A 537,684-nucleotide genomic window follows, 5' to 3' on the forward strand; every position below is an offset into this window, starting at 1 on the left:
CCTGGGTCCATCCCAAATCCTCCCTGAGCCTCTGGGTCCATCCCAAATCCTGGGTCCATCCCAAATTCCTGGGTCCATCCCAAATCCATCCCAAATTCCTGGGTCCATCCCAAGTTCCTGGGTCCATCCCAGATCCCTGGGCCCATCCCAAATCCATCCCAAACCTCTGGGTCCATCCAAAACCCCTGGATCCATCCCAAATCCTGGGTCCATCCCAAATCCATCCCAAATTCCTGGGTCCATCCCAATTCCTGGGCCCATCCCAAATCCTGGATTCATCCCAAATTCCTGGGTCCATCCCAAACCCTCCCTGAGCCTCTGGGTCCATCCCAAATCCTGGGTCCATCCCAAATCCTGGGTCCATCCCAAACCCCTGGGTCCATCCCAAACCCCTGGGTCCATCCCAAACCCCTGGGTCCATCCCAAATCCCTGGGTCCAGCCCAAATCCTGGGTCCATCCCAAATCCCTGGGTCCATCCCAAACCCTGGGTCCATCCCAAATCCCTGGGTCCAGCCCAAATCCTGGGTCCATCCCAGATCCCTGGGTCCATCCCAAACCCCCGGGTCCATCCCAAATCCTGGATTCATCCCAAATCCCTGGGTCCATCCCAAACCCTGGGTCCATCCCAAATCCCTGGGTCCATCCCAAATCCCTGGGTCCATCCCAAACCCTGGGTCCATCCCAGACCCCTCTGACTCCCTGGGTCCATCCCTGCTGTCCATTCCCACCCCTCTCCCTCCTCCTCCTCCTCTTCCCCCCCTCTCCCATTCCCTCTGGAATTCCCAGTTCCAGCTTCTGGCCAGGACCGATCCCACAGAAATCTGGGATCCTGCCCTGGCTCCCTCCTCCCTGCCCACATTCCCACATTCCCACATTCCCACATTCCAATTCCTCTCCCTCCTCCTCCTCCTTCCTCTCCCATTCCGAGCCCCATTCCCGGCCCCATTCCCAGCTCCATTCCCAGTTCCTGCCTTTTGGGAATTCCCCATTCCCCATTTCCCATTCCCACCCCGCTCAAACTCTGGGGTTTCACTGAAATCTGGGATCCCTTCCTCTGTCCCTCCTCCCTCCCCACATTCCCATTCCCACATTCCTCTCTCTCCTCCTCCTCCTCCCTGTTCCCATTCCCAGCCCCATTCCCGGCTCCGTTCCCAGTTCCTGACTTTCGGGAATTCCTCATTTCCCATTCCAGTCCTTCTAAAACTCTGGGATCTCACTGAAATCTGGGATCCCACGCCTGCCCTGAGCCGTTCCCACGTTCCCACATTCCCACATTCCCACATTCCCTCATTCCAATTCCTCTCCCTTCCCTCCTCTCCCTCCTCCTCCCTCCCTCTCCCATTCTCGGCTCCATTCCCAGTTCCTGACTTTCAGGAATTCCCCATTTCCCATTTCCCATTCCCACCCCGCTCAAACTCTGGGATCTCACTGAAATCTGGGATCCCACGCCTGCCCCGAGCCGTTCCCACATTCCCACATTCTCACATTCCAATTCCTCTCCCTTCCCTCCTCTTCCTCCTCCTCCCTGTTCCCATTCCCGGCTCCATTCCCGGCTCCATTCCCAGTTCCTGCCTTTCGGGAACACCACTAAAATCCCACTGAACCCTGGGATCCCACAGAAATCTGCTCTCCCTCGTTCCCTCCTCCCTTCCCACATTCCCATTCCCACATTCCCACATTCCAATTCCTCTCCCTTCCCTCCTCCTCCTCCTCCCTCTCCCATTCCCAGCTCCGTTCCCAGTTCCTGACTTTCAGGAATTCCCCATTTCCCATTCCCACCCCGCTCAAACTCTGGGATCTCACTGAAATCTGGGATCCCACGCCTGCCCCGAGCCGTTCCCACATTCCCACATTCCCACATTCCAATTCCTCTCCCTTCCCTTCCCTCCTCCTCCTCCTCCCTTCCTCTCCCATTCCCGGAGCATTTCCCGGCTCCGTTCCCAGTTCCTGCCTTTCGGGAATGCCTCATTTCCCATTCCAATCCTTCTAAAACTCTGGGATTTCACTGAAACCTGGGATCCCACACAAATCTGGGCTCCCTCCCTCTGTCCCTCCTCCCTTCCCACATTCCCATTCCCACATTCCCACATTCCAATTTCTCTCCCTCCTCCTCCTCCCTGTTCCCATTCCCAGCCCCATTCCCAGCCCCATTCCCAGCTCCATTCCCAGTTCCTGCCTTTTGGGAATTCCCCAGTTCCCATTTCCCATCCCCACCCCGCTCAAACTCTGGGATCTCACTGAAATCTGGGATCCCTTCCTCTGTCCCTCCTCCCTCCCCACATTCCCATTCCCACATTCCTCTCTCTCCTCCTCCTCCTCCCTGTTCCCATTCCCAGCCCCATTCCCGGCTCCGTTCCCAGTTCCTGACTTTTGGGAATTCCTCATTTCCCATTCCAGTCCTTCTAAAACTCTGGGATCTCACTGAAATCTGGGATCCCACGCCTGCCCTGAGCCGTTCCCACATTCCCACATTCCCACATTCCCACATTCCCTCATTCCCACATTCCAATTCCTCTCCCTCCTCCTCCTCCTTCCTCTCCCATTCTCAGCCCCATTCCCGGAGCATTTCCCGGCTCCGTTCCCAGTTCCTGCCTTTCGGGAACGCCACTAAAATCCCACTAAAACCTGGGATCCCACACAAATCTGGGCTCCCTCCCTCCTCCATTCCCACATTCCCACATTCCAACTCCTCTCCCTTCCCTTCCCTCCTCCTCCTCCCTCCCTCTCCCATTCCCAGCCCCATTCCCGGCTCCGTTCCCAGTTCCTGACTTTTGGGAATTCCCCAGTTCCCATTTCCCATTCCCACCCCGCTCAAACTCTGGGATTTCACTGAAACCTGGGATCCCACACAAATCTGGGCTCCCTCCCTCGTTCCCTCCTCCCTTCCCACATTCCCATTCCCACATTCCAATTCCTCTCCCTCCTCCTCCTCCTCCCTCCCTCTCCCATTCCCGGCTCCGTTCCCAGTTCCTGACTTTTGGGAATTCCCCATTTCCCATTCCCACCCCGCTCAAACTCTGGGATCTCACTGAAATCTGGGATCCCACGCCTGCCCCGAGCCGTTCCCACATTCCCACATTCCAATTCCTCTCCCTCCTCCTCCTCCCTGTTCCCATTCCCAGCCCCATTCCCGGCTCCGTTCCCAGTTCCTGCCTTTCGGGAATTCCTCATTTCCCATTCCGATCCCACTCAAACCCGGGATCCCACTGGAATCCGCTCTCCCTCCCTCGTTCCCTCCTCCCTGCCCACATTCCCTCTGCTCCTCCCGCTCCTCCCGGTGCCGTTCCTGAGCTGGATTTTCCCTGGATTCCAGGAATCTGCTCTTCCTGGAAGCTCAGCGGCTGCGTGCGCCCGGCCAGCGCCGCCCTGCGCCCCGCGGGGATCCCGCGCTGCTTCCCGGGAATCCCGATCCAGGGATCCACGGGATTCCTGCCGCAAGGTACGGCCCCAAAACCACCCCAAAAACCGCCCCAAAAAACCCCCCAAAAACCGACCCCTAAAAAATCCCCCACGAAAAGCAACTCGGAGAAACAAAAAAAAAAAAAAAAAGATTTCAGGAATTCCCGGCTGGAATGAGGGAGGAGGGAAAAGCGGGAGAGGCTTTTGGCCACTCCTCCCCTCGGGGTGGGATTTAGGGATTTAGGGATTTGGGAGGAGCCGGAGATTCCCGGAGCGCCTCCGGGATTTGGGGATTTGGGGCTGCTGGAATTGTCGGGCTCGGGAGCGGAGCGAGCTGAGAGCGGGATGAGGCTGCAGGAGATTCCTAAAGGTCGGTGCCAGGCGGGTTTTGGGGTTTTTTTTGGGGTTTTTGGGATTTTTGGGATTTGCCTCTGGAATAACCAGAGATGGAATTTAGGGGATCCTGGAATTCCCTTTTTCCGTGGGAGTTGGGTCAGAGCCAGGTGGGGTCGGGACACAGACCCGGGACCATCCCAAACATTGGTCCCAGGGATTTTTGGGGTTTTTGGGATTTGGGATTTGCCTCAGGAACAGGCAGAGATGGGATTTAGGGCTCCTGGAATTTCCCTTTTCCATGGGAAAAAGCCTTTGGGGTCGGATAAGATCTGGGTGGGATCGGGACGAGGCTGCAGGAGATTCCTAAAGGTCGGTGCCAGGCGGGTTTTGGGATTTTTGAGGTTTTTGGGATTTGGGATTTGCCTCTGGATAACCAGAGATGGAATTTAGTGATCCTGGAATTCCCTTTTTCCATGGGAAAAATCCCTTGGGGTCGGGTCAGAGCCGTGTGGGATCGAAACACAGACCCGGGACCATCCCAAACATTGGGCCCAGGGATTTTTGGGGTTTTTGGGATTTGGGATTTGCCTCAGGAACAGGCAGAGATGGAATTTAGGGCTCCTGGAATTCCCTTTTTCCATGGGAGTTGGGTCAGAGCCAGGTGGGGTCGGGACACAGACCCGGCACCATCCCAAACATTGGGCCCAGGGATTTTTGGGATTTTTTTGGGATTTGGGGTTTGCCTCTGGATAAGCAGAGATGGAATTTTGGAATTTCCCTTTTCCATGGGAAAAAGCCTTTGGGGTCGGATAAGATCTGGGTGGGATCGGGATGAGGCTGCAGGAGATTCCTAAAGGTCGGTGCCAGGGGGTTTTGGGGTTTTTTGGGATTTTTGGGATTTGGGATTTGCCTCAGGAACAGGCAGAGATGGGATTTAGGGACCCTGGGATGGGATTTAGGGATCCTGGAATTCCCTCTTTTTATGGGAAAAACCCCTTGGGGTCAGATCTGATCCAGGTGGGGTCGGGACACAGCCCCGGGATCATCCCAAACATTGGGCCCAGGGATTTTTGGGATTTTTGGGGTTTTTGGGATTTTTGGGATTTGGGGTTTGCCCCTGGATAAGCAGAGATGGAATTTTGGAATTTTCCTTTTTCCATGGGAAAAACCCCTTGGAGCTGGGTCAGAGCTTTGTGGGGTCGGGACGAGGCTCCGGGAGATTCCCAAGGGATTTTTGGGGATTTTTTGGGATTTACCCCTGGATAACCAGAGATGGGATTTAGGGGTCCTGGGATGGGATTTAGGGGTCCTGGAATTCCCTTTTTTTATGGGAAAAACCCCTTGGGGTCAGATCCCATCCAGGTGGGGTCGGGATGAGGCTCTGGGATCATCCCAAGGGTTGGTCCCAGGGATTTTTGGGATTTTTTGGGGGTTTTTTGGGTTTATTTGGGATTTGCCTCTGAATCAGCTCCAGAGGGGAAATTTGGGAATTTTGGGATTCTGGAATTCCCTGTCCTGGGATAGAGGAGTCAGATCTGGCTCCAGAGGGGAAATTTGGGAATTTTGGAGGAGGATTTGGGAATCCTAAAGGGGAATTTAGGGATCCTGGAGAGGAGAAATTTGGGAATTCTGGAGGGGAATTCAGGGACATTTAGGGATAATCCTGAAGGGGAATTTAGGGATAATTCTGGAGGGAAATTTGGGATATTTAGGGATAATTCTGAAGGGGGGTTTATGGATATTTAGGGATAATTGTGAGGGGAATTTGGGGATATTTAGGGGATAATTCTGGAGGAGGATCTGGGGATCCTGGAGGAAGAATTTGGGAATTCTGGAGGGGAATTTAGGGATAATTTTGGAGGGAAATTTGGGATATTTAGGGATAATTTTGGAGGGAATTCAGGGATATTTAGGGGTAATTTTGAAAGGGGTTTTAGGGATATTTAGGGATACTTTTGAGGGGAATTTGGGGATATTTAGGATAATTCTGAAGGGATATTTAGGATAATTTTGAAGGAGAATTTGGGATATTCAGGGATCATTTTGGAGGGAATTCGGGGATATTCAGGGATCATTCTGAAGGAGGATTTAGGGATATTTAGGATAATTTTGGAGGGGGTTTTAGGGATATTTAGGATAATTTTGAAGGAGAATTTGGGATATTCAGGGATCATTTTGGAGGGAATTCAGGGATATTCAGGGATCATTTTGAAAGGGGTTTTAGGGATATTTAGGGATACTTTTGAGGGGAATTCAGGGATATTTAGGATAATTCTGAAGGGGGATTTAGGGATAATTTTGGAGGGAAATTTGGGATATTTAGGGATCATTTTGGAGGGAATTCGGGGATATTCAGGGATCATTCTGAAGGAGGATTTAGGGATATTTAGGATAATTTTGGAGGGGGTTTTAGGGATATTTAGGATAATTTTGAAGGAGAATTTGGGATATTCAGGGATCATTTTGGAGGGAATTCGGGGATATTCAGGGATCATTCTGAAGGAGGATTTGAAGCTCCTGGAGGGCAAATTTGGCAATTCTGGAATTCCCAAGCCGGGAAAAAAAACCCAACCCTTTAAGAAAATCCCAAATTTTTCCCCGGGGTTCTCCCTGGAATATCCGGAATTTCCAGGCCTGGCCTCCCCCCACATTCCCAACATTCCCCAGGAGTGGGAACGGCTCCTCCCGACCTTTCCCAGGCTTTTCCCGGGAATTTGGGAATTTTCCAAAGCTCCCTCCCTGCCCCCCTCAGGAGAGTTTGGGAATGTTTGGGAAACTCCCAGGGAGATTTTTCCTTCCCCCCCTCCCGCGCCAAAAATTCCAGCTGGGCCGGAAAAGTTTGGAAATCTCATTCCCAGCTGCTCCAGGGGGAATTTTCCATCCCAAAATTCCGAGTGTTCCCACGGCAGGAAGGGGAGGGAGGAGGGAGGGAGGGAGGGAGGAGGGGATTTGGGATCGGGGGAAGGGGAGGAGGGGGTTTGGGATCGGAGTTTGGGATCGGGGAGGGAAGTTTGGGATGGGGGGATTTGGGATCAGAAATTTGGGATCGGGGGAATTTGGGATCAGAAATTTGGGATTGGGGAGGGAAGTTTGGGATGGGGGGATTTGGGATCAGAAATTTGGGATTGGGGGGAATTTGGGATCAGAGTTTGGGATTGGGGAGGGGATTTGGGAGGAGGGAATTTGGGATTGGGGGGGAGGAAATTTGGGATCGGGGGGGAAATTTGGGATCAGAGTTTGGGAATGGGGAGGGAAATTTGGGATGTGGGGAATTTGGGATGCAGGGGGAGGGAATTTGGGACGGGGAAATTTGGGCTCAGAAATTTGGGATTGGGGAGGGGATTTGGGAGGAGGGGATTTGGGATCAGAGTTTGGGATTGGGAGGAGGAAATTTGGGATGGGGGAATTTGGGATTGGGGGGAGGGAATTTGGGATCAGAATTTGAGATTGGGGGAATTTGGGATTGGGGGGAGGAAATTTGGGATCAAGGAGGGAGGGGAAATTTGGGATCAGGGGAATTTGGGATGAGGGGAGGAAATTTGGGATGGGGTAAATTTGGGATTGAGGGGAGGAGATTTGGGATCAAGGAGGGGGGAGGACTTGGAGGGGAAATTTGGGATCGGGGGAAATTTGGGATTGGGGAGGGAAATTTGGGGTGGGGAAATTTGGAATTGGAGATTTGGGACCAGAATTTGGGATGGGGAAAGGAAATTTGGGATTGGGGAGGGGGATTTGGGATTGGGGGGATTTGGGATGAGGGGAGGGAAATTGGGATCAGAATTTGGGATGGGGGAAATTTGGGATTGGGGGGAGGAAATTGGGGATGGGGGGAAGAAATTTGGGGTGCGGAAATTTGGGATCAGAATTTGGGATGGGAGGGAAATTTGGGACTGGGGAAAGGAAATTTGGGATCAGAATTTGGGAAGGGGGTGGAGATGTGGGATTGGAAATTTGGGATTGGGGGGGTGGAATTTGGTAACTGCAGATCCTGGGGAGGAGCAGGGGGGGATGTGGGGAGCTGGGATCCCTTTGGATCATCGGGATGGGGTTTGGGATTGGGAATGGGGCAAATCCCAGCCCTTTCCCAAATCCAGGGGAGGTTTGGGATTGGGAAATTCCCTCGGGAATGAAATCCCAGTCCCAGGTTGGGAATGGGGGAAATTCCCAAATCCAGGGGGGAAAATGGGGGGAATTCCCAAATTCCAGGGGCATTTTGGGATCAGGAATGGGGGGAAAATTCCCAGATCCGGGAGTGGGATTGGGAATGAGGAGAAATTCCCAGTTCCAGGGGTGGGAATGGAGAGGAATTCCCAGTTCCAGGGGGATTTTGGGATCGGGAATGGGGAGGAATTCCCAATTCCAGGGGGATTTTGGGATTGGGGAGGAATTCCCAGTTCCAGGGGTGGGAATGGGGAGGAATTCCCAGTTCCAGGGGGATTTTGGGAATGGGGAGGAATTCCCAGTTCCAGGGGGATTTTGGGAATGGGGAATGGGGAGGAATTCCCAATTCCAGGGGGATTTTGGGATCGGGAATGGGGAGGAATTCCCAGTTCCAGGGGGATTTTGGGAATGGGGAATGGGGAGGAATTCCCAATTCCAGGGGGATTTTGGGAATGGGGGGGAATTCCCAGTTCCAGGGGTGGGAATGGGGGGGAATTCCCAGTTCCAGGGGGATTTTGGGATTGGGGAGGGATTCCCAGTTCCAGGGGGATTTTGGGATGGGGAATGGGGAGGAATTCCCAGTTCCAGGGGGATTTTGGGATTGGGGAGGAATTCCCAGTTCCAGGGGGATTTTGGGAATGGGGAGGAATTCCCAGTTCCAGGGGGATTTTGGGATGGGGACTGGGGGGATCCCGGCCCCAGCCCCTGCAGGGTTCAGGGTGGGAATTCCCGGCTCCATCCCGAGCCCATCCCGGATTTTTCCCGTTGTTCCCAAGGCCGTGGGGATTCCCCCCTGGAGCAGGAATTCCACTCAGCCGTGGGGGGAGGGGCAGCACGGAGCCCCCCCAGCCCCCGCTCGTCCCCACGCTCCCCCGGTGAGTACCCGAGAACGGCCCCAAAAGGACCCAAAACGGACACAAAATGGCCCCAAAATGGTCCCAAAATGCCCCAAAACGGCCCCAAAATATCCCCCAAAACGGCCCCAAAATATCCCCCAAAACAGCCCCAAAATGGCCCCAAAACGGTCACAAAATATCCCCCAAAATGGCCCCAAAATGGTCCCAGAATGGCCCCAAAACGGCCCCAAAATGGCCCCAAAATGAGCCCAGGATGGCCCCAAAATGGCCCCAAAACAGCCCCAGAATGGCCCCAAAACGGCCCCAGAATGGCCCCAAAACGGCCCCAAAACAGCCCCAGAATGACCCCAAAATGGTCCCAGAATGACCCCAAAACGGCCCCAAAACAGCCCCAGGATGGCCCCAAAATGGTCCCAGAATGGCCCCAAAACGGCCCCAGAATGGCCCCAAAACGGCCCCAAAATGGCCCCAAAACAGCCCCAAAATGACCCCAGAATGGCCCCAAAACGGCCCCAAAACGGCCCCAAAACAGCCCCAGAATGGCCCCAAAATGGTCACAAAATATCCCCAAAACGGGCCCAAAATGGCCCCAAAACAGCCCCAAAATGGCCCCAGAATAGCCCCAGGATGGCCCCAAAACGGCCCCAGAATGGCCCCAAAACGGTCCCAGAATGGCCCCAGGACGGCCCCAAAACGGCCCCAGAATGGCCCCAAAATGGTCACAAAATATCCCCAAAATGGCCCCAAAATGGTCCCAGAATGGCCCCAAAACGGCCCCAAAACAGCCCCAGAATGGCCCCAAAATGGTCACAAAATATCCCCAAAACGGCCCCAAAATGGCCCCAAAACGGCCCCAGAATGGTCACAAAATATCCCCAAAACGGCCCCAGAATGGCCCCAAAACGGCCCCAGCATGACCCCAAAATGGCCCCAAAACAGCCCCGGAATGGCCCCAAAACGGCCCCAGAATGGCCCCAAAACAGCCCCAAAATGGCCCCAAAATGGTCCCAAAATGGCCCCAAAACGGCCCCAAAATGGCCCCAGGATGGCCCCAAAACGGCCCCAAAATGGCCCCAAAATGAGCCCAGGATGGCCCCAAAATGGCCCCAAAACAGCCCCAGAATGGCCCCAAAACGGCCCCAGAATGGCCCCAAAACGGCCCCAGGATGGCCCCAAAATGGCCCCAAAATGGCCCCAAAATGAGCCCAGGATGGCCCCAAAATGGCCCCAAAACAGCCCCAGAATGGCCCCAAAACGGCCCCAAAATGGCCCCAAAACAGCCCCAGAATGGCCCCAAAACGGCCCCAAAATGGCCCCAAAACAGCCCCAGAATGGCCCCAAAACGGCCCCAGAATGGCCCCAAAACGGCCCCAGGATGGCCCCAAAATGGCCCCAGAATGGCCCCAAAACAGCCCCAGGATGGTCCCAGAATGGCCCCAAAATATCCCCAAAATTCCCAGAATATTCCCAAAATATTCTCAGGATTCCCCCCATCAGTTTATCCCTGCTCTCTCCCAGTTGGGAATTTGGGAATTCCCAAAATTCCCCAAAAATTCCCAGAATTCCCAGGCAGGGATTGCAGCTCCCGCTTCTTGGGGCTTTGTTTGCCAAGGGAAAAGGAGGAAAAGAAAAATCCAGGATTGGGATCAACCCCAAATTCTGGGATTTCAATCCCAAACTCCAGGGATTGGGGTGGGATCAATCCCAAAATCTAGGATTGGAATCAATCCCAAATTCTGGGATTTCAATCCCAAACCTCAGGATTTCAATCCCAAATTCTGGGATTGGGGTGGGATCAATCCCAAATGTTGGGATTTCAATCCCAAACTCCAGGACTGAAATGGGATCAATCCCAAATGTTGGGATTTCAATCCCAAACTCCAGGGATTGGGATGGGATCAATCCCAAACTCCAGGATTGGAATCAATCCCAAATTCTGGGATTTCAATCCCAAACTGGGATTGGGATGGAATCAATTCCAAGATCAAGGATTGGGATGGGATCAGTCCCAAATTCTGGGATTTCAATCCCAAACCTCAGGATTTCAATCCCAAATTCTGGGATTGGGGTGGGATCAATCCCAAACGTTGGGATTTCAATCCCAAACTCCAGGGATTGGGGTGGGATCAATCCCAAATTCTGGGATTTCAATCCCAAACTCCAGGGATTGGGGTGGGATCAATCCCAAAATCCAGGATTGGAATCAATCCCAAATTCTGGGATTTCAATCCCAAACCTCAGGATTTCAATCCCAAATTCTGGGATTGGGGTGGGATCAATCCCAAATGTTGGGATTCCAGGACTGAAATGGGATCAATCCCAATTCTGGGATTTCGGGAGCAGAATCCCCTGGAATTCTCTGGGAATTCTCTCCCCTCCCTCCTTTTCCCCCCACATTTTTCCTGGCGAACCCCAGCAGGAATCCCTGGAATCCCCACAGGGTGAGAGGCCCCGGGGGAATCCTCTGGAATGTGCAAAACCCTTGGAATTCCCCTCAATCCTTTTTCCAAATCCCCTTTTTGTCCCGGCAAACCCCTGGGAGCTCTGGAATCGCAGCATTCCACAGGGGTGGCACCTCTGGAATGTGGGAATTCTTTGGGAATTCTTTGGGAATTCTTTGGGAATTCTTTGGGAATTTTTTATTTCCCTTTTTTTTTTTTTTTTCCTTCTCTTTCTGTCCTGGAGGAGCTCTGGAATCTCAGCATTCCAGAGGGAGCCGCTGGAATGTGGGACAATCCCTGTGGAATGTGACCCCTCCCGAATTCCCGGGAATTCCAACGTTCCCTGGGGAGGGGGAGAGGGGGGAAAAATTCCCTAAAAAAATGTGGGAATGGTGCCAGGAGGGGAGGGGGAGGATCCCAGACAAAATTCCAGGGAAAAACTGCGGGGGAGGAATCCCAGCCTTGATCCCAAATCCCCTCCCTGATCCCAAATCCCCTCCCTGATCCCAAATCCCCTCCCTGATCCCAAATCCTTTCCCTGATCCCAAATCCTTTCCCTGATCCCAAATCCCTTCCCTGAATCCCAAATCCCCTCCCTGAATCCCAAACCCCTTCCCTGATCCCAAATCCCTTCCCTGATCCCAAATCCCCTCCCTGATCCCAAATCCCCTCCCTGAATCCCTTTCCCCATCCCATTTTCCCCTCTCCCCATCCCATTTTTCCCATTCCCAATCCCATTTTTCCCCATTTTCCCCTCTCCCCATCCCATTTCCCCTCTCCCCATCCCATTTTCCCCTCTCCCCATCCCATTTTTCCCTCTCCTGATCCCATTTTTCCCCATTTTCCCCTCTCCTGCCCCATTTTCCCCTCTCCTGATCCCATTTTTCCCCATTTTCCCCTCTCCCGATCCCATTTCCCCTCTCCCCATCCCATTTTTCCCCATTTTCCCCTCTCCCCATCCCATTTTCCCCTCTCCCCATCCCATTTCCCCTCTCCCCATCCCATTTTCCCCTCTCCCCATCCCATTTCCCCTCTCCCCATCCCATTTTCCCCTCTCCTGATCCCATTTTTCCCCATTTTCCCCTCTCCCCATCCCATTTTCCCCATTTTCCCCTCTCCCAATCCCATTTCCCCTCTCCCCATCCCATTTTTCCCCATTTTCCCCTCTCCCCATCCCATTCTCCCCCCTCCCCGCCCCATCTCCCCTCTCCTGACGCCGTTTTCGGGGCGTTCCCAGCCAATTCCATCAAGGTGGAGATGTCCTCGGACGAGGAGTCCCAGGGCCGGCCGCTGTCCCAGGAGGGCCGGGAGGGGCTCCCGGAGGGGTCCCCGCTGCCCGAGCCCTTCCCGGAGCCCTTCCCGGAGCCGCACTCGCCGGGCGGGATCCGCCTGCCCAACGGGAAACTCAAATGTGACGTGTGCGGCATGGTCTGCATCGGGCCCAACGTGCTCATGGTGCACAAGCGCAGCCACACTGGTGAGGGGACGGGGGGAAATGGGGAAAAAACGGGGAAAAAATGGGGAAAAAATGGCCAAAAACGGGGAAAAAATGGGAAAAAATGGGAATTATGGGAGCTGGGAATGGGGATTTCGGCTGCATCAGGCCCAACGTGCTCATGGTGCACAAGCGCAGCCACACCGGTGAGAGAACGGGTGAAAATGGGGAAAAATGGGGAAAAATGGGGAAAAAATGGGGAAAAAATGGGGAAAAACGGGGCGAAAATGGGGGGAAATGGCCAAAAATGGGGAAAAAGGGCCAAAAATGGGGCAAAAATGGGAGTTGTGGGGATTTGGGCTGCATTGGGCCCAACGTGCTCATGGTGCACAAGCGCAGCCATACCGGTGAAGGAACGGGGAGAAAATGGGAAAAATGGGGAAAAACGGGGAAAAAATGGGGAAAAACTGGGGGAAAATGGCCAAAAACGGGAAAAAGGGCCAAAAATGGCCAAAAACGGGGCAAAAATGGGAGTTGTGGGGATTTGGGCTGCATTGGGCCCAACGTGCTCATGGTGCACAAGCGCAGCCACACCGGTGAGGGGACGGGGGGAAAATGGGGAAAATGGGAAAAATGGGAAAAATATGGGGAAAAACGGGGAAAAAATGGGGAAAAACAGGGAAAACCGGGGCGAAAATGGCCAAAAACGAGGTGAAAATGGCCAAAAATGGGAGTTATGGGGATTTGGGCTGCATTGGGCCCAATGTGCTCATGGTGCACAAGCGCAGCCACAGCGGTGAGGGGACGGGGGAAAAATGGCCAAAACCAGGGAAAAAATGGGGGGAAAAATGGGAATTTTGAGGAAAAAATGGCAATTTGGGGGTTTCCAGGAGAACGCCCCTTCCAGTGCAGATTTGGGGTTAAATCTGTGGGGTTTTTTTGGGGTTTTCAGGAGAACGACCCTTCCAGTGCCAGCAGTGCAGGATTGGGGTTAAATTTGGGGTTTTCTTTTGGGGTTTTCCAGGAGAACGCTCCTTCCAGTGCAGGATTGGGGTTAAATTTGGGGTTTTCTTTTGGGATTTTCCAGGAGAACGCCCCTTCCAGTGCCAGCAGTGCAGGTTTGGGGTTAAATCTGTGGGGTTTTCTTTTGGGATTTCCAGGAGAACGCCCCTTCCAGTGCAGATTTGGGGTTAAATCTGTGGGGTTTTTTTGGGGTTTTCCAGGAGAACGCCCCTTCCAGTGCCAGCAGTGCTGATTTGGGGTTAAATTTGGGGTTTTCTTTTGGGGTTTTCCAGGAGAACGCTCCTTCCAGTGCAGGATTGGGGTTAAATTTGGGGTTTTCTTTTGGGATTTCCAGGAGAACGCTCCTTCCAGTGCAGGATTGGGGTTAAATTTGGGGTTTTCTTTTGGGATTTCCAGGAGAACGCCCCTTCCAGTGCCAGCAGTGCGGCGCCTCCTTCACGCAGAAGGGGAACCTGCTGCGCCACATCAAGCTGCACTCGGGGGAGAAACCCTTCAAGTGCCCCTTCTGCTCCTACGCCTGCCGGCGCCGCGACGCCCTCAGCGGGCACCTGCGCACCCACTCCGGTGCGAACGGGCCGGGAACGGGCCGGGAACGGGGCGGGAACGGGGTGGGAATGGTGGGAATGGGGTGGGAACGGGGCGGGAACGGGGTGGGAATGGTGGGAATGGGGTGGGAACGGGGCGGGAACGGGGTGGGAATGGGGTGGGAGTGCTGGGAACGGGGTGGGAATGGGGTGGGAATGGTGGGAATGGGGTTGGGGATGGGGTGGGAACGGGGTGGGAACGGGGTGGGAATGGTGGGAATGGGGTGGGAATGGTGGGAACGGGCTGGGAACGGGGTGGGAGTGCTGGGAATGGGCTTGGGAATGGGGTGGGAGTGCCGGGAATGGGGTGTGAATGGTGGGGATGGGGTGGGATGGGGTTGGGAATGTTGGGAATGGGGTTGGGGATGGAGTGGGAGTGCTGGGAGTGGGGTGGGAATGGGGTGGGAATGGTGGGAATGGGGTTGGGGATGGGGTGGGAACGGGCTGGGAATGGGGTGGGAACGGGGTGGGAACAGGGTGGGAGTGCTGGGAATGGGCTTGGGAATGGGGTGGGAGTGCTGGGAATGGGGTGAGAATGGTGGGGATGGGTTGGGAATGTTGGGAATGGGGTTGGGAATGGAGTGGGAGTGCTGGGAGTGGGGTGGGAATGGGGTTGGGGATGGGGGGAATGGGTTGGGGATAGGTTGGGATGGGGTTGGGAATGTTGGGGATGGGATTGGGAATGTTGGGAATGGGGTTGGGAATGTTTGGAATATTGGGAGTGGGGTTGGGAATGGTGGGAATGGGGTTGGGGATGTTGGGAATGTTGGGAATGTTGGGAATGTTGGGGATGGGGTTGGGGATGGGATAGGGAATGTTGGGAATGTTGGGAATGTTGGGGATGGGGTTGGGGATGTTGGGAGTGAGGTTGGGAATGTTGGGGATGTTTGGGATGGGTTGGGGATGGGGCTGGGAATGTTTGGGATGGTGGGGATGGGTTGGGATGGGTTGAATGGGGTTGGGGATGTTGGGAGTGGGGGATAACGGCCGTGCTTTGGTGGGAAGGGGCCCCACTGTTGGTTCAGGGTGGTTTCTTGGGCTTTACAGGGGAATTCTTGGGTTTTTCCAAGGGTGGAGAGCAGTGGGAAATGAGAGGGAAAATCCTAAAGAAACGCAGTTCTCCAGAGCCCAAATCCCAAATCCTGATTTCCAAATCCCAAATCCTCATCCCAGGCCCTGTTATTCCCAGTTTCCTCCCCGACCGTGGGCAAACCCTACAGGTGCAGCTCACACTGGGAGATCCCAGGTCCCAAATCCCAAATCCTGATTTCCAAATCCCAAATCCTCATCCCGTGCCCTGTTATTCCCAGTTTCCTCCCCGACCGTGGGCAAACCCTACAAGTGCAGCTCGTGTGGCCGCAGCTACAAACAGCAGAGCAGCCTGGAGGAGCACAGGGAGCGCTGCCACGGCTTCCTGCAGAGGGAGAGCCCTGCACAGACAGGTGGGTCTGGGAAAACCCCACCAGAACCCCACAAAAATCCCACAAAAATCTGGGAAAAGTCCTGGAAAAATCACAGAAAAATTCCGAGAAAATCCTGGAAAAATCCCAGAGAAATCCCACAAAAATCCCAGGAAAATCCCACAAAAATCCCACCAAAATCCAGGAAAAGTCCTGGGAAAATCACAGAAAAATCCCGGAAAAATCCCAGAGAAATTCTGAGAAAATACCAAGAAAATCCAGGAAAAATCCCAGTGAAATCCCTGGAAAAATCCCACAAAAATTCCAGATCTCAAAGCCCCAGGGGATAGGGAATGGGGAATTGGGATCCCAAATCCACGGGCACAGGGAGCTCTGCAGAGGGAGAGCCCTGCACAGACAGGTGGGTCTGGGAAAACCCCACCAGAACCCCACAAAAATCCCACAAAAATCTGGGAAAAGTCCTGGAAAAATCACAGAAAAATTCCGGGAAAATCCTGGAAAAATCCCAGAGAAATACCAGAAAAATCCCAGAAAAATCCCAGGAAAATCGTGGAAAAATCCAAGGAAAATCCCACAAAAATCCCACCAAAATCCAGGAAAAGTCCTGGAAAAATCCCAGAAAAATCCCGGAGAAATCTCAGAGAAATCCCAGAAAAATCCCAGGAAAACCCCACAAAAATCCCACAAAAATCTGGGAAAAGTCCTGGGAAAATCCGGGAAAAGTCCTGGAAAAATCCCGGAGAAATCCCAGGAAAATACCAAGAAAATCCCACCAAAATCCCAGGGAAAAATCACAGAAAAATCCCAGAGAAATCATGAAAAAATCGTGGAAAAATCCAAGGAAAATCCCACAAAAATCCCAGATCCCAAACCCCCAGGGACAGGGAATGGGGTGGGAATGGGGAATTGGGATCCCAAATCCACGGATAAAGGAGCCTCCAATGGAAAACCCTGCAGAAACAGGTGGGTCTGGAAATGCTGGAAAAATCCCAGAAAAATCCCAGGGAAATCCTGGAAAAATCTCAGAGAAATCAACGAAAAATCTCAAAGAAATCCTGGGAAAATTCCCAGGGAAATCCCGAAGAAATTCTGGGAAGATCCCAGGGAAATCCTGGAAAATTCCCAGGGAAATCCTGAAGAAATTCTGGGAAAATCCCAGGGAAATCCTGGAAAAATCCTGTAGAAATTCTGGTAAAAATCCCAGGGAAATCCTGGAAAAATCCTGAAGAAACCCCGGGAAAATCCTGGAAAATTCCCAGGGAAATCCTGAAGAAATTCTGGGAAAATCCCAGGGAAATCCTGGAAAAATCCCAGGGAAATCCTGAAGAAATTCTGGTAAAAATCCCAGGGAAATCCTGGAAAAATCCCAGGAAAATCAATGAAAAATCCTGAAGAAATCCCGGGAAAATCCCAGGAAAATCCTGAAGAAACCCCGGGAAAATCCCACAAAAATCCCGGATCCCAAACCCCTGGGGACCAGAACTGGGGTGGGAATGTGACCCCAAATCCCTGGGAAAGGGTTGGGAATGTGACCCCAAATCCATGGGAACGTTTGGGAAGTGTTGGGGTCGTGCTCCCGGTGCCGTGAGTCCGTGACCCCACAGCAGATCCCAAATCCCTGAGGCCAAACCCCCATTCCCAGAACTTCCCAGAGCCTTTTCCAGCCTTGGGAGCTGCAGGGAAGCAGAATTTTCCTGGAAAAAGCCAAAATTGGGGCATTCCCGGGCCTCTGGAACCACTGGGATATTTAGGATCAGGGGCCATTTCAGAGCAAAAATCCCAAAAATTGGGATTTTTGGGAATATCCCAAATCGGGGTTCCCCGGATCAGGGCCCATTTCAAAGTAGGATTTTTGGGAATATCCCAAATTGGGATTCCCAGGATCAGGGCCCATTTCAGAATGGGATTTTTGGGAACATTCCTCACTGGGATTTTGAGGATTAGGGGTCATTTCAGAATGGGATTTTTGGGAACATTCCCCATTGGAATTCCCAGGATCAGGGCCCATTTCAAAGCAGGATTTTTGGGAATATCCCAAATCAGGGTTCCCAGGATCAGGGCCCATTTCAGAATGGGATTTTTGGGAACATTCCCCACTGGGATTCTGAGGATCAGGGCCCATTCCTGATTGGGATTTTTAGGATCAGGGCCCAGTCCTGACCGGAATCCCCTGGTCCAGCATTCATTTCAGAGCAGGATTTTTAGGATCAGGGCCCGTTGCTGACCAGGATTTTTAGGATCAGGAACTATTCCTGACCAGGATTTTTAGGATCAGGAACTATTCCTGACCAGGATTTTTCAGATCAGGGACCGTTCCTGACCAGGATTTTTAGGATCAGGGACTGTTCCTGAGCAGGATTTTTAGGATCAGGGCCCGTTGCTGACCAGGATTTTTAGGATCAGGAACTATTCCTGACCAGGATTTTTAGGATCAGGAACTATTCCTGACCAGGATTTTTCAGATCAGGGACCGTTCCTGACCAGGATTTTTCGGATCAGGGACTATTCCTGACCAGGATTTTTAGGATCAGGGCCCATTCCTGACCAGGATTTTTAGGATCAGGGCCCATTCCTGACCAGGATTTTTCGGATCAGGGCTATTCCTGAGCAGGATTTTTAGGATCAGGGACTATTCCTGAGCAGGATTTTTAGGATCAGGGCCCATTCCTGACCAGGATTTTTCGGATCAGGGCCCATTCCCAATTGGAATCCCCGGTCCAGGGGCCATTTCAGAGCAGGATTTCCGGCACCAGTGACCATCCCCAGCCGGAATCCCCGGGCTCAGGGGCCATTCCCAACCCGGATTTTTACGCTCAGTGCCCATTCCCCGGCAGAATTTTTAAGCTCAGTGCCCACCCCCAGCTCAGGCCCCATCCCCTGCCGCTTTTCCCCCGGGGGCCATGGCGGGGCCGGCGGAACAATCGCAGGCCTGAAGCCGCCTCCTCTCCCCCCCTCACCGCGGCAGGAGCGGGCCCCGCTGGAAGCAGGAGGGATCCGGGAGCCGCGGGGACACGCACGGGGTAAGCTCGGGCTCCGGCAGCCGCTCCCAGGGGCCCTCCCAGCCCGCAGCTCCCGCCCCGCTCATCCCGGAATTTTTTTTTTTTTTTTTTTTTTTTTTTTCCTCTTTGTTTGCGTTCTGCAGGAGAGGAAATCCGGGAGCTGGACATGGTGCCCGAGGCGTTGCTGCACCCTGAGCGCCCCACCTTTATCGAGCGGTTGGCAGGGAGCTTCACCAAGAGGAAACGATCCACGCCGCAGAAATTTGTGGGTAAGGAAAAGATGGAAATGATGGGAAAATGGAAAAAATTCCCTCGGCGGGAAGTGAGGGGCGGCCTCAGGGATGGCCGGGTGTGAGGGGGGGGAGCGGCGCGGGAAGGGGAATCCCCACACAAAAGCCTCAAATTAACAAAAAACAGTTCAAATAGAAAAATATAAAGTCAAATTAAAAGAAAAACAACTCATTAAGAAAATAATTAAAATTTCCCCTCACATTAAAAAAAATAAACGCTTACATGAAAAAAAATGCCCGTAAATTAACCAAAAAAATCCTCAAATCAACAAAAAAACAGAGGAAATGCTCCAAGCCGCAGAAATTTGTGGGTAAGGAAAGGATGGAAATGATGGAAAAAATGGAAAAATTCCCTCGGCGGGAAGTGAGGGGCGGCCTCAGGGATGGCCGGGTGTGAGGGGGGGAGCGGCGCGGGAAGGGGAATCCCCACACAAAGGCCTCAGAATAGGTTTCAAATTAAGAAAAAACCGTCTCGAAATGAAAAATATAAATTGAAAATAAAAGAAAAATAATACATTTTAAAAAGAAAAAAAAATCATTAAAAAAAATCCCTCACACACACACAAAAAAAAAAAAACAAAAAAAAAAAATTTAAAACAAACCCGCAAATTAACTAAAAAATCCTCATAATCAAAACCTGAGGGGAAATGCCCCAAGCTCCAGAAATTCCAGTGTGAGAAAAAGCTGGAAAAATTCCCCTGGCGGGAAGTGAGGGGCGGCCTCAGGGACGGCCGGGTGTGAGGGAGGGGAGCGGCGCGGGAAGGGGAATCCCCACACAAAAGCTTCAAATTAAGGAAAAAACGGCTTAAATTGAAAAATATAATATCAAATTAAAAGAAAAGCAAGCCATTAAAAAAAAAACTTTAATTAAAGAAATTTCCCCTCACATTTTAAAAAAATAACCCTCTTAAATGTAAAAATACCAGCAAATTAACAAAAAAATCCTCAAATCAACAAAAAACACAGAGGAAATGCTCCAAGCCGCAGAAATTTGTGGGTAAGGAAAGGATGGAAATGATGGAAAAAATGGAAAAATTCCCTCGGCGGGAAGTGAGGGGCGGCCTCAGGGATGGCCGGGTGTGAGGGGGGGAGCGGAATCCCCACACAAAGACCTCAAAATGGGTCTCAAATTAACAAAAAAAGGGTCAAATTGAAAGATATATTCAAATTAAAAGCATCTCTTTAAAAAAAAACAACAAAAAAAAATTAATGTAAAAATTTTCCCCTCACATTTCAAAAAAACTCCTTAAATGCCACACAAAGGCCTCAAATTAACAAAAAAAACCTGCTCAAATTGAAAAATATAAATTCAAACTAAAAGAAAAGCAACTGATTTTTTTAAACCCTTTAATTAAAGAAATTTCCCCTCACACTAAAAAAAAAAAAGCCTTAAATGAAAAAATACCTGCAAATTAACAAAAAACCCCTCAAATTAACAAAAAAACAGCTCGAGCTGAAAAATATAAATTCAAATCAAAAGAAAAGCAACTCATTTTTTAAAAAAAGCTTTAATTAAAGAAATTTCCCCTCACACTGAAGAAAACCCCTTTAAGTGAAAAAATATCAGCAAAGTTAACCAAAAAACCCCTCAAATTAACAAAAAACCCAGAGGAAATGCTCCAAGCCCCAGAAATTTGGGGGTAAAAACTGAAAAAGTTGGAAAAATTCCCCCTGGGAGATGTGGGGCAGGAAAGGGAATCCCTGCACACAAAGGCCTTCAAATGGGCCTCAAATTAACAAAAAACCTCCTCAAATTAATAAAGAACTGGCTCAGATAAACAAAATATTCCTCAAATTAACAAAAAACACCTCAAATTCAAAAATTAACTCCTCAAATGAAAGAATTCTGCCTTCAAATTAAAAAAAAAAACCCTTAATTTAAAGAAAAACCCCTCAAAAGAAAAATACTTCTCAAATTAAAACCTTCTGTCCTCAAATTACCAAAAAAAAACCTGTCAAATTAACAAAACCTCCTCAAATTCAAAAATTTCTCCCCTGGAAATAGAAATGAACCCCTTAAATTAAAAGAAGCCACTCGAATTAACAAAACACCCTGAAATTAAAAAAATCACATCTGTGGGTGTTCCTCGTCCCACCCCAAGCCCTCTCTCTGATTTTGGGGTGTCCTGAGGGTGTCCCCAACCCCTCTCAGTGACTTTGGGGTTTCTCCATCCCACCCCAAGCGCTCTCTCTGATTTTGGGGTGTCCTGAGGGTGTCCCCAAGCCCTCTCTCTGATTTTGGGGTGCCCTCGTTCCACCCCAATCCCTCTCTCAGTGATTTTGGGGTGCCCTCATCTCACCCCATGCCCTTCTCTCTGATTTCGGGGTGCCCTGAGGGTGTCCCCAACCCCTCTCTCTGACTTTGGGGTGTCCCCAACCCCTCTCTCTGATTTCAGGGTGCCCCCAACCCCTCTCTCTGATTTTGGGGTGTCCCCACTCCTTTTCTCTGACTTTGGGGTGTCCCCACTCCTTCTCTTTGATTTCTGGGTGCCCCCAACCCCTCTCTTTAATTTTGGGGTGTCCCCACTCCTTCTCTCTGATTTGGGGGTGTCCCTGTTCCACCCCACTCCCTCTCTCTGACTTTGGGATGTCCCCAACTCCTCTCTCTGATTCCGGGGTGCCCCCATCCCCTCTCTCTCATTTTGGGGTGCCCTGAGGGTGTCCCCACTCCCTCTCCCTGATTCTGGGGTGCCCCCTCTCCCTCTCTCTGATTTCAGGGTTCCCCCTCTCCCTCTCTCTGACTTTGGGGTGTCCCCACTCCTTTTCTCTGATTTTGGGGTGTCCCCTCTCCGTCTCTCTGATTTCTGGGTGCCCCCAACCCCTCTCTCTGATTTCGGGGTGTCCCTGTTCCACCCCACTCCCTCTCTCCCATTTTGGGGTGCTCTGAGGGTGTCCCCAACCCCTCTCTCTGACTTTGGGGTGTCCCCACTCCCTCTCTCTGATTTCGGGGTGTCCCCACTCCCTCTCTCTGATTTCGGGGTGTCCCCACTTCCTCTCTCAGTGATTTTGGGGTGCCCTCATCCCACCCCACTCCTTCTCTCTGACTCGGGGTTCCCCCTTTCTCCCTCTCTCTGACTTTGGGGTGTCCCCAGCCCCTCTCTCTCATTTTGGGGCGCCCTGAAGGTGTCCCCAGCCCCTCTTTTTGATTTTGGGGTGCCCTGAGGGTGTCCCCAGCTCCTCTCTCTAATTTCGGGGTGTCCCCTCTCCCTCTCTCTGACTTTGGGGTGTCCCCAACCCCTCTCTCTGATTTCAGGGTGTCCCCAACCCCTCTCTTTGATTTCGGGGTGTCCCCTCTCCGTCTCTCTGATTTGGGGGTGTCCCTGTTCCACCCCACTCCCTCTCTCTGACTTTGGGGTGTCCCCAACCCCTCTCTCTGATTCCGGGGTGCCCCCATCCCCTCTCTCTCATTTTGGGGTGCCCTGAGGGTGTCCCCAACTCCTCTCTCTGACTTTGGGATGCCCCCTCTCCCTCTCCCTGATTCTGGGGTGTCCCCACTCCCTCTCTTTGATTTCGGGGTGCCCCCAACCCTTCTCTTTGACTTTGGGGTGTCCCCACTCCCTCTCTCTGACTTTGGGGTGTCCCTGTTCTATCCCACTCTCTCTCTCCCATTTTGGGGTGCCCTGAGGGTGTCCCCACTCCCTCTCTCTGACTTTGGGGTGTCCCCAACTCTTCTCTCTGATTCCGGGGTGCCCCCATTCCCTCTCTCTGATTTCGGGGTGTCCCCAACTCCTCTCCCAGATTCTGGGGTGCCCCCTCTCCTTCTCTCTGATTTCTGGGTGCCCCCAACCCCTCTCTCTGATTTCTGGGTGCCCCCTCTCCCTCTCTCTGATTTCTGGGTGCCCCCTCTCCCTCTCTCTGATTTCGGGGTGTCCCTCTCCCCACCCTGATAGTGGGGCCCTGGAAAATGTTAATTTTATGTAAATTCTAGGGCTCTGAAAACGTCGGGCTTTGTGTTTTTTCAGATCACTGCACCTGCCTAAGCAGAGAAACCATAGAATTGGTAGAAGTGACGAACGTTCAGTAATTAAACATAATTATTGTATAATCATAAAAAGAATCATGAGAAACTGTGCTAGAAATTGAAGGGGGAGCCACGAGGAGCCAAGCCTGGCTGGAACCCGTGAACACAACAGAGCAAAATCAATTGAATAATTCGCATTAAAGTCACACAACGATCGCAAACAGAGCCGCGTTCATCCCGAACGTGCGGCCGGGGGTCAGATGTGGGTTGAACCCCCCTGGCACCCAGAGCTCCTCACAGAAGCAGCGCCCCCGGATCATTTTTGTGTTTCTCTTTCCGAACCCCCCTCAGGCGAGAAGCAGATGCGCTTCGCCCTCTCGGAGCTGCCCTTCGATGTCAGCCCCGCTTTCGACAAGGACGTGGAGGTGGTTCCGGCCCGCGGGCACGCCCTGGAGCCCCCCTACGCCGGGCCGCTGTCGCTGCTGGGCGCCGGGGACCCTCTGCGCCCGCTCCGCCTGGCCACCAACTGCATCACCGAGGTCACCCCGGTCATCAGCTCCGTGTACACGCAGATCCAGGCGCTGCCCGCCCGCCTCGAGCTGCCGCGGGGCCGCGATTCCTCCGAGGACGGCGCCGAGGGCATCCCGGTGATCTTCCGGAGCCGCGCCGGCGAGAGCGGGGCGTCCCCGTCCAACGGCTGCCAGGACTCCACGGACACCGAGAGCATCCAGGAGGAGCGGGCGGGCGGCGGCAGCAGCCGCCACAGCCCCGCTTATGCCAAGGAGGAGCCCAAGGAGGAGCCCGAGGGGGCGGCGCGCTGCTTCCCCAAGGAGGCCCTGAGGGTGCTCAACGAGGACGGGGAGCAGCTGCGCGCGTTCTGCTGCGAGCACTGCCGGGTGCTCTTCCTGGACCACGTCATGTTCACCATCCACATGGGCTGCCACGGCTTCAGGGACCCTTTCGAGTGCAACATCTGCGGCCACCGCAGCCAGGACCGCTACGAGTTCTCCTCGCACATCGTGCGCGGCGAGCACAAGGTGTGAGGTGGGGAGACAAACGCCCCCTTTTCCTGCCTCCAATCTCCTGATTTTCACCTCTGAAATTGTGCTCAGAAACGCAAAATGGGAGGTGGGGAAAACGCCCCTTTCCTGCCTCCAATTTCCCATTTTCACCCTGATTTTCACCTCTGAAATTGTGCTCGGGAAACGCAAAATGTGAGGTGGGGAAACGCCCCTTTCCTGCCTCCAATTTCCCATTTTCACCCTGATTTTCACCTCTGAAATTGTGCTCGGGAAACGCAAAATGTGAGGTGGGGAAACGCCCCTTTTCCTGCCTCCAATTTCCTCATTTTACCCCAATTTCACCCCGATTTTTGCCTCTGAAATTGTGCTCAGAAACACAAAATGGGAGGTGGGGAAAACGCCCCTTTCCTGCCTCCAATTTCCCATTTTCACCCTGATTTTCACCTCTGAAATTGTGCTCAGAAACACAAAATGTGAGGTGGGGAAAACCGCCCCCTTTTCCTGCCTCCAATTTCCTCATTTTACCCAAATTTCACCTCTGAAATAGTGCTTGGGAAATGCAAAATGTGAGGTGGGAAATTATCCCCTTTCCTGCCTCCAGTTTCCTGATTTCACCCCAATTTCACCCCGATTTTTGCCTCTGAAATTGTGCTCAGAAACACAAAATGGGAGGTGGGGAAACGCCCCCTTTTCCTGCCTCAAATTTCCTGATTTTCACCTCCTAAATTGTGCTCGGGAAACGCAAAATGGGAGGTGGGGAAATGCCCCCTTTCCTGCCTCCAGTTTCCTGATTTTACCCCAATTTCACCCCGATTTTTGCCCCGATTTTCACCTCTGAAATTGTGCTCAGAAGCACAAAATGGGAGGTGGGGAAACGCCCATTTCCTGCCTCAAATTTCCTGATTTCACCCCAATTTCACCCCGATTTTCACCTCTGAAATTGTGCTCAGAAGCACAAAATGTGAGATGGGAAAAACGCCCATTTCCTGCCTCAAATTTCCTGATTTCACCCCAATTTCACCCCGATTTTCACCTCTGAAATTGTGCTTGGGAAACACAAAATGGGAGGTGGAAAAACCTCCCTTTGCTGCCTCCAATTTCCTGATTTCATCCCGATTTTCCCTTCCTAAATCATGCTCAGAAAACACAAAATGTGAGGTGGGAAAACGCCCCCTTTCCTGCCTCCAATTTCCTGATTTCACCTCGATTTTCACCTAAATTGTGCTCGGGAAACGCAAAATGGGAGGTGGGGAAATGCCCCCTTTCCTGCCTCCAATTTCCTGATTTTACCCCAATTTCACCCCGATTTTTGCCCCGATTTTCACCTCTGAAATTGTGCTCAGAAGCACAAAATGTGAGATGGGAAAAACGCCCCTTTCCTGCCTCCAATTTCCTGGTTTCACCCCGATTTCACCCCAATTTTGCCCTCCAAAATTGTGCTTGGGAAGCACAAAATATGAGGTGGGAAAAACGCCCCTTTCCTGCCTCCAATTTCCTGATTTCACCCCGATTTTCCCCTCCAAAAAACAGAAAATGTGAGGTTGGAAAATCCCCCCCTCCCTGCCTCCAGTTCTCTGATTTTCACCTCCGAAATTGTGCTCAGGAAACGCAAAATGTGAGGTGGGAAAACCTCCCTTTGCTGCCTCCAATTTCCTGATTTTACCCCAATTTTCCCTTCCTAAATCATGCTCAGAAAACACAAAATATGAGGTAGGAAAATCCCCCCCCCTTCTGCCTCCAATTTCCTGATTTCACCCCAATTTTCCCCTCCTAAACTGTGCGTGGTGAGCACAAGATATGAGGTGGAAAACCTCCCTTTCCTTCCTCCAATTTCCTGATTTCAGCCCAATTTTCCCTTCCTAAATCATGCTCAGAAAACACAAAAATATGAGGTGGGAAAAATTCCCTTTCCTGCCTCAAATTTCCTGATTTCATCCCAATTTTCCTCTCCCAAACACAAAAATACGAGGTTGGAAAAAAAATCTCCCCCCCCACCTCAAATTCCCATTTTTCCCCCAATTTTCCCCTTTTTCCCCTCCCACACACCACGAGCACAAAATGTGAGGTTGGAAAAATCCCCCCCACACCTCAAATTCCCTTTTTTTCCCCCCAATTTTCCCCCTCCCATCCTTAGGGCGTGGAAATGTTGGGTTGTGTTGTTTTTATTTTTATTTTTGGGGTTTTTTTTTCTTTTATACTCCTTTGCACTGACTTTGGCTATTAAAAAAAAAACAGTAAAAAAAAACAAAACAAAAAAGGATTTAAAACCAACAACAAAACAAAAACCCCCAAAAAAACCCCAAAAACCCAACTGGCCCCGTGAGGGGGAGCCCTTAATCCTCCTTTTTATAAACGAACTTATTTAAATATTGAATAGGAAAGGATTTTTTTTTGTGCTTTTTTTTTCCCCCTTTTGTTATTTATTAAGCTTTTGAGTTGCTCTTTTGATAATTCTTGGGGGTTTTTCACCCCAAAAAAAAAAGACAAAAAAGACAAAAAAAGACATAAAAAACCACAAAAAAGACATTAAAAAAGACACAAAAAAGACACAAAAAAAGACACAAAGAAAGGTCTCACTTGAATTTTGGAGACTGTTCCCCCCCTTGCCCTGCTCCCGCCGGCTCCCGGCACTGCCCGGCCCCGTTCCCGGGCTAAAGGAACCTCAAAATTCGGTGCTAAACCCCCCCGGGGACCCCAAAACCCAGCCTGAGCCCCCCGGCCCCAGCTTTAACCAGGGAACCCCGGAATGGGACGTGGGGACCCCCCAAAGCCTCCCTAAATTCATCTCCAAAATCCTCCCCAAAGCCTCCCCAAATTCATCCCCAAAGCCTCCCCAAAGCCTCCCCAAATTCATCCCCAAAACCCTCCCCAAATCCCCCCAAAATCCTTCCCAAATCCCCCCAAAATCCTCCCCAAAGCCTCCCTAAATTCATCCCCAAAGCCTCCCCAAATTCATCCCCAAAATCCTCCCCAAAGCCTCCCTAAATTCATCCCCAAAATCCTCCCCAAAGCCTCCCGAAATTCATCCCCAAAATCCTCCCCAAAGCCTCCCTAAATTCATCCCCAAAATCCTTCCCAAATCCCCCCAAATCACCCCCAAAATCCTCCCCAAAATCCTCCCCAAAATCCTTCCCAAAGCCTCCCCAAATTCATCCCCAAAATCCTTCCCAAACCCTCTCCAAATCCCCCCAAAATCCTTCCCAAATTCATCCCCCAAATCCTTCCCAAATCCCCCCAAAATCCTTCCCAAATCCCCCCCAAAATCCTCCCCAAACCCTCTCCAAATCCCCCCAAAATCCTTCCCAAAATCTCCCCCAAAATCCTCCCCAAATCCTTCCCAAACCCTCCCCAAATCCTTCCCAAATCCCCCCCAAAACCCCCCCAAAATCCCCCCCAAATCCCCCCCAAATCTCCCCCAAACCCTCCCCAAATCCCCCTGGAGCCCCCCCAGTCCTGACCCCACTGGGGCACCCCTGAAATGAAGGATGGGGGTCCTGGGTGGGACCCCCGGATTGGGGATCCCCCAAGTTTGGGGTTTGATAAAGGGAGAGCGGCTCGGGGGACCCCAATCCCCACCCATGGGGACCCCAATCCCCACCCAGGGGGACCCCAATTTCAGCTCATGGGGACCCCAATTTTAGCTCATGGGGACCCCAGCCCATGGGGACCCCAATCCCAACTCATGGGGACCCCAATCCCCACCCAGGGGGACCCCAATCCCAACTCATGGGGACCCCAATTTTAGCTCATGGGGACCCCAGCCCATGGGGACCCCAATCCCAACTCATGGGGACCCCAATCCTCACCCATGGGGACCCCAATCCCAACTCATGGGGACCCCAATCCTCACCCATGGGGACCCCAATTTCAACTCATGGGGACCCCAATCCCAACTCATGGGGACCCCAATTTCAGCCCACGGGGACCCCAACCCCTCAGAGCTGGGGGATCCCCACCCATGGAGACCCCAGCCCCATTTCCCCTTGGCTCTAGGGGTCCCTCCACCCCACTCCCCCCACTTTGGGGGTCCCCACTTCCCCATTTTGGGGTCCCTCACCCCCATTTTGGGGTCCCCACTCCCCCATTTTGGGGGTCCCTCACCCCCATTTCCCCTCAGCTCTCAGACCCCCCCTCTCCCACTCCCCCGTTTTGGGGGTCCCCACTCCCCCATTTGGGGGGTCCCCACTCCCCCTCTCTGGGAGTCCCTCACCCCCATTTTGGGGTCCCCTCTCCCCCATTTCCCCTCAGCTCTCAGACCCCCACTCCCTCCCCCATTCTGGGGGTCCCCACTCCCCCCACTCTGGGGGTCCCCACTCCCCCACTTTGGGGGTCCCCACTCCCCCATTTTGGGGTCCCCACTCCCCCGTTTGGGGTCCCTCACCCCCATTTCCCCTCAGCTCTCAGACCCCCACTCCCCCACTCCCTCCCCCACTCTGGGGGTCCCCACTGCCCCATTGGGGGTCCCCACTGCCCCATTGGGGGTCCCACTCCCCCATTTTGGGGGTCCCACTCCCCCACTCTGGGGGTCCCACTCCCCCACTCTGGGGGTCCCCACTCCCCCATTTTGGGGTCCCCTCTCCCCCATTTCCCCTCATCTCTCAGACCCACACTCCCCCACTCCCTCCCCCATTTTGGGGTCCCCTCTCCCCCATTCTGGGGGTCCCCTCTCCCCCACTTTGGGGTCCCTCACCCCCACTTTGGGGTCTCCACTCCCCCATTTCCCCTCAGCTCTCAGACCCACACTCCTCCATTCTGGGGGTCCCCTCTCCCCCACTCTGGGGGTCCCCACTCCCCCCACTTGGGGATCCCCACTCCCCCATTCTGGGCATCCCCACTTCCCCATTTTGGGGTCCCTCACCCCCATTTTGGGGTCCCCACTCCCCCACTTTGGGGGTCCCCACTGCCCCATTGGGGGTCCCCACTCCCCCATTTTGGGGGTCCCACTCCCCCATTTTGGGGTCCCTCACCCCCATTTCCCCTCAGCTCTCAGACCCCCACTCCCCCACTCCCCCGTTTTGGAGTCCCCACTCCCCCATTGGGGGTCCCCACTCCCCCATTTTGGGGGTCCCCTCTCCCCCATTCTGGGCATCCCCACTCCCCCATTTGGGGTCCCTCCCCCCCATTCTGGGGGTCCCCCTGCCCAGGACGCAGCAGTCGCCCCCGCGGTGGCGGCGGGGGCCAAACCAAAGCTGTCCCCAGCTGGGGACACCCTCAGCACCTCAGCAGCGCCGCTGCCCCCGCCCCGCTCCGGCCTCTTCGGGGACATTCCCCATCCCCGGGGGTCCCAGAGCCCCTTTGGGGGTGCCCCCAACCCCCCCCAGTGCCGGAACCAACCCCAAAAAGGGGCTTGGAACCCCAAAAGGGGGCTTGGAAACCTCAACGGGGGCGATTTCAAACCCAAACTGGGCTCTGAACCCCAAACTGGGGTTTGGAATCCCAAACTGGGCTCTGAACCCCAAACTGGGGTTTGGAATCCCAAACTGGGCTCTGAACCCCAAACTGGGGCTCTGAACCCCAAACTGGGGCTTGGAACCCCAAACTGGGATTTAAATCCCAAACTGGGCTCTGAACCCCAAACTGGGGCTTTTTCAAACCCAACCTGGGGCTCTGAACCCCAAACTGGGATTTCAATCCCAAACTGGGCTTGGAATCCCAAGAAAGGGACTTTGAACCCCAAACTGGGTTTGGAACCCCAAAATGGGCTCTGAACCCCAACCTGGGCTCTGAACCCCAAACTGGGATTTCAATCCCAACCTGGGGCTCTCAACCCCAAACTGGGATTTCAATCCCAAACTGGGGCTTTTTCAAACCCAAACTGGGCTCTGAACCCCAAACTGGGATTTCAGTCCCAACCTGGGGCTCTGAACCCAAATCAAAGCTCTGCCCTTTCCAGCCCCACTGGGGTTGCTCGGGTTGGGGTTTTCCCTCCTTTTCCGTTTCTTTTTTCCCATTTTCTTTTCCCTCTTTTCCCCCTTTTCCATTTTCTTTTTCCCCTTTTCTTTCCTCCCCCTCTTCTCCATTTTCCCCCATTTCCATTTTTCCCTTTTCCATTCTCTCCCCTCATTTTTTCCCCATTTCCATTTTCCCTTTCCCATTTTCTTTTCTTCCCTTTTCCATTTTCCCCCCTTTCCTATTCCCTTTTCTCCCCCATTTTCCATTTGATTTCCCTTTTTTCCCTTTTTCCATTTCCTCTCCTTCTTTTCCATTCTTCCCATTTCTATTTTATTTCTCTTTTTCCCCCATTTCCATTTTATTTTATTTTCCCCCTTTCCCATTTTATTTCCCTTTTTTCTTTCCATTTTCCATTTTATTTCCCTTTTTCCCCCTTATCCATTTCTTCTCCCTCTTTTCCATTCTTCCCTCCCCTTTTTTCTCATCCTTTCCCATTTTATTTCCCTTTTTCTTCCCATTTTCCATTTTATTCCCTTTCCCCCCTTTTCCATTTTATTCCCCTTTTTTCCCCCTTTTTTTCCCCCTTTTTCCCCCTCTTTTCCCCCCTTTTTTCTCTCCCTTTTTCATCTTATTTCTCATTTTCCCCCTTTTTTTTTCCCCATTTTTTCCCCTTTTTCCACTTCTTTCCCCCTTTTCCCCCCCTTTCATTTCCCCCCTTTTTTTCCCCCCGTTTTTTCGGCGTCAGACCCGAAACTGTAGGAATTTTCTAAGACCTCCAGGTGGCTTTACCCTGTAAATATCTATTTTTTAAACCTGACAGATGAAGAACAAACGAGGATGTGCAATACCCCCGACCTCCCCCCAAATCCCGAGGAATTCACGGATTTGCTGTTGTATTTTTCATTTTTTTGAATTTTTTCCCCTTTTTTGTGAGGTTTTTGGACCCTTATTTTTGTTGTTTTTTTGGGTTTTTTTGCCCCCCTTTTCCCGGGAGCTTTTGTACCTGTAAAATATTGTAATTAATGATTTGTTGTTAACGAGATCTACTGTAAGTTTTGTACTGTACTGGCTGAGGCTCTGCTTCCAAATAAACGGGAATAATTTAAATGTGCCCCCAAAAATCCCTGGGATCCCTTTGGGGACACGGGAATGGGGACAGAGGACACAGAAATGGGGACAGAGGACACAGAAATGGGGACATCAGGGAGGGACAGGGGACACTGGGGACACCCAGAAATGGGGACAAAGGACACAGAAATGGGGACAGGGGACACTGGGGACACCCAGAAATGAGGACAAAGGACTTTGGTGACAACCAGGAAGGGACAGGGGACACTGGGGACACATAGGGAGGGGGGAAAGGACATTGGGGGTCTCCCTTAGGGGTTTTGGGGGACACAGGACCTTGGGGACACCCCCACGTCACCGGGTTCCCCCATGGATGGGAGGGGACCCCGCCCCTTTTCCGGACTACATTTCCCAGCAGCCCTCGCGGCGCGCGCGCGCCTTGCGTGTGACGTCACACGCAGTGCGCGGGAGTTCTTTCACCGCCTGCGCGGAGCGGATCCCTCCGCCCACCGCAGAAAAAAATAGTCCCTACCGCATCCCCCCTCCCGTTAATCCCCCCCCCAACTCCCGCCGCTCTCCGCCCACTCCGCCCGCCCCGGTGCCTCGGGCGGAGCCGCTGCGAGCCCTCCCCGGGTGTCCCCGCGGGAACCGGAGCGGCAGCGGCGGCGCTTCCGGGCGGAGGGAGCAGAGGAATAAAAGCGCGGCGGTGCTGCGGCCGCGCCTCTTCCGGTTCTCCCTCAGAGCCGCCATGGTGAGCGCGGCGTGGCCGGGAGGGCCCGGGGGGCGCCGGGGGGCGCGGAGGGGCCCGAGGGGGCTCGGAAAGGGACGCGGGGCCCGTGTGGGGCAGGAGGGGCTCAGAGGGGCCCTTTGGGGAGGGTGCGGGAGCGGCGGGGGGAGCGTGGGAGGGGCACGGAGGGGTTGGAGGGGGAGGATGAAAGAGGAATGGGGGGTTCGTGTGGGGCAGGGAGTGCTGAGGGGGCTTCTGAGGGGAGATTTGGGGTCTCCAGGGGGATCTGGGGAGATTAGAGAGGGATGTGGGATTGTGGATGGAACCTTTGGGTTCTCTGGGATTTTTATGGGGCTGGGAGCCGCTCTGGCGGGGCTGATCCGAAGGGGCTTTTATGGGGCTGGGGGCTGCTCTGAATGAGGGATCCTGGGGGTCTTTGGGGTTCATCCTGGGGTTGATTCTGGTGTCAATCCTGACCTCTCTGGAGTTGATCCTGGGGCTCTCTGGGGCTGATCCTGGGCTCGTTCTGGGCTTGATCCTGGGGCTGATCCTGGTCTTTCTGGTTTATCCTGGGCTTAATCCCTGGATCGATCCTGGGCTCAATCCTGGGGTTGATCCTGGTCTCTCCGGGGCTGATCCCGATCTCTCTGGGTTACTCCTGCTCTCCCCGTGTCTGTCCCCCCCATTTCCCACGCAGACCAAGAAGAGGAGGAACAACGGCCGTGCCAAGAAGGGCCGCGGGCACGTGCAGCCCATCCGCTGCACCAACTGCGCCCGCTGCGTGCCCAAGGACAAGGCCATCAAGAAATTCGTCATCAGGAACATCGTGGAGGCCGCTGCTGTCAGGGACATCTCCGAGGCCAGTGTGTTTGACTGTGAGTGTGGGGTGGAGGGCTGGGAACCCCAAAACCAAACCCTGCTCGGCCCTGGGAAGAGTTCCTTTGTCACTTCAGAAATGATCCCTTTGGCACCTTAAATATCCCATCCCTGCTCACCCCCCAAAAAAATTGTTCTTGTGCCCTCAAAATAGCCCCGTGGTTCCCCCAAAATAGTGCATCTGTCACTCCAGAACAGAATCTCTGTCAGCCCTAAAACAGCCCCCGTTGACCCCCCAAAAGATCTGACCCTGCTCACTCTGTCACCCCAAATATCCAACCCTGCTCACCCCAAAAAATTGTCCTTGTCCCTTCTAAAATAGTTCTTGGTTTGCCCCCAGAATAGCTCCTCTGTCAGCCCTAAAATAGCTCCCTTTGACCCCCCAAAAGGTCTGACCCTGCTCACTCTGTCACCCCAAAAATCATCATCCCTTTGTCACCCCAAATACCCCACCCTGCTCACCCCAAAAATTGTCCCTGTCCCTTCTAAAATAGCCCCATTTTCCCCATTAAATAACTCCTGGTTTACCCCAAAATATCCTCTCTGTCACCCCAAAACAGGGACCCTTGGACCCCCCAAAAAGTCCAACCCTGCTCACTCTGTCACCCCAAAACAGCCCCATTGTCCCCCTGCCCACCCCTGCATTACTGCCTTGGGGCTGCTTTGGGGGTCCCTGGCTGGGGTTTTTGGGATCCCTGGCTTTGTTTTTTGGGGTTTTTGGGGTCCCTGGCTGTGTTTTGTGGAGTTTTTGGGGTCCCTGAGGGTGTTTTTGGGGTCCCTGACCCCCATTTCCCCCTCTCAGCCTACGTGCTGCCCAAGCTGTACATGAGGCTGCATTACTGCCCTGGGGCTGGTTCTGGGTGTGTTTTTGGGTTCCCTGAGTTTGTTTTTTGGGGTTTTTGGGGTCCCTGGATGTGTTTTTAGGGTCCTGGCTGTGTTTTGGGGTCCCTGGCTGTGTTTTTGGGGTCCCTGACCCCCATTTCCCCCTCCCAGCCTACGTGCTGCCCAAGCTGTACATGAAGGTCCATTAATGCCCTGGGACTGGTTCTGGTGTTTCTGGGTGGGGTTTTTGGGGTCCCTGGATGTGTTTTTAGGGTCCCTGAGGGTGTTTTTGGGGTCCCTGAGGGTGTTTTTGGGGTCCCTGACCCCCGTTTCCCCTCCCAGCCTACGTGCTGCCCAAGCTGTACGTGAAGCTCCATTACTGCGTCAGCTGCGCCATCCACAGCAAGGTGGTTCGGAACCGCTCCCGCGAGGCGCGCAAGGACCGCACGCCCCCGCCCCGCTTCCGCCCCGCCGTGAGTCTGGGGGGGGCTCTGAAGGGTTTTGGGGGGTCTCTGAGGGGTTTGGGGGGGTCTCTGAAGGGTTTGGGGGGTCCCCGAGGGGTTTCGGGGGGCTCTCTGAAGGGTTTGGGGGGTCCCAGGCGTATTTAGGAGGGGTCTGGGGGGTTCCAGACCGCACGCCCCCGCCCCACTGTGAGTCTGGGGGGGTCCCTGAAGGGTTTGGGGGGGTCCCAGGGGTGTTTTGGGGGGGTCTCTGAAGGGTTTGGGGGGGTCCCAGGGGTGTTTGGGGGGGTCTCTGAAGGGTTTGGGGGCATCCTTGACGGGTTTGGGGGGGTCCCTGAAGGGTTTGGGGGGTCCCAGGGGTGTTTGGGGGGTCTCTGAAGGGTTTGGGGGCATCCTTGACGGGTTTGGGGGGGTCCCTGAAGGGTTTGGGGGGATCCTTGAAGGGTTTTGGGGGGTCCCAGGGGTGTTTGGGAGGGGTCTGGGGGGGGTTCCAGATCGCACCCCCTGCCCTGATTCCACCCCGCCGTGAGTCTGGGGGGGCCTTGAAGGGTTTGGGGGGTCCCAGGGGTGTTCAGAAGGGACCTGGGGGGGTCCCCGAGGGGATTGGGGGGTCCCAGGGGTGTTTTAGAGGGGTCTGGGGGTGTCCTGGAGGGGTCTCGGGGGGGGTCTGGGGGATCCTAAAGGGTCTTTGGGAGGTCTGGGGGGATCTGAGGGCTCTTGGAGGGGTCTGGGGGTACCTGGAGGGGTCCCAGGCGGTTTTGGGGGGTCCCAGGGGGCCCCAGGTCTCTGTGCCCCCCCCCCCCCAAGCCCCCCTAACTCTGGGTTCTCTCTGCAGGGAGCAGCCCCCCGGCCCCCCCCCAAGCCCATGTGAGGAGACCCCGGCCCCGTGTGGGACCCCCAGGGCAGAGACCCCCAGAGTCAATAAAGGATCTGCCCCGAGCCGGCTCCGTCCTTTTGGGGGGTCCTGGGGGGGATTGGGGGGTTCTCAGGGGGATTTGGGGGGGTTCTGAGGGGGATTGGGGGGTCCTGGGGGGGATTGGGGAGGTCCTGAGGGGAATTGGGGGTCCTGAGGGGGTCTCAGCCCCCCTGGTTATGGGGGGGGAACTGGGGTCACCCCATATTTTGAGGGGGGGGGCGGCTGCTGCAAGTTTGGCTTCGTGGTTTTTGGGGTCCTGAGGGGGATTTGGGGATTCTGAGGGGGTCTCAGCCCCCTTATTCGGGGGGTCCATTTTAGGGTCCCCCATTGTGGGGCTGAGGGCGGCTGCCCACCCCAGAGGGGAGGAAATGGGGGGGGCTCTGACCCCCGGGGGGGGGTCTGGGGGTATTTGGGGTCACCTGGGGGGGTTCCCCAAATCCTCCCCAGGGCCAGGAGCTGCCCCGACCTGGGGGAGGGGGCGGGATGGGGTCAGACCCCCCTGGTTTGGGGGTGTTTGGGGTCAGAACCCTCCAAGTTTTGGGGTCAGATCCCCCCGTTTTGGGGTTGTTTGGGGTCAGAACCCCCAAGTTTTGGGGTTGTTTGGGGGGGGGTCTCCGTGGGTCCCGACCCCTCCCCGTGTTTTGGGGGGGCTTCAATGGTTCCCAACCCCCCCATCCGTTTTTTGGGGAGGGGTCTCCGTGGGGCCGGGGAGTGTGAACGGGGCTGGGGAGACACCGGGGAACCGGACCGGGCCTCGGGGGGGGCGAACTCTGCACCGGGACCGGAACCGGGGGATGTGAACGGGGCTGGGGAGCACCGGGGACCGGACCGGGGGCTCGGGGGACGCTCGGAGGAGCGAATTTGCTCCGGGACCGGGGGTTGTGAACGGGGCTGGGGGGCACCGGGAGATCGGACCGGGGCCTTTGGGGGCCGAACTTTGCTCCGAGACCGGGGAGACTCGGCCGGGGGCTCGGGGGGGCGAATTTGGACCGGGACCGGGAGGGCCCGGCCGGGCCGGGGACGCCGCTCGGGGCCGGTCCCAGCCCGGCGGGGGCGGACGGTGCCGGTGCCACCGCCCCGGGCGGGGCGGGCGGGTCCCGGGGCGGGGCGGGGAGGGGAGCGCGGTGTCCCCGTCCCCCCCGCCCGTTCCCGGCGCGGCCCCGCCCGGCCCGCGGCCCCGCGCCAGGTGCATTCCCGGGCACGCTCCGCCGCTACCGGGGCGCCGCGATGGAGCCGCACCGGGAGCGGCCCCGGGCGCTGCTGCTGCTGCTGCCGCTGCTGCTCCCCGCGCCCGGCGCCGCGCAGGCAGGTGAGCACCGGCACCGGCAGCGGCAGCGGCGGGCACGGGGAACCGGGGCTGCGCCGTTCGGCAAAGGAGAACCGGGAAAACACCGGAGCGCTCGGGGGTCCCGGGACGGGCGGCGGGAGCGGGCGCGGGTGGCGGCGGTACCGGACCCCGATCCAATCCCGGCAATTCCCGCGGGCGCTTCCTCCGCGGGGGCGTCCCGGGAGTCCCCGGTGCTCTCCCGGGAGGACCGCACGGTTCCGGGAGCACCGGGACCGGCGCTGAAACCGCCCCGGGACTGCGGCTCCGGCGGGGCTGGGGCTCGGTGGCCACTCCCGGGCTCGGTCCCGCTCTGGGTGCCCCCTCCCGGTCTCGGTCCCACTCTCGGTGCCCCCGTTCCGTGCTCGGTCCCGCTCTCGGTGCCCCCTCCCGTGCTCGGTCCCGCTCTCGGTGCCCCCTCCCGGGCTCGGTCCCGCTCTCGGTGCCCCCGTTCCGTGCTCGGTCCCGCTCTCGGTGCCCCTCCCGGTCCCGGCACCTGCGGCCCCGCAGCTGCCCGGGCTAATTTTAGGCTGCGGGGCCGGGCCCGGCGATGCCTTTGAGGGCTCCGGGCGGGACCCCCGAGGGGAACGGGGGGGATCCTTCACGGGGGGACCCCCGGAGGGACCCCCGGCCCCGCCCGCGAGGCCGCCCCGGCACCCCGGAAGGGCCGCGGCCGCCCGGGAGTTGTTTTTCAATCCCCAAAGGAAAAACACCGAGGGCTGGGCGCGCAGGTGGGGCCGGCGTCGCCCCGAAATCCCGGGGGTGCCCGGGGGTGCCCGGGGTGGGGGGCACACCCGGGGGACCCTCGCTGTGTCCCCAGCTCCATCCGTGCGCCACCGGCGACGCCTCGGGTGCCACCCGCGGGCTCCGGGTCCACCGGGAGAGAGGGAACAACGCGGGGACACCTCGGGGGGCTCGGGGACACCTCGGGGGGCTCGGGGACACCTCGGGGACAGCGAGGGCAGCGGCCCCGGCCCCGCTCCCCCCAGAGCCCGGTCCCTGAGAGCCCCCTTTGTTCGGGGCCGGGGCCCGGCGCACACAGAGCCCCCTTTGTGCCGGGGCCGCCCGGGGCTGGAGGTCGCAGCGAGCCCCTCCCGGTGCCCCCCCCTCCCCTCCCCCGGGTCCCCGGTGCTATTCCGGGCCGCGGTGGCACGCGGCTGATAGCGGGGACGTGCCGGAGCTGCCGGCGCTGATAACGCCCGGTCCCGACGCCGCCGCGGCGCCCGGTGGGGAGGGAAAGGGGGGGGGGTCCAGCATCGCCCCCCCCCCCCCGGGCAGGTGCACCCGGGGGTCGCGAACCCCCCAGTCCCGCCCTGGGACCCCCGTTAATGATTCACCGGGGGTCCCGGGGATGGCCTGGATGGCGCCCCCCAACCCCCAGGGGACCCCCCCGGTGTCTCACGGGGGTCGCAGCGCCCCCCGTTGCGGACCCCCCGTGCCCACCCCCGGGGCAGCGGGGGCTGGGGGCCGCTGCCATCGCAGCTGGGACCTTTTTTTAGCCCTTTCCGTGCTCAAATAGCCCGGCCCGGGGCGGGGGGGCCCTTCCCGTGCGTGCCCTGAGCTCCGCGGCCGCCCCCGGAGGGGTCCCGGGCCGGACAAAGCCGCCTTTGAGCGCGGCCCCCCCCGCGCCGGGGCCTGAGTCACGTCTGGCGGGTCCCGCAGCCCTCGGTGCCCCCGGGGGTCCCGGTTTGGGGGGCTCGAGTCCCCCCCCCGGTGCCGCCCGCCACAATCGCGGCTTTGTGCGGTGCCACAAAGGGGGCCCTGTGCGCCCCCGGCAACGGGGGGGACCCCGAGGGGACCCCGGGAACGGGGGGGACACCGAGGGGACCCCGGGAACGGGGGGGACACCGAGGGGACCCCGGGAACGGGGGGGTACCGAGCCCACCCCGCGCCCCCGGAGCCGGGAGTGGCCGCGGGGCCCGGGCGGCGGCGGCGGCGGCGGGGCCGAAGTCCGGGCGGGCGTGGCGGGGCGGGGGGGCCCAGCCCGGGGCGCCCGCCTTGCGCAAGGCTCGCCCGGCCGGTTCGGGCACCCCGGGAACGGGGAGGGAACGGAGGGAGCGGCGGGGGAGGAACCGGGGCGGGGACAGCGCTGGGGGGCAAGGATGGGGGACAGGGACAGCATGGAGGGGACAGGGACACCATGGAGGGGACAGGGACATGGTGAGGGAGACAGGGACACCATGAGGGGGATGCCATGGAGGGGACAAGGACAAGGTGGAGGGGACAGGGACATGGTGACGGGGACAGGGACACCATGAGGGGGATGCCATGGAGGGGACACCATGGAGGGGACAAGGACAAGGTGGAGGGGACAGGGACACCACGAGCAGGGCACCGTGGAGGGGACAAGGACATCATGGAGGGGACACCGTGAGGGCAATGCCACGATGGGGACAGGGACGTTTGCAGGGGACACCATGGAAAGGACAGGGACCCCATGAGGACACTGCCATAGCCAATAGACCATGGAGGAGACACGGCCACCGTGGAGGGGACAGGGACATTGAGGGGGGGACAGGGACTTTGAGGAGACAGGGACATGGCCACTGAGGACGTGACACAGCCACCATGGGGACCATGGCCACCAAGAGCAGGACACGTCCAGCTCAGAGGGGACAGGGACACCAAGGGACCTCAGGGGGATGAGGTGGCCACTGAGGAGGCACACGGCCACCAGCACGTGCAGGACACGGCCAGCTGGGAGGGGACATTGCAGTGACCGTGCAGAGGGTGCCATGGGCATGTGGAGGTAGCTGTGGTGGCCCTGGTGGCCCCGTGGTGGCCCTGGTGACACGGTGGGTGCCCTGGTGATGGGTGCCCCCGTGGTGGCCCTGGTGGCCCTGTGGTGGCCCTGGTGACACGGTGGGTGCTCTGATGACATGGTGGCCCTGTGGTGGCCCCGTGGTGGCTCTGGTGGCCCTGGTGACACCACAGTGGCCCCGGTGACACGGTGGGTGCCCGCAGTGTGCGCGGGGACGCTGAACGGGCTGAGCGTGACCGGGGACGCGCAGCACCAGTACCAGACCCTGCACAAGATGTACAACAACTGCGAGATCGTCATGGGCAACCTGGAGATCGTCCTCATCGACCACACCCAGGACCTCTCCTTCCTCCAGGTGACCCCCGGGGACACATGGGGACACTGAGGGGGGACATGGACAGCTCTGAGGGGACAGGGGCCTCATAGGGGACATTGCTGCTGTCACCCAGGGGAGGACATGGCCATTGAGGGGGTGACGTGGCCACCATGGGGACAGTGGCCACCATGTGCAGGACATGGCCAGTTGGACATGTGGACATGGGACCATGGCCCTCAAAAGGAGGACTTGGCCAGTTTGGAGGTGACGCAGCCACCATGGTGACCATCAAGGGGAGGACGTGGCCATCAAGGGTGACCATGGCCATCAAAAGGAGGACATGGCCATTGAGGGGGTGACATGACCACCATGGGGACCGTGGCCATCAAAGGGAGGATGTGACCATTGAGGGGGTGACATGTCCACCATGGGGGCCATCAAGGGGAGGATGTGACCATTGAGGGGTCACGTGCATGGTGGCCCCATGTCCACCATGAGGACCACGGCCATCAAGGGGAGGACGTGGCCAGTTTGGAGGTCACGTGTCCACCATGGGGGCCATCAAAGGGAGGATGTGACCATTGAGGGGGTGACACAGCCACCACGGTGTGTCACCAGGGCCGCAGGTGACCCCTCTGCCCCCGCAGACCATCCGGGAGGTGACCGGCTACATCCTGATCGCCATGAACGTGTTCGCGGCGCTGCCGCTGCAGAACCTGCGCGTGATCCGCGGCACGCAGTTCTACGAGGACAAATTCGCCCTCTTCGTGCTGCTCAACTACAACCCCAACACCACCCACGCCCTGCGCCAGCTCGGCCTCAACCAGCTCACAGGTGGGGACGTTGAGGGTTGGGGACAACGCGGGAATGGGGGCACGGCGGGGGCCGGGGACATCGTGAGGGTTTGGGGACACTGCGGGGGCCGGGGACATTGTGGTAGGTTGGGGACACCATGGTGGGTTAGGAACACCGTGGGGTTGGGCACACCATGGGGTCGGGGGCATTGTGGGGAGATGGGGACATCATGGAGGGTTGGGGACATTGTGAGGGTGAGGGCACTGTGCAGTTGGGGACGCCTTGGTGGGCTGGGGACATCATGGAGGGATGGGGACACCGTGGGGTTGGGGACATCATGAGGTTGAGGACACTGCAGTTGGGGACATCATGGAGGCTTGGGGACACGATGTTGGGTTGGGGACATTGCAGGGGAGCTGGGGACATTGCAGAGGGTTGGGGACACCATGGGGACTGGGGACATTGTGAGGTTGAGGGCACCATGGGAATGGGGACATTGCAGGGGGCTGGGGACATTGTGGGGAGATGGGGACACCACGGGGGTTGGGGACACCATGGAGGATTGGGGACACCATGGAGGGCTGGGGACATCATGGGGTTTTGGGACATCATGGAGGGTTGGGGACATCACAGGGCGCTTGAGACACCCATGGGACTGGCACGGAGAGGGGACACTGCCACCCCTCTGTGCCCTCTGAGGTCCCCATCCCACTGCTCCCCCCGTGTCCCTTGGGGCAGGGAAGGTCCCCAAGGTCCCCATGCCAGGGCAGTGCCACCTCCGTGTCCCCTGTGGTGTCCCCTTGGGGCAGGGAAGGTCCCCAAGGTCCCCATCCGCTCCCTGTGCTGCCAGGCGGGTCTGGGGGGCTCTGTCCCTCCTGGTCCCCTCTCGTCACCCCCGTGTCCCCCCCGTGTCCCCCCAGAGATCCTGGCGGGGGGGGTGTACATCGAGAAGAACGCGCAGCTGTGCCACGTGGACACGGTGGAGTGGAGGGACATCATGAGGGACCCGCGCCTGGAGCCGCTCGTCAGGGACAACGGCCGCGCCTGTGCGTGGGGGACAGGGACACCGGGGGCTGGGGCCACCCCGGCCTTTGGGGCACTGCACTTCGGGGTCACCCCTGCCTTTGGGGCACTGCACTTCTGGGCCACCCCTGCCTTTGGGGTCACCCCTGCCTTTGGGGTCACTGCACTTCGGGGTCACCCCTGCTTTTGGGGTCACTGCACTTCAGGGCCATCCCTGCCTTTGGGGTCACTGCACTTCAGGGCCATCCCTGCCTTTGGGGCACTGCACTTCGGGGTCACCCCAGCCTTTGGGGCACTGCACCTTGGGGTCACCCCTGCTTTTGGGGCCACCCCTGCCTTTGGGGCACTGCACTTCGGGGTCACCCCTGCTTTTGGGGCCACCCCTGCCTTTGGGGTCACCCCGGCCTTTGGGGCACTGCACTTTGGGGTCACTCCTGCTTTTGGGGCCACCCCTGCCTTTGGGCTCACCCCTGCCTTTGGGGTCACCCCTGCCTTTGGGGTCACCCCGGCCTTTGGGGCACTGCACTTCGGGGTCACCCCTGCCTTTGGGGCACTGCACTTTGGGGTCACCCCTGCCTTTGGGGCCACTCCTGCCTTTGGGGTCACTGCACTTCGGGGTCACCCCTGCCTTTGGAGTGACTTTGGGGTGGTTTTGGGGTCATCCCCGGGTTTTGGGTCAGCCCTGGCCTTGGAGTGGCTTTGGGGGTCACCTCTTGGTTTTGGGGTCACCCCTGGGGTTGGGGTCATCCCATGGTTTGTGGTCACTTTGGGGCCACCTCTGGGGTTGGGGTCACTCTGGGGCCACCTCTTGGTTTTGGGTCACCCGTGGCCTTGGGATCACTTTGGGGTAAATCCTGGGTTTGGGGTGACCTTAGGGTGGCTTTGGGGTCACCGCTGGGTTTGTGGTCACTTTGGGGTAAACCCCTGGGTTTGGGGTGGCTTTGGGGTCACTCCTAGGTTTAGGGTCCTTTTGGAGTCCCCCTTGGGATTAGGGTCACTTTGGGGGTGACCCCTGGATTTTGGGGTCCCTTTGGGGTCACCTCTGGCTTTGGAGTGACCGCTGGTTTTGGAGTCCCTTTGGAATCCCTTTGGGGTCACCCCTTGGTTTGAGGCCCCCCTGTATTTGGGGTCCCTTTGGGGTCCCTGTGGTGTCTCTTTCGTGTCCCCCTGTATTTGGGGCCCCCCTGTATTTGGGGTCCCCTGTTGTGACCCCGCTGCTGTCCTGTCCCGCAGGTCCCCCGTGCCATGAGAGCTGTGGCGGTCACTGCTGGGGGCCGGGCCCCGAGGACTGCCAGAAACGTGAGAGCCGGGGGTACCGGGGGGGCTTGGGGGGTACCGGGGGGTACCGGGGGGGCTGTGGGGCTGGGCTGAGCCCCCCGGTGACCCCCGGTGTCCCCGCAGTGACCAAGACCATCTGCGCCCCGCAGTGCAACGGGCGCTGCTTCGGCCGCGCGCCCAACGAGTGCTGCCACGAGGAGTGCGCGGGCGGCTGCACCGGGCCCCTGCGCACCGACTGCTTCGTACGTCCGTCTGTCTGTCCGTGTGTCTGTCTGTGTGTGTGTGTCTGTCTGTCCGCGTGTGTCTGTGCACCGGGCCCCTGCGCACCAACTGCTTCGTACGTCCGTCTGTCTGTCCGTCTGTGTGTCTCTGTGTGTGTCTGTCTGTCTGTGCACCGGGCCCCTGCGCACCGACTGCTTCGTACGTCCGTCTGTCTGTCTGTCTGTGTGTGTGTGTCTGTCTGTGCACCGGGCCCCTGCGCACCGACTGCTTCGTACGTCCGTCTCTCCGTCCGTCTGTGTGTCTGTCTGTGTGTCTGTCTGTCCGCGTGTGTCTGTGCACCGGGCCCCTGCGCACCACCTGCTTCGTACGTCCGTCTGTCTGTCCATGTGTCTGTCTGTGTGTCTGTCTGTCTGTGTGTGTCTGTGCACCGGGCCCCTGTGCACCGACTGCTTCGTCCGTCCGTCTGTCTGTCTGTGTGTCTGTCTGTCTGTCCCTGCACACGCACTGCTTCGTACATCTGTCTGTCTGTGCATCTGTCTGTCTGTCCGTCCGTCCGTCCGTCCGTCCCTGTGCATGCACTGCTTTGTACGTCTGTCTGTCTGTCCATCTGTCCATCCAGCCGTCTGTGTATCCACCCGCCCCTGTGTCCGTCCGTCCATCCATCCATCCATCCATCCATCCATCCATCCATCCATCCATCCATCCATCCATCCACCCACCCATCCATCCATCCATCCACCTCCCCGTCCGTGTGTCCGTGTGTCCATCCATCTGTCCCCGTGTCCATCTGTCCACCCGCCCACCCCCGTGTCCGTCTGTCCGTCCCCAGGCCTGCCGCCACTTCAACGACAGCGGCTCGTGCGTGCCGCTGTGCCCGCAGCCCCTGATCTACAACAAGCTCACGTTCCAGCTGGAGCCCAACCCCGACACCAAGTACCAGTACGGGGGCGTCTGCGTGCGCCAGTGCCCCCGTGAGTGCGGCCGGGGGGCCCGGGGGGGGCACCGGCTTTGGGGGTGTTGGAATTAAATCCCAATAGAGCCAAATGGGGCGTGCCTGGGTTTGCCCAGCCCTTGCTGCTTGACCAAGGGCGGGAGCTGTGGTGGTTTCACCTCACAGACACCTTTGGCTGGCTGGATATCACAGCAAAAGTGAGGGTGCCACCTCAGGGGTCTCTTCCCTGACTGATTCATCCCCAGGATGGAGCTGCCTCACGTTGGGTGCCAATATATTGGAATTAAATACCAATATTGCCAAATGGGACGTGCCTGGGTTTGTCCAGCCCTTGCTGCTTGACCAAAGGCAGCAGCTGTGGTGGTTTCACCCCAGAGACACCTTTGGCTGGCTGGATATTGCAGCTGGGTGCTTGGGACAAGTCCAGGCCTGCAGGAGCTCAGGTTTAGCTCTGGTGGAGAAGCTTTAAGGTGATGGTGAAGGAAAAGGAGTTGGTTCTGATGGAGGGTTTGGATCCAGAGCTTTATTCTGGCCTCTGAATGCAGCACCAGCTCCAACAGAACTCCCTGAGCCCGTGGCTGCTGCTCCTTTGAACCCCGGGGAGAGGGGCAGGGAAGGGGCAGGGAGCCACCAACCAGGTACAGGAGGGGAGGGACAAAGGGACAAAGGACACCTGGATGGCCCAATGTCCCCCCAGGGCATCTTCTGAACCTCACCAATCCCACGAGGCCCTTTCTGGAACGCCAGGACTGACAGACAGCACCCAGCAGGGGCAAGGCAGGGGAAGGGAGAGGAGATTGGCACAGCTGGGGAAAGACCCGGGGTACTGAGAGGGGCTAATGCATGGCACTAATGCAACAGGGGGGGACACGGGTGACCCCTGGCGTGTCCTTGTCCCCGTCCCCCTCCGCAGACAATTTCGTGGTGGACCAGAGCTCGTGCGTGCGCGCCTGCCCCAACGACAAGATGGAGGTGGAGAAGAACGGGCTGAAGATCTGCGAGCCCTGCGCGGGGCTGTGCCCCAAGGGTAGGGGCTGGGGGCGTTCTGGGGGTGCCCAGGGGGGTCTGAGGGGCCCTGAGACCCCCCCCTGACCCCTGCCCACCCCTCCCAGCCTGCGAGGGCACCGGTGCCGGCAGCAAATACCAAACCGTGGACTCCAGCAACATCGACACCTTCATCAACTGCACCAAGATCCTGGGCAACCTCGACTTCCTCATCACGGGCCTGGAGGGGTGAGGGACGCAATTTGGAATTTGGGGGGGGGTTTAGGGGGTGCAGCCCCCAGCCCCAGCCCCGCTGACCCCTCCTCTGGCCCCGCAGGGACCCCTGGCGCAACATCTCGGCCCTGGACCCCGAGAAGCTGAACGTGTTCCGGACGGTGCGGGAGATCACGGGTGAGGAGGGGGGGCTGCAGGTGCTGGGACCCCCCTGGAGCCCCCCAGGACCCCCCTGAGCCCGGGGTGCGCCCGCAGGGTACCTGAACATCCAGTCCTGGCCCAAGCACATGCACAACTTCAGCGTCTTCTCCAACCTCGAGACCATCGGGGGACGGAGCCTGTACAAGTGAGGAGCCCCTGCTGCGTGCGCTGTGCCCCTCCCGGCATCTCTGATCCCTGAATTCCCTGCTTTCCCCTAATTCCTCCATCCATGATCCCTGAATTCCCTGTTTTCCCTGATTCCTGCATTCCCAATCCCTGAATTCCCTGTTTTCCCTAATTCCTCCATCCATGATCCCTGAATTCCCTGTTTTCCCTGATTCCTGCATTCCCAATCCCTGAATTCCCTGCTTTCCCTAATTCCTGCATTCCCAATCCCTGAATTCCCTGTTTCCCCTAATTCCTGCATTCCCAATCCCTGAATTTCCCATTTCCCCTAATCCCTGAATTCCCCATTTTCCCCAATCCCTCAATTTCCCATTTTCTCAATCCCTGAATTCCCCCTTTTCCCCAATCCCTGAATTTCCCATTTCCCCAATCCCTCAATTTCCCATTTTCCCAATCCCTGAATTCCCCATTTCCCCAATCCCTGAATTCCCCATTTCCCCAATCCCTGAATTTCCCATTTTCCCAACCCCTGAATTCCCCGTTTTCCTCAATTCCCTCCTCCCCTCATCCCTGGATCCCTGCTTGTCCCGGCGCCCTCCCTTCCCTCTGTCCTTGTCCGTCCCTCCGTCTGTCCCTTCCTCCCGGTTCCCGGTTCATTTCCCGGTTCCCGCTTCATTCCCCGAATCCCGGAGCAGCTCCCGGGTCATTTCCCGGTTCCCGCTTCATTCCCCGAATCCCGGAGCAGCTCCCGGGTCATTTCCCGGTTCCCGGAGCAGCTCCCGGTTCCTTTCCCGGTTCCCGCTTCATCCCCCGGCTCCCGGAGCGGCTCCCGGAGCATCCCCTCACTCCCGTACCCCCCCAGCGCCCCGAATCCCGGTGTCCCTCCCCTCATCCCCGGTTCATTCCCCGACTCCCGGACCCCCCCTCACTCCCGTAGCCCCCCGTGCCCCCCCCAGCGCCCCGAATCCCGGTGTCTCGCTCCCCTCAGCCGCGGTTTCTCGCTGCTGATCATGAAGAACGAGAACGTGACCTCGCTGGGGCTGCGCTCGCTGCGCGAGGTGAGCGCGGGCCGCGTGTACATCACGGAGAACCGGCGGCTCTGCTTCCTGCACACCGTGCACTGGGCCGCGCTCAGCCGCAGCCGCGCCGACCTCGACATCCGCAACAACCGGCCCCGCAGCAAGTGCCGTGCGTGGGCAGGGTGGGGAGGGGGCGTGGGACCCCCCCCGGACCCCTCGGGGACACCCAGACCCCTGGAGAGGCCCCCGGTCTGTCCCATAGGGGAGGGGACATCATAGGGACCCCCAGATCCTGCTCTGAATCCCCGTTCCCCTGGGCATGGGACCCCCCCCTGCCCGGGACCCCTCGGGGACACCCAGACCCCCAGAGAGCCCCCCGGTCTGTCCCATAGGGGAGGGGACACCGGGACCCCCAGATCCTGCACTGAACCGAGCCCCCCATTCCTTACACAGACCCCGGGACCCCCCCCGGGACACCTCGGGGACCCCCAGACCCCTCCAGGGATCCCCTGTCCGTCACATTAGGGAGGGGACACTGGGACCCCCAGACCCCTCCAGGGGCTCCCTGTCTGTCCCATAGGGGGGGACACCGGGACAAATGGACCCTGGGCTGAGGGACCCCCCAGACCCTGCCCTGAGCCCCCCTTTGTCCCCTCCATGTCAAGGGTGACCCCCAGCCCCACTCTGAGCATATGGAGGGGGGGGGGGTGACCCCAGCCCTGCTGTCCCCATGGGTGACCCCAGCCCCTCTCAGAGCCCCTGATGGGTGCCCCCAGCCCTGCTCTGTCCCCATGGGTGCCCCCGGCCCCTCTCTGTCCCCCCTGTCCCCATGGGTGCCCCCGGCCCCTCTCTGTCCCCCTGGGTGCCCCCAGCCCCCGGCCCCTCTCTGTCCCCATGGGTGCCCCCGGCCCCTGGGTGACGCCAGCCGCTGTCGCTGTCCCCCCAGAGCAAGAGGGCAAGGTGTGTGACCCGCTGTGCTCGGCCGAGGGCTGCTGGGGCCCCGGGCCCGGGCAGTGCCTGTCCTGCCGCTTCTACAGCAGGAGGGGCGTCTGTGTGCCCACCTGCCGCTTCACCGAGGGGTCAGCGGGCACGGGGGCGCGGGGGCGTGGGGGACAAACAGGGCATGGGGGACATGGGGGGTACGGGGGACATGGGGGGGGTGGGGAACATGGGGGGCATGGGGGGCATGAGAGGCAAGAGGGGCACAGGGGACGTGGGGAACAAAGGGGAAAAGAGGGGCACGGGGGGCCCTGGGGACATGGGGGGACACAGGGGCACCAGGGGCTTGAGGGGCACGGGGGGCATGGGGGACATGGAGGGCACAGGGAGTGGGGGGGCAAGGGGGGCAAAGGGGGGGCAAGAGGGGCACAAGGGGACAAGAGGGGTACGGGGGGCGCGGGGGACAAGAGGGATATGGGGGACATGGGGGGCTCTGGGGGCATGGGAGGCATGGGGGACAAAGGGGGCACAGGGGCAAAGGGGGGCACGGGGGACACAGGGGACATGGGGGGTGTGGGCAACACAGGGAAACTGGGGACGTGGGGGGCACACGGGGGGCACTGTGGAGATCCCCGGGGTGGGCACTGGGCTGGGGGATCAGCCCTGTCACCCCCGGGATGGCCCTGTCACCCCCGGGATGGCCCTGTCACCGTCGGGATGGCCCTGTCACCATCGGGATGTGTCTGTCACCCCCGGGATGGCCCTGTCACCCCCGGGATGGCCCTGTCACCCCCAGGGTGGCCCTGTCACCCCCGGGATGGCCCTGTCACCCCCGGGATGGCCCTGTCCCCCCCAGGATGGCCCTGTCACCCCCAGGATGTCCCTGTCACCCCCGGGATGGCCCTGTCACCATCAGAATGTCTCTGTCACCCCCGGGATGTGTCTGTCCCCCCCGGCTGGTGACGGTGCCACCCCGATGTGCCCCCAGGGACCCTCGGGAGTTCTCGCAGGGCGGCGAATGCACCGAGTGCCACCCGGAGTGCGAGCGCATCGACGGCGGCGGCGCCACCTGCAACGGCTCGGTACGGCCCGGCCGCGCCCCCTCCGTGTCCCCACCGTGTCCCCACTGTCCCCACAGCGTCCCCACATTGTCGCCGCCCCCCTCTGCAGGGCGCCGACACCTGCACGCGCTGCGCCCACTATCGCGACGGGCCGCACTGCGTGCAGCGATGTCCCGACGGGGTCCTGGGCGAGCGCGGCCCCATCTACAAATTCCCCGACGGGAGCCGCGAGTGCCGGCCCTGCCACGAGAACTGCACCCGGGGGTGCGTGCGGGGGCCGGGGGGCTCGGGGGGCTCGGGGACAGAGAGACAGGGGGGGTTTGGGGGGTCCGGGAAGGGTGGGGGGTCAGGGAGCCATGGGGGGCATGGGGGGGGTTTATGGGACCCCCGTGGAGGGGAGGGTGGGGGGCTCAAAAGGTCTTTGGGAGGAGGGTGGGGGTCCTAAAAGGTCTTTGGGAGGAGGGTGGGGGGCTCAAAAGGTCTTTGGGAGGAGGGTGGGGGTCTTGGGGTATAATTTGGGGCAGGGTGGGGGTCCCAAAACCACTTTGGGAGGAGGGTGGGGGTCCCAAAAGCTCTTTGGGGAGCAGGGTGGGGGTCCTGGGCCATCCCTGGGGGAAGAGTGGGGGGTCCCAGGCAGTTTGGGGGGCTCAGGGCCCCACTGGGGGAATCGGGGAGGCTCACAGGACCCCGTGGAGGGGAGGGTGGGGGGCCCAAAAGCTCTTTGGGGAGCAGCGTGGGGGTCCTGGGGTATAATTTGGGGCAGGATGGGGATCCCAAAACCTCTTTAGGAGGAGGGTGGGGGTCTTGGGGTATCACTGGGGGCACATTGGGGGTCTCACAACTTCTTTGGGGAGCCTCTCTGGGGGCCCTGGGCAGGTTGGGGGGCTCAGGACCCCACTGGGACCCTGTGGAGGGCAGGGTAGGGGTCCCAAGACCTCTTTGAACACCAGGGTGGGGGTCCTGGGGCATCATTTGGGGCAGCATTCGGGGACTCAGGACCTCACTGGTGCCATTTTGGGGTCTGGGGTCTCCGCTGGGGGGTCCCCCAGGGGCTGACTCCCATCTCCCTCCCCACAGGTGTGTGGGGCCGCTGCTGCGGGACTGCCTGGGGGACCCCCTGCCCGTGTCCAGGTACCGCGGGGGGGACGGGGGGTCCCGGGGGGCTGCAGGGACCCCGAGGGGCTGCAGGGACCCCGAGGGGCTGTGGGGACCCCGAGGGGCTGTGGGGACCCTAACCCTGTGCTTTTCCACGTCCTCATCCCTGTCCCTATTCCTGTCCCCGTTCCTCATCCCCGTCCCCATCCCATCCCATCCCATCCCATCCCATCCCATCCCATCCCATCCCATCCCATCCCATCCCATCCCATCGCCGTTCCCGTCCCCGTCCCGGTTCCCTTTCCCTTTCCCGTCCCCGTTCCCGTTCCCGTTCCCACTCTGTTCCTGTTCCGATTCCCGTTCCCACCCCGGTCCCACCCGATCCCGTTCCCATCCCCGTTCCCTTTCCCGTTCCTTTTCCCGATCCCGTTCCCTTTCCCATCCCCGTCCCCGTTCCTGTCCCATTCCCACCCCATTCCCTTTCCCGTTCCCTTTCCCATCCCCGTCCCCGTTCCTGTCCCCATCCCCATTCCCTTTCCCATTCCTTTTCCCGATCCCGTTCCCGTTCCCATCCCCACCCCATCCCCATTCCCGTCCCCGTTCCCGTCCCCGTCCCCGTTCCCATCCCCGTCCCCGTTCCCGTTCCCATCCCCGATCCCACCCCGATCCCGCCCCGTTCCCGCCCGGTTCCCGGTGCCGCAGGCGGGCCCCGACGCTGATCGCGGTCATGGTGGTCGGTGCCGTTTTCCTCTCGTGCTCGCTGGTGCTGCTGGCGCTGCTCTACTGGCGGGGCAAGAAGATCCAGAAGAAGCGGGCGATGCGGCGCTACCTGGAGCGGGGCGAGGTCAGCACCGGGGGCACCGGGGGAGCACCGGGAGCGGCACTGGGAGCGGCCCCGGGAGCGGCCCCGGGAGCGGCACCGGGAGCGGCCCCAGGGCGGCGGGGAGGGGCGGGTCCTGCGTCCGGTCCTCGCCAGCCGCGTTCCTGTCCAGCCCCAGCTCTGCTTCCATCCCAGTCGCTCTCCGTCCTCATCCTGCTGTGCTTCTGTCCCTGTCCCCATGCTGTGTCCCTGTCCCCATGCCATGTCCCTGTCCCCACTGTCACGCCGTGTCCCCGCAGAGCCTGGAGCCGCTGGACCCCAGTGAAAAAGCCAACAAGGTCCTGGCCCGGATCTTCAAGGAGTCGGAGCTGAAGCGCCTCAAGGTGCTGGGCTCGGGCGTCTTCGGCACCGTGCACAAGGTGGGGCCTGGGGAGGGGCTGAGGTGCCGGCCCATCAATCCCACCCCACTGATCCCATTGATCCATCTCATCAATGCCATCCCATCCCATTGATCCCATCAATCCCACCCCACTGATCCCATTGATCCATCTCATCAATGCCATCCCATCCCATTGATCCCATCGATCCCATCAATCCCACCCCACTGATCCCATTGATCCATCTCATCAATGCCATCCCATCCCATTGATCCCATCAGTCCCACTGATCCCATTCCATTGATCCATCCCATTGATCCCATCCCAGTGATCCCCCCACCTTGATCCCATCAATCCCACCCCATTGATCCCATCCCATTGATCTCATCCCATTCCATTGATCCCAACCCATTGATCCCATCCCATCTCAAATCCCATCCCATAAATCCCATCGATCCCATCGATCCCATCAATCTCATCCCATTGATCCCATCAATCCCATTGATCCCATCAATCCCATTGATCTCATCCCATCCCATCTCAAATCCCATCCCAGCCCATAACTCCCATAAATCCCATCTCATTAATCCCATTGATCCCGTCCTATCCCATCCCATAAATCCCATCCCATAAATCCCATCCCATAAATCCCATCCAAATCCCACCAGTCCCACCAATCCCACCAATCCCACCGACCCCGCAGGGGATCTGGATCCCAGACGGGGATTCCATCAAGATCCCGGTGAGCATCAAGGTGATCCAGGACTGGAGCGGGCAGCAATCCTTCCACGCCGTCACCGACGTGAGTGTGGGGGCTTTGGGGGGCCCGGGGGTGCTCTGGGGGGTCCTCTCTGAGGCCAGGGGATTTTGGGGACACTCAGGGGGTGCTCCGGGTGTCCCCCTGAAGCCGGGGATGCTCTGGGGTGCTTTGGGGACACTCAGGGGGTGCTCTTGATGTCCCTCTGGATCTGGGGCACCCCGGGCACGCTCTGGGTTTCTCCCTGGATCTGGGGACACTCGGGGACACTTTGGGGGTGCTCTGGGGGTTCTCTGAGTGTCCCCCTGGCTCTGGGGAGGTTTGGGGGTGCTCTGGGGATGCTCCGGAGGTGATCCAGGTGTCCCCCTGGATCTGGGGAGGTTTGGGGACACTCTGGGGATGCTCCAAGGACACTCTGGGGACACTTCGGGGACACTCTGGGGATGCTCTGGGGGTGCTCTGAGTGTCCCCCTGAAGCCGAGGATGCTCTGGGGATGCTCTGGCTGTGCTCTGGGGAGGTTTGGGGGTGCTCTGAGTGTCCCCCTGAAGCCGAGGATGCTCTGGGGGTGCTTTAGGGGTGCTCTGGGTGTCCCCCTGGCTCTGGAGAGGTTTGGGGGCGCTCTGGGGATGCTCTGGGTGTGCTCTGGGTATCCCCCCGGATCTGGGGAGGTTTGGGGATGCTCTGGGGATGCTCTGGGTGTGCTCTGGGTGTCCCCCTGGCTCTGGGGAGGTTTGGGGGCGCTCTGGGGATGTTCCAGGGATGCTCTGGGTGTCCCCCTGGCTCTGGGGAGGTTTGGGGGCGCTCTGGGGATGTTCCAGGGATGCTCTGGGTGTCCCCCCGGATCTGGGGAGGTTTGGGGGCGCTCTGGGGATGCTCTGGGTGTGCTCTGGGTGTCCCCCTGGCTCTGGAGAGGTTTGGGGATGCTCTGGGGATGTTCCAGGGATGCTCTGGGTGTCCCCCCGGATCTGGGGAGGTTTGGGGGCGCTCTGGGGATGCTCTGGGTGTGCTCTGGGTGTCCCCCCGGCTCTGGGGAGGTTTGGGGGCGCTCTGGGGATGCTCCAGGGATGCTCTGGGTGTCCCCCCGGATGTGGGGGTGCTGACCCTGTCCCCCCCAGCACATGCTGGCCATCGGCAGCCTGGATCACTCGTACATCGTGCGGCTGCTGGGGATCTGCCCGGGCCCGCAGCTGCAGCTGGTGACGCAGCTGCTGCCGCTGGGCTCGCTGCTCGACTACGTGCGCAAGAACCGCGGCGCCATCAGCCCCCAGCTGCTGCTCAACTGGTGCGTGCAGGTGGCCAAGGTCAGTGCCCGCGGGGCCACAGCCCTGCTGAGACCTCAAAAACTGAGAGGGTGGAGGGTTTGGGGTGGTTCCTGCCCGTTCCTTCCGTCCTAAATAATGAGGGTGAAGGGTTTGGGGTGGTTCCTGTGTGTTCCTTCCATCCTAAATATTGAGGGTGAAGGGTTTGGGGTGGTTCCTGCCTGTTCCTTCCATCCTAAATATTGAGGGTGAAGATTTTGGGGTGGTTCCTGTGTGTTCCTTCCGTCCTAAATATTGAGGGTGAAGATTTTGGGGTGGTTCCTGTGTGTTCCTTCTGTCCTAAATATTGAGGGTGAAGGGTTTGGAGTGGTTCCTGTGTGTTCCTTCCGTCCTAAAAACTGAGAGGGTGAAGGGTTTGGGGTGGTTCCTGTGTGTTCCTTCCATCCTAAATAATGAGGGTGAAGGGTTTGGGGTGGTTCCTGTGTGTTCCTTCCGTCCTAAATATTGAGGGTGGAGGGTTTGGGGTGGTTCCTGTGTGTTCCTTCCATCCTAAATATTGAGGGTGAAGGGTTTGGGGTGGTTCCTTTGTGTTCCTTCTCTCCTAAATATTGAGGGTGAAGGGTTTGGGGTGGTTCCTGTGTGTTCCTTCCATCCTAAAAACTGAGAGGGTGAAGGGTTTGGGGTGGTTCCTGTGTGTTCCTTCCATCCTAAATATTGAGGGTGAAGATTTAGGGGAGCTCTGCACGTTCCTTTGGGCCTAAAAGATGAGGGTGAAGGATTTGGGGGGCTCCTGAGCCTTCCTGACTTCTAAAAGCTGAGAGGATGAAGGGTTTGGGGTGGTTCCTGCTCGTTCCTTTATATAAAAAATAAGTATCGAGCATTTAATACAGCATATCACCAATAACATGTACACATTCTATAAATTACAACAGAAATAGATATCAAGTATTTTTTTTTTAAATAAGACAAAAATTTCCTGTTGGCACCTCTCCCTCCCCTGTGTTTTAGGGCATGTACTACCTGGAGGAGCACCGCATGGTGCACAGGAACCTGGCTGTTATATTATGTATAATCCAATATATAACCAATATAATACACATATAATAAATATATAAATACAATAAATAAACAAACAAATAAATAAATATTAAAAATTAAACTTTCTCCCCCATTTTCAGGGTATGTACTACCTGGAGGAGCACTGCATGGTGCACAGGAACCTGGCTGTTATATATTTTACATTATGCTATATATAAACGATATTATACACATATAATAAATACAATAAATAAACAAATAAATAAATATTAAAAATTAAACTTCCCCCCCATTTTAGGGTATTTACTACCTGGAGGAGCACTGCATGGTGCACAGGAACCTGGCTGTTATATTATGTATAATCCGATATATAACCAATATAATACACATATAATAAATATATTAATTAATTAATTAATTAAATAAATAAATATTAAAAATTAAACATTCTCCCCCATTTTCAGGGCATGTACTACCTGGAGGAGCACCGCATGGTGCACAGGAACCTGGCTGTTATATCCTCTATAATCCAATATATAACCAATATAATACACATATAATAAATATATTAATTAATTAATTAATTAATTAAATATTAAAAATGAAACATTCTCCCCCGTTTTCAGGGCATGTACTACCTGGAGGAGCACCGCATGGTGCACAGGAACCTGGCTGTTATATCCTCTATAATCCAATATATAACCAATATAATACACATATAATAAATATATTAATTAATTAATTAATTAAATATTAAAAATGAAACATTCTTCCCCGTTTTCAGGGCATGTACTACCTGGAGGAGCACCGCATGGTGCACAGGAACCTGGCTGTTATATCCTCTATAATCCAATATATAACCAATATAATACACATATAATAAATATATTAATTAATTAATTAATTAATTAAATATTAAAAATGAAACATTCTTCCCCGTTTTCAGGGCATGTACTACCTGGAGGAGCACCGCATGGTGCACAGGAACCTGGCTGCCCGGAACGTGCTGCTCAAGTCGCCCAGCCAGGCGCAGGTGGCCGATTTCGGCATCGCCGACCTGCTCTACCCCGACGACAAGAAATACTTCTACAACGAGCTCAAGGTGGGGCTGGGGGCTGCCACCGCCGAGGGGCACCGGTGGGACCCCCAAATGGCACCGGTGGGACCCCCAATGGCACCGGTGGGACCCCCAAATGGCACCCATGTCACCCACAATGGCGTTGGTGTCACCCCCGAGGGGCATTGGTGCGACCCCCCATGGCATTGGTGGGACCCCCAAATGGCACCCAAATGGCACCCGTGTCACCCTGAAATGGCATCGGTGGGACCTCAAATGGCACCCAAATGGCACCCATGTCACCCTGAAATGGCGTCGGTGTCACCCGCTCTGGGACACCCCAAATGGCGTTGGTGTCACCCCAAATGGCATTGGTGGGACCTCAAATGGCACCCAAATGGCACCCATGTCACCCTGAAATGGCATCGGTGTCACACCAAATGGCATTGGTGGGACCTCAAATGGCACCCAAATGGCACCCAAATGGCACCCAAATGGCACCCATGTCACCCCAAATGGCATTGGTGTCACCCCAAATGCCATCGATGTCACCCACACCACACCCATGGTATCCCCCAAATGGCATCGGTGTCACTCCACTCTGGGACAGCCAAAATGCCATCCTGTCACCCCAAATGGCATTGGTGCCATCCATTCTGGGACACCCCAAATGGCATCGGTGGGACCCCCAAATGGCACTGGTGTCACACCAAATGGGATTGGTGTCACACCCAAAAGGGGCATCGGTGTCACACCCAAAAGGGGCATTGGTGTCACCCATTCTGCCCCCTGGGCTCGCTCAAATGCCATCTGTGTCACGTGCTCTGTACCTCTGGGACTGCCCTGACACCATTGTCCCCACGGTGTCCCCATGTGTCCCCATGGTGTCCCCATGGTGTCCCCCCATTGTCCCCATGTCCCCACGGTGTCCCCTCCTTCCCTGCAGACGCCCATCAAGTGGATGGCGCTGGAGAGCATCCACTTTGGCAAGTACACGCACCAGAGCGACGTCTGGAGCTACGGTGAGCCCGCACCGCTGTCCCCAATGTCCCCAATGTCCCCAATGTCCTGTGCTGTCCACCAGTGTCCCCAATGTCCCCCGTGTGCCGTGCCCTGGTGTACCCCCGTGTCTCCTGCTGTCCCCCAGTGTCACCGATGTCCTGTGCTGTCCCTGCTATCCCCTGCTGTCCCTGATGTCCCTTGCTATCCCCCACTGTCCCCAGTGTCCCCATGGCTCACAGCTGTCCCTGCTGTCCCCAGGGGGGACACTGTGGGAGATGATGACATTTGGGGCCGAGCCCTACGCCGGGATCCCCCTGGCCGGGCTGTCCCTCAGTGTCCCCTGCTGTCCCCGGTGTCCCTGTGGCTCACAGCTGTCCCTCAGTGTCCCCAGTGTCCCCATGGCTCACAGCTGTCCCCTGCTGTCCCCAGGGGTGACACTGTGGGAGATGATGACCTTCGGGGCCGAGCCCTACGCCGGGATCCGCCTGGCCGAGGTTCCTGACCTGCTGGAGAAGGGCGAGCGGCTCTCGCAGCCCCAGATCTGCACCATCGACGTCTACATGGTCATGGTGAAATGTGAGCGGGGACACCGGGGGACACCGGGGTGGCACCAGGGCTGGCACAAGGCTGGCACAAGGCTGGCACAAGTCTGGCAGGGTCCTTCTGCTGTCCCCAGGGTGGGGTCCCCCAGAGCTGCCACCAGGGCTGGGCAGGGTCCTGCTGCTGTCCCCAGAGTTGTCCCCAGGGCTGCCACCAGAGCTGGCACCAGGCTGGCACCGGGGTGTCACCAGGGTGTCACCAGGGCTGGGCAGGGTCCTGCTGCTGTCCCCACCCATGTCCCCATCCCTAGGCAGGGTCCTAGCAGTGTCCCCACTCCTGTGACCAGGTCCCTGCCGTGTCCCCATGCCCAGAGCCGTGTCCTGGCCGTGTCCCTGTCCCCAGGCAGGGTCCTCACTGTGACCAGGTCTCTGTCACGTCCCCGTTCCCGTGGCCACGTCCAAGTCCTGTCCCAGGCTGTGTCCTGGCCGTGTCCCCACCCCGTGACCGTGTCCCTGTCCCCCAGGGCCCTGTCCCCAGCCCGTGTCCCTGTCCCCAGCCCGTGTCCCTGTCCCTGTCCCCAGCCCTGTGTCCCTGTCCCTGTCCCCAGCCCATGTCCCTGTCCCTGTCCCTGTCCCTGTCCCTGTCCCCGTCCCTGTCCCCAGCCCTGTGTCCCTGTCCCTGTTCCCAGCCCGTGTCCCTGTCCCTGTCCCTGTCCCAGCCCCGTGTCCCTGTCCCTGTCCCCAGCCCTGTGTCCCTGTCCCTGTTCCCAGCCCGTGTCCCTGTCCCTGTCCCTGTCCCCAGCCCGTGTCCCTGTCCCTGTCCCCAGCCCTGTGTCCCTGTCCCTGTCCCCAGCCCATGTCCCTGTCCCTGTCCCTGTCCCCAGCCCGTGTCCCTGTCCCTGTCCCAGCCCCATGTCCCTGTCCCTGTCCCCAGCCCATGTCCATGTCCCTGTCCCTGTCCCCAGCCCGTGTCCCTGTCCCTGTCCCCAGCCCTGTGTCCCTGTCCCTGTCCCCAGCCCGTGTCCCTGTCCCTGTCCCCAGCCCATGTCCATGTCCCTGTCCCTGTCCCCAGCCCGTGTCCCTGTCCCTGTCCCCCAGGCTGGATGATTGATGAGAACATCCGCCCCACCTTCAAGGAGCTGGCCAACGAGTTCACCCGCATGGCCCGGGACCCCCCGCGCTACCTGGTCATCAAGGTGAGACCCCAAACCCCCCCAGGACCCCCCAGAGCTACCTGGTCATCAAGGTGAGCCCCCCAAACCCCCCCCCAGGACCCCCCAGACCCCAAAACCCCCAACCCCTGATCTGTTTTCCACCCTCCCCATATCTGGTGACCAATGTGAGCCCCTGAGCCCCCCCAAACACTCCCCAGACCCCCAAACCCTCATCCTTGACCCAGGACCCCCCCCTCACCTGGTGACCAAGATGAGCCCCCAAACCCCCCCAAAACCCCTCCCAGACCCCCATCCCTGACCCTTTCCCTCCCATATCTGGTGACCAAGATGAGCCCCCCAAACCCCCCCCAAACGCCCCCCACACCCCCCAGACCCCCCAAAACCCCCAACCCTGACCCTTCCCCCCATCAGGAGAGCGGGGCCGCGCCCCCCGGCGAGCCCCCCCCCCTCAGCGAGAAGGAGCTGGACGAGGTGGAGACGCTGGAGCTGGAGGAGGAGGAGGAGGAGGAGGAGGAGCTGGACGGGACCTTCGGCCTCGCGCCCGGGCTGGGCCCGCAGCGCCCCCGCGGCAGCTGCGCCCGGGTGAGACCCCCGGGGGAAATGGGGGGGAAATGGGGGAGAATGGGGGGACTGGGGAAGGGGGAAATGGGGGAGAATGGGGGGACTGGGGAAGGGGGAAACGGGGGAGAATGGGGGGACTGGGGAAGGGGGAAACGGGGGAGAATGGGGGGCTTGGGGAAGGGGGAAATGGGGGAGAATGGGGGAGAATGGGGAAGGGAGAAATGGGGGATTGGGGAAGGGGGAAATGGGGGAATTGGGAAAGGGGGAAATGGGGGAGAATGGGGGGACTGGGGAAGGGGGAAATGGGGGATTGGGGAAGGGGGAAATGGGGGAATTGGGAAAGGGGGAAATGGGGGAGAATGGGGGGATTGGGGAAGGGGGAAATGGGGGAATTGGGAAAGGGGGAAATGGGGGAGAATGGAGGGACTGGGAAAGGGGGAAATGGGGGAATTGGGAACGGGGGAAATGGGGGAGAATGGAGGGATTGGGGAAGGGGGAAATGGGGGAGAATGGAGGGATTGGGGGATTCAGAGGGTTCGGGGGCATTGGGGGGATTGGGGGATTGGGGGATTGGGGGGATTGGGGGATTGGGGGAGATCGAGGGGAATGGGGGGGCTCGGGGATGTCACCGCGGTGTCCCCATGATGTCCTGGTGGTGTCCCCACCATGTCCCCATGGTGTCCCCCCCGTGTCCCCTCGGTGTCCCTCCCGTGTCCCCTCGGTGTCCCCTCGGTGCCAGCCCCGGTGTCCCCCCGGTGTCCCCGCAGAGCCCGAGCCTGCTGAGCGCCCCCGCCGGGTACATCCCCATGAACCAGCCCGGCCTGGGCTGCGCCCGACAGGTACCGGGGGCTGGGGGGGCTCTGGGGGGCTTTGGGGGGGCTCTGGGGGTTTGGGGGCTTGAGGGTTGGGGTCTCGTTGGGGTCTCCCCCTGTTACTATCGTGTACCCGCAGTGGGGGGGTCCTGGGGCAGATTTGGGGTCCCGGGGCAGATTTAGGGTGTCCCCCCTGACCCCCTCTCCCCGTATCCCCAGCCCGGGGGGTTCCCAGGGTGTGTTTGGGGTTCCCAGGGTGGGTTTGGAGTCCCCGGGGGCAGATTTAGGGTGTCCCCCCTGACCCCTTCTGTCCCCCTGTCCCTCTATCCCCAGCCCGGGGGGTCCTGGGGCAGTTTTGGGGTCCCGGGGGCAGATTTAGGGTGTCCCCCCTGACTCCCCCCTCTCCCCGTATCCCCAGCCCGGGGGTCGCGGGGCAGGTTTGGGATCTCAGGGCAGGTTTGGGGTGTCCCCCCTGACCCCCCGTCTCCCCGTATCCCCAGCCCGCGGGGTCGCGCCCGCCGCGCCGTTCCCGGCAGGGCTCGCTGGGCCGGACGGTGTCCGAGTGCTCCGAGGGTCGCGGCACCGCCTCGGAGCTGGAGCTGGGGGGCTCGGGGGGGTCCCTGGGGGGGTCCCTGTGCCGCAGCCTCCGCTCCAGGGGCGGGGACAGCGCGTACCTGTCCCAGCGGGAGAGCCTGCAGCCCCCGCCGGGGCCCGGCTCCGAGGGCAGCGAGGAGGACCCCAACGGATACGTGAGCCCCACCTGCGCCCTGCGAGGTCAGGGGGCGCCCTGGGGGGGTCCCATCCTGCGGGGATGGGGCTGGGGGGATTGGGGAGGGGGGGTCGCATCCCTTTGGGTCGGGTTTTAGGCTCCCCCCTGTCCTTGGGGGTCTTTGTGGGGGTCCCATCCTGCGGGGATGGGGCTGGGGGCTTCCCTTATGCCTGGGGGTCTTGGGGAGGGGAGGGGGTCTCGTTCCATTGGGTTGGGTTTTGGGGCTCCCCGCGTCCATGGGGGCCCTTATGGGGGGGGTCTGTCCCGTTGGATCAGGTTTTGGGGCTCTCCCTGTCTGTGGGGGTTTAGAGAGGGAGGGTCCCATCCCTTTGGGTTGGGTTTTGGGGTTTCCTCTGTACTTGGGGGTCCTTTGGGGGGTGGTCCCATCCCACTGGGTTGGGCTTTGGGGCTCCCCCCGTTCATGGGGGTCCTTACTGGGGGCTCTGTCCCACTGGAATGGGGCTGGGGGTCTTGGGGAAAGGGCGGGGGGGTCCCCAATCCATTGGATCGGGATTTGGAGCTCCCTCCATCTGTGAGGGGCCTTTTGGGAGGGGTCCCATCCCATTGGGTGGGGTTTTGGGGCTCACCCCATCCATGGGGGTCCTTATTGGGGGCTCTGTTCACTGCATTGGGTCTGGGGTCTCCTCCCAGTTCATGGGGGGGCCTTACTGGGGGTCTTTTCCCCCACTAGATCGGGTCTGGGGGTCCCATCCTGCAGGGTTTGGGGTTCCTGTGGCTCCGGGGGGGGGGTCCTACCCCTATTTTTGGGGGGTCCCTGTGCCTCTGGGGGGGTCCATGCCCATTTTTGGGGTTTGGGGGCTCATTTAGGGGAAGCTCCTTTAGGATTTTAGAATTTTAGGACCCCCGTGAGGTCTCGGGGGGAGGGTCCTGACCTTTGTCTGCCCCCTCCCCTTCAGACCCCGCCGGGTGCTCGGTACCGGATGCAGGTGAGGAGGATGAGGATGAGGATGAAGAGTACGAATACATGAACCGACCCCCCCAGCCCCGCCCGGCCTCGCTGGAAGAGCTGGGCTACGAATACATGGAACTGGGGGGCTGCGACCCCCCCCCTCGCGCGGGGAGACCCCCGGGACCCCCCAAAACCGAGGGTGACCGCGGAGAGGAAGAGGAGGAGGAGGAGGGAGACGAAGAGGAGGAAGATTACGAATACATGAACAAACAACCGCGGCTCAGCCGCTCCCTCCGCCACCACGGCTACACCGAGATGAGGCCGGGGGACCCTCCCGCGACCCCCGCCCGCCTTGAGGAGGGGGAGGATGAGGAGGGCGAGGAAGGTTACGAGGAGATGGAGGCGGTGCTGCGGCCCCGGTGCCGCCCCCTGCCCATGAAGCCCCTGCGGAGCTTGGAAGCCTCGGACTGCGCCTTCGATAACCCCGACTATTGGCACAGCCGCCTCTTCGCCAAGGCCCGCCGGACTTAGGGGGGACCCCTCCCCAAATTGGGCGGGGGGGCTCGCAGTGAATATGAAGGATCCCCCTCACCCCCACCCCAACCCCCCCAACCGCGTTTGGGGGTCTCTCTGTGACTTTTTTTTGCCTTTTTTTGCCTTTTTTTCCACTCCCTCCCTGGTTTTTTTTTACGCCCCCCCCAGGAGACCCCTCCCCATCTTTTCCTTCCTCCCCCTCCCATTTTTTCCCTTCCTCCTCCCTCATTTGGGGTCTCGGGGGTCCACACGTGGGATTTCTGAAGGACCCCAGACTCATTTTATTTTCATTTTATCAGTGAAGGTTTGGGGGTGTCCTGGGATCCTTTTTTTGCCTTTTTTTTCCTCTTCCTCCCCGTTTTTTTTACGCCCCACCCCCCCCAGGAGACCCCTCCCCATCTTTTCCTTCCTCCCCCTCCCATTTTTTCCTTCCACCCCCTCCCCATTTTTCCTTCCTCCTCCTCCTCCCTCATTGAAGGTGCTCCCCAAATCCCTGGGGGGGGTCTGGGGGATCCCTGGGAGAATTTGGGGTCTCTTGAGGACCCCAGACTCATTTTATTTTCAGGTTCACCCTGCTGAGTGAAGGTTTGGGGGTGTCCCCCGCCCCCTGAGGTGGGGGGGACCCCCGGGATCCCTTTTTTGGGGGGGTTTCTCCTTTTTTGGGGGGTTTCTCCCCGGTTTTTCGGGTTGGGGGAGCCCCCGCTCAGGGATCGCCCCCGGCCCCGGGGGTCGCGCGGGATGAATGAAAATAAAAGAATTTGAATAAAAAACGTCCGGGATGAGGCTTGGGGGGGTCCGGGAGGGGATGGACCGGGGGATACCGGAGAGGAGACCGGGACCAAGGTCCGGGCACGGCGACAGCCCCGGTGCCGGTACCGGGGGCGGGGGGGGTCATGGGGGGAGCACCGGACAGGGGAGTCCGGCGGGGTTGGAACCGTGGGGATGAGGCCGATGGGTGAGTCCGGTGTCACGGTCCGGGGACAGCAGGGACCGGTCCCGGTGTGGCCGCGGTGCCGGTGCTGGGGGGTAACGGGGCTGAGTGGGGCGGGGGTGGAGGGTCTGGGGGTTGTGAGTGAGAGTGGTGCTGCAGGGTTGGATCAGGAACATGCTGGGGACCCCAAAAGCGGAGGGAGGGGCAGATCCATCGCTCCCGGTGCTCTCCCGGTACCGAAATTCCCGTTCCCTCCTCCCGCCTACATCCCCTAACACCGCCCGCGCGCCACTTCCGCTTTCACTCCCGCCTCCTCTCGCGAGAGCCGCGCTGCACGCCGGGAGTTGCAGTCCGTGGGGGCGGGGCTGCGCACACCACACCCCCGTCCGGGGCTCTGCGCGCGGGGGCCGCCGGGAGTTGTAGTCCGGGGGGGCGGGGTGGACTCGCGTTCCCAGCGTGCCGCGCGCGGAGCCCGCGCTCTGCCCTGCTCGCGCCTCCGGCTCGCGGTCCCGGGGGCTCCTCAGCGCCGGGCGGGGTGGGGGGAAGCTCGAGCAGGCCCGGGGGGCTCCGGGGGGCTCGGCGGGGCTCCCACCATGTCGGGCGAGGAGGAGGCCACCGAGCTCACCATCGCCGAGGACCTGGTGGTCACCAAGTACAAGATGGGGGGGGACATCGCCAACCGTGAGTGCTGGGCCGCGGTCGGGATGGAGGGGGTGGTGGGGGGCGCTGAGGGGAAAGCGCTGAGGGGGAAGCGCTGAGGGCGGGGGGGGAGCGGCCGGGCCTGAGGGTGAAACCCCCGCGGGTGAGACCCCCGGGTTGGGGAGCGGTGTTTGGGGCTGGGGGGAGCTGTGCCGGTGTGACCCCCCCGCCCCTACCCCCGGTACGGCGGGAGGCTCCCGGTGCTGGCGGGGCCCGGCCCCGCGCGGCCGCCGCCGCCGCTGCCGGCACGTGGTACCGCGCCCCACGTGCACCGGGGGAGCGGGGCCGGGCCTGCCGTCCCCCCCCGCCCCGGTGCTCCAGACCCCGCCGGTGCCGCTTTTGTTCACGTGTGACCCCCCCGGCCCATCTCCGGTACCGGAGAGGGGGGGCTGAACACCGAGGTGGCGGCGGGGACGGGACGGGAGTGGGGGAGCCGCAGGTGGGGGGGGCCTGGAGGGAACGGGGCTGCTCCGGGAACGAGGCTGTGCTGGGAATGGTGGGGTCCGGGTCTGGGAATGGGGCACGGAACCGGTCTGGGGGTCCTGTCCCGGGAACGAGATCTCGTACCGGGAACGGGGCTCCAGTTCTGGGGGTTCCGTCCCAAGAACGGGGTCCTGTCCCAGGAACGGGGCTCCGGTTCTGGGAACAGGGTCCGGTTCTGGGAATGGGGATCCAGCCCCGGGAATGGTGTCCAGAAGGTTCTGGGAACGGGGGTTCGGTTTTGGGATTGGGGTCCCGAACCGGTCTGGGGGTCCTGTCTCGGTAATGTGGATCCAGTCCCGGTCAGGATGGGGGTCCTGTCCCGGGAATGTGGCTCCGGTTCTGGAAATGGGGTCCCGAACCGGTCTGGGGGTTCCGTCCCAGGAACGGGGGTCCTGTCCCGGTAACAGGATCCGGTTCTGGGAACGGGGGTCCTGTCCCGGAACGGGGTCCCGAACCGGTCTGGGGTTCCCGTCCCGGTCAGAACGGGGTTCCTGTCTCGGTAACGGGGCTCCAGCCGCTGCCCCCACCCCCGCCAGGCTCTGCCCCCTCCTTTCCTCTCCCGGTTATTTTTTAAGCCCATTCCCGGTGTCCCGGCTCCGGGACCGCCCGGACCGGTTCCGCGGGGCTCCCCGGTGTCCCCACCCCGCTTCCTGCTGACTGCGGAGCTTCTTTGGAGCCGCCGGTGGCCCGGGAGGCGCCTCGGGAGCCGGGATTCCCTTCGGGAAGGGAGGGAAGTTTGGCCGCCTCCCATCCCGGGGGGAAAGGCAGCTCCCAGCAGGTTGGGAAGAGCAAACACACACACACACAAAAACCAAAAAACAAAACGGCAAAAAAAAAAACCGCAAAAAACCCCACAAAAAGAACAAACACACACACACAAAAAGTCCTGCAAAAAGACCCTTGCAGCTGTCGGTTTTTAGGGATAAAAAGTTCCTCAACTCCCTAAAAAACATCGGGAAGGAGAGAGGAATTCCAGGAGTTCCTGTTCATCTGATCCCCTGGAATGCTCTGAGGGTTTTTCCCCTTTATCTGCTTTTATTTTTTTTTTTATTATTATTTTTTTTCCCTCTCCCTGTTTGTTTTATTCCCCCTCCGTGTCCCGCCGGCTCTTATCAGCAATGTTATCCTGGCTTTGAAATATTCCCAACTTTCCCATGGAAAAGTGCTGGGATTTGAAGGTCTTGCACAGGTGACAGAGGCACAGCACTGCTGAGGATTCCTGGGAATTCTGAGCACCCTGGGACAAAGGGGGAATGGGAGGGGACATTCCAGCACCCCAGAATGTTTTGGGAATCCCATTCCAGCACCCCAGAATGTTTTGGGAATCCCATTCCAGGATCCCAGAATGTTTTGGGAATCCCATTCCAGCACCCCAGAATGTTTTGGGATCTCATTCCAGGATCCTAGAATGTTTTAGGAATCCCTTGCCAGAATCCCAAAATATTTTGGGATCTCATTCCAAGATCCCAGAATGATTTGGGATCCCATTCCAGCACCCCAGAATACTTTAGGAATTCCAGTCCAGAATCTCAGAATATTTTGGGATCCAAGTCCAGCATCCCTGAATATTTTAGGGTCCCATTCCAGGATCTCAGAATATTTTGGAATCCCATTCCAGCACCCCAGAATATTTTAGGAATTCCAGTCCAGGATCCCAGAATATTTTACGAATCCCTTTCCAGAATCCCAAAATATTTTGGAATCCTATTCCAGTATCCCTGAATATTTTAGGATCCCAGTCCAGGATCCCAGAATATTTTGGGATCTCATTCCAGGATCTCAGAATATTTTAGGATCCCATTCCAGAATCCCAAAATATTTTGGGATCAAATTCCAGGATCCCAGAATATTTTGGGATCCCAGTCCAGGATCCCAGAATATTTTAGGAATCCCTTTCCAGAATCCCAAAATATTTTGGAATCCCATTTCAGTATCCCTGAATATTTCAGGATCCCAGAATATTTTGGGAATCCCTTTCCAGAATCCCAAAATATTTTAGGATCCCAGACCAGGATCCCAAAATATTTTGGGATCGGCCCCGTGCAGGGAGCTGGATGAGGTCTGGGGCCACCTCTTTTGCCCAAGGCAGGCTGGAATTCCTGCTGGGTTATTTTGGGAGTGGAGCATTCCCCAAACATCCTGGGGCATTCCCTGAGTCAGCCCAGGGAAAACTGGGACTCGTGGGGTGGTGGCCTTTGATGTGTCCCAGTCATTCCCAAACCTGTTCCCATGGATTCCTTGGAAAACTGGGACTCGTGGGGTGGCCTTTGATGTGTCCCAGTCATTCCCAAACCTGTTCCCATGGATTCCTTGGAAAACTGGGACTCGTGGGGTGGTGGCCTTTGATGTGTCCCAGTCATTCCCAAACCTGTTCCCCCTGAGCTCTGACTTGTCCCAAAGGAATTTGGCAGCGTGGCGCTTCCCTCTTCCCAAACAAGGGAAATAAATAAAATAGAATATATATTTATTCATATATATATAAAAGATAGGAATGAGTGAAATTAAAAAAAAATGAATTAAAACAAAATTTAGGCCTTTCCCGGGTGTGGAATCTCGGGAATAGGATTTGAGGTGTTGGATTTGGGGTTTTGAATCCATGAAAGGGGTGGGAACCCCATTAAATGGATGGGAACCCCATGAAATAAATGGGAACCCCATGAAAGGGATGGGAATCCCATGAAATTATTGGGAACCACATGAAATGGATGGGAACCCCATGAAATTATTGGGAACCCCATGAAATTATTGGGAACCCCATGAAATTATTGGGAACCCCATGAAATTATTGGGAGCCCCATAAAGTAAATGGAAAGCCCATGAAATAAATGGGGACCCCATGAAATTATTGGGAATCCCATGAAATGGATGGGAATCCCATAAAATGGATGGGAATCCCATGAAATAAATGGGAATCCCATGTAAGGGATGGGAACCCCATGAAAGGGATGGGAACCCCATGAAATTATTGGGAACCCCATGGGAACCCCATGAAAGGGATGGGGATCCCATGGGAACCCCATGAAATGGATGGGAACCCCATGAAATGAATGGAAACCCCATAAAATAAATGGAAAGCCCATGAAAGGGATGGGAACCCCATGAAATGGATGGGAACCCCATGAAATGAATGGAAACCCCATAAAATAAATGGAAAGCCCATGAAAGGGATGGGAACCCCATGAAATGGATGGGAACCCCATGAAATGAATGGAAACCCCATAAAATAAATGGAAAGCCCATGAAATGGATGGGAACCCCATGAAATGGATGGGAACCCCATGAAATGAATGGAAACCCCATAAAATAAATGGAAAGCCCATGAAAGGGATGGGGACCCCATGAAATGGGTGGGAATCCCATGAAAGGGATGGAAACCCCATGAAAGGGATGGGAACCCCATGAAAGGGATGGGAACCCCATAAAATAAATGGAAAGCCCATGAAATAAATGGAAAGCCCATGAAATGGATGGGACCCCCATAAAATGCTGGTTTTTTGGGAATTTCAGGGGTGCTCCGTGCCGTGGTGGAGGCAGCGGCTCCTGGCGCCTCCGTGCTGTGCCTGTGTGAGAAGGGAGATGCCATGATCATGGAGGAGACAGGGAAAATCTTCAAGAAGGAAAAGGAAATGAAGAAAGGTGAGGATCTCCTTCCTGAGAATGAGGAATTCCTTGGTTTTAACCCCAAATCCTCCCTGCTGCAGCTCAGTTTCCATAATTCAAATAATTCCATTGGGAGGGTGACTCTGCAGGGTTTGGGGCACTGGGATTTGTCACCAAATTCCCATCCTGAGGGTGCTGCAAGGAGGTTTAAGTGAGATATCAGGAAGAAATTCCTCCCTGTGAGGTCCTGGAATGGGATTCCCAACCCTTCAAAGTGACCCAGGGGTAGGAAAAGGTGTCCCAAGAGGGTGGAAAAGCTTTAAAGGTCCCCAAAATCCCAAAATTGGAGGTGCTGGAAGTCACTGGAATGGATTTCCCATCCCTCTGAGTGACCCAGGCCAGGCTGGAGCAGCCCGGAATAGGGGAAGGTGCCCCAAGAGGGTGGAAAAGCTTTAAAGGTGACCCCAATCCCAAAATTGGAGGTGCTGGAAGTAGATTTAGGTGGGATATTGGGAAGAAAGAGGCACTGGAATGGGGGAAAGTGTCCCAAGAAGGTGGAATGGAGCTTCAAGGTCCCCAAATGGGGATTTAAGGTCCCCAAATCCCAAAGGTGGAGATGCTGGAAATCACTGGAATGGAATTCCCATCCCTCTGAGTGTCCCAGGCCAGGCTGGAGCAGCCTGGAATAGGGGAAGGTGTCCCAAGAGGGTGGAATGGAGCTTCAAGGTCCCCAAATGGGGATTTAAGGTCCCCAAATCCCAAAGTTGGAGGTGCTGGGAGTAGGTTCAGGTGGGATATTGGGAAGAAAGAGGCACTGGAATGGATTTCCCATTCTTTTAAGTGTCCCAGGCCAGGCTGGGCTAGGGGAAGGTGTCCCAGGAGGGTGGAGTGGAGCTTTAAGGTGACCCCAATCCCAAAATTGGAGGTGCTAGAAGTAGATTTAGGTGGGATATCAGGAAGAAATTCCCCTCTGTGAGGTGCCAGAATGGAATTCCCATCCCTGCAAGCATCCCTGGCCAGGCTGGAGCAGCCCAGAATAGGGGAAGGTGTCCCGAGAGGGTGGAATGGAGCTTTAAGGTCATTCCAAATCCCAAATCCCTGATTTCTCCCCTGTTCCCTTGGCCAGGAATCGCCTTCCCCACGAGTATATCCGTCAATAACTGTGTGTGTCACTTCTCCCCGCTCAAGAGCGACCAGGATTACATCCTCAAGGACGGCGATTTGGTCAAAATGTGAGTGCCTGGATCCCAATCCATGGGAATCCATCCCCTCTCCCTTCCCAAAAAACCCCAAAACTCCAAAATTCCTCAGCTTACAAAAACCTCTCAGACCAGCGCACGTTTTTGCCACGGCGTTAATTCCTTGTTAATTAAAGCCTAATAATGAGCCTGGAGGGGCTCTTGGGGGCAGCACTGCACGTGCTGGGGTCCAGCTGGGATTGCTGGGATTGCTGGGATTGCTGGAATTCCCATTTTGCCTCTGTTGCAGCGACCTGGGCGTGCACGTGGACGGCTTCATCGCCAACGTGGCGCACACCTTCGTGCTCGGCGCCTCCAAGGTGGGTTTGTCATCGGGGGGTGTCTGCTGGGACTGGGGCGGCCTTGGGGTGCCAGGGGCTCTGCAGCCACCCTGGAACCTCTGGGTCTGAGGTGGCACCGCCCTCTGGGGTGTCAGGAGCCAAGGTAGCACCATCCTGGAACCTCTGGATCCAAGGTGGCACCATCCTGGAACCTCTGGATCCAAGGTAGCACCATCCTGGAACCTCTGGGTCCGAGGTGGCACCACCCTGGAGCTGCTGGGTCTGAGGGGGCACCACCTTGGGGTGTCATATTCTGAGTTGGCACCATCCTGGAACCTCTGGGACTGAGGGGGCAGCACCATGGAGCTGCTGGATCTGAGGTGGCAGCACCCTGGGGTTTCACATTCTGAGGTGGCACCATCCTAGAACCTCTGGGTTTGGGGTGGCACCACCCTGGAGCCACTGGATCCCAGGTGGCACCACCCTGGAATGTCACATTCTGAGGTGGCACCACCCTGGAACCTCTGGATCTGAGGGGGCAGCACCATGGAGCTGCTGGATTTGAGGTGGCACCACCTTGGGGTGTCAGGATCCAAGGTGGCACCACCCGGGGGTGTCACATTCTGAGGGGGCACCACCCTGGATCCTCTGGATCTGAGGTGGCACCATCCCAAAATCTCTGGATCCAAGGTGGCAGCACCCCAGGGTCCCCTTTTTCCTGCTGGAATTCCCCAGGATGAACATTCCCTACCCCAAAACCAACCCCTGCTTCCCCTTTTTCCTGCTGGAATTCCCAGGATGAACCTTTTCCCATTCCCCACCCCAAAACCAATCCCTGTTTCCCCTTTTTCCTGCTGGAATTCCCAGGATGAACATTTCCCAATTCCCCACCCCAAAACCAATCCCTGTTTCCCCTTTTTCCTGCTGGAATTCCCAGGATGAACATTTCCCAATTCCCCACCCCAAAACCAATCCCTGTTTCCCACTTTTCCCCTGGAATTTTGCTTTTTGATACCTTGGAAACTCCTGCTGTGAATTCCTCAGGTTATCCCGTTCTCTGGGAATAAATCCTGAGGAAAAACTGGGAAAAACTGTCCTGGGAATGGTTTTGCTCCAGTGGTTTTGGGGGAAAAAGCCCAAAATTCCCCATTGGAATTTTGCTGCATTCTTCCCAATCCGTATTTTTGATTGCACAGGGATGCCTGGACTGGGAACCCTCTGGAATTCTTTTGGGGTTGGTTGGGACTTTTGGTTGGGACTTTTCCACCTCCCAGGCAGATTCCAGAGATTGGAATGAATCCCAAAACGTTGAATTTCCACCTCAAAAGCCTCAGAAATCCCAGATTTTGGTGTTTTTCCCAGGAAAATCCCGTGTCCGGCCGCAAAGCCGACGTCATCAAGGCAGCTCACCTGTGTGCCGAGGCCGCCCTGCGCCTGGTGAAACCCGGCAATCAGGTGGGAATTTGGGGAATTTTGGGCATCAAATGCACATTTGGGAGTGTTGGGAATCAGCACAGGGATTTTGGGAATCAGCCCAGGGATTTTGGGACCCAACTCGTGGGATTTTTGTGGGAAATCCGGGAGCGGCCGTATGGAAAATTGATTTTTTTTTTTTTTTCTGTTGTTTTTGGAGGTGTTGGTGGGAAAAGTTTTGGGGTTTGTCCTAAAATATTTGGGATTTATGGAAAGGTCGTGCTTGGGGTGGGGATTTTTTTATCCATAAAATTGTAAAATTGGTGGTTTTTTCTGTGTTTTTTGTTGTTGTTTTAAATCCCAGAACACACAAGTGACAGAGGCCTGGAATAAAATCGCCCACGCGTTCCACTGCACACCCATTGAAGGTGAGGGGAAAGGGGATTTCAGGGAAAAAGGGGATTTCAGGGATAAAGGGGATTTCAGGGAAAAAGGGGATTTCAGGGAGAAGGGAATTCCAGGGAAAAGGGATAAAAGGGAAAAAGGAATTCCAGGGAAATTTCAGGGAAAAAGGGATCCCAGTGAGAAAAGGGATCACAGGGAAAAGGAGAATTTCAAGGAAAAGGAAATTTCAGGAAAAGGGAATTTCAGGGAAAAGGGGAATTTCAGGGAAAAGGGATCACAGGGAAAAGGGAATCCAGGAAAAGGGAATTCTAGGGAAAAGGGATAAAAAGGAAAAAGGAATTCCAGGGAAAAAGGGAATCCAGGGAAAAGGGATAAAAAAGGAAAAGGGAATTCCAGGGAAAAAGGGAATCCAGGAAAAGGGGATTTCAGGGAAAAGGGATCACAGGGAAAGGGGATTCCAGTAAAAGGGATTTCCAGGGAAAAGGGAATCACAGGGAAAGGGGAATTTCAGGGAAAGGGGAATCATGGAGAAAGGGAACACAGGGATAAAGGAATAATGGAAAAAACGGAATTCCAGGGAAAAGGGATTTCCAGGGAAATGGGGATCACAGGGAAAAGGGATCGTGAGGGGAAAAAAGGATTCCCCCAGGGAAAAGGGGAGAAAAGGGATCACAGAGAAAAAAGGATCATGGGGGAAAGGGATTCCAGGGAAAAGGGATCACAGGGAAAAGGGATCCTGGGGAGAAGGGAAGGCTCTGGGGTTGCTGGATTGGGATCCTGGAGCTCATCCTGATCCTTTCCCCCCATGGGCTCTCCCTGTTATTGGTTAAATTCCCTGGGATTCCAGGAATTCCTGCTGTCTCCAGAGTGGGTTGGGAATGCCGGGGGCTCTTCAGGATTGGGCTGGGAGTGAGGGGTGGGAAAAGGGGGGAAATCCCCCAAATCCCTCTGGATTGGGGTGGGAGGGAAAAGGGGGGAATCCCCCAAAATCCCTCTGGATTGGGGTGGGAGGGAAAAGGGGGAAATCCCCCAAATCCCTCTGGATTGGGGTGGGAGGGAAAAGGGGGGAATCCCCCAAAATCTGGATCTCACACAGCCCAGGGTGGGAATTCTGCCTGGGCTTGGCACTGGGGCTCCCAGTCCAACCCAGTACAGACCAGTACAGACCAGTCCAACCCACTGGTGTGCAGTGCCTGGAGCTCCCAGTGCATTGCAGTAACCCCAGTCCATCCCAGTAACCCCATTCCACCCCAGTTCATCCCAGTAACCCCAGTCCACCCCAGTTCATCCCAGTAATCCCAGTTCATCCCAGTAACCCCAGTCCATCCCAGTTAACCTCGGTCCACCCCAGTCCATCCCAGTCCATCCCAGTAAGCCCAGTCTGTCCCAGTAACCCCAGTCCATCCCATTAACTCCAGTCCATCCCAGTCTATCCCATTCCACCCCAGTCCGTCCCAGTCCCCTCCCAGTCCCTCCCATTAACTCCAGTCCATCCCAGTCTATCCCGTTCCATCCCAGTCCCTCCCAGTCTGTCCCAGTCCATCCCATTAACCCCAGTCCCTCCCAGTCCATCCCATTAACCCCAGTCCCTCCCAGTCCGTTCCATTCCACCCCAGTCCGTCCCAGTCCATTCCATTCCACCCCAGTCCGTCCCAGTCCCTCCCAGTCCGTACCAGTCCATCCCTATCCACCCCAATCCCTCCCAGTCGCTCCCATTCCACCCCAGTCCCTCCCAGTCGCTCCCATTCCCTCCCAGTCCGTCCCAGTCGCTCCCAGTCCGTCCCAGTCCATCCCAGTCCGTCCCAGTGAGCCGTGTTCCCGCAGGGATGTTGTCGCACCAGCTGAAGCAGCACGTGATCGACGGGGAGAAAACCATCATCCAGAACCCCTCGGACCAGCAGAAGTGAGAGGGGCAGAAACGGGGACCAGGGGCAAAAACTGGGGGGAACATTGGGGGGTTAGGGTGAGAAATGAGATCAGGGTGAGAAATGGGGTCGGGGGCAAAAATGGGGGGAGTCAGGGGCAAAAATGGGGGGAGTCAGGGGCAAAAATGGGGAAGGTCAAGGGCAAAAACTGGGGGGATTGGGGGGCAAAAATGGGGAGGGTCAGGGGCAAAAATGGGGGGAGTCAGGGGCAAAAATGGGGAAGGTCAAGGGCAAAAACTGGGGGGATTGGGGGGCAAAAATGGGGAGTCAGGGGCAAAAACTGGGGGGGACCAGGCAAAAATTGGGGTCAGGGGGAAAATGGGATCAGGGCAAAAATGGGGGTCCGGGGGGCAAGAATTGGGGGGGTTAGGGGGAAAATTAGGGGGTTAGGGGGAGAAATGGGATCAGGGTGAGAAATGGGGGGTCAGGAGAGCAATGGGATCAGGAGGAAAATGATGGGGTCAGGATGAGAAATGGGAGCTCTTGGGAAGAAGAAGTTTCCAGGAATTTCCAGGAATGCTCTGGCTCTCCTGGGAGGTTTTGGCTTTCCTGGAAAGTTCTGAATTCCCAGGAATGCTTTTGGGCCTTCCTGGAAGCTTTTCCCTCCAGAATTCCCAGATTTTCCTGCCTCCCCAACCCCTTTTTATCCCCCCTCCCGCCCCAGGAAGGACCACGAAAAAGCCGAATTCGAGGTGCACGAAGTCTACGCCGTCGACGTCCTCGTCAGCAGCGGCGAGGGGAAGGTGGGGCCGCGCATCCCTGATAAAATCCCAGGAATTCCCGAGCTCCAGGAGCTCTCCAGATTCCGGGAATTTCCCCTGGGAATGTCTTTGCAGGCCAAGGACGCGGGGCAGAGAACCACGATTTACAAGAGGGACCCCTCCAAGCAGTACGGGCTGAAGATGAAAACCTCGCGCGCCTTCTTCAGCGAGGTGGAGCGGCGCTTCGACACCATGCCCTTCACCCTCAGGTGATCCCGAAATTCTGGGGCTGGGAATTCCACCTGGGGTACCTGGATATAGGGCTGGGGTACCTGGATATAGGGCTGGGATTCCAAGGAAATCCCTGGGATTTCTTTAGTGAGGTGGGGCGGCGCTTCGACACCATGCCCTTCACCCTCAGGTGATCCCGAAATTCTGGGGCTGGAAATTCCACCTGGGGTACCTGGATATAGGGCTGGGATTCCAGGGAAATCCTGGATGGGGTTGGGGTTCCTGGATAGAGCTGGGATTCCAGGGAAATCCCTGGGATTTCTTTAGTGAGGTGGAGCGGCGCTTTGACACCATGCCCTTCACCCTCAGGTGATCCCGGGAATTCTGGGGCTGGAAATTCCACCTGGGACATCTGGATAGGGCTGGAGTCCCACTTGGAATACCTGGATGGGGCTGGGAATTCCACCTGGGGTACCTGGATGGGGCTGGGGTACCTGGATATAGGGCTGGGATTCCAGGGAAATCCTGGATGGGGCTGGGGTACCTGGATATAGGGCTGGGATTCCAGGGAAATCCCTGGGATTTCTTCAGCGAGGTGGAGCGGCGCTTCGACACCGTGCCCTTCACCCTCAGGTGATCCCGGGAATTCTGGGGCTGGGATGGGGCTGGGAGTCCACCTGGGATACCTGGATAGGGCTGGGGTACCTGGATATAGGGCTGGGATTCCAGGGAAATCCTGGATGGGGTTGGGGTACCTGGATAGGGCTGGAATTCCACCTGGGATACCTGGATGGGGTTGGGGTCCCACCTGGGGTACCTGGATGGGGCTGGAGTTGCAGGGATTGGAGCCTTTGCCAGACAGGTGTGTCTAGGTTGGCTCAGGTGTGCCCAGCTGTGATCCCAGGTGTGTTCAGGTGTGATCCCAGGTGCATTCAGATGCACTCAGGTGTGCCCAGGTGTGATCTCAGATGCTCCCAGGTGTGCTCAGGTGTGATCTCAGATGCTCCCAGGTGTGCTCAGGTACACTCAGGTGTGCCCAGGTGTGATTCCAGGTGTACCCAGGTACACTTAGGGTTGCCCAGGTGTGCCCAGGTGCACTCAGGTATGATCCCAGGTGTGCTCAGATGCATTCAGGCACTCCAGGTGTGCCCAGGCATGATCCAAGGTGCACTCAGGTGTGCCCAGGTGTGCTCAGGTGTGATTCCAGGTGCACTCAGGCACTCCCAGGTGTGCCCAGGTATGATCCAAGGTGTGCCCAGGTGCACTCAGGCACTCCCAGGTGTGCTCAGGTGCACTTAGGTGTGCCCAGGTGCACTCAGGTGTGCCCAGGTGCACTCAGGTGTGCCCAGCTGTGCTCAGGCACTCCCAGGTGTGCCCAGGTGCACTCAGGTGTGCCCAGCTGCGCTCAGGTGTGCCCAGCTGTGCTCAGGCACTCCCAGGTGTGCCCAGGTGCACTCAGGTGTGCCCAGGTGTGCTCAGGTGTGCCCAGGTGTGCTCAGGTGTGCTCAGGTGTGCTCAGCTGTGCTCAGCTGTGCTCAGGTGCGCTGTCCCCCCAGGGCACTGGAGGATGAGAAGAAGGCGCGCATGGGGGTGGTGGAGTGCGCCAAGCACGAGCTGCTGCAGCCCTTCAACGTCCTCTACGAGAAGGAAGGTGAGACTGGGACACGTGGGGGACACCTGGGGGACAGGGGACACCTGAGGAGACACAGGGGTCAGGTGAGACCATGGGGGACACAGGGGATCAGGTGAGGAGGAGCCCAGGTGAATTTGGATCTGCAGAGCCGCTCACAGCAGGAATTGCAGGTCCTGGCAGGTGTAAGGAGCAGGGATTGAAGGTCCTGGCAGGGCTGTAGTTCAGGTTAACCCCCAGGTCCTGGCAGGGCAGTGGCTCAGGTTAACCCCCAGGTCCTGGCAGGGCTGTAGCTCAGGTTAACCCCCAGGTGCTCAGGGTCAGCCCCAGGTCCTGGCAGGGCTGTAGCTCAGGTTAACCCCCAGGTGCTCAGGGTCAGCCCCAGGTCCTGGCAGGGCTGTAGTTCAGGTTAACCCCCAGGTCCTGGCAGGGCTGTGGCTCAGGGTCAGCCCCAGGTCCTGGCAGGGCTGTAGTTCAGGTTAACCCCCAGGTCCTGGCAGGGCTGTGGCTCAGGGTCAGCCCCCAGGTCCTGGCAGGGTTGTGGCTCAGGTTAACCCCCAGGTCCTGGCAGGGCTGTGGCTCAGGGTCAGCCCCAGGTCCTGGCAGGGCAGTGGCTCAGGTTAACCCCCAGGTCCTGGCAGGGCTGTAGCTCAGGGTCAGCCCCAGGTCCTGGCAGGGCTGTGGCTCAGGTTAACCCTCAGGTCCTGGCAGGGCTGTGGCTCAGGTTAACCCCCAGGTCCTGGCAGGGCTGTGGCTCAGGTTAACCCCCAGGTCCTGGCAGGGCAGTGGCTCAGGTTAACCCCCCGGTCCTGGCAGAGCTGTAGCTCAGGGTCAGCCCCAGGTCCTGGCAGGGCTGTGGCTCAGGGTCAGCCCCAGGTCCTGGCAGGGCAGTGGCTCAGGTTAACCCCCAGGTCCTGGCAGGGCTGTGGCTCAGGTTAACCCCTGTGTGCCCGCAGGGGAGTTCGTGGCCCAGTTCAAGTTCACGGTGCTGCTGATGCCCAACGGCCCCATGAGGATCACGAGCGGCCCCTTCGAGCCCGAGCTCTACAAATCTGACCTGGAGGTGCAGGACGGGGAGCTCAAGGTAAGCTCATCATTAATATTAATCATTAATAATGCTAATATGCAAATTAATTATATGGGTAAATGTAAAATTAATTAGTTTCTATTTCCATATGAAATATTCATAGGAAAAATGTATCTATATAGTATTTTTATTAATTATATTGTTTTTTAATAGTTATATTTACTTGGAAAATAAAATAGAAATTACATTTATAATTGTTATTAATATTAATGGATTAATTGCTAATCAGTAATAAATCTTTATATATAAATAAATTTAAAACTAAACTTTTATATAATAAATATAAAATAGTATAAATTGTGTCTAAATAAAATATACAATAAATAAAAATCTCAAAATTAATTTATACAGTTATTAATATATATAAAGATATAAAGATGGCATTAATTATATGGCCTAATTAATAGTCTATTAATTGGATTATAAATTATATATTTATATGAATAGATATATAAATGCAGATAACACATAGTCTAATTAATATATTAAGGAGTGAAATAGTAGCATTTTCATCTTAATTTAAAATTAATAACTGGAATAATAATGATAATATTGAGAATGAAAATGGTGATAATTGAAATATGAACAACTGAAGTATTATTGAAATATTTAATATTGAATATTTAATAATTGAAAGGTTAATACATAAAATTTAAAAATAAATGAATAATAAATATATTATTAATTTATTGTTTTATTATTCATTAATTTATTAATAAATTACTAGTTAATTTAAATTAATAAATAAAAATTTGCTAATTAATTAAGCAGCAGCTCCCCAGGGTCACCTATCCTTGCTCCCATGGAGGGGAGACGAAGGAAAGGGAACCAAAACCCCACAAAATGACCCAAATTCCCAAATTTATTATTATCCAAAAAAACCCCAGGATCATTTCCCACCTCCTCACCCCTTCCCTCCTTTCCAGGCCCTTCTACAAAGCTCTGCCAGCCGGAAGACTCAGAAAAAGAAGAAAAAGAAGGTAAAATCAGTCACATTTTATGTTGGGAAGTCCCAAATTCAGAATTTTGGGGTTTTTTAATGGAAAATAACCTGAAAAATCCCTGGATTTGTCCCCACAGGCTTCCAAAAACGCTGAAAACGCCACCACGGGGGAGACGGCAGAGGAGAACGAGGCCGGCGACTGAGAGCCCTTGGAGTTCTCAAATCGCCCCTTTTTTCCCCAAAAAAAAAACCCCAGAAAAACAAAATTCCATCCGGAAACGAAAGAATCTGGCACCGGTGTTGGTCCAGGCAGTCTGGAATTCCCACAGAATCCAACAGCTCCCGTTGACTTTGCCAAGGAGGGAGGAATCTCTCGGCCACTTCAGACTTCCAAACGAAAAAAAAAAAGAGAATAAAAACACCCCAGAAAGAGCAGCAAAAGAAAAATTATTGAAAATTAGGAGTGAAAGTCGCTATTAAATCCTTAATATTCCCCGTGTTTGGAGAGGTGAATTTGTAAAATCCAGGGAGAGGGAGTGGAGGGAGCTGCTGGTTCCTTCTTCCTCCTCCTCTTTGTCCTGCTGCCTTTTTTATTTTTTTAATTTTTTCCCTTTGGAAATTTTCACCAAAAAAAAATCCCTAAAAAAACCCAAGTGATTCCACCCAGAAAAGTGCCCAGTGCGAGCAATCCAGGATTTTATCTTTTCCCTCTTTGGGATTGTACTTTAAGAATTGGGAAAAAAAAAACCAAATTTTAAGTTCCCCCATCCACCCACTCACCCACCAGGAGCCTTTTCTGCCTCTGCCTTGATTTATGGGATTTCAAAAAAAAAAAATCGCTATTTTTTAACACAAACTGGTTTTTAAAATAATCCAAACCCTCTGGAAGCCGCCGACATTCCGGCCTTGCGGAGCTGAATTCCCTAAAAACCCCGGGTTTGGGTGTTTTTTATCCTTCCCAATATCCCCGGGAGCACATTCCACCTTTTCCCCGTGAGCCGGAGGATAATTTTTATTTCACTTTTTCCCTCAGGATTCTTTGCTAATTTTGAGGGGAAAAAAAAAAAACAAAAATCCCACCAGAATTCCTCAGGGGAGAGGTGAGGGAAGCGCTGATCCGGGATAGGCCCGAGCCTAGGGGTATCGCTCTTTTATAGTCAATTTTTTACAAAAAAACCACATAAAAACGAGAAAAAAAAGCCGATTAAACGCCGTCAGTTGAATGTTTGAGGTTTTTTTTTTTCTTTGCCGGTACCCCTGGTTCTTTTTTTTCCCCTCAAGTTTTTGGGAATTCTGATTCCCGCCTTACCCAACATTCCCGGGCGTTCTCTGCAGGCCGCGGTGCTTCCTCCTCGAAATCCGAGTTTTCCACCCCAAAATAAAAAAAACAAAAAACTCCACACGTGCAAATGTTACCAAAGTCAAATAAAAGAGAATAAACGATGGATTATTGGATTTTATTCCGGGTTTTTTTCTTCTGTCTTTCTCTGGGGATATGGGATTGTGGGGTGGAACCCAGCTGGGCAGGTTTGGTGTTGGAAAATGGGATTTTTGAGGGGAAAATACTCAATTTTGAGGGAAAAATGATCATTTTTGTGGGGAAAATTATCATTTTTGAGAGAAAAATGCTAATTCTTGAAGGGAAAGTGCTAATTTTTGGAGGGAGAATGCTGATTTGTGAGGGAAAACTGTGATTTCTGAGGGGAGAAATGTTCATTTTTGAGGGAAAGCCACTCCTTTCTGAGGGGAAAATTATCATTTTTGAGGCGAAAATGTTCATTTTTGTGGGAAAAATGCTAATTCTTGAAGGGAAAGTGCTAATTTTTGGAGGGAAAATGCTGATTTGTGAGGGGAAAATGCTCATTTTTTGAGGAGAAAATGGTCATTTCCGAGGGGAAAATGTTCATTTTTGAGGGAAAGATGCTCATTTTGAGGGGAAAATGCTGATTTTTTAGGGGAAAAACCCCAAATTTTGAAGAAAAAACCCCTCAATATTAAGGAAAAATAAACCCCTCATTTTGAGGGAAAATAAATATTGAGGGGAAAAAACTCGTTTTGAGGTAAACCCCCCATATTCTGCAGAAGTAAAAATCTCATTCTGTGGCAAAAACACCCTCACTTTAAGGGAAAAATCGTAATTTTAGGCTTTAAAATTCGTTTTCCGCTTGCAGACGGGAGCCAAAAGCTCTTTCAATCCATAGCAGGGATTTAAAAACCACCGAGACTCGCGGAATGTTTATTTAATTTTTTATTTTGTATCTTTTATGCTGCAATATAAAGATATTTTATATTTTTACTTGAAAGGAAAGTCTCCAGAGGGGCTTCGGGATGCAACAAAATTACTGTTAAAGGCTTGGATAAGCGGAAATTGACGAAAAAAAAAATTTGGTGGCTTTATTTCCAATAAATTTGAGGCGGGGAGGGGCCGAACCCCGCGGCGGCGCAAAATGGCGGCCGGCGGCTGGACTACAACTCCCATGATGCTCTATCAGCGAGGAACTACACTTCCCGTCGTGCCTCGCGCGGCGGTGGGCGTGGCCTGAGCGCTTCCCTATAAATAGGCCCCACCGTTCGTCTCGCGCCCCTCTCGGCCGCCGCCATCTTGGTGCCTTCCACGGCCGCCGCCTCCATCCGCCGCCATCCGCCTCCATCCGCCGCCCCCCGCCCGCCGGGACTGAGCGGGGCCCCGCCGAACCGTCATGAGGGCCAAGGTGAGCGGCGGGAGGCGGCGCGGGGGAGGCCGATGGCGCCTCAGTAGCGGCCGGGCCTGGATGGAGCGGGGAGGGGGGGGGGGGGGGCTGCGGCCTGGACGAGCCCTGGGGGCGGTGAGGGGAACCGGGGAGCGGGAGGGGTCCCAGGGTTAGAGAACGGGGGGTCCCGGTGTGCGGAACCAGGGAACGGGAGAGGTCCCGGTGTAGGGGTTGTGAGGTCCCTGGGGGTGTCTTTGCTGGAGGAATGTGGGGGGAAACTGGGCGAACTGGGAGAGAAAAGCTGGTGTGGGACTGGGGGGAACTGGCGGCACCGGGGGAGCTGAACCAGTCTGGGACTGGGGGTAGAGAGACAAACCAGTCTGGAACTGGGGTAGTGAGAGACAAACCAGTCTGGAACTGGAGTAGTGAGAGTTAAACCAGTCTGGGACTGGGGGTAGAGAGAGACAAACCAGTCTGGAACTGGGGTAGTGAGAGTTAAACCAGTCTGGAACTGGGGTAGTGAGAGACAAACCAGTCTGGAACTGGGAGAATCAAACCAGTATGATACTGGAGGGACTGGAGGCACTAGGAGATGCAAACCAGTGTGAAACTGGGATACTGGAAGACACGACCCCTGTGGCACTGGGTTGGGCTGGTAGGGACTTAAAGGCACTGGGAGAGATAAACCAGTTTGGGACTGGGGTTACTGGGAGAGAGAAACCAGTGTGGGACTGGTGTCTGAGGGAAATGAACCAGTACAGGACTGGGGACACTGGTGGGGAATGGGAGAGCCAAACCAGTGTGAAACTGGTGGCACTGGGAGAACCAAACTGGTGTGGGACTGGGGACACTGAGGGAAATAACCCAGTACAGGACGGGGGACACTGGTGGGAACTGGGAGCACTGGGAAAAGTAAACCAGAGTGGGACTGGGGGCACTGGGGAGCCAAAACAGTGGCACTGGGGGCACTGAAAGAACCAAACCAGTGTGGGCATTGGGAGCACTGGGGACAGTGGGGACACTGGTGGGTACTGGGAGCACTGGTGGCACTGGTTACACTGTGGCACAGGTGGCATTGGTGGGTACTGGGGGGCACAGGTGGGTACTGGTTCAACTGGGGGGCACTGGTTTGCACTGGTGGCACTGGGATCCCGGCCCTCTCTCACTCCCTCCCCTCCCCTCTCTCCGCAGTGGCGCAAGAAGCGAATGCGCAGGTATGTGAGAGTCCCGGGCCGGCCCCGCCGCACCGGGGGCGGCTCCCGGTGCCCTCCCAGCCCGGGGGAAGTTCCCGGTGCCACCCCCGGTTCCCTCCCGGTGCCTTCCCGGGGGTGACACCGGCCCCGCTCTGTTCCCAGGCTGAAGCGCAAGAGGAGGAAGATGAGGCAGAGGTCCAAGTAACGGCCCCCAGAGCGGGGACACGCCCCGGTGACGCCCGGTGACCCGTCCCGGTGCTGTCCCGGTGCCACGGGGGGCCCCGCCGGGCCGGGCCCGTTTTTTGCTTTGCGGTTGCCGCCGCGCCGTGAATAAAAGTTTGTTGTTGCTAACACGGTGTGGGGGCTCTGTCGGTGACCGGGGAGGGAGGTTCGGGGGCGGGGGGGGCTTCTCCGGTAACCGGGGACCAGCGTGGAGGTCCCGCCGGTAACGGGGCTGGGGATGGAACCGGAGATCCCTCGGTAACAGGGCTGGGGGGTCTTCAAAGAACAGGAGACGGGCAGAACCGGGGGTTTCTTCAGTGTGGCCGGGAGCGGCACTGGGAATCCTCCGGTAACGGGGCAGGTGGGTGAGACCGGGAAGGAGGAAATTCTCCGGTAACGGGGCAGGTGAGCCGGGTGAGGGTGGTGATTCCTCCGGTAACGGGAGCGGGGTGAGGAACCCCCCGGTAACGGCGCCGTGGGCACAGACCGGGCTCGCTCTGAGCCCACCGGGCCCAGGATCTTCCGGGATCAAGCACGCAGTAACGGCGCGACGGCGTCTCCTGTCGATGACGTCACGGCGCGACGCATTTCCTGCGCGCCGCGCGCGCGCGGCTCCTTCCGGGCCGCCCCGGAAGCGGCACTGAGCGGGTCCCGCCCGCCGCCGGCACCGGCCGCGCGTTGGTGGCGCCGGAGGCCTCGCGGGGAGGCCGCGAGCCGGTGAGTGCCGGGCTGGGCCGCGCTGGGCCGGGGGAGGCCGCGCTCCGCCCTCCGCCAGGCCCCGCCGGTCCCGGTGCGCTCCGTGCCCGTCCCGGTGCGGCTCGCGGGGCTGTCACGGGGCGCGAGGGACGCGCCGGGCTTCCCCCCGCGGTTCGGCGGTGCTGGCGGGCACCGGGGCTGCGGTGGGGGATCCCCGGCTGTGTTGCCCCGGTACCGGCTCCGCCGCAGCGCCGGGACTCCCCGGGATCGCTGCCGTTCCTCCCTTCTGCCCTTCCCACAGGTACCGGGCGCATTCCCGGTGCCTCCTTCTCCCCCTCCCTTCCGTGCTCGCGGGGCCCCTCCCGGTCCCTCCCTCGGTGCCCGGCGCTGGGTGAATCCCCCTCTCCCCCCGTCCCGGGGTCCCTCCCGGTTCTTCCTTCATCCCCCTCCTCCTCCTCCGGTCCTGGCATCTCTCCCGGTCCCTCTCTGCGTGCCCGGTGCCCCGGGGTGGGTGTAGACCCCTTCCCCTCAGTACCGGGGTCCCCCCCTCCTTCTCTCCCGGTGCTCCGGGGTGGGATTCACCCCCTATTCCCTGTCCCTCTCTCCCTCACCCCATCCCTCCCTCTCTCTCTCCTCTGGTGACCCCTCGGGGTGGGATTCCCTCATTCCCTGTCCCTCCCTTTCTCCCTCCCTCCCCCTGTCCCTCCTTTTCTCCCTCCTGGTACCCCGGGCTGGGACTCGCCCCATTCCCTGTCCCCCTTGGGCTGGGACTCCCCCCATTCCCTGTCCCCATTCCTGGTTCCTCCTTCCTTTGGTCACCCCTTGGGCTGGGACTCCCCCCATTCCCTGTCCCTCCCTCCCTGACCTTGTCCCTCCTCCGGTGACCTCTCCCGGTACCCCGGGGTGGCTGTGAACCCTCTCCCCATCAGCACCGGGGTCTCTCCCACTCCCTGACCCCTCCCTCCCTCTCCCCAGCCTCCTCCCCTGCCCGCACCATGCCGGACCGGGACAGTTACCCCGCCAGCACCGGCACCGGCCCCGGTGGCGTCAGCAGCGGCGACGAATCCTCGTCCGCCCTCCCCGACGACGACATCTGCCGTGACTTTTTGCGCAACGTCTGCAAGCGCGGCAAGCGCTGCCGCTTCCGGCACCCCGACATCTCCGAGGTCACCAACCTGGGCGTGCGCAAGAACGAGTTCATCTTCTGCCACGACTTCCAGAACAAGGAGTGCGTGCGCCTCAACTGCCGCTTCATCCACGGCACCAAGGAGGACGAGGATTGCTACAAGAAAACCGGCGAGCTGCCGCCGCGCCTCAGGCAGAAAGTGGCCGCGGGCTTGGGCTTGTCGCCGGCGGATTTGCCCAACAGCAAAGAGGAGGTGCCCATCTGCAGGGATTTCCTCAAGGGGGACTGCCAGCGCGGTGCTAAGTGTAAATTCCAGCACTTACAGCGGGATTACGAGTACGAGGCGCGGGGCAGAGAGCAAGGACGGCGTTACGAGCCCTTTGATGGCCTCTACGAGCCCGACGAGCCGGTGCTGAAACGGCGGCGAGCCGAGGGGCTCTACGAGAGCTACGAGTACGGCTTCGCCAGCCCGCGGGCCGTGGAGTACCGGCTGCTGGAGGAGGAGAACGTGCTGCTCAGGAAACGCGTGGAGGACCTCAAGAAGCAGGTCAACAACCTGCTGGCCACCAACGAGGTGCTGCTGGAGCAGAACGCCCAATTCCGCAACCAGGCCAAGGTGATGACGCTGAGCTCCACGGCCACGGCCACCGAGCAGCCGCTGGCGCCCACGGTGACCAACTACAACCACAGCATCGCCCAGACTCACACCACGCTCAGCAGCCAGGCCCTGCAGCCCCGCCCGGTCACCCAGCAGGATTTGGTGGCGCCGGCGGGCGCTCAGGCCGCCCCTCCCGCTAACGGGGCGCCGCCCATGAACCCCGAGATCGCGCCGCTGTCGGCGGCGGCGGCGCTGGCGCAGACCATCGCGCAGGGCATGGCGCCGCCGCCCGTCTCCATGGCGCCCGTGGCCGTGTCGGTGGCGCCGGTGGCCGTGTCCATGGCGCAGCCGCTCGGGGGCATCACCATGAGCCACGCCACCACGCCCATGGTCACCTACCCCATCGCCTCGCAGAGCATGAGGATAACGGCCATGCCACACTGACCCCCCCCCTTCCCGGTACCGGGGAGCAGGGGGGGCTCGCGGTGGACCCAGGGGGTGGCGGGATGAGGACGGACGGACACACGGACACTGTGGGATGTGCCACCCCCACTCATCCCGGTGCGACCCCCGGAGCGCCGTGGGCGGACTGAGCACCGGGGGTGGTGGTACCGGGTGGTACCTGTAATGTTTTCGGCTATTAAACGGAAAAAGGCCAAAACCGCACGGGCCCGGCTGTGCGGGGAGCGGGAGGGGGGCGACACCGGGACCGGGAAACCGCGATGGGGGTACTGGAACGGCGACACCGGGATGGGGAAGCCAGGACCGGGATGGGGACACCGGGACTGGGACCGGGAAACCGGAACGGCGACACCGGGATGGGGAAACCGGGCCCGAGATGGGGACACGCGGGGCCGTGACATGGCCGCGCCCCTCGCAGAGACCACGCCCACGTAGTAAATAAAGGCGTGGTCAAAATATGTGCGCGCGGGGGGCGTGGCCAGCAGTTGGCGGACGGTCAATGATTGACGCGTGAGGGCGCGGCCAGGGCGCGGCGCTCAATAGGCGTGGCCAGGAGCTGGCTGGCATCCAATGGGCGGTGCGTGCGTTGTGTGGGGGCGTGTCCCGAGCCGCTCCGCTCAGCCAATCAGCGCCGCGTGCGTGCGCGGGGCGCGGCCGGGGCGGCGCCGCGGCGGGAGCGGAACGGGAGCGCGGAGCGGAGCGGGAGCGGAGATGGAGCGGCGGGGCGGGCTCGGGCTGGCGGCGCTGGGCGCCCTGGGCCGGCGGCTGCTCTGGGCGCTGCCCGCTTACGCCGCGGGGCTGCTGGGGCTCGGGGCGGGCGCCGTGGTGCTCGCCCTGGCGCTCTACGCGGGCTGGCGGCGGCGGCGGCGCGCCCGGGAGCGCGGGATGCGCGCGGCCGAGCGCCTGCACCGCGAAGAAGAAGCGGCGGTGCGCGCCGCCGCCCGCGGGGAGCTGCCGGCCTGGGTAAGGTGCTCCCAAGCCGTTATCGGTGCTGCGGCGCCGTTATCGCCCCGGGGGAAGCCCCGGCGGGATCCCCGCACCGGGCACCGCCTTCCTCTTCTTCCCCCCCACCCTCTCTCGGTGGGAGTTTGGGAAGCGCAGCGGCTCCCGATGGGATCCCCGGGATTCCCGAGGCTCTCCCGGTTCTGCCGCGCTGCGGGCACCGCTTGAGTTCCCCGCACTTCCCGGGCGGGGCCCGGTTCTCTGCTCCGCTCTGGGTCACGCTTGGCGCACCTGGGGACCCTCCCCAGCCCCGCGCACCCCCGGGACCCCCGACAGCCGCACCGGGACCCCCGACAGCCGCCCCGGGCCCCACCGGAGCTGTCCCGGCACGGGGGGACCCCGCGGCACCGCACGGTCCCCGCTGGGAACCCCGGGCTGTGCCGCGCATCCCGCACCGCTCCCGGTCCCTTCTCTCTGCACCGCTCGGGACCCCCAGAGCCCCTCGGGCATCTCCCGGTCCCCCCGGTGCTGCTCCCCAGCCGCTCCTTGGCTTTCCCGGTGGGGCGGGACCGCACCGAGCCCTGCTCGGAGCTCGCGGCCGTGCGGGACCCCCCGGGATCACCGGGACCCCCCCCCCATCCGCCATCCCCCGGTGGCCGCCCCAGGGCGGGGTCCCCGCGCTCCGCTCCCCGGGACAGCCGCGGTACCGCCCGGGCCTTCCGGCAGTGCCGTGACTCACCGGGCCCGGGGGGGCCGTTTCCTGCCCTCCCCGCGGGCTGGGAGGGGTCCGCACCCCCCACACCGGGACCCCCCTTTTGGGGAGGTGTTGGGGGCTGAGCGGGAGCTTGGGGAAACTGAGGCACGGGGCCAGGAGGGGCCCGGTGTCCCCGGTGGTCCCCGCCGGGCTCAGGGCCCCCCCTCCCTGTCCGTCCCCCCCCAGGTCAGCTTCCCGGATGTGGAGCGGGCGGAATGGCTCAACAAGGTGAGGCGTCCGTGTGTCCCTGTGTCCGTGTGTCCCTATGTCCCTATGTCCGTGTGTCCGTGTGTCCCTGTGTCCGTGTGTCCCGCCCGCGCCTCCTCCCGCCGCTCCCGCGTCCCTCCCTCCATCCCTCCCGCATCCCCCTGTCCCTCCTGCGTCCCTCCCTCCTTCCATCCCTCCTCTGTCCCTCCCTCCCTCTTTCCATCCCTCCCTCCTCCTCCTCCTCCTTCCCTCTTCTGTCCCTCCCTCTCGCATCCTTCCCTCCCTCCTGGCCTCTTTCCTTCACTCCCTCTGTCCCTCTGTCCCTCTGTCCCTCCGTCCCTCCGTCCCTCCCTTCCGGCCTCTTTCCTCTCCCTCCCTCCCTGTGTCCATCTGTCCATCCCTGCCTCTGTCCATCCCTCCATCCCCAGTGTCCATCCTTCCACTTCCAGTGTCCATCTCCTTTCCCAAAGTCCATCCCCCGTGCCTGTGTCCATCTGTCCATCCCCATGTCCGTGTGTCCATGTGTCCATGCTGGTGTCCGTGTGTCCATCCCAGTGTCCCTGCCCATCTGTCCGTGTGTCCAGCAGCTCCTGGCCCAGGCCTGGCCTCCCTGGGGCAGTTCCTGGAGATGTTCCTGCAGGACTCCATGGCCCTGTCCACGTGTCTGTGTGTCCATCCCCGTGTCCGTGTGTCCATCCCGGTGTCCCTGTCCGTCTGTCCATCTGTCCGTGTGTCCGGCAGGTCCTGGCCCAGGCCTGGCCCTTCCTGGGCCGCTATCTCGAGAAGCTCCTGCAGGACTCCGTGGCCCCGGCCATCCGCGCCTCCAGCGCTCACCTGCAGAGCTTCACCTTCACCAGGGTGGACCTGGGACAGAAGGTGACACTGGGGGGGCCCCTGGTGCCATTGACCCCCCCCCAGGGACCCCCCAAAATCACCTCAAAACCCCTCCCACACCCCCCTAGGACCCACATAAGTCCCCCCTAAATCCACCCAGACCCCGCCAGGAACCCCTAAATCCCCTATAACCCCTCTCAGGATGCCCCAAACCCCCCAGACCCCCCCAGGAGCCCCTAAACACCCCCAGCCCCCCCCAGGACCCCCTAAATCTCCCCTAAACTCCTCCCAGGACCCCCGAACCCCCCCTAAAGCCCCCCCATGACCCCCTAAATTGTCCCAGACCCCCCCAGGACCCCCTAAATCCCCCCCAAACCTCTTCCAGGACCCCCTAAACCCCCCAGAACCCCCCTAAAACCCCTATAACCCCTCCCAAGACCCCATAAATCCCCCCAGACCCCCCCTAAATCCCCCTAAACCCCTCCCAGGACCCCCTAAACCCCCCCAGGACGCCCTAACCTCTCCCTAAAGCCGTCCCAGAACCCCCCTAAATCCCCCCTAAAGACCCCTAGGAACCCCTAAACCCCCCCAGACCCCCTCTAAACCCCGCCCCCAGGACCCCCTAAATCCCCTGACCCCTCCCCCACAAAATACCGAGACCCCCCCCCCCAAAAAAAATCCCAAATTCCCCCCCCCCACAGCCCCTCCGTGTCCTGGGGGTCCAAGCCCACCCTGGAACCCACAAGAAGCAAATCCTGCTGGACCTCAACATCAGGTGAGACACCTGAGGGGGGGTCGCCGAGCTGGGGAGGGGTCCGGGGGGGGTGGGGGGGGGGTCGTGGGGTCGTGGTGACGCCCCCACCCCAATTTGTGCCCCCCCAGCTACGTGGGCGACGTCCAGATCGACGTGGAGGTGAAGAAATTCTTCTGCAAGGCGGGGGTGAAGGGGATGCAGGTGAGGTTTTGGGGAGAAGGGGGGGGGATTTTTGGGGTGGGGGTGGTGTTGAGGGGGGGGTCCCGGCTCATTGTGGACCCCCCCCCCCCAGCTCCATGGGGTGCTCAGGATCATCCTGGAGCCGCTGCTGGGGGATGCGCCCATCGTGGGGGCGCTCAGCCTGTTCTTCATCCGCCGCCCGGTGAGACCCCAACGGGGACCCCCCCACGGGAAAAGGGAACGGGAACATGGAAAAAAGGGAATGGGAACCCCCCACCAAGGGAAAAAGGGAATGGGAACCCCCCACCCTGAAATAAAGGGAATGGGAACATGGAGAAAAGGGAATGGGAACCAACCCCCATGGAATAAAGGGAATGGGAACATGGAAAAAAGGGAATGGGAACCAACCCCCATGGAATAAAGGGAATGGGAACATGGGGAAAAGGGAATGGGAACATGGAGAAAAGGGAATGGGAACCCCCCCCACCACGGGAAAAAGGGAATGGGAACCCCCCCATGGAATAAAGGGAATGGGAACATGGAAAAAAGGGAATGGGAACCCCCCACCAAGGGAAAAAAGGGAATGGGAACCCCCCCATGGAATAAAGGGAATGGGAACATGGAAAAAAGGGAATGGGAACCAACCCCCATGGGAAAAAGGGAATGGGAACCCCCCACCAAGGGAAAAAGGGAATGGGAACATGGGGAAAAGGGAATGGGAACCCCCCCACCACGGGAATAAAGGGAATGGGAACCCCCTCTCCCACAGGGAAAAGGGAATAGGAACATGGAAAAAAGGGAATGGGAACCCCCCACCAAGGGAAAAAGGGAATGGGAACCCCCCCCATGGAATAAAGGGAATGGGAACATGGAGAAAAGGGAATGGGAACCAACCCCCATGGGAAAAAGGGAACGGGACCCCCTCTCCCACAGGAAAAAGGGAATGCGAACCCCCCCACAGGAATGAAGGGAACAGGAACCCCCTCTCCCACAGGAAAAAGGGAATGGGAGCCCCCCCCATGGAATAAAGGGAATGGGAACCCCCCCCAATAAAAAAAGGGAACGGGACCCCCTCTCCCACAGGAAAAAGGGAATGGGAACCCCCCTCCCCACGGGAATAAAGGGAATGGGAACCCCCCCAGGACACAGCGGGAGTGTCCCCCACCCCAAAAAAAGGACCCCAGACCCCTCCAGGACACCCCGGGGGTGGATGCCCCCCCCAAAAAAAGGAACAGAACCCCCCCCAACAAAAAGGACCCCAGACCCCCCCCAGCACACACTGGGGATTCCCCCACCCCTAAAGGACACCCGGGGGTCTTTCCCTCCCCCAAAAAGGACCCCAGACCCCCCCCCCCCAATAAAGGCCACCAGGAGTGCCCCTCCCTCTGTTACCCCCCCCCCATTGCAGACGCTGGACATCAACTGGACAGGAATGACCAACCTGCTGGACATCCCGGGGCTCAGGTGAGCCCCCCCCGCTTTTTGGGGACCCTCTGGGGACCCCCCCCGACCGCGTGCCCCCCCCCGACCGTGTTTGTGTCCCCCCCCCGCCCCAGCTCCATGTCGGACTCGATGATCATGGACAGCATCGCCTCCTACCTGGTGCTGCCCAACCGGCTCCTGGTGCCGCTGCTGCCCGACCTGCCCGAGGCTGCGCGGCTGCGCTGGCCCCTGCCCAGGGTGAGGGGCTGGGGGGGTTCGGGGGGGTCGTGACACCCCCGTTTTACCTTTAGGACCCCCCCCGTTTTACCTTTAGGACCCCCCCCGTTTTACCTTTAGGACCCCCCCATTTTCATTTCCTCACCCTCTCCATTTTCTCCTTCTGACACCCCCAAGGCTGCGCTGGCCCCTGCCCAGGGTGAGGGGATGGGGAGGGGGCCGGGGGGGTCGTGACACCCCCGTTTTACCTTTAGGACCCCCCCCGTTTTACCTTTAGGACCCCCCCCGTTTTACCTTTATGACCCCCCCATTTTCATTTTCTGACCCTCTCCATTTTTTCCCTTCTGAATGCTCAATTTTACCTTTCTGACCCCTCCGTTTTCTCTTTCTGATCCCCTCAATTTTCCCTTTCTCATCTCTGCCATTTTGCCCTTTGGACACCCCCATTTCCCCCTTCTGACTCCCCCAAATTTCACCCTTTTAACCCCCCCCCATTTTCCCTTTCTGACCCTCTCCATTTTCTCCTTCTGACACCCCCATTTTACCTTTATGACCCCCTCATTTTACCCTCTGACCCTCTCCCATTATCACTTTCTGACCCCCCCCTCATTTTGTCCTTTGACCCCCCCCCATTTTCCCTCCTTTTCCCCTTTCCCCCTTTCCCGTTTTCCCCCTCCTTTTCCCCTTTTTTTCTTCTCCTTTTCCCCTTTTTTTTCTTCCCCTTTTCCCCTTCCCCCTCCATTCTTTCCACCCCTTTCCCTCCTTTTGTCCCCATTGTCCCCAGGGCATGGTGCGGGTGTCGCTGGTGACCCTGTTGTCCCCATGGTGACCCTGCTGTCCCCTCACTGTCCCCACGGTGACCCTGCTGTCCCTGCTGTCCCCATGGTGACCCTGCTGTCCCCTCATTGTCCCCATGGTGACCCTGCTGTCCCCTCACTGTCCCCATGGTGTCCCTGTTGTCCCCATGGTGTCCCTGCTGTCCCTGCTGTCCCCATGGTGTCCCTGTTGTCCCCTCACTGTCCCCATTGTCCCCAGGGCGTGGTGCGGGTGTCGCTGGTGGCTGTGTGTCCCCATGGTGACCCTGCTGTCCCCTCACTGTCCCCATGGTGACCCTGCTGTCCCTGCTGTCCCCACGGTGACCCTGCTGTCCCCTCTCTGTCCCCAGGGCGTGGTGCAGGTGTCCCTGCTGTCCCTGCTGTCCCCATGGTGACCCTGCTGTCCCCTCATTGTCCCCATGGTGTCCCTGCTGTCCCCTCTCTGTCCCCATTGTCCCCAGGGCGTGGTGCGGGTGTCGCTGGTGACCCTGTTGTCCCCATGGTGACCCTGCTGTCCCCATGGTGACCCTGCTGTCCCCTCTCTGTCCCCATTGTCCCCAGGGCGTGGTGCGGGTGTCCCTGGTGACCCTGCTGTCCCCTCATTGTCCCCATGGTGTCCCTGTTGTCCCCATGGTGTCCCTGGTGACCCTGCTGTCCCCATGGTGACCCTGCTGTCCCCTCACTGTCCCCATTGTCCCCAGGGCGTGGTGCGGGTGTCGCTGGTGGCCGCGCGGGCGCTGCGCTCCAAGGATCGGTTCCTGGGCGGGCTCGTCCAGGGCCGCTCGGACCCGTACGCGCTGCTCAGGGTGGGGACACAGGCGGCCACCAGCAGGGTCATCGGGGACAGCCTGGACCCCGTGTGGGACGAGATGTACGAGGTGAGGGGGACAGACGGACACAGGGATGGATAGGGGGACAGACGGACAGAGGGATGGACAGACAGAGGGACACAGGGAGGAACACAGGCGGCCACCAGCAGGGATGGATGGACAGAGGGATGAACATCGGGGATGGACGGTGGAGATGGAGGGATGGACACCAGGGACGGACAAGAAGGGATGGACAGAGGGATGGATGGACACTGGGGACGGACAGAGGGACAGACAGAGGGATGGGGGGATGGACAGAGGGACAGAGGAATGGACAGAGGGACGGACAATGGGGATGGAGGGACGGACACCAGGGATGGATGGCAGGGATGGACAGAGGGATGGATGGATGGATGGATGGATGGATGGATGGATGGATGGATGGATGGATGGATGGATGGATGGACACTGGGGACGGACAGAGGGACAGACAGAAGGATGGAGGGATGGACAGAGGAATGGACGGAGGGACGGACAAAGGGATGGAGGGACAGACACCAGGGACGGACAAAGGAATGGATGGCAGGGATGGACAGAGGGACAGAGGGACGGACACGGGGCCCCGCCCTGGTCCCCAGGGAGATTTTGGGGACACGGGGATGCCCCGGGGGGCACACGGGACCCCCCATCCCCGCTGTCCCCCCAGTTCATGGTGCACGAGGTGCCCGGGCAGGAGCTGGAGGTGGAGCTCTTCGACAAGGACCCCGACAAGGACGATCTGCTGGGCAGGTGAGGGGGGCACCCCCAAATTTGGGGAGGGGTCTCCACCCTCTCCCCCCAAATTCCAAAAAATCCCCAGGATTAGGATTAGGATCCCCAAAATCCTAAATCCCCAAATCCCCAAATCCCCAAATCCCCAAATTCCCAAATCTCCAAACCCCCAAACCCCCAAATTCCCAAATCCCCAAATTCCTAAATCCCCAAATCCCCGAAAATCCCCAAATCCCAGAATCCCAAAAATCCCCAAATATTCCCAAATTTCCTCCCCCTAGGATGAAGCTGGACCTCGGGGAGGTGCTCAGAGCTCGGGTGATGGACGAGGTGAGTTCTGGGGGATTTGGGAATTTGGGGTTTGGGGATTTCAGGATTTGGGGATCTGAGGATTTGGGGATTTGGGAATTTTGAGTTTTGGGGGTTCGGGAATTTGGGGATCTGAGGATTTGGGAATTTGGTGATTTGGGGTTTGGGGATGTGAGGATTTGGGGATTTGGGGATTTGGGGTTTGGGGGGGTCGCGCTGATGCCCCCTCCCCATTTTTCCCCTTTTCCCCCTTTTTCCCCTTTCCCCCCATTTTCCCAATTTTTCCCCTTTTCCCCCTTTTCCCATTTTCCCCTTTTTCCCCTTTTTCCCCTTTTCCCCATTTTTCCCCATTTTTCCCCATTTTTCCCCATTTTTCCCCATTTTTCCCCCTTTTTCCCCTTTTTCCCCTTTTCCCCCTTTTCCCCCTTTTTCCTCTTTTTCCCATTTTCCCCATTTTCCCTTTTTCCCCTTTTTCCCCTTTTCCCCATTTTCCCCATTTTTCCCCTTTTCCCCCTTTTCCCCATTTTCCCTTTTTCCCCTTTTTCCCCTTTTTCCCCATTTTCCCCATTTTCCCCATTTTCCCCCTTTTCCCCCTTTTTCCCTTTTCCCCCTTTCCCCCCATTTTTCCCCCTTTTTCCCCTTTTTCCCCTTTCCCCCTTTTCCCCCTTTTCCCCCTTTTCCCCCTTTTCCCCCTTTTTCCCCTTTTCCCCATTTTCCCCATTTTTCCCATTTTCCCCATTTTTCCCTTTTTCCCTTTTTCCCCTTTTCCCCCTTTTTCCCCTTTTTCCCCTTTTCCCCATTTTCCCCATTTTCCCCATTTTCCCCATTTTTCCCTTTTTCCCCATTTTTCCCATTTTCCCCATTTTTCCCCTTTTTCCCCCAAGTGGTTCCCGCTGCAGGAGGGCGGGCAGGGCCGGCTCCACCTGCGCCTGGAGTGGCTCTCGCTGCTCTCCGATGCCTCCAAGCTGGACCAGGTCAGTCCCGGGACAATTTTGGGGTTCAGCTGTGTTGGAAGGGGGCGGGGGGGGTCCTGCCTTATCAGACCCCTCCCAAAATTTTTGGCCTCCGCCAGGTTTTGGAAAAGAACCAAAAAATCGTGGCCAAGCCTGACCCGCCCTCCTCCGCCATCCTCGTGGTGTATCTGGACAGGGCTGAGGGGCTGCCCGTGAGTCTGGGGGGGGCTGGGGGGGTTGAGGGGGGTCCCGGGGGGGGTCAGAAGTGGGGGACCCCCCCCTTGACCCCCCGTTTTTGGTGCAGGTAAGGAAAGCAGGCAAGGAGCCCAACCCCGTGGTTCAGGTGTCGGTGCAGGACGTCACCAGGGAGAGCAAGGTGGGAGGGAGGGGTCTGGGGGTGTTTTGGGGGGTTTTTGGGGGGTTTTGGGGGTCTGACCTGAGCCCCCCCACCCTCCCTAAGGTGGTCTGCAACACCTCAGCCCCCGTGTGGGAGGACGCCTTCCGCTTCTTCCTGCACGACCCCCGCAACCAGGACGTGGATTTCCAGGTGGGACCCCAAAACCCGGCTCTGTGTGCCCCCAAATCCCCTCAAAACCCGGCTCTGTGTCCCCCCAAAATCCCGGCTCTGTGTGCCCCCAAATCCCCCCAAAACCCGGCTCTGTGTGCCCCCAAATCCCCCCAAAACCCGGCTCTGTTTCCCCCAAATGCCCCCATATTCCCCCCTTTTTTCCCCATATCTTCCCCTCCCTTTTTTCCCCTTTTCCCCCCATTTCCCCCCCTCTTCCCCCCTTTTTTCTCTCATTTTCCCCTTTTTTTCTCCACCTTTTTTCCCCATTTTCACCCCTATTTTCCCCCTTTCCCCCCCTATTTCCCCCCTTCTTTTTCCCCTCCTCTTCCCCCCCTTTTTCCTCCCCTTCCCCCCAATTTTTAATCCCATTTCCCCCCTTTTTCCCCCCTTTTATCACCCCTCCTTTCCCCCATTTTCCCCCACCTTTTTTCTCCCTTTTCCCCCCATTCCCCCCTCACTCCTCCCATACTCCCCCATATTCCCCCCCTCAAAATCCCCCCAAATCTGCCCCCAAACGTCCCCGCTGTCCCCTCAGGTGAAGGACGACCCCCGCCAGTCCCCCCTGGGCTCTCTGTCGCTGCCTCTGTCGCGACTCCTGGAGTCGCCGTCGCTGTCGCTGGCCGAGCCCTTCCCGCTGCAGCGCTCGGGGCCGGGGGCGCTCCTGCACCTCCAGCTGGAGCTCCGGGTGAGGAGGGGGCTCCGGGGGTGGGGGTCCCGGGGGGGTTTTTGGGGTCCCTCTGACCCCCCCCCCCATCTCCAGGTGCTGTTCCCGGAGCCCCCCGAGCCCGGCGCGGCCACCCCGGGACAGGCGGAGCCCCCCAAAGGTGACACCGAGGGACCCCCCGGAGACCGAGCCGGGCCGGGCCCGACCCCCGCTCCGGCACCGAGGTGGGGAGGGGGCCTGGGGGGTCTTGGGGGGGTCTTAGGGGGTCCTGGGGGGGTCTTGGGGGGTCCTGGGGGGTCCTGGGAGGGTTATAGGGGGGGGTCTTGGGGGGTTATGGGGGTCCTGGGGGGTCCTGAGGGGCTTATGGGGGGGGTCTTGGGGGGGTCTTGGGGGTCCTGGGGGGGTTATGGGGGTCTTGGGGGGGTCCTGAGGGGGTTATGGGGGTCCTGGGGGGTTATGGGGGTCCTGGGAGGTCTTGGGGGGGGTTCTGGGGGGTCCTAGGAAGACCTGAGGGGGTCCTGGGGGGGTTCTGGCGGTCAGGATGGGGGTCAGGGATTTTGGGATGGGGTCCTGGAGGGTCCTGGGAGGGTCTTGGGTGGTCGTGAGGAGGTTCTGGGGAGTCTTGGGGGGTCCTGGGGGGTTTCTGGGGGGTCGGGGGGTTCTGGGGAGTCTTGAGGGGTCCTGAGGGGGTCCTGGGGGGGGGTTCTGGGGGGTTATAGGGGTCCTGGGGGATAGTGGGGGGTCCTGGGGGTGAGGGTGGGGGCCCTGGGAGGGTCTTGGGGGGTCCTGAGGGGGTCTTGGGGGGGTTCTGGGGGGGGGTCCTGGGTGTCAAGATGGGGGCAGGGATTTTGAGGAGGGGTCTTGGGGAGTCCTGGGGGGTCCTGAGGGTCAGGATGGGGATCCTGGGGGGTTCTAGGGGTGAGGGGGGGGGTCCTGGGGGGGACTTGGGCGGTCTTGGGGTGGTTCTGGGGGGTCCTGGGGGTGTCTCGGGGGGTCCTGGGGGTGAGGGTGGGGGTCCTGGAGGGTCAGGGATTTTTGGGGGGGGGGGCCTGGGGAGCTCTTGCGGAGCTCTTGAGGGGGTTCCCGGTGCTCCCGGGGCTGTCCTTGGGTCTGTCCCGTCCCTCGGTCCCCCCGCGCAGCTCCCGGTGTCCCAGTGGTCCCGGGGGGGGTTCAGGGCTGTCCGGGGCTGTCCGGGGGAGGGGGTGTCCGTGGGTCTGTCCGGTCCGTCGGTCAGTTCCCGCTGTGTTCCCGGTTCCAGCGGGTGCTGCGGGTGCAGCTCCTGGAGGCCGCGGATCTCATGGCCAAGGACCAGCGGCTCGGGGGGTCCCGGTGGTCCCGGAGGGGGGTTCGGGGTGTCCGTGGGTCTGTCCGGTCCGTCGGTCCCTCACCTCCCGGTGTTCCCGGTGTGTTCCCGGTGCCCAGCGGGTGCTGCGGGTGCAGCTCCTGGAGGCCGCGGATCTCGTGGCCAAGGACCAGCGGCTCGGGGGCCTCGTGCGGGGCCGCTCCGACCCCTACGCCGAGACCCGCGCGGGCGGGAGCCGCTTCCGGAGCCGCGTGGTGCGAGAGGAGCTGAACCCGCGCTGGAACGAGAGCTACGAGGTAAACTGAGGCACGGGGAAACTGAGGGGAAACTGAGGCACGGGGAACTGAGGGAAACTGAGGCACGGGGAAACTGAGGGGAAACTGAGGGGAAACTGAGGCACGGGAAACTGAGGCACGGGAAACTGAGGGGAAACTGAGGGAAACTGAGGCACGGGGAAACTGAGGGGAAACTGAGGCACGGGAAACTGAGGGGAAACTGAGGGAAACTGAGGGGAAACTGAGGCACGGGGAAACTGAGGGGAAACTGAGGGAAACTGAGGGGAAACTGAGGCACGGGAAACTGAGGGGAAACTGAGGGAAACTGAGGGGAAACTGAGGCACCGGAAACTGAGGGGAAACTGAGGCATGGGGAAACTGAGGCACGGGAAACTGAGGGGAAACTGAGGGAAACTGAGGGGAAACTGAGGCACCAGAAACTGAGGGGAAACTGAGGCACCAGAAACTGCTTCTGGAATGGGAAACTGAGGCACGGCACCGGGGGGAAACTGAGGCACGGCACCAGGGAAACTGAGGGGAAACTGAGGCACAGGGAAACTGAGGCACCAGAAACTGAGGGGAAACTGAGGCACAGGAGAGGGGAAACTGAGGCATGGCAGGGGGGGAAACTGAGGCACGGGGAAACTGAGGCATGGGAGAGGGGGAAACTGAGGCACAAGAAGAGAAACTGAGGCACGGCACAGGGAAACGGGGGGAAAAGGGAAACTGAGGCACAGGGGTGGTTCTGGAAGGGAAACTGAGGCACGGGGAAACTGAGGGACAGAGGAAAGTGAGGGACAGGGGGAACTGAGGCACGGGAGAAGGAGAAACCAAGGCACAGGAAACTGAGGCACGGGCGAGGGGGAAACTGGGGGAAACTGAGGGAAAAGGGAAACTGAGGCACGGGGGTGGTTCTGGAACGGGAAACTGAGGCACAGGGAAACTGAGGCACGGGGAAACTGAGGCATGGGAGAGGGGGAAACTGAGGCACAAGAAGGGAAACTGAGGCACGGGCGAGGGGGAAACTGGGGGAAACTGAGGGAAAAGGGAAACTGAGGCACGGGGAAACTGAGGCACAAGAGGAACATGGAGCAATGATGATCAAGGATTTGGATTTTGCCGCCCCCAGGTGATCGTGGACGATGTCCCGGGGCAGGACGTGGAGTTCGACCTCTTCGACAAAGACATCGACAAGGACGATTTCCTGGGCAGGTGGGGAACTGGGGGGGACTGGGGGGTCCGGAGGGGATTTGGGGGAATTTTGGGGGATCTAGAGTGGATTTTGGGGGAATTCCTGGGGGTCTGGAAGGGATTTGGGGGGGATTTATGGGGGTCTGGAGGGGATTTAGGGGGTCTGGAGGGATTTGGAAGGTCCAGAGGGGATTTGGGGGAATTTATGGGGGTCAGGAGGGGTTTTGGGGGGGATTTGGGGGGTCAGGAGGGGATTTGGGGGGATCTAGAGTGGATTTTGGGGGATTTCTGGGGGTTCTGGAGGGGATTTGGGGGAATTTTGGGGGGTTTTGGGGGATTTTCTGGGGTTTGGGAGTTTTGGGGATTTTTGGGGGGGGGTTTGGGGTTTTTTGGGGGTTTTCGGGGGGGGTTTTCGGGGGGGTTTTGGGGGTTTTTGGGGGGGTCTCACCCCGTGCCCCCCCCCAGGTGCAAGGTGCCCCTCAGGAGGGTCCTGAGCAGCCGCGTCGTGGATGAGGTGGGGAAGGGGCTGGGGGGGGGGGCTCTGAGGGGGTCTCACCTTTTTGGGGAGTGGGGTCTCACCTGGAGGGGGCTTATCAAGGTGGGGGGGGTCTGAATGATTGAGGGGGGTCTCACAAAGTGGGGAGGGGTCTCAAGAGGGGGAGTCTCATGGGTTTGGGGGGGTCACAATGATCGGGGGGGTGTCACAAAGTGAGGAGGGGTCTCACGGATATAGGGGGGGGTCTCAGGAATTGAGAGGGGGTCTCAGGAAGTGAGGAGGAGTCTCACGGATGGGGGGGGCTCTCTCAGCGATATGGGGGGGTCTCACAAAGTGAGGAGGGGTCTCACAGAGTGAGTGGGGGTCTCTCGGACTGAGTGGGGGTCTCAGGGACTGAGGGGGGGTCTCAGGGACTGAGGGGGGGTCTCACAAGGTGAGTGGGGGTCTCATTCCCCCCCCCCCGCAGTGGCTGCCCCTCCAGGACGTTCGCTCGGGGCGGCTCCACGTGCGCCTGGAGAGCCTCGAGCCACGGCCCAGCCCCGAGCTGCTGGACAGGGTGCGGACCCCAGACCCAAACCGGGGACCCCAGACCCATCCTAGAGGCCCCACATCCATCCCTAAAAACCCCAAACCCACTGCAGGGACCCCAGACCCGTCCTACAGACCCCCAGACCCACCGACCTCAAATCCCCTCCCCATGGACCCCAGACCCATCCCAGGCACCCCAAACCCACCGACCCCAGACCCCTCTCTACAAACCCCAGACCCCTCCCGGGGGTCTCCCCGACCGCTGTGCGACCCCCGACCCACCCAAACCCCCTCCCCATGGACCCCAAACCCCCTTCCACAGACCCCAAACCCACCCTATCCCATTTCCCCCCTTTCCTCTCCCCAATCCCCGCCCTCCTGGGGACCCCGGCCCACCCCGGTGCGACCCCCGCCCACCCCGATACGAGCCCCGCCCACCCCGATATGAGCCCCGCCCACCCCGGTGCGACCCCCGCCCACCCGACACGAGCCCCGCCCACCCCGACACGAGCCCCGCCCACCCCGGTGCGAGCCCCGCCCACCCCGGTGCGAGCCCCGCCCACCCCGACACGAGCCCCGCCCACCCCGGTGCGAGCCCCGCCCACCACGACACGAGCCCCGCCCACCCCGGTACGGCCCCGCCCACCCCGGTGCGACCCCCGCCCACCCTTTTTTCCCCCCAGGTCCTGCACACCAACGCCCTCCTGCAGCCCCAGCACGGCCCGGAGCTCTCGGCCGCGCTGCTCCGCGTGTACCTGGACAGAGCCGCGGATCTGCCGGTGAGGGAGACACCAAAACCGGGTCAAAATGGCCCAAAATGGCACCAGAATGGCTCCAAATGGCCCCAAATGGAGCCAAAATGGCCCAAAATGGCCCCAGAATGGCTCCAAATGGCCCTAAAATGGCACCAGAATGGACCCAAATGGCCCCAAAATGGCCCCAGATGACCCGCAAATGGCTCCAAAATGGCCCCAAAATTGATCCAAATGGAGCCAAAATGGCCCCCAAATGACCCCAAAATGGCCCGAAATGACCCCAGATGTCCCCAAAATGGCCCGAAATGTCCCTGAATCTCGGCAAAATCTCTCCAAAATGTCCCCAGATGACCCAAAATGTCCCCAAATGTCCCCAAAACATCCCCAAAACTACTCCAAATGTCCCTGAATGTCCCCCAATGTCCCCAAATTGTCCCCAAATTGTCCCCAACTGTCCCCCAAATGTCCCCAAAACATCCCCAAAACTACTCCAAATGTCCCTGAATGTCCCCAGATGTCCCCAAAATGTCCCCAAATTGTCCCCAAATTGTCCCCAAATGACCCCAACATATCCCCAGATGTCCCCAAATGTCCACAAAATGTCCCCAAATGTCCCCCCCAGCTCCTGAAGGGCTCCCAGCCCCCCTCAGCCTTTGCCAGCCTGGCCGTGGGCGACGCCTCCTTCAGAACCAAGGTGGGCTTTGGGGGCTTTGGGGGGTTCGGGGGGCTTTGGGGGGGGGATCCCAGGGTCTCTCAGCTCCTCAATTTCCCCCCCCTTCCCCAGAGCTGCCCCCCCTGCACGGAGCCCGTGTGGGATGAAGGCTTCTCCTTCCTCATCAGGCGCCCGCACCTGGAGACCCTGGAGCTGCAGGTGGGGGGGGGGGGGGGGGGCGTGAACTGGGGGGGGGGGGTGTGAATTGGGGGGCGTCTCATTGACAGGGGAGTGGGTGTGAATTGGGGGTGGGGGGGTCTCACGGATTGGGGAGGGTCCCATGGATTGGGGGGGTCTCATTGACAGGGGAGGGGTCTCATTGAGGGGGGGTCTCATGGGTTGGGGGGGGGGTCTCACAAATTGGGGGAGGGGTCTCATGGGTTGGGGGGGGTCTCATTGAGGGGAGGGGTCTCATAGAGAGGGGGGATCTCATGGCTGGGGTTCTCACGAATTGGGGGGGGTCTCATTGATTGGGGAGGGGTCTCATCACTGGGGTTCTCATAAAATGAGGGGGGGTCTCACCAGGGGATCTCATAGAGAGAGAGGGGGGGGATCTCCCGGTTTAGGGGGGGTGTCTCTGTGCTGGGTTTCTCACAAAATGAGGGGGGAGATCTCACAGAGGATTGGGGAGGGGTCTCTGATCGGTTGTCCGGAATTGGGGCGGGGTCTCTGATCGGTTCTCCAGAATTGGGGCGGGGTCTCTGCCCGGTTCTCCCAGATTGGGGTGGGGTCTCTGATTGGTTCTCTCAAATTGGGCCAGGGTCTCTGCCCGGTTCTCTCAAATTGGGGAGGGGTCTCTGCCCGGTTCTCTCAAATTGGGGCGGGGTCTCTGCCCGTTTCTCCCGGATTGGGCCGGGGTCTCTGCCCGGTTCCCTCAGACCGGGCCGGGGTCTCTGCCCGGTTCTCTCAGTCCGGGCCGGGGTCTCTGCCTGTTTCTCCCGGATTGGGCCGGGGTCTCTGCCTGTTTCTCCCGGATTGGGCCAGGGTCTCTGCCCGGTTCCCTCAGACCGGGCCGGGGTCTCTGCCCGGTTCCCTCAGACCGGGCCCGGTCTCTGCCCGGTTCCCTCAGACCGGGCCCGGTCTCTGCCCGGTTCCCTCAGACCGGGCCCGGTCTCTCCGCAGGTCCGGGCCGAGGCGGGGCCGGCCCTGGGCTCTCTGACGCTGCCCCTGGCGCGGCTGCTGCCCCGGCCCGGGCTCGGCACCGACGGGTGGGAGCCCCTGGCCGGGGGGGGGCGGATCCTGCTCAGGGCACAGCTCGGGGTGAGTGGGGGTCCCCAAGAATGGGGAGGGGTCCCTGGGGTGGGGCGGGGTCCCCTGGAATGAGTGGGGGTCCCTCGGGGGGTCCCAGGGGTGGGTGGGGGTCCCCCAGGGGCTGGGGGGGCGAGGGGAGACCCCCTGACCCCAGCACTCCCCCCCATAATGAGTCGGGGTCCCCAGGGTGGGTGGGGGTCCCTCGGGGTCACCCAGGGGTTGGGGGGTGATGGGAACACCCCCCCGAATGAGTGGGGGTCCCCCCGGGGTAGGTGGGGGTCCCTCGGGTGGGTGGGGGGTCCCTAGAATGAGTGGGGGTCCCATGGGGTGGGTGAGGGTCCCCAGGGGTGGGTGGGGGCTGGGGGGGCGAGGAGAGACCCCTCCCCGACCTCAAACTGTCCCCCAGAATGAGTGGGGGTCCCCCAGGATGAGTGGGGGTCCCTCGGGATCCCCTGAGGCGAGTGAGGGTCCCAGGGGCTGAATGAGGGTCCCCAGGGGTGGGTGGGGGTCCCTGGAATGAGTGGGGGTCCCCAGGGGTGGGTGGGGGTCCCTCGGGGGGTCCCTCTGACCCCCGCCCCCCCCGCAGGTCCTGGTGCCGCTGGAGGTTGAGGAGGGGGCGGCCCGGAGAGGCCCCGAGGGGGGGGACCCGGAGCGGCCCCAGGAGGAGGAGGAGGAGGAGGAGCCGAGGGGGGAGGAAGATGAGCAGCGAGGGGCGGGGGGGCTGCGCCAGCGCCTGGTGCCGGCGGACAGGTGGGAACGGGGGGGGCTGCACCCCCAAATTCCCAAATTCCAACACCCCCAGACCCCAAATTCCCAAATTCCAACACCCCCAGACCCCAAATTCCCAAATTTCAAACCCCCCAAAATTCCCAAATTCCAACCCTCCCAGACCCCAAATTCCCAAATTTCAAACCCCCCAAAATTCCCAAATTCCAACCCCCCCAGACCCCAAATTCCCAAATTCCAACACCCCCAGACCCCAAATTCCCGAATTTCAAACCCCCCCAAATTCCCAAATTCCAACACCCCCAGACCCCAAATTCCCAAATTCCAACACCCCCAGACCCCAAATTCCCGAATTTCAAACCCCCCCAAATTCCCAAATTCCAACACCCCCAGACCCCAAATTCCTGAATTTCAACCCCCCCAAAATTCCCAAATTCCAACACCCCCAGACCCCAAATTCCCAAATTCCAACACCCCCAGACCCCAAATTTCCGAATTTCGGGGGGGGGGGAATTGTGTCAGTGCCCACCCCCGGCAGACAGGTGGGGACGGGGGGGGCTGCACCCCAAAATTCCCAAATTCCAACACCCCCAGACCCCAAATTCCCAAATTTCAAACGCCCCAAAATTCCCAATTTTTTGACCCCCCCAGACCCCAAATTCCCAAATTCCCAACACCCCCAGAGGTGCAGGGGGGGTTTTGGGGTGCTGGGTGGGGAGGGGGCTGCAACCCCAATTTCCCGAATTTCCAACCCCCTCAGACCCCAAATTCCCGAATTCCCGCCCCCCCTCAGAGATGCAGGGATGGATTTCGGGGGGCTCGGGGTGCTCGGGGGGGTCTCGCACCCCAAATTCCCGAATTCCCGCCCCCCCAGGCGCCCCCAGCCCACGCAGGGGCCCCGGGTGCTGCTCTCGCTCCGGTTCCAGCGCGAGCAGCGCCGCCTCGTGGCCATCGTGCACAGCTGCAGGTGAGGCCGAGACCCCCCCAGATCCCCCCAAAATCACCCCGGGACCCCCAGACCCCCCCAAACCCTCCCCAGGACCCCCAGACCCTGAACCCCCAAACTCTGAACCCCCAAACCTCCCCAGAACCCCCTGAGGACCCCCAGGAACCCCAAACCCTGACCCCAAACCCTCCCCAGAACCCCCAAACATCCCCAGAACCTCCCAAACCCTGAATCCCCAAACCTTCCCCAGGACCCCCAAACTCTGAACCCCCAAACATCCCCAGAACCCCCTGAGGACCCCCAGGAACCCCAAACCCTGACCCCAAAACCCTCCCAAAAACCCCCTGAGGACCCCCCAGACCTTCCCCAGGAACCCCAAACCCTGAACCCCCAAACCCTGAATCCCTGAACCCCCAAACCTTCCCCAGGACCCCCAAACCTCCCAAACTCTGAACCCCCAAAAACCCCCTGAGGACCCCCCAAACCTTCCCCAGAAATCCCAAACCCTGAACCCCCAAACCTCCCCAACCCCCCCAAACCTTCCCCAGACCCCCCAAACATCCCCAGGACCCCCAAACCCTGACCCCTAAACCCTCCCCAGACCCCCCAAACATCCCCAGGACCCCCCCCAGCCCCCCCCAAGTTTGGGGTCCCCCCCGAGCACCCCCAAACCTCCCCAGGGACCTGCGGGCGGCCTCCAAGGACCTGCCCGACCCCTACGTGTCCCTGGTGCTGCTCCCCGAGCGCAGCCGCGCCACCAAGCGCAAAACGGGGGTGCAGAAACGGACCCTGAACCCCGAGTTCAATGAGAGGTGAGGGGGGGCCCTGGGGAGGGGTTTCGGGGGGTCCCACACTGAACTGGGGGGGCTGGGAGAGGTTGAGGAGGAGTTGGAGCTCTGGGAGCTTCGGGTTTGGGGGGTCCTGAGGGGGTCCTGGGGAGGATTTGGGGTGTCCAGGGGAGGATTTGGGGGGCTCTGGGGAGGATTTAGGGGGTTTGGGGGTCCTGGGGGGGTCCTGGGGAGGGTTTGGGGGGTCCCGAGGGGTTTTTAGGGAGGGTCCTGGGGAAGGTCCCGGGGGTCCCCAGAAGGATTCTGGGGAGCGTTTGGGGGTCCTGGGGGTTTCTGGGGGATTTTGGGGAAGGATTTGGGGGTCCCGGGGGTCCTGGGGAAGGTTCCGGGGGTCCCCAGAGGGATTTTGGGGAGGGGTTTGGGGGTCCCGGGGGTTTCCAGGGGATTTTGGGGAGGGATTTGGGGGTCCCGGGGGTCCTGGGGAAGGTCCCGGGGGTCCCCGGAGGGATTTTGGGGAGGGGTTTGGGGGTCCCGAGGGGGTTTTGGGGAGGGTCCCAGGGGTTTCCAGGGGATTTTGGGGAGGGGTTTGGGGGTCCCCAGAGGGATTTCGGGGAAGGTTTGGGGGTCCCGGGGGTCCCAGCCCCTCTCGGTGCCCCAGGTTCGAGTGGGAGCTGCCCCCGGAGGAGGCCCCGCGGCGCCGCCTCGAGGCCACCGTGAAATCCTCGGTGAATTTCGTGACCCGGGAGAAGGAGACGCTGGGCAAGGTCCGGGGGTCCCGGGGGTCCTGGGGAGAGTTTGGGGATCCCCAGGAGGTTTTGGGGGGTCTGGGGGTCCCAGGGGGTCCTGGGGATGCTCGGGGGGTCCTGGGGAGGGTCTGGGGATCCCCAAGGGGTTTTGGGGAGGGTTTGGGGGGTCTGGGGGTCCTCAGGGAGTCATGGGCAGCGCTTGGGGGCTTTGGGTTTGGGGGGCCTGGGGGTGCCGAGTGGGGTTTTTGGGGAGGTCTGGGGGTCCCCAAGGGGTTTTGGGGATGCTGGGAGGAATTTGGGGAGGGTTTGGGGGTCTGGCGGAGCTGGGGGGTCCTGGGGAGGGATTGGGGGTTCAGGGTTTGGGGGGGTCTGGCAGTTTCCAGGGGATCCTGGGGAGGGATTGGGGGTCCCCAGGAGGTTTTGGGGGCTCTGGGGGTCCCCAGTGGGTTTTGGGGAGCGTTTGGGGGGCTCTGGGGGTGCCGCTGGAGCCCCCCCAGACCCTTTTTTCCACACCCCCCCCCCCCCCCCCCCACAGCTGCAGCTGGAGCTGGCCCAGGTGGATCTGAGCGAGGGGGACCCGCGCTGGTGAGGGGGGCTGGGGGTCCTGGGGGGTCCTGGGGAGGGTTTGGGGGGTCTAGGGGTCCCTAAAGGGGTCCTGGGGAGGGTTTGGGGGGTCTGGGGGTCATCAGAGGGTCCTGGGGAGGGACTGGGGGGTCCTGAGGGGCTCCTGAAAAGGTTTGGGGGGGTCTGGGGGCTCCTGAAGAGGTCCCGGGGAAGGTTTGGGGGGTCCTGGGGGGTTCTAGGAAGGTTCTGGGGGATCCTCAGGGGGGTTTGGGGGGGTCTGTGATGTGGGGGGGGTCTGTGATGTGGGGGGGGTCTCTGATGTGGGGAGGGGTCTCTGATGTGTCCCCCCCTCATTCCCCATACAGGTACGAGCTGCAGGACGAGCGGAGCCTCCCCTGAATTTGGGGACCCCCCCCCACAAATCCCCACGGGGGGGGCTCGGGACCCCCCCCCCACCAAAGAGGTGCTGGGACCCCCCCCCCCAGCGCCCCCCCCCCCCCAGGACTGTTCCTGAGCTGGTGCCTTGCGACCCCCCCCAAAAAGAGACCCCGAGAGACCCCCGGGGTTCTGTGCCCCCCCCCCCACACCGGGGGCGCTTCTTGGAGCCGCTGCTGCCACCGCCGGGGCTGTCCCCAAGGTGCCACCAAGATGCCACCCCCGGGTGTCCCCAGGATGTCCCCGAACGTCCCCGGGTTATCACCAGGATGTCCCCAAGATGTCACCGCCGGGATGTCCCCGAATGTCACTGGGATGTCCCCAGGATATCACCAGGATGTCACCGCTGGGATGTCCCCAAGGTGTCCCCAAGGTGTCCCCAGGGTGCCACTGCCGGGATATCACCGGGACATGACCGGGATGTCCTTGGATGTCACTGGGATGTCAGCGGGTGCCACCGGGATGTCCCTGGATGTCACCACTGGGATGTCCCTGGATGTCACCGAGATATCACCGGGATGTCCCCGAATGTCACTGGGATGTCACCGCGTTATCACCACTGGGATGTCGTCACTGGGATGTCACCGAGATATCACCAGGACATCCCCGGGTGTCACCGGGATGTCCCCAGACATCGCCGGGATGTCCCCAAGGTGTCCCCGGATGTCACCACCAGGATGTCCCTGGATGTCCCCAAGGTGTCACCGCTGGGATGTCACCGGGTGCCACCAGGATGTCCCTGGAATGTCACCGGGTGTCCCCAGGATGCCCCTGGATGTCCTCAGGATGTCCCCAAGGTGTCACCACTGGGATGTCCCCAGGATGCCACCGAGATGCCACCCCCAGGCCACTGCTGCGATGCCACCACCGTGCCGCCCCCGGGGTGTCCCCGGGCTGTCACCGCGCTGCCGCCACCGCCGTGCAACGCCCTCCCCTTGCCCGCGCTAATAAAGGAGGGAGGACACGGCCTCGCTGTCCCATCTGTCACCCCCGCGGTGGCCCCAGCCTGGGACCCTCCTGGCGTGGCCCCAAAGTGGAGAGGGGGTCCTGGGGGTGTCCCTGGGGGTGTCCCCTGTGGGATTGGCCCCAAAATGGGGGTGGGTGTCCCTGAGGTGTCCCCTCTGTAATGTCCCCATGGGGGTGTCCCCGTGGGTGTGCCCCCTGTGATGTCCCCTCTGCGATGTCCCCCATGGGCGTGTCCCTGTAGGTGTCCCCCAGTTTGATGTCCCCCATGGGGGTGTCCCTGTGTTTGTCCCCTCTGCGATGTCCCCATGGGGGTGTCCCCTCTGCCTGGGGTGTCCCCGTGGGGGTGTCCCCATGGGGATGTCCCCTCTGCGATGTCCCCTCTGTGATGTCCCTGAGGTGTCCCCATGGGTGTCCCCTTTGCAGTGTCCCCATGGGTGTCCCCTGCGTTGTCCCCTCTGTGATGTCTCCCATGGGGGTGTCCCTGTAGGTGTCCCCCAGTTTGATGTCCCCCATGGGGGTGTCCCTGTGTTTGTCCCCTCTGCGATGTCCCTGAGGTGTCCCCCTGAGGTGTCCCCTCTGCGATGTCCCCATGGGGGTGTCCCTGCGATGTCCCCTCTCTGATGTCCCCTCTGCGATGTCCCCATGGGGGGGTGGCGGTGCCATCTCCGTGCCCATCTATAGCCAAAACATTCCCCGCTGGAAAAGGGGCGTGTCCCCCTCGCTGCCCCGCCCCGCTCCTTCATGAATAATTAACACCCTCATTAGCGCCGTGACGCAGCCGCGCGGTGACGCCCGAACGAGCAGGAACGGACGGGAGCGGCCGCCGCCATGGTGGGCACCGGGAACGGCACCGGGAACGGCACCGGGAACGGCACCGGGAGGGGAACCGGGAGCGGAACCGGGAACGGGAACCGCGGGGGATGCGCGGGCGGGGGATGCGCGGGGGGCCCGGGGCGGGGGTCGCACCGGGGCGGGGATGGCGCGGGAGGTCCCGGGAGCACCGGGCGGGCACCGGGCGGGCACCGAGCGCGTGCGGCCGCTCCGTGCACCGGGGATGCCGCCGCCGGTTCCCGGTTCCCGGTTCCCATCCCGGTGCGCGCTGACCGCCGCTCTCCCCGCAGTGCGACTTCTCGGAGGAGCAGACCGCGGGTGAGTGACCGGCACCGGACACCGGGCACGGGGCACCGGGAGCGAGCACCGGGCACAGGCACGGCGGAGGGACCCCCCCCCCCGGGCCGCTCCCACCGCCGCCGCCCCCGGCGCTTCCTACGCGGCCTCGGGCGGGGCCTTTCCGGGGCAAAGTCCCCGTTCGGAGCGGGGGATGGGGGGGATGCGGCACCGGGGGTACCGGGGGGTACCGGGCCGGGGGTGCGGGACCGGGATGGGAACCGGGACCGGAACCGGGACAGAATCGGGACAGAACCGGGGCCGGGGGGGTTCGGGCCCCTCCTGCGCAATTTGCCCTTATATGGGCATGGCGCGCGCCGGCCGCGCATTCCTGCGGGGCGGGGCCGGCGGATTCCGGAGCGCTCCCGGTGCCCCGGGACCCGCCGGGCTCCGAACGGGACCCGCCGGGCACGGGCAGCATCCCCCGAGGGCGGCGGCCCCTCCTGCATCCCGGCCCGGGGTCGGGTTCCACCGGGGAACCGGATCCTACCGGGAACCGGATCCTACCGGGAAACCGGATCCCACCGGGGAGCGAAACCCGACCGGGGGTCTGAGGGGTCCCGGGGATGCGGCTCTGGGGTCCCGGTGGAACAAACCGGAGGCCCCGGTGTCCCGGAGGTCCCGGAGGTGCCGACTCGGTGGTCCCGGTGCCCTGGGGGTCCCGGTTATGTTGTCACAGGGGGTCCCGGTGGTCCCGGCCCTGCTGAAACTGAGGGAGGGTCCCGGCTGTGTTTGGGGTCCCTGAGGGGGGTCCCGGTGCCCCGATGGTCCTGGCACTGATACAGGGGGGGTCCCGGTGCCCTGGAGGGGGTCCCGGTGGTCCCACACTGACCCAGGGCGGTCCCGGTGGTCCTGGTGCCCCAGTGGAGTCCGGTGGTCCCACAGGACCCGGGGGCTTCCCGGTGGTTCCGGGGGGGTTCCGGGGTGGTCCCGGTGGTCCCGCACTGACCGGGGGGGGTCCCGCGGGGTTCCCGGTGGTTCCGGGGGGGGTCCCGGTGGTCTCGCACTGACCGGGGGGGGTCCCGGGGGGGTCCCGGGGGGTCCCGGTAGCCCCGGCCTGACCCGGGGGTCCCGGCAGAGTTCAAGGAGGCGTTCCAGCTCTTTGACCGCACGGGGGACGGGAAGATCCTGTACAGCCAATGCGGGGACGTGATGAGGGCGCTGGGGCAGAACCCGACCAACGCCGAGGTCATGAAGGTGCTGGGGAACCCCAAAAGCGATGGTGAGTGGGGAGGGGGGGATCCCCCCCTTTTGCTGCCCGCCCAGGACCCCCCCTCACACAAGCGACCCTCACCCCTGAGCACTGCAGAGAGAACCAGTGAGACCCCAAACCCCAGCACCAGTGACAGACCCCAAACCCCCAAACCCCAGCACCAGTGAGACCCCAAACCCTCAGCTCCAGTGAGACCCCAAACCCCCCACACCAGTGACAGACCCCAAACCCTCAGCTCCAGTGAGACCCCAAACCCCCCACACCAGTGGAACCCCCACCCCCAAGCCCTCAACACCAGAGACCCCCACCCCTAAACTCTCAGCACCAGAGACCCTCACCCCTGAGCACTGCAGAGAACACCCCCAGCGAGACCCCCACCCTCAAACCCTCAACCCCACACCTCCCCTCTCCCAAAACCCCCTGGAAAAGCCCCCCCACCCTTGGAAAATCCCCCCACCCTGGAAAATCCCCCCACCCACCATTCCCGTGCTCAGAGATGAACGTGAAGACGCTGAGCTTCGAGCAGTTCCTGCCCATGATGCAAACGATCGCCAAGAACAAGGACCAGGGCTGCTTCGAGGACTACGTGGAGGGGCTCAGGGTGTTCGACAAGGAGGGCAACGGCACCGTCATGGGGGCCGAGATCCGCCACGTCCTCGTCACCCTGGGTGAGGGGCTGGGGGGGCTGCAGCGGCGTGGGCACCCCGAAATGGGGGTGGGGATCTTGAAATTGGGGGGTCTGGAGGGTCTCAGGGAGGTGGAGAAGTCGAAATGGGTCTGGGGGTGTGCAGGGGTGTGGGGAGCTCAAAATGAGGGGTCTGGGGATCCCTTGAATGAGGGGTCTGGGGGTCTCAGGGGGTGGGGAATGGAGCCCCCAAGGTGTGGGGTCCTGGGGGTTTGGGTGTGGGGTCTCCTAAATGTGGGTCCGGGGGGTCTCAGGGGGTTGGGGTCTCCTAAATGGGGGGTCTGGGGGGTCTCAGGGGGGTGGGGAATGGAGCCCCCAAGGTGTGGGGTCCTGGGGATTTGGGTGTGGGGTCTCCTAAATGGGGTCTCAAGGGGTTGGGGGTTCTGGAGATGGTGAGATGGGGGGTTCTGGAGTGTTGGGGGTCCCAGAGGTGCTGCCAAGGGGCGGTTCTGGGTGCCCTGAGGGTTGTGGAGGTACCTCAGGGATCCCAAAGGTGCTGCCAGGAGGGGTTTGGGTACCCTGAGGGTCCCAGGGATGCTCCCAGGGGAGGTTTGGGTGCCCTGAGGGTCCCAAAGGTGCTGCCAGGAGGGGATTTGGGTACCCTGAGGGTCCTGCAGGTGATACCAGGAGGGATTTGGGTACCCTGAGGGTCCTGCAGGTGATGCCAGGGGGAATTTGGGTACCCTGAGGGTCCCAAAGGTGCTGCCAGGAGGGATTTGGGCACCCTGAGGGTCCCAGGGATGCTCCATGGGGAGGTTTGGGTGCCCTCAGGGGTCCCAAAGGTGCTGCCAGGAGGATCCTGGTGACCCCAACCTGAGGTTTTAAAGCCCCCCCAAAAACCCAGCGCTCCCCATCCATCCCTGGAGACCCCCAGAGTGCCCCCCCCATCCCTGGAGACCCCCGAGTGCCCCCAGCCCAAGGTGACCCCGCTGTCCCCAGGTGAGAAGATGACCGAGGAGGAGGTGGAGCAGCTGGTGGCCGGACACGAGGACAGCAACGGCTGCATCAACTACGAGGGTGAGGCCCGGGGGTCCCGGGGGGGGTCCCGGGGGGGGTCCCAGGGGGGTCACCCACGTCCCCACCCCCTCCCTGACCATCATGTCTGTTCCTTCCCCCCAGCCTTTGTGAGACACATCTTGTCAGGGTGACGCCTTGCAGGGGTAACGCCTCCCCCTCCCCGAGCCCCCTCCTCAATTTTTTAAATTTTTTTTTTAAGTTTTTCTCATTCCTTCCTTTTTTTTTTTTTTTTTTTTTTCCTTCCTCCTGCTGCGCCCTGGTGTCTTTTTTTTTTCTTTTTTTTTTAATATTTCCCAAAAAACAATGCAATAAAATAATAAAAAATAAAAAAAGGCTGCCTGGTCCTCCCCCCTCGCATGCCCCTCTCTGCATGGAGCCCCCCCTGCGTGCCAGGGCTGGTTTTGGGGAGGGGGCTGCAGGAAGGAGCCCCCCCCCTGCCCTCCCTCGGGGCTGCTGGGTCCTCCCTGAGCTCTTCAGCCGTTTTTGACTTTTGGTTTTCCTGCCTCTTCTCTCCGGGATTTGGGGTTGGGGGGCTCGGCAGACCCCTCCTCACATCCCCTCCTCTTTCTCTTCTCTCCGCAGAGCTGGTCCGGATGGTGCTGAGTGGATGAAGACCCCTCCCCATTATTTTGTACACCCCCCCCCTCCCCCTCATTATCTCATTATCTTGTCCCCTCCTCACTCGATTTTGTGCCTTTTTCCCTCATTTTTCTGTCACCCCCGAGCGCCCTCCCCTCAGCCCCACCGGCTAAATTATTGCTCCACAGCATCAAATAAAATCAAAGAAAGGCTCAGAGTGGTCGTGGTGCCCCCTCCCCACTTCCAGACAGACCCAACACCACCAGGCCTCTTCTTCCCGCCCCGGGGACTTGGAATTTTTCTTTTTATTGGTTTTTTAAAAAAAAGAAACAAAAAAAAAAAAAAAACAAAAAAACAACCCAACAAAACGAAACCAAAAAAGGGATGAGGAGGAGGAGGAGGAGGAGGAAGGGAGGGGATTTTGGAGAAGGGGTGGGGGGGAAATGCCCATGTGCCAGGTGGGATCGGAGCTGTCTCATAAATAACCGGGGGGGGGGGGAAGCGGGGCCCCCCCCCGGGAGACCAACACTTAAATAAAATCCGGGACGATCATAAAAAAATCCCAAAGCTGGAGGAAGGGGAGGAGGAGGAGGAAGAGGAGGAGGAGGAGGGGGAGGAAGGGTCGGGGAGGGTCCTTTGAGGAGCGGGGGCGGGGCTGCGGCAGCGTCCTCCGGGCTGGGGGGGCCTCACTGGGTGGGGGGCACGGGGGTGGGCACCGAGCTGGGGGTGGGCACCGAGATGGGCTCCGGCTGCAGGGGGGGGCCTTGGTCTGCGGGGAGAGAACACAAAGAGGGGAGGGGGCGTCAACCAACACACAAAGAGGGGAGGGGGCGTCAACCAACACACAAAGAGGGGCGGGAGGAGGGGGGGGCAAAGAGCACAGAGCAGCGCCGCCCCCTTTCCCCCTCCCTCCACACCCAAAATGTCCCATAAATTCCCTCAAAAATTCCCCAAAAATTTCCTCAAAATTTCCTCAAAAATTCCCTCAAAAATTCCCCAAAATTTCCTCAAAAATTCCCTCAAAAATTCCCCAAAAATTCCTCAAAAATTCCCCAAAAATTCCTCAAAATTTTCTCAAAAATTTCCCCAAAAATTCCTCAAAATTTCCTCAAAAATTCCCAAAAATTCCTCAAAAATTCCCCAAAAATTCCTCAAAATTTTCTCAAAAATTCCCAAAAATTTCGTCAAAAATTCCTCAAAATTTCGTCAAAAATCCCCCGAAAATTTCCTCAAAAATTCCCTCAAAAATTCCCCAAAAATTCCTCAAAAATTCCCCAAAAATTCCTCAAAATTTTCTCAAAAATTCCCAAAAATTTCGTCAAAAATTCCTCAAAATTTCGTCAAAAATCCCCCAAAAATTTCCTCAAAAATTCCTCAAAAATTCCCCAAAAATTCCCCAAAAATTTCCTCAAAAATTCCTCAAAATTTCGTCAAAAATCCCCCAAAAATTTCCTCAAAAATTCCTCAAAAATTCCTCAAAAATTCCCTCAAAAATTCCCCAAAAATTCCCTCAAAAATTCCTCAAAAATTTCCTCAAAAATTCCTCAAAATCTCCTCAAAAATTCCCTCAAAAATTCCTCAAAAATTCCCCAAAAATTTCCTCAAAAATTTCCTCAAAAATTCCTCAAAAATTCCTCAAAAAATTCCTCAAAAATTTCCTTAAAAATTTCGTCAAAAAATTCCCCAAAAATTTCCTCAAAAATTCCCTCAAAACTCTCCCCGGATTTCCCCGGAATTCCCCCCAGGTTCCTCACCTGCGACGAGGCCGGCGGTGGGAAGGAGGCTTCCCTGCACGGCGGCCACGATGGCGGGGCTGTGCGCGGCGGCCGAGCCCCCCGAGCCCCCCGAGCCCAGCGCCGCGGGGTGGTGGTGGTGGTGGTGATGATGATGATGATGGTGGTGGGTGTTGGGGGGCAGCCCCCTCCCCATGCTGCTGGCCAGGGCCCCCCCATGCAGCGGGTTAGCGGGGAAGGGGTCGCCCATGGGAGGGGGGGGGTTAGCCATGCTGGGGGGCACGGGGGGCACGGCCGGGCTGGCATTACCGGGCACGGAGGGGTGGCCGCTGCTGCTGCCGCTGCTGCCGCTGCTGCCGGTGCCACCGGGGAGGGTCCCCGGCAGGAGCTGAGAGGGCGGAGGAGGCGGCGGCTGCTGCCCGGGGAACGGCACCACCGGGGCTGAGGGGAGGGGAGAGCACCGTGAGACCCCCGCCCTAAATCGGGCACCACTCAATGGGGGGAGAGCATGGTGAGACCCCCGCCCTAAATCGGGCACCACTCAGTGTGGGGAGAGCGAGAGTGAGACCCCCGCCCTAAATCGGGCACCCCTCAATGGGGGGAGAGCACTGTGAGACCCCCGCCCTAAATCGGGCACCACTCAGTGTGGGGAGAGCGAGAGTGAGACCCCCGCCCTAAATCGGGCACCCCTCAGTGTGGGGAGAGTGAGAGTGAGACCCCCGCCCTAAATCGGGCATCCCTCAATTGGGGGAGAGCATGGTGAGACCCCCACCCTAAATCGGGCACCCCTCAATTGGGGGAGAGCATGGTGAGACCCCCGCCCTAAATCGGGCACCCCTCAATGGGGGGAGAGCACCGTGAGACCCCCACCCTAAATCGGGCACCACTCAATGGGGGGAGAGCATGGTGAGACCTCCACCCTTATGGGGAGAGCACAGTGAGACCCTCACCCTTATGGGGAGAGCACGGTGAGACCCCCACCCTAAATCGGGCACCACTCGGTGTGGGGAGAGCGAGAGTGAGACCCCCACCCTTATGGGGAGAGCACCATGAGACCCCCACCCTAAATCGGGCACCACTCAGTGTGGGGAGAGCATGGTGAGACCCCCACCCTTATGGGGAGAGCACCGTGAGACCCCAACCCTTAATCAGGCACCACTCAATGGGGGGAGAGTGCCTGTGAGACCCACACCCTTATGGGGAGAGGGGAGAGCACCAGTGACAGACCCCAGACCCCAACACCGAGACCCCCCTCACCCCTGAGCACTGCAGAGAGCACCCCGAGTGAGACCCCCACCCCCAAACCCTCACCCCCAGTGAGACCCCCACCCCCAAATTCTCAGCATCAGTGACAGACCCCAACACTGAGACCTCCCCCCCAAATCCTCAGCACCAGCAAGACCCTCACCCCTAAACCTTCAGCACCAGTGAGACCCCAACCCCAACCACCCCAAATCCTCAGCACCAGTGAGACCCCCACCCCAAACCCTGAGCACCAATGAGACCCTCACCCCCAAACCCTCACCACCAGTAAGACCCCAACCCCAACCACCCCAAATCCTCAGCACCAACGAGACCCCAACCCCTAAACCTTCAGCACCAGTGCGACCCCAACCCCTCACCACTCCCCCAAGCCCCCCTTGCCACACCCCCCGGGTGCCCCGCCCACCCCGCACCCACCGTGCGGCACGGCCGGGGCGGCTCCCGGGGGCACCGGCGGCGGCGGCTGCGGGGGGGGCGCCCCGGGCAGCGGGGGCTGCCCCACCACGGGCTCGGTGATGCTGGGGGCGGGCGGCGCCGCCAGCGGGTGCGCGGCGGGGGCCAGGGGGGCACCGGCACCGGGCAGGGGCTGTGCCCCGGGGGGCAGCGGCGGCTGCTGCTGCTGCTGCTGCTGCTGCAGGTGCTGGAAGTGCTGCTGCCGCGCCCGCATCTCCGCGTATTTCAGCTGCTCCATGTGGAACGCCTGGCGGTCGGCCAGGAGCTGCTGCCGCTGGTATTCCAGCTGGGAGGGAAAGGGGAAATGAGGAGGGAAAACGGCAGGGGGGGTTATATTATATTATATTATATTATATTATATTATATTATATTATATTATATTATATTATATTATATTATATTATATTATATTATATTATATTATATTATATTATATTATATTATATTATATATATTTGAATTAAAAAGTGTAAAATATTTATGTAAAGTATTTATTTAAAATATTAATATAAAAATTTGAATATTTTATGTGTTGTGTGATATTTTGAATATTAAATATTAAATATTAATATTATTATATAATAATAATATATTTATATATTTATATATTTATATATAGAGAAAATTGAATATTATACGTGTTGTGTTAGAAGTTGAATATTATATTAGTATTAAATTTTAATATAACATTATATTTATATATATATATAAATTTTGAATATTATATGTATTGTGTTAGAAGTTGAATATTATATTAGTCTTCAAATATATATATAAAATTTGAATATATATATTATTTATATAAAATTTGGATACTATATATAATATATATATCATATATACATAATATATATGTAATATATATTACCTATATATTATATATATATGTAATATATATTACCTATACATTATATATATATGTAATATATATATTACATATATATATTTTATATATATATGCTCTATACAGTATAGAGTCTGTAACTCTTTGTTTCTATTGTCTCATTTTGTCCTAATTCAAATTGTCCAAATTATTATTACTCTAATTGCATTACTATTACAATAAAATATAAACTGTATTTATATATATTTTTAAATATATAAAAAATACATAGATATATATTTATAAACTACATTTATAGTTTATAAAGATATATAAATATATATTTATATTTGTATATTTATATCTATATATTTATAAAGTATAAATATATAATTTTATTACTATCAAACTTTTAAAATTTTAAATGCAAGCGATTGGCGCTTTTCACGTGAGGGGTGGGGACACGCGGGGGCGGTGCCATCCTCGGGGGTGGGGACACGCGGGGGCGGTGCCACGCTCGGGGGGTGGGGACACGCGGGGGCGGTGCCACGCTCGGGGGTGGGGACACGCGGGGGCGGTGCCATCCTCGGGGGTGGGGACACGCGGGGGCGGTGCCATCCTCGGGGCGTGGGGACACATGGGGGCGGTGCCACGCTCGGGGGGTGGGGACACGCGGGGGCGGTGCCACGCTCGGGGGGGGGGACACGCGGGGGCGGTGCCACCCTCGGGGGCACTCACGGCCTCTCGCTCGCGGTCCATGATGGTCTCCAGCTCCTCGAAGTGCCTCAGTTTGATCTCCAGCTTCTTCATCTGCGTCTCCACCAGCAGCGCCACCAGCGACTTGATCTTGCGCTCCTCCACGGCCGCCAGGTGCTGCCAGGTGACAACGGGGACGGCTCAGGGGGCCCCACAGTCCCTGTGCCCTCGCCCTGTAGGATTCACCCTCTCCCTATAGGACTCACCCACTCCCCACAGTCCCTGTGCCCTCTCCCTACAGGATTCACCCTCTCCCCACATCCCTGTGCCCTCGCCCTATAGGATTCACCCTCTCCCTATAGGATTCACCCTCTCCCCACATCCCTGTGCCCTCTCCCTATAGGATTCACCCTCTCCCTATAGGATTCACCCTCTCCCCACATCCCTGTGCCCTCTCCCTATAGGATTCATCCTCTCCCCATAGGATTCACCCACTCCTCACAGTCCTTATCCCCTCTCCCTATAGGATTCATTCCTGTTCCTACAGGACTCCCTACACTCCCCACATCCCTGTCCCCCTCTCCCTATAGATTTTTTTATCATGCTTACTTCATGACTCACTTTCTCTTTAATTATCCCACCCAAACTTCTCTCGTTTGTATCAATAAATCCCCCCTCTAGCAAGCCACCCATGGCTCCAAGCTCTACCCCCTGAACCTGACCGTGAATTCAACCTTCTTTGACCTAGGAATCCCACTAATCCTCACCTCAATAACATTCCCAGCTCTCCTACCACCATCCCTAGACCATCCATGAATTACAAACCCTCCAGCTATGGTTTGTCAACCTAGTTACAAAACAACTAAAAATGCCCCTTAGACAAAAAAGGACACAAACGAGCCCTGATTTTAACATCCCTCATCATCTTCCCCCTACTCACCAACCTCCTATAGGGTGCTGCTACCCTACACACTCACCCCAACCACCCAACTATCCATAAACCTGGCCCTGGTTTGGAGATTTCCCTTTACATCAAGGGAAATCTCCAAGCCCTGCCCGTGCTGCAGGAAGCCCGGCCTCACCTTGGCTTTGACGGCGGCCGCAGCCAGGGCGGCGGCGGCGGCCGTGGACAGGTTCCCCTCGCCGATGTCGCGCTCCACCTTGGCCTTGCGCTCGGCCTCGGGCTCCGGGGGCTCCTTGGCCGCCTCATCCGGCCCTTCCTTCACCTCCTTGTCCTTCTCGGGCTCCCCTGTGCCCGGGTGGGGCTGTGTGAGCAGTGCCACGGGGGGGAGAATCAGTGTCCCCCCTCCCAGCCCTGCAGGGTCCAGCTCACCTGTGCTGTCACTGTCACCCTTCTCGGGCTCCTTCTCTCCCTCCACCTCCTTCCCCTTCTCCTCCTCCTTCTTGGGCGTTTCCCCGGGTTTCTCCTTGGGTTCCTCCTCGGCGGTGCCATCCCGGGGTTCCTGGGGAAGGATCAGCACCGTGGGCACCCAAATCCTGCCCTGTTTGCCCCCCAAACCCCCAGACCCCTTTTACCTTCGCCTCCTTCTTCTCCTCGGCCGGCTGCGCCTCTGCCCGCGCCTCCTCGGCCCCGCTCTCCTCTGGGGATACAAACCCGGCCTCAGACCCTGGTGCCATCATCCCCAGACCCCCGGGAGCCCCTGCCCAGCCCCCTGACAGCTCAGACCCCGCTGCCATTCCCCCCATGCCCTCGGGACGCCCCCAGACCCCTGTTCCATCCCACCCAGGCCCCTGTGAGCCCCTTCCCAGCCCCTTGGCAGCTCAGACCCTGGTACAATCCCCACCCAGCCCCCTGTGAGCCCCCTCCCATCCCCTGCCCAGCCCAGACCCCAGTGCCATCATCCCCCCCAGACCCCTGTGAGTGGCTCAGACCCCTGTTCCATCCCCCCAGACCCCTGTGAGTGGCTCAGACCCCTGTTCCATCCCCCCCCAGCCCCCCGTGAGTGGCTCAGACCCCCTGTTCCATCCCCCCCAGACCCCCGTGAGTGGCTCAGACCCCTGTTCCACCTGTTCCATCCCCCCCAGACCCCTGTGAGTGGCTCAGACCCCTGTTCCATCCCCCCCAGACCCCTGTGAGTGGCTCAGACCCCTGTTCCATCCCCCCCAGACCCCTGTGAGTGGCTCAGACCCCCTGTTCCATCCCACCCAGGCCCCTCTGAGCCCCTTCCCATCCCCTTCCCGGCCCCGACCCCTGTTCCATCCCCCCCCTCCAAGCCCCCTGCCCTCCCCTCCCCAGACCCCCATGAGTGGCTCAGACCCCCTGTTCCATCCCCCTCCCCTCTCCCCAGCCCCCCAAGCCCCCTCCCCGAGCCCCCAGCCCTGCTGACCGATGCCATCCCCCCCCTCCCTCAGCCCCCCAGACCCCTTCCCCAGCCCCCCTGACCCCGCTGCCTTCCCCCCCCAGCCCCCCGGCCCCTCTGACCGATGCGCTCGGGCTCCTCGGAGGCGGTGCCGGCGATGCCGCTGCTCTCCAGCCCGAAGGCGGGGTCGGCCTTGCCCGTCACCTTGGCCGCCTCCTCCACCTTGCGCACGTGAGCCTCCACCAGCGCCGTGGGCACCTCCTCCTTCATCTTGGAGAACTCCTCTGCGGGCACAGTTCCTCAGCGGGACCCCCGCAGGGATCCCCCGGAGCCCCCAGCCCCAAACAGCCCGTGGGGGGCTCGGTCTGACCCCTCCGGGCTGGTCCTGGCTGGTTACGGAAGGTTCTGGAAGGCTCATCCCATCCCCATGGGAGGTGTTGCATGTCCCCAGGGGAATCTCCACAGAGGATTTGGTGGTCTCCCCATGCTCCTCATCCCTCTCCCCATCAGACCAACCCTATTTCCCTATGGGATATCCTATAGGACTCAGCCCTGTCGCAGTCTTCCCATTCCCCTATAGGAACCCCTATGCGGCTCATCCCTCTCCCCATATTCGTCATGCCCTAGTACTCATCCACCTCTCACAGTCCTTATCCCCTCTCCCTATAGGATTCAATATTCCACTTCCTATAGGCCTCACCCACTTCCCACAGTCCCTTCTCCCCACATCCCCATCCCCTCTCCCTACAGGATTCAATATTCCTCTCCCTATAGGATTCACCCCCTCCCCACAGTCCTTATCCCCTCTCCCTATAGGATTCAATATTCCACTTCCTATAGGACTCACTCACTCCTCACAGTCCCTTCTCCCCATATCCCTGTCCCCTCTCCCTATAGGATTCATTCCTCTCCCTATAGGACTCACCCTCTCCCCACATTCCCATCCCCACTCGCCACATCTCTGTCCCCTCTCCCTGTAGGACTCATCCACTCCCCTCATCCCCATCCCCTCTCCTCACATCTCCACGTCCCCATCCCCTCTCCCCACATCCCCATTCCCTCTCCCCTCTCCCCACATCCCCACATTCCCATCCCCTCTCCCCACATCTCCATCCCCACATTCTCATCCCCTGTCCCTTCTCCCCCCATCCCCATTCCCTCTCCCCTCTCCCCATATCCCATCCCCATCCCCTCTCCCCACATCTCCACGTCCCCATCCCCTCTCCCCACATCTCCATCCCCACATTCTCATCCCCTGTCCCTTCTCCCCCCATCCCCATTCCCTCTCCTCTCTCCCATATCCCATCCCCTGTCCCCTCTCCCCACATCCCCATCCTCTGTCCCTTCTCCCCCCATCCCCATTCCCTCTCCCCTCTCCCATATCCCATCCCCTGTCCCCTCTCCCCACATCCCCGTGCCTCCAGCCCTCCCCGGCCCCCTGCCCACCCTCCCCATCCCCCTTATCCCCCCGCCCGCCCTCCCTCCCTTACCCAGAGCGGACTTGGCGGCGGCCGAGGCCACGCGCGGATCCACCACGGAGGCCAGGAAGGCCACGGTGCTCATGACGGGGTTGCCGGACTGGCTGAAGGGGATGGGCTGGTAGGCCAGGGGGCCCAGGGAGGCCTCCGAGTCCTCCAGGTAGGGATCCTCGATGGGCAGGCGCAGGAAGTGCAGGATGCACTCGTCCTGCGTGCGGCTGCCCACGTGCTCCGACACCTTGTTCCAGTCGTCCTTGTACATCTCCAGGGCCTGGGGGCACGGGGCTCAGAGGGGTCAGGCAGACCTGGCCCTACATCCCCTGTCCCCACTTCCCTGTCCCATCCCTTCTCCCCATAGCCCCTGTCCCCATTTCCCTGCTCCTATATTCTCTGTCCCCACATCCCCTGTCCCTATTTCCTCTGTCCCCAAATCCACATCCCCTGTCCCCACATCCCTTGTCTCCATTTCCCTGTCCCCACATCCCCTGTCCTCAAATCCCCTGTCCCCACATCTCCCATCCCTACCTCCCCTGTCTCTGTATTCTCTGTCCCCTTATCCCATGCCCACATCTCCTGTCCCCACGTCCCCTGTCCCCATATCCCTGTCCCTATGTTCTCTGTCCCCACATCCCCTGTCCCCAAATCCCCTCGGGTTCCCACAACCCCTGCTGTCCCCACATCTCCTGTCCCCACATCCCTGTCCCCACATCTCCTGTCTCCATTTTCCTGTCCCCACATCCCCTATCCTCTGTCCTCATTTCCCTGTCCCCACGTCCCATCCCCATTTCCCTGTCCCCAGATCCCCTCAGGTCTTCACATCCCCTTGAGTCCCTCCATCCCCCTCTGTCCCCTGTCCCCAGCTGTCCCCTGCTGTCCCCTGCTGTCCCCACACACCTCCAGCAGCAGCAGTGTCTCCTGCTCCGTCCACTCCCGCGTGGCGCTGGCGGCCGCTTTGCTCTGCACGACGGGAGAGACGAGGAGGATGAGGGGCCGGGGGGGTGCCCAGGCGGTGCCCACCCACCCAGGGGTGCCCACCCACCCAGGGGTGCCCGCCCACCCACCTTGGAGGGCACGTTCTTCTTGGTATACATGTCGGTGCGGAGCCCGAAGTTCTGCATGTCCGCCGGCTTCTCCTTGCCCTTGTCCGGGAAATTCAGCATCTGCTGCGAGGCCGAGCTGGGCTGCTGCGGGATGGGGGACAGGGGACACGCTGGGCCGGGCCCGCGGGGCAGGACATCGGCGTGTCCCCTCCTCCCCGGTGGCCCGGAGAAGCCTTTTTGTCACGGTGCGTGTCCCCAGTCCCCCATCACGGTGCGTGTCCCCATCACGGTGTCCCCATCACGGCGTCCCCACCGCGTCGCTGCTCCCCGGGGGCAGGGCGGCATGCGAGGGGGAGGAGGAAGAGGAGGAGGAGGAGGGAAGGAGCCTTCCTCGGCACAGCGGCACGCGGGGGGCACGGACCCCCAAGGAGCCGCCTACCAGCTCCGGCTTGCCCTTCACCGTCTCGCTGACCACCAGCTCCTCCATCTCTTTGCTCTTGCGGCCCGTCTTGGCGTCGCCGTCGCTCTGCCGGCCCTGAGGCACCACGGATCGAAGCTGTGCATCCCCCACCCCCCGCCCCACCCCGCTCCCGGCCCCCGCGCGGGGACCGGGGGGCGGCAGGGGGGGGTCGCGGTTCGGCGGGGCGGCCGCCCCCGGCACCCACCTGGGGCGTCTTGGGCTGCAGCGGCACCAGCCCCGAGGGGGTGTCGGCCAGAACGTGGAAATGGGAGGTGGGCGGGGGGCCCATGGGCGTGGGCCGGCTCTCGGCGTCCACCTGGTAATTGATGAGACCCCACTGCTCCAGGAAGGCGTGGACCCTGCGGGGAGAGGGGGTCAGAGCCCGCTGAGCACCCCCCTGTGACACTGGAGTGGGCAGCCAGGGGGACACTGAGCACCCCTGTGACACAGGAGGGGGCAGCCAGCACTGCCAGAGGGACACTGAGCAGCCCTGTGACACAGCCCTGGGCAGCCACCAATGCCAGGGGGACACTGAGCACCCCTGTGACACGGGAGGGGGCAGCCAGGGGGACACTGAGCACCCCTGTGACACGGGAGGGGGCAGCCACCAATGCCAGGGGGACACTGAGCACCCCTGTGCCATGGTGACATTGAGCACCCCTGTGCCATGGTGACACTGGCCACCCCTGTGCCATGGTGACACTGAGCACCCCTGTGCCATGGTGACACTGGCCACCCCTGTGCCATGGTGACACTGAGCACCCCTGTGCCAGGTGACATTGAGCACCCCTGTGCCATGGTGACACTGGCCACCCCTGTGCCAGGGGGACATTGAGCACCCCTGTGCCATGGTGACATTGAGCACCCCTGTGCCATGGTGACACTGGCCACCCCTGTGCCATGGTGACACTGAGCACCCCTGTGCCATGGTGACACTGGCCACCCCTGTGCCATGGTGACACTGGCCACCCCTGTGCCAGGGGGACATTGAGCACCCCTGTGCCATGGTGACATTGAGCACCCCTGTGCCATGGTGACACTGGCCACCCCTGTGCCAGGGGGACATTGAGCACCCCTGTGCCAGGGTGACACTGACCCCCCTGTGCCATGGTGACACTGAGCACCCCTGTGCCATGGTGACACTGAGCACCCCTGTGCCATGGTGACACTGACCCCCCTGTGCCATGGTGACACTGGCCACCCCTGTGCCAGGGTGACACTGAGCACCCCTGTGCCATGGTGACACTGAGCACCCCTGTGCCAGGGTGACACTGACCCCCCTGTGCCATGGTGACACTGAGCACCCCTGTGCCATGGTGACACTGGCCACCCCTGTGCCAGGGTGACACTGAGCACCCCTGTGCCATGGTGACACTGAGCACCCCTGTGCCATGGGACTGGACCCCCACCAGTGCCATGGTGCCACAGCTTTGGTGTGGACCCCCCAACACCACTGGCACTAAGATTCGTGCCACCCCCATGGTGCCAAAATGATCCCCCAGCCCCAGTGGCACCTGCCGCCTCCAGGGTGCCACAGTGACCCCCTGCCACCTCCAGGGTGCCACGGTGACCCTCCAGCAGCACCAGGGTGCCACAGTGACCCCCAGCCCTACCAGCACCAGGACCCTGCCAGCCTGTGGGTGCCAAACCAGCCCCCAAACACCAGGACCCTGGCACCATGTGGGTACCAAACCAGCCCCCAAAGCCCAGGATCTCCAGGACCCTGGCACCATGTGGGTACCAAACCAGCCCCCAAACCCCGGGATCTCCAGCCCCCTGGCACCATGTGGGTACCAAACCAGCCCCCAAACCCCGGGATCTCCAGCCCCCTGGCACCATGTGGGTACCAAACCAGCCCCCAAAGCCCAGGATCTCCAGGACCCTGGCACCATGTGGGTACCAAACCAGCCCCCAAACCCCGGGATCTCCAGCCCCCTGGCACCATGTGGGTACCAAACCAGCCCCCAAACCCTGGATCTCCAGGACCCTTGCACCACGTGGGTACCAAACCAGCCCCCAAAGCCCGGGATCTCCAGCCCCCTGGCAGCACACAGGTACCAAACCAGCCCCCAAAGCCCGGGATCTCCAGCCCCCTGGCACCACGTGGGTACCAAACCAGCCCCCAAAGCCCAGGATCTCCAGCCCCCTGGCACCACGTGGGTGGTGCCAAACCAGCCCCCAAAGCCCGGGATCTCCAGCCCCCTGGCACCATGTGGGTACCAAACCAGCCCCCAAAGCCCGGGATCTCCAGCCCCCTGGCACCATGAGGGTGCCAAACCAGCCCCCAAACCCCGGGATCTCCAGCCCGCTGGCAGCACCAGGAGGTGCCAGCCCAGCCCCCAGCCGGACCCACCGCATGATGGCACAGACATCCCCGGCCAGGTTCCTCCTGCAGGCCGTGGAGGTCAGGTACTCCTGCGGGTTCAGCCGGTACGTGTCGATCATGAAATTCCTGTATGCCAGGTATCTGTGGGGGGCACGGGGGGCTCAGCACCGGGCACGGCCCCGGGGGGGGGGTGTGGGTGGGCACGGAGAGGGGCTTTGGCCTCACATTTCGGGGGTCTTGGATTTGTTTTTGCCGTTGAAGAACTCGGGCAGGGCGCGGCGCTCGATGGCGTGGACGCTGCGGGAGGAGAGGCTCAGGGAGGGCTCCGGGAGCAGCCTCCTCATCCTCAGGCGATGAAGGGCGGCTCGGGAGGCCCCTCAGCAGGGCTGGCTGTACCTGTTGTAGTCGAACCAGGCGGCGTAGCTGGGGATGATGATGTGGTGGGTCTGCTCTGTCACGTTGTCCTCGTGCAGGTCGGGGTTCTTGGCCTGCTCCCCTTTGCTGCCCGCGCCGTTCTCCTCCTCGTCCTGCCCCACAGAGCAGCACCCCATGGGCAAAGAGACTCCCTTGAGCGCCCTTCATCATCCTCACCCACACCAGGATGAGACCAAGAGCCCCGGCTGCAGCCCCAGGGATGAGGGGAAGGGCAGAAAAGAGTTTTTGTACCCAAAAAAGGGACAAGGAATGAGAGAGAAGCAGGTGATCATCAACACCACCTTCCCTGGGCTCACCTTGCCAGCTGTCTCCATGCTCTCATCTTCCTGCTCATCTGGAAGGGAGGACAGGGGTGGGTTTGGGCACTGCCAGGCTGGGGGTCCCGGGGCTCTGCTGTGGCTCCTCAGACTCACCCAGGTCTGTCATGGTGCCCCCCTTGACCGGTGCTGACTCCGAGTCCTTCTTGGTGTTGACTGTGGGGGGAAAGTGGTGCTGAGCACCCTGGGGACCCCTCCCACACTGCTGGGGACCCCGGGGGGGGTGGCTGCTGCCCCCCACACTGACCTGTTTTGGGCAGGGTCACCTCCTCCACGTTGGGGACAGGTGAGGGCTCGTCCATGTCCTTGGTCAGGTCCTCCTGCTCCTCCTCGCGGTGCCCACGCTTGGATTTGTTATAGGGGGTGGAGGGTCTGCCAAGGGAGAGACCCCCATCACCGCTGAGCCCAGGCTGAAATCCCGCGCCCCCAGAGCCCCCAAACCCCCCCAGCTCACCCCTTCTTTGCGTTCTTCTTCTTGGCCTCGGGGGTGGGCGAGGGAGAGGGCGAGCGCTTCCTCTTCTTGTAGTTCCCCCCCTTCTTATCCCGCCGGTCCGAGTCGGGGCTGTTCACCTGGGGGGCACCGTGGGGCTCCAGCTGAGCAGGGTGAGACCCCCCAGAACCCCTCCCCAAAGGGCTCTGAGCTGGTTCTGACCTCATCTGTCAGCGTCTTGGCCGAGATCTTCTTCCTGCGGGTCACGGGGCTCTTCTCGTCCGTCACCTCGTAATCCTCCTCGTTCATCCACTCATTGAACGTGTCCGTGTCCAGGATCCACTTGGCGTGGACCTGCAGCCCAGGGCAGTGGCCGGGTCAGGGAAAGAAGGGGGGGCTCCAGCTGCCCCCCCAAACCTGGAGGTTCCCCCCCGGTACCTTCCGGGGCTTCTCCGGTGTCGGGGGATCCTCCACGGACGCCTCGATCTCGCTGGCCGGGATCCAGGTGTCATAGCTGGGGGGGGGGACACAGGGTTAGATTTGTTTGGGGGGGGGGCACAGGGGGGGTCCCCGAAATCTTCATCCCCCCCTCACCTGTCGGGGTAGTACCCCCAGTGCAGCAGCACCTGCTTGTCCCGCTTCATGACGGGCCGGACCCACTCCTCTGCGGGACAGACGGACGGGCTGGGCTGAGCAGGGATCCTGGGGAGCCTGCAGCCCCCTGTGCCCCCCAAAACCCCCCTGCACCCCTGGGGCCCCCTGTGACACCCCAAACCCCCCCTCCTGCACCCCCAGAGCCCCCTGTGGCCCCCAAAACCCCCCTCCTGCACCCCCAGAGCCCTCTGTGCCCCCCAAACCCCCCCTCCTGCACCCCCAGAGCCCTCTGTGCCCCCAAAACCCCATCCTGCACCCCCAGAGCCCTCTGTGCCCCCCAAAACCCCATCCTGCACCCCCAGAGCCCCCTGTGGCCCCCAAAACCCCATCCTGCACCCCCAGAGCCCTCTGTGCCCCCCAAAACCCCATCCTGCACCCCCAGAGCCCCCTGTGGCCCCCAAAACCCCATCCTGCACCCCTGGAGCCCCCCCCATGACCCTCTGGAGGCCCCTGTGACCCCCCAAAACCCCCCTCCTGCATGCCCTGGAGCCCCCCGTGGCACCCCAAAACCCCCATCCTGCACCCATCTTCCTCTGCACCCCTGGAGCCCCCCAGAACCCCCCTCTTGCACCTCCAGAGCCCCCTGTGACCCCCCCAAAACCCCCCTGCACCCCTGGGGCCCCCTGTGACAGCCCAAAAACTCCCTCCTGCACCCCCAGATCCCTCCACGACCCCTCAAACTCTTCTCCTGCACCCCTGGAGCCCCCTGTGACCCCTTGGAGGCCCCTGTGACCCCCCCAAACCCCCCCCTCCTGCACCCACCCTCCTCCAGGTTGCCGGGCACGGGGCACACGATGTGGGACGCGTTGCTCTTGTCCTCGGTCACGGTGCCCTGTGTGACACCCAGGGGGATGAACCCAGGGTTAAATCCAGGGTTAAATATTGGCATGAACCCCCCCGCCCAGCCTGGCAGTGCCACCCACCTGGTGCCTCTTGACGATGTCCTTGAGCTTCCCCAGCAGCTTGGGCTCAATCTCCTGGTGCAGGAAGATGTTGGGCCGAGCCAGGCAGTTGTTCTGGGGAAGGAGGGAGGGAAGGTGAGAGCAAAGCTGTGAATTGAGGAGTGGGGTGGGGGACACAGGGAGGGGGTTCTTGGGGTGTGGATGGATTGGGCTTTGGGGTTCTTACCTGCACCAGGGATTTCTCGATGGTCATGAACATCTCCACGTTGCGGTCCATGCGCGAGGGATTCTGGAAATCGAAACGCCGCCTTATTGGAAGAAAAGAGCGACTCTCATGAAAGCCACAGCTCAGGTCTCCTCGTCAGCACCCCCACATTTGGGGAATTTGGGGAGGGGGGAGGGACTGGGACACGTGTCTGGACCCCATCAGGGTCCACAGTGACAAAGGGGGGGGGACACATCCCAGCGCCCGTTTGCTCTGGAGGTGACAACCCCACAACCACCCCCAAGGAGGGGACCCCCACCCCTGTCCCCCAGCCCAGGGACCCCCACCCCTGTCCCCCCCAGCGCAGGGAGCCCCCCAGGACCCCGATGGGTGCAGGTGGGTCGTGCTCACCATCCTTGGTCGCTCTTGAATTTATAGGCGGCTGCCAGGATGTGGCACAGGGCTCCCCCCGCCTTGAAATCCAGGAAGCATTTGATCTGTAAGGGGAGAGGGGTCAGGGGACAGGGACAGCGTCCTGATGGGGGGACAGCTCCTCCTCGGGGTGCCATCCCCGTGTCTGAGTGACATCCCCGTGTCTGGGTGCTATCCCTCTGTCTTGGTGCCATCCCCATGTCTGAGTGCCATCCCCATGTTGGGGTGACATCCCCGTGTCTGGGTGCCATCCCCATGTCTGAGTGCCATCCTCGTGTCTGAGTGACATTCCCATGCCTAGGTGACATCCCCTTGTCTGGGTGCCATCCCTTTGTCTTGGTGCCATCCCCATGTCTGCCTGACTTCCCCATGTCTGAGTGACATCCCCATGCCTAGGTGACATCCTCATATCTGGGTGCCATCCCCATGTCTGAGTGACATCCCCATGCCTAGGTGACATCCTCATATCTGGGTGCCATCCCCATGTCTGAGTGACATCCCCGTGTCTGAGTGACATCCCCATGTCTGGGTGCTATCCCTTTGTCTTGGTGCCATCCCCTTGTCTGGGTGCCATCCCCATGTCTGAGTGACATTCCCATGCCTAGGTGACATCCCCATGTCTGAGTGACATCCCCATGTTGGGGTGACATCCCCTTGTCTGGGTGCCATCCCTCGTTGGGGTGACATGCCCTCATAGGGTGCCATCCCCTTACTGGGGTGCCATCCCCACGTTTAAGTGACATCCCCTTGTTGGCGTGCCATCTCCATATTTAGGTGACATCCTCATGTCTGAGTGACATCCCCGGGTCTGGTTGACTTCTCCATGTCTGAGTGACACCCAATTGTTGGGGTGACATCCCCTTGTCTGGGTGCCAACCCTTCATAGGGTGCCATCCCCTTGCTAGGATGACATCCCCTCGTTGGGGTGCCATCCTCATGTTTAGGTGACATCCCAAATTCTGGGTGCCATCCCCTTGTCTGGGTGCCATCCCCTCTCCCAGGTCCCCAAGCTGGGATGGAGTCCCTGAAGTGCTGTAGCACCGTCCCCACTTGGGGACCTGTCTGTCCCTGTGTGGGGACACTGTCCCCAGGTCCTTTGGGGCTGTCCTGGTGTCCTTTGGGCAGTGTCCCCTTGGATTCTGTCCCTGTGTGGGGACACTGTCCCCAGGTCCTCTGGGGACTGTCCTGGTGTCCTTTGGGCAGTGTCCCCTTGGATTCTGTCCCTGTGTAGGGACACTGTCCCCAGGTCCTTTGGGGCTGTCCTGGTGTCCTTTGGGCAGTGTCCCCTTGGGATTCTGTCCCTGCTGTGCTCTGTCCCTGCGTGGGGACATTGTCCCCAGGTCCTTGGGGACAGCTCCCAGCAGGACAGTGTCCCAGAGTCCCCAGCACTCCAGGCCATGTCCCTGACCAGGGCACTGGCACTGGCTGCTGTCCATGGTCAGCTGCTGTCCCCAAAGCCACCTGAATGCTGAACGGTGTCACCAGGGCCACGTCCCTGAGGCTCTGGGAGCTGTCCCTGCTCAGGGCTGTCCCCAGGGCTGTCCCCAGGTATTGGGGTGCTGTCCCTGCTCAGAGCTCTGTCCCCAGCTCTTTGGGGACACTGTCCCCACTCAGGACCTTGTCCCTGGTCATCACTGTCCCTGCCCCCTTTCCACTGGGGCTCTGCCCCAAGCTTTGGGGTGCTGGTCCTGCATTTTTGGGATGCTGTCCCCATTCAGGCCTTGTCCCCACCTCACTGTGACCCCTGTCCCCAAATACTGGGCTTCTGTTCCTGAGTGCTCAGATGCTGTCCCTGGGTATTGGGGTGCTGTCCCCACTCAGGGTTTTGTCTCCTGTCCTTTGGGGCCTTTTTTGGGGGCTCTGGGGCCTCGTTCCCACTGAGCTTTGTCCCCAGGTTTTTGGGGACACTGAGGCCTTGTCCCGGGGTCATCAGGGCCATGTCCCCAAATCCCTGGGGCTCTGTCCCCGGGCATTGAGGGGACATCCTGACTACTGGGGTACCTTCCCTGGATATTGGGGTGCTGTCCCCAACCTGGGCTTTGTCCCCCGTTCTCTGGGGCTCACCCTGGGGTCACAAGGGTCCATCCCCACACCTTTGGGCCACTGTCCCCTCTCTGAGCCTTGTCCATGCCCAGCAGGGCCATGTCCCCAGCCCTGTGGGTTCCTGTCCCCATGTTTCTGAGGTGCTCTCCTCAATCTGGGCTTTGTCCTCCCTCATTCTTTGGGGCTCTTCCCCAGCTCACCCCTGATCCATGAGGGTCCATCCCTGCACCTTGGGGACACCATTCCTGCTCTGAGCCTTGTCCCTGTTCACCAGGGCCATGTCCCCAGCTCTGAGCCTTGTCCCTGCCATGTCCCCAGCCCTGTGGGCTACTGTCCCCACATCTCTGGGGTGCTCTCCCCAATCTGGGCTCTGTCCCCCATTCTTTGGGGCTCTTCCCCACCTCACCCCGGGGTCACAAGGGTCCATCCTGGCACCTCTGGGGCACTGTCCCCACTCTCTGAGCCTTGTCCATGCCCAGCAGGGTCATGTCCCCACCCTTGTGGGCTGCTGTCCCCACATCTTTGGGGCGCTCCCCCCAACCTGGGCTTTGTCCCCCGTTCTCTGGGGCTCACCCTGGGGTCACAAGGGTCCATCCCCACACCTTTGGGCCACTGTCCCCTCTCTGAGCCTTGTCCATGCCCAGCAGGGCCATGTCCCCAGCCCTGTGGGCTCCTGTCCCCATGTTTCTGAGGTGCTCTCCTCAATCTGGGCTTTGTCCTCCCTCATTCTTTGGGGCTCTTCCCCAGCTCACCCCTGATCCATGAGGGTCCATCCCTGCACCTTGGGGACACCATTCCTGCTCTGAGCCTTGTCCCTGCCCACCAGGGCCATGTCCCCAGCTCTGAGCCTTGTCCCTGCCATGTCCCCAGCCCTGTGGGCTACTGTCCCCACATCTCTGGGGTGCTCTCCCCAATCTGGGCTCTGTCCCCCATTCTTGGGGGCTCTTCCCCACCTCACCCCACAACCACGAGGTTCCATCCCCACACCCCCTGCTCTGAGCCTTGTCTCTTTCCACCAGGGCCATGTCCCCAGCTCTGAGCCTTGTCCCTGCCATGTCCCCAGCCCTGTGGGCTGCTGTCCCCACATCTTTGGGGTGCTCTCCCCAATCTGGGCTTTGTCCCCCGTTCTTTGGGACTCTTCCCCGGATCCACGAGGTTCCATCCCCACACCCCCTGCTCTGATCCTCGCCCCCATCTCCCCGCGTGTCCCCCACCCGCCCCGAGGGGTCCCGGCCGCGGTGTCCCCGTGTCCCGCCGCGTCCCCCCGCGGCTCTCACCGGCAGCTTGGTGAGGGGCGCGTTGCTGACGTGCTTGCCGAACACCTCCTCCTGGAACTGCAGCAGCTGCACCACCAGGCTCGACAGCGATTTGTTGGTGGGGGGCTCGGCCTGGATGTACTGCGGGGCCGGGGGCTCAGCGCGGCCGCCGCGGCCGCTGAGGGGAGGGGGGGCGCGATGGCGGCGGCGGCGCCGTGACAGGCCGGGCCCGGCGTGGCGGCGGCGGGCGGGCGGCGGCGCCGCGTTTCCGCGGACTTACCTTCTTGTAGTTCTTGCCGAGCCACAGCCGCACGTTGTCGAACTGGCTGACGGTGTCCGAGGCCTCGTAGTACTTGACGTTAGGGCCGCCGTCCTTCTTCCGCACCGCCATCTTGAGCGGGCCGGGCCGCGCCGCCGCCTCCGCCCGCCACTGCCGCCCCCTGCCGGCCCCGCGCCGCCACCGCCGCGCCCGCCGCCTCCGGTCGCTGTCCCCGTTCCCGCTGTCCCCGATCCCGCTGTCTCCGTTGTCCCCGCCGCTCGCACCGGCCCCGCTCGCTGTTACAGCCCCGCCGCCCCCTTTGGTGCCCTCCCGTTCCCGCACTGCCGCTCCCGCCGCCGCCGCTGCCGCCCTCTGGCGGTGCCGCTCCCGCACCGCCGCCTCCGCCGCTCCCGCCCGGTTTTACCGGTCCCGGTCGCTGTTCCCGCTTCCACCCGGTGTTACCGGCCCCGGTCGATGTTCCGCCTCCCGCACCGCCACCCCCGATCGTTGTTCACGACCCCGATCGTTGTTCACGACCCCTATCGCGGTTCCCGGCCCCGTTGTACCGCCCGCCGGTCCCGCCGCGCCCGCCACCGCCTCCTGCTGGTCCCGCTCCCGCCGTTCCCGCCGACCCCGCTGTTCCCCGGGCGCCGTTCCCGGCCCCGGGCGCCGTTCCGGGCCCCGAGCCCCCGCTCCACCGCCCGTTGTTGGTCCCGCTGCCCGTTACCGGCCCCGCCGCCCGCAAGTGCGACAAGAGAGGCACGACAAGAAGAAATGGGTTCAAATCTCAAGAAATTGGGTTTAGACGGGAGATTGGGAGGAAATTCCTTCCTGGGAGGGTGGGGAATGGATTTCCCAGAGCTGCCGTGGGTGCCCCAACCCTGGAGGTGTCGCAGGCCGGGTTGGACGGGGTTTGGAGCAGCCCGGGACGGGGGAAGGCGGGGGTGGAAAGGGAAGGGCACCGGAGGCAGCACCAGAACGGCACCGGGCACTGAGCACCAAGTCGGGCATTGAGCACCAAGCCGGGCACCGAGCACCGAGCACCAGGCATTGATCACTAGGCTGGGCACCGGGCACTGAGCACCAAACCGGGCATTGAGCACCGGACACCGAGCACCGGGCATTGAGCACCAAGCGGGGCACCGGGCACCGGGCACCGGGCACCGGGCGGGGCGGGGAGCGGCGGCGGGGCCGGGTCTATACGGAGCGCGGCGGTCGGAGGCGCGAGAGTCACGGTGGCCGAGTGGTTAAGGCGTTGGACTCGAAATCCAATGGGGTTTCCCCGCACAGGTTCGAATCCTGTCCGTGACGCCACGCTCCCTTTTGCTGGTGGGCGACACGCGTGGGAGCTCTCCCGGTAACGGCGAGCATACGGTGCTCCCTCCGGTACCGGCTCTTTTAACAGCGGGGATGACACAGCCTCAGCCTCCGGTACCGGCTCTTTTAACGGCGGGGACATCACGGATTCCCCAAGCCCCGGTACCGGCTCTTTTAACAGCGGGGATGACACAGCCTCAGCCTCCGGTACCGGATCTTTTAACGGTGGGGACAGCAGGGAAGACACAGCCTCAGCCTCCGGTACCGGCTCTTTTAACGGTGGGGACATCACGGAGCCTCCCGCCCGCCGGTAGCGGCTCCTTTAACGGCAGGAACAGCGGGGAAGACACAGTCTCAGCCTCCGGTACCGGCTCCTTTAACGGCAGGAACATCACGGATTCCCCAAGCCCCGGTACCGGCTCTTTTAGGGGCGGGAAGAGTGGGGAAGACACAGCCTCAGCCTCCGGTACCGGCTCTGTTAACGGGGGTAACCATAGGGATCCTCGCTCGGTTACCGGCTCTTAACGGCGGCAAAGCACGCGCTCTGCCTCCGGTACCGGCTCCTTTAACGGCGGGAACATCACGGATTCCCCAAGCCCCGGTACCGGCTCTTTTAGGGTTGGGAATAATGGGGAACCCCCTCTAATGCAGGCTCCTTTAATGGGGTGGGAGCAGCAGGGACCCCCCAGCCCCGGTACCGACGCTTTTAGGGGTAGTGACCCCCCCAGTCCCAGCCCCAGCTCTTTTAGGGGTAGTGACCTCCCCAGTCCCAGCCCCAGCTCTTTTTGGGGTGGGGACCCCCCAGTCCCAGCTCTTTTCGGGGTGAGGATGCCCCAATCCCAGTCCCAGCTCTTTTCGGGGTAGGGACCCCCCAATCCCAGCTCTTTTTGGGGTGGGGACCCCCCAGTCCCAGTCCCAGCTCTTTTAGGAGTAGGGACAGTGGGGACCCTCCAGTCCCAGCTCCTTTTGGGGTGGGGACCCTCAGCCCCAGCTCTTTTTAGGGTGGGAACAGTGGGAACCCCCCTTTATGACCTTTTTAAGGGCAGAAGTGGGAACCCCACTCCGGGTCCTGCTCTTTTAGGGGTGGAGACCCCCCCATTCCCATTCCCAGCTCTTTTAGGGGTAGGGACCTCCCAATCCCAGCTCTTTTAGGGGTGGGGACCCCCCATTCCCATTCCCAGCTCTTTTTGGGGTGGGGACCTCCCAATCCCAGCTCTTTTAGGGGTGGGGACCCCCCATTCCCATTCCCAGCTCTTTTTGGGGTAGGGACCTCCCAATTCCAGCTCTTTTAGGGGTAGGGACCCCCCATTCCCAATCCCAGCTCTTTTAGGGGTGGGGACCCCTCTGTCCCAGCTCCTTTTGGGGTGGGAACAGTGGGGACCCCTCTTTTTGGGGAGCACATTTGGGGGGGCTCCGGGGCAGGGGGAACCCCCCAGGACCCTCAGCCACCCCCATTCCCTCTCAGTAGTGACATTTATTAATCCCCAAATCCCCCCAGCATGGGGAGAACAGCCCCAAACCCACCCATTTTTACCCCAAAACTGAGCCCCCTCTGACACGGGGAGGGTTTTGGGGTGCAGGAGGACGCCCCCAAAATGGGGATAAAGCAACCAGAATTTTGTTTATTGATCACTTCAATCCCTGCCTCCTGCCGGATCTGCCGGGAGGAGAAACAATGGTAAAAAAAAAAAAATTGAAATAAATGCAAATAAATTAAATTAAATTCCCAATGAGTCCCACGGACCCAGGCCAGAGGTGCCTGCCCACGGTTACATGGAAAATCAAATAAAAAGGGAGAGTAAAAATAAGAAAAGGTCAAAAAAAAAAAGAAAAAAGAATGAAGTACAAAAAAAAAAATTAAAAATACAGAACCACAATCACGAATGTCTGGAAAAATAACACCAAGGGTGGAGAGAGCAGAGGCAAACACGGATTGGGAGGAGGTGGGAGATGCTCCCGGGGTCAGGGGATGGGGCATGCACGAAAAGAAGGGGACAGGAGGGTCCCCAGGGCCGAGGAGCCCCCACTGCAGGGCTGGGGACACCGGCAGTGCCCATTTGGGGACACCTGGCCAGGTGGAAACTGCAGAGAGGAGATGGAGCTTGAGGGGTTTGGGGGACCCCCGAGGGGTCTGGAGCCCCCACTCCCCCCTCTTGGAACAGGGTGAGCTGAGCTGGGTTTGGAACGGCTCCAATCCAGAAGGGAACCCCAAAAATCCGAGTCCAGGGAACCCCAAAATTCCGAGTCCAGGGAAACCCAAAATTCTGAGTCCAGAGAACCCCAAAAAATCCAAGTCCAGAGAACCCCAAAAAATCCGAGTCCAGAGAACCCCAAAATTCCGAGTCCAGGGAACCCCAAAATTCCAAGTCCAGGGAAGCCCCGCTGTCCTGAGGAGGATTTTTTCAGATCTCCAGGTTTTCATGCTGTGAGGGAAAACCACAAACCCTAAAAACCAAAGTTCAAGGAACCCCCACCATCCTGAGGTGGGGGAACCGTTGATTTTTTTTTTTTTTTTCCCAGATCTTCTCGTCATGAGCAAAAATCACAACCCCAAAAACCCAAATCCAGGGAACCCCCACTGTCCTGAGTTGGATTTTTGTCAGATCTCCACGCTGTGATCAAAAATCACAACCCCAAAATTCCAAATCCAGGGAACCCCCATTGTCCCTGAGTGGATTTTTTTTTTGGATCTCCATGCCATGAGCAAAAATCACAACCCCAAAATCCCAACTCCAGAAAACCCCCACCATCCCATGGTGAATTTTTCGCAGATCTCCTCCATGGCATGAGTGAAAAATCACAAACCCTGAAAGTCCAGGAAACCCCTGCCATCCCAGAGTTGGATTTTTCTCAGATGTCTTCCACTCTGTGAGCAAAAATCACAACCCCAAAAACCCAAATCCAGGAAATCCCCACCATCCCCGAGCTGGATTTTTCTCAGATTTCCACGCCATGAGTGAAAATCATGAACCCCAAAACCCCAAATCCAAGTTGGATTTTTCTCAGATCTCCTCCATGCCATGAGTGAAAATCACGAAAACCCTAAAAGTCCAGGAAACCCCTGCCATCCCAAGGTGGATTTTTCTCAGATTTCCACGCCATGAGCAAAAAACCCAAGTCCAGGAAACCCCCACTGTCCTGAGTTGGATTTTTTTTTGGATCTCTACGTCCTGACCAAAAATCACAACCCCAAAATGCCAACTCCAGAAAACCCCTGCGTGGATTTTTCTCTAGGTGGATTTTTCTCAGATCTCCTCCATGGCATGAGTGAAAATCACGAACTCTAAAAATCCAAGTCCAGGAAACCCCTGCCATCCCAAGGTGGATTTTTCTCAGATTTCCACGCCATGACCAAAAATCACAACCCCAAAAACCCAACTCCAGGGAACCCCCACCGTCCCGAGTCGGATTTTTTTGGATCTCTATGTCATGATGAAAAATCACAACCCCAAAATGCCAACTCCAGAAAACCCCTGCCATCCCTAGGTGGATTTCTCTCAGATCTCCTCCATGGCATGAGTGAAAATCACGAACCCTAAAAACCCAAATCCAGGAAATCCCCACCATCCCAGAGCTGGATTTTTTTGGGTCTCCACGCCATGAGCGAAAATCACAACCCCAAAAATCGAAGTCCAGGAAACCCCTGCCATCCCAGAGCTGGATTTTTTTCAGCTCTCCTCCATGACATGAATGAAAATCACAAACCCTAAAAGTCCAAGAAACCCCTGCCACTTGGAGTTGGATTTTTTTCACATCTCCTCCACACAAAAAGCACCCACGAGCAAAAAACCCAACTCCAGGAAACCCCTGCCATGCTGAGATGGATTTTTCTCAGATGTCTTCCACTCTGTGAGCAAAAATCACAACCCCAAAATCCCAACTCCAGGGAACCCCCACCATCCCGAGTCGGATTTTTTTGGATCTCTACGTCATGACCAAAAATCACAACCCCAAAATGCCAACTCCAGGGAACCCCTACCATCCCGAGTCGGATTTTTTTGGATCTCTATGTCATGATGAAAAATCACAACCCCAAAATCCCAACTCCAGAAAACCCCTGCCATCCCAAGGTGGATTTCTCTCAGATCTCCTCCATGCCACGAGCAAAAATCCCAACTCCAGAACACCCCCACTTGTCCCAAGCTGGATTTTTTCCCCATCTCCTCCACCAACCCCCTCCTCTCCACCCCTAGGCGAACTCCTCTCATATCTCCTCCACTCCGTGAGCGAAAATCATGACGAGCCCCGGCTCCAGCACCATGTCCTCTCCCATGTGCTGGTTCTCGCAGGCCATCACCACCACGGCCTGCTTGCCGGGGATGCGTTTGGCCACGTAGTTCTCGTAGTATCTGCGGTTCATCTGCCTGGTCTCCAGCGTGGCCAGCCCCTGGGGCCAGTTGCGCTCGTGGGCGTTCTCGATGAGCTCGTTGGTGATGGAGGCCGGGCAGCCGCTCTCCACCAGCGAGCGTTTGATGACGGCCTGAAGGACGGCGTCCGGCGTGGAGATCATGCCGCCCCAGCGCGTCACCCGCGCCGGCTGCAGGGAGTTCACCCACCTGGGGGGACATAATGGGGTCAGGGACGGGGGATTGGGGTGGGATTGTGGGGGTTCAGACAGCTGGGGGGACATAATGGGGTCAGGGATGGGGGATTGGGGTGGGACTGTGGGGGTTCACCCAGCTGGGGGGACACAGCAGGGTCAGGGATGGGGGTTTGAGGTGGGACTGTGGGGGTTCAGCCAGCTGGGGGGGGATAACAGGGTCAGGGATGGGGGATTGGGGTGGGATTGTGGGGGTTCACCCACCTGGGGGGACATAATGGGGTCAGGGATGGGGGTTTGAGGTGGGACTGTGGGGGTTCAGACAGCTGGGAGGGGATAACAGGGTCAGGGATGGGGGATTGGGGTGAATTTGTGGGGGTTCACCCAGCTGGGGGGACATAATGGGGTCAGGGATGGGGATTGGGGTGGGACTGTGGGGGTTCACCCACCTGGGGGGACACACGGGGTCGGGGATGGGGGTTTGGGGTGGATTTGTGGGGCTTCAGCCAGCTGGGGGGACATAATGGGGTCAGGGATGGGGGATTGGGGTGGGACTGTGGGGGTTCACCCAGCTGGGGGGACATAATGGGGTCAGGGACAGGGGTTTGAGGTGGGACTGTGGGGGTTCAGCCAGCTGGGAGGGGATAACGAGGTCAGGGATGGGGGATTGGGGTGAATTTGTGGGGGTTCACCCAGCTGGGGGGACATAACAGGGTTGGGGATGGGGGATTGAGGTGGGACTGTGGGGGTTCACCCAGCTGGGGGACACACGGGGTCGGGGATGGGGGTTTGGGGTGGATTTGTGGGGGTTCAGACAGCTGGGGGGACATAATGGGGTCAGGGATGGGGGATTGGGGTGGGACTGTGGGGGTTCACCCAGCTGGGAGGGGATAATGGGGTCAGGGATGGGGGATTGGGGTGAATTTGTGGGGGTTCACCCAGCTGGGGGGACATAATGGGGTCAGAGATGGGGGTTTGGGGTGGATTTGTGGGGGTTCAGACAGCTGGGGGGACACAGCGGGGTCAGGGATGGGGGTTTGGGGTGGATTTGTGGGGGTCCAGCCAGCTCAGGACACTCAGAGGGGTCAGGGATGGGGTGGGATCATGGAATTTCCCTCAAAAATCATCAAATTTCCCTCAAAAACCAGCAAATTTCCCTCAAAAATAATAGAATTTCCCTCAAAAATCAATTAATTTCCCTCAAATAAAGATGAATTTCCCTCAAAAAACAACGAATTTCCCTCAAAAAACAATTGATTTCCCCCAAAATCCACAAATTTCCCCCCAAACCTAAAAATTTCCCTCAAAAATCAACAAATTTCCCTCAAAAAGTAACAATTTCCCTCAAAAATCAACTAATTTCCCTCAGAAATAAACAAATTTCCCTCAGAAATAAACAAATTTTCTCCCAAAACCTACAAATTTCCCTCAGAAATCAATGAATTTCCCTCAAAAATCAATGAATTTCCTTCAAAATATGACAAATTTCCCTCAAAAATCAATGAATTTCCCTCAAAAATAACAAATTCCCCCCAAAACCTACAAATTTCCCTCAAAACCCCACAAGTTTCCTTCGAAAAATGCCAATTTCCTTCAAAAATCGACAAATTTTCCTCAAAAACTGATTATGAATTTCCCTCAAAAATCAACGAATTTCCCTCAAAAATGAACAAATTTCCCCCCAAAAATTAACAAATTTCCCCCCAAAACCTACAATTTTCCCTCAAAAACTGATTAATTTCCCTCAAAAAATTACGAATTCCCCCCAAAACCTACAAATTTCCCTCAAAAATCAACAAATTTCCCCCCAAAACCTACAAATTTCCCTCAAAAATCAACAGATTTCCCTCAAAAATTAACAAATTTCCCCCAAAAACTGATTAATTTCCCTCAAAAAATTACGAATTCGCCCCCAAAACCTACAAATTTCCCTCAAAAATCAACAGATTTCCCTCAAAAATTAACAAATTTCCCCAAAAAACTGATTAATTTCCCTCAAAAATTAACAAATTTTCCCCAAAAACTGATTAATTTCCCTCAAAAAATTACAAATTTCCCCCCAAAACCTACAAATTTCCCTCAAAAATCAACAGATTTCCCTCAAAAAACAACGAATTTCCCTAAAAAAAACAACGAATTTCCCTCAAAAGCCCCCAAAGGCCCCGCACTCACTCCAGGATCTCGTTGTACTCGATGGTCTCCTCCAGGTTCTGCAGGTTGGGGTTGACGCTGCGGATCGCCCTCATGTAGGCCTTGAGCAGCTGGATGTCCCTCTTCTGCCAAAGTAGGGAAAAAATAGAATTTGGAATGAGAATTACCTCTTTTTTCCCCTTTTTTTTGTGAGGATTTTGGTGTCCAAGCATCAAAAATTTTCCTTTTTTTTTTTTTTTTCCTCGTTTTTTGGTGCCTAACAACCCAAACCCGCCCCTTGTTTTTTTTCCTTTTAATCTTACAAAGATAATAAATACAAATGTAAACATTAATAAAAACTTTGAATGAAGATGTCAAAACAGACAAAACTCATTAGAACAATAAATAATGATTACTACCGGATTTAACTTATATCCTTTAAATAAATCAGATCTTTTACAACATAAAAAATTACTGCAGAGCCCCACTCAACCCACTGCTCCGCTCAGCACATTTTTTTGCTGGTTTTTTGGGATTTTTTTGTTATTTTGGGATTTCTGAAGTCCCTGGTGTGGCCCAACCACCCCCTGCAGAGCCACACTCAACCCACCCCTCCCCAAAGCCTTTTTGGGGGGATTTTTTTGAGATTTTTTGGGGATTTTGGGACTCCTGGAGCCCCTGGCATGGCCTAGCCCAATCCCACAGAGCCACACTCAACTCACAACTCCCCAAAGCCTTTTTTGGGGGATTTTTTTGAGATTTTTTTGGGATTTCTGGAATCCCTGATGTGGCCCAACCAACCCCTGCAGAGCCACACTCAACCCACACCTCTCCAAAGCCTTTTTTGGGGGATTTTTTTTGGATTTTGGGATTCCTGGAGCCCCCGGCATGGCCTAGCCCAATCCCACAGAGCCACACTCAACTCACAACTCCCCACAGCCTTTTTTGGGGGATTTTTTTGAGATTTTTTTGGGATTTCTGGAATCCCTGATGTGGCCCAACCAACCCCTGCAGAGCCACACTCAACCCACACCTCTCCAAAGCCTTTTTTGGGGGATTTTTTTTGGATTTTGGGATTCCTGGAGCCCCCGGCATGGCCTAGCCCAATCCCACAGAGCCACACTCAACTCACACCTCCCCACAGCCTTTTTTTCCCCTTTTATTTTTAATTTTAGTGTCCAAACCTCCCAACCTTCCCCTTCCCAGCCCAATCCCACAGAGCCACACTCAACTCACATCTCCCCACAGCCTTTTTTTGGGGGGGATTAAGGAATTTTTTGAGGGTTTTTTTTTGGCGATTTTGTGATTTCTAGAGCCCCTAGCATGGCCTAGCCCAATCCCACTCAGCCCACACCTTTCCCCAACCACTTTTTCCCCCATTTTTTTTTGGGATTTCAGTTCCCAACACCCCAAACCTGCCCTTGCAGGTGCTGCTGCCCACCTGCTCTGCCAGCTGGTGCTTGTGCTCGGCCGAGGTTTTCTCCAGCTCTGCAATCCTCGTCTGCTGCTGCTGCACCACCGAGCGCAGGTGCTTGATGCAGTTGTGGTTGGGCAGCTCGTCCTTGGGCATCTCCAACCTGCCAGCAGAGGGGAAAAAAGGTGGAGACATCAATTTAGGGGAATTTACACCTCCCAGAGGTAACTCAGGTGTAGAAAGGATCTGAGTGTCAGGCTGGAGGAGGATTTGGGGGATAAATGGGGTTTTTCTGCTCTGCTGCCTTCCTGAGGAGTTCTCAAGCCTGGCAGCTCTTTCCAGGAGGAAATTCCTGCTGAGGTCCAACTTGAACCTCTCCTGGAGGTGTCCCATCCCATGGCCATCCCAGGGTCCATCCTGTGCCCATTCCATGACCGTCCTGTGCCCATCCCCATGCCAATGTCCATCCCAGGGCCATTCCTTTGGCCATTCCATGGCAACCCTGTGTCCATCCCATGGCCATCCTGTGTCCATCCCAGCGCCCATCCTATGTCCATCCCCATGCCAATGTCCATCCCAGGGCCATTCCTGTGGCCATTCCATGGCCATGCCAATGTTCATCCCAGTGCCCATTCCTGTGCCCATCCTGGGTTCATCCCCATCCCATGTCCATCCCAGTGCCCAGACTGTGCCAGTTCTATGTGTCCGTCCCCATCCTATGACCATCCCCATCCTGTGTCCATCTCATGTCCATCCCAGGGCCATTCCCATGCCCATCCCAGGACCATCTTGTGTCCATCCCAGTGTCCATCCTGTGCCCATTCCATGGCCATCTTGTGTCCATCCCAGAGCCATTCCTGTGCCTGTTCCATGCCCATCCCATGTCCATCCCCACCCCGTGTCCATCTCAGTGCCATTTGTGTGCCCATCCCATGTCTGTGTCCATCCCACGTCCATCCCCATCCCATGACCATCCCCATTCCATGACCATCCCACGCCCACCCTGTGTCCATCCCAGTGCCCATTCCTGTGCCTATCCCAGGGCTATTCCATGTCCATCCTCATCCCAGGACCATCTGTGTCCATCCCCACCCCATGTCCATCCCAGTGACCATCCCCACCCCATGTCCATCCCAGTGACCATTCCTGTGCCTATCCCAGGGCCATTCCATGTCCATCCCCATCCTGTATCCATCCCATCCCCATCCTGTGTCCATCCCAAGCCCATCCAGTGTCCATCCCATCCCCATCCTGTGTCCATCCCATGCCCATCCTGTGCCCATCCCATCCCCACCCCGTGTCCATTCCAGTGCCCACCCCGTGTCCATCCCCATCCTGTGTCCATCCCAAGCCCATCCTGTGTCCATCCCATGCCCATACTGTGACCATCCCATGTCTATCCCCATCCCATCCCCACCCCGTGTCCATCCCAGTGCCCACCCCACGCCCATCCCCACCCCATGCCCATCCCCATCCCGTGCCCGCCCTCACCCGCATCCCTGCTCGCAGGTGACGGGGCGCTTGGGGTTGTGCTCGCAGTCGTTGAGGTGAGCCATGAGGTTGTCGAGGCGCACCACGGCCGTGCAGCCGAAGACGGCGTTGTCGCAGGTGATCTGCAGCTTGGAGAGCATGTTCCGCATGATCCGCGGCACCGGGCGCAGGTGGGCCACCGTCACCACGCTGCGGTCCACGGGGCACGTCTGCTGCTGCGAGAACCACTGCGTGATGCAGGCATTGCAGAAGGCGTGCTCGCAGTGCGGGGCCTGCGGGGAACGGCAAGGGTCACGCGGGATGGGGTGGAGAAACCTCCCAGGACACCGAGGACAAGGTGGGCTCAGTCTCCGGGAGAGCCCTGAGTGCCACCTCTGCTGGTTCAGTCATGGGATTGATCGTGGGATCACTCATGGGATCACTCATGGAATGGTTGGGTTGGGGAAACCTCCCAGGGCACCGAGGCCAAGGTGGGCTCAATCTCCAGGAGAGCTCTAAGTGCCACCTCTGCTCCTTCACTCATGGGATCACTCATGGGATCACTCGTGGGATCATTCCATAGAATGGGTGGGTTGGGGAAACCTCCCAGGGCATCGAGGCCAAGATGGGCTCAATCTTCAGGAGAGCTCTAAGTGCCATCTCTGCTCGTTAAGTCATGGGATTGATCATGGGATTGACCATGGGATCATTCATGGAATCCCTCATGGAGTCACTCATGGAGTCATGCATGGAATGGTTGGGTTGGGGAAACCTCCCAGGGCACCGAGGCCAAGGTGGGCTCAATCTCCAGGAGAGCCCTGAGTGCCACCCCTGCTGGTTCAGTCATGGGATTGATCATGGGATCACTCATGGGATTGATCATGGGATTGATCATGGAATGGTTGGGTTGGGGAAACCTCCCAGGGCATTGAGGCCAGGCTGGGACTGATCTCCAGGAGAGCTCTAAGTGCCATCTCTGCTCATTTAGTCATGGGATTGATCATGGGACCATTCATGGAATCCCTCATGGAGTCATGCATGGAATGGTTGGGTTGGGGAAACCTCCCAGGGCATCGAAGCCAAGATGGGCTCAATCCCTAGGAGAGCTCTGAGTGCCACCTCTGCTCCTCCAGTCATGGCATTGATCATGGCATTGATCATGGCATTGATCATGGGATCATTCATGGAATGGTCGGGTTGGGGAAACCTCCCAGATTGTCAAGGCCAAGATGGACTCGATCTCCAGGAGAGCCCCGAGTGCACCTCCACTTCTTCAGTCATGGGATTGATCATGGGATCACTCATGGGATCATTCCATAGAATAGTTCCATGGGATCACTCCATAGAATGCTTGGGTTGGGGAAACCTCCCAGGGCATCGAAGCCAGGCTGGGACTGATCTCCAGGAGAGCTCTAAGTGCCATCTCTGCTCGTTTAGTCATGGGATTGATCATGGGATTGACCATGGGATCATTCATGGAATCCCTCATGGAGTCACTCATGGAGTCATGCATAGAATGGTTGGGTTGGGGAAACCTCCCAGGGCATCGAAGCCAAGATGGGCTCAATCCCTAGGAGAGCTCTGAGTGCCACCTCTGCTCCTTCAGTCATGGCATTGATCATGGGATCAATCATGGAACCATTCATGGAATCCCTCATGGAGTCATGCATGGAACGGCTGGGGTTGGGAAAACCTCCCAGATTGTCAAGGCCAAGATGGACTCGATCTCCAGGAGAGCCCTGAGTGCCACCTCTACACCCACCATGTCCCACACCATGCCCAGGTGGGTCCTACCTGCACCCACCCTGTCCCCAGGTGGGTCCTACCTGCACCCACCCTATCCCCAGGTGGGTCCTACCTGCACCCACCCTACCCCCAGGTGGGTCCTACCTGCACCCACCCTATCCCCAGGTGGGTCCTACCTGCACCCACCCTGTCCCCAGGTGTGTCCTACCTGCACCCACCCTGTCCCCAGGTGGGTCCTACCTGCACTGGCTCCTCCAGGACCCCACTGCAGATGGGGCAGATCAGGTCCTCGTCCACGTCCCCCTGGAACCGAGCCACATCATACCCCATCGCTCGTCACCGGCGCCAGAACCCTGCGGGGCAAAACGCGTCAGGGACACCCAGGATGGGGCAAACCCTTGGGGTTTGAGTCAAACCTGAATCTCCCTGGGGTCCCCTGGGTCAGGGATGGGGAGGGATTTGGGTTCCTTGGGGGTTTTGGGTATTCCCAGAGCCATTCCAGGCCCTGGGATTGGGATTTGAAGGCCAAGGTCTTACAGGGAAAGGATTTCTGAGTCAAACCTGAATCTCCCTGGGGTCCCCTGGGTCAGGGATGGGGAGGGATTTGGGTTCCCTGGGGGTCTTGAGTCTTCCCAGAGCCATTCCAGCCCCTGGGATTGGGATTTGAAGGCCAAGGTCCTACAGGGAAAGGATTTTTAAGTCAAATCTGTTTCTTCTGGAGCTCCTTTGGCTCCATGGGGAAGTATTTGGGTGTCTTGGGGACTGGAGCTTTTTGGGTCTTCCCAGAGCCATTCCAGCCCCTGGGATTGGGATCTACCAGGGTTTGAAGTCCAAGGTCCTACAGGAAAAGGTTGGGAAGGGTTTTCAAATCCCCAGTCCTGGGAACCCAAATCCCAATCCTGGGAACCCCAACCTTAAATCCTAACCCTGAATTTCCTATTTGTGGGTTTGATTTGGGGTTCTTGGGGTGGTTTTGGGGTGGTTTATTTGATTTGCGGAGCTGGGCACGTCAGGCTTTGGGCATGGAAACGTTTCCAGCCTGGCATTCCCAGGAAATTCCCTTCTCCAGCCCCTTCCCAGCTCAGCGTTCCCAGGAAATTCCCTTCTCCAGCCCCTTCCCTTCAGCATTCCCAGGAAATTCCCTTCTCCAGCCCCTTCCCAGCTCAGCATTCCCAGGAAATTCCCTTCTCCAGCCCTTTCCCCTCCTCCAGGGCCGGCCTTGAGCTCTGCCCCGGCCGTTGCCGCTCCCGGGGCCCCTCCCCGACATCAAAGGCGGTGACAGAGCGGTGACAAAGGCGGTGACAAAGGCCCGATAAGGAGTCCCTGGAGTCCCCACCCCAAACCCCAACGGGAGGGGCAGGAGAGGGGAGGGGAGGGCGGGGGGTGGGGGAGGACACCGGGACAGGGCCCCGGGAGCTGGGAGGGGACCTGGGAATTCCAGCTGTGCAGGGCAGAAATTCCAGCTGTGCAGGGCAGAAATTCCAGCTGTGCCCACCCCTGGAATTCCAGCTGTGAGGGGCCCTGGGAATTCCAGCTGTGCCCAGCTCAGGGGGACGGGTCAGGCCTGGCCTTGCTGCTGTTCCACATCCAGATGTGGCCTCCCAAACACATCCATCTGTGCCGAGCTCCTGCGCCCTGTCCCTGCCCAGATGTGCCCCAGCCGAGGAGCAGAGCCGGTGACAGAGGGACAGATGTGACCCCGTGTCCCCACCGTGGCACAGGAGGGACTTTGTCCCCTCCCTGTCCCCAGAGCAGCTCCAGGTCCCTCCTTTAATCCCAAAAATCCCCTGGGAAAAAAAAAACCCACGGCCCCAGGGGCTGATAAGGAGCAGGGGCTGATAAGGACCAACGGCTGCTCCCGGGGCCTGGAACGGCCCCAAATCCCAGCCCAGCCCTTCCCACGGGATCGGGGCAGCTGGGGAGGCTCCTCTGGAGGGCTCTGGAAAATTCCCTGAGAGAATCAGGTGTTCCCAGAAAATTCCCTGCAGGGAAAGGGGTTCCCAGAAATGCAGAGACAGGAACAGCTCCGGGAACAGCCCCTCCTCCCATCCCAAAACTCCTCTGGGATCTTCCCAAAACCCAAAACCCTGGGATCTCCCCAGGCTCATCCCAAAACTCCTCTGGGATCGCACCAGGCTCTTCCCAAAGCTCTGGGAACTTCCCAAAGCTCTGGGATTGCACCAGGCACATCCCAAAATTCCTCTGGGATCTTCCCAAAACCCAAAACTCCTCTGGGATCTCATCAGGTTCATCCCAAAACTCCTCTGGGATCTCCTCAGAATGGAAAAAGGAGGGATTGGAAGAATTCCCATGGGGAAAAAAAGGGAAGGATTGGAGGAATTCCTAAAAAAGGAAAAAAATTGGAAATGGAAAAGGAAAAAAGGAGGGATTGGAGGAATTCCCATGGGGAAAAAAAGGGAAGGATTGGAGGAATTCCTAAAAAAGGAAAAAATTGGAAATAAAGGAAAAGGAAAAAAGGAGGGATTGGAGAAATTCCCAAAAAAGGAAAAAAGGAAAGAACAGGAAAAGGAAAAGAGGAAGAATTGAAGGAATTCCTATGGGAAAAAGGAACAAGGAAAGGAAAAAGAAAGAAGGAAAGACTGGAGGAATTCCCATGGGAAAAGAAAAGGAAAAAGGAAAATTATTGAAGGAATTCCTATGGAAAAAGAAAAGGATTGGAAAAGGAAAAAGAAAAAAAAGGAAAGATTGAAGGAATTCCCATGGGAAAAAATGGAAGGATTGGAGAAATTTCGAAAAAGGAAAAAGGAAAAGGAAAATAAGGGAAGGAAGGATGGGAGGAATTCCCCAAAAAATGGAAAGAACGGGAAAAGGAAAAGGGGAAGGATTGGGGGAATTCCCATGGGAAAAAGGAAAGGAAAAGGAACAATGGAAGGATTGGAGGAATTCCCAAAAAAGGAAAAAGGAAAGAACAGGAAAAGGGTAAAGGAAAAGGGGAAGGATTGGAGGAATTCCCATGGAAAAAAAAAAGAAGGATTGGAGAAATTTTGAAAAAGGAAAAAGGAAAAGGAAAATAAGGGAAGGATGGGAGGAATTCCCAAAAAAAGGAAAAAGGAAAGAACAGGAAAAGGAAAAAAGGAAGGATTGGAGAAATTCCCCAAAAAAAAAGGAAAAAGGAAAGAACAGGAAAAGGGAAAAGGAACAAAGGAAGGATTGAAGGAATTCCCATGGGAAAAAGGAAAGGAAAAGGAACAAAGGAAGGATTGGAGGAATTCCCAAAAAAAGGAAAAAGGAAAGAACAGGAGAAGGGAAAAGGAACAAAGGAAGGATTGGAGGAATTATTGGAGGAATTCCCATGAAAATGGACCTGGATTTACCTCCCGTGGCAGAATTAAAGAACAGGAAAAGGGTAAAGGAAAAAAGGAAGGATTGGAGGAATTATTGGAGGAATTCCCATGAAATTGGACCTGGATTTACCTCCCGTGGCAGAATTCCTCCTGGCAGGACTCGGGGCTGCGCTGGCCTCACTCTGTGCAGGGAATTCCTCCCCAAATTCTCCCATTTTTCCCTCTCCTCTCCCGCAGGGCGTGGATCTGATCCCAAAAAAAGAGAAAAAAAAAAAAAAAAAAAAAAAAACAAAACAGGAAAATCAGGAAAGGTCGATTTCCATATGGAATTCCCAACTATGAGGAGAAATTCCCTCCCCCTGTGCTGATTTCATGGGAATTTTGGGAATAATGGAGCCCCCAGGCAGCCTTGGAGAGGAATCCAGGCTCAGAAATTTGGGAATTCCAGCCCCATTCCCAGTGGGATTCAGGCTCAGAAATTTGGGAATTCCAGCCCAGTAGAATCCAGGGATTCGGGTTCAGAAATTTGGGGATTTCAACCCCATTCCCACTGGGATCCACACTCAGAAATTTGGGAATTATGACCCCATTCCTGCTGGAACCAAAGCTCAGAAATTTGGGAATTCCAGCCCAGTGGGATCCAGGAATTCACATTCAGAAATTTGGGAATTCCAGCCCTCTTCCCAGTGGGATCAAAGCTCAGAAATTTGGGAATTCCAGCCCAGCAGGATTAGAGGGATCCATACTTGGCTTTTTGGGAATTCCAGCCCCATTCCCTGTGGATTCTTCTGGATTTTCCCCCAAATTAATTTTAGATTTTCCCCAAAATTTCTCTGGAATTTCCCCCCAATTTCTATAGATTTTCCTCAAAAAATATTTGGATTTTTCCCAAATTTCTCTGGACTTTCCCCAAATTCTTTCAGCCTGACCCCTGAATTCCTGGGGATTGTTCCCCAAACTCCTCTGAATTATTCTCCAATTTCTTCTGGGATTATTCCTCAAATTCCCCCGAATTATTTCCAAAATTCTTTCAAATAATTCCCAAAATTCCTCAAAATTATTCCCAAAATTTTTCTCGATAATTCGAAGGAATTTTTCCCAAATTCCTTCGAATTATTCGCAAAATTCCCTTGGATTTTTCCCCCAAAATCCTCGGGATTTTCCCCAAAATTCCTCGGGATTTCTCCCAAATTCCCTTTCCGCTCTCCCATTCCCGGACAATTCCCAACCGGAGCCGTTCCCGGTTCCCATCCCCGGTGCCTCCGTTCCGTTTCATTCCCCGGTACCGACACCACCCCGAGGTTCCTCCTCGAACCGTGAGCCCCCCGGGGGCTCTCCCGGTCTCCTCCATGGACGTTCCCCCGCTCCTCCCGCGGCCTCTCCCGGTTCTCCCGGTGCTACCGGGACCGCCCCGGGGGCCTCTCCGGTGCCTCCCCCACAGCCGCACGTACCGCGGGCGGCGGGCCCGGCCCGCTCGGGGCCGCTCGGGGCTCAGCGGCGGCCGCGGCCTCCTCCCGGTGCCGCCGCCCGGCCCCGCCGCACCGGAAGTGCCGCGCCGGAAGTGCCGCTCTGGCCGGAACTCGGTGGTAGGGGCGGTGTGGAGTGGGCGTGGCTTATCCCCATAATCCCGCCCTCTCTGCATCGCTATTGGTTAGAAGCGCAGCGCGTCACGCTCCACCCCGTGCTCTGATTGGCTGCGCTGCGGACTTCCGGGAGCGCCCGCGGCGGCGGCGGCGCCGTGCCCGGTGAGGGGGGAGGGAGCTGCGAGCGCCCCCTGGTGGCGGGACGGGAGCGCGGCCCCGCTCCCGCTCCCGCTCCCGCTCCCGGTCCCGGTCCTGGTTCTGCTCCCGGTCCCGGTGGCCCCGGAGTGCCGTCCGTGCGTAGCCCCGTTCCCGCGGTCCCGTTCCCGGTGTCCCGGCGGCCCCCGCGCTCTGGTGGTCCCGGTTCCCCGCAGGGATGCTCGCGGTGTTCCGTCCCTCTCGGTGCTGCCTTCGCGTTGCCGTTCGCGGTGTCTCGTTCTTACCGTGGCGTTCCCGGTGTCCGGTGCTGGCCGGTTCCCGGTGGTTCCATCCCCGCTGTCCGGTCCCCGGTGGTCCCGTCCCTGCGGTCCCCGTGTCCAGCAGCGATGTCCCCATGGGCCACCCCCGGGTCCCGCGGTCCCGGTGTCCCGGTCCCACATCCCGGTGTCCCCTCCCGGTGTCCCATTCCAGGTGTCCCGGTCCCAATGTCCCGTTCCCGGTGTCCCCCACCCGGTGTCCCGGTCCCACATCCCGGCTGTCCCATCCCGCTCCCTGCGGGACGGTCCCGGGGCTGCCACCACCGGTGTCCCTCGGTCCCCGGAGTCCCCCATGTTCTGTCCCCGGTGTCCCCTCGGTCCCTTGTCCCCGGTGTCCCACTCCCTCCCCCGTGTCCCGCCGGTTCCCGCTGTCCCCTCCCCATTCCCGATGTCCCCCCGGTCTCCAGTGTCCCCTCCAGTGTCCCCAGTGTCCCCGCGGGTCCCATTCCGTGTCCTCTCAGTGCCACTCCCTGTCCCACTGGTGCCTTTGGTGCCCCGTCCCCTCTGTCCCCATGGGTCCCATTCCGTGTCTCCACTGTCCCCACGAGTGCCACTCCCTGTCCCCTTGGTGCCACTCACTGTCCCCTCAGTCCCCTCAGTGTCCCCTCAGTGACACTCAGTGTCCCCCATGTCCCCTCAGTGTCCCCTCAGTGTCCCTGCTGTCCCCTCAGTCCCCCCTGTGTCCCCTCAGTGTCCCCTCCCTGTCCCCTCAGTGCCACTCCATCCCCTCAATGTCCTCTCAGTCCCCTCAGTGTCCCCTTAGTGCCCTCTCTGTCCTCTCAATGTCCCCTGTGTCCCCTCAGTGTCCCCTCAGTGTCCCTGCTGTCCCCTCAGTGTCCCCCATGTCCCCTCAGTCCCCCCGTGTCCACTCAGTCTCCCCCGTGTCCCCTCAGTGTCCCTCGTGTCCCCTCAGTGTCCCCCATGTCCCCTCAGTGTCCCTGCTGTCCCCTCAGTGTGCCCCATGTCCCCTCAGTGTCCCTGCTGTCCCCCCCGTGTCCCTGCTGTCCCCTCAGTGTCCCCCGTGTCCCCTCAGCCCGCGCTGCCACCATGAGCTCCGAGACTTTGGTCAAGGACGTCAAACCCGGCCTCAAGAACCTCAACCTGATCTTCATCGTGCTGGAGACGGGTGAGTGCCACCCCCGGTGTCCCCTGCTGTCCCCCGTGACCCCCGTGACCCCTCCCGTGACCCCCATGACCCCTCCAGGCCGGGTCACCAAGACCAAGGACGGCCACGAGGTTCGGACGTGCAAAGTGGCCGACAAGAGCGGCAGCATCAACATCTCGGTGTGGGACGATGTGGGGAACCTGATCCAGCCTGGGGACATCATCCGCCTCACCAAGGGGTACAGGGGACACTGGGGACACCTGGGGACACCTGGGGACACTGGGGAGGGGATTTGGGGGAAAATTGGGGGGAAAATGGGGTGGATTTGGGGAAAATCTGGGGCGATGTGGGGAACCTGATCCAGCCTGGGGACGTCATCCGCCTCACCAAGGGGTACAGGGGACACCTGGGGACACTTGGGGACACCTGGGGACACTGGGGAGGGGATTTGGGGAAAAATTGGGGATAATTTTGGGGAAAATTGGGGGTATTTGGGGCGATGTGGGCAACCTGATCCAGCCGGGAGACATCATCCGCCTCACCAAGGGGTACTGGGGACACCTGGGGACACCTGGGGGTGGATTTGAGGGAAAATTGGGGGAAATTTGGGGTGGATTTGGGAAAAATCTGGGGCAATTTGGGGGAAATGAGGGAGAATTTGGGGGAAACTTAGCGGGGATTGGGGGGAAATTTTGGGATGGATTTGGGGGAAAATTGGGGGAGATTTGGGAAAAAAATGTGGGGATTTGGGGCAAATTTGGGGGTGGATTTGGGGGAAATGAGGGAGAATTTGGGGGAAACTTAGCGGGGATTTGGGGGAAAATTTGGGGGGTTTGGGGGAAACTTGTGGGAATTAGGGGCAAATTTGGGGGTGGATTTGGGAAAAATTTGTGGGGATTTGGAGCAAATTTGGGGGTGGATTTAGGGGAAATTAGGGAGAATTTGGGGGAAATTTAAGGGAAAATTTGGGGAAAATTTAGCGGGGATTTGGGGGAAATTTGGGGATGGATTTGGGGGAAAATTGGGGGATATTTGGGGTGGGTTGCCTGACCTTCCCCATCCTCCTCATCCTCAGCTACGCCTCCGTCTTCAAGGGCTGCCTGACGCTCTACACCGGCCGAGGGGGGGACCTGCAGAAGATTGGGGAGTAAGGAGGGGGTTTTTGGGGTGGTTTTGGGGTTTTTGGGGGGGTTTTGAGGTTTTTGGGGGGGTTCTGGGGTCGAGGGGACCTCAAATCCCCAAATTGCCCCAAATCCCCACAAATTCACCCAAACTGCCCCACAAAATCCCCCCTAAGTTTCTCCCAAATTCTTCCTGATTTCCCCCAAATTGCCCCCAATTTTTCCCAAATCCACCCCAAATCTCTCCCAATTTTCCCCCAAATCCACCCCCAAATTTCCCCAAAATCCCCATCAACTTTCCCCCAAATCCTCCCAAATTTCCCCCAAATTCTCCTTAATTTCACCCAAATCCACACTCAAATTTCCCCCAAATCCCCACAAATTTGCCCCAAATCTCCCTTAAATTTCCCCCAATTCTCTCCCAAATCTGCCCCAAATTTGCCCCAAATCCCCACAAATTTTTCCCAAATCCACCCCAAATTTCCCCCAAATCCCCACCAAGGTTTCCCCCAAATTGCCCCAAATTTCCCCCAAACCCCCCAAATTTCCCCCAAATCCCCACCAAGTTTCCCCCAAACTCCCCCTAATTTCCCCCAAATCTGCCCCCAAATCCCCACAAATTTGCCCCAAATCTCCCTTAGATTTCCCCCAATTTCCCCCGAATGTGCCCCAAACCCCCCAGATTTGCCCCAAACCCCAAAATCCCCGCAGGTTCTGCATGGTTTACTCCGAGGTGCCCAACTTCAGCGAGCCCAACCCCGAGTACGTGGCACAGCAGGCGCAGGGCAAGGGGGTGAGTTTGGGGTGTCAGGGGGGGATCACCCCAATTTCCCCTGATTTTGACCCAAATCCTTATGAATTTACCCAAAATCCCCACGAATTTACCCCAAATCCCCGCGAATTTACCCCAAATCCCACAAAATTTACCCCAAATCCCCACGAATTTGACCTACCCCCCCCCCAAATTTCCCCCAAATCCCCACCAAGTTTCCCCCAAATCCTCCGCAATTTCCCCCAAATCCACCCCCAAATTTCCCCCAAATCCCCACAGATTTACCCCAAATTTCTCCCAAATCTCCCCAAAATTTCCCTCAATTCTCCCCCAAATTACCCTGAGTTTTCCCCAAATTTCCCTTGAATTTCCCTCAGATTTCTCCCATATCCTCCCCCAAATTTCCCCCAATTCCTCTTAAATTTCCCCAAATCCCGCCCCAAAATTTCCCCCAAATTTCCCCAAATTTTCCTTGAGTTTCCCTCAAATTTCTCCTGTATCCTCCCCCAAATTTCCCCAAATCCCACCACCTAAAATTTCCCACAAATCCCCCCAAATTTTTACAAACCCCCCAAATCCCCCCAAATTTTCCTCAAAATCCCCCAATTTCCCTCGAATTTCCCCAGATTTCCCAAAAATCCCCCAATTTCCCTCGGATTCCCCCCAAACCCCCCCTCTGTGACACTCGGGGTTCTCCATCCCCTCCCCAGGCCCCACCCGACGGCTCCGCCCCGGCAGCTCCGCAGCCGCCCCCGGGCCCCCCCGCCGCCCCCCCAGGTTGGTACCGCCCCCCGACCCCCCCGGTAACGCCCCCCCCTCACCTCCCGGTACCCCCCATATGCCCCCGGTACCCCCCGGTACCCCCCCCTCACCTCCCGGTACTGCCCCGGTACCGCCCCGGTGCACCCCCCTCACTTCCCGGTACCCCCCCATACCCCCCTGTTACCCCCCCAGTACCCCCCGGTACCCCCCCCTCACCTCCCAATATCCCCCGGTATCCCCCGTACCCCTCCCAGTACCCCCCCGGTACCCCCCCCTCACCTCCCGGTACCCCGGTACCCCCCCCCCCCGTTACCCCCTGGTACCCCCGGTACCCCCCCCTCACCTCTCAATATCCCCCGGTATCCCCCGTACCCCTCCCGGTACCCCCCCGGTACCCCCCGGGACCTCCCCCTCACCTCTCGGTACCCCCCCATACCCCTCTCGGTACCCCCGGTACCCCCCCCCTTCACCTCCCGGTACCCCCTCCCCCGGTACCCCCCATACGCCCCCGGTACCTCCCGGTACCCCCCCCTCACGTCCCAAGATCCCCCGGTATCCCCCCCCCCCCGTTACCCCCCGGGACCTCCCCATCACCTTACATTACCCCCCGGTACCCGCCCCCGGTACCCCCCCCCTCACCTCCCGGTTCCCCGCAGCCCCCGAGAGCCAGAACGGGAACGGGCTGAGCCCGGGGGGCCCCCCCGCGCACCCCCCGAGCGGCCGCATCACCCGCAGCCAGCCCGGCCCCGTCAGCAACGGCAAAGAGACCCGGAGGAGCGGCAAGAGATAACGGGGACCCCCCCGGGACCCCCCCGGGACCTCACCGGGACATCCCCGGTACCGCCACAACCGGGGGGGGGTCCCCGGTTCCCCAAGGCCGTAACGGGGAGGGCGTGCCCGGTGTCCTGCACTCCCCACCGGATCCCCTCGGGACCCCCCCCCCGGTACCGCCACAACCGGGGGGGTCCCCGGTTTCCCCAATCCCAAAGTTCCCGGTGTCCCTCCGGTGCTCGGGGGTCCCGGGGGGCTCCATCCGGTGCCCCCCCGCTCCCCACCCCATATCGGGAGGCGTTAATAAAGAACCGAGCTCTGCCCCCGCCTCAGCGGCTCTGCCCGGACCCCTCCGGGACATCCCCGGTACCGCCACAACCGGGGCATCCCCGGTTCCCCAAGCCCGTAATGGGGAGACGGTTCCCGGTGGACCCGGGGCTGGTCCGGACCCCCCCCTCCGGTGCTCGGGGGTCCCGGGGGGCTCCATCCGGTGCCCGCCCCATATCGGGATGCGTTAATAAAGAACCGAGCTCTGCCCCCGCCTCAGCGGCTCTGCCCGGACCCCTCCCCGCGGCCCCTCCCGGTACCGGGGCCGGCTGGGAGCAGCTCCGGGCTGACCCTTGGCCCCCCCCGGGTCGGGCGCGACGGGCGCGGGACGGGCTCGGGGACAGCGAGGGGACACCGGGGGCTCAGGTGGGACCGGGAGGGGTCCCGCGGGTGGGGGGGGGGCGTAGCCAAACGGGGCTGGGGGGGCTCCGGTGAGGGCGGGGACCCCGTGAGGTGCGGGGAGCGATGGGGGGGGGACGGGGACACCGGGGCGGAGGCTCCGGGGATTTCCCGGTGTCGCACGTGGAGGGGGGGGGGGCGGCCACCCCGGTTCCCCCCCGGTGCTGGGGTGGGTGGGGGGGCTGGGGGGTCCCGAGGGTTTCATTTTTTTATTTTTTATATTTATTTTTTATATTTTTTATCTCCGTCCCGGTGAAACATTAACTCCCCCTAAACCCCGCGCCCGTTGCAAAACCTCGCCTCAAGGACGAGGGTCACCCGCTGTGTGTCCCCCCTCCGCCCCTTTGTGGTCTCTGTGACCCCCAAATCCCACCCCAAACCCCGCCGGGGGGGGGGCGCAACAACCGCGAAACCCCCAAATCCCCCCAAATTCCCCCCAAATCCCCCCAAATCCCCCCAAATTCCCCCCAAATCCCCCTCCTCGCGGTGTCCCCGGTGCCGCCGCACGTGTCCCGGTGCCGCCGCCTGTCGCTTTCCCCACGCTCGGGCGACATCGCAGGGACCCCCCCGCGCTGGGGTGACCCCAAAATCGCTCTGTCCCCCCCCCTCCTTGTGCTCCCTGTGACCCCCAAATTCCACCCCAAACCCCCCCCGAGGGGGGCGCAACAACCGCGTACCCCCAAATCCCAAATCCCCCCAAATCCTCCCCAAATCCCCCCCAAATTCCACCCCAAACCCCCCCCCGAGGGGGGCGCAACAACCGCGTACCCCCCAATCAACTCCAAACCCCCCCAAATCCCCCCCAAATCCCCCTGCTCGGGGTGTCCCCGGTGCCACCGCACGTGTCCCTGGAGGTGACCCTGCTGCCTCCTGTCGCTTTCCCCACGCTCGGGCCGCATCGGACAGACCCCCCCGCTTTGCGGTGACCCCAAAATCGCTCTGTCCCCCCCTCCTTGTGGTCCCCGTGACCCCCAAATTCCACAGGGCTGGCGGGGAGGGGCCACAACAACCGCGTCCCCCCCCTAAATCCCCAATCCCCCTGCTCGGGGTGTCCCCGGTGCCACCGCACGTGTCCCGGGAGGTGACCCTGCTGCCTCCTGTCGCTTTCCCCACGCTCGGGCCGCATCGGACAGACCCCCCCGCTTTGGGGTGACCCCAAAATCGCTCTGTCCCCCCCCCTTTTCCCCAGCTCCAGCCGCGGGATCCGACCCCATGAGCCGCCCTGGGCTCCTCCTGGCCCCGGCGCTGGCGCTGCTGGTTCTGGGGGCCGGGGGGGCTCCGAGCACCGCGGGGACCCCGGGGCGGCTCCCGGAGGACGCGGAGCAGGAGCACGGCTACTACCTCCGGCAGCTGTTCGGGGCGTACGGCGAGAACGGAACGCTGCCCTCCGAGGGGCTGGCACGGCTGCTGGGCAGCCTCGGGCTGGGCAGGGTGCAGGTGGTGCAGATCCAGCATGAGGAGCTCGGCCACGGCCACGTCAGCCACCTGGACCTGCTGGAGGTGCAGCAGGACAAGCACCGGCACCGGCACCCGCTGTGGGAGCACGGCGGGGAAGCGGCTCCGAGCACCGGCGGACCCCTCAGGTACCGGTGGGACCCGTCAGATACCGGTGGGACCCTTCAGGTACCGGGGGAACCCTCAGATACCCGAGGGAACCCCTCAGATACCGGGGGGACCCCTCAGGTACCCGTGGGACCCTTCAGGTACCGGTGGGACCCGTCAGATACCGGGGGGACCCCTCAGGTACCCGTGGGACCCTTCAGGTACCGGTGGGACCCCTCAGGTACCGATGGGACCCCTCAGGTACCGGGGGGTTCCATCCCCGAGGGGCTGCGCTGGGCAAGGCGGGGGGGCTCAGCGCAGGAACGGGAACGGGAACGGGAACGGGGACGGGAACGGGAACGGGAACGGGGAGGAGAATGGGGAACGGGAACGAGAGCGGGGAACAGGGACGGAGATGGGGAGGAGGATGGGGACAGGGAGGGGAACGGGAACCGGGAACGGGGACGGGGACGGGAACGGGAACGGGAACTGGGAGGGGAATGGGAACCGGAACGGGGACGGGAACGGGAACGAGAGCGGGGAACGGGGACGGAGATGGGGAGGGGAACAGGAACGGGAACGGTTACGGGGGACGGGGAGGAGAACGGGAACGGGGACGGGGACGGGGATGGGGACGGGAACGGGAGTGACGAAAGGTAACAGGAATGGGGACGGGAACGGGGATGGAAACGAGAACGGGGACGGGAACGGGAATGGGACCAGAGATGTCGATCCGTTGACCTCAGCACCCCGATTTCCCGCAGCCCCCCGCCCTCCCAGCCGCCGAGCTGGCCCCAGGCGGTGCCCACCGAGCCCCCCGGTGCCGCGGGGGTCCCCCGGGAGTACCGACCCAGCCTCAGCCTGCTGGGGAGGGTGCTGGGCTTGGAGCACTCCAGCGCCGACCACCCGCACGATGATGTGAGAGGGGACGGGGGGGTCGCGCTGCGCCGCGTCCCGGGGGTCTGGGGGACCCCCCCAGCTCAGCTGGAGCCCCCCGCCCGCAGTGCCTGAACGTGACGCAGCTGCTGGGGAATTTCGGGCTGGATTCGGTGGCGCAGCTGACACCGGAGCAGTTCACGCTGCTCTGCCCGGCGCTGCTCTACCAGATCGACAGCCGCGTCTGCATCCGGCACCGCGATGAGGTGACGCTGCCTCCCCCGGGGGGGGCCCTCTGGCCAGGTAACCCCAGCCCGGGGCTCCGAGCCGGGCCCCGGCCCCGCCTCACTCGTCCCTGGGGTCCCCCGTCCCCGTTATGAGGTGGGGGAGTCCATCCCTGCACCCCCAAGGCGCCCCCGTTCCCCCATCCCTGTGTCCCCCCTGGCCCCCCATTCCCGATCCTGGGGTCTCCATTCCTGGGGTTCTTGTCCCTAAATCCCTGCGGTCCCCATCCCTGGGGTCCCTATTACCACATTCCTGGACTCTAAATCCCTGGGGTCTTCATGCCTGGGGCCCCCATTCTCCCGTCCCTGAGTTCCCCATCCCAGGGTCCTCATTCCCACATCCGTGGGGTCCCCATTTCTGGGGATCCCCATTCCCTCATCCCTGGGGTCTCTGTCCCTAAATCCCTGGGGTCTCCATGTTTGGGGTTCCCATCCCTGGGACCCCCATTCCCCCACCCTTGGAATCCCCATCCCTGGGGTCTCTGTCCCTAAATCCCTGGGACCTTCATCCCTGGGACCCCAATTCCCCCATCCCGGGGTCTCCCATCCCCACATCCCCGGGGTCCCCATCCCTGGGCTCCCCACCCCTGGATCCCCATCCCCACCTCCCCAAGCGCCCTCTGGGTGCCCGGTTCGGGCCGTGCCCCTGACGGTGCCCGCAGCTCTGGGCTGGGCGCTGCTGGCCGTGCTCTCGGTGAGTCTCCCGTCCGTCCTGGCCGTGCTGCTGCTCCCGCTGCGCGCCCGCGGCTCCTTCCGCTCCGTCCTGGCCTTCCTGGTGGCGCTGGCCGTGGGGACGCTCTGCGGGGACGCGCTGCTGCACCTCTGGCCGCACGTAGGTCCCGCCCTGGGGGTGGCACCGGGGGCCCAACCCTAACCCTGTCCCAAACCCTAACCCTGACCCTAACCCTGACCCTAACCCTGACCCTGACCCTAACCCTAACCCTGACCCTAACGTCTTCCCCCTGTCCTTGTGCGCCTCTCCTCCCGCCGTACCCATCTCTATCCCAATCCCAATCCCCGTTCCCCGTTCCCCGTTCCCGCTCCCATCCCCATCCCGTTCCCGTTCCCTTTTCCGTTCCCGTTCCCATCCCCATCCCCATCTCCGTTCCCGTTCCTGCTCCCGTTCCACTCCCCGTTCCCGTGTCCATCCCCATCCCCATCCCCGTTCCCCTTCCCCTTCCCATCCCCGTTCCTGTTCCCGTTCTCGTTCCCATCCCCGCTCTCGCTCCCGCTCCCGCTCCCGTTCCCGTTCCCGTTCCCGTTCCCGTTCCCATCCTCGTTCCCCGCCCGGTGTCCAGGCGCAGGGGAGGCACCCGGAGGTTCCGGGGGACCCGAGCCCGGCGGTGCTGCAGGGGCTGGCGGTGCTGGGGGGCATCTACGCGCTCTTCGTGCTGGAGCTGCTCCTGGCGATGCTGCGGCGCCGCCGGGAGGCCACGGTGAGAGCGGCGGGCACCGGGAGGGCACCGGGAGGGCACCGGGCGGGCACCGGGGCCGGCTCCGCACACGACGCCTCCGTTTTCCCCAGGGACGCCCCCATGGAGAGACCCCCGACCTGGCACCGTCACGGGCAGGTACGACCCCCCCGCACCCCTCCGCGGACCCCCGGGACCGGCCCCGGCAGCCACCGGAGCCCCGGCAGCCACCGGAGCCCCGGCACGCACCGGAACCGGCGCGTCCGTCCCGCCGCAGGGACCGAGCTGCGGCCGCTGGCGGCACCGGAGGCGGAGCTGGAGCCGAGACCCCCGGGACCCCCCCACGGGCACTCGCACGGCCCCGCGCTGCCCCCCGGGCCCGGCGCCGCCGACATCGTGTGGATGGTGGTGCTGGGGGACGGCGTGCACAACCTGAGCGACGGGCTGGCCATCGGTGCGACCGGGAACGGCAGCGGAACGGGAAACGGGGCACGGGGACGGGGATGGGAACGGGGACGGGAGAGGGAACGGGAACGGGGATAGGGACGGGAACGGGAACAGGAACGGGAACGGGAGCGGGAGTGGGAACGGAAACGGGGATGGGGACGGGAACGGGCACGGGAAAGGGGACGGGCAGGGGGACGGGAGCGGGGACGGGGATGGGGATGGAGATGGAGGAGAGGTGCACAAGGACAGGGGGAAAATATTTCCTCAGGGACAGAAGGATGCTGGGGACAGGGGGACAGGGCTGCATTGGGACAGGGGGACAGGGGACAAGGGGACAGGGGGACAGGGCTGCCCGGTGATCCAGGGACAGGGACAGGGGCACAGCGGACCAGGACCCCTCTCCCTCCCGCAGGAGCCGCCTTCTCCCACAGCCTCTCCAGCGGGCTCAGCACAGCCCTGGCCGTGCTCTGCCACGAGCTGCCCCACGAGCTGGGTGAGTCCCTGTGTCCCTCCCTGTCCCCTCCCCGAGCTGGGGACCCCCTTGGTGCCACCCCCCGGTGCCACCCCCCCCAATGCCACCCACAGGTGACCTGGCGGTGCTGCTGCGGGCGGGCACGGCCCCGCGCTCCCTCCTGCTCCTCAACCTCCTCTCGGCGCTGCTCTCCTGCCTGGGGGTGGTGGCCGGGGTCGCCCTGGGCCACAGCGGGACCCCCCTCGCCCCCTGGCTCCTCACGGCCACCGCCGGCATCTTCCTCTACGTGGCCCTGGCCGACATGGTAAGGGGGGGTTTGGGGGGGGTCTGGGGGGTCTCACAAGGGATTTGGGGGTGTCCGGGGGTCTCACAAGGGGTTTGAGGGTGTTCGGGGGGCTCTGGGGGTGTCCTGGGGTGTCACGGAGGGTTTGGGGGTGTCCAGGGGTCTCAAAAGCAGTTTGGGGGTGTCCGGGGGTCTCACGGAGGGTTTGGGGGTGTCCGGGGGTCTCATGGGGAGTCTGGGGGTGTCCTGGGAGGGTCTGGGGGGGTTTGAGGGTGTCCGGGGGGATCTGAGGGGATTGGGGATGTCTGGGGGTCTCATGGGGGGTCTGAGGGGTTTGGGGGTGTCCGGGGATCTCACGGTGTTCTGGGGGTGTCCCGGGGGTCTCACGGAGCCCCCCCTGCCCTTCCCCAGCTCCCCGAGGCTCTGCGAGGCTCTGGCGAGGGCACCTGGAGCCGTTTCGTGCTGCAGAACGCGGGGTTCCTGCTGGGCGCTGGCATCATGCTGGGCATCGCCCTGGCCGAGGGGCACCTGCGCTCCTGGCTGCAGCCCTGAGGCACCCCCGGGACCCTCCCCAGGCTTGGATTTTCCCCCCCCGGGGGGATCCGCGGTGCCGGAGGAGCCTCGGGGAGGGGACTCGGGGTCCCCTCGTGGTCCCCCGGGGGTCACAGGCGGCTCCGGGGCTGGGTCCGAACCCCCTGAATTCGAAACCCCCCCGGGAGGAGCTGAACCCAAACCCTCCTGAATCCAAAACCTCCGAGGAGCTGAATCCAAACCCTCCTGAATCCAAAACCTCCGAGGAGCTGAATCTGAACCCTCCTGAATCCAAAACCTCCGAGGAGCTGAACCCAAATCCTCCTGAATCCAAAACCCCCGAGGAGCCGAATCTGAACCCTCCTGAATTCCAGAAGGGCTGAATCCAAACCCTCCTGGACCTGAACCCCCCCCCGGGAGGAGCCGAATCCGGACCCTCCTGAATCTGAACCTTCCTGAATTCCAGAGGGGCTGAATCCAAACCCTCCTGAACCCAAAACCCTCCCGAGGAGCTGAATCCGAAGCCCCCTGGGAGGGGCTGAATCCGAACCTTCCTGAATTCCGGAGGAGCCAAATCCGAACCCCCTGAATTCCAGAGGGGCTGAATCCGAACCCTCCTGAATCCGAACCTTCCTGAATTCTGGAGGAGCTGAATCCGAACCCTCCTGAACCCGAACGCCCCCATCCCCCTGGAGGAGCCGAATCTGAACCTTCCTGAACCCAAAATCCCTCGGGAGGAGCCGAATCCGGACCCTCCCGAACCCGGCCCCGCCCCGGGAGGAGCTGAGGAAGGGGAAGGACCCCCGAGCACGAGAGGCTGAATAAACAGAATTGAGCCAGAGCTGCAATAAAACCAGGATTTGGTCACAGTTACAGGGTAGAAATAGATAAATTCTGAATGGTTTTGACTTTGTTTTGTTTTGGTGTTTTTTTTTTCCCCAGGATTTTGGGACCATTCAGGATTCTGGGATCCCCCGAGGGGGTTCTGGGACCCCTCAGGGAGTTCTGGGACCCCTCAAGGTTTTGGGACCCCTCAAGATTTTGGGACCCCTCAAGGTCTTGGGAACCCCTCAAAATTCTGGGACTCCCCAATGTTTTGGGACCCCTCACGATTCTGGGACCCCTCAGGGAGGTCTGGGACCCCTCAAAGTTCTGGGACCCTTCAAGATTCTGGGACCCCTTGGGGGGGGTCTGAGACCCCTCAAGGTTTTGGGATCCCTCAAAGTCCTGGGACCCCTCAAGGTTCTGGGACCCCCCAAGCTTTTGGGACCCCTCAAGATTTTGGGACCCCTCAGGATTTTGGGAGCCCTCAAGGTTTTGAGACCCCTCAAGATTCTGGGACCCTCAGGGCAATCTGGGACCCCTCAAAATTCTGGGACCTCTCAAGGGTCCCAGGTGTTAAAGGGGTTTTGGAACCCCTTAAGTCTCTGGGATCCCTCAAGATTTTGGGACCCTTCCAGATTATGGGACCCCCCGAGATTTTGGGACCTCTCAAGGTTTTGGGACCCCTCAAAGTTCTGAGACCCTCGGGGGGTCCAGGACCCCTCCATCCTCTCCTCCTTTGTCCATCCCTGACCCATTCCCGAGGCTCATCCTGGGGCAGAACCCCCAAAATTCCCCAAACCCAACCCAGAGCTGCAAAACCCAGCAGATTTTGTGCAAACCACGAAGAATTTGGCTCAGAAAAGGCAAAAAAAGGAGCAGGAGGAAGAACCAGACTCTGCAAAGCTCCAGAGGAACTCGGGAGGAGCAGCAAGAACCCCCCCAAAATCCCCAAAATCCCCAAAATCACCACAACCAAAACTTTCCATGCGAAGTTTCCTTTATTTATTTTCAAGTTGACAGAGAACAATATCGATAACGACTGGGTCGAGTAAGGCTATTTTCCTTTTTTTTTTTTTTTAATGATTTTTTTTGTTTTTTTTTTTTGTTATTTTTTTAACATCCCCCCCCCCCCATCTTTTTGTCCCCCCTGCATGAGAGGAGGAGGAGGAGGAGGAGGAGGACGAGGCCCGGACGAGACACGGACCAGCACAAGGAGGAGTTGGCTACCTGACAGGTGATGATGAGGTTTTTTTTTGTATATTTATTTTTTTTTAAATTTTTTTGTCTTTTTTTTTTGGTTTTTTTTTTTTTTGTTTTTTTGTTTTGTCCTGTCGGCATCAAAGGAACATTTATGTGCATAAAATACAGAGGTGCAGCATTGACACGGAGGATATTAAAGACACAGAGTTGCTACAGATGCCTTAGAGACGTTTTCCCCCCCATCCCCTCCAGCCTCACCCCACAATTTCAAGGATTTTAGGGCAGCTCCAGAGCTCCCCTCGATGTTTTGGGTGAACCTCGGCTTTTTTTTTTTTATGATTTTTAAATAAATGTTGTGATTTTTTGTTGTTTTTTTTTTTTTTACTACATTTCCTTTCACTGCCGAGCCCAGAAAATTCCAGCCAGGAGGATTGAACAGCTCCTTGTGTCCTTGGAGAAAAAGAAAGAAAAGGAAGGAAAAAGGGGGGAAAAAAGGAAAAAAAAAAGGACAAAAAAAAGCCTGAACTGAGGAATCCACGTGTCCGTGCCAGGATGGACAGGAAGGGGTTGGGTTTTTATCCTTTGGTTTCTCACTGAAGGCAAAGGTGGGATCCCACCCCGACATTCCCACCCCACAGAACATCGGGATAAAATCAAGGAATAATTGTAACAATAATTAAAAAAAAAAAAAAAAGAAAGAGAAAAGGTTCTTTCTGGGGTCTCTGCTTTTGTAGGTTTGGGGTTTTCCTTGTTCCTCCCCGTGCTGGGAATTGGGATCTGCACGGAGCTCCCCAAAAACGGGATCAAAATTCAAAGTGATTCCACATTTTTGGAGAGATTTTTTTGTGTGTGTGGTTTTTTGTTGTTTTTTTTTTTGCTTGGCTTTTTAGTGCTACGTTGTTTTTTTATGAATTTTTTATTTTTTATTTTTTTGATCTGCCGGATTCCAGCCCCGGGATGTGGCCGGGGGTGGGGGGGGGGCTGGGGCTGCTCCTGTGGGAATGGGGAGGGAATGGGAAAAGTGGGAGAGGAAAAGGGAGGGGAAAGGGAGGGGAAAGGGAGGGAAAAGGGAGGGAAAAGGGAGGGGAAAGGGAGGGAGAGAAAGGGAAAGGAGAAGGGAGGAGAGAGGGAAGGGAATGGGGAAGGGAGAGGGAAAGGAAAGAGGTGAGAGGGAGGGGAAAGGGAGGGAGAGGGAAGGGAAAAGGTGGGAGAGAGGAGGAGAAGGGAGAGGGAGGGAAAAGAGGGGAGAGAGGATGGGAAAGGAGGAGGGAGAGAAGAGGAGGAGGAAGGAGAGAGGGAGGGAATGGGAAGGGAGAGGGAGGGAAGGGGGAAAAGGGATGGGAGTGAGGGGGGAGAGGGATGGGCAGGGAAAAGGGGAGGGAGAGGAGGAGGAGGAAGAAAACGGGTGGGGAAGGGATGGGAGAGGGGTGGGACAGGGACCGGACAGGGGGACAGGGACAGGAGAGGGACACGGGGACAGGGACGGGATAGGTGGAAGGGGACATGGGGACAGGGACAGGACATGGGGACAGGAGGGGGACATGGGGACGGGGATGGGACATGGGACAGGGATGGGACATGGGGACAGGGATGGGACACGGGGACAGGGATGGGACATGGGGACAGGGATGGGACACGGGGACGCTTCTTTACCAACCCGAAATTCCCATGGCCCAGCAGTGGCCCCGGGGCTGTCCCTGGGCTATCCTGGGATATCCCAAACTGTCCCTGGGCTGTCCCTGTCTATCCCAGGCTATCCTGGACTGTCCCAGGGCTATCCCAGGTCACCCCAGTCTATCCCAGTCTATCCCTGGGCTATCCCATTCTGTCCTGGTGCTGTCCCCGCTGTCCTTGGGCTATCCCAGACTGTCCCCCTGTCTGTCCCCCTGTCTGTCCCCTGTCTGTCCCCCTGTCTGTCCCCCTGTCTGTCCCCTCTCTGTCCCCATGCTGTCCCCTCTCTGTCCCCCTGTCTGTCCCCTCTCTGTCCCCATGCTGTCCCCTCTCTGTCCCCTGTCTGTCCCCATGCTGTCCCCCTGTCTGTCCCCTGTCTGTCCCCTGTCTGTCCCCATGCTGTCCCCTGTCTGTCCCCTGTCTGTCCCCTCTCTGTCCCCTGTCTGTCCCCCTGTCTGTCCCCTCTCTGTCCCCTGTCTGTCCCCCTGTCTGTCCCCTCTCTGTCCCCCTGTCTGTCCCGGTACATTCAGTGTTTGTCGCAGGGTCTATGGCTCAGGGGGCGGCGCCCCTCGCTCGGGCAATGGCAGTGCAAAAACACCCGGGGGACTCTGAAATGTCCATTTTTTGTTTTGTTTTTTTTGTTTTGTTTTTGTGCTGTTGGGTTATTTTTTTTTTTAATTTTTTTTAATTCCTTCTTTTTTAATTTTTTTTTAAATAACATTTTTCTTTTTTTTTTTCTTCCTCTCTCTCTCTCTCTCTCTCTCTCAAAACCACAACTTCCCTTTGTCCATTCATTCCCTAAAAATGAACTTTTTTTTTTTCTGGATTTTTTTTTTTTGTTTTTTTTCCTCTTTTTTCATCTTTCTCTCTTTTAAATTCCAACTGAAAAAATAAAGCCAAAGACACTCTCACCTCCCTCTTGCTGCTCTCTATCCCGTGGGATGCTAAAGGGAATCCAGACTCATGCTTTTTTTAACAAAAGTGCTTATTACTCGAAGCAAGTGCTTTGGACCAAAGGGTGGGAGAGAAACTTCCATTTTTTTGGGGTTTTTTAATGTTATTTTTTTTATCCAGAAGGTCGGGAAAAGAAATCTGACTGTTCCAAACCAATGAATGGGATGAAAGCGAAAGAAATTTCGTTGGCTTTGGCATAAAGGGATGAAAAATTTGGGATTTTTTGGGGGGGAAAGGGCAGCGGAAGTTTCCCTCCATCCCTTTTTTTTTTTTTTGTTTTTTTTTCTGTTTTTTTTTCTTTTTTAAACAAGCACCGGGGTAGGGGGGGAAAAAACCATCACCCAAAAAAAAAAAAAAAAAAAAAAATTATTTCATTAAAAAAAAAAAAATCATCCAATCTCGTTTAGCAAAATAAATGCAATTAATTATTACCAAACACTTTGATTATTACTTAAATTGTCAAGCTGTGCTGTCAACAAGAACGATACAGAATTAAAGGAGAACAAGACTGGGACACCCCAAAAAAAAAGGCCACAAAATTCTCCCCCCCTTTTTTCCCCACCCCTTTTTCCCCTCTCCCCTCTCCCCTCTGGGATGCGCTGCTGGAACCTCCTTTCCCTTCATTATTAGAATAATTAATTAATAATAATAATAAATATTATTATTAATTAATATTTTTTCATATTATTTTAAATTTTTTATTTTATTTTTCAAGGGGTGGGGAAGCCCTTTTTGGAGGTGGCATTGATTGTCTCTGAGCAGAGGTGACACTTTGGGGACAAGGCCAGCAGGGAGGGGTGGGCTTCCTCCTCAGAGCAAAAAATAAAAAAAAAAAACCCAAAAAATCAAAATATTACCCCAAAAATAACCTCAAAATTAAGAAAAGCAGAGTTTTCCATGTGCTGGTAAAAAAAAAAAAAAAAAAAGGGGATGGTGACAAATCCTCTCCTTGCCATGGGGACACCAAAGGAGGGCAGGGATGGATTCCATGGAAATGGGAAAATTCCCAGCCTGGAAATGTGGGAATCCGACAAAAATCCCCCCCAAAAATCCCCCCAAAAATCCTCCAAAAAATCCCAAAAAAATCCTCCAAAAAATCCCAAAAAATCCTCCAAAAAATCCCAAAAAATCCCCCCAAAATCCCCAAATCCTGGCAGGGTTCAGGGCTTTGGGAGAGGGGGATTGAGGGAATTTCTGCTAGAAAATGTAAACATTTCTCTCTGGTTTTGTTTTATTTTTAATTTATTTTTTTTTCCAGTTCTCCTCCATAGAATATTGAAAAGGATCTTGCAAAATAAAGGAAAAAGAGATTTCAAAAATAAAGGAGGAAAAAAGCTAAAAAAGCTTCCAAAAAAAAGGGGGAAATGTTATGAGAAAAGGGAAAAGGAGATTGCAAAAATAAAAAGAGAAAAGGATCTTTTAAAATAAGGGAAAGAATCTTCCCTAAAAAGGGAAAGGATCTTTCAAAAAAAGGAAAAAAAATTCAAAAAAAAGAGGAAAAATATAAAAAAAAAGATTTAAAAAAAAGGAAAAGATTAAAAAAAGGAAAAAAATATTTAAAAAAAGGAAAAATATTTCAAAAAAAAAAAGGGAAAATGGGAAAATTATTTTTTAAAAAAGGAAAATTATTTAAAAAAAAGGAAAAAGATGTTCTGAACAAAGGAAAAGGATCTTTCAAAATAAGATAAAGGATCTTTCAAAAGAAGGAAAAAATTCTTTTAAAAGAAGGCAAAAATTCTTTTAAAAGAAGGCAAAAGTTCTTTTAAAGAAGGATAAAGTTCTTGAAAAAATGAATAAAGTTATTTTAAAAAAAGGGGAAAGGATTTTTCAAAAAAAAAGAGATTTTTTTGTGATTTTTTTTGTGGTTTTTTTGATTCAAGTTTCGAGTTCATTCTGGTTCTGAGCTGAGGTATCCGGTGCAAAAAAAGGGGCAGAATTTCCTTTTGGGATGGGGGGGAGCAGGGAGGGGTTTTTATCCCAAAAAAAAGGGAAAATTCCTCAAATCCTGCCCCTCTCAAGTGCCTGGGGCTCCCCCAGGGTGGATTTTGTTGAGTGCTTGGGGATGGGGGAGCCCTGAAGGAAAAATGTGCTTTTCACCCAAAGGCCAAGACTGAAAACTTCATATTTGGTTTGAAAAAGTTTGGCTTTGGTTCAAAAATAAAACAGAAATAAAAATAAAAGAGCAGTGCCAGGGGATCCCCTCCCCAAACCTTCATCTCCAAATGGTTGAAAAAGGGAAGGAAAAGTAACAAAAAAAAAAAAAAAAATTGGGATTTTGGTTCTAGAAATGCCCTTTTTGCTATGGGGTGAGGAGCTTGGAGATTCCTGAAATTCCCCAAATTCCTGAAATTCCTGGAATTTCGCTGCTCCTTCCTCTCTGCATCCCCTCTTTGGCTTGAACAGACTCGTGGGAAGGAGGGAAAATTGGGTTTTGTTTTTTTTTTTTGATGTTGTTACAGTAATTCAGAAGGAAAAATTAAAATTTAAAAAAAAAACCCCAACAGTGCAAAATTCTTCGAACTTGCAGCATAACCAGGATTTGCAAAAAAAAAAAAAAAAGAAAATTCAAATGAAAAATGAGAAAAAAAAAACCCAAAACAAACAAAGATCCCATTCACGTCCACAAAATCTGCCAGGATGCTGCAAAAAACAAAAAAAAAACCCAAAAAATCAACACAGGGTTGTGAAAAAGGACTTGCAAGTGCATTTGTTTCCTTAGGAAAGGCTAAAATGTTGAATTAGAATTTTTTTTAATGGTTTTTGTTGGTTTTTTTTAAAGGTAAATGCTCATTTTTTTATAAATAATTCTCTTTTTTTAAAGAAAAAAAAAAATAAACAATCAACCAAGCAAGCAACCAACACTGACTCTCTCATGGAAAATGGCCACACAAACCAAGGGGGGAAAAAAAAAAGCGATTTTTAAGAGGTGAGAAATTGGTAAAAAACGGGGAAAAAAACCCTAAAAAAATGAAAAACCAACAGAATCCCTAAAGTGCCTGGTGTGGGGAGGAGGCTCCAGTGGGGCACCCGTTTTATTTTCCCTAAAATGAGCTGCCAAAGGGTTTTTAGTGTGCCAGGTACAGTAGATTTGGGTTTTTTCAAGTGTTTTTGTTTTGGGGGGGGGCACGAGGAGAGGAGAGGGGAGATTTTCCCACCCTGGCTGGACATAAATCCCCAAATCCCCAAATAATTCCCAAATTCCCACCCTGGCCCAAGAGTTCGGGTTTGTTGTTGATCCCAGCTGAGCACATGGGGGGGGTGGAAATGGGAGGAAATTCCTGGAGGGAAATGCTGGGGGTGAAATGAAAAGCAAAATGGAATTTTGTTCCATTGGGAAGGGAGCAAAAATTCTGGGAAGGGAAATAAAAATGTTGGGAGGGAAAGAAACAAAAAATTTGGGAAGGAAACAGAAAGATCGGGAATGAAACATTGGGAATGGAACATTGGGAATGAAACAAAAAATGTTGGGAAGGAAACAAAACTCTGGGAATGAAACAAAAACTTTGGGAAGGAAATGTTGGGAGTGAAACAAAAATATTGGGAAGGAAACGCCGGGAATGAAACAAAAGCCCTGGGAATTAAACAGTAACACTGGGAATGAAACAAAAATGTTGTGAGTGAAACAAAAACCCTGGGAAGGAAACAAAAACATTGGGAATGAAACATAAAACAGCAGGAATGAAACAGCAGGAATGAAACAAAGATGCCAGGAGGGAAACAAAAACCCTGGGAAGGAAACAAAAGCACTGGGGAGGAAATGGCTCCCATCAAACCCGAAGGGAAAAATCCAACAGAACCTGCCTTGTGCCAGCCCAAATCCTGCTTTTTCCACCCCAGGAATGTGCCAGCCCAAATTCTGCCCCTTCCAGCTCCTGCCCAGTCAGAAAGGGCATGGGAGATGTGCCAGCCCAAATCCTGCCAGCCAGGGAGGCTTGGGAAGGTACCAGGAATGTGCCAGCCCAAATTCTGCCCCTTCCAGCTCCTGGCAGCCCAAACCCTGCTCCTTCCATGCCAGGAATGTGCCAGCCCAAATCCTGCCAGCCAGGGAGGGTTGGGAGGGTACCAGGAATGTGCCAGCCCAAATCCTGCCCCGCCAACCCCTGCCCATCCAGGCTGGGCACAGGGAATGGGACTGGGGATGTGCCAGCCCAAATCCTGCCCCTTCCACCTCCTGGCAGCCCAAATCCTGCCCCTCCACCTCCTGCCATCCAGGTTGGGCACAGGGAATGGGACTGGGGATGTGCCAGCCCAAATCCTGCCCCTGCAGCCCCTGCTGTCCAGGCTGGGCACAGGGAATGGGACTGGGGATGTGCCAGCCCAAATCCTGCCCTTCCACCTCCTGGCAGCCCAAATCCTGCCCTTCCACCTCCTGCCATCCAGGCTGGGCACAGAGAACGAGCCTGGCATCGCTCTGACCCCAATGGATCCACACAAACCCCGAACTCTCGGCCTCACCCTCCCCACCCACCCTCACCCCCACCCGCCCCACGCTGGGCCCGCCCGGTCTTGTTCTCCTTTAAAGTGCCCTATATTTATAGAATTTCTAAATAAATAGAATAAAGATATCAGGTCACCCGTGGCCGGGGGAGGGAGGAGGAGGAGGAGGAGGAGGTCACTCCGAGTAGCAGCCGTCCAGGCCGATGGCGCTGTGGCGTTCCTTGGAGTAGGGGCAGGAGGAGCCGTTCGGGAGGGCCCCGCACGCCGGCACCGGCACCGGGAGGGCCCCGCGGGCCGGCACCGGGAGGGCCCCGCAGGTCGGCACCGGCAGGGCCCCGCAGGCCGGCACCGGCACCGGGAGGGCCCCGCAGGCCGCTGCCGCCGCCGCCTTGGCCGCGATGCCGCAGTTCGTGAGGAGGCTGAGGCTGAAGGAGCCGAGCGCGTCCTTGGGCGGGAAAGGCTTCATGGTGGAGAGGATCAGTGCCAGGCAGTCGGCAACGTCCTTGTTGGGGGCGCACGCCAGGGCTGGGGTGTGACCTGAGGGAACCAGGGAACTGTGAGGGGTGAGCGGGGTGTGGGGTTGTAGGATGGGGTTCTGAGGGTGTGGGATTAGGGGATTGTGGGATGTGGGGTCATGGGATGGAGTGTGGAGTTCTGAGGGTGTGGGATTGAGGGATGGAGTTTGGGGACACGGGGTTGTGGGATGGAGTGTGGGGTTCTGGGGGTGTGAGGTCGTGGGATGGGGTGTGGGGTTGTGGGGTTGTGGAATGGGGTGTGGGGACACGGGGTTTCGGAACGGGGTGTGGGGTGGGTTGGGAGGGGTCTGAAAGGTCCTTGGTCCTGCTGGTGTGGGCAGGGGACACCAGAGCAAAGCACGGGAATCATGGAATGGTTTGGGTTGGGAGGGATCTTGAATTCCATCTCGTCCCTCTGGGGGATGTGGTGTGGGATTGTGGGGTGGTGGGGCTGTGGGGTTGTGGGGTATGGGATGGGGTGAGGCAGGGTGCTCTGGGGGGCTGTGGCTGAGCCCTCCCCGGGCTCTGGGCGCTCCCCAGGGCTGCTGCAGCCCCACAGGAGCCCCGGGGTGCACACAATCACTCACACTCACACTCACACTCACACTCACCTTCTTCATCCACAGCCAGCACGGTGGCCCCGCGGCTGAGCAGGGCCTGCACCACCGAGGCCAGGCCGTTCCGCGCCGCGATGTGCAGGGGCCTGGCGAGGGGGAAAATATCGTTACAGCCCCTAAATACCACCCCAAAATCCACCCTAAATACCACCCCAAAATCCTACCCCTAAATCCCGCCCCTAAATCCCACCCTAAATCCCACCACAAAATCCCACCCCAAAACCCCACAGAACCCCCCGTGCCAACACTTTTGAGTGGGTTCAAGGGCGGGCTCACCTGTTCACACAATTCCCAGTTCCCCCCATTCCCCAGTTCCCCCCATTCCCCAGTTGCCCCATTCCCCTCATTCCCAGTTTCCCCCCATTCCCCATTTTTCCCCATTCCCAGTTCCCCCCATTCCCAGTTCTCCCAGTTCTCCCAGTTCCCCCATTCCCAGCTGTGCAAACACTCACATCTGCAGAGCACTGTTACTTGCATTGATAAGGCCAAGGTCTTGGGTTTCCCCCAGGATCAACAAGGCACACTTTTCATGGCCCTGGGGACAGAGGGACATTCAGGGTAGGAGAACCATCCCCTGAACCTGTCCTGCTCCCCCAGGTCACCCTGGCACCTGCTGGAGCTCCACCTTCCCCTCCTCGGCGTGGACAGAGTGACCATAAGGCTCTGGGTGCCACCATGGGATGGACAAAGTGACCACAAGGCTCTGGGTGCCACCATGGATTGGACAAAGTGACCACCATGGGTTGGCAGTGACCACCATGGGTCGGACAAAGTGACCACAAGGCTCTGGGTGCCACCATGGCTTGGACAAAGTGACCACTATGGGTTGGACAAAGTGACCACAAGGCTCTGGGTGCCACCATGGGTTGGACAAAGTGACTACAAACCTCTGGGTGCCACCATGGGTTGGGAGTGACCATCATGGAATGGACAAAGTGACCACCACGGGTTGGACAAAGTGACCACAAGGCTCTGGGTGCCACCATGGCTTGGACAAAGTGACTACAAACCTCTGGGTGCCACCATGGGTTGGGAGTGACCATCATGGAATGGACAAAGTGACCACCACGGGTTGGACAAAGTGACCACAAGGCTCTGGGTGCCACCATGGAGTGGTTTGGGGTTGGAAGTGACCACAAAAATCACCTCATTCCCACCCCTCTGCCATGGACAAAGTGACCACAAGGCTCTGGGTGCCACCATGGCTTGGACAAAGTGACCACAAACCTCTGGGTGCCACCAGGGGTTGGGAGTGACCATCATGGAATGGACAAAGTGACCACCACGGGTTGGACAAAGTGACCACAAGGCTCTGGGTGCCACCATGGCCCAGGAGGACACCCAGGTGTCCCAGAGGTGCCACCCAGGCCAGCCCCATGTCCCACCTTGCTGCAGGCCAGGTGAAGAGCTGTGTTCTTGTTGACATCCAGCACAGTAATATTTGCTTTTGCTTGGAACAGCAGGAACTCTGCAAGGAGGAGGAGGAGGAGGAGGAGGAGGAGAACTGGTGAGGAAGAGGCAAAAAATGTCCCCAATGCCTGCCAGGAGAGGGGACAGCTCTGGGAGGAGCAGCACCCTGATGCCTTGGGTTTTTATATATATTTTTTTATATTTTATATATTTTATATATTTATTTTTCAGATTTTGTGCTGCTTTAGGCTGTACTTGTGAGATTCATGGTGTGGTGACTCAGGTTTTAGCTGCTGTGAGATTGTAACATGGATAAGAAATAATAAACAGCTGGATCTGAATGGGAAATAGCATAACACAGGTAAGAAATGATAAATATCTGAGTCTGAATATGAAATATTGTAATACAGATAAATAATAAACAGCTGAGTCTGAATATGAGCTATTGTAACATAGATATAATAAACACCTGAGTCTGAATGTGAAATATGGAAGATGGACAAGAAAAAATAAATATTTGTGTCTGAATGTGAAATATTCTAAACACAGGTAAGAAATAATAAACAGCTGAGTCTGAACATGAAATATCTAACAAGGATATAATAAACAGCTGATTTGAATGGGAAATATCAAATATAGCTAAATAATAAACAGCTGAATCTGAATGGGAACTATGGTAATATAGATAAGAAATGATAAACAGCTGAGTCTGAGTGTGAACTATCCTAACACAGGTAAGAAATAATAAACAGCTGAGTCTGAACATGAAATATTTTAACATAAATAAAAACCAGCTGAGTCTGAATGTGAACTATTGTAATATAGATAAGAAGCAACAAACAGCTGAGTCTGAACATGAAATATCTGACATAGATAAATAAGAAACAGCTGAGTGTGAATGTGAAATTGAATGTGAAATATCCTAACACGGATAAGAAATAATAAACAGCTGAGTCTGAATGTGAAATACTTAACACAGATATAATAAACACCTAAGTCTGAATGTGAAATATTCTAACACAGATAAATAATAAACAGCTGAGTGTGAATATGAACTATTGCAGTATAATAAACAGCTGAGTGTGAATATGAACTATTGCAATATAATAAACACCTGAGTCTGAGCATGAACTCTCATCCCAAGAGCTTCACTCCCTGGCCAGCAGCAGAATCCCAAACCCCTCAGTACCCACCCAGTGCCATCATCGGTACCCACCCAGTGCCACCCAGTGCCCGTTCTGTACCCACCCAGTGCCACCATCGGTACCCACCCAGTGCCACCATGTGCCCATTCTCCAATGCCACCCTCAGTACCCACCCAGTGCCACCCTCAGTACCCACCCAGTGCCACCGTGTGCCCGTTCTGTACCCACCCAGTGCCCGTTCTGTACCCACCCAGTGCCACCCTCAGTACCCACCCAGTGCCACCGTGTGCCCGTTCTCCAATGGCACCATTGGTACCCACCCAGTGCCGCCGTGTGCCCGTTCTCTGATGATGCCATCCTCAGTACCCACCCAGTGCCACCCTCAGTACCCACCCAGTGCCGCCGTGTGCCCGTTCTGTACCCACCCCATGCCACCATCGGTACCCACCCAGTGCCACCATGTGCCCATTCTCCAATGCCACCCTCAGTACCCACCCAGTGCCACCCTCAGTACCCACCCAGTGCCACCGTGTGCCCGTTCTGTACCCACCCAGTGCCCGTTCTGTACCCACCCAGTGCCACCCTCAGTACCCACCCAGTGCCACCGTGTGCCCGTTCTCCAATGGCACCATTGGTACCCACCCAGTGCCGCCGTGTGCCCGTTCTCTGATGATGCCATCCTCAGTACCCACCCAGTGCCACCCTCAGTACCCACCCAGTGCCGCCGTGTGCCCGTTCTGTACCCACCCCATGCCACCATCGGTACCCACCCAGTGCCACCATGTGCCCGTTCTGTACCCACCCAGTGCCGCCGTGTGCCCGTTCTCTGATGCCACCCTCAGTACCCACCCAGTGCCACCGTGTGCCCGTTCTGTACCCACCCAGTGCCCGTTCTGTACCCACCCAGTGCCACCCTCAGTACCCACCCAGTGCCACCATGTGCCCGTTCTGTACCCACCCAGTGCCCGTTCTGTACCCACCCAGTGCCACCCTCAGTACCCACCCAGTGCCACCGTGTGCCCGTTCTCCAATGGCACCATTGGTACCCACCCAGTGCCACCGTGTGCCCATTCTGTACCCACCCAGTGCCACCCTCAGTACCCACCCAGTGCCGCCGTGTGCCCGTTCTGTACCCACCCCATGCCACCCTCAGTACCCACCCAGTGCCACCGTGTGCCCATTCTGTACCCACACAGTGCCACCATCGGTACCCACCCAGTGCCGCCGTGTGCCCATTCTGTACCCACACAGTGCCACCCTCAGTACCCACCCAGTGCCGCCGTGTGCCCGTTCTCCAATGCCACCATTGGTACCCACCCAGTGCCACCGTGTGCCCATTCTGTACCCACCCAGTGCCGCCATCAGTACCCACCCAGTGCCCATTCTGTACCCACCCAGTGCCCGTTCTGTACCCACCCAGTGCCGCCATGTGCCCGTTCTCTGATGCCACCATCAGTACCCACCCAGTGCCCATTCTGTACCACCCAGTGCCCGTTCTGTACCCACCCAGTGCCGCCGTGTGCCCGTTCTCCGATGCCACCATCAGGGGGGTCCTGCCCATTTTGTCGGCCGAGTCCACCTGGGCCTGGTGGCGCAGCAGCAGCTGTAAACCACGGACGTTGTCTGCGAAGGCAGCAGCGTGAAGGGGGGTCCTGGGGGGCAAAATCCACCAAAATCCACTCAGGGCCAGGCCAGGACAGGGGGGGATAAATCTGGGTGGGGGTGGTGATGCTTAAAGACTTAGCTTTTAAATTTTCATAAAATTCCAATTTTTTGAGTTCATATTTTCATAACGTTCATATTTTTATTTAATATTTTTTAATACTCATGGTTTTATTTTTTATTTTATTTTATTTTATTTTATTTTATTTTATTTTATTTTATTTTATTTCATTTTATTTTATTTTACTTTAGTTTAGTTTAGTTTAGTTTAGTTTAGTTTAGTTTTTAAAATTTCATACATTTCATATTTTCTCAGTAGGGAGATACTTACAGATTTAGCTTTTATATTTTCATAATATTCCTAATTTTGAGTTAGTATTTTCATAATATTCATATTTTTATTTAATCCTTTTAAAATCCTCTTCATTTTATTTTATTTTATTTTATCTTTTAAAATTTCATACGTTTCATATTTTCTCAGTAGGGAGATACTTAAAGATTTAGCTTTTATATTTTCATAATATTCCTAATTTTGAGTTAGTATTTTCATAATATTCATATTTTTATTTAATCCTTTTAAAATCCTCTTCATTTTATTTTATTTTATTTTATTTTTTTAAATTTCATACATTTCACATTTTCTCAGTAGGGAGATTCTTAAAGATTTAGCTTTTATATTTTCATAATATTTCTATTTTTAATTTCATATTATTCATACTGTAGCCCTTGGCCAGGATCTTACACTGCCTAAAGTGAATCCTTTTAATAAATACAAAATTTAATCTGTTAATTCTCTCTGGCTCTGTTCCAGGAGCCTCCCAAGGCACCACCTACAGCCTCAGGGCTTGAAAAGCATAAATAAATTTAAAAAAAAAATTATACTTATTATCAATAAGTATAATAAATAATAAGTAAATGTAGAAGATATATTTATATTATATATAGTTATAATAGATTTATATTATATTATATTATATTATATTATATTATATTATATTATATTATATTATATTATATTATATTATATTATATTATATTATATTATATTATATTATATTATATTACATTATATTACATTATATTACATTATATTACATTATATTACATTATATTTAAGTTTAAAATTGTGTCCAAAACTTGTGACTCTGAGTCCATCTTGGGTGTAGCCCTGCTGGGCTCTTTTCATAAATACACAATCCTTATAATAATAATTAAATAATCAAATACATCATTAATAAGTTAATATCAAGAGAGTAGATCTAAGAAATTAAGACATTAAAATTCCTAATAAATTAATAATAAATAATTAAAATACTTTTAATAACTACACAAGCCTTATAATAATAATTAAATAATTAATATTATTAATATTTTTAAAGTAAATTTAATACATTAGCGTTATTAACTAATTAATTAATAATTAATAATTAAAATACACAATTTAATGCTCACCTTCCTTTGGCATCTCTGCTATTAACAATCTTGGCACCCAATGCTTCCACCAGCATTTCAGCAGTGCCGTCCTGGTTGTTAATTCTGAGAATGGGAGGAGAAGGGAGGTCAAGGAAGGGCTGGGCAGATATTTGGGGTAAAACTCCCCTTTTTTGGGGGCTCCAAGGCCTGGAATTGTTGGGATTATTTTTAGGTAAAATTCCCCTTTTAGGGGCTCCAAGGCCTGGAGATATTTGGGGTGAAATTCCCCTTTTAGGGGCTCCAAGGCCCGGAATTATTGGAATTATTTTTGGGGTAAAATTCCCCTTTCAGCCCATCCCAGGTGCTCCAAGGCCTGGAATTATTGGAATTATTTTTAGGTAAAATTCCCCTTTCAGCCCATCCCAGAGGTTCAAAGGCTTGGAGATATTTGGGGTAAAATTCCCCTTTTGGGGGCTCCAAGGCCTGGAATTATTGGAATTATTTTTTGGTCTAAAATTCCCTTTTTCAGCCCGTTTCAGGGGCTCCAAAGCCCAGAATTATTTTGGGGTAAAATTCTCCTTTCAGCCCATCCCAGGTGCTCCAAGGCCTGGAATTATTTGAATTTTTTTGGGAGGTAAAATTCCCCTTTTGGGGGCTCCACGGCCTGGAATTATTAAAATTATTTTTGGGGTAAAATTCCCCTTTCAGCCCATCCCAGGTGCTCCAAGGCCTGGAATTATTTGAATTATTTTGGGAGGTAAAATTCCCCTTTTGGGGGCTCCAAGGCCCGGAATTATTGGAATTATTTATGGGGTAAAATTCCCCTTTCAGCCCATTTCAGGGACCCCAAAGCCCAGAATTATTTTGGGGTGTCACTTACACTGCACAGTGCAATGGAGTAAAGGGGTTTCCTTCTAGGTATGCAAACGGGTTGTGTTCAAGTAACAATTCAAGACAATCTTCGTGCCCTGAGGAGACAGCAACAGCAGCTGGAGCAGCTTTTCCCAAAATCCCAAAAATCCCAAAAATCCCAAAATCCTGGAAAATCCCCCCCAGATCATCCAATCCTAACTGGGAGTGACCCCAAACCCTGAGTGCCACGTCCAGTCCTTCTCTGGTCACCTCAGGGATGGGGACACCAAACGTCCCTGGGCAGCTCCAAAGCCTGACCACCTTTCATTCCTCCTGATGTCCACCCTGAACTTCTCCTGGAGGAACTTGGGGCCATTTCCTCTCGTTCTGGTGTCCCCTGGGAGCAGATTTTGATCCCACCCGGCTCCACTCTCCCATCAGGGAGTTTTGGGGTGGAAATTCCCCCCTGAGCCTCCTGTTCTCCGGGCAGCTCCAAAGCCTGACCACCTTTTATTCCTCCTCATGTCCACCCTGACCCTCTCCTGGAGGAACTTGGGGCTGTTCCTTCTCCACTTTGTGTTCATGGGAGCAGATCCTGACCCTGTTGTCCCATCAGGGAGTTTTGGGGTGGAAATTCCCCTCTGAGCCTCCTGTTCTCCAAGCAGTTCCAAAGCCTGACCACCTTTTACTCCTCCTCATGTGCACCCTGACGCTCTCCTGGAGGAACTTGGGGCTGTTCCTTCTCCTCCTGCTGTTCCCTGGGATCAGATCCTGATCCCGCTCTGGCTCCCCACTCATCAGGGAGTTTTGGGCTGAAATTTGCCCCCTGAACTTCTTTTCTCCAAGCAGTTCCAAAGCCTGACCACCTTTTATTCCTCCTGATGTCCACCCTGACCCTGCCCTGAGGGAATCTGGAGCTGTTCCTGAACCTCTCCTGGAGGAATTTGGGGCTGTTCCTTCTCCACTTTGTGTTCATGGGAGCAGATCCTGACCCTGTTGTCCCATCAGGGAGTTTTGGGGTGGAAATTGCCCTCTGAGCCTCCTTCCCTCCAGGCAGTTCCAAGGCCTGACCACCTTTTCCAGGAGGAAATCTCCTCCTGATGTCCATCCTGACTCTCTCCTGGAGGAATTTGGGGCTGTTCCTTCTCCTCCTGCTGTTCCTGGGAGCAGATCCTGACCCTGGAGTTTTGGGGTGGAAATTCCCCTCTGAGCCTCCTGTTCTCCAGGCACTTCCAAAGCCTGACCACCTTTTCCAGGAGGAAATTCCTCCTCATGTCCATCCTGAACCTCTCCTGGAGGAACCCAAATTCCTCCCCATCCCTTCCTGAGCTGAACCAAGGGAGCTCCAGAAGAAATGGATTTGTCTCAAAGGAGGAGGTAGGACAGGCTCTCACCACTGTAGGAGGCCCAGTGCATGGGTGAGTAGCTGCTGTAGTCCAGAAAAAAACCCCGAAAAACGAGAAAAACCCAAAAAGAACCCAAAAAGAGAGGAAGACCATTTGGATTTTGGAGTGGATGAGGCTCTCACCACTGTAGGAGGCCCAGTGCATGGGCGAGTAGCCGCTGTAGTCCACCATGGACCCCAAAAAACCCCGAAAAACGAGAAAAACCCAAAAAAGAACCCAAAAAGAGAGGAGGACCAGCTGGATTTTGAAGTGGCTGAGGCCCTCACCACTGTAGGAGGCCCAGTGCATGGGCGAGTAGCCGCTGTAGTCCACGAACTGAAAAATACCCCCCAAAATCAGGAAAAAAAACCCCAGAAAAAAACGGAAAAAGCCCCAAACCCACAAGATCAGGAAGACCATTTGGATTTTGGAGTAGATCAGGCTCTCACCACTGTAGGAGGCCCAGTGCATGGGCGAGTAGCCACTGCAGTCCACCATGGACCCAAAAAGCCCCGAAAAAAATCCCGAAAAACGAGAAAAACCCAAAAAGAACCCCCAAAAAGAGAGGAGGACCAGCTGGATTTTGAAGTGGCTGAGGCCCTCATCACTGTAGGAGGCCCAGTGCATGGGCGAGTAGCCACTGTAGTCCACCATGGACCCCAAAATCCTGAAAAAAAACCCCAAAAACCCAGAAAATCTCCCCAAAAGTATAAAAAACCCCAAAACTCCACAAGACCAGGAAGACCATTTGGATTTTGGAGTAGATCAGGCTCTCACCACTGTAGGAGGCCCAGTGCATGGGCGAGTAGCCACTGCAGTCCACCATGGACCCAAAAAACCCCCAAAAAACCCCTGAAAAACGAGAAAAACCCAAAAAAACCCCAAAAAGAGAGGAGGACCATTTGGATTTTGGAGTGGATGAGGCCCTCACCACTGTAGGAGGCCCAGTGCATGGGCGAGTAGCCGCTGTAGTCCACCACGGCGTCCAGCGGGTCGGTGGAGAGCGCCGCCCGCAGCAGCGTCCGCAGCACCTCCAGGTGCCCGCAGGCCGAGGCGAAGTGGATCGGGGTGCGGCCCTTGAAGTCCCGGCACAGGACGAAGGCATCGTGGTCCAGCAGGGCGGCCAGGCAGTCCTCACAGCCAGTGACAGCCTGGGGACACAGCCCAGAGAGGGGTTCATGGGGCTTTCTGTGCTGCCTCAGCCTTTAGGGCTTTATAAACATATATATATATATATATTTCTAAAATATTTTTTTAATATCATCCAGATTCAGGCTTTAGTTTTTCATACATGTATATAAATACATACATATATATATATCACATACATATATTTTTTTTTTTTTTTTAAATTTTAAAACTATTTTAAATATTTGGAAAATATTTTAATATCTTGTTATATTTTTCAGATTCTGTGCTGGCCTAGTGCGATGTCTCAGTTTTTTATATTTTGTTATGTCTATATCTATATATATATCTATATATATATATCTATATCTGTATATCTATATCTATCTCTCTATATATATCTATATATCTACATATCTATATAGATAGAGATATAGAGATACAGAGATATCTATCTATATCTCTATATCTATCAATACCTATCAATATCAATATCTCTATCTATATATCTCTATATATATCTCTATCTGTATATCTATATATATCTATATGTCTACATATCTATATAGATAGATATCTAGATATCTCTATATCTCTATCTCTATATCAATCTATATCTCTACCTATATCTGTATCTATATCTATATATCTATATCTGTGTCTATATTTATATCTATATCAATATCAATATCTATATATCTATATCTCTATATAACTGTATCTATATATCTATCAATACCTATCTATATCTATCTCTATATCTATCTCTATCTCTATATCTATATCAATATCTATATCTATATCTATATATCTATATATCTATATCTATATATCTACATCTCTATCTAACTATATCTATATATCTATGAATACCTATCAATATCTATATCTATATCTATATCTATGTCTATATCTATATATCTACATCTCTATCTCTATATAACTATATCTATACATCTATCAATACCTATCAATATCTATATCTATATCCATCTCTATCAGGAGCCCCCGGACCCCCACTCACCCCCCGGTGCAGCGCGGTCCGGCCCCTCTTGTCGGCGGCGTCGGCCGTGGAGCCCTTGTCCAGCAGGAGATGGACACAGTCCACGTGGCCGTTCATGATGGCCAGCATCAGAGGGGTCCTGGAAGGGGAAAGGTGGGGAATTCATGGAGAGCAGCGAGAACATGGAGGGGTTTGGGATGGGGAATTCATGGAGAGCAGCAAGAACATGGAGGGGAAAGGGATGGAGAATTCATGGGGAGCACCAAGAACATGGAGGGGAAAAGGATGGAGAATTCATGGAGAGCACCAAGAGCTTGGAGGGGTTTTGGATGGGGAATTCATGGAGAGCAGCAAGAACATGGAGGGGTTTGGGATGGGGAATTCATGGAGAGCAGCGAGAACATGGAGGGGTTTGGGATGGGGAATTCATGGGGAGCACCAAGAACATGGAGGGGTCGGGATGGGGAATTCATGGGGAGCACCAAGAGCTTGGAGGGGTTTTGGATGGGGAATTCATGGAGAGCAGCAAGAACATGGAGGGGTTTGGGATGGGGAATTCATGGAGAGCACCAAGAGTCTGGAGGGGTTTGGGATGGGGAATTCATGGAGAGCAGCAAGAACATGGAGGGGTTGGGATGCGGAATTCATGGAGAGCACCAAGAGCTTGGAGGGGTTTTGGATGGGGAATTCATGGAGAGCACCAAGAGTCTGCAGGGGTTTGGGATGGGGAATTCATGGAGAGCAGCAAGAGTCTGGAGGGGTTTGGGATGGGGAATTCATGGAGAGCAGCAAGAGTCTGGAGGGGTTTGGGATGGGGAATTCATGGAGAGCAGCAAGAACATGGAGGGGTTTGGGATGGGGAATTCATGGAGAGCACCAAGAGTCTGGAGGGGTTTGGGATGGGGAATTCATGGAGAGCAGCAAGAACATGGAGGGGTTGGGATGCGGAATTCATGGAGAGCAGCAAGAACATGGAGGGGTTTGGGATGGGGAATTCATGGAGAGCACCAAGAGTCTGGAGGGGTTTGGGATGGGGAATTCATGGAGAGCAGCAAGAACATGGAGGGGTTTGGGATGGGGAATTCATGGAGAGCAGCAAGAACATGGAGGGGTCGGGATGGGGAATTCATGGAGAGCACCAAGAACATGGAGGGGAAAGGGATGGAGAATTCATGGAGAGCAGCAAGAGTCTGGAGGGATTGGGATGGTGGGGATGGAGAATTCATGGAGACCACCAAGAACCCGGAGGGGAAAGGGATGGAGAATTCATGGAGAGCACCAAGAGCTTGGAGGGGTTTGGGATGGAGAATTCATGGAGAACACCAAGAGCCTGGGAGCCCAGCAAGAGCTTGGAGGGGTTGGGATGGAGAATTCATCGAACCCACGAAGAGCCTGGAAGTGTTGGGACAATTGGGAATGGTGGTGAGGGACACAGAAATGGAGGTGAAGGACAACCAGGAATGGTGCTGAGGGACACTTAGGATGGTGGTGGCACCTCTGGGATAAGATATTTAAAGGAAAGGAAAGGAAAAAATGGAAAAAATGGAAGGTTTTTGTGCAGAGGACGTGGGGTGGACTGAGCACAGCTCCCATTCCTCAGGAAGGAGCAGAAGAGCTGGGAAGGGTCAGGAGAAGCTCCTTTGGAACCATTTCCCCTCTCATCATCCCACCATGATTTCATCACGGATAAACCCAATTAAATCAACCAATATCCCAAATTCCAGCCCCGTTTTGGCCGCGTTGGAGTTGCTGAGGGATCTCTCCTCGTCCTTATCTCAAGCCGGGACCTTCCAGGAGGTTTCCCTGCCTGTCCCAGGTGGCTCTGGTGGCCCTGGTGGCACTCACTGGCCGTGGATGTCCATGACGTCGGTGATGTCCGCCCGCTCGCCGCTGTCGATCAGGAGGTGCAGGGAATCCGTGTTCCCGTTGGCAGCTGGGGACAGGAACGGGGAAATGGGAGGAGGAAAAGGGGAGGAGGAAAAATGGGAGGAGGAAAAATGGGAGGAGAAAAATGGGAGGTGGAAAAGAGGGACAAGGTAAAGAGGGATGAGGAAAAGGGATGAGGGAAAGAGAAACAAGAGGGATGAGGAAAACAGGGATGAGGAAAAATGGGAAGAGGAAAAGAGGGAGGAGGAAAAGGGATGAGGAAAATGGGAGGAGGAAAAGAGAGATGAGAAGAAAAGGGATGAGAAAAAGAGGGAGGAGGAAAATGGCAGGAGGAAAATGGGATGAGGAAAAGAGAGACAACAAAACCCCAAAAACCCCCAACCCCTCCAGAAGAAACTCATCCCCCGGGGTTTTTGGGTTCTGCCAAGCCCTGTCTCCATCCCTTCCAGGACCCAGAACACATTGGGAACCCTTCCAGGACCCTCCCAAGACAATTTGGGAATGCTTTCAGGACCTGCAGCAGCCCAGAACCCCTGAGGAACCCTCCCAGAACCCTTCCAAGGCCTGCAGGAGCCCAGAACCTTCGAGGAACCCTCCCAGAACACTTCCAGAACCCTCCCAAGTCACTTTGGGAACCCTTCCAGAACCTGCAGGAGCCCAGAACCCCTCAGGAACCTCCCAGAACCTTTCCAGAACTCTCCTAGGACCCTCCCAAGTCACTTTGGGAACCCTTCCAGAACATGCAGAAGCCCAGAACCCCTGAGGAACCCCTCCCAGAACCCTTCCAGGACCCTCCCAAGACACTTTGGGAATGCTTTCAGGACCTGCAGGAGCCCAGAAGCCCTGAGGAAGCCCTCCCAGGTGCCCACCTGCAGCATGGAGAGGCGTCCACTTCCTCTTCCTCTCCTTGACCAGGGCGGAGGCGCCGTGGCTGGTGAGCACCTGCACGCACTCGCTGGCGCCGCGCTCCGTGGCCAGGTAGAGCGCGGTGCGGCCCTTGTGGTCCCGCACGTCCAGGTTCACCAGCGTCTCAGCCAGAGCCTTGAGGGCTTCACAGTGACCATTGTAGGCCTGGGGACAGGGGACAGCGGTCACGGCCAGGATATGGCAGGTGGGACACACACAGGGGGGGCAGGTGGGACACACAGGGGGCAGGTGGGACACACACAGGGGACAGGTGGGACACACACACAGGGGGCAGGTGGGACACACACACAGAGGGCAGGTGGGACAGACACACAGGGGGGGCAGGTGGGACACACACACAGGGGGGGCAGGTGGGACACACACACAGGGGGCAGGTGGGACACACACACAGAGGGCAGGTGGGACACACACACAGGTGGCAGGTGGGACACACACAGGGGGGGCAGGTGGGACACACGGATGGCAGGTGGGACACACACACAGGGGACAGGTGGGACACACAGAGGGCAGGTGGGACACACACACAGGGGGCAGGTGGGACACACGGGTGGCAGGTGGGACACACACACAGGGGACAGGTGGGACACACACAGGGGGCAGGTGGGACACACACACAGGGGACAGGTGGGACACACACACAGGGGGGGCAGGTGGGACACACAGGTGGCAGGTGGGACACACAGGGGGCAGGTGGGACACACACACAGGGGACAGGTGGGACACACACACAGGGGGCAGGTGGGACACACAGGGGGCAGGTGGGACACACACACAGGGGGCAGGTGGGACACACACACAGGGGGCAGGTGGGACACACACAGAGGGCAGGTGGGACACACACACAGGGGACAGGTGGGACACACACACAGGGGACAGGTGGGACACACAGGTGGCAGGTGGGACACACACACAGGGGGCAGGTGGGACACACACACAGGGGACAGGTGGGACACACACGGGTGGCAGGTGGGACACACACACAGGGGGCAGGTGGGACACACAGATGGCAGGTGGGACACACACACAGGGGGCAGGTGGGACACACACAGGTGGCAGGTGGGACACACAGGTGGCAGGTGGGACACACAGGGGTCAGGTGGGACACACACACAGGGGACAGGTGGGACACACACACAGGGGACAGGTGGGACACACAGGGGGCAGGTGGGACACACACAGGGGACAGGTGGGACACACACAGAGGGGGCAGGTGGGACACACACACAGGGGGCAGGTGGGACACACAGATGGCAGGTGGGACACACACACAGGGGGCAGGTGGGACACACAGGGGACAGGTGGGACACACAGGGGGCAGGTGGGACACACACGGGTGGCAGGTGGGACACACAGGGGACAGGTGGAAGTGTTGCCTAGAGTGCTCCTCAGGTACTCAAAGTGTCCCTCAGGTCACCAAAGTGACTCTCAGGTACTCAAAACTGTCCCTCAGGCACCCAAAGTGTCCCTCAGGTACCCAAAATGTCCCTCAGGTACCCAGAAATGTCCCCCTCATGCACCGTAAGTGTCTCCCAAAGTACCCCCTAAGCACCCAGAAAAGTCCCCACCAGAAATGTCTCCCCCAGAACCCTTCCAGGACCCAGAACACCCTGAGAACCTTTCCAGAACCCTTCCAGGACCCTCCCAAGACTGTGGGAACCCTTCCAGGACCCCTCCAGGACCCTCCAGAACCCTCCCAAGACCCAGCACAGCCTCCAGAACCCTTCCAGAACCCTCCCAGGACACCCTCAGAACCTTTCCAGGACACTTCAGGAGCCCTTCCAGGACCTGTGGGAGCCCAGAACCCCTCAGGAACCCTTACAGAACCTTTCCAGGACCCTCCAGAACCCTTCCAGGACACTTTAGGAACCACTTCAGGACCTGCAGGAGCTCAGAACCCCTCAGGAACCCTCCCAGGACCCTCCAGAACCCTCCCAGGACCCTCCAGAACCCTTCCAGGACACTTTAAGAACCCTTCCAGGACCTGCAGGAGCCCAGAACCCTTCAGGAACCCTCCCAGGACCCCCCAGAACCCTTCCAGAACCCTCCAGAACCCTTCCAGGACACTTTAAGAACCACTTAAGGACCTGCAGGAGCCCAGAACCCTTCAGGAACCCTCCCAGGACCCCCCAGAACCCTTCCAGGACCCGCAGGCACTCACAGCTAAGTGCAAAGGGCTGACTGGAACGGTGCTTTCCACATCCTCCAGGCAGTTAAAGGACATTTCCAGGAGCTGCAAGGGAAAAACCCAAAATCCAGAACTGACCCCGGAGCTTCCCACACCCACCCTGAGCTGCAGGAGGGGTAAAACCCCCAAAAACTCTAAAAATCCTGACCCTAAAAGCCAAAAACTTCAAAAATCCCAACCCCAAAACTCCAGAAACTCCAAAAATCCCAACCCCAAAACCCCAGAAACTCCAAAAATCCCAACCCCAAAATCCCAGAAACTCCAAAAATCCCAACCCCAAACCCCAATAATTAAAAAAAATCCTGACCCCAAAAAGTCCAAAAACCTCAACCCCAAAACCTCCAAAAATCCCAACCACAAAAACTCCAAAAATCCTGACCCCAAAACCCTAAAAACTCCAAACAACCCCAAAATTTGGGACGGGCTATTCAAAAAATCCCATTTTTCCTGACTTGAATTCCCATCTTTTCTCTCATTTTTGAGTTTTCCAGCTCAGATTTTCTCTCCAGCTCAGATTTTCCCTTCTTTCCTGGTTGGGATTTTTTCTCTTTCCCACTTGGGATTTTCCCCCTTTACCCAGGGAGATTTCCCCCCTTTTCCTGGATGATTTTCCCCCTTCCTGGGGGTGATTTTCCCTTATTTTATAAATTATTTTCCCTCATTTCCTGGCTGATTTCCCCCCCATTTCTGGGGGTGATTTCCCCCCTTTTTCCTGGATGATTTTCCCCCATTTCCTGAATTATTTCCCCTCATTTCCTGGGGAGGATTTGCCCCTTTCCTGGAGATGATTTTCCCCATTTACTGGATCATTTCCCCCTTTTCCTGGACGATTTCCCCCCTTTCCCAGGGAGATTTTCCCCATTTTCTGGGGGTGATTTTCCCCCATTTCCTAGGTGTGTTTTCCCCATTTTTGGGGCTGATTTCCCCCATTTTCTGAGGGTGTTTCCCCCATTTTCTGGGGGTGTTATCCCCCATTTTCTGGGGGTGTTTTCCCCCATTTCTGGGCATGTTTTCCCCCATTTCTGGGGGGGTTTCCCCCATTTTCTGGAGGTGTTTTCCCCAATTTCTGGTGGTGTTTTCCCCCATTTCTGGGCGTGTTATCCCCCATTTTCTGGGCGTGTTTTCCCCCATTTTCTGGGGGTGTTTTCCCCCATTTCTGGGGGGGTTTTCCCCATTTTCTGGAGGTGTTTTCCCCAATTTCTGGTGGTGTTTTCCCCCATTTCTGGGCGTGTTATCCCCCATTTTCTGGGCGTGTTTTCCCCCATTTTCTGGGGGTGTTTTCCCCCATTTTCTGGGGGTGTTTTCCCCCATTTTCTGGTGGTGTTTTCCCCCATTTTCTGGTGGTGTTTCCCCCCATTTTCTGGGGGGGTTTTCCGCCATTTCTAGGGGTGTTTTTCCCCATTTTCTGCGGGTGTTTTCCCCCCATTTTCTGGTGGTGTTTCCCCCATTTTCTGGTGGTGTTTTCCCCCATTTCTGGTGGAGTTTTCCCCATTTTCTGGGGGTGTTTTCCCCCATTTCTGGTGGAGTTTTCCCCATTTTCTGGGGGTGTTTCCCCCCATTTTTGGGGGTGTTTCCCCCCATTTTTGGGGCTGATTTCCCCTCTCCTGCAGCCCTCACCAGCTCGAGGTTCTGCCGGTTGCCGTAGGCGGCCGCGTAGTGGACGGCGGTGTAGCCCTGCTTGTCCCGCAGGGAGGGGTCAGCACCGTTGTCCAGCAGGAATTCCAGACAGCTGGAATTGGGAAAAAGGCAAAAAAACCCAAAAAATTAAGGAAAAGGGTAAAAAAAATCTGTAGGGAAAGCCCCAGAATCTCACAGAGGGTGCTGGGAGTGAGGGGGGTGGGTTTAGGGCTGGAATAGGAGCAGGGGGGTTCCTCTCCTGAGGGTCTGCAGAGAGGAATTCCCAGCAAAATCCCAGTAAATTCCCACTAAAATCCCAGCAAATTCCCACTAAAATCCCAGCAAATTCCCAGTAAAATTCCAAGAAAAAATCCCAGCAAAATTGCTATCAAATTCCTAGCAATACTCCCAGTAAAATCCCAGTAAATTTTAGCATATTCCCAGAAAATTCCCATTAAATGCCCATTAAATTCCCATTAAATTCCCAGTGAATTCCCAGTAAATTCACAGCAAATTCTCAGCAAATTCCCAGCAAAATGTTCCCAGCAAATTTCAGTAAAATCCCAGCTAACTCCCATTAAATTCCCATGAAATTCCCAGGAAATTGCCAGCAATTTCCCAGTAAAATCCCAGTAAATTCCCAGAAAAATCACAGCAAAATTGCCATCAAATTCCCAGCAATATTCCCAGTAAAATCCAAGTAAATTTTAGCAAATTCCCAGCAGATTCCCAGTAAAATGCCATTAAATTCCCAGCAATATTCCCAGGAAATTCCTAGCAAATCCCCAGTAAAATCCCATCAAATTCCCAGTAAATTTTAGCAAATTCCCAGTTCATTCCCAGTTAAATCTCAATTAATCCCAGTCTGTTCCCAGTCCATCCCAGTTAATCCCAGTCCATTCCCAGTTAATCCCAGTCTATCCCAGTCCATTCCCAGTCCATCCCAGTCCATTCCCAGTTAATCCCAGTCCCTCCCCAGCACTCACAAGAACGCCTCCTTCAGCCTCGACTCCTTCAGGGGCTCCTCCTCGCTGGGTCCTGAGTGAGCCTCGGCTCTGCAATGGTACCGGGGACACCACGGGTGGGTGACAGTGACCACGGGGACACCCCAGTAGCCCCAGTGCCACCTCAGGCTGGTGACAGTGCCCACAGTGCCCCTAGGGTGTCCCCCCAGTGCCATTAGTACCACATGGGGCTGGTGACAACACCCATGAGGACACCCCCAGTGCCATTACTGCCACCTCAGGCTGGTGACAATGCCCACAGTGCCCCCAGGGTGCCCTCCCAGTGTCCCCAGTGCCACCTCAGGCTGGTGACAATGCCTGCAGTGCCCCAGGGTGCTCTTGCAGTGCCACCTCAGGCTGGTGACAGTGCCTGTGGTGCCCCCAGGGTGCCCTCCCAGTGCCATTAGTGTCACCTGGGGCTGCTGACAATGTCCCCAGGGTGCCCTCCCAGTGCCACCTGGGGCTGGGGACAGTGCCCACAGTGCCATGTCAGGCTGGTGACAATGCCCACAGTGCCACCTGGGGCTGGTGCCAATGCCCCCCAGTGCCACCTCAGGCTGGTGACAATGCCCACAGTGCCACCTGGGGCTGGTGCCAATGCCCCCCAGTGCCACCTCAGGCTGGTGACAATGCCCCCCAGTGCCAATGGGGCTGGTGACAATGCCCCCAGTGCCATGTCAGGCTGGTGCCAGTGCCCCCAGTGCCACCTGGGGCTGGTGCCGATGCCCCCGGGTGCCCTCACCTGCGGTAGGTGTCGGAGGCAGCCGCGTAGTGCAGGGCCGTGCAGCCTTTGCCGTCGGCCTCGTTGACGGTGGCCCCGGCTGTCACCAGCGTCACCGTGCACTGGTAGCTGCCGTTGGCCGCCGCGTAGTGCAGGGGGGTCCTGGGGACAAAGGGGACAGCGAGGCCTCAGGGACCCGCCCGGAGCCCTGCGCACCTGCCAGGACCTGCAGGAGCCCAGGATGCCCCAAGAACCCTTCCAGGACCTGCAGGAGCCCAGGATATCCCCAGAATCCTTCCAGGACCCTCCCAGAACACCCCAGGAACCCTTCCAGGACCTGCAGGAGCCCAGCACAATCCCAGAACCCTTCCAGGACCTGCAGGAGCTCAGAACATTCTGGAAACCCTTCCAGGACCCAGAACACCTCAAGAACCCTTCCAGGACCCTCCCAGGACACCTTGGGAACCTTCCAGAACCTGCAGAATCCCAGGATACCCCCAGAACCCTTCCAGAACCCTCCCAGAACACTCTGGGGACCCTTCCAGGACCTGCAGGATCCCAGAACACCCCAGGAACCCTCCCAGGACCCTTGAGGACACTTTGGGGACCCTTCCAGGACCTGCAGGGGAGGTTTGGAGCCCCCATCCCAGGGCGGTCCCAGGCAGGAGCGTTGGTGTCCCTCAGGAACCCAGAACCATCCCCAACCCTGATCTGGGATTTGGGGACATTGGGATGTCCCTGCCCAGGTGTCCCCAGGTGTCCCCAGGTGTCCCTGCTCACCTCCCGAACTTGTCCCTCCTCCGCAGGTCGGCGCCGCTGCTCAGCAGCAGGTTCAGACATTCAACGTTCCTGCAGGGGGGACAGGCACACAGGAATGTCACCAGGCCACCCCAGAGTGTCACCAGGCCAGCCAGAAATGTCCCCCAGGCACCCAGCAATGTCCCCATGCCACCCAGAAACGTCCCTCCTACAAGTGTCACCCCCAGAACCCATCCAGCCTTCCACCCCTGCTCTGAGCAGGTCTGTGCCCTTGCCAGAGCACTGTCCCTATGTCCCCAGGTGTCCTCAGTCTGTCCCCAAGGCATCCCCAGGTGTCCCCACCCTGCAGAAGCAGCAGCGTGCAGACAGGTCCTGCCCAGGCTGTCGGGGTTATCCCCATGTCCCCATGTCCCCAGGTTGTCCCTAGGCTGTCTCCATGAGCCCAAGTGTCCCCAAGGTGTCCCCAGGCGTCCCCCACCCTCAGGTGGGAACAGGTCCTGCCCAGGTTGTTGGGGCTGTTGCTGTGTCCCCAGGCTGTCCCCAGGCTGTCCCCAGGCTGTCCCTAGGCTATCCCAGGTTATCCCTAGGTGTCCCCACTCTGTCCCCCAGGTGTCCCCACCCTCCCACAGCAGCAGCGCGCAGACAGGTCCTGCCCAGGTTGTCGGGGGTGTCACTATGTCCCCAGGCTGTCCCCAGGCTGTTCCAGGGCTATCCCAAGGCTGTCCCCAGGTGTCCCCAAGGTGTCCCCACCCTCTGGAAGCAGCAGCATGCAGACAGGTCCTGCCCAGGCTGTCGGGATTATCCCCATATCCCCATGTCCCCAGGCTGTCCCTAGGCTATCCCAGGCTATCCCCAGACTGTCCCCAAGGTGTCCCCAGGTGTCCCCAGGTGTCCCCACCCTCCGGAAGCAGCAGCGTGCAGACAGGTCCTGCCCAGGCTGTCGGGATTATCCCCATATCCCCATATCCCCAGCCTGTCCCCATGCTATCCCCATGTCCCCAGGCTGTTCCAGGGCTATCCAAGGCTGTCCCCAAGGTGTCCCCAGGTGTCCCCACCCTCCGGAAGCAGCAGCGTGCAGACAGGTCCTGCCCAGGTTGTCGGGGGTGTTGATGTCGAAGCCGGCGCTCAGCACGTGCTCGTTGCTCAGCGAGGACACGATGCTGTACAACTGACCTGGGGGTGGCACCGGGGGGACGCCGCCGTCACCTGGCTGTCCCCGAGGGCCACCCGGGCGGGGCTGGCACGGGGACGGGGCGGGGAGGGTCACCTGAGGAAAGCAGCTTGCGACAACAGTCGGAGAACCCGAAGAGAACGGCCAAGTGCAGGGGGAACATGTCGTGGATGCCGCGCCTGCGGGGACGGTTTGGGGTCAGGAATGGGAATTTTGGGGCTGAAAACCTCCTCGAATGTTTTCATTTTGGCATTGAAACCTCCTGAGATGTTTTGAGATTGAAGCCTCCTCAAATGTTTTAATTTTGGGATTGAAAATCTCCTCAAATGTTTTAATTTGGGGATTAAAAACCTCCTCACATTTTTAAATTTTGGCATAAAAATCTCCTTAAAGTTTTGAATTTTGGGATTAAAAATCTCCTCACATTTTTTTATTTTGGCATAAAAACCTCCTGAAATGCTTTGAGATTAAAACCTTGAGGAGTTTTTTTGGGTTTTTGGTTTTTTTTTTTTTTTTTAAATTTTGGCATTAAAACCTCCTCAAATTTTCTAATGTTGGCATTGAAAGGCTCCTCAGGGTGCTGCCGGCCGCCTCTGGGAAGGGTTTGTGCACTTTGGGGTCTCTGGCTCCTTGGGCAGCTCTTGTGTCCTGCTGAGGCCCCTCCAGGGCTGGCTCCAGGCCTGGGCCGGCACCAGGACCCAGAACATTCTGGAAACCCTTCCAGGACCCACCCAGAACATTCTGGAAACCTTTCCAGGACCCACCCAGAACATTCTGGAAACCCTTCCAGAACCCTCCCAGAACATTCTGGAAACCCTTCCAGAACCCAGAAGGAGCCCAGAACATTCTGGAAACCCTTCCAGAACCCAGAAGGAGCCCAGAACATTCTGGAAACCCTTCCAGGATCCTTCCAGAAGACCCCCAGAACCCTTCCAGGACCTTCCCAGGACACTTTGGGATCCCTTCCAGGAGCTTAGAACATTCTGGAAACCCTTCCATGACCCTCCTAGGACGCTTTAGGAACCCTTCCCAGCAGGACCTAGAACATTCTGGAAACCCTTCCACAACTCTCCTAGGACCTTTTAGGAACCCTTCCAGGACCCAGCAGGAGCCCAGAACATTCTGGAAACCCTTCCAGGACCCTCCCAGAACACCCCAGAACCCCTCCAGGACCCAGTAGGAGCCCAGAACATTCTGGAAACCCTTCCAGGACACTTTGGGAACCCTTCCACAAGCTTAGAACATTCTGGAAACCCTCCCAGGACCCACCCAGAACATCCTGGAAACCCTTCCAGGACCCACCCAGAACATTCTGGAAACCCTTCCAGGATCCTCCCAGAACATTCTGGAAACCCTTCCAGGACCCAGCAGGAGCCCAGAACATTCTGGAAACCCTCCCAGGACCCCCCCCCCCGCCCAGAAGGTTCTGGAAGGGCAGCCCGGGCTCACCTGGCAGTGTCAGCACCATTGGTCATTAACGTACTAATTAGCAGCTCGTGGCCGTATCTAGCAGCGACGTGCAGGGGGGTGTTGCCGTACTTGTCAGCACAGTCGATCTCACTGCCTGCGGAGGGGGGGGAGAGGCTCTGCTCTGCTCCAGAACATTCCGGGATCTGAAATCCCGGAATCCCGGTGGGAATTCCCACCCCAGACCCTAAATCCCCCAAATTCCCGGCCCTGAGAAGGTTCCGGGCTCCAAAAATCCTGGAATTTCCGAAGCGGGGATTGCACCGGGCTCTAGAATCCTGGGGTTCCCACCCCAGATCCAAAATCCTGGAATTCTCGCCCCAGAGAAGGTTCTGGGCTCTGAAATCCCGGAATTCCCGCCCCAGATCCAACAATCCCGGAATTCCCAAACCAGGGACACCCCCAAACCCAAAATCACAGAATTCCCACCCAAGGGAGGGCTCTGGGCTCCAAAATCCCAGAATTCCCAAATCAGGGACACCCCCAAACCCAAAATCCCAGAATTCCCACCCCAGATCCAAAAATCCAGGAATTCCCACAGCCAGGGACACCCCCAAACCCAAACTCCTGGAATTTCCAAACCAGGGACAGATCCAGGCTCCAAAATCCCCAAATTCCCACCCCAGATCCAAAATCCCCAAATTCCCATCCCAGGGATAGATCCAGGCTCCAAAATCCTGGAATTTCCAAACCAGAGAAGATTCTGGGCTCCGAAATCCCAGAATTTCCACTCCAGGGATGGCACCGGTGCCAAAATCCCCAAATTCCCATCCCAGGCACAGATCCGGGCTCTGAAATCCTGGAATTCCCACCCCAGATCCAACAATCCTGGAATTCCCACACCAGGGATGGATCCAGGCTCCAAAATCCTGGAATTTCCACCCCGGATCCAAAATGCCCAAATTCCAACCCAAGGGACAGATCCAGGCTCCAAAATCCTGGAATTTTGGAGGATGTAACAGGAATTTTGGGAAAAATATTGGAACGTTGAAAGATCTGATGGGAATTTTGGGGAAAATATCGGAATTTTGGAGGATCTGATGGGAATATTGGGGGGAAAAATATTGGGATATTGAAAGATCACATGGGAATATTCCAATTTTGTGACAGGAACATTGGGAAAAATACCACAAGAACCACCCCTGAGGATTTTGGGTGATGACTTGGGAAGGTCTGAACCCCTTCCCTGAGCCCCCAGGAGGTCCTGGAAGCTGCAGGAAAATTTGGGATCAGCCAGGAAGGCGCCACTGACCGTTCTGGATGAGGATCTGCGAGCGCGTGAACCGTCCGTGGATCGCCGCCATGTGCAGGGGGCTCTTCCCTTCCTTGCTCTGCAGGAACCCCAGGAGGGGCTCAAACACACCCCAAAAACCCAAATCCACCCCAAAAACCCAAAACTACCCAACATCCCTAGGAGGGGCTCAGCCACACCCCAAAACCACCCCAAAAACCCAAATCCACCCCAAAACCCCAAAACTACCCAACACTCCCAGGAGGGGTTCAGACACACCCCAAAACCACCCCCAAAACCACCCCAAAAAACCCAAACCACCCCAAAAACCCAACAACACCCCCAGGAGGGGCTCAGCCTCACCCCAAAAACACCCCAAAAACCCAAAACCACCCCCAAAAACCCAAAACCACCCCAAAAACCCAAAACCACCCCAAAAAACTCAAAACTACCAACAACACCCCCAGGAGAGGCTCAGACACACCCCAAAACCACCCCAAAACCCCACCTGGAAGTTGACCCCAAGACCCCACAACCCCAAACCTGAGGCGCCCACCTGGAAGTTGACCCCATAACCCCAAACCCCAAACCTGAGGCGCCCACCTGGAAGTTGACCCCAAGACCCCACAACCCCAAACCCGAGGTGCCCACCTGGAAGTTGACCCCATAACCCCACAACCCCAAACCCGAGGTGCCCACCTGGAAGTTGACCCCATAACCCCATAACCCCACAACCCCAAACCCGAGGTGCCCACCTGGAAGTTGACCCCATAACCCCAAACCCCAAAGCCGAGGTGCCCACCTGGAAGTTGACCCCAAGACCCCACAACCCCAAACCTGAGACGCCCACCTGGAAGTTGACCCCATAACCCCAAACCCCAAACCCGAGGTGCCCACCTGGAAGTTGACCCCAAAACCCCACAACCCCAAACCTGAGACGCCCACCTGGAAGTTGACCCCATAACCCCAAACCCCAAACCCGAGGTGCCCACCTGGAAGTTGACCCCATAACCCCAAACCCCAAACCCGAGGTGCCCACCTGGAAGTTGACCCCATAACCCCACAACCCCAAACCCGAGGTGCCCACCTGGAAGTTGACCCCAAGACCCCACAACCCCAAACCCGAGGTGCCCACCTGGAAGTTGACCCCAAGACCCCACAACCCCAAACCCGAGGTGCCCACCTGGAAGTTGACGTCGGCGCCGTTGTTGACGAGGATCTCGAGGCACAGGGCGCCGTTGGTGGAGACGGCGGCGAAGTGCAGGGGGGTGAAGCCCTTCTCGTTGGGCTGGTTGACGTTGGCCCCCACGTTGACCAGCTCGTTGGCCACCGCGTCCTGCCCCATGTAGCAGGCGATGTGCAGCGCCGTGTTCCCGAAGGAGTTGGGCTCGTCGATCTGCGGGACACCACCAGGGGCATGTAGGGGCTCCGGGGTTTGTGGGGTCAACGGGGTCTGTGGGGGCTATGGGATCCATGGGGTCTGTGGGGTCCATGGGGTTTGTGGGGTCTGTGGTGGTTGTGGGATCCATGGGGTCAACGGGGTCTTTGGGGGCATTGGGGTCCATGGGGTCTGTGGGGGCACTGGGGTCCATGGGGTTTGTGGGGGCTGTGGGGTCTATGGGATCCATGGGGTCTGTGGGGGCTGAGGAGCTGTGGGGGTCTGTGGATCTGTGGGGTCAAGAGGGTCTGTGGGGTCAGCAGGGTCTATGAGATCTGTGGGATCCACTGGATCTGTGGGATCCATGGGGTTTGTGGGGCCTGTGGGGTCTGTGGACCTGTGGGGTCAACAGGGTCCATGGGGTCTGTGGGATCTATGAGGTCTGTGGGGTATGTGGGGGCTGTGGGGTCAACAGGGTCTGTGGGGTCAATGGGGTCAGCGGGGTCTGTGGGGTCAATGGGGTCTGTGGGGGCTGTGGGGTCAACAGGGTCTGTGGGATCCATTGGATCTGTGGGGTCAGTGGGGTCTGTGGTGTCTGTGGGGGCTATGGGGTCAATGGGGTCTGTGGGGTCAACAGCAGGTGTGGGGCCAGCGAGGTCTGTAGGATCCATGGGATCTGTGGGGTCTATGAGGTCTCTGGGGTCCATGGGATCCATAGGCTCTGTGGGATCTGTGAGCTCTGTGGGGTTTGGAGGTTCCAGATGGGGAAAGGTGGACGAGGAGAACCCAAAGCTCCTGTCCAGCTCCTGTCCAGCTCCTGTCCCACCTTCCCCAGCCCCGGGCAGGTGCTGGGCTCTCACCTCCACCCCCAGCCTGAGGAGGTGACGCACGACCTCGATCTGGCCGCTGGCGGCTGCCGTGTGCAGCAGCGTGTAACCCTTCCTGTCCTTGCACATGACATCGGCCCCGCGGGCCACCAGCAGCTTCAGCACCTCCAGGTGACCTGCGGGGACAGCCGTGACAGCACCGGGACAACGGGGACAACGGGGACACCGGGGATAACGGGGACAATGGGGACGCCGGGGACAATGGGGACAACAGGGACAACAGGGACACCGGGGACAATGGGGACAACGGGGAGATGGGGACACTGGGGAGATGGGGACACTGGGGACAATGGGGACATCAGAGAGATGGGGAAAAACGGGGAGATAGGGGACATCGGGGAGATAGAGGACACCAAGGAGATGAGGGACACCGGGGACATGGGGGACATCAAGGAGATGGGGACACTGGGGACAATGGGGACATCAGGGACATGGGGGACACTGGGGAGATGGGGACATCAGGGACATGGGGGACACTGGGGAGATGGGGGATACCAAGGAGATGAGGGACACTGGGGAGATGGGGGACACTGGGGATGGGGGACATCAGGGAGATGAAGGACACCAGGAGATAGGGACACTGGGGAGGTGGGGACACTGAGAGGGGAATCCTTGTGACATGGGGTGGAGAGGAGGAACAGGAGACATGGAGAGGAGGAATTTGGAAATATGGAGGGAAGGGAGAGATGGAGAGAAGGAATGGGAGAGATGGAGAGGAAGAGTGGGAGAGAGGGAGGGAACGGAGAGATGGAGAGTGGGAAATGTGGAGAGAAGGGAGAGATGGACGAAGAAACGTGAGAGATGGAGAAAGGATGGGAGAGAGGGAGAGGAGGAGTGGGAGACAGGAGAGGGAGGTGAACGCAGCAGGGAACCCCTACCCAGGAAGGCCGCCCAGTGCAGGGGCTGCCGGTCCTTCTTGTCACACGTGCTGGGGCTGGCACCTTTGTTGAGCAGCAGGTTCACCATCTGTGGGGTGTGGGGACAGCGTGAGCAGGGCCACCCCGATGGCCGTGCCCACCCCTGTCCATGCCCACCCCGATGTCCCTGCCCACCCCTGTCCATGCCCACCCCGATGGCCGTGCCCACCCCAATGTCCCTGCCCACCCCAATGTCCCTGGCCACTCTGACATCTGGGGCCACCCTGATGGCCCTGCCCACCCCAATGTCCCTGCTGCCCACCTCTGTCTGTGCCCACCTCAATGTCCCTGGCCACTCTGACATTCGGGGCCACCCTGACGTCCCTGCCAACCCTGATGTCCCTGCTGCCCACCCCTATTCCTGCCTACCCCAATGTCCCTGCCCACTTCTATCCCTTCCCACCCCAATGTCTCTGCTCACCCTGATGTCCCTGCTGCCCACCCCAATGTCCCTGCCTGTCCCTGTCCCTGCCCATCCTGATGTTCCTGTTGCCCACCCCAATTTTCCTACCCACTCCTGTCCCTGCCCACCCAGACGTCCCTCCCCAGCCCGATCTCTGCCCGCCCTGATGTCCCTGCTGTCCATCCCAACATCCCTGCTCACCCCTGGGATTCAGTGTCCCCATTGGATTTTGGGGATGCTTTTAGGGTTTAGGGTGTCCCCATTGGGTTTTGGGGGTACCTTCCCAGGGAAGGACTGGGAAAGGGGCCTTGCTGGCCCCTGCCCACCCCAAGATCCCTGCCTGTCCCTGTCCACTCCAATGTCCTTACCCACTCCTATCCCTGCAAACCCCTGTTGCTGCCACCCTGATGTCCCTGCTGCCCATCCCAACATCCCTGCCCGCCTCTGCCCACCCCAATGTCCCTGCCTACCCCAATGTCCCTGCTCTGTCCCTGATGTCCCTGCTCACCCCAATCTCCCCATCCACCACTGCCCACCTCTATCCCCGTTCACCCCAACATCCCTGCCCACCCCTGTCCCTTCCCATCCCAACATCCCTGCCCACCCCTATCCCTGCCCGCCCCGATGTCCCCGTCCCCTCGCCGGTGTCACCTCCAGGTGGCCGCTGTGCACGGCGTGGTGCAGCGCCGTGCGCCCGGTGCGATCGGCCACGTTGACGGTGCTGAGCAGCGGCAGCAGCGCCTCCACGCACTTGGTGGCCCGGTTGGCCGCGGCCACGTGCAGCGGGGTCTGCCAGTGCTTGTCCCGGGCGTTGGCATCGGCCGAGTGCTTCAGGAGCAGCTGGAGGGCTTTCTGTGGGGTGGCAGGCTTAGGGAAAGGCTCCAGACCCCAAATCCTGAGGATCCCGGAGCTGGCGTCCCCCAGATCCCAGGGGGATTTCTCTCTCTCTGAGGTTTCCCACTCTGGGATTTCCCTCTATAGGATTTCCCTGCTGTGGGATTTCTCCATGTGGGGTTTCCCGCTCTGGGATTTCCCCGCTGTGGGATTTCCCACTTTATGATTTCCCACTCTGAGATTTCCCTGCTGTGGGATTTCCCTGCTGTTGATCTCCCACTCTGGGATTTTCCCACTCTGGGATTTTCTCACTCTGGAATTTCCCTGCTCTGGGATTTCCCACTCTGGGATTTCTCACTATGGGATTCCCCATTCTGCAATTTCCCACTTTATGATTTCCCTCTCTGGGATCTCCCACTCTGGGATCTCCCACTCTGGCATTTCCCACTCCGGGATTTCCCTCTGTGGGATTTCCTTCTGTGGGATTTCCCACTTTGTGATTTCCCACTCTGTGATTTCCCACTGTGGGATATCCCCACTGTGGGATTTCCCCCCTGTGGGGTTTCCTGCTCTGTGATTTCCCTCTGTGGGATTTCCCACTCTGGAATTTCACTCTGTGGGATTTCCCTCTGTGGGATTTCCCACTCTGGAATTTCACTCTGTGGGATTTCCCTCCGTGGGATTTCCCTCTGTGGGATTTTTTCCCAAGGAAGATTTTTTTTTTTTCCCAAGAAGGATTTTTTTCCCAAAGAGGATTTTTTTTCCCCCAGAACTTTCTGCATTCCCCAACCCCCAGAGGAGGGAAAGGGGAGCAGAAAATCCCTTTTTTTTCCCCTTTTCCCACTGTGATTTCCCCTCTCATCCCTCACCTCGTGGCGCGAGGCCGCGGCGCGGTGCAGCGGCGTCAGCCACACCGTGTCCTTGGCGTTCACGTTAGCACCTGTGGGGGACACACACGGCACCTCAGCACCCCAAAAAAAAAACCCCAAAGCTGCCCCTCCCTGCTGCCCTGGACCCCCACAAGAGGTAGGGAAAACCCCAAATCACCACGGGGTTCTGCAGCTGGAGAGGAATGGGATAAAATTTTGGTTATTTTGGTGGGGATTTTATGGAATCTCCAAATCCCAACAGGGGCTCTCTGAACACCAAAGGTAAGCCCAAAACATAACAGGGACACTCTGTAACCTAGGAGAATCCCCAAAATCCAATGGGGACACCCTAAACCCCAAAAGCATCCCCAAAAACCAACAGGGGCTCCCTGCACCCCAAGGGTAACCCCCAAAACCCAATGGGGACACCCTGAATCCCAAAGGTACCCCCAAAACACAATGGGGACACCCTAAACCCCAAAAGCATCCCCAAAACATAACAGAGACACTCTGCACCCCAAAAGTATCCCCAAAACCCAATGGGGACACCCTGAACCCCAAAGGTATCCCCAAAACCCAACAGGGGCTCCCTGAACCACAAAACTATCCCCAAAACTCAATGGGGACACTCTGCACCCCAAGGTACCCCAAAACATAACAGGGACACTCTGTAACCCAGGAGCATCCCAAAAACCCAATGGGGACAGCATGAATCCCAAAAGCATCCCCAAAAAACATAACAGGGACACTCTGCACCTTAAGGGCATCCCCAAATCCCAACAGGGGCTCCCTGCACCCCAAAGGCAACCCCAAAATGGGATCTCTGGGATCAAGTGTTTGGGATCCACAGGTTTTGGGGGATTTTCCAGATGCCCACAGGTTTTAGGGGATTTTCCAGATTTTAGGGGATTTTATGGGATTAACTGGCTGTGCATCCCACCCTGGCTGCCCCCCTTGAGCTCGGGGTGGTTTTGGGGGGGTCAGATCCCTCCCTGCTGACCCTCCCAGATTTTTGGGGTGATTTTGGGGTGATTTTGGGGTGATTTTGGGGTTCTGGGGTCCCCCCTGGCCCTCACCTGACAGGATGAGCAGCTCGAGGATTGCAACGTCTCCGATGTAGGCAGCAGCGTGGAGAGGGGTCCGGCGTTCCTGGTCCTGCAGGGGAGACAGCTGTGAACTGGGAGGGACTGGGAGCGACTGGGAGACTCTGGGATGGGGCTGGGATGGAGCTGGGAGGGACTGGCAGGGGCTGGGATGGGATTGGGAGGGATTGGGAAAGGATGGGAGAGACTGGGAGGGACTGGGATGGGGCTGGGGATTGGGATGGGAGGGACTGGGAGGGACTGGGATGGGGCTGGGAGAGACTGGGAGGGATTGGGAAGGAACTGGAAAAGGATGGGAGAGGATGGGAGAGCGTGGGAGAGACTGGGATGGGACTGGGAGGGACTGGGAGGGACTGGGATGAGGATGGGGATGGGATGGAATTTATGGGACTTATGGGATTTTGGAATGGGATGGGACAGAACAGGATGGGATTTATGGGATTTATGAGATGGGATGGGATTTATGGGATTGATGGGATAGGAATGGGATGGGATGGGATTTATGGGATGGGATGGGATTTATGGGATTTATGGGATGGGATGGGATGCGATGGGATGGGACAGAACAGGATGGGATTAATGGGATTTATGGGATGGGGACGGGATTTATGGGATTTATAGGATGGGATGAGATTTATGGAACATGGATGGGGATGGAGATGGGATGGGATGGGATGGGATTTGTGGGATTGATGGGACTGATGGGACTGATGGGATTGATGGGATGGGGATGGCAGGGATCTGGGAGCCCTGAGTGAGATTTGGCAGCAGCAGCAGCAGCAGCAGCAGGGCCCTCACCAGCACATTGATGTTCTCCTTCTGATTGAGCAGCGACCGAACCTCCTCCACATCCCGGTTAAAGATGGCCTGGACCAGAGGGGGCTGCGGGGACACAGAGGGGACAGTGACAGTGACACAGCTGGAATGGAACAGGGGGGACACAGAGGGGACAGTGACACCCCTGGAATGGGTGTGACAGTGACAGTGACACAGCTGGAATGGGGACAGTGACACAGCTGGAATGGGGGGACAGAGAGGGGACAGTGACACAGCTGGAATGGGGGGGACAGTGATGGGGACACAGGGAGTGGTGACAGTGACACAGCTGGAACAGGGGGTGACAGTGACAGTGACACAACTGGAACAGGGAGCGACAGTTATGGGGACACAATGAGGGGTGACAGGGGACACAAGGAGAGGTGACAGTGACACAGCTGGAAGAGGGGGTGACAGTTATGGGGACACAGCTGGAACGGGGGGTGACATTCCCAAGGTTCTCCTGTTCCCGGTCCAGATGTCCCAATCCCCAGGATTCTCCCATTCCCAGAGTTCTCCCATTCCAGGGCTGGGGTTCTCCCCATTCCCAGCGTTCTCCCATTCCTGGGGTTCTCCCCATTCCTGGGCTCTCCTGCTCCTGACCCAGGTGTCTCAACCCCAGGGATCTCCTGTTCCTGATCCCGGTGTCCTATTCCCGTTCCAGGGCCGGGGGATCCCATTCCAGGGGTTCTCCCAATCTCAGGGTTCTGCCATTCCTGGAGCTCTCCTGTTCCTGATCCAGATGTCCCAACCCCAAGGATCTCCCGTTCCCAATCCAGGTTTCCCATTCCCGGGGCTCTCCCGTTCCTGGCCTGGGAATCGCAACCCTGGGATTCTTCCATTCCCGAGCCTAAAGGTCCCATCCCGAATGGCTCCGCTGTTCCTGGTTCCAGGGGTCCCACTCCCGGTGCTCTCCCAGGGGAGGATCCCCCTTCGATGCTTCACATCTCTGGGCCAGAGAACCCCGGGGCTCTCCCGTTCCCAGCCCGGGATGTCCCAACCCTGGGCTTCTCCCCTTCCAGGCTCGGGGGTCCCATTCCCGGGACTCTCCCGTTCCCGGCCCGGGGCTCTCCCATCCCCGGGGCTCTCCCATTCCCGGTTCTGAGGGTCCCATCCCCGGGATTCTGCTATTCCCGGCGCTCTCCCGTTCCCGGCCTGAGGGTCCCATCCCTGGGGCTCTCCCGTTCCCGATCCAGCGCTCCCATCCCCGAGGCTCTCCGGTTCCCGGTTCTCATCCCTGGGCTTCTCCCATTCCAGGGTCGGGGGTCCCATTCCCAGGATTCTCCCATCCCCGGCGCTCTCCCGTTCCCGGCCCGGTGCTCCCGTCCCCGGCGCTCTCCCGTTCCCGTTCCCGGTTCTGAGGCTCCCATTCCCAGGATTCTGCCATTCCCGGGGCTCTCCCATTCCTGGTTCTGAGGCTCCCAATCCCGGGGCTCTCCCGTTCCCGATCCAGCCCTCCCATCCCCTGATCTCTCCCGTTCCCGGTTCTGAGGCTCCCATTCGCGGCGCTCTCCCGTTCCCGTTCCCGGCCCGGCCCGCGCTGGGCCCGGCGGGCACGGGCAGAGCGGCTCCAAACGGCGACCCCGGCCCGTCCCGGGGCTGCAGCAGGACCGGGAGCAGCGGGGAGGTCTCGGCGGAGCGGGGCCCGCGGCCTGGGGCGGCGGCGGGCCGGGCCCGGTGGCGGAGCCGCGCTAGGCCGCACATCCCCGGGCTGCCGTAGCGGCGCGGCCCGGCCGAGGCGCGGCGGCGGCGGCGGCGGGCGGGATCAGCCAGGGGAAGGATGGACGGGGAGACGGCGGCCGTACCTGGTCCGTGATGCTGAGAACCCCCATGTCGGGGCCGCCCTCAGCGCCCAGCTCCCGGCATCGGGTCCGGCCGCGGCGGCTCCGCTCGGGCGGCTGCGGGGCGGGGATGGAGCGCCGGGGATGCGCCGCCCACCGGGCCCGAGCGGCGGCGGCGGCGGCGGCGGCGGCGGGGGCGGCCCCGGGGCAGCGGCAGCGCCCGGGGGGACGCGGCGGGAGCGGGACGGGGGTCGGCGGGAAGCGGCGGTGCCGGCCCGGGGGTCGCTGCTCTGGGGTGTGCCCGGTGGGAATGAAATCCATGAGGGGCTGTCGGTAACACCGGGGGTCCCGGCAATTGCTGTTCTGGGGTGTTCCCGGTGGGAATCGCATCCATGAGGGATGTCGGTAACCCCGGGGGTCCTGGGGGTCGCTGGTCTGGAGTGTCCCCGGTGGGAATCACATCCATTGGTGGCTGCCGGTAATCCCGGGGGTCCTGGGACAGCAGCTCCCCCAGCCCGAAGAGTGGTGGGGTGGTGAGAGAGGGTCCCAGGGGTCCCATGTGCCACCTTCTTCCCCTCCATGGGGTCTGCCCAGTGGGAATCCCATCCCCCGGTGGTCCCTGAGCAGCAGCTCCTCCATCCCAAAGGGTCCTGGGGGTCTCATTTCCCACCTCCATCCCCCTCTGTGGGGTCTGTCCAGTGGGAATCCCATCCCAGGTGGTCTTGGGGATCGCAGGGGGTCCCTGACCAGCAGCTCCCCCAGCCCAAAGGGCTCTGGAATGGTGGCAGAGGGTCCTGGGGGGTCTCATTTCCCATCTCCATCCCCCTCTGGGCTGAACTGGGATGAACTGGGTTGTGCTGGGAGGAACTGGACTGGGCTGGGCCAGGTGGGACTGGTTGGCACTGGGTAATGCTGAGCTGGACTGGGCTGAACTGGGAGACACTGGGAGGCTCAGGGCTGTGCTGGGCTATTCTAGGAGGCACTGGGCTGAACTGGACCTATACTGGGCTGTACTGGGATGTGCTGGGCTGCACTGGGAGACGCTGGGAGGCCCTGGGGTGTGTTGGGCTGTACTGGGCGGCACTGGGCCACACAACTCCCGCAGGTTCCGTGTTCCCGGTCTCTCGGCTCCTCTGCCCGGTTCGGAGTGAGGCCGTTACCGGGACACGGCACCGGGGCTCCCCGTCCCTCTCCGGACCCACCGACCGGGGCACACGTGGGAGGCGGGGCCGGACGCCCCCTGGGGTAGAGCCTACCCCCGGCAGCCCCGGAACGGGCACTCCCCGTTGGTCCCGGTCGGTCCCGGTCCCGGTGCAGCCGCAACCCCATCCCGCACTACATTTCCCATCATGCTCTGCGCAGCCTCCGACTACAACTCCCATCATCCCTCGCTCGGGAGGCGTCGCCTCGCCCCGCCCCTTGACGTACCCGCCGCTATGGCGACGCGGTGACGTCACGGGGTGAGAGGTCAGGGCGGCGGCGGCGCCGCGTCCCGGCCCGGTCCCGGTTCCGGCCCGGCCCCGGTCCCGGCCCGGTGATGGCGGCCCGGCGGCTCCGCGGCGCCCTCCAGCTCGGGGCGCGGCAGCGCCTGCGGGCCGCGGCGGCCCCGCCCGGCAGGTGAGCGGCTGCGGCGGCCACCCGGAGGTCACAGCGGCCTCGGGGGCACCGGGGCGGCGATCGTGCTGCGGGGGCTCCTCCGGGCCTGGCAGCGCTCCCGGCCCCCGTGGGGTGTGGTGATCCGGGGGCACCTTGGCGGAACCGGAGGGTCCCGGTGGGGCCATCCCGGGGGTCCCGGTGGGGCCTGTCCCGGTTCCACCGGAAGGCCGCTGGGTGGGGAACACCAGCTGGGAGGGGCTGACCTTGGAGCGAACCCCGTGTGGAGACACCGGGAGCGGGCCGGTACCGGGGGATCCCGGGGGAACCGAGCCCCGGTGTCACCGGAAGAGGCGACAGCCCCGAGGCCACCCGGCTGTGTCCCCGCGGCCGTGACCTCTGCTCGGGGACAGTGACGCGGGGACCCGGTGACTCCGGTGGGGACAATTCCCAAATTTCGGTGGGAAGGGCGGGATCTGCCCCGGGAGCGGCACCGGAGGGCACCGGGCACTTGACCCCGCCGGGATTAGCTGTCCCCGGCTCGGGTTTCCCGGCCTTCCTCCTCCTCCTCCTCCTCCTCCTGGCAGCTGCAGCGCTGGCATCGCCCCGGGACCGGCACCGGCACCGAGCGCCGGCGGGGATTCCCGGCACGGGAGGGGCTCGGGAAGGGCGGGAGGGACCGGGAAGGGACCCAGGGTGGTGAGGAAGGGACGTGGGGTGGTCTGGAAAGAGCCTGAGCAGGTCGAGAAGGGGCTTGGAATGATCTGAATGGGTTTGGGATGGTCTGGAAGGGACCTGAGATGGTCTGAAGGGGTTTGGGGAGGTCTGAAGCGACCTGGGCACATCTGGAAAGAGCCTGAGCAGGTCAGGAAGGGGCTTGGAATGGTCTGGAAGGGACCTAGATTGGTCTGAAGGGGTTTGGGGAGGTCTGGAAGGGACCTGAGAAGCCCTGGAGGCATTTGGGAAACCTGGGAGGGATTTGGGATGCCCTGGAGGCATTTGGGATGCCCTGGAAGGGACCTGAGAAGCTCTGGAGGGATTTGGGAAACCCTAGAAAGGATTTGGGAAACCCTAGAAAGGATTTGGGAAGCTCTGGAAGGGACCTGGGATGCTCTGGAAGGAACCTGAGAAACTCTAAAGGGATCTGGGAATCTCTGGAAGGATTTGGGAAGCTCAGGAAGGGCCCCAAGGTGCCCCCGGTGGCAGGCAGTGACAGTCGGTGCTGCCGGTGCCACCCGGTGTCCCCCGTGTGTCCCCAGGCACGCGTTCCCGTGCGGGCTCCGGCTGTCCCGGCTCTCCCGGCCAGGGCCCCTGGCCTGGGAGCCCCGAGCTCAGCCCAGCCGGGGCTTCCTGAACCTCAGCAACAAACGCAAGGAGTACTCGGAGAGACGGATCATCGGGTGGGTGACACTGGGAACACTGGGGACACTGGGACTGAGCCCAAACCCAACCCTGAGCACGGCCCTGGGACTGGGACTGACCCCAAACCTAACCCTGAGCACAGCCCTGAGCCTGGGACTGACCCCAAACCCAACCCTGAGCACAGCCCTGGGACTGGGACTGACCCCAAACCTAACCCTGAGCACAGCCCTGAGACTGAGCCCAACCCAACCCTGAGCCTGAGCCTGGCCCTGAGCACAGCCTGAGCCCAGCTCCAAAACCAGCCCCTACCCTGAGCCTGAGCCCAACCTCGCCCTGAGACTGAGCCCAACCCCAGCTCCACACCCAGCCCTGAGACTGAGACTGACCTGAGCGTGACCCCAACTCCAAACCCAATCCCAACTGCAGCTCCAAACCCAACCCTGACCCTGGCCCCAGTCCCAGCCCAATCCCAATCCCAACCCCAGTCCTGACCCCAGCTTTAGCCCCAACCTCAACCCCAATCCCAGCCCCAGTCCCAACCCCAACCGTAATCATGGCCTCAGCCCCAACCCAGACCCCAACTCTGACCCCAACCCCAGCCCTGATCCCAACCCCAGTCGTGGCCTCAGCCCCAGCCCCAATCCCAACCCCAGTCGTGGCCTCAGCCCCAGCCCCAATCCCAACCCCAGCCCTGATCATGGCCTCAGCCCCAATCCCAGCCCCAGCTCCAACCCCGACCCCAACACTGACCCCAATCCCAGCCCCAATAGCAGCCTCAGCCCTAAGACCAATCCCAGCCCCAACCCCAGTCCCAACTCCAATTCTGATCTCAGCCTCAGCTCCAACCCCATCCCCAACCCCAACCCTGACCCCAATCATGGCCTCAGCCCCAACCCCAGCCCTTCTGTGTCCCAGGTACTCCATGCAGGAGATGTACGACGTGGTGGCCAACGTGGAGGACTACAAGAACTTCGTGCCCTGGTGCAAGAAATCCGTGGTGGTGTCGCGGCGCCAGGGCCACGTCAAGGCCCAGCTGGAGGTGGGGTTCCCGCCCGTGCTGGAGCGCTACACCTCCATCGTCACCCTGGTGCGGCCACACCTGGTCAAGGTGAGCTCAGGAGGGGCTGGAGCAGCAGGAGGAGGCTCTGGAGAAACCCTGAGGGAGCTGGGAAGGGGCTCAGCCTGGAGGGAAGGAGGATCAGGGGGGAATTTTCACCCCACAAGTCTCTGGTGGGAGAGCGGGGTCAGGATCTGCTCCCAGGGAACAGCAGGAGGAGAAGGAACAGCCCCAAATTCCTCCAGGAGAGGTTCAGGAACAGCTCCAGATTCCCTCAGGGCAGGGTCAGGGTGGACATCAGGAGGAATAAAAGGTGGTCAGGCTTTGGAACTGCTTGGAGAAAAGAAGTTCAGGGGGGAAATTTCACCCCAAAACTCCCTGAAGGGACAACAGGGTCAGGATCTGATCCCAGGGAACAGCAGGAGGAGAAGGAACAGCCCCAAGTTCCTCCAGGAGAGCGTCAGGGTGGACATTCAGGAGGAATAAAAGGTGGTCAGGCTTTGGAACTGAAAGGAGGCTCAGAGGGGAATTTTCACCCCAAAACTCCCTGAAGGGACAACAGGGTCAGGATCTGCTCCCAGGGAAGAACAGGAGAAGGAGAAACAGCCTCAGGTTGTTCCAGGGGAGTTTCAGTTTGGAATTTCCCAATGGAAAAAGCTCTCAGGCATTGGAAGTGCCCAGGGCAGTTCGGAGCTGTCCAGGATGTGGCACTGGAGGGATCCCAGGCCGGGCTGGACCCTGGAGGATTTTCCATCCTCGAGGATGATCCCGGTGCCCCCTGAGCTCCCGTTTCCCCCTCCCCAGGCCGGGCTGGACCCGGGAGGGTTTTCCATCCTCGAGGATGATCCCGGTGCCCCCTGAGCTCCCGTTTCCCCCTCCCCAGGCTGGGCTGGACCCGGGAGGATTTTCCATCCTCGAGGATGATCCCGGTGCCCCCTGAGCTCCCGTTTCCCCCTCCCCAGGCCGGGCTGGACCCGGGAGGGTTTTCCATCCTCGAGGATGATCCCGGTGCCCCCTGAGCCCCCATTTCCCCCTCCCCAGGCTGGGCTGAGCCTGGGATGGTTTTCCATCCTCGAGGATGATCCCAGTGCCCCCTGAGCTCCCATTTCACCCTCCCCAGGCCGGGCTGAGCCTGGGAGGGTTTTCCATCCTTGAGGATTATCCTGGTGGCTCCCGGTGCCCCCTGAGCTCCCGTTTCCCCCTCCCCAGGCCGGGCTGGACCCGGGAGGGTTTTCCATCCTCGAGGATGATCCCGGTGCCCCCTGAGCCCCCATTTCCCCCTCCCCAGGCCGTCTGCACCGACGGGCGCCTCTTCAACCACCTGGAGACCAACTGGCGCTTCAGCCCCGGCATCCCCGGCTACCCCCGCACCAGCACCGTGGATTTCTCGGTACCGACCCCGCCCCGGATCCCCCCCCCCGCCCCCGGGGGAAGGCGGAGCTCGCCCACCCGGCCTCACCTCCTCCTCCTCCTCCTCAGATCTCCTTCGAGTTCCGCTCCCTGCTGCACTCCCAGCTGGCCACCGTGTTTTTCGACGAGGTGGTCAAGCAGATGGTGGCCGCCTTCGAGCGCCGAGCGGCCAAAAATTTCGGGCCCGAGACGCGAATCCCGCGGGAGCTGATGTTCCACGAGGTGCACCAGACGTGAGGGACAGAGCCGGGCCCGCCCCGAGCCCAAACCACCCCCCCAAAAATATTTATTCAACCAAGTGCGTTTCCTCCGCTGCTGTTGCCTCAACGCCCCCCGGGGGCTGCTGTGAGCCCCCCTCCCCTAATCCCAGGAGCTGATTTTGCAGCTGATTTGGGGTTTTAAGTTTTGGTTTGGTTTTTTGGTTTGGTTTATTTTATTTTTTTTTAACCCTTTATTTTGGTTCTTTTTAAACTCCTCAGCCAGGCTGGAGGGCCCCGGTGGGGGCAGCTCCCGCTGTGCTCTGGGAGGGGTGGGGGAAAAACTGCTGTGAGCCCCCCTCCCCTAATCCCAGGAGTTGATTTTGCAGCTGATTTGGGGATTTAAGTTTTGGTTTAGCTTTTTATTTTTTCTTTTCCTTTTTTTTTTTTTTTTTAAAACCCTTTTTTGTTGTTTTTAAACTTCTCAGCCAGCCCGGAGGGGCCCCGGTGGGGGCAGCTCCGGTAGGAACAGGGGAGGGGGTGGGAAAAGCTGCTGGGACCCCTCCCCAATTCCTCCCCAGGAACAAAAAAGGGAAGGAGGAGTTCCCCCCCCCCACCCCAAACCATCGCACACTTTGCACAAGCCACACGCACAGGGTGGGGAGGGGGCGGCTCCCGCTGCCCCCCCCCGCCGCCCCCCACCCCCAGCACCCTCCGCAGGGACCCCCACGGTCCCCACCCCACCCCCAGCGACCCCACCCCTGTTTTGGGGGGGGGGTGGGGGGGTGGGAAGGTCTCAGCTCCTCCCCACCCACCCCCCCCATGGCCATGGAGACCCCCCCGGGGGGAAGAGGGGGTCCCCGAGCCCCCCCTGGCCTAAGGAAGGAAGGGCTTGGCCAGGCCAATAAAGAGAATTTTCCAAGGGTCAGCAGCCTCCTGCTCCTCATTCAGCCACGGGAGGGGGGGTTTGAGGGGGGGTCTGCATGTAGGGACCCCCGGGTGGGGTGGGGGCACCAAGCCCTGCCCAGGGATGGGATGGAGGGGAGGGGGGGGTTTGTTAATAAAAACATTTATTTTGCATTTTTTTGTTGTTGTTTGTACAGAAGTGCCCGAGAGCTGCGAGGAGCCGGGGTGGGTTCTGGGGTGGGTGGGTGGGTGGGGAGGGGTCCCAGCTCTGGCTCCCGGGGGCTTCAGGCAGGGTTGGGGGGCATTGGGGGGGTCACACAAACACGGGGGGCACGGCCAGGGGAGCAGTGAGGAGTGTATCGAGTCCCTGCGGGGGGGCCCGGACACGGGGCTGCACTGAACCCCTCTCGGGGGGTGCAGGGGGGCAGGGGGGTGGGACCCCCTCCCCAAAACCCTGCCAGGACCCCCCCACCCAGCCCAGCAGTGTGGAGAGCCCGGGGGGCCCCCAATGTGAGGAGCCCGGGGGGGCTCCCAGTGTGCGCAGTGAGAGCTGCTGGGGTGGGGAGGGGGCACTGGAGACCCCCCCCAAGCACCAGGGCGGGGTGTGGGGGGCTGGGGGACCCTAGGGTGGTTTGGGGGGTCCCGAGGGGGGTTCAGTGGCGGGGGTGGCCGGGCCGGGCCCGGCAGAGCGGCGTTCTTCCCTGGGGGAGCCCCGTCCCCGTCCCTTTTTCAGGCAGATTTGTACCCCACGAGCTGCATCAGGCCCTTGGTGCTCATGGATTTGGGTCTCTCCAGGGGGAATCCCAGAGCTCGGCTCCAGATGAGCTGCGAGAGGACGCCCAGAGCTCGGGAAACGCCGAAGAGAACGGTGTAGTAATTCATCTCCTTCATGCCATAGTACTGTGGGGACAGAGGGGGGTCAGGGAGGGCACACAGGGACCCCCAGGGGACAGACAGAGGGACAGACAGAGGGATGGAGGGGACAGGGACAGATGGGCAAGAGAGGGAGAGAGAAACGGGGGAGGGAGGGAGGGATGGGGAGAAGAATGGGCTGGGAGAGGGAGGGTGGGATGGGGAAAGGGATGGACAGGACAGGGAGAGGGACAGACAGACAGAATGGAGAACAGAGAGAGGGACCCACAGACAGGGAGAGGGACAAACAGACAGGACAAGGGATAGACAGGGACAGACAGAATGGAGAACAGAGAGAGGGACACACAGACAGGGAGAGGGACGGACAGAATGGAGAACAGAGAGAGGGACACACAGACAGGGAGAGGGACAAACAGACAGGACAAGGGATAGACAGGGACAGACAGAATGGAGAACACAGAGAGAGAGACACACAGACAGGGAGAGGGACAGGAAGAAGGACAGAGAGACAGGGAGAAGGACAGACAGGAAGGAGAACAGAGAGAGGGACACATAGGGCAAGGAATGGACGGAGGACAAACAGACAGGACAAGGGACACACAGGGAGAGAGACACAGGACAGGGAGAGGGACACACAGGAAAGAGAACAGAGAGAGGGACACACAAGGACAAGGGATAGACAGGGAGAGGGACAAACAGACAAGGTGAGGGACAGACAGGAAAGAGAGCAGAGAGAGGGACACAGACAGGGAGAGAGACACATGGACAAGAGGAAGGACAGACAGAACAGGGAGAGAGATGTGGACATGCAAAGGGATATATGGCCAAGGAAAAGGACAGACTAACAGGAAAAGGGACAGACAGGGAGAGGGACAGACAGACAGGAGGAAAGACAGAACAAGGAGAGGGATGTGGACATGGAAAAGGATACACAGACAGAGAAAAGGACAGACTGACAGGAAAAGGACAGACAGCACAGACACAAGCAAAGCCCCAGAGCAGCCTGGGCTCACCTGCAGCAGGACCCCGCTGTGGGCATCCACGTTGGGCCAGGGGTTCTTGGCCTTGCCCTGCTCCAGGAGCACGTTGGGGACGATCTTGTAGAGCTGAGCCACCAGCTTGAACAGGGGGTCCTTGGGCAGGTGCTTGAGGGCGAACTCCCGCTGGCAGGTGTAGCGCGGGTCCGTCTTCCGCAGCACCGCGTGCCCGTAGCCGGGCACCACCTGTGGGGATGGGGGATCAGAGCTGCTCCTCAGCCCTGGGATGGGCCTGGGATGGGCCTTGAGCCCTGGGATGGGCCCTCTGAGCCCTGGGATGGGCCTGGAATGGGCCCTGGGACAGGGTCTGGGATGGGCCCTCTGAGCCCTGGGACAGGGCCTGGGATGGGCCCTCTGAGCCCTGGGATGGGGCCTGGGATGGGCCCTGAACCCTGGGATGGGCCCTGGAACGGCCTCTGAGCCCTGGAACAGCCCCCCTGAGCCCTGGGATGGGACCTGGAGCAACCCCTGAGCCCTGGGATGGGACCTGGAATGGCTCCTGGGACCCTGGGATGGGCCCTCTGAGCCCTGGGACAGGGCCTGGGATGGGCCTTGAGCCCTGGGATGGGACTTGGAATGGCTCCTGAGTCTTGGAATGGGATGTGGAAAAGCCCCTCAACTCTGGGATGGCTCCTCTGAGCCCTGGGGTGGGCCCTGAACCCTGGGATGGGACCTGGAACGGCCCCTGAATCCTGGAACAGGCCCTGAGATGGTCCCTGACCCCCTGGAATGGGCCCTGGAACGGGACCTGGAACAGCCCCTGAGCCCTGGAACAGCCCTTGCACCCTGGAACAGCCCCTGAGCCCCTGGAACAGCCCCTGAGCCCTGGGGTGGCTCCCCTGAGCCCCCCATAACCTCTGGAATGGCCCCCCTGAGCCCCCCTGAGCCCCGGGACGCCCCCCAGCTCACCCTGCCCGAGTTGAGCGTGTTCCAGATGAAATCCCTCAGCTTCTCGTCAGACACGTCCTTGCCCAGCTCCTTCTGCAGGTCCGTGAGCCACAGCAGCACCTCCTGTGGGCATGAGGGAGTGAGGGCAGGGACAGACGGACAGGGGGACAGGGAGAGGGACAGACAGGAAGCAGGGACAGACAGACAGACAGGAAGCAGGGACATGGACAGAGTGACAGGGAGAGGGACACACAGCCAGGGCAAGGAGGGACACACTGGGCAGGGAGAGGGACAGACAGGGAGAAGGACATGGACAGAGTGACAGGGAGAGGGACAGACAGACAGAGAGCAGGGACACACAGACAGGGAGCAGGACATGGACAGAGTGACAGAGAGAGGGACAGACAGGGAGCAGGGACACACGGACAGGGAGCAGGGACACACGGACAGGGAGCAGGGACGGACAGGGAGCAGGGACACATGGACAGGGAGCAGGGACACACGGACACGGAGCAGGGACGGACAGGGAGCAGGGACACACGGACAGCGAGCAGGGACACACGGACAGCGAGCAGGGGACACACGGACAGGGAGCAGGGACACACGGACAGCGAGCAGGGACACACGGACAGCGAGCAGGGACGGACGGGGAGCAGGGACACACGGACAGCGAGCAGGGACACACGGACAGCGAGCAGGGACACATGGACAGCGAGCAGGGACGGACAGGGAGCAGGGACACACGGACACGGAGCAGGGACACACGGACACGGAGAAGGGACACACGGAGCAGGGACACACGGACACGGAGCAGGGCCCACCTGGTTGGCGAGGCCGTGCAGGGGCCCGGCCAGGCCGTTCATGGCGGCGGCGAAGGCCAGGTAGGGGTCGGAGAGGGCGCTGCCCACCAGGTGGCTCGTGTGGGCACTGACGTTCCCTCCCTCGTGGTCACTGCGGGGGGACAGCCCCGTCAGGACCCCCCAGACCCCACAAACAGCTCCCACAGCGTTCTGGGGGCTGGGGGGGACGCTGATGCCAGCCTGGTTCAACCCCAGCCCTGCCTGCTCCTGGTGACACCCACAGAGCCCCCTCCCCTATAGGGCAGAGCCCAGACCCCTACAGGGACCCCTCTCCTATAAGGCACAGCCCCACAAAGCCCCCTCCCCTATAGGGCACAGCCCAGACCCCTACAGAGCCCCCTCCCCTACATGGCAGAGGCCACAGCCTCTACAGAGCCCCCTCCCCTATAGGGCAGAGCACAGAGCCCCCTCCCCTATAAGGCACAGCCCCTAGAGAGACCCCTCCCCTATAGGGCAGAGTCCAGAGCCCAACAGAGCCCCCTCCCCTATAGGGCACAGCCCCTACAGTGCCCCACAGAGGCCCAGAGCCCCTCCAGAGCCCCCTCCCCTATAAAGAACAGCCCAGAGCCCCCTCCCCTATAAAGAACAGCCCAGAGCCCCTCCAGAGCCCCCTCCCCTATAAAGAACAGCCCAGAGCCCCCTCCCCTATAAAGAACAGCCCAGAGCCCCTACAGGAACCCCTCCCCTATAAAGAACAGCCCAGAGCCCCCTCCCCTATAAAGAACAGCCCAGAGCCCCCTCCCCTATAAAGAGCAGCCCAGAGCCCCTCCAGAGCCCCCCCCCCCTATAAAGAACAGCCCAGAGCCCCCTCCCCTATAAAGAACAGCCCAGAGCCCCTCCAGGGCCCCCTCCCCTGCTGACAGCCCTGGGGCAGCCCAGGCCCATCCCCAGCCCTGCTGCTCATCCTCAGCTGCCCCTACCTGTGGATGGTGAGGTAGAGCCTCATGAGCTCGATGAACTGGGGGTCGGTGTAGCCCAGCATGTTGGTGAAGTTGTGGGACCAGTCCAGGTTGGGGTCGATGGCCCCGATGCCGCTGCCCTCCCGGTAAAGGTTCCGGTAAATCTTGGCGGCCACGCAGGGCAGCTTGGCGATCAGATCCATGGCGTCCTCGTACACAAACTGCCACCAGCAGGGTCAGGACGTGCTCCCCTGACGCCCCCAGCACCCAAATCCACCCCAAAAATCAGCAGCTCCCCCCGTGCTGTGTGTGTAGCCTGTCTCAGTTATCCCGGTTCCTTCCCAAGCTCTACCCCCTGACCCTGACCATGAATTTCAGCTTCTTTGACCAATTTTCAAGCCCATCCCTCCTAGGAATCCCACTAATCCTCACCTCAATAACATTCCCAGCTCTCCTACCACCATCCCTAGACCATCCATGAATTACAAACCCTCCAGCTATGGTTTATCAACCTAGTTACAAAACAACTAACAAAGCCCCTAGAGACAAAAAAGGGGACAAATGATTGGTGTGCCAATCTCCTCTCCTTTCCCCTTCCCTGGCCCCTGATGAGCGCTGTCTGTCAATCTTGGCACTCCAGAAGAATTGGGGTTTGTAGGATTAGGGGGCTGTGGGGTTGAGGAGCTGCAGGACTGGGGGCTGTGGGATTGAGGGGCTGCAGGGCTGGGAGGTTGAAGAATTGGGGTTTGTAGGATTAGGAGGCTGTGGCATTGGCAAAGTTCAGAAGATGCTTCTCAGCCCTGGGGGGCATTGGGCCATCCAGGTGTCCTTTGTCCCTTTGTCCCTCCCCTCCTGTACCTGGTTGGTGGCTCCCTGCCCCTTCCCTGCCCCTCTCCCCAGGGTTCAAAGGAGCAGCAACCACGGGCTCAGGGAGTTCTGTTGGAGCTGGTGCTGCATTCAGAGGCCAGAATAAAGCTCTGGATCCAAACCCTCCACCAGAACCAACTCCTTTCCTTCATCATCACCTTAAAGCCCCTCTGCCAGAGGTAAACCTGAGCTCCTGCAGGCCTGGACTTGTCCCAAGCACCCAGCTGCAATATCCAGCCAGCCAAAGGTGTCTCTGGGGTGAAAACACCACAGATCCAGCTGGCCAAAAGTGTCTTTGGGGTATCCAGATAGCCAAAAATGTTTCTGGGGTGGAAACATCACACATCCACCTGGCCAAAAATGTTTCTGGGGTGGAAACATCACACATCCAGCCAGCCAAAGTGTCTTTGAGGTGAAACACCACAGATCCAGCTACCCAAGGGTGTCTCTGGGGTGAAAACACCACACACTCAGCTGGCCAAAAGTGGGGTGAAACACCACACGCCCAGCTACCCAAAAGTGTCTCTGAGGTGAAACCACCCCAGCTGCCGCCTTTGGCCAAGCAGCAAGGGCCAGATGAGCCCTTCAATAATTAACTCAATGATTGATTCAATCATAAACTCAATAACACTGGTAGAAATGACCGTACCTCCCAGTACTTGGCTCGGTGGATGCCCTCGGCGTAGGCGCGGGCGAATTTGCTCTCGCTGTTGAGGGCGGTGACGGCGGCGCTCAGCTGGGACATGGGGTGCAGGTTGGTGGGGAAGTTGTCCAGCATGGTCACCACGTGCGAGGGCAGAGCCGCACGCTTGGCCCACTCCCGGGACAGCCAGGTCACCTACAGGGACACAGGGACTGAGACGTGGGGCTGGGGGCTGGCAGAGCCCACCCAGCTGCTTGCCAGACCCATCCTGGGGCTGGGGGCTCTTCAGGCCCCCCTCATCCAATTGCCAGCCCCCTCCTCAGCCATTTCCCAGCCCCTCCTGGGTCTGGGGGCTGTCAGAGCCCCCTCAGCTGTTCCCCAGCCCCTCCTGGGTCTGGGGGCTCTCAATCAGACCCCCTCAGGTGTTTCTCAGCCTCTCCTGGGTCTGGGGGCTCTCAAACCCTCTCTCAGCTATTTTCCAGCCCCCTCCTGGGTCTGGGGTCTCTCAGACTCTCCCCAGCCGTTTTCCAGCCCCTCCTGGGTCTGGGGGCTCTGAGACCCCCCTCAGGTGTTTGCCAGCCTCCTCCTGGGTCTGGGGGCTGCCAGACCCCCCCCTCAGCTATTTTCCAGCTCCTTCCTGGGTCTGGGGGCTCTCAGACCCCCCTCATCCAATTGCCAGCCTCCTCCTGGGTCTGGGGGCTGCCAGACCCCCCCCCTCAGCTATTTTCCAGCTCCTTTCTGGGTCTGGGGGGCTCTCAGACCCCCCTCAGCTGTTTGCCAGACCCCCCTCATCCAATTGTCAGCCCCCTCCTGGGTCTGGGGTCTCTCAGACCCCCCTCAGCTGTTTCCCAACCCCCTCCTGGGTCTGGGGGCTATCAGACCCCCCTCATCCAATTGTCAGCCCCCTCCTCAGCCATTTCCCAGCCCCTCCTGGGTCTGGGGTCTCTCAGACCCTCTCCCAGCCATTTCCCAGCTCCTCCTGGGTCTGGGGGCTCTCAATCAGACCCCCTCAGGTGTTTCTCAGCCCCTCCTGGCTCTGGGGGCTCTCAATCAGACCCCCCTCAGGTGTTTCTCAGCCCCTCCTGGGTCTGGGGTCTCTCAGACCCCTCCCCAGCCGTTTCCCAGCCCCCTCCCAGCAGTACCTGCTCCTGGGTTGGGATTTCTCCGGTCACCAGCAGCCAGAAGAGCCCCTCGGGCAGCGGCTCCTCTCCCCCCGCGGCTTTGGGCAGCTTCTTCTGGCACTCGGGAATGCTGTAGCCACGGAAACGGATCCCCTGCGGGCCGGAGAGTCAGGGGGATGGTGGGATGGGCTGGGAATGGGGTAGGAATTAACTGGGACAGGGTGGGATGGAATGGGAATGGGCGTGGAATGGGTGAGAAGGACTGGGACAGAGTGGGAATGGGGTTGGATGGGGTTGGAACAGGGTGAGATGGGCAGGGAATGGGTGGGATGGGCTGGGAATAGGCTGGGAATGGGGTAAGAATGGGTGGGATGGGGTGGGAATGGGCTGGGATGAACTGGGACAGGGTGGGAATGGACTAGGACAGGGTGGGATGGGGTGGGAATGAGGTGGGGACAGGGTGGGATGGGCAGGGAATGGGTGGGATGGGGTGGAAATTGGTGGTACGGGCTGGGAATGGACTGGGACAAGGTGGGATCGACTGGGAATGTGTGGGATGGGCTGGGAATGGGCTGGTATGAGGTGGGAAGGGCTGGGAATGGGGTTGGGATGAGGTGGGAAGGGCTGGGAATGGGGCTGGGATGAGGTGGGATGGGGTGGAAATTGGTGGGATGGACTGGGATGGGGTGGAAATGGGCGGGATGGGGTGGGATGAGGTGGGAAAGGCTGGGAATGGGGTAGGGACAGGGTGGGAATGGCTGGGATGGGGTGGGGACAGGGAGGGAGTGGATGGGTTGGGCAGGGAATGGCTGGGAATAGGGTAAGGACAGGGTGGGAATGGGCGGGGATGAGGTGGGAATGGGGTGGGGAAAGGGTGGGAAGGGGTGGGACCAGCTGGGAATGGGACAGGGTGGGATGGCTGGGAATGAGTGGGGACAGGGGGGGACAGGGACAGGGTGGGAACAGGGCCCTACCTCATCAGGATCCAGCACCGAGGTCTCGTAGATCAGCCCTTTCATGCCCCTCATGCCGCCGTACACCTGGAAGGGGCCGGGAGCTCGCGGTGAGGGGGGTGAGGGCCGGTGCCAGTGCCCAGTGTCCCCATTGTGTCCCCAGTGTCCCCACACTCACCATGTCCACGGTGATCTGGCCGATGGTCGTGCTGCCGTGCTGCTGCCGGAAGCTCTTGATCTTGGCCTGCTCCTTGGGGATCATGGTGGCCAAAACGTCCTTGAGGTTCTGGGGACGAGGGACAGGGGTGTGAGAGGGGGGGCTGAGCACAGCAGAGGGGGTGACAGAAGAAAAGGGACAAGGAGAAGGTGTGGCAATGGAGGGGGTGACAGGAGAAAAGGGACAAGGAGAAGGTGTGGCAATGGAGGGGGTGACAGGAGAGGGGTGGCAGGAGATGTGGGGCAGGAGAGGGAGTGAGAGGAGTGGGGTGATGGAAAAGGGGGTGATAAAAGAGATGGGGACAGGAAAAGGGGCAATAGAATAGGGGGATCCCCATGGGGAGAGGGGACAGGAATGGGGGTGACAGGAGAGAGGGTGATTGGAGAGGGTCCCCCTCTTGAAGAGGGGTGAGAAGAGAGGGGGCCACAGGAAAGGGGGTGACAGAAAAGGGGGGTGACAGGAAAAGGGAACTCCCATTGGAGAAGAGTGACAGGAGAGGGGATCAAGGCAGAGGGGGTGACAAGAAAGATGGGGACAGGAGAGAGGATGACACATGGCCTCCCCTTGGAGAGGGGTGAGAGGAGGCCAAAGGAAAGGGGGTGACAGGAAAGGGGATAGGGTCCCCCTCTAAGAAGGGTGAGAGGAGAGAGGGCCAAAGGAAAGGGGGTGACAGGAGATGGGAGAGGGTCCCCCTCTTGAAGAGGGGTGAGAAGAGAGGGCGCCACAGGAAAGGGGGTGACAGGAAAAGGGGACTCCCATTGGAGAAAAGCAACAGGAGAGGGGAATCAAGGCAGAGGAGGTGACAAGAAAGAGGATGACAAATGGCCTCCCCTTGGAGAGGGGTCTCAGGAGAGGCAGCCACAGGGAAGAGGCATCAGGAGAAGGGAACAGTGACAGGGTGGGGGTCACAGCAGAGGAACCCCCCTTACCGTGGCGGCGCTGGCGTGGCGAGCAGCAAAGAGGACACACGGTGCATTCTGTGGGACAAGGGACACAGAGACCCCCCTGTCACCAGGGCAGAGCCTCTTTTTGGGGTGGGGGCAGCCAGGTGAGCACCCCCATCCCCGTGGCCGGTGAGATCTCGGTTCCCAAGGACACCAGAGCCTCGCCCACGCGGGTGGGGATCAAAGCCGGGATCAGCCGAGCCGGGATCAGCCGAGCCGGGATCAAAGCCGGGATCAGCCGAGCCGGGATCAGCCGGGGCGGCCCCGCGCTGCCCTCGGGAGCCGGAGCTGGCACGGGGACCGCGGGTTCTCCTTCCTGGAGCCGCGCCCGGCCAGGAACGGCCGCGGTTTTCCTGAGCCGGGGAATCCGAACTTTGTTGCTCGCCCACGCGTGGGAACCGCGGGGACTCCCCGGGAACACAGCCCGGCCTTGGCAGCGCCCGCACCGGGGACGCACCGGGGGACACCAGGGCCGCCACCCACGGGGACACCGGCGATCCCCCGGGGCCCGGAGCTGCGGCAGCGCCTGCGGCAGAGCCAGAACATGACTCGGTTTTTCCGCTGGCTGCCGGGAGGACGCGGGGGGGCCGCTCTGCAGATCCCCCCCCCAAAGTGTCCCCCGGTTCCTCGGGAACCCCCGGTCCGGTCAGGGGGTCCCCGGTGGGGCGGGTGTGGCCGTGGCCGGTGGCGAGGCCGTGTCCCCCCTGCAACAGGCGGCACCGGGAAGGGAAAACGCCGGCGGAACAATGGAGGCGGCAGCGGGGAGCCCAAGGTCAAGGCGGCCGCTGTCGCCGCCGTGTCACCCCCACGTCACCCCCGGTGTCACCCCCGTTTTGGGGGTCCCCACGGCTCGTCCTGGCTGTCACCGAGGTGCCACCGGCTCAAGGTCACACGTGTTGGCGGTGACACCGAGCACCGGCCGGGGGGAGCGCGGGGGCACAGGGGGACCCTCCCGGGGGGTTCCCGTTGTGCCCCAGGGGTGCGGAGGCTCCGTGGTTCGGGGCTGCGGGGCCAGGACGAGGGGAGGAAGAGGAGGAGGAGGAGGAGGGTCGGGATCACGGCTCAAACCGGGGGGGCGGCCCCGGTCCGCTCGGTTTGACGGGGGAGCAGGGCCAAGTGGGGCATCGGGAATATCCCAAAATATCGCCCGGTCGATAAAGACACCGCAGCGCCCGTTACGAAACGCCGGGGCCGCGGCCAAGGCAAACACACCGGAGGGGCCGGGGCTGTTCCTCCGGCCCGGTACCGGCACACGGGGGTCCCCTCGCTGTGACCCCGGTGTCCTCTACGGCACCGAGACGCTGGGGAAGGGCGGTGGCGGCGGGGACCGTCCCCGCCTCTACCCCCCCTACTGCCGGTGCCAGCGGGTGCGGGATCCCGGGGCCGGTGCGGGGCTCCCGGAACGCCCCACGCCCAGCGCTGCACAACGAGGGGAAGCGGCAGGACCGGATCCCCAAGCGGGGCTGCCCCAGGGCGGGGGCCCCCGCTCGGGGCTGAGGCAGCAGCGGAGCTCCCCGGGCGTGGACCGGGCCCGGAGCCCCCCGAGCCACTCCCGGTGCCCCCGGCTCTGAGAAGCGCCCGGCGCCGGTTCCCACCACGTGCTGCCGCTGCGGCCCCGCGCCCACCCCGATCCCGATCCCGGTCCCGATCGCGGTCACCCCGGTCCCATCCCCCCTCCTCCGCCGCCACCGCGCGGCCCCTTTAAGGCAGCGCCCCCCGCGTCGCCCCTTTAAGAACCGGACCCCCCCGCTCTCCCTTCCCCCCGCGGCGTCGCCCCTTTAAGGCGCGGCGCGGCGAGGCCGGGCCGGGCGCGCTCACCTTGGGGCCGCGGAGGCGCGCGGCCGCCCGGCTGCCGGCGGCGAGGAGCGTCATGGCGGTACCGGGACGGGACAGGCCGGGGCTGAACGGGGCCGGGACCGGGAGCGGGGCCGGGACCGGGAGCGGGGCGGGAGCGGGGCCGGAGCGGCGGCGGCCGGGGGTCCTCAACGTGAGGGCGGGACGGAGCGCGGCGCGGGTTATTAGCATAACCCCGCCCCCTGCCGGGGCAGAGCCGTTTGCTATTGGTCAAGCGGCGCGCCGTGGGGCGGGGCTACGCTAATGAAGTGGCGGGGGGCGCAAGCTATAGGTGGCCGCCGTATTCGCCTGATCAGGACCAGGGGTGGGGTGAGGGGGTGCCCGCCCCGTCTCGTGACGTCACCGGCCGCAGTGCGTGACGTCACGGCTCGGTGTCATCCCCGCGGCCGCGCCGATGTCCCGGTGGGGTTCGGCTGCAGGGGCGGGGGGCTGCCCCGTGACGTCACCAGGCGCTCAGCGGGGCGGTATGAAGTCACCAGAGCCCGTGACGTCATCCTGTAGGTGGCCACAGTGGCTTGAGGTGATAGGATGTGGCATGAGGCTCAGCGGTGACGTCAGGGAGTGGCATGTCACCATGGCCGCTAAGGCCAGGACATTGTCCTGCCGGCCCGGGTGACACAATGGAGTGACATGGGGTGACACGGGGTAACGTGTGCCAGCAGAGGGGCAGAGCCCTCCTGCTGCTGCTGTCCCCTGGCCAGGTGACATGAGGTGACACAGGGCACGGCAGAGAGGCCAGAACCTTCTCAGCGACGGAGTGGGATGACAACGGGTGGCAGCTGAGAGGCAGCACCACCATCGTGGATGGCATGAGGTGACAGAGGTGACACAGGGTGACCAGGCATGGCTGAGGGGCCAGACCCCCATGGTGGATGGCATGAGGTGACACGGGGTGACCAGGCATGGCTGAGGGGCTGGACCCCCATGGGTGACTTGGGGTGACACAGAGCCACCCATGAGGGGGACAATGTGGGGACACTGCTGTCCCCACCCCACCCACACACACACCACACCAGAGCTGCCCACGGCCCCTTTATTGCCTGCAAAACAGAGGGGGGTCCCCAAGCCCCCCACCCCAAGCCCCGCTGTGTCCCCGTGTCCCCTGGCAGCGGGGCAGGAATGTCCCTGAAATGTCCCCTCAGGAGCGAGGAGGTGGCCCCGGCCCCGTGGCCGTCCCGGTGGCCCCGGATGGGGAATAAATAGGACGGGAGCTCTGCATGGGGTGAGGCAGCCGGGGAGGTCCTGGAGATCTGTCTGTCCTGGGGACATCCCAGTGGGTCCCAAGGATGTGCCGGTGGGTCTGACGGAGATCCCAGTGGGTCCTGGGGATGTCCTGGTGGGTCCCAGGGACATCCTGGGGGGTTCTGGGGACATCCCAGTGGGTCCCAAGGATGTCCCGGTGGGTCTCAAGGAGATCCCGGTGGGTCCTGGGGACATCCTTGGGGACATCCCGGTGGGTCCCGGCGCCGTCCCGGTCCCCGCTCCCGAGGCGGTCACAGCTCGTCGTGTGGGATGTGCAGTGCGTGGTCACACAGGTCTGTGGGGACAACGGGGGACAACGGGGCTGTGCGGGAGCCCAATGGAATTTATGGGGTCTGCTGGAGTCCCCATGGGACTGTGACAGAACTGTGGGACCTTCCAGAGCCAGACCCTGTGGGATTCCCAGGACATTGTTGGAGCCTCATGGGACCCTCAGGATGCACCAGACCCCCAGGAGACCCCCAGGACAAGGCAGCCCTGTGGGACCCTCTGTGCTGGAACCCTGTGGGACCCTCAGGACCCATCAGAGCCTCATGGGACCCTTTGGATGCACCAGACCCCCAGCCCTGTAGGACCCCTGGGTCACATCAGAGCTTTGTGGGACCCTCAGGATGCCCCAGACACCCAGGAGACAGCAGCCCTGTGGGACCCTTGGGTCACATCAGACCCATGTGGGACCCTCTGGATGCACCAGACCCCCAGGAGACCCCCAGGACATGGCAGCCCTGTGGGACCCTCAATGCCGGAGCCCTGTGGGACCCTCAGGACCCATCAGAGCCCTGTGGGACCCTCAAGATGCAGAGATCCCACAAGACCCTCAGGGGGACATCAGAGCCCTGTGGGACTCTGTGCTGCCCTGTCCCCTCCCAGGACCGGTCCCTGCTGTGACCCAAGCTGGCACCAGTGGCATTTCCCTGCCTTTGTCCTGTGGTTAGTGACAAATGTGGCTGTCTGGACACAGCCACAGCCTGGCCTGTCCCTGCTCTGTCCCCCACACTGCAGGAAGAGCCCCAGGAGCAGCTGTGGAGACCCTGAAGATTCCCTGGGGCAGAGCATTGCCCTGAAGGCTGTGCCAGCTGCAAAGGGACCTGCCCTGGCCCTGTCCAGGGCCCCGTCCAGGATTGCCCAAAGGTCACAGCGTGCCCTGACCTGGCTGTTTGTGAGCTGGAAATAGCCCCAGGATGGGACAGGGCCATTGGATGCGCCAGGAGAGGCCACAGAGTCAGCACAGCAGCTGCCCTGGCTCGGCCCCAGCATCCCAAAACAACCCCAGGGCCAGCAGGGTCCCGGCACTGCAGTGGGGTGCTGGGATTTGGGGAAGAATTTGAAACTCCTCCCTGCCGTGGGCTGGCAGAAAATCCCATCCCAGAACTGACAGAGCAGCCATGACCTCCAGGAACAGAGGGAGAGACCCCCAGGAACAGCAGGAGAGACCCCATGAGACAGCAGGAGAGACCCCCAGAACAGCAGAAGAAACCCCAGAACAGCAGGAGAAACCCCAGAACAGCAGGAGAGACCGCTTGGGACAGCAGGAGAGACCCCTTGGGACAGCAGGAGAGACCCCCAGGAACAGCAGGAGAGACCCCCAGGAACGGCCCCAGCTCTGGGCTGACATCTCCTCCTATCCCAGCACTGATGGAGCAGGAGGGACCCCCAGGAACAGCAGGAGAGACCCCAGGAACAGCAGGAGAGACCCCCTGGGACAGCCCCAGCTCTGGGCCCAGCATCTTCTCCTATCCCAGCAGTGATGGAGCAGGAGAGAGACCCCTGGAAGTGCGGGAGAGAGCCCCTGGAAGAGCAGCAAAGACTCCCAGGAACAGCCCCAGCTCTGAGCTGGCATCTCAGCTCAGCCCAGCTCAGCTCAGCTCAGCTCAGCTCAGCTCAGCTCATCCCAGCCCCAAGGCAGCAGCCACAGCCCCAGGAGCAGCAGCAGAGCCCCCCAGGCCCCATCTCACCCGTCCTCTTGCTGCAGAGCCGGTCCTTGACATTGTCAGCCTCGTGTGACAGAAACTCGATCAGCTCGTCCTCGTACTCCTCAGCGATGCTCTCGCACTGCAACGGTGACACCGGTGACACCGCCAGCCCACGGGAGCCCCTGTTCTCCCTTTGCCCATTTCCCACCCTGTCCTCACTGTCCCATCCTGTCCCCATGTCCCTGTCCTCCTTTTCCCTCATCACCCACCTGTCCTGCCCTGTCCCCACTGTTCCCCTGTCCCATCCTGTGTCCCCATGTCCCTGTCCTTCCTTTCTCCCCCATTTTTCCCCCATTTTCCCCCCCTGTCCCCTCACACACAGCGAATTTCAGGCTGTTGATGACGTCCCCGTCGAATTTGACCCCGGACAGGTCCATCTTGGTGCCATCATGGGAGATGACTCTGATGTAGCTCTTGCGCTGCGTGGCCGGGTCCAGCTTCTCCCCATACTCCTTCATCTTCTCGCACACCCGCTCCAGCAGCTCCGTCAGGTGCGCCTCGGACCGGGCGTACGGCACCTGCGGCCCCGGGGAGGGGACACCGGGAGAGGAACGGGGCAGGGGTCAGCGGGGACACCAGGGGGACACCGGGAGAGGAACCGGGCAGGGGTCAGGAGGGACACCAGGGGGACACCGGGAGAGGAACTGGGCAGGGGTCAGCGGGGACACCAGGGGGACACCGGGAGAGGAACCGGGCAGGGGTCAGGAGGGACACCAGGGGGACACCGGGAGAGGAACTGGGCAGGGGTCAGCGGGGACACCAGGGGGACACCGGGAGAGGAACCGGGCAGGGGTCAGGAGGGACACCAGGGGGACACCGGGAGAGGAACCGGGCAGGGGTCAGGAGGGACACCAGGGGGACACCGGGAGAGGAACTGGGCAGGGGTCAGGAGGGACACCAGGGGGACACTGGGAGAGGAACTGGGCAGGGGTCAGGAGGGACACCAGGGGGACACTGGGAGAGGAACCCGGCAGGGGTCAGCAGGGTCCCCGGGAGCAGGGACAGCGGGAGACCCCAGGCAGGGGTCAGTGGGGTCCCCAGGAGCACCCCCAGGAAATGGGGACACCAGGAGAGGCCCCAGGCAGGGGTCAGTGGGGTCCCCGAGAGCAGCCCCAGGGTGTGGGGACACCAGGGGTGGGGCAGAGGAGACAGGGAAGGACAGCGGGGACAGGGCAGGACAGGGTGGGAAATGGGGGAAAGGGGGGACAGGATGAAATGGGGAGACAGAGCTGAGCAGGGGGACAGGGACAGAGGAGACAGCAAGACAGGACAGGAGGACAGGCCACAGTGGTGGCACAGGGCTTGGGGGTGTCCACTGGGGCCAGCTGGACCCCCAGGGGGACAGGCTGAGGGTCTCCAGCCCATGGGGACCCCTCCCCACACACTCCCTTCCCAGGAGTGGCCCTGGAGGTGGGGACACTGAGAGTGGCCTCAGGACACTGGGAGAGGCTCTAGGCTGGGGTCAGTGGGGACACCGGGAGTGGGGACACCGGGACAGGCCCCAGGAGCAGGGGCCTCACCTCCACCACGGACTGGCTGCCGTCGGGGTTGATGCGGAACGAGCCCATCTGGATGGTTTTTCTGGGATCCACCTGGGCAATTTCCCACTCCAGCTCATCCACCAGCGCCCGGCAGGCTGTGAGGGGACACGGTGACATGGGACACCTGGCACGCGTGCTCCTGTGGCTGCCCACAGCCAGACTGGTGTCACTGGGATGGGGAGGGGTCTCCATGGGCTGGAGACTCTCAGGCTGCCCCCTTGGGGATCCAGCTTGTCCCAGTGGACACCCCCAAGCTCTGTGCCACCACCCTGGCCTGTCCCACCCTTGTCCTGTCTTGCTGTCTCCTCTGTCCCTGTCCCCCTATTCAGCCCTGTCTGCCCATTTCTTCCTGCTCCCCTGTCCTCCCTTTTCCCTCCTTTCGCATCCTGTCCTGTCCCCACTGTTCCCCTGTCCCCATGTCCCTGTCCTCCCTTTTCCCCTATTTCACACCTGTCCTGCCCTGTCCCCACCGTTCTCCTGTCCCATCCTGTCCCGAATATCCCTGTCCTCCCTTTCCCTATTTCCCACCTGCCCTGTCCCCACTGTTCCCCCTGTCCCACACTGTTCTCATGTCCCTGTCCTCCCTTTTACCCTATTTCCCATCCTGTCCTGTCCCATCCCATTCCCCCCATCCTATCCCATCCCATCTGTTCCCCCGTGTCCCCCCCTTGTCCCCCGTGTCCCCCCACACCTCCGCAGTGCAGGTCCTGGCTCCGGCGTGCTCCGGCCGCGGGCAGCAGCGATGCCAAGGCCAGGGCCAGGCCGAGCAGCATCCCCGGGGCTCCGCAGATTCCCGGGACCCGGCCCCGCATCCCCGGGGCTCCGCAGATTCCCGGGATCCGGTCTCGCATCCTCAGGGCTCCGCAGATTCCCGGGACCCGGTCCCGCATCCTCAGGGCTCCACTGTCACCTGCGGGCACGGGGCAGCTCCAGCGCTGTCACCTGCGGGCTCCGGGTGGCCCCGCTGTCCCCACACCCCATCCCGGGACTCCCGTTCCCTGCAGAGCCCGGCTCTCCTTAGGGCTTCATCCACGGTGTTCCCCGTCCCGGTCCGCTCTGAGTCCCGTTAATGCGGCTGGAGCCCACAGGGATCCCTCCCCATAGGGCAGAGCTCCTACAGAGCCCCTTCCCCTATAGGGCACAGCTCAGAGCTCCAACAGGGACCCCTCCCCTATAGGGCACAGTCCAGAGCCTCACAGAGCCCCCTCCCCTATAGGGCAGCGCTCAGTCGCCCCACAGAGCCCCCTCCCCTATAGGGCAGCGCTCAGTCGCCCCACAGAGCCCCCTCCCCTCCGGGATCCCCCACAGCCCCCTATGAAGCCCTTCGCCCCCACAGCTGAACCCATCGCCTTCCCCGAATCCCCCCCATCCCGAGCCCCGGGCCCGGCCGAGCCCCCCCATCCTGCGCCCCCCGTACCGGCCGCTCTCCCGTCCCGCTCCCACCGCCCCTCACACCGGACCGGCTGCCCCGGGACTGCCCGCGGCGCCGCCGGTCCCGGCGCGCCCCCCCGGCCCGCACCGCCGCGGGTCACGGCAGCTCGGAGCGGGAAGCGGCGGAGCCGGAGCGGGCGGCGGAGCCGGTCGGACCGGTCAGACCAGAAGGGGCGGCACTGAGAGCCGCGGCGGGGCCGTTCCGCGAGCAGGCGGTGCCGAGGGCAGCCCCGGACGGACGCCGAGGGCCCCGCCGTTGCCAGGGCCCGGCCGCGTGGCGCTCGGCCCCGAGTGGGCGGGGCCTGCCGTGACTCCGCCCGCTGGAGCGGTCTGGTCACGCCCCCTCCCCGGCTCAGCCGCGACCCGGGACCGGGACTGGGATCGGGTTGGTCCCGCCGTGCCCCCGGTTTGAGTCCCGGACCGCGTTTGGGTCCTGGTCCGTCCTGCTGTGGTCCCGGTCCTTCCCGCCGTGCCCCCGGTCTGAGCCCCGGACCGAGCCTGAGCCGAGTCCGTCCTGCTGTGCCCCCGGTCCGGTCCCGGTCCGTTCTGCCATACCCCCGGTCCGGTCTCGGTCCGTCCCGTCGTGCCCCCGGTCTGAGCACCGACCCGAACCTTGTCCTTCCTGCCGTGCTCCCGGTGCTGGTCCCGTTCCGAGCCCCGTTCCAGTGATTCCTGCCGTGGTGTCCCCGGTGCCAGCCCCGGATTGGCTCCTCCGCACCACGTCCCCGCTCCCAGCCCCGGTCCCGGTGATTCCCGCCGTGTCCCCGGTACCAGCCCCGCTCCCTGCTCTGTGCCCGATCCGGGACCTTCCCGGTCCCGGTCCGGTTCCTCCGTGCCGTGCTCCCAACCCCAGCCCCGATCCTTTGTGCCGTGCCCCAGTCCCGGTGCCGCCCCCCGGAGCCAAGGAGGACACGGTCGCACGGGGGTCCGAGGCTGCTTTATGAGGGCGCCCGGTCCGGCGGGCGAGCGGGGCGGGGGTCGGGCAGTGCTTCCCGGTACCGGCAGGGAAAGGCAGGGGAGCCCCGGGGCGCCGGGCCCGGGGCGGGGTCGGGCGGGTCGGGGACAGCCCCGGGCCCGCTGCTGGTTCCAGTTCCACGCTCTGTGTCCGGTCTGCTCCCGGTGCCGTGTCCGGTCTGCTCCCGGCGCTGCTCCTCGCGGGGGATCCGGTCACAGGGCCAGCACCGGCGGGAACACGGCCCCGTCTGGGGGGACACCGCGGTGACAGGGGACATGGGGACATGGGGACATGGCAGGGGAGAGGGGACACCGGGAGGGGAGAGGGGACACCGGGAGGGAGGACACGACAGGGGGGACAGGGGACACGGGGATGAGAGAGGAGACATAGGGAGAGAGGGGACACTGCAGTGGCAGGGGACACTGGGGGGAGAGGGGACACAGGGACATGGCAGGGGGAGAGGGGACATGAACGTGAGGGGACACGGGGAAGGGAGAGAGGACACTGGGGGTGAGAGGAGACACTGGGGTGACAGGGGGACAGCAGGAGGGGAGAGGGGACACTGCCGGGGGAGAGGGGACACGGGGACATGGCAGGGGAGAGGGGACACTGGGGTGACAGGGGACACCGGGGGGAGAGGGGACACAGGGGTGAGAAAGGACATTGGGGTGAGAGGGGACACGGGGAGGGGACAGGGGACATGGAGGAGGGGACAGCGGTGCCATCTTACGCTTGGGGCTGCTCTGGCTGTCGGGCTCGGGCACCTTCCAGTCCAGCTTTCGGCCCTTCTCGTAGAGCCCCTTGAGCACCTTGCGGAACTCCTCGGGCTCCGCGCCCTGCGGGCTCAGCTCCAGGTACTTGCGGTAGAGCTGCAGCGCCGTCCGCGCGTCCTCGATGCTGTCGTGGGTCTCCCCCTGGATCTTCAGGTCTGCGGGGACACCCCCGGATCAGCGGCGGGACCCTCCGGGAGGGCCCCGCCCCTTCCCGGATCCCGGAGCTGCGGTACCGACCCAGGAAGTACCAGGCGAGGAAGCGCAGGGAGATCATCCTCTTCCTCGGGATGTGGAACAGGTACACGGTGTCGATCACCTGGTCCTTGGGCACCTGGGGGAGTGGCACGGAAATAAATATTTTATTAAAAAATCATTCCGTTAGGATGTTTTTCTCCTGAGAAGAAGAGAGGCCTCAGAAATTAAATGTAAGCAATAATTATCTGATGCTGTGGAATGCAACAGGTGCATCTTTGATTGGTCTCAATTTGATTAATTTAATTAATGGCCAATCACAGTCCAGCTGTCTCGGACTCAATGAGAGTCACAAAATTTTATTATCATTCCATTATTTTCCTTTCAAGCCTTCTGATGAAATCCTTTCTTCTATTCTTTTAGTATAATTGATATATTTTAATATAATATATGATATATTAATATAATTATGATGTATTTTAATATATATCAGAAAATAATAAATCAGCCTTCTGAAATATGGAGTCAAGATTCTTGTCTCTTCTTTCTCGTCTCTTCTATTCTTTTAGTATAATTTTAATATAATATATATTACATATTTAATATAATATTTATATATATTTATTATATATATTAAATATATAGTATATATATTTATTATATATTTTTAATATAATATATATAATAAAATAATAAATCTGCCTTTCTGAAACATGGAGTCAAGATTCTCATCTCTTCTTTCTCGTCTCTTCTATTCTTTTAGAACAGTTTTAATCTAATATATATTCTATATATATTATATATAAATATATAAATAATATATAAATATATATAAGATATAAATAATAATATGTATTATTTATAATAATTTTCTACAATATATAATAACATAATATAATGTATAAATATATATTAAATAAATATAATATATATTTAATAGATTATATTAATTATATATTATATATTATATATATTAAATATATAGATTTATTCTATATGTTTAATATAATATATATCATAAAATAATAAATCTGCCTTTCTGAAACAAGATTCCCATCACTTCCCCTGTTGGGGTTGCCTGCAAATTCCCCAGGGGAGGGGACAGGGTCCTGCTGCAGGGTTAGAGACCCCTCCCAGCCCCACCCCAGCCGCCCACCGTGGCCAGGGAGAGGGGGTCAGGTTGTCACCATCAGGTTGATGACACGGAAATCCTTCTGCAGCCCGTGGCCCACGAACTTGACTCCCACATCGATGAGGAAACGCAGCTTCAGGTAGGTGGATTTGAGGGTGGTCAGGTGCTTGGAGGAGATCTTGGCATCCAAATCTCCTGGCTTGATCCCGGAGTATTGGGTCAGGTAATCCACCACCTGTGGAGATCAGGGCACCTGGAAGGGGCTGCAGGGACCAGGGGCTCTGCCCCCTCCTCAATTCCCCTCTCAGCACCCTGGGGAGGGGGCTGGTGGTGTAGGACAACAGCCCCAGGTGGCCATGGAGGACATGGGAGTGCAGGTGAGGTCACCAGAGGGCACAGGGGAACACCCAGGTGTCCATGGAGAGCACCCAGGAGTCCATGGAGAGCACCCAGGTGTCCATGGAGAGCACCCAGGTGGGTGGGTGTCTGAGTGAGGTCACCATGGAAGACACAGGAGTGCAGGTAAGGTCACCAAGAGGGACTAAGGAGTGCCTGGAGAGCAGCCAGGTGTCCATAAGGGTGCACCCAGCTGTCCATGGGGAGCACACAGGTGTCCAGATGTGGTCACCATAGAGGACAGAGGAGTTCATGGGGAGCACCAAAGTGTCCAGGTGAGGTCACCATGGAGAACCCAGAGTTGTCCAAGTGAGGTCACCACAGAGAACACACAGGAGCCCAGATGAAGACACCATGGAGAACCCAGAGTTGTCCAAGTGAGGTCACCATGGAGAGCACACACATACCCAGATGAGGTCACTGTCACCTGCAGAGCAGGCCCATGTCCCTCCTGGTGGCCTGGAGAGCAGCGTGAGGCCACCTGGACCCCCATACCTGTTCCTGGGTGGAGATGTAGTCGTCAATGAAGGGCACACCCTCGTTGGGACCCTGCCCACGCACGCAGGTGATCCGGGCCACCGACATCTGGCTGGGCTTGATGGTGGACTTGGTGCCATCACTGCGCAGCTCGGCCTCCTCCTGCCACCAAGGACGGGACACGTGGTGACCAACAGCCCCAGAGGGTGACAGGGGACACAGGGAGGGGAGAGGGGCCATCCCTGCTCCCTGTCCCTTCGTCCCTTTATCCCCAGAGCTCCCCCACCTCGTTGAGCGTGACGAACTCGGCGTCCAACCCCACCAGGTCTCCAGCTTGGGGCATCTCGTTGAGCATCAGGGGGATGAAGGTGGCGTGGCACTTGCGCTGCTTGCGGGCCAGGGACGCCTCAGCCAGGAGCACGCTGGCCTCGATGGGGTTCTTGACTGTGCAGGGAAAGGGGAAGGAGCTCAGTGGTGCCACCACGGCGGCGCCACCGCCACCACTTCCACGTCCCTCCCGGGGAGGGGGGGGGCACTCACTGACGAGGTTGTACTTGGAGTTGAGGTTCCTCCTGGCATAGTAGAGGATGGCTGGAACCTTCCAGCTCATGTCAAACTGCACAGCTTCGCACTGTGGCGGGGGAGAGGGGACGCTCAGGGACAGCCCTGGTGGCTCCACGCTCCACGAGCAGCGGAGTCACCTCGGCGCTCACCTTGTCCACAGGCTCGATGAGGAAGTCGTTGAAGAGGTACCACTGCTGGTGAGTGACTCCCTGAAGGGGGGGAAAAAGCACAAGCAGTGACTCCTCTGCCTGCTTACCAGGGAAAGGAGGGTGTGACTGTGCCATGTGGGAACCCCCGCCCTTCCTGGGACACCGTGGGGAAATCCCTGCTGCCCTGGGTGGTGACAAAGGACGAGAAAGGATTGGGCTGGACGGGCTCTGGGCTCTGCCCAGCTCCTGAGCAAAACTCCAGGGAGATGCAAGAGATAAGAGACAGGGATGGAGACTTGACACACTCTGGGAACTCCTGTCTTGGGCATCTCCAGCAGAAACCAGGACTGCCCAGACCAGCCCTTTCCTCGGGAAGGGAGATGACGTCCCTGCCCTTACCTGGAAGTACAAGGACAAGCTGGCACCGTGCCCGTGGCCAGGAGGAACCAGCTTGAATGGGTGTGGGAAGAAGATTTCTTCAACCCTTCCCTCCCCCTGAGGGGCCCCAGCAGCTCTTGGCACGTTCAGCCCAAGCCCTCCACACTTGGCTGGGAGATCTCAGAATGAGATGGCAGATCTGCCTGGTGGGGGCCCAGCAGGGTCTCACCTCCTTGCGTTGGTGGTAGGTCTCTCCCACCTTGATGTGCCCCACCAGGCTGCCCCCAGTGCGGGAATCCAGGATGTGGACAACGGTGGCCATGAGGTCGTAGACGTACACGGACTCGGGGTCGTCTGTTGGGCTCAGCTGAGGGAGGAATTAGGAATGCCTGAGCCCCCCCCCCTCCCCAAACCACCATTTTTGGACATTTCCGTGCTCCCCTGAGCTATCTCCTCATCATCTCTCAGCAGAAAGTGGTTCTGAGGCAGCTCTGCTCCCACAGCCCCACGTGCCTCTGTCACTTCACCCACAGAATTCATCCCCGATTCTGTGACTTCACCTGTGGTGGTTCTGTCACCTCACCCACGCTGATTTTGTCACTTTACCTCATCGGTCTCACTCCAGTTGCTCACATCGAGCTCTTTGCTCTTGGTCAACCTCATCTTGATGGCGTGAGGGATCCAAATGTTCTTCAGTTCCTCCACGGAAGGATACGAATGCCCCGTGTCGGGGTTCCCCAGATCCTTCCTGCACGGGGAATCATGGAAAGCTGAGCTGGAGGGAGGAGATGTCACCCAGGCCAGATGATTTTCTGTGATTTTCTGTGATTTTCCTGAAATTTCTGTGGCAAGCTGGAGCTGGCTGGAGCAGGACTCTGGGAGAGGTGCTCAGCCAATGTGGTTTTGGGGCTTTTGTCAGTTACACAAGGGGCACAAGGTGGGTGACAAAGGGGATGTGGTGCAGGTTATCAAATTAACATTATTTACATGAGAAATATCCCAGAGAAACACCCAGGAGGTGTCACTGCTCAGAGGTGCCACCCCAGGAACAGAATCCTAGAATCCTTGAGGTTGGAAAAGCTTTCCAAGGCCATCAAGTCCAACCTCTGGCCAATCCCCAGTTTGTCACCCAGACCAGAGTGCCACAACCACTCATTCCTTGGCCACCTCCAGGGATGGTGACTCCCTGGCATGTTCAAGCTCTTTCCACGAAGAAATTCCTCCTGAATTGTCACCTACCAGTCTCCAAGAGAGATCTCCTTTCCCTTGGTGATGTCAAAGCCTCCTCTCTTCATCATGGCTTTCTGAAAGGAATACTGGCAACGAAACACAGGCAAGCATCAGCACACGGTGACAGGCCAGCCCTGGGGACACTTGGGTGACAGCCAGGCCAGGAGCAGGGAAAATATTAAATATTAAAGTTGGTGACAGGGAAAAAAAAAAACAAAGGAAAACCCAACGTCCCAAGGTGCTCCCGGGGGGGCTGGGGGAAGGACAAAGTCACTCCTGCAGTCCCTTCAGCTCTGCCACGCCAGGAGATCTCATCTTTTCCGATTCCAAAGGTACAAACCATGCCCCAGGCATGACCCAAACTGCACCAGGTCCTCAGGTGGAGGGAGAGAGGCCAGAGCCAGCGAGAGCAGAGTGAAAACCTCGGCGGGGCCGGGCACCTCAACCCCAGCGTGCCGGGACAACGGGCCCCGAGTGTCTCCCCCACCTCAGCCTGTGTCTTCCAGAAATCTGCCTCCTTGGAGCTGTTCACCTCACAGTTAATGACCAGCACGTCTGGCAGGCAGCGGATGTTCCTGGTCTGCACCTGCAGGGAAGAGGGAGAGGTGGGAATGAGAGCACAGAGAAGGGTTTGGGACATCCGAGCGGGATTTGGGACATCCGAGCGGGATTTGGGACATCTGCCACTGCCTGGGCTTCCTCCCCTGCCTGCCTGCAGTCCTGGGGGCACTTCCAGGATTGCAGAGCTGCTCCAGCAGCTCTTCTCTTGGCGGGGGGAGGTTGTTTCTCCCTGCTGAATCCTTGCCCCTGTGAGAGGAATTCACAGAGCCCAGGAAATACCAGGAACCGAATCTCTGGCATCCACTCAGGAGGTTCCCCAGTGACTCAGGGAGAAACTGCCCCACTCATGCCCCGTGTCCCACAGCCCCTCGTGCCTGTGCCCCCTTGCCAGCCTCACCGTGGGCTGGTACTTCTCACAGTTCTCACACCAGGCTTGTGTGTTCTGCTCCAAGCAGATGCTGCGCTTTAAAATTTGGGCGAACTCGTAATCCTTGGCTGGTTTTTCTGGAGGGAGAAAGGAGAATAACGTCACCTCCCCGAGCACACAAACCTTGACCAACTGAGCTCAGCCAAACCTCTGGGGTTTTCCTCGTAACCACCAACCAGAAGGTCAAGCCCCAAAAGTGTCTTTTGAAAGCCAAAAGCTCGGCTGGTTGGAAACCCACCCCTGGAGCTGAGGCAGCTCCTGGTTGTGGGTGTGCTCCAGCTGGAAAAAATCATGGATGCCAAACCCCACCCAGCTGAGGGGGCTGGGCCCTGCTGTTACCGGTGCTGTCGGGGTAGGAGAGGGTGAAGAGCAGCGTGGAGGACACACGGACAGTCTCCTTCCCACAGCGGCACATGCTGCAGTTCTCCATCTCACAACTGAACAGCTGCCCGATCACAGAGTCCCCCGAGGAGCCAAAGCTGCTGGAAAAACAGCACTGGGATCAGCAGAGATCCCTAAGTTGGGGAGCCACAGCTCCCAAAATCCTTCAGATTTAGAGGAATCAGCCATCTGAGCTGTCCCAACCTTCCAAGCCCCTCCGTAAAGCCTCAAAACAGGTTGTAGGGGGCAGAGGCTCAGCACAATGTTCAAATATGTGAAGAGCTGTAATTCCCACGGATCCCTCAAGGCATGAGTGGCAAGAGAACGTTCCAAGGGATGGGTGGGGTCTCTGGTGAGCAGTCCCCCTCCCCAGCTTGGCTCGTTCCCTGTCCCATCCCCATGGCAGGGCCTCACCTGCTGCCGGCCCCCCTGTAGGCCTGGGGTCCCTCCTGCTCTTGGGTTTCCTGGTGCAGCTGAGTCAGGATGAAGCGGTTCCAGCTCTGAATCAGCCTCCCCAGGTTCACCTTCCCCGTGGCTTCATCTGAATCTGCCAGGATCAAGCCCAGAGCCGACGCCTCCGGGATGGTGCGGAAAGCCCGCAGAAAATTGCTGCCCTGGGCATGGGGCAAGAACAATGAGAACAATGTCCCCAAGGTCAAGTGACAGGAGTTTCCATCTGCCTGCCCAGCACCACACCCTTGGGCAGCCCAGCCCAGCACAGACCTGGCAGGGATCTCCTCTGGACAAATCCAGCATGTGGAAGAGCAAGCCCAGCTCACAGCCCAAGCAGAATTCCTTCTGGCACAGGTGGTTCTGGACCAGGCAGCGAACTGGCTCCAGGAAATACAGGACCTGGGAGAGAACCAGCACTTAGGGGAGCTCTGGGGGGTCACACACAGGGGTTTGGGTGGGACTGGGGCAGCTCCCACCTGGATCATGCAGTTGCAGTAAGCGTTGGGAATGTGGGGCTCCAGCCCTGCGAACAGCGTCTTGTTGTAATGCTTGAAATCAAAATCCTCCAGCCCCAGCTTGGAGTATTTGATGGTGACCTGAGCAGAGATGTGACAGGTGAAAAAAACACCTCCCCATGCATTCTTTTCCCCATTGTGCCCCAGAGCAGCCCCCTAAGGCCAGCACCCACCTTCCTGTACTTCTTGGCCACCCTGTAGAGATGTGGCTCCTCCTCACGCCCGATCGGGGACTCGGGGACTTGGCTGAAGTTGTCAAACTCGTTGTCCATCTCCTTTAACCTGTAAGGAATCTTGGAGCGGGGAGAGAGGAGAAGGGGTGAGCAGCTGAACCCTGAGGTGGGGAGAAACCCCACAAGCAGCTCCTGGGCTTTCCTGCTTCCCTGAATGAGCAAAGGGATCCACCAGAGCACAGTGGGGCCCTCCCTGGACCTGCACCTTCCTGCTGGCAGGGATTTGTCACTGTGGGAAAGCACAGGGCAGTGTTTCCCCAAGGCTGAGGGACGTGCCATGAACCTCCCAACAGCTCAGACCTTCCCTGCTGCCCTCAGAGCCACGGAGGGATGGAGCTGGGAATTCCAACTCCATCCCTCTCCCTGCTCAGGAGAAGCTGCCACATCCAAACTCCACCTGCACCACCCTGAGGGAATGGGATGGGATTCCTGAAACCTGGGGGATCCCTCAGCACGCACAGAGCTCCATCCTCTCCCAGGCTGCAGAGTTCTACCCTCCCAAAAATGCCCCTCCTGGCAGTGGGTACCTGGTTACGGAGCTTGGTCCTGGGGTTTGGGGCGTAGCCGATGAACCCCACCTTCTTCATGGTGCGCAGGATCTCGGGATCCACCGGGGGGGCTCGCCTGGAAACACCCCCTGGCTCAGAGCAGCATCTCCCACCCACCCAAAGGGGGCTCAGGGACCCACCCTGAGGGGGTCCTGAGCATTCCCCCCTCCCCAGGTTTTCATTTTTCATCCCAATAATAGGGCAGCAGTGCTGAGCACGAGGGTTTTAGGGGTAGGAAGAGGGAAAAGGAGATTCCACAGGGGCAGAGCAGAGGCAGGATCCCACTGGGAGTGGGAGGGAGGGAGGTTGGACCATGTCCCACCATCCTCACACCTGCACAGTCACACCTCCACCACGGGAAACTCATCTGGTGTTTCCCAGGCAAGCAGGAATGATGCCTTAGGATTCAGCTTTTATATTTTTCAGACCTTGTACTGCTTCAGTGTATAACTCTACAACTCCACAGCCTGTCAGCTGCTGTTCTCTCATTTTATTTACATGAAACAATTCCTCTCTGAAACCCAAGGACACCTGACTCAAACTCCTAGAGATGTAAACAATAGTGAATTGAGGGGGGGCAAACTTGGAGTAAATAACTCCACTATCTCAGGCTGTAATTGGAGTAAATTAACTCCATTACCTGAGGCTGTAATTGGAGGAAATGCCTCCATTACCTGAGGCTGTAATTGGAGTAAGTAACTCCATTACCTGAGGCTGTAATTGGAGGATTAAACCCTGATATGTAAATGCACCAAATTTATAAAAGTGTGAAAAACTCACATCTTGGGTGTAACCTCTGTGCGACTTTACCCAAGGTGCACCCATTGAAATCCTTCAATAAAAACCTGCTTTTAATTTAATTTAATCCCTCTATCCTCTGTTTTAGGCATGAGGAAAGAGAGGGACTGTGCCAGAGTGGGAATCTGGGAATTCTTTCAGTGGGAATTTGGGAATTACCTCGGTGCTGGGGCCGAGTTGGCGGCCGGCCAGTCGGAGAGCAACGCGTCGCTGGTCAGCGGCACCGGGATCAACGACAGAGGCACCAAATCCTGGTTCCAATCCAGGTGTGGCAGCGTGTCCACCATGCAGGGCAGGGCAAAGTCGGTCTCACGGGAGTAGGCGTTGAAAGTGACCTCTGGGGAGTCAGCCCAGAGGTGGACACAGCCCTCAGAGTCACCAAAAGCCAGCGCCTGCTTGCTGGCGCTCACGTCGAAGGTCATGATGAGCGGCCCCACGGTGTTGACGTGGAAGATGTCGGCGGGGTTGGCCAGCCCGGTGGGCTCACAGAACTGGCACTGGCCTGGGGAGGAGGGAAAATGGGGAAATGTGGTGCTAGGAGTGGGTGGGAGGCAGGAGGTGATGGCACGCGGGGGGCAGGATGGTGGATGTGGGATGGCGGCGCTTGGGTGAGCGTTGTGGAGTGTCCTGGGTGGGAAGGGAACTACAAGGAGCAAAGTGCAGCTCCTGGTCCTGTGTAGGACAAGCCTAAAAGTTTCCCAGTCCCCAAATCCAAGCACCTGAGAGTGTTGTCTCTGACCTCTCAAATTATGGAACATCCTGAGCTGGATCATCAAGTCCAACTCTTGTTCTTGCATAGGACAAGCCCAAAATTTCCTCAAATCTCCAAATCCCAACACCTGAGAGTGTTGTCTCTGACCTCTCAAATTATGGAATATCCTGTGCTGAAAGGAACCCACAAGGATCATTGAGTCCAACTCCTGTTCTTGCACAGGACAAGCCCAAAATTTCTTCAAATCCCCAAATCCCAACACCTGAGAGTGTTGCCCCTGACCTCTCAAATTATGGAAAATCCTGATCTGAAAGGAACTCACAAGATCATTGAGGACAACTCCCAGCCCAGCACAGGAAAACCCCAAAAATTCTTCAAATCTCCAAATCCCAGCACCTGAGAGTGGTGTCCAAACACTCTCAAATTATGGAAAATCCTGAGATGAAAGGAACCCACAAGGATCATTGAGTCCAATGCCTGTTCTTGCACAGAACAACGCCAAAAATTCCTCAAATCTCCAAATTCCAACACCTTAGAGTGTTGTCCCTGACCTCTCATAACCCATAAACCTCATTAACCCCATAAACCCCATAACCCCAGGTTTTGGGTTAGGCTTTTCCAGATTATGGGGAGCATTCCTGACACTCCTGGATGCTCCAAACCAGGGAAGGCAGCTCAGGCTTTCCCCTGGGTAAATAAAAAACCCCAAAACGACCCCACAGCAGTGACAGGGGAAGCAGTGAGAGGTTTTGTGCTCGGACAATTTCCAAGGACAGATAAAGGGGGGAGAGAAAGATTTTAGAAATGGAATTTTAAAGAATTTTTGATAGAAATGTCACACCCAGCATGACCTCACCTGTCTGGGAGATGATGGCCAGGCGGGAGGTGTAGGTGGGGATGAAGCGCAGGAAGAAGGGGTCGATGTGGACCTGCAGGGGGGTGGTGGCCCTCATCATCCTGAGGTCATAGACCTTGAGGAAACGGTCACAGGCCAGGCCGTTCATGCGGCTGGAGAAGCCACAGGTCACCAGCAGGTTCCCGTGCACGTCAAAGTCCGACAGGCTCCCGGAGTGGGCGTCAAACTCGTGCTCCACCACGAAGGTGCGCAGGTCACGCAGGGACACCTGAGAGGGGAGGGCCTGGCTGTGGTCACCCAGGCTCTGGAGGTCTGGGAAGAGCTGAAATTTGGGGATTTTTCCCTCCCTGAACAGGGGTTACCTTGCCTGAGGTGTGGCCGCAGAAGAAGAAGCGGTTGGATTGCCTCATGATGGTGATGCCGGGCACCTCCACAGTGTACTGGGAGAGAGGTGGGGAGGGCAGAGATCAGCAAAGGGCAGGGAAGGGCAGGGATGGGAGCAGGGATGGGCAGGGATGGAGCAGGGATGGAGCAGGGATGAGCAGGGATGGGCAGGGAAAAGCAGGGAAAAGCAGGGATGGACAGGGAAAAGCAGGGATGGACAGGGAAGAGCAGGGATGGGCAGGGAAGGGAGCAGACATGGGCAGAGAAAAGCAGGGATGGACAGGGATGGAGCAGGGATGGAGCAGGGATGGAGCAGGGATGGAGCAGGGATGGAGCAGGGATGGAGCAGGGATGGAGCAGGGATGGAGCAGGGATGGAGCAGGGATGGAGCAGGGATGGAGCAGGGATGGGAGCAGGGATGGGAGCAGGGATGGGAGCAGGGATGGAGCAGGGATGGGAGCAGGGATGGGAGCAGGGATGGGAGCAGGGATGGAGCAGGGATGGGAGCAGGGATGGGAGCAGGGATGGAGCAGGGATGGGAGCAGGGATGGGAGTAGGGATGGAGCAGGGATGGGCAGAGAAAAGCAGGGATGGGCAGGGATTGAGCAGGGATGGGAGCAGGGATGCCCAGGGAAGAGCAGAGATGAGCAGGGAGGAATCCCAGAGCAAAACTCCAGGGAGCAGCCCCCAGCCCAGCCACACCTTCTGTGTCTCCTGGACAGTGTTGAGGTCCATCTCCAGCACGTGGTTCTGCAGCCCAGCCACCAGCAGGGTGTTGTTGTCCGTCAGCAGGAGGCTGTGCATGTCCTCAGATTCATCCATGCTGGGGGACAGGCAGGACACCCTGAGACCCCTGAGACCCCTGAGACACCTGAGACCCCTGAGATCCCTGAGATCCCTGGGAATCCTGAGGCTCCTGAGAGCTCAGAGACCCCTGACACACCTGAGACTCCTGAGGCTCCTGAGATCCCTGAGGCTCCTGAGACCCCTGACACCCCAGAGACCCCTGAGGCTCCTGACACCTCAGAGACTCCTGAGACCCCTAACACTCCAGAGATCCCTGACACACCTGAGACTCCAAAGACCCCTGACACCCCTGAGACCCTCAACATCCCTGAGACACCTGAGACTCCAGAAACCCCAGACACACCTGACACCCTAGAGTCCCTGACACACCTGAGACCTCCGACACCCCTAAGACTCCTGATGCACCTGAGACCCCTGCAAACCCAGAAACCCCTGACACACCTGAGATGCCTGAGATCCCTGAGACCCCTGAGACCTCTGAGACCCTGACACACCTGAGGTTCCTGAGACCCCTCTGGCAACCATGGGGTACGTGGGGAGGTGGGGGAGCTCTGGGGAGGTTCTTGAGAGGTTTGGGAGGCTCTGGAGACGTTTTGGGAAGATCTGGAGAGGTTTTGGAAGCTCTGGAGAGCTTTTGGGAAGCCGTGGAGACCCCTGACACTCCAGAGTTCCTTGAGACCCCTGAGACCCCTGAATCCCCAGAGACCCCTGACACCCCAGAGACCTCAGAGACCCCTGAGGTTCCTGAGACCCCAGAGACCTCAGAGACCCCTGACACCCCTGAGGTTCCTGCCACCCCGAGACCCCTGACACACCTGAGACCCCTGACACTCCCCACACCGCTGACACACCTGATACCCCTGCCCAGCCCCTGGAGGGGCCAGGAGCACTCACAGGTAGTCGAAAATGATGAGGCCTCCCCGGGACAGGTACTTGAGGTTGGATTTGGTGAGGAAGAGGACGCCGTTCTCCAGGCTCTGGATCTGGCGGATGTCGTCGCTGCTGTTCACCTGGAAGGAGGAGTAGCGCTCCAGAGTGGGCCCGAAGAAGGAGGTGGCGTGGCCCTGAAAGGAGAGGGGACAGGGATGTCACAACCCCATGTCCCAGTGCGTGTGACACAGCCGAGTGTTGCTTCATCCTCTGCCAGATCCTGGATTTTCCAGGTTACGGGGGCATTCCTGACACTCCAGGGAAGGCAGCTCAGGCTTTTCCCTGGATAAACAAAAAATCCCTGCATGTCCCCTCTGCCCTGAAAGCAGAGGGGACAGAGATGTCACAACTCCATGTCCTGGTGGGTGTGACACAGCTGAGCCTGACTTCATCCTCTGCCAGATCCAGGTTATGGGGGTTTTCCCCTCTAGAGCTTCCAAAACCTCTCCAGAGCTTCCCACAACCTCTCCAGAACCTCCCTAAACCTCTCCAGAGCTTCCAAAACCTTCACAATACCTTCCAGAACCTCCCAAAATTTCTCCAGAGCTCCCCAAAACCTTCTCAGAACTTCTCCATAGCTTCCCAAACCTCTCCAGAACCTCCCAAAACCTCTCCAGAGCTTCCAAAACCTCTCCAGAGCTTCCAAAGCCTTCTCAAAACCTCTCCAGAGTTTCCAAAATCTTCACAAAACCTCTCCAGAGCTCCCCAAACCTTCTGAGAACCTCTCCACAGCTTCCCAAAAGCTCTCCAGAGCTTCCAAAACCTCTCCAGATCTTCCCAAAACCTCTCCAGAGCCTTCCCAAACCTTTCCAGATCTTCTCAAACCTTCCCAAAACCTCTCCAGAGCTTCCAAAACCTCTCCAGAGCTTCCAAAACATTCCCAGATCTTCCCAAAACCTCTCCAGAGCCTTCCCAAACCTTTCCAGATCTTCTCAAACCTTCCCAAAACCTCTCCAGAACTTCCAAAACCTTCCCAGATCTTCCCAAAACCTTCCCAGATCTTCCCAAAACCTCTCCAGAGCCTTCCCAACCCTCTCCAGAGCCTCCCCAGAGCTCCCCCAGCTCCCCACGTACCCCGTGGTTGCCGACCCAGAGCATCTCCTCGTGCAGGTCGAAGTGCGCCACGGCCACGGGCACGCCGACCTCGGAGACGGCCGTGTGCAGCTCGCTGTAGATGCCCTCCATCAGGGGCACGGGGTCGGGCACCGGGAGCCCCTCCAGGGCCACCCCCTCGGGGTCCAGCTCCACCAGGTTGGGGTTCAGGTGCGGGTCCAGCACCGGCTCCAGCGCGGGGTGCAGGGGAGGAGCGAACTCGGCCAGGGAGGGGTTGAGGCCCTCGAAGTTCATGGTGGGTCCTGGACCTGGAGAGGGGGGACAGAGAGACAGGGGAGTGGGTCAGGGACAGCTGGGGGGGCTGGAACCGGGGATGGGATGGGATGGGAACTGGGATTACCAGGGAATGGGATGGGGGCAGGAATGGGGGTGAGGGGTTGAGGCCCTCGAAGTTCATGGTGGGTCCTGGAGCTGGAGAGGGGGGAGAGGGACAAGGGGTGGGTCAGGGAGAGCCAGGGGGAGCTGGAACCAGGGATGGGATGGGGGAACCGGGGATGGGACGGGGGAACCGGGCATGGGAACTGGGATCACCAGGAGTGAGGGGCAGGAACGGGGATTGAGGGGCGGGAACGGCAGCCGGGATCTCCGTTCCGGTGGTGAGGGGCAGTGCTCGGTAGGGCCTGGGATGTAAAGTTCCTGCCCCAGGGGGTGATCAGAGCCTGGGCATGGACGGGGGAAGGGGCTGGGGTGGTCCCTGGGCACCGGGCACCATCCTTGGGCACCGGACAGAGATCCCTGGGTACCGAGCAGGGGTCCCTAAGTACCAGGCAGGGGTCTCTGAGCACTGGGCACCGGGCAGGCGTCCCTGGGTACCGGGCACTGTCCCTGGGCACCGGGGACGGGTCCCAGGACACCGGGCACTGATCCCTGGGCACCGGGCAGCATCCGGGCTAACCGGGAAGCAGCCCAAGATGCCAGGCAGCCTCCCGCGGATACCGGGCAGTGCTCCCAGAGCACGGAACAACCTCCAGAGGAAGCGGGCAGTGTCCCAAGGCACCGGGCAGTGTTCTAAGGCACCGGGCAGCCAAACCGGGTCCCGCCCCGCCGCACCCCCAGGGCTCCGGGCCAGCTCCGCACTCTCCGCCTTTATCACCGCGACCCCACACCGATCTCGCCGGCGGGACCGGCGCTATCAGCGCCCGCAGTCCCAGGTGTGGTGCCGGGCGGGGCACACGGGGGGTCCCGTCCCGACCGAGCCCCGGAGCCGCCGCCAAACTCACACCCCGCCGCGCCCGCCGTTACCGAGCCGCCGCGGGCAGAGCCGCGCCGGGGCCGCGCTGCCGGGCTCGTCCCGCTGCGCCGCCGCGGCCGGGCCGGGGCCGGGGCCGCTCCCGCCGTCGCTACGGCAACCGCGCCCCTTGCCCGGTAAACCGGGGCCGCCCCGCGCCGCTGACCAATGGCAGCGCAGAGCGTCGGGGTGTTGACCAATCAGCGCCCGAGGAAGGCGGGACTATGCAGCGCGGCGGGACGGGGCGGCGCACGGGACAAAAAGGCTGCGATCGGCTGGTTCGTGGCGCGGGAGCCCCGGGGAGAGCCCCGGGGAAAGTCCCGGGACCACCGGGAACCTCTCGGAGCCCCTCGGAGCCCCAGGCGCTGCTGAGCCGTGCGGCGGCTGCGGTCTATGGGGTCCTACGCAGCGTTCCCGGTTACCTACGAGAGCCTACCGTGTGTCACGGAGCAGCCCGGGGCGTCCCACGGTGCCCGCGGGTGTCTGGCACCCCTCGGGGCCCCCAAGCGTCCCCAAGTGTGCCGCGCAGTCCTTGGCATTCCTACACAGCGTGCACGGGGGTCCCACAATGTTCCAAGGGGTCCCTCAATGTCCCCTAGGGTCCCACCGTGTCTCCAGTACCCCATGGGGTCCCCAAAGTGTCCCCAGATGCCTTTCAGTGTCCCTAAGTGTCCTTTGGTGTCCCTCAATGTCTCCCCCCGACCCCGGTGTCCCTCAGCCCCCCCGATGTCCCCAAATGTCCCCAAATGTCCCCAAGTGTCCCGGCCGTGTCTCCTCCCCGCTGCCCCCGTGCCCGGCCCATCCCCGCTGCCCGCGGCGCTCCCGGTGCCGGGGAAAGCCGGGGGCAGCCCCGGCGGGCGGGGCGGGAAGCGCCGAAGCCGCCGCCACGGAGCCGCCGAGATTGCAGCAACACCGCCCGGCCCGGCCCGGGACAACGGGGGGACAATGAGGGGACACCGAGGGGACACCACGGGGACAATCAGGGGACACTGGGGAGATACCAGTGGACACCCGGGAATACCGAGGGGACACCAAGGGGACAATGGGGTGATAACGAGGGGACACCCGGGAACACCGGGGGGACACCAAGGGGACACAGAAGGGACAACGAGGGGACACCGGGAAGATACCGGGGACACCCGGGAACACCGGGGGGACACCAAGGGGACACCGGGGAGATACCGGGGACACCCGGGAACACCGGCTCGGACACAGCGGCACCGGAGAGCGGCCACGCCGGGGCTCCGCCGCTCCCCGGTGCACCGAGGGGGCGCCCGGTGCTGCCGGTGGCTCCCATCCCGCCCGGAACTGCCCCGGGTTTTCCTGCCCGTCCCATTCCGCGAGGTCCCGTCCCGGTGCGACGGGCACAGCGCGGAGACCCCGGCCCGGTATCGGTTCTGCTTTCGGGGGGAGGCGCCAGGGCAGGAGCACCTGCCCCGGGATTCCCCACCTGCCGCCGCCCCATAAGAGAAGCGGCGGCGGCGCACACCGAGCAGCGATGGCTCCGCTCCGCCGCCTCTGCCTGTGCCTGCTCCTCGCGCTGCTGCCGCCGCCTCCCGCCGCACCGGCACCGGCACCGGCACCGCTCCGCCGGCCGGACTGGGCCGCCTGCCGGGTGCTGTCCCGGGAGCTGTCGCGGCTGCTGGGGGCGGTCAGAGAGCCGTACCCGGTGCTGGTGAGAACCGGGGGATCGGAAAACAACGGGGGGACTCGGGAGGCACCGGGGCTCAGCCAGAGCACCGGGAGTTCTGCCGGGGCACCGGAGGGCTCGGCCGGAGAGAGCGGGAGCTCCGCTGGGGACACCGGGAGTTCGGAAAGCGCCGGGAGCACGGCCGGGGAGAGCCAGGATTCGGCCGGTGCACCGGGGGGCTCGGGAAGCACCGGGGGCATCGAGAAGGACCGAGGGGCTCGGGAAGCACCGGGGGGCTCAGCCAGAGCGCCGAGGAGCTCGGGAAGCATCGGGGGACTCCACCGGGGGCACCGGAGGACTCGGGAAACACCGGGGGCTCGGGAGGCACCGGGGGCCCGACCGGGGAGTGCCGGGACTCGGCCGGTGCACCGGGGGACTCGGGAAGGACCGGGGGGCTCGGCCGCGACGGGCGGGAGGCTCGGAAAGCACCGGGAGCTCGGGAAGCACCGGGGAGCTCGGCCAGGGGCAGCGGGAGCTCGGCCGGGGGCACCGGGAGGCTCGGGAAGCACCGGGAGGTGCGGGCTCATCGCGGCGGGGGTGACACCGGGGCGGGGGGGGTTCGGTGTCCCGGTCGTACCGGAGACGTGAGCACCGGCTCCGATCGCTGCTCCAGGAGGGGCTGCAGCTGCTGGAGGAGGAACCCCAAAATTGGCCCCCCCGGATCCGCTGCAGCGACGCCTGCGACCCCCTGAGCCTGGAGAGCAACCACACGGTACCGGCGGCGCCGGGGGCACCGGGAGGGCTCCGGGATCACCGGGGGGACCCCAGGGATGCTGGGCGTTCACCTGGGCACCCCAGGTGTGCTCGGGGGTGTCGCTGAGGGTGCCTGGGGGGTCCCAGGGGTGCCCGGAGGTCCCAGGGGATGCTCTGGGGTTCACCTGGGGGGGGGCTGGGGATGTCTGGGGGTCCCAGGGGATGCTCTGAGGATAAACCTGGGGGTCCCAGAAGGGTCCCAGGGAATGCTCTGGGGGTCCTGGGGATGTCTAGAGGTTCCAGGGGATGCTCTGGGGTTCACTTGGGGGGTCCCAAGGATGTCTGGGTGTCCCAGGGGTGCTGGGGGATGCACTTGGGGGTCCCCAGGAAAGCTGCTGGATGAATTTGAGGGTCCTGGGGATGTCTGGGGGATCCCAGGGATGATGAAGATGAAGCTGAAGGTCCCAGAGGGCTCCCAGGGATGCTGGGGGATGCACTTGGGGGTCCTGGGGGTCCCAGGGATGTCTGAGGGATGCACTCAGGGGTCCCAGAAGTGTCCCAGGGATGCACTTGGGGGTCCTGGGGATGTCTGGGGGAGTCCCAGGGATGCTGAGGATGAAGCTGGGGGTCCCAGAGGGCTCCCAGGGATGCTGGGGGATGCACTCGGGGGTCCTGTGGGTCCCGTGGGGGCTGTGGGGATATCCTGGACCCCCACCTCACCCCCCTGCTCCCCCAGCTCTGCCTGCAGCGCATCCGCCAGGCGCTCCAGCACTACCGGGACCTGCTGGGCTCCGACATCTTCCAGGAGCTGCCGCAGCCGCAGCTGGAGAGCACCATGGAGCAGCTGCTGCGCCTCGTGCAGGTCAGCACCGAGGGCAGCCCGGCCCTCAGGGACCCCAAATGGCCCTCAGGCTCTCCAGATGTCCCTCAGGCTCCCCAGATGTCCCTCAGACTCCCCAGATGTCCCTCAGGGACCCTCAGTGGCCCTCAGGGACCCCAGATGTCCCTCAGGCTCCCCAGATGTCCCTCAGGGACCCTCAGTGGCCCTCAGGGACCCCAAATGTCCCTCAGGCTCCCCAGATGTCCCTCAGGGACCCCAAATGTCCCTCAGGCTCCCCAGATGTCCCTCAGGGACCCTCAGTGGCCCTCAGGCTCCCCAAATGTCCCTCAGGGTCTCTTAGTGGCCCTCAGTGACCCTTAACGTCCCCCAAATGTCCCTGAGGGTCCCTCAGGGTCCTCAAATGTCCCACCCTGTCCCACAGTGTCTCTCAGCATCCCAAATGTCCCTCAATGACCCTCAGTGTCCCCCAGTGACCCTCAGTGTCCCCCGGGGGGGTCACACAGGTCCCCCCTGACCCCGCCCTGTCCCCTCTGTGTCCTCAGGACGGGCACGGTCGCCCCCCCCGGCACCTCCTGGCCCCCACCGATCTTTGGGAGCAGCCGGTGAAGCGGCACCTGGCCCTGAAACGGCTCCGCTCCTTCTCCGCCCTCATCGGCCGCGTCTTCAACCACGGAGCCCGCTGAGACCAGACCCGACCCGACCCGACCCGACCCGACCCCCGGCTACCGACCCCACCCCCGGACGCCACCCTTATTTATCACCCCCCGCCCTTATTTATCACCGCCCACCCTCGGACACCGCCCCCCCCCTTATTTATCGCCCCCCCCCTTATTTATCACCCCCCCCATTTATTTATCGCCCCCCACCCCCCGGACGCCGCCCCCCCCTCCTATTTATCGCCACCACCCCCTTATTTGTCACCCCCCCGCCTCTATTTATCGCCCCCCCCCCCATTATTTATTGCCCCCTCCCGGGGTTATTTATGATTGGAGCCGTTCCTTTATTTATCTCGGGTATTTATCAGTTTCTAATAAAGCTCCCAAAGAGAGCAGAGAGCAGCGAGTGCGTGTAGGGGGCTGGGGGGTAGGAAGGGGTTAATTTACAGAGAGGGGGGTGAGGAGGGGTCTCTGGAGGCGAAGAGACCGGGGAGGGGTCCCGGGAAGGAAGAGACTGAGGAGGGGTCCCTGGGAGGGACTGGAGAGGGGTCCCCGGAAGGGACCAGGGAGGGGTCCCTGGAAGGGACTGGGGAGGGGTCCTCTGAAAGGAAGAGACTGAGGAGGGGTCCCTGGGAGGGAAGGGACTGGGGAAGGGTCCCCAGAACAGAAAGGGTTGGGGAGGGGTCCCTGGAAGAGAAGGGACCGAGGAGGGGTCCCCAGGAGGGAAGAGGCAGGGGAGGGGTCCCCGGAAGAGAAAGGGCTGGGGAGGGGTCACTGGAATGGAAGGGATTGAGGAGAGGTCCCCGGAAGGGACCGGGGAGGGGTCCCTGGGAAGGGTCCCCACAAAAGAAGGGGCTGAGGAGGGGTCCCTGGGAGGGAGGGGACCGGGGAGGGGTCCCCGGAAGGGAAAGGGTTGGGGAGGGGTCCCCGGAAGGGGTTCCTGGAATGGAAGGGACTGGAGAGGGGTCCCTGGAAGGGGAGGGGTCACTGGAAGGGAAGGGACTGAGGAGGGGTCCCCGGAAAGGAGGGGACTGGGGAGGGGGCCCTGGAAGGGGTCCCCGGGAGGGGAGGGGTCACTGGAAGTCGCTGGCGTCGATGTGCAGCGGGGGGAGGTCGGTGAACAGGGAGGGCACCGAGGGCAGGGCCGAGTCCTCGGGCTGCGGCAGGAACGGATCGTGCTGGGCCAGGAGAGCCGCGCTGCCTGCGGGGGGACAGGGACAGCTGAGTGACAGGGGGACGGGGACAGGGGACAGCTCAGTGACAGGGGGACAGGACGGGACAGGGACAGGGGACAGCTGAGTGCCAGGGGGACAGGGCAGGGACAGCTGAGTGCCAGGGGGACAGGGACAGGAGACAGCTGAGTGCCAGGGGGACGGGATGGGACAGGGACAGGGGACAGCTGAGTGCCAGGGGGACAGGGATGGGACAGGGGACAACTGAGTGCCAGGGGGACAGGGCAGGGACAGCTGAGTGCCAGGGGGACAGGGACAGGAGACAGGGGACAGCTGAGTGCCAGGGGGACAGGGATGGGACAGGGGACAGCTGAGTGCCAGGGGGACAGGACAGGGGACAAGGGACAGCTGAGTGCCAGGGGGACAGGGACAGGACAGGGGACAGCTGAGTGCCAGGGGGACAGGGATGGGACAGGGGACAGCTGAGTGACAGGGGGACAGGGGACAGCTGAGTGCCAAGGGGACAGGGACAGGACAGGGGACAGCTGAGTGACAGGGGGACAGGGACAGGGGACAGCTGAGTGACAGGGGGACAGGGACGGGACAGGGGACAGCTCAGTGCCAGGGGGACGGGACAGGGCCCAGGGGGACAGGGCAATGCCCAGGGGGACAGGGCAGTGCCCAGGGGACAGCTCAGTGCCCTGGGGGACACCTTAATGCTCGGGGGGGCACCTCAATGCGCAGGGGGACAGGGCAATGCCCAGGGGGACAGGGCAGTGCCCTGGGGGACACTTCTGTGCCCAGGGGACACCTTGGTGCCCAGGAGAAACCTCTGTCTCCTCCCCAGCCCCAGCCACTCACCAGGGCTCAGCTGGAAGTTCTCCTCCAAGCTCTCCTCCAAGCTGTCCTCCAAGGTTGCCACCACGTCCGGCATCAGCTCGGCCACTCCCAGTGTCCCCAATGTCCCCAAGGTCCCCGAGGGTGGCTCCAGCCCCTCCAGCAGCTCCTGCATGTCCTGTCCCCCCTGCAGCAGCAGCTCCTGCATGTCCTGTCCCCCTGGCAGCAGCTCCAGGTCCCTCAGCTCTGCTGGCAGTGTCCCCTGCTCCTCGGGGACCCGCGGTGGCTCCGCTGTCCCCTGCAGTGTCCCCAAGTCCCCTGAGGCCACCTGCAGCCCCCCAGGCAGCACCTGCACGCTCCCCACAGCTCCTGGTGCCACCTGCAGTGTCCCCTGGAGGTTGGGGACTCCTGATGTCACCTGTGGTGGCTCCAGGCTTTGGGGTTGTGGTTGTAGTGTCCCCAGGCCTGTGGCCATCACCTGAGGTGTCCCCAGGTTCCCAAGGGTGACCCGTGGTGTCCCTGGGCTCGTGGCCATTCCTTGAAATGTCCCCAAGTTCCCAGGGGTGACCTGTGGCATCTCTGGGCTCGTGGCCACCATCTGCAGAGTCTGAGGTGTCCCCAAGTTCCCAGGGGTGACCCGAAGTGTCCCTGGACTCACGGTCACCCCTTGAAGTGTCCCCAAATTCTCAGGGGTGACCTGAAGTGTCCCTGGACTCACGGTCACCCCTTGAAGTGTCCCCAAATTCTCAGGGGTGACCTGAAGTGTCCCTGGACTCACGGTCACCCCTTGAAGTGTCCCCAAATTCTCAGGGGTGACCTGAAGTGTCCCTGGACTCACGGTCACCCCTTGAAGTGTCCCCAAATTCTCAGGGGTGACCTGAAGTGTGCCTGGACTCACGGTCACCCCTTGAAGTGTCCCCAGGATCCCAGGGGTGACCCGTGGCATCCCTGGGCTCGTGGCCACCCCCTGAGGTGTCCCCAGGTCCCCAGGTGTCCCCTGCCCTCGGGGCTGCAGCTGCAGCGTCTCCAGGTTCTCCGTGGCCACCAGCAGCTCCTCCTCGGTCTGACGCCGGTTGGGCGGCCTGGAGGGACAGACAGAGGGGTCGGGGTTGGGATTGGGGTGAGGGGTTGGGGATTGGGGATTTGGGGCAGGGATTGGGGTTTGGGGTCAGGGTCAGGGATTGGGGTTTGGGGTCAGGGATTGAGGTCAGGGATTGGGGTCAGAATAGGGGTCAGGGATTGGGGTCAGAGTTGGGGATTGGGGTCAGGGTTGGGGTCAGGGATTGGGGTCAGGGATTGGGGTCAGAATAGGGGTCAAGGGTTGGGGTCAGGGATTGGATCAGGGATCAGGGTCAGTGATCGAGATCAGGGATCAGGGTCAGAGTTGGGGATTGGGGATCAGGGTTGGGATCAGAGTCAGGGATCAGGGCCAGGGATTGGGGTCACTGTCAGGGATTGGGGTCATGTTCAACCAGGGATTGGGGTCAGGGCTCAGGGTCAGGGGACCTCACAGCCCTACAGAGGTGTCCCCTCACCTGGAGGACACACGGATGAGGCGCCGGTTCAGGTACTTCTGGGACTCGCTCAGGTTCCCTGGGGACAAAGAGAGACATAAGGGGGGTGCCCTGGCTCAATCCCAGCCCATGCCAGGCCGTGCCAGGCCGTGCCAGCCCATGCCAGGCCGTGCCAGGCCATGCCAGGCCATGCCAGGCCGTGCCAGGCCGTGCCAGGCCATGCCAGGCCATGCCAGGCCGTGCCAGCCCATGCCAGGCCATGCCAGGCCGTGCCAGGCCGTGCCAGCCCATGCCAGGCCATGCCAGGCCGTGCCAGGCCATGCCAGGCCATGCCAGGCCGTGCCAGGCCGTACCCTCCAGCCTCTGGCTGTAGTAGGGCCCGAAAGCCTCGTCCCGGGGGATGTTGGGGTACAGGAACTTGAGGGGGTTCTCTGGATTCTTCTCCTCCAGGCTCATGTGGTAGTCACGGATGATGTCGGGCAGGGCCAGGGACACCAGCTCCGAGGCTGTGTAGGGTTCCACGGCGTGGAAAGTGGGGGACCCTGCAGGGGGGACAGCGGGGGTCAGCTGGAGGGGTGGCACCATCATCCCTGTGTCCCACAGAAAGCTGGGCTGGGGATGGGAATTCATTCTTGTTCATTTTTAACCTAAATCTGAATCCAGCTCCACCATTCTCGTCCATTTTTAACCTAAACCTAAATTCAGCTTCACCATTCTTGTCCATTTTTAACCTAAATCTAAATTCAGGTTCCCCATTTTCATTAATTTCTAACCTAAATGTGAATTCAGCTCCACCATTCTCGTCCATTTTTAACCTAAACCTGAATTCAGCTTCACCATTCTCGTCCATTTTTAACCTAAACCTGAATTCAGGTTCCCCATTCTCATCCATTTTGAACCTAAATCTGAATTTAACCTAAATCCGAATTCAGGTTCACCATTCTCATCCATTTTTAACCTAAATCTGAATTTAACCTAAATCCGAATTCAGGTTCCCCATTCTCATCCATTTTGAACCTAAATCTGAATTTAACCTAAATCTGAATTCAGCTTCACCATTCTCATCCATTTTGAACCTAAATCTGAATTTATCCTCTTGCTTGCTAAACTTCAGGGGAGGGAGGTTTATCTTCTTTGCCTTACAGTGGATCTGAACCTCCAGGGTCTCCCCAAAATTTGCTCAGGACGTTATAAACCTCACCATGGACTTGGAAAACCCCCTCTCTCCACAGAGGCTTCCACTGCTCCAGGGGGGTTCTGGGGGGGTTCCTGGGGGGTTCCCTCACCTGTCTCGTGGTGCTCCACCCACGTGAAGGTGACACCACCCAGGACGCTCTCGCTGAAGCGCAGCAGGAACGTCCCCGTCCTCTTGGACTTGAGCAGTTTCTCCTCCTGCTTGCGGCTCACGAAGCCCAGGATGAGTCTGGGGGAGGCACTGTCAGCTCCTGTGGACCCCCAGACCCCTCCCCAGCAAGCCCAGCCCTGCTCCTACCCGTTCTTCCAGAGCTGCTTGAGGTGCTCCTGGAGCAGCCCCAGGATCCCGTCCAGCCAGGCCCAGAAGGAGAAACCGGAGGCTCCATCCTGAGGGAGGGGACAGGGGGACATGGATGGACACAGGGACATGGGGAGGACATGGAGGGATGGGGGACACGGAGGGACATGGTGGGGACATGGTGGGGACATGGTGGACACGGTGGGGACATGGGGATGGAGGGGACAAGAAGGGACATGGAGGGACATGAGGACATGGAGGGACAGGGGGACATGGGGACATGGATGGACACAGGGACATGGGGAGGACATGGAGGGATGGGGGACATGGAGGGACATGGTGGGGACATGGGGATGGAGGGGACAGGAAGGGACGTGGAGGGACAGGGGGGACATGGGGAGGACAGGAAGGGACATGGGGAGGACAGGAAGGGACATGGGGAACATGAAGGGACATGGGGACATGAGGACATGGAGGGATGGGGGGACATGGAGGGACATGGAGGGACATGGGAACATGGAGAGGACATGGAGGGACATGGGAACATGGAGGGATGGGAAGACAGGGGGACGTGGAGGGATAGGAGGGACAAGGAGGGGACGTGGCCATGGGGACATGGAGGGACAGAGGCAACAGGGCCATGGGGACAGAGGGACAGGCCCTACTGACCTTTGAGAACTTGTGCCAGGCCACGGTGCTGTCCGGTGACGGCTTTGAGCCTTGGGGTGAGAGCAGAGTAAGGGGGGACAGCCATGTCCCCTGCTGTCCCCTGCTGTCCCCTGGTGTCCCCACATGTCCCTGGCCTTACCCAGGAGTTTCTTGGCCAGCATCAGGAGGTTGTCCCGGCTGAGGCCCCGCTCGGCCACGCTCTGGAACTGCCAGCTCAGCACCTCGGCCAGCCGGGGCCACGGGGCTGGGGGCGGGGACGAGAAGAACTGCTGGGCCTGGGGACACGGAGGGGACAAGGGGGACATGGGGTGAGCGGGGTCCAGGACAGTGGGAGGGGAGGGGGACACGGGATGGGGACATGGGATGGGGACAGGGACAGCAGGAAGGCACATAGGGAGAGGATGGGGACAGTGGAAGGGGACTGGAACAGAGGATGGGGACAGGGAGAAAGGATGGGGACAGGGACAGGAGCAGAGGAGGGGGACATGGGGAGGAGATGGGGACAAGGGGAGAGGATGGGGACAGCGGGAGGGGATGGAGACATGCACTGGAGTAGGGAATGGGGACATGGAGGGGACAGTAACATTGGGAGAAGATAGGAGGAGGACATGGGTAGGGAAGGGGGACACGGCACAGGAGCGGGGCACGGGGATCAGACAGAGGACCAGGGGATGGGGACATGTGGCAGGGGACAGGGACAAGGGATGGGGATGGGGACAAGCACTAGGGCAGGGGCCAGGGATTAAGGGACAGGACAGGGACCAGGGGATGGGGATAAGTGGCAGGGGATGGGGTTCAAGGGATGGGGACAGGCACCAGGGCAGGGGACAGGGACCAAGGACAGGCACCAAAGCAGGGGATGGGACAAGGACCAAGGACAAGGACAGGGGACGAGGCAGGGCAGGGCACTGGGACCAGGGGACCACCTGGGATGGGGCAGGGACTGGGCCCAGATTTGGGGACAGGGCACAGGGGACACCAGGACAGAGACAGGGCTAGGGAGGGGACAGGGAGCAGCACAGGGGACACGAGGCAGGGGTGGCACAGGGCCAGGAGGTCCTGCTCGCCTTGGGGTCAGAGCTGAGCATGTTGAACCAGAGGATGGAGGCCCAGGCACTGGAGAACTGGTTGTTGTTGGAGATGATGACAAAGGGCAGCGTGGTGGCCTGGGGAGGAGGGGACAGGGGCTCAGGCTGGCTGTCCCCAGCCCCCCCTGGCTGTCCCCAAACCCCCCAAGCCCCCCCAGCCCTCACCTCCAGCTCCAGCTCCAGCCCGCAGTAGGCGTAAGCCAGCGTGAAGGTGATGAGGTGCAGCTCCTCTGTCACAACCAGGGGACCCTGTGGGGAGGTGACACCGCTGTCACCGCCCGGCCTGGCCCCCCCGCGGCCCCCCCAGCCCCATCCCGTGCCCACCTCGCCGCTGGCACCTTTGCCCTTGCCAGCCCTGCTGTCCTTCTGCTCCTTCAGGGTCTGTTGGGGACGGCAGAGTCAGCCCCGGGTGGGGGGGGATCCTCACCGTGCCCCCCACCCTGGGGGGGATTTGGGGGTCTGGGGGGGTCCGGGGGGTCCCTACGAGGTACTGGAAGTCGCAGACCAGCCCCTCCTGGGGACTGTCCCCGGCCAGGAGCGTTTTGCTGCTCGATGTCAGGATGTTGAACCGGCGGAACCTGCGGGGCACAGGCGGGAGGTGGGAGGGGGTCAGGAGGGCAAATGGGGGGCTCGGGACCCCCGGGAGGGCAAATGGGGGGGTCGGGACCCCCGGGAGGGCAAATGGGGGGGTCAGGACCCCCGGGGTGGGGTCGCAGCCCCTCCAGCACTGTCCCAGCTCTCACCCTTTGATGTTGGGAGGGTCCCTGCAAGAGATAAGGGAGGGGTCAGGGCCGGTGGGACACACATAATATTGTAATATTTAAATTACATTATATTTATATTTATTATAATATCTAAATTCTTAGTTTGTTCTATATAATTTTTACCATAATTTAACAATTTAAAATTTGAATAAATTAAATGATATAATTATTTATAATTATTATTTAATTTAATAAATCAAATAAATTAATTTGATAAATGAAAAATTAATATGTATATAATACAATTATTTGTAATCATTATTTAATTAAATAAATAAATCTAAAAAGAAATTAATACATTAAATAATATAATTATTTGTAATCATTATTTATTTTAACAAATTAAAAAATGTAATTTAATACATTAAATTTGAATAAATTAAATAATATCATTCTTTACAGCTATTAATTTGTTTAATAAAATAAATAATACAATTATTTATAATTATTATTTAATTTATTAAAATAAAAATTTAATATATAAATAATGTATTTAAAATTATTATTTCATTGAATCAATTAAACAATATAATTATCCATAATTATTATTTAATTTAATAAATCGAATAATTAAATTTTATAAATAAATAATTTAATATATTAAATAACATTATATAATAGTTATTTAATTGAATCAATTAAACAATATAATTATCCATAATTATTATTTAATTTAATAAATCGAATAATTAAATTTGATAAATAAATAATTTAATATCTCAAATTTTATTTATTTCTTACTATTTAATGTAATAAACGAAATAATTTACTTTAACAACCTAAACAATTCCATTTAATTTAATAACCCTTTGGAGCCCGAGAGGTTTCCCATCCTCCTGCCCCCTGCCGGCCCCACCTGTCGATGTGGATCCGGGCCTCCATGCGGTGGTTGCGGTCGTGCAGCCTCACCAGCAGGCGGGCCCGGCTCGAGAACTTCCCGGCGGTTCGGAGCACCAGGGGCCGCTTCCCGGCGTTGGGGGTGCTGGGCTGCTGCTCCACCACGAAGGCGCTGGGGAAAATGGGGGTTCAGGGCTGCCTGAGACCCTCCTGTCCTCTCCGGGCTGCCCCAGACCCCCCTGTCCTGCCCCAGACCCCCCACTCCTCCCCGAGACCCCCCCAGACCCCCTGTCCTGCCCCAGACCCCCCCACTCCTCCCCGAGACCCCCCCAGACCCCCCTGTCCTGCCCCAGACCCCCCCATCGTCCCCGTCCTGCCTTGAGACCCCCCCTGTCCTCCCCGGGCTGAAAATCCTGGTGAATCCCAGGTTGGAGGGAAGCCATGCAGGTTTAACTCCTGGTTTGGGCATGGGACATCCCCAAAATCTGTCCTGTCTTAAATCTCAATGTTGGAGTGGTGTCCAAACACCCAGAGATGGAAGGGATCCATCAGGATGATCTCCAACTCCTGGCTTGGCATGGGGCAACCCCAAAATCTCCTAAATCCCAATGTTGGAGTGGTGTCCAAACAACCAGAGATTGAAGGGACCCATCAAAAGTCCAACTCCTGGCACAGGATAACCCCAAAACCTGCCCTGTCCTAAATTTCAACATTTGAGTGGTGTCCAAACACCCAGAGCTGGAAGGGACCATCAGGATCAAAGTCCAGCCCAGCACAGGACACCACAAATTTCTCCCCAAATCCCAGAGCATTGTCCAAACCCTCCCTGACCTCCTGAATTACAGAATACCCAGAGCTGCAAGGGACCCATGAGGATCATCCAGACCCTGCACAGACACCCCAAAATCCCACCCTGTTGTTGTCCAAACACTCCCAGATCTCTGTCAGCTTTGGTCACTATTCCCTGGAGACCTCTGGAATCATCCAGAGCTGCAAGGGACCCATGAGGATCATTGATCTCATTCCAGACCCTGCAGAGACACCCCAAAATCCCACCCCATTGTTGTCCAAACACTCCTGGAGCTCTGTCACCCTCGGTCACCATTCCCTGGAGAGCTTCCCCAGTGATTTTCCCCCAAATCCCAGAGCATTGCCCCAACCCTCCCTGACCTCTTGAATTACAGAATACCCAGAGCTGGAAGGAACCCATCAGGACTATTGATCCCACTCCAGACCATGCACAGACACCCCAAAACGTGCCTGGGAGTGTTGTCCAAACACTCCTGGAGCTCTGTCACCCTTGGTCACCATATCCTGGAGACCTCTTGAGTCACCCAGAGCTGCAAGGAACCCATGAGGATCATTGATCCCACTCCAGACCCTGCACAAACACCCCAAAACGTGCCTGGGAGTGTTGTCCAAACACTCCTGGAGCTCTGTCACCCTCGGTCACCATTCCCTGGAGGGCTTCCCCAGCTCTCCACCACTCTCTGGGGGGAAGAACCTTTTCCTGCTCTCCACCCTGGAGCCCTCCTGGCCCAGCCCACCTCTTGAGCAGGTGCGTGAGCTGCTCCTGCAGCCTCTGCTCCAGCAGGGGCGTCTCTGCCACCAGCGGGTCCCTGGCGTAGGTCACCTTTTGTCGCAGGTCCCCCAGCGCCCGCAGCAGCTGCCGCAGCTGGAACAACCCCTGGCCCAACTCCGTGAACCTGCGGGGTTCAGGGACCTCAGAGGGGTTCGGCTGCAGCCCCCCCGAGCCCCCCCACAAGCCCCCCAAATCTTACCAGGTCTCCAGCGGGCGCAGGTTGGTGTCGGCAGAGGCCCCCAGGCACAGGTGCTGCTGCCGCACCCTCCAGCCCCCCAATTCCTGCTGCAGCAGCTCCTGCAGGGTCTCACTGCGCCCCAAAAGCTGCTGCATTTGAGCCAGCACCTCCTGAAGGGAGATTTGGCTTTGAATGGGGTGCTCAGGGTGGGTAGGACCCCCCCCCCCCAAAAAACCCAGCCCGATCTCCCCCTCCTCACCCGCCGCTGCCGGTCCAGGTTCTGCAGTTTGGCTTGGAGGGATTGGAGCTCCTGGAGGTACCCGGGGTCCCGGTTCCTCTCCTCACCTGAGGGCAGCGGGGCTCGCTCAGGGTTTTGGGGGGCTCGCAGGGCAGTTCCCACCCCCCCCACCCCCATCTCCCCGGTGTGAGGCTCACCTGGCTGGTAGTGCACCTTGAAGCAGAAGTCGAAGGCATCCTGCAAATCCTCCAGGTGCCTGAAGGCTCGTTCGGCTTCCTGCGGGCACGGAGGGGTCAGGAGGGTCGGGGGGGCTCGGAGGGGGTCTCGGGGGGTCTCAGGGGTGGTGGGGTTACCTGCAGGGCTGTGTGGAACTCAGCCAAGCGCCGCTGGATCTGCTGCTCCCGCCCGCTCTCCGGGGCTGGGCTGGGCGCGGGGGCCGACCCCGCCTAAGGAGGGAGAAATGGGGTGGGGGGCGCTGCAGGGGGACCACCGGGGTGGGCAGGGAGGGTCGCACGGCCCTTCCCTACCTGCCCCTCGGCCTGCCCAAGGCGCAGGATCCGCCGCTCCTCCTGCAGCAGGTTGGCCACCAGGTTGGCGAATCTCTCCGGCTTCTCCTCGAACTCAGCCTGGGGAGGGCTCGGGGGCGGTGAGCGCGGCGCGGAGACCCCTCCCCACTGCCCTCCCCCCCGCCCTGAATCCCACCTGGAGGTCGCGGTGAGCCTTGCGGAGGTTGTGCTTCAGCATGAAATCCTCGCGGTCCGAGCCCAGGCTGCCCAGGCGCTCTCCCAGTAAGACCAGTAAGGAGTGGAACAGCATGCGGGCGTGCGAGCAGAGCGGCTCCGCTGCCTGGCGCCTGCGGCAGCGCGGGCTCAGCGCCGGCTCTGCCCCGCCCGGGCCCCCCTCACCCTGGGGCATTTTATAAAAATCCCTTTTATTTCATAAAAATCCATTTTTCATTTTATAAAAGTCCCTTTGCCAGGATTTTTTCACCCCCCCGACCCCCTGATATATAATATAATATAATATAATATAATATAATATAATATAATATAATATAATATAATATAATATAATATAATATAATATAATATAATATAATATAATATAATATAATATAATATAATATAATATAATATAATATAATATAATATAATATAATATAATAATATCAGCTTTCTGAAACATAAACTCAAGATTTTCATCTCTGCCCTCAACCTGGCAGACCCTCAAACACTGCCACACCCCCCGGTACCGCCCCCAGCCCCGGTGCCGCCCCCAGCCCCGGTACCGCCCCCAGCCCCGGTTCCCCCCAGTACCGCCCCCAGCCCCGGTTGCCCCCGGTACCGCCCCCAGCCCCTTTTTTCCCCCGGTACCAGTTCTGGCTCTCGATCCAGGCAGCCAAGGACTGGCGCACGGCCATGGGCAGCGCCGAGCCCGCGTACAGCTGGTGCACCTGCTCCAGGTAAGTGTTGGCCAAGCCCTGCACCTCCTGCCACTGCGCCATGCTGGGGGGGGACAGCGGGTCAGGGGCGTCCCGGGACCCCCCCGGGGTCACCGAGGGACCGGAGGGTGAGAAACAGCGGTGTGTCAGCACCCCACGCACCTGCCTGCAGCACCGGCCGCACGGGGGTCCCGCTGCTCCCGGGGGTTCCCTCGCTCCTTCTCGGTCCCGGGGGTCCCTCTGCTCTGGTTCTGGGTGGTCCCGGGGGTCCCGCTGCTCCTGCTCGGTCCCGGGGGTCCCTCTGCTCTGGTTGTGGGTGCTCCCGGGGCTCCCCTCGCTCCTGCTCAATCCCGGGGGTCCCTCTGCTCCTGCTCGGTCTCGGGGGTCCCTCTGCTCCTGCTCGGTCCTGGCTGGTCCCGGGGGTCCCGCTGCTCTGGTTCTGGGTGTTCCCGGGAGTCTCTCTGCTTTGCTGGCAGCTCCCGGGGGTTCCTCCGCTCTGGTTCTGGCTGCTCCCGGGGGTCCCCTCGCTCCCGCTGGGGTGGTCGCGGACCGGCAGCCGCGTCCTGTGGTGGGAGCAGGGGGTGAGCCCATGGAGGCTCCCCACCCGGGGCAGGGGGCACAGGCACGGAACGCCCACACGAGGGCCCCCAGCACCCCCAGACACCTCCTCAGACGCCCCCCCTAGACCGGACCATCCCCAGTGGGGTGGGTGCCCCTGAACGCCCCCCGCCCAGCGGGACCGCCCTCCAAGGGTCGCTCTGTGTGCCCCAGCCGGGGTCCCCTGCCTGTGCCCCCCTCCCCGGGGACCCCCCGAGCTCTAGAACCGCCCACATCCCGCCCCGGTCCCCCCCGGGACCCCCGAGCCACCTCCGCCAGCACCGGAGCAGGAAGGCGGGTTGGCCACGCCCCCTCCCCCAGTCTGCTGGGTGATTGGTGGAGAGCGGCGCGGAGGCCACGCCCCCGCAACCGCCGGCTCCGGGAGGGTTCGTTCATTTCCCCAAATTTACGTCACGCACGAGGGGCGTGGCCATGTGGGCGTGGTCATTGAGGGGGCGGGGTCGGGGAACGGGGGAGGGAATGGCGGCGGCCCGGGATGGGCGGGGGGACAGGGACGGGGGCGGAGGGGACCGGGACAGGCCATGGGGACAAGGGCAGGCCCTAAGGACAGGGACAGAACCATGGGGACAGGGGGAGAAAGAGACAGTGACCGAGCCATGGGGATGGGGACAGCCTGGGGACAGGGACAGGCCATGGGGACAGAGACGGAGGGGAGAGGGGCAGGCCGTAAGGACAGGGACAGGCCCTAAGGACAGGGACAGAACCATGGGGACAGGGGGACAGCGATAACGACAGAGCCATGGGGATGGGGCCAGCCTGGGGACAGGGACAGAGCCATGGGGAGAGGGGGACAGAGAGACAACGACAGGTCGTGGGGACAGAGCCAGAGGGACGGGGACAGCCTGGGGACAGGGACAGAGCCCTGGGGACAGGGACAGAGCCCTGGGGACAGGGACAGGCTGGAGGGAGAGAGGGAAAGAGCCATGGGAACAGGGACAAGGCAGTGTGGCCGCTGGGACGGGGACAGGGCTGGGGCTGTAGGGGACAGGGACAAGCCAGGCCCAGCTGCCACCACGTGGCTCAAGCCACGACGTGGCCAAGCTCCGGCTGCCCCAGGGCAGAGTGACCCCACATCGATCTGTCCCCAAACAACGACCCGCCAGCACCACCTGCCACACGTGCCCTTTATTCATTCAGACGATGACCACAGCGCCGCTGTGCGCGGTGGGCACCGGCGAGGGCTCCCCGGCCGAGGTGAAATACCCGATGAGCGCCCTCACACCGGCCTTGAGGCCCGGCTGCAGCCCCAGCTGCACCCCCATGGCCACCGGACCCCCCAAACCGCCGGTGAGCGCCGCCAGCCCGGCATAACCCAAATCCTCGGCGGCTTCCAGCGCTCGAGTGGACGCCGTGGCTTCACAGCCCTGGAAGGCGAAGTAGACGCTGGTGCCGAGGTTGTAGAAGATGCTGACTCCCGGTACCCATTCCAGCACCCGGTGCGCTTCCCGTTCCCCCGCCGGGCTGCAGGCATCCTCATCCTCCCGCCGGCGCCGCCGCACGGCGCCGCCGCACGGTTGGACCCGCGGCAATTCCCGTTTTTCCCGGCTCGGCGGTGGCGTGGGCTCCGCGCTGTCCCGGTTCAGAGGCGGCTCCGTGCCTGGCACGGGGGGATCCGCACAGGCAGAGCCCCCCGGGCTCAGCGCCAGCCGGAGCAGCAGCAGCGCCAGCGGCCGCGGGGTTGGGGTGCCCGGTACCCGCGCCAGCCCCCGCAGCAGCGCCGCGGCCGTGGCGGTGCCCACATCCCGTGCCAGCTCCAGCGTCTCGGCCTCAGCCTGGGGGGCACAGCCGGCTTTGAGCAGTGCCAAGGTCAGGGCAGCACGGGCCAGCCCGCGGGGCAGCGCTGGCAGCCGGGAGAAGCCGGGGAGGTGATGAGGATGAAGGCTTTGGCACGGTAGCCCCGGTGCCCGCGGCGGGATGGGCTCTGCCAGCCCCGCCAGCAGCGCCCGGTCACCACCAGCCAGCCCGGGGCTGATGATGGACGCAGCCATGGCATGGCTGAGGATGAGGAGAGGGAGGAAGAGCAGAACCTGGGGCATGGCGGAGGCGCTGGGAGGTGGGAGAAGGACAGAACCCCGTCAGAACCCCGTGGGTGCAGCCCCCCGAGCCCGCCCGGTGCCCCCCCCCGGCTCCTCACCGGCTCACCGTTGTCCCCTGTCCTGCTGTCCCCTCCCCTGTCCGGTCACTGCGGCCAGCCCGGCCCCCTTTATAGCCGCGGTTATCGGGGAATTGCAACACAGGGACAGGGACTGGGCACGCCCTGAGGCCAGGGAGGCTCGAGCCCCCCAGCCCCCCTGCAGACCCACACACACCCAAGGAGGGCAAAAGTCGCTTTTATTTATTTAGGCCTTGTCTAGATTTAAAAAGTTTTAGGATAACAAAAAAACCCCAAAAAACCGAAACCCCAACGGCTGAGGAAAAAGGGAGGGAATTTGGGGTAAATGGTGACACCAGGAGAAGGGGGAGGAAGGTGGGAGAAACTGGTTGCTTGTGCAGCCTTTAAAAACAGCATCAAAACCTGCAGAAGGCAATCTGCAGAAACCCCAGAAGAAAACCTGTAGAAACCCAAGAAAAACTGCAGAAAAGCTGCAGAAATCCAATAAAATCTGCAAAAAGCCCAGGAAACAGCAGAAGGCCCTGGGCAGAGGCAGGGTATGAGGAGCTTCTCAGTCCTCCTCCTCCTCTTCCTCTTCCAAGCAGCGGATGCGCTTCCTCCTCCCCCGGGGCTGTGGATCCTCCTCTTCCTCCTCCTCATCCTCCTCAGAGCGGGGAGCTGGAGGGGCTGGCTCGGTTCCTGTGGATGGAGGGAGAGGGGAGAGGGCTGAGCCCCCCAGGGATGTGGCAAAGGGGACAGGGACAGGACAGCCCCGACCCAGCAGCGCCCACTCAGCCCCCAGGAGCGAGCAGAGGGGGCTGAACCCACCTGAGCTCCCACCATCCTCATCCTCATCCTCGCTGGCGAGCTCCCGGCGCCTCTTGGTGCGCGGCTGCACCGGGCTGGGGACAGTGACAGGGACAGGCTTCTCACTGCAGGCGTTGGCACAGCTCAGGGACAATGCAGGGGGCTGAATCCCCTCCCCAGGCAGGGAGAAGACCCTCCCCAAAACAAACCAGGACCCCAAAAGCTGAGAAGGGGGCTCTGCTCTCACCTGTCCGAGTCTGATCCCAGCCCTGCCAGCAGCGGCTCTGCAGAGGGGCACAAGGAGAGGGGCTCAGAGCCAGCCCCAAAACCTGGGGGTCCCACACCCCCACGGCCTCACCCCTCACCTGCAGCCCCATCCTGGGGGCACCTGGGGGGCTCCGGAGGGTCCTGGGGGGACCCTGGGGGGCCATGGTGGGCGATGGAGGCGGCCGCACGCCGGAGCTGCTGCGGGGTGAGGGCGGCCGGGATGCGCCAGAAGGATTCCTGGGGGACAGGGGGACATTGCAGGGCTGTGGAGCCGTGATATTTTCTGAAAAATCCCTAGGATTTTTCTCCTAAGGTGTAGCCACACCATTTTCTGAAAAATCCCGAGGATTTTTCTCCTGAGAGGCCTCAGGAACAAAATGTAAACAATAATTTTCTGCTGCTGTGGAATGCAACAGGTGCATCTTTGATTGGTCTCATGTGGTTGTTTCTAATTAATGGCCAATCACAGTCCGGCTGTCTCGGACTCTCTGAGAGTCACAAGATTTTATTATTTTATCCTTTCTAGTTTATTATTATTTATTATTTTAATAATAATAATTATTATTATATTATTATTATTTATCCTTTCTATTCCTTGCTAGCCTTCTGATGACATCCTTTCTTCTATTCTTTTAGTATAGTTTTAATATACCTTTTTCTTTTAACATAATATATATCATAAAAATAATAAATCAGCCTTTCTGAAACATGGAGTCAAGATTCTCATCTCTTCCCTTGTCTGGAAACTTCCACAGGGCTGTGCAGGGGACAAGGGGATGGGGACAGGGATGGGGACAAGGGGATGGGGACAGGGGTGGGGACAGAGATGGGGACAAGGGGATGGGGACAGGGGTGGGGACAAGGGGGTGGGGACAAGGGGATGGGGACGGGGATGGGGACAAGGGAATGGGGACAAGGGGATGGGGACAAGGGGATGGGGACAGGGATGGGGACAGGGACCTCACCTGCTCACTGGCGGGTGGCCGCAGCCCCAGCTGCCGCAGAAGGTTCCGGAAGCGCCGGTCCTCCATAGCATCCTCGTTCTCCTCCGTGAGCGGCACCAGCGGCACCGGGTGGGACACACCTGGGGTGGGAGCACCATCAGCGGGACCCCGACCCCACAGCCCCCAGCCCAGCCGGCCCTGACCCCACTCACCGTCCTCCTCGCGGTCCCCTGCTGCCCTCCGCAGGCAGCTCTGCAGCCACCGCAGGGGCCCGGCCAGCCCTGGGGACAGCAGAAGGTGACAAAGGATCCAGCAGGATCCAGCAGGATCCCCCCCCTCAGCCAAACCCAGCTGGGGGGGTCTGGAGCCCCTCACCCACCTTCCCCATGCAGGTGCTGCGCCAGGTCCTGCCCAGCCCCTTCCTCAGGCACCCAGTGCTCCTCCATGAGGCCTTCATCGTCCTCATCGTCCTCTTCCTCCTCCTCGCTGTCCTCATCCTCTCCTGAGCTGTCTTGGGCTGGCATGGCCGGGACACCTGGGGCAGCCTGTGGGAGCCAGCAGGGTTTGGGGGTCCCATGGGTGGGGACAGGCCCCGTTTGGGTGCCCCCAGGATGGGGACAGGCCCTGTTTGGGTGCCCCCAGGGTGGGGACAGGCCACATTTGGGTGCCCCCAGGGTGGGGACAGGTCCTGTTTGGGTGCCCCCAGGGTGGGGACAGGCCCTGTTTGGGTGCCCCCAGGATGGGGACAGCACCCTCAGGGCACAGCCCAGCACCCTCCAGCCCCCCATACCTGCCCAGGGCCGGGTCCTTGGCTCTTCCTCCTGCGTTTCTTGTACAGCTCCTTGCGTTCAGCCACCAGCCCCAGCCCCAGCAGCTTCTCCACCACCCGAGCCCGCGAGCGCCGCGCCGTCAGGTGCTTCATGATGTTCCCCAGGACGTCTGTGGGGAGGAGAGTCAGGCTGGGGAGGCTACAGGGGCATTTTTGGGGTCTTCCCCCCCCGTGTCCAGCTCACCATCCGAGCCCTGGAACTCCTCAAAGAGCCGCGTCAGCTCCTCCTCCTGCTCCTGCGTCCACAGCACGATGCGGGTGCCTTTCCTGGGGGGTGGGAAAGAGCTGGGGGTCCCTGCCCTGTCCCAGGGGACCCTGCCCTGTCCCCGGGGATCCCTGACCCACCTCTCCCTCGGGAAGTCCTTGGCACTGCTGGCCAGCCCCATCCTCACCAGCTGCTTCACCACCTGCCTGCGCGTCCGCCCGGGCGTGGGGAGATGGGCCAGGATGGCAGCGATGATGTCCCCACCTGTGGGACAGCAAGGATGAAGGGACAGAGCCCCTGCCACCCCCCCGGGGGTCCCACTGAGACCCCAGAGACCCCCAGTACCTTCCACCTCCTTGTACTTCCAGTACAGCTCCCGCAGCTCCTGCTCCTCCTGCGGGGTCCAGGGGGGGACCCGGCTCCGGGTGGTCCTGGGGAGGGGGAGAAGGGAGGTGAGGGGAGGGGAGGAAGGAGAGCAGCCCCTCCTGTCGCTGACAACTTTTATGAAAAATCCTTTCCTTAGGATTTTTCCTCCTGAGAAGCTGAGAGGCCTCAGGAACCAAAGGCAAACAATGATTATCTGCTGCTGTGGAATGCAACAGGTGCATCTGTGATTAGTCCATGTTAAATGTTTGTAATCAATGGCCAATCACAGCCCAGCTAGCTCGGACACAGAGCCCTAGCCACAAACCTTTGTTATCACTCTTTCTGCTCCTATTCTTAGCCAGCCTTCTGATGAGAACCTTTTCTTCTATTTAGTACAGTTTTAATGTAATATATATCATAAAATAATAAATCAAGCCCTCTGAAACACGGAGTCAGATCCTCGTCTCTTCCCTCACCCCAGAGCCCCTGTGAGCACTGTCACACCCTCCCTGCCCCACTCACCCCTCTCCCTCCTGCAGGGAGCTGTAGCCCTTGGTCATCTCATAGACGATGGCTGGGCTCTTCCAGAAGAGCAGCTCCACAAAGGCTTTTTTGTTGGTGGCCGCCAGCGCAAAGAACTTGCCCAGAATGAACTTGGCCAAGGTCACCAGCTCCTGGGGACAGCAGGAGGGAGAGAGGGGCTGGGGGGCACCAGGGACAGAGAGTGGGAGTGGGGGACACTGGGGATAAAAAGTAGGGCTGGAGGACACTGGGGACAGAGAGTGGGGCTGAGGGAAATTTGGAATACAGAGCAGGGGAACACCAGGGATGGAGAGAGGGGCTGGGGGATACCAGGGACTGAGCTGGGCTGGAGGACACCAGGGATGGAGAATGGGGCTGGGGCCTGCACGGGACAGGGATGGGAGATGCTGGGGGCTGCTGGGGACTGAGGAAGGATTGGGAGATTCTGGGGACAGAGCAGGGCTGGGAGATTCTGGGGACAGAGAAGGGCTGGGGGCTCAGGGCCCTGTCTGACCTGAGCAGGGCTGGGGGCTGCAGGGAGAGACCCCTCCTGGGCTGGGGGCTGCAGGGACTGAGTGGGGCTGGGGGATTCTGGGAACTGAGCGGGGCTGGGGGATTATGGGGACTGAGCAGGGCTGGAGGCTGCAAGGACAGAGAAGGATTGGGAGATTCTGGGGACTGAGCAGGGCTGGGGGCTGCAGGGACAGACTCCTCCTGGGGTGGGGGCTGCAGGGACAGAACAGGGCTGGGAGATTCTGGGGTTGAGTTGGGCTGGGGGCTGCAGGGACAGAGCAGGGCTGGGAGATTCTGGGGACTGAGCAGGGCTGGAGGCTGCAAGGACAGAGAAAGATTGGGAGATTCTGGGGACTGAGCGGGGCTGGGGGCTGCAAGGACAGAGAAGGATTGGGAGATTCTGGGGACTGAGCAGGGCTGGGGGCTGCAGGGACAGAGCAGGGCTGGGAGGTTCTGGGGTTGAGTGGGGCTGGGGGCTGCAGGGACAGAGAAGGATTGGGAGATTCTGGGGTTGAGTGGGGCTGGGGGCTGCAGGGACAGACCCCTCCCGGGCTCAGGGCCCTGTCTGACCTGGTGCGCGGCAGCCGCGGGGTCGCTGAGCAGGCGGTGGAAGAGGGCGAAGAGGGAGAGCTGGAAGAGCAGGGGCTCCATGCGCAGGTCGCGGGCCAGGCGGTGCAGCAGCCGCGCGGCGCAGTGGTTGGTGTGGGCGCTGTTCCGGGCGTAGCCCCGCAGCAGCAGCACCAGCGCCCGCACCACGGGGGCACAGGCGAACCTGCCCGGCGGTGCCGTCAGTGTGGCTGCCCTGCAGCGGGACCCCACAGCCCTCCCCAAACCGCTCTTGTGGGAATCCACAGAATTAGAGGGAGAATCAGAGGGTTTTGGGGAAAGCTGCAAAAGGCAGGCCTCAGATGCAGCAGAACTGTGAGCAGAGCTAAAGCAGCAGCCATGAGATAGGACAGCAGAAAAATTATTTAAACTGTAGGGAAAGCAAAGGCAGATAGAACAATGGCCTGTGTATTAACGCTTGTCTGAATAGCTCTCTGAGCTGCAGAAAGTTTATCTAGCAAGATATTAGGAAGGTTAAAGCTTAATAATGGAGCTCTGTGCGTTGTGTTTTAGGGCTTACAAGCAGGTATTGTATTCAAAATAAGCAAGCATTGTTTTAACCAAAGGTACGTGTGCTTATGGTGATTGGATAGAGCTACTGTCAATGTGCTTTTGCTTTGTGTGATTGGTCAAGGAGCTCATAAAGTGAGTTGTAACATTAAGTTTTTTGGCCTGCTGCCTGGATTGTGAGCTGCTGGCATCTTCCCATTGTCATAACCATGTAGTGAGACTGATGCTGGAAAATAAAACAGCTCGAGGCGCATTTTACAGCAGCCCTGTCTCGTTCGTGTCTGTAAATAGCCCCCCTTGCCCGCGTCAATTCTCACCGCTTCAGGTAGTCGAGGAAGTTGAATTCCTTCTCTGACACCTGCATGGTTTGCTCTTCCTCTTCCTCGTCCTCCTCTTCTTCTTCCTCTGGCTCTTCAGGCTCGGTGGGTGTGTGCCCTGTGATGGGATGTGTCGCAGACATCTTTTATGAAAAATCCTTTCCTTAGGATTTTTCCTCCTGAGAAGCTGAGAGGCCTCAGAAATGAAATGTAAATAATAATTATCTGCTGCTGTGGAATGCAACAGGTGCATCTGTGATTGGTCTCATGTGGTTGTTTCTAATTAATGTCCAATCACAGTCCAGCTGGCTCAGACAGAGAGCCTGAGCCACAAACCTTTGTTATCATTCTTTGCTATTCTATTCTTAGCCAGCCTTCTGATGAAATCCTTTCTTCTTTTCTTTTAGTATAGTTTTAATGTAATATATACCATAAAATAATAAATCAAGCCTTCTGAAACATGGAGTCAGAGCCTCGTCTCTTCCCTCATCCTAAAACCCCTCTGAACACCGTCACAGGGATGTGCTGAGGGTCTGCAGTGCCCTGGCCCAAATTTTCCCACTTCCCAGGGTCACAGGTGGGGACTTGTTGGAGCTCAGGACCTCTGGGTGTCCCTGCCAGGGGGCTCGGAAACCCTGGCACACAGCCCAGAGCACCTGCGGGTTTGATTATGACCCGTGGAGCAAATCACCAGCTTTGTATGAAGGCCTGAAAGCTACAGAAGTTTAAGTAGTGTAATAATAAAATTATCACTAGGTGAAAAAGTAGATTTTGGGGTTTTTAGAATAGGGGTGTTGGGGACAAGATGGAGGAATTTGGGCGTGTCCAGCCTTTCTTCTTGTTCTTCTCTACCTCCAACTTCTGCTGTGATGTTGGCACTTTTGGATTGGTTTAGAGTAGAAACTCACTGTTTAACATAGGTGATGGGTATTGGAAAGTAATTGTAAACATGTTGTACATAGCTTTTAGTATAAAGAGATAACACCGCAGTGTGCCTGGAATTGTCCTGCTGGATGGACCTCGGCAGGGCAGGAGAAAAAATTTTTTACAGATAAGATATAATAAACAGAGACTTTTCACATATCTCAGGGCTGCAATAAACTGCAAACGTTCTGAGAGGGACTCACTGGGCAGGGGAGCGACGAGGATCTCCTGCAGCAGCCGCGTCTCCTCGGATGGCCCCACATCCGCGGATCCAAACACATCCCCGTCAGGCCAGACCTCCCTGGGGACAATGGGGACACCTTGGCACTGTGTCCCCACGGCCCAGGGACGAGATGGGCAGCACGGTGCTGGTACCTGTGCCTTGTGGAGATAAACAAAACTCCACGACTTTTGTGAAAGTTGTAAAGCCGGTGTGTTTATATGTGGGAATGGTTCTTTTAAAATGCCATGCCTGCTTCTGGGAACTTCAGGTCCCTTTTTATCTCCTTCTCAAATACATATGCCTGCAATTTCACAACAGGTTCATACATATTCATTTTTACGAATTTCTCGTGACATTTGCTGCTAGCTCTTATCAGAAAGAATTCTTAGGTCAGGTTGTCTGTCTCTCTGTCTCTCTCTATCACTTTCTGCCTCTCCCCTCCTTATCTTTGTCCTTCACTGAAGCAGTTTCTCTGAGCTTAGGCTTTTGCAATCAGAATACACAGCAAGCTACATACTTAAAGATGTACATTCCACTTAAATCAAAATGGATTTCTGTCGGAACTCAGTGCATCCCTCTGGGTGTCCAGAGTTGCCGAGGTCCCCGCCGGGGGGCTCGGAGACCCTGGCACGCAGCCCAAAACACCTGGGGATTTGATTTTGATCCCTGGAGCAAGTTGCCAGCTTTGTATGAGGACCTGAAAGTCACAGAGGTTTGAATAGTACAATAATAAAATTATCACAGGGTCAAGATGTAGATTTTAGGATTTTTGGTATGGGGGTTATGGGGACAAGATGGAGGAACTTGGGCGTGTCCAGCCTTTCTTCTTCTTCTTCTCGTTCTCCATTTTCTGCTGTGATGGTGGCACTTTGGGATTGGTTTAGAGTAGAAGTGCACTGTCTAACACAGGTGATGGGTATTGGGCATTAAGTTTAAATATGTTATACATAGTTTGTAGTATAAAAGGACAACACCACCCTTGGGGCGGTCAGAGTGCCTGTGGCTGCCCTGCTGAGCAGATCTCGGCTGGGCAGAAAGAAAATTTTATAGATAAGAATGAATAAACAACCTCAAGACCGAAAAGCGAAGAATCCAGACTCGTTCTTCAGACACGTGGGCCGAAACAGAGACATCCTGCACATCTTGGGGCAGCAATTAACGACCAAAAACCCGAGAGATTCCTACCCTGGAAAATTTCTGCTCTGCCTCACCTGGCCGAGCGCAGCAGCTGCAGGGCCTGGGGCACGCGGGAATCCCTCAGGCACTCCTGGATCCTCAGCAGAGCCTCCGCCCGCTGCTCCTCCACCGGCGTCTCCGAGGTGGCATCGAAGGGCACCACGTCCTCGGGGAGGGGCACCTCGCCCTGTGTAGGGGAAGAGAACGTAGGTAAATAAAGGAAGTATAGAATGTAATCTTATGCCCTAAAGAGTTGCAGCTGAGCCAATTACTAAGGGTTAGGAGCAGGCCTGATGTTAACAGTAGCCAATAAGAAGAGTGTTATAACAGAGTGGATTGGTTGGTTGAGGAGAACTGGAGTCAGTTGGCTACTGTGAGGATGAGGAAGAGTCAGTGCCTAGAGGAGCTGCCTACAAGAAACATCAAGGAGAAGAAATGAAACTCTACCAGCATGGAACCCTTGCAATGTAATGGCAATAGAAACTCCTGCAATGTAATGACAACAAATGGTGACCCCGATGTGATTTGGGAGAGAGGACCCCGTGGATTCTGGACTAAACTATATGACCCCATGGATTTGGGGAAACAGGACTCGACTATATAACCCCATGGATTCGGGGAAACAGGACCTGAATAATAAACTATTGGTAAAATATATCAATTGCAGCTATTAGTGTTTGTTAAATATGAGTATATAAGATTTCGAAGATAAGTACTTTGTAAACTGAGAAAAGCTGCAAAACTGAACTAACGTTTAGAAACACATATTTGAAACACTTAGAAATATATATTTGAAATATAATATGCTGTTTGAACATTTGTATAACAAATGGAACAAGGAGGAGTCAGTGCCTAGAGGAGTTGCCTGTAAGAAATATCAAGGAGGTACGAAAACTCCAACAATATGGAACTCTTGCAATATATCGGCAATAGAAACTCCTGCAATACAATGACAACAGCCCTGGGGCAGGACAGGGTTATGCTGTGCCCCACCAGCACCCCCAGAACTCCCTGTGGGGCTGAGCCCTTCCCTGGTACCTCCAGGCAGGCCTGGACCTGCGGGGCCAATCCTTCCCAGAGCTGCTCCAGCTCCGTGGCGCTGAGCGGGGCAGGAGCCGCCGGCACATGAGTCTTCTTCTTCTTCTTCCTCCTCACACGTTTGCTCTGGGGGGGACAAGGATGGGGTTAAGAGAGGCTGCCTGACCCCCCAGGGGACCCCAAGGCAGGGCAGCCATGTCTCTGTCTCTCTGGGAACCTATAAAGTGTTACTCCTACAATGCACCTATGAAATCTATTTGTTGCTTTGAAAATAATTTTTAAAGCCATATTAATTTTTACAGTCCACTCTCTCCCTTAGTGTTTATATGCCCAGCCTATTCTATGCGAATGCATGACTAAAATACTCGTAGGAATTATTCTTGAAATCTTCATGAAGGTTAGAAGTTTTAGAAGACATAATCAGGTGTGTTCCTGACATAATTGCATTCCACAGCAGCAGATAATCATTGATTATCTGCTGCTGTGGAATGCAACAGGTGCATCTTTGATTGGTCTCATGTGGTTGTTTCTAATTAATGGCCAATCACAGTCTGGCTGTTTTGGACTTGCTGGTCAGTCACAAGATTTTATTATCATTCCATTCCTATTCTATTTCTTCAAGCCTTCTGATGAAAATCCTTTATTCTATTCTTGTAGTATAGTTGATATATTTTAATATACTATATGATATATTATATTAATATAATTATGATATATTTAATATACTACATATCATAAAATAATAAATCAGCCTTTCTGAAACATGGAGTCAAGATTCTGGTCTCTTCCTTCTCATCTCTTCTATTCTTTTAGTATAGTTTTAATATAATATATATTATATTATATTTCATATAATATATATTATATATTTTTATTATATATATTTAATATAATAAAAAAATATATATATAATAAAATAACAAATCAGCCTTTCTGAAACACGGAGTCAGATTCGCGTCTCCTCCCACGTCAGGGCTGCCAGCAAAACTCCACGCACTTAAATCTAACCAATTAAAACTCAGCTCGGGCTGGTGTCAAGCATCACATCCCATCCCACCTGCACCACGAGGTTGGCACGGCCGCGGCAGAAGCGCTCCAGCATGCGCAGGAAGAGGTGAGCTGTCTCCACCAGGTCCCTCAGGAAGCTCCGAGGCTGCTTGGTCTCGTCAAACTTGCGGAAGAGCGTGAGGAAGAGCTCCCGGTATTCCATTAGGTAGAAGATGTTGCCTGGGGAAAAAGGGTGGCAGTGGGAAAAGGTGGGTCAGGGATACCCCAGGTGTTGTAGTGTGGTTTTTATTTGGCGTGTTTATTGTTTGATTTGTGGTTTCGTAGTCCTTTTGGGTTTTTTCTCTCCCCGTTTTTTGAGTGACACACACCTGCCTTTGTTATTTAACCGAGCCAAGGTGTCAGTTTATCTGTTTGTTACTCAGCTACTTCCCTGCCAAGTTTCAAACCCCTTCCCCTCACATCCAGCTGTTAACCCCTCCAGTCCCAAGCAGTTTTCCTCCCTTGTATTCCCTGCCTTGTGTTCCACCCCCAGTTCTCCCATTAGTTGAACACTGTATCCTCCCTTGAGACCTGCCCTCCTTTATAAGCTGTTGTTTGCCCCCAGTTTGAGGCCTGGGAACCCAGACTCGGGGAGTTTAACATCAAATAAAGAAACTTATGGTCCGTGCTGTGCCTTTTTGTTCCACCACGGGTAGCTGGGATTCTGCAGAGCCCGAAAGAGGGGGACTGTCACCCCCACTGTCACCACCTAGCCAGGACGTGCCACACCCAGGGATGGACAGAAGGACAGAAGGACTCACTCTTGATGACCTGGCTGCTGTCCCGCACCGCCTGCTCCGGGCAGCGATCCATCTCCTGCAGCGTCCGCAGCAGCTCCTGGTACGCCTTCAGGGCCAGGTGCATCCTGGGCGTGGCAGGCAGGGAGGGGGGGTCACAGGTGCCATGGGGGGTTCCCAGGTAGTTGGGGGGGTCCCAAGCACTCCCAGAATCCCAAATGTCCAAGGGGATCCCAGGCAACACAAAGAATCCCAGATGCCCAGCAGGTCCCAGATGCCACAGGGAGTCTCAAGAAGAATGCCAGGTTCTGGGATTGACCACCAAAGGGTGTCCCAGGTTTCCAGAAGGTCCCCATGGGGAGTCTCAGGTACTCAAGGAGAACCCCAGGTACTGGGATTCACCACCAAAGGGTGTCTCAGGTGCCCTGGGGTCTCCCAGGTGTCCAAGGACTCCCAGGCACCCACAGGTGGTATCCCAGGTGCTCAGAAAGTCCCAGACACCATGGGGAATCTCAGGTACTCAAGGAGAACCCCAGGTACATCATCCCAGATGCCCAGAAGGTCCCAGACACCATGGGGAGTCTCAGGGAGAACCCCAGGTACTGAAATTCACCACCAAAAGGTGTCCAGGTGCCCTGGGGGGGTCCCAGGTGCTCACCTACGGGCCCAGGTTGTTGCCTCCTTCTTGTCCATCAGTGCCATCTCATAGTACATGGTGAGGTTCTGCTCGATGAAGTGGAAGGCTCGGACCCCCACGGTCTCAGACACCAGCTCGGGCCGGAAGCCCTGGAGCCGGTTGAAGGCCATGAAGAAGGCGGTGGCCCACAGGTAATAGGTCTCATCGTGCTGCTGAGCCTTCTCCCTCACCAGCTGGTCCTGGGGGCAACCAGAGGGTTTCAGCAGGGATGCCACAGGCTGGAGAGGGGATCCCAGCCCTCCCAGCCCTCACCTTGACCAGCAGCATCAGGCGGTTGTAGCAGTCCTCCAGGAAGTCCTGGCAGAAGCGGCGCAGGAAGAGCCGCACGTTGCGGGCGGAGCGGCGGGAGGGCTCGGCCTCGGGGGCGGGCTGCCGGCGCCGGGGCAGCCGCCGCGGCTCCTTGCCCAGGTCATGGCTGTAGCTCTTCAGCTGCACAGGGGATGGAGCGGCCAGATTTACCCCCCTGTGGTCCTTGTCTCTGTGGCACCCACTATGTCCCTGTCCTGGAGACCCACACCACATCCCTGGTTCTGTGCTCCATGTCCCATCTTCCAATCCTGTGTCCCACCTGTGCTCTTGTCTCTGTGCCCCCCACTCACATTCCCATCTCAATGACCTCTGCCACGTCCCCATCCCTGTGCCCCCCACTCACACTCCCATCTCAATGATCTCTGCCACGTCCCCATCCCAGTGTCCCCCACCCACACTCCCTACCCAATGATCTCTGCCACGTTCCTGTCCCTGTGCCACTCACCACATTCCTGCACCCTGTGCCACGTTCCACACCCATCCCTGTCCCTGTGCCCCCTGCCACGTCCCCAGCCCCTGTCCCCTTGCCCCACACTCACATTGTGCAGCCCCTTGTGGAACACCACATCCCTGTCCCCGATGGACTTGACGCCCTGCAGGACGTAGGAGCCACCAAAACGAGAATGCCTGGGCAGGTGACAGTGGCTGAGTGATGCTGTCCCCACTTTGGGGGTCCCATCCTGCCACGGGGGTGCCCCCATCTCACCTGGACGTGCGCTGCAGCGCCCGGCTTCTCTTCTCCGCCATCTCTCTCTGCCTCAAGCTCTCCAGCTCCCGCGTGTCCTCCCCGTGCTCAGCCCCTGCTGTCCCCCGTCCCAGCGCTGCCAGCTCCTCTGGGCTCTGCAGGCAGCTCTGTCAGCACCATGGGGGCTCTGCCACCCTGCCCTGCCACCCCAGGCCCAGCTCACCTGGTCACGGAACATCAGGGAGATGATCTCCAGGACGTGCAGAGCCCACTGCTGCTCCACCTGGGCACTGGCCAGGAATTTGAGCAGGTCGTCCATCCCGCTGATGTGCAGAGCCCACAGCACCCGGTCGTGCACGCTGGCATCACCATCCACGCCCTGCTGGGGATGGTGGAGGGGTGTCTGTCAGAATTCAGGACATCCCTCCAGGTGTCCAGAGTTGCCAGGGGGCTCGGAGACCCTGGCACGCAGCCCAGAGCACCTGCGGGTTTGATTTTGACCCGTGTTGCAAATTACCAGCTTTGCATGAGGACCTGAAAGTCACAGAGGTTTGAATGGTTTAATAATAAAATTATCACAGGGTGAAAATGGAGATTTTAGGATTTTTGGAATGGGGGGTTTGGGGATAAGATGGAGGAATTTGGATGTATCCATCCTTTCTTCTTCTTGGTCTCCATTTTCTGCTGTGATGGTGGCACTTTGGGATTGGTTTAGAGTAGAAGTGTACTGCTCTAACATAGGTGATAGGTATTGGGAAGTAATTGTAAATATTGTACATGTAATTTTTAGTATAAAAAACTAACACCACCCCAAGGGCTGGAAACAATTCCCAGCTTTGTGTGGGGAGTTACAAGCCACAAGAGTTTGAGTAGAATGATAGTGAATTTGTCACAGGGTGAAAATGTAGAATTTTGGGGTTTTTAGAATGGGAGTTCAGGAGGCAAGATGGAGGAATGTGGGCATGTCCTGTCCTTCTTCTCCTTCTCCTTCTTGGTCTCCATTTTCTGCTGTGATGTTGGCACTTTGGGATTGGTTTAGAATAGAAGTGCACTGTCTAACATAGGTGATAGGTATTGGAAAATAATTGTAAACATGTTATAGGTAGTTTGTAATATAAAAGGACAACACCACCCTGAGGGCAGTCAGAATGCTGCTGGCTGCCCTGCTGAGCTGACCTCAGCCAGGCAGAAAGAAAATTTTATAGATAAGAATTAATAAACAACCTCAAGACCAGAAACTGAAGAGCTCTGACTATTTCTTCAGACACACAGGCCGAAACAGAGACATCCTACACACCTCGGGGCTGCAACTAACAACCATCAACCCGAGAGGTGTCAGGGTCCCCACGGAGCCACTGAGGCTGTCAGGGAGGCAGGGCAGGGCCCTGTCGTGGTACCTGTTCCTCTGTGGGGTCGGGGGGCACGTGCAGCACGTTGCGCACCAGCAGCAGGATCCTCTCGATCAGCAGCGTGTCCTCCTCCTGCCGCTGCTCCCAGTCCTGGGGGGACACAGCTGTCAGGGACCCCCACAGCCCCACGAGGGTCCCTGGCAGGAAGGACCCCACAGCCCTGCAGGATGGACCCTACAGCCCCCAGGGACCCGTGGCAGGGACAGACCCCAAAACCCCTGAGGGAGCCCCAATAGGGACAGACCCCAAAACCCCTGAGGAGCCCCAATAGGGACAGACCCCAAAACCCCTGAGGAGCCCCAATAGGGACAGACCCCACAGCTCCTGAGGAGCCCCAATAGGGACAGACCCCACAGCCCCTGAGGAGCCCCAGTAGGGACAGACCCCACAACCCCTGAGGGAGCCCCAATAGGGACAGACCCTACAACCCCTGAGGGACCCCCAATAGGGACAGACCCTACAACCCCTGAGGGACCCCCAATAGGGACAGACAGACAGACCCCAGGGACCCCCAACAGGGACAGACAGACAGACCCCACAGCCCCTGAGGGACCCCCAGGAGGGGCAGGCCCTAAGGAACCCCAGTAGGGACAGACCCCATAACCCCTGGGAGAACCCAGCAGGGACAGACCCCACAGTCTCTGAGGGACCCCACATCCCCTGAGGGACCAATGGCAGGGACAGACCCCATAACCCCTGAGGGACCCTCAGGAGGGACAAACCCCACAAACCCTGAGGGACCCCAGCAGGGACAGACCCCACAGTCCCCAGGGACCCCATAACCCCTGAGGAACCCCCAATAGGGAAAGACCCCACAGCCCCTGAGGGACTCCAGTAGGGACAGACCCCACAGGCCCTGAGGACAGACCCTGGAGCCCCCTGGTAATTCCAAGACCCTGCAGCCCCCACAAGACCCCCCAGCAAGGACAGCCCCCACAGCCCCTGAGGGATCCCCACCAGGGACAGCCCCCCAAGGGGACTCACCAGCTGCAGGAGGCTGTAGAGCTTCTCACTGAGCACCCCGAACACCTTCTCATTGGCAAAAGCCTGCAGAGACCCCACGTGAGCAAGGGAATTGGGCAAAGCCCCCTGCCCACAACACGTCCCCGGGCAAAACTCACCTCCTTGTAGGCCTGCAGGTAGGACAGCACCTGCAGAAAGTGGTGACGGGAGGTGGCATCAGCTGGCACCTTCCCAAAGCACAGCAGGGCCGGCTGGGTCAGGTTCACCATCAACCTGGGAGGGAGTGGAGAGCTGTGAGAGACCCCTGCCCACCGAGGAGCCCCCACAGGGCCACCCCTGACCCCAAGCCTGCCCCTCCATACCTGATGACAGCATCAAAGAGCACCTTCTCCTGGGGGTACTGCACCAGGATGGGCAGGAGATCGTTCTGCAGGATTTGGGCTGCCCCCAGCTGCTGCCGCACATCCCGGGTCTCATCCTCGTGGCGAAGGTACCGGATCAGGTCCTTGACGCTCTCTGGGGACACGGAGCCGTCAGTCCCCGCCGTTCCCGGTGTCCCCCCCGCCCCGGTGCCCACCTACCCAGGCAGTCGGGCTCCCGGTGGTACACGTCGCCCTCCAGGTAGCCCAGGGCGCTGCAGGTGGCCAGGAGCTCGCAGTTCATCATGTACCAGTCCATGCAGCGCGGGGCTGCGCACCGGATCGGTACCGGGGGCCACCTGCGGGCCACCGTCAGCATCGGGGACCCCCGGTGCGGTTCTCCCACCCGTTCTGGGCTCCCCCGCTATAGGCAGATCCCGGGGCACTCTCCGGTCCCAGTTTCCCCAACACCGATGAACCTCCCAGGTTTGGTCCCGCTCGGTACCGGAGCCCACCGATCCCACAGCAACCCCCAGGCTCCGGTACCACCTCGATCCCAGCGCATCTCCCGGTCCGGTCCACCCCAATATCGGAGCATCCCGCAGCCCCGGCGCATCCCAAGCCCGGTTCCTCCCGTTCCATATCATCCCCCCCCAGTTTGGGTTCTCCCCCAGTCACGGACTAAAGCCCGGTCCCAGTCGGTCCCGGTGCGTTCTCGGTCCCGGAGCATTCCTGACCGCCCCCCCCCCACCCCATCCCGGATCTCAGCCCCCAGCTTCCCCCAGACCCCCCTGATCCCGGAGCATCCGGAGGTCCCGGTTCCCCCAATCCCGTATCAACCCCCGGCCCGTTCCCGAACCAACCCCCGGTTTCGGTGACCCCGGATCACCCCCAGTCCCCTCTCCCGGGCCATCCCGGGACACTCCCCGCTCCCGCACCCCTCGATCCCGCTCCCCCCGGTCCCGCTCACCGCCGCCCCGTCCCCGCCGCCCTCACGGCCGCGCTCCCGGTCCCGGCGCGGGGGCGGCGTTACACAACCGCCCCAGTTCCCGCGGGCCGAGGCCCCGCCCCGCCGCACCCTTCAAGCGGCAACACCCCCTGAGCAGCCCGGCGGCCCCTCTGGTGCCCCCCGCTCCGCGCACCCCCCCTCCGCCCACCACGGGCACAAACCGGCGGCTCGGTGCCTCGGGGTGCCCCCAATCCCCCGGCCCTCGCCCCCCTGCCTGCGGCGCTGAGGGGTGGAAGAGGGGAGGGGCTCATTGCGGGGAAGGGACGCGGCGGCGGCGTTGCCCTTTTAAGAACGGTGCTGGTTGGGCGGGGCCTGCCCGGGGCGCGGGAACGGGCGGCCCCTCCCGCCACCCGCCGGGCGTGCTCCGGTGTCCCCCCCACATTCTCGGTCCCACCCGGTTCCCGGTGCCGGGCACGGCCGCGAGCGGTTACCAAAATAAAAGAGCAGGTTTAATTCACCGAACACAGAAGTCCCGCCGCGGCGGGGCGGGGCGGCCCCGGCCCGGTACGGGCGGCCCCGGGCAGCCCGGTTGGCCGGTTCCCGGCAGCAGCGGGGCCCCGCCGCCGCCCGCCCGCCGCGCCGCGCCGCACACACACGCACCACACGCACCGCGGCGGCCCCGTCACAGCAAAGCAGCGGCGGGCGCGGGGCCGCGCCCCGGGACGGGCTCCGTTACAGCCCCTGCGTCTTCAGCTCCAGCGGCTCTGCCGGCGGCTCGGGCGGCGGCTCGGCGGCGGCGACGGCGGCGGCGGTGACGGCGGTGGGGGCGGGCGGCTCTCCCTTGAGGGCGGCCAGGCGCTCGGCCAGGCTGCGCGGCCGCGGGCACAACGCGAACTCGTAGAGCACCGCGCCCAGCGCCGCGCCCAGCAGCGGGCCCGCCCAGTACACCTGCGGGGGGGCGGCGTGGGCACCGGGACCGGGGCATCCCCGGCTCCCCGCCCTCCGGGGTGGACACGGTACCCACCCCGCTGATGCCCGGGCGCCGGCCCATTCGGGGCCACCCGTGTCCCGGTGAGCGGGGGACGGCGCGTGTCCCCCTCCCCGGGATGTCCCCGGGGTGGGCAGGACCAATCTCCCGCTCCCCGGGATATCCCCGGTGGGGCAGGACCCCTCTCCCGCTCCCTGGGATGTCCCCGGTGGGCAGGACCCCTCTCCCGCTCCCTGGGATGTCCCCGGTGGGACCCAGGATGTCGAGGGGGGTGCCTAGCGCCCTGGGGTGCTGCTGTCACCGTGGTGACACCGGCAGCCACCCGCCTTCAGCGGGGACACAGGGGCTGGGGCAGGACAAGCGGGGAAGGACTGGGGGGGGCCCGGTGCGGGTTTGGGGGTCCCCGTCCGTCCCCCCCCCACTTACCCAGTGGTTGGCGAAGTTGCGGGTGATGACGGCGGGGGCGAAGGAGCGAGCGGGGTTCATGCTGGCACCCGTGTAGTGGATCTGCGGGGGGATTGGGCAGTGGGGGGCTGCACAGCTGCCCCCCAACCCCTTCCCAGCCCCTGGGGGTCCCCGCGGCCGCCCTTACCCCGAAGAGGTGGCCGAGGGCGAGGGAGAAGCCGACGGGCACGGCGGCCATGGCCGGGCGCCCGTCGTGACGGTCGTCGAAGCTGGCGAAGACGCAGAGGACGAACTGGGCGGTCAGGAGCAGCTCCACCACCGTGCCCTGGCCCGGGCCCACGCCGGGGTGCAGCTGCGTGGGGAGAGGGCTCAGCACCCCGAAGAGTTGTTCCCCCATTCCCCCCCCCCCCAGCACCCCAAATCCTCCCTCGTTATCTTTCCACACCCCAAAATTCCACTGTACCATAAAACTTTCCTCATCTCCAAATTCCTCTGGGGTGCCCAGCCTCCATTGCTGTCCCACATCAATCCAAACCCTAAAACATCTTCTGGACTCCCCAATCCACCCTCAAACACCTCTGAACCCCAGAACTCCCATTACAGCCCCATGGTACCCCAAAACACCTCCTGGACCTCCCCAGTTCTCCCAAACCACTTCCTGGATTGCCCCAGTTCCCCCAAACCACCTCCTGGACCCCCAAATTCCTCCAAAACACCTCCTGGACCCCCTCAATTCCCCCAGACCTCTCTGAACCCCTCATCCCCCCATTTCAGTCCCATGGTACCCCAGATCCCAAAACAACCCCCGAACTCCCCTCATCCTTCCAAATCCCCATTACAGCCCCAAAGTACCTCAGACCCCCAAACCACTTCCTGGACCCCCCAATTCCCCCAAACCACCTCCTGGACCCCCCAATTCCCCCAAACCTCCTCCTGGACCCCCCAATTCCCCCATGGTATCCCAGATCCCAAAACAATCCCCGGACTCCCTCCATCCCTCCATTACAGCCCCAAAGTACCTCAGACCCCCCCAAACACTACCTGGAGCCCCCAATCCCCCCAAACCCTTATTACAGTCCCAAAGTATCTCAGACCCCCCAAACACCTCCTGGAGCCCCCAATCCCCCCCAAACCCTCATTACAGCCCCCACCCCACAATCCCCCAGCCCCACAGACACCCCCAGCCCCCCAATCCCCCCCCCGTGCTCACCGCGCTGAGGCCGAGGGTGCCACGGACGGGGCCGGGGGTCACCCCATAGAGCACCCCGGCTCCGGCCAGCATTCCCAACACCTGGGCCAGCAGGTAACCCAGGGCACGGGGCAGGGAGAGCTGCGAGGCCATCAGGAAGGCCAGCGTGATGGCCGGGTTGACGTGACCCCCGCTGACATTGCCCAACGCCTGCACCAGGGTGGTCTGGGCCAGCCCGAAGGCCAAGGCGGCCCCCACAACGCTGGGGGGGCCCGGGGCCCAGCGCAGGGAGGCCCCCAGCCCCAGCAGGGCATAGAGGAGGCTGCCCAGGAACTCGGCCAGGACGGCCCTCCAGAAGGCGGACGAGCGCAGCTCCCGCATGGCCTGGCCCCGCTGCCGCCCGCCACGGCCCCGCTCCCCTCCCCGGGGGCCGCCCGTGCCCACCTTTATAAGCCCCCCCCGGGCCGGCCCCGGGGGTGGGATCCCACCTACGCCACCCCCCCCACCCCCACACCCCCGTTAACCGATTCGCTGCCCGGGGCACGGGACAGGTGACACGCGGTGAGGAACCCCCCGGGCATCCCCGCACCCCACAATAGTAGGGACCCCCCCCTCCCCACTAGAGCTGCGCCGCCCCCATCCCTGGGGGTTTTTTTTGGGGGGGGGGGCTGTGACCCATTGATGCCCTCAGTGGGGTTTAGGGGACCCCCCTTGCTGGGGGCCAGCACTGACACACCTCAAACCCCCCCCCCCCCCCAAAATGTTGTGGGGACACTTTGGGGCAACCCCGGCTGGGAGCCGCCCCCCACCCCGAGGGAGGGGCGCTGGGTGGGGGCTGTGGGGTGGGGGTTGTGGGGTGGGGGCTGTGGGGTGTCGTCCCCCCCCCGATGCTGTTGTCTGCGGGAGGGTTTATTCAGCCCGGCTTAGCGGGCGCTGAGTCCCCGAGCCGGGGGGATTAAAGCCCGGCCCGGCCATTGGCGCCCGGCGGAATCTGCCGGGGCTGCAGAGGCCACCACAAAGGGCTTTGCTGCGCTCAGCTCCCCGGCACGGGACGGGGCTGACGGGGGGTCCCGGCCCCCGCCCTCACCGGGGGGGCCGCGGGGAGGGAGAACCCGCCCCGCCCGCAGCCCCCGGTGTCGCGGGGTCGCGGTGCCGCAGCCCCCCGGGGTCCCGGTGCCGTGGTCGAGACCCCCTCCCCGCTCCCCTCACAGCATCGCTCCGCACCCACCTGCGACCCCAACGCAACTTTAATCCCCCAAAACACCTTGAAGTAAAAGGGGAGGGGGCCCGGAGCCGCCCACCCTGTGGGTGCCCCACGGATGCGGTGTCAAGGGGTGGAGGATCGGGGGACTGCGGTGGAACGGGGGGGGGGCTCAGGCAGTGCCCTGCTCGGCTGGGGGGGGTGGGGGGCAGCGGGCCACCGAGGAGGGGGACAGGCTGGGGGTCTCCACCAGAGCCACGTCCCGGCAGGCGAGGCAGGCGCTGAGCTTCTCCCGGGAGGCTCCGGGTGCCAGGATGAACTCGTAGGAGAGCCCGGCCAGCACCGCGCCCAGCACCGGCCCCAGCCAGTACACCTGGAGGGGGACAGAGAGCTGGGGGGGTCCCAGGGACGGGGGGGACACCCGGGGATGGGGGGACAGGGGACCCCACCCCAGGGATGGGTATGGAGCAGAGGAAGCTGCCCCAGGGATGAGGGCAGCAGTGGGGAGGGGGTGTGGCTTGTCCCAAGGATGGCAATAGGGGGGACACAGCGGTCCTGTGATGGTGACACCATGAGACCCTTGGGGACACCGTGAGGACCCTCGGGGTCATGGCTGGTGCTGACCTGTCCCAGGGGGACCCAGGGAAGGGAAGGGAAGGGAAGGGAAGGGAAGGGAAGGGAAGGGAAGGGAAGGGAAGGGAAGGGAAGGGAAGGGAAGGGAAGAACCAGGAACCGCCATCCTGGGGTGGGGATGGGACCACAGCGGTCACACACTGTCGCTGGAGACCCCCCTCTTACTTGGGGACTCTGGGGGAGCCCCAGGTTGCCCCCAACTCACCCAATGATCATCCCAGAGCCCGGTGACGATGGCCGGCCCCAGCGAGCGTGCGGGGTTCATGCTGCCCCCCGAGAACGGCCCCTGTGGGTGACGGGAGAGGGGTCAGGGGCTGGTGGGGTGGGGACCCCGTGGGCAGGTGGGACACGGGGGGGTCCTTACTGCGGCCAGGGCACCGGCGGCCACGGCGCTGCCCAGGGCCAGCCCAGCCTGTGGGGCTGCGTGTTCAGAGGTGGCAAAGGCAGCCAGTGCCAGCTGGAAGGTGGCAAAGGTCTCCCATGCCAGCGCCGTCCCCGCCGTCCCCGCCGCGCTCACCTGCAGAAGGGAGGGACACCTGTCCAACCTGTCCAGTACCAGGGGATGGGCACAAAGATGGGGGCACTCACCCTGGTGACGAGCCCGGCGTCGTCCTGCAGCGCTGCACGGGCAGCAGCAGAGGCCAGCGTGGCCCCCGTGCACTGGGCCAGGAGCCCCAGGGCCCCGTGCAGGGCGCTCAGCTTGCGGGTGCACAGCAGGGCCAGCGTCAATGCAGGGTTGGCCTGGGGACCCCCGAGGGTGCAGACGAGCCCCCCGGCCACCAACCCCCCTGCCAGGGCTGGTGCCAGTGGTCCCGGGGATGCTGAAGCCCCCAGGACCACCCCCACGAAGATGAGGGTGGCCAGCAGCTCTGCCAGCACCCCCCGCCAGAAGCGGCCACTGCACAGCTCCTGGGGGGACAGTGGGGTCGGGGGTCACCCCATGGGCACTGCCAGGAGGGGGTGGCACAAAGGGGGGGTGGCAGGGGGGCAGGGGGGTTTGGGGATGGGGTATTTTGGGGTGGGGTGCCATGGCAACAGGATGCCCCGGTGGTTGGGTACCAGGGTGATGGGGGAGTTTTGTGAGGGGACCCCCCAACACCTGGGTACCACAGTGGGGGGGTTCCTCGGTGATGGGGTGCCCTGGTGATGGGGTGCCATGGCAACAGGACGCACCAATGATTGGGTAATTTTGTGAGGGGACCCCCCCAACACCTGGGTACCACAGTGGGGGGGTTCCTCGGTGATGGGGTGCCCTGGTGATGGGGTGCCCTGGTGATGGGGTGCCCCAGTTTTTGGGATGGGGTACCTCAGAGATGGGGTACCTTGGGGATGGGACCCCTCAGCACCTGGGCACCATAGTGGGGGATACTGGGGCAATGGGGTGCCACGGAAACAGGATGCCCCAGTTTTTGGGTACCTATGGGGATGGGCTACCTTGGGGATGGGACCCCTCAGCACCTGGGCACTGTGGTGAGAGGATGTCCTGGCAATGGGGTCACAGGGATGAAGGGGGGACAGCAGCCACAACAGGGCCAGGGGTCACAGTGAGGGACTCCCCTGTGCCAGGGCTACGAGCTGGGCACTGAAGTGACAGATTTGGGGAGTCCCCATGAGTTAGGGGCTGCTCACCCACCCCCCCCGGCAGGGAGGGACTCTGGGGCTGTGGTTTTGGGGAGGGGGCTGGGGGGGTCAGGGCCGCTCGCAGGGTCTTACCTCCCCAATGGCCATGGTGCAGCTGGCACTGCCACCCCTGTCACCCCCCTGTTGTCCTGACACACCCCAGCAGTGCCACCCCCTTGGCACAGGGCAGCCCTGAGGTGCTGAGGGTGGGGCAGGATTTTGGGAGGGGGCTATGAGGGGGGGGTCCTTGGAGCATCCCTGGGTGCCATGGCAACCCCCGGGACCCTTTGGGGTGTTGCCAGGACAACCAGAGATGAAAGGCTGGGATGAAAGGCCAGGGGGGAATGGGGGGGGGGGGGTGTCACACATCTGGGATGAGAGTGGGGACAGGGCTGTCCCTGGCAGGGTGACCAGGATGGGTCACACACCTGGAACAAGAATTGGGGACAGGGGGGAGTGTCACACATCTGCCACTGTTCAGGGACAGAGGTGTCCTGGGGGGGGGGTGGGTCACACACCTGGGACAAGAACTGGGGACAGGGGTGTCCCTGGGAGTGTCACACATCTGCCACTGTTCAGGGACAGGGGTGTCTTGGGGGTGTCACACACCTGGGACAATTCAGGGTATCCCGGGGTGGGAGGGGGTCACACAGTTGCCACAAACTGGGGGACAATGGTGTCCCAGGGGTGTCACACACCCGGGACAAGCCCGGGGCCGGGTCTGACCCCACCGTGGGTGCGGTGGGAGGGATCCGGGGCCGGAGAGGGTTGGGGGAGGCCCAGCCCCGGTGCCCCCCCCGGGCCGTGGCTCTGCCGGCTCAGCAGCGGCCCCGCACGTGGGGTGAGTCAGCGGGCGAAGCCCTGGCTCAGCACGGGGGGGCCCCGGCGCTGCTGAGCCCGGCAAAGCCAGAACAATCCACGGCCACAAAGGGCTGGGACAGCGCCGGGACACGCGGGGGGACACCAGGGGGACAGCCCTGGGGGGGATGTGGGGGGGTGTTTGGGGGGAATACAGGGGAATATGGGGGGGATATGTGGGGGACACCGGGGGCACAGCCCTGGAGGGGTGTGGGTTTTAAGGGGGGGGACACCCGGGGGACAGCCCTGGGGGGGATGTAGGGCGGAATACGGGGGGATATGTGGGGGGAATACGGGGGGATATGTGGGGGACACTGGGGGGACAGCCCTGGAGGGGGGGTTTAGGGGGAATATGGGGGGGTCATGCAGGGGGACAGCCCTGGGGGGGTTTATAGGAGGGGAATATGTGGGGGATACTGGTGGGATAGCCCTGGGGATGTGGGGGGTTTTGGGGAAATATGGGGGGATATGTGGGGGACACACAGGGGGATATGAGGGGGTACAGTGGGGAGGGGAGATGTGGGGGGAACAGCTGGGGGACATGTGGGGAACACCCTGTGGGGACAATTTGGGGATGCTGTGGTGACACAATGTGGTGGCACATGTGGCCAGTCACGGGGGGGACACAGAGAGGGGACATCTGGGGGGACACCGAGCAGGACAAGGGGATGGAGGGGGTCCCCAGGACCCTGCGCCCCCCATTGTGCCCCTGGGGTTCTGTGTCATCTCACAGACCTTCTGGGGACCACCAGAGGTGTCCCCAAGACCTACCCATCTTGTCTTGTAGACCCCCCAGGTGTCCTGTGACCCCCCCAACCCTGCCCTACAGACTCTCCAGCTGCCCCACAAGCCCCCCCCAGTACTCCCAGGCCTGTTCTGCAGCTCAGGTGCCCCCAAGATGCCCCTCCAGGTGTCCTATGACCCCCCCAATCCTGCCCATAGACCCCCTCAGGAGCCCCCAGCACCCCCAATCCTACCCTATAGACCCCAAAATGCCACAACCTGCCACAAAGACCCCCCTCAGGATCCTCTACAAACACTCAGATACCTTCAGATGCCCCCAGGATGCCCCAGAGACCCCCCGGTGCCCCCGGAATCCTCCCATCCTACTCTACACAACCCCCTGCACCCCTCAATCCTGCCCTGCAGACATACAGAGCCCGCCAGAAACCCCAATCTCGTCCCCCAGACCCTCAAGACGCCCTCACAGACCCCTCAGGTGCTCCCCAGACCCCTCAGGTGCCCCCCAAATTCCGCCTTTCCCCACTCCAAGATGGCGGCCCCCATCGCCGCCTCAGAAATGGGCGTGGCCTGGCTCCGTCACGTGACGGAGGAAAGGCGCCAATATGGCGGCGGGCGGGGTGTGGTGACCAACCACGTGACCAGTGCCTCCAAAATGGCCGCGCCCACGGTGAAGGCGGGGAGGCGGGGCCAAGGGGGTAATGGCGGCGGTGGGCGGGGCTTCACTTAAAGGGACCGCACCGTACCGGGGTGGGGGGGTCCGTGAGGTCCCCCCGGCGCGGGGGGGGGCTCGGGGGGGTGCAGCCCCTCCGGGGGTTCGTGAGAGGGACCCCCCCCTTTCCCGGTTGAGGCCGCTGCGGGAGGGGAGGGGTGCGGGATCCCCCCTGCCATGTCCCCCGGTGTCCTCCCGGTGTTCCCTGGGTGTCCCCCCCGTGTCCCGGGCGGTCTTGGGGGGAGGGGGGGGTCTCATTTGGGGGGGGGGGGGGGGGTTCGTGGCTGTCGCGGGGCTGACGGGGGTCACTGAGGGGGGGACGGGCGGCACCGGAGGTGACACCGGGGGGCGGCGAGGGGCAGCACTGGGGGGTGACGGGGACCACCGGAGGAGAACGGGCAGGACCGGGGGGTCACGGGTGGCACCGGGGAGTGACACCGGGAGAGGACGGGAGGCACCGGGGGGTGACGGGCGGCACCGGGGGTGACACCGGGGGGTAACGGGTAGGACCGGGGGTGACAGGGACCACCGGGGGAGGACGGGCAGGACTGGGGTGTGACACCGAAGGAGCACGGGCAGCACCGGGGTGTGCCGGGGACCACCGGAGGAACCCGGGCAGCACCGGGCGGGGAGCGGCGCTAGGACCCGGCGCGGCGGGGCCCGCCCGGATTCCAGGCTGGCTCCCGGTGTGACGTCACGCCCGGTCCCGGCCCCTCGCGCTCGGGAAAATGCTGCTCTCGGTGCCGCCGCGCTCGGGGCTCCCCGCCTTCGCCTACAACAAGGGCGGCAAGAAGGTACCGGGAGGGCGGCGGGACCCGGTGGGCCCGGTCCGGTCCGGTGTGGGGCGGGGGGGGGATCCGTGGGGGCGGATCCGGGGCCGTCCCGGCGGGACAGGCCCGGGAGGAGGGGGGGGGCGGGGGGGGCGGGGAATGGGGGGGGGGTGCTGGGAAAGGGGGGGACACCCCCACCGAGTCACCCCCCCCTCAACACCATGAACGGAGCGGGGACACCCCCCCGCCCCCCCCCGGTGAGCTCCGGTTTTCCCGGGGGTGCGCCGCTATCCCCCCCCCCCCGATTCGTGCCTCAGTTTCCCTCCGCATCCCGTGATGGAAGGCGGGGGTCACCCCCATTGCCGCCTCCCTCCCCGCATACCGGGGGACACCGGGGCGGGATTTGGGGGGGTCGGGGGTGGAATTTGAGGGGGGGTCGGGGGACACCGGGACAGGGGGTTGGGAGAGGGGGGGAGGGGAAGGTGGGGACCCCCTGAGTTGGGGGATGGGAGAGAGGGGGATGGGGACCCTTGAGGGAGGGGGAAGGAGGGGTTTGGGTTTGGGGGTCCTGGGGGAGCTAATGGGGTGCGGGGAGGAGGTAAAGGGGTCGGGGGAAATGATGGGGTTGGGGGGAAATGATGGGGTCGGGGGGAGATAATGGGGTGCAGGGGGGAGATAATGGGGTTGGGGGGAATTTATGGGGTTCAGAGGAGGAATCCAGGGGTCCTTCTCTCCAGGGCGGAGATTTTGGGGTTGAGAGGAAATGATGGGATCCAGGGGGGAGATAATGGGGCTGGGGAGAAGTTATGGGGTCCAGGGGGGAGATAATGGGTCCAGGGGGAGATAATGGGGTTGGGGGGAAATTTTGGGGTCCAGGGTAAGATAATGGGGTGCAGGGGTGAGATAATGAGGTCAGGGAGGAGATAATTAGGTTCATGGTGAGATAATGGGGTCGGGGGGAGATAATGGGGTTGAGGGGAAATTATGGGGTCCGGGGGTCCTTCTCTCCAGGGATGAGATTTTGGGGTCGGGGAGAAATGATGGAGTCGGGGGGAAATGATGGGGTCCAGGGTGAGATAATGGGGTGCAGGGGTGAGATAATGGGGTCCAGGGGGAGATAATGGGGTCCAGGGGGACATAATGGCGTCAGGGGGAAATTATGGGGTCCAGGGCTCCTTCTCTCCAGGGGGGAGACCCTGGGGTCCAGGGTGAGCCCCCCAGGATGGGCTGAACCCCTCTTGGGGTGTCTCAGGCAGTCCCTCATTGAGGGGGGGAGGATTTTGGGTTTTGGGGGGGCTGCAGCAGAGCTGACCCCCCTACCCCCCCCCTCCAGCAGCCCTATGTGCCCCCGGCCCAGCCCCTGGGCCCCCCCAGCCCCAGCCCAGCCGGGGGGGCCCCGGACCAGCTCAGCAAGACCAACCTCTACATCCGGGGGCTGCACCCCGGCACCACCGACCAGGACCTGGTCAAGCTCTGCCAGCCGTGAGTGGGGCGGGGGTCCCGCTGTGTCCCCCCACCCCCTCCTCCTCCCCAGAACCCCTCGGGAAGGGTGGGGGGCGCTGGGGGTCCCCCTGAATCCTGACACCCCCTTTTTGCCCCCCAAACCCAGCTATGGGAAGATCGTCTCCACCAAAGCCATCCTGGATAAAACAACCAACAAGTGCAAAGGTTTGGGGGGACAGTGGGGTTAGGGTGGGGGGGTTTGTTTTTTTTTTTGGGGGGGGGTCTCTCTGACCTCTCCTCCCCCCTGCCCAGGTTATGGTTTCGTGGACTTTGACAGCCCCACGGCCGCCCAAAAAGCCGTGACAGCCCTGAAGGCCAGCGGGGTGCAGGCACAGATGGCCAAGGTACCAAACCCCCCCACCTCCCCACCGACCCCCAGAAACCCCCCGGGACCCCTCCAGGAGCCCCCTCCCCTGGGCTGACCCCTCCCCACAGCAACAGGAGCAGGACCCCACCAACCTGTACATCTCGAACCTGCCGCTGGGCGTGGACGAGCAGGAGCTGGAGGCGCTGCTGAAGCCCTTCGGGCAGGTGGTCTCCACCCGCATCCTGCGCGACCCCCACGGCGCCAGCAGGGGCGTGGGATTCGCACGGTACGGGGCGGGAGGGGGGACGGGACGGGGCGACCACCGGGAGGGAGGGTTGGTGCTGCTGGGGGGGCTGCACACAGCTGGGGGGGCTGCGGGGAGTGGGGGGTGTGGGGCTGGGGGGGCTGAAGATCATGGGGAGGGCTGGGGGGAGAGGGATCTGGGGGGGCTGCACAGATCTGGGGGGCTGTAGGGGATGGGGGGGTCAGATGATGGGGAGGGGTGGGGGGACAGGGATCTGGGGGGGCTGCACAGATCTGGGGGGGCTCGGGAGGATGGGGAGGGCTGGGGGGCCCATGGGGCTGAGGGGACAGGGATTTGGGGGGGCTACACAGATCTGGGGGGGCTCGGGAGGATGGGGAGGGCTGGGGGGCCTATAGGGCTGAGGGGACAGGGATTTTGGGGGGGCTGCACAGATCTGGGGGCGCTCAGGAGGAGGGGAGGGCTGGGGGGGGGGGCAGGGATTGAGGGAGCTTCCAGAGCTGGGGGGCTGCAGGAGGTTTGGGGGTGTATGGGGCTGGGGGGGGGTGAGGATGATGGGGAGGTGAGGAACTTGGGGGGCTGCACACAGCTGGGGGGGCTGCAGGGATTTGGAGGGGCTGCAGGGGATTGGGGGTGTGTGGGGCTGGGGGGGGTCAGGTCAGGAGGATGGGGAGGGCTGGGGGGGCCCATGGGGCTGAGGGGACAGGGATCTGGGGGGGCTGCACAGATCTGGGGGGCTGTAGGGGATGGGGGGGCTCAGGATGATGGGGAAGGCTGGGGGGACAGGGATTTGGGGGGGGCTGTAGGGGATGGGGGGGCTCAGGAGGCTGGGGAGGGCTGGGGGGCCCATGGGGCTGGTGGGACAGGGATTTGGGGGGGCTACACAGATCTGGGGGGGCTCGGGAGGATGGGGAGGGCTGGGGGGGGGCAGGGATTGGGGGGGCTTCCAGAGCTCGGGGGGCTGCAGGGATTTGGGGGGGCTTCAAGAGCTGGGGGGACTGCAGGGGATTGGGGGTGTGTGGGGCTGGGGGGGATCAGGAGCATGGGGAGGGCTGGTGGGACAGGGATCTGGGGGGGCTACATGGGGCTGGGGGGGCACAGAGGGTTGGGGGGGAGCACACAGAACTGGGGGGGCACACAGGAGGGGGGGCACACATAGAGCTGGGGGGTCACACAGAACTGGGGGGGCACAGATTTGGGGGGGCTGCAAGGAGCTGGGAGGAGCACAGAGATTTGGGGGAGCACACAGAGCTGAGGGGGCACACACAGAACTGGGGGGGTCACACACAGAACTGGGGGGGCTGCACGGGGTATTGGGGGGGCACACACAGAACTGGGGGGGCTGCACGGGATATTGGGGGGGCACACAGAACTGGGGGGCCCCCCCTGGCCCCCCGGCCCAGCCCCGCTCCCCCCAGGATGGAATCCACGGAGAAGTGCGAGGCCGTCATCACCCACTTCAACGGGAAATTCATCAAAACCCCCCCGGGGGTGCCAGGTGGGCCGGGGGGGGCCCGGGAGGGGAATTTGGGGGGGCTGGGGGGGGCCCAGGAAGGGATTTGGAGATTTTGGGGGTGCTGGGGGGGGGGTCAGGGAGGGAATTTTGGGGATTTTAGGGATTTTGAGGGTGCTGGGAGGGGGATTTGGGGATTTTGGGGGTGCTGGGGGGGTCAGGGAGGGGATTTGGGGTATTTGGGGGGTCAGGGAGGGGATTTTGGGGGTGCTGGGGCTGGCTGGCAGCACTGACACCCCCCCCCCCAGCCCCCCCAGACCCCCTCCTCTGTAAATTTGCTGATGGGGGGCAGAAGAAGAGGCAGAGCCAGGGCAAGTTCGTGTCCAACGGCAGAGCCTGGGCCCGGGACGGCGACACGGTGAGGGGGGCACAGGGGGTTGGGGGGTTTAAAAAAAAAATTTATAATTTGTTATAAGTTTTGTTAAAAAATTAAGTGTTTAGAATGAATTTTTAAAAAAGTACTTTGTAATTTGTGTTATTGCTGAGAGAGCTGACAAAGCCACTGTATATAATATATATAACATATGTAATATGTGAAACATATTATATATATATAAAATATATATATAATATATACTAATTTATATATTTTATATATATAATACCATACACAAGGTATATGTTATATATATTACATTAAAATATAAAAATTCAAGTATTTTTATTTTCTAGTATATTTCTAATTTTATTTTCTAATATATTTTCTGTTCTAATATATTCTCATATATATTCTATTTAAATTTATGTATTTATATTTACATAAATATATATTTATTACTTATGCAAATAAACGTAATATATACGTAAAGAATAGATATATTTTAAAATAAATATAAAAATACATTTATTAATAAATATAAATAAATATATATTGTGTATTAATGTATTAATTAAATTTATAGAATATAAATTTATAGAATAATCAATTCATATAAACAAAAGACATATATTTATGAATAAAAATAAATGTATATAACTATAACGAAATATTTATTTATGACCCTTTCCCCCCACAATATATTGTTTTCTATTTATATTTATGTAAATGTATATTTATTCATTATTTATGCAAATAAATATATAAATAATGAGGATATAAAGAAATAGAAATATACATTTGCAAACAAATATATAAATAATGAGAAAATAAAGAAATAGAAATATACATTAGGAAATAAATATATAAATAATGAATATATAAAGAAATAGAAATATCCGTTTGCAAATATGAACAAATATAAGTATTTTGTAATAATATATTAATTAGCTTTGTATAATATATTCATGTAAATATAAATAAATATATTTATAAACAAAAATAAATATTTATTATAAAAATTAAATGTGTATATATATTTATATATAAATAATTCAGTATATATAACATATACTGAAACAAATCTGAAGAAACATAAATATTTACCTATAAATAATATAAATATAAATACATAGATTAATAATTATATAAACAACCAAACGCCATAAACACCTAAATGAACATTTATGACCCCTTTTGCCCCCACAGGGCACCGTGACCTTGGCCTACGACCCCGCCACGGCGCTGCAGAACGGGTGGGTGCCCCCGGGCCCCCCCGTGCCCGTCGGGGCGGGGGCTGCCGGCCGCGGCCCCCCCAGCCCTGACCCCCCGCCCCGCAGGTTCTACCCCGCGCCCTACGGGCTGGCCCCCGGCCGGATGCTGCCCCCCGCCGCCCTGGCCCCCTACCTGCCCTCCCCGGTCTCCTCATACCAGGTACGGGGGCCTGGCGGGGCTTGCGGGAGGGGGGGGTCCCCACCTGGCCAAGGGGAGACCCCGCCCGCTGCCACCTGGTGTCACCCACAGGTCCACGGCCCCGCCTGGATGCACCAGTCCTACCTCGTGCAGCCCACGGTGAGCCACGCCCCTTGCCACGCCCAGTGCCACACCCATGCCACGCCCCGTGCCACACCCAGTGCCACACCCCATGTCACACCCAGTGCCACCCCCAGTGCCACACCCTGAGGGGTGTAGGGCTGGTGGGAACCCCCTCTTGGATTGGCCCCACCCACCCCTGCCCCACCCACCTTTGCTCCACCCACCTTTGCTCCACCCCGTGCAGTCAGGCCACTCCCACTTTGCCATAAAGCCACACCCACCTTTGTCAGGCCCTGCCCATTTTGGTGTCGCTTTGGGGGTCCCCGGGCCCTGTCCTGTGTCCCCTCCCCATGGGTGCAAAGTCCCCATGTCCCCCCAGTGTCCCCATGTCCCTGTGTCCCTCCATGGCCTCCTGTGTCCCCATGTCCTCATGTCCCCAGTGTCCCTATGTCCCCCCTGTGTCCCCTCGCTGACACTGCCCTGCACGGCGCGGTGCTGGCCCCCACCATGTCCCCATGTCTGTTCCCATGTCTGTCCCCATGTCCCCATGTCTGTCCCCATGTCTGTCCCCGTGTCCCCATGTCTGTCCCCGTGTCCCACAGGGTGCAGTGCTGGCCCCCGCCATGTCCCCATGTCTGTCCCTGTGTCCCCATGTCCCCATGTCTGTCCCCATATCTGTCCCCATGTCCCACAGGGTGCAGTGCTGGCCCCTGCTGTGTCCCCATGTCCCCATGTCTGTTCCTGTGTCCCCATGTCCCCATATCTGTCCCCATGTCCCCATATCTGTCCCCATGTCTGTCCCACAGGGCGCAGTGCTGGCCCCTGCCGTGTCCCCGTGTCCCCGTGTCCCCATATCTGTCCCCATGTCCCCATATCTGTCCCCATGTCCCCATGTCTGTCCCACAGGGCGCGGTGCTGGCCCCCGCCGTTGACCACGCCGTCCCCCTCCAGCCCTCCGTGGTGGCGCCCCTGGCCCAGCAGCTCGGTCACCTCTCTCTGGGCAGCGCTGGCACGGTAAGACCCCCCCTCCCCCACCCCAAGACCCCCCCCCCAGACCCCCGAGGACCCCTCCCCGACCCCCCTGACCCCCCCCCGGTGTCCCTGTCCCCAGTACGTCCCCGCTGCCGCCGCCGTCCCCGGAGCCTTCATCCCCCCGTACCCGCCGGTGCCCCCCGTCCTCCCGCTGGAGGTGAGTGAGGGGGGTCCGGGAGGGGTTTGGGGTGCAGGGTTTGTGGGTTCAGGGTTTGGGGTTCAGGATTTGGGAGTGCAAAATTTGGGGGTGCAGCGTTTTGGGGTCCGGGAGGGGTTTTGGGGGAGCAGAATATGGGGGTGAAGGATTTGTAGGTCACGATTTGGAGCTGCAGGGTTTGGGGGTTCAGGATTTGGAGGTTCAGAATTTGGGGGTGCAGAATTTCGGGGAGCAGGGTTTGGAGTGCAGGATTTGGGAGTTCAGGACTTTGGGGTGCTGGCTTTGTGGGTGCAGGCTTTGTGGGTTCAGGATTTGAGGATTCAGGATTTGGGGTGCAGGGTTTGTAGGTGCAGAATTTGGGGGTGCAGGATTTGGAGTGCAGGGTTTGGGATTGCAGGGTTTGGGGGTGCAGGATTTTGGGGTGCAGCGTTTGGGGGTGCAGGATTTGGGGGGGCAGCATTTGAGGGTTCAGGATTTGGGGATTCAGGATTTGGGGTTCAGGGTTTTGGGGTGCATTAACCCCTCCCTCCCCGCAGGACGGCGGAGCCGCCCCCACCCACGCCCCCATTGAGTCTCCATCCGAGCCCGGCGCCTTCCCCTACCCCTACCCCAAGTAGCGGCGGGGGGGGCCCGGCCCGAGGGACCCCCCCCTCCCCAAAATCCCCCGGGATGGGACCCCCGCCCCCCAAAATACCCCGGGAAAGCTCCGAGCTCCGGGCGGGGGTCCCGGGTTGGGGTGGGGTGAAGGGGGGGGGGTCCCTCTTCCTCCCCCCTCCTCTTCCTCCCCCCTCGGAGGGCTTTTTTCTTCCTCCCGCGTTTTCTAAAAAAACTAAAAAAAAAAAAAAAGGCAAAAAAAAAAAAACAAAAAACCTTAACAAAAAACCCGTACACGCAAAAAAAAAAAAAAAAAAGATAAAAAAAGGAAAAAAAAGAAAAAAAAAAGGAAAAAAGGCCAAAAAAAAAAAAAGGGAAAAAAAGGCAAAAAAAGAAAAAGAAAAAAAAGGTGAAAATAAGGAAAAAAAAAAAGAAAAAAAAGGCAAAAAAAGAAAAGAAAAGAAAAAAAAAAAGGCAAAAGCCGCTGCCGCTGCCGCGCGCCGCCCCGGGGGGGGCACCGGGGATCCCGGCCGCCCCCCCCCGCCCCCTTCGTGCTTCCAGGGCCCGCGGCCCCGCCGGCCCCGGTGCCCCCCGTGCCTTCTGCTGCCCCCCCGTGCCCCCGGCTCGGGGTCTGGGGATGGAGGGGGGGGGCACATGGAGAACCCTCCAACGCCCCCCCCCCTCACCCACCCCAATCTCCGGGCACAGCCCCCCCGCAGGGCCGGGGGTGCTCCCCCACCCCCCCCCAGCCATTCCTGCCCCGGGGGGGTCGGTCAAGTGCAATAACCCCCCCAAAAGCCCCCAAAAATCCCCAAATCCGCCCCCCCCCAGCTTTGATGGGCGCCCCGAGGGTCAATCAGGCACTTTAGAGCCCCCCCCGCGCCCCCCCCCGTCCCCAGGGGCATCCCAGCCCCCCCCACCAATCCTCGCTGTCCCCCCCCCCCCCCACCCAGCGACAATCAGGGGGTCCCGCGGGGGGGGCTCTTGCAACCAAAGATTGGGGGGGGGGGAAAATGAGCAACCCCAGCCCCCCCCAAAAAGGCTTCGCACCCCCCCCCCCTCACCAGGGGTCTGTCCGTCCATCCCCCCCCCCTCAATATCCCCCACCCCCTGCCCAAATTGCTTCCAGCTCTGTGCCCCCCCCCAATCTCTCCCCAGGGGCCTCCCGGTTCTTCCAGCCCCCCCCCCCCCCCCCCCCCAAAATACAGGAGGGGTCCCCAGACCCCCCCCTCACCCACCACACATCTACCTCACCCCACAGCTCGGGGGGGCGCCCAGCCCCATTTTGGGGGTGTCGAGGGGGGGGGGTTCACCCCTTTACCCCCCCCCCCCAAGGGGTGACGCCCCCTCCCCCCCCGGTTTCAGCCATCACCCACCTCCCCCCCCCCCCTTTGCTGCTACAACCCAGCCCCCCCCACTTTGGTCGGGGGGCTGTGACCCCCCCAAGGAAGGAACCAAAGAGGGAGACCCCCCCCCCCAACCCCCCCCAACCCCCCCAAATCCTCCTGGACCCCCCCCCCGGGCCCCCCCATGCTGAGCCCCTGCCCCGCTGCTGGTTTGGAGGGGGGGGGGCTGAGAATTTTTGGGGGGGGGGGGTCCCATCAGTCCTGGGATGGGTGGGTGGGGATGGGGGGGGGGGAAACTCAAGGAAAATTCGAGACCCCCCCCCCCTTTCTCCTTTTTTTCGGCACCCCCCCCCCACCCCCTTTAATTTATACGTAGCGCATTTTGTACAGGTTTTTAAGTTGCTTTTTTTTAAAAAAGAAAAAAAAAAAAGATCTCCAGAGGTTTCTAGTTTTGTATTTTTCTTCCTCCTTGCTTCCGCGCTCGCCCCCCGCGACCCCCCCCAAAAAAAAAAAAAATACACAAAACACCCCCCCCCCACCCCCCGAGATCCCCCCTCCCTTAAACACCCCCCCCCCAAACCCCCCTTCGAGGTTGGTTTTTTTTGTTGTTTTTTTTTTTTTTTAAATAAAAAACGGCAAGAAAAGGAAAAAAAATGAGTTTTTGTTGTCAGAAAAAAACCAAATCCAGGGGTCCCAAACCACCCCCCCCCAAAAAACAAAATGCTGGATCATGGAGTGTTTATCAAACGTGAGTTTTTTATTTTCCAACGCAACACGCGGGTGGAAGAAGGGGGGGGGGGGGGTCCTACAACTTTTTTTGGGGAGGGGGTCACGGGAGGGGGTGGGGAGAGGGGGGGGGACATCAACAGGCAACAGCGAGGAGGGCGTGGGGGGGGGGGGGAGAGAGCCGCCTCCCCCCCCCCCCGCCCCCTCCCCTCCTCTAAACCTTATCAAAAAACGAGCTTGGTCCTAAAAATATAGAAAGAAAGAAATTTAAATTCACAAAAAACCTGTACAATTATCAAAAAAGTCACTAAAACAACACGGCTGGTTATAGAAAACTGTGGGGAGGGGGCAGGGGGGGGTAAAGAGTGACCCCCCCCCACCCCAAACCCAATTTCACCCCCAAGGGGGTGGGGCCAGCCGGGAAAGGGGGGGGGGTTTGGGGGTGGGCGTCAAACTTGGGGGGGAAAAATGGGAATGGGAGGGGGCAACTTTGAACTGAACGAACACGAGAACGATACGGAGACTCCCGAGAAAGTTTCCCACGACAGAAAAGAAAAAACAAACAACAAAAAACCAACCCAAAAAAAAACCAAAAAAAAAAAAAAAAGGAAAAAAAACCCCCAAATAAACAACCCCAAAAAAAAAATCGAAAAACAAAAAAACCTGACGGATCCGAAAAAACGTGACTTAAAACCACAAAAAAAGTTCGTTTACAGCGCAGTTATTTAGATAAAATATAAATATTTATGCGTAATATAAAGTCAGTTCAAATAGACTTCAAATCACCTCTTAAGTTTCCAAAGCAAAAAAATAAAATAAAATAAAAACTTTCTGAGGTTTTTATCTGATAGAAAAAAGGCTACTTTGAGACGAGGTGGGGGGGGGGGGGGATTTGGGGTTTTGGGGGGGCTGGGGGCGCGGCCGGACCCCCCCTGCCCAGGTAGGTGAGTTGTTTTCAGTGCTCTGTGGGGCTGGGTGGGGTTGGGGGGGACACACACACATATGGGGACCCCCCCACCCCAAAAAAAGCCCCTCTGGCCGCTGAACCCCCAGAGCGAGTACCCGTAATATCCTGGCCGGGGGGGGGGGGGGGAAATGGGGTGAAAAGGGGGGGTCCTGACCACCCTTAAATATCAGGTGTGACCATGTTGAGACCCCCCCTACCCCAAATTTAAGACCCCTCCCCACCCATTGAACCCCCCCTGGGGGGGAGGGGGGGGGCCACACCCGCCTGAGGATTCAAGTCCATGGTGGGGGAGGGTCGGGGGGGGGTTTGGGGACCCCCAAATCCCCCTGGGGGGGGGGGGGTGGGGCCTGCAGTAGCATCCCTGAGGGGTCTCATTTGGGGGGGGGGGGGGGCGAGGGGGCGGCCAGGACCCCCCCACCCCCTCCCCTCGATCGGCGGGGGGGCCGGGCTCTTCCTGAGAAGTGGAGGAAAGGAAATAAAAGGGGAGGGGGGCGGGGGGGGGGGGGGGGGAGTGCCGGGACCACCCCCTCCCCATCCCCACTCAGCCCCCTCCCCATTTTGGTCCCTGGAGCTGGGTGGGGAGGGGTCCAAAGGGGATTTTTGAGGGGGGAGTGGGGGGGTCCCCCTCCCCTTAAAGTGTCTGTGTGGGTGGGGGAGGGGTTGGGGGGAGGGGGGGGTGAAGGGGGGGGGGTCCCGGCCGGGGTGGGGGAGGGGCTAAGTCCACTTTACTGGCCGTTAATGCATGAGAGGATGCACAGGAGTGCTCGGACATTCACTAAACTATTGCTATCGTTAAATAGTCCCAAGGTTTTGGGGGGGGTTCTCCCCTTTTTCAGGAAGTTCTCCTCTTTTTTTTTGGGGGGGGTTCTCCCATTTTTAGGGGAGTTCTCCGCTTTTTCAGGGAGTTCTCCCCTTTTTTGGGGGGTTCTCCCCTTTTTCAGGGGATTTTCCCCCTTTTTTGGGGGATTCTCCCTTTTTTTGGGGGGTTCTCCCTTTTTTCAGGGGATTTTCCCCCTTTTTTGGGGGATTCTCCCCTTTTTCGGGGAAGTTCTCTCCTTTTTTCAGAGGTTCTCCCCTTTTTGAGGGGGTTTTCCCCTTTTTGAGGGAGGCTCTCCCCTTTTTTAGGGAGATTTTCCCCTTTTTTTGGGAGTTCTCCCCATTTTGAGGGAGGGGGACAAGGGGAGGGTGGGGGTTTTATTCCTGTTTCTGCTCTTAATCCAAAAAATGAAATTTGAAAGAAAGCAAGAAAAAAAAAAAAAAAAAAACACCTCTTTTTTTTTTTTTCTTTTTTGGCTTAACACAAATCTGTGACTTTTGTGGTGCTGGGAGAAAAAAAAACAAACAAAAAAAACCAAAAAAAAAAAGAAGGGAATGGGGTAGGGGAAAATAGGACAGGATTTTGGGGACCAAGCAGCATGAAGGGGCCTCATAGTGAGGGGGTGTGTGGGTTTAGAAGGTGGGAAGCCCATTCACGCTGCTGGGAGGTTTTTTAGGGGAAAAAAAAAAAAAAAACAACCCCCAAAATGTGGGATCAGCAGGCAGCGAGAGCAGCTCCAGTGGAGGCAGTTCGTGGTTGGGGGCTTGGGGGAGACCCCCCCCCCCCCCGGGTTCCCCCCTTTAGGGGTTGGGAGGGTTTTTTCCCTGATAAAATTCCTCCCACCGGCTCTGGAAGAACCGGCGCATGGCGTGGCCAGCCCGGCCCACGGCCGAGTCGTCCTCGTTGAAGGTCTGGCAGTTGTCGAACACCAAAAGGGCGTCGGCTGCAAACTCGGCTGAGCTCGAGTACCTGAGGGATGGCACGGGGTGGGTGGGTGGGTGGGTGGGACACCCAAGGGACCCCCCCAAAACTGTCAGCATCGAAGGAAGCCCGAGCCCGTGAGGGGAATTGATCCTCACACATCCCTGGGAGAGACCCAATCAAGTCCTCTAAGGAACCTCAAACCTCATTTCCATTCCCAGGAGGGGATGGGAGCCCCAGGAGAGACCCCCAAAACCCAGGAGAGACCCCCCCATCCTTGGGAGGGACCCCCCTGAGCACCAAAGGAGCCCCATCCCAAGAGGGGAACTGATCCCCCCCCCATCAACCCCATTTCCATTGCCAGGAGGGGATGGGATCCCCAGGAAAGTCCCCCCATAGCTCAGGAGAGACCCCCCAGCCCAGGAGAGACCCTCATCTCCAGGAGAGACCCCCATCCTCGGGGGTGGACCCCCAAACCCACAAGGTTCATCCCTTTGAGGGACATCCAACCCCTGGAAGCCCTGGATGGACCCCCAGCCCTGGAGGAACCCCCAAAGCCACAAAGGTCATCCCTTTGAGGGACACCAGTGGGCTGGGAGGGACATCCAGCCCCTGAGCAGGACCCTGCCAACCCTGGAGGAACCCCCAAACCCACGAGGGTCGCCCCCCTCCTTGGAGGGACACCACTGGAGGAACCCCCAAAGCCACAACGGTCATCCCTCTGAGGGACACCACTGGCCTGGGAAGGACATCCAACCCCTGGGACAGACCCTGCCCGCCCTGAATGGACCCCCCACCACCTTCAGGAGGACCCTCCAGCGCCCCGAGAAGCCCCCAGCCCCCTGAGGAGCCCCCGCCCCAGCTCACCCTCCCCACAGCAGCCGGGCGCTCATGGTGCCCAAGTCCATGGGTTTCTTGAGGATCCACCTGGCTCCTCCAGCCCCAGGAGGATCCCCCACCTTCAGAAGGATCCCCCCAGCCTCAGGAGGACCCTCCCAGCCCCATGAGGAGCCCCCAGCCCCCTGAGGAGCCCCTGCCCCAGCTCACCCTCCCCGCAGCAGCCGGGCGCGCATGGTGCCCATGGACTTGGGCTTCTTGAGGATCCACCTGGGTCCTCCAGCCCCATGAGGACCCCCCCAGCCCCATGAGGATCCCCCAGCCCCATGAGGACCCCCCCAGCCTCAGGAGGACCCTCCCAGCCCCATGAGGAGCCCCCAGCCCCCCGAGGAGCCCCCGCTCCAGCTCACCCTCCCCGCAGCAGCCGGGCGCGCATGGTGCCGAAGTCCATGGGCTTCTTGATGATCCTGCGGTAGCCGGGGACCAGCCGGGGGTTGACGGGCTCCAGGAAGGGCCAGGCGTCCTCGTGAGACTCCATCTCCATCAGGATGATCCTGGGAAAGGGCGGGGAGGATGTCACAGACAGATTTTATCCAAAATCCTTCCCTTAGTGTGGGGATTTTTCTTCGCTCGGGGTCACCAGTTGTGGTGGTGGTCATTGAAGAGATGAGAGTCTGACTCCATGTTTCAGAAGGCTGATTTATTATTTTATTATGTATATCATATTAAAATTTATTATTTTATGATTATTTTGATATTAAAATTTATTATACATATGATATTAAAAGAAAATGAGATATTAAAACTATACTAAAAGAGTAGAAGAAACGAGAAAGAAGAGATGAGAATCTGGACTCCATGTTTCAAGATTATTTTTTATCATAAAAAGAATAAATTTTAACATCATATATATCATAAAAGAATAGATTTTAATATCATATATATCATAAAATAATAAATCAGCCTTCTGAGACATGGAGTCAAGATTCTCTTCTATTCTTCTAGTATCATTTTAATATATCATTTTCTTTTAATATCATATACATAATAAAAGAATAAATTTTAATATAATAATCCTTTTAGTGTAGTTTTAATGTATCATTTTCTTTTAATATAATATATATAAGAAAATAATAAATTTGAATATGATATATATAATAAAATAACTTTTAATATAATATAGATTATATATAAAACAATAATTTCGAATATGATATATAATTAAATAGTAACTTAATATAATATATATTATATATAAAATAATAAATTTCAAGATCATATATAATAAAATAATAAATTTTAATATATATCATAAAATAATAAATTTTAGTATCATATATATTATATATAAAATAATAAATTTCAATATCATATATAATAAAATAATAAATTTTAGTATCATAGATATTTTATATAAAATAATAAATTTCAAGATCATATATATCACAAAATAATAAATCAGCCTTCTGAAACATGGGAGTCAGGACTCTCATCTCTTCCCTCGCCCTGGGTGCCAGGGGGGACACTGGGGGGTCCCTGACCCATCACAGCCCCCTCCCCACATTTCCCCCGGCCCCACTCACTCACACAAGGTCCCTGACCCATCACAGCCCCCTCCCCACGTTTCCCCCGGCCCCATCACTCGCAGAAGGTCCCTGACCCTCCACAGCCCCCTCCCCATTTCCCCCGGCCCCACTCACTCGCAGAAGGTCCCTGACCCACCACAGCCCCCTCCCCACATTTCTCCCAGCCCCACTCACTCGCAGAAGGTCCCTGGCCCTCCACAGCCCCCTCCCCACATTTCCCTGGCCCCACTCACTCGCAGAAGGTCCCTGGCCCTCCACAGCCCCCTCCCCACATTTCCCTGGCCCCACTCACTCACACAAGGTCCCTGACCCACCACAGCCCCCTCCCCACATTTCCCCCGGCCCCACTCACTCACACAAGGTCCCTGACCCACCACAGCCCCCTCCCCACATTTCCCCCGGCCCCACTCACTCACACAAGGTCCCTGACCCACCACAGCCCCCTCCCCATTTCCCCCGGCCCCACTCACTCGCAGAAGGTCAGGTCGCTGGGCTGGCCCCGCAGGGCCCCGCTCCTCCTGCGGGCCGGGCTCGGAGCCTCCCCGGGGGGACACCGTGGGGACACCGGGGGCAGCCCCCGCCGGTGCCTCGGGGCCGGGCGGCGCCGCCGCGGGCTCGGCTCCTCCTCCTCCTCTTCCCCGGGGCTCCCCCCGAGCCCCCGGCCCCGTTTCCGTTTCTTGCCTCGCCGGGGTGAGATGGGGTCCCGGTACTGCCCGGCCTGTGGGGGGGGGGGAAATGGGGGTCACCTTCTGTCCCCTGTGCTCCATTTCACACTGCCTGAGGCTTGAGGTGACCCTCAGGGTCCTTCCCAGGGTCCCTCAGAGGCCATCGGGCTCTCCTGGAGGTCAGGACAGCCTGAGGGAGGGTCTCTCCTAGGGCTGGGGGTCTCTCAGACACCACCAGGGTCGACCCTAGGGGTGGGGGTCTCTCATGAGGGTCTCTCCTGGGGACCAAATCCTCACCCCAGAGGGGTGGGGTCACCAGTGCTGGGATGGGGATCCCTCCTGCTGACATGGGGGTCTCTCCCAGAGGTAAGAGGGTCCCATTAGGGTCTTTTCTAGGAAAGGGAACCCCAACTCCCAGGGGCATGTGGGTGCCTCAGAGACCATTGGGGTCTCTCCCAAGAATGGGGCTCTCATGGGGATGGGGGTCCCATTCCCCTGGAGATGGGGGTCCCATGGGGGATCCCTCTTGAGAACCAGAGTTTCTCCCCTCACCAGAACCTCCCCCGGGGATGGGGGGCCCTGGCATTCCTCCTGCTGATATCAGGGTCCCTCCCAGAGATATGAGGGTCCCATTAGGGTCTTTTCTAGGAAAGGGGACCCCCAGGGGCATGAGGGTCCCTCAGAGACCATTGGGGTCTCTCCCAAGAATGGAGGATGAGTCTCTCATGGGGGATCCCTCTTGAGAACCAGAGTTTCTCCCGTCACCAGAACCTCTCCTGGGGATAGGGGGCCCAGCAGGGCTTGGGACCCCTCCTGCTGACATGGGGGTCTCTCCCAGAGATATGAGGGACCCCCAGGGTCATGGGGGACCCTCAGAGATCATCGGGGTCTCTCCCAAGAATGGAGGATGAGGCTTTCATGGGGGATCCCTCTTGGGAACCCGATTTTCTCCCCTCACCAGAACCTCTCCTGGGGACAGGGTGCCCAGCAGGGTCTGGGATCCCTCCTGGACCAGCCCGGTGGGGTTTGAGGGCTGCCCCCCGACCTACCCTGGCCACGCAGACGGAGCAGAACCAGTCGCCCTCGGGCACCTCTGTCATGCGGGGCCGGTGGCAGTAGAGGTGGCAGCCGCGGTCGCAGCCGTCGCACAGCAGCAGGTGCTCGTCATCATCCCCTCTCCGACAAACCAGGCAGGTCTGGGGGGACACGGGGGGGGGGCTCAGAGCTGCTTTGGACCCTCCCTTTGTCCCCTCCCAGGGCGGGGTCTCACCACTCTGTTGACGGATTTCTCCCAGGCGATGGATTTCTCCAGCTGGAGGAGGCACAGGGACACCTGGGCGGCGCTGCGGCAGCGCTCCAGCGTCTGCCGCCACGTCCGCACCCGCGGCGTGATCTCGTACGAGCTGCGGGGACAGCGGGGGGCTCAGCCCAGCACGGGGGTCCTGCCCTGGGGCCCAGGCGCCCGGCTGGGTCATGGGGAACCCCCCAGAGCCCAAAAAGGATCCCAACAAAGAGGAGTCTTGGTCGCTGCTCAGCCCCAAGCAGGACCACGATGAACCCTGTGAGAGCCCCGTCCCCAAGGGAGACCCCGGTCCCCAGGGGAGATCCCCGTCCCTCTGAGAGAGCTCATCCTTCAGAGAGAGACCCCATCCTCAGGAAGAGATCCCTCTGAGAGACCCCATCCCTCTGAGAGACCCCATCCCCAGGAAGAGACCCCATTCTTCAGAGAGACCCCATCCTTCAGAGAGACCCCATCCCCAAGAAGGAATCCCATCCTTGGGAGACCCCCACCCCCAGGACAAACCCTGCTGACCCCCACATTCCCAGGAGGGCAGGAATGACCCCTTCTCAAGAATTCCCAGGGAAATGACCCCTTCTCACCAATTCCCAGGGAATGACCCTTTCTCAACAATTCCCATAAAATGACCCTTTCTCAGCAATTTCCAGGGAATGATCCTTTCTCAACTATTCCCAAGGAATGACCCCTCCTCAGCAATTCCCAGGGAATGACCCCTTCTCAGGAATGACCCCTTCTCAGCAATTTTCAGGGAATGACCCATTTGGGAATGAACCCTTCTCAGGACTTCCCAGGGAACGACCCCTTCTCAGGAACTCCAGGGGGAACGACCCCTTCGGGAATGACCCCTTCCCAGCAATTCCCACAAAATGACCCCTTCCCAGCAATTCCCAGGCAATGACCCTTTCCCAACCCATGCCAGGGGGCCGCCTGGTGCGCTCACATCTCGGTGCTGCCCGAGCCCAGCTCCTCGGGGTTGCTCAGCACGGCTTTCTCCACCACCACCTCGTGCAGCGGCCACAGCGGCTCCTTGAGGTAGCGGCGCTCCAGGTTCTGCTCCAGCGCCGCCAGCCGCAGCACGGCCAGGTCCAGGGGGTTGGTGAGCTCCCGGCGCAGGGGCAGCGCCTCCCGCCGGAGGCTGCTGCGCACCGTGATGTCCTCCAGGGGCTCCACTTTGTGCTCGCAGTACCTCAGGTCAGCCCTCGTCGAGTCCGGGCTCGGACACGTCCAGCCCTGTGGTGGAGAGGAGAGAGGTCAGTGGTGGTCGCTTGGTGGTGGTCAGCAAGAGTGGGAGCGGTTTGGAGGGGGTGGGAGGGTTGGGATGGATGGATGGAGGTGAGAGATCTCTGAAGTGAGGTGGTGGAATTTGGGGTTCATTGCAAAGGGCCGAGTGCAGGGACCCTGCTGGGAGCTGCCAGGCACAGCTGGAGCAGGACTGAGAGGAGAGAGGGGTAGAGAGGATGAGAGAGAGGATGAGAGGATAAGAGAGAGAGAGTAAAAGAGAGGATAAGAGAGAGAGGTTCCCATTACAATAAAATAAATCTTTTTCTGGTTGTGGAATTTGGGGTTTATTGCAAAGGGCCAAGTGCAGGGACCCTGCTGGGAGCTGCCAGGCACAGCTGGAGCAGGCACAGGGAATGGCCCCTGCTCAGCAATCATGAGTGTGAGCAGGTGTGCCCAAAAGAGAGGGGTAGAGAGGATGAGAGGATAAGAGAATAAGAGGGTAAGAGAGTGAGGTTCCTGTTACAATACAATAAATCTTCTTCTGGTCGTGCAATTTGGGGTTCATTGCAAAGGGCCGAGTGCAGGGAGCTGCTGGGAGCTGCCAGGCACAGCTGGAGCAGGACTGAGAGGAGAGAGGGGTAAAGAGAGAGAAGGCAAGAGCGTGGTAAAGAGATGAGAGAGTGAGGAAGAGTAAAGAGAGAGTAAAAGAGGACGAGGTTCCCGTTACAACACAATAAATCTTCTTCTGTGCTGAATATTCTAATTCTCACTCACCAATCTAGTCCAAGATACAAATCCTACAGCATTTGCACACAGTCTGTAAGAATCATTACATTACCACACTGGGTTACATTTTAAACCCTACAAACTCCTCTTTGGGCCCCTTCTGCCAAGCCAGCAGGGTCTGCTCTGCCCCTTGGAGCTGCCTGCAAGCAGAGGGTGTTGTTCCATCAAAAGGGGATCACCTTCAGCCGGCCACACCATTGCTTTCCAGTTGTTCAGTAACTGAGGGATCTCAAAGCTTGCTTTCATTTCAATCTCTCTTATAGTTTCCATATTCTCAAAATCAATCATATTTATAAGGCTTTCCTGTTTCATCTCCCCCAACACTCCACCTGTCTGTGTGTCTGTCCGTCCTGGCTCACCTAAACTTGCTTTCACTTCAATCTCGCTTAAAATTTCCATAATCTCAAAAATCTTATGCCAGACAATCATATTTATAAAGCTTTCCTGTTTCATCTTCCCCAACACTCCACCTATCTGTCTGTGTGTCTGTCTGTGTGTCTGTCCATCCTGGCTCACCTAAACTTGCTTTCACTTCAATCTCGCTTATAGTTTCCATAATCTCAAAAATCCTTTGCCAGACAATCCTATTTATGAGGCTTTCCTGTTTCACCTCCCCCAACAAGCCAGAGCTGGGGTGATCCTGGCTGGCACCCACCCGGATCTGCAGGTCGGCCATGAGGACGCGCTGCTCCAGCTCCTCCACCCACTGCAGCACGCCCAGGTCGGTCTCGTAGGCTCTGTCCAGCACTGACCACTGAGCCAGGGCCTCCCGAGACACCGCGGTGGTGGCCGGGTCCGGGCGAGGGTGGAAGATGGGGTCTGGAGAGGAGAGAATGGGATTAGGGATGGGGGAAAGGCAGGAGAGACACATCCCTGGACATGATGGGGTCTGGAGAGGAGAAAAGGGGATCAAGGATGGGGGACAGGCAGCAGAGCCACATCCCAGAACACAAAGGAAAGATGGGGTCTGGAGAGGAGAAAATGGGTGAGGGTCATGATGGGGTCTGGAGAGGAGAAAATGGGTCAGGGATGGGGGAAAGGCAGCAGAGCCCCATCCCAGAACACAAGGGGAAGATGGGGTCTGTGGAGGAGAAAATGGGGTTAGGAAGGGGGGGACAGGCAGCAGAATCCTGTCCTGGGAGACAGTGGGGTCTGGAGAGCAGAAAAGGGGGTCAGGGAGGAGAGACACAACCTGGGATATGATGGGGTCTGGAGAGGAGAAAATGGGGTCAAAAATGGGGGACAGGCAGCAGAGCCCCATGCTGGGACACAGGGGGAAGATGGGATCTGGAAAGGAGAAAATGGGTGAGGGTCATGATGGGGTCTGGAGAGGAGAAAATGGGGTCAGGGAGAGGGGAAAGGAAGCAGAACCCCATCCTAGGACAGAGGGGGAAGATGGAGTCTGGAGAGGAGAGAAGGGGATCAAGGAGGAAAACCAAAAGCTGGGATATGATGGGGTCTGGAGAGCAGAAAGGGGGTCAGGGAGGGGAGACACAACCTGGGACATGATGGGGTCTGGAGAGGAGAAAAGGGGGGTCAGGAATGGGGGACAGGCAGCAGAGCCACATCCTGGGACATGATGGGGTCTGGAGAGGAGAAAATGGGTCAGGAAGGAGAGACACATCCTGGGACAGAGGGAAAAAGACACAACCTGGGACATGATGGGGTCTGGAGAGGAGAAAAGGGGGGTCAGGGAGAGGGGAAAGGCAGCAGAGCCACATCCCAGAACACAAAGGAAAGATGGGGTCTGGAGAGGAGAAAAGGGGAGGTCACAGAGGGGGCACGGGGAGCAGTCCCCAGGGCTGGAGTGGAAGGTGAGGTCTGCAGGGATAAAGGGTGGGCTCAGGGAGCAATCCCCTGCCCTGGGGATTTGGGCAGAAAATGAAATCTGGGGGCTCCCAGGGGGACAGGCAAGAGCCCCCCACCCAGCTGGGGCTCTGGGGGCAGGGGCTGGGCTCTGGGCAGACTCACCAGTGGTGCTCCTGAGGCAAACCTCACGCAGGAACTCCTTGTGCTTGGTCAGGTGCTTGTGCAGGGCTTTCTCCCGGATGCCACGTGGGTGCAGCGCCCGTGCCACAGCCTCCAGCTCCTCGGGGTCCCTCAGCCACCACCAGCCGCTCTGCATCTCTGCAAGGCCAATGCCACAGCTCAGCACCGTGCCAGGGGCTGCACCGGGGGGGTCCCGGGGGTCCCGGCTCTCACCGGTGGGCACCGGCTGCTCCGTCAGCTGCGTCAGGTATTTCTGCTCCATCTGCTTGAAGAATTTGGTGGGGGGTCTCCCTCGGCGTTTGGGCTGCCCTGGCACGTCCTGGAGCTTTTCCAGGCCGCCCTGGCTGCGGGGGCAGGCGCCGTGGGCCCTGGGGCCGGCGTGCACCGGCGTGGAAGCGAGCAGGGGAGCTGTGGGGTCGTCTGAGGGGAGGCCGTTCAGCTGGAGGGAGAGAGGGAATGTCACAGAAAACAGACAGGAAATTATAAAATATTCTGCTTTGGAGGGAGACACACAAGGATTGTAACAGCTGGATCCTCAGCACCTGAATTCTGCACCCCCTCCCCCCAATCCTGAAGCCCCTTAATCCCACAGCCCCCTAATCCTACAAACCCCAATTCTTCAATCCCCCAACCCTGCAGCCCCTCAATCCCACAGCCTCCCAACCCTGCAGCCCCTTAATCCCACAGCCCCCTAATCCTACAAACCCCAATTCTTCAGCCCCCCAACCCTGCAGCCTCTCAATTCCACAGCCCCCTAATCCTACAAACCTCAATTTTTCAGGCCCTCAATCCCACAGCCCCCTTATCCTACAAACGCCAATTCTTCAGCCCCTCAACCCTGCAGCCCCTCCAAACCCTGCAGCCCCTCAATTCCACAACCCCCTAATCCTACAAGCCCCAATTTTTCAGCCCCCCAACCCCACAGCCACCCCAAACCCTGCAGCCCCTCCACCCCTGGAGCTGTTTCCCTTCTCCCCAGCCCGTCAAGGCCAGCAGGACTGAGCCCCCTGTGCCACCAGGTCACACAGGGGGTCCCACCCCACACCCTGCAGCCACTCAGGGAGAATCCCCCTGCCCATCCAACCCCTCAGGTCGGGGTGCAGGTGCTGGGTGCAGCCCCCCCACCCCTGTACCTGCCGTGCTGAGCCCTTGGGGGGCTCCCCCCTGCTCTGGCTGCGGGGGGCTGCGGGGGCTCGTGGCGAGGGCTCGGCCGAGGAGGTAGCGAGGGGGGCTCGGTCGTCACAAGGCGTGCGGGGCAGCAGGTTAAACCAGGGCCCTCTCTTTGCCACAACCTCTGGGGCTCTCTCCTCTTCCTCCTCCTCCTCTTCCTCCTCCATGGGGTCCGAGGGGGCCTCGGGGAGCCCCGTGTCCCCTTTGCCAGGGCTGCTGGCCGGGGTGAGAACCGAGTCCTTGAGCAGGGACGACTGGGTCTGGCTCAGCCAGGACAGGAACGCCGACTGGCTGAGGTCGTGCTGGCTCTGCCCCAGGGGCTCTGGCTCCTCCAGGACGCCGTTGATGGGCACGGGGCAGGGCTGGCAGTGCTGGGCCAGCTCCTCTTTGCTTTTCCGGGGCCTCCCACGGGCACGGGAGGCCGGGGTCGGGCAGCTCGTCCGGCTGGCGACGGGCACGGCGGCCGGTTCCTCCTTCACCGGCGACACCAGCGGGGACATCTTCTCCTCAGGAGGCTCCTGAGCCACCGCCTCAGCTGCTGTGACAGCAGGAGGACGAGCAGGTGAGATGTGGGTTCCTCTCCCAGCTTTTACATTTGTTTTTCATCCCCTCCAAAAAAGCTCCTTCCCCACTCACCCTCGGCGCCCTCCACGAAGATTCCGCCCAGGTGGGGCAGGACCCAGTAGCGCCTCCGGAAGCGGTCCTGGCCCAGGGAGGCTGCACGCAGGGTCTGGGAGGAATGGAGCAGCTTCTTGCGGAAGAACATCTGCCTCTGAGGAGAGCAGGGGGCGGTGAGGGGGCTGCAGCCCCCCAGCAGGGCTGAGCTCCAGCCCTCCACACCAGCTCACCTTGGCCAGCTTCTCGATCTGCCGCTCCAGCTCCGGCACGCTGGATGCAGACGTGTCCATCTGGGGAAAGTGTCTCAGTTACCCCGGCTCCTTCCCCAGGTGTGGCAACCACCTCTCCTTTCCCCCTCCCTTGCCCCTGCTGAGTGCTGCCTGCCAATCTTGGCATTCCAGAAGGGCCTCAGAGTGATTGGCAAAGTTCAAAAGACGCCTCTCAGCCCTGGGGGACTGAGACTGAGTCCTGAGACCTCCTCTCCTGTACCTGGTTGGTGGCTCCCTGCCCCTTCCCTGCCCCTCTCCCTGGGGTTAAAAGAAGCAGCAACCACGGGCTCAGGGAGTTCTGTTGGAGCTGGTGCTGCATTCAGAGGCCAGAATAAAGCTCTGGATCCAAACCCTCCAGCAGAACCGACTCCTTTTCTTCACCATCACCTTAAAGCTTCTCCACCAGAGGTAAACCTGAGCTCCTGCAAGCCTGGACTTGTCCCAAGCACCCAGCTGCAATATCCAGCCAGCCAAAGGTGTCTCTGGGGTGAAACCACCACAGCTGCTGCCTTTGGTCAAGCAGCAAGGGCCAGACGAGCCCAGGCACGTCCCATTTGGCAATATTGGTATTTAATTCCAATATATTGGCACCCAATGTGAGGCAGCTCCATCCTGGGGATGAATCAGTCAGGGAAGAGACCCCTGAGGTGGCACCCTCACTTTTGCTGTGATATCCAGCCAGCCAAAGGTGTCTGTGAGGTGAAACCACCACAGCTCCCGCCCTTGGTCAAGCAGCAAGGGCTGGGCAAACCCAGGCACGTCCCATTTGGCTCTATTGGGATTTAATTTCAATATTTTAGCGCCCAACGTCGGGCAGCTCCATCCTGGGGCTGGATTAGTCAGTGAAGAGACCCCTGAGGTGGCACCCTCACTTTTGCCCCCCCACAACAGAGCCTGGAGCACCCCACCTCCTCCTCCCTGCGGGATCTCCTCCCCCGGGTCTCCTCCTCCTCCTCCATCTCCAGCCCCACGTCCTCGGTCAGGCGGGAGCTGCGCCGGCGCCGCCCGTCCTCCAGCCCCGTGATCTCCGACTCAGGACGGCCCGTCTTCTTGGCCAGGGCGACCTTCAGCCTGTCAGGACACAGGTGGAGGTGTTGGCTACCTGTCCCCCCCCAATTTTTTAAGATTTTCTAAGCCTTCTGATGTTTACATTCTTGTAGCAAACTTTGTCACGCAGAAAATTATAAAATATTCTGCTTTGGAGGGGACCCACAAAGATTATCATACCTGGTTCTCACAGCCCCCTAATCCTACAAACCCCAATTTTTCAGCCCCCCAACCCTGCAGCCCCTCAATCCCACAGCCCCCTAATCCTACAAACCCCAATTCTTCAGCCCCCCAACCCTGCAGCCCCTCAATCCCACAGCCGGATTCTCACACACTTTCTGTAAATAACTTATTGGTTCGCATTCTTTCATGGAAGACGAGAAATTTGATGGACTGTTGGTTTGTCCAGCGTCACAGGAGAGGTGGCACTTTCACCCTCCAATCCACTGTCACTTTTGGAAAACTATAAATGTTGGAGTCAGAAAATAAACTTCCCTTTTTCTTCACCTTGAGAGCAGCGGTGCGTGCGCTCGTGTGCTTTTGTGTCCTAGTGACATCCCCCTGCCCACCCTGAGGCACCTCATCACTCAGAGGGGATGATGCTGAGGCTGAAAGCAAAGGCCCCTCCCCACCCACCTGCGCAGCCGCCCCTCAATGATCCACTTGTTCTTCCTGTAGTTGGCCATGCTCTCCAAGGTCTTGTCGATCTCACTGCACAACAAGAGACGGGGATGGCTCCAGCGAGCAGGATCCACTCCAGCACCCCAAACCAGAGGATCTCCCTGCCCTCCCAACCAGCCCCACCTGATGATGAGGGCGCTGCTGTTGAGCTCGTTGATGAGGAAGACCAGGATGGAGGCTTTGAGCTCGGGGGGCAGCGCCTGGAAGGGTTTGGTGCGCAGCCCCTCGCACAGATCCGCGCCCGCCCCGTGCGCCGTCAGGAAGCAGCGCAGCACCTCCGACACCGTGTCCCTGTTCAGGCTGATCTCCGACACTTTCTCCCCCAGGATCTTCAGGGACTGCCCAGAGCAAAGGGAGAGGTTTGGGGAGTCTCCTCCTTGCCCCCACGGGGGTTTGTCAGGAGGGGGTTACTGCCCACAGGTGCTCCTGGCACAGGGATGGATGGGGGGGGACACCCCAAAAGATGCTTGGGGGTGAGGAGGGGGATGGCCACAGGTAAGAAAAGGGAGAGCCCTTTTCTTGCTCAGGACAAAGAATACTAAATTTTAATCCCGAATTTAGGATTCTTTGTCCTGAGTTTTGCAGGCACTGACAGCCCCAGCCAGGGGAAGGTGGTGAAAAAGGGAGAAAGAGAGAAAAAAGGAAAGGGGAGGGAAGGAAAGTGAAAGTGAAAGCAGAGATAAAAATAAAAAGTGGTGGGAAGAAAAGGGAAGGAAAAGAAAGGACAAAGGGGTGAAAAGAAAAGGAAAATGGGGGGAAGAAGAGAAGGGGAAAAGAAAGGTGAAAGTGGGAAAAGGATTGAAAAAAGAAAAGGGAGGGAAAGGAAAGGGGGGGAAAGAAAAGGAAAGTGGGAGGGAGGAAGAGGAGGGAAGAAAATGGGTGGGGAAAATGAAAGTGAAAAGAAGAGGGAGAAAGGAAAGGGGAAGGGAAAAAATAAGGGAAGGGGGAAAAATAAGGGAAGGGGGAAAAGGGGTAAAAGGGAAAGGAAGGACTTGTCTGACTTTGGTGGGTCTCACCTAACACCTGGCGGGGAAGGGGGTCTCCCCTAACAGGGGGGTTTCACCTGGCAGGGCAGGGGGTCTCACCTGGCAGGGCAGGGGGTCTCACATAACAGGGGGGTTTCACCTGGCAGGGAAGGGGGTCCCACCTAACAGGGGGGTCTCACCTGGCAGGGCAGGGGGTCTCACCTGGCAGGAAAGGGGGTCTCACCTGGCAGGGCAGGGGGTCTCACCTGGCAGGAAAGGGGGTCTCACCTGGCAGGGCAGGGGGTCTCACCTGGCAGGGCAGGGGGGTCTCACATAACAAGGGGGTCTCACCTAACAGGGGGGTCTCACCTGGCAGGGCAGGGGGTCTCACCTGGCAGGGCAGGGGGTCTCATCTGGCAGGGGAGGGGGTCTCACCTAACAAGGGGGTCTCACCTGGCAGGGCAGGGGGTCTCACCTGGCAGGGCAGGGGGTCTCACCTGGCAGTAGGGCGGCAGCCCCGGGTCGCAGAGCGCCGCCTGCAGCAGCCTCACCAGCAGGTCCTGCAGCTGCCCCGCGCCGGGGGCCGCCCCCAGCAGCCCCTCCTGCAGCGCTCCCAGCGTGGGCACGTCCCGTGCTGGCTCCAGCCCCAGCACCTTCCCATAGCTCTGCAGGAACTCCACCACCGTCAGGCAGTCGGAGAAGGCACGGCTGGGCAGGACCAGCCCCGGGATGCGGGAGAAGGCTGGAAGGGGCTGTGGATCAGGGAGAAGAAAGGGAAGGGGGGGTCAGAACCAGCTGGTGGCTCCCTGGGGTGACATTTCTGAGCCCCCCAGCACAGCCCACCTGGTGATCCCCCAGGCACATGTCCTCGGTGGGTTTCTTCATCTCCTCCAGGATGAGCTGCTGCCGCCGCCGCTCCTCCAGGCGCCGCTGGGCCAGCAGCCCCTTGTCTGCCTTCCGAGCTCCCTTGGCCTTCTTCTCCTTGGGCCTGGCCTTGTCCTTGCCCTTCTCTGGCTTCCCCTTCTTCTCCTTGACCTGAGTCAGAGCCCGGATGTGTGTGGGGGGGAAAAAAAAAAGGTAAGGGGGAAAATCTATTTTTTCATTTTTTATCTCCTCCCTTTGCCCACAGGCTCACCTTGGATTTCTTCTTGGCCTCCTTGGTCCTGGGAGCTTTGGCCTCCTGCTTCTGCTTGTTCTTGGCCTGAAGGGAGGACAAGACCCGCTCAGGGACCCCCTGCACCAGGGAAAACCCCCCCCCCAATCCCCATACCCGCACCTTCCGCCTCATTTTCTTCTTGATCTTGCTCATTTTCAGCTTGTCCTCCTCGCTGAGCACCTCTGGAAGGGGGCACAAAGTGGACATGAACCATGATCCCACCAGGCTGTGTGTGAAGAGCTTCCCACAGGGGATGGGAAGGGGGGGTTACCTTGTGCTTCCAGCCTCTTCAGCAGCCGCGCGTCCGTCTTGCTGAGCAAATCCACCATCCTGACCTTGGGCGGGCGGCCCCTGCCCCGTTTGGTGGCCGGGGGCTCCTTGGCTTTCACCTTCTCGGCGTTGCGGGGCCGGCCGCGCTTGCCCGTGATGGCCTGGATGCGCCCGGGGATCTCCTCGGGGCTCAGCTTCACCCACTGCACGCCCTGTGGGGCGCAAACCGGGGTCACCCGTGGGCACAGCGAGGAGTTGGGGGGCACGGGGGGGGGCTGAGCAGCCCCCAGACCCACCTCTGGCGTGTCTCTCTCCTCGTAGAAGTCTCCCACGGGCATGCGGGGGCTGAAGCTGAAGTGCTCGCGCCGCACGTCCTGCACCATGTTCCTGCTCAGGTACTGGGGACAGGGAGGAGGAGGAGGAGGAGGAAGGTTGTGAGGAAGCTCAGTCTTCCAGGTTCACCACAGCCTCCATCAGCTGCAATCCCGGGTTTTTGGGGGGGGTTGTAGCGGGTCAGAACCGCCTCCCTCCCCACAACTTCCCCCAAAACGTCCCAAATATTCAAAATACCTCAAATATTCCCAAAAGTCCCAAAACAGCCCAAATACCCCAAATATTCTAAATGTCCCAAATACCTCAATGACCCCAAATGTCCCAAATAACCCAAACACCCCAAAATATTCCAAATACCTCAAATATTCTCAAATGTCCCCAAATACCCCAAATATTCTCAAATATTCTAAATTTCTCAAATACCTCAAATGCCCCAAAATATCCCAAATACCCAAAATATCCCAAATGTCCCCAAATACCCCAAATGTCCTAAATACCCCAAATATTTTAAATTTCCTAAACACCCCAAATATTTTAAATTTCCCAAATCCCCCAAAAGTCCCAAAATAGCCCAAATACCCCAAATATTCTAAATGTCCCAAATACCCCAAAATATTCCAAATACCCAAAATATCCCAAATACCCCAAAATATTCCAAATACCCAAAATAGCCCAAATACCCCAAATGTCCCCAAATACCCCAAATGTCCAAAATATCCCAATTACCCCAAGTATTCTAAACGTCCCAAATGCCCCAAAACATTCCAAATACCCAAAATACCCCAAAATACCCCAAATATTCTCAAATATTTGGTGTCCCCAGGGGTGGTACCTTGATGACCTCCGGGAATTGCTTCATCCTCTTCCCGCAGGGGCCGTAGTACCAGGTCTCACCCTGCCAGCGATGGTTCCCCTTCTTGATCCGGACCTCCCGCCTCCACCTGGGCACGGCAGCGTCAGCCCGGGGCCGTGGGGCAGCATGAGGAGGGGACAGGACGAGGGGACAGCACCAGGGACAGGATGGGGAGGGGACAGCGTCGGGGACAGAGCGGTGGGAGGAGTTGGGGATGGGGACAGGATGGGAAAGGGATGGAGAGAGGGGGAGGATGGGAAAGGGGTGGGGACAGGAGCAGGATGGGGACACGATGGGGACAGGACAGGGATAGTTTCAGGAGCAGGATGGTGAGAAGGGGACGGTAGTTTTAGGGGCAGGATGAGGAGGGGATGAGGACACGATGGGGACAGGATGGGGAAAATTTCAGGAGCAGGATGGTGGGAATGGGACGGTAGTTTTGGTAGTTTTTGAGGCAGGATGGGGAGGGGACGGTGGGAGGGGACACCAGAGCTGTGGGGCAGAACGGCTGGAGGGGGACAGGAACAGGACAGGAGGAAGGGAAAAGGGTCGGGGGCAGAACGGCCGGAGGGGGACAGGAACAGGACAGAGGGAATGGGAAAAGGGTCGGGGGCAGGACAGACGGAGGGGGACAGGAACAGGACAGAGGGAATGGGAAAAGGGCCGGGGGCAGAACGGCCGGAGGGGGACAGGAACAGGACAGGGGAATGGGAAAAGGGCCGGGGGCAGGACAGACGGAGGGGGACAGGAACAGGACAGGGGAATGGGAAAAGGGCCGGGGGCCATCCCACGTACCCGTGCTGCAGCGGGAAGCGCACCTCCTCCTGCGTGGCGATGCGCCGCCGAGGGACATCACCTGCGGGGAGGGGACAGAGGGGACGATGGGCTGGCGGCCGGGGGGCACCGGGGGGCTCAGCCCAGGCTGGGGGGCGGCCACACCTGCCCCCGAGGCACTCAGCAGGGCCGGCTCCTCGCTCTCTCCCTCTCCCGGCGCGGCCGAAGTCTCCGGGCAGCTGTCGGCAGCCTCCTCCTCCTCCTCCTCTTCTTCCTCCTCCTCCTCCTCCTCCTCCTCCTCCTCCTCTTCAGCAGACGGGGCCGGAGAGTCCGGCTCCAGCGGAGGGTCGAGCTCCAGGGACCCCGAGTCCCGCAGCCCCGCGTGGTCGCCGCTCTTCAGCTCGCCGTTGTCGCCTGAGGAGCCAAGGTCAGGAACGTCACCGGACACGTCACCGGGGCCGCGCGTCCCCTCCCTCCCTGCGCTGCCCGGGGGCCTCGCCGGTGCCACGGAGACCCTCACGGCGCATCCCTGGTGGGGGAACGAGACCGGTGGGGTGACCCCCGTGGGGCTCACGGCGCATCCCTGGTGGGGGAACGAGGCCGGTGGGGTGACCCCCGTGGGGCTCACGGCGCATCCCTGGTGGGGAACGAGACCCCCGTCCCCTCCCGGTGTGGGGGGCGGCACGTACCGGGCAGGGCGGGCGGCGAGCCGGGGGCATCGAGCAGCGGGGCGGGCTCGGGGCTGGCGGGCAGCAGGCTGAAGGGGCCGGCGTGGAGTGGGGGGCTGGCGGCCAGGTCGGGGGGCTCCTCCAAGGAGGACTTGTCGCTCACCAGCTGCGAGTCGTCCATCGCGTACAAGTCGCCGGTGCCGGGGTCTGAGGAGGGGGGCGAGCACCAGGGTTGGGGGCGCACGGAGCAACATCTCCGCTCAAGGGGGAATAGGGTGCGTGTGGAGGGGATGAAAAGGCTCCGGCAGCAGAGGGGTTAAAAGGGGTTTGGGTACCCCTCTCTTCTCCTCCCCCCCGCCCCCCCCCAGCTCCGCCTCCTCCTCCTCCTCCTCCTCTGGGAAGCGGAGGAGCCCAAAATGGCCGTGGCGATGCTCAGCAGCGCGGAAGTTCAGGCGCTGAGTAACCGCCTCGTCACGGAGCTGGGAAGGACGGGAAGGAAGGCAGGGAAGGAAAAGCCGGCAGCGAGCCGGGGACGCGGGCCCGCCCCTGCCTCGGGAGAGCGCCACGGCCACCACGGCATCCCCACGGCCACCACGGCATCCCCACGGCATCCCCACGGCCACCACGGCATCCCCACAGCCACCGCCGCATCCCCACGGCCACCACGGCATCCCCACGGCCACCACGGCATCCCCACGGCCACCGACCCATCCCCACGGCCATCGCAGCATCCCCATGGCCACCATGGCATCCCCACGGCCACTGCAGCATCTCCACGGCCACCACGGCATCCCCACGGCCACCACCCCATCCCCATGGCCACTGCAGCATCCCCACGGCCACCACCCCATCCCCACAACAACCACCCCATCCCCACAGCCACCACGGCATCCCCACGGCCACTGCAGCATCCCTACGGCCACCATGGCATCCCCACGGCCACCCACCCATCCCCACGGCCACCACCACATCCCCACAGGCACTGCAGCATCCCCACGGCCACCAACTCATCCCCATGGCCACCACCCCATCCCCACGGCCACCACGGCATCCCCACGGCCACCGACCCATCCCCGTGGCCACCAACCCATCCCCACGGTCACCAACCCATCCCCATGGCCACCACCCCATCCCCACACGGGGATGGAGAGCAGCTGGCTCTGCTTCCTGCACAGGGAATGGTTGTGCCCCCCTCGGCATCCCCCCTACCTCTGGCCAGGGACTCGAAGGGCTCCAGGGGGTCCTCGCTGAGGATGTGGGTGTCCTCCAGCCGCGGGGCGATGGGTGATGCCTCCCCCAGGCACCTGCTGGCCCCCTCCGGCCCCAGTGACCCCGTGCCAGTGGCTGTGGCCCCATTGTAGCTGCAGATCTTCAGGTCTGAAGGGAGCAATCGACCAAAAACAGACCCTGAGATGTGATGGGCACAGAGCTGGGGGGATCCCCACTGCTGGTCCCCGTGCTGGGACACCCAGCCCTCCATGGCATGGGGTGGTGACACCCAGCCTGGTTTTATGAGATCCCAATGCCTACTCCAAGCTGTGAGTGGCCAAACCCCATCCAGGACACTGGGCAGGGGAGCCAGAGCAGTTGGGATTCCCCAAGGAACAATGCCCAACTCCACCAGGATCCATCACCCACCTGCCAGGGCCCCAGCGCCGCATCCCAGAGCTCTGCCAGCCCTCAGGGCTCCTACCTGGCTGTGCCTCCTCCAGCTCCTGGCTGCCCACCAGCCCACCCCCGTTCTCCGTGATGGTGCTGCTGGTGGTGTTGGTGGTGCTGCTGGGCATCTCTTTGGCTGCACCCTCAGCGTCTCCCTGGCTGGGCTCTGGCTCGTTTGGAGCCAGCGGGAAGGGCTGCGTGTCCGAGCTCAGCACGGCTGAGGGCTGACCCGTGGTGTAGAATCCCTCGGGCCCGTTCTGCATCAACTCAAAGCTCTGCTCGTGGAAGGAGTCGTAGAGCTCCTGCGAGTCGAAGCTCAGCCCCATGGGCCCCGCGGTGCCGTTGCCCCACAGCTCCTGCCCGGTTGCCCGCAGGTTGGTGCCGTGCCCCGGCGAGGCCGGCCGGGACGCCCCGGCCACGCCGTTGAGGGGGAATTGTCCGAGGTTGGGAGGGCCTCCCCCGTCCTTGAGGCCGCCACCACCGGCGGGTGTGTAGGGTGAGTAGTCCCACAGGCAGTCGTAGGTGCGGAGGGGTTGGGCCCCGGCGGGAGCAGAGCCGGGTGAGAAGGTCCCTGAAGTACCGGGGTGGGATACAGTAGAGAAGCCATTGACATTCATGCCCCCGTTCAGACCTGAGGGAGGGAGCAGAGGGAGGTCAGCACCTCTCCAGTGGGGTTGAGGAGGGATCAATGGCCAGGCAAGGGCAGCACTGCTGGTGTCCCCCCTCCCCAGGGCTGGAGAGAAGCAGGGAGGGAGGGAAAGGGCGGGAGTTGCACGATCCCCGTTTGCCAAACCAGCTCTGCCACAGCACTGAGGTGAGCACTGTGGGGTCTCTCCAGTGGGGTTGAGGATGGATCAATGGCCAGGCAGGGCAGCTGTGAAAGCCCTGCTCATGTGTCCCCCCCTCCCCATCCTCCCTGGAGAGAAGCAGGGAGGGAGGGAAGGGGGGAGCTGCACAGTCCCCGTTTGCCAAACCGGCTGTGCCAGCACCAGGCTGAGCACTGTGGGGACTCTCCAGTGGGTTTGAGGATGGATCAATGGCCAGGCAGGGCAGCTGCCAAAGCCCTGCTCATGTGTCCCCCCCTCCCCATGGCTGGAGAGGAGCAGGGAGGGAAGGGGGGGGAGCTGCACGGTCCCCAGATCCCCGTTTGCCAAACCGAGCGCCGCAGGACGCCGGGGATTAGCCGAGCTTGGCAGGGCTGTGCGGGATCAGCTGAGCGGCCAAATCCACGCACGGCCCCGGGGCTGGCACGGCCGCTTTTCTAGGCCAAGGCGGCGGCAGGGACGCACAGACCCCGGCCCTGGCCCCCCGTGCTGGAGCTGCTGCTGGCCATGGCTCCTCCATCCCTCTGTCCCTGCAGCTCCACCATCCCTGAGTCCCCTCTGGCCCCATGGCCACCCCATCCCCCTGTCCCTGCAGCCATCCCATCCCTGCAGCCCTCCCATCCCTTGTGGCCCCACGGCCACCCCATCCCTGTGTCCCCTTCATCCCTCTGTCCTTGCAGCCCCTGTATCCCTGAGTCCCCTCCAGCCCTCTGTCCCATCCCTGAGTCCCCTCTGGCCCCACGGCCACCCCATCCCTCTGTCCCTGCAGCCATCCCATTCCTCTGTCCCCTCCATCCCTCTGTCCCTACAGCTCCTCAATCCCTTTGGCCCCACAGCCACCCCATCCCTGCAGCCCCTCCATCCCTGTGTCCCCTCTGTCCCTGCAGCTCTCCCATCCCTCTGGCCCCACAGCCACCCCATCCCTGTGTCCCCTCTAGCCCCAAAGCCCTCCCATCCCTCTGTCCCTGTGTCCCCTCTGGCCCCACAGCCCTTCCATCCCTGCAGCCCCTCTATCCCTGTGTCCCCTCTGGCCATCCCATCCCTGTGTCCACTCTGTCCCTGCATCCCCTCCATCCCCGTGTCCCCTCTGCCCCCACAGCCACCCCTGTCCCCGTGGGGTCACTCACTTTTCCCTTGCTGGGGGAAGCTGAGCGGGGAGCTGTGGGCGAAGGGGGAGTCCCCTGAGGCAGGCGTGGGTTTCGGTCCTGAGGCAGCGGGTGCAGAGGAAAGGCCAGTGAAGTTCAAATGGTTGTTTGTTTCCATTTCTGCACGGGGGACAAGATGGGGTCAGTCACTGGTGTGGACTGGGGTGGCCATTGTGGTGACCCACCCACCACTGACCCTCTCCCTGTGGTCCCCAGCCTGGGGAGGGTGAGGAGTGACACTGAAGCCCCCCCAGGACTGAGATGCCACCTGGCCCAGGCCCAGCCACCCCAGCTGGAGGAGCTGGCACCTGCTCGAGCACAGCCTGTCACCCCAGGGACAGCCATCACCAAGGTGTCACCTCTGTGTGCCACCATCCCGTGGCCGCTCCTGGGCTCCCAGCCAAGGACCACAGAGACCCCCCCAAAGCAGCTCTGTGACCCCAACAGGAGCCAGCACAGCCAATGCTCCAGGCACAGCAATGACCCTGTGGTGACAAACTGTCCCTGCTGTACCCCCCAAGGTGGAGGGGACCCCACACCCCATTCTCCAGGCACAGCTCCAGGGTTTGAGGCTGGGCTGTTGGGAGCTGAAAGCCCAGTGCTGGCTCGGGCAGGAGCCTGGTGAATTCATCCCCCAGGAACCCCAAACACTCCCTCAAACCTGAGGCCTGTGGCCCAGGAGGGATCCTGGTGACCTTCATCCCCCAGGAACCTCAAACCCAAAGCCACAAGGAGGGATTCTGGTGACCTTCATTCCCCCAAGAACCCCCCAAATGTTCCCCCAAACCTGAGGCCACAAGGAGGGATCCTGGTGACTTTAATCCCCCAGGAACCCCAAACACTCCCTCAAACCTGAGGCCTGTGGCCCAGGTGGGATCCTGGTGAATCCATCCCCCAAGAACCCCAAATGCTCCCTCAAACCCAAGGCCTGTGGCCCAGGAAGGATCCTGGTGACCTTCATCCCCCAGGAACCTCAAACCCGAGGCCAGAAGGAGGGATCCTGGTGAATTCATCCCCCAGGAACCTCAAACCTGAGGCCTGTGGCCCAGGAGGGATCCTGGTGAATTCATCCCCCAGGAACCCCAAACACTCCCTCAAACCTGAGGCCACAAGGAGAGATCCTGGTGGGTCCATCCCCCAGGACCCCCAAATGCTCCCTCAAACCTGAGGCCTGTGGCCCAGGAGGGATCCTGGTGAATTCATCCCCCAGGACCCCCAAATCTGAGGCCACAGGGAGGGATCCTGGTGGGTCCATCCCCCAGGAACCCCAAATGCTCCCTCAAACGCAAGGCCTGTGGCCCAGGAGGGGTCCTGGTGACCTTCCTCCCCCAGGAACCCCAAACACTCCCTCAAACCCACAAGGAGGGATTCTGGTGGCTCCACCTCGGGATGGGCCACGAGGGAACTGAGGGCGCTGATGCCCTGCAGGCCCAGCAGATGAGGAGGGAGCCCCCAGTGCTGGTGGGGACCCACAGGGACACCCTAGGGAGCTGCCACCACCGGCTGTGCCACTCTTGCCACCGGCCAAGGCGGCGCCGACCTCTCCGGAAGGGCCAAGGCCGCCGCGCTCGGCACTTCAGCAGCGATGGTGGCACAGCCCGTGTCGAAACCCGGATTTCATCACACCCTCAGCTGGTGCCCTGGCAGGGGCCGCAGGGGCCACCAAAGCCTGGCCAGGGCCACCGGGTGATTCATCCACCGGAGGAACCCGTATGGGCGGTGACGCAGCCGCCGCCGCCGCCACACAACTCCCGGCCGAACCGGGATGGACCCGGGGCCGCCTCCCCTGAGGCCTGAACCGGCCTCTGGCCTGAGCCAGCTGGAACCCCGGGCGTGGGGACACCGTGGGGACACCGGGGCTGGATAAGGAAAAGCCTTTCCGGTCCCACCCCGTGTGTGATGTGCCGGCCAGGAAGGCGCTGCCGGCTCTGGAGGTCAGAGCAGGCCGAGGGTTGTGCCAGGGCCACCAAGGGTTGTGCCAGGGCCACCGAGGGATGTGCCAGGGCCACCGGGGCAGGTGGAGGCTGCAGGTGGCACACGGAGGTGGACTGGGATGGTTTGGGAACGTGGGGAAGGGGCTGGGGGAAAATGAAAGCAAAGTGGGAATGTCAGCCTTGCTCCAGGGTGCCAGGCCTGGCAGAGGGCAGAGCCGGCCTTGGCACTGCTGGGAGCCCGGCCAGCGCCAGGACACCGCCATCCATGGCCATCCGTGGCCATCCACGGCCACCCAAGGCCACCCAAGGCCACCTGTCACCTCCCACCCTCACCGGGGCTCCCGTGGCCCCGCTCCCCCCGCCCTGAGTAGGGAGCTGAAACTGGGCCACGGCGAGAAACCGGAGCTGGGCACGGTGAGGAGGGCGAGGGGCAGGAGAGCCTCGGATGGCGGCACCGAGGGGAGCGATGGTGGGTGACAAGGTGGCACCGAGCTGACCCCGCCACACCGGGCACGGCCGACGTGGCAGCGCCGCCCGCCCGGGGTCAAACCCGGTGGCAGCGGCACCACCGGGCCCTGGGATCCCCGCGGGGACACCGGGGCTGTCCCCGGGAGCTGAGCTGGGGAGGGGGGGGAACAGAGCTCCAGGCTGGGGGGGATCTGTCGGTGCCGTGGAGCCGGTGCCGTTCCCCGGTGCCTCCCCGGTTGTGCGGCCCCGGTGGTGGCACCGGGAGGCCCCGGGAGCGTGACGCGACCTGATTAAAAAGGACGTTTCAAAAACAACGAGACGCAACAACCGGCTGCCATTTCCCGGCCACTTCCTGCGGGCACGGACACACCGGGGGGACACGGGACCGGTCCCCCCGCGGTCCCGCAGAGCGGCGGGGACCCCCCGGTCCCTGCGGCAAGGACACCCTCAGACCCCTCGCCGGGTCTCCGGGGATGCGGGGCTCGGTGTCCGCTGCAGGAGGGTCCCGGTCCCGGTGGGGCGGGGGGGACACGACCGGGCGGTACCTGAGGGGAGGGGGCTCCCCCCGAGCTCCGGGACGGGGCTGCGGGGGAACCGCACCGGGCACCGGGCACGGGGCTGGGGCTCCCCGCGGGTCTGGGCCCGTGGCCGGTGCACAGGGAGGGGAGCAGGGGAGTCACCGGGAGCCGGTAACGGAGGAGAAGGAGGGGGGGTCACGCCATGGAACCGGGATGCGCGGGGGGAAGCGAGGGGAGAGCACGGCGTCTCACCGAGGTCAGGAAAGGGGAGCGGGGTGCCGCCGCCGCCGCCGGGCCCAAACCGCCTCAACCGACCCTCCCACCCCCTCGCTGCCTTCACCCGGGGCCGTTAACGGCCCGTTACCACCCGGGCCCCCCCGTTCTCCTCCGCCGCGACCCCGCACCTGGCAGGCGGCGGCGCGGGCCCGGCTCAGGCGGCGCGGGGCGGGGAGCGGCTCGGCATGGCGCGGCCCCTCCGCCGCACCGGGCCGGGCCCCTCCGCTCCGATCCGCTCCGGTACCGGGAGCCGGGCCGCGGAGAGCCGAACCTGCGGCCGCGGCAGGAAGCGCCTCGCGCCGCCGGGCGGTCCCGGGACCGCCCCCGTCCCGTCCCGTCCTCCTCCTCCCCCCCCCACCCCCCCCCCTCCCCGTCCCCTCCGCCTCCCCCCCCCCCCCGCACGTCACGGCGGCCGCAGTGGCGTCACCGGGAGCGGCGCCGCCGTGGCGTCACCGGGGGCGGGCGCGCGCCCACGTGGGAGGGGGATCCCCGCCCCCGGCGGGGTCAGGGCGGGGGGAATCCCCACGCGGGGACGCCCCCCCACCCCCCTAGCCCTGGCTCCGGGACCCCCGGCTCCCCCCGGGGCTCCCCCACCCCGTACCGGCACCTCCCGGGAACGTCTCCCCCGTTCCCCCCCCGCGTTCTCCCGTTCGTTCCCCCCCTCGCTCCCCGCAGCCCCAGCGCGACCCCCGGGAACGGCGGAGCACCGGGGACCGGGACCTCTCAGGGCACCGGTGCTGCCCGGTTCGGCCGCGGGGACACCGGCCCCCCCCAGCTCCCCCCGGCCCCCGGGATCCCCGGTGACGTCACGCGGCACCGGCCGGGCCGCGCTGCGCAGGGCCCGGGGGCGACACCGGCTCCGGGGGCGGCGGGGGGAGAACGGGGTCCCGGTGCGGGGGGGGCTGTCCCGGTACGGCCGCAATGGAAGGCGGAGGGGGGGGGGGGGGGGGGTGTCCCTTCCCGGTGCGGGGCAGCGGAGCCCGGTGCGGGGGTTCCCCGCCTGGACGAGGCTCCCGGGGGCTTGGGGAGGTCCCGGTACAGAACCGGGGGTCCCGGTGCAGCTGGGCCGGTCTCAGGGGGTCCCGGTACAGATGCGGGGGTCCCTCTACAGCCATCCCAGCCCCGTAGGAGGTCCCGGTAGGTGCCGGTATCCCCGTTCGCGGGTCCCGTCCTGCGCGCTGCGTACCTGGGGGGGCGGCGGGGGCGGCCCGCAGCAGCCCCGGTGCCCGCCCGGCCCGGTGCGCTGCGGTGCCGGTGCCGGTGGCGGAGCCGGGCGGGGCGCAGGTGCTCCCGGCCCCGCGTGATGTCAGCGACCGCCACCGCCCCCTCCGCCACTGGGGCCGCGCCGCCATTTAAAGGGACCGCCGCCCTCCGTGGGGTGCGGGGGGGGATGGCGGGGGACACCCCCCCAAACCGGGGCCGCGCCGCGGGACCAGCGGCTGCCACCCCCGTGGGGACACCCGCGGGACCCCGCTTCGCCTCCGTGGGGTTGAGCAGAGCCCGACACCGGGAGGGCACCGGGGCGGCACCGGCGGAGCAGTGCGGGGGGGTCGGGAGGTAGGTGGGGGTGTTCCCGGTGCCCTCGGGGGATGTCCCCCAGCCTCGCACCGGGAGAAGTCGGGGCGGAGCGGCCCCACGGGACCCCGGGGACAAAGTGGCAGCTGCCGGGGCAGGGCCAGGCCGGGGCGGCTCTTTGTGCTGCGAAATGGTGGAGCTGGAGCGGCGCGGGGGGGCGGGGGAACGCCGGGGACTGGGACAGACAGACAGACACAGGGCTGGGCACCAGCATCTGTCACCCCCCGCGCTGTCCCTGCAGCAGAGAGAGGAGGGGGTTCCTCCTCTCCTGGAGACCCCACAGGACAAAGGGGAGCCCCCAGCTCTGGGGGTCCCTGTGCTGGAGCAGAACCCAGCACAACCCCCCCATGGAGGGGATCCCGGGGGGCTCCCAGGACTTGGATCCCTGCAGCCCCCCCGAGAGCAGGAGCCACAGCACACAAAGCCTGCAAACGTTTTCAGCGATGTTTTTATTGGAAATGTTAAATACTGGGGGTCCGGCCCCAGCGGAGCCGGGTTGGGGGTGTTCAGGGGGGGCTCAGGCGTGTTCCTCTGCCAGCTTCTCTGCCTTGGCCACCGCCTCCTCGATGGGCCCCACCATGTAGAAAGCCTGCTCAGGCAGGTGGTCATATTCACCTGAGGGACAACAATGTGTCAGGGGGGAGTGGGAGGCTCAACCAGGCTCCCCCAGACCCCCCCTCTGAGGGCCACCTCACCTGCCAGGATCTGCTTGAAGCCCTTGATGGTTTCTTTGAGCGGCACCAACTTGCCCATGTGGCCGGTGAAGACCTCGGCCACCTGGAAGGGCTGGGACAGGAAGCGCTGGATCTTACGGGCTCGAGCCACCGTCAGTTTGTCCTCCTCGGACAACTCATCCATGCCCAGGATGGCGATGATGTCCTGCAGTGACTTGTAGTCCTGGGGAGGGGGGGACACAGGGGGTGAGCGGGCAGAGGTGATGCCCCCACCCAAACGCCCCACCTGAGGGAGGGACCGCCCCAACTCCCTCACCTGAAGGATCTTCTGCACACCCCGAGCCACGTCGTAGTGCTCGGGCCCCACGATGTTGGGGTCCATGATGCGGGAGGTGGAGTCCAGGGGGTCCACGGCGGGGTAGATGCCCAGCTCGGCGATGGCACGGGACAACACCGTGGTGGCATCCAAGTGGGCAAAGGTGGTGGCGGGCGCAGGGTCAGTCAAGTCGTCAGCTGGCACGTAAATAGCCTGGGGACGCAGAGAGGGGACAGTTGGTGACAGGTAGGTGGCACAGCTCCCCGGGAAGCTGGGGGTGGTCCTGCCCTCACCTGCACGGAGGTGATGGAGCCCTTGCGTGTGGTGGTGATTCGCTCCTGCATGGTGCCCATGTCAGTGGCCAGCGTGGGCTGGTAGCCCACGGCCGAGGGGATTCTGCCCAGCAGGGCTGACACCTGTGAGGGGAACAGAGCGTGAGGGACAGAGCACGAGGGGCCGGGCAGGTGGGGGACAGGTGCAGCGCCCTGTGCCCAGCACACACCTCGGAGCCAGCCTGGGTGAAGCGGAAGATGTTGTCGATGAAGAGCAGCACGTCCTGACCCTCCTGGTCCCTGAAGTACTCGGCCACCGTCAGCCCTGTCAGGGCCACCCTGGCACGGGCACCCGGGGGCTCGTTCATCTGCCCGTACACCAGGGCGACCTGCGGGTGGGACAATGGCGTCAGCACGGTGGCACTGCCACAGCTGGCACTACGTCAGGGGACCCAGAACCTCCCCTGCTGGCCCTCCCTCAGGGTGTCTGCACACCTTGGAGGTGGCGTCTTTGAGGTTGATGACCCCAGACTCGATCATCTCGTGGTACAAGTCGTTGCCCTCGCGGGTTCTCTCGCCCACCCCGGCGAACACCGAGTAACCACCGTGGGCCTTGGCCACGTTGTTGATCAGCTCCATGATCAGCACAGTCTTGCCGACTCCAGCACCTCCAAACAAACCTGGGAGGAGGGGAAATAAAGGTTCTGCTGAGCCCCAAAGCCAGCCTGGCTGCCCACAGGGTCTCCCTTCAGCTCTTTCCTCCTCAGATATAAAAAGCATTGCTTCAGCAAGCTCAGGAGAACGAAAGTCATGGAGTGAATCATCAGTGAAGGAAAAATTCCCCAGAGGAACTGTTGGAATTCCCAGAGGTACCATCCCCAGACCCAGCCCTGCTCTGGGGGTCACGTACCAATCTTGCCACCCTTGGCGTAGGGAGCCAGCAGATCCACGACCTTGATCCCTGTCACCAGGATCTCCTGCTCCACACTCATCTCCACAAACTCAGGGGCCTCAGCGTGGATAGCAGCAAACCTGCAGCAGGAAGAGGGGAGGAAGGGGGTGGGCAGCTGCTCTGAGCCCCCCAGCTTGGGGGCTGGCAGGGGACAGTCCCTGCTGTGACCCAGAAGAGCCAGAGCCACCTCCCTGCTCACAGCTGGGGTGCCCTCCAGCCCCTCAGCACTCACTGTTTGGTGGTGATGGGGCCCCTCTCGTCGATGGGTTCCCCAATGACATTCATGATCCTGCCCAGGGTCTCAGGGCCCACGGGGATGCGGATGGGAGCACCAGAGTCCAGAACCTTCTGTCCCCTCACCAGCCCTTCCGTACCGTCCATGGCAATGGTGCGCACGGTGTTCTCCCCTGCCGAGGCCCAAGGACAGCACAGTCACCACAGCGTCCTCAGGCTGATCCTGGGGACAGCTGCTGGTGGCTTCCCCAGGCCCTGCCAAGGGGACATTCTGCTGGGAAAAGAATCAAGAGGAGCAGCAGGAATAAAATAGCCCTGAGGAAAACTGAGCCGTGCGGTCACAGCCCTCGGGCAGCCATTTTCCTCCTCCTCCTCCTCAGATTGAAATCCTTGGCTTCAGCAAGCTCAGGAGAACGAAAGTCATTGACAACATCATCACAGGAGGAACCCCCCCCTCCCATCCCCAGCTGCTCACCCAGGTGCTGAGCCACCTCCAGCACCAGCCGCGTCTCCCTGCCCTGCACCTCAAGGGCGTTCAGGATGGGGGGCAGCCCCTCATCGAACTGCACATCCACCACGGCGCCGATGACGGCCACGATGCGGCCGGTGGAGGAGCCGGCCTTGGCGGCAGGGGCAGCCTGGGCGGCATAGTCCCGTCCTGCGGGGGGGAGAGGGACGAGTCAAGGTCGGCCGGGGCACGGCAGCTCCGTGGGGGTACGGAGATGGGGCTGCCCTGCAAGCCTTGGGGTGTGCCCGAGACCCCTGAACCTCCCTGGGTGCACCCAGGACCCCCTGAACTGACCATGGATCCCCACACCCCGCTCGGTGCACCATTAACCCACCCAGGCCCCTCCTCAGTGCGGCCGGGACCGCTCTGGGTGCACCCGGATCCCCTCAGCGCTACCAGGACCCCCTGAGCCCCCACCCCTCAGCGCTACCAGGGCCCCCGGTACACCCGCAGTCCATGCAGCCCCCTACGCCCACCCCCGGGGCCGCAGCTCCTCTGCCGCAGCCCATCCGTTCGCCCTGCCCGCTTGGCTTGGCACGGCACACCCCACCCCGGTACCGGGGCCCTGAGCACCGGCACCCCCGCCTAGGCCCCAAGGTGACCCCGGCCCGCCCCACACTCACGCGCCCCGACGGCGACAGCCGGGGCGGCCCCGCGGCCGAGGAGCAGCGGGAGGAGGTCCCTGCCCGGGGCGGCCCCGCGGGGCAGCAGCGGCCGGGCCGCGGCGGCGGCGGCGGCAGCGGAACGACCCGCGAGCCCCAACATGGCGGCGCCGACTGAGCCCCGCGTCCCGCCCGCCCCTCACGGCCCCCGCGGGGCGGGGCCGCCGAGCCGCGCGTCACCGCCGCACCGCGCGCCCATTGGCTGCTCCGCCGAGAGGCGCCGCGTGAATTCGCGCTCTCATTGGTCTTTGCGATGCGGCGCCCGCGCTGCGCCTCGTCACCATTGGGTTGTGGATCTATCAATCAAAACGGGCTGCGGCCTGATAGGGTGGTGTGGTGGGAAGGGGCGTGTCCCGGGCGAAGGTCAGCGGAAGTGGCGGCGCACGTGTCCCGCGCTTGTCCTTGGGCGGGCGCCGTGACCGCGGCCGAGGCCGCACCGGGGCCGTGACGGGCCCGCCTCCACCCCCTGTCACAGCACCGCCCCGAGGGGCCGCCCTTCACCGGGCCCGTGTCCGCCCCGCACGGCCGAGGGTCACAGCACCGCCCCGTCCGGGCACCGTGTCCGCCTCACGGCTCCGGTGTCGCTGTAGTGCCCCCGGAGCCGCCCCGGTGCACCGGCTCCTGCCTTCTCCCCGAGGCCCAAACTGCACCCTATCGCTCCCTCCCCCGGGATCGCCGCAACATTTCTCCGCTGTCCCCCAAGGGATGGGGGCGCACCTGAGGGGAACCTGATCGCTCTTGTCCCCAGTGGGAGGAGATCCCACATCCCACCCTGCTGACCCCAAGAGAACGGGATCCCCCCCCCAAATGCCCCCAAGATAAGGAGATCTCACCCCACTGACAACCCCACAGAAGATTCCACCCTATTGAGCCCCTCAAAGAAAGGGATTCCACCCTACTGAACCCTCACAGATCCCACCCCATTACCCCCCCTTAAAAGGGGATCCCACCCCGCTGATCCTTCCCAGATGGGGATCCCACCCCAAGTGCCCCCAAAAAGAAGAGGATTCCACCCCATTGACCCCACACAGAAGACCCCACCAATGCCCCCAAAAAGGGGGTTACCTTCCCACAGAAGGGGATCCCACCCTACTGAACCCCTCAAAAAAAGGGGATCCCAAAGTGATCAGTGACCCCCAAAGAAGATCCCACCCTACTGAACCCCCTAAAAAAGGGGATCCCACCCCATTGACCCTCCATAGAAGATCCCACCCTACTGAACCCCCAAAAGAAGGGGATCCCACCCCAGTGAGCCCCAAAAAAGGGGATCCCACCTCAGTGACCCCCAAAGAAGATCTCACCCTACCGAACCCCCTAAAAAAGGGGATCTCACCCCATTGACCCTCCATAGAAGATCCCACCCTACTGAACTCCCAAAAAAGAGGATCCCACCCCAGTGACCTCCCTTAAAAGGGGATCTCACCCTACTTAGCCCCAAAAAAGGGGATCCCACCCCACTGACTCCCCTTAAAAGGGGATCCCACCCCACTGAGCCCCAAAAGAAGGGGATCCCACCCCAGTGACCCCCCATAGAAGATCCCACCCTACTGAACCCCCAAAAGAAGGGGATCCCACCCCACTGAGCCCCAAAAAGGGGATCCCACCCCAGTGACCCCCCCCTTTCCCCCACGGCGCTGAGGAATGCACAGGGCCCAGGCCGAAGGGAGAGCCAGGGAGTCTTCAACAGTTTATTAGAAAGAATGCAGACATTAAAAAAATCCCAGCTGCTCTGAACATAAATTGAGGTTTTTCAGCCCGGTTCCACGGTTCTGTCACTTGCTGCCAAACCCACAGTGCAAATACGATTTTGGTCTAAAATGTACAGATTGACAAGCAACAATGTACAGCCAACTCGCACCCCGGGCGAGGAGGAGGAGGAGGAGGAGGAGGAGGAGGTGGAAAAGGTTTGGGGGTCACACCACGGGACCAGGGGCAGCCTCCGCTCGGGGGCTCCAACACCAAAAACCAGAAGAATTTGGAAGTTTTTTTTTTGTTTTTTTTTTTTTCCAAACTGAACTTTTTTAAAGTGGGAACAGGAGGGGATGTGCCTCGCCCTGCTGGATTTTATTTTATTTTATTTTTTTTTTAGGGGGGAGCCAATGATAAAGAGTTGGTTTTGTTTTGGGTTTTTGTTCCCGGTATAAATGGACAAAAAAGGGAGAAAAAAAAAACCCCAACAACTCATTTAAACCTCTCAGTGTTAATTCAGGGTTCTCCCATTGTAAATGGAGGCAAGGAGGCTCTGTAAACTTTATTGCAACTCTTCTCAATGGATTGCCTACACCTCAATTGGGTTGGTTTGGTGGTTTTTTTATCTCTTGTTTTGTTTTTTTTTGGAAGTCTGGAAAACGGTTCATGCATAACTGTTATTGCCTCTCGTGGCTTTAAGACCGCCCCGTGCCATGGGACACACCTACCATCAGTGAAGCCATTTAAAATGGACTGAAAATGGGTTAAAGGATGCAGGATCTCCCTTTAGGGCTATCAACTCAGGAATTCTTATCTCAATTATGAAATGTTGTGATGAACTTCTTTCCCCAAAACCCTGAAGACGACGCTTTGCCTTACTCCAGATCTGGCATTTCTAGAGGGGGAAAAAAAAAAAAGAGAATTAATGGTTTTAGGGTTGTTTTGTGGGTTTTATTTTTATTTTTTTTTCTGCTTGGTTGGTTTTTAAAAGCTCCCAGGGCATTATTATGTCACAAGGGACACGAGCAAGACGACCTGGCCTCCAACCAAGGAGCTCATGGGGCATTTTGGGGCCCTTCCCAAGGGCAAATTGTGCCAGAGCCACCCTGAGCACGTGCTGCTCCTAAAGCCAAAGCCTCCCTGGGACTGCAGCAGCCTGGCAAGGTCAAACTGGTATTTGGGGCTTGTGTGGAGAGGCTTTCCCAGATTAGATTTGTCTGCCAGGGCTGGCTTTAGCTGGTGCACAGGATGAACATCTGCTGGGTCTGTCCTTCAGCAGGTGTGTGAGGGGGGAAAACAACAAAAACAACTGAACTTACTTTCATCATCACTGTCTGGTGAGTCCTGGAAAGGAGAACAAACCAATCTTGAAGTGGAGCAGACAGCTCCTCTACCACCCTCACCCCCGCCAGCAAAGAAGTTCCCAAATCTGTTCCCAAATCTGAATTTTGAGGAACTCAGCGAGCTCAGTTTGGCCTCACTGCAGACCCACAGTGACCCCAGCACTGCAGACAGGGGAGGGAAAGGGTCTCCCCAGGTGCCATCCCAGGGTTTGGGGCTATTTCAGCCTTTGTTAGTGCTGAGGGGTGAGTGCAGGGCTCCTGAGGGTGCTCACCACACCCAACGTACTCACATCATCTGCCCCATCTACTTCTGGCAAGTCTACGTCGTCGTCTCCTCCCATGTTGTTCATCATCTGCTCACAGACACAAGAGCCACGTTTTGGGGTGAATCCAACCCCACTTTCCACCCTCAGCAATCCTAAACCAACGTTCCCACCCTTGTTTTAACAGATCAGCTACCCCCATGCAGGAACGACAAAGTGCACAAAAAGCTCGGATTTATTGCCAAAACTCCAAATCATTTTTCATTCCCTACCTCAGAAAAACGATCAAAATTGGACATGTCTTCATCTGAATCATCTTCCCAGTCTTTCCAGTTGTTGAAGTCCACGCTGAGCCAGTTGAGCTGCAGCAAGAGCAGCAGGAGTTACTTAAGGACAAGGAATTATTTAAGGACAAGGAAGTGGCTGTCACTTAGAACAGGTTAACGAGAGCTGCCGTGGGATCAGGAGCAGGAAAATGACCCAAAACTGCTCCAGAATTTGAACATGACCCAAATATTCACTAAATTAAAAGCCAGGGGAGGCAGTAGAAGCCCAGACCCACCTTTGCCCTCTCTTTTGTTAACCTTGGCCATGCCTGACCAGACTCTCCTTTTCGTAAACAACACAGGATGGATCTGTCTGTTCTTTTATGCTTTGATTCCTGAAAAAAAAAGACCAAATATCCATCAGTGCCATCAGGATGGCCTTCACCAGGAACTGCTGACATCCTTCCTTTATCTTCACCTCTTCCCTTATTCCTTGTCCTGGAAAATACCCCCCTGGAGAAGCTTTCCTGGATCTGACTTGGAGCTTTTATGTTCTAAGGAATATTAATTCTATATATTCCTATTTTTAAGGAATAAAATCTTGGGAGCAGCCTAAAGGACAGATGGTATTTTTTAGGATCTCAACACTAAGGGATGGTTTGGGTTGGAAATGACATTAAAACCCAAATTCCAAACTCATGCCATGGGTGGTATGGACACCTTCCACCAGCCCAGGTTGCTCCAACACGGCCTTGAACAATTCCAGGGATGGAATATCTGCAATTCCTCTGGACAAGCATCAAGAGCTCAGGAGGATACTCACATTTGGATCGATATTATTAAAAAGATCGATTTCATTTAAATGTTTAAAGTTATCACTTCCTCCAAGACAACTGCAAGAGAAAAAGAAATCAGCGTTTAGCTCCAAAAAATAAATCAGTATTTAGCCCCAAAAACATCTCACAGAGCAAATCTGCTGCTTCTTGTGCTTGAATTACTCACCTGAACGTGAGTTTGGACTTTTCAAAATTTACATTTACGTCTTTGCTGTCTTCAACACAGAACTCAACAAAGACGTAGTCCCTCCGGTCGTACCACTTTGCAGAGGCAGGCTGCCTGTGGGGGCACAAAGGCATTGATTTGAACAAGAAATCGAACAAAAAATGTCCTTTCTGCACCTAAAAGCTGCATTTTGAGCTTCCTGTGTTTTTTAAAGGTGATTTAAGTTGAAAGGAGAGAGTTGGAATAGAAAGGAATGATGGATTTGGAATAAAGAGAGAGATGGAATAGAAAGAAATGAGGAATTTGGAATAAAGAGAGAGAGATGGAATAAAAAGGAATTATGAATTTGGAATAAAGAGAGAGAGATGGAATAGAAAGAAATGATGAGTTTGGAATAGAGAGAGAGAGATGGAATAGAAAGAAATGATGAATTTGGAATAGAGAGAGAGAGATGAATAGAAAGAAATGATGAATTTGGAATAAAGAGAGAGAGATGGAATAGAAAGAAATTGTGAATTTGGAATAAAGAGAGAGAGATGGAATAGAAAGAAATGATGGATTTGGAATAAAGAGAGAGAGATGGAATAGAAAGGAATGATGAGTTTGGAATAAAGAGAGAGATGGAATAAAAAGGAATGATGAATTTGGAATAAAGAGAGAGATGGAATAAAATTATGAATTTGGAATAGAGAGAGAGATGGAATAGAAAGAAATGATGAATTTGGAATAAAGGGAGAGAGATGGAATAAAAAGGAATTATGAATTTGGAATAAAGAGAGAGAGATGGAATAGAAAGGAATGATGAATTTGGAATAAAGGGAGAGAGATGGAATAGAAAGGAATGATGGATTTGGAATAAAGAGAGAGAGATGGAATAGAAAGAAATTGTGAATTTGGAATAAAGGGAGAGAGATGGAATAGAAAGGAATGATGAATTTGGAATAAAGGGAGAGAGATGGAATAGAAAGGAATGAGGAATTTGGAATAGAGAGAGAGAGATGGAATAGAAAGAAATGAGGAATTTGGAATAAAGAGAGAGAGCTGGAATAATAAGAAATGATGAATTTGGAATAAGAGAGAGCTGGAATAAAAAGGAATTATGAATTTGGAATAGAGAGAGAGAGATGGAATAGAAAGGAATTATGAATTTGGAATAAAGAGAGAGAGCTGGAATAATAAGAAATGATGTGTTTGGAGTGTGACGCCCCCAGAAAGCTCCTGGGAGGAGCCACTGAAATCTGAGACTGAAATCAACGTCTCAGCAAATGAAAATTTTGATCAACTTTGAGATGAGCCACTACAGACAGAGGCAGCAGCAGCCCCAGCACCTCCAGCAGCTGCACAGGGCAGGTTTCAGAGTGGCTTTTGTCAGGCAAAGAGTTAAAACCTAAAGCAAAATTTTTAAAAAACCAACATTTTTTGGGGGTATTGATACTCTAAAGAATGGATTTGCTATAATTAAGACCTAATTATGATTCAGGTTGGAGAATCACTGCTCCAAGCTCTTTATAATCTCTCACACTGGGACTCCCATGCACTTTGGAATTGTTTTGCCTTTGCACAACCACCTCAAAAATAAAAAAAGCCAGAGAGCTCCAGAGAATTGCTGTGTTTGCAGAGAAATTTGGAATTATTTTCCCTTTGCACAACCACCTCAAAAAACAAAAAAAACCCCAAAAAAGCCAGAGAGCTCCAGAGCAACTGCTGTGTTTGGAGAGAAATTTGGAATTATTCTCCCTTTGCAGAATCACCTCAAAAAATAAAAAAAAAGCCAGAGAGCTCCAGAGAATTGCTGTGTTTGCAGAGAAATTTGGAATTATTCAGAGAAATTCGGAATTATTTTCCCTTTGCACAACCACCTCAAAAACAAAAAAAAAGGCCACAGAGCTCCAGAGCAACCTGTGTGTTTGCAGAGAAATTTGGAATTATTCTCCCTTTGCACAACCACCTCAAAAAACAAAACAAAAAAAAAACCAAAAAAGCCAGAGAGCTGCAGAGAATTGCTGTGTTTGGAGAGAAATTTGGAATTATTCAGAGAAATTTGGAATTATTTTCCCTTTGCACAACCACCTCAAAAAACAAAACAAAAAAAAAAAACCAAAAAAGCCAGAGAGCTCCAGAGAATTGCTGTGTTTGGAGAGAAATTCGGAATTATTTCTCCCTTTGCACAACCACCTCAAAAACAAAAAAAGCCAGAGATCTCCAGAGCAACCTCTGTGTTTGGAGAGAACTCACCTGCACTGCCCTGTGCTCCCTGGAGCAGGGAAAATGGCTCAGAAACCTCCTCCCCCTGCCAGCCCTGCCCAGGCAATCAGGGAATTCTGCATTCCAGAGCCAGGCACAGAGCCCAGGGCTGCTCCCCACACTGCTCTGCGCTCCCAGGGAATCCTGCAAGGCTCAGCTGGAGCCTGAATTCAGGAATTCTGCATTCCAGGGCTGCTCCCCACACTGCTCTGCGCTCCCAGGGCATCCTGCAAGGCTCAGCTGGAGCCTGAATTCAGGAATTCTGCATTCCAGGGCTGCTCCCCACACTGCTCTGTGCTCCCAGGGCATCCTGCAAGGCTCAGGTGGAGCCTGAATTCAGGAATTCTGCATCCAGAACCAGGCACAGAGCCCAGGGCTGCTCCTCACACTGCTCTGTGCTCCCAGGGAATCCTGCAATGCCTGGGTAGAGCCTGAATTCAGGAATTCTGCATTCCAGGGCTGCTCCCCACACTGCTCTGTGCTCCCAGGGAATCCTGCAATGCTCAGGTAGAGCCTGAATTCAGGAATTCTGCATTCCAGAGCCAGGCACAGAGCCCAGGGCTGCTCCTCACACTGCTCTGTGCTCCCAGGGCATCCTGCAAGGCTCAGCTGGAGCCTGAATTCGGGAATTCTGCATTCCAGGGCTGCTCCCCACACTGCTCTGTGCTCCCAGGGCATCCTGCAATGCCTGGGTAGAGCCTGAATTCAGGAATTCTGCATTCCAGAGCCCACAGGCAGAGCCCAGGGCTGCTCCCCACACTGCTCTGTGCTCCCAGGGCATCCTGCAATGCCTGGGTAGAGCCTGAATTTGGGAATTCTGCATTCCAGGGCTGCTCCCCACACTGCTCTGCGCTCCCAGGGCATCCTGCAAGGCTCAGGTGGATCCTGAGTTCAGCCAGGGCCACCCCTGCCATGGCTCAGCAGCTCTGGGCTGGCCCTGGACACTGCCAGGGATGGGGAATCCATTCCAGGGTCTCACAGGGAGGAATTTCATCCCAATATCTCATCTTAATATCTTCTTTAATTTAGTTATTATTTAATTAATTTATTTAATTGATCCCAGTATACCGTTATTTAATTTATTTATATATTATTTAATTTATTTATTATATTTGTTGGTTTGTTATTTAATTTATTTAATTTATATAGTATTTAACTTATTCAGTTACTTAATTTATTACTTAATTTATTTATTACATTTATTTTATTATTATTTATATTATTTATTTAATTATTTTATTTTATTTTACTCTTATTTAACTAATTTGTCCCAATATTCTATTATTTAATTATTTTAAGTAATTTATATAGTATAAGTTATTCAATTAATTTATTACTTTATTTATTATATTTATCATTTTATTATTATTCATGATTTATTTATTTCATTACTTTACTCTTATTTAACTAATTTATCCCAATATCCTATTATTTAATTTATTTAATTTATATAGTATTTAAGTTATTCAATTAATTTATTTATTACTTTATTTATTATATTTATTATTTTATTATTCATTATTTAATTTATTTAATTCATTATTTTACTCTTATTTAACTAATTTATCCCAATGTCTTATTATTTAATTAATCCCAATATCCCACTATTTAATTAATTTATATATTATTTTATTTAATGAATTTATTTATTATTTTATTATTATTTAATTAATTTATCCCAATATCCCATCTTAGTATCTTCTTTAATTTATTTATTATTTAATTTATTTAATTAATTATCTCCCCTTTTATCTGCCATTCCTGTGCCTCACCAACTTCACAGGGAGGAATTTCATCCCAATATCCCATCTTGATATCTTCTTTAATTTATTATTTATTTTATTATTATTTTATTTATTAAATTAATTTATCCCAATATCCAATTATTTAATGTATTTAATTTATTTCTATATTATTTAATTCATTTAATTAATTTCTCTATTATTTATTTAATATATCTATTATTTAATTTATTTAATTAATATCTCTATTATTTATTTAATTAATTTCTATATTATTTAATTATTTTCTCTATTATTTATTTAATTAATCTCTCTATTATTTAATTTATTGAATGGATTTTGAATTCAGCCTCGAGTTCCAGCTCTTCCAGGGTGGTGAAAACCTCACAGCAGCATTTCAGGCAATGTTCATTATCCCCTTATTCAGGTGAAGTGCAGCAGCAGAGCAGCAATTTTCATCCCGTGGTATTTTTAAACCCTTCTTGGACACAGATTTTCCTCTTTTTAACGAGGAACTAAAGACTCTCAAGAGGGACAGGAGGATGAGAAATGCCCTGCTCTGCTCCCTCAGTGCTGGGAGACAAATAAACCCCTGCAGGGACGCTTGGAGCGGTGCTGCAGCTCTGTCAGTGACAGAAATCTCAGTGTCCCTGCCTGGGTGACACAGGGCAAGGGTGGTGGCAACAACTCCCAGCTCTCAATGTCAATGGAGACATCTCCAGCCTTCCCAGGGAGGAGATTTCATCCCAACTGGGACCTCAGCAGCTCCACCAGGATCGGGGATGTGAGGCACCAAGAGAACTCAGAGTGGTTCCAGAAATCCCACTCAGCTCACACATCCGAGCTGCAGAGGGATCCCAGGTAAGACTCGGCCAGAATTCACATTTCTGAACCTGTATCTGTGCAGCTTTCCTGGGAATTCACCCCAACACACGTGGTGACCTCAGCAGCTCCACCAGGATTGGGGATTTGAGGCACCAAGAGAACTCAGAGTGCTCCCAGAAATTCCCACTCAGCTCACAGGTGCGAGCTGGACAGCAGCAAGATCCCTGATGAGCTTTATTCAGCCATAATTCACATTTTTGAACCTGTATCTGTGCAGCTTTCCTGGGAATTCACCCCAAGACTCTTGGTGACCTCAGCAGCTCCACCAGGATTGGGGATTTGAGGCAAAACTCACAGCAACCCCAGAAATCCCACAGCTGAGCTGCACAGCAGAGAGATCCCAGATAAGTTTGACTCTGCCATAATTCACATTTCTGAACCTAAACCTGCCCTGTTTTCCTGGGAATCTACCCCCAGAGTGCTTGGAACCTGGGACCTCAGCAGCTCCACCAGGATTGGGGATTTGAGGCACCAAGAGAACTCAGAGAGCTCCCAGAAATTCCCACTCAGCTCACACGTCCGAGCTGGACAGCAGCAAGATCCCTGATGAGCTTTATTCAGCCATAATTCACATTTCTGAACCTGTATCTGTGCTGCTTTCCTGGGAATTCACCCCAAGACTCTTGGTGACCTCAGCAGCTCCACCAGGATTGGGGATTTGAGGCATCAAGAGAACTCAGAGTGCTCCCAGAAATTCCCACTCAGCTCACACATCCGAGCTGCAGAGGGATCCCAGGTAAGACTCGGCCAGAATTCACATTTCTGAACCTGTATCTGTGCTGCTTTCCTGGGAATTCACCCCAACACACGTGGTGACCTCAGCAGCTCCACCAGGATTGGGGATTTGAGGCAAAACTCACAGCAACCCCAGAAATCTGAGCTGCAGAGCAGAGAGATCCCAGATGAGTTTTACTCAGCCACAATTCTGGTTCCAGGTTTCTGGAAGTTAATTTTCCTAATTCCAAGTTTCTGAACCTAAACCTGCTCTGTTTTCCTAGGAGTTCACCCTGAGACCCGTGACCTCAGCAGCTCCACCAGGACTGGGGATCTGAGGCACCAAGAGAACCCCAGAGCGCTCCCAGAAACCTCACTCAGCTCAACCATCAGAGCTGCAGAGCAGAGGGATCCCAGATAAGTTTTACTCAGCCATAATTCACATTTGTGAACCTAAACCTGCCCTGCTTTCCTGGGAATTCACCCTGAGAGTGCTCAGAACCTGTGACCTCAGCAGCTCCACCAGGATTGGGGATTTGAGGCACCAACAGAACTCAAGAGTGGTTCCAGAAATTCCACTCAGCTCACACATCTGAGCTGCAGAGGGATCCCAGATAAGACTCGGCCATAATTCACATTTCTGAACCTGTATCTGTGCTGCTTTCCTGGGAATTCACCCCAAGACGCTTGGTGACCTCAGGTGCTCCACCAGGATTGGGGATTTGAGGCATCAAGAGAACTCAAAGCAGTTCCAGAAATCCCACTCAGCTCAAGGCTACACACAAACCTCTGAGCTGGACAGCAGAGAGATCCCAGGTGAGTTTTACTCAGCCATAATTCACATTTGTAAACCTAAACCTGCCCCATTTTCCTGGGAATTCACCCTAAGAATGCTCAGAACCCGTGGTCTCAGCAACTCCACCAGGATTGGGGATTTGAGGCAGCAACAGAACTCAGAGTGCTCCCAGAAATTCCCACTCAGCTCACACGTCCGAGCTGCAGAGCAGAGAGATCCCAGACAAGGCTGACTCGGCCATAATTCACATTTGTGAACCTAAACCTGCCCTGCTTTCCTGGGAATTCACCCTGAGAGTGCTCAGAACCTGTGACCTCAGCAGCTCCATCAGGACCAAGGATTTGAGGCAGCAACAGAACTCACAGCAATCCCAGAAATCCCACAGCTGAGCTGCAGAGCAGAGAGATCCCAGACAAGTCTGACTCTGCCATAATTCAGGTTCCAGGTTTCTGGAACCTAATTTTCCTAATTCCAGGTTTCTGGACCTAAACCTGCCCTGCTTTCCTGGGAATTCACCCTGAGAGTGCTCAGAACCTGTGACATCCCAGAAACCCCACTCGGCTCACATGGCCAAGCTGGACAGCAGAGAGATCCTAGATGAGTTTTACTCAGCCATAATTCACATTTGTGAACCTAAACCTGTGCTGTTTTCCTGGGAATTCACCCTGAGAGTGCTCAGAACTCGTGACCTCAGCAGCTCCACCAGGATTGGGGATTTGAGGCATCAAGAGAACTCACAGCACTCCCAGAAATCCCACTCAGCTCAAAGCTACACACACAGCTCTGAACTGGACAGCAGAGAGATCCCAGGTAAGTTTTATTCAGCCATAATTCACATTTGTGAACCTAAACCTGCCCTGCTTTCCTGGGAATTCACCCTGAGAGTGCTCAGAACCCGTGACCTCAGCAGCTCCACCAGGATTGGGGATTTGAGGCACCAACAGAACTCACAGCACTCCCAGAAATTCCCACTCAGCTCACACATCCGAGCTGCAGAGCAGAGAGATCCCAGAAAAGTCTGACTCTGCCATAATTCAGGTTCCAGGTTTCTGGAACTTAATTTTCCTAATTCCAAGTTTCTGAACCTAAACCTGCCCTGCTTTCCCAGGAATTCACCCCGAGAGCACTGGGAACGTGCTGCAGCTGCCTCTCCTCCTTTTATCTCCTTTTCCAATCTCATCCTCCCAAGGATGGGAGGAGGTTAAAAACCTCCCTGTGAGCTTCAGTCAGGACTCACCAGTTGCAACCAGTAAGGCAGGACCTGCTGGAGAGCTCCTTTCTCAAGTGTCCTGCCCACACGGAGATTCCCAGGAGAGAAGGAGCTCCCAGTGCTCCCAGTGCAAAATCTCCTTTCCAAACCCTGACCCGTCACCTTTACAGCTCCATCCTGCTCATCCAAACCCCGAGGGAGCTCAGCTTGCCGTGCTTATCCAGCACCCATCCGTGGCATTTGGAAAAGGGAATTTGAATGTTTAAAAAGGGAATTTAGAATTTAGAGGATTTCCTCTGTCCCATCTACCTGGGATTTTGGGGGATTTCCTGAGCAGCCACAGCCATCCCTGCAGCTCCTCTGGCTCCTCCAGTCCCCACACTCTGATGGGGATTTGTTATTCCAGCACTGTGGGACAGGTTCTAGAAGGTTCCCAGCAATGTGGAGGCTCAGCTTCACCACAGAGCCCTCAAGGCTCTGTTGGATATCCCTGGATAAATCCTGGTTTCTGGCACCAGTAGAAATCTCCAATCTCCCCATCCGTGGCACTGAGGAAGTTCCCAAATCTCTTTTCATGTTTTCTGTCCCTATCCTGTGCCTATGGAATCCCATCCTTTGTCTCCTGACAGCTCCTAGAGCTCGAGGACACTGCAAAAAAATCAGGCCCTCAACAAGATTTTTCCCCTCCTAGAGAGCAAGAAAACCTGTTTTACAAAACGACTTTTCCTTTAATTTTTACACCATGAAAAGGTGGGGTTTTTTCCTCATTAAAAAAGGCTTATTTTAGATTTTAGACCATTCTGTGCAGATGCAGCAGCGCTGCAGTTTCAGGATGATGAAATCTACAGAAATTACACGAAAAAAACCCCAATTTGATCACAGTTCTCTCACTTTCACTCACATTAAGATGAAGCACCTCCACCGTTCAGGGTTTCAGAAAAAAAGTAAAAGCCTGGCTGGGAAAAAGGCACCAAAAACCCATCAATTAATCCTCATTTCAAATTCCTGACAAAAACAAAACCTCAGGAGGTGCTGCTGCCTCCAATTCTTCCAGCCAAGCACGTGGAGGTCACAGAATCATGGAACAGTTTGGGTTGGAAGGGACCTTGAAGCTCATTCGTGTGCAGGGACACCTCCAGGGACGGGGCACACTCTGGAAAATCCATCCCAGTGCCTCACCACACTCAGAGGGAGGAATCTTTTCATTTTTTTTTACCCCCAAAATCTGGTTTGAAACCCTTGTTCTGCCACTGGAGATGTGGAAATGCTGCCTGCAACTCTTCTTTCCCCAGCCAATTTTTCCTCTTGGACACACAAAACTCTGGTTGTTCTTCAAGGAACACTCACATCCACCAGAGCTTTGCTTTTGGGTGGCCCCCAAATTAAATTCCTTGGAGAATTCTAAATAAAAAAGGTGAATTAGGGAGCGCGGGATCCCGCTCGGGATGCACGTGGAGACGAATCCAGCGGCTCACCTGCAGCACCGCGCCTGCCCCGGGGCTTTTCGTGCTTCTCCACCCCTTCCTGAAGGTTTTTTTCCTTATTTCTCCGTTTTTCACGGAATTCTGGAATGGTTTGGGCTGGAAAAAAAAACCTTCAAGCCCATCCCGTTCCAAGCCCTGGCCTTGGACGCTTTCAGGGCCAGCGCAAAAGGCAGGGAGGGATTTTAGGGTGAAAATCCCAAGTTTACAAACAGATTCTCTCGCCTGCACGCTCTGGATTGTTCCACGCGTTACTTACCGGGAGTTTTCCGCTCTTTCGGTGGGCACCGACCCACCGAGAAACGCGCAGCACGCCCCGAACACCCCATTAAAACCCACAGCGGGAGATCCCGCCCGCATCCCGGTCCACCGGGGCCCACACGGGGGCCTCACCCGGTAACCGAGCCCACACGGTAACCGGGACAAAAAAACCCCTCAGGGCCCAAGGTCAGCCCGCGCTCGGCGGCGCCGGGGCGGCTCCCGCGGTAGCGCCGGGGCCTGGCGGGGCCTTCCCGCGCCGCTCCCATCCCCGGGCCTCACATGGCGGATGGCGACGGCTCCGGCGGGCGCTCCTGAGGGGTGCGGAAGGCTCCGGGCGGTGTCGCGGGTTGTGCTTGGGCAGTACCGGGAAGGTACCGGGAGGGTTCCGGAGGGGGGGGGGGGTTCCGGTGAGAGGCTCCGGTGGCGGCTCCGGGCGGGCTCGGGGGCTCTGGCGCGGCCTCGCTCCCACAATGCCCCGCGCAGCGCTCGGCCCGTGGTGACGCAGCAAAATCCCCGCGCGCGCCGCCGCCGCCGCCTCCTCCTCCTCTTCCTCCCTCCCTCACTCCCCTCCCGCCGCCGCCGACCGCGCGTGCGCGGCCCCGCGCGCGCCCCCGCCCCCCCGCGCGCGCCCCCGCCCCGCTGCCCTTCCAGCAGCTTCTGGGCGCGCATGCGCAGTGAGGCGCGGCGACAGGAGAGAGGGAAGGGAGCCCCGGGACCCCCCCACACCCATTGGGACCCCCCCACTAGGACCCCCTCCCCATTAGACCCCTCCCATTGGGACCTCCGGGACCGACCTTGTTGTCCCATCAGGGAGTTTTGGGGTGAAAATTCCCCTCAGAGCCTCCTGTTCTCCAGGCAGTTCCAAAGCCTGACCACCTTTCATTCCTCCTGATGTCCACCATGAACCTCTCCTGCAGGAACTTGGGGCCATTTCCTTTTGCTCTGGTGTCCCCTGGGAGCAGATTTTGATCCCACGTGGCTCCACTCTCCCATCAGGGAGTTGTAGGGTGGAAATTCCCCTCTGAGCCTCCTTTTCTCCAGGCAGCTCCAAAGCCTGACCACCTTTTATTCCTCCTGAAATTCCACTCTGACCCTATCCTGGAGGAATCTGGGGCTCCAGCAGTGCCAGCACAGGGGGACAATATATAATATATATCCTAAAATAATAAATCAGCCTTCCAAAACATGGGAGTCAAGATTCTCATCTCTTCCCTTGACCCCTGTGAACACAACCTCAGCCCTGATCCTCGTCCCCGCCTGCTGCAGGGCCGTGAGGAGCCCCCCTGAAGGGAACCCTGAGGGGATGAAGGGGTGACCCTGCAGCTGGGCCGGTGTCCAGCCAGGCTGTGGGACAGGAAGGAAAGGAGGGAACGGGCAGGTGCTGTTCCAGGACGGGCTATCAGCACCAGGATCTTCCCGGGAGGAAGGCTCCACCCTGAGGCCACAAATCCCAGGGAAAGGCAGGCAGCAAAGCACCACAGAGCAGTGATTTCACCAACAATAAGCCACAACTTTATTAACCGATAGAAATAGTACAAATTTTAAATTTAGTCGTATTTTACTCTTCTCTGAAACACCAAAAAAGGCTCCTCCCTCCGGCAGCTACATCGTCAGTTCCTGTGGGGAGAAAGGGAGTCAGGAGGCAGCTCAGAGGCAGCAGCTCCCCTCAGGGACGCCCCCGAAAGCTGCTGCCCCCCGGGGCTCACCATTATCGCGTTTACGATGTCGTTACTGTTGTTCTTGAGGGCTCGCACGGCCTTCGCCCGCGACACGTTCGCCTGCGACATCACCAGCTCGATGTCTTTCACCTCCACGCCGGTTTCATCAACCTGAAAGAGAAACAGAGCCCGGGATTGGTGCCATTCCAGGCTTGGGGTTGGATTGAGAGCCAGGAGGTCAGGCCTGCACTGTCAACACCCCCAGGGCACGACCTTGTGCTCTCCCTTTGATGAAGGAGAGGAATTTGTGGATTAACCCCACAGAGAGGCTGGGGAAGGCCTCACCTCCTCTTCCTCGCTCTCCTCCTGCACCGTGGGGGTCTGTGTGTTTTCCTGGATGTTGGAAACGGGTTCTCCTTGCACTTTGAACTTTTCAGCAGCTGCCAGCTGAGCCTGCTGGGACAGGTCTTCGATCTGCAGGAGGGAAGAGAAGAAAAGGAGCGAGTGCTGCCAGTCCTGGGCAGTGCCAGCACATTCCCTGGCAGGAGCCACACAGTGCACAGGTGACAGGAAGGAGAAACCAGCCCTGCTGGCACCAGGGTGGGCTCACCTTGGCCTCTCCAAAGACAATGTAGGTGTCTGACGCCGGGCTCTTGTACACGTCTGGCTTTGTGATGACAAACAGGATGTTCTTGGATTTCCGGATGGTGACTCTGGTCACTCCTGTCACCTGGCGAAGGCCCAGCTTGGACATTGCCTGAAAAACACCAGGGAAAGGTCACTGAGGGAAGAAGAGCTCTGGAGCCAGCCCAGATGTGCCCAATCCTCTCTCCAAACTCCAGATCCAACACTTGCTGCGTGGATACACATGGCAACGGGCATTTACTGCCACGGAGCAGCTGCAGGGAACACTCCAGTCCAGGACTGCTGAGGTCCCCAGTGTCCCTCTGAGCCCTGGGACAGATGAAGCAGCCTCACCTTGCGAGCTTTCTTCTCACTCCGGCTCTGTTTTGCTTTGCTGACGGGTTCTTCATCTATTTCGGCTGCTGCTGCGAGCTGCAGGGAGGGAAAAGGATCAGTGACGATGCTGGGGTGACACGGCAGGGACTCTGATCCACCGTGGATGGCCTCTGCCACCTCCCCTACCTGTGCCTGCTGCGTCGTGGCCTGTGTGGAGTCCTGCTCTTCGAGCTCTGGTACGGATTCATCGCTGTCGGACTCTGTGCCAGACCCTGCAGAGACACACAGCCCAACTCAGCAAGGCCCAGGGCACACTGGTTTGCCACCAGTCAGCCCAGTTAGGGGGTGGACAGAGCATTCCCCGCACTCTGAATGCCATCAGCAGGGTGGCACCGCTGGGTTCTCAGCCTTGCCACGGTGGGAGCAGGCCCCAAAGGTGCCCAGAGGCTCTGCAATGGATCCTGAGGGAGCTCCAGCCTGTGGCACCAGCCCGAGCAGGAGGTGGCAGTTCAGTGTGACAGGGCCTCTCTTGAGTCCCCTCAAAGGCAGAGCTGGCACAGGGCACCAAGACCCCACTCAAAGAGCCACCAGGGCGCTGCACATCTGTGGCTTCACTGCAGGGATGATCTGGGATAACCCCAAAACCCCATCAGGGACCTGAGGGGCCACCAGGATAATCTGGATAACCCCAAAACCCCATCAGGGACCTGAGGGCCACCAGGATAATCTGGATAACCCCAAACCCCCTTCAGGGACCTGAGGGCCACCAGGATAATCTGGATAACCCCAAACCCCCCTCAGGGACCTGAGGGCCACCAGGATGATCTGGATAACCCAAAACCCCCCTCACAGGACCTGAGGGCCACCAGGATGATCTGGGATAACCCCAAACCTCCCTCAGGGACCTGAGGGGCCACCAGGATAATCTGGATAACCCCAAACCCCCCTCAGGGGACCTGAGGGCCACCAGGATAACCCCAAACCCCCCTCAGGGAACCTGAGATTATCCAGGATAATCTGGATAACCCCAAACCCCCCTCACAAGAGCTGAGGGCCACCAGGATAATCTGGATAACCCCAAACCCCCCTCAGGGGACCTGAGGGCCACCAGGATAATCTGGATAACCCCAAACCCCCCTCGGGGGACCTGAGGGCCACCAGCTGCAGTTGTGACCCACGGCACTGACCACACCAGTTACTGAAGCAGAGCTGGGTGTCCCCAACCTCGGAGGTCACCTGGAGGTGCTGACCCTGATGCTCCCGTGCAGCCTTTACCTGGATTCAGCCCTCATGGCACACAGGAGCCTTGGCAAACCTCTCTGCAGGTGTCAAGGTGTGCCAACACTTCAGGCATAGCGTGGGGACATCCCAGTTTGCTGCCACGAGGCCACACCACACACGCAGCAGTGCCAGGCACGTGGGCATCTCCTCAGTGTGAAGCCAGCTCATCTCATCTCATCTCATTTTTGCAGTGCCCATGCCACAAACCAACCACAAACCACAAACCACAACCGCCAGGCCGTGCTCCGTGCCCGAGGACAGGCGTTAGTGACCGCTGGCACCGTGCTCACCCCTGTCCCCACCCCCTGGCACACGCCGGGCACGCCGTTAGTACCCCGTGGGCATCCAGTGACACTCCATGCACAAAAACCAAAAATACCCTTGTCATTCTTGAGGATGGGCTGTGGTGCCAGCACCCCCGTGGCAGGGGACAGCTCCAGCAGCACGGGTGGCTCGGGTGGGAGCAGAGGTGGCAGCTCCTCATCATCGTCACCGGGCGCGGATTTCGGGGGGGGCTTGGCCACCTTGTTATTGGGGAGGGGCTGCTGCTTCTTGGCGGGGCTTGGGGGCTTGGGAGGGGCACCAGAAGCTGGGGCAGGAGGTGGGGGTGTGGCTGCTGGAGCTGGGGTGGCCTTGGCAGGGCTTTTTGGGGGTGCCTTGGCCTCAGCGGGGCTTTTTGGGGGTGCCTTGGCCTCAGTGGGGGTGGTTGGAGGGGGAGTGGCTTTGACAGAGCTTTTTGGGGGTGCCTTGGCCTCAGCGGGGCTTTTTTGGGGTGCCTTGGCCTCTGCAGGGCTCTTTGGGGGTGCCTTGGCCTCAGTAGGGCCTTTTGGGGGTGCCTTGACCTCAGCGGGGCTTTTTTGGGGTGCCTTGGCCTCAGTAGGGCCTTTTGGGGGTGCCTTGGCCTCAGTAGGGGTGGCTGGAGCTGGGGTGGCCTTGGCAGGGCTTTTTGGGTGTGCCTTGGCCTCAGCAGGGGTGGCTGGAGCTGGGGTGGCCTTGGCCTCAGCAGGGCTTTTTGGGGGTGCCTTGGCCTCAGCAGGGCTTTTTGGCGGTGCCTTGGCCTCAGCAGGGCTTTTTGGGGGTGCCTTGGCCTCAGCAGGGCTTTTTGGGGGTGTTTTGGCCTCAGCAGGGCTTTTTGGGGGTGCCTTGGCCTCAGCAGGGCTTTTTGGAGATCCTTTGGCTGCAGCAGGGGCAGCTGGAGCTGGGGTGGCTTTGCCAGGGCTCTTTGGGGGTGCCTTGTCCTCAGCAGGGGCAGCTGGAGCTGGGGTGGCTTTGCCAGGGCTCTTTGGGGGTGCCTTGTCCTCAGCAGGGGTGCCTGGAGCTGGGGTGGCTTTGCCAGGGCTCTTTGGGGGTGCCTTGTCCTCAGCAGGGGTGCCTGGAGCTGGGGTGGCTTTGCCAGGGCCCTTTGGGGGTGTTTTGGCCTCAGCAGGAGCAGCTGAAGGTGCTGGAGCCACAGGAGAGGATGGGGCAGTCACAGGGCTGCCCTTGGGAGGTTTTTTGGCTGCTCCAGGGGAAGCTGGAGCTGGGGTGGCCTTGGCAGGGCTCTTTGGGGGTGCCTTGTCTTCAGGAGAGCCTGGTGGAGCTGAGGTGGCTTTGCCAGGGCTTTTTGGGGGTGCCTTGGCCTCAGTGGGGCTTTTTGGGGGTGCCTTGGCTTCAGGAGAGGCTGCTGGAGGTGAGGTGGCTTTGCCAGGGCTTTTTGGGGGTGCCTTGGCCTCAGTGGGGCTTTTTGGGGGTGCCTTGGCTTCAGGAGAGCCTGGTGGAGCTGAGGTGGCTTTGGAAGGGCTTTTTGGGGGTGCCTTGGCCTCATTGGGGCTTTTTGGGGGTGCCTTCTCTTCAGGAGAGGCTGGTGGAGCTGGGGTGGCTTTGGCAGGGCTCTTTGGGGGTGCCTTGTCCTCAGTGGGGGTGGCTGGAGCAGGGGTGACCTTGGCAGGGCTTTTTGGGGGTGCCTTGGCCTCATTGGGGCTTTTTGGGGGTGCCTTCTCTTCAGGAGAGGCTGGTGGAGCTGGGGTGGCTTTCACAGGGCTCTTTGGGGGTGCCTTATCCTCAGTGGGGGTGGCCTTGGCAGGGCTTTTTGGGGGTGCCTTGTCCTCAGTGGGGGTGGCTTTGGCAGGGCTTTTTGGGGGTGCCTTGTCCTCAGTGGGGGTGGCCTTGGCAGGGCTTTTTGGGGGCGTTTTGGCTGCTGGAGCTGGTGGAGCTGCAGGAGCTGGGCTGGCAGGGGATGGGGTGGAAGGAGCAGGACTCTTGGGAGCAGTTTTGGCTGCAGGTGGGGTGGCTGGAGCTGGGCTGGGAGGAGTTGGAGCGGCAGCTGAGGCAACAACAGAGCCCTTGGCAGCGTCTTTGGCTGAGGGAGGGGCAGCTGGAGAGGATGGAGATGCCAAGGGTGGTGTGACAGGGGCAGCAGGAGCTGGTTTAGCCACAGGAGGGGTGGCTGGAGCTGCCATGGATGGCGTGACAGGGACAGAGGTGGCAGCTGGGGCAGTGGCCGGGCTCCCAGGTGCTGGTTTAGCCACAGGAGGGGTGGCTGGAGCTGCCATGGGGGCTGTGACAGGGACAGAGGTGGCAGCTGGGGCAGTGGCCGGGCTCCCAGGTGCTGGTTTAGCCACAGGAGGGGTGGCTGGAGCCGCCATGGGTGGTGTGACAGGGACAGAGGTGGCAGTTGGGAGAGTTGCTGGGCTCCCAGGTGCTGGTTTAGCCACAGGAGGGGTGGCTGGAGCCGCCATGGGGGCTGTGACAGGGGGACAGCTGGCAGAGGGGACAGCAGGAGCTGCTGCTGGGAGCCCTGGGACAGAGATGGCAGCTCCCAGTGCAGGTGGGGACAGGGCAGGAGCCACTGGAGCTGCTCGAGGGGCTGGGGGTCCCATGGGAGAGGCCTTGGCAGCAGAAGGAGCAACTGGGAGCAGTGGTGGGACTGGGGAACCAGGGGTTGACCCAGCTGGCAGCAGAGGGATAGGAGGTGACAAAGGAGCTTTGGGGGCAGCCAGGAAGACAGGGGGAGAGATGGCACCGACCAGGGCTGGAGCTGGGGCTCGGGGAGAGGCTGGAGCAGCAGGAATTCCAGCAGGACACACAGGGACTGTGGGATGTGGGGGTGATTCTGGACTCTGGGGGGACACTGGCAGCAAACTGGGGGGCACTGCTGGGGGAGATGCCAGGAGGGGACGGGATGGGGGAGGCAGGAGAGGGGCTGCTCCAGAGGGAGGGAAAGGAGCTGGGGCTGCTCCAGAGGGAGGGAAAGGAGCTGGGGCTGCTCCAGAGGGAGGGAAAGGAGCTGGGGCCCCTCCAGAGGGAGGAAGAGGGGCTGGGGCTCCTCCAGAGGGAGGAAGAGGGGTTAGGGCTGCTCCAGAGGGAGGAAGAGGAGCTGGGGCTGCTCCAGAGGGAGGAAGAGGAGCTGGGGCTGCTCCAGAGGGAGGAAGAGGAGCTGGGGCTGCTCCAGAGGGAGGAAGAGGGGTTGGGGCTGCTCCAGAGGGAGGGAAAGGAGCTGGGGCTGCTCCAGAGGGAGGAAGAGGGGTTGGGGCTGCTCCAGAGGGAGGAAGAGGGGTTGGGGCTGCTCCAGAGGGAGGGAAAGGAGCTGGGGCTGCTCCAGAGGCTGCAGTGGGAGAAGATTTCATGGCAGAGCTGAGAGCAGCTGGGAGAGAAGTGGGGCTCACTGTGGGGACAAGAGGGGCCACTGTCACTGCAGCAGAAGCAGCAGCCAGGCCAGGTGACACTGGAGCTGGGAATCCTGGGGACACTGGGCTAACTGGGGCAGGCCCTGGAGATCCTGGGGCTGCGAAAGCCACGGGGGCCTGAGGAGCTGGAGGAGGGGCAGGGGGGGCTGAGGCCAGCAGAGCTGGGGCAGGGGGCTGGGGGGGCACAGAGAACACGGGGATGGCTGCAGCTGGGACCACGGGAGGGGACACAGGGCCTGGGGCAGGGCTGGGCAGCTGTGCCTGGGCAGATGGAGATGGAGTCAGAGGTGGGGAATGAGCAGCATGGAGAGCAGCTAAAGGAGAGAAACAGAGTGAGCCATGAGAGGAGGAGGAGAAACAGGAGGGGGGCATGCAGCCAGGCCTGGCATTCCTCTGGCTTCTGGCCCAGCAGGCACTGCCAGGGGCAGCACGGGGCAGGACGTTCAATCCCTTCTAGAACACAGATTTTCCTGAGAGCCCTGGATGGCAGCAGGCACTCCCTGAACCACCAGGAAGCTCCAGAAATGCAGGGATCCAGCTCTGCCCTCCTGCCAAAGGGGCTGTCACAACCCCTGTGCAGCCCCAGAATCTGTCAGGACACCCAGGGCTGCTCACCAGCCTGGGGTCACCCCTTGGGCTGCAGGGGGAATATAAAGATCTACCCAAGACGAGGAAGGGAAAGTCAAATATAACCCCAAAAAATAAATATAGAAATAAATATTAAAAAAATAGAATATAATTCCACTGACATGTGGAATTACTCTTGGAGTGCTCTGGGAGCCCCCTCCTTCCAACCAGGGAGGGCACAATGACATTGCCCCTTGGGGTGCAGGGGGAATAAAGATCCACCCAAGAAGATGAAGGGAAAGTCAAATATAACCCAAAAAATAAAGACAGAAATAAATAAAATATTAGAAAAATATAATATAATTCCACTGACATGTGGAATTACTCCTGGAGTGCTCTGGGAGACCCCTCCCTCCAAGAAGACCCTCCCCTCCATAAGGACCCACCCAAGAAGAAGAAGGGAAAGTCAAATATAACCCCAAAAAATAAATCTACAAATAAATAAAATATTTAAAAAATATAATATAATTCCACTCTCATGTGGAGTTACTCTTGGGAGTGCTTTGGGAGCCCCCTCCCTCCAACCAGGGAGGGCACAATGACATGGGGGTGGTGGGGCCAGGCCCCCCAGTGCCCCCCAATTCCCTGGAAGCTGTCAGGGTTAATGGAATGCAGCCCCCAGAATGGCACAGGCTGGTTCATGTGGCACACCAGGGGTTACAGGAGTACCTGGAGCAATGAAATTCCCAATGCCAAGCAGCAATCAAAGGGCACCATTTAAAGAGGCCATGAGAGGGTTCAGCTTCCAGCTCCTGAGCCAGAGCTGAGCCTGGACAGAGCCCTGACATTCCTGACAAAATTCCCAATGAAATTCCCAATGCCAAGCAGCAATCAAGGGGCACTGTTTAGGGAAAGGGCCATGGAGGATTCAGCTCCCAGCTCCTGAGCCAGAGCTGAGCCCTGACATTCCCAGTGAAATTCCCAACAAAATTCCCAAGGAAATTCCCAATGCCACCAGCAATCAAAGGGCACTGTTTAGGGACTGTTTAGGGAAGAGGCTGTGCCAGGGCTGAGCCTGAAGAGAGCCCTGGCATTCCCAATTAAATTCCCAACAAAATTCCCAATGCCAACCAGCAATCAAAGGGCACCATTTAGTGAAGAGGCCATGCCAGGGCTGATCTTCTAGAGGTCCTGAGAGCCTGGAGAGAGCCCTGACATTCCCAATGAAATTCCCAATGAAATTCCCAATGAAATTCCCAATGCTAAGCAGCAATCAAGGGGCACCATTTAGTAAAGGGGCCATGAGGGGATTCAGCCTCCAGCTCCTGAGAGCCTGGACAGCCCTGACATTCCCAACACCATTCCCAGCAGCCAGAGGAGATCCAAGGGAGGGCAGAGCCCAGCAGAGCTGGGCAGGGCAGGGCAGGGCTGGTCCAACCAGCAGAACCAGCCCGGGCACGGCGCCGCCCTCGGGAGCTGCAGAGCCCAGAGCCAGCCCCGTGCCATGGATCCTGTCCCTGTCCCACCCTGGGATCAGCCCAGAGCCAGCCCCATGCCACGGATCCTGTCCCTGTCCCACCCTGGGATCAGCCCAGAGCCATGGATCCTGTCCCTGTCCCACCCTGGGACCAACCCAGAGCCAGCCCTGTGCCATGGATCCTGTCCCTGTCCCACCCTGGGGCCAGCCCCGTGCCATGGATCCTGTCCCTGTCCCACCCTGGGATCAGCCCAGAGCCATGGATCCTGTCCCTGTCCCACCCTGGGATCAGCCCTGTGCCATGGATCCTGTCCCTGTCCCACCCTGGGATCAGCCCAGAGCCAGCCCCGTGCCATGGATCCTGTCCCACCCTGGGACCAGCCCTGTGCCATGGATCCTGTCCCTGTCCCACCCTGGGATCAGCCCAGAGCCAGCCCTGTGCCATGGATCCTGTCCCTGTCCCACCCTGGGGCCAGCCCCGTGCCATGGATCCTGTCCCTGCCAGGTGCTGTGTCCCTGTCCCACCCTGGGCTCAGTGTCACAGTCATATCCTGGTCTCTCTGCCACCCAGTGACAGAGCCCAGAGCCAGCTCCATTCCACGGATCCTGTCCCTGCCAGGTGCTGTGTCCCTGTCCCTTTTGTCCTGTCCCTGCCAGGTGCTGTGTCCCTGTCCCTTTTGTCCTGTCCCTGCCAGGTGCTGTGTCCCTGTCCCTTTTGTACTTTTCTCTATACAAAAACCATTAAATGTTTCTGGTCACCTGTGTGCTGGGATGTGCTGAGAAGGGTGGGGGTCCCCTTGCTCTGGGGAGGAGCTGGGGGAGGGGGTTCCCTGCCTGGACCCTTTCCTGACCCCATAACCCTGCCCAGACCCTTTCCTGACCCCATAACCCTGCCTGGACCCCCCCTAAACCTGCTCTGACCCCATAAACCTGCTTGGACCCTTTCCTGACCCCATAACCCTGCCTGGACCCCCTAAACCTGCTCTGACCCCATAACCCTGCCTGGACCTCCCAAACCTGCTCTGACCCCCCTAAAATGTTGGATCCTGTCCCTCCCAGGTGCTGTGTCCCTGTCCCACCCTGGGATCAGTGTCACATGCAGGGAATGCCATCTCTGTCCCTACCCCAGGAATGGGGTCTTGAAAGGTGCTGCTAATGCCCCATTTTACCCTCATTTTACCCCAAATCAGGGCAGGCCTGGAGCTGGACAGCAGTGCCAGGACATTTTCTGCTCCAAGGAACGTTCTGGTGCCTCCCAAAGGAGCAGCAAGTGCTGCCAAGGGCACAGAACAGGCCATGCCACCCTCTCCAGAACAATCTTTTATCCCTGCCTGCTCTCCCTGTTCCTTCTGAGCACATTCCTGATGAACACAATCATTCCTGCTTCTCCCCCACAGCCCCACCTTTGCTTGGTTTCTTCTCAAACATCCCAAGCTAAAAGATTCCCCAAAACCAGGGGATTTCTGCCCAGAATCCCTCTGGATCAGCGTGCACCAGCCCCACATCTCCAAAATTTTTCCAAGGAAAAAGATGTAAATCCAAGGAGGAATCCCAAGGAAGGAATCCCAAATCAGGGGATTTGGGAATCCCAAAATCCTGCCTGAGGAATCCCAGGAGCAGGAGAATTTTGGGAGCTGTCAGTTGAGAGGGACAGAGGAGCCACTGCATTGGGAGGGCCCCAAAGAGGAATTTCAGCAACGCTGGGAGGGATAAGGAGCTCAGCAGCTCCTGGGAATCGTCGGTGCAGCTGTCACAGCAACAGCCATCACTCAGCTCCCTGCTTGTGTCCCCTCTCTGTCACCAGCCCTCTGTGGTGGTCCCACAATGGGACAGACCCCAAATCCTATGAGAAACCCCCAAATCCTACAAGACAGATGTCCAAAATTCAGTGAGAGAGCCCCAAATCCAATGGGGCAGACCCCTAAATCCAAAGGGACAGACACACAAAATTCAGGGAGAAATCCCCAAATTCAATGGGACAAACCCCAAAATCTGATAGGACTGATCCCCAAAATTGAATGAAAGACCCCCCAAATCCAGAGGGACAGACTCCAAATCCAGGGGAACAGACCCTCAAAATTCAGTGAGAGACCCCAAATCCAATGGGACAGGCCCCCAAATCCAACAGGACAAGTCCCCACATCCAAAGGGACAGACCCCCAAAACTGAATGGAAGACCCCCAAATCCAGAGGGACAGATCCTCAAAATTCAATGAAAGACCCCCAGATCCAATGGGGCAGATCCTCAAATCCGACAGGACAGGCCCCCAAATCCAGTGGGACAGGACCCCAAATCCCATAGGACAAGACCCCAAATCTCATAGGACAGGTCCCCAAATCCAAAAGGACAGAATCCCCAAATCCAATGGGACAGAATCCCCAAATCCCATAGGACAGGTCGCCAGAACCAATGGGACAGGCCCCCCCCAAATCCAGTGGGACAGGATCCCAAATCCTACAGGACAGCACCCCAAATCCAGTGGGACAAGTCCCCAAATTCAATAGGACGGAATCCCCACATCCAGTGGGACAGGCCCCCAAATCCCATAGGACAGGACTCCAAATTAAACACCCCGACCTGGCCACGGCCGCTTCTCTCCTCTCCCACCCAAACCGAGCTCGGACCCATCCCCGGTCCTGGGACTTAGGAACACGAGGAGTCCCCGCTCCGCTCCCCCGTCTCCGTTCCCGTTCCCCACGTGCTCCGGCCGGGAAATCGGCACAGAACCGGCCCAAAGCGAGACCACGGAACGGACACCCCAAAACCCCCGCGGGGGACGTGACAAGACCCAAACCGGCTCACACAACCCCCGCCGCCACCGCGTCCCGGCGCACCTCCCCGGGAAGCCGCAGCTTCCCCTGCCCGGTGAGGGGATCCCGGGAATCGCCCCCAAAACCGCCCCGGGATCCCGGGAATCAGCCCCAAAACCGCCCCGCAGCACCCCCGGCCTTACCTGTCTCCGCCTGCGGCTGCGGCAGCTCCTGCTCCGTGGCCGGGACGGTTTCTGTGGCTTCGCCGGGCATTTCTACGGGAATGGACAAACCGACAAGCCCGGGCTCGCCGGGGCTCCGGTACAGCCCCGGGGCCACCACCGGTAACTCGTCCTTCCCACCCCGTTCGGACACCGCGCGCTTCCCTCTACCGGGAAAATCTACCGAGACAGCTCGGCCGTACGGCACAGGCAGCGCCCGATCCCGATCTCGGTCGCCGTCCCGGTGCCGGTGCCGGGCCTAGGCCGCCTCCTCCCCCCCGCCCCCTCTGCCCTGCCCGGCGTTCCCACGACCCCATCGATGGCCTCAACCGGCTCCTCCCGGCCACCCGCTCATCCTGCTAGCGGCGAGCGGCGCCCTGAGCGGCGGATGGCGGTGGATGGCGGCAGATGGCGGCGCAGGACTCACTGTGCGGGGAGCGGGGCCCAAGATGGCGGCGGAAAGAGACCGAGAGGGCAGCGCGACTTCCGGGAGCGCGACTTCCGGGGCAGGGGGAGAGCCCCGGCAACAACGGCCCGGCCCGGCCCCTGCGGCCGCGCTCCGGAGTTCCGGGCTCTGCTCAGGCCTCACCGTGAGGGCGGGGAGAAACCGGGGGGCGGACAGGGGGTCAGGGCAGGTTTAGGGGGTCAGGGCAGGTTTAGGAGGTCCAGGCAGGTTTAGGGGGTCAGAACAAGGGGTCAGGGCAGGTTTAGGGGGTCCACGCAGGGTTACGGGGTCAGGGTAGGGGGTCCACTCAAGATTAGGGGTTCCAGGCAGGTTTAGGGCGTCAGGCAGGATCCAGGCAGGGTTATGGGGTCAGGACAGGGGGTCCCAGCAGGGTCAGGGCAGGGTTAAGGAGTCAGGACAGGTTTAGGGGGTCCAGGCTCGTTTAGGGGGTCAAGACAGGGGGTCCAGGCAGGATTAAGGGCTCAGGACAGGGTTAGAGGGTCAGGGCAGTTTTAGGGGGTCTAGGCAGGTTTAGGACAGGGTCAGGACAGGGTTATAGTGTCAGGGCAGGGGGTCCAGGCAGGGTTATGGGGTCAGAGCAGGGTTAAAGGGTCAGGAGGTCAGGACAGGGGGTCAGGGCAAGGTTAGGGGGTCCAGGCAGGGGACTGGGGGCAGTGACCCCACACTGCAGAGCAGGGACCCCCACCCTCCTCAGCACACCCCAGCACAAAGCTGACAGAAACATTTAATGGTTTTTGTGTAAAAAAAAAAGTACAAAAGGTACAAAAACAGGGCAGGGACAGGGGGCCTGGGGGGTTTGGCTGCTCCACGGGACCCCCATGGCCAGGGGAGGTGACAGTGACAACACTGGCAGCGTCCAGGCCTCAGAAATCTCCTTGGAGATCTGCAAAAAGGGAGAAATTGAGAGGTTTTTCCAGACCCCAAAATTCGATTAAAACCCCCCAAATCCAAAGGGACAGACCCCAAATCCAATGAGAAACCCCCAAATCCAACAGGGCAAACCCCAAAAATTCAATTAAATACCCCCAAATCCAGAGAGACAGTCCCCAAAATTCAGTGAAAGACCCCCAAATAAAATGGGACAGACTCCAAATCCAAAGGCACAGGTCCCAAAATTCAATAAAATGCCCCTAAATCCAAAGGGACAGACCCCAAAATTCAATAAAATGCTCCCAAATCCAACAGGACAGACCCCAAATCCAATGAGAAACCCCCAAATTCAATGGGGCAGCCCCAAAAATTCAGTGAAAGACCCCCAAATAAAATGGGACTGACTCCAAATCCAAAGGGACAGACCCCAAATCCCAAGGGACAGACACCCAAAATTCAATGAAAGACCCCAAATCCAGAAGGACAGACCCCAAATCCAATGGGGAAGACCCCCAAATCCAAAGGGAGAGACCCCAAATCCAATCAGAAACCCCCAAATCCAGCAGGGCCGACCCCCACGTCCCACAGGAGCCCCCCAAAGCCGTTCTCAGAGGCAGAGGGCCCCTTTTGGGGTGGTTTTTGGGGTGGTTTTTGGGGTCCCACCGCTGCGGCGGATGCGCTCTCCCCGCCGGGCGCTCTCCAGCCCCTCCACGAACTGCTCCAGGAGCCTCACAAACGGGGCCAGGCTGGTCCTCCTGTAGTCTGCAGGTGTGGGGAGGGGGTGATGGGACCCTAAAACTCCAGCCCTGAGCTCCAAACCCCAGCCCTGAGCTCCAAACCCACAGCCCCGACCCCCAAAATCACAGCCCCAACCCCCAAAACTCCATCCCCGACCCCCAAAACCACAGCCATGACCCTCAAAATCCCAACTTTGACCCCCAAAATCCCAACCTTGACCCTCAAAATCCCAACCTTGACCCCCACATGCCACCCCTAACCCCCAAATGCCAGCCCTGACCCTCAAAACCCTGTTCCTGACCTCCCAAAATCCCAACCTTGACCCCAAAACCACAGCTTTAACCCTCAAACCCTGACCCTAACCCCCAAAGCCACAGCCATGACCCCCAAACCACAGCCATGACCCCCAAAACCACAGCCCTGACCCTCAAATCCAAAGGGACAGACACCCAAACCCCATCCCTGACCCCAAACCCCACCCCACACCCCAAACACTGATCCCAAACCCCAAACCCTGACCCCAAACCCCACCCCACACCCCAAACTCTGATCCCAAACCCCATCCCTGACCCCAAACCCCAAACCCCGATCCCAAACCCTCCCCCTCACCCCTCATGCGCCGTTTGGGCTCGGTGTCCCCCTCCCCATCCTGCTCGCCATCGCTGCCGGCCGCGTCCAGCTCCTGGCACAGAGACCTGGCACAGACACGGGACAGACATGGCACAAACATGGCACAGACACGGGACAGACATGGCACAGACATGGCACAGACACGGGACAGACGGACAAACATGGCACAGACACGGGACAGACGGACAAACATGGCACAGACACGGCACAGACACGGGACAGACATGGGACAGACATGGCACAGACACGGGACAGACATGGCACAGACACGGGACAGACGGACAAACATGGGACAGACATGGCACAGACACGGGACAGACGGACAAACACGGGACAGACATGGCACAGACATGGCACAGACACGGGACAGATGGACAAACATGGCACAGACATGGGACAGACACGGGACAGACACGGGACAGACATGGCACAGACATGGCACAGACACGGGACAGACATGGGACAGACATGGCACAGACATGGCACAGACACGGGACAGACGGACAAACATGGGACAGACATGGCACAGACACGGGACAGACACGGGACAGATGGACAAACATGGCACAGACACGGGACAGACACGGGACAGACATGGCACAGACATGGCACAGACATGGCACAGACACGGGACAGACGGACAAACATGGCACAGACACGGCACAAACACGGCACAGACACGGGACAGACACGGGACAGATGGACAAACACGGGACAGACATGGCACAGACACGGGACAGACATGGCACAGACATGGCACAGACACGGGACAGACAGACAAACACGGGACAGACATGGCACAGACATGGCACAGACACAGCACAGACACGGGACAGACACGGGACAGACATGGCACAGACATGGCACAGACATGGCACAGACACGGGACAGACAGACAAACACGGGACAGACATGGCACAGACATGGCACAGACACGGGACAGATGGACAAACATGGCACAGACATGGGACAGACACGGGACAGACATGGCACAGACATGGCACAGACATGGCACAGACACGGGACAGACATGGGACAGACATGGCACAGACATGGCACAGACACGGGACAGACGGACAAACACGGGACAGACATGGCACAGACACGGGACAGACACGGGACAGATGGACAAACATGGCACAGACACGGGACAGACACGGGACAGACATGGCACAGACATGGCACAGACATGGCACAGACACGGGACAGACGGACAAACATGGCACAGACACGGCACAAACACGGCACAGACACGGGACAGACACGGGACAGATGGACAAACACGGGACAGACATGGCACAGACACGGGACAGACATGGCACAGACATGGCACAGACACGGGACAGACAGACAAACACGGGACAGACATGGCACAGACATGGCACAGACACAGCACAGACACGGGACAGACACGGGACAGACATGGCACAGACATGGCACAGACATGGCACAGACACGGGACAGACGGACAAACACGGGACAGACATGGCACAGACACAGCACAGACACGGGACAGATGGACAAACATGGCACAGACACGGGACAGACACGGGACAGACATGGCACAGACATGGCACAGACATGGCACAGACACGGGACAGACAGACAAACACGGGACAGACATGGCACAGACACGGGACAGACGGACAAACACGGGACAGACATGGCACAGACATGGCACAGACACGGGACAGATGGACAAACATGGCACAGACATGGGACAGACACGGGACAGACACGGGACAGACATGGCACAGACATGGCACAGACACGGGACAGACATGGGATAGACATGGCACAGACATGGCACAGACACGGGACAGACGGACAAACACGGGACAGACATGGCACAGACACAGCACAGACACGGGACAGATGGACAAACATGGCACAGACACGGGACAGACACGGGACAGACATGGCACAGACATGGCACAGACATGGCACAGACACGGGACAGACACGGGACAGACATGGCACAGACATGGCACAGACATGGCACAGACACAGCACAGACACGGGACAGATGGACAAACATGGCACAGACACGGGACAGATGGACAAACATGGCACAGACACAGGACAGACACGGGACAGACATGGCACAGACATGGCACAGACATGGCACAGACACGGGACAGACGGACAAACACGGGACAGACATGGCACAGACATGGGACAGACGGACAAACACGGGACAGACATGGCACAGACATGGGACAGACACGGGACAGACATGGCACAGACATGGGACAGACGGACAAACAGGGCAGGTTTAGGGTCAGCGTTCGGAGTAGGGGCAGGGTTAGGGTGAGGATTAGGGTCAAGTTTAGGGGTTACGGTCAGGATTAGGGTTAGGGTGAGGATTAGGATCAGGGTTAGGGACAGGGTAGGATTAAGGTCAGGGTTAGGGTCCAGGTCAGGTTTAGGGTGGGGTTAAGGTCAGGGTCAGTGTTAGGATCAGGTTTAGGGGTTAGGGTCAGAGTTAGGATCAGGTTTAAGGTCAGGGTCAGAGTCATTGTTAAGGTCAGGGTTAGGGGTTAGTGTCAGGGTTAGGGTCAGGTTTAGGGTCAAGGTTAGGGTTAGGGTTAAGGTTAATGTTAGGTTTAGGGTAAGTTTAGGGTTAGTGTCAGATTTAGAGTTAGGTTTAGGGTCAGTGTTAGGGTTAGGGTCATGGTTTAGGATCAGGGTTAGGGTGAGGATTAAGGTCAGATTTAGGGTAGGGTTAAGGTCAGGGTAGGGTTGGGGCCAGGGTCAGGATAAGGGTAAGGTTTGGGGTCAGGGTTAAGGTTGGGATAAGGGTAAGGTTTAGGGTCAGGGTAGGATTAGGGTCAGGGTTAGAGTTGGGGTCAGGATCAAGGTCAGAGTCAGGTTTCAGTTTAGATTTAATGTTAGGGTTTAGGGTTTTGAGTTCGGGTTTGGGTTAGGGACGTTCTGGGGGGCTCTTGCAGCACCAGGACCCCCCAGTGCTCCCAGTGATTTATGTGATGGGTTAGGGTTTGGGTTTGGGTTTCAGTTTAGGTTTAGGGTTTGGGTTTGGGATTCAGTTAGGGTTTAGGGTTTGGGTTAGGGTTTGGGATTCAGTTTAGGTTTAGGGTTTGGGATTGGGATTCAGTTAGGGTTTAGGGTTTGGGTTTAGGTTTCAGTTTAGGTTTAGGGGTTGGGTTTGGGATTCAGTTTAGGTTTAGGGTTAGGGTTAGGGTTTGGGATTCAGTTAGGGTTTAGGGCTTGGGTTTGGGATTCAGTTTAGGTTTAGGGTTTGGGTTAGGTTTAGGGTTTGGGATTCAGTTTAGGTTTAGGGTTTGGGTTTGGGTTTCAGTTTAGGTTTAGGGTTTGGGTTTGGGTTTCAGTTTAGGTTTAGGGTTTGGGATTCAGTTTAGGTTTAGGGTTTGGGTTTGGGTTTCAGTTTAGGTTTAGGGTTTGGGATTCAGTTTAGGTTTAGGGTTTGGGTTTCAGTTTAGGTTTAGGGTTTGGGTTAGGGTTTGGGTTTCAGTTAAGGTTTAGGGTTTGGGTTAGGGTTTGGGATTCAGTTTAGGTTTAGGGTTTTGGATTCTGGGGGGCTCTGGCAGCACCAGGACCCCGCAGTGCTCCCAGTGACGTACGTGATGGTGGGGACTGAGAATGGATCAAACTCATCCAACTTCTGCAGGTCCAGAGGGACTGAAATGCGCCCTGAGACACAGCGGGGTTGTGGGTTTAGGGTTTTTTGGGCTTGGACATGGGGTAACTGAGAGGTGTTTTAAAAAGTTGTGTTTTGTTTTTGGTTTTATGTGAAGGGTGGGATAATACAGCTGTTATGATGTATAATTACAATAATAAATGCAATTAATAAAAAATTAATTATAATAATCAGAAACATAATCTATAGTAATTTATAATAATTATCATATAACATTAATATAATAAATAAGGAGATTCATATTGGTATAGTATTAAATAATTTATTATATGTAATATAATATATTATTTATAATTTATATCTAAATTATCCATATAATATATATGATTCTATAGTAAATATATATATATAATATCTATTTTAATATATAATTTAAAGCATTATAGAATATATTATGTTAATATATATTGCTATATATATATTTAAAATACATATTCTACATACAAAAATTTTATATAAATTTAAAATGAATTATATATTTAAAAGAATTTTTATATAAATTTAAATTAAAATTATTTACATTTTAAATAAATTATATATTCTAAATAAATTATATAGAAATTAATAATAAAATTTATATAAATTTAAAATAAATTATAAATTAAAATATTTTATATAAATTTATATAAATTTCTATAAATTATATATATATTTATTTTAATGTATAAATTTAAAATAATTTATACATTAAAAATAAATTATATATAGATTTATTATAAATTTGATATATTTTACATACCAAAATACATATATAATTATATCTATTATATACAGTATAATATAAAATAACAAACTAACTTATAATAATAATTCTAATAATAGTTCTTATAATAATTACAATTTAGAACAACAGTTATTCCACTATTTCTTCACTCCAACGCATTATAATTACAGCCCCTAAATCATCCTCTCTTATTTATAAAGCCATTTTTTTAAACCCATCCACTCTTACTTACAAAGCCATTTCTAAAACTCTTTCCCATTTCCATCTCCCTTTCCCCCTCCCTCCAACCCCATTTCCCCCCATGCCCACCTGTTTTGGGGTGCACGCTGAAGGGGCTCTTGAGCAGGTGGCCGAGCCCTTTGCTGACGTTGCAGTCCAGGCGGGGGAAGCAGAGCTGCAGCATCACCTCCCACTCGGGGTGCCCGGCCCGGCCCCGCTCCCGCTCCCGCTCGGCGCGGGCCCGCAGCAGCTCCCAGCGCTGCACCGAGTCCTTCTTGCGGGGGAACTCCGCCTGCAGCGGCTCCCGCAGCTCTGACGGCCGTCAAGGCTCAGCCACCGTGCCATTGACCCTTCCAGGACCGCATTGACCCTTCCAGGATCTCTTTTACCCTTTCCAGGATCATGTTTACCCTTCCAGGAGCACGTTTACCCTTCTAGAAGCACATTTACCATTCTAGGACCACATTTACCCTTCCAGGACCGCATTTACCCTTCCAGGACCGCATTTACACTTCCAGGATCGCATTTACCCTTCCAGGATCTGTTTTACCCTTTCCAGGATCGCATTTACCCTTCCAGGATGTCTTTTACCCTTCCAGGAGCACGTTTACCCTTCCAGGACCCCATTTACCCTTCCAGGATCTCTTTTACCTTTCCCAGGACCCCATTTACCCTTCCAGGACCGCATTTACCCTTCCAGGACCACATTTACCCTTCCAGGACTGCATTTACCCTTTCCAGGATCTGTTTTACCCTTTCCAGGATCACGTTTACCCTTCCAGGATCTCTTTTACCCTCCAGGATCACATTTACCGTTCCAGGACTGCATTTACCCTTCCAGGATCTGTTTTACCCTTTCCAGGATGCCATTTACCCTTCCAGGACCCCATTTAGCCTTTCCAGGACCCAATTTACCCCTCAAGATACCATTTACTTTTCCAGGACCCCATTTAGCCTCTCCAGGATGCCATTTACCCTTCTAGGACCACATTTTCCCTTCCAGAAGCACATTTACCCTTCCAGGATCTGTTTTACCCTTTCCAGGACCCCACTTACCCTTCCAGGACCCCATTTTAACCCCATGCTTCAACCCCATCTTAACCCCAAGTTTTAATCCCATATTTTAATTTTAACCCCATATTTTAACTGCATAATTTAACCCCATGCTTTAACTCCCTATTTTAACCCAGTATTTCAACTTTAACCCCATATTTTAACCCCATATTTCAACCCCATATTTCAACCCCATATTTCAACTTTAACCCCACATTGTAACCCCATATTTTAATTTTAACCTCATATTTTAACCCTGTATTTCAATTTTAATCCCCACATTTTAACCCTATATTTTAATTTTAACCTCACATTTTAACCCCTATATTTCAACTTTAACCCCACATTTTAACCCCGTATTTCAACTTTAACCCCATATTTTAACCCCATATTTCAACTTTAACCCCACATTTTAACCCCATATTTCAACTTTAACCCCGTATTTCAACTTTAACCCCACATTTTATGTTTAACCCCACATTTTCCCACATTTTAACCCCACCTGGAAGGATACCCTCGGGGAGCAGGGCCAGCACCTTGTCCCACCTCTCGGGGCTGCCCAGGATGTCCTGGGCAGGAAGGACATTTATAACCTCATGTTTTAATTTTAACCCCATGCTTTCACGCCATATTTTAATTTTAACCCCGTATTTCAATTTTAACCCCATATTTTAACCCCATATTTTAATTTTAACCTCATATTTTAGCCCCGTATTTCAACCCCATATTTCAATCCCATATTTCAACCCCATATTTCAATTTTAACCCATTTTAACCCCATATTTTAACCCCATATTTCAACTATAACCCCACATTGTAACCCCATATTTTAATTTTAACCCCATATTTTAACCCCGTATTTCCACTTTAACCCCACATTTTAACCTCATATTTCAATTTTAACCTCACATTTTAACCCTATATTTCAACTTTTACCCCATATTTTAACCCCATATTTTAACCTCATATTTTAACCTTGTATTTCAACTTTAACCCCACATTTTAACCCCATATTTCAACTTTAACCCCGTATTTCCATGTTAACCCCATATTTTAATTTTAACCCCACATTTTCCCACATTTTAACCCCACCTGGAAGGATACCCTCGGGGAGCAGGGCCAGCACCTTGTCCCACCTCTCGGGGCTGCCCAGGATGTCCTGGCCCAGCAGCGCGTGCTGCTCAAAGTATTCCTGCACCACGGCCACCGAGCGCCTGGGGACACAGCGCTGGCATCAGTGCAAAAAGGGACTTTTTGGGCACAAATATGGGCCAAGGGAGAGGCTTTTCAAAAAGTTTTATTCTATTTTTAAGTCTTATGTCAAAGGGGGGGGATAATAGAGATGGTATAGTTCATGCTGGCGTTATAAATATATATTTTTAATCTGGATAATTTGTATTTATATATTTATTTTTTTTATATTTTCCTTATATATAATATAATATAATATAATATAATATAATATAATATAATATAATATAATATAATATAATATAATATAATATAATATAAATTATATTATATTATATTATATTATATTATATTATATTATATTATATTATATTATATTATATTATATTATATTATATGAAAAATACATATTTCATCTTTATTTTTATATATTTATCATTTCATTCTTATATTTACTTTATATATTTATATATATATTAATTTATATATATATAAGATATATTTTATACATATTATATACATTATATATAATATATAGTTAAGGCATAATATATAATATACATAATGAAATATATTCATGTTTTCTATTATCTATTATATACACACATTATAATATATAGAATTACATATAATCATATATAATTATATATTATAATGTATGTATGTAATAGATAATAATAAACATTAATATATTAATATATATAACATATAATACTATATATTAATATATAACGTAATATTATATATTAAAATAGCAATATATACATTATATATTATACAATGTATATATTGTTATATTAATATATGTATATATGTATATATATTAATATACATATTAATATATGTATATATTAATGTATGTAATATATATTACGTACATTGATAAAATAATATATACATTATATATGATATATAAAACATATTACTTTAAAAATATATATAATTTTCTATTCATTGTATATATATATATATCACTTATATAAAGTTTATTAACACTAATTAAAAGAAAAAAAATTGTAAGAATTAAACCAAAATTTTTAGAATAGCTTTCAGTATAAAAGTTTTTACTTTTTAGAATAAAAACTTTTCAAATGCCTCTCACTTGTCCCGTGTTTGGGTTCAAAAAAGGTTTAATCTGACAAATCCTCACCCACCTGATGAAGGGATGCACGGGCTGGGAGAGGCTCACCTTCTTCACCGTGTCTGCACCACCCTGGGGGATACAGGGGGGGTCAGGCTGGGGGGCCTGGGCACCCCAAACCCACCTGCTCCAGGGGCAGGGTGCCCAAAACCCCATAAACCCATTTTCACCAAGATCAGGGGTGCCCAAACCCCCATAAACCCACCTTCACCAGGGTCAGGGGGTGCCCAAGCCCCCCAAAACTCACTTTCACCAGGGTCAGGGGTGCCCAAAGCCCTCAAACCTACCTTTACCAGGATGAGGGGGTGCCTAGACCCCCAAAACCCACCGTCACCAGGGTCAGGGGTGCCCAAACCCCCATAAACCCACCTGCTCCAGGGGCAGGGTGCCCAAACCCCCATAAACCCGTTTTCACCAAGATCAGGGGTGCCCAAACCCCCATAAACCCGTTTTCACCAAGATCAGGGGTGCCCAAACCCCCATAAACCCACCTTCACCAGGGTCAGGGGTGCCCAAACCCCTATAAACCCACCTTCACCAGGGTCAGGGGTACCCAAACCCCCCTAAACCCAACGTCACCAGGCTCAGTGGTACCCAAAGCCTCATAAATCCATTTTCACCAAGCTCAGGGGTACCCAAACCCCCACAAACCCACCTTCCACAGCTCAGGGGTACCCAAACCCCCCTAAATCCATTTTCACCAGGGTCAGGGGTACCCAAAGCCCCCCAAACCCACCTTGACCAGGCTCAGGTGTACCCAAACCCACCTTCCACAGGCTCAGGGGGTGCCCAAACCCACCTTCCACAGGCTCAGAAGTGGGCAGGGGGTTCCTGGCCCCCCTGGCACCCACCTTCACCAGGCTCAAGTGTACCCAAACCCATCTTCAGCAGGATTAGGGGGTACCCAAACCCCCCAAACCCACCTTGACCAGGCTCAGGGGTACCCAAACCCACCTTGACCAGGCTCAGGGGTACCCAAACCCCCAAACCCACCTTGACCAGGTTCAGGGGTACCCAAACCCACCTTGACCAGGCTCAGGGGGTACCCAAACCCACCTTGACCAGGCTCAGGTACTCCACAGCAGCTGCCCTCAGGGCTGGGGACCATTTCCTGACGTTGTCGTCGCACACCCAGCAGTGCACACCCCTCCTGCCAGAGTACACCCACAGGCGGTGCCGCACGCCCAGGTCCTCTGTGGGGGCACACAGGGGGTTTGGGGGACACACAGATGGGTTTTGGGGGCCATAGATGGCTTTGGGGGGGGCCACATTGGGACAGGCTGTGGTGACCACCCAAAGCATTCACACGATGTGAACCTTCTCTCAAACTTTAAAAATTTTCTACAAATGCATTTCCCACAGAGAGGGTCAGGCTCTTTCTCCAGGCAGCACCTTGGCCTCAAGCTGTGCCAAGGGAAATATAGGTCGGATATTAGGAAAAAGATTTTCACAGGAAGGGTGATAAAGTTCTGGAATGTTCTACCTGGGGAGGTGGTGAAGTCACCATCCCTGGATGGGTTTAAAACAAGCCTGGATGTGGCACTGGTGCCATGGTTTAGTTGAGGTGTTGGAGCTGGGTTGGACTCGGTGGTCTTAAAGTTCTCTTCCAACCCAATGATTCTGTGAATTCTGGGAATTTTGGGAATTTCCAGAAGGAGGTGGTGGAGTCACCATCCCTGAATGTTTTTACCAAAAATTGAACGTGGCCCTCAGTGCTGTGGTTTGGTTGAGGTGTTTGGGGTTAGGTTGGACTTGATGACCTTAAAATTCTCTTCCAGACTGGTCATTCTATAAATTCTGTGAGTTTTGGGAATTCCCAGAAGGAGGTGGTAGAGTCACCATCCCTGGATGCATTTACCAAAAATTGAACATGGCCCTCAGTGCTGTGGTTTGGTTGAGGTGTTTGGGGCTGGGTTGGACTTGATGACCTTAAAATTCTCTTCCAGACTGGTCATTCTATAAATTCTGTGAATTCTCTGGGGTCTGGCATCTGTGGGACCTGGACATGCCCCGTGTGTCCCCAAGGCCCTCACCCACGAGCGCGCGGTCGATGATGCGGACGGCGATGGTCATCAGCGTCCAGCACTTGGAGCAGATATCAGCCGAGCTGGGGGCAGAATGAGGGGGCTCAGGTGGACACCCCACACCCCTGAACCCCCTCCCAGCCCCAGAACCCCCCGAAAAACCTGCAGCACGTCCTGACATCATCGTAATCCGTCATGTCAATGTCAAACACCAGCTCCTTCTCCTGCGGCTGGAAGGCTCCCAGGTGCACCGTGTTGTGCTGGTTGGGCTGCAGGAAGGACGGGATGGGCTCAGCGTGGCCAGAGACCCCTGCAGACCCCCCCAGCACGGTGGCCGGGACTCACCCGGTGGGAATAGACGGCCCCGATGTCGATTTTGTAGGGGTTGATCTTCTGCAGTTCCCGCTCCAGCTCCTGGGGGCTGCTGAAGGACTGGAAGCGCAGGTAGACATCGTCTCGCAGGGTGAAGGAGAATTCCCGCAGCTGGAAGTAGTTCTTCACTGCAGGGACCGAGAGGGGTCAAGGCTATCCTAAATCCCCCCATTACAGTCACCCCCAGACCCCCCTTTCCCTGCTCCTCCCCGTGTCCCGGTCAGTGCAACCACGCACCGCCCGTCCCGGCACCCCAAGGTGCGCTGGGATCCGGCATCGCGGTGCTGCCGTCCGGTATCAGTGCCCCCCACCCGGTATCGGTGCCCCCCACCCGGGATCGGTGCCCCCTACCCTGTATCGGTGACCCCAGCCGGTATCGATGCCTCCACTCGGTATCGATTCCCCCAGCCCGGTATCGATGCCTCCGCTCGGTATTGATTCCCCCAGCCCGGTATCGATGCCTCTCCCGCTGTATCGGCGCCCCCCGCCCGTTATCGATGCTCCCCGTCCGGTATCACGATCCCCGGCGGAGCCCCCCGCCCGGTATCGATTCCCTTGCCCGGTATCACGGTCCCCGGTGGAACCCCCTGCCCGGTATCGGTTCCCTTGCCCGGTATCACGGTCCCCGGTAGAACCCCCTGCCCGGTACCGGTTCCCTTGCCCGGTATCACGGTCCCCGATAGAACCCCCTGCCCGGTACCGGTTCCCCCCCTCCCCGCTCACCGCCGCCGTAGCTGAGCCAGCGGCCGTAGGGGCCGTGCGGGAAGAGCCGCCGGTAGTAGACCGGGAGCAGCTCGGGCAGCGCCGCCGGATCGAAGCCCGCCATGGCGGGAACGGAGCGCCGGGAGGCGGCGGGAAACGGCGGCGCCAGCCCCGGGGGCTGCCGGGAGTTGTAGTCCGGCCCCGGGGGGCACCGGGAACGGGAGTGCGCGGCTCGGGGAGAGTGGGAGGAGAGCAAAGCACCGGGGAGAGCCCGGGATGGACGGGAGGGGATGCCCCAGGGTCTGCGGGGTCCCGGGACCGGGAGGGTCGTGGGGATGCTGAGGTGCGGGGATATCCCGGGATGCGAGGGGGTCCCGAGGCGGGTGGGAGCCGGGGGGCTGAGTTTAGGGGGGATTTTGGGGTCCCGCAATGCCCCGGGGCGGGTGGGTCCGGGAGCGCGGAGGTCCCGAGATGTCCCGGTGTCCGGGGGTATCCCGGTGTCCGGGAGTGTCCCGGTGTCCGGGAGTGTCCCGGGATCCGGAGAAATCCGGGGGCGTGGGGGTCCGGGGGTGTCCCGGGGTCCAAGGGGGTCCCAGGAGGGGCTGTCCGGGATGGTCCCGGGGTCCCCGGACGCGCGGTCCTGGGTTGTCCCGGGGTCCGGTAGACCCGGGGATGCTGGGCTCCGGGGGGATCCCGGATTTCGGGGTGATCCCAGGATCTGCGAGGGTGCCGGGATTGTCCCGTGATCCGGAGGGCTCCCGGTGCGGGGGGGGCGCGGGGATGTTCCGTGCTCCGGGGTGGTCCCGGGGTCCGGGCGGGTCCCTGGACGCGCGGTCCTGGGCGGTCCCGGGGTCCGGTAGACCCGGGGGTGCTGAGGTCCAGGCTGGTCCCGACTTTCGGGGTAGTCCCAGGATCTGCGAGGGTCCCGGGGCAGTCCCGTGATCCGGAGGGCTCCCGGGGCTGTTCCGTGCTCCGGGATGGTCCCGGGGTCCGGGGGTTTCCCGGGAGGGCAGCGCAGCGATGCGGTAACGCGCGGGCGCTGCCGCGCTCCCGTTAACGATTCCCCGCAAGAGCGAAGCCCCGGGACATATCCCGGGACACTGCCCGCAGCCCGGCGGGCTCCAGGCGGCAGCAGCGGGACGAGCTCCGAGAGAGGACGGGGCGGAGCCGCTCCCGCATCCTGGTAGCGCCCGGAGGCCCAGCGGTAACTCCGCGATCTGCCCCGGAATCCGCAAATTAATTATTAACAGCGCCCAGAGGGAAAGGCCAAGGTCAGGACAAAGCTCTCCCGGTCGCGTCCTTCTCCCCATCCCGGTGCCGGTGCCGGTGCCGCCGCTGAAGATGTGGCTGTACGCGGTGGCCGCGCTGCTGGGGCTGCTCCTGCTGCGCCGCTGGCACCGGGAGCGGCAGACGGTGCCGCGGCTCTCGGAGAAGCACGTGCTGATCACGGGATGCGACAGCGGCTTCGGGGAGCTGCTGGCTCGGCAGCTGGACGCGCGGGGGCTGCGGGTGCTGGCCGCCTGCCTGACGGCCAGCGGGGCCGCGCAGCTGCGGGCCGTCACCTCCGAGCGCCTGCAGACCGTCCTGCTGGATGTCACCTGCAGCAAGAGCATCGCCCATGTCACCGCCTGGGTCCGCGAGCGTGTGGGGGATCAAGGTAAACAGGGCTCGGTAGCTCTGGGGTCACCCTGGTGTCACCCTGGTGTCCCCTCTGGCTTCCCCTGCCAGGCTGCGGGGCAATGACGGCTCTGGAATTAATGCCTGTCGCTTCTCTGGCGACATCCATCTGCCATCAGCTCCTGCAGGAGCGCTGCCCGGGCAGAGAGTTCAGCTTTCAGCCTTTTCTCCCTGAAAATCCGCTAATTAAGAGCTGATCACCCCAACAGCTCTCCTGCCTCCTTGCCCACTCAACTGGCACTGGGCTGTGCCCTTTGGGACAGCCCCAACTCATCCCATCCCCTCTGCAGGGCTCTGGGGGCTGGTGAACAACGCAGGGATCGCCATCCCCACCGCCCCAAACGAGTGGCTGAGCAAGGAGGACTTTGTCAAGGTGCTGAATGTCAACCTGGTGGGGCTGGTGGAGGTGACTCTGAGCCTCCTGCCGCTGGTGCGGCGGGCGCGGGGCCGCGTGGTCAACGTGGCCAGCGTGATGGGCCGCGTGTCCTTCTTTGGTGGAGGCTACTGCATGTCCAAGTACGGTGTGGAAGCCTTCTCTGACAGCCTCAGGTAAGTCTGGAACAACAGCTCTCCATCATGGTTCCCCAACTTGTTTTTCTGGACTTTGTCTGGCACAGCTGTCAGCTCTAATCCTCGCACGGCCGTGACTGAGCACAGGTCGGTCTCATATCTTCTGCTGAAGTGAGCAGCTCCTGTGCTGGCATGGAGCCTCTCCCGTGGACATTGGCCCTGTCCAAGACCCTGCTGGACATGACCCTGCTGCCCCGAGCTTTGCTTTGTTCCCTGCATATCCAGATGTGGCAAACATTTGCTGGCACACCATCTCAGCCATGTGCCAGGCTGGCACAACGTCCACTGGCGTGGTCAGGGTCTGCTCCAAGTCTCTGGCATGAGGTTCATCCCATGGGAGATGTGGGCATGGAGCCTTCCCTGTGGACACTGGCCCTGCTGCCCCGAGCTTTGCTTTGCTCCCAACCCATCCAGATGTGGCAAATGTTTGTTTGCTTGGTTCCCAACCCATGTTCCCACCAGATGAGCCAAATGTTTACTGAAGCACCATCTCAGCCATGTGCCAGGCTGGCACAACGTCCACTGGCATGGTCAGGCTCTGCTCCACGCCTCTGGCACTCCAGAGGCTCCATGCTATGGGAGATGCTGGCACAGGCACCCTCGGGTGCTGCTCCCATGTCCCACGGGGCTCAATCCCTTCCAGGCTCGAGATGCAAAACTTTGGGGTGAAGGTCTGTGTGATCGAGCCAGGCTACTTCAAAACCATGATCACCAACGTTGAGAACCTGGAGAAGAATTTCTATGCCAGCTGGGAGAAGCTTCCTGCAGAGATCAAAGCGAGTTATGGGGAGAGCTACTTGAGGGATTGTAAGTAGCTCCCCCAAAGGCTGAGTGATTCTCTTTGTCTCCTGGCTCAAGGCACATGGGGTCCCATGGGGGTCCCACTGCCCCAAAATCCCCTGGAGCCACTTGGCTCTGCCCAGCTCCAGGATCTCAGTGGTGTTTTCTGCCTCTGCAGTTGTTTCCACGCTCAAGGTGCTGCAGAAGGGCTACAACACCAACCTGTCGCTGGTCACCAACTGCATGGAGCACGCTCTGACCAGCCTCCACCCCCGGAGCCGCTACTCGGCCGGCTGGGACGCCAAGCTGCTCTACCTGCCCCTCAGCTACCTGCCCTCAGCCCTCAGCGACGCCCTGTTCACCATGTTCTACCCCAAATCTGTTGGCAAAGCCTGAGGTGGGCTTGCAGCTGGCAGCCGGGATCAGAGGGAGATCCAGTAACACACAGCTGGATCCAGAACTGCCTGCAGGCAAGGCCACACTGAATTTGTAACTGCATTTATGTCTGACCCTCTGGCCCCTGCTCACAGATGGGTTTGTCCTGAATAAATTTTGCCCTGTCCCCTCCTGGCTGAGCGTGGTATCACTCAGGCTGTGGCGCTGAGGCTGTGCCTGGAGGCTCCAGCTCTTCCTTTGAGCACCTGCTGCATTCAGGATCCAGCCCTGGACAAGTTGCCAGGGGACTTGCCCAGACTGGCCCCTCAGGTATTGGCACATGCCAGACTTGTTCCAGTCTGAGAGAAACTTGTTCCACAAACCTGAGCAGATTTCCTTCTAAGCATAAAACTGGGCAGCTTCTTACAGAATCCTCCTCCTCTGCTTCCTCCTCCTCCTGCTCCTGCAGAACTGACTGGGGGACACTGTCCTGCTCCATCACCACAATTGGGGACACTGTTGCCCACCAACGCTGCGAGAGAGGGAAAGATCCGGGGTTGGTGCTGCTGGTGGTGTCTGGAAGGTTCCACCAAATCCAGCACCGTGGGGCCTTGGGATCCACCTTGGGGCAGAGCAGAGCCCCAGGCACAGTCAAAAGTGTTGCGAGGCAAACCCGGGAATTACCAAAGCTACAAATCAGGAGTGCAAACCTCACCCCGGGCCGGGAGCTGCCGCAATCCCGGCTCTACAAATGCGGCTGGAGCAGGGGCTGTCCACGAGCGGTGCCACCGCCGAGGATGTGGCCGTACGCGGTGGTGGCCGCGCTGCTGGGGCTGCTCCTGCTGCGCCGCTGGCACCGGGAGCGGCAGACGGTGCCGCGGCTCTCGGAGAAGCACGTGCTGATCACGGGATGCGACAGCGGCTTCGGGGAGCTGCTGGCTCGGCAGCTGGACGCGCGGGGGCTGCGGGTGCTGGCCGCCTGCCTGACGGCCAGCGGGGCCGCGCAGCTGCGGGCCGTCACCTCCGAGCGCCTGCAGACCGTCCTGCTGGATGTCACCTGCAGCAAGAGCATCGCCCATGTCACCGCCTGGGTCCGTGAGCGTGTGGGGGATCAAGGTAAACAGGGCTCGATAGCCCTGGGGTCACCCTGGTGTCCCCTCTGGCTTCCCCTGCCAGGCTGCGGAGCAATGACGGCTCTGGAATTAATGCCTGTCGCTTCTCTGGCGACATCCATCTGCCATCAGCTCCTGCAGGAGCGCTGCCCGGGCAGAGAGTTCAGCTTTCAGCCTTTTCTCCCTGAAAATCAGCTAATTAAGAGCTGATCACCCCAACAGCTCTCCTGCCACCTTGCCCACTCAACTGGCACTGGGCTGTGCCCTTTGGGACAGCCCCAACTCATCCCATCCCCTCTGCAGGGCTCTGGGGGCTGGTGAACAACGCAGGGATCGCCATCCCCACCGCTCCAAACGAGTGGCTGAGCAAGGAGGACTTTGTCAAGGTGCTGAATGTCAACCTGGTGGGGCTGGTGGAGGTGACTCTGAGCCTCCTGCCGCTGGTGCGGCGGGCGCGGGGCCGCGTGGTCAACGTGGCCAGCGTGATGGGCCGCGTGTCCTGTTTCGGTGGAGGCTACTGCATCTCCAAGCACGGCGTGGAAGCCTTCTCTGACAGCCTCAGGTACGGTTCTGGCAGCCCCCGGAGCTCTCCCGAGCTCTCCCCGCTGTCCTCGGGCGGGGTTTTATTTGTCTGTTTACTCCGGGTTACATTTTCCCCAGAGAGGTTGTGAAACGCTGACCACAAGAGGGTTGGGAGCGTGGGCAGGGCTGGAGCCGTGGGTGTGCAAGCAGGGGAAGGGTTTCAGGGAGATCCGGATGGACCAGTCCAGGAGGTCCCGGGGTGCCCCTGGGCCCGGGGTTCTGGTGTCCAGGGGAGTCCTGGGGCACTGAGATTCGGGGAGGTCTCAGGATCTGGGAATGCTCTGGGGTCTGGGGTGGTCCCGAGGCACTGAGGTTCAGGGGGGTTCCAGGATCCCGGGATCCAGAGGGGTCTTGGGGAATCCGGGTGCACAGAGATTCGGGGAGGTCTCAGGATCTGGGAATGCTCCATGGTCTGGGGTGGTCCCGAGGCACTGAGGTTCAGGGGCACTCCAGGATCCCGGGATCCAGGGATGGTCCAGGGATGTCTCAGGATCCAAGAGGGTCCCTGGAGCAAGGACAGGGGTTCCCCTGCGCCCATGCCAGAACGCCTGGGGGGTGCCACAAACTCCGCCCCGATCTCTGCGCCCCTCGGGGCAGCAGCTCCCGCTGACGCCCCCACCTCGGGCAGGCGGGAGCTGCGTCCCTTCGGGGTGCAGGTCTCCATCATCGAGCCTGGAGGCTTCCAGACGGGCATGATCGACCCCGTCCCGCTGGTGAAGGGCTTCCTTCGCCTCTGGGAGCGTCTCCCTGCAGAAACCCAGGCAGCCTACGGCCGCCACTACGTGGACAAATGTGAGTCCATCCCCACACCGCAGCGCCACCCCCCGATCCCACCTCCATCCCTCTGATCCCCTTGTGCCCACCCAGATGCCAAGAGCACCGTGCTGCTGCACCGCCTGAGCAGCTCCCGCCTGTCGCATGTCACCGGTGCCATGACACACGCGCTGCTGTCCCGCTGTCCCCGCAGCCGCTACGCCGCCGGCTGGGATGCCCGGCTCATCTTCCTGCCCCTCAGCTACTGCCCGGCCTGGCTGTCCGACACCATCATCGGCTTCTTCCTGCCCATCCCGGCCAGCGGCGTCCCCTGAGGGCCACCAGAGCGGGGACATGGCCCGTGGGTGTCTCAGCACCTCGGGGAGGTGCTCAATAAAGGCGGTGCAATGCTGGAGGTGTCCCATGGTCACTTGGCCACGGTGCCGGTGACCACCGAGGGGTCCCGTGGGAGAATCCCGGTCTCTGTCTGTGCCCAGACCAGCTGCATAACCCGGGATATCCCGGCTCGGCTGCAGGGACCGAGCCGGGAAAGGCAGAGCCGTGTTTATCCATCCCCTGGGCACAGCATGACCCGGGATAAACGGGCTGGGAAAGGCAGAGCTGTGTTTATCCATCCCCTGGGCACAGCATGACCCGGGATAAACGGGCTGGGAAAGGCAGAGCTGTGTTTATCCATGCCCTGGGCACAGCATGACCCGGGATAAACGGGCTGGGAAAGGCAGAGCCGTGTTCATCCATGCCCTGGGCACGGCATATCCCGGGATAAAGGGGCTGGGAAAGGCAGAGCCGTGTTCATCCATGCCCTGGGCACGGCATGACCCGGGATAAACGGGCTGGGAAAGGCAGAGCTGTGTTCATCCATCCCCTGGGCACGGAGTATCCCGGGGTAAACGGGCTGGGAAAGGCAGAGCCGTGTTCATCCATGCCCTGGGCACGGCATATCCCGGGATAAAGGGGCTGGGAAAGGCAGAGCCGTGTTCATCCATGCCCTGGGCACGGCATGACCCGGGATAAAGGGGCTGGGAAAGGCAGAGCTGTGTTTATCCATCCCCTGGGCACGGAGTATCCCGGGGTAAACGGGCTGGGAAAGGCAGAGCCGTGTTCATCCATGCCCTGGGCACGGAGTATCCCGGGATAAAGGGGCTGGGAAAGGCAGAGCCGTGTTCATCCATGCCCTGGGCACGGCATGACCCGGGATAAAGGGGCTGGGAAAGGCAGAGCCGTGTTCATCCATCCCCTGGGCTCGTGGGCGGTGATCCCCGCGTCACTCATCGAGCTAATTAAGAGCTGATTAGCGATCAGCAGCTCCGGGGCAGGTCTCTGTGGTTGTGCATTTGCTTGCGGCACCGGAGCAGCACCAACTCAACCCCCCCAGCTCTGGCAAGGATAAGGGGATGCCGTCCCGAGCCCAAGCTGGACCGGGACCCCCGAGATGCGACGGGGAGGGCGAGAGGGGTGAGGAGGAGCCGGGACCTTGCACAAGCCGCCTTCAGCCTCGCCGAGCTGCTTCCCCGGCCGAGGAAGCTTTTCCCAAGTGTTTTCTTTGGCTTAGAAAATCCAACGTGCCCGGCAGCCCCCGGAGGTGGCTTTCGGGGCCGGGATGTGGCGTTCCAACCCTCCCGGAGCTGCAGCCTTGGCTGTACCTGCCCCGGGACACCAAATTGCGCCCAAATCCCTCCGGCAGCACCACGGGCCAGCTACGGCTGCCAGGGGAGGGAAGGAGTTTGGGAATTGCGGATCCCTGGCGCTGCCTCTGCCTGGAGCTCACCTCTGCAGGCCCCGAATGAGGCTGGGGGCTCCTGGGTGCACATTTGGGGGGCTGAGAGCCTTGGGGCACCCCAATATTGCGGCAGGGATGGGCAGAAGGGGCTGAGCTGCTGTGCCTGTGTTCACAGGGGTCTGAGGATGAGGGAAGAGATGAGGCTCTGACTCCATGTTTCAAAAAGCTTGATTTATTATTTTATGATATATGTTATATTAAAACTATACTAAAAGAATAGAAGAAAGGATTTCATCAGAAGGCTGGCTGAGAATAGAAAAAGAAAGAACGAATAACAAAAGTTTGTGGCTCGGACAGAGAGTCCGAGACAGCCGGACTGTGATTTGCCATTAATTAGAAACAACCACATGAGACCAATCAAAGATTCACCTGTTGCATTCCACAGCAGCAGATAACCATTGGTTGCATTTTGTTCCTGAAGCTTCTCAGCTTCTCAGGAGGAAAAATCCTAAGGAAAGGATTTTTTGTAAAACGTGTCTGTTTCAAAAAGGCTGATTGATTATTTTATGATATATGTATTATATAAAAACTGTACTAAAAGAATAGAAGAAAGGATTTTCATCTGAAGGCTTGAAGGAATAGAATAGGAATGGAATGATAATAAAATCTTGTGACTGACCAGAGTCCGAGACAGCCGGACTGTGATTGGACATTAATTAGAAACAACCACACGAGACCAATCACAGATCCACCTGTTGCATTCCACAGCCGCAGATAATCAATGGTTACATTTGGTTCTTGAGGCTTCTCAGGAGAAAAAAATCCTAAAAAAACCCCATTTTTCAGAAAATATCATAGCTACAAGCTGCCTGTCCCAACCCCGCTCAGCTGGCTTGGAAATCCAACCAGCTCCCAAACCATGATCAGAACTCCTGCAAAATCCTTGACAGCTCCCAGATCCTGCTCAGCCCCAGAATTCGGTGTGAAAATCGCCTGATCTGTTCAATAAAACCAGCAGAGCATGGCTTCCCCTTCGGGTGGGACAAATCCCCCCAGCCCCTCACCACCCCCACGACCCCAACTGACCCAAAATGTGCCCGAAACTGCCGAGTTCCTGTTTGGAAGCCGCTCCTGCCGGGGTTGGTACCTGCACACGAGGTCACCGGCGCTGGGTTTGTTGTTGTGAGCCCCGCCTTATCAGCGCCCTGGCGCTTCCCCGCTCCCCGAGCCTTCCTTCCGAGCCGATTGTTGATCCCGCAGTCTTGGCTGCGCTGGAAAAAAAGGAGATTTCCTGCAATTGTTTCGCAGGACTTGCAGCCCGATGCAAAATTTTCTGCCTATCAGCCCCTTCCCCAGCGCCGGGGCAAGGCTTGAGCCCCGTGGCTTCCCCTGTCAGGCCGCAGGGCAATCAAGGCTCTGTGATTAATTGCTGCCCGGCCAGAGGTGCTTCTCTGGCGACATCCATCTCCCATCGGGCAGAGAGCTCAGCCTTCAGCCCTTCCCCACCGAACAAACCCCCGGGCTCGCCCTGATACGGAGGTGGCATCAGGGACAGCTTTGGTGTTTTTGTTATAACCCGACCCCTCAGAGCTGGGGCAGGACCTGGGGTGTATTTTCCCCATCCAGGCAGGATCCAACCTCTTATCTCAGCGTGGTGACAGTGGAGGGGACACTCAGGAAGCCTCGGGGACCCCCATCTATCGCCAGCAGGGGGGCTCTTTACAGACCACAAACGGGATGGGACTGCTGTGGAACTGCCTTGAGCTGTTTTATTTTCCAGCATCGGTCTCATTCCATGGTTATGACAATGGGAAGATGCCAGCAGCTCACATCCCTGGCAGCAGACTAAGAATTTAATGTTACAACTCACTTTATGAGCTTCTTGACCAATCACACAAAGCAAAAGCACATTGACAGTAGCTCTATCCAATCACCATAAGCACACGTACCTTTGGTTAAAACAATGCTTGCTTATTTCGAATACAATATTTACTTGTAAGCCTTAAAGCACAACGCACAGAGCTCCATTATTAAGCTTAGAACTTCCTAATATCTTGCTAGATAAACTTTTCTGTAGCTTAGAGAGTTATTCTGACAAGCGTTAATACACAGGCCATTGTTCTATTTGTCCTTGCCTTTCTACAGTTAAAATAATTTTTCTGCTGACCAATCTCATGGCTGCTGCTTGGCTCTACTCACAGTTCTGCTGCCTCTGGGCCCTGCCTTTTGCAGCTTTCCCCAAACCCTCTGATTCTGTTGATTCCCACACCATCCATCCCCAGGCACCTGCGGCTTCCACACCGACACCTCCTCGGCGCCTCCCCGGGTCCGTCCCCACCCTGCGGCGAAATCAAAGCGGAGCCGAGTCCCGGCGCTGGGAATGCCGTGAAATGTCCCCGCGCCGGGCTCAGGATGTCGCACCACGCCGCTCATTTCCTGCCCAGCCAGCGGCCACCAAGCCCACCCGAGCTCCGTGCCCAGAGGCGCCTGAGCTGCCGAGCCGAGAGGATCCCCCCGCTCCCGAGCAGCCCCAGCGCAGCCGCAGGTGAGGCAGCGCCGTCCCTGCTCCCTCCGTTCCTTCTGTCTGTCCTGTTTAGCGTCCATCTGTCCCCTCTCTCATCTGTCTGTCCTCTCTCCCATCTGTCTGTCCCCGGTCCTGTCTGTTCCTTCTCCTGTCCGTCTGTCCCATCTCCTATCCATCCGTCCCCTCTCCTGTTTGTCTGTCCCTTCTCCCGTTTGTCTGTCCCTGCTCCTGTCTGCCTGTCCCTTCTCCTGTCCATCTGTCCCCTCTTCCATCTGTCCGTCCCCTCTCCTGTTTGTCTGTCCCTTCTCCCGTTTGTCTGTCCGTTCTCCTGTCCATCTGTCCCCTTTCCCAACTGTCCATTGCTTCTCCCGCTTGTCTGTCTCTGGTCCTGTCTGCCTGTCCCTTCTCCTGTCCGTCTGTCCCCTTTAACATCCATCTGTCCTCTCTCCTATCCATCTGTCCCTTCTCCTGTTTGTCTGTCCCTGTCTGCCTGTTGTCCGTCCTGTCTGCTGTCCCTTCTCCTGTCCATCTGTCCCCTCTCCCACCTGTCCATCCCTTCTCCTATTTGTCTGTCCCTGCTCCTGTCTGCCTGTCTCTTCTCCTGTCCGTCTGTCCCCTTCACCATCCATCTCTCCCCTCGCCCATCTCTCCGTCCCTTCTCCTGTCCGTCTGTCCCCTCTCCCGTCCATCTGTCCTGCCTCTCCTCAGCCCCAGCAGCCTCTCAGGACCTGCAGGGCAGAGAGAGGACGGGACGTTCAGGATCCCTGGGGGTGGCAGCTCCAGCCCGCCCTGGCTTTGGGGCCAGTGGGTGCCACAGGGGTGACACTCACGGGTGGCACCAGCTGCGGCTCGCTCCTGGCTTGCCAGGCTCCAAATGAAGCGGGAAAACCCCGCTGGGAGGGCAGAATCCCGCAGGATTCCCAAGGGAACGGCGGCTCCTGGGCACATTCCCGAGGGAGCGGCTGCTCCAGCAGCCCGAGGCTGGACGGGCTCCGCAGCCTCTTCGCCGTGCTGGGATCGGGCTCTCACTTGGGGCATTTAGAGGATGTTCAGGTCTGCGTTTCCCTGAAATGTGTCATTTTGTCACCTACTCGGATGTCCCGATGGCTCCCGGCAGGGCGAGGGTGGCTGGAGAACGATCACGCCCCGAGGGCTCGGGTGGGAGCGGTGGCTTTCCCGCTGGAGCTGCCTCTGGGACAGAGCCACCAACTCCTCTCTGTGTCCCAGGCCAAGCTCTGGGACAGGGGACAGCCACCAGAAGTAGTGATTTTCGTTTGTGGCTGGAATTTGTATGAGGGGATCACCTGGGTGGACACAGCATCTTTTGAGGGTTGATGTAGGGAGTCACCGTGGGAGTAAAAATGGGGTTGGAAGCTCCCAGAAGGACCTTTCTGAGCCCCACACAAGGGCTCTCTGTCTCAGCCTGCCCAGCTCAGTGCTCTCCCTTTCCCTGCAGCCACCAGGATGGCCGAGGTGACCACTGTCCCCATGGAGGCACACACTGTCCCGAGTGAGTATGGCGACTACCACAACCTGTCCGAGCTGTTCTACCTCCTGAACCACACCTACACCTACTGCGAGTTCAGCCTGGACGAGAACATCAAACGAGTGGTTCTCTTCATCCTCTACCTGGTCATCTTCGTGGTGGGCTTGGTGGAGAACCTCCTCGTCATCTGGGTCAACTGGCAGACACGGGGCACCAAGAGCTTGGTCAACCTGTACGTCATCAACATGGCCATCGCTGACCTGGGCGTGCTGCTCTCGCTGCCCATCTGGATGCTGGAGGTGATGCTGGATTACACCTGGCTCTGGGGCAGCTTCCTCTGCCGCTTCACCCACTACTTCTACTTCGCCAACATGTACGCCAGCATCTTCTTCCTCACCTGCCTGAGCGTGGATCGCTACGTGACCCTGACCAGCTCCTCCCTCTTCTGGCAGCGGCACCAGCACCGCGCGCGCCACGCTGTCTGCGCCTGCTGCTGGCTCCTGGCCGCCGCCATCCCCGTGCTGGAGGTGGCCCACATGCAGCTGGTCAACACTGGGGAGCCCATCTGCATCTTCATGGCTCCTTTTGAGACCTACGACGAGTGGGCTCTGGCGGTCAGCCTGGCCACCACCACCGTCGGCTTCCTCATCCCCTTCCCCATCATCGCGGCGTTCAACGTGCTGACGGCGCGCTTCCTCCGGCGCGCCAAGCCCGAGAGCCGCAAGCACTGCCTGCTCATCTACGCCTACATCGGGGTGTTCCTGCTCAGCTGGCTGCCCTTCCACGTCGTGCTGACCCTGCTCACCCTCGAGGGCAACCACATCATCCTGCACTGCACCTTCGCCCACCTCCTCTACTTCTTCTATGACATCATCGACTGCTTCACGCTGCTCCACTGCGTCGTCAACCCCATCCTCTACAACTTCCTCAGCAAGAACTTCCGCAGCAAACTCATCTCTGCCGTGGTCAAGTACATCCCCAAGGACCACGGTGGCCAGAAGGGAGCTGGAAATTCCTCCTCCAGCACGCAGCACTCCATAGTCATCGCGAAGGACAACAGCCCTCCCAACTAAAGAGGGTCAGACTCTCCTTGTGGCTCCCTGGGGACAGTGGGATTGGTTTTCCTGCTGCTGAGGACATGATTTGCTTGGGCACAGCCCTGCTTGGCCGGGCACTTCCTGTGCCAGCTTTGAGGAGAGCTGGGAGCTATGGACATCTTGCCTCTGGAGCGCTGTTGTGTCCAACCTAAAGGAAGGATAAGAGAAAATTATGTTCCCTGTTTGATAAGAACATTAGATTCCCTTGCAATAATAAAGTTTGTTACTCCGCTCCGTGTCTGACACAGCCCCAAGATCAGAGCCCCATCCTGCCCCCCAAGCTGCGGGGTTGGGGTGCAGCATCTGCCCCACCACAGGGGTTCCTGCATCCCCCAAACTGCCCCTGGCCCCCAGCCCTGGGCATGGCACTGCCTGGTGAGCGCCATCCCGAGTGGGACAGGAGGAGTTTGGAACTCAAACCTCTCCCCATAGTGCCCAGCAATGTCAGAGCCTGATTTTTGAGAGATGAAGGCGAAGCAGCCCAAGGGGCTGAGCAGGGCACAGACCTGAGGGAGAGGAGGAACAATTTGGATTCAAATCAGCCACTCCTTCAAAGCAATTTTGCAAAGCCGGTTGTAAATTTTTTACAAATTTTAAATTAGCGATGGCTAAACTGGGTTTTACTAGGAAAGGCTGCTCAGACTAACTTTGGATCCCCCATCCCATTAACGCCTCTGGAGCATCCCCTGGCAGGTTTTTATGGCCTCTGGGTGGATTTCTCAACTCCAACAAGCCCCAACATCCCTTCCCCTTCCACCACAGCCCCCGCGGGAGCACAGGGATGTGCAGAAATCCTCAGAGCTGGAGCACGGGCTGGGTTCGTGCCGTGCAAGGAACTGGAGAATCCGGAGAAAGTTCATCCTTGTGTGGATCCTGATCTCAGTCACGTGCTGGGGGTCAGGGCCTTTACTGGGGGAAGGTGACAGAGACGCCATAAATCCACCAAAGGCCTTGAGCTGCTGGAGGAGCACTTGGTGAAAAAAAGCAAAGCATAAGCAGTTCTGGGGACAGGATGCTGGCTCAGGGCTGGGAGCAGGATGTCCCAGGAGAAGCCCCTGACCAGGATGTGGGGTTATCACAGGGCTGGCTGGGAAAGCTCTGCCACTTCCAGGCGTCCCTGATGGGGTAAAATCCTGAATTCCTCAGGGTTTCTTCTGCAGGGATGCTCCTTTTTACCCCAGGACAATAATCCCAACCCAGCTCTTACACAGGAACCCTGGGAAGGCTCCAGCAGGGTCAGAATTCCCTGCTCAGGAATTCCCTTCTCTGTTCCTGTGAGACCCCTCCAGGCTGGGATCTGCACCCACCACCTTCATTCCCTGATCCCAAATCCTCCCTGAGCTTCCCTTTGTTAATTCCCTCCCATTTCCAACGAAGAAATGGAAGATGAACACAAAACCAGCCGCTCACCAGGGCAAAAATATATTCAAGATACTTCAACATGTAAAATTTGGCATTTTTCACCTAATAAACTTAATTTTTAACTGTCTTTAATTTCTCTGCACTTCTGTCCATAAACTTAAGGGCCAGAGTGGCCTCAAATAAATTGCTCCCACCTCCATGGGAAATTCTTCCTTGTGTCAAGGTGGAATTTCTTGTGGTTTCATTTATGGCTGTTGTTCCCTGTCCTGTCACACCACTGGAAAGTTTGGCACCATCCTCTTGGCACCCACCTTTGAGGTGTTTTTATGGATTGATGAGATCCCCTCTCAAATGAGAAATCTGAGACATTTTTATGGATTGATGAAATCCCCTCTGAGATATTTGAGATGTTTTTATGGATTAATCTGAGAAATCTGAGATGTTTTTATGGATTGTTGAGATCCCCTCTCAAATGAGATATTTATATGGATATTTGAGATATTTTTAGGGATTAATCTGAGAAATCTGAGAAATCTGAGATGTTTTTATGGATTCACAAGATCCCCTCTCAAATTAGATATTTATATGGATATTTGAGATATTTTTATGGATTAATCTGAGCAATCTGAGATGTTTTTATGGATTCGTGAGATCCCCTCTCAAATGAGATATTTATACAGATACTTAAGATATTTCAATGGATTGATAGACTCCCCTCTCAAATGAGAAATCTGAGATATTTTTATGGATTGATAGAACCCCCTCTGCGATATTTATTTTTATGGATTGATGGAGCCCCCTCTCGGCCTCCTCTTCTCCAGACTAACCAAGCCCAGCTCCCACACCCTCTCCTCCGCTCCAGACCCCTCAGAACCATTTTGAACTCCTTTCCCGGCCCGTGGAGCCCCAGTTCCTGGCAGAAAAGGCTCATCCAGGCACACAGACCCTGGGATTCCCCAATGGGTGGGCTCTGCTCCCACCCCTCACTCCCTCCTGCTCCTGTAGCCCACAGGAACGTCCCAAACCGCTCCCCTGAGCCGCACCACAGGCCCAGGGATGGCCTCACCTGCTCTCCCCAGGGCATTCCCGTGAGGAAAACATTTTATTAAAAAAAAGAGGTCAACGTTTTCCGTTTTATTATTCTAAATAAAAACCACACTTTGTGCTGAACAATGGAGTAGAAAAGAACCCAATGTACAACGATTTTAGACATCTACGATTCGGGGAAGGGGTGTGTGGGGGGGGAAAAGTTTACAAAATATACAAAACTTTACAGCAAATAGATAGTAAACACTTAAATAGCAGGAGGTCAGTACCTACGATTAACTTAACAAAAAAGGTTAGACAGCAAATTCAACTCTTGATCTTCCTTCCTTTCTTCCTTTCTTCCTTCTTGTGCTCAATTTCTCTGCTGACAGACCCGGATCCACTGAGAACGGGGGAAAAGTGAATTTTGTGTTTGGGGATGGGAGCAAGCCTGGCCTTGGGGAAGGCTCCGTGACCTGGATGCTGCCAGAATTTCCCCTCTCCTCCCCCAGGAATCCCACAGCACTTTGCCAACCCCGGGGGAGGCCAACACCACCGGCTTGGTGTCCCCAAAGTCCCCACCAGGGGCAGTGGGGACGGGAGAGAGCCAGGTTTGCCCAAAGTGGTGGTGGAGAATGAAATCCCAGTTGGTTTTGGCTCTCCCAGCCCTGAGCTGGAGCAGGCTGGGGACAGGGGTGACACCCCCTGCCCACCCCAAAGGCTCAGGAACACCCAGGAGCCCCACTCAGGTCTCTGAGCCCCCTGGGAACCACCCCCAGGAGCAGCAGCAGGGTCAGACCCATCCCTGCAGCCCCTGCAGTGCAGATTTGGGGTGTTCCAGGTGGGAATCATCTGTTTCAACCCCAACAGAAATTCCCTGCATCAGAACCAGCAGCAATGGGGGGCTCCTGCTTTCTCCCCCCCCCAGGCAGGAGCAAGGGCTGGCTGTGCCTGTTGGGTGTTTGGGTGTAAAAGCTTCACTTTTTGGTTTATGTGCACAAAAAGGCTTTTGCTTTTCAGCAGACCCTCCCTGAAGCTCGCCACGGCTTCTGGAACATTCCAGGAGGGTCTCAAGGCTCTCCCAGCCTTCACAGCCGCCTCCAGAGCAGTGCAGGTCGTGTCCATCCCTGTCCCTGTCCCCAGCCCTGAGTTCCACCCTCGAGGGGGTGACGGGGGGGCCCCCAATGGTCCCTCCCAGCCTCATCCACCCCACAATTCCACGACAGGAACCCGGGGAGCAGCTCAGAGCAGCCCACAGCAAAGCCCCACCACTGCCCAGAGCACCACACCGCTCCCAAAACTCCCATTTCTCTCGTAAAACCTCAGCACAGCTCCACAGGGACGCCAGGACCACGAGCCTGGAGTTCAAAACTCAAGAGCTGCAGCAGCCCAGGCCAACCCAGAGCTGAGCTTGGCTCTGGTGCCTCCCTCCCCTCCTCCAAATCCAGGCTCCAGGCACCCTCCCTGCTCCTGGAGGTAGCTCAGTACCACAGGAGGTACCACCCTCATTTTACAGATGAGGAAACTGAGGCAAAGAGGTGAAGTGGTGACTTGCCCAAGGCCATGGTGGAGCTGGGAGAGAAACCCTGGGGTGCTCTGAGCTCGCTGAGCTCAGCCCCCACTGCAGGATGGCCCTTCCTGGGTGTCCCTTCCCCGTGTCCCTTCGCAGGGAGGAGGCAGCAGGGTGAGTTTCCAGGGTTTGCAAATCACTAGTTTTAGTTTAGTTTTAGTTTTTAGGTTTTAGGTTTTAGGTTTTAGTTTTGTAACAGCAAAACTTGACAGAAGCGCAGGAGCTGATCCAGGCTGGAGAGCCCCGAGCACTTCTTTGTTTGTGAGGTAGAATTGAGTTACCCAAGGGCAATCCCAGCTTGGAAAGATCTGTTCCTCCCCCCCACCTCTGCCCCACAAAAAAAGCTGGATAACAACAGGGAGAAACCAATCCATGACCTTCCCAGTGTTAACACTGTTGGCACCTCGCTGGGGTGGCCAGGAGAGACCCCAGGAGGGGCCAGGAGAGACCCCAGGAATGGCCAGGAGAGACCCCAGGAGTGACCAGGAGAGACCCCAGGAGTGACCAGGAGAGACCCCAGGAGGAGCCAGGAGAGACCCCAGGAGTGGCCAGGAGAGACCCCAGGAGGGGCAGGAGAGACCCCAGGAGAGACCCCAGGAGTGGCCAGGAGAGACCCCAGGAGTGGCCAGGAGAGACCCCAGGAGGGGCCAGGAGAGCTCGCTGTGCCAAGGAGAGGCTGACACAGGTCCAGGGGAGCCCCCTCCATGCCCAGGAGAGCCCCCCAACCCCAGGAGAGCCCCTCCATGCCCACTCCATGCCCAGGAGAGCCCCTCCATGCCCAGGAGAGCCCCCCCAGACCCAGAGGAGCCCCCCAATCCAGGGAAGCCCCCCCCAGAAGTGGCCAGCATGCAGCTGCAGAGGCCGAGCCATCGCCGCCGTGGCTCCCACTGCACGAATAAACAAACTCACATCACTCCAAGCACACAGGTTTGCCACAGGAACACGTCCAGGGTGTGGGAGGGAGGGGGGATCCCTTTGGCAGGAGAAGGGGCCTCCCTCCTCCTCCTTCCAGGGAGTTAAGGCAACAGCTTCATCCTGACTCATCTGCTGGGGCAGAGCAGAGCCAGGAGAGTCCCGGCTCTCTGGGGCCACCACAAATCCCCCCAAAAAGAGCAGGGAGCTTCCCCTCCCTCTCCAGTCCCGCAGGAGATCTCCATGCTCACACAGCCACCTCTGCCCAGGCTCGGCAGGGAGGTCCTGGGGCTCCTTCAGCTCCTCCTCCAGGTGTCAGGGCAGCAAACGGGGCCTGGGAATGCGCGAATCCCCTGATCCCTGCTGGGATCCCTCCTTGTTTACACACTCGGGTGCTTCCTGCTCCTCTCCCCAGAGCACACTTTGCTTGTCTCCTGGCAGTAGCAGCAGAACACCAGGGATGCCCAGAATGTCTTTTTTCTTTCCTTTTTTTTTCTTTCTTTCTTTCTCTTTTGTTCCTTTCCTTTCGAGTCCAGCGCCTGCTCTGGCTCTGTCCCTCTCCACTGAGGTCAGGTGTGAAAATCTTAGCAGCATCAGTTTGTGGACAAGCTTAGCCTGGTCAAGAGGGCTAAAAGGTTTAAAAAAAAAAAAAATAGAATCTAGACTCAAAAACTAGTGAGAAATGCTAAAAGCACAGATGGCCTCTAACAGGACCAGAGGTAAGTAAACACGACAGACTCCTCGAAACAGTGATGTACCTCACGTGCTGTTAATTTGTACAACGCCACCAATCTAAAAAGCCCTAGAAAGGCCCAAAAATAATAAAATAAAATTTAAAAAATCAAACCAAAACCAAAAAAGAATTCCATCCATGATGCCTGACCATTAAATAAAACGAAACAACTTGGTTTGTTTCTTTTTTTGTTTTTTTTTTTTCTCTTTCCTTTTTTCCTCCTCCATCATTAATTAACACTCTTCTTCCCCATCAGCTATCCGTGTTTTTCTCAGCCTCTTTGGAATGGATGATGTACATGAAAGTCTGCTCGATGGTGAAATCTGGCGGGAGGCTGCCCTTGTGCACCCCTATGTGCTTGCTCATCAGGTTGAGCGTGGAGCTGTAGTGGCCACACACGGTGCAGCGATACATCAGGGCCCCCGAGTGTGTCCTCAGGTGACACTTGATGGTGGAACGCCCTCGGAAGAACTTGTGGCACACCTTGCACTGGTACGGCTTCTCCCCGGTGTGGATGCGCCGGTGGTAGTTGAACTCGCTGGTGTGGGCAAACCTCTTGCCACAAACCTTGCAGCTGTACTTGCTGTTCCCCGGCTGGTTCTGCAGCGCCAGATCCTCGCTCAAGAACTCCTCGGGCAGCTTCCTCTTGGGCAGCCCCTGGGGCTGCAGGCGCTCCCCAAATCCTGCCCGGATGTCCAGGCTGCCCCCACATTTGTGCTGGCTGACGTGGTAGCGATAAGCAGCTTCCAGCTTGAAGCTCTGGCTGCAGAAGTGGCACTGGAAAAGAGCCTCCTCCACGTGCTGGTGCACGGCCAGGTGCTTCTCCAGGAGCTGCCTGTCCACAAAGCTGCTGGCACACACAGAGCAGGAGAAGACAGAGATGCCCAGGTGGGACAGGGCGTGCCACAGCAGGCTGCAGAGGCTCGGGTGCCGCTGGTCGCACACGCCGCACGTTTGGCTCTTCAGGTTCACGTGCTCCAGCAGGTGGCTCCGGACCGTCTGGAAATCTTTGGCCAAGGGCTTCCCACAGGCAGCACAGGCCAGCTCAGGGCCGGGCCCTCCCCCAAAAACAGCCACCTTGCCTGGGAGGGGGTCACTGGGGTGGACAATGATGTTGTTGTCGAAGACCCCGTCCCGCCGGTGCAGCGTCAGCTGCCACTGGGTGAAGAACTTGGTCTCGCACATGTCGCAGGAGAAGAGGAAGATGCCGATGTGGGACAGCACGTGGGTCACCCTGGAGTTACGGTCCTGGAAGTGGGTCTCACAGACCTTGCAGTTCCCTGTGAGCAGGTCCACGTGGTCCCTGGCGTGCTGGCGGATCAGCTGGATGTTGGGTTCCAGAACCTTCTTGCACACCTGGCAGGGCATGGCCTTGCTGTCCCGGCTGTCGCTCTCGAAGGCCAGTTCCTCCTCGCTGTCATCACTCAGCTCTATCACTTCCTCAGATGGGACCAGCTCTTCTCCAGCATCCTCAAAATGCAGCTCAGCCTCTCCCAAATCCTCCAGCTGGAGCTCATCCATCTGCTCGAATCCCTGCTCTTTGGAGTGGTCGCTGTTGCTGGGGCAGGAATTGCTCCCCGTGGAGACATCCAGGGAGGGGTCAGTGGGGAAGAAGCCACCCTTGCTGTAGTCACCATTGCTCTGGGCCTTGTACTGAGGGCAGGAGCTGCCAGTGGTCTGTGCCATGACATTCCCACCAGGCTGAGCCCCCAGACCCGTGACTGGAGTGAATTGTCCTGCATCAGACTCCTGCTCTGTCTTGGGAGGCTGCTGTGGGTGCATCAGGGGAAGAGCCTGGCTGGCCTCACCCACAGCATTCCTGTCATCCTCTTTGTAGCTTCCCACCACGTCCCCGTGCAGGAGATAATTCCGCTCGGGGCCGAAATGCTCCGCGCCGCTCCGGATGTCCCCCAAAGAGTGGCTCTGCTCCGAGGAGGTGCTGCTCAGCACCCCAGCCCTGCCTTCCCCCACAGACAGAGCAGGCTGCTTGGTGATGGCCGAGCTCTCCAGGTCAGGGAAGGTGGAGTGACAAGCCTGCAGCAGATCCTCCATGCCGAGCCGCTCCGCCACCTCGTAGATCACCCCCACATTGATGAGGTCGGTGAAGAGCTCCGAGGTGTACACAAAGCTCAGGATCTTCTCAAAGTTGGCTGGCGTGATGAAATCCACCACGTAGGTCCTGGCAGCGTCCAGCCCAGTGTTGAGGAAGAGGTTCTGGAAGTAGCCAGCAGCACAGGCCAGCACGGCCTTGTGCGCGGCAAAGGAGCGGGAGCCCACCAGGATGGTGACGTCGCACATGGTCTCGGAGAGGCGGCACTTGTTGAGTTCCTTCAGCAGGTTGTTGGGGTGGTTGGTGCTGTGCAGCTTGATCCTCATGCCCATCTTAGCAGCTGCTTTAAGAGTCCTTTCTGCTGGTCAGCTCGGCCTTCACGCTTTCATCCGCGGCGGGAGCAGGAATTGGCAGGGCAAGGGGCTCTGCAGAGGGGAAACGCAAAAACAAAATGTTATTTAACAACCAAAGCAACGTCACCCTGGTCATACCTCCCGTTTTCCAACTTTCTGAGGAGCCACAGAGCAGCTGCTCAGCTGGAGATGGACTAAACCTGTCCTGTCACCTCAGTTTTGGGAAGTGAAAAGCTGGATGTGCAAAGCACCAAAGTCAAAACAAAAAGATTCTCAGAGGCAGCCTGAAGGTCCCACTGCTACAGGGGCAGGGACAGAGATCCTGCTGACCCTGAGACCAAACCAGAGCCTGTTCCAGACCTCTCCCTCTTCCCGAGCTGGGGATGAGGCTCCTCTCCAAAGAGATGTTACTCAGGCTGGACACACCAGTTGGATTCGCCTCTAGGTCTCCTCCAGCTGCAGCCACTTCATTCCTTCACTTCAGATTCCACCCGGACCCATAAGGAGACTTCAGGCTCCCAGGTGGGATTCTCTGCATTCCAGCCTCTGGATTCCCCTGGATGGATTCCCCTGGACGGATTCCCCTGGAATGGATTCCCCCGGGATTTCTTGGCAGCACCTCTCGGATTCCTCAGCTGCCACCACACCTGTCCCACAGCACCGGCCATTCCTCCCAGCTTGTCCCACTGCTTTTGTCCCTCTGTCCTGCTCACAGACACCCCACCAGCTCTTGGGATTTCACCAACTTACCCAGGAAACTCTATCCTTAATTCCCCTATTCCTAATTCCCCGCATTCCCCGTCCTGAGACAGGGAACAGCGAGCCCAGAAGGCAGCAAAGAGCAGAAGTTTGGAGGGGCTGGAGCTGCCTCTGCCCCAGCTCCGGGAAAAACCAAAACCCAGAGAACGAGCTGTTCTCCCGGGGATGGGAGGGATGGGGGAAAACACCACCGGCAGCTGAGGAGGAGGATGAAGATGTCGAGAGGAAGGCTCTGGAAACGCTGCCCAGCCCAAAAAGCAGCTGGGCAATTGGGGATGCCTGCGGAGGGGATGGGACAGAAGGGGAAAGAACCGGAGGGAAGGGGGGCAGCAGGAAGGGGGGAGGCCCGGAGCTGCTCCGGGAGAAACGGGAGGAGATGGAGGGGAGGGACAGCGGCGTCCCCGGTGGGCCCGGGGAGCGGGGCAGGAAGGGACCCCGGGAAGAGCCACGAAAGGCGGCGGGAGGCCCCGGGGAGGGTCGGAGCGGGGCTGGCGGCGGGGACGCGGCTCGGGAGACCTGAGGGGGCCGGGGGTGGCGGGCGGGGGTCGCTCCTTACCCGCCCGGCGCCCCGCACCATCCCGGCCCGGCTCACACAAAGGCGCCGACCCGCCCCGCGCCCGCCCCGGCCCGCGCCGCCTTCCGGGAGCCGCCGGCGGCAGCGCCCCCGTGCGGAGAGGAGGAACCGGAGCGGAGGCACCGGGCGGGACACACGGACACGGACACACGGACACGGATACGGGCAGGGACACATGGACGCAGGGAGGGACACACGGACACGGGACGGGACAGACGGACATGGACACACGGACACGGGGCGGGACACACGGACACGGGGAGGGACACACGGACATGGACACGGACACATGGACACGGGGAGGGACACACGGACACAGGGCGGGACAGACGGACATGGGGAGGGACACGCGGACACGGACACTGGTGTGGTATTTACACACTGGAAGGGAAAGAAGGGACATGAAGACAGGCACGGACACAGAAAGGGACACGGACAGGGGCACGGACACACGGACACACGGACACGGGAAGGGACACGGGCACTTCTCCAGTTACGGGGGCTGCCGTGGGGAAGGGACAGGTCGCTGTAGCCCAAGAGAACACGAACCCCGGCCTCGGTGGTGCCGTGGGTTCATCCCCGCGGGCTCATCCCCGCATCCCCACCCCCGCATCCCCATCCCCGTGGGTTCATCCCCGCATCCCCATCCCCGTGGGCTCATCCCCGCATCCCCCTCCCCGCATCCCCATCCCCCGGGCTGTTCCGAGCGGGTCCCGGAGGCGCAGCCAAGACACGGAGCCGCATTTTGCGCGTGTCCCGCGCAGACACGGGTGGGTGTATAATGGGACACGTCCAGGTGTACACAGGTGCGCGGACACGCGCGCGTGGGGCGGCACCGCCGCGCTCCCGACGGCTCCGTGGGCGCCGGAGCCCGGGACGCTCCCGCAGCCGGTCCCACCATCCCCGGGACACCGGGCACAGCCCCGTGCGGGGCTCGTTCCGCCGCTCAGGCCGCTCGCAGCGGGGCCTCTCCGGGAGCGGGGGGTCCCGGGGAGCACCGGGGGGCCGGGCTGCCGCCTCCCCGCCCCGCCGCTGGCCCAGGCTCCGCTGCTCGCTTCCCCATGAGCCCCACGAAGAAATCGTGCATGTCTCCTGCGGAGAGACCGGCCGTCAGCGGCACCGGTACCGGCGCCGGTACCGACACCGGCACCGGGCGGGACTTACTCTTCTGCGGCGCCGCGGGGGGACCTGGAAGAGACCGAAACAGGTGAGCGAGCACCGGGCGGACCGACACCCTCCCATCCGAGCCCTCCCGCCCCTCACCGGCGCCCTCCTCCCGCAGCAGCTCCAGCGCGGCGGCGGCGGCGGCGGCCCCGGGGCTGCCGCGGGGGCTCCACGGCAGCGGCTCCGGGACGGGCATCCCCTGCGGGAGCAAAGCGGGTGAGAGGGGTGGGAAGGGGTCTGGGGGGTCCCGGGGATCCGGGATCCGCCCGCCGTTCCCCCCTCCCGACGGCCGTACCAGCGCGGGGCCCGGCGGGGCGGCGGGGGCGCGGCGGGCGAGGGTGAGCGGCAGCGCCAGGAGCAGCAGCACCGCCAGCACCGGTCGGTTCTTCATCCTCAGGGGGACAGCGATCAGCGACAGAGCTTCCCGGGGCTGTCCCGAGCCGGCGAACCCTCGATGGGGCGGCCCCGGATGAGTCTGAAGCGAACCGGGCTCTGGGGAGGGAAAGAGACGGGAGACGGGCGGGCCGGGGGCGGCGGGACCCCCTCTCGGGTGTGCGGAGGAGGGACCGCGCCGCTTCCCGGGCTGCCGGTGTCCCTTGGACCCCCGGGGGTGCATTCCAGGGTTGGGGGGGATCATTACGGGGCGTGCAGGGGGACACGGCCCTGCTGTGGCCCCGGAGGTGCCGTGTCCCCGCTGGTGGCCGTGGTGCCACGGTTGTGCGCCCGCACACGAGCCGTGCAAACGCGAGGGTGGGGCACGGACACGGCTCGGGCTCCGTCCTGCACGTTCACCCGGTCTCAGCACACCCGTGTCCCCTGGCACGCTGGCATCCCCTGGCACGCATATGCCTGCCCACAGCTCGATTTGCTTCCAGATCCCCTCACCAAACCCTCCCCAAATTCAACCGACACCTTCACCCCATCTCTCCCCCTTCCTGTGCCCTCCCCAGCGCCGTCCCAACCTCCTCTTCCTCCTCCTGCCTTCCCCTAACCCCAGCGGGGTGAGCACAGGGCATAGCAGCTCCCCAGGACCCCCGAGAAGCCTCCAGGACCGTGGGGGACACAGGGACACCGACCTGCCGGTGGAGTCGGGGGCTGAGGGACCCTCGGTGCCGGTGGCTGCGGAGCAGGGACCCCTCGAGGCGTGGTGGTGGGCAGCAGAGGGTGGGCAGAGGTGGTGGTGGGCAGCAGAGGGTGGGCAGAGGTGGTGGTGGGCAGCTCCCCCGGCCCGGGCTCAGCCGGGAGGCGAAATACCCGGGCAGCAGCTGCTGCACGGCGCTAAATAAGGGGCTCTGCCCATGGCACGGCGTGGGTGGGCAAGAGGAGAGCTGCCAATGGGGGCCGGGGGGAGGTGGTACCCCCACCCTGCAGCTTCACGCCCACGCAGCACTCACACACGGAGTCACACAGCGGCACACGCGTGCCCACGCTGGCACCCTGGGGTGGGGGGTCAGCACACGGGCACTGTGCCCACGCAGGAACCCAGAGTGGGGGTCAGCACACAGGCACTGTGCCCATGCAGGAAACCCAGGGTAGGGGTCAGCACATGGGCACTGTGCCCATGCAGGAAACCCAGAATGGGGGTCAGCACACGGGCACTGTGCCCATGCAGGAAACCCAGAATGGGGGTCAGCACACGGGCACTGTGCCCATGCAGGAAACCCAGGGTAGGGGTCAGCACACGGGCACTGTGCCCATGCAGGAAACCCAGAATGGGGGTCAGCACACGGGCACTGTGCCCATGCAGGAAACGCAGGGTGGGGGTCAGCACACGGGCACTGTGCCCATGCAGGAAACCCAGAATGGGGGTCAGCACATGGGCACTGTGCCCATGCAGGAAACGCAGGGTGGGGGTCAGCACACGGGCACTGTGCCCACCCTGGGGTGGGGGCTCAGCACACGGGCACTGTGCCCATGCAGGAACCCCAGAATGGGGGTCAGCACATGGGCACCGTGCCCACGCAGCCCCCCAGCCCCTCGTTGTGATGATGTCACCACGTGTCTGTTGGCAGGTGTGGGGACACGCATGGAGGAGTGGTCCTGGCTGGATGCTGGGTGGTGCACACTGGATTTGGGGGTCTCGTGGGTGAGAGGGGATTGGCCAGGCTCCCACACACGTGTTCACCTGCACACACGAGCACAGGTGTGCCCGCGCACGCACGCTCACAGGTACCTCACACCCTGCCCCATTGCTGCACGCCAGGCCTGCCCTCTCTCATGCCAGGATGCGCCAAGGTGGAAGATGGGGAGGAAAATTTGGGGGCAAACAGAGGGGCACAAGGAAAGAGGGAAGGACTGGGCCAACACACGAGAGCCAAGGTCTCCATCCCGAGCAACAGGCAGTGGTGACTGCTCTGGTGGCTGCAGCAGCCCCTCGGGAAAGCGGCTCACGTGGCAACACAGCCCGGGGCAGGGCAGCATCTGCAGCACCGGCAACGTTAATTAAATCGGAGCCTGGCCAGAGACGGTCTAATTAATTAATAACACCTACTTGTGAGATGCCAAGTGCGACGCAGCTGTGAAGAGCCGCGGTGCCCCGGGCTTGTTTATGGGCGAGGGGGAAGGTCCCTGGTGCTGGGACGTGACAGAGCGGGGAGCCCTCGGTGCTGGGACACGGCCAGGCCACCAAAAGTGCCACTGTGCACACGCACGTGCCCCACCCACGTGCTGGAGTTGCTCCAGGGCCCACCTGGGAGCTGGTGCTGATGGTGACGTGACGGGGAGTTGGCAGCAACCCGAGGTAACGCTGGTGATGTGTGGGGACAGGATAAAAAGCCTCGTCAAGAGCGTGATGAGTGCAGGGGGGGAAAGGCAGAAAAGGGGGGGAGACCCTGTCATGAAGGCTGTGGGGTCCTGGGGGCTGCAGGGCTGATGGGGTCCTGAGGATTCTCCAGGCTGGGGGACTGGCAGGGGTTCTGCAGGTCCTGGGGCATTGAAGAACTGATGGAGCTCCTGAAGGATGTGGGGGCTGCAGGGCTTACGGGGTCCTGAGGATTCTTGGGGCTGGAAGGGTCCCACAGATCCTGAGAGCTGCAGGACTGGTGGGGGTCCAGAGAGTCCTGGGCACTGCAGGAATGATAGGAGTCCTGATGGGGGTCCTGATGGGGGTCCTGAGGCACCTGGGGGGTGCAGGACTGATGGAGGTCCCACAGGTCCTGGGCTGCAGAGTCACTGGGGCTGTGCAGTGAATTCCCTCTGTCCCATTCTCCACGTTCCTGGTCCCTAAGTGCAGCTCCAGCACCAGCCCAGGCAAGGAGCCCCTTGGGTGGGGGGACCTTGGGCAGGGGCACAAGGACATCCAGAGCAGGCAGGAGGATGACAGGGACCTCACATGCAGCCACCCACGGCCGCCAAGAAATTGCCTCTGAAGCAGCGCGAGCTGTGAGCCACTTGAGGAAAAGTGGCCACAATTTGGAGCCTCTCCAATCACCACAAGCTGAGTGCTGGCTGCAATCAGGCATCAGGAAAAGTCAGGAAAGCAGGAGGCGAGGATGAGGGGCTACATCACCAGGCTGTGCCCCCCCAGCTTGGGCACTGCCCCCTGAGGTCCCACCCCACCTGTAAGGAGGTGACACCGCCCTGGTACCGACACGTCAGCATCCCTTTAATGGGCTTGGAGCGATGCCTGGGTGCTGCCAGCATACCCCCACGGGGTGGGGGATGACATAAAGGGGGTGTCAGGGTTCCAGGGTGAGGGTGGGTCCTGGTGAGGGTCCCCTCAGTACACCAGGACCTCCATCTTGTTGCTGCCCTTTTTCTTGCAGACAGGGCCGTTGGTGCTGGCCTTGGGGGACTCCACCACGGTGATGGACACGTCGCCCTTTGGGAAGCGGGTGGAGAACCTGGAGGGGGAGGATGGAGGAGAGGAATCAGGATGGAGAGGTGGGAGGGGGACACGCCCACACCCGTCCCCTCATTGCCCAATGAGCTGCCTTGGTTACACCCACTCCTCAACAGCTTCCTGCTGCAGCCAATCAGATCACTCACATGACGCCCCACCCTTGGAGGCTCCACCCCCACCTCAGCCCCACCCTGAGCACCGCCCTGTCCCACCCACAATAACCCCACACCCACATCAGCCCCACCCACAGAGGCCACGCCCTCTGCGCTCCCAGCCCTGTCCTGCCCCACCCATTGAGGTCTTCCCTTCAGACTCCGCCCACCGTGACCACACCCACTATAACCACGCCCACCAAAGCCCCGCCCACACCTGTCAGTGATGTGCAGGGGCAGCGCCTGCCCCGTGGTGGCCTCGAAGGTCTGGTACAGGCGGGTCACCAGCTCGATGAGGTGGTCACTGACCAGCAGGAAGTCACCCTTGGCCCCCACCGTGGAGACCTGTGGGGCAAACAGGGGGTCAGCCCTGCTGGGGACCCCCTGAGCCCCCAGGGCCCCCCTCCCCAGGTACCTCCTTGAGGTGCAGGGCCAGGAAGCCGTCAGAGAAGCGGGTGACTGAGACGCCACGGATGTCACTGAGGCTGAGCACGGTCTTGGGCTGGGCGGCCTTGGGGTCAGCCAGGACCAGGTGCTCGGTGGTGAGGAGCAGCAGGCGTGGGACTGTCTGTGGGTGGGGGTCAGCGTGGGCATGTGGGTCAGTGTGGGCACATGGTCAGTGTGGGCAGGTGGTCAGCATGAGCAAGGGGTCAGCGTGGGCATGGGGTCAGTGTGGGCACATGGTCAGAGTGGGCAGGTGGTCACCAAGAGCAGGGGGTCAGTGTGGGCAGGTGGTCACCAAGAGCAGGGGGTCAGCGTGGGCAGGTGATCACCAAGAGCAGGGGGTCAGTGTGGGCAGGTGGTCACCAAGAGCAGGGGGTCAGCGTGGGCATGGGGTCAGTGTGGGCACATGGTCAGAGTGGGCAGGGGGTCATTGTGGGCAGGGGGTCAGCGTGGGCAGGTGGTCACCAAGAGCAGGGGGTCAGCGTGGGCAGGGGGTCAGCGTGGGCAGGGGGAGAGCATGGGCAGATGGTCAGGGTGGGCAGGGGGTCACCAAGAGCAGGGGGTCAGCGTGGGCACGTGGTCATTGTGGGCAGGGGCTCAGGGTGGGCAGGTGGTCACCATGAGCACGGGGTCACGGTGTCCCCGTGTGCCCTCCCACAGCCCAGAGCACGGCCCCAAAGCAGATCTCACCTTCCCACTGGCCCTGTTCACCTTCCTCACGCTGTCAGCCATCACCAGCTTGTCCTTGGCCACCGCGTGCAGCTTCTGGTACTTGGGGTTCTGCTTCAGCCCCAGGTACTCCCCACGGAAAGGCTGCTGCAGGCTGGGGACGAGGCCATCAGCCACTGCTGCCCTGAGCTCCCCTGCACCCCCAGCCCCCTGCCCTGGCACCTTTTGGGGTACAGGGTCTTCTTGTCCTTGAAGAGCTCGCTGGCGCAGAGCCTGGCCTGCAGCTGCGCCCGCCGCGACGCCGGCAGCTGGTCCCGGTACTTCTTGCACTGCCGAGGGAGGGGACGATTTGGTGCCACCAAAAACCTCTCTCAGGTGAGCTGGCACACCGAAATCCCACCTGGAATTCTCCCCTGTTCCCACCTTCCAGTGGTAGAAGATGTTCTTCAGCTCCTGGTTGGTGGCATCCAGGAACCTGTAGGGCGCCGGGGGCCAGGTCCGGTCGGTCACTGACAGCGGGGGGAGGTTCTTGGCCAGCCCCACCAGGTACCTCTGCACCTGGGGGTGACAACGTGGCAAGGGGTCAGGGGAGGGCAGGGGCACCCAGCAGGGCAGGGGGCTGGCATGGCAGCGTGGTCCCCTCTCCCCCAGCCCCACTCACCAGTCGCCGGTAGATGAAGTTGGCCAGGCAGGTGCTGGCGCTGGAACGGAAATATTTCCTGTAGGTCCTGCGTGCCTGTGGGGACAGTGCCAGCGGTGAGGACACCAAGACATCACCACCAGCCCCACAAAGGGTCCCCCATGTATCCCCTGTCCCCCACATCCCCCACATCCCCCAACCCTCTTTGGCCCCAGTGGAGAGAACAGAGGTTCCAGCCCGACAGGGTGGGCAGGAGTGGGGTGGGCAGACAGACAGACGGCACGGACAGCAGGACAGAGGCGGCCTGAGGGCGCGTGGCCCCGTTACCTGATACCCTCTCCAATGAGCAGCGATGGTGGTGGCGGCCGCGTGGCGTCGGCACTGGGACTTCAGCTCCCGGAGGAGCCGGCGAGACTGCAGGGGTGGAGAGCCCAGGGAGCCCGAGGGGGAGACACCAACACAGACATGGAGAGAGAGGGAGAGGCAGGAGAGAGGCAGGAGAGAAGGAGGAAAGACGGGGAGAGGAGATGAGGGTGAATCTGGTCCCACCGTGGGATGCACGGAGCTCCTGGTGCCACCGTGGGGCACACAGAGCCCCTGTCCCCACCCACCCTGCTCCCCCACGCCAGGCCAGCCCCATGGTGGCTCTGGAGCTGCCCAGCCCTCACCTTCCAGCCCCGTGCATACGCCTGGAGGATCAGTGCCGACCGCTTCATCTGCTTGTACCGGTTCTTTTGCTGCGGGGGAACAAGGGAGTGAGTGGGGTGGGCTTGGAGAGCCAGGGGGAGAGGGATGGGCAGGGGAAGCATGGCCAGGGCCTGCCCTCTCCTCACCCTGTGGCCACGGAACCAGGCAGAGATGAGGATCTGGCTCTTGCGCATCAGCTGGTACTGGGTCCGGCACCGCCAGCCCCGAAACATCTTCTGGATGAGGGTGGCGAGCTGGGCCACGCGCTCCTGGCGCCGCCGCTCCAGGTCGAAGAGCTGGGCACAACCACGGCAAGCACGGGCTCACTGAGCAGTCCCAGGAACTCACAGGACAAACTGAGATCCCTTCTGGAACTGCCCCGTTCCCAAACTCACGGTGCGCGGCGAGCGGATGAAGATCTTGGTGTGGCCAAACGCCAGCTCCTCGGCGGGGAGCTCCAGACCTGCCAGCAGCACCTCGGTCCCCTCCCTGCATCGGGGCAGAGTTGGTGTAGAGGGATCCAGGGTATGAAGGTGGTCTAGAATGTAATCTTATCCCCCCCAAAGAGTTGCAGCTGAACCAATTACTAAAAATTAGGAGCAGGTCTGATGTTAACAGGCCACACCAATAAGAAGCCAATAAGAACAGTGGTATAAAAGAGTGGATTGGTGGGGTCTGGAGTCGGATGGCTGCTGCAAGGACTGGGAGCAGTCAGTGCTTAGAGGAGCTGCCTACGAGAAACATTGAGGAGGTATGAAACTCTGGTGATATGGAATCCTTGCACTATAATGATAATAGAAGTCTGATATATAAGACGACAATTCGGGGTTGGTGTTTTGCGGAGATAATCAAAACTCCACAACTTTTGTGGAAGTTGTAAAGCCGGTATGTTTATTACAGCGCTGGATGCGTGTGGGAATAGTTCTTTTAAAATGACATATGTACTTCTGGGAACTTCAGGTCCCTTTTTATCCCCCTCTCAAATATATATGCATAGAATTTCACAATAGGTTCATGCATATTCATGTTTACGAATTTCGTATGACACTTGCTGCTAGTTTTTCTTTATCAGAAAGAATTCTTAGGTCAGGTTTGTCATAGACATCTTTTATGAAAAATCCTTTCCTTAGGATTTTTCCTCCTGAGAAGCTGAGAGGCCTCAGGAACAAAATGTAAACATTGATTATCTGCTGCTGTGGAATGCAAGAGGTGAATCTTTGATTGGCCCATGTTGGTTGTTTGTAATTAATGGCCAATCACAGCCCAGCTGGCTCGGACAGAGAGCCGAGCCACAAACCTTTGTTATCATTCTTTCTTATTCTATTCTTAGCCAGCCTTCTGATGAAACCTTTCTTCTTTTCTTTTAGTATAGTTTTAATGTAATATATATGATAAAATAATAAATCAAGCCTTCTGAAACATGGAGTCAGATCCTCGTCTCTTCCCTCATCCTAAGACCCCTGTGAACACTGTCAAGCTTGATACATATTCATTTTTATGAATTTTGTGTGACATTTGCTGCTAGATTCTTCTTTATCAGAAAGAATTCCTAGGTCGGGTTGACCTGCTCTCACAGCAGTCTCTCTGTCTTTCTCTATCACTCTCTGTCTCCCTCCCCTTACCTCTGTCCTTCCCTGAAGCAGTTTCTCTGAGCCCAGGCTTTTGCAGTCAGGCTAAACAGCCATGTTTTCTAACCACAGACTCAACTCAAAAACGTACATTTCACCTAAATCAAAACGGATTTCTACCCTGGAAAACTTCCACTCTGCCTCACTGGTCAGAGCCCTCCCTTGGCAGCCCCCTGACCTTCACAGGGGTGTGTGCCAGTCCCATTACCTGTCCCCACGGTCCCAACGGGGCCACGTTTGGGCGTTGAGCATCTTGTAGCGCTGCAGGAAGGGCCCGTAGAGCTGGCGGAAGGCGTAGCCCGCCCGCCGCACCCGCACGTTCTCCAGCAGCCCCAGGTAGCGCACCTGGGCCAGCACCAGCTCCGGCGTGAACACCATGGCTGACTTGGTGTCGTTGGGTTTGATGCACCTGCAGAGCACAGTTGGTGGTTTGGGGGGGGATTTGGGGTGCTCAGAGACACCCCCGGGGGTCTCTCTGTCACATTTTCTGAAAATTCCCTTCGCCGGGGTTTCTTCTCCTGGGAAGCTGAGAAGCTTCGGAGGAAAAATGAAAACGATAATTATCTGATTTGCTTCTCCTGTGTTTTGCCGCTCTGGAATGCGGTTTGGGGATTCTTTACCAACTGGTCATTTTTGATTGGTTTCATGTGAATTTTTTTTATTTAGTGACCAATCACAGCCAGCTGTGTTGGGACTCTGGAAGGAGTCATGGGTTTTTCATTAGTATCTTGTTAAGCCTTCTGTCTGTATCCTTTCTCTATTCTTACAACTCAGTATTCTCAGTATTCTCCAATGTCTGTGTTATATTCTCTCATTTTCTTTTAAAAATTACTCAAATATGAAGATTCAAAGTCAATGCAACCCTGACACAGACAGAGATACATTGATCAGCAGACAGCACATCAACCAGTGAGGACCCACCCCAAAATCTTAACAAAAATCTCATAAATATCCTTGCCTTCACAAATAGGGTCCAGGAAATTGTTGTACTGGTTGTCTTTGACTGTAGTGGATCAAGGCGGTTAAATACTACTACTAATATAATATAGTTTTAGTATAGCATTCTTTTATATAATATAGATCATAAAATAATAAATTAGCCTTCTAAGAACATGGAATCAAATTCAACCATTCCCCCTCTTCTGGAGAGCTCTGAAAATACCACAGGGGCCGGTACCTGATGTAGTTGGGGTTTTTGGAGTAGAGGTTCCTCATCAGCATCGCCACGGACGACTTGAACTGGAAGCCTGCAGTGGGGGGCAGCTTGAGGGAGACCTTTTGGGGGTCTCCCTCGGGGAAGAGCGAGCGCAGCAGAGCGTGCTGGGCTGCCCACATGGCCTGCGAGAGGTCACGGAAGAGGAGGTCGTTGTTCTTCTCGATGAAGCCCGTCACGTTGTAGGTCACCTGGGGAGGGCGGTGGGGTCAGCGCCTGGGCAGGGAGTGGGGCAGACCCAGTCTGCTCCCAGTCTAGCACAGCCCCACATCTCCTGTGCGAAGGTGGAAGGGGAGCTGAGGCACTGGGAAGGGAACTGGGGTTCCAAAAAAAGGATCAGGGTGCTGGGAAGAGGATTGGAGCACTGAGAATAGGATCAGGGTGCTGGGAAGAGGACTGGGGCATTGTGAAGATGACCAGGGTCTTGGAAAGAGAACCAGGGTGCTGTGAAAAGGACTGGGGTGCTGGGAAGAGGATCAGGGCTCTGGGATGAGGATCAGGGCTCCGGGAAGAGGATTGGGGTGCTGGGAAGAGGACTGTGGCACAGGGAAGAGGATCAGGGCTCTGGGATGAGGAGTATGGTGCTGGGAAGAAGATTGGGGTGCTGGAGAGAGGATCGGGGCTCTGGGATGAGCAATGTGGCACTGGCAAGAGGATCAGGGTTCTGGGAAGAGGAGCCTGGCACAGGGAAGAGGATCAGGGCTCTGGGATGAGCAATGTGGCACAGGGAAGAGGATCAGGGCTCTGGGAAGAGGATCAGGGTTCTGGGAAGAGGAGTCTGGCACAGGGAAGAGGATCAGGGCTCTGGGATGAGCAATGTGGCACAGGGAAGAGGATCAGGGCTCTGGGATGAGCAATGTGGCACAGGGAAGAGGATCAGGGCACTGCCAGACCTTGCCAGCGTAGTGGTGGATGCGGAAGCAGCGCGGTGGCAGGCTGGCGTCGGTGACACGCCGGGCGTTCTGCGTCTCCTTGCTCTCGTAGTGCTTGTGTGTGGCCAGGAGCTGGTTGAGTTTGGTGAGGAACGTGTCCTCGTTGACCACGCCGGGCCTCAGGCACTCCTCATCCAGCATGGCCAGGATCCCTGTGGTGCTCTGTGCGATGGATGGTGTCACCATGAGGGATGGGGTCACCCCAAACCAGCCCCAGTGGATCCCACCCCAAGTTGGGTGGGCAACTCATGTTCTCAATCAAGGTGTCACCCCAAACCAACCCAGTGAAATCCCAGTTTGGGCTGTGGGGGGGACCAGGAACCCCGAGATCCCAGCACTGGGTGGGCAACTCACGATCTCAATCAAGGTGTCACCCCAAACCAACCCAGTGGATCCCAGTTTGGGCTGTGGTGGGAGCTGGAACCCCAAAATCCCAGCACTGGGTGGGCAACTCACGTTCTCAATTAAGTTACAGATGATGCTGTTGTCAAAAAACTCCACTGGGGTCCACTGGATGCCCTGAGAGGAGATGTGGGTCAGACACAGCAATAACCAGACCCTACCCCACGGACACCACAGCTGCTGTGGGGCAGGAACCGGATGTCCGGCCACGGGATTGAGGATCCTAAATCCCTTCCTGCCATTGAATGTGCTCTCAGCAGGGAGCAGGGTGAGGGAGGAACGTGCAGCAGAGCCGTCTCCAGCACTTCCCCGTCCCAGAGGGGCTGAAACTCATCGGGGCTGTGCTCTGGGAAGGGCTGGAGGTACCTCTCGGACGTATTCCTCCTGCTCCTCCTTCAGCGTCATCAGGATGAAGATCTGCTGCAGCTTCTCGTTGCAGTAGTTGATGATGAACTGCTCAAACCCGTTGTCCTGAGAGAGAAGGATCCTTTATGGCAGCTGCTTCCTGAGCTTCCAGCCCTGCCCTGTGTCTCAAATGCTGTTCCCAACCCCCTGGCGGATCCTTCACTCACCTGGAAGATCTCAAAGCCATAAATGTCCAGGACACCCATCACCTTCCTCTGCCTGTCCGACTTCACCTGGGGGCATGATGAGGTGTTGAGCCCTGTGTGGGGTGGGGGTCCAGGCTCCTTCTGGGGCTCCAGGATCTCCTGGAGCTCACCTGGATGCTGGCATTGATCCTCTGCACCAGCCAGTCGAAGAGGCGGCTGTAGATGTTCTTGGCCAGCGCGTCCCGGCCGTAGTAACCCTGGGGAGAGGGGACAGGGGCTGGTGAGAGGGGAGAGCTCATTGTGGGCTGCCAGGCACCAGCCCGTTCTAAATGAATCATCCAATTTAATAATTAAGGACATTTATGAAATCATCAAGGTATAAATTTGGAAAAAGCCACAAGCAATCTCGACTCTGAGCCAGGCGATCAGGGTCGGGGAGACTCAGGATTTGGTTTCTACTGCACCAAAGTCCCTGTGGGTCTCCAAATGTCATTTCTAAGGGGTTTTATACAGTTTTTTGGGCTCTGGAAGGGGCTCTTCTTTAGCATATTTTAGCATATTATCATAGTTTTTCTTTCTTGCTGCCACGCTTCCCAGAACTGGTGGATAATTGGTGGAATCCTGCCAGGTGAAAACCTTCTGGGATAAACTTCTGATGATGCCTATTAAATGAGTTTGAGTAGAATGATAGTGAATTAAACACAGGGTGAAAATGTAGAATTTTGGGGATTTAGAATGGGGGTTCAAGAGGCAAGATGGAGAAATCTGGGCATGTCCAGCCTTTCTCCTCCTTCTTGTTGGCCTCCATCTCCTGCTGTGATGGTGGCATTTTTGGATTGGTTTATAGTGGAAGCTCACTGTCTAACATAGGTGATAGGTGTTGGGAAGTTATTGTAAATATTGTACACGTAGTTTTTAGTATAAAAAGGTGGGCAGAGTGCCTCTGACTGTCTTGCTAAGCAGACCTCAGCTGGACAGGAGAAAAAAATTTTATAAATAAGATACAATAAACAACCTTGAGACCGAGAACTGAAGAGCTCTGACTCCTTCGAGCACCGGGCTGGGAAAAGAGACTTCCTACCGTATCTTGGGGTCACTCTGAGCAGCTAAAGTCCTGAGATACCCCAAGCCCCATGGCTGGGGGTGGTGCTGCTCACCTGGGGGACAGTGAGGGTGGTGAGCACCGTCTCATCCCGTGCCTTCACCGTGCGGGAGCACAACGCCCTCTCCAGCGTGCCGGGGTCCAGCCCGATCAGCTCGCAGATCTCGCGCAGCTCTGAGTGAGGAGAGGCAGTTCCAGAGCCAAGGAGGGGCTGAGGGGGTCTCCCCCACCCCAATATTCCCATCCCTACCCTGGGGCTTGCTGATGCTGCAGGCCTCCATCCCGCTGGCCTGGAAGCTGCTGCTCAGCTGGACGTTGCCCAGTTTGAGCACCACGGCCGTCACCTGCAGCAGCTCTGTCACCTCGGCAGGCGAGAAGCCGATGACCCTCATGGCATCCTGGGGATGGACAGATGGACACAACAGCTCAGAGGATGGGGTGGTGTCCTAGGGTGATGTTAGGATGTTTGTATCCCCAGTCCTGTGTTCTGTTTATGCTGGGTTTTATGTTCTGTGCCTTCAAGACTGGCTCGGAAGGGTGAATGTTTGGTTTTGGTTTTGTTATCAGCCTGCTCCCCCACAACTGGTGGGACACACAGAAGGGTGTCCTAGGGTGATGTTGTGATGCTTGTATCCCCATTCCTGTGTTCTGTTTATGCTGGATTTTATGTTCTGTGCCTTCAAGACTGGCTCTGAAGTTTTGGTTTGGTTTTGTTATCAGCTGCTCCCCCATGGCTGGTGGGACACACAGATGGGGCAGTGCTGCTTTTGCTTTTTGCTTTGCTTTTCACTTTGATCTTGCTCCTGCTTTGCTCCTGCTTTTTGCTCCTGCTCATTAGTTAGTTTAGCTAAGCAGTCCAAATTTTCCCTGGGCTGTTTCTCCTTTCTCTTTTTTGGACCAACTTGAACCTGCTCCGGACTGGGACCTGGGAAACACTGAGAGTTTGCACCTTGTGGCTGCAGCAGCTGCCCCAGCACAGGAGGGACTGAGAACAGAGTGACCACCCCCAAGAGAGACTTTCTGAATTTGTCATCTTTGTCAGAGCGGTGTCATCTGGTATTGTTCATTTTGTGTGCTGGGGTTGCTGTGCCTGTTAAATAAACAGGTTCTTTCCACTTTTCTCTAAGGAATCCTTCCCCAGCTGGTTGGGCAGAGGGGCCATGTGGGTTTGCTTTCTGGAGGGGCCCCCTTTTGGAGGTTTTCTCCCAAATTTGCCCTAAACCAGGACAGGTGGGCTCCAGAATTTTTTCTGGGGGGTCTTGTCTTCCCGTGGGTACCTGCATAGCGTGGAAGTTGGCTGCATCATCCATGCCAGGCAGGCTGGAGCCCTCCTGCTTCAGGTATCCATAGTGCCCGCAGTCCTGGCGCAGCTTCAGCTGCTCTGGTGGAGGGGAGAGGAGGTGGAAGTTCAGCCCTGATCCTCCCCAGCTCCTGCTCCACCTCCAAATCCCGCACACTGGACCTACGGAGCAGCTGTGGTGAAGCCCCAGCCAGGAGCTGGTAGAAGATGTGGAAGTTCCTCTCGCCCCTCACGTGCCGGACAACGCGGGATTTCTCCAGCAGGTCTGCAGGGAGGGGTCATGTTGGGTTAAATCACGTTGTGGCTTGGATAATGAATAGAATAAACCTTTGAATAATTTAATAACGTATTCCGCAAGTTCTCTGAATTTTGCAAAACTTCACGAAGCCTTTTTTGCAAGGCTGCCTTTTGAAATTTGGTTTTAGTTCTATTTCTCTCTCAGCAACATCTGTCTTATCCTATGGTATATCCAAATCAGTATTTTTTACCTCAAGGTTTGTACACAGATGACAGAACCTTCTGTCAGGTTTGAAGAATTTTCCCCAAATCAATTTCCCACAGGGGTGAGTGCAGTGGGATGCCTGGTGGGTACTCACAGTTGCTGATCACCCCTCCCAGGGGCTCGCCCTTGAAGTCGAACTCAATGTCCATGTACTTGCCCTGGGAGAGGGGGTTGGGTCAGGGAAGGGGGTCCTGGTGGGACTGGCAGCTCCACTCCCCCCATCCCCACATCCCCATATCCCCCCATATCCACATCCCCATCCCCACATTCCTCACATCCCCCCATCCCCATATCCCAACATTCCCACGTCCCCCCATCCCCATATCCCCACATTCCCATGTCCCCCCATCCCCATATCCACATCCCCATCCCCACATTCCCCACATTCCCCACATCCCCCCATCCCCATCTCCACATTCCCCACACCCCCACAACCCCCATCCCCATATCCCCACATTCCCCATATCCCCCCATCTCCATCCCCACCCCCTCTGTTCTCCCAGCCCCATCAGGACCCACACGGCCCCCGCAGGGTCCAGCCCCCCTCCCCAGCTCACTCACGAATCGGGAGGAGTTGTCATTCCGGACAGTTTTGGCGTTCCCAAAGGCTGCAGGAGAGCAGGGGGGGGTTAAGGTGCAGTCCAGGGGGGACAGCCCCGAGCCCTGGGATGCCCGAGGAGGAGCTCGGGATGTGCTGCACTCACCCTCCAGCACAGGGTTGGACTGCAGGAGCTGCTCCTTCACCTTGTCCACCTCCTCCCCTTTGCTGCTCACGGCTGCCACGTAGGACATCACCAGCTTGCTGGCCTCTGCCAGAGAGGGGTGGGGGATTATCGGGGTGGGGTCGTGGGCGCTGCTGTGTCCCTCGCAGTGCCCCTCGCCCCCCCTGCAGCCCCGGCTGTACCTGTCTTGCCGGCGCCGCTCTCGCCGGTGATGAGGATGCACTGATCCCTGTCCCGGTCCCGCAGCGAGCGATAGGCATCGTCAGCGATGGCATAGCTGGGGGGCAAGAGGGGTTGGAAGGGGTTGGAACCATCTGGGGGCTTCAGGAAACGTCCAGACCCTCCCCCGGTTGTGGCTGTGGTGTTGCCCCAGGTGGATTCTTTTGGGATTGCCCGGCAGTGATGCCCTTGGCACAATCCAGGGGGCTGAGGGCACCAGCAGCCCGCCCGTGCTCGCTCACATGTGGGGTTTGACGGCAAAGAAGCTGCAGTTGCGATATTCCTCCACCTTCTCCGGGGTGTAGATGGGCAGGGATTGATATGGGTTCACTGAGATCACCACATTCCCAATGTAGGTCTGTGGGACAGCAGGGATGAGGGGCTGGGACGTCCTGGTGCTCCCCATCCCCATCTCAGATCCTTGTCTTCATCCCAGACCCCAGATCCTGCTCCCCATCCCAGAACGTGCAGCCCTTCCACTCCCCACCCCAGACTCCATATCCCCTTCCCATCCCATACCTCATATCCCATTCCCCATAATCCATTCCCCATCCCAGACCCTGCAGCCCTCCCAATCCCCATCCCATACCCCATATCCCATTCCCCATATCCCAATCCCCATCCCATACCCCATATCCCATTCCCCATACCCCAATCCCCATCCCATATCCCATACCCTATATCCCGTTCCCCACCCATATCCCATTCCCCATATCCCATTCCCCCTCCCAGACCCTGCAGCCCTGCCAACCTCCATTCCATATCCCATATCCTATATCCCATTCCCATTCCTCATCCCATACTCCATATCCCAATCCCCATCCCATACCCCATATCCCATTCCCCATACCCTATTTCCCATCCCATATCCCATTCCCCACCCAAATCCCATATCCCAATCTGCATCCCATATCTCATACCCCATATCGCATTCCCTACCCATATCTCATACCCCATATCCCATTCCCCACCCATATCCCATTCACCCTCCCAGACCCTGCAGCCCTGCCAACCTCCATCCCATATCCCATATCCCATTCCTCATCCCATACTCCATATCCCAATCCCCATATCCCATACCCCGTACCCCATATCCCATACCACACACCCCATATACCCCACTCCCACACAGCAGCTCCCATCCCCGTCCCTCCCCACCCCAGACCCCCCCGGTCCCGCTGCCCACGTAGATGTCGCGCCGCCGGAATCGCTCCCGCAGCGTCTGGACCAGCGACTCCTCGGTCAGCGGGTCCAGCAGCACCAGATCCGCCACAGCCTCGGCGTCCAGCAGCGAGGAGGAGCCTTCCATGGCCGGGCAGCTCCAGGGCAGCTGGGACACAGCACGGGGGATGGAGGATCTGCACCCACAGACACGCAGCCCCTTCCCCAAAACACCCCGCAAGCTCCTCAGCGGTCTGTGGGATCTTGGTTTCTCCCCCCCAGCCCTGGGGATGGGGGACAAGGCAGCCACACACCCACAAAAGGCACGGGGGGCACCTTGTGGGGGTGTCCTGGCGCCCAGGAGCCCGCGGTGGGGCTGGGGGCAGCCGGATGCTGGGGGGAAGAGGAGACCCGGGCAGGAAATGCGGCCACCTGGGTCCTATTCTTGGGGCAGGGATGAATTCAGCCTCCACTTCCTCCCTCCTTCCTGGCAGGAGGAAGCCGGGGTGGGGAGAGGAGCCCAAGCCCACCAAGAGGTCACCCCCAGGAGCTGCTTCCCCCCGGTGTCCTCCATCTCTCACCTGTCTGTGACAGCACAGTCACGTTCCTGGGGTGACCTTCACCCCCAGTTTACAGCTGGGGCGCTGGGCTGTAAACCCAGCCCCGCTTATCGGTGCCCCGGGGAAAGTTCACGGGTGAGGGATGGAGGACACCGGGGGGAAGCAGCTCCTGGGGGTGACCTCTTGGTGGGCTTGGGCTCCTCTCCCCACCCCGGCTTCCTCCTGCCAGGAAGGAGGGAGGAAGTGGAGGCTGAATTCATCCCTGCCCCAAGAATAGGACCCAAATGCCCCGGGGAAAGTTCACAAATGAGGAGAAGGTGGGGAAAGATGGGGCAAAAAAAAGGGCGATGGAGGTGGTCCCAGCACCCTCTAGAGATGGCAAAACCCTCCAGGGGCCTGAGCCCCCCGTGCTGCAGGGTGGGACCCCAAGGTCAGCAGGGTGGGATGGGAACCACAGAGCCCCCCCAAGCTCCAGGGCAGCGCTGGGCTCACCCCGGGTGTCCCAATGCCACCAGGTCCCCACATCCCATGGGATGGCGGTTGTGGGGTCAGGGTACCCCGATCCAGCTGAGGATTGGGGGGCTCGGGGGCTTCAGGTGCTGCCTGAGTCCCCAACTCACCTCCGGGTCACAGAGCAGGAGCTGCTGGAGTGGCTTCAGCTGGAGCTGCCCCGGAACCGGCGGGGCTCAGCCCAGCCCAGCGCCCGCTGCTGGCCCCGTCCGGCCCACGGAGGGGAGGGGGAGACCGCAGGGCCCTCCCCCAGAGCTCTCAGCTGGGGAAACTGAGGCACGAAGGAGCAACAAGCGGGGATCAGCCTCAGGAGTGGCCCCGGCTGCAGCTCCTGCCCGCGGTGCCGGCTCGACCTTCCCCACCCGGCAGCTCAGAGCAGGAACAAGCAGGGAAAGTCCTGGAGCCGAGCAAACAAAGGGAGCTTCCTCTCCTGGGCTGCGGGAAACAGGGGCAAGGTACAGGGCTGGAGAAGCAGGAGCAGCTGGGGCTGGAGAATCGGGAATGTTCAGGGCTGCTCCAAGGACACCTGGCCCCAAGGAGGACACCTGGTCCCCACCCCAGGCAATGTGTCACCCAGGGGTTGTTGTGTCCCCACAAACCATGGCCAGCAGAATGACCTCCCACAGGTCACAGCAGGATGAACAAATGAGGCTCAGGACCTAAAAAATACATCTTTATTAAAAATATAATCAGTCATCCACCACGCTGAAGCGGGGGGGGGGGATGAAGTAACTGAACCTGCTCACAGCTGAACAGGGAGGAAAGCACAGCAAGGGCTGGGGAAGCACACCTGGGACAGGGACAGACCTGGGACTGGGACAAACTGATGGCAGAAGCTCCAGGTGAGGTAGGGGCTGGAGCTGAGACACTGTGAGCAGGTGAGGGCAGCATTATTGCTTAGGAAGTTGCATAGACTGGGGTGTCCCCTCCAGCTTTGGGATTTGGTAGAGTTCCCCACTGGAACATCAGTGGGGTCACCCTCAGTCCCTGCCCACACCTACTGGGAGAGAAGTAACAGGAGAAGGGCAGTGAGGCAGGGAGGAAGCACATCCACACTCATCCTCAGCTCTGGCATGGGGAGAGGGGGCTGAGAACAGCTTCTACCCCAACACCACATCCAGGGGCAGCCAGCAGACCCTGAGGCTCCACAGCTCCACAGAGGAGTTTTTGGTATCCACACGGGATTGAAGCCAAGGCAGAGGTGTGGCCCGACCAGCTGGAGCCCTCTGACACCTCTGAACCAGGAGGAGGAGGAGGAGGAGGAGGAGGAGCAGGTGACTCCTCACCACGGCTCCAGGCAGGTGCTGAGCACGCAGGTACCAACAGGACAGGTCCAAAGTTCCTCTCGTGTGTGTCACCCTCAGGAACCTGCAGAGGAGATGGAGGGGAAGGTCCATCCCCACCCCAGAGAGGGGGAAAGGGGCTCCTGTCTGCAGCTGTGGCATGGGGGCATGGAGCCAGAGAAACACCCAGGTTTGGGAGGGGTCCCTGCCCTGGGGGTGCCACCCTGGGGGCTCACAAACGTCCACTGCAAATGCTGGGCTGGGTCCAGGCTGCATCTTGGTCACTTCCCAGCCTGGGGGGGTTTCCTGTGTGTCCCACCCCCCTCCCAACACCCAGAGCTGTGCTGAGAGCGGTGGTCACACCTCAGGCAGGAGATGCAGGGAGGTCAGAACCCTTTGCTCCCTGTCAGAGGGGGTCTAGATCCCCACAAGGACCAGCCCCACAGGGTCCATCCCCACAGGGTCCATCCCCACGGGGTCAAACCCCACAAGGACCATCCCCACAAGGCCAACCCCATAAGGACCAACCCCACAGGGTCCATCTTCACAAGGACCATCCCCACAGGGACCATCCCCATGAGGACCAACTCCACGAGGATCATCCCCACAGGGTCCATCCCCACGAGGACCAACCCCACAGGGTCCATCTTCACAAGGACCGTCCCCATGAGGACCAGCCCCACAGGAACCATCCCCATGGAGTCCATCCCCACAGGATCCAACCCCATGAGGACCATCCCCACAGGGTGAAACCCCACAGGGACCAATTCCACAAGGACCATCCCAACAGGCTCAAATCCCATAGGGTCCAAACCCACAAGGACCAATCCCACAGGGTCCATCCCCACAGGGACCAACCCCATAAGGACCATACCCACGGGGTCCATCCCCACAAAGACCATCCCCACAAGGGTCCATCCCCATGGGGACCAACCCCACAAGGTCCATCCCCACAAGGACCATCCCCACAGGGACCATCCCCATAGGGACCAACCCCACAGGGACCAACCCCACAAGGTCCATCCCCACAGGGACCATCCCCACAGGGACCATCCCCACAGGGACCAACCCCACAGGGACCATCCCCACAGGGACCAACCCCACAGGGACCATCCCCACAAGGACCATCCCCACAGGGACCAACCCCACCAGGACCAACCCCACAAGGACCATCCCCACCAGGACCAACCCCACAAGGACCAACCCCACCAGGACCAACCCCACAAGGACCATCCCCACCATGCCTGGAGCAGCCCAAATTCTGCTCCTTGGCCAGGTCAGTGCAGCTGACCTCACTGGACATCCACATGGTTGTGGAACAGGGAATGACTCTTGTGATTCCCACCAGAGGAGTCACCGATGTTTTCCTCCTCTTCATCATCATCATCATCATCATCATCCTCCTCGAAGAGCTCCTCATCAATGGAGAGACTTTCCAGGCCGAACTCCCTCTCATGGGCTGACACCTCATTGGGGGTGACGTGGCAAGCACCACCCACAAAATCAGCAAACCTGGGAGAAGCCATGGAGCAGCACACATTGGGCAGGTGTGTCCAGTGCCCCTGGAGAGGCCCTGACACACACAGGTGAAGCATTTTGCAGCTGGGACCTGGTGTTATCCATCCTTTCCCCCTTTCCACCCTGGTGTTATCCATCCTTTCCCCTTTTCCTGGTGTTATCCATCCTTTCCCCCTTTTCCTGGTGTTATCCATCCTTTCCCCATTTCCTGGTGTTATCCATCCTTTCCCCCTTTCCATCCCTTGGTGCTATCCATCCTTTCCCCCTTTCCATCCCTTGGTGCTATCCATCCTTTCCCCCTTTCCATCCCTTGGTGTTATCCATCCTTTCTCCTTTCCACCCCTGGTGTTATCCATTCTTTCCCCCCTTTCCAGCTGTTATCCATCCTTTCTCCCCCTTTCCATCCCTTGGTGTTATCTATCCTTTCCCCCTTTCCACCCTGGTGTTATCCATCCTTTCCCCTTTCCTGGTGTTATCCATCCTTTCCCCTTTTCCTGCTGTTATCCATCCTTTCCCCTTTTCCTGCTGTTATCCATCCTTTCCCCCTTTCCACCCCTGGTGTTATCCATCCTTTCCCCCCTCACACCACAGTTCTGTGTCTCTAAGGACAGAGGTGACAGCCCAGAGGGACACAGGGTGGCCACCCCAAGCTCACTGTCAGGGATGTCACCTTTTAGGAGACTGGATGCGGGACACCGTGGTCCAGGCAGAGAATTCGGGGCTCTGGCAGAAGCTCCTCAGCTCTGCCAGGGCCTTTTGGGTCTCCACCTCGCCCTGGAGCTGAAATTCCTCCTCTGTCAGCAGCCGAGGAGGGGTCGGGCCCAGCTTGGAACTCTGCACCCTCCTGCCAGGGGGGAAACACCAGTTAATGACTGCCTGGATGGGCTGGGAGCAGCTCCTGGGGCAGGAAATCTCAGGTCAAAACCTCTGGGGCAGGAACTCTCAGGACAGAAACCCTGGGACAGAACCCCAGGACAGAACCTCTGGGGCAGGAACTCTCAGGACAGAAACCCTGGGACAGAACCCCAGGACAGAACCGCTGGGGCAGGAACTCTCAGGACAGAACCCTTGGGGCAGGAATTCTCAGGACAGAAGCCTGGGGCAGGAACTCTCAGGACAGAACCCCTGGGACAGAACCCCAGGACAGAACCTCTGGGGCAGGAACTCTCAGGACAGAACCCCTGGGGCAGGAATTCTCAGGACAGAAGCCTGGGGCAGGAACTCTCAGGACAGAACCCCTGGGACAGGAACTCTCAGGACAGAAACCCTGGGACAGAACCCCAGGACAGAACCCCTGGGACAGGAACTCTCAGGACAGAACCCCTGGGGCAGGACCACCCTCGCAGGGCAGGATTCCTGGAGCAGGAACTCTAAGGCAAGGCCAGCAGCTGAGGCAGGATCACCTCCCACAGCAAGAACCCCTGGGTTGGACCAGCTCCTGGTACACAAATCCCTGGGGCAGAACCGCCTCCCATGACAGAACCAGCTCCTGGGGCAGGAATTCCTGGGACAGAGCCAGCTCCCAGGACAGAACCAGCTCCTGGGGCAGAAACCCTGGGATAAAACCAGCTCCTGAAGCTGGACCAGCTCCTGGTACACAAATCCCTGGGGCAGAACCACCTCCCAGGACAGAACCAGCTCCTGGGGCAGGAATCCTGGGGCAGAACCAGCTCCTGAAGCTGGACCAGTTTCTGGAACATGAAGAACATGAATCCCTGGGGCATCCCAAGCTCCCAGCTCCTGGTTCACAAATCTCTGGGGCAGAACCAGCTTCTAAGACAGGAATCCCTGGGGCAGAACCAGCTCCTGGGGCAGGAACCCTGAGGCAGAACCAACTCCTGAGGCTGGACCAGTTTCTGGAACATGAATCCCTGGGGCATCCCAAGCTCCCAGCTCCTCACCTGTAGGCAGCAAAGGCCCACTGCAAGGGGTAATCCAGGTTCTTGGTGCAGACAGCCACCAGCACGAGGCCCAGGGCGATGGGGTGGATCTGGATGCCCGAGTAGATGAGCAGCAGCCCCAGGAGCTGCAGGGCCCAGGACAGGAGGTTGATGCTGCGCTCGTTCTCCAAGGGGCCGTACCTGTAGCACACGGCGAAGCTCAGGAGGCCCACAGTGAGCAGGTAACCTGTGGGGGAGCACAGGGATGGGGCAGAAATTGGGGGCTCTGTGAGGATGAGGAGGAACCTGACACCAGCAGCAGGGAGAGGGAGCCTCAGCTTTGCTCCATAGTTCCACTAGGAGATGTTCACCCGGTGAATCTCAGAGCTCCCACCTACCTAACAGGTACTGCCAGTAGGACTTGCAGATCTCCTGCAGGTTCTTGAAGATCAGCTGAAGCAGGTAGAGGGAAAAGGACCAACCTCCAACCAGCAGGAAGTACACAGGGCTTTTCTGGGGGGAGCACAGGCAGGCTGTGGACACCTCCCCCAGGTGCTGAGTAACAAACCCAGTCCATCCCAGTACAGGTATGGAAAGGGTTACAAGGTCTCTGACCCCCTCAAGATGTGACACCTACCTTGGGCATGACTTTGGACATCATGTAGACAAGGATAAGCAGAGAGGCCAACAAGCCAACACTGATCCCAGCTGAGTAGTAAAAGATTTGGCTCCTGCAATGATCACACAGGGAATCAATCACAGCAGGTGTTTTATGGATATCTGTGCACAAACACCCCCAAGCAGGAGCCACCAGGGAAAGGAGGGGGCTCACCTGCTCAGTGTGTCCCCACAAAAAAACAACAGCAGGCCCAGGAAGAAAACAAGGAACAGTTTAGGATCAAAACCTGGCAAAAAAAAATAAAAATTAATCCCAATGGAGATGGGCACGGTGGGAAGCTCCCACCTACCACAGGCTGACAGGAGACAGGGATGGGACCTCCAAGTGCCCCAAATTCCTTCTGCACACCAAAATCCCTTCCTGAGGAAGGAACTGGTCTGTGGATCATGAGCTGCCCTGTCCTGCTGTCCCCTGGGCATCCCCAGACCCCTTTCCCCCAGTGGGGAGATGTGAAATACAAAGCTGTGGTTTGGGTCAGGTACATACAGGCAATGTGTGTATTTGTGATTGTGGTATGTGTAGAGACTGACAATGGGACAGTTGTGAATTCTAATAATAAAGTAAATTCTAATAATAAAGTACAGCATGGAAGAAGCCCTTTGAACCTATCTTTGTTTGCAATTAACCTTGGTTGATTTAGGAGCATTTGAATTAAAGGATGTTGCTCTTTGCTTGTAGTTAAGCCTTAAAGAGCTCTGCAATAATAACCTTTTGAAGTACAATTTTAGAATATTGCTTGTATCCTTGAAACTATAGCTTTGGAATATATATAAAGGAAACATGCTTATCTCACACCTTAACAAAACAGTGGAAAGCAGCTTGAGAAAGGAAGATGAACATCAAGTCAAGGATTTATGGTTTTGACCAAGGGAAGCTGGACATCACTGTTATGAGATTTATAGTCCTTGTAATTAAAAGGTGGACCCACATCTGGGGAGCTGGACTTCACCAGATAGGATTCATCTTTCTTCTTTTGGAAACTGGACCACTACCATCTGGGATCCTCCTTTTTGGGATACATCCTGAGAAAAACTAAATCACAATAGTGTCTAGAATTGTGAAGTAAAAATTGGGAACAGAAACTGCTGAGAAAGCTGATGAGTACCCCTATAAATACCTGTAAGCCTCAACTATGGGTGTGCAGTTGGAGGGAAAACTTCCCCCACTTTACCCAGTGCTGTATTGCTCACACTTTACCATGTTAATTAACAAATTGATTGCTGCTTGAATATTGGCCTAATCAAGCTTCTCATTTCTAACAGAGGGGACGTACGTCGCAGGAGGACGACGGAGTAGGTGGTGTCAGGCTCCAGCAGCTCGACCTTGAGGCAGGTTTTGTTGCTGTAGAGATCCACATCGATGCTGGTGTTGTTGAGTTTGCCCCTCAGGAAGGACAAGACCACGTTCCACAGGCTGAACTTCTCCAGCTCCTCCTCGCTGTCCACCTGGGTGACGCGGACCATGCGGCGGCTGGTGACGCGGATCTGGGGGGAGAAAGAGGGGAATGGGGGGGTTCAGCCTGGAGAAATGAGGCTGGGTTCCTGTCCCAGGAGCTGCTTCTGGCCCAGCAGCGTGGTCTGCCCCAGGGATTCATGTTCCTGAAGCTGGTCCAGCCTCAGGAGCTGGTTCTGCCCCAGGGTTCCTGCCCCAGGAGCTGGTTTTGCCCCAAGGATTCCTATCTTAGAAGTTGGTTCTGCCCCAGAGATTTATGTTCAGAGGTGAACTTATCACTCTCTACAGCTCCCTGAAAAGTGGCTGAGCTCAGGTGGGGTTGGGCTCTTTCTCCAAGAACTGGCAGAACCAGAGCACACAGCCTCAAGCTGTGCAAAAGGAAATTCAGGTTGGAAATTAGGAAAAAGTTTTTCACTGAAAGGGTGATAAATTCTGGATTGTTCTGCCTGGGGAGGTGGTGGAGTCACCACCCCTGGGTGTGTTTAACAAAACCTGGGTGTGGCAGTGGGTGCCAGGTGAGGTGTCGGGGCTGGGTTGGACTCGGTGATCTTAAAGTTCTCTTCCAACCCAGAACTCTCTGGATGGATGGATGGATGGATGGATGGATGGATGGATGGATGGATGGATGGATGGATGGATGGATGGATGGATGGATGGATGGATGGATGGGCTGGAGCAGGGAGGAGCTGCTGCCTCCTCCTCCTCCTGCTGCTGTCACCTGTGTCCTGGTCCAGACGTCGTTCCATCGCGGGGCGCGCGTGTTGGTGTAGCAGAAGCGCTGGGATTCCCGGTACCAGGCGTTGTGTCCCTCCTGGAGTTGGATAACGGCATCCTTGGTGCCTGGGAAGACACAGGGAGGGGTTCACTGCTTCACCCACCCAATCCTTCCCCTCCCCGGGGATGCTCCACTTTGCCACATCCCCCACGGTTTTCACGCTGTTTTCCTTGGAATTCGCTCTCTAGTTCTTTTCTAGGATAACCTCTCCGGGCTCGACTCCGAGCTCCAAAATCCGACCTCAGCGACACAAACCCGACGGTGCCTCCGGCCCCTGAGGTGAAGCAGATCCCGAACGGCACTGAAGGCCGGATCGTACCCGGGGATCGGCACAGCGGGAAGGGAAATCCCGGTCCCACCGGGCCGCACCGATCCCCTCAGCGTGGAGGCGCTCAGCGGGCACCGGGCCGCTCCTGTTGTCCCGCCATGCTGCCCCGGGAGCCTCCGCCGCCCCGCTCCTCCTGGTCTCCGCCCTTGGACCCCGCTGCCCCGCTCACCTACAGCTACCAGGGCCAGGAAGGGCAGGAACAGCAGCAGCAGCACGGGCAGTACCGGGAGCCGCCGCCGTCCCGGAGCCGGTTTCATCCCTCCCGCCGCGGCTGCGCCGGCCGCTTCCGCTTCCGCCGCCAGCCCGGCAGCCGAGGAGCGGCCACAGCCAATAGGAAAGGTGCTCGCCGGGTTTTTTTTCATCGATTGACAGCTGAGTTGACCTATCAAAATTCAGCTCTGATCTCACGCCCGCCCCTCTGCTCCTGCCGCGTTGATTGACAGTAGTTTTAGCCTATCAACAGTGTGCGTACAGGAAGCAGCAATGTCCCCGCCCTCGGTTGCCACGGTGACCAACATGCCCGCCATTCACTTAACAGCCACGCCCCTCCCGGGTAACGGCTCTGATGGACACGCCCCTCAACCAATCAGAACTCAGGCATCACAGGCCACGCCCCATCTTATTTTATATCCCATATGATTGACAACCGCCTCCGCCTATCAGGGCGCGGCCTCGCGTTGTTTGTGTGAATGGGTCACGCGTGGGGGGGCGCGCAGGTCCCGCCCCTCGCTCCCCTCCCCACCCCCGGCAGCCGAACCCGCGGTCCCGGGTCCTGCCGGTCCCACTGGGATCGGGTCCCACTGACCCCATCGGCCCCGCGACCCCACAGACCCGCACGGGACTCTGCCAGCGCGGGCGTGGCACGGCGGTCACCGGTGACCCGCATCCCACGGACCGGCCCAGGGTCTCCGGTTCGCCGCTCTGCCTGCACCGTCCGTCCCCCAGCCCCGGGCAGGGGGTGCCGCTCTCCGCCTGGGTCCGTCCCCTCCCTCCACCGTGGGGCGGCGGCCGCCCGTGGGCGGGCAGCGGGGAGCAGGCTCGGGCGGCCCCCCCGCTCCCCCTCCGCGGGCCGTGGGCGGCGGAGCCGGGAAGCGGCGGGGCCGTGGGCGGAGGATGTGCGTCAGCCGGGGGCAGCGCCGGGGCTGGGAACGGCCCCGCCGCGCCGGACGCTTGCTCGTGGAAAAGGGAAAAGGAGGAGGGGGGGCGTGATAGGGGGGCGGTGGGGACGGGGGGTGAACCGGGAGGGGTGGGGCAGGACCCCCGCCATGGGCACCGTGTCCGTGCGGGATGCCCCGGCTGCTCCCCCGGTAGCTCCGGGGATGTGCCCCGGTCACCGGCACGGCCCCCCCAGCCCGGGCAGGATCGCGCGGGGGCGGCTCTGGCCCCACGCCAGGCGCCGGCCGCGGTGGTATAAATAGCACCGAGCCACGCAGGGCCGGACCGGGGTGCGGGCCGTGACATCCTCCCCGTCCTCCCTCCCGCGGGAGGGACCCCGGTGCTGCGGGCGAGGGGCTCCAGCATCCCCCCAGCCCACCCGAGAATTCTCCGTCCGCTCCCGTTGTCGCTGCTCCCCCCGGAGCCCATCGGTGGCAGCGTGTGCGTGCCGGTGACACCGAGTGCCAGCTCTCCGTAAGGGCTCCGGCACCGGGGGACACTGCCGGGACAGCGGTGCCGGTACCCGGAGCATCCCCGCGCCCGCTCCCGCTGTCACCGAAACCGGCGATGCTGCGAGCGGGGATTCAGGGCGTCCACGCCAACACCGAGCACCGCGTCCCCTTCGGGGGCTTTTGCCTCTCCCACGGACCCTCCCGTGCCAGGCGTGTCTTGCCCGCTCCCTGCCGGGGCTGCGGGACCCCCGGTGCCACCGTGCGGGGCGCAGCTCCCTCTCCCCTCCCGCTGCTCCCGGTACCGGTTGGAGGGGGGGGGGGAGGGAGAAGGGGGCCCCGTGCTGCCGCCCCCGCCGCTGCCCCCCCCTCCCCGCGCTCGGCGGGGGCGGCAGCCGCGGGATCCGCCCCCGGGGCCTCCCACGCGCGGCGCAGCCGGGGCCGCTGCTATTTCACGGTCCCGCCCGTGTGGGCGGCGCGCAGAGCGGCGCGGCGCGGCGGAGGGAGCGCGCCCGGCCCGGCCGCGGGACCCCCCGAGCCCCGGCACCCCCAGGACCCCCCGGTTAGAGCCGGCCCCGGAGCCCCCCCGCCCCTCCCCGGCCGCCCGGCGGGGCGGGCGGAACGGACGGAGGCGGTTCCAGGCGGCGGTGAGCGAACGGGGGGGGGGGACGGCGGGAGGGGATGGGGCACCGGGGGGCACCGGGCAGGGCGGGAGTCCCGGTGGCTGTGGTGGGACTGGGGGGACCGGAGGGGGACGGAGCGGCGAGGGACACCGGGCAGGGCGGGGGGTACGAGGGGTGTTGGCCACGGGGCTCCGGGCGGGTCTGGGATGCATGGGGAGAGGATGGCACCGGGGGCACCGCGGCACCGGAGGGTACCGGGAGGGGTCGTGGGGGAATGGCAGCGGTGGGAGCACAGAGGGGCGGGGGGATGGGACAGCGGGGGTCACCGGGCAGAGCGGAGAGCCCGGGGAAGGGGTGACCCCGGTGGGGCTGGGAGGAGAGGGGGAGGATGGGGCACGGGGTGGGCTCGGGGCACTGCAGGGCACCGGGCAGGTGCGGGGACGCTGGGGGGAGGTGGCCCTGGTGGGACCGGGGAGGGGATGGGGGCACCGAGCGGGGCGGGGTCACCAGGGAAGGGCGGCCCCGGTGGGATCCAGGGGACCACAGGGGAACAGGGCACGGGCAGGAGGTCTGGGGGATGTTGGCCACGGTGGGGTCGGCACTGGCACATCACCCCCGGGGATGGGGGGGCTGGGGGAAGCCCCTAGATGTGTGTCCTGCCCTGTGTGAGGAGCTGACATGGAGGGGCTGCTGGCTGGGGTGGGCACAGCCCAGGGTAGGGGGGGTAGGGGTTGGGGTGAGGGTGACCCCACTCGTGTCTGTGCCACGTCCAGGGGCTGTGGCTGCAGGGACCGTCCCAGTTTGGAGCACATGGGTGGGACGGGGCGCCCCGTGGGGTTTAGGGACACTGGAACACCCATGCACGGGAATGCTCCCTCTGCCCTGTACCAGGCCTAAGGGCGGGAGGGCTTTCTCCTGCACGTCCGTCCATCCCGTTGGTGAGTCCGTCTGTCCTCTGTCCACCACCACAGGCTCGTCATGGCCCTGCCCCGCACGCTGGGGGAGCTGCAGCTCTACCGGGTCCTGCAACGTGCCAACCTGCTGGGCTACTACGAGACCTTCATCCAGCAAGGGGGGGACGACGTGCAGCAGCTCTGCGAGGCGGGCGAGGAGGAGTTCCTGGAGATCATGGCGCTGGTGGGCATGGCCACCAAGCCCCTCCACGTCCGCCGCCTCCAGAAGGCCCTGCGGGAATGGGCATCCAACCCAGGGCTCTTCAGCCAGCCCGTCTCGGCTGTCCCGGTCAGCAGCATCCCACTCTTCAAGCTCTCCGAGGCCGGTGGGCGCAAGGCACTCAGCAACGGGCACGCCAGCCCCGGCGAGGCCGCGGGCAAAGGGGGTGGCAGCGCCGGGACGCCCCCAGCCCGCAGCCCCACGGAGCCAGGGGAGAAGCTGTCACCGTCAGCGGCTCCACCGTGGCCGGGAAGGAGCACCCCCGAGTCGGAGGGTGGTGGGGATGAGGAACCCGGGGGTCCCCCCTTCTCCCCGGGCGGGAGCAGCGGGGAGCAGGCGGTGGGCACGGAGCTGGAGCCGGAGTTGGCACGGACGGTGGTGGAGAGCGTGGAGAGGCTGCTGCAGAGCTGCCCTCGAGGTGGCGAGGCCGAGCTGAGGGCGCTGATGAAGCTCAACAAGAAGCTGGCCAAGGCTGTGGGGCACATCTTCCAGCTGGAGGACGGTGACCGGCAGAAGGAGGAGGAGATCCGGCGGCACAGCGCGATCTACGGCCGCGGCGAGGCCCGGCGCCGCGAGGGCAAGCAGCTCACCCTGCACGAGGTGAGGGAGGGAGCTCCCTGCTTGGAGTTGTGCGATGCGCTGGCTTGGGACAGGCACTGGGGTGGCTCTGGGGGTGTGGTGAGTGGGTGGGATTTGAGCTCTCCTCCCACGCCAGGCTGGAGCTGGTGCTGCTTTAGCTGAGGCTTGTGTGGGCTGTGCTGTCCCGTGGGTGCTGCCGTGTCCCTGTCCCCACTCACGCATCGTTTCTGCCCCCAGCTCATCATCAATGAGGCGGCCGCCCAGTTCTGCCTGCGGGACAACTCGCTGCTGCTGCGGCGCGTCGAGCTCTTCTCGCTGTCACGACAGGTGGCACGGGAGAGTACCTACCTGTCCTCGCTCAAGGTCGCCAGGTGAGCCCAAAACCCCACCCTTGTAGGCCTAGGGGGGTCTGGTTGTCACCCCCTTGCCCCCAGCACTTCTGGATGGGGCCAAGACTCTGCGGCCCCCAGTTCCCCTTTGCCAGTGTGGGCGGATTCTGCCTGACCTCGGAGCGTGGGACGTGGGGAGGATGGGAATGACGGGGATGCCAGGCGTGGGAAGGGATGCCAGGCAGCAAAGGGATGCCGCTGGGGATGCCCTATCTCTTGCCTCCATCCCCAAAGTCCTCTGCCCACCGTGCCAGGGCTGCCTTTTCCCTTTGCTCTCCAGCTGCTTCCCTCTTTTTTCCGCCCCCAATTCCATCCGTGCCAGAACCCCACCTGCCTGATGGCTCTGCTCACAGCCTTGCTGTGGCCACCCCCACGCCTGACACAGCCCCTTTCCACCCCCAGGGCCCATCCTGAGGACAGCGGCGCCGTCGTGGCCAAGCGGCTCAAGCAGGAGGTGGGTGCAGGTGCAGGGGAGAGCAGCGTGTGCAGGTGTGCACACCTGTGAGCGTGGGTGTGACTGTGCAACACGCCCGGGGCTGCCCATGCCAGCCTGGGGTGAGGACCGTGGGTGTCGTGGGGTGGGTGGTGCAGGGGATCTGCTCACCTGTGTGCTCCTGGCAGGCGGGAGAGCAGAGCCGCCCTGAGCTCCTGGCACTGCCGGTGGGGCTGGAGCCGCCCGGGGCCGGGTACCGAGCCAGCTTGGAGGAGGACACGGGCAGCATCTCCGGGGAGAGCCTCGACGGCCACTTGCAGGGTGAGTAGGGGGGGGTCTCCCCCTTTCTCTGGTGGTGCTCGGCCCCCTCTCCTCGCGCTGATTGTCGCCCCTCTCTCGGCAGCGGCGGGGGCTTGTCCCCGGCTGACCCCTCCGCCCGGTGCGGCCCCGGACGTGCCCCTCGGCCTCGCTCCCCATGGGCTCTGGAGCCGCCACATCCTCCAGCAGACGCTGATGGACGAGGGGCTGCGCCTGGCCCGCTTGGTCTCTCACGACCGCGTGGGGCGGCTCAGCCCCTGCCTGCCGGGGAAGCCCCCGGGACCAGGTGAGCCCCCCGAGGGGCCGGGGGGGCTTTGCCGCGGGCAGGGGTCAGGAGGGCACCGCTGCCTTCTGCTGTACAATCGTGTCCTCATGGCCATCTCCGTGTTCTCCCCACAGAGTTCGAGGACGGGCTGGCGGAACGGGGTCCTCCGGCCCCCCCAGACCCCCCTCGGGGCACCATCAAGGTGGAGCAGGAGACCAGCAGGCAGTGAGGCCCCTGTAGCCCCCCCGCCACCATTAACGAAGCAATAACGTGCTGGGGGACGGGTGCGGTGGCGCTCCGGGCCCCGGGGAGCTTGGGGAGGAGGGGGGGGGGGTCTCACCCATAACCCCCCCGGCCCACCCGGCCCCCTCCCGTCCCACACCGACGCTCTGGTTACCTCAGCCGCGGCGGGATGCGAACTCCCCGCAGCAGCAATACCCTCATCCCGCCCGGCTCCGCTCCCCCGCCGCCCCCCAGGGCTGGGGAGCCCTCGATGGACTGGAGCCCCCCCCTCCCACCCCTGTACAGCCCCGTGCTGACCGTTCCCCCCCTCCCCACCTCGGGCTCTGTCACCACGCGGGGACAGACGCGTCGCACTGTGCGCTCCCACGTCAGCGCTGCCGCCCACGCCGGGCACACGGTCCCCCCTCCCCACCCCGCACCCGCAGCGCCCACGCAGCAGCCGCCAGCCCCCTCCCCGCAGCACGTGCCAGCTCACTGTGCACCCCCACCGCCCCCCCAAACCCTGCGACCCCCCCCCCAGCACCCAATCGGCTGTAAATACCCCCCCCCCCCAATACACACACACACCCCCGCACGAACCCCCCGCACCCCGATACCTGCGTGTGCTTCCAGCATGGTCCCTGTGCCGGGGGGTGTCACACGTGCCAGGGGGGTGTCACCCCCTCCCAGCACGATGCAGGCGGCGTTTGATGGGCACTGGGGAGGTGCTGTTCCCCCCGACCCCACCCCAAAACCCCTCGGGGTTCCTCCTCTTTATCCCCCCCCCCCCATTCCTACAAACCGTGCCCAGCCCCGGGGTTCCCACTCCCCACCCCCCCGTTAGGACTGTGTGGTGTCTTTTTAGAGCATTAGCGACTCTTCCTTTGTACCGTGTACAGTAGATTATTTATTTTGTTATTTTGGAATAAAACTTTATTTTATGGCTTATCTTCCTACCCTCTTTGCTCCAACCTGGAGGGGAGGGGAAGTGACGAACAGCTCAAAACCCCAAAGCAAGCGCTGATTGCGGGGGTGCGGCGGGGGGGGGGGGGGGGTCGTGTCCTCCCCTTCCATGGGGGTCCCGGTGTGTCCCGTCCCCCCCCTCCGCCGGGGGGCACCGGGCTGGCACCTCCGCCCCGGCGCCGTTCGCGCTGCCGCCTCCCGCCCCCGCGGTGACTCATCCCGGCGGGCGTGGGCTGGGGGCACCGCGTGCGGCTGCCGGTGCCCCCCACGCAGGACGGGGCCCCCCTAAGCCCGCACCCGCTCACCCGCGGACCCCCGGCAGCGGATGCAATGCACGGAGGTGGAGGGGACGACGACGACGACGGGGGTTACCCCAAATCCCCCCCAAGCCCTGCCTTTGCCAGCTGGAGTTTCCACTCCTGCGGGAGTCGTAGCAAGTCCATGAACCCAGGCAAGGCTGGGAGGGAGTGGAGGGGGGGAATCGCAGTCCGAAGTACCCCCCCCCTCACCAGGAGCCCCCTCACGCGTGTCCTGGCCGGATGCTGTCATCCCACCGTGCATCCCCCAGCCCCCAGGAGGACAGGTTGGAATTGGGGTACCCGCTGTGCTGCTGGAGGGGGGCAAAGGGGGGCAACGGGGGCATCTCCAGGAGCTGATCCAACTCTGAGGTTGATGGCTGATCCATGCTGGGCGACATCCTGGGGACAGAAACAGCAGGGTGACCGGCTGGGGACTGGGAGGGGCTTCTCTCTGCTGCCCCCTCCCCGTGCTTACCACCGCGGAGGGCTCTGCAGCGACGCCTCCTCCAGGAGGGGGAACGGGGGCAGCTCGGGCATCTCCTCGTCCTGCGGTTCCGCTGAGGGACCCGCGGGCAGCAGCTGAGAGACATCCCCAGGCAGGAACTGGCTGGGCATGAAGGGTCTGGGGTGGCAAAGAATGGGGTAGATCCTGTCCCCCAGGGCACTCACCAGCCCCGAGGTGTTGGGGGGCACTGCTTGGTTTGTGGGGGGCTCCTCCTGGGGTGGCCACTCCAGCTCTGCCAGCCTGGGATTAGGTGGGGAAGGGCTAAAGGGGTACAGGGCACGGTGCCCCCCTTCCACCTCTGTGCCAGTTCTTACCCAGGGGTCCTGAAGGCAGGGTCCTGGCAGTGGGACAGCGAGGGAGGCGAGAGCATCGGGGATGGGCTGTGGGCAGCGGGAGCACTCAGGGAAGGGGGAACACCCCTGAACCCTGCTGGGGGTGGTGGGGTGTCCCCCCTGCCCCCCACCCTGCCCTGCTCCTACCTGTGGAAGGGGGGGGTCAGCCTGTCGGGCACCATCATGATGCTGCTCTCAACCGCGGGGTAGCCCCCGGGCATGGGCTGGGGGCAGAATGAAGTGGGGGGGCTGCAGTGCACACACACAGAGGTTCAGATTGAGGGGGGGGCACTGCCACAGCCCCCACCCCACGCCCCACAGCAGGGCACTCACCACACGGGGGCCAGCAGTGGCTGTAGATTCTCAGGGTGCAGCTCATGCTGCAGCATGGGTAGGTTGAACATCGGTGCCTGGGGGGCCTCAGGGGGGGCCCCCATGGTGCTTGGGGGCTGCTGGTCCCTGCAAAAGCACATGGACCCCATCAGCACTGCCAGGTCCAGGCTCCACAGGGGCCAGTGGGTGCTCGAGGGGGGCTCTGAAGGAGGACATGTGCCAGTGGGTGCTCGAGGGGAGGGTGGGAGGTGCACAAATGTGCCCCAGCACAGCTTGAGGGCTCACAGGGGGCTCTTTGCTCACCAGCACAGCTCTGTTTTCCCCAGTCAGGGATTTCCCTGCCCAGGGGGATGCTCAGGCTGGCCAGGGGTCTGTGCAAACCCTGGCCCATGTGCACACACCTCCAGCACAGATATGGCCTCACACCCACCTTTCACTTTCCACAGTCATCTTGATGGCAGTGGAGACGTAGCCCCGGCCGTCCTTGCCTGTCTGCTCTTCTGCTCAGGGAGGAGAACCATCCATGAACCACCACCCCCATCATGCCCTGCCAACCATCTCTACCAGCCCCAGTTGCTCCTGCAAGCCCTGGGGCCACCGGGGTGAGACCCATAAGCCCCCTCACAGCATTGCTGGGGTGCAGAGTGTGTGTGACACCCTGAACCTGAAGGTCATGGCAGAGGTGCAGACCACCAAGGGGCTCCTCAAGGAGCACTGCTTCTTCCTTGACCAGAAGATCTTCAATGAAGAATAGCAGGTAGGGAAAAATTTTGTAATGTAGGGGTCTGAGGCCCTATATCATGTTGCAAATTGTAGGACAGATCATGATACGACCAGTGCAATGGGGAAGAAGGTAAGGGAGTAGAAGTCTGGTTTTAGGCTGATGAGGATTTTGAAGTTTATAATGAATTTTCATTATAAGAGGGAGGTGAGAGGATGGGGCCCTGCAGCCCAGGGCCCATCCAGGCCCTCCCCACTCACTGTTGTAGTGACTCCCAAAGGCCTGGTCCTTGGGGATGTTGGGGTACAGGTTCCGGAGCTGCCCCAGATCCCGGATGCGGTCGCCAAGGGAGCGGATGGACAGATCCTTGGCAGAGAAGGGCTGGATGTTTTCCACCTGGCTGGAGCCTGAGCGAGGGGAGACACGTCACTGCATTCCAGTGCTGGTTCCTGGAACTGCCCACACCCCCTGGCAGTGAGGACCCCTGCCCTGCACTGCACCTGACCCCGTCTCACCGTCCTTGCCCCGCATGACGTAAGCGATGGTGACGCCCCCAATCTCGGAGTCGCTGAAGCGGAGCAGGAAGGTCCCATCTGGCTGCATGCTCAGCAGCTTGCACACATACTGCTTGCTGATGAAGCCCATGATGAGCCTGGATGGGTGGAGAACAGGGATCAGGACCACCCATGGCAGTGGGGTGGGATCAGGACCCCCCCAAAGCCCAGCCCTGGGGCACCCACCTGTCCGACCAGTAACTTTTGAGGCATCTCTTGGTGAGGTCCAGGACTCCATCAAACCACTGCCAGAAGGTGAATCCCCGGCCAGGGAGGATCTCCTGAGGCAGAGAGAGGCCATGAGGCTCCCCATGGCCACGCTGGTCCCTGCCCACCTTGGCCATCCCTCCCAGTCACCTTGTTGAACTGGGCCCAGGAGACGTGGCGGCTCTGGAAGTCCTCGGGGCTGGCGCTGTGGTCATTGAAGATCTTCTGGGCCAGGAAGAAGTAGTGCTCCTTGAGGAGCCCCTTGGTGGTCTGCACCTCTGCCATGAACTTCAGGTTCAGGGTGTCACACATCTTGTCCCAGGGCACCCGCTCGGCCACCACGAAGGGCACCCGGTCCTGTGGCCAGGCAGGGGGACATCAGGACAGGATGCCCACCATGCCCCACCCCTGGGCTCCTGCTCCCACCTGCACTGGTGGGAGTGCAAAGCCCAGTCAGCCCCAGTTTCCAGCTCCTTCCCTCCAGCTCGTGGCACTCACAATGTCAGAGAAGGCGTTATCCCACAGCACGGTGGCTTTGGCGTTGTTGTCCTGGTTCCCATGGACGATGACCACGATGGGCAGAGACAGGACCTGAGGGCACACAGTGGCCCTGAGCCAGGCGTGGTGGCTGCCCTGGGATTGTCCCAGTGTCCCACAGGGGAAGGCTCAGCACATCTAGCCCCATCCCATGGTACCTGGAGGTGGATGGAGACGTTGCTGGGGGTCAAGGTGACGTTGGTGCTGAAGAGGACGGCGCATTTCTCCTCCGTCACCGACTCAGAGCCCTTCCTCTCGCAGCGCTTGATCTTCTTCAGCAGCTGGGGAGAGAGAGCTGAGCATCCCCAGCCTCAGGAACCCCAAAAACCCAATGGAGCCCCCAGCCCAGCCCCTAGCTGGTGGTACTTACCACATTTTTGAAGTTGGCACAGCAGTTCCCGCTGGTGGGGTTGGTCTCCAAGGCCACCGTGTTGTGCAAGATCTCCCCTGTGCTCTCACTGGGCAGAGGAAGGGGTCAGGGGGGAATGGTGGTGGGGAAACCCCCCGGCCCTCACACCCACTGCTCACCTGAGGGTGTTGCTGTAGTTGCTGAGCTCCAGCTCCCGTGCCTGCTTCTCTGTCACCATGTCAGCCCTCACCATGTAGGGCTTGGGCGCTGCCTTCAGCAGCTGCGGGCCCAGCAGGAACCGGACGCTCGCCTGGAACTTGGTCTGGGTCTTCAGCACCTGTGGGGGCTGCTTCTCCACCAGGAAGGAGCTGAGGGGCAAAGGGACACCACGGTGGCACTTGGCACAGCCACCGGCCCCTGCAGATCCACCTCAACCCATGGCCACCACAGCCCCCAGCTGTTACCTCTTGACCAGGCTGGACAACACCTCGTTGAAGCGCTCCAGGAGCCGGGGCAGCAGCTCAGGCCCCAGCTCTGTGCTTGCTGCCATCACCTGCTGCTGCAGCTGGAAGTAAACCTCGACCAGGTTCTCACACCTGGGGAAAGGGGGACTCTCAGCACCCCACCCTCACTCACCTGGTGGAGGGAGCAGGAGGTTGCTCGGGATCCCCCAGCTCTGCCCTGTGCCCCCTCACCTCTTCTGCAGCGGTGCCAGATTCTCCTCAAAGATTGCCCCATTCCCTGCCAGCTGCTGTTGCCTCTTCCAAATCTGGATCCTCTTCAGGACCTGCTGTTTGGCCGCCTCCAACTCCTTCACAGCCTCCATGATGAGGGTGGGCAGCTCCTTGGGAGCCATGGGGCTCTGCACAGCCCCGTCCCGCCCGGGCCCCTCCTCCTGGAGCGCTTGGATCTCCCGGACTCGGTGCTGCAGCCGCTGCAGCCCCAGGCTGAACTTCAGCTCCTCCTGCCTCCGGTGGAAGCTGAGAGGCAGATGATGGTCCTGGGGCAGAGCACAGAGGGGTCAGGGGGGGGTTGTGGCCGGTCCTGCACCTCGGGGTGCCCGGGAGAGGGGCAGGGGGCACCCACCCGTTTGAGCACGGCTGCCTTCTCGCCCTCCAGGACGGCTCTGACGACGGCCACCAGCCGCAGAGGGTCCCGGCGGAAAGTGTTCTGGGGAGGGGGACACAAACTGGGGGTGTCAGGGGGGGACACGACACGTGCCCCCCGCTCCTTGCTCCTTCCCACCCCGCCCACAACACGTGGACAAGGTAATTCAGGGGTTCCACAAGCACCACAGAGCTGATTTGTAGCTTTAAAACCACTTTAAATGGTGCATAGAATCATGGGATGTCTGGAGTTGGAGGGAACGTCAGGATCATCGGCTCCAACTCCATTTTTTGTTGGTTTTTTTTTTGTATAAAAAGTAGAAGAATCAACTTCAAATAGAGAAAAAAAAAATAATCCAAACTGAAAGGAATTCTCCATTCCTGCGAGCATTTCCTCCAACCTCCAGCCTGACACCTGGGGGAGACTCTCCCAGCTGCCCTGGGTGGATCAATGCTTTCCACTGACAAAAAAACAGGGAGAGGAATTCCCCTGCTGGCTCTGCCTCCCGTGTCCCCGTGCCAGCTCCTCCGGCCTTCACGCATTTCCCAAATTAGCAACTTCCCAAAACAGCAGCAGAAACACGATGGGGGAATGGCTGATGACGTGCTTGGTGGGTTCCTGTGCCGGTGGGAGCTCCAGTGTGGGGGTCTGGATGCAGCACTGGTAGCCCCGTGGGCTTTTCAAGGGAAAATTTGGAATTCGGGGGATGAGAAGCCCAAGTTTGGCTCCCACCTGCAACCCCCAGCCCTGTGGTTGCCCATCCTGGGGGTCACCTGGTCACAGCAGCACCAAAAGCAGGGAACAGCCTGGCTGAGCATGGAGGAGTGAGGATTTGGTGTTCTGGGATGAGGGATGGAGGGAGGAGGGAACACAGGAGGGCTGCTCTGCGTCAGCATTTTAAATAATAAAAAAATCCCTAAGCTGAAACATCTGCTTGTTTCCTACAGCAAAAAGCAACAAAGCAACAAAGCAACAAAGCAACAAAGTCTTGTTTTGAAAAGTCACCCTGTTCCCCAGAAGTTGTGACTAAAGCTGATCCCTTCCCAAATGTTGAATATTAAAAAGGTCTGTTACCAAAAAAAGCAGAATTTTCAACCAGAGTGGGGCTCTGGGAGTGAGCCCTGCTCAGCTCTGGTGCTCTGAGCTCCACTGGCCAGGGGAGATAAATCAGATGGTTGTGAAAGGGACAGAGCAATTCCAACAGCCTTGATAAGAGAAAGAGCCTCAAAAATGAAACCCAGAGCTCACAGCAGGAGGAAATGCAGACCCACACAGCTTGGAGGAAGGAGAAATCAAACACTTGAGCAGAAAATGGGGAACATCTGCAGAGACGGCCCCCAGGTGCCAACAACGGGGGGCTGAGGGGCTCAGGGGGGTCCCCACAGGACCATTTCAGGGAAGATGTGGCAGCTCCCTGTGAGCCCCTGGGCTGCAGAACTGCAAAAAAAAAAACCCCTCTGTCCTCTGGAAGACCCCAAAAACCCAATTGCTGAGTCTGCTTATTGCTCACAAGCCTGGAAAATTTTGTCACCCAGGGACCATCCTTAGGCATTGAGCCCTTCCAGCATAAAACAATCAATTTTTCCTGGGAGCTGGCTGCAATCCCGGCGTGACCCAGCCCCAGGGTCCCTGCACACCTCGATGTTGCTGACTTGCTGCAGGATCTGGCACTGCTGCCCGTCGCTGCCGGCAGTGCTGCGGAGTTTCTCCAGCATGTCCGAGAGCATCCTGCTGGCCATGCTGGTGCAGAAGGCGTCTGAGCCATTGATGAACTCCCTGGAGAGGGGGAAAAGTTGGGAGAATGGGCATGGATCCCCCACCTGCCCCCGTGTGACCCCCAAGCTTGTGCTGTTCCAGGGAGACTCACCAGGGCTGGTTCTCCAGCCACTCAGCCAGGAGACAGCGCAGGCTCCGGGGAAACTCCGTGGAGAGGCTGCTGAACTCCTCTGGTCGCATGTGGGACACGAGGTTCCAGAGGGACATCTTGGAACAGTCACCTGAAGGCAGGAGAGGGGATGGGGAGCACTTGAGCAGCCCCCAGCCAGCCCTTGAGGGCCGAGAGGCCCTCAGGGAGGGTGCAAGAGCTGCTGCTTGTCCCTCCACGTCTGAACCTGCTGCTCCACTGGGCTGGGGCTGCTGGGGAGGAGGAGAAGGAGTGGGAAGGTTGATCCAGGATCAGCTTCTTGGGCAATCCTGGGCGGGCTGGCAGCCCACTTGTGCCTCAGTTTCCTGAATCTCTGGGGATTCCCTGCTCCTTTTGCCACAAGGATTTTCAAAGGGATGGGCAAGTGCTGCTGGACTGGGCATGGGAGAGGTGGAAGAGTGTGCAACTCCTGGGGAGTTGGAGAAGTGTGAATTACCCCAAACTTGGTGAGGCCGTTGAACCGGGGTGTCCACAGTGAGGTGGCCTGGCTGTCCCCCAGAATTTCCTCAAGTGTCCCCCACAGGGAGGGCCCCTCACACTCGGTGGGCTGCAGAGATCAGGAAAAGCAAGGACAGAACTGGAATGAGGGAATTCCACCTGGAATGCACGGGCTGGAGGCCCTCAGAACTGGAATGAGGTGTTACAGAGGGAATTCCACCTGGAATGCCCAAGCTGGAAGCCCTCACACTTGGTGGGCTCGAGAGATCAGGAAAAGCAAGAACAGAACTGGAATGAGGCGTTACATAGGGAACTCCACCTGGAATGCCCAAGCTGGAAGCTTGGTGGGCTGCAGAGATCAGGAAAAGCAAGAACAGAACTGGAATGAGGCGCTAGATTGGGAATTCCACCTGGAATGAGGCATTACATAGGGAATTCCACCTGGAATGCCCGAGCTGGAGGCCCTCACACTCGGTGGGCTGCAGAGATCAGGAAAAGCAAGAACAGAACTGGAATGAGGGAATTCCACCTGGAATGCACGGGCTGGAGGCGCTCACACTCGGTGGGCTACAGAGATCAGGAAAAGCAAGAACAGAACTGGAATGAGGGAATTCCACCTGGAATGCACGGGCTGGAGGCGCTCACACTCGGTGGGCTGCAGAGATCAGGAAAAGCAAGAACAGAACTGGAATGAGGCGCTAGATTGGGAATTCCACCTGGAATTCCACCTGGAATGGCTGAGCTGGAGGCTCACGGCCCCACCGCACCCCAAGGTGGGAGTTGGAACCCCAACACTCCCAGCCCGTCCCCTCAGCACTGCCCGCGCCTCTTCCCGGCAGCTCCCGCCCTTCCTCCCGCCCCGCTCGCCCCCTCAGGCCCCGCCGCAGCCCCGCGGGCCCGCCGGGCCGAGGGGGTCTCCAGACACACACACACACACATACACACACACACACACACACACCTCACTGCCGGTTCCGCCGGCCCCGCCCGGGGCCAAGGCCCGATCCCGCGGCGGATCCCGCAGCGCCGGCGGCGTCTCACAGCCCAGCCGAGGGGCCGGGCAGCGGCGGGATCCCCGGGCGGCGCGGGCCGGGCCCGCCGTGCCCTCAGGCGAAGGGGCGAGCGCGAAGCCGCGGCCACGGCCCGAGTCCCCCGCGGGCAGCGCGTTGTTCCCCACGGGCCTGGGCCGCGCGGAGCCGCCGAAGGCGCAGGGCGGAGGTGGAGCTGAGAGACTCCGAGAAGCCTGCGAGGGGAAGGAAGCCGGCGTCACTGGGCAACGTCGCGGCCGGAGCAAACAAACGCCTGCGGCCTGCCCCGAGCCCGGCGTTGGGAGCAGCCCGGGGGTCACCAGCCCTCACGGTGCCACCCCACGAGGGGACCGGTCATGGTGGCTGGAGGTTGACGCCTTCCAGAAATGCTTTTGCTTTCGACTCCACTTTACGGCCCGGAGTAAACAGATCCCGAGCATTCGCTGCGGGGCATGAGGTGACTCCCAGGGGTCAATGCCCGGTGAGAAACGCACGCAGCAATTCTGGGAATGCTGCTGGGCTTTTCCTCACAGTCCCAGTGGGATTCTTGGCAGGAGGGGAAAAACAGCCTCTCCTTTTGCCACCCTCGAGGTTAATCCCCATGCTCCTTCCCCATTAAACCTGTATTTCTGCTCAGCCCTGGGAGGCAGCTGCTGGCTGGAAGCGCCAACCTGGAGCGTAAGCCTTAAGCCAGGCATGCCTGGATCTGCTGAGAGCCTGCAGGAGAAGCTGCTCTGCTCCCTCCTCCTCCCACAGCCCAGGAGGAGCTCGAGGCAGGGGATCTGCCTTGTCCCCTCCTGGCATCAGTCACAGCAGCTCCTTCAGCCCAGCCATGCCCTGAATCCTTCCAATCCCACTTTCCAGGTTTCCCTCTTCTTCTTCTGCTTTTCCCAATTCCCTCCCCCATGGGGGCAACATCCCATGGGGACCCTCCGGCAACGGAAACCGAGGTCTCAGCTGTGTTGTAGCCGGGAAAACCGGCTCAACATGGGGCAGGACACAGCACCTGGGGACGGGGAGAAGCCTCTCCCACCCTCTCCCCCTCCCCAAACCCCCTCCACCCAGCCACTTTCGCTTCCTCCTCCACCCCAAGGGCTTTGCCTACCCGCGAGGCTGGGCGAGAAGGTGGCTCAGGAGGAGCCCAGGCTCGGAGAGGGGGCTCAGGGACCCCCACAGTGTCAGTACGAGCTTTGTGCTCTCACTGCAACAGGAAACCTTGTTCCCAAGCTGGAACTGCCGCACACTCCCCGTCCCCTTCCCGGTGCCGAGGTGCTGCCGTACATCCCACGGATGTTACTCATTAACCACCAGCCCTTGCTGGCAGCCAACCTCAGCCCCCCACCGTCGGGCGGGCTGTGTCGGGGGCACGGGGATGGATCCCACCGTGTCCCATGTCCCCTCTGCAATGTCCCAGCCTGGCTCTGCGATCTCCCAGCCCTCTGCACCCTCCTCACCCTGCGGGGGCACCTCAGAGCACGCTCCCTATCCTGCCCTCAGATTCCTCGGGGCTTTCACACCGATGGATATTCCAGGGTTTTCCAAATGCTGTGAACACCCGGACTTCTCTCCGACTCTGCCCTCGCCGGGAAGAGCCCGAGGGACATTTCTGCCCCTCAGCGTGCCTCAGTTTCCCTGGGGTGCTGAGGACGCCACTGCTGCCAGCCGAGGCTGAGGCCAGAACACAGGACACGGTGGGACACTGGTGACAGTGCCACGAGGAGGACACCCACGTGTTGGGGGTGCTGACCGCTCGGGACATGAAATTTCCTCTGGTTCGTAGGAAAAGGAGCGGGGCCTTCCCAGCCAACCCAGCCCAGGATGACTCACAGCTCTGGGAGCCCGGCCTGGATTTGGTGCCGCTCCCGTCCCAGGAACTCACTGTTGAGGCCCACCGGTGGGACAGGGGAAAGAAGGGCTCTTCCTTTACCCCATGCACGCCCTGTCCCCAAACAGCGCCCAACCAGGAGAGTGGGGTGCCAGCAGAGCTGGGTGCCAGCAGAGCTGGGTGCCATCCTCAGCGGGTGCTCTGCACTTCGAGTCGAGCTGGGCTGCGTTTCCACCTCGGCAGCTGATACAGCCTCGGTGCCACCGGTCCCAGAGCCCCTTCCCCATCCCATCCCATCCCATCCCATCCCATCCCATCCCATCCCCAAGCACCCCAGTGAGGGGCTGATAAGGGGGACCTCCCCCTCAGCCTGTCACACGTCGCATTGCCCACCCCCGGAGCAGAGAGGTGTCCCTGGACAGCCCCCCCAGCCCGGGGCAGCCCCCGCCCCTGGGATACCCCGTCCCCACCCCGGCTCCCAGCTCGGTGCCCCTGCACGAGTTCAGGAGGTGCCAAACAGCGGCAGAGTCCCCGGTCCCGTCCGCCGTTACCTGGCGAGAGCAGCCGCGGGCGGGGGGCGGCCGGTCCGGCCGGTCCCCGCGGCCTCTCGTTCACTCCATAGCGGCGGCGGGCGCGGCCGGTCCCTGCTCCGCCGGGAAGCGGCGAGCGCAGGAAGAGGGAGGAGACGCGTGAGCGGAGGGATGGGAGGGCACCGGGACCGGGACCAGTTTCGGCAGGACCTGGGATCCCCGGACGTCGCCACCGAGGGGCTGCGGCATCTGCCGGCTCCGCGTCCGTCCCACATCAGCCCCCACTCAGTCGTGCCCCCACTCTTGCCCCGTATCTCCCCATTCCTGTCCCCATTATGACCACGCTCTTACCCCAAATCCCACTGGTGACCCCCATTCCGTCCCCACACACCCACTGCTCGCAGCCACGCGTGTCCCCCCGCCCCATCTGTGGCATCCAGTCCTGACCCTACTCCTGCTCTGATCGGGTCCCTCTTTGCCGCCCTTCCAAGCCCCCCGCCCACCCCCGTGGGTGCCGTCGCACCGGGGCAGCCCCGGTTCTGTGGCACCACTGTTCCCGTGTGCACCGGGCCGTTGGTCCCGGGCTGCACCTTCCCTGCACGGTTTGAACCCCGGTCCCCGTCCTGGGGTCCGAGCCCGTGGCTGGTCCCGGGCTGTGCCCGCCTCTGCTGCGCCCTCCGGTACCGAACCGAACACGGCAGCGGGGGCACTGAAAGGGGTGCTCGTTTCTTGGGGGGATTTGGTGCTTCACGGGGGTACCCGGCCCGCCCCGGGGCGCTCCTTCGGCCGCTCCGACCCCCGCGCCCACCGGAGCGGCGGGGGCAGCACGGGGCACGGCCCCCTCGGAGCCGCTAGGGGGCGCTGCCGCACCGCGGTGCCACCGGGGCGAACCGAGAGCGGCGGGGCCGGGGCTGCCGGGGCTGGGGATGCGGTACCCGGACTGGGGATGTGGTACCGGGGCTGGGGATGCGGAACCGGGGCTGGGGATGCCGTACCGGCACTGGGGATGTGGTACCGGGGCTGGGGATGCCGTACCGGGACTGGGGATTCGGGACCGGGGCTGGGGATGCGGTACCGGGGCTGGGGATTCGGGACCGGGGCTGGGGATGCGGTACCGGGGCTGGGGATGCGGTACCGGGACTGGGGATGTGGTACCGGGGGTAGGGATGCGGGACTGGGGGTGGGGATGCAGGACCGGGACTGGGGATGCAGGAACAGGGATGGGGATGCGGTACCGGGGTTGGAGATGCCATACCGGGGCTGGGGATGTGGTACCGGGGGTAGGGATGCGGGACCGAGACTGAGGATGTGGTACCGGGGGTAGGGATGCGGGACCGAGACTGAGGATGTGGTACCGGGGGTAGGGATGCGGTACCGGGGCTGGAGATGCGGGACCGGGACTGGAGCAGGGCTGCGGGGTCCCCGCGTTTCACCCGGCGCCAGTGGACTCTCGATGCTGCCATTCCGAGCATCAAACGCGCCCGGGAGCCCCGTGAGCGCGGCTTGTCCACGGCGTACCGGGACATCCCGGGAGAGCGGAAACTCGTTCGGGACTGGCAAGGGGCTTCCCGGCCTCCCCACGCCCCCGTAAAGGACGGTCTCGAGTGGGGAGGGGGCTGTGGAGCCCTGGCCGGGACCCACGCGTGGGAGGAAGCAGAATCGCACCCGCTCCCCGAGTCCTGTGCGAAGTTTGAAGAACCGGCCCCCAGAACCCCTCCAGCCCACCGGGTTACACCGCGATTTTTGCCACCCCGGCACTTCTGCAGGGGCGGCGTCCCGGGGGAACATCTGGACCTTCTCCCGAACATCTGGCGCCGCAGCAGCCTGAATCACTCTCTCCCCCCCTGCAGCTGCCTGAGCGGGGTGGGGCGGAGCAGGCGTGTGACATAATTAAAAAAACATATGACATCACGCCGAGGGGTCGCATGGTGCCTGATGACGGCGCCGGCACCGCTGCCCATCTCCCTCCTCGGCCCCCGGCCCTGGCAGGCAGCGGAGTGGCCACTGGGTGACGTCACGGCTCTGGCTCTGACGTCACGGTTCTCAGTCAAAGCCGGAGTTGGGTGAGTGATGGCGGGACCCCCATGATGGGAATCCGCTGTTCTGGACCCCCGATCCTGAACCCTGCTCCTGTAGCCCCCGCAGGGATGGCTGGGGGGACAGCGAGGGTCCTGGGGGGTGACAGCTCTGGGGCGTGATGAGGAACCCCCTGCCTTGGGGCGACAGTGAGGGTCCTGTGCCCTGGGGAGGGTCACCCCTACCTTGGGGGGACAGTGAGGGTCCTGTGCCCTGGGGGGGGTCACCCCTGCCTTGGGGGGACAGTGAGGGTCTCACTGCCCTTGGACATAGCGAGGGTCCTGTGCCCTGGGGGGTGACAGGGGACCCCCTGCCTTGGGGGAGACAGTGAGGGTCCCACTGCCCTTGGGACATGGCGAGGGTCCTGTGCCCTGGGGGGACAGCGAGGCTCCCAAAGCCCTTGGGGATGCTGATGGTGTTGCTGTCCTGGGAGAATGGCGAGGCTCCTGATGCCTTTGGGGACGGTGAAGGGACCGGGACAGCGAAGGTTCTGCAGCTCTGAGAGGGTCCTGTTGCCCCTGAGGATGATGAGGTTCTGCTGTCCCGTCCGTTTCTGACCCGCAGCCGGTACCGGGTGCCGGTAGAGGGGAGCTGGGCCGCCCCAGCACCTGGGGGCCACCACAGCAGGGCCGGGCCGGGCTCTGGAGCGGCATCGCGGGCTGGTACCGCGTGTGAGCACGGGACACGCAGCGCTGTCCCTGCCCCTGTCCCTGTCGCTGTCCCTGTCTCTGTCCCTGTCCCTGTACCACACCGGTCCCGGCCCCGGTGTCCTGCTCGTACCATACCGACACCGACACCGGCACCGGACCGCTCCCGGACAATACTGACACCGACACTCCCACCGGATCTCTGCCCGTACCATACTAACACCGATACCGACACCGGCACCGGACCTCTGCCCGTACATTATTGACACGGACACCGGAGCCCTGCCTGGACCATACCGACACCGATACCGGTACCGGACCCCTGCCTGGACCATACGGATACTGATACCGGTACCGACACCGGATCCCTGGCCGGACCATACCCAGACCGATACCGGTACCGACACCGGACAGCTCCCGGACCATACCCAGACCGATAGCGGTACCGACACCGGACCCCCGGCCGGACCATACCCAGACCGATACCGGTACCGACACCGGATCCCTGACCGGACCATACCGATACCAATACCGGTACTGACATCGGACCCTCTCCCTACCCACACCCACCGGGGGGCGCAGCCCCGGCCCCGCACGCGCATGCGCGTAGGACCCCCCCCCAACGCCACGCGCGTGTCGTCCCCCCCCCCCCCCCCTCCCCGTTCCCGTCCGCGGCGGCGGCGGCTCGAGCCCGGTGACGTCAGGCGGGCGGCGGCGCGCTCTCCATCTCCCCCCCCCTCCCCAAAATCACCGTCCGTCCCTCCCTCCGCCGCGGCGGCGGCGCGCGCAGACCCCCCGCCCCCCCCCATCCCCATCCCCCGCCACCGCCCCCCGGCCCCCGCCGCCGCCGCCGCCGCCCAGCCCGGAGGGTCCGCCCGCCCCCCGGCCCGGCCCGGCCCGGCCGCCGGCCCGCCCCCGCCCGCCCCCCGCGGATGTCGGTGCGCGGGCCCGGGACGCGCCGCCCCACGGGCAGCACGGCGTGAGGAGCCGCCGCCGCCGCCGCCGCCGCCGCCGAGCCGCCGAGCCGCCGGCATGGGGCCGCTGCTGGCCCTCGCCGGGAGCCTCCTGGCCCTGCTGGCCGCGCCCGCCGCCCGCGCCCTCGAAGGTGAGTGGGGGGCGGCGGGGCCGGACCCCCGCGGGGCGATACCGGCGGGGAGGGGGAGGCGCCGCAGCCGCTGTCGGGGGCGCGGGGCTCGGTCGGGCCGGGGAGGGGGCGGGGGGCGCCGCCGTGACAAAGCAGAGCGGGCGCAGCCCGGCCCCACCGCACCGTGGGGACACCGGAGGGACCGGGGGGTAACGGGGAGCTGCGGGCCGGGCTGGGGAGGCGCGTCCTCCCCGCACCCCTCCGCAGCGCACGGTGCGTCCCCCGCTCCGTTCCCCCTGCAGCCGCGGGGGCCGCTCGCTGGCGCTCCCCGTTTTCTCCTCTTTGCCCGTTCCCGTGGCTCCCACCCGCCCTCCATCCCATTTTCCTCTGGAATCCAAAGTTTTCCCTGCAGCCAAGCGGGAAAGTTGGAGCTCAGCACCGCTGCGGGAGCCGGGACTGGGGGGTCCCGGTGTCCCGGGGGGTGACCGGGTACGGGGTCCCGGCGGTCCCAGGGGTGCCCGTGACAGCCCGGCCTCGCCCCACGCTCCCCCTCTTGCATAACCGGGGCTGCTTCTCCCGGAGCCGCGACGCCCGGCTGCGGAGTTTGGCTGTGACCGGGCCTGGTGGCACTGGGAATGTATTTATCCAGCCAACCGGGGCTGTCCGTTCCCCCCATCCGCGTGTCCGTTTGTCCAGCCTCCCCCCCCTATCCGTCCATCCAGCTCCTTGCCAAACCGCTCGTTCCCAAGCCGTGCACGTCGCGTTCCCGGCCCTTATTGATCTATTCAGTAAATACTTGAGCTCGTCAGCTCCATGGCCGGGCTGGGAATGTGCGAGGGGCCGCTCTTGGCAGCGCCCGTGCTCCGCGCTGGCAGCGGCTCCAGCCGGGAACCGGCGGCCGTGGCGAAGTTCTCGCAACGCTTGGACGCTCCGGGGCTGTTTTTCCCTTCAAAAGCAGCGAAATGGGGGAGTTTTGGCTTTCCTGTGACGGATTCCCCTCCGTCCTCACGGGAATGGCCTGGTAAAACGAGAGGCCGGAATGATGGAAGAACGAGAGGGGGTTGGTTTTTTGGTTTAGGGAGAGGTTTTTCTGTCCCGTTTCTTTGCCCACCTCGGAGCAGAGAGGGAGAAGGGATTTGGTGTCGTGGCAGTGGCAGCATCTGACCCGTCGTGTCCGAGGGATGGAGGAGAAGGAGGAGGAGGAGGAGGTTTGGGCAAACGCCAGATCCCTGCCCCAGATTCATGTCTGGGGCTGCAGGAGGCCGGAGCCTGTGGTTTCCATCCTCCAGCCCCTCCTCACCCTCTCGGGGGTGTGTGGACACTTGATCTGTGTCCCTTGGAGGGAGGTGACAGCAGCGGGGGCAGCTCAGGGCACCCTTCAACCCCCCCTCGGTGGCACCTGCGGGGCTGATTGAGCCGGGCGAGCTGGGCAGTGCAGGTGGCCAAGAGCTGAGCCCTCTGGGGTCACCTCCCTGGGGACACGAGGTGTCGGTGGCACTCGGAGGTGGCTCGGAGCAGCCGGCGGATCCAGAAGTTGGTGGGGGCGGAAGGGAGGCAGCGCTCATTGCATAAGCTGCGTTGCCTTTGGAAACCAGGCTGCGGGAAGATGATGAGCTGGAAGGGAAGTTCTTCCATCCTCTTCTCCACACGCCAGGAGCTGGAGTGGGGCAGAGGACACTCCTTCCTCCCTGGTGCATGTCCCCCTCCTCAGGGGCTCCTTTTTAGGGGATTGTGATGGGGTCCAGGTGCTGTCCCACCGCCTCGCGGTGATGGGAGCTGTGTGAGGCTGTGGGTGGGGAGGATGTGGAGGCACCACAAGCACGTGGTCGGGTCGGTTAAGGGGCAGAATGCGCCACCAAGGTGCCACCTGAGCTGGTGCCTCAACCCTGGTGGTCCTGGCTGGGCTCTGGCTTCCCACAGTGAGGCTCTGGGAGAGGCCAGGAGGTCATTGAGAGCAGGGCGCAGGTCCCCATCCTTGTCTGGAGAATTAATTCCTCACACTCACAACCTCTGTTTTGCAGCTCTGGAAGCTCTTTGCTTTTTCCTGGAGGAGAGAGGAGGACGAAGTCCAGCCGTGGGGCGGGAGGAAGCTCTTCCATGGGGAACAAAGGGCACTGGTGTGCAGCTCTTGCCTGCCCAGTCCTCTGCCACTTGCTGGGGTGGTGTGGGGCACCCCAGAGCCCCAGGAGCGGAGTGAGGGCAGGCAGGGATCACCCTGTTCCTGTTTTGGAAATACCTGTGGTTGAGGCTTGCTGGGATGTTTTGGTGCCGCGCTTCCCTCTTACCACCTTGGTGGTCTGGCACGTCCCCTTGTGCGTCCCTGCGTGCCCAGGTGCGTTCCCAGGTGTCCCCACCTGTGTTCCAGGGTGTTTTCCTGTGTGTTTTTCCGTGTGTGTGTGCACACGTGTGGGTGTGCACACGCTGCTTCCCTCAGCGTGCAGGGACACGCCCGGAGCTGCTCTGGGTTCAGTGGAGGTGAAGAGTGAAGGTTTGAGGTGCTGGCAGGAGAAGGAGCTGCTGGAGGGGCAGTACCTGAGGGGTTCCTCTGTGCAGTGTCCAGAGGAGTGGCCATCATTCCCGTGTGGAGCATTTTAGCATCCCATTTTAATTTTTTTAGGACAATTGGGCTTCCAGCAGCCCTGTGGAGCTCTGTCCTGGCATGAGAAGTGCCTGGTGCTGCTGTGGTCTCCAGTGAGAGTTCCCAAGTGCTCCCTGGCACTGATGGGGCAGCTCTGGAGCATCCTTGGCAGCAGTGCCAGCTTTGGGCTGAAGCCCAGGTGTTGCTGTGGGAGTGTCCATCATTCCTGTGTGGAGCATTGTAGCATCCCATTTTATTTTTAGAGCATCCCAGCAGGACAATTGTGCTTCCAGCAGCCCTGTGAGGCTCTACCCTCATGTGAAAAGTGTCCAGTGAGAGGTCTGACCACTGACCTCTGGCTCCAAGTGCTCCCTGTCCCTGATGGGGCAGCTCTGGAGCATCCCTGGTAGCAGTGCCGGCTTTGGGGTGAAACCCAGGAATTTCTGAAGCTCCTGAGGCTCAGTGGGCGCTGTGGGGGTGGGAGCAGCTGTGGCAGCCCCCTCTCCTTCGGTGTCTCAGCCCCACCACTCGCTCCTCGTGTTCTCTCCCCGCTGGTTCCATGTGCTCCGGGGGAGCCTGAGAACCGGCAAGGAGCGGGGGCTGCTCCAGCTGGTGATGCTTTTCCTCCAGTGTTAAAAACTGGGTAAAAACTGTGTTTTAACCAGTGCTAAAAACTGGGTAAAAACTGTGTTTTAACCAGTGCTAAAAACTGGTTATAAACTGTGTTTTAACCAGTGTTAAAAACTGGTTTGGGATGATGGGGAGAAAAAACCATCCAGGTCCTCCCTGTGCCTTCAAGGCCCTGGTTCCTGGAGGAGCTGGCTCTGGCTCCAGATGTTGTCCTGTGGTTTCTCTTTGCCCCCAGCCCATGCTTGACCTTTGGTCAAGCTTTTCCTCCAGTGTTAAAAACCGGGTGAAAACTGTGTTTTAACCAGTGCTAAAAACTGGTTATAAACTGTGTTTTAACCAGTGTTAAAAACTGGTTTGGGATGATGGGGAGAAAAAGCCATCCAGGTCCTCCCTGTGCCTTCAAGGCCCTGGTTTCTGGAGCATCCTCCTCAGATGTTGTTCTGTGGTTCCTCTTTGCCCCCAGCCCGTGCTTGAACTGTGGTTGCCCAGTGGGGCTGTCCAGGCTCTGCTCTGCTGCATTCCCCTCTCCTCTCCTCACAGGAACAGCAGGATTGGAGTGGAAAATCAGAGCCAAATGAAGGGAAAAGCTGTGTAAACCAGCTGCTGGGTGGGGTCCTGAAAACAGCCCTGGAGTCAGCTGAGGGGACGGGGGTGGTGGCACGAGAAGCTGTGAGGAGAGAGGCTTGGCTCCCAAAATCCGTCCTCCCACTGCCTGGGGTCAGGGGGTTTGGGCAAAGACCACGGCTCCTTCCCCCTCCAGGAGGGACCTGGCTGCCCCTCAAGGCTGTGACAACATCCAGGTCACCTCCCAGTGCTCACTGAAGAGGGGAGGGGGATGGAGGGTGGGCAGGGTGAGGGTCAGGAGCCCTTTGGGGAGGAACTGGGAGCACTGGTGGCATCTGTAGAGTGGCAGGGTGAGGATATTGGGCACTGGGGTCTGTGCCAGCACTCTCCTGCCTCGTGGCTGCCCAGTGTGTCCCATGAGGCTCATCCTGGTCCAGCAGCCCTGGTGAGGAGGGATCTGCTCTGGCTGTCAGGTGGATTCTGCTGCTGAGGATTTGCCACCATCTCAGGAGCACTGGGATGCTCCACAAGGAGTGGGACAGCTCGTGGGGATGGTGTCCAGAGCAGGGTTTGGCTGCTCTGGGAGCTGTGCCTGTGTCTGTGACCCCCCAGAACACCCCAGGGATTTTGGCTGTGCCTTTGGGGAGCTGTCCCAAGCCCTTGGGTGGTGTTTTGCAGGCAGCACGTGGTTCTGCAAGCGTCCTTTGACCAGCAAGGGTTTGCATGGGAGGTGCTTCCCCGAAATCACAGCCAGGGCCGGGCCCTGGGGGCCTCGGAGTGCCCGGGAGAGGGGAGGACACACAGGACACACAGGATGTGCCACATCCTGCTGACTCAGCAGGGCCATCAGCCCGCGGCTTTGTCATGGGGCAGGAGGTTCCTCTTCCAGGCCTGGGGATGATTTCAGTTCCCAGATCCTCTCCAAGCATTTTCCTGGAGCAGATCAAACCTTTCTTGTGCCCTCCCAGACCTCCCAGCCTTGAACCTCTCTCTGTGAGAGCTGCCTGCCAAGCCCAGAGTCCTCTCCCAGCTCACCCATGGGGCTCCCCTGGGATGAATCCAGTGGTCCCAGGGTTGGGAAGGGGCTCCTTGGAGTGGGTACTGACCCCAGGAGTGGCAGCTGGCTTGGCCTGAGAGCAGTGGATGCATCAACCTCTTTCCTCCCCACAGTCCTCCTGCCTTTGCTACTGAAATCATCCCCACGCCTCTTCCAGGCCCGAGGATGATTTCAGTTCCCAGATCCACTCCAAGCACTTTCCTGATGCAGATCAATCCTTTCTTGTGCCCTCCCAGACCCCCTAACCCTGATGGGGTCTGAACCTCTCTCTGTGAGAGCTGCCTTAAAGCCCAGAGTCCTCTCCCAGCTCACCCATGGGGCTCCACTGGGATGAACCCAGTGGTCCCAGGGTTGGGAAGGGGCTCCTTGGAGTGGGTGCTGACCCCAGGAGTGGCACCGAGAGCAGCAGATGCATCAGCCTGTGTCCTTCCCACAGTCCTGCCCTTGCCAGGCAGACAGGATCCTCCTTGGGATGAATTTTATCTCCATCACCTCCCAGAGAACGTGTCCAGCTGTGTTCCCTCTCCAGGAACTTGGGCTTGGTGGCCCATGGTGCCTCTCAGAGTGCCCGGGGCCGTTTCTCATCCATCACTGCCATCCCCAGGCTCTCCCATCTCCCAGCTTGTTCTCCAGGGGATGCTTTCCCCCCTCTCCTTGGGGTTTTGCAATCCACCTCGAGCTATTTACAGCCCAGGTTTTGCTGCTGACTGAACTTTCCAGCCCTTTTCCTGGGCTGCCCGACCTGCCGGCTGCGGCCGCACCGAATATTTTCAGCATTTTCTAACTCGGCTCAAACTCGTTGTTTTCTTTGCTGTGCAACTTTTTATTTTATTTTTTTTTTTTTTTTGGAGAAAAACACAGGCTGGGCCTTGAGGGTTGGTCTAGGATGTTATTCCATCGTGAGAGGTTGAGCTCCCCAAACGCGGTCTGGCCATTTTTAGGGCTAAATTTAGACTCCAGTGTCCTTCCTGAGGCAGGGAAGGGAGCAGGCTGGAGAGCTGCAGTCATGCAGATGCTGTGCAGGATCACAGACAGTCCCAGCACCTCTCCTGGGGTTGGCAGCAGAATTCTTGGATAATGACCTTGCTGGCAGCTCCGAGCTTCTCCAGTGGGACTGTGCTTGCAGTGCCACCGAGGGGAGGGATGGGAAGAGCATCCCGGGCTCCAGGGAGTGTCAGGAAGGTGAGAGCAGCTCTGTGATGTCCAAAAAAAATGTGTGGATTGGGGCAGCAGTGGGGATTGTGGATGTCTGGGAGGGAGGCTAATTGAGTTGGAAGTTGCATCTTTAATTGAGTGGACTAATTAGGCTTTTGCCAGATGGTGTTTCTCCAAATGAGACCACGCTGAGGATGGGCAGGTGTTGGGGGTCACATCCTGGGGGGCAGGCAGGTATTGGGGGGGGGGTCTCATTCTGAGGATGGGCAGGCAAGGTTTGGGGGGCACATCCTGGAGGGCAGGCAAAGTTTGGGGGGCACATCCTGGGGGGAAGGCAAAGTTTGGGGGGCACATCCTGGGGATAGGCAAATATGGGGGGGGGGTCTCACTCTGAAGATGGGCAGGTGTTGGGGGGGTCTCATCCTGAGGATGGGCAGGTGTTGGGGGTCCTGAGGATGGGCAGGTATTGGGGGTCTCATCCTGAGGATGGGCAGGTATTGGGGGTCTCATCCTGAGGATGGGCAGGTGTTGGGGGTCTCATCCTGAGGATGGGCAGGTGTTGGGGTCACATCCTGAGGATGGGCAGGTGTTGGGGTCTCATCCTGAGGATGGGCAGGTGTTGGGGGTCCTGAGGATGGGCAGGTGTTGGGGTCTCACATCCTGAGGATGGGCAGGTGTTGGGGTCTCATCCTAGGGACAGGCAGGTATTGGGGGGTACATCCTGAGGATGGGCCGGTGTTGGGGGTCCTGAGGATGGGCAGGTATTGGGGGTCTCATCCTGAGGATGGGCAGGTATTGGGGGTCTCATCCTGAGGATGGGCAGGTATTGGGGGGTACATCCTGAGGATGGGCAGGTGTTGGGGGTCTCATCCTGAGGATGGGCTGGTGTTGGGGTCACATCCTGAGGATGGGCAGGTGTTGGGGTCTCATCCTGAGGATGGGCAGGTTTTGGGGGGTCACATCCTGAGGATGGGCAGGTGTTGGGGTCTCATCCTGAGGATGGGCAGGTGTTGGGGGTCCTGAGGATGGGCAGGTGTTGGGGGGTACATCCTGAGGATGGGCAGGTGTTGGGGGTCACATCCTAAGGATGGGCAGGTGTTGGGGGTCTCATTCTGAGGATGGGCAGGTGTTGGGGGTCACATCCTGAGGATGGGCAGGTGTTGGGGGTCTCATTCTGAGAATGGGCAGTTATTGGGGGTCTCATCCTAGGGACAGGCAGGTGTTGGGGGGTACATCCTGAGGATGGGCAGGTGTTGGGGGTCTCATCCTGGCTGTGCCAGAGGTGGACAGGTGGGGGTTTCTGCTGAACTGGGGGGGCTGCAGGGCCAGGAGGTGGAGAGGAATCCCTGCTCTTGCACTCAGGGCTCTGCCATCCATCCCTTGCTGACTGAATTGAGGAGGATTCCAGCTGGGGGAGGCTCTGGGAGCCATCCTGCTGCTGCCCCCATGCCCCAGCACATCCCTGGGGGTGTTTGCCAGGCAAAACCTGAAATGTGCTGAGAGCTTTGAATGGCATCAATCTCACCCATTTGCCTGCAGCTCGTTCTCTGTGGGCTGCTGCTCCAGGGTCACAGCTGACCCAACAGCATGGCCACAGCTGGTGCAGGACTGTCTGCACCCCCTGGCCCTGCAAAGGACCCAGTTGTCCCTTCTGGTGTCCTCTCCCTCTGCTCCCCTGTGCCCTGCATGCTGGTGACTTTGTCAGAACTGGAATGTCGTGGCCTAAAAGGTGGCACAGGGACACAAATCTTCATCCCTGGGGAGCAGCAGGATGCCCCTGTGCCCACCCTGCCTCTGCCAGTGTGTGCCCACCCACTCCAGCCTCCTGCTTTGCCAGGATGTGCTGCCAAGGAATCCCCAAAGCTTTGCCCTCACTGGGGCCACGCATTTTTCCTGTGCCCCTGCTGCCGATGTCACCAGCCCTGGGCTGTGCCTGGCTCTGTCCCTGCCAGGAGAGCAGCTCCAGATGATTTATGCCACTTGAGAGGGGCACAGAAACCCCAAACCACGATCCAGCTGATCCTCTCTAATATCATCCTAATCATTAAGAAGCTATGAACCAGCATTTGCCTTTTAAGCTAAAGAAAGAGGGATTCCCCCCCTCATTAATGGTATGCCTCAACTAAACCCCAGCCCCTGATTTTTTATCATGCTCACTTCATGACTTTAATTATCCAACCCAAACCTCTGTCATTCGTATCAATAAATGGGAATGGTCCCATCCTCTCCAGCCACCACCGGGAGCTGCTCCCAGCACAGGGAAAAAGCTGTGAAACGTTTCCTCCCGGCGGGTACCGTGGTGCTTTTTGTATTGTTTGCAGAAGGAAGCACTTGGCTTTAATACTTCCCGCTCCAGCCGCCTTCCCAGCGGCCGGGGCGGATGCTCCGGGGCACCGGGCGTGGAGCAGGGGCGGTGCCGCCGCCGCCTCCGCCCCGCTCCAGCCCCGCATCCTTGGGTCGGTGCCCACGTCCGAGGCTCCGCTTCCTGCCGCAGCCCCCGGCCCTTCCAGATGGGTTCGCTCAGCCTCTCCTCTGCCGGCCTGCAGCGTGTTTTCCCCCGGGAAAAGTGAATTTGGAGCCTGGTTTAGTCACCAGTGCTGTGCTCTCCTCCCTGGCTGCTCTGATGCCCGTCCCTGTGCTCTTTCAGCTGTATAAAATCCTAAATTTTCTTTCCCTGCAACTTACAGAGGTGAAACCTCTCCTCTGCCGGCCTGCAGCCTGTTTTCCCCCGGGAAAAGTGAATTTGGAGCCTGGTTTAGTCACCAGTGCTGTGCTCTCCTCCCCATCCCATCCCTACACCCTTTCAGCTGTATAAAATCCTAAATTTTCTTTCCCTGCAACTTACAGAGGTTAAAACCAGTGAAGCCTCTCCTCTGCCGGCCTGCAGCCTGTTTTCCCCTGGGAAAAGTGAATTTGGAGCCTGGTTTAGTCACCAGTGCTGTGCTTTCCTCCCCATTCCATCCCTATGCTTTTTCAGCTGTATAAAATTCTAAATTTTCTTTCCCTGCAACTTACAGAGGTGAAGCCTCTCCTCTGCCGGCCTGCAGCCTGTTTTCCCCCGGGAAAAGTGAATTTGGAGCCTGGTTTAGTCACCAGTGCTGTGCTCTCCTCCCCATCCCTATTCTCTTCCAGCTGTATAAAATTCTAAATTTTCTTTCCCTGCAACTTACAGAGGTTAAAACCAGGTTAAAATCAGGGTCCCTGACCTGCAGGAACCCCCTGGGAGCATCTGGTGGAGATGCCAAGGGGTCAGGCAGAATTTGGGACGCAGCACCAGCTCAGGGCCGGCTGTGCCAATTCCTCTTTCACCATTTGCACCAGTTACACACAGATGGGACATTTCACCGTGCCAGGGATGTTTTTCCAGTGCAGGACCTGCTTTTCCAGGATGTGCTGTCAAGGAATCCCCAAAGCTTTGCCCTCACCAGTGCTTGCTGTGCTGGGTGACACTGGAGCTGTGTCCCCATGGGTTTGGTTTTGGGGGCTTGGATGGGAATTGGTGACAGCCAAAAGCTGTGGCAGGAGCAGGGCAGGGCCATGGTTGTTGTCTGGGGTTGTTATCCCTGGAGAGACCTTGAGGTTGCAGGAGATTTGTGCTGTGCCATGGTGGCTCTGTGACCTTGTGCTCCCCAGAGCTGGGAGATGCTGAGGTGAACCCACATCCCCAGGGGACATGGAGGTGACCTGGAGGTTTGGAACAGGTCTGGATCTCCATGTCCTCGTGCCTTGGATGTTCTCCAGGCTCTCAGAGCATCTCCTGGGGGGTGACCCTGCCCTGGCTGGGGTGGGGACCCCAATGTGCACTCCAGTGGGAGATGCTGAGGTCCCCAAGGAACCCACATCCCCAGGGGACCTCAGGAGGTGACCTGGAGGTTTGGAACAGGTCTGGATCTCCATGTCCTCGTGCCCTGATGTTCTCCAGCCTCTCAGAGCATCTCCTGGGGGGTGACCCTGCCCTGGCTGGGGTGGGTCTCTCCCACTGGTCCTGTTCCACACGTTCTCCCATTATTGCCCACCTGGACACTCCCCATGGCGAGGGACACCCATGGATTGGGAGCCACAGTGAGCACCCACAGGTGTGGCCACCCCAAGGATCTCAAACCCACCCCAAGGATCCCAAATCCCAGCTGGATCATCCCTGGCTACGTTCACACGGAGCAGGTGGAGCCGAATCCAGAGCAACTCCCCGCGCTGCTCGGGAATAAAAGTCCCTTTATGCCGGAATAATTAGTGTACTCAGAGCATGCTAATTATTCTGGGATAAAAGTGACTTTTATTCCAGCAGAGTGTCCTCTCAAAGGGCCCTTTCTGCCCGCTCCCAGGGCACAATAGCTGCTCTGCTCCGTTTCCCCATCCCAGACAAAGTCCTTATTTGCGGACGCAGCGAAATTGAGTTGACTAATGAATTAAGGCCAATGGTTCTGGCCGGGCTCCAGCCCTTTGAAAGCCTTGGCGAGCTGATGCCCGGCCTGCTGGGAGGAAGCACAGACCCTCCTGCCCCACCAAGCCCCTGGCAGCCTCCTCTCCCCATCCTCCCTCCCAGCTGCTGGGATGAAATGCCTATTAATCTGTGCTGTGGAATTGCTTTATTCCAGGGCTCTGGAGGGAGCCTTATCAGCTCCAGCCACAGGCCATAAATAACCACGGCGGATCCTGTTTGGGTTCCCAACTGCCCAGGGTATAAACATCCCTCTCCTATTGCTGGAATTAAGGCTGGGCAGGTAGGGGAGGTGGGGTCCCCTTTTTTCCTTCCTCCCCATCCATCCTCTGAGGAAGGAAAAAAAGGGGGGACATGGGGCACCCTGGCGGGGATTGAACCCCATCCAACTGCACCCAGAGGATTTAAGCCCCTTTTTCCTGGCTGTAAATGCTTTTTTCTTCCTCTTTTTTTCCTTCCCCCCCCTGCTTCACCTCGCATTTTTTCCCCATTTAAATTGCAGATAAGCTGCAAAAAGAATAATACCCAAAAAAAACCGGGATTCTCCCTTGAATCCCCTTTGGCTGTGGGGTTGGAGCTGCCCCTCCCCACCAGTCTGGATGATCCAGCTCTTTTTAATTTTTTTTTAATTTATTTTTTCTTTTTTTTTCTTTTTTTTTTCTTTTTTTTTCTTTTTTCTTTTTTCTTTTGTTTTTTCTTTTTTTCTTTTTTCTTATGTTTTCTTTTTTCTTTTTTCTTTTTTCCCCTTTTTTCTTCTTTTTCCCCTTTTTTCTTCTTTTTTCTTTTTTCTTTTTTCCCCCATTTTTCTTCTTTTCTTTTTTCTTTTCTTCTTTTTTCTTTTTTCGTTATTTTTCTTTTTTATTTTTCCCCTTTTTTTTTCTTTTTTTTTTTTCCCTTTTTTCTTTTTTTTTTTTTTCCTTTTTTCCTTTTTCTTTTTCCTTTTTTTTCTTTTATTATTATTATCATCCCCATTTCTGCCAATGCCGGACCTTTCATTTCATCTGCCTCCATCTCCTGCCATTTTTCAGCTCCTTTTGCTGCGGACTCTCGGTGGGGCTGGAGGCGGGGAGGGGATCTCGCTCCAGCACGGCTCCTGAATTTGGTTTAAAATGCAAATCTTTCCTTTATTCCCTTTTTTTTTTTTTTTTTTCTTTTTAATGGATTTCATCTGAAGGCGGCGGAGCCGCTGGAGCCCGGGGAGCGGGAGGGGAAGGGGCTGGGCGGGATGGGGAGAGGGGGGAGCGCATTCCTCGCAGATTTCCTGATGGAAATCGCCTCCCCCCGGATGCGTTTGAAGTCAGGTGACGCAGGACGCAGCCCTGGGAGCCGCAATGTGATTTTTATACGATTTAAAAATGATTTTTATATGATTTTTAGATGATTTTTAGATGATTTTTATACGATTTTTAAATTATTTTTATATGATTTTTAGATGATTTTTATATTATTTTTAGATGATTTTTGGATGATTTTTATATTATTTTTAGATGATTTTTAGCCCCCTTCCCCCTCCTCAGGGATGCTGTGGGCAGCTCCTGCCTCCATCTCCTGCCTCCCTCGGGATGCGCTCGCCCGTCCTTCCTCCTCCTCCTCCTCCTCCTCCTCCTCCTCCCTGTCCTCCCCCCCATCCTCGCTCTGCTCCTTTGTCTGGGTTTGGAGGCAGCGTTGGCAGGTCCTGGTTGATGGCAACTCCATCCCCATGACTGTGCTGGGGGTGTTGGGGACCCTGGAGCTGTCACCCCAAAGGGGGACATTGGGATGGCATCTCCTCATCCATGCGGTGCCCAGTGCAGGGATCCAGTGGCTCCCAATCCATGGGTGTCCCATGGGTGTCCCTTGGGTGTCCCTTGGGTGTCCCACGGATGTCCCTTGCCATGGGGAGTGTCCAGGTGGGCAAAAATGGGAGAATGTGTGGAACAGGACCAGTGGGAAAGAGCCAGGGATGTGCAGGTGGGATTTGGGGATGAGCAGAGGGTGCTGGGCACATCCTGCGTGTCCCTCTGGGGTGTGACAGGGGGGTGACAGCCCTGAGTGTCCCTCTGGGGTGTGACAGGGGGGTGACAGCCCTGAGTGTCCCTCTGGGGTGTGACAGGGGGGTGACAGCCCTGCCTGTACCCCAGGATGGGTCTGGGGGCAGGGTGGGATCTTCCAGCTGCTTCCCACCAGCGTCATCCTTTGGTCAGGGCTGGGAACAGGGGTGGAAATCAGGGATGGAAAACCAGAGAAGCCCTGGGATGCTGGGGCTGAGCTGATGGTGGGGGCTTGGTTCTGCTTGGATTTCCTGTGGTCTCTTTGGGGGTTCCTTCCAAAAAGGAGGAGAATCAGAGTGAGCCCTGCGCAGGGCCCATCTGAGCACCCACACCCACTCAGAGCCTGTCCCAGAGCTGCCCTCCCAACACCTCTGGCACAGCAGAGCCAGGTTTTCCTTCTCCAAATCATTTTTTATTTTGTTGTTGTTTGTTTAAGGAAGGTGAATGCCTCGTGATTCCATAGTCCGATTGAAGGGGGGAAAAAGGGGGGAAAAAAACCCTGTATTTTAAAGTCAATATTTACACAGCAATGGGCTGTCCCCATCCCCCAGCTCCACCACATACCTGTGGGAATGGCCGGGAGCCCTGAGGTCCTGGAAGCTCCAGAGCAGGGATCTGGTTTGAATCTTCCCCTTTCGGAGGGGGGCCGGATGGAAGAATGGCAAAAATGCATTTGAACTGTTTTGGGATGGTGTGCTTAAATGCAAAACAAACAGCTGAGCCTTCCTTTTCCCTTTCCCCCCTGGAAAAAATGTGCCTCAGACCTGAGGGTTTGGTATTTTAAATGTCTCTATTACTTAGTTCGGCTTTTGGGAGGCGGAAAATTTGCCGGGTTTGGGGTTTGAGGATCAGCCTGGAGCTCCAGCAGCCCAGGGAGGAGGGAGCAGGATGGGCTCCAGGCTTTGGCCTTCCCAACCCCTGTCCTGAGGCTGCAGAGAAACTCCAGGACACTGGAAATTCTAAAAACCCAAAAAACGGAACAAATCCTGTTTTTTTTTTCTATAGTTTGGGGACAAAGGATGAATGATGTGGAGGAGAGAAACGAAGCCTCAAGTGGCTGATGTGGTTTTGGTGGATTCTGTGGTTGAGTTTGTGTCTTGGGTGACTCCAAGGCTCCGTGTCACAAATTCCAAGCTGGGAAGGTCCCACGGGGGAGAGCGTCCATGAATTCCAGCCTTGATCCACAGGCAATGAGGAAGAGGAGGAACATTGGGATGAAAACCTGTGTTCATCTTCCTGATGGAGCGGGCTCTGCCAAAGAAAAGCCAAAATTGCCCCAAACACCACAACCTGCCAAAGAAAAGCCAAAATTGACCCAAACACCACAACCTGCCAAAGAAAAGCCAAAATTGCCCCAAAAACAACAACCTGCCAAAGAAATGCCAAAATTGCCCCAAACACCACAACCTGAAAAGCCAAAATTGCCCCAAACACCACAACCTGCCAAAGAAAAGCCAAAATTGCCCCAAACACCGCAACCTGCCAAAGAAAAGCCAAAATTGCCCCAAACACCACAACCTGAAAAGAAAAGCCAAAATTGCCCCAAACACCACAACCTGCCAAAGAAATGCCAAAATTGCCCCAAAAACAACAACCTGCCAAAGAAAAGCCAAAATTGCCCCAAACACAACAACCTGCCAAAGAAATGCCAAAATTGCCCCAAAAACAACAACCTGCCAAAGAAAAGCCAAAATTGCCCCAAACACAACAACCTGCCAAAGAAAAGCCAAAATTGCCCCAAACACCGCAACCTGCCAAAGAAAAGCCAAAATTGCCCCAAACACAACAACCTGCCAAAGAAAAGCCAAAATTGCCCCAAACACCACAACCTGCCAAAGAAAAGCCAAAATTGCCCCAAACACCACAACCTGCCAAAGAAAAGCCAAAATTGCCCCAAACACCACAACCTGCCAAAGAAAAGCCAAAATTGCCCCAAAAACAACAACCTGCCAAAGAAAAGCCAAAATTGCCATAAAAACAACAACTTGCCAAAGAAACGCCAAAATTGCCCCAAACACCACAACCTGAAAAGAAAAGCCAAAATTGCCCCAAACACCACAACCTGAAAAGAAAAGCCAAAATTGCCCCAAACACCACAACCTGACAAGAAAAGCCAAAATTGCCCCAAAAACAACAACCTGCCAAAGAAAAGCCAAAATTGCCCCAAACACCACAACCTGCCAAAGAAAAGCCAAAATTGCCCCAAACACCACAACCTGCCAAAGAAAAGCCAAAATTGCCCCAAAAACAACAACCTGCCAAAGAAATGCCAAAATTGCCCCAAACACCACAACCTGAAAAGCCAAAATTGCCCCAAACACCACAACTTGCCAAAGAAAAGCCAAAATTGCCCCAAACACCACAACCTGCCAAAGAAATGCCAAAATTGCCCCAAACACCGCAACCTGCCAAAGAAAAGCCAAAATTGCCCCAAACACCACAACCTGAAAAGAAAAGCCAAAATTGCCCCAAACACCACAACCTGCCAAAGAAATGCCAAAATTGCCCCAAAAACAACAACCTGCCAAAGAAAAGCCAAAATTGCCCCAAACACAACAACCTGCCAAAGAAAAGCCAAAATTGCCATAAAAACAACAACCTGCCAAAGAAAAGCCAAAATTGCCCCAAACACAACAACCTGCCAAAGAAAAGCCAAAATTGCCCCAAAAACAACAACCTGCCAAAGAAAAGCCAAAATTGCCCCAAACACAACAACCTGCCAAAGAAAAGCCAAAATTGCCCCAAAAACAACAACCTGCCCTATTTTGGGGTTGCTCCATCCCGAGGTGGGCATGGAGACCCGGAGGAGCACGGAGTGGGAATATTTCCCTCTGGAGTGGGTTTGTTCCCTCCCTTTTGTGCTCCCTTCTCCCTCAGAACATCTGGTTTGTGAATCTCAGCCCGTATTTATGGCCAGCACCATTTCCTGGCCGGGCGCCTCCTCCCGAGGAGAGGAGGAGGAGGAGGAGCTGGGCTGAGGAGGAAGCAGGGCAGGGGTTCCTTCAGATTTTGGTGCTTTGCTTCCAGTCTGGTTGGGTTTTTATGTCATCCTCGTGCATGGTCTGAAGGTCGTGTGGCCTTTGCTGCAGGATCTGCTTTCCCACCTCTCCCACCAGCCCGTTTTGGTGTCCGTTTCTTATTTTAGACCAAGAAAAATCAGATTGTTTTTGCTGGTTGTGTTTGCCAACCCCTTTCCCAGCCCACCACAAAGCCTCTGGGTGTCCATGGAATTCTGGTCCCAGGCTCTTGGTCCCCTTCCTACCTGGGGAGATGCTGCTGGGGTGTTTGTTTGCACCCTGTCCTGGAGAGAAATTCCCTTTCTTGCACCCAAATGGATTTTTTTTTTTTTTAGACCTTTTATTTGGACCATTTTGTTTTTGGACCTTTTTTATGCTCAGGCCTTTCTGTTTTTCTGGCCTTTTGGGGGGGCCCTTTTTTTGTAGGGTTTGTTTTTGGCCTTTATATATCCCATTTTTGGGAGACCCTTTTTTTTTTTTTGGGAGGCAGGGCCTTTTTTTGGGCACCTCTTTTATTTTGTGCCTTTTTGGGGTCCCTTTTCTTACATGCCTATTTTGAGACCCTTTTATTTCTCCCTTTTTCCTATTCTTTTTTATTTTTTTTTTACTTATTCATTTTAGTAACATGTCTTCTGCTTTTGGACCCTCCTTTGGGTGTGTTTATTTTCCCATCATCTTTTTCCCTTTTTTTTGGGGTAGGGCCTTTTTTGGGCACCTCTTTTATTTTGTGCCTCTTTGGGGGCCCTTTTCTTACATGCCTATTTTGTGACCCTTTTATTTCTCCGCTTTTCCTATCCCTTTTTATTTTTTTAGCCACATTTTAATGCCATTTTTTCTCCTTTGGGTGCATTTATTTCCCCACCATCTCCCTCATCTTTTGGCCCTTTTTTTGGGGAGGGGGTAAGACCGTTTTTGAGACCCTTTTATTTCTCTGCTTTTCCTATCCCTTTTTATTTTTTTTGGCCACATTTTAACGCTATTTTTTCCTCCTTTCAGACCCACCTTTGGGTGCATTTATTTCCCCACCTTTCCCCTTCATCTCTCACCTATTTTGACGAACCTCTGCCGTGTTTTTAGCGCAGTTTTGTCCCTTTTGAGCCCCCTTTTGAGCCGGGGTCTCTCTCTTCTGGCTGCCAAGGCAGGGACGTGTCCCTGCAGCTGCCCCAGCTCCGCTCTGAGCCGCCCATTGTGTGTGATGAAGGCTCCTTTATTCCCCATCCCCGCTGCTGAAGGGAATTTTGGCTCTGTGAGAGGGATGCATGAACACAGACACCTTCTCTGATTGTCCACCTGGCACTGAGGGTGTTGTACCCGCTGGGAACGCGCCGTGCCAGGACAGGGAATGAGCAGGGAATGCTGAGGAGCCTCGGGAGCGATCGCCTCCCATCCTTTCCTTGCCCTGAGCCGCAGTTCCTGTGGCTCTTCCCGTGCTTGGGAATGGTGGAAGGGGTGGGTTTGGGTGGGTTTGGGTGCCCTGTGGTGGTGAGGAGCTCTCTGGGGTCATCCTGCATGGATCAGCTCCTGTCTGGAAGGGCAGGTGTGCTCAGGATGACCTTTTGCTCCAGGAATGGTGTGGCCAGCAAGACCAGGAGGTCATTGTGCCCCTGAACTCAGCACTGGTGAGGTCACACCTGAGCCGTGGTGGCCGTGCCAGAGCTGTGGTGCCTCTGGCCTTTCCTGTGGGTGGGAATGGTGGAGGGGATGATTTTGGGTGGGAATGGTGGAAGGGTTGGGTTTGGGTGCCCCTGTGGTGGTGAGGAGCTCTCTGGGGTCGTCCTGCATGGATGGAAGGGCAGGTGAGCTCAGGATGGTGTCAGTGCTGGGTCCTGGAGCTGGGAATGCTCAGCATGGAGATGATGGCTCCTTCCAGCATCCCTGCTCCAGGAATGGTGTGGCCAGCAAGGCCAGGAGGTCACTGTGCCCCTGAACTCAGCACTGGTGAGGTCACACCTGAGCCGTGGTGCCTCTGGTTCTTCCCGTACTTGGGAATGGTGGAAGGGGTGGGTTTGGGTGGGTTTGGGTGCCCTGTGGTGGTGAGGAGCTCTCTGGGGTCACCCTGCATGGATCAGCTCCTGTCTGGAAGGGCAGGTGTCCTCAGGATGGTGTCAGTGCTTGGAAGGAATCCCACGTGTTCCTGCTCTGGTCCTGGAGCTGGGAATGCTTGTTATCTTATATATTACAACAGTTCTATTATCATTATGTGTTATCTTATATATCAAGAGTTCTTTTATCATTATGGTGCCATGGTTTAGTTGAGGTGTTGGGGCTGGGTTGGACTTGATGACCATAAAGTTCTCTTCCAACCCTGTGATTCTGTGAATTCTGTGAATTTTGGGACTTTTGGGAATTCCCAGGGACTGAGGAGGTGGTGCAGTCACCATCCCTGGGTGTGTTTAACAAAGCCTGGATGTGGCACTGGCTACCAGGGTTTAATTGAGATGTTGGGGCTGGGTTGGACTTGATGACCTTAAAGTTCTCTTCCAACCTTGTGATTCTGTGAATTTTGGGAATTCCCAGGGCAGAGGGAGGTGGTGGAGTCTCCATCCCTGGATGTGGCACTGGGTGCCAGGGTTGAGGTGTTTGGGCTGGGTTGGACTCGACGATCTTTAAGGTCTCTTCCAACCCAGTGATTCTGTGATTGCTGTCTCCAGTACAAAACAAGCTCCTGGTTTCCCATCCCACAAACAGCTGACTGCGTATGGATTCCCAGGGATTTGCCCTCCTATAGCTCTGCCTGCTCCTTTGGGAAGTGAAACCTGTGGGTTGGAGTGGCTGCCGCAGCCACAGGTCACCCTGTGGCTGCTGCAGACCTGGGAGGATGAGGAGGAGCAGGAAATCCAGGAGAGTCTCAGCTCTTTGCTGTGGTTTTCTTAATGAATCCTGCCTTGGATGTGCCTGTGGCTGGGAGATGGAGGCACAGATGAGCTCTGTGTGAAGAGGGGGCGGAAGGGCAGAGGATCCTGTCCCTGAGCTTGGTGGGAGGATGGGGAAAGGTGGACAGGCTTGGGCTGTGCCTAGGGAAGGTGGAGGGGACGGCCAGGGATGCTCCATCCATTTTGATCCCTCCTGTCTCCATCTTGGCAGCGCCGAGCAGCAGCTCCCACGCCGCCGGTGAGCAGGGGAGGAAGGGAGGGAGGCAGGAGAAGCAGGTTGGCAGGAGGAGCCGCACTCCCAAACGGCATCAGGAAAAGCCCCGAGGGTTGTGACAGGGTGGGAAGTGTCCTCCCACCCTCAGGGATGGGATGGGGATCAGGGACAGCATCATCCTCATCCTCTCCCCTGTCAGGCTCCTGTGCTGTGCAGCAGCCCCGTGGCAGGAGGAGGATGCAGGCACAGATCCCCCCCCTGCCTTTCCCGGGCTGAGCAGGAAGTGAAGTGGATCCTGGGAGAGGGGAATTTGGCAGGAGAGCAGGGATGCCACGAGATGAATGTTTTGGGAATTGCGTATGTGGCTGCCTTTGCTTGAGCAAGGGCTCGCAGTTGCGTTGGGTTTGAAAGAGTTCTGGCCACCCCCAGGGCTGGGGCTGGACAGTGACCCCCCCATTTCAGTGACCCCCATGGCTGTGACCTCCCCATGGCTATGACTGCCATGGCTGTGACCCCCCCCCCCATTTCAGTGACCCCCCCATTTCAGTGACCCCCATGGCTGTGACCTCCCCATGGTTATGACTGCCATGGCTGTGACCCCCCCCCCATTTCAGTGACCCCCCCATTTCAGTGACCCCCATGGCAGTGACCCCCCCATGGCAGTGACCCCCCCATGGCAGTGACCCCCCCCATGGCTGTGACCCCCCTATGGCTGTGTCCCCCCCAGTGCTGTGACCCCCCCATTTCAGTGACCCCCATGGCTGTGACCTCCCCATGGCTATGACTGCCATGGCTGTGACCCCCCCCATTTCAGTGACCCCCCCATTTCAGTGACCCCCCTATGGTTGTGTCCCCCATGACTGTGACCCCCCATTTCAGTGGCCCCCATTGCAGCCCATGTTTGGGGGGTGCAGTGACCCCCATTTCAGTGACCCCCATGGCTGTGACCCCCCCCCCCCCCCGCCCCCATTGCAGCCTCTCCTTTTGGGAGCGTGCAATGTCCCCCCCCCCATTTCAGTGCCCCCCCATTGCATCCCATGTTTGGAGGGAGTGTAGTGACCCCCCCATTTCAGTGTCTCCCATTTCAGTGACCCCCATTTCAGTGCCCCCCCATTGCAGCCCATGTTTGGGGGGAGTGTAGTGACTCCCCCATTTCAGTGACCCCCCCATTTCAGTGACCCCCCTATGGTTGTGTCCCCCATGGCTGTGACCCCCCATTTCAGTGGCCCCCATTGCAGCCCATGTTTGGGGGGAGTGTAGTGACTCCCCCATTTCAGTGACCCCCCCATTTCAGTGTCCCCCATTTCAGTGCCCCCCCCATTGCAGCCTCTCCTTTTGGGAGGGTGCAATGTCCCCCCAATTCCAGTGACCCCGCCATGGCTGTGACCCCCCCATGGCAGTGATCCCCATTGCAGCCCATGTTTGGGGGGAGTGTAGTGACCCCCATTCCAGTGACCCCATGGCTGTGACCCCCCATGGCAGTGATCCCCATTGCAGCCCATGTTTGGGGGGTGCAATGTCCCCTCCCATTTCAGTAACCCCCCCAAGGAATGGACAGGAAGCTCTTCCCAGCCTTTCTCCCTCCCCAAACTCTGGATTTTGGCTTTTCCTGCTGGTTTTCCTCTGTCCCTTTTCCCTGTCCCATGAGGGATGTGGGGTCAGCCTTCCCTGGGGTGCTGGGCATGGGATGGATGGATCCCCATCCCACTGTTGTCCTCATCATTTAAAAAAGCATTACTTTTTAATTTGTTCTCATTTGGCTTTTCTTGTTTTTTTGCCCTGTTTTTCTCCTGCCTAGCACGGAAAACGAAGCGCCTCTGGCTCCCAGGAGCTAATTCATCCAAGTTAAATGATCTTTAAAATCTGGGAGCGCATCACAGTGCTTGACTCCTGTTTTCTCCCGGTGTAATTAATGCTCCAGCTTAAATTTCCTCCTTTCCTCAGGGGCAAGCTTGATGGATCCGGTGCCGGGCTCAAACTTCTGCCAAGCCATAGGAAAGAAATCATCCCCTCAAAAAAAACCAACAAAACAACCCCAAACCAATCTTGGCCTTTAATTGAAATTTGATTTTTCTTTTGAAACAAACTTGTCCTTGGGAAGAAACTGATGTTGTTTATTATCCTTATTTCTTTTTTTTTTTCAACCAGCACCGAAGACTTGTAGCCCCAAACAGTTTGCATGCAAAGATCAGATCACGTGCATATCTAAGGGCTGGCGCTGTGACGGGGAGAAGGATTGTCCGGATGGCTCGGATGAATCTCCCGAGATATGTATGTATGCCTTCCTCTTCCTCTTCCTCTTCCTCTTCCTCTTCCTCTTCCTCTTCCTCTTCCTCTTCCTCTTCCTCTGGGTTTGTTCCATCTCTCCACGGGTGTTACAGGACCCCAGGCAGACACAGCACAATGTTCTACCTCAGCTTACCTCGCAGCGCCTCGGGGTGGGAGTGTCCGTTCCGTCCATCCGTCCGTCCATCCATTCACTCATCCACCCATCCGTCCATCCATCCGTCCATCATCCATCCGTCCATCATCCGTCCATCATTCTTCCATCCCTCCATCCATCCCTCCATCCACCATCCATCCACCATCCATCATCCACCCATCCATCATCCATCCATTCATCCCTCCATCCATCCCTCCATTCATCCATCATCCATCATCCACCCACCCATCCACCCACCCATCCACCCATCCATCCATCCATTCATCCCTCCATCCATCCATCATCCATCCATCATCCATCCCTCCATCCATTCCTCCATCCATCCATCCATCCATCCATCCATCCATCCATCCATCCATCCATCCATCATCCATCCATCATCCATCCCTCCATCCATTCCTCCATCCATCATCCATCCATCCATCATCCATCCATCATCCATCCCTCCATCCATTCCTCCATCCATCCATCCATCCATCCATCCATCCATCCATCCATCCATCCATCCATCATCCATCCCTCCATTCATCCCTCCATCCATCCATCCCTCCATCCCTCCATCCATTCCTCCATCCATCCATTCCTCCATCCATCCATCCATTCCTCCATCCATCCATCCATCATCCATCCATCCATCATCCATCCCTCCATCCATCCATCCATCCATCCATCCATCCATCCATCCATCCATCCATCCATCATCCATCCCTCCATCCATCCATCATCCATCCATCCATCCATCCATCCATCCATCCATCCATCCATCCATCCATCCATCCATCCATCATCCATCCCTCCATCCATCCCTCCATCCACCCATCCACCATCCATCCATCCATGCATCCATCATCCATCCATCCATCCCTCCATCCATCATCCATCCATCCATCCATCCATCCATCCATCCATCCATCCATCCATCCATCCATCCACCCATCCATCCGTCCATCTGTCCGTCCATGGCTCCATCCCAGCCTCCTGGGAACGGGGGGTCGCTCCTTATTTTTGTTTCCATCAAAATGGATGTGCACGAGGAATGAAGAATCAGCAGCAGCGTCATCCTCATCCTCAGCACCTCGGCATTCCTGGGAATGAGGGAAGGAGATCTCTGGGAGTCCCACAGGGAGCAGCTGCCCAGGGGACATCGCTGTCCCAGATGGGTTTTGGGATTGAGATACTGGATTGGGCACAGCTCTGGAGGTGCTCCCTCAGATGGGCTGGTGGAGTCTCTCTGGGAGGAAACAGAACTGGGATGGGGGAGCTGAGGTGTGGGGTGGGAATTGGGGGTGTCTGCAGAGGGGTCACAGCTGTGGTGACACCAGGGATGGTGGCTGTGCCAGTCCTGCTGTGCCTGGAGCTCTGCTCTGGCCAGGCTGGAGCAAAGAACCACCCGTCCCGTGTCCCACGTGGACACATCCACCATGGGGCCCAGCAGAATCTCCTTGTCCTCTGTCCCAGCTCTCCCACCCGGATTCCCCCTTCACGCTCTGGATGGGGTGGTGGAGTCTCTCTGGGAGGAAACAGAGAGCTGGGATGGGTTATGTGAGGTGTGGGGTGGGATTTGGGGGGTGTCTGCAGAGGGGTCACAGCTGTGGTGACACCAAGGATGGCAGCTACACCAAGTCCCTCTGTGCCTGGAGCTCTGCTCTGGCCAGGCTGGGGCAAAGAACCACCTGTCCCCATGTCCCACGTGGACACAGGACAGCCACCACAGGGCCCAGCAGAATCTCCTTGTCCCCCATCCCAGATCCCCCCTTCACGCTGTGCTTGGCAGAACCATCTCCTCCAGAGCAGTTCCCGGTTCTGCTCTGGGTTTGTTTATTCCTTAAGGCAAAAATGATGCAACGGCCCCTCCGTGGGAGGGATGGGGGGCTGGGATGGGCTGCCTGCCTCCAGTCAATCAGCAGCCCTGGAAAATTACAGCAGGAGGACTCAGAGGCTGGAAGAAATCCGTCCTGATTGTCGTGTTCTGCTCGCTGCGTGCATCTGCGCTCCATCCACGGGGCCAGGTGACCGCAGCACAGACCCCTTGGATGCTCTTCCCTCTCCATCTTCTTCCTCTCTTCCCTGGGGCTGGGACCAGGAGCAGCCTCTGGTGCTGTGGATGAGCCCTCTGTGAGGAGGTCATGGATGTTGGAAGACTCTTGGGTTCGGTTCAAGCCCTCTGAGGGCTCATCCCTGGAGGACACGGCACCTCTGCTGCCCCTGTGCCCCTCCTGGCACTTCCAGGACAGGGAATTTGGAGCATCTGTGAGACACAGACCAAAGCCTGGCATCTCCTCTCTCCTCACCACCATGTGTGGGACTGGGTCTGTGTGTTTTATCACCACCACAGACCCCAGACTTTGGAATCTCTCCGTTCTTCAGGAGCAGTTCCCTCCCCAGCTGATCTCTGGAGGGGCTGCCCCTTCCTCAGTGGCTCTGCCCACCTCCCCCAGTTCCCACTTCTAGACCCTGTGAGGGAGTCAGGGCAATGCTGTGCCCCCCCAGGACATGGAGATTGGGGTGCCAGGGCACATCTGTGTGCCCAGGGGATGAGTGGAGCCTCCCTGCTCCTGCCCAGGCTCATTTCCAACCTGTCAGCCTCCGTTATCTCCAGGATTGCCAGGCCGGCTTTTCTCACTCCACCCTGGCACTGGGGCTTCCAGCAGCCTCTCATCTCCCTTATCTCCCTGGCAAGAGAGAAAATGACTTTTATTACTCTCATTTTTTACTTTTATTACTCATTTAATCTGTGTTTGAGCCGGGCTGTGAGTGCTGCTCCTGCTCAGGCTCCGGAGCCCGGCGGTGTTTGCGTTCTCCTGTTGGAGCTCTTGAAATTCTGTCAGGCACGTGCCAGCTTTTCCTCCCTGGGGAATCCTTTGAAGTATTCCCTGGCTTTGCTCAGGTCCTTCCCTTTGAAGTATTCCCTGGCTTTGCTCAGGTCCCTTCCCTGCTCGTTTTGTGTGAGTGGCTCACACACGGCTCTTGCGCTGTCAGTGTTTTGCTCCACGGAGCTTTCCTGAGAGGAAAACACTTGGACAGGAGCCTCCATCCTGTTGGAGATCAAAGATGAGGGGGTCTGAGGAAGCAATTGTCGGTCCATCCATTAATCTGAGGGTTCAGGAGGTCTTGAATCCCTCATCTTGCCCTGCTGGATCTGCTCTTGGCATGGTCCTGATGAGCTCTGAAGTGACCCAGAGGCACCACCAGGACCCATCCTGATGGCACCAAGTGTGACCATCCCACCCCTGCTCCTCCAGCCTCTTCCCTCTTTGTGTTCCCCCCTCCATCTGCATCACCCTGGGCTGTTGCCAAATCAACTGCAGGAGGAAGAATTGCTTTTTTTCTATCCTTTTTTTTTTTGTTTTTTCCTGAGTGGTTTTTTGAGGTTAAACATTCCTATCTAATTCAGCTCCTTGGGGTGTACCACAAGCCTGTCACATGTAATAAATTGGCTCATTTATTAGCGCCAACACGGTCAAAAGCAAACAAAGTGGCTTGTGGATTAATCCTGCCCCTGTTTGGGATAAGTGGTTTGATCCAGGCTCTTTGCAGGGAATAATGGACACGGCAGAGCAGTTCTGACTGATGAATTGGGCTCTTCACTCCAGCCCCTCCATTCTTCTGGTCCATATATCGACGTCACTTAATTAACCCATAATTTGCAATTACTGCCGGCCCAACCCCTCTGCAAAAAAAAAAAAAAAATCTGTGCAGTGGCACCTGGTAAGAAATTCTCCCAGGAATCGTCTGCTGGGTGCTCTGGGACTGGGAAACGGGGCAAGCTCAGTTCCCTGCTGGCTGTGAGAGAGCCTGAGCATCCTGGAGGATCCCCTCACCCCAATGCCAGGCCAGTTTGCTCACTGGGAGCACACGGGGATGTGTTTGAGACTCAGGGCATCTAGAACCTGTTAAATTCCCATTTTCCAGGCACCCCTTGGGCTGGAATTGGTGTCACTGCCCAGGGTGGACAGAGGGAAGTTTTGGCTGGGATGGATTGAGGGTCCTGCTCGGTTTGAGGAGGGAAAGTTTCAAACTCTGGGCTTTGTGGTTCCCTTCCCACAAAGGGGCTTTCATCCCCTCCTTTAGCCCAGGGATCACACCCAGTGTCCCTCAGAGGTGTGGGATGAGGATGTACCAGCACACAGAGCTCTGTGTGTGGTGTCACACTCCTCTCCAAGGAGAGCTGGAGCTTATTTAGGGCAAACTCTGCTGTTGGAGCTCCTGGTGAAGGTGACTGGGCTAAAATGGGGCCGTGCCTGGACACGGTGTGTGTGTGCTGTGCTCTTCTCACTGCTCGTGGGGGCCCGGGGGGATCCACAGAGCTATTTCTGCCAGCCCTGCTGAGGGGAGGGAGAGGCACAAACAGCCCCTGGAAAATGGGATTTCGGTGTTTTGGCTGGGCGGAGATGTGTTGGTAGCTCTGGTGTTCAGCCCTGAAATGTGGATTTGGGGCAGGGAGAGGAGGAGAGCCCATGGAGGGGGTGAGGATGTGCAGGGGCTGTGCCAGGGCTCATTGTCACCCCTGGGCCACCTCCAGCTTGGGGTGAAGCATTGCAGGAGCTTTTCCTGGGGTTTCAGGCCATTCGTGGATTTATGCTGTGTTTGTTGTTTGTCTCCATGCCTCGCTTCTTTTCAGAGGAGCTTAAAAACAAAACCTGCCCTTCTTTATAATTTTTCCAGTTAATAATGGAGATTAAATCTCCTTGTGCTGGGCTCAGAGGGCCCCCCCCCCCCCACGTGCCACAGCCTTGGGGACAAGGAGGGAGTTGGCACCCAGAGAGTCACAATCCACGTGCTGACCCTTGTGCCCTTTGGTGTCCTGCAGGTCCCCAGAGCAAAGTGTCCCGGTGCCAACCCAACGAGCACAACTGCCTGGGCACAGAGCTCTGCATCCACATGAGCAAACTCTGCAATGGCCTCCACGACTGCTTCGACGGCTCCGACGAGGGCCCGCACTGCAGGGGTAGGTTTGGGGTCCCAGGAAAGGGGGGGATCCTCAATGGGGTACCCCCCAACAGGGGTAGGAGTTCCTGTTTTGGGATGAGGTTCCTCTTTTCTCCTCTTTAGTGTGAGCCCCACCACACTCAGCTGTCATGGTTTGATGCTGGCTCAATACCAATGCACCCATAAAAATACATTTTTCTCAAATGAGTGCTGTGAGATAACCCTAAACCTAAGCTTAACCCTAATCCTAACCCTAACTGAACCAGAAACAGAGGTTTGGGGGTCCCAGGAAAGGGGGTGCTGCCCCATGGGGTAGGAGTGATGAGGTTCCTGTTTTCTCCTGTTGAATGTCAGCCCCACCACACTCAGCTCAGCACAGTCTCTCATGCTTTGATGCACCCATAAAATACATATTTTTCTCAAATGAATGCTGTGAGATGGGACCAGAAACAGAGGTTTGGGGGTCCCAGGAAAGGGGGGCTGCCCAATGAGGGAGGATTGATGAGGTTCCTGTTTTCTCCTCTTGAGTTTGAGCCCCACCACACTCAGCTGTCATGGTTTGATGCTGGCTCAATACCAATGCACCCATAAAAATACATTTTTCTCAAATGAGTGCTGTGAGATAACCCTAAACCTAAGCTTAACCCTAATCCTAACCCTAACTGAACCAGAAACAGAGGTTTGGGGGTCCCAGGAAAGGGGGTGCTGCCCCATGGGGTAGGAGTGATGAGGTTCCTGTTTTCTCCTGTTGAATGTCAGCCCCACCACACTCAGCTCAGCACAGTCTCTCATGCTTTGATGCACCCATAAAATACATATTTTTCTCAAATGAATGCTGTGAGATGGGACCAGAAACAGAGGTTTGGGGGTCCCAGGAAAGGGGGGCTGCCCAATGAGGGAGGATTGATGAGGTTCCTGTTTTCTCCTCTTGAGTTTGAGCCCCACCACACTCAGCTGCCATGGTTTGATGCTGGCTCAATACCAATGCACCCATAAAAATACATTTTTCGCAAATGAGTGCTGTGAGATAACCCTAAACCTAAGCTTAACCCTAATCCTAACCCTAACTGAACCAGAAACAGAGGTTTGGGGGTCCCAGGAAAGGGGGGCTGCCCCAATGAGGGAGGATTGATGAGGTTCCTGTTTTCTCCTCTTGAGTTTGAGCCCCACCACCCTCAGCCCAGCACAGCCACAGATCCAGAGATTATCCAGAGCCGCTTGGAAGTGAAATGCCCATCATTCCTGAGCCTGCAGCCATGAAATAGCTGCATTGTCTCCTGGGCTTAAAAGCTCCAGCCCTGGGGTTCTGGTCCAGATAAGAGATACCACTGTGGGTTTTTTTTTTTTTTCCCTAATTTCCAGGAGCTTTGTCCCCTGCTCCTGGCCTGTCCCCGTGGCTAATCCTGCTGGAAAACTCCCTAAACCAGCGTGCTGCTGTGCAGATTAATCGCTCAGAAATGTGTGTCCTGGGCTGACCTTGTGTTCCAGAGCCTCTGTGCTCCCCATCCCTTCCCTGCCTGGCCTGGGGGGGCTCCTGTCCTGCTCCACCAAGACCCCTGACCCCAAAGGACTTCTCCCTGCTGGGACCCAGCTCTTTTCCACTGCCTGCATCCCATGGGAGCAGCTCCTGCAGCTGTGCTTGAGATGAGAGTTAATATTTCAGTGAGAGCTCTCGTTACTTAAGTGGGATCTGATTTTTCTGAGCCACGTGAGCCGAGCTGGGGCAGCTGCTCAGGGCTTTGGGCACCCGGTGCTCGCAGGTTTGGGCACGCTGGGGCTGCCAGCCCTCGGTGGGGCTTGAGCTGGGTGCTGAGTCCCCCCCTGCCCGCGGCAGGTGCCACCCCAGGGAGGCATTTCCTGCATTTCCTGCATTTCCTGGCAGCTGCTTGCGAGTCCCAGCCTGCCACTGCCCCAGGTGTGGGCAGCTGAGCTGTCACCCCGAGCTGTCACCCCAAAACATGACCCCAAGACATCACCCCAAGCTGTCAACCCAAGCTGTCACCCCGAGTGATCACCCCAAGCTGTCACCCTGAGCTGTCACCTCAAGCTGTCACCCCAAGTGATCCCCTTGAGCTGTCACCCCAAGCAATCACCTCAAGCTGTCACCTCAAACTGTCACCCCAAGCAATCGCCTCAAGCTGTCACCCTGAGCCACGACCCCAAACTGTCACCCCAACCCCTGTTCCCACTCCTGCTGCTGGACCATTGCTCCCCATCCTGCTCCCCCATCTCTGCTGCCCTTGCAGACATCCTGGGGGTGCTGATGCCAGTGGGGTCCCCATGCTGAACCCCCACATTGTCCCCTCTGAGCACTCCAGGGTTGCAAATGGGGGAATTTTGGGCTCTCTGGTGTATCCACGGCCCTCAGGATGTCCTGGATCTGCATCCTGTGCCACCCCTCTGCACAAGGGGTGCCAGGCCTTGGCCACCCCATGGAACTGGGACTGAATCAGCAGCACTGGGGCTGGCAGGGGGTGCTCAGACCCCCCTCCATGGGGCAGCTGTGTGTCCCACATGTCCTCCCTCCCTCTGGGGACATGGAGAAATGTGAAATTTCCCTGCAAATCCTGATGGGGTTGGGTGTTCCTGATGGGCTGAGGTGATCCTAATGGGGTTAGGTATTCCTGACGGGGTTGGGTGTTCCTGATGGGGTTGGGTGATCCTAATGGGGTCTGGTGATCCTGATGGGGTTGGGTGATCCTGATGGGGTTGGGTGTTCCTGATGGGGTTAGGTGAATCTAATGAGGTCTGGTGATCCTGATGGGCTCTGGTGATCCTGCTGACCCAACCCTTGGTCCTTGCTGTCCATCCTGAGTGAAATCCTCTCTCTTCCATCCCTGTAGAGCAACTGGCCAACTGCTCAGCTCTGGGCTGCCAGCACCACTGTGCCCCAACGCTGTCCGGCCCCGTGTGCTACTGCAACCACTCCTTCCAGCTGGCTGAGGACAGGAGGAGCTGCAGAGGTGGGGCTGGGCTGGGCAGAGCCCCCACTCCCTGCTGGGGACGGTGGCTCCTTGGGGATGGGGCCAATGTCACTGCTGGCAGCAGCGCTGGGGCTTGGCAACGTGGGAAAGGGGATGGGGAGAGCTTGGGGCACGTGGGATGGAGGGGGATTTGTGGGGTGGGATGGGATGGGATTGATGGGATGGGATGGGATTGATGGGATTGATGGGATGGGATGAGATGGGATTGATGGGATTTATGGGATGGGATGGGATTATGGGATTTATGGGATGGGATGGGGTGGGATTGATGGGATGGGATGGGATGAGATTTATGGGATTGATGGGATTTATTTGATGGATGGGATGGAATGGATGGGATGGGATGGGATCCATGAGATAATGTAGGATGGGATGGGATCCATGAGATGAGATAGGATGGGATGGGATCCATGGCATGGGATCGATGGGATGGGATGGGATTTATGGGATGGGATGGGATGGGATCCATGGGATGGGATTTATGGGATGGGATGGGATTTATGAGATTTATGGGATTGATGGGATGGGATGGGATGGATGGGATGGAATGGACGGGATGGGATCCATGAGATGAGATAGGATGGGATGGGATCCATGGGATGGGATGGGATCCATGTTGATGGGATTTATGGGATGGGATTTATGGGATGGGATCCATGGGATGGGATTCCCTGGCAGGCTGCTGTGAGGGTCCCTTTGGCTCAGGCATCATCCCCTCCTCTCCAGCTCCACCTTGGAGAAACTGTGGGGCTTCATTTCCTCTTCAGGCAGCAAAGGAGAGTTTTTTTCTGGTCCAAACCTTGGGTTTTTTTTCTGGTCCAAACCTTGGGTTTTTTTCCTGTCTTTCCCAGACTTTGATGAATGCACCGTGTATGGGACCTGCAGCCAGACATGCACCAACACAGAGGGCTCCTACACGTGCAGCTGTGTCGAGGGCTATCTCCTGCAGCCAGACAACAGATCCTGCAAAGCCAAGAATGGTGAGAACCTCAACAGGGAGAACTTCAGGCGGTGCCCCAGGGCAGCTCTGTGCACCACCACCCCCTGAATTCTCCACTTTGGGCTCTTCCCTGGGGTTACATCCACAGGACCGAGGTGTGCCCTGACCCTGTTGTCCCCTCTTTGTCCCCAGAGCCTGTGGATCGCCCTCCTGTGCTGCTCATTGCCAACTCCCAGAACATCCTGGCCACCTACCTGAGCGGGGCCCCCGTGCCCAACATCACCCCCACCAGCGCCAAGCAGACCACGGCCATGGACTTCAACTACGTGGAGGACACGGTCTGCTGGGTCCACGTGGGTGACAGCGCCTCCCAGACCATCCTCAAGTGTGCCAAGATCCCCAACCTGAAGGGTTTTGTGGAGGAAAGGTCCATCAACATCTCCCTGAGCCTGCACCGTGAGTGCCCAGAGCCCTGTCCTGCTCCCCCATCCCCAATTCCCAGGCCGTGGTGGGTGAAGCTGGGAAGGAGGCAGCTCACCACAGGTCATTCCTTTTGTTATTATTTTTATTCAGTTTAATAGTTTTTTGGTGTGCGGGTATGAGGAGAAATGATCCAGGGAGGAGTGGAGCGAGCTTTGGGATGGCAGTTCTTGCTTCCTTTGGTCCTACCCCTCACAAATGACCGAGTCCCACCCCAAAAAGTGACCAAGAACAAACTCCCAACCCAGAGGTGCCTCTGTGGGTGCCACTGGGTCGTGGTGTGAGTGGCTGGTGGCAGTTTCCTTCTGCTGGTGGTTCTGTGGCCAGAACCAAGTGTGGTCACAGCTCCGTGTCCAGTTGGGGTTTGCTGCTCCCAGCTCTGCAGTCAGGATGGGAAGGGAGAGTTACTGCTCGGGATTTTGGTGCTCTCTGAGGAATCCCTGTGGGCTTCCAGCACCTTCCATGAAGGTGCACAGAGAAGTGAGTGCCACAGCTGGAGAGCTGGGATGTGGGACGCCATTCCTGTCACTGCTTTTATCCTTTACCCAAATCACTTGGGGTGGAACTGGGGGATCTGGGGCTTGCAGTGGGTCTCTGTTCAGGGTTTTGCTTCCCTGGTGTCATCCCCCAGGGGTATTTTTTGCCTCCTGAAACTGGGGAGGCTTCCAGGGGGAAGAGGGATCCCCTCACCCCACCCACTGTGCTGTTGGGTGAGCAATGGCTCATCCAGCAAATTGGAATGGACGGATTTCTGCAAAGGAGTGAAGGTCCTGGGTGGACCTCAGAGCTGAGAGGGGTTCTCTGCTGAGGGCAGTGGGGTTTGTGCTGGGATCCTGGGGATCCTGGAGGATCTGAGGATCCTGAGGGTCCTGGGAGTCCTGGGGGATCTGGGGGTCCTGGGAGTCCTGGGGGTCCCGGGGGTCTTGGGGGTCCTGGGGATCCTGAGAATCCTCGGGGTCCTGGGCGTTCTGGAGGTCCTGAGGATCCCGGGGGTTCTGGGGATCCTGGGGGTCCTGGGGATCCTGAGGATTCTGGGGGTCCTGGAGGTTCTGGGGTTTCTGGGGATCCTGAAGATCCTGGGGATCCTGGGGTTTCTGGGGGTCCTGGGGGTTCTCAGGCTCTTGGGGATTCTGGGGGTCCTGGATGTCCTGATGATCCTGGAGGTTCTGGGGGTCCTGGAGGTCCTGGGGATCCTGAGGATCCTGGGGGTCCCAGGGGTCCTGGGAGTCCAGGGCATCCTGGGGGTCTTGGGGGTCCTGGGGTTCCTGGGGATCCTGAGAATCCTCGCGGTCCTGGGGTTTCTGGGGTTCCTGGGGTTCCTGGGGTTTCTGGGGGTCCTGGGGGTCCCGGGGTCCCTGGGCTCTGTGTGTGGCAGGGCTGGGCAGGCTGTGGCCACTGCTGAGGGTGTGTGTGCACAGTTAATTTAAGCTCACCCTGTGTATTTTTAGGGCAGGGTGTATTTTTAGGGAGAGGCCTCACCCTTTGCTCTCCCCGGCCATAGATAACGTGGAGTTGAGCAGGACAGGGCTCAGCTTCCTGCTCCCCTCCCGGGATTTTGGGGTGTTCCTGAGATTTTGGGGTGTCTCTGGGATTTTAGGGTGTCTCTGGGATTTTAGGGGTGTCCTTGGGATTTTAGGGGTGTCCTTGGAATTTAGGGGGTCTCTTTAGGTGCCTCAAGGCTGGTTCATCACAAAGGAAGTGGCAGGACTGAGGGAGCTGGGGTGAGGATGAGCAGATAATGTCACTCTCCTGCAGGACACCGTGAATCCAATTAGTGCTTCCCCTCTTTATTTCCTTCTTTATGGCATTATCTGCTCCCAGCAGGAACGGGGGGCCTCCCTGGTGCCTGCTGCTAATGGGGTTTGAGCCGCCATCTGATGGGGGGAGATTGATGCTGAGGGGCTGGAGAGCTGCAGGGGGAGAGCCTGGGATGAGCCTGGCTCCGATGGCTCCCCTGCCTCCCTGTCCTGCAGAGATTTCTGTCACTTGTGCCGCGGGAGATGTGTTAAATGAGGGCTGTTAACAGCCCTTGGCACGACCCGATGTCCTCAGAGCTTTTATTGTTCCTCTGGTCTTTACACTCCCAAAGCTTTTTGCTCTCCTCAGGGCTTCCTGCAGCGCCTCCCCCTCGGCTCCCACCTCGCTGCCCGTGGATATTTGTCACAGGCACTGATTTTCTCACTTGATCTGAGCTGGCTGGTTCCCTACCCCCAGGTCTTTTTTCTGAGGACACTAAAAAATCAGAGCCTGGTGAAGCTTTCCATGTATTTCTCTTACAAAAAATTCCTGCTTTGTGCTGGAATTGGATCATTTCTCTCCATCATCAGTTGGGCTGGGGGGCTCTGGGTACCTCAGGGCTGGTTCCCTACCCCCAGGTCTTTTTCTGGGGACACACTAAAAAATCAGAGCCTGGTGAAGTTTTCCATCAATTTCTCTTACAAAAATTCCTGCTTTGTGTTGGAATTGGATCATTTCTCTCCATCATCAGTTGGGCTGGGGGGCTCTGGGTACCTCAGGGCTGGTTCCCTATCCCCAGGTCTTTTTTTCAGGGACACACTAAAAAATCAGAGCCTGGTGAAGCTTTCCATCCATTTTTCTTACAAAAAATTCCTGCTTTGTGCTGGAATTGGATCATTTCTCTACCATCAGTCTGAGTGGGCTGGGGGGCTCTGGGTACCTCAGGGCTGGTTCCCTATCCCCAGGTCTTTTTTTCGGGGACACACTAAAAAATCAGAGCCTGGTGAAGTTTTCCATCCATTTCTCTTACAAAAATTCCTGCTTTGTGTTGGAATTGGATCATTTCTCTCCATCATCAGTTGGGCTGGGGGGCTCTGGGTACCTCAAGGCTGGTTCTCTACCCCCAGGTTTTTTTTGGGGGACACACTAAAACAATCAGAGCCTGGTGAAGCTTTCCATGTATTTCTCTTACAAAAAATTCCTGTTTTGTGTTGGAATTGGATCATTTCTCTCCATCATCAGTTGGGCTGGGGGGCTCTGGGTACCTCGGGGCTTGGTGCCAATGGTCAGCACAGGTGGGATGATGTGGGGAGGGGTCCAGCCTGTCCCCATCTCCACAGGGACCATCCTGGGTGCTCAGTGTCCCTCTGTGCTCACCCCTGTGATGAGAATGAGGACACAGGAAGGGCTGGTCCTTCCTGCCAGCACTGAATTGTAACAAGAGGAATTTGTCTTACCCTTCCTCCCATCCTGCTGTCCCTCTCCTCCTCTCCGTGTGACAATCCTGCAGTGTCCCATGCCTGGCAGGCTCAAGGACAGAGGCTCAGGCTGTCCTGACCCCTTGGAGCACCAGGATGGCACAGGGGGGTTCACTCTGAGCCCCTGTCAGCCCTGAGCCCCTCTGGAGCGGGGCAGGGGACACTTGGGGACCTGTCCCAGCTCCCCTTGGACCCTCAGTGCTCCGTGGCAGATCCTTGACCTGCGGGGACTTTGTGATCCCGTGGGTTTTCTCAAGCAGATTCCAACCTCCACGTGTTTTCCCCCAGACAATGTCCTTGTTTGTTTGCACTTGGGCTTCCAAGGAATTTCTGAGCCAAACAGAGCACTAAAAAATAATAATTAAAATCTGTTGCTGGGCTCTTGTGCTGCTGCTTCTCGTCTCGTGGCCGGGGCTCTCTGCTCCCCCAGCTCTCCAAGCTTATCCTGCTGGCCTTGCCCCCCAATCCTGGGGTTGTTTCTCAGGGATCACATCCTTGAGCAATCCTTGGCCACGGAGCCAGGCAGGGAAGCAGCTGTGCTGGGGGATTTGTGCCTCCTTCCATCAGATTCACCTCCCTGTCCCCAGAGGTGGCACCAGGAGGTGGGGACACCTCTCTAGACCGTCCTTGGGATGCCACCTTTAGCTGGCAGCAGGCCAGGGCTGTGCTGGTCACCTCTGGGTCCCCAAGCTGGCGTTGACAGAGGCGTTAAATCCCCGTCTCCGGTGCTCTGTGATCGGGTGACGCTCAGGGCAAGGCAGGAGCCCTTTGCTTGCACTGTGGAAAAATACTGGGGAACACGTGCCAGGAGTGAGAGCTCTGGGCTTCTCCCTGGCTCTTGGGGTGGCTGCCCTGTCCCTGTGCCCCTCCCCTTCTCCTGCTCTTTCGGTTTCTTTTTCCCCTTTTTCTTTTTCCCCTTTTCTGCGGTTTTTTTGCGTGGTCAGAACTGGGAGGATGTGACCAGCAGCTGAGCTTGGTGATGCCAGGGAATGCAGTGATTGTGCTGGCACTGCCTCATCCCAGCTCTGGTGCTGCTCCTTCCCAGTCCCAGTGCCACTCTCCCAGTCCCAGCTCTGCTCTCCCAGTCCAGCTCTGCTCCTTCCCAGTCCCAGTGCCACCCTCCCAGTCCCAGTGCCACTCTCCCAGTCCCAGCTCTGCTCTCCCAGTCCAGCTCTGCTCCTTCCCAGTCCCAGTGCCACTCTCCCAGTCCCAGTGCCACTCTCCCAGTCCCAGTGCCACCCTCCCAGTCCCAGTGCCACCCTTCCAGTCCCAGCTCTGCTCCTTCCCAGTCCCAGTGCCACTCTCCCAGTCCAGCTCTGCTCCTTCCCAGTCTCAGCATGGTTTCCCCAGTCCCAGCTCTGCTTTCCCAGTCCATCACTGCTCTTTCCCAGTCCCAGTGCCACCCTCCCAGTCCCAGTGCCACCCTCCCAGTCCAGCACTGTTTTCCCAGTCCCTGCTCTGCTCCTTTTCCAGTCCCAACGCTGCTCTCCCAGTCCCAGCTCTGCTCCTTCCCAGTCTAACACTGCTCTCCCAGTCCCAGTCCATCACTGGTTTCCCAGTCTAGCACTGCTCTCCCAGTCCATCACTGGTTTCCCAGTCCAGCTCTGCTCCTTTCCCAGTCCATCACTGCTTTCCCAGTCCAGCACTGCTCTTTCCCAATCCCAGTGCCACTCTCCCAGTCCAGCTCTGCTCCTTTCCCAGTCCATCACTGGTTTCCCAGTCCCAGCTCTGCTCCTTTCCCAGTCCAGCACTGCTCTCCCAGTCCAGCACTGCTCTTTCCCAGTCCCAACGCTGCTCTCCCAGTCCAGCTCTGCTCCTTTCCCAGTCCATCACTGCTCTCCCAGTCCAGCTCTGCTCCTTTCCCAGTAGGAGCAGTCACCAATCCTGCAGCTCAGCAGGGTCCTTGCAGGGCTGCTGGGGAAAGGCTGCAGAGGTGCCATGATTTATTATTTCTCAGTTCAAGCTTTGTTGTTTTCCTTTCTAAAACAACCCCTCCGGGAAGGGGTTTGAAATATCAGGACATTTGATCCTGAGTGCATTATAAACCCTAAACACCAACGATCTGGCCAGCATTAAAATCCCTTCCTGGGCAGCATCAATCCCAAGCTGCCCAGCTCGGGGGGTGTTTTCATTGACTCCATTTCAGTGTCCCTTGGAATGGGCTGTCCCCGTGCCAGCAGGCAGAGAGAGGAGCTGGGACAGATTGATTTCAGGGCCATGTTGCTCTGCAGAGGAATCCAAGTACATTTCTTCCCCCACTTTGCATGGAAAGCTATTTTTCTTCCTTGCTGCCTCATCCTGGCCAAGAAAGAGGCTCCGACGTGAACTCACTTGGCAGGAGAGGGGGATGATTGGTAACTTCATCTCGTGGTTCCTTTCTGTTGGTTTTTTTCTTTTTCTTTTTTAACTGTTTGTGGCTGTTCTTGTGGCAGTGAGGGAGGAAAGTGGGAGATGGGGGAGAGGAGGGGATGGGAGAGAGAAGGGGATAAATGGGGCAGGGGATAAATGGGAGCAGGGATAAATGGGAGCAGGGATAAATGGGAGCAGGACATGGAGGGGAGAGGGGATAGGGGAAATCAGGAGATGGGGGAAGCAGGGGATAAATGGGGCAGGGATAAATGGGAGCAGGGGCTAAATGGGAGCAGGACATGGAGGGGAGAAGGGGATGAGGGAAATCAGGAAATAGGGGACAGCAGGGGAAAAATGGAAACAGGACATGGAGGGGAAAAGGGAATAGGGGAGAGCAGGGGATGGGGGAAAACAGGGAATAGGAGAGAGCAGGGGATAAATGGGAGCAGGACCTGGAGGGGGATAGGGGAGAGCAGGGGATAAATGGGAGCAGGACATGGAGGGGGATAGGGGAGAGCAGGGGATAAATGGGACCATAGGATAAATGGAAGCAGGGGATAAATGGGAGCAAGGGATAAATGGGATGGGGGATAAATGGGATGGGGGATAAATGGGAGCAGGGGATAAATGGGACCATAGGATAAATGGAAGCAGGGGATAAATGGGAGCAAGGGATAAATGGGATGGGGGATAAATGGGAGCAGGGATAAATGGGAGCAGGACGTGAAGGGGAGCAGGGGATAAGGGGGAGAGCAAGGACTGGGATGGATGGGAGCAGGGAATGGGATGGGTGAGAGAAGGGGATAGAGGAGAGCAGGGACCACACAAGGAAGCGGGGATTGGGTGGGAGCAGGGGATGGGGAGAAGAGGGGATGGAGGGCACAGGGACTGTCTGGAGCCATGCACTCACACCAGCTCATTGTGTGGCAGGGGACAGCACCACGATGGTGACTTTAATCAGTCTCTTAACCAAGATCTGACACTCAGGACCCTGCTGTGGCTGTGCCCAGCACCTCTGACTCCCTTTCTCTGCTGTTTCCCCTTGAGGGGAACAGAAATAAATCCCCCAAGGGGACTGAGGCCCCCCTGAAACCCCCCCCAGGCTGTGGTGGCAGGGCCGAGCTGCATTCCCACATTGCTGGGGACAAAAGGGTGACACGAAATGTCCTGAGTCATCAGGATGCTCAGGAATGGGTTTGATTGCACATGGAGCGGAGCGTGTCTGTCCCAGCACACGTCTGTCTGTCTGTCTGTCTGTCCCAGCACACGTCTGTCTGTCCATCCTGCACTGCCTCGTGCCAGGCTCGCTGCAGGAGCCCCTTGGGACCCTTCCTGGCCCCATTTCTGCTCTCTCCTCCCCCCCCAGATCACCCCAGTGCCGGGTTCCCACCGAGCCTGTGTCTCTCTCCTCTCACCCAGAAGGAAGCCAAGTGCCCCCGTGCCTCCCCCTCAGCCTCTGTGGAATATTCGTGCCCATGGAATGGTCTCATTAAGGCAGAGTAATTAGCAGTCCCTTGGCTGCCCTCCACAGCTCATTCCATCCCTGTTCCTGCTCTTCCCACCTCCTGTGCCTCAGCCAGGCTCTGCAGGGACGCTGTGGGGTTGAGCCAGGACATGGGGAGGAGGGAAAGTTTGGGGTGTCCCCATTTTGGGGAGCAGAGATGGTGCTGGTGACTGCTTGGACATGGGAGATGCAGCCATGGTGCTGCACTGGAGCAGAGCACGGCCTGAAGAGGAGGAAATTTTGGGGTGTCCCCACCCTGGGGAGCAGAGATGGTGTCAGAGAGGGGCTGGAGAGGTTCTGGTGATCCCTTGGACACGGTTCTCCTTCAGCTGCAGCCATGGTGCTGCACAGGAATAGAGGAGAGGAGGCAATTTTGGGGTGTCACCACCCTGGGGGCTGGAGATGGTGTCAGAGAGGGGCTGGAGAGGTTCTGGTGATCTCACGGTTCCCATTCAGTGGTGCTGCACTGGTGGTCCAAGGCACAGAGAGCCCAAGGACTGGGGCTCCCAGGGCTCCCTGGAGCAGGGCAGTGCTCCAGCCTGTCCCCAAGGCTGGGATGTCCCTCTGAGGGGGCTGTGTCACCACCCTGGGGAACAGAGATGGTGTCAGAGAGGGGCTGGAGAGGTTCTGGTGGTCTCATGGTTTCCCTTCAGTGGTGCTGCACTGGGGTTCCAAGGCACAGACAGCCCAAGGACTGGGGCTCCCAGGGCTCTCTGGAGCAGGGCAGTGCTCCAGCCTGTCCCCAAGGCCTCTGAGGTGGCTCTGTCACCCCCTGAGCAAGGTTTGGCTGGCTCAGTTGGGGCGTGAGCGCTCACAGAGCCCCAGGGATCCATCCCAGCACCGACTCAGACGTCCTGGCCGAGGGCCACCAGCTTCCACCCAGCGGTTCCTCCTCGCAGAGAAACATCTCAGCAGAAAGGCGGCGGCCGGGGGGGGGAGGATGAATTTATTTATTTTTGAGCCTGCTTTGCTGAGGCAACCAGGCTGACGTGACGGCTGTGGTGCTGCTTGGTGGCAGCCGTTCCCCCTTCCTGCCCTGCTCGGACACAAGGACTCGGCTGTTCCTGGGAGCAGGGGGGACCCTCAGGGTGTCCGTCCGTCCGTCCGTCCGGCGCCCTCGGGGGCGGGAGTTTGTCTTTGTGCTCGTCCTGTTAACATACTTCTAATTAAGGAAAATTGTCCCCAGGAGCAGTGTTTATCCAGGCCGGTCACAGAGCCGGGCTTGTTCTCCCGGGGAGAGGATGTCTGTGGAGGGGGAAAAGAGACAGAAATTCCTCCAGATTATGGCATTATGTAAATGTATCAAACGGATCATTCCCTATAAAAAAAATAAAAAGGAAAGTAGGAAACCGATGGATTTCGGCAGCCCTGGGGATTGCATTCCTGACGAGCCTCCGCTCCTGCGCCGCCGGCCTTTCAGAGCCGAAATATTCCGCGACTTTTCCAAGATGTTTTTCCTCCCAGGCCGCGTGCCCTGGGTGCCTGGGGGGCTTGTGGGGCCACCCCCCAGCCCTCCCAGGCTTCTTCTCTTGCTGGGTGGCAAATTGGCCTCGGTTCCTGCTTGCCCTTTGGGGTGGGCTGTGCCTGGAGCGGGGGACGTGGTGTTTGCTGCTCTCCATGGGATGTGGTGTGGATGTGAACCATGGATTCCATGGTTTGTGTCAAGGCTGGTTGACCCTGGAGAAGCAAGAACCAGCTGTTTACAAGACTTTAATATTCTTTATTTCTTCTTTATTTCTTTAGTATTCTTTATTTCTTTATTATTTGTTATTTATTCTTTATTATTCGATTTTTCTTTATTATTCGTCATTTATTCTTTATTATTCGTTATTTCTTTATTTGTTATTTCTTTATTATTCGTTATTTATTATTTGTTATTCTTTATTATTCATTATTTGTTATTCATTATTTAAATATTATTCCTTTGTGTCAAGGCTGGTTGACCCTGGGGAAGCAAGAACCAGCTGTTTATAGGACTTTTATATTCTTTATTTCTTTATTATTCGATTTTTCTTTATTATTCGTCATTTATTCTTTATTATTCATTATTTCTTTATTATTCTTTATTTAAATATTCTTTATTATTCGTTAATTTTTTATTCATTATTTCTTTATTATTCGTTATTTAAATATTCTTTATTATTCGTTAATTTTTTATTTGTTATTTCTTTATTATTCATTATTATTTGTTATTTATTATTCGTTATTCTTTATTATTCCTTATTTATTATTCGTTATTTAAATTTTATTCATTTGTGTCAAGGCTGGTTGACCCTCGAGAAGCAAGAACCAGCTGTTTATAGGACTTTAATATTCTTTATTTATTCTTTATTTCTTCATTACTCTTTATTTCTTTATTATTCTTTATTTAAAGCCAGATGTTGGCAGTGGTGCTTAAACCATCTCTGTTCTTTGTCCCTCGTGCTGGGGCAAGGGGGAAAATGCTCCTCAGCAGAATGGGAACAAGGATTTGGTGTCAGGGCTCCGTGCCCAGGGATGTTTCTGGCTGCTTCAAGCAGAGCTGGGACCTCTCCTGCCCACCATCCCTGTCCTGCTCTCCTAGAAATGCTCCCTTGAGGGGCAGCATGGAAGTGGAATTTCTCCCAGACGTAGAATCATGGAATTATTAAAGTTGGAGAAGTCCTCTGAGACCCTCAAATCCAACCATCAGCCCAGAGCTGCCAGGTCATCGCTGACGTGTGTCCCCAAGTGCCACATCCACGACGTTTCTGGCTGCTCCAAGTTTCTCCCAGACTTAGAATCATGGAATTATTAAAGTTGGAAAAGCCCTCTAAGACCCTCGAGTGCAACCACTAACCCAGAGCTGCCAGATTGTCACTGAAACACTGTGTCCCCAAGTGCCACATCCACACATTTCAGGAGGAATTTCTTCATGGAAAGGGTTGGAATTTCTTCATGGAAAGGGTTGGAATTTCTTCATGGAAAGGCATTGAGAGGGAGGTGGTGGAATGCCCATCCCTGGAGATGTCTGAGGAACATCTGGATGTGGCACTCAGGGATCGGTCACAGCTTGGACTCGATGGTCCTGGAGGGTTTTTCCAACCTCAGGGATTCTGGAATTCAGGGATTGAAAAGTTGGAAAAGCCCTCTAAGACCATTGAGTGCAACCATTAACCCAGAGCTGCCAGATTGTCACTGAAACGTGTCCCCAAGTGCCACATCCACACGTTTCAGGGGGAATTTCTTCATTCCAAAGGGTTGTCAGGCATTGGAAGGGGTTTTTAGGGAGATGTCTGAGGAACATCTGGATGTGGCACTCAGGCCTTTGTCACAGCTTGGACTCGATGGTCCTGGAGGGTTTTTCCAACCTCAGGGATTCCAGGATTCAGAGACTGAAAAGTTGGAAAAGCCCTCTAAGACCCTCGAGTGCAACCATTAACCCAGCCCTGCCAGGTCATCACTGAAATGTGTCCCCAACTGCCACATCCACACGTTTCAGGGGGAATTTCTTCATTCCAAAGGGTTGGAATTTCTTCATGGAAAGGGTTGGAATTTCTTCATGGAAAGGGTTGTCAGGCACTGGAAGGGGTTTTTAGGGAGGGTGCCCATCCCTGGAGATGTCTGAGGAACATCTGGATGTGGCACTCAGGGCTTTGTCACAGCTTGGACTCGATGGTCCTGGAGGGTTTTTCCAACCTCAGGGATTCCGGAATTCAGGGATTTTTTTTGCTGTTTCGATTTTTCCCTGACCTTGTTGAACCTCTGTGGACACTGGGGGGTTTCTCCTTTTCCTTGCTCCATGGTTGAGGAGCCTGGAGGAGCTGCTGGGTGGCTTCATCCCCCTCGCAGCTGTTTGAGGACTGTCGAAATCCCTGGGCTGAATCTGAGGGAAGATTTTGTGCTTCCTTCCTCCTCCTGTCAGGCCACAATTGATGTGTTTGCAGACTGCACAGCAACTGATTCGTGCAGAGCAAAGTTATTTGCTGGGTCAGCAAAGCTCCTTCCCCCCCCCAAAAAAAACCACAAAAAACCAAAAACCCACAGCCCTGCAGTGCCTCACTGGGAGTGGGGTAAATCCAGTTAAGGGAGGGAGAACTTGGGGCTGCAGCTCCAGCGGGAAATGTGGGAATTGCTTCAAGGAGTTCTTTGAGTGGGATTGTCCCACCTGGAGCTCTGGGATCCCAGCAGGAGAAGGAGGCCAGGGTTGGAGGGTTGGAGCCAGGCTGGGAGAGCTGGGGGTGAGAAGGTTCCAGGGAAAGCTCAGAGCTTCTTCCAGGGCCTGAAGAGGCTCCAGGAGAGCTGGGGACAAGGGCTTGGAGTGACAGGACACAGGGAATGGCTTCCCACTGACACAGAGTGGGGCTAGGTGGGATTTTAGGAAGAAATTCCTCCCTGTGAGGGTGGGGATGCCCCTGGATCCCCGGAGGTGTCCAAGTCCAGGTTGGATGGAGCTTGGAACAACTTGAGGCAGTGGAAGGTGTCTAAGATCCCTTTTGACTCGGGGCAGTCTGGGATTCTCTGAAAAGGGAAAATCCAAGCCCAGTGTGACAGGGTTTTGTGGCAGGGACCTCAGGAGCAGCTCGGTGGGGATCACTCGGGCTCCAGGGAGGGCTCAGAGCCTCTTCCAGTGCCAGGAGAGGCTCCAGGAGAGCTGGAGAGGGAGGTTCCAGAAGATCTGGAGCTGAGAAGGTTCCAGGGAGGGCTCAGAGCCTCTTCCAGTGCCTGGAGAGGCTCCAGGAGAGCTGGAGAGGGACTTGGGATAAGAGCCTGGAGTGATCGGAGACAGGGAATGGCTTCCCGCTGACACAGAGTAGGGTTAGGTGAAATTTTGGAGATTTTGGGAAGAAGTTTTGGAGATTTTGGGAAGAAATTCCTCCCTGTGAGGGCAAGGATGGACCCCTGGAAGTGCCCAAGGCCAACCTTGGAGCAACCTGGGATAGTGGAAGGTGTCTCAAGTGGGCCTGAGGTGATCTTTTGACCCAAAGCAGTCTCAGAAAAGGGAAAATCCAAGCCCAGTGTGACAGGGTTTTGTGGCAGGGACCTCAGGAACAGCTCAGTGGGGATCACTCGGGCCCTGGCGGGTGTGAAACCAGGAAACATCTGTGAGGGTGGCTTTTGGGGTTTCCTGAAGTTGCCAACCCGCCCGTGTTGAGCAATTTTAATGAAGTTCCCTCATCCTCCATCCTCCCTCCCTGCTTTCAAAGCCACCTCCTCCCCCCCAGACGGGGTTGCTGGCCTGGACCCCATCCCTGTCCCCGTCCCTGTGAGGTTTTTTTTGGCTGCCTGTCCCAGGAAGAGCCTTGGAAAGCTGAAATTCCCTGCTCTCTGCCCCCACCAGCTCCTTTCCAAAGGCTCTCAAATAAATAAATCTTGGGAAATGAGCTCGGCGTGTCGCAATCGCTGGGGTTGAGCAAGGAGAGGGATTCATTCCAAACTGGGAATTTTTTTTTTGGGATGGGGGGATGTGAGAGGCACCCGAGAGGGGCTCTGGGAGGGAGGGGAGGTGGTCTCTGCCCCTGGGATTCTCTGTGGAAATCACCTGGGACCCCTCCAGGAGACAGGGTCAGCCCTGCTGGTCCCCTCAGGGTGTTTTGATGGCCATGGGTGGCCGTGGCATCATCCCTGGGCATCCATTCCCGGGTGGGGGGGACACAGGGGGAGACTCCCCCCCTCTCCAAAAATTGAGAAGGAAGGGGTTTAAAGTGTCTGCAGGCCAATGGCAGGGGTTAAAAATAGCTGTTTTCTAAATTAGCTTCGAGCAGAAGTTCGAGAGGAAATCCAGGTTTAGCTGAGGCTACAAGAAAGACCTAATAATAATAATAATAATAATAATAATAATAATAATAATAATAATGATGATGATGATGATGATGATGATGATGATGATGATGATGATGATGATGGTGATAAAAACAACAGTGGCAATAAGAAAGAAATGAAAAGCGATTCCTACGAAGGAGAGGGGAGGATGGTGAGCAGGGAGAGATGGAAAACAAAAGCCTTTGAGGAGGGTAATGCTTTCCAGCTGCAAAAATAAAGCCTGGGAGAGGAGCAAGTGCTTGCATCACCCCAAACCCCCCTGCCCTGTGCTGCCCTGCTCGGAGCTGGGGCTCAAATGGACACTCCCAGCTGGACCAGGACCCCCTTTTCCCCTGGACTGGGGCAGGGTGGGTGTGAGGGAAACGTGGGGCTGGAATTCTGTGCCTTGTTTTGGCTTTTTCCTCTTTGAGTGTTGGGCTGGACTCAGCTCCAGCTCGGAGGGAGAGGCAGGAGAGGTGGGAAAGGGGGTCTGGGATGGGTTGGACCCCTCAGGGAGGAGAATTTGGGGGTCTGAGCCATGGTGGGGGCCCCCTGAGCCGTTCTGCCAACGCTCCCCATCCGCCCCTGCCTTGGATCTCTCCCTGGGTCCTGTGACTCTGACTCAGCCACGCAGGCGCCAGCCAAGCCCTGCTTTTTTTGGGGAATTCTTGCACATCCCCTTGCTCAAGTGTTTCTCACCCCAGCAGGGCCCTGCCACCCCCTCCCCACGTCACAGGGGGGGTTTGGGGAGCAGGGGAGGGCTGTGGGTGACAGCAGGACTCTGTCTCAAGGCCAGAATGTGACCCCAGTGTGCATTTTTAGGTGCTTTTCATCCCAAACCCCCCTTGCCCCAGGAGCTGAGGGGTCCTGGTTGGAGCTTGAGCCCTGTGCCAGCCCTGGCAGGTTGGGCAGCACATTGGGAGCCCTGTTTGGGGTTGATTCCTTGGCTTGACTGAGGTTGTTTCCTCCTCGTTTGAGGCTGATTCCTTGTTTTTGCCTGTTTCCATTTGTTTTTACATCCCTTTGCTCAAGTGTTTCTCACCCCAGAAGGGCCCTGCCACCCCCTCCCCATTCCCAGTGTTCCTGCAGGGTGACCCCCATGTCACAGGGGGATTTGGGGAGCAGGGGAGGGCTGTGGGTGACATCATGACTCTGTCTCAGGGGCAGAATGTGCATTTTTAGGTGCTTTTCATCCCAAACCCCCCTTGCCCCAGGAGCTGGGGGGTCCTGGTTGGAGCAGGAGCCCTGTGCCAGCCCTGGCACATTGGGAGCCCTGTTTGGGGTTGGTTCCTTGGCTTGACTGAGGTTGTTTCCTCCTCGTTTGAGGTCGATTCCTTGGCTCGGGCTGTTCCCACTTGTTTTTGCGAGCTGCCTCTCGCCGGGTGGTGGCTGCGGGCGCTGCAGCCTCGCCCTTCCGGAGGGGAGGGGTCAGTGTCCCCATCCCTGTCCCCATCCCTGTCCCCATCCCTGTCCCCATGGCCACAGAATGAGCTGGCTGAGCTGGCCTGGCTCGCTCAGCCACGGGGATTGGGGTTCGTGCACCCCAAACTCTCTGTGTGCTCACCCCAGCCCGGCCGTGTGGATGGAGAGCCCCGGGATCAAGGGTGGGGTGGGGGCATTGCAAAATCTCCTGGCTTGGTTCATGTTTTCCCTGCTCTCTCGGTTAATAATTCAGTGCTGTCTGGCCCTGCTCCACCAGGGCTGTCTGGGTCTCTCTGACCTTGGGGCTCTGAGGATGGGGGGCTGCTCTGGCCCATCTTTGCTCCTTTAGGGCTGTCTGGGTCTCTCTCACCTCGGGGTCCTGGGGCTGGGAGGCTGCTGTGCCCCATCCCTGCTCTCCTGGGGCTGTCTGGGTCCTGCTGGGACTGAGGGGTCCCTGTGCCCCATCCCTGCTCCTCCAGAGCTGTCCAGATCCTGTTGGCCTTGGGTGCTGGGACTGGGGGGTCCCTGTGCCCCATCCCTGCTCCTTCCTCCAGGGCTCTCTGGCTCCCTCTGACCCCTGGGTCCTTCTGCCCTGTCCCTGCTGTGCCCCATCCCTGCTGTGCCCATCCCTGCTGTGCCCCATCCCTGCTGTGCCCCATCCCTGCTGTGCCCCATCCCTGCCGTGCCCCATTCCCGCTGAGCCCCATCCCTGCTGTGCCCTGTCTGTTCTCACAGTGACTGGGGGTCCCTGTGCCCCATCCCTGCTCCTCTGGGGATGTCCAGATCCTTTTGGCCTTGGGATGCTGGGACTGGGGGGTCCCTGTGCCCTATCCTTGCTCCTCCAGGGCTCTCTGGCTCCCTCTGACCTCTGGGTCCTTCTGCCCAGGGCTGCTGAGCCCCATCCCTGCTGTGCCCCATCCCTGCTGTGCCCCATTCCTGCTGTGCCCCATTCCCGCTGAGCCCCATCCCTGCTGTGCCCCATCCCTGCTGTGCCCCATTCCTGCTCTGCCCCATCCCTGCTGTGCCCATCCCTGCTCTGCCCCATCCCTGCTGTGCCCCATCCCTGCTGTGCCCATCCCTGCTCCTCCAGGGCTCTTCAGATCCTGCTGGCCTCAGGATGCTGGGCCTGGGGGAGTCCCTGTTCCCCATCCCTGCTCCTCCAGGGCTCTCTGAGTCCTCCTGATCTTGGGGTCCTGGAGCTGGGAGCTCATTGTGCCCCATCCCTGCTGTGCCCCATCCCTGCTGTGCCCCATCCCTGCTGTGCCCCATCCCTGCTCTGCCCTGTCCGTTCTCACTGTGGTGCTGCAGTGATGGGGATGCAGGGTCCGGGGGTGCACCAATCCAAAGGAGAGCTCTCCAAAACCCTTGGGATGTCTGGGAGCTGCAGCCCCTCAGCCTGGCCTCTGTCCTGGCAGGCTCAGGAGGGGCTGAGCAGCTGAGCACTGGCCAGGCAGGAATTCGGGTGCGTTGGGCTGATCGGATTTAACTGGTTTAATTAAATACTCACTGGCTTGCACTGGTTTAATTAAATACTCACATGCTGCCTGCCAGGTGCTGCCTCTCACCTGCTCCAGGCCCCAGGGTGTCCCTGCAGCTCTGGATTAGCTCTGCTCCCACCTTGCCCAGCAGGATCTGCCCTGGGTGCCACGTGTGCCATCCCGTGGGGCTGTTGGGGCCCCTTCCCTGCTGCCCCCTCCCTTCTGCAGCAGGCACCTGGCAGAGCTTCCCCTGCCCCACTGGGGTTCCTGAGGGATGAATTCCCAATGTTCCTGTGGGATTAATCCCCAGGGTTCCTGAGGGATGAGTTCCCAATATTCCTGCAGGGGAAATTTTTATTCCCTGTGTTGCTGCAGGGAAAAAAAAAATCCCAGTGTTCCTGCAGGATGAATTCCCAATATTCCTGCAGGCTGGATTCCCAGTGTTCCTGCAGGGTGAATTCCCGAGATTTCAGCAGGAGAAATTCCCAGTGTTTCTGCAGGGTGAATTCCCAGGGTTCCTGCAGGATAAATTCCCAATATTCCTGCAGGATGATTTCCCAGTGTTGCTACAGGATGAATTCCTAGGGTTCCTGCAGGGTGAATTCCCAATATTCCTGCAAGGTGAATTCCCAGTGTTCTGTAGGGTGGATTCCCAGTGTTCCTGCAGGATGGATTCCCAGTGTTCCTGCAGGCTGAATTCCCTGTGTTGCTGCAGGAAAAATTCCCAATATTCCTGTGGGATGAATCCCTAGGGTTTCTGCAGGATGAATTCCCAACACTCCTACAGGATAAATTCCCTATATTCTTGTGGGATGAATTCTCAGCGTTTCTTCAGGATAAATTCCCATTATTCCTGAGGGATGAGTTCCCAGTGTTTCTGAGGGACGCTGTCCTGGTGTTCACCCCAGATGCTCTCCTGGCTGTGTGTGATGTTTCTGGCTTGTCTGGGGGCAGCAGAGGATGGGCTGCCATGGGTGCCATGGGTGCTGTGGGTGCCCTGTGGGCGCCCTGTGGGTACCATGGGTGCCCTGTGGGCACCCTGTGGATGCCATGGGTGCTGTGGGTGCTGTGGCTGCCCTGTGGGTGCTGTAGGTGCCCTGTGGGTGCTGTGGATGCCCTGTGGGTGCTGTGGGTACCATGGGTGCCCTGTGGGCACCCTGTGGATGCCATGGGTGCTGTGGGTGCTGTGGCTGCCCTGTGGGTGCTGTAGGTGCCCTGTGGGTGCTGTGGATGCCCTGTGGGTGCTGTGGGTACCATGGGTGCCCTGTGGGCGCCCTGTGGATGCCATGGGTGCCCTGTGGTTGCCCTGTGGGTGCCCTGAGGCCCCACACAGGATGGCCAGGGCAGATCCTTTCTAGGGGTGCAGATCCCAGTGCACTCATGGCTCCCATGGGTTCATTCCTTGGCCGTGCTGGTGTTTGTGACCCTGGGGGGCTCCTGGCTCTGTCCCTCCGTTCCTCACCCCCCTTTCCCTCCCTGTCCTGGCCCAGATGTGGAGCAGATGGCCATCGACTGGCTCACGGGCAACTTCTACTTCGTGGATGACATCGATGACAGGATCTTCGTGTGCAACAAGAACGGGGACACCTGTGTCACACTGCTGGACCTGGAGCTCTACAACCCCAAGGGAATCGCACTGGACCCAGCCATGGGGTGAGTCCTGGGAGTTCACCACCCTTGGGGACACCTGGGGACCCTCTGGGGTGGGGGGGTTCCTGTACCTCTGTGAGCCCTCCCTGCAGGGACATTTCCCACCCACCAGGCCCAGCTCAAGACGAGCTGCTGCGTCCAGCTGGTGCCACACAGCCTGGGCACAGCTTTGCTCCAGATTTTGGGACCTGGAGTGAGTGGTTTTTGGGAGCTGGGGTGGCTTTTGGGAGCTGGAATGGTCTTGGGGAGCTGGAGTGGCTCCATGCACAGCCAGAGCAGCTCCTTCATGTCTGTGTGTCTGTCCAAGACGTGGTCACAGCTTTGCCTCAGATTTTGGGACCTGGAGTGGTTTTTGGGAGCTGGAGTGACTCCATGCACACCCAGAGCAGCTCCTTTGTGTCTGCCTGTCCAGCCACTGCCTCCTGCACAGCCCTGAGGATGAGGATGCCAGGATGCTGAATCATGGGGGCAGCTCAGGGCACCCCTGGCAGCTGCCAGCCCCTGGGAGCTGCTGTGGCAGAAAAACCACTAAAGAGGAAAATTCCCCTCCTTGCCAGCTGATGGGCACTTCCCTTCTGGCTCGGATGGAAAACGCTGGTGTTGTTGAGCAGAAAATCAGGAGTATTTCATATAAACAAATTTCACAGAGAATCCTGGAGAGAGCTCCAGGGCTGGTGCAGACAAGCCCCGGAGGTGACTGGGTTAAGTCCCTTGGGCTCTGTGGTGGCAGTGATGATCTCTGGCTCTGCTGTGTTGGGAGTTGCCACCACAGGTGCCTGTGGAGCTCTTCCAGTGACACCAACACATCCTGAAGCTCCCAGGAATTCTGTGCCAGACCCCGTGGGCATCTGTCAGAACCCAGGAAATTCCTCTGGCTGCCCTGGAGGGCTCGAGACCCTGCCCAGGGGGCTCAGGGACCTTGGCACAGAGCACAAGACTCCTGTGCCTTTGATTTAGCCCTTGGAAAAAATAATTACCAACCTTTATATGAAGGATTGCAAGTCAAGAAAGTTTAAGTAGAATGATAGTTAGTTTGTCATGGGGTGAAAAATCGATTTTTTGGGGTTTTTAGAATGGGGGTTCAGGAGGCAAGATGGAGGAATCTAAGTGTGTCCAGTCTTTCTCCTTCTTCTTCTTCTTGGCCTCCATTTTCTGCTGTGATGGTGGCACTTTTGGATTGGTTTAGAGTGGAAGCTCAGTGTCTAACATAGGTGACAGGTATTGGAAAATTATTGTAAATATTTTGTAGATTTTAGTATAAAAAAACTAACACCACCCCAAGGGCTGGAAACAATTCCCAGCTTTGTGTGAGGAGTTACAAACCACAAGAGTTTGAGTAGAATGAGAGTGAATTAATCACTGGGTGAAAATGTAGAATTTTGGCATTTTTGGAATGGAGGTTCAGGGGGCAAGATGGAGGAATGTGGGCATGTCCTGTCCTTCTTCTCCTTCTTCTTCTTGGCCTCCATCTCCTGCTGTGATGGTGGCACTTTGGGATTGGTTTAGAGTGGAGACAAACTGTCTAACACAGGTGATAGGTATTGGGAAGTTATGGTGAATATTGTACACGTAGTTTTTAGTATAAAAGGATAACACCAGTGTGCCTCAACCCAACCTGCTGGACAGATCTCAGCAGGTCAGAGAAAGAATTTTATAGTTAAGAAACAATAAACAAGCTTGAGAACAAGAATAGAAGAGTTCTGACTCCTTCTTCAACTAAGAAAAGAGAGTTTCTAATGCATCTTGGGGTCACTCTGACCAGCAGAGATCCCAAACAGATCTTCTGCTGTGATGGTGGCACTTTGGGATTGGTTTAGAGTAGAGACAAACTGTCTAACACAGGTGATAGGTGTTGGGAAGTGATTGTAAAAAATGTAATGTAGTTTTTAGTGTGCCTCAACCCAACCTGCTGGACAGAGCTCAGAGAAAGAATTTTATAGTTAAGAAACAATAAACAAGCTTGAGAACAAGGTTGTTCAACTGCCAGGCTGAGAAAAGAGACTTTCTGAAGCACCTCAAAGTCTCTCTGACCAGCAGAGACCCCAAGAGGCATCCACACATCCAAATTCTGCCTCTCCCAAAGCTCCCCCTGGCTCTGAGCTCCCTCCCCGCTCTTCTCTCACAGCAAGGTGTTCTTCACCGACTACGGGCAGATCCCCAAGGTGGAGCGCTGCGACATGGACGGGCAGAACCGCACCAAGCTGGTGGACAGCAAGATCGTCTTCCCACACGGCATCACCCTGGACCTGGTGAACCGCCTGGTCTACTGGGCCGATGCCTACCTGGACTACATCGAGGTGGTGGATTATGAGGGCAAGAACAGGCACACCATCATCCAGGGCATCCTGGTGAGTGGGTTTGGGGGAGAGGGAGCCACGCTTGAGTGCTGCTGGTCTGCAGTTGGGACTTTAAAGGTCCAGCAAAGAGCTGAGCCCTGAGCATGGTCCTGCCAAGGATGGTCTTGATGGGCAAGAGCACAGTGAGGGCAGGTGATGGACAGGAGCCATGAGGTGGGATGGTCATCACTGATGGCCAGTGATGGACAGGAGCCCTCAGGTGGGATGGTCATCACTGATGGCCAGTGATGGACAGGAGCCCTCAGGTGGGATGGACATCACTGATGGCCAGTGATGGACAAGAGCCATGAGGTGGGATGGTCATCACTGATGGCCAGTGATGGACAAGAGCCATGAGGTGGGATGGACATCACTGATGGTCAGTGATAGACAGGAGCCCTCAGGTGGGATGGACATCACTGATGGCCAGTGATGACCACCACTGATGGCCAGTGATGGACAAGAGCCATCAGGTGGGATGGTCATCATTGATGGTCAATGATGGACAAGAGCTATTGGGTGGGATGGACGTCACTGATGGCCAGTGATGGACAAGAGCTATTGGGTGGGATGGACATCACTGATGGCCAGTGATGACCACCACTGATGGCCAGTGATGGACAAGAGCCATCAGGTGGGATTGGGGGTTTTGTGTGTCCTGGAGCCTGGCTCTCACAACTCCTGAATCTCTTGTGGCTCTCACAACTCCTAAATCCCTGGTGGCTCTCACAACTCCTGAATCCCTGGTGGCTCTCACAATTCCTGAATCCCTTGTGGCTCTCACTACCTGTACTCCATCAACTCCTCAATCCCTTGTGGCTCTCACCTGATAACTTCCAAATCGAAGACCTGTATGGGCTGACTGTCTTTGAGAACTAGCTGTACACCACCAACTCCTAAATCCCTTGTGGCTCTCACAACTCTTAAATCCCTTGTGTCCCTCACAAATCCTGAATCCCTTGTGGCTTTCACTACCTGTACACCACCAAACTCCTGAATCATTTGTGGCTCTCACAACTCCTCAGTTCCTTGTGGCTCTCACAACTCCTAAATCCTTTGTGGCTCTCACAACTCCTGAATCACTTGTGGCTCTCACAACTCCTAAATTCCCTGTGGCTCTCACAACTCCTGAATCACTTGTGGCTCTCACAACCTGTACACCACCAAACTCCTGAATCATTTGTGGCTCTCACAACTCCTCAATCCCCTGTGGCTCTCACAACTCTTAAATCCCTTGTGGCTCTCACAACTCTCCCTGATGGCTCTCACAACTCCTAAATTCCCTGTGGCTCTCACAACTCCTGAATCACTTGTGGATCTCACAGTTCCTAAGTCCTTTATGGTTCTCACAACTCCTAAATCCCTTGTGGCTCTCACAACTCCTCAACCCCTTTGTGCCTCTCACAGCTCCTGAATCCCTGATGGCTCTCACAACTCTTAAATCCCTTGGGCTCTCACTACCTGTATGCCACCAACTCCTCAATGCCTTGTGGCTCTCACAACTCCTAAATCCCTCGTGTCCGTCACAGCTCCTAAATCCCTCATGCACTCACCTGGTGCCTTCCAGATCGAACACCTGTACGGCCTGACTGTCTTTGAGAACTACCTGTACGCCACCAACTCGGACAACGCCAACGCCCAGCAGAAAACCAGCGTCATCCGCGTCAACCGCTTCAACAGCACCGAGTACCAGGTGGTGACGCGGGTGGACAAGGGTGGAGCACTGCACATCTACCACCAGCGGCGCCAGCCCACAGGTGGGACCCTCACTTTGGAGCAACAGCTCCCTGGTTCCTCTGCCAGGGGTTTGGGTGGGGTTTTAGGAGGGGTTTTGTTCGTGGGAAGGGTGGTCAGGGATTGGGAGTTCCCGTGTCTGGGGCTGTGCAAGGGTTGGGTGGATGTGGTTGGGTTGATGAGGTGGGCATTGGTCACAGGTTGGACTCAGTGATCTTGGAGGTGTTTTCTGACCTCAGGGGTTTTGGGATTCCTGCTCCCCAGAACATTCTGGGGTGCCCCTTTTCCTGCTAGCACCGTGTCTCTTCCCGTGAGAGCTGCTCCACGTGGTTGATGGATCATGGAGATTACAGAGATGTGGGATCTTAAAATGCAAATGTGGCGTCTTAAAATATTGATGCTCCCTCACCACCGTCTCTGGTGGTGTGCAAGGACTGAGTGGATGTGGCACTCGGTGCTCTGGTCGGGTTGATAAGGTGGGGATTGGTCACAGGCTGGACTCAGTGATCTTGGAGGTCTTTTCTGACCTCAGGGATTTTGGGATTCCTGCTCCCCAGGACATCCTGGGGTGCCCCCTTTTCCTGCTAACTCCTGTGAGAGCTGCTCCACGTGGTTGATGGATCATGGAGAGTACAGAAGTGGTGGGAGCAAATGTGGCATCTTAAAATATTGATGCTCCCTCTTCCTCTCTGTCCCCACTGCCAGCACGTTCACCCTGGTGCTCCCAAGCACTGAGGGAATTCCAAGGAGCTGAAAGGCTCCAGTGCTTCACCAACCCCTCCCTGCATCCATCCATCCCTGCCTGCTCCCCCCCCTCCCCAGCACCTTCCTGCAGTTAATCAATTTACTCCTTATAAATCCTCTTAGTGTCTGCAGCCTACTCGGCATTTTCCAGACTATAAAATGAATCAGGAGGTTTCTGAGCAGGGAAAGGAGCGTGATTAAGGGGCTCTCTGGCTGTCCCCACTCCCAGGGCTTGTCCCACTGGTGCAGCAGGATTGGGCAGCGTGTCCACGTGGCTGTGGTGGTGTGCTGGGACCTGCTGGCTTCTCCTCAGGGATCCTTCCCATGGGGAAGTTCTTTCCCATCTCTGTGCTGAGCTCAGCCTTTTCCTGACTGGCTGGGAGCTCCTGGGAGGAACGAGTTTCCCTGCAGCCCAGGGAGGACCCATGAGAGCATCCCCATGTCCCTGTGGTTGCAGCCCTGTCCCCCTTGTGCTCCCTGTCCCCCACTGTGAGAATCTACAAAATCAGAGGGTTTTGGGAAAGCTGCAAAAGGCAGGCTTCAGAGGCAGTGGAACTGTGATTAGAGCTAAGCAGCAGTTATGAGATAGGTCAGCAGAAAAATTATTTAAAAAGTAGAAAAGCAAAGACAAATAGAACAATGGTCTGTGTATCAATGCTTGTTTAGAATAACTCCCTAAGCTACAGAAAAGTTTATCTAGCAAGATATTAGGGAGGTTGAAGCTTAATAATGGAGCTCTGTGCGTTGTGTTTTAGGGCTTACAAGCAGGTATTGTATTCAAAATAAGCAAGCATTGTTTTAACCAAAGGTGCTTATTACTGTTTTAACAACAGTGCTTATGGTGATTGGATAGAGCTACTGTCAATGTGCTTTTGCTTTGTGGGATTGGTCAAGAAGCTTTTAAAGCAAGTTTTAACATTAAGTTCTTGGTTTGCTGCCTGAGATGTGAGCTGCTGGCATCTTCCCATTGTCATAACCATGGAATGAGACTGATGCTGAAAAATAAAACAGCTCAAGGCAGGTTCCCAGCAGTCCTGTCCCGTTGGTGATTTGTACACAGCCCCCGGCCAGCGATACCCCTCGTGCTGCCTGTGTCCCCAGGGTCCCCAGCAGCTTCAGCCCCTCTCTGTGTTGCAGTGAGGAGCCATGCCTGCGAGCCAGATCAGTTTGGGAAGCCAGGAGGCTGCTCTGACATCTGCCTGCTCGGGAACAGCCACAAGAGCCGGACCTGCCGCTGCCGCTCCGGGTTCAGCCTGGGCAGCGACGGGAAATCCTGCAAAAGTGAGTGCTGGCTTTCCTGGGGGAACCTTTGGGGTGAGGGGCTGGGGACACGGGCTCTGCGTTCCCTGCTGTGACCCCACAACAGCCCCAGTGCCACCCCCTGTGTCCCTGTCTCTCCACAGAGCCCGAGCACGAGCTGTTCCTGGTGTACGGCAAGGGGCGTCCTGGCATCATCCGTGGCATGGACATGGGTGCCAAGGTGCCAGATGAGCACATGATCCCCATCGAGAACCTCATGAACCCCCGGGCGCTGGACTTCCACGCTGAGACTGGCTACATCTACTTTGCTGACACCACCAGCTACCTCATAGGGCGCCAGAAGATCGATGGCACGGACAGGGAGACCATCCTGAAGGATGGTGAGTGGCCAAGGGGCCTGGCCTTGCAGGAAGGATAATAAAATTATTACCATCATAATAATTTAATAGTAATAGTAATAGTAATAGTAATAGTAATAGTAATAGTAATAGTAATAGTAATAATAATAATAATAATAATAATAATAATAATAATAATACCATTAATTTATATATATAAATTGATATATCTAATATGAATTAAAATAGTTTATAGTAATTATAAATAATATATAGTAATTAAGATAGAAATAAAATAAAATAAAATAAATACATTATAGTAATTTATATATATTTATATATAATAATAATTTAATAGTAATAATAATAGTAATCTATTTATATAAATTTATGTATAATATAAATAATAATAATTTATAGTGATTAAAATTAAATTAAAATAGAATAAAAATTATAGTAATTTATATCTATAAATTTATATCTATATTTATATATAATAATAATTTAATAGTAAAAATAATAATAGTAATAGTAATTCATATATATAAATGTATATATAATATAAATTATAATAATTTATAGTAATTATAAATAATATATAGAAATAAAAATAGTAATATATATAAATTATATATTTTTATATAATAATAATAATTTATTAGTAATAATAATAATAGTAATACTAATAGTAGTAATAATAATATAATATCATCATATAGAATATATATCATATAGAATATATATAAATATATATAATCGTATTATAATATTGTCATAATAATATAATAATTTAATAACAATAATAATGACAATAATTGTATAATAATATCATAATATCATATAGAATATATATATATATAATATAATAATATTATCATAATAATGATAATATTATATGATAATATGATTATATATATTATATGATATTATCATAATAATAATCATCTGCCTGAGATACAAGGAGCTTAATGCCCAGAATATTCAAACAACTGTTAGCTCAGGGTGATCCCACTTGACATGTCTATGGTCCAAATTTTCAGTAAATTTAGCATTTCATAAAATTTTCTCTGTTCAAAGAGCAGCTCTAGCAGACTTTCCCATGGCTGTCCATCATTCCCCTCAGTTTGGGTCAGGATTGGGCACCTTTGGGGCTGTTGCTTCCACTTTTCACCTCCTGGCTGGTGACAAACCCACTCCAATTTTCCCCCACAGGCATCCACAATGTGGAGGGGATCGCTGTGGACTGGATGGGGAACAACCTGTACTGGACAGATGATGGCCCCAAGAAGACCATCAGCGTGGCACGGCTGGAAAAGGCTGCCCAGACGAGGAAGACTCTGATTGAGGGGAAGATGACGCACCCCCGTGCCATCGTGGTGGACCCCCTGAATGGGTGAGGGTGCCTGGGTGGGCTGGGCTCTCTGGTGGGGCCACAGGGATGTGGTTGGGTCTTGTCACAAGCTGTGGTGGCCAGGCCAGGGCTCAGCTTGGTGTCCATGGCAGGTGGATGTACTGGACAGACTGGGAGGAGGATCCCAAGGACAGCAAGAGGGGCAAGATTGAGAGGGCTTGGATGGATGGATCCAACCGAAACATCTTCATCACCTCCAAGACTGTCCTGTGGCCCAACGGGCTGAGCCTGGACATCCCAGCCAAGATCCTCTACTGGGTGGATGCTTTCTATGACCGCATCGAGATGGTTTATCTCAATGGCACCGAGAGGAAGGTGAGTGGGGTCTGGGACACTGATCACCCACAGCACTGGGGAGCTGAGCTCTGACCTCTCTGCTCTCCTCTTCCATCACCCTGTCCCTGTCCCTGTCCCTGTTCCTGTCCCTGTTCCTGTCCCTGTCCCTGTCCCTGAGTGCCCATCCCAGCTAACGGAGCCTCTCTGCTCTCCTCCCCTCCCATCACCCTATCCCTGTCCCTGTCCCTGTCTCTGTCCCTGAGTGCCCATCCCAGGTGACAGAGCCGCTCTGCTCTCCCTTTCCATCACTCTGTCCCTGTCCCTGATCACCCTGTCCCTATCCCTATCCCTATCCCTATCCCTATCCCTATCCCTATCCCTATCCCTATCCCTATCCCTGTCCCTGTCCCTGATCACCTTGACCCTATCCCTGTCCCTGTCCCTGTCCCTGTCCCTGTCCCTGAGTGCCCATCCCAGATGACAGAGCCTCTCTGCTCTCCCTTTCCATCACCCTGTCCCATCACCCTGTCCCTGTCCCCATCCCTGTCCCTGACCCTGTCCCTGTCCCTATCCCCGTCCGCATCCCTATCCCTGTCCCTGACCCTGTTCCTGTCCCTATCCCTGTCCCCATCCCTGTCCCTGTCCCTATCCCTATCCCTATCCCCATCCCCATCCCTGTCCCTGTCCCAGTCCCATCACCCTATCCCTGTCCCTGTCCCTGACCCTGTCCCTGTCCCTATCCCTGTCCCCATCCCTGTCCCTATCCCTATCCCTATCCCTATCCCTATCCCTATCCCTATCCCTATCCCCGTCCCTGTCCCTGTCCCAGTCCCATCACCCTATCCCTGTCCCTGTCCCCATCCCTGTCGCTGACCCCGTCCCTGTCCCTGATCACCCATCCCATCTAACATCCCCTCTCCTCCTCCTCCCCACGCGCACAGATCGTGTACGAAGGCCCGGAGCTGAACCACGCCTTCGGGCTGTGCCACTACAGCAATTTTCTGTTCTGGACCGAGTACCGCAGCGGCAGCATCTACCGGCTGGAGCAGGCCTCCAAGGCCGTCAGCCTGCTGCGCAACGAGCGCCCGCCCATCTTCGAGATCCGCATGTACGACGCCCAGCAGCAGCAAGGTCAGAGGTTTGGAGGGGCTGGGCAAGAGGCTGAGCTTCCCCCTGTTGTAGTCTGGTTTTATGCTTTGTGATGGTTTTGGTTTTGCGTCCCCGTGTTTTTCCCAATTATCCCAGTTTGTAGCCGCCCTCGCTTTACCTGTGTGATCCCTTTGATGAGATCATCCCCAAATCCCCAAGAGTGTCTCTAGACAACAGATAGTGTAATGCTTGCCAGACACATTCATTATTTTTTCATTTACTAGCAACTAGCGTTTAAATTCCATTTTACGCATCCATTTTTTATTTTATCTTGACTTTTTTTTTTTTTTGTTAAACAACCCAACCATATATTCCCCCCTTGTCCAAATCACTTGCCATCAATACATTTTCAATGAACCTTCTTCTATATTTCCTGCGTTCTTAGCCAATGGCTACCTTAGCAAGCTTGGTGGATATCAGCTCTTTAGTGATTATCAGCTCTCTTAGGATTCCAGCTCTTTGCTTGCTAAGGTGCCTGGCAGGCTGGTGGGGAAGCAGATGCTGCAAGAGAGGAGGAGAAAAACGTCCTGGGGTTCCACAGCGATGGTTTTATTGAGGGGTCTGTGAAGGGTTCCAGCAATGGCTCTTCTAACCTGAATGGGCTAAACCAGCCCCTTTTTATAGGGAATAAGGGGATCCAAACTTGTCCAATTGTAGGGGTTAAGGGAAAGTGACCTGTGGGGTTACAGAGATAAGCTGGGGTCCGAAAGGTGGAAGGCAGGAGCTTCTTTTGCTATTTCATCATGGCTTGGCAATTCCTATCTTCAAGCCTCGGTCCTCCATGGGGCCCTTGCAAGCTCAGAGCCTGCTATGCTTGCTCTCTGTCAATCACTCTGCATCCCATCCCCTCCCTCTAGGAAGCTTCAGTCCAGGACATCGAGTGATTAGCCAGAGGCCAGGGGTCAACCCCCCAGTTATTACCCCTTAGAGATCCTAAATGTCCATTCCCCCAATATCCATCCCTTAGGGTCACTTATTGGTTAGTAAAATGTTATCTACTTTTGATTTCCACCTCCCTTTAAATGTAACCTTGGCATTCCCCCACCTCTTTTTGTTGCCTTTTAGCCATCCCCATGCTCCTTGTTTTCCTTTCCTGTTCTTCATGCCCTGCCCTTCCAGCCCTCCCTCTTTTTTCTCACCCTAATTCCATCAGGCTCTGTGTCCCCATGGCCTCACCTGGTGTTTCCAGCTGCCTTCCAGCTGTGACTGCCCCCAGGGGCTGGGGGCTCCCAGCACCCCAGTGGGCCTGCAGGTGTCCCTGGGCACTGAAATGCCACCTCCTCACCCTTTCCCTCCACAGTGGGCTCCAACAAATGCCGTGTCAACAACGGGGGCTGCAGCAGCCTGTGCCTGGCCACCCCTCGTGGCCGTCAGTGCGCCTGTGCCGAGGACCAGATCCTGGGCTCAGACTCTGTCACCTGCGAGGGTAGGCTGGGACCCTTTTGGGGGCTCTCCCCATGGGATGCTGCACTTGATCACTTGGTTCAAATCCTGCCTGTGCTTTTCCTGTTGGCAGCCAACCCATCCTACATCCCCCCGCCGCAGTGCCAGCCCGGGGAGTTCGCCTGCAAGAACAACCGCTGCATCCAGGAGCGCTGGAAATGCGACGGGGACAACGACTGCCTGGACAACAGTGATGAGGCCCCCGAGCTCTGCCGTGCGTGATCCCTCCTGGGCAGTGGGATTTGGGCTCCTCCAGATGTGGAGGAAGTGGTTGGGGCAGGGTTGAGTAGCCAGGACTCTTCTGTCCCCTCTTCAACTCCTTTGGGGCAGCACTGACCCTGTCCCTGTGCCATCCATGCCCTCCTTTGGGGCAGCACTGACTCTGTCCCTGTCCCTGTCCCTGTCCCTGTCCCTGTGCCATCCATGCCCTCTTTTGGGGCAGTGCTGTCCCTGTGCCATCCATGCCCTCTTTTGGGGCAGTGGTGACCCTGTCCCTGTGCCATCCATGCCCTCTTTTGGGGCAGCACTGACTCTGTCCCTGTGCCATCCATGCCCTCCTTTGGGGCAGTGGTGACCCTGTCCCTGTGCCATCCATGCCCTCTTTTGGGGCAGTGGTGACCCTGTCTCTGTCCCTGTCCCTGTCCCTGTCCCTGTGCCATCCATGCCCTCCTTTGGGGCAGCACTGCCCCTGCTCCTGTCCCTGTCCCTGTCCCTGTCCCTGTCCCTGTCCCTGTGCCACCCATGCCCTCTTTTGGGGCAGCACAGGAGAGTTGGTTGAGATTCTGATGCCAAGTTTGAGCCTCCAGCCCTTTTCTGCCCCAGTTTTTCTCTTTGTTGGAGGGACGGGATGGGATGAGGATGGTTTTCAGTGTGTTTCCCCCCACAGACCAGCACACCTGCCCCTCAGACCGCTTCAAGTGCAAGAACAACCGCTGCATCCCCAACCGCTGGCTCTGCGATGGGGACAACGACTGTGGCAACAACGAGGACGAGTCCAACTCCACCTGCTCAGGTGAGGACCCTGCCTTGCCCTCAGGGAGCCTCAGGAGAGCCCGTGCTGAGCCACAGCCTGAGGTTTCGCAGTCTCACATGTGCCCCCACACCCTGGCTTTGCCCAGGGGGGTCGTTGCCCACCTTCCCCTGACACAACAAGGTACACTGGGCCATTAACACTGCATCTGTCCCTCCTGGCCAGCCCGCACCTGCTCCCCCAACCAGTTCTCCTGCGCCAGTGGCCGCTGCATCCCCATCTCCTGGACGTGTGACCTTGATGATGACTGTGGGGACCGCTCCGACGAGTCTGCCTCGTGTGGTGAGCTGGGACTGGGAGCTGTCTTGGTTTGGAAAGCCAGGAGTCTGCTAAGGAAGGCAGGAGCCTCCCCTGAAATGGAGAATATAAACCCTCCCCACCCCTCTGAATTGTTATAAATTTGAAATTAAGGGGCTCTCAGGCAAAAAAATGAGAGCAGGAAATAACAGTTCTTTAATAGGGAAAAGAAAAAAAAAAGGATAAAATAAACAATGCAGTGCACTAGAACAACACTGCCAGAGTCAGAACCCAACCTGACACCCGGTGGGTCAGGGTGTTGGTGTCAGTCCCATTGGAATTGTGGCTCAGCCCTCCTGCAGTGTCAGGGGTGGTTCTGCTGGAGCAAGGGGGATCTGTAGAGAAGGATGGATTCTGCCTCTGAAGATCCAGGGGAAGGAGAGGCAGCTGCTGTTCCTCTGGGGAATCCAGTGGAGAAGCTGTGCTGGTGTCTCAAAACCTCTGGATTATATCTGGATAGGAATGTTTGAAATCTCAGATTCTATCTGGGTAGGAATGTTTGAAATCTCAGATTGTATCTGAGTAGGAATGTTTGAAATCTCAGATTCTATCTGGGTAGGAATGTTTGAAATATCAGATTGTATCTGAGTAGGAATGTTTGAAATCTCAGATTCTATCCAGGTAGGAATGTTTGAAATCTCAGATTCTATCTGGGTATGAATGTTTGAAACCTCAGATTATATCCAGGTAGGAATGCTTGGCTCCTCCCTCTGGGCTCTCATCTCCCAATGGGATGCTGTAGTTCTTATCAGCCATGCAGTGACATTCAATAGCTGCTATCAGCAGATGTCCCCTCCTGAGGGAGGAGTGATTGTGAGCACTCAGAGAGACAGATAAAGCAAACTGCCCACTTGACAAAAGATAATCTGCGATACAAGTGGAAATAGAAAACATCCTGCATGGCAATCTGGAACAGGAGCACTGGGGGTGCTCCCCGGGGCTGTGAGGAGGGTTGGGGTGCACGGGAGGTGTCCCCTGGTGTGTGTTGGGCTGTGCTGATGGTGCCTCTCCCTCCCCTGCAGCCTACCCGACCTGCTTCCCCCTGACACAGTTCACCTGCAACAACGGGCGCTGCATCAACATCAACTGGCGCTGTGACAACGGTGAGGACCCGGCCCCGGCTGTTCCCCGGGGCATGGCGAGACCTGAGGAGGGGGTGCAGCCTGGCAGGGACCCCATTTGGGCAATTTGGGCCAGTTCTCAGCGTGTGCTGAAGGGCAGAGCCCCGAGGGGAGCCAAAACTGAGCCCATCCTGCAGCCCCCAGCCCCATACTTCCCTTGGCTGTGCTGGGGCTGCAGGAATAACCTGGCAGGGATTGTTCCAGACCTTGGCACCTTTGTAAGGTTTCCAAAAGCCTCCCCTGGTGCTGGAACAAAGTGTGGCATGGCCAGAGCTGCTGTTGGGGCTGAGCCAGGCCCTGCAGCCCCAGGGAGGGCAGGAGAGCTCTCCCATCCTGCAGACCCCAGCCCCACATTTCCCTTGGCTGTGCTGGGGCTGCAGGAATAACCTGGCAGGGATTGTTCCAGACCTTGGCACCTTTGTAAGGTTTCCAAAACCTTCCCCTGGTGCTGGAACAAAGTGTGGCATGGCCAGAGCTGCTGTTGGGGCTGATCCAGGCCCTGCAGCCTCAGGGAAGGCAGGAGAGCTCTCCCAGCCAGCTCCCAGCTGCCCTTGGATGTTTCCAGGGCCAGGCCTGGGACAGAGGGTTTGCCCCAAGGTTGATTTCCTTTCCCACAAGTTTATATCAGTCTTTGAGCCGCTCTGCCTTGTTGGCAATAATTACAATCTTCAGAGCAGGGCGGGACACGGCTGCCTGGCTGAGCAGAGCTGGGGGTGCTGACTCTCCCTGGAGTTTCCTGATCTCCTTTAGAGCTGAGAGATGGTCCCTTCTCCTGGAATCCCCCATTGTGGCAGCCAGGCCTTGATGTGGAGCCCCTCGTGCTGCTCTGAGCCTCACCAGGTGCCTGGGGCAGGAGCTGCAGCACCATGAGGGTACCCCAATCCTGGCTGAGCAGAGCTGTGGGTGCAGACTCTCCCTGGAGTCTTCCTGATCTCCTTTAGAGCTGAGAGATGGTCCCTTCTCCTGGAATCCCCCCATTGTAGCAGCCAGGCCGTGGTGTGGAGCCCCTCTTGCTGCTCTGAGCCTCACCAGGGTACCCCAACCCAGGCTGCCCCAAACTGGGGGTGCAGGACTCTCCCTGGAGTCTTCCTGATCTCCTTTAGAGCTGAGGGATGGTCCCTTCTCCTGGAATCCCCCATTGTAGCAGCCAGGCCGTGGTGTGGAGCCCCTCGTGCTGCTCTGAGCCTCACCAGGGTACCCCAACCCTGGCTGCCCCAAACTGGGGGTGCAGGACTCTCCCTGGAATCTTCTTGGGCTCCTTTGTAGCTGGTCCCTTCTCCTGGAATCCCCCATTGTAGCAGCCAGGCCGTGCCATGGAGCCCCTTGTGCTGCCCTGAGCCTCGCCTGCCTGGGGCAGGAGCTGCAGCACCACCAGGGTACCCCAACCCTGGCTGCCCCCCGCTCCCCCAGCACCCTCTGCTGCTTCTGGTCTCGCCTCCCAGGCTCTGTGTGTCCCTGTCCGTGTCCCTGTCCGTGTCCCGGTGTCTCTGTGCCACCCTCTGTGTTTGTCACCTGTGCTGTGTTGTGTTTGTCACCGTGCCCACGCTCCTGTCTGGTGGTTCTGTGTTTCAGAAAAAGATTGTGGGGATGGCTCTGACGAAAAGAACTGTCCAAAGCCTACCGGTTAGTGCATAGATCAACATGCACCAAAACCCCCACCTGAGCCCCCTGAGCCCCCAGACCTGCCCCCTCCAGGGGGCTGTGAGCCCTGGGGGTGCTGCTGGACACTGGCAATGCCCCCCTGAACTCTCTGGAAATGCCCCCTGTGCCTCTGGCAATGCCCCTGGTACCTCTGGTGATGCCCCTGGTGCCTCTGGTCATGTCCCTGGTACCTCTGGAAATGCCCCTGGTGCCTCTGGTGATGCCGCTGGTACCTCTGGTGATTCCCCCTGTGCCTCTGGCAATGCCCCTGGTGCTTCTGGCAATGCCCCTGTGCCTCTGGTGATGCCCCCTCCTTCCCATCAGTGCCATCATCCCCATCAGTGCCATTGTCCCCATCAGTGCCATTGTCCCCATCAGTGCCACCATCCCTATCAGTGCCATTGTCCCCATCAGTGCCAGTATCACCATCAGTGCCATCATCCCCATCAGTGCCACTGTCCCTGTCAATGCCAATATCCCCATCAGTGCCATTGTCCCCATCAGTGCCACCATCCCCATCAGTGCCATTGTCCCCATCAGTGCCATCATCGCTATCAGTGCCATTGTCCCCATCAGTGCCATTGTCCCCATCAGTGCCACCATCCCTATCAGTGCCATTGTCCCCATAAGTGTCATCATCCCAATCAGTGCCATCATCCTCATCAGTGTCATCATCCCAATCAGTGCCATCATCCCCGTCACTGCCATCATCCCCGTCACTGCCATTGTCCCCATCAGTGCCATCATCCCCATCAGTGCCATTGTCCCCATCAGTGCCAATATCCCCATCAGTGCCATCATCCCCGTCACTGCCATTGTCCCCATCAGTGCCATCATCCCCATCAGTGCCACTGTCCCCATCAGTGCCATTGTCCCCATCAGTGCCACTGTCCCCATCAGTGCCACTGTTCCCATCAATGCCAATATCCCCATCAGTGCCAATATCCCCATCAGTGCCATCATCCCCATCAGTGCCACTGTCCCTGTCAATGCCAATATCCCCATCAATGCCAATATCCCCATCAGTGCCATCATCCTCGTGCCCATCCTGAGGCACCAGGAAGCAAATCCCCTCGCCCAGTCTCAGGTGGGGCATCCACAGTGGATCCCTGTGGTGGTCCCCAGCCCGTGCCCCCTGTGCCAGGCAGCAGAGGCTGCATTGCCAGTGTCCAGGTACCCTCAGACCAAACCTCCCCCTCAAACAGCGGGCATGGGGGTTTCCTCCAGACAATCTGACCCCCCCAATTGGCTGTCCCAGCACCCCCAAAGGAGCTCCCATCCCCCAGAGTGGAGCCCAGGCTCCCCCAGGTTCATGGCTGATCTATGCAGTTTCTGTGTTTCATTTTCTCTGTGTGCTGCTGGTGCTGTGGGGTGGGAGGGCCGGGGGTCTCCATCCTATGGTGGGGGTCCCACCACCAGCACCGATGGGCTGCTGTCACCCCCACGTCCCCTCTGTGGCGTGGTCTGTGCTGTCCCCCGTTGTTCCAAGGGGTCTTTGCTGTGCTCCCTCCTGCCAGCCCCGTCCTGGCTGGGCTCCTGCTGACCCCCCTGGCCACCCCCCTTCCCTCTGCAGACAACGACTGTGGGGACAACAGTGACGAGGCCGGCTGCAGCCACTCCTGCTCCAGCAACCAGTTCAAATGCAACAGCGGGCGCTGCATCCCCGTGCACTGGACCTGTGATGGGGACAACGACTGTGGTGACTACAGCGATGAGACCCACGCCAACTGCACCAACCAGGGTGAGCCCCAGCACGTGGGAAACGCCCCCAGCCACAGCCATTGCCCAAAATGCAGGGAGTTCTGCAGCTTTCTCTGGCCACACTCAGTGCCCAGATCCCCCTCCTGCCCAAAATTCATGGAATTCTGCAGCTTTCTCTGGCCACACTCAGTCAGTTCCCAAATCTCCCTCCTGCTTCTAGGCAGGGAATTCTGCAGCTCTTTAGGGCCACACTCAGTGCTCAGATCCCCATCCTGTGTCTCTGGGTGCCTCCAGCTGTTTCTCTGCTGGCTGAGTGGTCCTGCTGCTGGTCCCCATCCAGTCCTGGAGCCCCAGATCCCCCTCCTGTATCTCTGGGTGCCTCCAGCTGTTTCCTTGCTGTCTGAGTGCCTGGTTCCCATCCAGTCCTGGAGCCCCAGATCCCCATCCTGTGTCTCTGGGTGCCTCCAGCTGTTTCCCTGCTGGCTGAGTGGTCCTGCTGCTGGTCCCCACGCAGTCCTGGAGCCCCCCAGCTCCACGGGGTGCAGGCAGTGAGCTGTGCCCTCCCCACAGCCACACGCCCACCTGGGGGCTGCCACACGGACGAGTTCCAGTGCAGGCTGGACGGGCTGTGCATCCCCATGCGGTGGCGCTGTGACGGTGACACGGACTGCATGGACTCCAGCGACGAGAAGAACTGCGAGGGGGTCACCCACGTCTGCGACCCCAACGTCAAATTCGGCTGCAAGGATTCAGGTGAGAGCTGGGGGGGCGAGGGGATCCTCCCTGGGGGGTGCTGGGATGATGGGGAAACACAAACAGCCGACCTGTGAATCCATCGTGATCCTGATGGATGGTGGCATCCTCAGATCCCTTCTGCTCTTCTCTGAGGAATGGGACACACTTTGGTGGGTTGGGGATGAGGGTGGAGGGACACCAGTTCTGAGGCTGACCTTCTGAGCCTCCAGGCCCTCCCTGACCTTTTGGGGAGCCCTGAGCTACTCAAACACCTCCCATGTCCCCCATGTGTGGGATAACACCTGGAAATGCCTGGAGACACCAGTTCTAGAGCTGACCTTCTGATCCCCAGGCCCTCCCTGACCTTTTGGGGAGCTCTGAGCTACTCAAACACCCCCCATGTCCCTCATGTGTGGGATAACATCTGGAAATGCCTGGAGACACCAGTTCTAGAGCTGACCTTCTGAGCCTCCAGGCCCTCCCTGACCTGTCCCATCCAACTTTTGGGGAGCCCTGAGCTGCTCAAACACACCCCCATGTCCCCCATGTGTGGGATAACACCTGGAAATGCCTGGAATAACTGGTTCTGCTCTGCTCCCTTCCCACCCTCTCCCTTTCAGCGCGGTGCATCAGCAAGGCCTGGGTCTGTGACGGGGACAGCGACTGCGAGGACAACTCCGACGAGGAGAACTGCGAGTCCCTGGTGTGCAAACCCCCCTCTCACACCTGTGCCAACAACACCTCCATCTGCCTGCCCCCCGAGAAGCTCTGCGACGGCTCCGACGACTGCGGCGACGGCTCCGACGAGGGCGAGCTCTGCGGTGAGCACGGGGCCAGGCGCGGGGGACGCGGGGCGACCCAAGAGTGGCACCGGGAGGTGACAGCCGTGTCCTGTCCCCACAGACCAGTGCTCCCTCAACAACGGAGGCTGCAGCCACAACTGCACGGTGGCGCCCGGAGAGGGAATCGTGTGCTCCTGTCCCCTGGGCATGGAGCTGGGTGCTGACAACAAGACCTGCCAGATCCAGAGCTACTGTGCCAAGCACCTCAAGTGCAGCCAGAAGTGCGAGCAGGACAAGTACAATGTCAAGTGCTCCTGCTACGAGGGGTGGATGCTGGAGCCTGATGGAGAGAGCTGCCGCAGCCTGGGCAAGTTCTGCTGAAGGGCAGAGCCCCAAGGGGAGCCAAAGCTGAGCCCATCCTGCAGCCCCCAGCCCCATATTTCCCTTGGGGGCAGGGAGAGCTGGGGGAATAACCTGGGATTGTTTCAGACCTGCAGCCCCCAGCCCCATATTTCCCTTGGGGGCAGGGAGAGCTGGGGGAATAACCTGGGATTGTTCCAGACCTGCAGCTCCCAGCCCCATATTTCCCTTGGGGGCAGGGAGAGCTGGGGGAATAACCTGGCAGGGATTGTTCCAGACCTTGGCATCCTTTGCAAGGTTTCCAAAACCCTGGGTGTGTTTTGGGGGGCACCAGGGACTGGAAGCAGCCCCCCAGCTGCCTCAGGGGCAGTTTGTCCTCTCGTGGAGCTGGGGGTTGTGCTGATGGACGTGGCTGGGTGATGGTGGGATTTGTGCTGGCAGGGGCTGAGTGCACTGTCCCCTGCCTTGTTGCTGACCCTTCCCTGCTTCCCCCAGACCCTTTTAAGCCATTCATCATCTTCTCCAACCGCCACGAGATCCGGCGCATCGACCTGCACCGAGGGGATTACAGCGTGCTGGTGCCCGGGCTGCGCAACACCATCGCCCTGGACTTCCACCTCAACCAGAGCTCCCTGTACTGGACTGATGTGGTGGAGGACAAGATCTACAGGGGAAAGCTGCTGGAGAATGGGGGTGAGGAGCCTTGGGTTGGGGGAGCTGGGGCTTGGAAGGAAAGCAGGGGTGCAGGCCTGGGGTCAGTGATTCTGTGGGGTGTGATGCAGCAGCTGATAGTGATATCAGCCCTTGGGCCTGATAGTGATCCCTGCATGGTGATGCAGCAGCTGATAGTGATATCAGCCCTTGGCCCTGATAGTGATCTTGTTCTGCTCTCATTATGCAGTAGTTAATTAGCATTCCCAGCACTTCCCTGCTGGTAATTGCAGCCCAGCAGCTGGGCACAGAGAGGACACCCTCCCCAGCAGTGCTGCTCCCTCAGGAGCCCAGTGGCAGGAGTAGGGATGGGGGCTGAGCCCTTTGGGATCTGGATTATGGATGGATGCTGAGCCCTTTGAGGGGCTTTGAGGTCTGGACTGTGGATGGGACCTGAATCCTTTGGGGTCTGGGACATGGATGGGGCTGAGCTCTTTGGGGTTTGGACTATGGATGGATGCTGAGCCCTTTAGGGTCTGGATTATGGATTGGGAGTGCTGATCTCTTTGGGGCCTGGGACGTGGATGGATGCTGAGCCCTTTGGGATCAGAATTATGGATAGGGGATGCTGAGCCCTCTGGGGTCTGGGCTATGGATGGGGGACTGAGCCCTTTGGGATCTAGACTATGGATGGATGCTGAGCCCTTTAGGATCTGACCATGAATGGATGCTGAACCCTTTGGGGGGCTTTGAGGTCTGAACTGTGGATGGGGGTGCTGAGCTCTTTGGGATCTGGAGTATGGATGGATGCTGAGCCCTTTAGGGTCAGGATTATGGATAGAAGGTGCTGATCTCTTTTGTATCTGGCCATAGATAGGGGGTGCTGAGCCCTTTGAGGTCTGACCATGGATTGGGTGTGCTGAGCTCTTTGGGGTCTGACCATGGTTAGGGTGCACTGACCTCTTTGGGGTTTGGACCATGTACAGGTGGTTCAGGCCCTGTTTGGGGAGGATACATCCCCCCACAATCAACCCCAGCTGAGCTGGGTGGAGCTGTTGTGGATATGGGGGTGATGGTTCTGTGCAGGCTGGGGAAGGGGCACCACCCTGAGCCCTCACCTTGTGCCCCACAGCCCTGACCAGCTTCGAGGTGGTCATACAGTACGGCCTGGCCACCCCTGAGGGACTGGCCGTGGACTGGATCGCTGGCAACATCTACTGGGTGGAGAGCAACCTGGACCAGATCGAGGTGGCCAAGCTGGATGGCACCATGAGGACCACGCTGCTGGCCGGGGACATCGAGCACCCCCGCGCCATCGCCCTGGACCCTCGCTACGGGTGAGCCAGGAGGGGACAGTGCCCACCAGGATATTGGAATTAATCCCAATAGAGCTGGATGGGACGTGCCTGGGCTTGCCCAGCCCTTGCTGCTTGACCAAGGGTGGGAGCTGTGGTGGTTTCACCTCAGAGGCACCTTTGGCTGGCTGGATATTGCAGCAAAAGTGAGGGTGCCACCTCAGGATCCTGACTGATCCAGCCCCAGGATGGAGCTGCCTCACGTTGGGTGCCAATATATTGGAATTAAATACCAATATTGCCAAATGGGACGTGCCTGGGCTCGTCTGGCCCTTGCTGCTTGACCAAAGGCAGCAGCTGTGGTGGTTTCACCCCAGAGACACCTTTGGCTGGCTGGATATTGCAGCTGGGTGCTTGGGAGAAGTCCAGGCTTGCAGGAGCTCAGGTTTACCTCTGGTGGAGAAGCTTCAAGGTGATGGTGAAGGAAAAGGAGTTGGTTCTGATGGAGGGTTTGGATCCAGAGCTTTATTCTGGCCTCTGAGTCCAGCAACAGCTCCAACAGAACTCCCTGACCCCGTGGTTGCTGCTCCTTTTAACCCTGGGGAGAGGGGCAGGGAAAGGGTAGGGGGCCACCAACCAGGTAAGGGGGGGGAAGTCTCAGGGGACAAAGGACACCTGGATGGCCCAATGTCCCCCCAGGGCTGAGAGGCATCTTTTGAACTTCACCAATCACACGACACGGACAGCACCCAGCAGGGGCAAGGGAGGGGAAAGGAGAGGCGTTTGGCACACCTGGGGAAAGAACTGGGATGGACAGGCTGTTACATCACACCACAACACCGGGACACGCTGGCACCTGTGAGATTGTGTTGGGGGGTGAGGCCACGGGCTCCTGTCCTTGCTCACAGCCTCTCCTCCTGGCAGGATCCTGTTCTGGACAGACTGGGATGCCAGCCTGCCCCGCATCGAGGCCGCCTCCATGAGCGGCCAGGGCCGACGCACCATCCACAAGGAGACAGGCTCAGGGGGATGGCCCAACGGGCTCACTGTGGACTACCTGGAGAAGAGGATCCTCTGGATTGATGCCAGGTAGAACCAGCACACCTCAGTGTCTCTCCCAGTGTGGATCTTCGCCTGGTTCCAGCATTGTGCTGGGCTGGGAGAGAGAAGCCTTCATGCTGTGGGGCTTCTCTCTTTTGGATCTGACCATGGATGGGGAGTGCTGAGCTCTTTAGGGTCTGACCATGGACAGAGGGTGCTGAGCTCTTTAGGGTCTGACCATGGATGGGGAGTGCTGAGCTCTTTAGGGTCTGACCATGGACAGAGGGTGCTGAGCTCTTTAGGGTCTGACCATGGATAGGGGGTGCTGAGCAATTTGGGGTCTGACCATGGATAGGGGGTGCTGAGCTCTTTAGGGTCTGACCATGGATAGGGGGTGCTGAGCTCTTTGGGGTCTGACCATGGATAGGGGGGCGTTTGTGTCTCCAACACGTGCCAGCCCTGGCTCTGGGTGTTCTCCTCTGTGGATCCTGGTGTAAATCAGCAGGATTAGACCTTAGACCCTGCTGGTTGTTGCTGTTGGGTTCAAGACCCTGTGGTGCCCCCTCCTCAGCTCCCTCACCCTCATCTCCCCCCGGCACAGGTCGGACGCCATCTACTCAGCCCTGTATGATGGGACTGGGCACATCGAGGTGCTGAGGGGACACGAGTACCTGTCCCACCCCTTTGCTGTCACCCTCTATGGGGGGGAGGTCTACTGGACCGACTGGCGCACCAACACCTTGGCCAAGGCCAACAAATGGACGGGGCACAACGTGACCGTGGTGCAGAGGACCAACACTCAGCCCTTTGACCTGCAGGTGTATCACCCCTCCCGGCAGCCCCTGGGTGAGGCTGGGGGTGTGCAGGTGGGGGGACAGGGCGGGGGGACAACAAGAGGTGGCATTGGTGCTTGGTCTAAGCGCACCAACCCTTGGATGGGCTTAGACCAAGTGCCAGGTGGATGCTGCTCTCATCCCTGTGGCTGCCCCTTTGCCCCATCAGGTGATGCTTGATGGGGCAGGCAGGGTCTGGGGGGGCTGCAGCCCTTGGGGACTCCTGGGAGTGTGTCCCCAAGGCTGGGATCTTGCTGAGTGCTGTCCCCTTTGCAGCTCCTAATCCCTGTGAAGCCAACGGGGGCAAAGGGCCGTGTTCCCACCTCTGCCTCATCAACTACAACCGCACCCTGTCCTGTGCCTGCCCCCACCTCATGAAGCTGGACAAGGACAACACCACCTGCTATGGTAGGGGTCTGATGGGGAGCTGGCAGGGGGGATGAGGGGGTGCTCTGGAGCTGAGATCCCATCTCTGCCCTTTTCTTCTTCCAGAGTTTAAGAAGTTCCTGCTGTACGCGCGGCAGATGGAGATCCGGGGCGTGGACATTGACAACCCCTACTACAATTACATCATCTCCTTCACCGTGCCTGACATTGACAACGTCACCGTGGTGGACTACGACGCTCTGGAGCAGCGCATTTACTGGTCAGATGTCCGTACCCAGACCATCAAGAGAGCCTTCATCAATGGCACCGGAGTGGAGACTGTCGTGTCTGCAGGTTGGTGTGGAGGGAATGGGACTCCCAGCCCTCCAAAGCCTTCAGCTCCTTGGGATTTGCCCTTCCTCTTCATCTGAGCATCATCCCAGCCCTGACCAGCTCCAATCTTCATTTCCTTGCAGACCTGCCCAACGCTCACGGCCTCTCCGTGGATTGGGTTTCCAGAAACCTCTTCTGGACCAGCTACGACGCCAACAAGAAGCAGATCAACGTGGCCAGGCTGGATGGCTCCTTCAAGAACGCCGTGATCCAAGGGCTGGACAAGCCTCATTGCCTGGTGGTGCACCCACTCCGGGGGTGAGTCTGGTGGGATGTGGTGCTGATGGGAAGGAGGTGTGTGTGTGCAGGCACAGGTGTGTGTGATGGTGCACACCTGTGATGGGGGAGAGAACCCAGAGGGGCTGTCCTTGTGTGTCAGTGTGTAGGAGCAGTGTCACAGGAGATGAGGGGTTGCTGTGTGTCTGTACACGCGTGTGCAAAGGGGAGCAGGCTGTGATAAGTGTGCGCCCACCAGTGTGTGCCAATCCAGGTGTGCACAAAGCTTTGGCAACCCCCAAACCCCCTCCTGGGTGGGGACAAGGGGCTGTGGGGCTGCCCAGGCTGTGCCATGAGCAGGTGAGGGGCTCTGCAAGGCTGGGAGGGTGCAGGGGGCTGCTGGCACCTTGGCCCCTTGCCCATTGTCCCCTGGTCCCTTGCAGGAAGCTGTACTGGACAGATGGGGACAACATCAGTGTGGCCAACATGGATGGCAGCAACCGCACGCTCCTCTTCACCAACCAGAAGGGACCTGTTGGTATGGACCCCCCCATGGCCCCCAGGATCCCCCACCTCGCCTTGCTGTCCTGCAGAGCCTCAAGTCCCCACTCTGGCTCCTTGGGGGGTGGCAGCTGTCCTGTGCTGGGTCACCTTGACCTGAGCTGCCTGCTCTCTCCATCCCATCCCATGCCATGGATCCCATCCCATGGATCCCATGGATCCCATCCCATGGATCCCATCCCATGGATCCCATCCCATCCCATGGATCCCATCCCATCCCATGGATCCCATCCCATGGATCCCATCCCATGGATCCCATGCCATGCCATGCCATGGATCCCATGCCATGCCATGGATCCCATGGATCCCATCCCATGGATCCCATCCCATCCCATAAATCCCATCCCATGGATCCCATGCCATCCCATGGATCCCATCCCATGGATCCCATCCCATGGATCCCATCCCATGGATCCCATCCCATCCCATAAATCCCATCCCATGGATCCCATCCCATCCCATGGATCCCATCCCATGGATCCCATCCCATCAATCCCATAAATTCCATAAATCCTATCCTATCCCATCCCATCAATCCCATCCCATCATCACCTCCCGATCTGTCATGGTCCCTGCATGCCACCAGCCTGGTGACATTCCCATCCTTTCCAGGCCTGGCCATCGACTACCCAGAGAGCAAACTGTACTGGATCAGCTCTGGCAACGGCACCATCAACAGGTGTGACCTGGATGGCAGCAACCTGGAGGTGATCGAGTCCCTGAGGAGCCAGCTGAGCAAGGCCACCGCCCTGGCCATCATGGGTGAGGAGGGACACCATTCCCTGTCTCCTGCCCCTTCCCAAACTCTCCTGCCCACCTCAGCTGATGGGGAATGCTGCCCACACGCTCCTGCTTTGTCCCCACCACAGGGGACAAGCTGTGGTGGGCTGACCAGGCCTCGGAGAGGATGGGCACCTGCAACAAGAAGGACGGCACGGAGGTGACGGTGCTGCGCAACAGCACCACGCTGGTGATGCACATGAAGGTGTACGATGAGAGCATCCAGCAAGGTCAGCGTGGGCTCCTGGGGCAGAGACCCCATGCAGAGACCCCCAAGGAGCTGCTCAGCCCCTCCGTGGTGGCTCCATCCCTTGGAGCCCCTTGGAGCCCTTGACAGCTGGCCCAAGCCTTGCCCTTGCCCTCATGCCAAGCCTGTGCTGGCTGCTCTCTCCCATCCCATGGATCCCATCCCATGGATCCCATCGCATCCCATCCCATGGATCCCATAAATCCCATGGATCCCATTGCATCCCATCCCATGGATCCCATCGCATCCCATCCCATGGATCCCATAAATCCCATGGATCCCATTGCATCCCATCCCATGGATCCCATTGCATCCCATCCCATGGATCCCATCCCATCCCATGAATCCCATCCCATGGATCCCATCCCATCCCATCCCATCCCATCCCTGGCTGGTGCAGGGCACTCACACCTCGTATGGGTGCTGCCCCAGCTGTCCCAGCCTTGGTGGGTGCATCCTTGCCCCCTGTAGCCCCTCACCCCCTTTTCTGTGCCACAGCTGGGACCAACCCCTGCAGCCAAAACAACGGGGACTGCTCGCAGCTGTGCCTCCCCACCTCGGAGAGCTCCCGCTCCTGCATGTGCACTGCAGGCTACAGCCTCAAGAGTGGGCAGCAGTCCTGTGAAGGTGTGTGCTTGTCCCTGTCCCCTCCCTGAACCACCCTGTGGCCACCCCAACCATGCCTGTGGTCACCCCAGCTGGTGACCCCCTCGTTCTGGCTGCTCATGGGCTCCTCCCCAATGTCACTGCATGGCACCAGAGGGACACTGGGGGGCTTGGCGGGCTCAGGTGGCAGCAAGACCCCCTTGCATGGGCTGTCCCTGATGAGCGTGGGGCCACCGAGGGTGGCATTGGTGGAGGGGAGTGGGGCAGGACAGTCTCAAGCCACGTCAGGGAAGGGATAGGTTGGATATTAGGAGGAAATTTTTCCACCAAAAGAATAATAAAGCACTGGAATGCTCTTCCCAGGGAGGTGGTGGAATCACCATCTCTGGATGTGTTTAAGAAAAGCCTGGACATGGCACTTGGTGTTGTAGTCTAGTTGAGGTGTTAGGGCACAGGTTGGACTCGATGATCTTAGAGGTCTCTTCCAACCTCATTATTCTGTGATTCTGTGATTGATTCTGGGATTCTGGGATTGATTCTGGGATTGATTCTGGGATTGATTCTGTGATTGATTCTGTGATTCTGGGATTGATTCTGTGATTGATTCTGGGATTCTGGGATTGATTCTGGGATTCTGTGACCCTCCCAGGGAGAGGTGGCACCCTGGCTGTGGGCAGCAGGTTGGGCTCACTGGGAGCAGAGCCAGGCACATCCCTCACTCTGCAGATCTCCCATGCCCACTGTGTTCTCTGCCATCCCCTCGGGCACTGCCAGGGCCTCTCTCAAAGGCTGTTTGTGTGCAAAATGTTCCGGGTGGTTTCGGGGGGGGGGGGTTGGCAGAGCTCTGCACCATCTGGGTCAGGGCAGGGGCTGAATAACAAGTGCTGCCCTGACCCAGATGCACTGTGGAGCCTTTGCCAAGGGGGTGCTGGGTGGTGGGAAGGGGATTCACTTGTGCACCCCTGGAGCAGGGCAGGACCAGGACTGTTCCAGGCCTTGCTGGGTCTGCAGAACCCTGCCAGGCTCATGCTCCTCTCCTGTCACAGTTTTCCATGGTGGAGGGACAGCCTGTGGGTTTTGGGATGTGTCTGACTGTCCCTGCACCTGTGCTGCAGGTGTTGGCTCCTTCCTGCTGTACTCAGTGCACGAGGGCATCCGGGGCATCCCCCTGGACCCCAATGACAAGTCCGACGCTCTGGTGCCGGTGTCGGGGACCTCCCTGGCTGTGGGAATCGACTTCCATGCAGGTGATGCAGGGCTAGGGACAGGACAGGGGATGGAGGGCATGAGGGGGCCATCACCATCACCCTCGTGGCACCCTTTGCCCTGAAATGCCCCCTCGGCAGCGCTGGGTGTGGGAGGATTTCAGGGCTCCAGGACGGAGGTTTTTACCATTCTGGAGTGACCAGAGGTGGTCACTGACTCGTCCCCTCGTGCCTCCTTGTCCCTGTCTCAGAGAATGACACGATTTACTGGGTGGACATGGGCCTGAGCACCATCAGCCGAGCCAAGAGGGACCAGACGTGGCGTGAGGACGTGGTGACCAACGGCATTGGTCGTGTGGAGGGCATCGCTGTGGACTGGATTGCAGGTGGGGATGGGGCTCTGGGGACAGGGGCAGGGGGGACAGTGGGGCTTTTGTGGGGGTTCACCGTCCCCTTTTGCAGGAAACATCTACTGGACGGACCAGGGCTTTGATGTCATTGAGGTGGCCAGGCTGAACGGGTCCTTCCGCTACGTGGTCATCTCGCAGGGGCTGGACAAGCCACGGGCCATCACAGTCCATCCAGAGAAGGGGTGAGACACTGCCCCAAACAGGGGCTTCACCTGTGGGGTGGGCACAGGGTGAGACCCCCAGCACCTCCCAGCAGAGCCGTGTGTGTGCACACAGCAGGGAAGGACTCGCAGGTCTCCTGCCACACCAAGGAGTCCAAACCCTGGATTTATTCCTCCTTTCACTGATGGGCTGAACTCCCTGGGAGCCCCTTGGGACCTGGTGGGTGTCAGCACCTCAGAAAATCCAAGTGGAGCCTCCTTAGTGGCTTCAGCTGTGGGCAGAGCCTGAGGGAGAGCAGAGGTGTTTGGCTGTGGGGAGGGATGGAGATGCAGCGCATGCGATGTCTGTGGGTGGGCAGGGTCTGGACTGAAACCCCAGTGTTGGGGGGATGAATGGGGTGGTGTCTGTCCTTTACTCAAAGGCCCAATGCTGCTGCTGGTGACAGACCTCTGGTGACATCCCTGCTGTCCCCTCAGGTACCTGTTCTGGACAGAGTGGGGGCAGTACCCCCGCATCGAGCGCTCGCGCCTGGACGGCACCGAGAGGATGGTGCTGGTCAACGTCAGCATCAGCTGGCCCAACGGGATTTCTGTGGACTACGAGGTACAGTTGGCATCTGGGAGGATGGCACCAGTCCCCAGGGTCCCTGGATGGTCCCTGGATGGTCCCTGGATGGCACCAGTCCCCAGGGTTCTGTGGCCATGTCCTGCTGCTGGGGACATGCTTGCCCTTCCTTGGGGCTCCAGAGTCTCAGGAGGGTTGTCCAAGGTGCTGTGAACCCCAGGACATCCTGCCAGAGGTGCAGAGGGTGGTGCTGCCCCCACACCAGCTGAGATGTTGTCTCAACCCTGCAGGATGGGAAGCTGTACTGGTGTGATGCCCGGACAGACAAAATCGAACGGATTGACCTGGAGACGGGCGAGAACAGGGAGGTTGTCCTGTCCAGCAACAACATGGACATGTTCTCCGTGTCGGTCTTTGAGGAGTACATTTACTGGAGTGATAGGTGAGGTGCTGGGGGGCTGGGGGCTCTGTGGAGGGCGGGGGGAGCCGGTGGGAAGGTGGGGAAGGGTCCTTGGTGACCCTGTCCTCCTTCAGGACCCACGCCAACGGCTCCATCAAAAGAGGAAACAAGGACAACGCCACCGAGTCAGTGTCCCTGAGGACTGGGATTGGTGTGCAGCTCAAGGACATCAAAGTCTTCAACCGGGCCCGGCAGAAGGGTAGGTCTGAGCATGGGGAGCTCTTCATTTCTCGGTCTTGAGGTTGTTTATTGTGTCTTATCTATAAAAGATTTTTTCCTGCCCTGCCAAGGTCCGTCCAGCAGGAGAGTTTCAGGCGCTCTGCCTGCCCCCGGGGCGGTGTTAGGTCTTTATACTAAAAATTCTGTGTACAATATTTACAATTACTTTCCAGTACCTATCACCTATGTTAGACAGTTTGTCTCTACTCTAAACCAATCCCAAAGTGCCAACATCACAGCAGAAGATGGAGGCCAAGAAACAGAAGGAGAAAGGCTGGACATGCCCAGATTCCTCCATCTTGCCTCCTGAACCCCCATTCTAAATCCCCAAAATTCTACATTTTCACCCAGTGATTAATTCACTCTCATTCTACTCAAACTCTTGTGGCTTGTAACTCCTCACACAAAGCTGGGAATTGTTTCCAGCCCTTGGGGTGGTGTTAGTTTTTTTTATGCTAAAATCTACAAAATATTTACAATAATTTTCCAACACCTATCACCTGTGTTAGACAGTGAGTTTCTACTCTAAACCACCCCAAAAGTGCCACCATCTCAGCAGAAGATGGAGGCCAAGAAACAGAAGGAGAAAGGCTGGACACACTCAGATTCCTCCATCTTGCCTCCTGAACCCCCATACCAAAAACCCCAAAATCTACTTTTCCCACCCCATGATAACTTCACTATTATTCCACCTAAACTGTTGTGGCTTGCTGATCTCCATATAAGGTTGGTAATTTGCTCCATGGGTCATAATCAAACCCAGACAGGTGTTTTGGGCTCTGTGCCAGGGCTCCTGAGCCCCCTGGGCAGGGGTCCTGGCCATCCTGGACAGCCAGAGGGATGTTCTGGGTCCTGACACCTCACATAATCCTGTCTTGGTTTGGGAAGCCAGGTGTCTGCTAAGGAAGGCAGGAGCCTCCCCTGAAATGGAGAATGTAAACCATCCTCACCCTTCTGAATTGCTATAAATTTGAAATTAAGGGGCTCTCAAGCAAAAAAATATGAGAGCAGGAAATAACAGTTCTTTAATAGGGAAAAGAAAAAAAAATAAAGGATAAAATAAACAATGCAGTGCACTAGAACAACACTGCCAGAGTCAGAACCCAACCTGACACCCGGTGGGTCAGGGTGTTGGTGTCAGTCCCATTGGAATTGTGGCTGCAGCCCTCCTGCAGTGTCAGGGGTGGTTCTGCTGGAGCAAGGGGGATCTGTAGAGAAGGATGGATTCTGCCTCTGGAGATCCAGGGGAAGGAGAGGCCGCTGCTGTTCCTCTGGGGAATCCAGTGGAGAAAGCTGTGCTGGTGTCTCAAAAAGCTCTGGATTCTATCTGGGCAGCAATGCTTGGCTCCTCCCTCTGGGCTCACATCTCCCCATGGGATGTTATAGTTCTTATCAGCCATGCAGTGACATTCAAGAGCTGTTATCTGTCACAGACATCTTTTATGGAAAATCCTTTCCTTAGGATTTTTCCTTCTGAGAAGCTGAGAGGCCTCAGGGACAAAATGTAAACATTGATTATCTGCTGCTGTGGAATGCAACAGGTGCATCTGTGATTGGCCCATGTTGGTTGTTTGTAATTAATGGCCAGTCACAGTGAGCTGGCTTGGACAGAGAGCCCGAGCCACAAACCTTTGTTATCATTCTTTGCTATTCTATTCTTAGCCAGCCTTCTGATGAAATCCTTTCTTCTATTCTTTTAGTATAGTTTTAGTGTAATATATATTATAAAATAATAAATCAAGCCTTCTGAGACATGGAGTCAGATCCTCGTCTCTTCCCTCATCCTAAAACCCCCGTGAACACCATCACAGTTACCAGCAGATGCCCTCTCCTGAGGGGAGGAGCGAACGCGGTCACTCAAAGAGAGAGATAAAGCAAACTGCCCACTTGACCAAAGATCACCTGCCGTACAGGTGCTAACAGAAAACATCTCGCATTGCAAATTTTCAACTTTCAATTTTCAAATTTCAAATCCCCACCATGTCCCTCCCCCCGCCAGGCACCAACATCTGTGCCCAGAACAACGGGGGCTGCCAGCAGCTGTGCCTGTTCCGCGGCGGCGGGCAGAGGACGTGCGCCTGCGCCCACGGGATGCTCTCGGAGGACGGCGTCAGCTGCCGCGACTACGACGGGTACCTGCTCTACTCAGAGCGCACCATCCTCAAGAGCATCCACCTGTCGGACGAGAACAACCTCAACGCGCCCATCAAACCCTTCGAGGACGCGGAGCACATGAAGAACGTCATCGCCCTGGCCTTCGACTACCGCTACGGCTCCAAGGGCAGCAACCGCATCTTCTACAGCGACATCCACTTCGGGAACATCCAGCAGATCAACGATGACGGCACGGGGCGCAAGACCATCGTGGAGAGTGAGTTCCCTGGGGTTCTCTGTTGGAATTTTACCAATATGGCTGGGCAGGACGTGCCTGAGCTTGTCTGGCCCTTGCTGCTTGACCAAAAGGTGGCAACTGTGGTGTTTTCACCCCAGAAACACTTTTGGCTGGCTGGGTGTGTGGTGTTTTCACCCCAGAGACACTTTTGGCTGGCTGGGTGTGTGGTGTTTCACCCCAGAGACACTTTTGGCTGGCTGGATGTGTGGTGTTTCACCCCACTTTTGGCTGGCTGGATGTGTGGTGTTTTCACCCCAGAGACAATTTTGTCTGGCTGGATCACCTCAGAGACACTCTTGGCCGGCTGGATGTGTGGTGTTTCACCCCAGAGACACCTTTTTAAAATACTTTATTTTTTTTACTTTTGACTGTAAAAATTAAATACTTCTTTTAGTTGTACACCAGGCTCAGGGCTGGCTGTGACCTTTGCTGTCCCCACAGACGTGGGCTCAGTGGAGGGGCTGGCTTACCACCGTGGCTGGGACACCCTGTACTGGACCAGCTACACCACGTCCACCATCACCCGGCACACCGTGGACCAGAGCAGGCTGGGGGCCTTTGAGAGGGAGACTGTGATCACCATGTCAGGGGATGACCACCCCCGAGCCTTCGTGCTGGATGAGTGCCAGAAGTGAGTGACCCCTGAGGGTGCAGCCAGCATCCCCAGGGATCCTTGTGGTGGTGGGGAGGGAGCTCTGGATCCCAGCACAGGAGCCCCAAGGAGGAAAGACCCTGTAGCCCCCTCCCCAAGCAGCTCCAGACCCTCTGTTCCATCCCCATCCAGCTGGCTCATTCACCCCCTTCCCATTGGTTTTATGTGGGAATGTTGTCCCCTGCATCCCCCAGTCCCTGGAAGCCCCCCAGCCATGGAGGGATGGGCTGAGCCAGCCTGGATGTGGCTGAGCTGGGGCTCCAAAGGTGTTTTGTGTCCCTCCCAGAGCCCTTATCCCATCCCCAACCATGGGATGCCACATTTCCCAGCTGGTTGCAGCAGCCTCATTCACCCCCTTCCCACTGGTTTTCCGTGGGAATGTTGTCCCATGCATCCCCCAGCCATGGAGGGATGGGCTGAGCCAGCCTGGATGTGGCTGAGCTGGGGCTCCAAAGGGGTTTTGTGTCTCTTCCCCTCCCAGCCTGATGTTCTGGACCAACTGGAACGAGCAGCACCCCAGCATCATGCGGGCCACCCTCTCTGGTGCCAACGTCCTCATCATCATCGACCAGGACATACGGACGCCCAACGGGCTGGCCATCGACCACAAGGCTGAGAAGATTTACTTCTCTGATGCCACCCTGGACAAGATTGAGCGCTGCGAATACGATGGCTCCCATCGCCACGTGAGTCTGAGGACAGGGAGATGGGGAGGAGGGTGTCCAAACTGGGGCTGGAGTGTGGGCAGAGGGAAGCAGAGATGTTCCTGGGGCTGGGGAGGTCACTCTGAGTTTGGGGGGCTCTGGGGCTGCACCCCACAGTGGGTTCCTCCTGCTCCCACTTGGGCTGTGTCCCTGAGAAGTGAGGACTTGGCTTCCAGCTGCATCAGAGGAGGTTCAGGTTGGACACGAGAAGGAATTTCTGAACGTTGGAAGGGGCTGCCCAGGTTGGTGGTGGAGTCACCATCCCTGGAAGTGTCCAAGGAAATGCTGGACTGAGGCAGGGAGTCCAGGTTGGACACGAGAAGGAATTTCTGAACGTTGGAAGGGGCTGCCCAGGTTGGTGGTGGAGTCACCATCCCTGGAAGTGTCCGAGGAACTGCTGGACGTGGCACTGAGTGCTCTGGAGGGGGTCAGTCACAGGTTGGACTTGATCTTGGGAGATCTTTTCCCACCTCAAGGTTTCTGTGAAGTGTCCTAGGACAGGTTGGATGGAGCTTGGAGCAACCCTGGAAGGTGTATCCACCCATGTGGGAACGAGATGAGTTTTAAGGGATGAGTTGACCCTTTCCAACCCAACTCACGCCACGATTCTGTGCCTGGCAGGTGATCCTGAAGTCAGAGCCCGTGCACCCCTTTGGCCTGGCCGTGTATGGGGATTACATCTTCTGGACAGACTGGGTGCGCCGGGCCGTGCAGCGCGCCAACAAATACGTGGGCACCGACATGAAGCTGCTGAGAGTGGACATCCCCCAGCAGCCCATGGGCATCATCGCCGTGGCCAACGACACCGACAGCTGTGAGCACCCTCTGGGGTCCCTGCAGTGTCCCTGATCTCTGCTCCTCAGCCTGGCAGCAGGTTTAGGGAAGGGGAACCCATCCCAACGTCCTTCCTGGGACTTCAGGAATCCATCCCACCATCCTTCATTGGCTCTTTGGGAATCCATCCCACTGTCCATCATGGCCTTTTGGGAATCCATCCCACCATCCTTCATGGCCTTTTGGGAATCCATCCCTCTGTCCTTCATTGGCTCTTTGGGAACCCATCCCACCATCCTTCATGGTCCTTTGGGAACCCATCCCATTGTCCTTCCTGGCTCTTCAGGAATCCATCCCAGTGCCCTTCATGGCCTTTTAGGAATCCATCCCTCTGTCCTTCATTGGCTCTTTGGGAATCCATCCCACCCTCCTTCCTGTCCTTTGGGAACCCATCCCACCATCCTTCCTGGCTCTTCAGGAATCAATCCCACTGTCCTTCTTGGTCTTTTGGGAAGCCATCCCACCATCCTTTCATGGCTCTTTAGGAAGCCATCTCTCTGTCCATTCTGGCCCTTTGGGAATCATCCCACTGTCCTTCCCAACTTGTTGTTGTCCCCTCATGACTCTCACACCAGAGCTGTCCATCCCCAAACCCAGTACAGGCTGAAGACAAAGAGGATTTGCCCTGTCCCTGCTCTTCCCTTGTAAAATCTGGGGCGACCAGGTTCCTCCAGCCCCCTACACCCTCCATAGCCCCATGGGAAGACCCTGGGGAGGGATCCCACAGCAGGGAGGAGGAGGAGCAGGGGCTGCTGTGTCCATCCCTGGTGTGACCAGTGTCCCTCTGTCCTAGGTGAGCTGTCCCCATGCCGGGTGAACAATGGTGGCTGCCAGGACCTGTGCCTGCTCACCCCCAAGGGCCACGTCAACTGCTCCTGCCGTGGGGAGCGCGTCCTGCAGGAGGATTTCACCTGCAAAGGTGAAGGGGGGTGGAAGGGGCTGAGGAAAGGAAGGGGTGAGGCTGATCTCAGCCTGGCAGAGCTGACATTGCCGTGCTCTTTCCAGCTGTGAATTCCACCTGCAACGTGCACGAGGAGTTTGAGTGCGGCAACGGCGAATGCATCGACTTCAGCCGCACCTGTGATGGCGTTGTGAACTGCAAGGACAAGTCGGACGAGAAGCAGTCCTACTGCAGTAAGGTTCCTCCTCTTGCTGCCTTGCTCACCCACACACACACCCCAGCACCCCCAGACGTCCTCCCCGAGCTGCCAGCTCCACTCAGAGAGTCACAGAATGGTTTGGGTTGGAAGGGAAGAAAATCAGGGGCTTCACCTTCAAGCAGCCAAAGACACGAGGCAGGTGCCTCCACACAGCTTTGCAAGGTCTGCTCCTTGTTAATTAGTCTTGGAACCTCCTCCAATTTGCTATTAAATCTTAAAGAGGATGGAGGAAAAAACTTAAGAGGATGGAAGGCAAAAACTTAAGAGGATGGACGGCAGGATTCACAGCACTGCAGTAAATCAATCCTTTTTCCTATGCTCAAGGTCATGGAATCATGGAACAGTTTGGGTTGGGAGGGACCTTAAAGCTCATCCCATTTCACCCCCCTGCTGTGGGTAGGGACACTTTCCACTAGCCCAGCCACATCCAACCTGCTCCAAGCCACATCCAACCTGGCCTTGGACTCAGAGAGTTCAGTGGAACAGTTTGGGTTGGAGGGGAACAAAATCAGGAGCTTCACCTTCAGGGCAACCAAGCACACAAGGGAGGTACCTCCATAGAGCTTTGCGAGGTCTGCTCCTTGTTAATTAGTCTTGGAACCTCTTCCAATTTGCCATTAAATCTTAAAAAGGATGGAAGCAAAAACTTTAGAGGATGGAAGGCAAAACCTTAGGAGGATGGAAGGCAGGATTCACTAGTAAATCAATCCTTTTTCCTGTGTTAAAGATCATGGAATCATGGAACAGTTTGGGTTGGGAGGGACCTTAAAGCTCATCTCATTTCACTCAGGGACACCTTCCACTAGCCCAGCCACATCCAACCTGCTCCAAGGCACATCCAGCCTGGCCTTGGACATTGCCAGGGTTGCTCAGCAAAGGGCACCAAGACTCCAGAGTGTCCTTCCACCTCTCAGCTCCCCACGGTCTCTCCTGCCCTCCCAGAACTGCGCCCTTTAAGGTTTCCAGACCTTTCCCAATGTTTTGGGACCTGCTGGAACCCTGGAGCTGAGCCTGTGGGGTCTGCAGCACCCTCAAACACCAGCCCTCACCCCTCTGCACGAGGGAATATGTTCCCTAATCCTTCTCCCTCTGCTGGAAGCTCCCCAAGGATCTGAGAGGGAATAGGTTCCCTGATCTTTCTCTGTGGTTTCTTCCTCTGCTGGAAGCTCCCCAAAGATCTGATACCCTCAGGGGCGCCTGCCCTCCTTCTCCTCACCTTCTCCTCTTCCTCCTCCTCCTCTTCCTCCCCGGCAGGCAGCCGCAAGTGCAAGAAGGGCTTCCTGCACTGCATGAACGGGCGCTGTGTCGCCAGCCGCTACTGGTGCGACGGCGTGGACAACTGCGGGGACAACTCGGACGAGGTGCCCTGCAACAGTGAGTGTCTGCCTGGCCCCCATCCAGCCTCTGGCAGCTGCCTGGGACAGGGGACAGCAGCTTCAGGAAGGAGTTACTGTCAGCTTGACAGGAGCAGAGCAGAGCCAGGGCTTAACGGAGAGTCAAGGTCAAGCTTGTGCTGGTTTGTAAAGCTCACGGTGACAGCTGAGAGGAAAAGCTCCTGGGTATGGGCGTGCAGCACTCAGAGCTTCCCAGAGAGAGTGGTTTGACAGCCAGGGGTGTAATGTCACTGCTCCTCATGGCTCCCAGGCTTTCCCTTGGGGGGCTGCAGGGTGGGTCTGCTCGGTTCCAAAGTGACAGGGGCAGTCAGGAGCTCCTCAGAGTCCTGTCCAGCTCTGCTTGTGCCAGGCAGGGTCTGGGAGCACTCTGAGCATCCCAGAGCTGTGTGGGCAGTGGGTGGGGGTGTGGGTGTGCATGTGGGGACCCTCCCTCATGGATTATGGGGGTTTCTCCCCCCCCCGGCAGAAACCAGCTGTGCTGCCACCGAGTTCCGCTGCCGGGACGGGACCTGCATTGGGAATTCCAGCCGCTGCAACCAGTTCATTGACTGCGAGGATGCATCTGATGAAATGAACTGCAGTGAGTGCCCAGCTGCTGCCCCTGGCCCCTCCTCAGCTCTGGGGATGCTCCTGCTCTCGGTGCTGGCAGCAGGGAGCTGGGATTTGGGATTTGGGCTTGGTTGGGGAAGGAGGGAGGAGGGTCCTGCTCCTGTCCTGGGATGGGCAGCCCCAGCCCATCCCTTCAGCCCCTCTGTGCCATGCTCAGCACCCCAAAACCTGTTGGACCCCTGCAGTTCTGGGGGTGTGTGGGGCACATCTGGGGGTGTGTGGGGCACATCTGGGGGTGTGTGGGGCACATCTGGGGGCGTGTGGTGGGCTCTGGCAGCAGGGCAGGGCTCAGTGCCAGACCAGGGGGCTTCTGCCGTGATTCCTGCTGTGTCACTGGAGCTCCTGCTGTGATTCCTCTCAGCTGCCACCGACTGCAGCAGCTACTTCAAGCTGGGGGTGAAGGGCACCACGTTCCAGAAGTGTGAGCACACGTCCCTGTGCTATGCCCCCAGCTGGGTGTGTGACGGTGCCAACGACTGCGGCGATTTCTCAGACGAGCGCAACTGCCCCGGTGAGAGCAGGAGGGCAGAGGGGGCTCTGGGGGGCAGGGATGCCCCTTTTGGGGTCTGCTTGGGCTGTGGAGGCTTGGTTTGCCCACTGGGACTGTTGTCCTCTGTCCGTGTGGCTCCTGCACGGATGGTGCTGCAAGGATGTGGGAGCTGCAGGGGGATTTTGGAGAGGAATCCTTCGGGTCTGGGCTGGGGGGAAGGCAGGACGTGGCCGTGCTGTCGTCCTCACTGATGTTTCCATCACAAAGTAGGTGGGAGGAAGCCCAAATGTCCATCCAACTACTTTGCCTGCCCGAGTGGGAGGTGCATCCCCATGACCTGGACCTGTGACAAGGAGGATGACTGCGAGAACGGCGAAGATGAGACCCAGTGCAGTGAGCGGCAGGGTGGGGACACTCAGGATTTGGGCTGGGCTACAGGGTGGTGCTGGAGGGTGGGCAGGACCCTCTTCTCTCCCTGACATCCATTTGCCAAGGACAGACCCCAGATTCTTCCCCTTCTGTGGTTTTACTCCACACTTTTGGGCTTTTAGCTGTGATCAGTGTAAATGTCCTTGTGTGCTGGTTTGCTCAGCACATGCACAAATGTCTGTGGCCCTTTTGAATGGGATTGGTTATGGCTCCCTTCAGCCGCATTTTTAGTTCTAACCTCCTGAAACAAGCCCCAAACAGAGCTCAGGAGCTGGGGATCTTCCTCAGGTCCACACCAGTGAGTCCCACTCCATCCCTGTGGGACCACAAGCAGTACCCCCAGCACTCCCCATGGCTCCTGGAGCCTGGCTGGCCCAGCCTGGCCATGCTCTGCTGGTGTCTCCTCCCCTTATCACCTCTCTCTGACCCCCATCTCCTCGTCTTCTCCTCCTCCAGACAAGTTCTGCTACCCTGTGCAGTTCGAGTGCAACAACCACCGCTGCATCTCCAAGCTCTGGGTGTGTGATGGGGCTGATGACTGTGGGGATGGCTCTGACGAGGACAGTCGCTGCCGTGAGTCTGCTCCAGCCTTTCTTCCCCATCTCCGTCCCTTCCTGCTCCAGCACCACCTTCCTGCATCGGTGTTCCTGCCTCTGCCCATCCCTTCTCCCACCAGTGGGCTCAGTGTTTCTGTACCTGCTGGGGCTCCAGCAGTGGGGTGATGGGGCTCCATCCTTATTGGAATTAATCCCAATAGAGCTGGATGGAACGTGCCTGGGTTTGTCCAGCCCTTGCTGCTTGACCAGAGGCAGCAGCTGTGGTGGTTTCTCCTCAGAGACACCTTTGGCTGGCTGGATATTGCAGCTGGGTGCTTGGGACAAGTCCAGGCTTGCAGGAGCTCAGGTTTACCTCTGGCAGAGGGGCTTTAAGGTGATGGTGAAGGAAAGGAGTCGGTTCTGCTTCAGGTTTTGGATCCAGAGCTTTATTCTGGCCTCTGAATCCAGCACCAGCTCCAACAGAACTCCCTGACCCCTTTTAACCCCAGGGAGAGGGGCAGGGAAGGGGCAGGGAGCCACCAACCAGGTAAGCGGGGGAATTCTCAGGGGACAAAGGACACCTGGATGGCCCAATGTCCCTCCAGGGCTGAGAGGCATCTTTTGAACTTCACCAATCACACGAGGCCCTTTCTGGAATGCCAAGACTGACGGACAGCACCCAGCAGGGCAAGGGAGGGGAAGGGAGAGGTTAAAACAGAATATTACATTGCACCACAACACATCCTGCTCTTTCCTTCCCCAGGGCTCACCACCTGCAGCTCAGGATCCTTCCAGTGCCCTGGCACCTACGTGTGCGTGCCGGAGCGCTGGCTGTGCGACGGGGACAAGGACTGTGCTGATGGGGCTGATGAGACCCTCGCTGCTGGCTGCTGTGAGTGCCTGGGGCTGGGGGAGGCTGGGGGAGGCTGGGGGCTGGCGGTGACTGTGCCCCTTTGCAGTGTACAACAACACCTGTGACGAGAGGGAGTTCATGTGTGGGAACCGGCAGTGCATCCCCAAGCACTTCGTCTGTGACCACGATGACGACTGCGGTGATGGCTCCGATGAGTCCCCGGAATGTGGTGGGTGTCTGTGGGACCCTGCGTGGGGACTGACCCTGCTGGGTCCTCATGGGCTTTGGGACAATGCCCTGGGAGGGGCTTCATCACCCTGGAGGGGTTTGGTGAGAGGGAACCCAGAGAGGGAATCCAGAGAGATCCAAACCTACTGAGAGATCCAGACCCACAGAGATTCAAACCCACAGAAGCATCCAGACCCACAGAGGGATCCAAACCCACCAAGAGATCCAAACCCACAGGGATATCCAGACCCACCCAGAGAGATCCAGACCCACAGAAAGATCCAAACCCACCCTGAGAGATCCAAACCCACCCTGAGAGATCCAAACCCATACTGAGAGATCCAGACCCACAGAGAGATCCAGACCCACCCAGAAATCCAAACTCCACCGAGATCCAGACCCACAGAGAGATTCAAATCCACCGAGAGATCCAGACTCACAGAGATCCAAACCTAGTGAGAGAGATTCAAATCCCAGAGGGATTCAAACCCCAGAGAGGTCCAGACCCACAGAGAGATCCAGACCCACAGAGAGATCCAAACCCACACAGAGATCCAAACCCAGAGAGATCCAAACCAACAGATTCAAACCCACAGAGAGATCCAAATCCACACAGAGAGATCCAAACCCACAGAGATCCAAACCAACAGATTCAAACCCACAGAGGGATCCAAACCCACACAGAGATTCAAACCCCAGCGAGATCCAAACCCATAGAGAGATTCAAACCCACAGAGAGACTTAAACCCACTGAAAGATCCAAAGCCACAGAGAGATCCAAACCCACAGGGAGTTCCATATGTGTGCAGGGCAGCCCTGTCCCAGGCCAGCTGCTCTGTGTTGTCCCCATCACTCCCAGCAGCTCAGGAAGCTTTGCCTCCACGCTGCCTCCCCCTCTCTCTGAGTGTCCCCACGGTGCCTCTGGGAGGCTGAGGAGGGTGGGCTGCTGGCTGAGCCCCTCACCCTCCCCCAGAATATCCCACCTGTGGCCCCCACGAGTTCCGCTGCCAGAACGGCCGCTGCCTCAGCAACCGGCAGTGGGAATGCGACGGCGAGTTCGACTGCCACGACCACTCGGATGAGGCACCCAAAAACCCACGCTGCAGCAGCCCAGGTACCTCTGGGGTCATGCTGGGCTTCTGGGGGGGGATAGTGGAATCCCAGCCACCCACCCCACTGATCACTGCCACCTCCTCTCTGCAGAAAACAAGTGCAACGACTCCTTCTTCCTCTGCAAGAACGGGAATTGCATCTCGGAGGCGCTGCTCTGCGACAACAACAACGACTGCGCCGACGGCTCTGACGAGCTCAACTGCTTCATCAACGAGTGCCTCAACAAGAAGCTGAGTGGCTGCTCCCAGGAGTGTGAGGACCTCAAGATTGGGTACAAGGTAGGGGGACACGGGGTGGGGGTGCTGGCTGCAGAGATTGTGGAATTACAGAATGCCCTGAGTTGGAAGGGACCCACAAAGTCCAACTCCTGCTCCTGCACAGGAGATTTCAGCAATCTCACTCTGTGCCTGAGAGTTGTCCAAATTCTCCTGGGGCTGTGCCAGCCAGCAGTGTCTGATCACCCTCTGGGGGAAGAACCTTTTCCTGATATCCAGCCTAAACCTCCCCTGGCACAGCTGCTGCTGTTCCCTCTCCCTCTCCTCCTCCTCCTCCACAGGTTGTGTCTGTCCTGTGCCAGGAGATTTCAGCAATCTCACTTTGTGCCTGAGAGTTGTCCAAATTCTCCTAGGGCTGTGCCAGCCAGCAGTGTCTGACCACCTTCTGGGGGAAGAACCTTTTCCTGATATCCAACCTAAACCTCCCCTAGCACAGCTCCTGCTGTTCCCTCTCCTCCTCCTCCGCGGGTTGTGTCTGTCCTGTGCCAGCTGGGCCAGGGACGTGACACTGGCTCTTCAAGCACTGTTTGTGCATCTCAGCTGTCCTTGCTGACTCTGCATGTCCCATGGTGACACTTGTCACCTCCCAGCACCTGCCACCTCCTCCCTTGGAGGTGTCTGACAGCTCTGGGTTGCTCCTGCAGTGCAGATGCCGTCCCGGCTTCCGGCTGAAGGACGATGGGAAGACGTGCATCGACATCGACGAGTGCTCCACCACCTACCCCTGCAGCCAGAAATGCATCAACACCCTGGGCAGCTACAAGTGCCTCTGCACTGAGGGCTACAAGCTCAGACCTGACGACCCCACCAGCTGCAAGGCTGTCACAGGTGAGAGCCAGGTGTGGGCGCAGAGCTCAGGAGGTTCCTGGTGACCGTGGGATGCTCCTGGTGCTGGAGATGGAGGGTGAAGTGGCTGCCCCCCGCTCATGAGGGAGGGGTGGCAGGTCTGCAGGGCTCTGCCCACATCCCAGCAGTGCTCCTCTGCCACTTTTCTGTGACCGTGGTCACAAGGGTTTTCAGGATGAAGAAGAGACGAGAATGTTGACTCCATGATCAGAAGGCTTGATTTATTATTTTATGATATATGTTACATTAAGACTATACTAAAAAGAAATAGAAAAGAAAAGGTTTCTTCAGAAGCTAGCTAAGCTAAGAATAGAAAAGAATGAATAACAAAGATCTGTGTCTCAGACAGAGAGCAAGAGCCAGCTCTGCCATGAGTGGTTCAGTGAATCCAAACACCCACAGGAGACCAATCACGGGTCTACCTGTTGCATTCCACAGCAGCAGATAACCATTGTTCACTTTTGGTTGCTGAAACTGCAGCTTCTTACAAGGAAAAATCCTAAGAAAGGATTTTTCATGAAAGATGTCTGCAACACTGTTCCCTCTTTCCCTGTGCAGATGAAGAGCCTTTCCTCATCTTCGCCAACCGCTACTATCTGAGGAAGCTCAACCTGGACGGCTCCAACTACACTCTGCTCAAGCAGGTGAGGGGTGAGTGGGAGCAGGAGGCACAGCAGCCCCATGTGGAGGGGATTTGGGGATGGAGCAAGCCCTGAAGGACACGGGAGCTGCCAGCTGAGGAGTTTGGGCTCCTGGCTTCCCAGGGGAATGGCAGATCCATCTAAATGTCAGGAGGTCACTGTGAGGCAGGGAGGCTGTGGGCTCTATAAACCCCCCTAGAGCCCATGGCAGCCACTGAGGCTGCTGCAACCTTTCTCCCTCCCTGCTCTCCAGGGGCTGAACAACGCTGTGGCTCTGGATTTCGACTACCGGGAGCAGATGATCTACTGGACAGATGTGACCACGCAGGGCAGCATGATCCGCCGCATGCACATCAACGGCAGCAACGTCCAGGTGGGGACTGTGGGGATCCACAGAATTAGAGGGAATTCACCCATGAGAGCATCCCCATGTCCCTGTGGTTGCAGCCCTGTCCCCCTTGTGCTCCCTGTCCCCTCTGTGTCCCTGTCCCCCACTGTGAGAATCTACAGAATCAGAGGGTTTTGGGGAAAGCTGCAAAAGGCAGGCCTCAGATGCAGCAGAACTGTGAGCAGAGCTAAAGCAGCAGCCATGAGATAGGACAGCAGAAAAATTATTTAAACTGTAGGGAAAGCAAAGGCAAATAGAACAATGGCCTGTGTATTAACCCTTGTCTGAATAGCTCTCTGAGCTGCAGAAAGTTTATCTAGCAAGATATTAGGAAAGTTAAAGCTTAATAATGGAGCTCTGTGCGTTGTGTTTTAGGGCTTACAAGCAGGTATTGTATTCCAAATAAGCAAGCATTGTTTAACCAAAGGTACCTGTGCTTATGGTGACTGGATAGAACTACTGTCAATGTGCTTTTGCTTTGTGTGATTGGTCAAGGAGCTCATAAAGTGAGTTGTAACATTAAGTTTTCTAGCCTGCTGCCTGGATTGTGAGCTGCTGGCATCTTCCCTTTGTGGTAATCATGTAATGAGACTGATGCTGAAAAGGCGCATTCTGCAGCAGCCCCGTCTCATTCATGTCTGTAAATAAACCCCCCTGCCAGCTTCAGGGACATGGGGCACCCCCTGGGGCATCCCTGGGCCTCACCCACCTCCTGCCCTGCTCTGGGGTCATCACTGGCCTTTGGGAGCCAGCCCCAGTTGCTGGGGGGTGTTTTGTAGCTCCACACCGAGCAGGGGTGGGCTCCACGCTGCCCTAAAATGTGGGTAAGGAAGGTTGGGGGAAGAGTCATGGAGTTTTCACAGAAGGGCGGATTTATTGATACAAATGACAGAAGTTTGGGTTGGATAATTAAACAGAAAGTGACTCATGAAGTGAGCATGATAAAAAATCAGGGGCTGGGGTTTAGTTGAGGCACCATTAAGGAGGGGGGGAAGCCCTCTTTCTTTAGCTTAAAAGGCAAATGCTGGTTCATAGCTTCTTAGTGATTAGGATGATATTAGAGAGGATCAGCTTTTGAATGGAATGATTTGGGGCAGAAGGGATCTTAAAGTTTATCCAGTTTCACTCCCCTGACGTGGGCAGGGACACCTTCCACTATCCCAGGCTGCTCCAAGCCCCATCCAGCCTGGCCTTGGACACTTCCAGGGAATCTGGGGCAGGCACAGCTTCTCTGGACAACCTCTGCCAGGGCCTCCCCACCCTCACAGGGATGAATTTCTTCCCAATATCCCATCTAACCCTGAGAAGGGAGTGATGAAGAAGACCTGGGCTGGGGAGGGGGGGGGATGATGTCTCAGAGATGAGAAGGTTTGGTTCTCTCTGCTCATCCCCATCACCTCTGGCTCCTCCTGGCAGGTCCTTCACCGCACTGGGCTCAGCAATCCTGATGGGCTGGCCGTGGACTGGGTGGGAGGAAACCTCTACTGGTGTGACAAGGGCCGTGACACCATCGAGGTGTCCAAGCTCAACGGGGCCTACCGCACCGTGCTGGTCAACTCGGGGCTGCGCGAGCCCCGCGCGCTCGTGGTGGACGTGCAGAACGGGTGAGAGCCTGGGCCACGTGGGGCTGCTGCTCTGCTCTGAGGTTTGGGGAAAGGGGCTGTGCTCATCTTGCTGCTGTCCCAGAGGTTGGGAGATGGGATCAAGCCTTCCCTCTTGGCCACTGGGGTGCTTTTCCCGACCCTGTGCCTGTGCACCTCTGTTTAGCACAGAGTCACGGATGGAATGGGCCTTAAAGACCATCCTGTTCCACCCCACCGCTATGGGCAGTCACCTTCCACTATCCCGGGCTGCTCCATGCCCCATCTAACCTTGGACACTTCCAGGGATGGAGCAGCAACAACTCTGGGCATCCTGTGCCAGGGATTCTCACAGGGAGAAATTTCTGCGGTTTCCAACTCAGCATCTCTTGTGTTTCACCCCCAGCTACCTCTACTGGACACAGACTGGGGTGACCACTCCCTGTGTACCCTGTGCCTGTGTACTGCCATTTATCACAGAGTCAGGGGGTGGTTTGGGACAGAAGGAACCCATCCCAAACCATCTCGTTCCACCCCATTGCTGTGGGCAGTCACCTTCCATTATCCCAGGTTGCTCCACGCCCTGAGGTTTGGGGAAAGGGGCAGTGGTCATCTTGCTGTAGTCCCAGAGGTTGGGAGATGGGATCAAGCCTTTCCTCTTGGCCTCTGGGACACCTGGTTGGTTTTCCCTACCCTGTGCCTGTGCACCTCCATTTATCACAGAGTCATGGGGTGGTTTGGGATGGAAGGGGCCTTAAAGACCATCTTGTTCCACCCCATTGCTGTGGGCAGTCACCTTCCACTACCCCAGGTTGCTCCATGCCCCATCCAACCTTGGACACTTCCAGGGATGGGGCAGCAACAACTCTGGGCACCCTGTGCCAGAACCTCACAGCCCTCAAGGGAGAAATTTCTGTGGTTTCCAACTCAGCATCTCTTGTGCTTCACCCCCAGCTACCTCTACTGGACAGACTGGGGTGACCACTCCCTGATCGGGAAGATCGGCATGGACGGCACCAACCGCAGCGTCATCGTGGACACCAAGATCACCTGGCCCAACGGGCTCACCCTCGACTACATCAACAGCAGGATCTACTGGGCTGATGCCCGGGAGGACTACATCGAGTTTGCCAGCCTGGATGGCTCCAACAGGCACACGGGTGAGAGCTCCATGGGTGCCAGCACACCCAGGCTCTCGGTCAGGTGTTAGAGTGAGAGCCAGCGCTGTTGGGGACAGTCCCCAGCTCTGGCCACTCCTCTGTGTCCATGGTGCTTCTTTGTGGGAGGGGAAGGTGGCTCAGCCCCTCTCTGAGTGCCTGCTCCTGAGCTCCATGGGTGCCAGCACACCCAGGCTCTCGGTCAGGTGTTGGAGTGAGAGCCAGCGCTGTTGGGGACAGTCCCCAGCTCTGGCCACTCCTCTGTGTCCTTGTGTGTGGGAGGGGAACGTGGCACTCACTGAGCACCCAGTCCTCTCTCAGTGCTGAGCTCCAGGGGTGCCAGCACATCCTGGGGAGGTCCAGGCTCTGGGAGTCAGCGCTGTTGGGGACAGTCCCCAGCTCTGGCCACTCCTCTGTGTCCTCTTTGCTGCTTCCTTGTGGGAGGGGAAGGTGGCTCAGCCCCTCTCTGAGTGCCTGCTCCCCTCACAGTGCTGAGCCAGGACATCCCTCACATCTTCGCGCTCACCCTCTTCGAGGATTTCATCTACTGGACCGACTGGGAGACCAAATCCATCAACAGAGCCCACAAGACAACAGGAGCCAACAAGACCCTGCTGATCAGCACCTTGCACAGGCCCATGGACATCCACATCTACCACCCCTACCGCCAGCCTGACGGTGAGCAACGTGGGAAATGGATTTGTAGACAATTCTCAAGGCCTGACAAAAGGCTCACACTGTATGCAAACCTTGAGATAAGAAATGCTGACTTGGAAATGCCATGGAATAGGACAGAGAGAGAGAAATGGAACTAGAAACAAGTTGCAAAGAGTGGCCTTGCAAATAAGACTGGATACTTTAGAGAAATAGAAGTGCAAATTCTCATTTTCATTTCTCACGGAGCACAGCTTGGGGGTGCTGGGGAACCACCTCAGGAAAGGGATGTGGGGGGATGCCAGGGAGCAGATGACAAGGGTCAGAGTGTCCCCAGCTTGGTCTGACTTACTGTTGTCACCCTGCTCTCCCCAGTTCCCAACCACCCCTGCAAGACCAACAACGGCGGCTGCAGCAACCTCTGCCTGCTGTCCCCAGGTGGGGGGCACAAGTGTGCCTGTCCCACCAACTTCTACCTGGGCAGTGATGGCAAAACCTGCGTGTCCAACTGCACTGCCAGCCAGGTAAGGTCCTGCCTGCCTGGCCCTGCCTGTCCCTGCCTGTCCCTGTCCCTTCCTGTCCTTTCCTGTCCCTTCCTGTCCCTGCCTGTCCTTTCCTGTCCCTGTCTGTCCCTGCCTGTCCCTGCCTGCCTGGGTATTCCCCGTGCCCGTGTCCCTCCTGCCATGATCTCCCTGGTGGTAATGGGGTGTTGTTTGGGTGCAGGCAGCACCTCCCTCCTGTGGCACTTCATGTTTGAAGTGGAGCCAGAGAACCTCCAGCTCTGGAATGTTCTTTTACCCCTCTCCTCAAATCCCAAGGGCCTGGGTGGGGTTAAGGCTTTGCTCTGGGTCAGGATTTGGGAATACCTGGAGGGGACAGCACAGGATCAGTGCCCTTGGCTCAGCTCACAGGGGATGAAATTGGGGGTAAATTTGGGGTCCCCCTCCCCATCCTGAACCACCCCACGAGCTGCTCTCTCCTTCAGTTTGTCTGCAAGAATGACAAGTGCATCCCTTTCTGGTGGAAATGCGACACCGAGGACGACTGCGGGGACCGGTCAGACGAGCCGGAGGATTGCCGTGAGTGCCAGGGGGTGACACAGCCCCAGCGTGTCCCAGCATCCCCCAGAGTGTGCAGGGTGGCTGTTGGGACAGCCCCAAGGAGGGCAGGGTCAGTCAGAACAGGGTTCAGGGAGCAGTGGGACACATCTGTGCCATGGAGCAGGGCCCGAGCCCAGAATTGGATGCTGAGTCCAGAGGGTGTCCAGATGACACCAGAGGGGTGGAGCGAGGGTTTGAGGTTGAGATGTGCCCTAAGAATGTTCCTCAGAGCAAACCTGTGGCCCTGTGTTACCCCACAGCTGAGTTCAAGTGCAGGCCCGGGCAGTTCCAGTGCTCCACAGGGATCTGCACCAACCCCGCCTTCATCTGCGACGGCGACAACGACTGCCAGGACAACTCAGATGAGGCCAACTGTGGTAGGTTCCCTGTGTCCCCCTGTGACCCTCCACAGCGTGGAGATGCTGCCTGTCACCCCCCTGACTGTCACCTCTTCCCCAGACATCCACGTCTGCCTGCCCAGCCAGTTCAAGTGCACCAACACCAACCGCTGCATCCCCGGCATCTTCCGCTGCAACGGGCAGGACAACTGTGGGGATGGAGAGGATGAGAAGGACTGTCGTGAGTGGGGGGCTCTGGGGGTCAGCTGGGAGCTGCTGTGGGTCAGATTGAGGGGCTCTTGGGGTGTTTGGCTCCCTGGGTTGTGCCAGGGCTTTCTCCGTACCCCTGGTCTCTGCAGACCCTTTGTTCCCGCTGCTGTTTCCCAGTGGGAATGAAATCCTTAAGTCCCTTGAGCCTGTTGTCCAGCTGAGGGATCTGCCCTGTTTCCTAGTGGGAATGAAATCCTTAAGTCCCTTGATGTGGAATTTGAGCTGAGCCTGTAGCCCAGCTGAGGGATCTGGTGGCCTCTGCCCTCTTTCTGAGTGGGAATGAAATCCTTAATTCCCTCAAAGTGGATTTGGGCTGAGCCTGTAGCCCAGCTGAGGGATCTGGTGGCCTCTGCCCTGTCCCCTCATAGCTTGGAGTCTTCTGGGGCCATTTTATGGCTCTGCTCCATCTCCATGAGCACACCAGCCCCTTGTGATCCCTGGAGCACCCACACACCTCTCGACCCCAGGGCTGATTTTTGGGGAAGGGAATGGCTGTCCCTGCCTGCCCTGCTGCCTTTCCTGACCCCCCCTTCTCCCTGCTGCAGCTGAGGTGACCTGTGCCCCCAACCAGTTCCAGTGTGCCATCACCAAGCGCTGCATCCCCCGGGTCTGGGTCTGTGACCGTGACAACGACTGCGTGGACGGCTCTGATGAACCTGCTAACTGCAGTAAGGCACCTGTGTGGGGAGGGGGCTCTGCCCACTGTAAAATGCCCACACTGTGCACCTCTGCGTGCTGGAGGGGTGGCAGGTCCCTGCTCAGTCCCTTCTTGGTCCCTGCTCTGTTTCTGCTCAGTTCCTGCCCAGTTCGACCTCGGTCCCTCCTCAGTCGCTGCTCAGTCCCTCCTTGGTTCCTCCTTGGTCTTTGCTCAGTCCCTGCTCAGTCCCTGCTCAGTTCTACCCCAGTCCCTGCTCAGTTCTAACTCAGTTCATGCTCAGTTCCAGCCCAGTCCCTGCTCAGTCCCTGCTCAATTCCTGCTAAGTTCCACCCCAGTCCCTGCTCAGTCCCTGCTCAGTTCTACCCCAGTCCTTCCTCAGTTCTACCTCAATCCCTGCTCAGTTCCTGCTCAGTTCCACCCCAGTCCCTGCTCATTCCCTGCTCATTCCCTGCTCATTCCCTGCTCAGTACTATCCCAGTCCCTGCTCAATTCTTACTCAGTCCCTCCTCAGTCCTTGCTCAGTTCCTGCTCAGTTCTAACTCATTCCCTGCTCATTCCCTGCTCAGTCCCTGCTCAGTTCTATCCCAGTCCCTCCTCAGTTCTACCCCAATCCCTGCTCATTCCCTGCTCAGTTCCACCCCAGTCCCTGCTCATTCCCTGCTCAGTCCCTGCTCAGTACTATCCCAGTCCCTGCTCAATTCTTACTCAGTCCTTGCTCAGTTCCTGCTCAGTTCTAACTCAATCCCTGCTCATTCCCTGCTCAGTCCCTCTCAGTCCCTGTGGGCAGTGGCTGATGCTGTTGCTGGCTCTGTCCTGCTGGGATCCTCCTCCCCTGACTTCTCCCTGGAGAACTGCATGAAAGGGAGGAGTACCCCAGGCTCCCACCCATCTCCAGGCTGTCCATCAGCCCTGCAGAGAGCAGCACAGGCCTGAGCAGTGTCCTGTGTCCCTTTTGTCCCCTGCAGCCCAGATGACCTGTGGTGTGGACGAGTTCCGCTGCAAGGACTCGGGCAGGTGCATCCCAGCACGCTGGAAATGTGACGGGGAGGACGACTGCGGGGATGGATCTGATGAGCCCAAGGAGGAATGCGGTGAGCAGGGGCCCTGGGGACAAGCCAGTGGCATTTGTGTCCCTGTTCTCTGAGGGACAGGCTGGCCTGGAGCTGGCTGGCTCCTCTGGGGTGTCCCAGGAGCTCCAGCTGCTCCTCTCTGGGTGGCGTGGGCAGGGCTGGGTGAGAGGGAGGTACAAGGGCAGTGCCGACCCCTGTCCTGGTCCCTGTCCCTGTCCTGTCCCTCCCCATGCTCAGGGCAGTGCTGACCCTGTCCCTATCCCTGTCCCATCCATCCCCTCCTTTGGGGCAGTGCTGACCCCTGTCCCTGTCCCATCCTCCTGTCATACAAGGCAGTGCTGACCCCTGTCCCTGTCCCATCCCTTCCATCGTGTGGAGCAGTGCTGACCCCTGGCCTGTCCCAGCCCTGTTCCTGTCCCCATTGTCCACCCAGACGAGCGCACGTGTGAGCCGTACCAGTTCCCTGCCATGTCCCTGTCCCTGTCCCTGACCCGTCCCTGTCCCTGTCCCCCCAGACGAGCACACTTGTGAGCCGTACCAGTTCTCTGTCCTGTCCCTGTCCCTGAGCTGTCCCTGTCTCTGTCCCTGTCCCTGACCTGTCCCTGTCCCCTCAGACGAGCGCACGTGTGAGCCGTACCAGTTCTCTGTCCCTGTCCCTGTCCTGTCCCTGCCCTGTCCCTGTCCCTGACCTGTCCCCATTGTCCCCTCAGACGAGCGCACGTGTGAGCCGTACCAGTTCCCTGTCCCTGTCCTGTCCCTGTCCCTGTCCTGTCCCTGTCCCTGCCCTGTCCCTGTCCCTGACCTGTCCCCATTGTCCCCTCAGACGAGCGCACGTGCGAGCCGTACCAGTTCCGCTGCAAGAACAACCGCTGCGTGCCGGGCCGCTGGCAGTGCGACTACGACAACGACTGCGGGGACAACTCTGACGAGGAGAGCTGCAGTACGTGCCACCTCCAGCCCCTGCTGTGCCCAGGGGGGAGCTCTGCACAGGGGACAGCTTTGGGGCCCCCAGCCCCTCCTGTGCTGTTAGGTTGGTGGTTGGGAGAGACAAGGACAGCCAGGACAGCCAGGACACAGCTGTCCCTGTGCCTTCCATGGGGGCAGCACCGTCCTTGACCCTGTGCCATCCATGGGGGCAGCACTGTCCCTGTCCCTGTGCCTTCCATGGGGGCAGCACCGTCCTTGACCCTGTGCCATCCATGGGGGCAGCACTGTCCCTGTCCCTGTGCCTTCCATGGGGGCAGCACCGTCCTTGACCCTGTGCCATCCATGCCCTCCTTTGGGGCAGCACTGACCCCTGTCCATGCCCTCCTTTGGGGACAGTGGTGACCCTGTCCCTGTCCCTGTGCCATCCATGCCCTCCTTTGGGGCAGCACTGACCCCTGTCCATGCCCTCCTTTGGGGACAGTGGTGACCTTGTCCCTGTCCCTGTGCCATCCATGCCCTCCTTTGGGGCAGTGCTGACCCTGTCCCTGTCCCTGTGCCATCCATGCCCTCCTTTGGGGCAGTGCTGACCCTGTCCCTGTCCCTGTGCCATCCATGCCCTCCTTTGGGGCAGTGCTGACCCTGTCCCTGTGCCAAGGAGACACCCCAAAGGTGACAAGTGACACTGAAGGGGTGACCCCAACACACTCCCTGCAGGAGCATGGGGGGCCCAGCAGAGTCACCTGAGGGCACCTTGTCCTGCTTTGCCACCAAGCATCGCCCCCTGTGTCACCCCCTGCCTGGCAGTGCCACCTGGGATGGCGGTGGGGACACACAGAGGGTTCCAAGCTGCCCATGGGATGGCACCAGGGTCTGCTGCCAGATCCTGTCCCACCCCACAGCACACAGAGGGGTTCAGGGTACCTGTGGGATGGCACCAGGGTCTGCTGCCAGACCAACACCACAGCACCCAGAGGGTTCCAAGCTGCCCATGGGGTGGTACCAGGGTCTGCTGCCAGATCCTGTCCCACCCCACAGCACCCAAAGGGATCCAAGCTGCCCATGGGATGGCACCAGGGTCTGCTGCCAGACCCACCCCACAGCACCCAGAGGGTTCCAAGCTGCCCATGGGGTGGCACCAGGGTCTGCTGCCCGTCCCTCTCCCACCCCACAGCACCCAGAGGGTTCCAGACTCCCTGTGAGATGGCACCAGGGTCTGCTGCCAGACCCTCTCCCACCCCTCAGTGCCCACTGGGTCCCTCTGTCATCTTGCAGCTCTTCAGGGTGCAGCTTTTGTTTTTCTTTTTTGTTGACTTCCCGTCGTGTTTTTGAGTTTGTGCCATTTCACTTCATCTTATGTTTTTCTCCATTTTCACACTGTCGTTATGGGGCGCTCAGAGGTAGGTTCCTGCCAAAATCTTTTAATTCCATGTTACAGTCTCTCTAAACCCAATGAAGACAATAATTTCTAGGTGAGGGCAGAGGGGCTGGGACTGGACGATCCAGGTGGATTTTCTGAGCATCAGCACCAGCATCTCCCTCCGTGGAAGCACAGCTGGGGAGGGTCTGACCCTGCTGCTCTGCAGGGCTCTGCATGGCTTGGATTTGGCTCCAAAACCCATCCCCACCTGCCTCTCCCTGTTCCCCTCTTCCCCACAGTCCTGTGCCGTGAATGGGAGGTCCCTGTGCCCCAATACCCCTATGGGGGCTATAGGGAGGGGAAGGGTCCCAAAAGCCATCCCAGGTGGGCGGCTGTGCCAGGTGCCATCCTCCTGGATGTGGCACTGGCTGTGCCAGTGAGCTGTGAGCTGTCCCCATGCCCTGTGAGGGGGCACAGGGATGGGCACTGCTGCAGTTCCTCCTGCCTGGGGGGCAGCTGGGGTGGGCAGCAGTGGGGCTGGTGCTGCCCTGTGGAGAGTGAGTGGCCTCAGTGGCCACAGTGTCCCCCCAAACCCCCACAGGGAGTGGTGTGGGAGTTGGTACCAGCTGTGCCCCTCTGCCAGCTCCCACAGCTCTGCCTGTACCCCTGTCCCCAGTGCCACCAGCCGTGTGTCCCTGTCACCCTGTGCCCCTCCAGCTGCTGGCCAGGGAGGGAAGAGGGAAGAGACGAGGATCTGACTCTATGTTTCAGAAGGCTGGATTTATTATTTTTAATATTATTATTAATAATAATTTTAATAATATTATCATTATTTATAATATTATTTATCATATATAATATATTCATAATTCACACCCCCTGCCCTCACAGGCTGTCCCCACACTCAGGGCACTCTCTGTGCTCTGTCCCCAGCACCCAGGCCCTGACAGCCAGGCTGTGTGGCCACAGTGTCGCCCAAAACCCCAACGGGGAGTGGTGTGGGAGTTGGTACCAGCTGTGCCCCTCTGCCAGCTCCCACTGTACCCTCTGTCCCCAGTGCCACCAGCCGTCTGTCCCTGTCACCCTGTGCCCCTCAACTGCTGGCCAAGGACACCCCCTGCCCTCAGGCTGTCCCCACGCTCAGGGCACTCTCTGTGCTCTGTCCCCAGCACCCAGGCCCTGACAGCCAGGCTGTGTGGCCACAGTGTCCCCCAAAACCCCCACAGGGAGTGGGCTGGGAAGGGGCTGGGAGTTGGTACCAGCTGTGCCCCTCTGCCAGCTCCCACAGCTCTGCCTGTACCCCCTGTCCCCAGTGCCACCAGCCGTGTGTCCCTGTCACCCTGTGCCCCCCCAGCTGCTGGCCAGGGACACCCCCTGCCCTCACAGGCTGTCCCCACGCTCAGGGCACTCTCTGTGCTCTGTCCCCAGCACCCAGGCCCTGCTCTGAGAGCGAGTTCTCCTGCGCCAACGGCCGCTGCATCGCGGGCAGGTGGAAATGCGACGGCGACCACGACTGCGCCGACGGCTCCGACGAGGTACGAGCAGGACGGGGACACTTCCCCCCCTGCGCCCCTGCCCTGGGGCTGTGGCAGCAGGACAGGGGCCTGCCATGGCCACCGTGTCCCTTGCTTGTCCCCTGCAGAAAGACTGCACCCCTCGCTGCGAGTTTGACCAGTTCAAGTGCAAGAACGGGCACTGCATCCCCATGCGCTGGCGCTGCGACGCCGACGCCGACTGCATGGATGGCAGCGATGAGGAGAACTGTGGCACAGGGGGTAATGGCACTGCTGGATGTCCCCTGGGGCTGCTGGTGTCCCCCACTCCCTGTCCTGGTGTCGTTGTGTCCCTGCTGTGGGTGGGAGCGCTCACCTCTGTGTGTGTGTGTCCCACTCTGGAGCACGCACGGACGTGGAAACCCCCCAGGCCTGGAGACCCCCTGTGCATGCTGGAAATTGGAATTGCAGCCCCAGGGTGGGGTTTTGGCAGGAGGGCAGCACGAGCTGGCACGTCCCCTCTTGCAGTGACACGTCCCATCTTACACTGACACATCCCCTGTTGCACTGACACGTCCCCCCTTGCACTGACACGTCCCCTGTTGCACTGATGTGTCCCCTACTGCATTGCCATGTCCCCCCTTACACTGACGTGTCCCCCCTTGCACTGACACATCCCCTCTTGCACTGCCATGTCCCCCTTGCACTGACATGTCTCCCCTTGCACTGACACATCCCCTGTTCCTCTGCCATGTCCCCCTTGCACTGCCATGTCCCCCTTGCACTGACATGTCCCCCCTTGCACTGACACATCCCCTGTTCCTCTGCCATGTCCCCCCTTGCACTGACACATCCCCCCTTGCACTGACATGTCCCCTGTTGCTCTGCCATGTCCCCCTTGCACTGCCATGTCCCCCTTGCACTGACACGTCCCCCTTGCACTGCCATCTCCCCCCTTGCACTGCCATGTCCCCCTTGCACTGACATGTCCCCCATTGCACTGCCATGTCCCCTGTTGCTCTGCCATGTCCCTCCTTGCACTGACATGTCCCCCATTGCACTGCCATGTCCCCTGTTGCTCTGCCATCTCCCCCCTTGCACTGCCATGTCCCCCATTGCACTGCCATGTCCCCCATTACACTGCCATGTCCCCTGTTGCTCTGCCATGTCCCCTCTTGCTCTGCCATGTCCCCCTTGCTCTGCCATGTCCCCCATTGCACTGCCATGTCCCCTGTTGCTCTGCCATCTCCCCCCTTGCACTGCCATGTCCCCCATTGCACTGCCATGTCCCCTGTTGCTCTGCCATCTCCCCCCTTGCACTGACATGTCCCCCTTGCACTGTCACAGTCCGCACGTGTCCCCTGGACGAGTTCCAGTGCAACAACACCCTGTGCAAGCCCCTGGCCTGGAAATGTGACGGGGAGGACGATTGTGGGGACAACTCGGACGAGAATCCCGAGGAGTGCTGTGAGTGACACTGCCCCCAAGCCCTCGCACAGCCCAGGATAGGGGGACACTCCTGGAGCCTGAGCACCAGAGGGGGACCAGAGAGTCTGGGGGGGACCTCTGGGGGGTCAGGGGTTGGAGGTTGTGACAGTGTTCACAGGGGCCCAAGGATGAGGGAAGAGATGAGGATCTGACTCTGTGTTTCAGAAGGCTTGATTTATTATTTTTAATATTATTATTAATAACTTTAATAATATTATTATTTATAATATTATCTAGAACCTATAATATATAATATAATATAATGTATAATATACTTATAATATATTTAATATATTATTTTAATTTTATAATTATAATGAATATATTTATAATTGAATTTAGAAATAATTTTATTTTAATTTAATTTTAATTTAATTTATCATTATTTTTAATATTATATTTAATAATTATTATATATTATATTATATTATATTATATTATATTATATTATATTATATTATATTATATTATATTATATATACTATATTATATATACTCTATTATATTAAAACTTTATATTAAAACTATACTAAAAGAAT

The 537,684-nt window shown here is 58.2% G+C and overlaps 39 protein-coding genes, 1 long non-coding RNA gene and 3 other non-coding genes across 71 annotated transcripts in view; 19 read left to right on the forward strand and 24 right to left on the reverse strand.

Moving 5' to 3' along the window:
• The first annotated feature begins 12,401 nt into the window (after nt 1-12,401).
• IKZF4 (IKAROS family zinc finger 4) lies at nt 12,402-26,187 on the forward strand. Its single transcript, XM_066567879.1, has 5 exons — nt 12,402-12,672; nt 14,050-14,217; nt 15,548-15,679; nt 18,801-18,926; nt 23,260-26,187. Exons 1-5 carry the CDS (start codon nt 12,453-12,455, stop codon nt 23,949-23,951), a joined length of 1,338 nt encoding a protein of 445 aa, XP_066423976.1. The 5' UTR covers nt 12,402-12,452; the 3' UTR covers nt 23,952-26,187.
• A 5,293-nt stretch (nt 26,188-31,480) lies between these two features.
• RPS26 (ribosomal protein S26) lies at nt 31,481-34,715 on the forward strand. The gene is made up of 4 exons (XM_066567685.1): nt 31,481-31,641; nt 32,315-32,492; nt 33,658-33,788; nt 34,612-34,715. Exons 1-4 carry the CDS (start codon nt 31,639-31,641, stop codon nt 34,645-34,647), a joined length of 348 nt encoding a protein of 115 aa, XP_066423782.1. The 5' UTR covers nt 31,481-31,638; the 3' UTR covers nt 34,648-34,715.
• Nucleotides 34,716-35,919: 1,204 nt separating this feature from the next.
• ERBB3 (erb-b2 receptor tyrosine kinase 3) lies at nt 35,920-60,630 on the forward strand. The gene is made up of 28 exons (XM_066567596.1): nt 35,920-36,001; nt 38,981-39,132; nt 39,741-39,927; nt 40,809-40,934; nt 42,145-42,210; nt 42,313-42,431; nt 43,241-43,382; nt 44,277-44,390; nt 44,476-44,596; nt 44,685-44,758; nt 44,837-44,927; nt 45,897-46,096; nt 46,874-47,006; nt 47,855-47,948; nt 48,037-48,191; nt 49,005-49,058; nt 49,725-49,866; nt 50,142-50,261; nt 50,923-51,021; nt 52,093-52,278; nt 54,221-54,376; nt 55,278-55,353; nt 55,763-55,909; nt 56,971-57,068; nt 57,459-57,629; nt 58,376-58,447; nt 58,921-59,194; nt 60,107-60,630. Exons 1-28 carry the CDS (start codon nt 35,920-35,922, stop codon nt 60,628-60,630), a joined length of 3,975 nt encoding a protein of 1,324 aa, XP_066423693.1.
• Nucleotides 60,631-62,139: 1,509 nt separating this feature from the next.
• On the forward strand, nt 62,140-77,660 carry PA2G4 (proliferation-associated 2G4). The gene is made up of 13 exons (XM_066567589.1): nt 62,140-62,245; nt 66,254-66,382; nt 67,473-67,578; nt 67,835-67,904; nt 69,228-69,320; nt 69,643-69,706; nt 71,508-71,586; nt 72,273-72,351; nt 72,445-72,578; nt 74,097-74,191; nt 75,127-75,254; nt 76,184-76,237; nt 76,338-77,660. The coding sequence occupies exons 1-13, from the start codon at nt 62,158-62,160 to the stop codon at nt 76,401-76,403; spliced, it is 1,185 nt and encodes a 394-aa protein (XP_066423686.1). The 5' UTR covers nt 62,140-62,157; the 3' UTR covers nt 76,404-77,660.
• A 1,120-nt stretch (nt 77,661-78,780) lies between these two features.
• On the forward strand, nt 78,781-80,434 carry LOC136567912 (uncharacterized). Its single transcript, XR_010785152.1, has 3 exons — nt 78,781-78,911; nt 80,082-80,104; nt 80,246-80,434. It is a non-coding gene; the product is annotated as an uncharacterized lncRNA (long non-coding RNA).
• A 498-nt stretch (nt 80,435-80,932) lies between these two features.
• Nucleotides 80,933-83,380, forward strand: ZC3H10 (zinc finger CCCH-type containing 10). The gene is made up of 2 exons (XM_066567691.1): nt 80,933-81,022; nt 81,977-83,380. Exon 2 carries the CDS (start codon nt 81,997-81,999, stop codon nt 83,167-83,169), a length of 1,173 nt encoding a protein of 390 aa, XP_066423788.1. The 5' UTR covers nt 80,933-81,022; nt 81,977-81,996; the 3' UTR covers nt 83,170-83,380.
• Nucleotides 83,381-83,898: 518 nt separating this feature from the next.
• On the forward strand, nt 83,899-104,165 carry ESYT1 (extended synaptotagmin 1). Its single transcript, XM_066567561.1, is given in 31 exon segments — nt 83,899-84,150; nt 85,070-85,111; nt 85,832-85,966; nt 86,626-86,699; nt 86,807-86,879; nt 86,971-87,060; nt 88,267-88,322; nt 88,415-88,538; nt 90,034-90,210; nt 90,848-90,930; nt 91,194-91,242; nt 92,106-92,195; nt 92,294-92,386; nt 92,479-92,550; nt 92,635-92,721; nt 93,278-93,568; nt 93,571-93,630; nt 94,829-95,005; nt 96,114-96,196; nt 96,641-96,689; nt 97,138-97,227; nt 97,883-97,978; nt 98,577-98,648; nt 98,739-98,825; nt 99,789-99,926; nt 100,504-100,667; nt 101,518-101,610; nt 102,270-102,401; nt 103,036-103,141; nt 103,659-103,708; nt 104,053-104,165. Coding segments are annotated over 31 exon segments (3,219 nt in total). The 3' UTR covers nt 104,087-104,165.
• Nucleotides 104,166-105,834: 1,669 nt separating this feature from the next.
• On the forward strand, nt 105,835-109,964 carry LOC136567875 (myosin light polypeptide 6). 2 transcript variants are annotated; one of them, XM_066567657.1, is made up of 7 exons: nt 105,835-105,919; nt 106,210-106,237; nt 107,334-107,477; nt 107,963-108,136; nt 109,093-109,170; nt 109,273-109,313; nt 109,753-109,964. In XM_066567657.1, the coding sequence occupies exons 1-6, from the start codon at nt 105,917-105,919 to the stop codon at nt 109,299-109,301; spliced, it is 456 nt and encodes a 151-aa protein (XP_066423754.1). In that variant the 5' UTR covers nt 105,835-105,916; the 3' UTR covers nt 109,302-109,313; nt 109,753-109,964. The 2 variants fall into 2 exon arrangements, with proteins under 2 accessions (XP_066423754.1, XP_066423753.1); XM_066567656.1 differs by lacking the exon at nt 109,273-109,313.
• Nucleotides 109,965-110,106: 142 nt separating this feature from the next.
• SMARCC2 (SWI/SNF related, matrix associated, actin dependent regulator of chromatin subfamily c member 2) lies at nt 110,107-129,435 on the reverse strand. 4 transcript variants are annotated; one of them, XM_066567641.1, is made up of 29 exons: nt 129,297-129,435; nt 129,038-129,157; nt 125,697-125,782; nt 125,307-125,388; nt 125,102-125,194; nt 124,941-125,010; nt 124,119-124,188; nt 123,963-124,038; nt 123,747-123,878; nt 123,549-123,664; nt 123,342-123,466; nt 123,191-123,250; nt 123,074-123,111; nt 122,739-122,869; nt 122,568-122,639; nt 122,370-122,483; nt 120,222-120,375; nt 119,996-120,091; nt 119,578-119,697; nt 119,411-119,473; nt 118,529-118,787; nt 117,161-117,322; nt 116,254-116,318; nt 116,051-116,180; nt 115,800-115,966; nt 114,760-114,894; nt 113,163-113,484; nt 111,792-111,923; nt 110,107-110,518 (listed from the first exon to the last, which is right to left on the reverse strand). In XM_066567641.1, the coding sequence occupies exons 1-29, from the start codon at nt 129,405-129,407 to the stop codon at nt 110,436-110,438; spliced, it is 3,384 nt and encodes a 1,127-aa protein (XP_066423738.1). In that variant the 5' UTR covers nt 129,408-129,435; the 3' UTR covers nt 110,107-110,435. The 4 variants fall into 4 exon arrangements, with proteins under 4 accessions (XP_066423738.1, XP_066423737.1, XP_066423740.1 ...); XM_066567640.1 differs by having other exon boundaries at nt 119,578-119,700; XM_066567643.1 differs by lacking the exon at nt 119,996-120,091.
• Nucleotides 129,436-130,504: 1,069 nt separating this feature from the next.
• Nucleotides 130,505-130,586, forward strand: TRNAS-CGA (transfer RNA serine (anticodon CGA)). Its single transcript has one exon. It is a non-coding gene; the product is annotated as a tRNA-Ser (tRNA).
• Nucleotides 130,587-132,194: 1,608 nt separating this feature from the next.
• On the reverse strand, nt 132,195-146,745 carry RNF41 (ring finger protein 41). 2 transcript variants are annotated; one of them, XM_066567652.1, is made up of 7 exons: nt 146,649-146,745; nt 145,328-145,443; nt 142,133-142,245; nt 140,168-140,439; nt 138,704-138,839; nt 137,305-137,408; nt 132,195-135,148 (listed from the first exon to the last, which is right to left on the reverse strand). In XM_066567652.1, the coding sequence occupies exons 3-7, from the start codon at nt 142,220-142,222 to the stop codon at nt 134,797-134,799; spliced, it is 954 nt and encodes a 317-aa protein (XP_066423749.1). In that variant the 5' UTR covers nt 142,223-142,245; nt 145,328-145,443; nt 146,649-146,745; the 3' UTR covers nt 132,195-134,796. The 2 variants fall into 2 exon arrangements, with proteins under 2 accessions (XP_066423749.1, XP_066423750.1); XM_066567653.1 differs by lacking the exon at nt 146,649-146,745 and adding an exon at nt 146,484-146,501.
• A 144-nt stretch (nt 146,746-146,889) lies between these two features.
• Nucleotides 146,890-152,105, forward strand: NABP2 (nucleic acid binding protein 2). Of its 3 annotated transcripts, none has more exons than XM_066567649.1 (7): nt 146,890-146,942; nt 148,287-148,379; nt 148,458-148,596; nt 149,434-149,505; nt 150,191-150,272; nt 150,962-151,028; nt 151,670-152,105. In XM_066567649.1, the coding sequence occupies exons 2-7, from the start codon at nt 148,301-148,303 to the stop codon at nt 151,801-151,803; spliced, it is 573 nt and encodes a 190-aa protein (XP_066423746.1). In that variant the 5' UTR covers nt 146,890-146,942; nt 148,287-148,300; the 3' UTR covers nt 151,804-152,105. The 3 variants fall into 3 exon arrangements, with proteins under 3 accessions (XP_066423746.1, XP_066423745.1, XP_066423744.1); XM_066567648.1 differs by lacking the exon at nt 146,890-146,942 and adding an exon at nt 146,953-147,073; XM_066567647.1 differs by lacking the exon at nt 146,890-146,942 and having other exon boundaries at nt 147,086-148,379.
• Nucleotides 152,106-153,722: 1,617 nt separating this feature from the next.
• On the forward strand, nt 153,723-159,265 carry SLC39A5 (solute carrier family 39 member 5). Its single transcript, XM_066567562.1, has 9 exons — nt 153,723-154,133; nt 154,294-154,634; nt 154,817-154,970; nt 155,057-155,231; nt 155,875-156,044; nt 156,511-157,078; nt 157,484-157,564; nt 157,657-157,847; nt 158,238-159,265. The coding sequence occupies exons 1-9, from the start codon at nt 153,723-153,725 to the stop codon at nt 158,376-158,378; spliced, it is 2,232 nt and encodes a 743-aa protein (XP_066423659.1). The 3' UTR covers nt 158,379-159,265.
• An 8,274-nt stretch (nt 159,266-167,539) lies between these two features.
• Nucleotides 167,540-200,608, reverse strand: ANKRD52 (ankyrin repeat domain 52). The gene is made up of 29 exons (XM_066567598.1): nt 200,556-200,608; nt 198,733-198,816; nt 197,908-197,986; nt 196,832-196,902; nt 195,780-195,980; nt 194,687-194,774; nt 193,782-193,924; nt 192,727-192,939; nt 191,565-191,643; nt 190,295-190,409; nt 188,942-189,024; nt 188,730-188,847; nt 187,696-187,764; nt 186,937-187,077; nt 186,177-186,245; nt 185,191-185,302; nt 183,547-183,618; nt 181,331-181,532; nt 180,420-180,507; nt 178,596-178,713; nt 177,375-177,594; nt 175,087-175,174; nt 174,246-174,329; nt 172,638-172,783; nt 169,962-170,044; nt 169,029-169,111; nt 168,571-168,662; nt 167,834-167,981; nt 167,540-167,710 (listed from the first exon to the last, which is right to left on the reverse strand). Exons 1-29 carry the CDS (start codon nt 200,580-200,582, stop codon nt 167,620-167,622), a joined length of 3,207 nt encoding a protein of 1,068 aa, XP_066423695.1. The 5' UTR covers nt 200,583-200,608; the 3' UTR covers nt 167,540-167,619.
• A 1,460-nt stretch (nt 200,609-202,068) lies between these two features.
• Nucleotides 202,069-206,251, forward strand: COQ10A (coenzyme Q10A). Its single transcript, XM_066567602.1, has 5 exons — nt 202,069-202,148; nt 203,384-203,524; nt 204,402-204,594; nt 205,832-205,933; nt 206,023-206,251. The coding sequence occupies exons 1-5, from the start codon at nt 202,069-202,071 to the stop codon at nt 206,188-206,190; spliced, it is 684 nt and encodes a 227-aa protein (XP_066423699.1). The 3' UTR covers nt 206,191-206,251.
• Nucleotides 206,252-207,202: 951 nt separating this feature from the next.
• On the reverse strand, nt 207,203-218,341 carry CS (citrate synthase). The gene is made up of 11 exons (XM_066567601.1): nt 218,177-218,341; nt 216,344-216,391; nt 215,376-215,483; nt 215,219-215,284; nt 214,266-214,397; nt 213,130-213,318; nt 211,635-211,834; nt 210,676-210,805; nt 209,876-209,977; nt 208,943-209,152; nt 207,203-207,956 (listed from the first exon to the last, which is right to left on the reverse strand). Exons 1-11 carry the CDS (start codon nt 218,228-218,230, stop codon nt 207,786-207,788), a joined length of 1,410 nt encoding a protein of 469 aa, XP_066423698.1. The 5' UTR covers nt 218,231-218,341; the 3' UTR covers nt 207,203-207,785.
• An 890-nt stretch (nt 218,342-219,231) lies between these two features.
• CNPY2 (canopy FGF signaling regulator 2) lies at nt 219,232-224,495 on the reverse strand. The gene is made up of 6 exons (XM_066567654.1): nt 224,404-224,495; nt 223,678-223,896; nt 222,966-223,081; nt 221,766-221,963; nt 221,428-221,524; nt 219,232-219,749 (listed from the first exon to the last, which is right to left on the reverse strand). The coding sequence occupies exons 2-6, from the start codon at nt 223,874-223,876 to the stop codon at nt 219,706-219,708; spliced, it is 654 nt and encodes a 217-aa protein (XP_066423751.1). The 5' UTR covers nt 223,877-223,896; nt 224,404-224,495; the 3' UTR covers nt 219,232-219,705.
• An 840-nt stretch (nt 224,496-225,335) lies between these two features.
• PAN2 (poly(A) specific ribonuclease subunit PAN2) lies at nt 225,336-240,688 on the reverse strand. Of its 2 annotated transcripts, none has more exons than XM_066567639.1 (26): nt 240,624-240,688; nt 239,343-239,629; nt 238,233-238,402; nt 237,234-237,354; nt 236,510-236,587; nt 236,148-236,415; nt 234,739-235,081; nt 233,761-233,857; nt 233,174-233,293; nt 232,962-233,081; nt 232,756-232,884; nt 232,447-232,646; nt 231,991-232,130; nt 231,622-231,728; nt 231,151-231,249; nt 230,673-230,749; nt 230,040-230,181; nt 229,663-229,800; nt 229,056-229,115; nt 228,883-228,973; nt 228,629-228,786; nt 228,361-228,504; nt 227,525-227,704; nt 226,383-226,476; nt 226,103-226,300; nt 225,336-225,619 (listed from the first exon to the last, which is right to left on the reverse strand). In XM_066567639.1, the coding sequence occupies exons 2-26, from the start codon at nt 239,613-239,615 to the stop codon at nt 225,585-225,587; spliced, it is 3,582 nt and encodes a 1,193-aa protein (XP_066423736.1). In that variant the 5' UTR covers nt 239,616-239,629; nt 240,624-240,688; the 3' UTR covers nt 225,336-225,584. The 2 variants fall into 2 exon arrangements, with proteins under 2 accessions (XP_066423736.1, XP_066423735.1); XM_066567638.1 differs by having other exon boundaries at nt 231,991-232,133.
• A 1,419-nt stretch (nt 240,689-242,107) lies between these two features.
• LOC136567812 (interleukin-23 subunit alpha-like) lies at nt 242,108-244,516 on the forward strand. The gene is made up of 4 exons (XM_066567563.1): nt 242,108-242,284; nt 242,913-243,011; nt 243,729-243,854; nt 244,376-244,516. Exons 1-4 carry the CDS (start codon nt 242,108-242,110, stop codon nt 244,514-244,516), a joined length of 543 nt encoding a protein of 180 aa, XP_066423660.1.
• A 316-nt stretch (nt 244,517-244,832) lies between these two features.
• Nucleotides 244,833-257,201, reverse strand: STAT2 (signal transducer and activator of transcription 2). 2 transcript variants are annotated; one of them, XM_066567645.1, is made up of 24 exons: nt 257,169-257,201; nt 256,464-256,864; nt 256,234-256,365; nt 255,563-255,713; nt 255,388-255,486; nt 255,214-255,306; nt 255,058-255,136; nt 254,882-254,967; nt 254,644-254,792; nt 254,410-254,568; nt 252,882-253,034; nt 252,005-252,025; nt 251,746-251,839; nt 251,586-251,642; nt 251,427-251,510; nt 251,241-251,339; nt 250,313-250,448; nt 250,174-250,223; nt 249,505-249,593; nt 249,299-249,435; nt 248,366-248,554; nt 248,034-248,091; nt 246,523-247,580; nt 244,833-245,690 (listed from the first exon to the last, which is right to left on the reverse strand). In XM_066567645.1, exons 3-24 carry the CDS (start codon nt 256,362-256,364, stop codon nt 245,563-245,565), a joined length of 3,300 nt encoding a protein of 1,099 aa, XP_066423742.1. In that variant the 5' UTR covers nt 256,365; nt 256,464-256,864; nt 257,169-257,201; the 3' UTR covers nt 244,833-245,562. The 2 variants fall into 2 exon arrangements, with proteins under 2 accessions (XP_066423742.1, XP_066423741.1); XM_066567644.1 differs by lacking the exon at nt 257,169-257,201 and having other exon boundaries at nt 256,464-256,909.
• An 848-nt stretch (nt 257,202-258,049) lies between these two features.
• On the reverse strand, nt 258,050-258,976 carry APOF (apolipoprotein F; the record flags this gene model as incomplete). Its single annotated transcript, XM_066567564.1, has 1 exon — nt 258,050-258,976. A coding segment is annotated over one exon (924 nt), but the record flags the coding sequence as incomplete, so codon positions are not given.
• Nucleotides 258,977-259,233: 257 nt separating this feature from the next.
• TIMELESS (timeless circadian regulator) lies at nt 259,234-275,489 on the reverse strand. Of its 4 annotated transcripts, none has more exons than XM_066567635.1 (30): nt 275,435-275,489; nt 274,687-274,823; nt 274,468-274,621; nt 274,264-274,378; nt 274,127-274,189; nt 273,131-273,232; nt 271,957-272,112; nt 271,755-271,888; nt 271,588-271,675; nt 270,992-271,168; nt 270,701-270,918; nt 270,067-270,170; nt 269,316-269,485; nt 268,259-268,384; nt 267,256-267,407; nt 266,025-266,122; nt 264,898-265,015; nt 264,035-264,236; nt 262,952-263,103; nt 262,409-262,494; nt 262,204-262,327; nt 262,043-262,125; nt 261,820-261,968; nt 261,409-261,574; nt 261,242-261,310; nt 261,051-261,169; nt 260,184-260,348; nt 260,066-260,102; nt 259,840-259,943; nt 259,234-259,710 (listed from the first exon to the last, which is right to left on the reverse strand). In XM_066567635.1, exons 2-30 carry the CDS (start codon nt 274,781-274,783, stop codon nt 259,276-259,278), a joined length of 3,963 nt encoding a protein of 1,320 aa, XP_066423732.1. In that variant the 5' UTR covers nt 274,784-274,823; nt 275,435-275,489; the 3' UTR covers nt 259,234-259,275. The 4 variants fall into 4 exon arrangements, with proteins under 4 accessions (XP_066423732.1, XP_066423731.1, XP_066423734.1 ...); XM_066567634.1 differs by having other exon boundaries at nt 271,957-272,115; XM_066567637.1 differs by having other exon boundaries at nt 259,480-259,710; nt 260,184-260,322.
• A 656-nt stretch (nt 275,490-276,145) lies between these two features.
• On the reverse strand, nt 276,146-278,376 carry MIP (major intrinsic protein of lens fiber). Its single transcript, XM_066567714.1, has 4 exons — nt 278,017-278,376; nt 276,994-277,158; nt 276,828-276,908; nt 276,146-276,361 (listed from the first exon to the last, which is right to left on the reverse strand). The coding sequence occupies exons 1-4, from the start codon at nt 278,374-278,376 to the stop codon at nt 276,146-276,148; spliced, it is 822 nt and encodes a 273-aa protein (XP_066423811.1).
• Nucleotides 278,377-279,368: 992 nt separating this feature from the next.
• Nucleotides 279,369-281,557, reverse strand: LOC136567814 (aquaporin-4-like). Its single transcript, XM_066567565.1, has 5 exons — nt 281,543-281,557; nt 280,418-280,738; nt 280,194-280,346; nt 280,035-280,115; nt 279,369-279,569 (listed from the first exon to the last, which is right to left on the reverse strand). Exons 1-5 carry the CDS (start codon nt 281,555-281,557, stop codon nt 279,369-279,371), a joined length of 771 nt encoding a protein of 256 aa, XP_066423662.1.
• A 2,901-nt stretch (nt 281,558-284,458) lies between these two features.
• RBMS2 (RNA binding motif single stranded interacting protein 2) lies at nt 284,459-291,994 on the forward strand. Of its 2 annotated transcripts, none has more exons than XM_066567629.1 (13): nt 284,459-284,554; nt 285,864-286,012; nt 286,140-286,198; nt 286,286-286,377; nt 286,469-286,626; nt 288,021-288,100; nt 288,364-288,473; nt 289,641-289,687; nt 289,772-289,865; nt 289,956-290,003; nt 290,874-290,981; nt 291,079-291,156; nt 291,693-291,994. In XM_066567629.1, the coding sequence occupies exons 1-13, from the start codon at nt 284,489-284,491 to the stop codon at nt 291,771-291,773; spliced, it is 1,170 nt and encodes a 389-aa protein (XP_066423726.1). In that variant the 5' UTR covers nt 284,459-284,488; the 3' UTR covers nt 291,774-291,994. The 2 variants fall into 2 exon arrangements, with proteins under 2 accessions (XP_066423726.1, XP_066423727.1); XM_066567630.1 differs by having other exon boundaries at nt 284,475-284,554; nt 285,867-286,012.
• Nucleotides 291,995-296,100: 4,106 nt separating this feature from the next.
• BAZ2A (bromodomain adjacent to zinc finger domain 2A) lies at nt 296,101-321,805 on the reverse strand. 2 transcript variants are annotated; one of them, XM_066567735.1, is made up of 29 exons: nt 321,726-321,805; nt 317,326-317,463; nt 315,409-316,005; nt 314,925-315,092; nt 313,737-313,922; nt 313,213-313,461; nt 313,069-313,129; nt 312,253-312,361; nt 311,384-311,485; nt 311,089-311,299; nt 310,938-310,999; nt 310,797-310,862; nt 310,505-310,696; nt 310,159-310,413; nt 308,820-309,034; nt 308,652-308,726; nt 307,877-308,039; nt 306,930-306,989; nt 306,718-306,853; nt 306,045-306,619; nt 305,125-305,350; nt 304,894-305,049; nt 303,578-303,741; nt 301,856-302,145; nt 300,886-301,018; nt 300,665-300,811; nt 299,421-299,668; nt 297,775-297,918; nt 296,101-296,575 (listed from the first exon to the last, which is right to left on the reverse strand). In XM_066567735.1, the coding sequence occupies exons 2-29, from the start codon at nt 317,459-317,461 to the stop codon at nt 296,407-296,409; spliced, it is 5,295 nt and encodes a 1,764-aa protein (XP_066423832.1). In that variant the 5' UTR covers nt 317,462-317,463; nt 321,726-321,805; the 3' UTR covers nt 296,101-296,406. The 2 variants fall into 2 exon arrangements, with proteins under 2 accessions (XP_066423832.1, XP_066423831.1); XM_066567734.1 differs by lacking the exon at nt 321,726-321,805 and adding an exon at nt 320,668-320,749 and having other exon boundaries at nt 310,797-310,999.
• A 739-nt stretch (nt 321,806-322,544) lies between these two features.
• On the reverse strand, nt 322,545-325,835 carry ATP5F1B (ATP synthase F1 subunit beta). The gene is made up of 10 exons (XM_066567597.1): nt 325,694-325,835; nt 325,038-325,220; nt 324,561-324,735; nt 324,287-324,408; nt 323,872-324,056; nt 323,607-323,765; nt 323,398-323,520; nt 323,105-323,317; nt 322,810-323,011; nt 322,545-322,729 (listed from the first exon to the last, which is right to left on the reverse strand). The coding sequence occupies exons 1-10, from the start codon at nt 325,833-325,835 to the stop codon at nt 322,632-322,634; spliced, it is 1,602 nt and encodes a 533-aa protein (XP_066423694.1). The 3' UTR covers nt 322,545-322,631.
• Nucleotides 324,135-324,209, reverse strand: LOC136568042 (small nucleolar RNA SNORD59). Its single transcript, XR_010785176.1, has one exon. It is a non-coding gene; the product is annotated as a small nucleolar RNA SNORD59 (small nucleolar RNA).
• On the reverse strand, nt 324,934-325,007 carry LOC136568044 (small nucleolar RNA SNORD59). Its single transcript, XR_010785177.1, has one exon. It is a non-coding gene; the product is annotated as a small nucleolar RNA SNORD59 (small nucleolar RNA).
• Nucleotides 325,836-327,406: 1,571 nt separating the features above from the next.
• On the reverse strand, nt 327,407-340,183 carry PTGES3 (prostaglandin E synthase 3). 2 transcript variants are annotated; one of them, XM_066567633.1, is made up of 8 exons: nt 339,908-340,183; nt 330,296-330,409; nt 330,117-330,186; nt 329,590-329,688; nt 329,300-329,389; nt 329,055-329,117; nt 328,741-328,765; nt 327,407-328,316 (listed from the first exon to the last, which is right to left on the reverse strand). In XM_066567633.1, coding segments are annotated over exons 1-8 (483 nt in total). In that variant the 5' UTR covers nt 339,910-340,183; the 3' UTR covers nt 327,407-328,296. The 2 variants fall into 2 exon arrangements, with proteins under 2 accessions (XP_066423730.1, XP_066423728.1); XM_066567631.1 differs by lacking the exon at nt 339,908-340,183 and having other exon boundaries at nt 330,296-330,444.
• Nucleotides 340,184-341,117: 934 nt separating this feature from the next.
• NACA (nascent polypeptide associated complex subunit alpha) lies at nt 341,118-352,697 on the reverse strand. Its single transcript, XM_066567882.1, has 8 exons — nt 352,636-352,697; nt 352,191-352,262; nt 342,433-342,518; nt 342,265-342,342; nt 341,897-342,043; nt 341,632-341,760; nt 341,335-341,457; nt 341,118-341,245 (listed from the first exon to the last, which is right to left on the reverse strand). Exons 2-8 carry the CDS (start codon nt 352,258-352,260, stop codon nt 341,231-341,233), a joined length of 648 nt encoding a protein of 215 aa, XP_066423979.1. The 5' UTR covers nt 352,261-352,262; nt 352,636-352,697; the 3' UTR covers nt 341,118-341,230.
• On the reverse strand, nt 343,706-344,995 carry LOC136567946 (uncharacterized; the record flags this gene model as incomplete). Its single annotated transcript, XM_066567757.1, has 2 exons — nt 343,706-344,423; nt 344,484-344,995. Coding segments are annotated over 2 exons (1,122 nt in total), but the record flags the coding sequence as incomplete, so codon positions are not given.
• Nucleotides 352,698-353,382: 685 nt separating the features above from the next.
• PRIM1 (DNA primase subunit 1) lies at nt 353,383-366,154 on the reverse strand. 2 transcript variants are annotated; one of them, XM_066567880.1, is made up of 12 exons: nt 366,039-366,154; nt 365,289-365,443; nt 365,106-365,212; nt 364,953-365,026; nt 363,976-364,112; nt 362,933-362,991; nt 361,692-361,801; nt 359,625-359,846; nt 358,515-358,584; nt 354,892-354,977; nt 354,208-354,306; nt 353,383-353,557 (listed from the first exon to the last, which is right to left on the reverse strand). In XM_066567880.1, exons 1-12 carry the CDS (start codon nt 366,139-366,141, stop codon nt 353,538-353,540), a joined length of 1,242 nt encoding a protein of 413 aa, XP_066423977.1. In that variant the 5' UTR covers nt 366,142-366,154; the 3' UTR covers nt 353,383-353,537. The 2 variants fall into 2 exon arrangements, 1 of the variants encoding a protein (XP_066423977.1); XR_010785175.1 differs by lacking the exon at nt 358,515-358,584 and having other exon boundaries at nt 353,544-353,557.
• An 865-nt stretch (nt 366,155-367,019) lies between these two features.
• LOC136567859 (retinol dehydrogenase 16-like) lies at nt 367,020-369,614 on the forward strand. Its single transcript, XM_066567623.1, has 4 exons — nt 367,020-367,674; nt 367,985-368,243; nt 368,908-369,071; nt 369,223-369,614. The coding sequence occupies exons 1-4, from the start codon at nt 367,359-367,361 to the stop codon at nt 369,438-369,440; spliced, it is 957 nt and encodes a 318-aa protein (XP_066423720.1). The 5' UTR covers nt 367,020-367,358; the 3' UTR covers nt 369,441-369,614.
• Nucleotides 369,615-370,216: 602 nt separating this feature from the next.
• On the forward strand, nt 370,217-372,201 carry LOC136567894 (retinol dehydrogenase 16-like). The gene is made up of 4 exons (XM_066567688.1): nt 370,217-370,535; nt 370,835-371,093; nt 371,742-371,905; nt 371,981-372,201. The coding sequence occupies exons 1-4, from the start codon at nt 370,217-370,219 to the stop codon at nt 372,199-372,201; spliced, it is 963 nt and encodes a 320-aa protein (XP_066423785.1).
• A 3,633-nt stretch (nt 372,202-375,834) lies between these two features.
• GPR182 (G protein-coupled receptor 182) lies at nt 375,835-380,135 on the forward strand. The gene is made up of 2 exons (XM_066567701.1): nt 375,835-376,152; nt 377,588-380,135. The coding sequence occupies exons 1-2, from the start codon at nt 376,020-376,022 to the stop codon at nt 378,688-378,690; spliced, it is 1,236 nt and encodes a 411-aa protein (XP_066423798.1). The 5' UTR covers nt 375,835-376,019; the 3' UTR covers nt 378,691-380,135.
• Nucleotides 380,136-384,469: 4,334 nt separating this feature from the next.
• Nucleotides 384,470-388,077, reverse strand: ZBTB39 (zinc finger and BTB domain containing 39). Its single transcript, XM_066567684.1, has 2 exons — nt 388,036-388,077; nt 384,470-386,792 (listed from the first exon to the last, which is right to left on the reverse strand). The coding sequence occupies exon 2, from the start codon at nt 386,697-386,699 to the stop codon at nt 384,570-384,572; it is 2,130 nt and encodes a 709-aa protein (XP_066423781.1). The 5' UTR covers nt 386,700-386,792; nt 388,036-388,077; the 3' UTR covers nt 384,470-384,569.
• Nucleotides 388,078-388,796: 719 nt separating this feature from the next.
• On the reverse strand, nt 388,797-390,482 carry TAC3 (tachykinin precursor 3). 3 transcript variants are annotated; one of them, XM_066567700.1, is made up of 6 exons: nt 390,392-390,481; nt 390,294-390,361; nt 389,513-389,709; nt 389,317-389,416; nt 389,218-389,241; nt 388,797-389,145 (listed from the first exon to the last, which is right to left on the reverse strand). In XM_066567700.1, the coding sequence occupies exons 3-6, from the start codon at nt 389,606-389,608 to the stop codon at nt 389,000-389,002; spliced, it is 366 nt and encodes a 121-aa protein (XP_066423797.1). In that variant the 5' UTR covers nt 389,609-389,709; nt 390,294-390,361; nt 390,392-390,481; the 3' UTR covers nt 388,797-388,999. The 3 variants fall into 3 exon arrangements, with proteins under 3 accessions (XP_066423797.1, XP_066423795.1, XP_066423796.1); XM_066567698.1 differs by having other exon boundaries at nt 389,513-389,692; nt 390,294-390,482; XM_066567699.1 differs by having other exon boundaries at nt 390,294-390,478.
• A 2,318-nt stretch (nt 390,483-392,800) lies between these two features.
• On the reverse strand, nt 392,801-405,530 carry MYO1A (myosin IA). Of its 2 annotated transcripts, XM_066567593.1 has the most exons (28): nt 405,408-405,530; nt 404,464-404,579; nt 404,185-404,279; nt 403,985-404,089; nt 403,842-403,888; nt 403,375-403,438; nt 402,945-403,043; nt 402,756-402,859; nt 401,729-401,876; nt 401,534-401,652; nt 400,547-400,633; nt 400,398-400,463; nt 400,192-400,296; nt 399,880-399,942; nt 399,385-399,585; nt 398,456-398,682; nt 397,487-397,687; nt 396,046-396,139; nt 395,797-395,946; nt 395,632-395,700; nt 395,291-395,377; nt 394,985-395,059; nt 394,747-394,881; nt 394,546-394,652; nt 394,345-394,477; nt 393,626-393,778; nt 393,428-393,555; nt 392,801-393,059 (listed from the first exon to the last, which is right to left on the reverse strand). In XM_066567593.1, the coding sequence occupies exons 1-28, from the start codon at nt 405,528-405,530 to the stop codon at nt 392,936-392,938; spliced, it is 3,225 nt and encodes a 1,074-aa protein (XP_066423690.1). In that variant the 3' UTR covers nt 392,801-392,935. The 2 variants fall into 2 exon arrangements, with proteins under 2 accessions (XP_066423690.1, XP_066423692.1); XM_066567595.1 differs by lacking the exon at nt 395,291-395,377.
• A 1,579-nt stretch (nt 405,531-407,109) lies between these two features.
• NEMP1 (nuclear envelope integral membrane protein 1) lies at nt 407,110-414,660 on the reverse strand. 2 transcript variants are annotated; one of them, XM_066567687.1, is made up of 10 exons: nt 414,537-414,660; nt 413,983-414,104; nt 413,086-413,296; nt 411,966-412,038; nt 411,771-411,864; nt 411,532-411,646; nt 411,155-411,380; nt 409,924-410,097; nt 409,027-409,247; nt 407,110-407,820 (listed from the first exon to the last, which is right to left on the reverse strand). In XM_066567687.1, the coding sequence occupies exons 1-9, from the start codon at nt 414,622-414,624 to the stop codon at nt 409,028-409,030; spliced, it is 1,323 nt and encodes a 440-aa protein (XP_066423784.1). In that variant the 5' UTR covers nt 414,625-414,660; the 3' UTR covers nt 407,110-407,820; nt 409,027. The 2 variants fall into 2 exon arrangements, with proteins under 2 accessions (XP_066423784.1, XP_066423783.1); XM_066567686.1 differs by having other exon boundaries at nt 409,081-409,247; nt 414,537-414,643.
• A 1,871-nt stretch (nt 414,661-416,531) lies between these two features.
• On the forward strand, nt 416,532-420,441 carry NAB2 (NGFI-A binding protein 2). Of its 3 annotated transcripts, XM_066567670.1 has the most exons (7): nt 416,532-416,618; nt 417,566-418,367; nt 418,584-418,717; nt 419,138-419,189; nt 419,357-419,489; nt 419,572-419,772; nt 419,886-420,441. In XM_066567670.1, the coding sequence occupies exons 2-7, from the start codon at nt 417,573-417,575 to the stop codon at nt 419,978-419,980; spliced, it is 1,410 nt and encodes a 469-aa protein (XP_066423767.1). In that variant the 5' UTR covers nt 416,532-416,618; nt 417,566-417,572; the 3' UTR covers nt 419,981-420,441. The 3 variants fall into 3 exon arrangements, with proteins under 3 accessions (XP_066423767.1, XP_066423768.1, XP_066423766.1); XM_066567671.1 differs by lacking the exon at nt 419,572-419,772; XM_066567669.1 differs by lacking the exon at nt 416,532-416,618 and having other exon boundaries at nt 417,357-418,367.
• Nucleotides 420,442-420,862: 421 nt separating this feature from the next.
• STAT6 (signal transducer and activator of transcription 6) lies at nt 420,863-429,324 on the reverse strand. 3 transcript variants are annotated; one of them, XM_066567741.1, is made up of 20 exons: nt 429,204-429,324; nt 427,748-427,877; nt 427,518-427,656; nt 425,860-425,943; nt 425,469-425,773; nt 425,238-425,369; nt 424,953-425,141; nt 424,795-424,882; nt 424,583-424,705; nt 424,386-424,478; nt 424,038-424,244; nt 423,867-423,961; nt 423,642-423,778; nt 423,387-423,533; nt 422,836-422,905; nt 422,406-422,531; nt 422,220-422,321; nt 422,055-422,120; nt 421,711-421,857; nt 420,863-421,634 (listed from the first exon to the last, which is right to left on the reverse strand). In XM_066567741.1, exons 2-20 carry the CDS (start codon nt 427,861-427,863, stop codon nt 421,457-421,459), a joined length of 2,544 nt encoding a protein of 847 aa, XP_066423838.1. In that variant the 5' UTR covers nt 427,864-427,877; nt 429,204-429,324; the 3' UTR covers nt 420,863-421,456. The 3 variants fall into 3 exon arrangements, 2 of the variants coding, with proteins under 2 accessions (XP_066423838.1, XP_066423839.1); XM_066567742.1 differs by lacking the exon at nt 429,204-429,324 and adding an exon at nt 428,241-428,932; XR_010785157.1 differs by lacking the exon at nt 420,863-421,634 and having other exon boundaries at nt 421,821-421,857; nt 422,220-422,296.
• A 6,041-nt stretch (nt 429,325-435,365) lies between these two features.
• The window catches only part of LRP1 (LDL receptor related protein 1), a 117,511-nt gene continuing 15,192 nt past the window's right edge, over nt 435,366-537,684 (forward strand). For 2 of the 5 annotated variants that reach the window (XM_066567613.1, XM_066567617.1), the window contains exons 1-71: nt 435,366-435,453; nt 456,137-456,259; nt 461,242-461,379; nt 464,204-464,323; nt 465,196-465,324; nt 465,477-465,740; nt 482,983-483,145; nt 485,268-485,490; nt 487,046-487,235; nt 489,094-489,237; nt 489,360-489,596; nt 490,767-490,947; nt 491,058-491,280; nt 492,183-492,372; nt 493,691-493,816; nt 493,907-494,047; nt 494,720-494,845; nt 495,029-495,145; nt 496,183-496,263; nt 499,496-499,663; nt 500,194-500,376; nt 500,979-501,179; nt 501,262-501,507; nt 501,996-502,193; nt 503,284-503,488; nt 504,371-504,535; nt 505,089-505,333; nt 505,597-505,728; nt 505,813-506,040; nt 506,163-506,337; nt 506,739-506,833; nt 507,469-507,618; nt 507,726-507,866; nt 508,382-508,510; nt 509,605-509,736; nt 509,946-510,080; nt 510,157-510,286; nt 510,743-510,869; nt 511,121-511,272; nt 511,365-511,489; nt 513,509-513,880; nt 514,343-514,532; nt 515,035-515,239; nt 515,879-516,071; nt 516,885-517,010; nt 517,097-517,225; nt 518,506-518,625; nt 519,112-519,225; nt 519,616-519,765; nt 520,012-520,149; nt 520,630-520,746; nt 521,473-521,601; nt 521,669-521,791; nt 522,764-522,904; nt 522,994-523,181; nt 523,823-524,006; nt 524,583-524,668; nt 524,919-525,038; nt 526,470-526,657; nt 527,588-527,793; nt 528,280-528,468; nt 528,820-528,968; nt 529,430-529,523; nt 529,805-529,921; nt 530,004-530,123; nt 530,698-530,820; nt 531,776-531,901; nt 532,704-532,820; nt 535,593-535,699; nt 535,807-535,939; nt 537,005-537,124. In XM_066567613.1, the coding sequence (XP_066423710.1) occupies nt 435,381-435,453; nt 456,137-456,259; nt 461,242-461,379; nt 464,204-464,323; nt 465,196-465,324; nt 465,477-465,740; nt 482,983-483,145; nt 485,268-485,490; nt 487,046-487,235; nt 489,094-489,237; nt 489,360-489,596; nt 490,767-490,947; nt 491,058-491,280; nt 492,183-492,372; nt 493,691-493,816; nt 493,907-494,047; nt 494,720-494,845; nt 495,029-495,145; nt 496,183-496,263; nt 499,496-499,663; nt 500,194-500,376; nt 500,979-501,179; nt 501,262-501,507; nt 501,996-502,193; nt 503,284-503,488; nt 504,371-504,535; nt 505,089-505,333; nt 505,597-505,728; nt 505,813-506,040; nt 506,163-506,337; nt 506,739-506,833; nt 507,469-507,618; nt 507,726-507,866; nt 508,382-508,510; nt 509,605-509,736; nt 509,946-510,080; nt 510,157-510,286; nt 510,743-510,869; nt 511,121-511,272; nt 511,365-511,489; nt 513,509-513,880; nt 514,343-514,532; nt 515,035-515,239; nt 515,879-516,071; nt 516,885-517,010; nt 517,097-517,225; nt 518,506-518,625; nt 519,112-519,225; nt 519,616-519,765; nt 520,012-520,149; nt 520,630-520,746; nt 521,473-521,601; nt 521,669-521,791; nt 522,764-522,904; nt 522,994-523,181; nt 523,823-524,006; nt 524,583-524,668; nt 524,919-525,038; nt 526,470-526,657; nt 527,588-527,793; nt 528,280-528,468; nt 528,820-528,968; nt 529,430-529,523; nt 529,805-529,921; nt 530,004-530,123; nt 530,698-530,820; nt 531,776-531,901; nt 532,704-532,820; nt 535,593-535,699; nt 535,807-535,939; nt 537,005-537,124 (11,065 nt within the window). In that variant the 5' untranslated portion in view covers nt 435,366-435,380. The remainder of the gene's footprint in view (nt 435,454-456,136; nt 456,260-461,241; nt 461,380-464,203; nt 464,324-465,195; nt 465,325-465,476; nt 465,741-482,982; nt 483,146-485,267; nt 485,491-487,045; nt 487,236-489,093; nt 489,238-489,359; nt 489,597-490,766; nt 490,948-491,057; nt 491,281-492,182; nt 492,373-493,690; nt 493,817-493,906; nt 494,048-494,719; nt 494,846-495,028; nt 495,146-496,182; nt 496,264-499,495; nt 499,664-500,193; nt 500,377-500,978; nt 501,180-501,261; nt 501,508-501,995; nt 502,194-503,283; nt 503,489-504,370; nt 504,536-505,088; nt 505,334-505,596; nt 505,729-505,812; nt 506,041-506,162; nt 506,338-506,738; nt 506,834-507,468; nt 507,619-507,725; nt 507,867-508,381; nt 508,511-509,604; nt 509,737-509,945; nt 510,081-510,156; nt 510,287-510,742; nt 510,870-511,120; nt 511,273-511,364; nt 511,490-513,508; nt 513,881-514,342; nt 514,533-515,034; nt 515,240-515,878; nt 516,072-516,884; nt 517,011-517,096; nt 517,226-518,505; nt 518,626-519,111; nt 519,226-519,615; nt 519,766-520,011; nt 520,150-520,629; nt 520,747-521,472; nt 521,602-521,668; nt 521,792-522,763; nt 522,905-522,993; nt 523,182-523,822; nt 524,007-524,582; nt 524,669-524,918; nt 525,039-526,469; nt 526,658-527,587; nt 527,794-528,279; nt 528,469-528,819; nt 528,969-529,429; nt 529,524-529,804; nt 529,922-530,003; nt 530,124-530,697; nt 530,821-531,775; nt 531,902-532,703; nt 532,821-535,592; nt 535,700-535,806; nt 535,940-537,004; nt 537,125-537,684) is intronic. The other 3 variants (XM_066567615.1, XM_066567614.1, XM_066567616.1) reach the window with 3 other exon arrangements.

Source organism: Molothrus aeneus, chromosome 30 (genome assembly GCF_037042795.1).
Source record: "Molothrus aeneus isolate 106 chromosome 30, BPBGC_Maene_1.0, whole genome shotgun sequence".
NCBI lineage: Eukaryota > Metazoa > Chordata > Aves > Passeriformes > Icteridae > Molothrus > Molothrus aeneus.

What these genes read in the sequence shown, in the direction of transcription:
- NACA (XM_066567882.1), bottom strand. Translation starts at nt 352,260, where the DNA reads ATGCCCGGCGAAGCCACAGAAACCGTCCCGGCCACGGAGCAGGAGCTG. An exon ending in GTGAGAAGAAAGCTCGCAAG is followed by an intron (nt 342,044 to 342,264) that starts GTGAGGCTGCTT and finishes GGTGTTTTTCAG; the next exon opens with GCAATGTCCAAGCTGGGCCT. An exon ending in AGGAGAGCGAGGAAGAGGAG is followed by an intron (nt 341,458 to 341,631) that starts GTGAGGCCTTCC and finishes TTTCTCTTTCAG; the next exon opens with GTTGATGAAACCGGCGTGGA.
- ANKRD52 (XM_066567598.1), bottom strand. Translation starts at nt 200,582, where the DNA reads ATGGGGGTTCTCAGCATCACGGACCAG. An exon ending in AGGCTGAAGGAGGCGTTCTT is followed by an intron (nt 185,303 to 186,176) that starts GTGAGTGCTGGG and finishes TCCCAATTCCAG; the next exon opens with CTGTCTGGAATTCCTGCTGG. An exon ending in GCTGGCTGTGGATGAAGAAG is followed by an intron (nt 167,982 to 168,570) that starts GTGAGTGTGAGT and finishes TGGTTCCCTCAG; the next exon opens with GTCACACCCCAGCCCTGGCG.
- PRIM1 (XM_066567880.1), bottom strand. Translation starts at nt 366,141, where the DNA reads ATGGCGGGCTTCGATCCGGCGGCGCTGCCCGAGCTGCTCCCGGTCTAC. An exon ending in GATGTCAGGACGTGCTGCAG is followed by an intron (nt 365,027 to 365,105) that starts GTTTTTCGGGGG and finishes TTCTGCCCCCAG; the next exon opens with CTCGGCTGATATCTGCTCCA. An exon ending in GCCCAAACGGCGCATGAGGG is followed by an intron (nt 354,307 to 354,891) that starts GTGAGGGGGAGG and finishes CCACACCTGCAG; the next exon opens with ACTACAGGAGGACCAGCCTG.
- ERBB3 (XM_066567596.1), top strand. Translation starts at nt 35,920, where the DNA reads ATGGAGCCGCACCGGGAGCGGCCCCGGGCGCTGCTGCTGCTGCTGCCG. An exon ending in AGGACCTCTCCTTCCTCCAG is followed by an intron (nt 39,133 to 39,740) that starts GTGACCCCCGGG and finishes CTGCCCCCGCAG; the next exon opens with ACCATCCGGGAGGTGACCGG. An exon ending in CCCCACCTGCGCCCTGCGAG is followed by an intron (nt 59,195 to 60,106) that starts GTCAGGGGGCGC and finishes CCTCCCCTTCAG; the next exon opens with ACCCCGCCGGGTGCTCGGTA.
- LOC136567875 (XM_066567657.1), top strand. An exon ending in CTCGGAGGAGCAGACCGCGG is followed by an intron (nt 106,238 to 107,333) that starts GTGAGTGACCGG and finishes GGGTCCCGGCAG; the next exon opens with AGTTCAAGGAGGCGTTCCAG. An exon ending in GGGGAACCCCAAAAGCGATG is followed by an intron (nt 107,478 to 107,962) that starts GTGAGTGGGGAG and finishes TCCCGTGCTCAG; the next exon opens with AGATGAACGTGAAGACGCTG.
- LOC136567812 (XM_066567563.1), top strand. Translation starts at nt 242,108, where the DNA reads ATGGCTCCGCTCCGCCGCCTCTGCCTGTGCCTGCTCCTCGCGCTGCTG. An exon ending in GCCTGGAGAGCAACCACACG is followed by an intron (nt 243,012 to 243,728) that starts GTACCGGCGGCG and finishes CTGCTCCCCCAG; the next exon opens with CTCTGCCTGCAGCGCATCCG. An exon ending in AGCTGCTGCGCCTCGTGCAG is followed by an intron (nt 243,855 to 244,375) that starts GTCAGCACCGAG and finishes CTGTGTCCTCAG; the next exon opens with GACGGGCACGGTCGCCCCCC.
- SMARCC2 (XM_066567640.1), bottom strand. Translation starts at nt 129,407, where the DNA reads ATGGCGGTGCGGAAGAAGGACGGCGGCCCTAACGTCAAGTACTACGAG. An exon ending in AAGAAGAACGCAAAGAAGGG is followed by an intron (nt 123,467 to 123,548) that starts GTGAGCTGGGGG and finishes CTCCCTTGGCAG; the next exon opens with ACCCTCCACCCCCTATAACA. An exon ending in GGGTGACAGTGACAGCACAG is followed by an intron (nt 115,967 to 116,050) that starts GTGAGCTGGACC and finishes ACCCGGGCACAG; the next exon opens with GGGAGCCCGAGAAGGACAAG.
- TAC3 (XM_066567698.1), bottom strand. Translation starts at nt 389,608, where the DNA reads ATGAAGAACCGACCGGTGCTGGCGGTGCTGCTGCTCCTGGCGCTGCCG. An exon ending in CCCCGCCGGGCCCCGCGCTG is followed by an intron (nt 389,417 to 389,512) that starts GTACGGCCGTCG and finishes TTGCTCCCGCAG; the next exon opens with GGGATGCCCGTCCCGGAGCC. An exon ending in CCCCGCGGCGCCGCAGAAGA is followed by an intron (nt 389,146 to 389,217) that starts GTAAGTCCCGCC and finishes GTCTCTCCGCAG; the next exon opens with GAGACATGCACGATTTCTTC.
- CNPY2 (XM_066567654.1), bottom strand. Translation starts at nt 223,876, where the DNA reads ATGCGGGACCGGGTCCCGGGAATCTGCGGAGCCCTGAGGATGCGAGAC. An exon ending in GCAGCCAGTCCGTGGTGGAG is followed by an intron (nt 221,964 to 222,965) that starts GTGAGGCCCCTG and finishes CCGGGGCCGCAG; the next exon opens with GTGCCGTACGCCCGGTCCGA. An exon ending in GCTCTGCAGCAAGAGGACGG is followed by an intron (nt 219,750 to 221,427) that starts GTGAGATGGGGC and finishes TTGTCCCCACAG; the next exon opens with ACCTGTGTGACCACGCACTG.
- STAT6 (XM_066567741.1), bottom strand. Translation starts at nt 427,863, where the DNA reads ATGTCCCTCTGGAACCTCGTGTCCCACATGCGACCAGAGGAGTTCAGC. An exon ending in AGCAAGTCAGCAACATCGAG is followed by an intron (nt 425,944 to 427,517) that starts GTGTGCAGGGAC and finishes CCCCCTCCCCAG; the next exon opens with AACACTTTCCGCCGGGACCC. An exon ending in CTGACCCCCCCCTTCCACAG is followed by an intron (nt 422,121 to 422,219) that starts GTAGGAGCAGGG and finishes CGCTGCCCACAG; the next exon opens with CCCATCCCCGATGCTCTCGC.
- RNF41 (XM_066567652.1), bottom strand. Translation starts at nt 142,222, where the DNA reads ATGGGGTATGATGTGGCTCGGTTCCAGGGGGACGTGGACGAGGACCTG. An exon ending in ACCTGCGAGCAGGGATGCGG is followed by an intron (nt 138,840 to 140,167) that starts GTGAGGGCGGGC and finishes CTCTGCTGGCAG; the next exon opens with GTTGGAGATGCCCAAGGACG. An exon ending in GAGTACAACGAGATCCTGGA is followed by an intron (nt 135,149 to 137,304) that starts GTGAGTGCGGGG and finishes ATGTCCCCCCAG; the next exon opens with GTGGGTGAACTCCCTGCAGC.
- NAB2 (XM_066567670.1), top strand. Translation starts at nt 417,573, where the DNA reads ATGGCCCTGCCCCGCACGCTGGGGGAGCTGCAGCTCTACCGGGTCCTG. An exon ending in TCCTCGCTCAAGGTCGCCAG is followed by an intron (nt 418,718 to 419,137) that starts GTGAGCCCAAAA and finishes TTCCACCCCCAG; the next exon opens with GGCCCATCCTGAGGACAGCG. An exon ending in CCTCGACGGCCACTTGCAGG is followed by an intron (nt 419,490 to 419,571) that starts GTGAGTAGGGGG and finishes CTCTCTCGGCAG; the next exon opens with CGGCGGGGGCTTGTCCCCGG.
- MIP (XM_066567714.1), bottom strand. Translation starts at nt 278,376, where the DNA reads ATGCGGGAGCTGCGCTCGTCCGCCTTCTGGAGGGCCGTCCTGGCCGAG. An exon ending in CCCTCGGCCACCTCTTCGGG is followed by an intron (nt 276,909 to 276,993) that starts GTAAGGGCGGCC and finishes ATCCCCCCGCAG; the next exon opens with ATCCACTACACGGGTGCCAG. An exon ending in GCAACTTCGCCAACCACTGG is followed by an intron (nt 276,362 to 276,827) that starts GTAAGTGGGGGG and finishes GCCCCCCCGCAG; the next exon opens with GTGTACTGGGCGGGCCCGCT.
- GPR182 (XM_066567701.1), top strand. Translation starts at nt 376,020, where the DNA reads ATGTCGCACCACGCCGCTCATTTCCTGCCCAGCCAGCGGCCACCAAGC. An exon ending in CAGCCCCAGCGCAGCCGCAG is followed by an intron (nt 376,153 to 377,587) that starts GTGAGGCAGCGC and finishes CTTTCCCTGCAG; the next exon opens with CCACCAGGATGGCCGAGGTG.
- PAN2 (XM_066567638.1), bottom strand. Translation starts at nt 239,615, where the DNA reads ATGAACTTCGAGGGCCTCAACCCCTCCCTGGCCGAGTTCGCTCCTCCC. An exon ending in CTCATCATTTTCGACTACCT is followed by an intron (nt 237,355 to 238,232) that starts GTGAGTGCTCCT and finishes CCTGTCCCCCAG; the next exon opens with CATGGATGAATCTGAGGACA. An exon ending in AGTTCGTCACGCTCAACGAG is followed by an intron (nt 228,505 to 228,628) that starts GTGGGGGAGCTC and finishes CCTTGGTGGCAG; the next exon opens with GAGGAGGCCGAGCTGCGCAG.
- NEMP1 (XM_066567687.1), bottom strand. Translation starts at nt 414,624, where the DNA reads ATGAAACCGGCTCCGGGACGGCGGCGGCTCCCGGTACTGCCCGTGCTG. An exon ending in TGTGGGGACACACTGAGCAG is followed by an intron (nt 411,865 to 411,965) that starts GTGAGCCCCCTC and finishes TGATCATTGCAG; the next exon opens with GAGCCAAATCTTTTACTACT. An exon ending in CGCATCCAGTCTCCTAAAAG is followed by an intron (nt 409,248 to 409,923) that starts GTGACATCCCTG and finishes GGCTTCTCCCAG; the next exon opens with GTTTGCTGATTTTGTGGGTG.
- ZC3H10 (XM_066567691.1), top strand. Translation starts at nt 81,997, where the DNA reads ATGCCGGACCGGGACAGTTACCCCGCCAGCACCGGCACCGGCCCCGGT.
- RPS26 (XM_066567685.1), top strand. An exon ending in CGAGGCCAGTGTGTTTGACT is followed by an intron (nt 32,493 to 33,657) that starts GTGAGTGTGGGG and finishes TTCCCCTCCCAG; the next exon opens with CCTACGTGCTGCCCAAGCTG. An exon ending in CGCCCCGCTTCCGCCCCGCC is followed by an intron (nt 33,789 to 34,611) that starts GTGAGTCTGGGG and finishes TTCTCTCTGCAG; the next exon opens with GGAGCAGCCCCCCGGCCCCC.
- LOC136567814 (XM_066567565.1), bottom strand. An exon ending in CCGCCGGTGCCCTGGCCGCA is followed by an intron (nt 280,116 to 280,193) that starts GTAAGGACCCCC and finishes CGTCACCCACAG; the next exon opens with GGGCCGTTCTCGGGGGGCAG. An exon ending in GGCTCTGGGATGATCATTGG is followed by an intron (nt 279,570 to 280,034) that starts GTGAGTTGGGGG and finishes GTCCCCCTCCAG; the next exon opens with GTGTACTGGCTGGGGCCGGT.
- NABP2 (XM_066567647.1), top strand. Translation starts at nt 147,323, where the DNA reads ATGTCCCCATGGGCCACCCCCGGGTCCCGCGGTCCCGGTGTCCCGGTC. An exon ending in CTTCATCGTGCTGGAGACGG is followed by an intron (nt 148,380 to 148,457) that starts GTGAGTGCCACC and finishes TGACCCCTCCAG; the next exon opens with GCCGGGTCACCAAGACCAAG. An exon ending in AGCAGGCGCAGGGCAAGGGG is followed by an intron (nt 150,273 to 150,961) that starts GTGAGTTTGGGG and finishes TCCCCTCCCCAG; the next exon opens with GCCCCACCCGACGGCTCCGC.
- LOC136567859 (XM_066567623.1), top strand. Translation starts at nt 367,359, where the DNA reads ATGTGGCTGTACGCGGTGGCCGCGCTGCTGGGGCTGCTCCTGCTGCGC. An exon ending in GCCTTCTCTGACAGCCTCAG is followed by an intron (nt 368,244 to 368,907) that starts GTAAGTCTGGAA and finishes AATCCCTTCCAG; the next exon opens with GCTCGAGATGCAAAACTTTG. An exon ending in GGAGAGCTACTTGAGGGATT is followed by an intron (nt 369,072 to 369,222) that starts GTAAGTAGCTCC and finishes CTGCCTCTGCAG; the next exon opens with TTGTTTCCACGCTCAAGGTG.
- ATP5F1B (XM_066567597.1), bottom strand. Translation starts at nt 325,835, where the DNA reads ATGTTGGGGCTCGCGGGTCGTTCCGCTGCCGCCGCCGCCGCCGCGGCC. An exon ending in GGCTGTCGCCGTCGGGGCGC is followed by an intron (nt 325,221 to 325,693) that starts GTGAGTGTGGGG and finishes TCCCCCCCGCAG; the next exon opens with GACGGGACTATGCCGCCCAG. An exon ending in GTGTGCAGAAGATCCTTCAG is followed by an intron (nt 323,012 to 323,104) that starts GTGAGGGAGTTG and finishes CCCCCTCCCCAG; the next exon opens with GACTACAAGTCACTGCAGGA.
- STAT2 (XM_066567645.1), bottom strand. Translation starts at nt 256,364, where the DNA reads ATGGCGCAGTGGCAGGAGGTGCAGGGCTTGGCCAACACTTACCTGGAG. An exon ending in ACCTGGACCGGCAGCGGCGG is followed by an intron (nt 254,793 to 254,881) that starts GTGAGGAGGGGG and finishes ATCTCCCTTCAG; the next exon opens with GAGGTGCTGGCTCAAATGCA. An exon ending in GCCCGGATCCACATCGACAG is followed by an intron (nt 252,026 to 252,881) that starts GTGGGGCCGGCA and finishes TATCTCTTGCAG; the next exon opens with GGACCCTCCCAACATCAAAG.
- PA2G4 (XM_066567589.1), top strand. Translation starts at nt 62,158, where the DNA reads ATGTCGGGCGAGGAGGAGGCCACCGAGCTCACCATCGCCGAGGACCTG. An exon ending in AACCCCTCGGACCAGCAGAA is followed by an intron (nt 71,587 to 72,272) that starts GTGAGAGGGGCA and finishes CTCCCGCCCCAG; the next exon opens with GAAGGACCACGAAAAAGCCG. An exon ending in ACCATGCCCTTCACCCTCAG is followed by an intron (nt 72,579 to 74,096) that starts GTGATCCCGAAA and finishes CTGTCCCCCCAG; the next exon opens with GGCACTGGAGGATGAGAAGA.
- TIMELESS (XM_066567634.1), bottom strand. Translation starts at nt 274,783, where the DNA reads ATGGACTGGTACATGATGAACTGCGAGCTCCTGGCCACCTGCAGCGCC. An exon ending in AGGTCCAGGCCTGCCTGGAG is followed by an intron (nt 267,408 to 268,258) that starts GTACCAGGGAAG and finishes TCCCCTACACAG; the next exon opens with GGCGAGGTGCCCCTCCCCGA. An exon ending in GAAGTACAAGGAGGTGGAAG is followed by an intron (nt 262,328 to 262,408) that starts GTACTGGGGGTC and finishes GCTGTCCCACAG; the next exon opens with GTGGGGACATCATCGCTGCC.
- MYO1A (XM_066567593.1), bottom strand. Translation starts at nt 405,530, where the DNA reads ATGGAAGGCTCCTCCTCGCTGCTGGACGCCGAGGCTGTGGCGGATCTG. An exon ending in CTCATTGGAGAGGGTATCAG is followed by an intron (nt 395,060 to 395,290) that starts GTAACGGGGCCA and finishes CTGTCCCCACAG; the next exon opens with GCACGCAGGACCTACAGGAA. An exon ending in CCCCTGCACATCACTGACAG is followed by an intron (nt 393,060 to 393,427) that starts GTGTGGGCGGGG and finishes CTCCCCCTCCAG; the next exon opens with GTTCTCCACCCGCTTCCCAA.
- RBMS2 (XM_066567629.1), top strand. Translation starts at nt 284,489, where the DNA reads ATGCTGCTCTCGGTGCCGCCGCGCTCGGGGCTCCCCGCCTTCGCCTAC. An exon ending in AACCCCCCCGGGGGTGCCAG is followed by an intron (nt 288,101 to 288,363) that starts GTGGGCCGGGGG and finishes CCCCCCCCCCAG; the next exon opens with CCCCCCCAGACCCCCTCCTC. An exon ending in CCCCGGTCTCCTCATACCAG is followed by an intron (nt 289,866 to 289,955) that starts GTACGGGGGCCT and finishes TGTCACCCACAG; the next exon opens with GTCCACGGCCCCGCCTGGAT.
- LOC136567894 (XM_066567688.1), top strand. Translation starts at nt 370,217, where the DNA reads ATGTGGCCGTACGCGGTGGTGGCCGCGCTGCTGGGGCTGCTCCTGCTG. An exon ending in TGAGCGTGTGGGGGATCAAG is followed by an intron (nt 370,536 to 370,834) that starts GTAAACAGGGCT and finishes TCCCCTCTGCAG; the next exon opens with GGCTCTGGGGGCTGGTGAAC. An exon ending in GCCTTCTCTGACAGCCTCAG is followed by an intron (nt 371,094 to 371,741) that starts GTACGGTTCTGG and finishes CACCTCGGGCAG; the next exon opens with GCGGGAGCTGCGTCCCTTCG.
- ZBTB39 (XM_066567684.1), bottom strand. Translation starts at nt 386,699, where the DNA reads ATGGGCATGAGGATCAAGCTGCACAGCACCAACCACCCCAACAACCTG.
- PTGES3 (XM_066567631.1), bottom strand. Translation starts at nt 330,429, where the DNA reads ATGCCTTTGTGCCCCCACAGGCAGCCTGCCTCTGCAAAGTGGTACGAC. An exon ending in TTAATAATATCGATCCAAAT is followed by an intron (nt 329,689 to 330,116) that starts GTGAGTATCCTC and finishes TTTTTTTTTCAG; the next exon opens with GAATCAAAGCATAAAAGAAC. An exon ending in ATTTTGATCGTTTTTCTGAG is followed by an intron (nt 329,118 to 329,299) that starts GTAGGGAATGAA and finishes GTCTGTGAGCAG; the next exon opens with ATGATGAACAACATGGGAGG.
- IKZF4 (XM_066567879.1), top strand. Translation starts at nt 12,453, where the DNA reads ATGTCCTCGGACGAGGAGTCCCAGGGCCGGCCGCTGTCCCAGGAGGGC. An exon ending in GCACAAGCGCAGCCACACTG is followed by an intron (nt 12,673 to 14,049) that starts GTGAGGGGACGG and finishes TGGGATTTCCAG; the next exon opens with GAGAACGCCCCTTCCAGTGC. An exon ending in GCACCTGCGCACCCACTCCG is followed by an intron (nt 14,218 to 15,547) that starts GTGCGAACGGGC and finishes TGTTATTCCCAG; the next exon opens with TTTCCTCCCCGACCGTGGGC.
- CS (XM_066567601.1), bottom strand. Translation starts at nt 218,230, where the DNA reads ATGACGCTCCTCGCCGCCGGCAGCCGGGCGGCCGCGCGCCTCCGCGGC. An exon ending in TGCACGGCCTCGCCAACCAG is followed by an intron (nt 209,978 to 210,675) that starts GTGGGCCCTGCT and finishes TCATGCCCACAG; the next exon opens with GAGGTGCTGCTGTGGCTCAC. An exon ending in ACAGCGGGGTCCTGCTGCAG is followed by an intron (nt 207,957 to 208,942) that starts GTGAGCCCAGGC and finishes CTGTCCCCACAG; the next exon opens with TACTATGGCATGAAGGAGAT.
- SLC39A5 (XM_066567562.1), top strand. Translation starts at nt 153,723, where the DNA reads ATGAGCCGCCCTGGGCTCCTCCTGGCCCCGGCGCTGGCGCTGCTGGTT. An exon ending in TGCTGCACCTCTGGCCGCAC is followed by an intron (nt 156,045 to 156,510) that starts GTAGGTCCCGCC and finishes CCCGGTGTCCAG; the next exon opens with GCGCAGGGGAGGCACCCGGA. An exon ending in GAGCGACGGGCTGGCCATCG is followed by an intron (nt 157,079 to 157,483) that starts GTGCGACCGGGA and finishes TCCCTCCCGCAG; the next exon opens with GAGCCGCCTTCTCCCACAGC.
- COQ10A (XM_066567602.1), top strand. Translation starts at nt 202,069, where the DNA reads ATGGCGGCCCGGCGGCTCCGCGGCGCCCTCCAGCTCGGGGCGCGGCAG. An exon ending in TCGGAGAGACGGATCATCGG is followed by an intron (nt 203,525 to 204,401) that starts GTGGGTGACACT and finishes TCTGTGTCCCAG; the next exon opens with GTACTCCATGCAGGAGATGT. An exon ending in CCAGCACCGTGGATTTCTCG is followed by an intron (nt 205,934 to 206,022) that starts GTACCGACCCCG and finishes CCTCCTCCTCAG; the next exon opens with ATCTCCTTCGAGTTCCGCTC.
- BAZ2A (XM_066567734.1), bottom strand. Translation starts at nt 317,461, where the DNA reads ATGGAAACAAACAACCATTTGAACTTCACTGGCCTTTCCTCTGCACCC. An exon ending in CGCTTCCCGCTGCAGCACGG is followed by an intron (nt 312,362 to 313,068) that starts GTACGTGGGATG and finishes TGCCGTGCCCAG; the next exon opens with GTGGAGGCGGGAGGTCCGGA. An exon ending in AGGAGAGAGACACGCCAGAG is followed by an intron (nt 311,300 to 311,383) that starts GTGGGTCTGGGG and finishes TGCGCCCCACAG; the next exon opens with GGCGTGCAGTGGGTGAAGCT.